At 44.0% G+C, this 576716-nt stretch overlaps 3 protein-coding genes across 9 annotated transcripts in view; all 3 read right to left on the bottom strand.

Annotated features, from left to right (window-relative positions):
- The window catches only part of RIN2 (Ras and Rab interactor 2), a 106260-nt gene extending 42571 nt beyond the window's left edge, over nt 1-63689 (bottom strand). The window contains exons 1-4 of one of the 6 annotated variants that reach the window (XM_084622543.1): nt 63622-63689; nt 49639-49716; nt 22718-22810; nt 5956-6050 (exon numbers count right to left, since the gene is read on the bottom strand). In XM_084622543.1, the coding sequence (XP_084478669.1) occupies nt 5956-5977 (22 nt within the window). In that variant the 5' untranslated portion in view covers nt 5978-6050; nt 22718-22810; nt 49639-49716; nt 63622-63689. Of the gene's footprint in view, nt 1-5526; nt 5713-5955; nt 6051-22717; nt 22811-36958; nt 37026-49638; nt 49717-62673; nt 62858-63621 lie in introns of those variants that run through there. The other 5 variants (XM_084622548.1, XM_084622544.1, XM_084622545.1 and 2 more) reach the window with 5 other exon arrangements.
- Nucleotides 63690-93437: 29748 nt separating this feature from the next.
- On the bottom strand, nt 93438-412902 carry SLC24A3 (solute carrier family 24 member 3). 2 transcript variants are annotated; one of them, XM_084625278.1, is made up of 17 exons: nt 412629-412902; nt 371313-371450; nt 212462-212538; nt 180337-180411; nt 175426-175510; nt 173048-173151; nt 138248-138322; nt 131865-131890; nt 130056-130109; nt 129218-129363; nt 124919-125079; nt 124043-124307; nt 121916-122082; nt 119723-119837; nt 118405-118517; nt 96583-96648; nt 93438-95757 (listed from the first exon to the last, which is right to left on the bottom strand). In XM_084625278.1, exons 1-17 carry the CDS (start codon nt 412843-412845, stop codon nt 95608-95610), a joined length of 2034 nt encoding a protein of 677 aa, XP_084481404.1. In that variant the 5' UTR covers nt 412846-412902; the 3' UTR covers nt 93438-95607. The 2 variants fall into 2 exon arrangements, with proteins under 2 accessions (XP_084481404.1, XP_084481405.1); XM_084625279.1 differs by having other exon boundaries at nt 129230-129363.
- A 139722-nt stretch (nt 412903-552624) lies between these two features.
- SCP2D1 (SCP2 sterol binding domain containing 1) lies at nt 552625-553098 on the bottom strand (the record flags this gene model as incomplete). Its single annotated transcript, XM_084624957.1, has 1 exon — nt 552625-553098. One exon carries the CDS (start codon nt 553096-553098, stop codon nt 552625-552627), a length of 474 nt encoding a protein of 157 aa, XP_084481083.1.
- Nucleotides 553099-576716: the final 23618 nt, after the last annotated feature.

The raw sequence follows: 576716 nt of genomic DNA, 5'->3' as shown, positions 1-576716 counted from the left end.
CCCACAATTATGCGGGAAATACTTGGAAGGTAAGAGCTGAAATGAATAATTAGCTGTATCTTAACTACAATTAACTCAAGGTAATAAGTCCACAGCGCAGGTTGAAACTTGTAATCAGTATGATCTACTGCCTGTAAACAGAGGGCTGGAATGAGTGTCCACATCCATGCGCACACTTCTGCCACCTAACACGTCTGTTTCCCCTCGGATTGTCAGCTATAGTGGCTTTTTCATCAGTTTCTCAATCCCCTCTTGATCTCTTGCTTTGACCCTGTAACCTGTACTCCTGACTCTGTTTTTTTTCATTCTTAGTCCCCTATAATCAGTTCATTTCGGGCCTCAGCTGGCCCTTCTTTACCTGAAGGAGCAGGCCTTTAGTTGCTTTTGCTATCTCTACCCATCATTGCTTAAGTTCAGATGACTTGCTCAGGCATTATCAATACAGACCACCTCCATATACAGTATTTCTCTTTGTTAGTCCAGGAAGTGATACAAAAAAAACCGAAACCGATATAACAGGATTTTGTTGTGCTTAACAGCCATGTCCATTCTGGGCTTTGGAATCAAAACTACAGTTCTTCGTCAGTGAAGCCAAGAAAGCCCCACTGAAGCCCTCACCAAAACTGCAGAAACTGAAATCAACCAGTGTTGATTTTAAAACACCTGTAGTTAGAAATCTAATATGAAATCAGTGATATCTAAGAAAAAGATACCTTTTCAGGAGAGGGCACAAAAGAATAGCTGTTCTCTTATACAAATGGGGGATTATAGAATCTTTAAAGGTTTTTGCCCATTCCTAGGCCAAGTCTCTTCTTAATTCCTGCAAGCTTTACTATGATAGTTTATCCCTTCCCGAGAGAAAATTATCTTCTCAGAGCAAAAGGGCAGGATAGACACACCCCAAAACACAGGAGATCTGGCTAGTCTGCTGTTCATATAACAATGAGTTTAACCCACAAAGGTTAGGAAATTCAAAGCTGAGTCCTTATTGTTTCCCGGGACTGTTGCAAACAGGATGGTGGGTCTGATTCCCATTTACACGAAGGCCCCTATATACCACCCAGGAAGCAGAAAAGAACCTTAAAGTGATCTTTAAATTTAATCTATGCTCACTGTAAAGTCTGTTGTAATAACTGGGCCTACAAATTTACCTTAATTGTGAGCTCAACTGTAAAAAGTAGGGCTGTCAATTAATCGCAGTTAACTCACGCGATTAACTCAAAAAAATTAATCGCGATTAATCGCTTATGCCAGATATGTGAAATATTCATATGCCCCTTCATGCTTCAGCCACCATTCCAGAGGACATGCTTCCATGCTGATAATGCTCGTTAAAAAAAATACGTCCATTAAATTTGTGACTGTACTCCTTGGGGGGAGAACTGTATGTCTCCTGCTCCGTTTTACCCGCTTTCTGCATATATTTCATGTTATAGCAGCCTTAGATGATGACCCAGCACATGTTCGTTTTAAGAACACTTTCACAGCAAATTTGACAAAATGCAAAGAAGGTACCTGTGTGAGATTCCTAAAAATAGCTACAGCACTCGACCCAAGGTTTAAGAATCTGAAGTGCCATCCAAAATCAGAGAGACGAGGTGTGGAGCATGCTTTTAGAAGTCTTAAAAGAGCAAAAACAACAAGGAGTCCAGTGGCACCTTAAAGACTAAGAGATTTATTTAATCATAAGCTTTCATGGGTAAAAACCCCACTTCTTCATGTTGCATCTGAAGAAGTGGGGTTTCTACCCACGAAAGCTTATGCTCAAATAAATCTGTTAATCTTTAAGGTGCCACCGGACTTCTTCTTGTTTTTGTCGATACAGACTAACACGGCTACCCCCTGACACTTAAAAGAGCAACACTGATGTGGAAACTATAGAACCCAAACCACCAAAAAAGAAAATCAACCTTCTGCTGGTGGCATCTGACTCAGATGATGAAAATGAACATGTGTCAGCCCACATTGCTTTGGATCATTATCAAGCAGAACCCATCATCAGCATGGAAGCATGTCCTCTGGAATGGTGGTTGAAGCAGGAAGGGACATATGAAACTTTAGCGCATCTGGCACGTAAATATCTTGCAACGCCGGCAACAACAGTGTCATGCGAATGCCTGTGCTCACTTTCAGGTGACATTGTAAACAAGAAGCAGGCAGCATCATCTCCTGCAAATTGTAACCAACCTTGTTTGTTTGACTGATTGGCTGACCAAGAAGAGGGACTGAGTGGACTTGTAGGCACTAAAGTTTTACATTGTTTTATTTTTGAATGCAGTTTTTTTGTACATAATTCTACATTTGTAAGTTCAACATTTATGATTAACAGATTGCACCACAGGAATTTTAAAGGGCCATTACTGATTGCACATATTTCAGAGACATGAATTATGCTGCTGTAGTTGTAGTAGCAATAACTGAGCTGCTGTCCCTTCCTGGAGTCTAAGGTCTTGTGTAAAGGCATATCTACACCGCTCTGTAATTCAGACTTTGGGGGTGTGAACAGCAATGTGCACTAAAGGGCTGCGCTGTAACTCCCCTGTGTGGACCCTGCAGGTGTGAACTAAAAGGTTCCTTCTTTGCATTAATGTAGTTCTGTTTGAAGAAGACTGTTAAGGAGAACTAGGAACCTTTCAGTTCATGCCTGCATCGTCCACATGGGGGAGTTCTAGCAAAGCACTTTGGTGCTCACTCTGTTCACACCCCTGTAGTCCAAACTATTAGGCAGTTTAGATGTGTCCTAAGTCTAAGGCCTTGTCTAAGGATTTGCTCCAATGACAGCTATCAGTGTAGCTACACTGGTCCACCCTGGAGTGTAAACAGATAGAGTAATTGTTTGCAGACTGTCTGACTATACTAGGCACTGTGCTGGTGCAGCTCGGATGACTGTCGTTATAGCAAAGCCGCAGCCAAGACAAGCCCTGAGAGGATGGTGGAGCTTCACTCTTCATGCACACAAAACACATCGAGTCTTTTCCCTGCTCTGTAACTTCAGGTATGTCTTCACTGCAGAGCGAACTCAGTGATCAGCACCTGGGTCTGAGCAGCAGGTTAGCCTAGCCCAGGTGTGAGCAAGCACACTGCAAATTCCTACCCAAGTTACTGTGTTCTCACAGGTGCTGTTCTCACCAGTGTGTTACTGGAACGTCTGTGGGCATATCCCATGGCTCTCCATGCTGCAATAAGCTGATCCACTCAATCATTTTTTCAGTAAACTGAGGGAGAACCTGTCTGTCCTTCTGGGCACAAGGGGGAACTTTGGGAAGGCACTGGAAGACTAGCAACCTGAGTGGTTTAGCTTGTGTCCTCAGCAATGTAGCTAGGTTACCAGCCCCAAGGTAGCGCTGTAGCCTACAGCTCCAGACAGGCCAGCTAGCCCACGTTCAAGACACCACCTCAACTGGTTTCCAGGCCACTTTTACTTTGTCTCCACTCCTCAGATACTAGGATGATGGGTATCATGGTCTCTAGACAGACAAACAGAGGCCCTGTGTCTCGAATCTGACTCTGGGGTCCTCACACCTCCCTGACAGCGCAGCTTAATGAAGACTTGCTGCCAGCTCTTCCTTTAGTCATCAGAACCTCTGAGTCCCAGCTCCTCAAGGAAACTTCACTAGAGTGGAAGGGCTGCACAGCAGTCAAGGCAGCAACTAGCTGCATAACTTTCCAGTGTAGCGTATGACAGCAAGTTCCTCATACAACAGCGGTGATGTGCATTCTCCCAGCCTGTTTCTCTCCCAACTACAGGGGTCAGGGCAAGGTTGGGGGAGGAAGGAGGGGAGAGGGAACGGAGCTGCAGACATGGTTGTTTCCTCTCCTCCACTCAGGAAGGGGTAGCTCTGTGATGAATCTTCTCCATGCTGCTATGATTGGAAGGAAATGAATGGGTCACTGATTTAAAAAAAAAAAAAGCCATCTCTGCCAGATGACATTAATATGAACAATATACCTTAGAATACCACACCATGAAAACTATTTAAATACGATATTAATGGGCCGGGAGAAATGTAAAACACAGACATAAGGGACATAAGGCTGCAAGTCTCACTTAATCAGTTAAAAAACAAAACAATACAACTACATGAGACTCCATTTGAAAGAGGCAGGGCCAAATTCTGGCCTTATCAGGACAATAGCCGGGGGGTGCGGGAGGACACGGACAGACAGAATAGCAGCATCAAACAGAAGCCCCCTGAGCTATCCTGTAGGCACAAAGCAGGATGGCTCAGAAAGCATGCAGAGCAATGGGCTTTGCGGCGCTCCTTACTGCTACCCCAAAAAGTATGCCCTTCCCCCTCACGCCAGCTGATGAAGGGAGTCAACTCACAGAAGGTGGGGCAACACTAGCTACACTCCCCAAGATGCTGATTCCGTCTCTCTAAGATTTCTTTGTGCCCCACAACTGCTGAAATGAATGGAATGGGGGAGGGAGAGCTCAGTGGTTTGAGCATTGGCCTGCTAAACCCAGGGTTGTGAGTTCAATCCTTGAGGGGGCCATTTGGGATCTGGGGCAACTATGGGGGATGGGTCCTGCTTGGAGCAGGGGGTTGGACTAGACGGCCTCCTGAGGGCCCTTCCCGCCCTGAGGTTCTATGACTCTAGGACTCACAGGAAGCTGAAACGTCACAATCTGAACGTTTCCTTAGAGCTGGTTTTAGAACACAACTACCGGTACCTGCAGCCGCTACAATTCTAAAATACTGGAGATCTGAAAAGCTGTTCAGAGGGTTTAAACCATTTTTAAAAGGAAACCACACACACAGACCTCTACTGGCTCACAATTTGTATATTAAATTTTCTCTGGATTCAAATTCCAGTATCAAGTTATAGGTGCCTGAATGAGCATCTGCAATGAAAATAGCAACTAAGCCCTAGCTACAGAGATATGAATAGGTACTGCAACAAGAAGTCATTTCACTGCCTTATAAAAGATCAGGTGAGTAAGGTTATATCTTTTATTGGTCCAATAAAAGAAACTGCCTCACCCACCTTGTCTCTCTAATAGCCTGGGGCCCACATAGCTACAACAAGGCTGCATATTATAAAAGATCAGTTACTTAGAAACCTGCGTATTCACTCAATACACTCAAAGGTCTGAATCTGTTACTTTCCTTTCACAACTAATATTTCAACTTTTAGGAGGAATAAAAATCCCCTAAAATTCAACATAATGAACTGTCAAACATTTCTCCTATCAGTACTGCTAAAAAAGACATTAAAAAAAGATAAAACCAAAGAGGTATGGCCCTAATATTTACCGTACACTATCTATTTCCCTAGCTTGACAACAGAAAGCAATAGATTTAGATTAACAGTTATAATAACCCACACCTGCACTCGGTGTTTCATTTTAAAAAAAGAGTCAGAACTTTATTTGTACTGTAACATCTTTCTTAGCCTTCCCAAAATTCATCAGTCTACTGTTCTTACATTTAAAGATGGTCTTAATTAAACTAACTTCACACATATCTCACAAATACTTTAATGAGGGTCACATTATAGCAGTCGATACTTCACTATACTAACCATTTCACCAGGTGTTACTGTATGAAAGTTCCATTGAATCTTCACGAAGTTGACTGGAGCAATGAATATTTCTAGAACACTTTACAACGTAAAAGTTAGATTCATTTCCACAACCAGTAGTAATAATGTTAGCAGTTTCTGTGTTTAAAAGTGTATCTCCTTCCTAGGTTTCTGTTGTTTGTTATGAGGAACTGGGAGTGCACAAAGTTCAACTGCTTCTAAAAGAAATTAAAACAAATACACATACAACATAATCAGCAGACACTCCCACTGCTCAGAGGCAAACACCTTCATTACAGATCTACAAAGCACCTACAACGTTTTGTGTTCGCAGGAGGAAAGCTAAAGAATGTGACAGAAATGTCAGCTTCCCGAATAAAGTGGCACAGTGAAAATAGGCAGCAACTATTATATTATATTTTTAATCACCTTTGCAAATCAGCGGATCCATCTTCCAGCATGAGATCTGTCTGTACCATCTCCTGTTTCAGTTCTCCAATTTCTGAGGCAATTGTGTCAATGAGCTAGAGAGGGACAAAAATAGTATGACGTCAAGCAAGCGGAAGAGGCGTGGAAACCAAATGGACAAGGTTAGTCACTAGACATTACAAACCTTTTATCCCATTCTATTTGGACTTCCCTTACAATAGAAAAAATAAGGGTGAGGGACAGACTGTACTTGTTCTTGGAGGCAGGACAATTGAAGTTTAACTACACTATATAACATCCCAGGAAATTAGATCAGATTATTATTTTAATTAGATATATTAATACCGTAGTTTCAATAGGCACAAACATAGTAAGGTATTAATTTTTAAAAAACCACATGCTTTGACTACTGTAACATTCAATTCTGCAATTAAAAAAAAAGTTCCATAAAAACATTTTTAAAAAAACCACAAACTTCAAAAGTTCTTTCACAGGTACACAAAACCATATTTTCAACTTTCTTTGGTACAAAAATAAATATAAATATATTTGCACAAATAAAAGAGTAATTACTTTTTGCACTAACTCTTGGACTGCAGCTGAACAGACTGGTTCTTAGTTAAATGATGCCGTGTTCCCGTATTTTAACTGAGGGATCAGAACGAGGCTTCAGTTTAGGGTTACTGAGAATTCTCAGTGACTGAGCAACTATGAGAATTATGGCATATATGAATCAAAAGTTTGCAAATATTTTGATAGGAAATAGCAGAAATTGATTCTCCCATCAAGTTTACAAGTCATAATCATTCAGCCTCCTATACTTTCCACAGGGATAGCATCAAAGTGTGCTTGGTACATGATTCAAGTGAGATGGAATAAATACAGGAGTAGTCAGATTTTTAAAAATAAAATCGCCAAAAGTAAGCAAAGCTTTAAAAATAAATAAATAAATAAATAAATAAATAACCAAACCCTTTCCAACCCAACTCAAAGCTATCGTCTTCATTACATAAGAGGCAATAACAAGATCTCAGTAATATCGGTAGCCTTACAAGAGCAGTGTTTTCAAAGTCCTGTACTATTTCCAAACAACATTTTTCCCCATTATGTCATAATCACACGGATACTTTCCTCCGACCTCAGACAGGCATGCCTTCTTTTATTGCACATGATTATTTTGATCAATCCAAAGGAAAGGTTTCAGTCTCCATTTAGATTACAGCTCTCCAGTCCTGTTATAGGCCCCAGGGTTTATATAATAAAATTACAGGAAATACAGTACATCCTTCTATCTTTTCATAGGCTTTTTTCCATTTCAGGATCACTATCCCAGTAAGTAATATGAAGTACCAGTGTACTACTGTTTTGACAATTTACAAAAGACTTCCTTGTATTGAGTAGGGAAAATGTGCATAGTGCATCCTTTGAACCACTACAGCGAATTGGGAAAAAGCACGGTCAGTCTCAAAGCATCAGATGTAGCCACATCGACAGTGAAATTGTACTGAAGTCGTTTTCTCACCCTAGACTAGAAGGCAACCCACCTCTTGTGCACTACACACCAATGGAAATGGCATCTTCACTGCCAAGAACCGAGCCGTGTATTCAGTTGGCTTTTACTACATGGGGCCAAATTCATTCCTTGTTTTACAGTAGGGATGAATCCAGCCCAGGCAGTCCTGTTTTATATGATTAAAATAAAGAGCCCTTGTTCCCATACTTGAAAATCTGAACTAAAAGACATCGCTGGCCAAACCTAATCCAATTCTAGCACGTGGTCATGTATTTCTGAGGTTAGAAACCGTGAACAACAAGCCAATCAACCAACCAGCTACTGTGAAGTACTAGGTAGGAGACGCTTCCTAGAAATAATTGGCAACCCTGTTGGTGGGAAAAAAGCAGGCTAGTCCTTGATAGACCTAGGCCACAAGGATGAATGATCCCTTTGAGGTATTATCTATTTTATGTGCCTCCCATTATCACAGTATCTGAGCACATTATAATCTTTAATGCATTTATCTTCAAAGCACCCCTACAAAGCAGGGAAGTGCTATTATCCCCCATTTTACAGGTGGGGAACTGAGCCACAAAGAGCTTAAGTGACTTGGCCAAGGTCACACACAAGTCTGTGACATAACAGGGAACTGAAACCAGATCACCAGGCTAGATTTAATCATAAGCTAAACTAGTCAAGAAATATATATGCCAAGTCCTACACAACCAGTACGACTTATTGCACTTTTCTGGCTTTTATAACCTTCTTGCTGTTCCTGACTCCACTCTAGTTTTTCCTCTCTCCTTCCTGTAATAAATCATAGTGTATCTTTTTTATGAATTGTCTTCAGGGTCTGCTTCCACTTTTCTCTCTCTTTTCTCCTTTTCCCTAAATTGTGCATGCTACCTCCTCCATTATATATTCTGTCTCTCTTTCTGTCACTTCTCTCTCCCACAATAAAATCTCACACGTATTTATACAGATATGCACAAAATACATACAGAGTGCTTCCCTCACCCTCACCCAAACTTATCCCATCATCTGTGCACTCAAACACAAGGCTGGGAAATTTTTTCAGAGAACTAACTCTTCTGGCTGCAGACAGAGACAAGAGATTCAGAATCTCACTGTTCAGCAAATCAGTTACAGTAGAACCTCAGAGCTATGAACACCAGAGTTACGAACCGACCAGTCAACACCACCCCTCATTTAGAATTGGAATTATGCGATCGGGAAGCAGCAGAGAGGAAAGGAAAGGAAAGGAAAAGAAAAGCAAATACAGTACAGTACTGTGTTAAATGAACTACTAAAAAAAATAAAGGGAATGTTTAAAAAATAAGATTTGATATGGTAAGGAAACTGCTTATGTGATTGTTTCATTTAAATTAAGATGGTTAAAAGCAGCATTTTTCCTTCTGCATAGTAAAGTTTCAAAGCTGTATTAAGTCAGTGTTCAGTTGTAAATTTTTGAAAGAACAACCATAACGTTTGTTCAGAGTTATGAACGTTTCTGAGTTAAGAACAAACTCCATTCCCAAGGTGTTCGTAACTTCGAAGTTCTACTGTACCATCCTTCCCCACCCCATCAAGATATAGGGAAAGGGTAATGTTCCAGGACTCTCCATTTTTCATATCAGCTTCCAGCTAGTAGGTGTTTGATAAATTGGAAAACTCATGCACCTTCTCTCTCCCTCTCCAACCTGCCTGACTTCTGGAAGAATGAAGGAGAATTCTCTCTCTCTCTCGAGGTTCCAGTACTTTATACCTCAGTTCTGTCTCCTGACTGCTGCAACAGAGAAGTGTGAGTCTACTACTCTACCTCTTCCCTCAGCTTTCTGGCTGAAATATGGGTGTTTCCACTACTCTACCCTTCCCACAGCCTTCATTTTTTGAGTCTCTCCTCACAGCAAATACCTCAACTGTCCATCTCTGCTGTTGCTAAGAGCTTTCCAAAGAGGCAGTAGAATGCAACTAAACTATTTTAGTCAGTTTCACGATCATTGCAGAGAACTGAAAACCTGAAAGATTGTGGCTTGTTTCCACTTTGCGCCTGTTCAAAACAGCAATGAGCAGCAGCAGAGGCACTGGAACAATCTGTCTGCACATTCAGAAAGGCAGCAGAGCAATGGATTAACCTTGGATTAGCAGGTTTTTTGCACAATAAGGGCTTGAAATGATTATTTGGGGGGGTTTGTTTTGGAAAAAAGAAGAAAGCTTCGGTTCTGCAGAAAGCGATGGCACTTGTCCTCAGAAGTTTCCTATTCACTGTGGGAAAATAGAGTTTTCAAACCCTGAGCATGCTAAGTGGCTGAAATGCTGGAAGGGATGAGTAACCACTTACTTCCAGGACATTTGCTGCTTTCTTATTTCTTCAATCCAAGTAATTTAAGAAAGAGACATCATCAGCTAATTATTAAAATGGAAGATTATGAGTTAGAAAACCTGGATTCGAACTCTTGATTGCCAATGATGCACTGTGTGACCTGTAATTCTATTTACCTTTATAAAGTATGAGATCCTCCAATGAAAATCACTACACAGAAGCAGATTTTTAAAATATATTATTAATTAATTATTTGGTTAATTCAGTATACCAACTCTAAAATTGACCTTTGCAATATGAAGTATTAAGATGACAGGGACATCTCTGAAATCAAGAGTGTGACATTTTGGATCTTTAGGAGCATCCTTAGACCTATGCTATGTACGTGGTGACACAGAGTCCCCGCTCCTCCTACTCAATCCTCCTGTTAGAGTGCCCCCAACAACACCACAGAGAATGGAGGGCCTGATCGCAAGGAGGGAGGAACTACAATAGTACCTCACGCTTCTTTGCACAAGGTCTCATAAGCCCTAAGGTCTGCCCTGCAAGCATCTTACATAATGCAAAGATTCAGAATAACTGTGTGGACTACTCTTAATTGGCTCATCAAAAGAGGGAGCCACAGTCTTTAAGAAGACATTATCAAATGAGGCAAAGGGAACAGAGGTTACTTGAGCAGTGACTAGCAACCCATGTGACTTCCACGATAGGTCTCCCTTTTAATTTCAGGTGCTTTCTTAGGATTTAGCAGGAACAGAGGAAGGATTCTCCAGCTGCCCTCTGGCCGCCACAAAGGCAATTGGTACAGAGAAGTCTATCAGGAGTGGGGGAAGGAAAAAAGTCATTTCTCTAATTACCTGTATGACTTTGGCATCCCAGAGGTCTACCAACCTTGCCCACTCTTCAATTGTAGAGGTCTGCTCTGCTCTCCTCAATAGCTACAGCGGAGGCAAAACTGGGTGTTTTAGATATCTCAGCCATGATCATGCATTACAGTTGAGAAGCTTGCCATATAAAACACAGAGAAGCTAGTCAGACCTGACTGTGCACTCTCATCATAATAGGAGCACTTGGTTGCTTTCCTCTTAGCCATGCCTAACTAAACCAAAGAGGGGGGAAAAACTAGCCAAAAGGAAATGTCTGAACAGCAGGAGAGAACATTAAAATCACGGCATTCTTCACTCCAAGGAAGCAACAGGAATCTAAAGACAACGTGGGTTGCCTCTCCAAAGTTCTGCTATTCAATTGTTTGCTCACGGCCTCTTAAGTTTGACTCACGCAAAATCTCATCTAGCTAGAGAACCATTTGTCCATCTGAGAAAAGGCCCTAGCTAGCCCACAGAAAGCTGGCCCTAAATTCTTTAGCAAAATCCCTGGAATCCATGGTGCATCAAACTGTCCCTGTTGCAGCAGCTTCACCTATTTTTGAAAAATTAAGGTTTTTAATTAATTAAATATTGAAATAAAGCAACCAAGTGATATAGTAGCCCTGTGTTATTTTTCTATTGAAAGCAATTTTTTGTCACTGGATGACTGACCCCTTTAAGAGGGAGCAGGGGCCAGTGCTCCTGTGACGGATTACCTGCTACCCAACTGGGCTTAAGGAGAAGCTCCTGGGCATTATAAAGGGGAAGACAGCAAAAGGGGAAGGCTGGCTACCTGCTGACTTCTCTCAATGCAGGGAGGTGAGGATGTTGCTAAAGAAAGTTGTGGCAGAGGCCGTAGAGAGCAAAAAGTTCCTGCAGGAGACCCTGAGTAACCAGGAGAAGGCCAGGAGAGCAGCAGAAGGGGCTATCCAGAGACCAAGAGACAAAAAAGGCTCAGCTCCAGCTAGGAAGGCCTGGGAGTGGTTGCTTGGTGAAGAGCCTACTGGAACAAAAGAGCCTCAGGACTAGCTGAATGTTCCAGAGCAGAGTATGAATGTTTATGTTGTTGTGGTGATGGACTTTGTTTTATGACTTTGAGGATTATTTTGAACGGTTTGTTATTAAATCTGCTCCAGACAAGACTGGTGTTAGCCATGAGAGAGTCTGTGTGGAGTTTATTCAGGGAGCGGTTCCCAAACGTTTTATGAAGGTGGCCCATAAACTGCATTTTCTCTTTTTTGGCAATCCACCCAAGGTCCACAATGGAGGGGTGGGCAGGCTAAAAATGAGTGGCATTGCGACCCCATGCTAGGGTTACTATATTTCAGGTTCCCAAAAAGAGGACATTGCCAGAGGGGCAGCCGAGGGGGTACCTGCAGCTGAGGTACTCACTGGAGGTGGGGAGCAACATCGCTCCCTGTCACAGTGGCAAGGAGCTGGCGCAAGCTCAGGATGCAATGATTTGTTAAGGGGAGGCTGTGCATCATGGGAGTCCTTTGACCACAATGCATCATGGGAGTTGAAGCCCAGCTGAGATGTACAAACCACAGAAGAGAATGGGGACATAAGTCAACTGAATTGCAATTCCCAGAAGGCATTGTGGCAACATATCCAAATAAAAATATCTGGTTTTGGCCAAAATTTTTTGTTTTCAGGTTTGTTTGTTTTCTGTTTTGACAAAAGAAAAATGAATTTTTCACAGAAAGCACAAGCAATTTTTTGCAAAACAAAAAAGTCAAAGCAAAAATAGTTGACCTAGTCTTGAAAGAATTCCAACTGGAAATTGTTATAAGAATGTTTACATTTTTGCGGTTTACAGGCAGATATTGTTACAAGAGGTGCTAACAGCTGATGTACCAGCAGATGGAGCTCAAGAATGTGTAGCATGGTTCCTGGGTTTTCTAGGATCAATAAATGTATTTGTTGATGGGATAGATGCGGAAATTTTGATAATATATTAATGATTAGTATGCGTGCCTGAACTTCCCTATGCACTTTGCACACTGATTGTAAAAGGGAAGGGATGAGATATTTGAATCACTTAACATTCTGGTTCGAGACCAGAATCATTAACGTGAACTGAATAGAACCTACCCATATGAATGGATAATCTGAAACAGACAAGAGACAAGGCAAAAGGCTGCACATTCAAAATGGAGTTTGTATTTTGGTATATACAGAGTTCATAATCTCACACAGAATGCAGAGACTGTACAGCAGTGGTCTTCTACCTTTTTACGCACAAGATCACTTTTTGAATTTAAGTGCCACCCAGGATCTACTCTGAGGCCCCACCCTGCTCGCTCCATTCCCCCATCCTTCTGTCATTCAATCTCCCGCACCTTCACTCACTTTCATAGGGTTGGGGCAGGAGGTTGGGGTGCAGGAAAGGAGTGCGGTCTCTGGGCTGGGGCCGAGGAGCTCAGAGTGTGGGAGGGGGCTCTGGGCTGAGCCTGGGGCAGGGTGTTGGGGTGCAGGAGAGGGTATGGGTTACAGGCTCCAGGAGGGGGCTCAGGGCTGGGGAAGGGGGTTGGGGTGTGGGAGGGGTACGGGCTCCCACCGGGCGGCACTTACCTCTGGCGGCTCCTGGTTAGTGGCCGGAGATCATGATCGACAGTCAGAGTCTGCTCCAGGATCGACTAGTCGATCGCGATCTACCAGTTGCTGACCACGGCTGTACAGACAGATTCCCCAGTCCCTCACAGTTGTACACCACAAAGGGCAGCTTGTGTGCAGATCTTTACATGGAGCTCTTAAAAAACACACTTCTACCCAAAAGTACCAGCTAGAACGCTGAACATATGATGACAACAGTTATGATGGTGAGAGGTCAATGCAGTCACTTGTTAACCTCAAAAGGCCCTATATATTTGAATTCTTGAAATTCAGTTCTGCCTTCACAAAGGGCCTGTTTGAAATCTCATTGAACTCAATGGAAAAAGACCACTGACTTTCAAGGAGTTTTGAATCAGGCCCCAAAAGACTAATATTTTAAGGACATTTTCTTAAAAGATCAGATGGAAGTACATTTCTGTCTGCAGGCTCTGTACCAAGCTCATAGCAATCATAAGCTTTAAGACCATGGAAGTGATCTGTAGAGATCTTGCAGGGATTATTCATGGCAATGAGATACTGATACCAAAGCCAATGATACAGAAATTACTGAAACTGGGACCATTGATGCACATATACAAAGAATAAAAACATTAAAAAACAAACAACACAGAGCAAACTCCTAGGTGAAAATAGGAAGTCATCATCTGGAAGCCAAAGTTTAAATTAAGTCAGTAATTTCTACATATATAACAACCAGTTTCACGTCCACAATGCTTCCTCAGAAATAATCCAAAAAAGGAAAACCCTTTTCAAGGTCAAATTCTGTAATACCATCATTTTGCCATTCATCTTCATTTGAAGAAATACACAGCCATTATAAACCCAAATGATAATTACCGTGACACAGAGTACATGATGTCACATACTTGAATAACATCATAGTATACATCAGCAACCAAAGAACTCTTCTCTGGCATGATATTGCCAGACATCCAAACATTACCTGAAATACCCAAGTACTAATTGTTTACATTCTCAAAATCCAGGAATGAAATTACAAAATACAAACATCTCAAAATCACACACATACAATGTTTTCTTTTGTACTGCAACCCATTATGCTTGATGTCAGCCAAGAATATTCATCCCCATAGACCTGGCCTTTGAAGGCTTGTGCAGATGGTATAGTGATTAGTATACATTGTCCACAAATGGAGTAGACCACTGCTATTCATGCACATCAGTTTCCTCTGCTACTGAGCTGATGAAATTGCTCTTCCACTCTGCTTTACATCTTCAGGACCTTATATCAGTGTATAAGTCAGAGCAGCCTCTAAGCCAGGGGTTCTCAAACTTTTGCTGTCAGAAGGTGGTCGCGGTGCAATGAAATTACTACATGACCCAAGGGAGGGGAGAACGAAGCCTAAGCCTGCCTGAGCCCTGCCGCCTTGAGTGGGGGAAGGCCAAAGCCAAAGCCTGAACCCCACTGCCCCAGGTGGGGGGACCAAAGCTGAAACCCAAGGGCTTCAGCCTCAGGCAGGGGTCTTGTAACCTGAGCAATGCTGCCCAGGGCTGAAGTCCCCACGCTTTGGCTTCGGCCGTAGGAGGTGCAGCTCAGGCTTCTGCCTAAGGCCCTGGCACATAAGCCAGCCCTGGTGACCCCATTAAAATGGGGTTGCGACCCACTTTGGGGTCCCAACCCATAGTTTGAGACCTGCTGCTCTAAGCTACTCTAACAGAATTCAGGGCCAAGCAGCACAGAATCAGGGACCTATAACCATCTCCCAGAAGTCCCGCTCCCACCACCATACACTACTGCCCTGTGTCTAGAGGAGTGCAGTCACAATGGATAATCTAATCCACGGTCTCACATAGCCCTCGGAAAGATATCCATACCATTGATTTTTACAGGTGGATCTTTCTATTCGTTAGACTGGAGCAAAAAGTCCCAGTGTTGCAGAAGAGCTGCCTTTTGTCTAGACGGTTGTTGCAGGACAATTGTTAGAAAGAAAAACTATTCCTATCTTTGCATGGCAGATGCATTACAGTACCTGCTTCTGTACTGCAATGTAACTAAAAGTTCATTGTGAATTTATGAAACCTCCAAGTTGCTCATAATGCACTTCAAGGACCAAGTGTAGTGGCCACCGCTGAATGTTTCCAAGGGATCAAACTCAGACCTTTAAAATAGCTAAGATGGAAAAAGGAGGATAAACATTTCTAACCTGGAAAGGGAGCACGGCCTAAAAACAAGGACCAATGCTGTACTTAATCAGGAAGCAACTCCCTGCTCTTGCGCCTTTTCCCCCCAGCTTTTCCATTTTTCATTCTTTCTGGAGCCTTGCATCCTCTTTGGCATCTGAGCTTTTTCCTTCCTGTTTTGATAAGTAGAGTGCAGCAATTCTCAAAGGGCGTTCTGTATAAGAGCCTGGCAAAAAGCCAATGATGGCCGAATGCTTGAGAGTTCCTATTTGTGGACTTTTCCCAATGTCTGTATAGAACTGAAGTATTTATATACTTCAGCAACTTGCAATTTGTGCTGTGAGCCAGGAATTTCTAATATCCCCCCTTGGCCTGGTAACATTTAATTCTGTTATGGATTAAAATCTGGTTAAGTAATAAGCAAGTCTCAGAAACTGCTTATTTTCAGGGTAGACAGACAATAGATGGGTCCCTCTAAAATGTTTTAACGGTTGGGAGAGCCAACAGAGAGGAAGGATGACCTGCTGATTAGGTACTAATCTGGGACTAGGAAGATGAAGATTCAATTCTCTGCTCTGCCAAAAAAAAAAAAAATCTTGTGTGACCTTCAGGTGAGTGAGTCACTTAGGGCAGGTCTACACAGGGGGTAGGGAGGAGGGGGTGCGAAGGGGCAATTGCCCAGGGACCCGTGAGATTTAAAAGAGCCTGGAGGCCCCTGGCCACCACCACTGCTGCAGTAGGAGTGGTGGCAGCTAGGAGCCCCGGGCCCTTTTAAATCACCCAGGAGGCTTGCAGGGCTCCTACGGGCGCGAACGAGCTCTCCGGGCCCTGCACTTTGGGGGTCCCCACAGGCCGGCGCGGTCGGTCCCAGAAGTGACGAAACATCACTTCTGCCCCATGCCCTGCCCTCACCAGGGACAACCCTGGCCCTAGGGCCCAGAATTGTTCTCGGCAGGCCTGGATGTAGCTTAGGTCGACCTTTTGTGGTGTCTACACCGCACTGGGTCACCGGGAGAAACTCTCCCATTGACTTACCTTACGCTTATTGTTCTGTGGAGTACCCGTGCTGATCCCCAGTCCACTTCTCGCTCCAGTGGAGTACAGGAGTCAACGGGAGAGCTATCTGCAGTCAATTTAGCGGGTCTTCACTAGACCTGTTAAATCAACCCCCAGCGGATCGATCACCACAGCACTGATCCCCAGTAAATGCAGACATGCTCTTAGTCTTTTTGTAAAATGGGAACAGTAATATTTCCCTACCTTTCTCTGTTGAGAATGAACACTAAAAATTGCAAGGTGCTCAGAAGCTATTACAATGGGGACCATTTCAATATTCTTGAGAAAGGACAACAAGTTCATGAAGTTTGCCATCAACACCTGCTAGGGGTTTTTTTTGTGTTGGTTAGTTTTTTTTAATAGTAAAAGGTACTGAGAATGGCAAGACAGTCCAGATAGATTTAAGTACATTCAGAAACTAGGCAGCAGATTAAATGAAACTTGAATAAATGTAAAATAAAATATATTAGCAAAATGTCCCTAAATTCTCCTTTGACGACAGGCTGTGAATTTGGGAGGACATTCTGAGAAATATATCTTCGGAGTCATAATGGATATGGAAATGTCTCTGATATGCTCTCCAAACACAAAGCAATGAAAGAGTAAGTAAAATATTTGGGTGAAGTAATACAAATTAAAAAAGATAAAATAATATAGCATTCTTTTTTAAATCTGAACTTGGAAGTGTTTTCTTGTCTAACCCATCCAGATGCAGCTAAGTTACTTAGCTGTGCTCTAATGACTTCACATATGGAGAAAGCGAAGGAAACACCCCTGTAGAGTGAAAGAAGTCACCAATACATCTGCTCTCCAACTGTACAATACAAAAGGAATGCAGTCAGCCTGAATACACAAATTGTTTGAAACTACCAAGATGTTCTAGCCTATATCCTGAGCTACAGCCAAAGTCTACTCAGCATAATTCTCCAGTGGGAATGAAAAGGTACTTTTGGGCCACATTTCCCTCCGTCCAATCCAAGGGCCAGCCACCTACTGGTCCCTGGCAAAAATTAGAGCAGCCTTGGGGCTGTTTTTTTACATTGGCTGCTAATGCCATAAGGGGACATTCTGGTAGCTAGAGATTACTAGGGCACACATGCCCTAATCATACCCTTTTTTGTCTAGTTACCCACATACCAGTGGGCAAGGCTGGCGCGAGGTGCCTGTACCACCCAAAAATTCCCTTGCATGGGGAGGGAGGGGAAAGGAGGGTGGAAATCTTCAGTGACCAGTTAAATTTATGTTACGGCTGTTTATGTTGCTATAGTGTCAAAAAGAAGCCTTAGTAAGCTGGAGAATTTGGTCTCCTAATATAATTGTCTGACAATAAGGAGGCTTGAAATAAAGGAGATAAAATGGTACGTTTGTGTTTGTTTGTTTTAGTTACCATGAGGTCTTGCTTTTTTTGTTTCTTAGCTGAAAACAGCAATAGTTTTCAATAATTATACATAAACTAAGGAGAGCATCTCCCTTACCAAAAAAAAACAAACCCTTCATCAAGACCGATTCAGCAAAGCACAATGCTTGTGCTTAAGTCCCACTGAAGTCAATGTAGACAATACACAGAATAGGACTCCCCACTCCAACCTCCTAAACTCCCGGCCTCCACCATATCTGAAGATAATCTCTGCATACTCCTGAGAAATTGAGATAGTTTGATCATATTAATGAATTGCCTGGCCATTCACTCGAAATGAAAAAGACTGTTGATTGCCACCAAATAAAGACAATGGCTAGGTCTACACAAAGCAGGACATAACCAGAATGTGTTCCAAAAACTGAGAAGCTAATTCTGTCCCCAGATGAACCTGGTTATTTTTGATTGCATGAGGCTTTGCATAAGCTACCACAGGGGAAAAAGCTCTATCATTCCAATATAACTCATGCCTCATTTGTTTTCCAATGACTTGCCTAATAAGACTGTGTTAAAATAATAGACAAACAAAATCTGTGATGCATCAACTGAGCATTTCAGTGTGTAAGTATGTCATTGTAATCGTACTATGAGGCTGTCAAAGTGAAAATTAATGACACGATGCTTTGTCAACTAACATTATTAGCCCCTATGTTCTGGGGAGTCTAGGCACATCCACTGCCAGCTAAGGACTTAAAAGGAAGAATTACACTTTGGTTTTAAAACAGTTGGATAGATAAATATATATTTTAAAATGAATATGGCTGGGATTTTACAAGGAACTTAAGGTGTCCAAATCCCTTTGAAATTCAGAGGAAGATGGGCACCTAACTCCTTTAGGTTTTTTTCTTTTTAAACCCCAGGCTATAGCATTACAATTCAAACCCGACATACTAGCTACGAAATGCCTATAGAAGCTTTAACTTCTCCGCTGTAGTAGTTCTGATCCTATGCCATCTTGCAGGACAGACAGTGAGTAGGTTGTGTCTGACCTGCCATACCCATATGTCCCACTGCACTATTCTGGACAACCTCCACTTTCCAGCATACATATAGCGCACAGTTCCCTGAAGCAGTGGCTTTTGGGAAATTTCAGAATGCCTTCTGGGAAGACTGTTTACAGTGGAGCTATTATATCAGCTATCCCCATTCATACGGACACTGGTGAGAGGCACACCATGGTTAGCTTTGCTGGAAGCAAGTCTAATCCAAACTGCTGTGTTTGTCTCTGCACCACTGGGAGCACGGAGGTTCATGGGCACGTGCAGTGTTGCTGGCATGCTAGGCATACCAAATGTCTCTTCTGTAGACAAGGCATTACGGTAGTTTCCTGGGAGGGATTCAGATTCAGACAGCAAGAGATGTTTTCAGCCTTGGTGTGGGAAGGGTCACAGCTGTGAAATGTCTGGAATGTAACCTGCTGGGTGTGACTAGAACAGATGGGGAAGGCTGGGCAACTAAGACTCAGGCATCTATTACGTTTTAGCTTTTTATGTATGGTAGCAGCAATGCCAGGAGAAGAGAGTCAATACCATTATTTCTGAAAGATCCAGCTCTTCAGTGTCAAGTAGCCAAGTTTGCAGTAGTATGCCAATATTCTGAGACAAAAACAATCCAAACATTAATTCAGCACCAACCAGCCCTCCTAGCATTTCAGTCGCTACTTACAGGCCCTGTCTACATTAGGGAAAACTGTCCTTTTTTCAGCAGTGGTGTTACCAACAGTGTAAGGTGTAGCGCAGACTGGTCTGGGAGCAGAATGAAACAGAAATGCCTGTGTCTGGTCTGAACTACTGTTTATGCTGTCGGTAGAGCTGGGGCAGAATTACAGATTGTCCTAGTGGAGAGTCACTCTGTGCATACCTCTTCACTGCAGAGTTAACTCAGGCTTCTAAGCAGGTGTTGCCGCAATTCCTCTCCCATCCACACAAAATCCTCTCTCCCAAGTTTAGTGGGACTTTCAGTCCAAGCCAGCTGGCTCATCTGAGCCATTAGCCAAAACCCAAGTGTTGCTTTCATTTGGGTGGGTAATCCACCTACTTCGCACTAAGAATGCAGGCTAAACCACTCAGTGTCCTCCAGTTCCTTCCCACAATTCCCTACCATGTGCCCAAAATGACAAACAAGTTCTCCCACAAATCACTGGGAAAGAATCTGAGCAGTTGGCGTGCACAGCATCCTAGCAACACACATGGGGAAGCATAGCGCCAGTGTAGATGCAGTAAATGGGGTATGGCTTTGCAGCGTGGCTGCTCACACCCAGGCTGAGCTACCCAGGTTCTAATCACTTGGGTTGACTCGGCAATGAAAAGGGAGAACAGAAAAGGTCAAAAACTCAGCTAGGTCAAAAACTCAGCAGGATAGTTCCTGACACATGCGCCCTGGGGTGGTAAGAATTTGTAGCTGTGCACAAAGGGTGGGATTGGCGGTGGAGGGAGAGTGGGCGCAGTAGACTTTTCGTTCATGGGGAGCCTAAGGATCTGTGGAAAGCTCTGGCCCATTGGTTTGGGGAATCCACAGGGTGTACCTTCCCCAAGCTGATGCTCATAATTAGCTTAGTGGGGGTAAAAAACACTGTATCTGAAGTTAATGCTGTTGAGGAATTCAGGCACTTCCAAGATGTATTCAGTGGGATTCTGAGGAGACTATGATGCGTACAGCCGGGGCTGCACACTGTCACCCAGCTCTGAGCAGTTAGATCTCCCCTCCAAATCCACAGAACCCACAACAGGTGTCAGCGGTTCAGACAGTGTGCCAGGCTGTTGGTTCTTTTCCACTCTTCTATAAATGTCCTCCTGGCCCATTTCATGCAATTCTTACACTTTAGCTCTATTCTGCAGTGTAGAATGGAGGGGTTCATTGGCCCTTTTTATTGGAACACAGGATATCAGGACCTGTATGCCACCATGACAGCTAAAAACAGTATCCTAAGAATCAGAGTGTCACTGTATATTGTAACACTGTTTTCACTGTAATGTACAGGAGGATAATATGCAAAAGGGCAAGTATCATCAAAACCTCAGACATACACACACACACCCCCCCCCAGGAGTCAAATACATTTTCCACATCACAAACGAATGATTTTTATGTCAGCATGCAACCACCTTCTGTGTAAAAGCTTTCATTATATCCTTATCTTCAGGGGGGGAAAAGGATTTCTTAAATAAAATGAAAATATTCATATAAAATTAAATGCACTCCAGCAATACATTGCTGGTGCAACAGTGAGTTAACTAACTTGGGGCATGCTCTGCATATTAAGTATACTTTTACCATACCAACTACAGTAGTAATAAAAACATATTCATAGATTCCACGGCCAGAAGGAACAATTGTGATAATTTAGTCTGACCTTGTGTATAATACAGAGGCCATAATTCCCTGAAATAGTTTCCGTTTGGACTACAGCATCTATTTTAGTAATAATCCAGTACTGATTTTAAAATTGCCAGTGACGGAGAATCCACCACAACCCTTGGCAAATTGTTCCAACAATTAATTATTCTCACTGTTAAAAATTTCCTCCTTATTTCTAGTCTGAGTTTGTCTAAGTTCAACTTCCAGCCACTAGATCTTCTTATATCTTTGTGCATCATGGGGGTAAATTAATGTTGCTGTGAGAATTTTAACTGTTCCAATTTTGTGACTGTTGTGTTGAAATTTGCTGTCTTAATGTCACATGAAAAATGGCTGTTGCATTTAATTTCCTTGTTTTTATTTACAAATATATAACTCAGAGGAGTGGAAGAAAGAAAAATCCTGATTGTAGGACTGTGGTATTATACAATTATTCCATAGTGTTGCAGGTGAGCATGTAGTTTAAACTTAGTACATTATTTAACAGTAAATGCATGAACCCCACTTTTTCAGGTCACTTTTAACTGGGTGTTTTAAAATATGGTCTCAGAATGAACCATGAAGTGAGCTGTAGCTCACAAAAGCTCATGCTCAAATAAATTGGTTAGTCTCTAAGGTGCCACAAGTACTCGTTTTCTTTTTGAGAATGAACACAGCTATTCCTCACTGAGGACTAGCCATGTATGAAATCCAGAATTTTAAAAGTCCAGGCATTTGAGTTTATCAGTACATTAAAAAAAGTCTTAAATATCTGCTTAAAGTAGAAAAATAATACATTTTTTCATGCTCAGATAACTCAAAAACCATTAAAGAGTTTTTCTACGAGTTTTCATAAAATAATCTATGGACTGAAACTAAGCACAGAAAGATTCAACCAAAGGGAGAATTTTTTCAGAAAAATTATGAACAAAGCAAAATCAGGAGTTAGAATGAAAAAAGTCAAGGTTGTCTTGCAACTTTAACGACAGCAATACCTGCTGTACGAACTAACTATACGAACATGTGGGGGGGGTGTTTGGGGGGGTGTGTGTGTGTGTGAGAGATGTATATTGTCAGTAGCAGCTGCAGGAAAAGCCACGAGAAACCTTTACACAGAATGTATCGTTATATACAGTATATAGCAAAAACATACAAATGAAAGGACTGGACTTTAAATCAGACCTCAAAACTTGTAAAAAGAGACACATAGTAAGATGCTTACCAATTTACAAATAAAGCTCTCTACATATCAATGGCTGTTTGGCATATTCTGCAGCATCAGTTTCACATAAAGCCATGTGCTTTGTGTTTGTATTTGTCCGTTCAATTACAAAATCCTCAACTGCTGGAAGACAGGATAAACTTCCAACTGTGCTAAGGCAAGTTCTCGCAGCATAGCTTTGTAAAAGGACCAAGGTTCTCTGCAGCTGGTAGTGAGATTATAAACAGCCATACTTTTCAAAGCAAATGTGTCTTCCTAATTATTGAAGTAAATCAGATCTTCCTTTTACCTTAAAGAAACTTCCTCTCTTTTCCAGACAACGGGCTTCCATTGTCACAGACGACATCTACCCTGGGAAGACTCCACTGAACGTCTTGAACTCCTAAAAGTAGAGACATTTTTAATGGTTAGTCCAGTCTGTAGGAAATTCCTTTCTAAGCCACAGGAACAGTCACAACAACAGTGCTGCCAAGATCTTTTTCCGTCAACAACATAGTGCCATTGATTTCCCACCAAAGCCCTTACATATCCTTTTTGTCTATTATTTCCTATAAATTGCACTGCTTCAAAAGACAGCTACTAGGAGTTCCGTTTTCCCCCCCCTTCCCCTTCACAACTGATCCTGTAATGCTCTCTGAGAGGATTTTAATGCACTCATTAAAGAAGAATGCTAAAACATAATGATTGCTTTGTTTGTTTGCTTGACCTCAGTCTGAAGTACAAATAGAACAAATGTTAGATGTCACCACAATCTGCTCCCAAAGATTACAGCTTTAATGTAGCTGATCAGAGAAAAAAAATATCACCAGCAAGGGACAGAGAACAAGTTACTGTAAATGTAAGAGGGGGGAAAATATCCTACTTTAAGACGGTGAAGTAATCATTAACCTTTCTGACCCTTGCATCAGCGAAATGTATATGGGGGGTGCAATTACAAAGATATCACTTTTTTCCATAGCTGAATAAAATGTGATTCACTATCCAGAAGAATATAATGATTGCACAAACATATCTATACTATATGCATGTATCCACAAATATATTTAGCTGATTAGCAATGTTTAAAAAACGTCTCAATTGACTCAAGTTTGTATTTCCTGCAAACATAGTAAACAAAGGCCAAAATCTGCAGTCGTGAGTCATCATTTTTCACTGTAAGTTAAAAACTCGTTCTCCTCCCCCAGCCCACCCCTTCATTAAATTACATTAGTTTATTATGTTGGAGTTTTCACCTAATTATTGCACCAAATCTTGGATGTGCAAAATGTACCACAGAAAACATGACGCTTGTTTGGATTATTTTGATGCACTCAGTGAAAAACTGAGTGCATCGAATAGCTGCAGTTTAAGTCTGAGTGAAAGTAGCAGCTGAGCCAAAAATGTCTGCTTGAAAAAAACCAAAACAACAGACACTCTTGCTTTCCTTTATTGGCATTATTAGAAGGACCCAAAAAGGGCAAAGACCAAGGTCAAGGACGAAGGAGGAGTTTAAAAAAAATAATAAACGGGTGACGGAAAAGAGTGCAGAAGCAAAAGAAAAGACCTACAAAAGAATGAGAGGTAAAACTATGAGCTAGAAGAGGAGAGAGAGATAAAACGGAAGATTTTCTTTCATTTTAGCATGTAGCAGGAAGCTTACCATTCGCCCTACTCTGAACCTGTGCCCATTACTGGAGCTACTCTGAAAGTGCAGAACATTAGAAAAGGTGACCGTTTTTCACTTACAAGGTGCGTCTAGAAAGAAAAGTAGAAGGGCTGGGAAACTCATGAACAAGCCTGTTTTCAAGAGACTTTCAATCTGATTTTGCAGACTGCAGAGGTTCAGATACGAATCTGGAATTCTGTACCTTTAACCAAACTGAACACAAACTCCACTGGTTTACCAGGGTACTTTTACACTTCGAAGTGGAGGTGTAAATTCCAGTGGAAGGAGACATACCCATGTTAGCTCTGATCTATTTTTAGCACGGTAGCTTGAAGTATAGCCACAGCAGCATGAATACTGGGAGAGGCTAGCTGCCCTACTATGCGCCTAGTGTCTTGGATGGGGCGGTTGTCCCCTCCCACCACTTGTGCCACCATGGCTACACTTCTGTTTTTAGCATGCTAGCTCAATCAGAGATGGCATGGGCACATCTCCTTGAGCTGGAATTTACACTTCCAGCTTGCACTGTAGACATACCCCCAGGAGTAGCTAGAAGCAGGTACTCTCTTAAAGAGACGTGGTCAGCTTTTCTAATTTTAAGAGATTTAAGTTTCTGACAAGAGCTCTCTTTAAATAGTAGGGCCTGATTTGTTTCAATTTATTTCTATTTCCTGGCTGATGCTAATAAGGGTCTTTTTCCGTAAGGAACTAAAGAGTGATACTTGGACTAATCACTTAATCTCTCTGTGCCTCAGTTCCCTATCTGTAAAATGGGAATAAAACCTCTTCCCTTCTGCCACACTCTTCTCCATTTAGATAGTAAGAGACTGCCCCCAAAGAGTTTCCTATGTTCATGTACAGGTTTCAGAGTGGTAGCCGTGTTAGTCTGTATCAGCAAAAACAACGAGGAGTACTTGTGGCACCTTAGAGACTAACACATTTATTTGGGCATAAGCTTTTGTGGACTAAAACCCACTTCATCATCTCACACAGGAGGGTTCTGGTCGCAGCTGGGGCTGCTAGGTGCTACTGTAATGCTAACACCACCACCACCCCACACACATACACATCCCAGAAGTGTTGAGGAGATTTGGAGGAAAGATCAGCCCCCAAGGTTTTGGTCATGCTTTGTCTCCAAGCAGGAGTCTGGGAGCTCCATGAAGCACAGAAGGGAGTTCTCAACTCTCCCATCCACCCTTCAATGCCCCAGGACTCCTCTTGCTCTCAAGCTCTGCGTAGGGATCCCAGTAAAGAGAGAGATTCTTCCAACCTCCAATTCAGGGGCTTGCCTTCACTAGTGAGTTAACACAAGATATAGTTCAAGTGTTCTCTCTAACTTGGCCCCTATGCACGCATGCAGACTCATCACTTGTGTGTACTGGCTGTAGTAAGACTAGCTGGTTGGCACGACCATGTGTGCAGACCTCGAGTCAGCTTCTCGTGAGAGCTGCTAACTTGATCTGTATGTAGTGTGGATGCAGGCTAGCACCACTACACAACCGTCAAGAGCTGTTCATCCTCCAATACCTTCCCACAACCACTAAGATCCCTTCCCTCTGTCCTTTTCTTGCAATCTACCTCTTTTCTGGTTTTCTGACAACATCCCCAAAGATGACAGCACCACAACTTGTAGCCAGCTCGCTAGCGGCAGACACCAAGGCTACCAGGGCCTATAAATTTGGGAGGAAGAACAGAAGTGGCAAGCTCTACAATGAGATTTCTAAACAGCTCACTGAGCTGAGAATCTAAGATATGGGACCACAGCACAGGAAGAATACCAAAGGGGTTTAGATGCTCTAGGAAAAGGCCACAGATCATATCCCAGGCTGGTAATTCCTGCTGATGTGCTCATATTATGAGGCGAACTGCGCCATTACCAGTGCCCCAAGTACACACCCCAATTTCACTCCAAAGGGTTTTATGGGCTTCTGTCAGAAAGGTGGATCAAGGGGAAGAGCATGATCTGGGGCACGTATGCAAGTTCCACCTCAGTCATCCCCACAGCAGCACGTTAGACAGGAAGTGCAAATGAGGACCAACTAACTGCAAAACTGACTAAGCATCAGATCCTCTGCTGGCACTGACTGCAAGGGAGCTACACCCATTTACAGCAGCTGAGGATTTGGCCCAAAGTACATAAACTGAAACAAAACAAATATTTATTTCCTCACTATCTTCCTTCAGTTACAGGCATCTTAGGCAGTTCTCTGTAACAAGTATAGGTAAAAAGAAATTAAGACAGAAATGCAATTTCCAAGTTGATGATGTCCCTTTAAAAGACAGCATCAAATTCATCCCCCATGCAACACCACAAACTTCAAGAGCCTTACACTGGAGATTTATGAGCTATGTAATTTAATTACACATCCCTCTCCACACATTCACATAAAACCGTGTCATTAATAACTTCATTTGTAAGAAATAGCCCTTTCACAGGAAATCTAATCTTCAGTTTTACTGTACATGATGTATATCTGCATACAGCACTGGTACTACCAAATAAGATGAAGCCAAGATTTTTATTTTTAAATTAATTTTACTATTGCCACTTGTAGAAATGAAAAGTATGTTATAAGATTTCAAACACACACAAAACAAATATATTATGTTACAAATACTAAGAAAAAGAGCAACATTTACAGTGTGAAGATCTATAAACCATTAAGTCTAGCAGCGCAGGTGTTAGATTCAGCATCAATAATAAATAGCATCTGGAAAACTACATCCTTTTCTTGTTGGGTATTTCAAGGCTGTATACGTTTGCATGGCTGCTATTGTTACTATTATTTGTATTAAAGTAACACAGAGGCCTCAACTGGGATCACGGTCCCATTGTGCTCAGCACTGTACAAACAGTACTCCAGAGATCTTACAGTCTAAACAGACAAGACAAAGGGTGGGAGGAAACAGAGGCAGGAAATGACTTACCTTACCCAGGGTCACACAGCAAGTGAATGACAGCACTGACAACAGAACCCAGCTCTCCCAACTGCCAGTCTAGTGCGCTATCTATTAGGCTGTTACTTCATCCCTATAATATCCAAATTTTGTTGATTTACTTTATTATATGTATTTCAGGATTCAACTACTGAATTGCTACAGAGAGAGCCTCACTGCGGTAAACCAATCAAAGAAATTGATCACCTTTGCTTTCAGAGACTTTATAATAAACAAATTCCCAGCAAGGTAGCTGATTTCTTAAAGTGTACAGGAAAACCCAAGATCAAACTCAGTTGACTCTTCAACATTTCCCCCAAAATCTGACTCAAAAACCTTCTGCTAAACCAATTACAGTACTCTTAATTCCTCTTCCACACCAGTCCCTTATCCTCTTTAGAAGATCTTTCTAAATAATAAATAATAATGTATATTTCCTTTTGTGCTTCACATTAAAACAGAACTTTTCAGCTCCAAATATGCCTCTCTATTCAAGATCCAGCACGAAGTGCAACTTTATACATCAGCCAAGCCCTAGTTTCTGTGAAAAACACAGACTACTTAAATTACATCCATTCCTCCTCTAAAATATCCTGTTTCATCTCCCCTGTTGCCAGAGAAAGAAACAGCTTAATCTGCCCAGAGTAAGCTCCATGCATACTCTAGCATTTCACAATGAACTGAGCCACACTTGATCACACACTCATTTACTCAAATAAAGGTGTAAAACAGGCTGAAGTAGGTAAAGAACAAAAGCCTTCAGTTTAGCAGTGGCAACTGCCTTTCTCCTAAAACAGCACATATGGAACCATATAACCAGGAGATTAGGAAAGAAGTCTCATGAATTCTGGAAATAAAGCATAAGTTTTCAACAGACAGTAATTAATCATTGGAACAACTGCATAACAATTTTAAAATCAAAATTAGATGATTTTCTAAAAGATCTGCTCTAGGACTTATTTTTTGGGACGTTCCATGGCCTGTGTTATACAGGAGGTCAAACTACATGATCACAGTGATCCCTTCTGGCCTTGGAATCTATGAATGAATATTTTAGTGCCACACTCTGAAAACCCACAAGCAAGGTAACAGCCCTCTGGCTTTTCTTATCAACAGGTAAATGTAACAAGAGAAAAAGGTTCCCTCATTAAATCTAAGCCTCTTATTTTACGGTATGTCCACACTGCAATCAAAGGTATGATTTTGCAGCTCGTGCAGGCATACCCCCACTAGCTTTAGTCTAGCTAGCGTGGCTAAAAATAGCAGTGAAGGTGCAGTCTTCAGCCCTGGCTTGAAATGGAAGTATGTACCCATGGTTCCAGGTGGGCTTTTTCAGCAGACCCTGAAGCCCACCACTACCTCTTCAGTGCTATTTTTAGCCACATTAGCTAGACTGTTGAGCCTATGCAAGCTGCAATCCCACCACCAATTTGCAGTGTAGACATAGCCTTAGAGACAGAGTGCAAAAAAAGATTTGGAAAGTTTCTTAACTAGTGAAAAATATTCACACCCATATCCTAAAAAACGGCTCAATGAATTTTAATGAAACTTTAAAAAAAAAAAACGTAGTGCTAAAATGAAGCAAGAGAAATTTTGGCTAAAATGCTGATGTACAGAGAGAGTTGTAAGAACAGAAGTGCTATGGTGACCTAAGGCCCCAATTCAGCTAACCACTAACAGCTTAAGTCCCATTCACTTTAACGGGACTTAAACCCAGGCTTACACATTTTGCTGCTTTGGGGGCTGAGCGATAGCATTGCTACCACAATTCTACAACAACAATTCCATCCAGGAATTAGAGGACTTGCATCTCCACCCAGGAATCAGGTAAGATGTCAGTGATAACGTCTGCCTCTGTTTTTCAGGAACCAACAGCTCTATGAGTTACAATGCAGCTAATGCACTGCATACTTTCACGAACACGAAACCAGCAAGATTACCGATGCTACCTTCCAGCTGGGTAGACAAAAGGTACGGACACAGATAGTTCCCATTAGTTACAGTTACACACAAAATGCTGTTCTGCTGTGAAAAACGTCATTGTGCAATTCTGTTTATTGTATCTCTCTACTTTCCAGATTAAATGTACTCTGTTTGAAACACTCCGTTTTCTTCTCTTAATTGCCAACCTCATAAACTCACTCTGAGATCTGAAAGTCAAACTGGGATTTTCCCTGTGCGAGCATCATCCTCGGTAATAGAGATTCTGCTGGTCAAACCATCTCCTCAGTTACACCTGTGCAATTCCCTTGTCTTCAAACATGCCCTGAGGAACATATGTGCAGACCCAGTCGTGGTTCAGCTGAATATGACACAGATGTAACAGGGGGCATAATTTGGCCTGCAGAACCCGGATTCCTTGTGACAATCCATGAGAAGGAAAGAAAACAGTTTGGCTCTCAGATCCTGGGGTGAGATTACAGGACTAACAGTTAAAAACAAAACAAACTTTGCTAAGTAAGTTGACTGGATCAGGAAGTTACTGAGAAAAACATTAAGTGTGGAAACTTATGTTTAGGTCACGAAAAGAGCCATAAAATCATATTGAAGCTATACAGTAAACAGAGATAAGGGTTTATATTTATTTTTTTAAAAGGCATTTATATGGACATTCATCTTTTTTTTTTTAAAAAAGAGACTCTGAAAAAACCTCATGAAAGGGTAAAACACAATTTACTCACATATTTGAGTATCATCTCTGCAGGCTTACTTTTGTGTTGGGTAGTAAGTAGCCAGAAGAAAAGGTCAGGCCTTTTAAAGAGAGTGGTTATAATAATCTGATTTTGTTCTGGGGTTGGTATGCTATATACAATTAAGCATTTATTACATTATATGTAATGAATGCATATTTATTATATTTTTAAAATTGATTGTCAGTTAAATATGATTCTGCTGTCATACCAGTTTTTGCCCAGAGCAACTCCACTGATTTCAGTGAAGTTACCGCCATATAAAATTGGTGGAACGCAGCACAGAATCAGGCCCAGGATGTCTTACAATTCCTCCTTTTCCTCACTCAAACAGGCACTTTACACATGCAGATCAGGTGTAAAGGCAGCCTGAGAGTAAAGAAGCCTGAAACTAGGTGCAACTATAATTCACTCCACCTTTCTGGCCCTTGTACATGGCTAAAGCAATGTCAAGAGATTCTTAGTGTAAATGAGAATTCAGGCCAAAAAATATTTTTGCTCATACTATGAAATGATTGCAAAACAGAAGTTTAAAAGCCAAGGCATGCAAATAAAAGTTAAGCACACGCTTGAATGTTTTACCGAATCAGTGCCTAAAACCAGATATTTCTAATTTCAGTGCAGAGTGAAAAGAAAAGGAGGACTTGTGGCACCTTAGAGACTAACCAACTTATTTGAGCATAAGTTTTCGTGAGCTACAGCTCACTTGAATTTTTCTACCTGAAGTGAGAGGACTGGTGCCCCTACCATCCATGCTGACTACAATCTCAAAGTGCTGTCTAGGCCTTATCTACACCAGAAAATGTGGTTGTTTTAACTATGGTGGTCAGGGGTCTGAAAAATCCACACCCCTGATCAGCATAGTTAAACCAATCTACAGCCCATGTAGTCTGTGCTAGGCCAATGGAAGAATTCTTCTGTAGACCTAGCTAGCGACTCTTGGGGAGATGGATATGTTGACTGGAGAATCCCTGCCATCAGCATAGGTTGGGTCTACGCTGAAGTACTACAGGGGCTCAGCTGTGCTACTGTAGCACTTCAAGCGTATAGGAGCCCTTAGTTATGCAGGAATGTTGGAGGAGGAGGAGGAATAGCAGATTAGAATGTTCTACTTTAAGTCTTGTTCCAGGAATTCATGCAACACATTAATTATATAAAATATATTAATAAGGAATGCAACAAAAAGGTGGTGAGTTACTTTGTTAAAAAAAACTAATCTATTTATCCGTGTAAATGTGTTGTTTAAGAAATACACATTTAATCTTAATCTGAACATATCTGCATATCTTTTGAAAGATACAAAAACTAAAAATGGCTGTTAAGAGGTTTTTAAATTAAAAATATAATATTAATAAAGGCAAAGTCCACTAAGTTCAGAGATTTTTTTTTTTTTAATTTAAAATGCTTCCAAAAACCAGTCAAATCCTTTGGTTCTCTTTTCCAACAACAATCAACAATGAAGCAGTTGTCACACTGCAGTTGTGAAATGGTGTTCAATTTAATAATCTTTTCAATGAAGAGTGTTAATGAAGACCAGTGGAAGCTCCCTTGGTGCCATGGAAACAATGACTATCAATAGGCTTGGAAGGATTAGATCTTTATTGATAAAGGTCAGTAAATATCCACTTCATTGTACATACACAAACCAGCAAAAAATATTTCCATCAATAATATTTGAAATTTACAGATAGGCAAAGAAAGAAAAATGATGCTTCTGACTTCATGGAGCTATGCCATTTTATACCAGCTGAGGTTTTGGCCCATTTTGTGGGACAGAGACACACCAGAACAACAGTATTGCATAAAGCTCTAATAATTTCAGTTAACAAATTACATACACATAAGCAGTATTATCTAATTATACTGAACATGTAGTTTATATTACCTGTGTCGACCTACCTAACCCTGGCTAGTTAGAAAATGTGTATTCTCCTGAGTAAGAGACCCACCTGTGAAAAATGTTAGCTTGCTAACGCCACACAGCTTCTGATCCAAAGCCCATTTAAAAATCACTAGAACCTACTGTGGTTAGGGTCGTGTAGATAATCCCAGTGAGGAAAGCTCCAACATTTGTAGAATCCATTAACTCTGAGCAGTCTACTGAGTACTTTTTTTCTAGTATTCACACACTTATGGGGCCATATCATGCCTCAATCAGTGCATCCAACTCCCACTGACATCACTGGAAGCTACACACAAGAATAGAGGATAAAGGAGCCCTACCTAGTTTTCTGAGTCTAGACAGACCAGCCTGGAAAGCTACACAACCTAATCGAACAATAATCAAAGTCAGAGTAATCCCAAAGCACATTATCAGGGAAGAGTAGGTCCTGTACTTTTAGTTATCACTGTTGTTATTTATTAGGTCTCATTTAGCATCCCTCATGGGGAAAATAAACTCGTCTTTAGGACCATTTTCATTTTTGCCCTGTGTTTCTCTCCCTCCACATCCTCCTTCCTGTTTCTCTCCCCTTTTCTGTCTTTGCATCTCTCCTCCTTTCTTCTCCCTTCCCTGCAGGAGCTACCAATTCCCGGAACCTGTGGGTTTACTGCAGCCCAGTTCCCAATCCCATCTGATACAATGACCAGTGATGAAACAGTTAACAATAGCAAGTACAGTGCATGCACTGGATTTGGAGTTAAGACCCCAATCAGATTAATGGAGAAGCTGATGAGTTCACACCCTCGCAGTGCCCTTGTTTCAGGCTGTCTGCAGACTCAGGAAGACAGAACTGAATTAGATACATTCATTTCATATTTACAAGCTTTCCTTTGACACTATGAGTGCTAGAAACTTTAAAAAAAGATAAGCAGATTCCACAGAATCGAATATGCTACAGGGAATGCATAAATACATCAAGCAGCCCAGATCCAGCCCATAAGCTAGGTATCTGAAAGCTCTGAACTGAAGCAATGGAGAAAAAGTCAGTGCAATGCAGCATTTGATGCTGCAATTGCTTTTTCTGTTACAAAGTAACAATTTTACTGTCAAACTCAACTACTATCCCAGCTGGCTCAAAAAGATCAGGGGTGGGATTTTCAGCAGTGCTCAGCACTGACCTAACTCTTCTACCACTGAAGACAACACTGAGTGCTTTTGAAAATCCCACTCTAGATCCCATTTTTGTTACTTAAAAGTTGTCAGGATAGAGACGGTCTTTTTTGTTGTTGTTGTTATGTTTGCATAGTGCCTAGCATAATGGAGCCTCTGATGCATGACTGGGGCTACTAGGAGCTGCTGCACTGCAATTAATAGATAATTATTGTTACTCCCTGCCATGGAAGAATAGTACCAACTAGGGTGACCAGATAGCAACTGTGAAAAAATGGGTCGGGGGGGAGAGGCGGTAATAGGCTCCTATAAAGAAAAAGTCCCAAAAAATGGGACTGTCCCTATAAAAACGGGACGTCTGGTCACCCTAGTACCAACTATAAGGCCAATCCTCAGCACGTGCAAACTGGCATAGCTCCATTGCGGTTGCTGGAGTTATAATCATTTACACATTTTAAAATCTGGCCCCTTGCCTTTCATTTATCCAGTGTCTGATTATGATATAGTAGCTGAAATATACTCTTCACCACCTCAGTACAGAAAGATATGCTAGTTGTCTGGAAGTATTATTTATGTACCTAGTAGGCCATTGTGAATCGCCACCACATATCACATCACAGCAATAATGTTACAGCAATAAAGAGTAAATATAGGGTTTTTTAACTTAAATTAACAAAATGCTAACAATAACCCCAGCAACAAAGCTGCACTCAATTTTTCAGTGAATCTTTTTTCTGGGGGTTATATTAAAAGCTCCCTAGCTTTAAGAAAATGTAGGCTACATACATTTTTCAAACTCTTTTTAATGAGAAGGAACATTTCTAAAAATCAGATTTGCTCTTCGGGGTAAATTAAAAGACAGACTCAAAACTTCAGATTGTAATCACATCATATGAGCCTCACACCTTTTATTTCCCATTTTCTTGGTGCAACTGCATTGCCCCATCAAAAGAATTGTATTTTATTTCTAATCCACAAAGCCCTAGGTTGTCTAATTCCGATGTCCTTATCTGGATGTTGGCAAACTTAAATTCTTCCTTTTGAAATTATTTCCTTTTGGAGGTCAGCTGAAGGCCTAGTTCAAGCACCACATTGATGCAACCAAACACAGTATCACTTTGAATATCTATCAATTAAGGGCCTCAGTATGAAAACTATCTTTGGTGCCAGGATTTTAACAGACCTCTTAACTCAAACGTTGCATTGTGTTAGTACAGCTGTATCCACAAGCAAAAGTAAGAGAATTATATTAAAAAGGATTCCAACTTCCGTCAGTTTTCTGACTGCAGAAAGAGATTATATTCATTCTTTCAAATTATGTAACTGTCTTATGCCCCTATGTAAGGTGCCCCTTTACTCCCCTGCATGGGGTACCTGCATCACAGATCGGACTATGGGGAGAAGGGGGAAGAGCAGCTCCCATGGGGCAACTACTCTCCTTCTTGGGCAGGTGGGCAATTGGGGCAGGCATTGGGCATTGACTATAGTGATGTCACAGATAACTTCTCTCCCACCTCCTCCCAAACCATGGAGGAAGCAGGGACCAGAGCTGTTCCTAGAGCAGTGCAATTACAACCCACTGCTTACTCTGGTCTCACGGTAATTCCACAATCTAGTTTTAAGGGATTACACATACTTATACTATATAATACTATCCTAACACCGACAGTTTAACAGTTCCTATACTCTCTCTATGCACCTGTATATAATTGCTTACCCAACATTAAATTCAGCAATACACACACACTCAACAGTAATTTCCTATATCCTATATTGTACACATATACACACATGAACTCCAAGGGACTGAGAATAGAGAACATAAATAAAATCTACTCAATATAGTAAGTAACCTATAAAGTATAAAACCTATGGATGATTATATTTTTAAACCAATCTTTAAACCAAGTTTTTAAGTAACTTTCCAGAACTGACACAGACGTCCTCAGATTACAACGAAGTGGCATTTTTTGTCTAAGCCTCCAAAGAGTCAGTTTCCTGTTGTCCCTAGACTGACCACAAAATGGCAACAACTGCAACCTAGTAAAATCAGGGACCAGAGAATAGAGGTGAAATGAAGCATACGTCCACAGAGCAGAAGCAGTGTCCTTACACAAGTGTTTGCCATCCAATGGCCACGGCATATTTGTCTGAAGAAAGGGGAGATTCAATACTGTGCTGAAGGCATGCTCTGTAAGTAATCCATTCTATTAATTTTGAGAATGGCCAGTATGTTACTCAAGCATAAAGGTCAAGATTCTAAGAAATAGCTAGTGATTTTTGGTGCCTCACTTTCTAGGTGCCCATCCTGAGACATCTCAAAACGTGGCCTGATTTTCAGAAAGTCCAGGGCACCCACCACATGAAAAAATAAGGCCATTTTAAGATGTCTGACTGAGGTTGAAACTTCAAAAATTTAAGCCCTTGCAAATTGCTACTTTCTTTTGAAAATCTTGATCTAAAATTGCCATGCACTGTCTAATTAGCCTGAAAACACTTAACTATTTTCTTATATTCATGTCTTTTTTGCCCTCATGTCAGGAACCCAGTGGTTCAACTCAATCAAAGAGATGACTAAAAGCACTCCTTATATTTGGATACTGCTCTCACTCTTAAATCCATCCTGCTACACTGTAACTGTGATACGCAGACCACACTGAGAGGAGCTGAGTGCAGCAAGCCAGGTCTTAGGTCATAAATAAGCCAGCAATTCGGTCACGGAAGTCACGGATTCTATGACTTTCTGCGACCTCCGTGACTTTCGCAGCTGCAATGGCTGATGCAGCTGATCCCAGAGCTGCCCAAGCAGCTGGCCCCTGGGGAGCACCGTAGCAGCAGTCCCAGGGGCAGCCCTAAGAAGCACCTGAGCAGTGGGCCCAGGGCCTCAGAGAAGGGGTGGCTGGGGGCAGTCAGCCCCCGGACTCCCAGAGCAGCAGCATCCGGGGCCCCCCAGAGCAGCAGCATCCGGGGCCCCAGGAGCTGCTAAGTTTTGTCATCAGGGCTATTTATATAGTAAAAGTCATGGACCGTTCACGGACCGTTAATTTTTATTTATTTCCCATGACCTGTCCGTGACGTTTACTAAAAATACCGATGACTAAATCTTAGCCTTATTCATAAGCAGAAGACCTGTCATGGTTCCCACCAATCTGGTTAGCCCAAACAATAATAATTTGCATTTCTAGAGCTCCTTCCATCCAGCCTACAAACAGTTTTACAAATACAAATGAACTAGTCCTCCAGCTCCCCTGTGAAGCAGGTATTCCTATTTTACAGTGTTTTCTCAAAGACTTGTAGGGTTTTTGCTGAAATGGAGCTCTTGCCTCATTCACGCCGCACTTAGACAGGAATTTTCAGAGGTCCTCGGTAATGGCTGTTGGCTGGTTCTCAATTAAGACAATTCCGATCCCAGTGTTAGGCCAATAGCAAATGGTTTTGAAAATTCCAAATTCTGTATATGATTGACTTTCAGGATTCTGTTTGTTTACATTAAGTAGCGTGCAGTAAAAGATACTACTCTTATGCAGGACAGAGTTAAATAAGCAACCCTAACTTTGTATCTCCTGACTTTTTAGTGCTCAGAAATGCCACCTTGATATTTTCAGCACACACACACACAAGATACCAAGGTAATTTGAAAAAGCTGCTTAGATGCTCTGTAGTATTTCAGTGAAAAGAAAACATGCATCTTTTTGCCATTTCAGTATTTTTAAGACTATTAAATATAATTGCATTCAAGTTCATAATTATCAAATGTTATTTGTCAAATTATAATACTGGAGCAGTTTATAGTTTTTACTAGTCTGCTATTCTAGATATATCAGTTCTGTTTAATAGATCATTTTATTTTAGAATTATAGTATCTATTATGTAAATGCAAAATAATTAGTATTTAATTTTTTTCCGTTCTGCAAATTTATTATGATGAAAACGTCCTGGAGGATATTTTTAGTGATTACTTTTCACTAAATTCTGGAGATTAAGAAAGTGAAAGATTTTTCCATTTAAAGTAGCTAATGCATTAGAGGCCAAATCCAATGCCTTTAAGGTCAACAGAAAGATTCGTATCGATTTCCACGGGCACTGGATTGGGACCCAAATTACAGTGCACGAAACAGCTTGCACAAAAAGCCAATGAAGTATTTAAGACAGTAAACCTGTCACTCCAAATTATATTTTAAAATAGAAGTAATTTATAGTACTCACCCGTTTTTGTTGCATGCAATTTCTTAGTGTATTTGCTACAATTAATTGTGCATCTGGACTTCAGCACAGCATTAGAAGTTGAGGTAATGATTTACTAGAAGGAAAAGTAAATTCTAATTGTGCTACTAACCTTGAACTGTCTTATGTAAGGTTTCAGAGTAGCAGCCGTGTTAGTCTGTATCCACAAAAAGAAAAGGAGTACTTGTGGCACCTTAGAGACTAACAAATTTATTTGAGGATAAGCTTTCATGAGCTACAGCATGCATCTGACGAAGTGAGCTGTAGCTCACGAAAGATTATGCTCAAATAAATTGGTTAGTCTCTAAGGTGCAACAAGTACTCCTTGTCTTATATAAGACATTCTAAGAGCCTATCTTTTAGAATTTCAAATAATTTGGCTCCCATTACTCTAACATTTTACTTATGAAGTGGGGTATCACCTGCTTGTCCTAAAAAACCCAGTACTTTCAGAATTTTTATTTTTTGAAGAACTCCCAGTATAGAGCTGGTTGCCCCTTTACAGCTGGCATGCTGCATGTCCTAGGAACACAAGTTAATGTTCTTGTTTTAACTCTCATATTGGTTAAAGTTTAATATTAGTTATCTTTGTCAGAGGATAGGGAACCATATGGTGGAAGAGGGGAAAGAAGATCCAGTGGGTAGGACAGTAACCAAGACTTGGGAGACCTGGATTTGAGTGGTCTGCCACAGATTTCCTTTGTGAACTTGGGCAAGTCCCCAGTCCCTCTGTGTTAGTTCCCTATCTGTAAAAACAGGGATAATAGCACTGCCCTGTCTCACAGGGGTGTTGTGAAAATAAATGCATCAAAGAACATAAGGCGCTCAGATACTATGGTGTTCTGGGGGCCCTGTAAGTACCAGCAGTAGATAGGCAAAATACAGGAAGGCAATAAGCAGGAGGGAAAACATAAGAACAGTGGGGTGAGGGCAGAGAGCAAAATCAGTAGAGGCCACAAGAAAGAAAGGAGAAAAGATGGTTGTGCATAACAGGGAACCCTGTTCCAGTAGAAACACTGGAGATGAGGATAAGGAGACAACATGTGACCACCATACAACACTAAAAGTCTGTGACTGCATAATAATAATAATTTAAAAATGGAAAGGTACCTTCCCCCCCTCCCAACCAAGAAAGAGAACAGACTGAACATTTTGGACCAGCTGGTGTAAATCTTTTGAAATTCTTTGACTTCAGAAATATCATGGTTGAATTTTCATCATGTCTGTTGGGAAACATTATTGACTTTGAATTCTCACAAGCAGTTACAGTTTACTAACTTTACTATTAGTAAATTATACATACAAATTACATAGTCTCCGGCAGAGACGACTCTGGCCTGCCGATAGTGGGAGGGCAGTGGCTTCAGCAGATGTTACTGAGCATGTTCAGTCCGTGTGAGCATGTTCAGTACAAGTGAAGCAGCAAATTGGGGAGGGCATGTGACCCCACACGACACCCCCCCTTTCCACACACACCCTCCAGTCTCAGGGGGCTTTTTGTTCGTGAACAATTGTGCATGAAATACTTCTAACAAAGAGACCAGTTGTTTTTATGATATCAGAACCTTCACCTCCTGCCGAGAAAGTTAATGCATGGATATCCCACATTATATGAACCATAAATAAGGCCATCTATTATTCATCCCCACCACCCACATGAGACAGGATTTACAGCCAGTTTTCACTTATTTTCTCACTGAACATTCACCTGTAAGATATTTTGCAAAAATACCATCAGCTCCTTTTAGTCCTCTCTTCTGCAGCACACTCTTCTAAGCTGCTGTCAATTCCTCTTGAAGATACACTGTATAAATACAGTGAGTCATTAAGTTTAGTACCAGGGAAAAGCACATTTATGACTCACTCATTGAAAGAAAAGGTTTTCATTGGAAAAAACCACAGCCATGAAACGATGGTGGGTAAATGTCTCTATTTATTCATTTTCTGCCTTATCACACACAAAGACTGCCGCAGACAAATACTTTATCTAACGAAAACAGACTTTTATTATCCCACAGAATAACAAAAAACCCTCCAAGTAAATTTAATAGACATTAATGAGAGCAGGCCTAAAACAGAGCTCTAAACACACACAGCTTTGATTGTCCTATGTTCAGTTAGGATGCATTGGTGATATGCTGGTATGAAACATTCTGTATCAGATAACTACTATTATTTAGCTTCACTTTGGAACAGGACCAGACTGGTGATGTGAGTAAGCCACACAGATGAATAAAATGATCATAATACCCCACTGCCCCTCCCCTTAAAGTGTACTGGTGGCAATAGGGTATTAAGATCCCTTTAGGGAAAATTACTGTCTTGCTCAGAACGTGTAATTTGTTCTTGAATCATACTCTCTCAACTAAACTATGGAAATAAACAGGGACTGAGCCATGTACAGCATTGCACTGATTCACAGACAAGTGTGCCAACATACCAAGCAGGATAATCCTCAAAGCACAACCATTTTCTTGTCTTTTCAGTGAGGCTAGCTACATATCACAGTGGATGAAACCTCTGGAAAAAAACGTTTTATTGGCCCTTACTTCTCATCTAATATGTTTGGTGCTCTAAGATTCTGAAGTTCTCCAGAATGCACTAAACACACCACTGTTCTGCTACGTTAAAGCAAACTTTACAGGTACCCGAGATTAATGCAAAATTTGGCTTTAAACAGAAACATAACTGCAACCTGGACGATAACACAGCAAGGCACTGCTCCATGTTATTGAGGTTACAGCAGTTTATATATCATAGGAAAACGGAAACAATTGTACCCTGTGGAATCTTTTTAGTAATGGTACCCTGTGGAATCTTTTTGATAGAGTGTTATTCTCACACTGTTAGGACCTCAGCTACCCTTCTTGAATAGTTCATAGCGAGTATTACAGCATCCCCTTGAGTTTTGCCATCCCTTCATGTTTCAGAGATGCCTATTCTGTCAAGGCTCTATTCCCTGTACTCAACAACTGCCCCTCCTGCAGTTTAATTTCTCTCCTAGCCTGTGCTGAAGACAGATACATTTGTATTCTTGAGATCCCTACCAGATGTCTTTGGCAAACGCCAGTGTCCCTTGGCACCTGCCAGCTTTCCTCCAGCTCCTAGTTTTAATAATCAACCCTGCAAAACATAGTCAGCCAACCATCTGTGCCAGCAATCTGGTTCCACTTTGGTTAAGGGAGATCTTTCCCTTTTCTAAACAGTTCTTCAGTGCCTTATAAATGTAACTTACTCCACTTGATATCATCTCCACACACAGACATGCTGCAGTCCCTACTGTCTTGCTGTCCTTATCCACAGAACTGGAAAAAATCTAGCATAGGGGTTCTGGATGTGAGTCATTTTCTTAGTTTAGCACCAGGGAAATGTAGCATCCAGGTCCTCTCTCCTAGGCCTCTCTTTATTAGTAGTACCAATATGAACAACCACAGTGGGCTCTTCCCAAGCACTCACTAGAGAAGTGCCATAACAGTAGAGTTGTTAGAATCGCTGAGGGTGCTGGGAAATAGGTTTTAGTGCTCTTCTGGAAAAGAATAAGTTAGCTTGTTTGAGTAATGCAACTAACATCTGGGGGAAGTGATTAAATCCCATCTCTTTCCAGAGACCATAAAAAAGAAAACTGCCTGTGAGTAAAAATTGTTCTTTCAGTTGTATGCCATAATTTCAAGACCTGTTTTTAATATGGCAATATTTAGACAACGTTTTGTTGCTACTGCCATTAGTGCCAGCCAACAGTATTTCTCTCGATAGATAACAACCCTGGCAAAATGGTCCAAAAATCTATCTCACCATCCCTGATAGAAATCTGTTCACGTATCCTTAAACACCAATACATGCACTTCTACATGCAAACACTCATGGACACCGATACATGCAAACTTCATACCAATCTCTCACCCACACACACAAATCCTCTTTGTGTCTCAAACTACACAACCACACACCCCATCATTCACTCAGTTCTGAAGGCTACCTCATTCGGGCACGTGCCTGCCATTCACCTCTCCATTTACCCTCAGCCTATCAATTCTCTACCCATACCCCAAATTCACCAGTTCTCTTCTCCGACCCACCTTTCAGTACCATCTATCCACAGCTGCACCAGCCATATAAGCCCTACCCTGGCTTCCTCATGATTGCAGCATCTTTCCCTCAGTTGAGCCTTGAGTCTTCCCCTAATGGAAGCCCTCTCACCTCTCCTGCTGGCTGCTCCCCTTCCCCAGTCCCCCCAAAAAAGGCTGGAGGTCCTGCTCTGTCCCTTCTTCCACTTAAGGAGTTGCCACCAGGGCTGCTAGAATATTTTGGCCTCTCCCTAGAGGTGGGTAAGGAGCTGGGTATTATCTGTTCCTTTTACTAAGCCTGGGGAAGCAATCGTTGGAACTGGGCAAGAGGAGGAGCCAGCTAGGACCAGCCATGGGAGAAAGCCTCAGAGTGGTTAAGTAGGAGCGCCACTGGTATGGCATCTGGTGAGGAGGACACCATCCTGGCCCAGGAGAGGTAGAGCCCGGAAGGGCTGCTGATAATCCCTCCCCTTCCTCTTGGGACCAGAGGATTCAGCTGTTACACAACTGACCCTCCACATGTTCTGCTGCTGAAGGCAGAGCAAGGGACAGGCTTAAAAGTGTAACAGCAGCGCCAGCTCCTCTCCTACTGCCTGGCAGCTGGTTACACTCAACTCATGTTTTTAAGGTTTTGTTCACAGCCTTAAGGGCGAGAACCTTTTTTAACATTTATTTTAAATAAACTCAGTTTCTGCAGAACCTGACCACATTAGTCTCCCTTGCCCAAAGATACTATTACAAATCAGAGGCAGCGTGTCCTAGCGGACCGGGACTCAGAGGAGATGACCCGCATTCTAATCCCAGCTTTGCCCCATTTGCCGTGTCCTTGGACAAGTCACTTTCCCCTCTCTGTGCCTCTGTTTCCCCTCCCACCCACTGTCCACCTTGCTGATTGAGACTAAGTTCTTTGGGCCAGGGAATGGCTCCTACTATGCATTTGTGGAGTGCCTAGTGCAAGAGGCAGCATTCTACGTGCTGCCATAGTATAAAATATGATAATAAGCATACATCTAGTGGCAACATCAGTCTGATAAAATGAATTTACTGCAGACCTTTGACTGCCTCAGCCCATTAATCTCTCTTTGCCAGGATTACTAACATTCCAATCCTGTGAGCAGCTTCAAACAGCTGCCATTTCTTTAAGCAGCCTACCACAAGCATGCTTCCTTTCTTTCTTCCCCCCAATGCGGAATTTCACATGAACATACCCATCCCACACCCACATACAAGTTACACAGGTGGCACCTTTTCATAGTCACTCCTAGAACAGTGAGTTTAAGATCTGTGATCTCATGACTACCAAGGCTAGATCTTGGGGAGTTTACCCCTGGAACATTGCTGCTTTCCATTAAGACAAAGCACATGCATCTAGTCCCGGGCTGTCTAGAGATATTAAATATTTAAAGATGATTCTTTTATGTCCAGAAAAGCTACTTTAGGTTATTTGCAGAAGTTCTACAAAACATATTAGTTATATTTCTTTCTCTCCCTCTGCTTCTAAGCACAGTTGGACACAATACATAAGGCACCTGGCTTTACAGACAGAGGTACACAAAAAATAATCAAAAAAATTTTAAGTACTCAAATACTTTTAAGTGGCTTCCTGTTATATGTAGCTTATTTTAGACTTTATTTTTATAACAGTGACATTCCAAATGTGGGTACTAGGTAATGTACAGACATGCAAGATGACTCTGTCCCTGCCCCAAAGTAAAACAATAAAAAGGTGAGGGAAAAAGATACAAGGTACAAGCAAAGTGGTCAGAGCGATCACGTGGAAGATCATATTTCTCCTGTCCTGTTGGTTTTACTTACAGAATACATGTTCATATAATAAGAGATGAAGTTTTCGGGGGAACTTGCAAGTTACTCAGTTCATCCCAAAACTTGTGGTTTCACTAGCAATCATGGGTAATACAGCCATAACAAACTCATGCCAAACAAAATTGTACAATGCCACCCACAGATTCTCGCTATATAATCCCACGCTTCAGAAATCCATTAATTTAAAAGTTAGGCTTCTCATGTGTATTTCCTCACAAAACACAGACACTAAAAAATAAGGAAGTAACAAGTCAAGACAACATTCTCACCCAATACAACAACCTCCAAGCATCAGCCTGCTACCATCATGACACCCAGCTCAGCACACTAAACACCTTCTCCAACACGTTGACATTCAATTAGATTGCCACCCTCAGTACTTGCATCAAAGAATGAGAAGTCTTGCTGTGATGCACAATATTCTCTCCAATCTTCTAACAACAAACACAATTTCAGAATTACAGTTCCCGACCAATAGGAGCTGCAGAGTTGGCGTTCGGGGCTGAGGCAGTGAACAGAGACCCCTCCCTCTCCTTCTCCCCCCTCCCCCGGGGCTGCAGGGACGTGCAGGCCACTTTCAGGAGCGGTGCGGAGTTTGCGTGCGGGCTCTGGGCTGGGGTGCAGGAGAAGGTGAGGGGCTCTGACCGGACGGCGATTACCTCGGGCCACTCCCACATCCCTCTAACCAGTGACTGGCACATCCCTCTGGCAGCATCTCCTAGGTGGGGGGGGCCCGGAGATCTCTGCGCACTGCCCCCACAGCTCCCATTCGCCATAGTTCCCGGCCAACGGGAGCTGTGAAGTTGGCGCTCGGGGCGGAGGCAGCACACGGAGACCTCTTGCCCTGCCCTAGGGGCTGCAGGGATGTGCTGGCCACTTCCAGGAGCAACGCAGAGCCAGAGCAGGTAGGAAGCCTGTTCCCCAGCATGTAGAAAGGAGGGAGAGGAGTTGAGGGGAGGGAGGGGGCCTGCGGACCCCCTGGAGTACCCTCCAAGGACCCGCAGGGGTCCGTGCACTGCAGTTTGAGAAACGGTGCTTTAATACAATGATACTACAAAAACATGCGCAGCACTAAACTCAGTCTGCTAGCAAAAAGGGAATTAGAAATGACAAGATAGATAGAGTTAAACTAACAACTTCACAACAGACTCAGCTGGAAAGCAGCTGTGTTTCACTATCCCACGTGACAAAGAATGGTTCTGCAGACTATGCTTAGAATTTGAATCTTGGACTCTGCTTTGCGGTGCAAAATTTGATGGGTATAGATTATCTGCATCAATTTTAATGCAGAAAAGTGGAGGTTTGAAAGCTTTCAAGGGGGTAAACTATCTATGAAAGGTAAACCCCTAGCAGCCTGTCTGTCTTGTGAAGGTTATAAATAGCTCTATAAAGCTATCTTGTACATAACAGATGTTGTCTGTCTTGCTTAGTATTTCCGTCTGCATTTTATTAAAGTTTCAAAATAAGATAAGTATGTTCAAAAAGGAATTATTGTGTATGGTGTGACAGAGGCCTAATATACTAAATGAGTTGGAAAAGCAGACAAGAGGTCTGATTCTCATTTATACTGTTGCTCCTTCTTCTGACACCAGTGTTACATTCCGATACAAACACTGCCCTTCTGTTAAGAGGTAGCAAATCAGCCTCAGTCACAGGAAAAAAATCACCGACACCCAGGATGAGTGTATTTGATGTGTAACTTCTTTTATTTATACATATGCACCAGTCCTGGAACAGAAGTGTCGAACAGCATGCAAGGCAATCCATCCTTTCAGGAATCTCAGCCTAACTCCAGTGCCCAGTTCTCAGGAAACATCTCTGTCTCATGAACTGGCTCTAACCAGAGAGCAAACTCCCCTGTTGCTCACAGAGCTCATGCTCTAAGGGCCACTCACTGCTTCAACACAGAACCTGACACAACAAAAACTGACTACAACAAAGCACGATTTCCTAAAACTAAACATTTGCTCACATGGTGGATCTGTCTACACAGTTGCTAGGAGCAAGTCTTGCAGCCCAGGTCAACTAAAAAAGCAATATGGACATTTCAGCTCAGGCTCTGAAACTTACTCACCCACTTCTAAGGAAAGCTCCAGCTGAGCCCATATGTCAAAGCAATGTCTACATGGCTATTTTTAGTGCTCTAGCATGAGGTTGTTGACCTGGGCTGAGAGACTCATTCCCAGCAGCTGTGTACACATACCCTACATTTAAAAGAAACACCTGGTGACACCTGCCATAACAAGTGTGCCTCCTTGTGCTGGATCACTGAGAAAACATCTGTCAGAAGAGGGAGTAGTTCAGAAGAAGAAAACATGTTTACTTTCTGTCTTGGAGAATCCTGAAGCAGCAGGTTCATCTTCAATGTTTGAGATGTTGAAGGAAGAGCTGAACTGATATTTCTCTTGTTCAAGTGCAACTGTAATCTCACAGAGAAAGATACAGACTCTGTCCTGAAAAACATACAGTCTAAGTCCCCACTCCTGTCAAGACTTAAGTACGTGCCTAACTTTACACACTGGGAATAGTTTCATTATAGTCAATGGAACTATTGCCTGTGTGTAAAGTTAAGCACGTGCTTATGTATTTGCAGAATCAGGGCCTAAAACATAACCTTAATCCAATGCCAATTTATCAAAACAAAATAAAGAAATGATCCCACAAAACAGCAGGCAGGGTGATGCAAACCAAAATAAAGTACATATAACTGGATAAATTACAAATTTGTTAATTTGTTCATATTAGGCAAAAGAAGTATCGTGCAGTATACCTTGTAGATTAACAATGTTATAAAATTAACATTTCTTATAACCCTTGTGATTCATTCAAGCAGCTTTGCCAGTCCCAAAACTACACGAGGGAGAGGTTGGGATTCCAACATAAAAGGTAGGTTTTTGAAATAACATTTTAAGAGAGACATCTGTAATGCCAGCTAATAACATTTGTCAGCATACATGTAAATTAAACATCTCCACCATACAAGTCAGATCTATTCCAGAACTGAATGCTTGCCAATAGAGCCCAGTGGCTGCTGGAACATATCCGATATTTACTTCATTGTCATGGGTGTTACATTGACCAGATTTTTCACCGAGCCTCTGAAGCTTTGTGCACGTGTTTTGGATGCCAAGCATTCAACTGTTGAAAAACAACAAGCCAAAAAAAATTCTATTGTCCATCAGGTCAGGACAACCCAAAACTAGTTCCAGAAAAGTGACAATTAACTGCTGCCTCCCAGACAAGCTGCTCCTCTGCACTTAGTAATACTGAGAGCATGGACTGATGGGTGCAGTCCATTTCAAGGCTGGAAATGAAAGCTCACCCTTACCTTAGGGTAATTTAAACGCCTCTGGATGCAAAAAGAAAGCTGATTTGCTCATTTGGCTCCCTACTTTTCCTAAACTCCTCTGTGACAGCTCAGTCAGACCCCATCCTGCACTTTGAGAAGACAAAATGACCAACTATACAGTATGTGCACTGTTCCCAAACTACAGTCTTGGGAGTAACTGCTATTTAGACGTGGGATCAAAAAAGACGAAAGAAAGAGTCCATTATCAAATATTTGTTCACCACGAAGGTACTTACAGAGTATAATAACCCCTTAACCTTCTCTTTGTTAAGCTAAATAGATTGAGATCCTTGAGTCTATTGCTGTAAGGCCTGTTTTCTAACTCTTTAATCATTCTCACGGCTCTTCTCTGAACCCTCTCCAATTTATCACCATCGTTCTTGAATTGTGGGCACCAGAACTGGACACAGAAGTCCAATACCAGTCGCAACCCTGCCAAACAGAGGTAAAATAACCCCTCTACTCCTACTTGTATCCCCCGTTTACGCATTCAAGGATCGCACTAGCCCTTTTGGCCACAGTGTCACACTGGGAGCTCATGTTCTGCTGATTATCCACCACAACTCCCAAACCTTTTTCAGAGTCACTGCTTCCCAGGATAGAGTCCTCCATCCTGTAAGTATGGCCTGCATTCTTTATTTCTAGATGTACATATTTATATTTAGCCATATTAAAGTGCTTATTGTTTACTTGTGCCCAGTTTACCAAGAGATCCAGATCACTCTGTATCAATGACATTTCCTCTTCATTACTTACCAATTTGTGTCATCAGTAAACTTTATCAGTGATGATTTTATGTTTTCTTCCAAAATATTGATAAAAATGTTAAATAGTATAAGGCAAATAATCAATCCGTGCGGGATCCCACCACAAATGCACCAACTTGGTGATGATTCCCCATTTTAATCCATTTAACGTGTGCATTGCAACTAGTGAGGCCTCTGATGGAGCACTGTGTCCAATTCTGGACAGCACACTTTAGGAAAGATGTGGACAAATCTCAGAGTGTTCAATGGAGAGCAACAAAAATTATAAAAAGGTCTACAAAAGGAATGGTTAAAAAAATTGGGCATGTTTAGTTTTGAGAAAAGATGGCTGAGATGGAGACCCAGTAACAGTCTTCAAATATGTTAAAGGCTGCTACAAAGAGGATAGTGATTAATTGTTCTCCATGTCCACTACAGGTAGGACAAGAAACAATGGGCTTAATTTGCAGCAAGGGAGATTTAGATTAGATATTAGAAAAATCTTTCTAATTGTGAGCTCTGGAATAGGCTTCCAAGGGAGAAATGCCTATCATTGGAGGTTTTTAAAAACAGGTTGGACAAACACCTGTAAGGGATGGTCTAGGTTTATTTGGTCCTGCCACAGAGCACGGAGCTGAATTTGATGACTTCTCAAGGTCCCTTATAACCTTGCATTTCTATGATTCTATGTTAATTGTATATTGTTCTAGTTTTTTAATCAAAATGTCATGTGGCACCAAGTCAAACACCTTACAGAAGTCTAAGTATACTACATCAATACTATTAACTTTATCAACCAAACTTGCAATCTCATAAAAAAATGATATCAAGTTAGTTTGATATTATCTATTTCCCATAAACCCATGTTGACTGACATTAATTATATTACCCTCCTTTACACAAAGGAGCTCTGTGGAGGAGCTGAGAATGGAACCCAGGTCTCCTAAGTCTCAGACTAGCACTCTGATCTCTGGGCCATCATTCCTCTAGATTCACTCAGCATCTTGCTCTTGAAGAAGGAACATTTTAAAAACCAAAACTACTAATTTTAAGAAAACCAGACATTTGGAATAATTATATTTTCTTCTCATACAACCAAATGTGAGAGTCAGGTTGTTCTTGAGTAAGTGACCTTCCAAATATATTTTCTATTCTGAAGACCAGAGTGAGATCCTAGTTAATGGATGCAGTGACAGGGATAAAGGGGACGTTTTGCAAATTTGAGTGCCCAAAATTAGGTGCCTAAATAGGTATTTAGGTACCTAAATAAAAGTGGCCTGATTTTCTGAGGTGCTGACTACTCTCAACTTCCACTGAAATCTATGAGAGCTTCACTGATCAGCACCTTTGGTAATCAGGACACTTTATATAGGTACCTATGGAGGGATTTAGGAGCCCTAGTTAAAGAGGCAGATATTCAAAAGGCACAAAGGGCAGTTAGGCACCCAACTTTTATCCACAGTTAAAAGGAGTTGGATGCTTAACTGCCCTGTATGCCTTTGAAAAAATCTCGCCCTCCATAAAGAAGGGTGCATAAAGTTAGGCTCCTATGTCTTTATTTAGGCTGCTAAATAAGTGACCTGACTTTCAAAAGTGTTGCTCACCCAGAAGGTTCTATTGATGTCAATGGGAGCTACTGAGCAATCAAACACTCTTGCGAACATGGATTTGGAAGCCAAATTTTAGGTACCTATTTCTGAAAATTTGGACCAAAATCTTCCAGAGGAGATAAAGTCAGTAAACCTGCTATTTGGGTTTGATTAATAGACTGTGTAGTAGCTACCTGGAACCAAAAAAGTCTGAGTTTGTTCACTGTCTGGGTTACTACAATACAGAGAAAAGTTTAGAGTGCAAGATAGTGGAAACATTTAATACGGTTGAAAGGAGTGATTTCTCACTGGCACAGAGTTTCACAGTATTAGACATTTAAATCCATCATCATGAATTAACCCCCAAAAAACATTCATTGTATTGCATTTAGTAAAATTCAATATTCTACATGTACTTGTGCTATTTAGTTATCAAGTAACAATATCTTGTATAATTTTAAAAGAACATCTGCTGAGTAATCAGGTCTGGTGCTCCCAAAAGTAAAATTAAAGTACTAACCTTAAACCTGTGATTATCTGGCCCCGAGTTTCTCAATTCATAGGGAATAAATGCCTTTATAAAATTCACTTACGTATAGCTGTCAAAGGTACCAACCATAATGAGACCTTTGCAATCATACATTTAAATGAGCAACCACATTTTGAATATTGTACAGGTTTTAAAAACAATGGGGAGTGGGTATACAACCTCTAAACCACCAAGGCCAGTACCGTACTAGGACCATTGTAGGTACTCTAACAGTTACACTTAAGCAAAATCTCTTCTTGGCCTATGCCACGATAATGCTTACTTAAGAATGTGCATAACTTTAAACACGTGCATAGTCCCACCAAGGTCAGGTACCTCACTGCATCAGGGCACTACTGAGCAGGGCTGAGTTCCTTTCAGCTGCCTTTCTTAAATTCATCACACTTGTCCTATGAAATCCAGATTTCTGTCAGGAAACTACTCCAAATCCAAATCAAGCTCTGCTAATGAAGTAAAGTTTTTTTCTTTCCATACAATTTGACAGAATTCAAAGGAGTACACCAGGCTTAGTTACACACAGAGAAGAAAATAATTACTTACTTGTAATGTATTTTGTCGGTCTGCCTCTTCTCCCATCCCGGAAAGGAAACATCCCAGCAGACAGTATTATAGCTAGACCTATACCAGGAAGCAAGGAGGCAAAAAAATAAAATAGAAGTCTGCCAGTCACAACTGACACACAGTTTCCCGGTAGGTGGAGTTATAATGATGTCAATAAAGTTGTTTATTTGGAAGGAAGAGGTGGCTGTATGACAAAGTATATTAATTGGTCCTATGAGAGCAGCCCTTTCTAGTCACTAGTAGAAAATAAATGTGTTTTATGAGCACTTAGAATAGCACTTTCTGCTTTCTGTCTTCTATTAAACATATTAATGGCATATTCAAAGGCTCCAAACTTTTCCACAATTCTATAGAGTAAACCTCTGTACTCCCACCTCATCACAGACAGCTCTGCAAAATACATGAGTAGCTAGTAATAAAGCTGCGGTTTTAGTAGCTGTAACTGTTAAAGAAGGTAACTGCTACTGTGTTATTACTGTTTCTTACACAACCTGTAACATAACTTTCAGTGATTGGCAAAATACAATATATTATGAAAATTAAGTCATACAAAATCAAGAAACTTGGCAGAATATGCTAAACCCAGGGTTGTGAGTTCAATCCTTGAGGGGGCCATTTGGGATCTGGGCAACAAATTGGGGATTGGTCCTGCTTTGAGCAGGGGGTTGGACTAGATGACCTCCTGAGGTCCCTTCCAACCCTGATATTCTATGATTCTCTGATAAATTTGATCAGAATATTTTTGTGGATTGGTTGGCCTCAAAAGAAAGCTGAAGCAGAATAAGGCTTTAGTTTGACAGAACTGTCAAGGTGGGGTGTTTGGGGGCTATTTAATCTCCACTATATGCCACATCACAGAAACTGTAGGGATTTTCAGTCAGCACAACACATGGCAACTATAAAATTACCAATAAAAGGAAGGCAGTAAACGGGAAATGCCTAGTCTAGAAGAAAGGTGTATACATATCATTAAGCTATGTTTAGCAAGGAACAAGAGATGTGAAGTAGAGCCAAGTCACTTCTTTGGTTTCTAGAACCACTGTTAACCATATGGGAAACATATATTATAAATGATAGTTTACATGTGTGCAACAGTTGCTGAAATAATAAGGGATTAAATAATCCTTTTCTTCTGAACATAAAAAAAGTGAATCTGAAATCTAGTAAATCAAATATTTATCTTGGAAGTTTGCATGTCTTGGAAAAAGCCACACCAAACATGTATATTTTCAAAGACACATATAAAAAATGGTAAGTATATGTTTAATAATAATTCCTACTCAATTTGATAGGTTATCCACTTGCCTGAGCAAGACAGAAATTTGATTATAATTGCAAAATTTGATGAAAAAATTATGTGAAAACTTGAATTAACCTGAGTAAGGCTTATTACTCTCCAGATACTATGCCAATAATTCCAAGCACAGTAATTAGCAAAAAGCATCGTGGATAAGTAAACGGGAACTGAGACATGGTCAGGCTTGGTCTATATTATATACTTATTTCAGTATAACTACATCGCTCACTGGTGTGGAAGATTCACACCTCTGTGTGACGCAGTTATATCACCCAAACTCCTGTTGAGACAGCTTCTCCCATCAACATAGCTACTGACTCTCACGGAAGTGGGGTACCAATGAGAGAAGCTCTTCCATCAGCACAGGGAGCATCTTCACTAAGCACTGCAGCAGCATCACCGCACCAGTGCCAATGCAGCACTGTATGTGTAGACCAGCCCTCAGACTTGAGACTGTGAAACCTTTAGTGATCATTGTTTATAATTTGCCAGATTTTGAAACATTTCTGTTATATTTTTTCAAAACTTTTACTTCACTTTAGTTCCTGGCTTTCAAACATTTGGGGGTTTGTTTTGTTTTTTATAATCACAACTTTACTTTTTTAAAGGGATTCTGTCAACTTTAGAAAAAACCTGTCTGAAAATGTCATACTTACCAATAAGAAAAGGAGGACTTGTGGCACCTTAGAGACTAACCAATTTATTTGAGCATAAGCTTTCGTGAGCTACAGCTCACTTCATCGGATGCACGAAAGCTTATGCTCAAATAAATTGGTTAGTCTCTAAGGTGCCACAAGTCCTCCTTTTCTTTTTGCGAATACAGACTAACACGGCTGTTACTCTGAAACCTGTCATACTTACCAATGACAGGCAAGAGTCAAGAGCCTATTCCTAAAAGCACTTACACACACACACATAGTCCCAGGAAACTCAGTGGAACTAGTCACGGCCCCAATCCAGCAAACACTTGTGCACGTACACATGTTTAACTTTAAGTACACGAGTAATCCCACTGACGTCAATGTGCTTAAGTCTTTCCGGGACTGGGTTCATGTTTGCAGGACCACAACCTAACATTATTATAATTGAAAGATCTAGGAAAATTAATTTTGTGCATCTGACTCTGTTTTGTACGTAGTCAATTCCACTATTTACTCTGCATAACCAATAAAATCTTGTTTTCTTTGCCTATGCGGGTCATGTGGGAAGAGAAAAATATTTTAAACACATGGTAAAAGGAGAGGCTGTAAAATCACAAAACTTGTCAAAAGGACTAAAGAATACATGAAATACCTGAAGCTATTTTTATCACAAATTTAAAACCGACCAGGTTTCAATGGATGGTGTTTCTTTATGTAATACATAGGTATCTACAACCTTTGTGGTCTATTAACGATAACTTTTATAGGGAGTTTCCTTACATTTTTATATTTGCATCAAGGAAAAATAGAACTGCCACTACTAAATATAACTCTCAATAACCCTGATACCATCACAGAATTAGCATATTTTGGTTTCATGCCTGGTAGCACTCCAAGTTCAGGCATGGGCATCACACACTTTTTACACTGGGAGGGAGAGGCATCATAAGATGCTGTGAGTCTCCTCAGATATTTCCTCCCACAGAGCCCCCTCCTATGGCTCTTAACACAGGATGGGGTAATGTGGCAATGGAATATATCTTCTACAGCCTGAATTTGCTCTGTGCCATGTGACTTTCACGAAACCTGTGCACTTGTCACTGCGACTGTAGGTAATTTTCTTGTAGCTCTTCCATTCTGAGCTCAGGGTTTGTTTCTCAGAAATTTGTAACTGAGTTTTCTATTCTTTTGCTGTGCTGACACTTGGAAAAAATCAAGTGTCACCAAGGAACAATTTCCACCACTCCATTCCCTGATATTAAAACAGAGAACTCTCTGGGATTTCTTGAAATTATGAAAGGCAATAAAACCAAAGCCTTCTCTGGCAGATTTCTGTGCAAGTAAGGATCCTGATCCTGCAACTGTATCCATGCAGACAGATCCTTCCTACAAGTTCCAATGGGTTCTGCCTACATTTGATTTAATACAAAGCCAATCAAAGTCAACAGGAGTCTTTCCAGGATTGGTGCCTGTGCTCCTTTTGCAGGTCCTGGGCCTGTGTTTGCATTTTTGGCATTTGACTTACAAACTCCCACATCGATATTTATAGTTCAACAAATCTAACTAAAAGAGGAAAGGTTTGCTCATTGCTAAGACATTTTCCAAGTTTCAGTTTTTATAGCCAAGTTACAAAGCATTCAGCTCCCAGTTCCTAATGTACGTAATGAAAGATACTTGATCTTAGCTACAATAAACTGCTTCATATGTACAAAAATCAAGATTGAACAGCTCATATTATAAAAATTACAGGACCAAAAATATTACATCACCAAGTTACACTTTCCAAAACTGAAACTCACGTCAAATACTGAGGTTTTGATCAAATTCCAATTCCAAAGTAATCACAACTTATAAGGTTTTCTCTGGACCCTAATAACAGCCATGTACAACAGCAGTGCTCATGACTTGGCACTTGGACAGAGAAATTTTAAATGATATATGGTACTGTGGCGTTCCCCAAGCAGATGTGGGCCTTATGAACACACTAAGAATTTTGGCTTCCTTTTTGATAGCTATTTAAACTGTCTAAATCACAGTGTTTTTTCCATCTTGCATTAACTGCTCTGAACATTGCAAAACAGGTATTTTTTAAATCCCCAACCATTGCTAGAACAACTTATTATAAAAATTTTACTCCTTGTCTATGTCCCACAGTTGCCAACATCTAAACTTTTTCCCAAGAAATTATTGGCCAAATAAACTCAGGGTCAGGAATGTAGCAAGGGCCCAATCACCAAAAGCAGTGGGTGTTTATTCTCGTGAACTTGATGTTCTTCTTTATAACAATATGTTTATCCCAAACTGAATTCATTTGCTCAAACTGATGAGCTGTTCCATACACACAGTCTAATTAATGCCAGTGGAAATATTCCTATCGCAATCTGGCCCTCGATCATTATCAGGTCAAACCTAATACATGACTCAATTATGGAGTGCCTGTGAATCCTCAGTAAAAGGCAGGACATAGCATAGTTATGTTTGCCCAGGAGCAGATATGAGGCTGAACTGGGACTCAAGAGAGGCACAATTTTGTTCTTTACTCCATGGGGGAATTTAATCCATGCCAGTCCATTACATGACACAAATTACTTCCCCCTATGCACTGGCTCCGCTATGTTAGCTGGCTGAGTCCAGGCTCCATCCACTCATTACCCAATCTGCCCTACCCTTCAGCTCCTAGAGGAACATAAAGCAGTCTCAGGTTGGCCAAGCTGGGATTTCTAAGTCTCTCCATATATTCGCCCTCCTAAGCATACAGTTGAATCTGCTATTTTAAGTCTGGCCAAGATGCAGCTTGGGTACTTTGGAACTTTTCTCTACCTGGGTATTTAAATATCTTATATGGCATATGCCCAGAGTCAATCATTAGCAGAACAAAGGAAGCAAGAGTTTAGCTGAAAGAGGATGTTAGGTTCAGGTAAAAAGAAAAGGAGTACTTGTGGCACCGTAGAGACTAACCAATTTATTTGAGCATTAGCTTTCGTGAGCTACAGCTCACTTCATCGGATGGGGAATGTCAGCAAATGTAATGTCATGCAGGTAGGGAAAGCCAATGAGACTATAGCTTATTTGCATGTTGAAATGTATTTTGGCTCTAATACAGAATGAAAAGAACCCCAGAGTTAATTATTTGAACATAGGGACCCTGTGTTGACCAAAAACAAAGGAAAAGGAAAAAGAATACTTTAGAATGCAGAAGCAGGGGAACCATTTTACAAGTAAGGAAAGACAATTCTTCTCTGCGAAGCACTTGTGAGGTCACATTTAGCGTTGTGCTTAGTCCCAGGCGTTAAGCCAAAAGAGAGACATACACATTCCGGAGATGGTGCGAAGGGGAGCAAAAAGAGGTTCTTTGAGAAAAGGCTTTGAAAATTGAACAGGCCTCAAATTAGCATGTGCAGTGCAGGCCAAGTCCACAGCTGGTGTCAACTGGCATAGCTTCATTAATGTCAATGAAACTGGACTGATTTATATCTGAGGATCTGGCTCTCAGTATTTAAATAGCTTACAAAATTACACGGGGCAGACCTTTTCTGAATTCAGGGAGATAATCATCGCCCAAGGGCAAAATTGGATATTAAACCTGAACTGGGTATTTAAACACATGTTCTCCAAAGAATCTATTCGTAAAAAGAAAAGGAGTACATAATGCATCCGATGAAGTGAGCTGTAGCTCACGAAAGCTTATGCTCAACTGAATTGGTTAGTCTCTAAGGTGCCACTAGTACTCCTTTTCTTTTTGCGAATACAGACTAACACGGCTGCTACTCTGAAAAGAATCTATTGTTGCAGGGAATTTTGCACTCACCTGTGTTCTGAGGTTTAAGGAAGGAGAGGATTAAGTTCCCTTTCATTACTGCTACCTTGTCCTCCTTCCCATCCCACCCACATTTTTGTCTCACCCACGTGTTATGTCTTGTGTTTTAGACTGCAAGTACCTTGGGGCAGGAATTGTCATTTATTATATGTTTGTACAGCACCCAGCACAATGGGGCCTCAACCTGGTTGAGGCTCTTTGGTTCCACCACAGTATGTATAAATAAATAATACATATCAGGAAAGGCTCAGTTAAAGGGTTATTTGAACTCTGGTACAATCTGTGGAAAAAAGTTGCAAAAGCATATAAATTACTGTGGGATTTTCAAAACCTCTGTTCCTATTTAATAGTAAAACTCCCATCGATTCCAAGGGGAGCAGAATTAGACCTATGCTGAATATTCTGGAAAATCCCATCCATATATCTGTTTTAGGATAGGAGACTGCTATTTCCAAGGATACCCACAGAGAATAGAGATCACCTACCAGAGGGAAAATAGGCTTGGTACTCCAAAAGTTCTTTTCCTCAAAATTTGATACATGTAAATTTTATTCTTAAAAAGGAATAGGGAAAAGGAATGTCTCTCCTCTATCAAACCTGCTTGGTTTTCACTGGAAAGTTTCTCTAGTTGATAAAATCCAGGCCCACAGGTCTTGATTTAACATTCTTCTTAGAAAGCTGCAAGATTAGAAGGACTCAGGGCGCGCGCTTTAACATTGCCAGTATGGAGCTCTCCCAGCGCTCTAAAAAAAACCCCATCTCCACGAGGGGAATAGTGCGGCTCCCAACACTGGTGCACTGTCTACACTGGCGCTTTACAGCGCTGGAACCTGCTGCGCCCAGGGGGGGTGTTTTTTCACACGCTTGAGCGAGAAGTTGCAGCACTGTAAACTGCCAGTGTAGACAAGCCCGCAGTTTCAAACAGCATGTTGACACCTGGACCATGTTTCCAAACTGCACTCTCCGCATGAAGATCAAAGCAACAGTAAAGTCCATATAAACAGCATGCAGTCAAAAATGGAGGAATATGTTCCATATGTCAACAATACTGAAGTGAATTTTGATTATGCTATTGTTTAAATGACTAGACACAGAATGCAAAATATTCCTGACCTGCTCCTTAATGGCTTTAGAAAGGGCTACATCACAAAAATCCATTCATGAAAATGCATTAAGAGGATATCACAATTGTTTGTCACTTTACTTAAAGCCACCCATTTTTGAAATAAGATTTAAATATCTTTTTCCCCATACTATTGGTTAGATTAAATGAGGGTATAGTTTCAGGGACTCTCTTTGCAAAATAAATGTTCAATTGTACTTAAAAGTACAGCATGTGCTCAATGTAAGAGCACTGAATAATATATACGCTTACATGCAAGTACAATGAGGCAAAAGCAAGTTGAGATGATCAACTACTTGGACCTGATTCAGCTCTCATTGACAATGGTGTAAATCAGAAGTAACTCCCTTTGAAGTGTAAATAAGTGTAAAAGGAGAATCCAACCCCTAACCTGGATCTAATAAAGGCTCTTTTCTGCTGTTGTTATTGTGCAAATACTGTAATAAGCTGTGAAACCTTGCAAAGTTCACACTGTTCCCTACTTTTGCTTTTATCCTGATTAATGTCTTTAAGCAGGGTGGATAAAAATCAATGATTTTTTTAATCAAAAAATCATAGGTTTTTTCCTCAAAAAGCATTTTTATAAAAAAATATCTAAAGATAGTTTTAATTATGATACATTAAGGCTCCAAGATGTCTCATCATGGAATAGGGATTATAAATTCTAATTCTACAGTATGAGACAATATATTTATGTAATGTTTAAGAAAAGTTTTGTAAATAAGTTCCAATAGTTCATGGATTAGGGACGCAATTTTATGGGGTTCCAGGGGCTTCTGTATAGATTACGTAGTTTAATCTTTCTATCTACCCAATGGGACTCAGTGCTCAGTCTAGAAGATACCATCAGAGATGCTTAGTTTTGCAATTCTCAAACTATGGATTTGTGTCCCCAGAGATAAAATGCTTGTTAACAGCAAAAGTGTTTTTAAATTAATAAATAGAGGTGAGAAACAACAGACCTCACTCTATTGTCCCTCTGCAAATTTGTGTACACAGAGTCAATCCCTTACCTCTCTCTGAAAGTGCAAAGTTTCAAAAAATTCAATGAATAGAAGATTGGTGGGGGCAGAATAGATCTGGACAAGGAGAAGATGTCTGGAGATAAATGTGAGAAGGGAGGGACAGGCAGTAGAAACAATAGTGAAACTGTTTGAGCAGCATATTCCAGAATGCACTTTTATGTAGAAATCCATGATTAAATCTAGTCTTCCTGACTTGTGATTTAAATCAAATCCACCCTGTCTTTAAGAAACAACAACATTTAATAGTTGAAAGGCTACCTACCAGCACCCTGTCTATACTAGCCTTCTTTTCATATGGCCTTCTCATTTTTGCACTAACTGGTTCGGGTCCGTGGATGAATCGAAGAGTGGGAGAATCAGCATAGGTAGACAACTTGTATTTTAACCACTGTTTTGTCTAGAACTGCTGTGTGGGGGATTAGATTACATGGTAGTTGTAACAGAAGGCACTAGTGGCTGCATTAGTGCTCCCACCATTGCTACCACTGATACAGATGACTCAGTGGTAGAAAGAATAGGAACTTTTAAGAATAAGAGGTCTAGGGTAGACACAACCTTAGAGCGAGATTCACTTTTGATGCAAACTAGGACCCTTCAACCCATTTCAGCTCTGTGGTCGGGCTACAAAGGGCGTGGGGGCGCAGAAGGGGAAGAGGCTATGCATCTTGGCGAGATCCCTCTGTGCCAGCCCATAACAGGCTGCAGTACAAGAGAAGTTTCAGGTCCAGGCTGAAAGAAGGGTCACAACATCAGAGACACTTCAATCCAGTAACAGAGATATGAAGCAATAGCAGCCACTATTCCAGCATAAAGGCTAGACTAATATTCATAGATGAACTGTGCTGCAGCCTCACAGCCTGCTTATACACTGAAGGAGAGATTTCCATTCCCCCCTCAACCCTCATTCAGACTCTGTGCAGCAGGGGCAGAACTCATTCACACTGAAACTCAGCTCTTTAGATAGGACTGTGTAATTACAGCAGGGTAAGAACTGGATGTATAAACAGTCTCTTTCAGCACTGATATTCTGTTGCATACAAAAGCACAGTTTCAATAGCAACTGTATTGCTTAAAGTGTTTTACCTTATTATCTACCATCTGTGAGCACAGAGGCATTTGTTTTCAGTGAACTAAACTCAGACAAATATTGGATAGATACTCCCCCTGCCCTCAAAACAAAAACAAAAACAAACAAACCACATATCCATCACACTGCTACTATGTCATATTAAGTTATTTTATATCAATTTGTTTCCTTAGCAAATTACCTAATCTTACCACCTCTAGGAGGTGAGGCAACAGTTCAGTTTCCATGCCAGTCAGGTCCTGATACAAAGCCCACTGGAAAAAAAAATCAATGGAAAGTGTCCCATGACTTTAATAGGCTTTAAATAGGGCCTTATCCCTCTGCAGAGACTGCCAATAAAGGTACCAATTAGTGGTAATTATGGCACTGGTTTTGTGATGTGCCCTAAGAGTTGGACTGAGACCACCAAACTCATTTCACATAGTCAAGTCAGTCCACTAATTCTCATGTTCAAAGATATGACCAATATGAAATTTTCAATGTTTTTTGCTTGGACTTGAATATTTACTCTGCCATTCCAAACTCTTGATCAATCAGTAACTTTGGTTTGTTTTATACAAGCATTTTTAGAGGCTATTTTTAAATGCTAGATTACTTTGCTCCACAACATATGTGGGTTACTGACTCACTGACCTATCAGGGATACTTGCCATTTCCAGGCAAGACATACTAGCTGGGTTCCCGTTTCCATCCTTATCATCTGGGTCAGGAGGCACAAAAAATGCTGCAGAAAGATCACAGTTAGGCCCTAGAGAAGGAACTACCTTCTCTCCCTCAACAATGATCCTCAGAACAATACATTCTATAGAATACCAATACCAGTCCAATTCTCCTCATCCTGAAAGACTACAGCTGCAACCCAGGGCCTGAAGGGATGTTAAAAATAATAGTATGTGTGTGGGGAATCCTCAGAAACCCACCACCATGGGACATGGAAGGTCCTTGGGGAAAAGGAGGTGGGTATTTAGCTGTACAAATCCACCAGTTCATTTCACAATGATCATATCAAAAGCTGGTTGCAATTTTTTCATCTAAACATTTTTAGATGAAAAATGTCTGTATCACCAAAGCAAAACTTTTCACAGAAAAAGTTTGTTTTTTCTTCAAGTTTTCCAATGAAAAGCCAGAAATTGATTTTCTTTTGGTAACAGTATATGGTGTTCAGTTCTTAAAAGAGTTGGGTTGCTTTAAATTGAACAATTTTGAGTTTTTATTTCAGTTTTTGATAAAACCAGAAAACTTCCTTGGGAAATTTGGGGGGAAAAAATTAATTGACATTTCTGACAAGCTCTCCTCACAACCTCATAAATAATCTCTTATTAGTTTATTAAATGTGAACAAGTTGCCAGATAGATTCCCAACAAAATTATGATGAGAGCACTGAAAGCTATAAACAGAATCTTCGATGAGTGGATTCAGGGAAAGTTGCAAGATTAAGGATTTTGATCTACATAACTGTTCCTCCATATTTTGAGGAAAGTCAAGATTCATTTCTCTCCCCCCCCCCCATGCTAACGTTGGTAAGCATTTTGTTTTATTTTTAAGTAATATAAAAGATAAATCAATGCATTTAGCAACACCTTTTGTTAGTGATATCAAATGCATTCTGTATTTAATATTGTACAGCTAAAGAGGACAACTCCAAATCAGAAATTCAATTCAAAAAGAAACATGACCCATTTTTCCTGCTTAGTTATGTGATTGAGAGAGAGACACAGTAGAGAGGTAATATATTTTTACTGGACCAACAAATGGTTACCTCACCTACCTTGTCTCTCTTGTATGCTGGGACCAACAGGGCTGCTATAATGACAACACTACAAACAACATGTTATTAATAGACATTTCTAGCTAGTACTGTCCTACCTGCCCATATAATCAAGTAGCAGTCAAAAAAATCTGTCCCAAATAGAGTCTACTATTTAGGAAATAATTAAATTATCTCCAACATAAACAGATCCTACATATTAAAGAAGTGGTTGCCTTTTCTCAGTCCAGGTTTACACAAGGAGCACTTTCCTGGTATAGCGATGCCAGTATATATTTGTCCCCTGTTAAGGAGCAATTGTTTTTTAGGCACTTAGACAGTACAGTGATGCGTGCAGTATACAAAACCTAGAACAGACTTGAATAGTACTGGCAAAGTGCCCCTAGCGTGGATGAAGCTTATACTAGCAAAATGTGTTTTTGCTGGCATAGCTTATTCCAGTGCCCTACCCCTAATTACCAAGTGAAATAAATTATACCAGTATAACTCTACACCAGGGGCTTTTGCCTGCACAGCTACATTGGCCAGGGATCATCCTTACTAACATAGCTATGCTGGCAAAAGTTTGTACTGTAGGCCCGGAATTCCCCACTCAATGATCAGAGCCCCATTGTGCTACACGCCATATACTAGATGATGGTCCCTGCCCAAGGAACTCATAATCTACACCTCAGACAGGATGCAACAGGTGGGCAAAACAGATAAGTGGAGGCTGGCTGTGTTGGGAGGATGAGGTAACAATAAAAAACAAAATTTTGCAGAAAATCAGAAGTCAAAGTTCTCCACCTGCTTGCCAATCCCAGATGGGAGCAATCTGTAAATATCATAGTATAGGTAGGTTTTAAGGAAAGATTTAAAAGACGGTAAATTGGTGATATTGCGTGTGTGTCACTTCCTTTTGAAGACGGGAACACCCATTCCATTTTGAAAGAGACTAACAGTCACTGGAACAGACTACTGGACCAAGTAATCTTACACTACCTTTGGTCAATCTGCTTATCATGTGTATTGCTGCAGCTTCAAAAGACCCAGTTAGGATCAGGACTCCATTGTGCTAGGCACTGTACAAACACACAGTAAGACACAGGCCCTGCCCCAAAGAGTTTATAATTTAAGTTAAGACAAAGTGACAAGTATGCATGACCAACAACAGAAGGCAAACTAAGGTGAGATCATGTGATAATCAATGTCAGTTACATGTGCGACCTGGTCATTGTGAATCATTTTAAAGTTGTGTGTTTTTTGGGGAGGATGTACCGCTTAAAACTACTAAAGAGAAAATCAACCAAGAAGTTTTCCTCATGCTGATACAGACTAACATGGCTACCACTGAAACCAGCCAATAAAGGAAAGTGATAAGATAATTTAAAGGGTGGTTAAAAATAGGACTTCATAAGAATGCTAATATTTTTGTTAAAACAACGAGGAGTACTTGTGGCACCTTAAAGTGGGTTTTAGCCCACGAACGCTTGTGCCCAAATAAATGTGTTAAGTCTCTACGGTGCCACAAGGACTCCTCCTTGTTTTTGCTGATACAGACTAACACGGCTACCACTCCGAAACATATTTTTGCTTGGCATTTCATAAGAACAACTTCCTATTCAGTTTTTCGAGCTACCCAGAGGTTAGGAGTCTTACTGATCACCATATATTGGGGTCAGGAAAGAACCCCCCCCCAGGTCAGTGCCCCCACAGCAGTGCCCTTCCTCAGCAGCGTATGGGTGCGGGCCACTTGCCAGGACCAGCGAGGTGTAGCTCAGCCATGCCCTTGCCATTTTGGGGGAGGGGGGACCTTGAATACCAGGCATCGGGGGCGGCCCTGTTGCCTGCGGCACAGGACAGCCTAGTCTCGGGCAGGCTGCAAGCCTTTGGTCTCACGCCCCACGGTGGCTGAGGTTACCTGCGACACGCAGGGGCTCAGAAGAGCGGGTGGCTCCCTGGGCCAAAGGGGGGGGATTTCAAACGCAGCGGAGCCACGTAAGCGCTCCAGAGCGGCTCCTCACTCACGGCGAGGGGTGTGAACATCCCCCCCCCCGCCCCAACACAGGCCCAGATCCTGCCCCCCCAGCCACCGAGAGGAGCCGGCCCCAGCCCAGCGCGGTGACGTGCCCCGGAAGCGAGGCGGGGGAGTCCCCTCAGGGCAAGGGGGAGCGCTGGGGACCGTCGCTCGGCTCGGCTCGGCCCGGCCCGGCCCGGGCCCCCTCCCCTCACGCGCGTCCGCACAGCCCGCGGGGCGGCGCCGCGCCAGGCCCTTACCTCGCTCGGCCTCCTGCCCACCGCGGCGGGAGCGGCCCGGCGCTGCCCGCCTCGCCGAGCGGGGAGGGGAGGGAGGAGCCGGGGCTTTGTGTGGCCGCCGCCGCCGGCCAGGCTCCCTCGCCTCACCCCCCTCCCCACTCCCGAGGGCCGGCCGGCCGGCCGGCGAACCCCCTGGGGCAGGGCGCCTGCGCCGAGCCCCCTCAACTGCCTCCCGTGGGGAGGGCGGGGCGGAAAGGTCCGGCGGGGGGCAGGGGCTGGGCTGGGCTGCGGCCATTTGCCGTCCCGCCTGCTGGGGGGAGCTGGGGGAGGGACAGTCCTGACCGCGAGGGGACCGGGGTAGAGTTGGGGGGCGGGGAGCAGCGCAGTTGGGCAGAGATTGGGGGCGGGGAGGGAGTTGGGGGGTAGGGAGGGGGCGGGGAGCTGCACGGGGTGGGGGCGAGGCCAGGGAGGGATGGGGGGGATTTGGGGGGGAGGGATGGGGCGGGGAGCAGCGCAGGTGGGCAGAGATTGGGGGCGGGGAGGGACTGGGGGGAGTTGGGGGGCGGGGAGCAGCACAGGAGGGCAGAGATTGAGGGCGGGGAGGGACTGGGGGGAGTTGGGGGTAGGGGTTGGGCAGGGAGCAGCGCAGGAGGGCAGAGATTGGGGGCAGGGAGGGACTGGAGGGTGTTGGAGGAACAGAGGCAATCAGGACTCTGCAGCAGCAGGAAGGTTGAGGGGCAGGAGTAGCTGGGTTGGGAGGTGTGCTAGGGGCTGGAGCCATGAGGAAGTTGGGGGGCTGGAAGTGGGAGGGGGGGCTGGGGTTGAGGGGGGGAGCAGGAATGGTAGGGACCCCTCTGTGTCCTTAAAGGGCCAGCCCCATTTCCCTTCAGCCCCTGGCTCTCCCCTGAGAAGTAAGGGAGATCACAGCTATGGAGGAAAATGGGACAAAGGGAAATGTGAGCGTCTCACCTGAGGCCTGGAAGGGAGTGGGGAGAGAATGGAGCTGGAGCTGGACAAAGGAACAGCAGGAGAAGGAAGAGGATGTGAAGCCTGCTAAACACTAACATAGGAAGCTAGAGAGCTGCATACTTAAAGGGCTACATTCCAAAGGCATCTGTTGAATCCCTTTACTCTGAATACTTGCCTGGTTAGCTGTTTGTGCGCTTGAAACCCCAGCTTTGTGTGGGCAGAGAGACACACATCATAGTGCTTAGTGCTATAAGCACTTTGCATCCAAGGTCTCCAAGTGGCTTTCACACAGTAACTAACTAAACCTCCTGTGTCTCAGAGGCAGGAGAGGGTTAATGGAATAAGTGCAATAAAACCCCATAAGCCCAGACTTGCTGAAGATTGTGTGTAACTCCAAGATAATTTCTGTGGTTGGGTGTCTTAACACACTTCTTTCACTGATGGGGATTAGGAACAAACTTTCCGTGGGGCAAATTATTCCATAACTGCCTGCTGCAGGGTTTTTTGGACCTTCATCCAAAACAGATACCACTGGCTTCAGGGGGAGACAGGATACTGGACTGATTACTCATCTGAAACCTGTCATCTGAGACTGTATGGCAGTTACCGTGTTCCCTCCTGCACTTTTTTGGTCTGCCAAATTTTTCCACACCCAGTCTCATTGACTTCAACTAATGCAATGGAGACATTGAAAATGACCTACAGCACCCAATGCAATTTGAATATAAGGATTGCGTAGTTCAGACAAAGTGTATTTCTTAGTTCATTCTAAGATCCACACATGCAATATTTCACAAACATACCAACTTACTGCATTTTGCTTCATTAGCAAAACTTTAAGAACAAGCCTTTCCATACAGTTTGGCTTTCTCCATAAATAGGGCACTCTGAAGAGAGCCATGTTGGGGTATTAATGCAACCAAATACCATGTTGTTGTTTACACTTCAAACACTGGTAGGGCTTGATTCAAGCAAAAGCCCTGGGCATTGGAAAATACAGAGAGGGAGGTTGTGGTGGCACAAAGTACCTTCAGTTCCCTCACATATACTGCGTGCAAAGGGTCACAAGAATCCAGGGATGCTCCAAAAGGGCATTGATACCCCGGGGGGGGGGGGGGGAGATGTGGCCAGAATAGTCTGCAGGAGGCACAAGAACAACCATACTGGGTCAGACTAAAGGTCCATATAGCTCAGTGTCCTGTCTTCCGACAGTGGCCAGTACCAAGTGCTTCAGAGGGGATGAACAGAACAGGTCATCATCAAGTACAACTGAGCAGCTTCTGCTAATGGGGCTGGGCTCCAATGTAGCCCCAGCTGTAAATTACAGCTACCTCCTGATGATATGATGTAAAGGTTTTATTGGTATGTCTGCATTATTCACATGTGGTACAGCAAAGTGGGTTCTGTAGGCCATCTTCAATAAGTGTCAATAAAGCCTTTATATTTCACTAAACCAGCGTCAGACTGGAAATAAGGCATCATTTTAAAATGGTGAGTGTAAGTACCTATTGGAACAATTTACCAAGGACAGTGATGGACTCTCCATCACTGACAATTTTAAATCAAGATTGGATGCTTTCCTTGAAGAGCTGCTCTAGGAACTATTTTGGGGAAGTTCTCTGGCCTGTGCTATACAGGAGGTCAGACTAGATGATCACAATGGTCCCTTCTGGACTTGGAATGTATGAGTCTATTCTGTGCATGCTACCCGTTACTTTATTTCAGAAATGTTTTAGGGAGTTTATAAACGGAAATATTAATATGACTTACTTTTCTATTCCTCATCTCTGAAGTCAGGTGCCTTAGTTCAGGGGTTCTCAAACTGAGGGTCAGGACCCTCAGGGGGTTGCGAGGGTATTACTTGGGGGGGGGGTCACGAGCTGTCAGCCTCCACCCCAAACTCTGCTTTGTCTCCAGCATTTATAATGGTGTTAAATGTATAAAAAAGTGTTTTTAATTTATGGAGCAGGGGTCGCACTCAGAGGCTTCCTATGTGAAAGGGGTACAAAAGCTTGAGAATTACTGCCTTAGTTGGACTGGACTGTGGCTTGAACTACATGCCCCAACAGGAAGATGTTGAGCCAGGATGAGAAATGCCTGCTTATTCCCCACTTGGGCAAGGGAGCAGGGAGAGACAGGGAGGCCATGTTACATCATTAAAAGCAAACCCTGCTCTCCGCGAGGCAGTGAAGTGGGTTATTTAGTTTTCAGAAGAGAAGAGTGAGGGCGGATTTGATAGCAGCTTTCAACTACCTGAAGAGGGGTTCCAAAGAAGATGGAGCTAGGCTGTTCTCACTGGTGGCAGATGACAGAACAAGCAGCAATGGTCTCAAGTTGCATTGGGGGAGATCTAGGTTGGATATTAGGAAACACTATTTCACGAGGAGGGTGGTGAAGCACTGGAATGGGTTACCTAGGGAGGTGGTGGAATCTCCATCCTTAGAGGTTTTTAAGGCCCGGCTTGACAAAGCTCTGGCTGGGATGATTTGGTTGGTGTTGGTCCTGCTTTGAGCAGGGGGTTGGACTAGATGAGCTCCTGAGGTCTCTTCCAACACTAATCTTCTATGATAGATGTGATCCCTTAGTTTGCACAGATTGGATGAATTATTGTAGACAGCTCAAATTTGTTTTATGTTTGTTTTTCATTCTAAATCATAAGTTACTGGTTTTTCTGACAATATATCCTGGTGCTGCCTTAGTCAATGTCAACCACATGCCAGTCCTTAGAATAGGGTTCTGTATTGAGAGTGCATTTCTGATGCTCAGCAGTCACTATGAAATGCTGCTACTGATGAAAGTTGCAGTTTCTTGCTTTTCTTTGATCACACTCAGTGCCATTGTTCAGGAAATGGGTGAGGAGCATGCAGTATGATTGCATTACCCTAAAGCTTACTAAAGTCTTTCATCTTCCTTATATTTAATTAATTCTGTTTTCCCATACCATACTTCTGATGTAAAATTCAGAGTGTGAATCTAAGAGTAGCTTGAAATATCAGCTTTTAAAACCAGAAGCGTTACTGTCAGGGCAAGACTTCCGGAGGACCCCTTGCGAAAGGACATTAATATGCACAACACACGCTTTTAGAAAGCTGCCAAGGGCCCAATTTGAACTCACATTTCAACAGGGCACTCTAATTCAGTGGCCACAGCATGTCACCCTGAGCCATCCAGTTATTCTGTGAGGGGGGCTACATGGAAACACTCTGGCATACAGTGGAACCCAATCCCGCTGCACGCGTCTAAGTGACTTTCTCTGTGTAACAGAGTGCTTTAGCTAAAGGACAACAAAAGCAAAAAATAAAGGAATTTTCAGCCCAGCCCCCTTGCAGCCAACAGCTGCAACAGTCTATCTCAACACCCACCAACAGATACCTGGGCTCTGAGTTCATTCAACAATCCATTCCAGGCCCACCCTGTGGTGAACTGGGGTCATGTCTGTACAGTTTATGAATTCTGACTGATATTGTGAAGTTGTATTATGAAGAACTGCTGTACTATGAGTGCCTGTATGTATGTGACTCCACTGTTGCTGACAAGCCCTGGAGCAGGCTACACCAGACAGATACAACAGAAGGTGTTCCGGACATAACCACCCTATTCGGGTGCAAACACCTGGGTTAGTGGGTAAACTGCTGCCTTAGAAAAGCTGTTTATCTGATTCCTCTGAAAGGAGGGGAGAATGTAAGAGCAGTAGAAACTTACTAGGAGTAGAACAAGAGACCAGGAGCGATTTAAATAAAGAAACACACATGAACAGAGGCGTAAGGCAGGAAGAGGCAAGAGAGAGCAAGGTCACAGAAGCTGAGTAAGGGATTTCAGGAGGGAGAGGTCACATGGCATGTAGCACCCTGATGGAGTGGAGGGTGGGGGGGGGGTCTTTCCTGAGCCCAGATGAGCCCAAGGACATTGGACAACATAAGGGACTCAGACACCAGTCCAAGGAATGCCTTGGAGTAGTGAAGCAGGGACATGCATTTAGTATGATCTGTAATCTCCTATGCTAGACATGATTAAGTATAACAGGGCATAAGGTGTGTGTTGACTGGTTCACAGTGACTGCGTGCCCCTAAGAGAGTTAAACTGTAACCAGAAGCTCCACATCTTTGGGGTGGAGTTCTGGGAGACGGGTGGGTTTAAGTAATGGAGGTATCTCAGGGCTCAGCACTGGACCTGGAGGCTTAGGGCAGGTGGCCTGAGAAGCCCCAGTTCCATCAAGGGGAAGCAGACAAAAATCAGCACCCAAGAAATGCATCAGAGATGCCAAGGGAGGAACTAGTGCTGCAACCTGCTGAGGCCACAGAAACTTCACCCCCACCCCCCACCAGGGGACCCAGAGCAGCAGAGGCATGGGTTCCCCTCACAGTAGTCTTACTCATAGCACACCTCATCAGGGCAGGTATGAGACAAACCCAGCCCAGCCTCACAGGAACAAAGGACACTGGCCTAGGCAGCAACAAAAGGACCTGTTTGAATGAGTCACCCCCGTTCCTTTGGTCAGTATGGAACTGTGGTAAGGTAATGCTCACCTGACTCTGAAGGGGGGGGGAGCTAAAGCCAAGAGGGAAGAAAGAACATGATAAAAGGGAGAGATGTTTGCCATGCTCTCTCTGTCTCTTCCACCCACATCTACAGACACCACACCAAGCAACTGAAGCGCTGATCAAAGGGGAGAGCCTGGCTGAAGAGCAACCAGCCAGCCTGTGGTGAGAAGTATCTACGTTTGTAAGGGCACTGAAAGTGTTACGGTCAGCTTAGAATGCGTTTTGCTTTTATTTCATTCGACCAAATCTGAGTTGTTACGTTTTGACTTATAATCACTTAAAATCTACCTTTATAATTAAAAAATCTGTTTATTTATTCTACTTGGAGCAGTGCGTTTGGTTTGAAGCATGTCAGAGACTCCCCTTGGGAGAACAAGCCTGGTACATATCAATGTTTTTATTAAATTGACGAACTCATATAACCTTGCAGCGTCCAGCGGACATAACTGGACACTGCAAGACGGAGGTTCCTAGGGTTGCATCTGGGACCAGAGATATTGGCTAGTGTCATTCGATTGCACAATCCAAGTTGCAACTTACATGCCAGAGGCTGTGTGTGAACAGTCCAGGAGTGAGGGGTTCTCATAGCAAAGCAAGATAAGGCTGGCTCCCAGAGTCAAGGATTAGAGTGACCTAGCAGATCACACCAGAGGGGAACATCACACCTCCTACAAAAGGACCCTGGCCTTCCGCAGTCCTCCTGGCCCTCAAACCAGGCTTCTTACCTTGAGGTAAGATCAGCCTGTCAACTCTCCTCCCTAGTCACCCCACAGCTGCTAGACTTTCCTCTTAAGTCCAGTATGCCAGGACAGGTGTAGCAGAGTAGGATCACTGGCCCCAAGCCTCCTGGCCCTGAACGCAGGTTGCCCTGTTACAGGGGGGCTGTATGTATCTCAGAAACCTTGATTAAACAATTTCAAACTTGGACCACTAACCCCATCTCAGACCCTCACAAAGCACAATAATTTTCAAGACAGAGTATGCCAGGATTTAGAGTGCTTAGAAAAGAGTTAAACAGAAAGCTAGTCCCAGATTCTCAGTGGTATTTAGGCACCGGACTCCCAAGGCTTAGTCTCAACCTTAATTATCATGATGGAGTAGCACCATTATATTATACATCTTCACACCAGGGATCTCATTCAGCCTCTTTGCCTCCATCCCCAAACCAGATGCTGGCCTTTCCAGGCATCAGGTGTCAGGACAGTCTTAACTTGCAGACCACTAACGAATATGAGTCTTGCTTTCATCTTTAAAACTTTAAGAAACAAAACACAAGAAAATGGCCATGTTTCAGGTTGTGAGATCGGGCCGTAAAACTATTCCATTAAAGGCAAATGAGAGTGATTTAAAACCTCCAGTTAAAAGGGGAAAAACAATACACAGTCTGTTAATTTAAACGAAAACAAATCACTAGAGAGAACAACATTTAACTAATTATCTGTCACCTTGACATATACCTCTTAACACAAATTGCTTTTTAACTGAACCTAACAAAGATGTGTTAATCAGATTCACATTTAATTAGTGCAGCTAACATTTTCTCATTGCTCTCCAGGACTTCCATTACTATGCTCTTCTGGTATTGTGGTGTGATGCTAAATGTGCTATTTTCAAGGCAACAAAAGCGTTTATATTATTCTGTTGGTGCTCTCTGAAATATGGGCTTGTTCTGTGTGCAGCTGGGGATCTAGTCTCTGGAGACCAGATCAACCCTTTTAAATACAAAAGTAATTTCTTGTGACTGGAGTGAAAGAAATAGGAAGAGAACTCTGTGTTGGTGTAAACCAGCATAGCTCTGTCAAGCAGGGAGTGGACTGGCACTTCCAGGACTGGGTCATTGGAATTTTTACTGTATGGTTACACTGGGTTAGTTCACTGTATGCATATGGTAGCTTCAGAAAGCCTTTGAGCAGGTCCTGCACCAAAGACTCTTACGCAAAGTAAGTAGCCATGGAATAGGAGGGAAGATTCTGCTATGGATCAGTAACTAGTTAAAAGACAGGAAACAAAGGATAGAAATAAATGGTCAGTTTTCATAACAGAGAGAGGGGTAAATAGCAGTGCCCCCCCCCCCAGGATCCGTATTGGGATCTGTGCTGTGCAACATATTCATAAATGAATTGGGAAAAAAAGGGGAAACAGTGAGGTGGCAAAATCTGAAGCTGATACAAAACTACATAAGATGGTAAAGTCTAAAGCTGACCATGAAGAGTTACAAAGAGCTCTCACAAAACTGTGTTACTGGGCAACAAAATGGCAGATGAAATTCAATGGTGATAAGTGCAAAGTAACGCACATTGGAAAAAAATAATCCCAACTGTACATACAAAATACTGGGGTCTGAATTAGCTGTTACCATTCAAGAAAGATCTTGGAGTCATCATGATAGTTCCCTGAAAATATCTGCTCAATGTGCAGCAGCAGTCAAAGAAAGCTAACAATGTTAGGAACCATGAGGAAAGGGAAAGACAAGACAGAAAATATAATACCACTATATAAATCCATGGTATGTTCACACCTTTAATATTGCATGCAGGTCTGTCTCCCCATCTCAAAAAAAGATATATTAGAATTGGAAAAGGTGCAGAGAAGGGGAACAAAAATTAGCTTCCATACAAGGAGATTAAAAAGACTGGAACTGTTCAGTTTACAAAAGAGACAGCTAAGGCGTGGCTATGACAGACGTCCATAAAATCATGAATGGTGAGGAGGAAGTGAACAGGAAAGAGTTATTTACCCCATCACATAACACAAGAACTAGGCGTAACCCAATGAAGTTAATAGACAGCAGATTTAAAACAAATATAAGGAAGTACTTCTTCGCACAATGCACAGTTAGCCTGTGTAACTCATTGCCAGGGGATGTTGTGAAGGCCAAAAGTATAACTGGGTTCAACAGAGAATTTGACACATTAATGGAGAATAGGTCCATCAATGACTACTAGCCAAGGTGGCTAGGGATGCAACCCCATGCTCTAGATGTCCCTAAACCTCTGATTGCCAGAATCTGGGACTGGACAACAGGGGATGGATCACTTAAAATTGCCCTGTTCTATTCATGCCCTCTGAAGCATTTGGCATTGGCCACTGTCACAGACAGGATACTGGGCTAGGTGGACGATTAGTCTGACCCAGTATGGCCATTGTAATGTTTTAGTTTAATAACAGAATTGTTAGGAAACAAGCAGGAAGGCAACACTATGGATCCAGATAAAGCACCTCCGGGTAAACTTGTCAGGAGGTTAAGCAATGATACCTAAGCTATTAACTGTGAAGATGCTACTTGCAGGCTCCAGTCAAAGCTATACAGCTGTTTTGCCAAGCCTGGGAACAAACAGATCAAAAAGGACCATAAACAGTTCACAAACTCTCTCTGTGTCCAAAGGTGGTGGCAGTTGTCAGGGACTGTTCATGAGGAACACACACACTGGCTTGGTTTCCTGAAGTCATTGGACCTTCCTAAACTTCCAGAGAAATGGTAACCTTTAGGTAAGATAGACATGAATGTAGACTCTTTTATTGTTCTAAAGTCCTATTTTATGTTTTGTGGCGCTCCTGCTGTTAAGATTAAACAGTGCTTTGCTAAAAGAAAGCTCTCTACTCCCTGTATTAACCATTACTCTTAGCTCCTGAAGGGAAGACTTGCAGGCTCTGAACCCAGTCAAACCAAATCACTGTTGGTACACAGGGGACTGTATCCTAGGGGCCGGTCTGCGAGTGGAAGAATCATGGGATTACACCCCCGAGAAGGAAAGGCTGGAGGCCTAAACAGAGAAACCTCAGAGAGATTCAGGATGAGTCAAACATACATACAAACAACATTTAAACAACGTCTAAAATCCTGTAGCCATGATACCCAACCACCAGGTTGTGTGCATATAATGCAAGCTGTAACATGATAAGAGAGCACTGAAAAAAAAAGGCTTTAACAGAGTGTGACTCACTGGCCAATGTGCCTCCTCATGGCCAGGCGTGGTGCAATGGGCTCTCCTCTGGTACCCTCTGCTGACAGCCACACCAGTGGTCTCCCACTTCTTGTGAGTCAGCTGTCAGGAGGAGTTTCACATCACCATCCTTGGGGGCCAGTTGAGGTGTCCAGGCCCACCTTCTTTTCTGAGTCCCAGACTCCTTCCGGTCTCTGGGGATATCTTCCTACCTTGGCCTGCCTCTAGGCCCTTTTCTGGGATCTGCAGAGTTCTTTGTGGCTTCTTGGACCCAGGTATGTCTCCTAGAGCAGCGGCTCTCAAACTTTAGCAACCGGAGGACCCCATTTTGATTTTAAAATTTTCAGGGACCCCCTCCCCCCAACAGCTGTTCCCAGAAGGCACTGGGAGGGAGGAAGAGGAGTTGATCAGTGGGGCCTGGAGTGTCTGGGGTCCGCAGACCCCAGTTTGAGAAACACTGTCCTAGAGCTTTCTCCCTGGAGGTCCACTTCCTGCTTTTTTATCAGGACTTACCACAGGGACTTGCTCACGCCACCCTATGGCTTCTCAGTGTCCCTCTTGGCCTTTGGCCAGAGTTCCCATCTCAGGAAAGGACCCCTGAGGTTCTGTTCTCCTCCCTTTATGAAGAAGACACAGCAGGGTCTGATAACACATTGATTTGCCACACCCTCCAGGTGACACCATGTGGGCTATCTCAGGCCTCAGGCTCTTGTTAAGCCTTTTGCTGCCAGTGTGGGGTGATCCATCAGACAGGGTCTCCAGAGTCTTTCCCTTGCACGATGCTCTATATTGGTGTAACCTCCCAGCCACGCCATGCACTGAACTCCTAGAGAAGCAGATAGGCGTGCCACACACAAACCAGGCGCAAGATCGGGTCCTAACCTTGCTGGTACAGTGATGTGCCTAGTGTTTCAGTAGCCAGGAAAGAAATGAGAGCAGCTTGTGTTAAGCACTCTTGTGCTTTTTTTATTAGCAACTGAACTGCGGACATTTCCCCAGGTGCTTTTGCGTTATAACAACAAAGGGCTGTGCCTGTTGCTGTGAGAGGGGCTCCTCCACAGCTTTGCTTCACCTTCCCTTCAAAGGTATCAGTGCCCTGCTGGGGAGGGCGCTTGGGGTTTGGGATCTGCCCAGGGGGAGGTGGCACAGAGACCACATCTCACCTCAGCTTGTGAAAACAATGAGCCTCAATGGATCTCAGGTGATCTGCTGACTTGGTGGGGGCAAACCCAGGGCCCTGGCATAAACCTGTGTAGGAAATCCCTTATGAAGGTGATGCCCTCCTAAAACCTAGCCGAATGTTGGTGTCATTCATCAGCAAGGCTGAGCCAAAAGATACCCAGTTCCTGCCCTTTTATCAAGGCTCACCACAGGGCTCTCTCTACCAGCGTCTTCTCCATGACCCTCCTGGCCGTTGGCCACAGTTCCCACCACAGAAGAGGATTCCAAGACACACTCTCCCCCAGGCCTCTCAGCTCCTCATCAGTGTGCTGAGCTCCTCCCCTTACAAAGAAGACCCAGCTGAATTTAATTATGACAAATGAGAGGATGCAACTGGAGTGAAAGTATAGGACTGTACGCCTAAGCCTTGTCTACACTGGCAGCGGCATGCAGGGTACATGTAGCTACATACCGCAGTGAAAAGTAGGCCGTGTTCACTCTTATTCACACTAAACAGCACCTTACTCTACATGTAGCCATGTTGATTTCAATGGGATTATTCAAGTAGTGTTACTCGCTATGAGTACGGGTGCCAAAATGTGGCCCATAATACATACATGTTTCAGTTGTCATCCAAGGATACAAGAAGGTAATTACCACATAGAGCTTTTCTACCTACACACTGCACTAATCATGGCCAGCAGTAGCAGTTTCCAATGACTGATGATTAGTAAGAATATCAGTAAAGTGGCTATACCACACAGATTACATTATTAAGTGGACCAGAGGTGGTGTGTGTGTATATATATACACACACCCACACACACACACACACAAGCTCAGTTAGTTTCCAACTCTTTTTCACCAAGAAAAAGCTGTCATTTACTATCTGACAAAGAACATATCCTGGAAAATGAAAAGCAGCTACCAATAATAAGTATGACATGAGCAAATTCTAATTGTATTAAAAGAAGTTTTATAGATGCTCAGGAATGTTTGACAAAATGTTTTGCTGTCAAAAAAAAAAGTCCCATTTGTCAAAAATTTTCTGGGAAAGAGACCATTTCAGTGAATTTGCCCTTTAAAAAAAAATTAGAAAAAAGTTGTTCAATTGTCAAAGTGTCCTGTTTTGACATTTTCTAAACAAAGTACCATATTTGGGTTTGAAAGGACTTTTAGTTTTGAAATTTTAAGTTAATTTATAGAAAAAATGGTAACAAAAATAAAAAGTTGAAAGCAAATCAAAACAATTTTGAAATTACTGAAATTAAACATTTAAATCGACCTGAACGAATTTTTTCCTCAGATTATTGGGATGCAAATTTTTTTGAGATTTCATCTTTTTGTCCTGATTTGGGATTGGAAAAGGGTTGAAATCTCAAATTTTTCCAGTACAGAAAAACTGTTTCCCACCCAGATCTAATATATATTATTATCCAATTTAAGGGTGAAAATTCTCACCAGTATGTGTGTATGCACCAGATGGCATTGCTCTGCAACGTTAGGAAATATAATGCTGAATACCAGCTTTCTCTGCAACTAAAGCAAATGATTCTATGAGCAGACAAAGCTTCGATTTAAGAAATATAACTGAGTTTCTTTTCAATGTTATTTGCTTGACACATTTGCACCACAGCTGATACTTTAATTATGCTGCATTATTTTCATGCATTCTCTAAAAAGGATCGCTTGTAAAATCTTCTTGTGTGAGAGGCATAGAGTGACTGCTTAGTTCTGAAGTGGTTTCTCTGCACCTGCTCTCAACGCTGTGCTATTTGCTTGTTTAAATATTCAGTTCTGCTCATCTCTAGTGATTTGGTTGGCCCTATAGAGAGGGTCACACCAATTTCAGGGCACTGCTTGGCCATGACGGACAGGCGGTTTAAGATGCACTTCTCACTGAACGCTAACTCCCTTGCAACTAGAGCAGATGTAAGGGAAATGGGGCAGATATTGAGCTGGTCTAAGGAGGGATGATTACTGAAGCGACAGCCACAAAAAACAGTACCCGTGGTTTCCCCTGAGTCTTGCTTCTGCATAATCCCACTTGGGAGATGTGGCCACTCATTTGCTAATGAACTTCTGGAACTTTCTAGACTGCCTGTTGGGACTGCATGAGAGCCCCTACCTCACAGCACCAAATGGTAGGAGCTGCGGTTACAAAGGGCTGAGCGGTCTCCAACTGCCTCAGTTTCTTCAGCTAAAAATCACATAGTCCCAGAGAGCAAAAACCTGAGGAAGTGGGCAGGGCGTGTGAATGTACAAGTTCAACACTCTCCAAGAGCCACCGTTACTGGTATGTAATAATTCTTTCTTCTGCAAGGTGGCCTTTGTCTATTCCCACTTGTGGGAGTCTAGCTGCCAGTACAACCCCCAGGAAGGTGGGCTGAGGTGTTCTAACTAAACCAGTATTGTAGATTTCCCCTCCCAAAACAAGCACCAGCTCTGGCTGCCAAGTTGAGAGAGCAGAGCTGTGTGCAGAACACCAGGTAGTAGCCCTTCATGTATCTGGAATTGAAACACTAGTGACAGGCCGTCAATGCTGCTTTAGTCCTGTTCAAATGACTCCTAAAACCCGCAGATACCGATGCTCTTGCCAGGGGAGAACAAGGATCAGTGCCAAGCCTACTCCACTTTGATAGGCAGTGGGTGGAAAGTTTAGGTGATTGCCTAAAGGCCTTAGTCCTACCCAAATAAACAAACATGTAAGTCTTGTTGAGGATTGGTCCTGCTTGAGAAGGGGGTTGGACTAGATGACCTCCTGAGGTCCCTTCCAACCCTGATATTCTATGATTCTTCTTTCTGGTGAGGGTTCAGAGCCTAGTTTCCTCCGGGTGAGAATGAGGGTTTGGAAGGAAAACCAGATTGACATTCTGGTCTGGGTGCATCCAGACACTAAATTTTGGATGTGAATATAGGGCAACTTTGTCCCTGTAGAATAAAGAGATTGGAGGACCAACCATCAAAACCTGCATCTAACACTTTTTGCAGATTTTTTTTCAGTGAAAAAAAAGGCAACAGAGGAAATAATTAACTAGCCCTTTGAGGTGCTCCAGGATGTTGAGATGGCTGAAGACCTTATCAGCTGGAGAGCTGTATGATGAGGCTGCAGACAGGTGAAATTTGATCCATGACAAGCAGAGGCAGAGATACTTCAGGTGTAATAAATAGCTCCAAATGAACATGGCAGAGCATGGAGAGAGGATGTTGTCTGCTACCCCTAGAGACAAGCCTTTTATTTTCTGGGAGTAACATTCCAAAGCAGATGGCAAAAATGCAGGTGTAACCTCCACAGAGTAGGCTAAAGGTGACCTTCAAAGAGACAAATAAAATGGGTTTTTGCCCTAGTTTTTCCTCCTTGTATGTGGGTGTGAGTGTGTAACACTAGAAATTCAGGTCCTGTCAAGGCTGAAAGACTTTGACTGGAGAATAAGTGCAACGGTAACATGACAAAAGTTAAGCGGCTGGGTGAGGAAGGTATTTTTGAGTGAGAATGCTTAAAACTTTGTTTGTAGTTTGTGTTTTATTTACACCTATGAAACTTCAGCGACTGATTAATATTTTGGCTGAAGAAAGTTCTGTTACAGATTCAACACTCCTTCAGTTAAAGTTTTAGAACATACAATAAACATCCCTGAGAGAGACACCTCCCAAAGGTTCTCCAGCAAAACCAGGAAAGACCAGTCTGGATGTTCCTGATATTTCTAAGGTTAAAAAAGCAGCAGTAATAAATACCGTGTCCCCAAATGTCCAGGCTTTTATACATCATACAGAATAAAATAACAGCCCAATCCCAGGTTTTGTTTAAAGTCCTTTGCAGAGCACCTTTAAGATAGAGTCCCTTAACGTCCCATGAGCTAAGCAGCCAGGGGGAGTGGCTCCAAATGAGGATGTGAACCTAGATTTTCCTGAGTCAAAAGGTCTAGTGATAGTGAAAAACGACATGGGGTGTCCCAACAGATCTGTGTACCAATATAGTCTGGCCTAAGACAGAGCCATCAGACTGGCCTGAGCTCTCTGCCAACCACCTTCTGAAATACCAACAGACTGACTGGAAATGCATACATCAGTTCTTTTCCCAGTCTGTGCCTGTCTTGAATTGATGAAGAACATCAAGGCAGATTATTCTCCATTTATTCATGGACATAATGACAGAAACAGACAGTTTGTCCTTGCCAGGGACTTCTCAAAGGGTGGGTTTGTGTAAGCTTGAATCAGCCAGCAAGCTGTCCATGTATGGGCATACGGGTCCTTCCTGATACAAGAGATATACAGCCACTACCGGTGGGAACAGCTGTGGTGCTTCAGAATGGCCAAAGGAAAGGCTTTGTTGTGGTAGTGGCTGTCACCAACACACACAAAAGTGTCTGAGACGAGCTAGCCCAATTGGTGAAGAGCCCTAAACCGACCTCTTAGGAAAAGGATACATGATAAGAGAAGCCAAAGTTAGCATGTGGAGCCTGACATTTCTGATGAGACCATTCAGCTCTCTGGAATACTACTACCTAGCTCTGATACAGTGCTTTTCGTCTGTAGCTCTCAAAGCACTTTACAAAGGGGGTCAGTGACATTATCCTCATTTTACATACGGGGAAACTGAGGCACATGCAGGGGAGGTGACTTGTCCAAAGTCACCCAGCAGGTCAGTAGAAGAGCTAGGCATAGAACCCAACTGTCCTGAACCCCTGGCCACTGCACGATCCAGTAGGCCACACTGCTGCCCATGAATAAGGAATGATATTGCGTAGAAGCCACAAAGAACCTGTCACCCAAGCAGGGAGAGCTGACAGAGTCCTAGGCATTGTTATTACTGTAAGGGCTGGAGGTGCCCTTGGAACAGAAACTTTTGATCTATTCTTGAGCTCCCTGGCTGCAGGTGCTGTTCCTCCTTTGTGATAATACCCAGTCCCATGCTGTGGAGACCATCCCTGAGCTCTGCTTATTCTTATCCTGGTGCTTGAGGGCAGAGGAGAGTCAGATCTCATATCCAAGGAGATCTTGGCACTGAGAAGTGTGTGCTTATAACTATGGCTCTGAATCCCTGGTGCTGCAAAGGGAGAGCTTGTGCATTCCCAATGACTAATGCTTTCCAAGAAGGTCCACAGAGATCAGCATCACCAGAGAGACAAATTCCACAAGTTGGGAGATGCAGAGATCATGTGAAAGATGAGCAGTTTTGTGGTCCTTGTATGGATGGGACAGTTCAGGTGTGGCAAATGTAGATGCCAATGTTTTGTGTGATCCAAGCAACATTTTGAATAGGGACAAGGAGAAATCTAACCTTTATCCAAGTTCTTTTTGGTGCAGGGCAGAATGTACACTGAATAAATCCCATCTGATCAAAGGGCTATCCTACATAATAACATTGTCATCACCATATTTTTTTTATATCTGAAGAAGTTACTGTCTGACTCATTCACTGAAGACAAAAATTGCTCCTCTTCAAGTTACTTCCAGGTACTTCACTATTCCAGAAGCATGTATAACCCTTCCTATCTATAATATTCCTTTTCACAGGGTACCTGAAGCTTGGCTCCCAACAAAAGTTGATTACAACAAGTCTTGCTGTACTAACAGCACCTCCTAAGTTTTGTCTTCTAAGGCTGGCTCCATGGGGCCTGAATCTGCACCAGTGAAGTCAATGAAAGCTTTGCCATCAACTTCAATGGTGCAAGACTGGTCCCAAAACAAAGATATTTGACTAGATTCAGTTCCAAGTTAAACCAGTGTAAATCTGGAGCAACTCTATTAACTTCGGTGGAGTGACTGCAGATTTAGATGGATGTAAAAGAGCAGAATCTGGCCATCTATCTATTAGGCAAATAAAATTCCTCAATGTCTCTTTTCTGTATGGGAGTCAGATACATACAATCTAGCAACCTCCTTCTGCACTATGTCCAAGAGAGCTTCTGAAGTCCCAGAGGGTGAAAATTTAATAGTGAAGGGCATGTAAAGTATAAACACTACTAAATGGATTTCTTTTCCCTGTTTTTTTTTTTATTCAAATGTTCAGATCAAAACAATGGTACTGGATGTCCTTAGAAGAATAAGTCAGAAAATTAAAAAGTAGGATATTGACCCACAGTTGATTTTCTACTTGTTTGTCACAATGTGCCCTAAAGCGTTAAGTTAGTACCAAGAGAAGATTTTTTTTATTGATAAAACGTATTGTTTTAGTGTAGATATCTGACACAGTATCAAATCAAATGACAAAACATTTAAAGTAATTCAATCTATTAAAACGTTCTGATATTCCTTAGACAACAGTGATGTGAATTTTTGTTTATAGCTATAACACTTGAAAAACACGGAAAATACAAGTTTTTAATTCATAGGTTACCAGCAAATAGAGAAATGCATGCTCTCATTTCTGTTGAATTTCTAACTGACACGGGCAAGTGGAACAACGAGGCATACAAGTAGTACTCTATAACAAATTGCAAAACAAACGTACAGAAAGACAGACAATAACACTTGTACAAGTATGACAAAATTATTGTAACTTATCTGAAAAGGTAACAAATGTTTTGTCTGTGGCATCGCCATTTTGACATTTCAAAAGCACGTTAATAAGAAGCTATTTGGAATAGAACTTTATTACTATAAACAGTTGAATTTTCTCCTTGCTGGTGAGCCCCGGCTGCTAAAAGTGAACTATACGTTGTGTGCATTTCAGATTTACACTCAGTTGCACCTACATTCTCTTCATTATGGTTAGAAGCATCATGGAGTCTTCAAACTCAATGGGAAAGAACCCAGATAACGTTATTTGAATAAAAGATGTTCAGATCAGTCACTTTTATTGCTGTGCTTCTGATGCACCATTAAGTAGAAAAATAAGCATGCCCACAGTAGTTTAAGGAGAGCTATACAGTTTGATCACTGTTTAGCTTAGCTTAGAACAAACCCCACCAGAGACTGCGTTTAGTGGTCTGGAGACTTTAGCAAGGTTCGCAAAACAAAAACGTTTTCCGTAAGGGTTCCAGGGAATACACCACATTCATCTTTCTCTCTTACAACAGTGTAATTGTAAACTCATTCTAGCCATAACATGTGCTGTCAAGCCAGTGCCACTAAAAAAAAAATAATCAAAAATCAAAGGGCTCACACTCAGCAGCACCCATTTCTTTCACTGAGAGCCACTGGGTGCTCAGCATTTTTAATTTTTTTTTTAAAATCCATCCATTTATTTAGTGCCTAAATGGGAGCTGTTGGGATGCTGAGCTCTAAGGAACATCTGGCCCCCAAAGCCCTGCTCCTTACGATGGCTGAAATTCACCTCTCTGCAGAGGGTTAGCACTAGGCTTCTGTGGCACGTAAGTCCAACTTAAATCCTATTTATGGGTTTAAATGTCTCGTCAGCCTTGTACTGCCTTTCTGCACAGGGGTGAAGTTCACCCCATAGGACTGTTTATCCTGTGCCTATTTCTGGATACATAACAATGCACTAAAAAAAGCACCAGTCCTGTTTTCCTGTGTGCACGCCCCCTTTTGAATTTTTGCTCGTGCTTTCTAATCATGAGAACACTTCCGTGGTTTCACCATTTTACTGGGGAATTTGACACTGCACAGGTCATTGTCAGAGAGGGGAATATGTCTCTTTGAGCTTATTCTCCCTCTTGTATATTCAGTGTGGGGATTAAAGTAGCTCTTAACATTTATGTAACCAGCTAACTATGGAGTTAGGTTTCATAGATTCATAGATATTAAGGTCAGAAGGGACCATTATGATCATCTAGTCTGACCTCCTGCACAACGCAGGTCACAGAATCTCACCCACCCACTGCTGCGATAAACCTCTCACCTATGTCTGAGCTATTGAAGTCCTCAAATCATGGTTTAAAGACTTCAAGGTGCAGAGAATCCTCCAGCAAGTGACCCATGCCCCATGCTACAGAGGAAGACGAAAACCCCCCAGGGCCTCTTCCAATCTGCCCTGGAGGAAAATTCCTTCATGATATTAGATACCTAATATCATTGAGGATCTAGGCCTAAGAGCCTAATTGTGACTTCCTTGTTCATGAGAGTAGATGTTGAACTCAGTGAGGCTACTCTTTTGAGGAAGTTGATCACAATTTGCCCCTGAGAATTCAGTAATTACAAGGGTGCAATTAGTCTCTAAGGTATATAGGTCTACACTGACACATGTGCACAGGAGATTTTCATGATCAGTGATACACACTTATTTACCTAAAGTAAGAATCAAGTCTGACTCATGCAATACTTTGGACTCATCTTCCCCATTTTCCCTGATAAGGAAATACAGTACTTGTTGCTGGAAAAAAACAAAACAAAACCCCTTTTCAGAACCAGTAAGTGAACTGTAAAGATCAAATATTATTTGCACAACATAAATGCAATCCTTGAAAAACTTGCCAACATTCTCATTACACAAGAATCTGTGTTTCATAATGCAGTTTTACTTTCATTTGCATTTGCTCTCCGCTTGTGCTGTATAAAACATGTATTTATCTGCTGTGCCCTTTTGATATGCCATTCATTTTTAAAATTAGAAAGCTTTAATGACCAAGATATCAAGAATTTATTTTTGCCTTTTTTCAAGATCTTAACAAATTCAATACGTTAGCTGGAGTTTTAGTTTATCTAGGAATGAATGTTCTGATTTCATATCCCAATTTAGATACAAAGAAATGTATGTTGTACGTGAAGATTTAGACTCACTGTGGAGAGCTACCAGGAAAAGATGTTTTCTGTGAGAACTTAAGAAGAAGAATTCAGTTGAGTCATGAACTCTACAATAAACGGAGGTTCAATTTTATGCAACACTTGCTTCATAATCAGCCTTTATCCTTTTGATTTGCCAGCTTTTTTTTCTAAAATGAAAAATACCTAAGTGTCTAAGAGCTTGCTCAAGCATAAAATTCTGACCTTTCCTCTCCACTGTTCCATTCTTACAAAGACGCCTGCACTGTTTCTTGCCTCCTCCATATTGAGCTCTATCATAATTCACCTTGACAGCAATGCCAAGTGATACATCCTCCGAGAATGGAGATGCACTGACCTACATTTATTGAAATGGGGGTACCCACTCGCCTGTTTGCAAGTAGTGAGAGCATTTTATTGCAAGAGTTCAAGGGGCTGATCCACTGCTCTGTCAATGTTGCCATGACAATTTACACCGGCTTGAGGATCTGCACCCAAACATTTACTTCCATGTTACACCTGTTTTCAAAAATGCAGGTCATCACATTTAACCTAGACTTTTTTTAAAAACAGTTTTCGGAAGAAATTGATTCAAACTTGGGAAAGGAAGATCTCTTATGAAATACCTGTTGGCACCTCATGAAATGTAAATTTTAATGACTGTAAATGGTGCTCAGAAAAAACAGGGATGGTTGCCCTCAAAATATGATAGATTGACAGACAGAGGAGAAGGTTTGATATTTACGCATTTCTACTCCAGCAATCAGTACTAGTAACCAGCACAGAGACATTTTTCAGGTTCTCTCAATGTTCGATAACTACCCTCGCCATATAGGTTGCAGGAAGGGGACTAGCAAGCTGATAAAAAATCACAGTAAATTAAATGTCTCACCACTTTTCACGGAAGTTCAAAAGGATGGTACTAATGTGTTTAAACAGCTCCAACTTTAGGTCCTGATTCAGGAAAGCACCTATGCCTGCACTTAAATTTAAGCATGGGCTTAAATTCCATTGACTGCCCTGGGTTTTAACTGCTCTTCCTGAACAAGGTAATGCTTTCCTGATTCAGGGGCGTAATTCTTCATGTAAGAGAAATAAATAAATAAGTGTATAAATATTTCAGTGCACAATTTCCTGACCTCTTTGATCATTTTTTAAAAACTTTCTTACATTCAGGAAAGGGAACTGGAATTTAGCATAGTGGTAGTAACAATAATTGGAAATACTACTGAATTTACAAAGATATGCTGTTTCGACTTGTCCCGTTATATTTCTTATATACATATATGATTGGCATGCAAAACTAATATTTACTTGCTGATACAAACATGGAAACAAGTTAAAAACAAGTAACCATCTTTTGCACTTACAAAAAAGGTGTGTGTGTCTGTCAGTATCTTAAATACTGACATCAGTTTCTGTCTTCTCAACAGCCATAATTGATTTATTTTCCTATTCATATGGCAGCCAGCTACCACAGGGCTTTGTTTTAATAACAGCGAACATACAGGGTTAAAGTACATAATGTACACACTTGAATATAAATCTTCGTTTAAAATTTAAAAAAAATAAGGCCCAAAATCTGTCATATTCACGATCAAATCCTTTAATGAATATAGTTAAATATGGGATGGCCTGGCTTCAGGAAGTTTAAAATACCCACGTCAAAACTATAATCATTCAGTTGGATCAGTAACACTCATAGTGAAATCATTGTCTTTTGTCTATAAAAAAAGCCAGGATCCTGTCTACTTCACTTGCTTACAGTGGACAGAACGTGTTGTCTGTTTATAAATGAACAAAACAGGGATGCCCAGGAAGAGGATCAGATATAAAATACCTGCGTAATGTGCAAATTTCACTTTGAAGAGACACTGATTTCTCTTTGGGAAAAGATTTTGGGAGAGGATTCCAATGGCCTGTGTAATGAGCTGATGTTTCAATGAACATGTGCAGCGTAAGGGTACACCGTGAGTTACACCCACGAGGTATCGAGACAGGTACTTGAAGCAACAGGTCCACTCTGCATTTTCTCCCACCTATTCTTGGGCCCAAAACTGCCTCCCATTTCTGTTAGTCCAATGCATGAATTCTGTCTTAGGTAGTGAACTTGTAAACATTTAAATCCACAGGCTGACCATATACTTAATAAAGGGATTATGGTAGCACAATCTTACATCCTTATGATACAAGGAAACCAATAATATACCCATCTACAAGCAACCAACCAAATTCAGAAGGGAAGCTGCTTTTGAAACAGAATCCACAGCATTGGGCCAACATTATTTTACATCTGCTAATTTTTCAAATTTTTTACCTCTCAAACTATGTCAGAAGTCTTCCTATATAAAGGCCTATGGACCCACCAGCCATCACTCATGTTGTTGTGTCCTAAAAATGTGGTGAGACATGCAGACAGTCATATATTTGTAGGGAAATTTGATCCCTCACCTTTCAAATCTTCAAGAGCATCCCTGCTATGAAATGTATTTCTCCCCATCCACACCCCACACACACATAGTTTTGTTCCGTTATTATGATCATTTTCTACAAATATTATGACACGGAGTTATAGTCATCCTGGGTATAACTCTATTATTCTTACAACAGGGATGAAATTGGCGTGTGCTATAGACCTCCTTTTATAGCTTTGAGACTGGTGGATGGATTCTGTACCACCCATCCCATAAGGACCTTCATAAATAAATTGCAAGATGCCTTCCCCATCCGACTAAAGGAAACTAACCTCAGTTGACAAAGACTGTCCTGAACAACATCGCGGACAATGAGACTTGTACTGACAAAGGACTCATTCTGCAAACCCTCAACCACAAGAGTAGTCCTTCCTGCAGTAATCCTATGGATTCAAATGGGTCTGTATGTGTAAGTAATGACTGGACTCAGAATTTGGGTGAACTCTCACCTTATAGCAGAATGTTATTGTAAGAGTGCTTTCAACATTTGGTGTTAAATCCTGGCTCCTTTGAAATCAATGGCAAAATTCCCATTGACTTCAGTGGGGCCAGGATTCTGCGCTTATGTCATATCTTAGCCTCCACACCTACAGATGCAGCCATGTACACAGAAGGAGAAAAGGGGTAACTATTGCTGCAGTACCTGAGCCCAAAATTTGTCAGCCATACTAGAAGTCTATTTTCTCCTTCAAACTAGGCTATAAACACTAAAAAAAAAAAAGCATTTGTTCTCGAGAAATGCAACAAAGAGCTTCAAGTCAGTCAACGAACATTTGGAATACACAGAAACTGCCAAGCTTACTCAACGTACAGTATGTGGTATCTCACACCCTTTCATGTGTTTATGAATCACTCAGAATCAAATGAACAGTGACACACAAACTTTGCTAATCAGACCAGCTGAATTGTTATCTATCTGTAGGAGAAAACAGTAATACGCATTCTTGATTTTCCTGACTGTGGGCCTGACCGAAAGCTCATCGAGTTCAATTGACTTCAGTGGGCTTAAGATCAGGCCATGTTTGCTAAAAACATTCTGACATGCTGCCTCATTTGTGTAGCAAAATCCAGGAATGTGATATGCAAACTCATGGCAAAACTTAACGGGGAAAATCTACTTTCCTAAAGAATACTATAAAGAGTAAAAAGCTTGCTCAGTAGTTCACTCGTAGTTAAAATCTATAAAGCCTTTCAAAGTCACTTCTTTCTTTTCAGTCAAAGGCACATTCAGTAAAATCTCTCCTTGCTGGAGTCTTGTATTCTGGTCATTCATCATTGAAGGACTTTTTTCTATAGCACTGCTTGGAGTGGGTATATTTTACTGCATCCGCTGTTTATAAAATCCACACGACTATGGTACAGAGACTGTATTTGTTGAAACGCTTTAAAAAAATCACCGATACCAATGGGTTAGATTCACTGAACCTGACCTTTAGACCCCAGTTCAACAACGCACATAAGCATATGCTTAGCTTTCAGTGCATGCTTAAGCTCCATTGACTTATTTGAGACTTAAGCACATGCTTAAATGCTTTGCTGAATCGGGGCTTTAAGGCCTGATGCAATTCTCATTATAGCACATAGGACTCCTGTCATGGCCTGTAACGGGAGTTGGATCAAGCCCATAGGGAGGTGTAAATGGCACCACATTGTGTCAGCCTGGCCCCCTATATCTTTGTGGGCATTTACCCCAATGAAGTGCATATGGTGGTACCACCATGGCCTCCCTCAGGGTCTTGGGCGGAGAGAGAACTTTAAGTTATAGTTGGACCTCCACAGGAGTGCTGCTGATAGAGGTTGCTGGGGGAGGGGCAGGGTATGCGTGCTACACAAAATCAGCATATTCCTAGCTATACTGGTCATGCCCCAGCCCTGTTCAATGCTAGACATATTTTGGGTTTCACTGTGTCTTTGCAGATTCCTAAACACGCTTTCCTGATGCGCTGTCTGCCTCAGAAGCCCTGTGTGTGGTGTTAAGACCGTAAGTACCATCACGACACTGGGCTGCACCTTGTCCACTGCACAACCCCTCTCCTGCAATACTTTAAGCCTATCTAATTTCAGAAACCAACAACAATGGAACATTAAGCACATTTTTCTTTTCCATAATGTCATGGCTAACTGAAAGGAAATATAGTCTCAGAAACTCTATTCTGATTGTAGTTATCTCCCTGCTAACACTCTGCTGAACAGCAAAGTAACTGCAGCCTGGCCCCCGTCAAAATGAAACTGTATTGTACACATCTGCCTGAGTTTAACTGCAACTCTTCATAGGAATCAAAACATTTGGTTCATTCTCAAAGATGGTGTTAAAATTCAGGTAATATATATTAAATGTGAAGGATGAAATCTAAAACTATGGAAGTACTAAAACTTCAGAACAGCTACTCTGTTCAAAATACTCCTGATGTTATTAACTTAATGTCATTGGCAGTTGCATTCTTTTATTGCCTCTTCTGTTAATAGTGAAGATAAAGGAGTGTTCTTTCCTAAGGCTCTCACCTAGTGTAATGGCTCAAAAATTTGGCATGAATCCTTATAATCTTGCCATGCTGTACGTAGAGACAACCAGCTATACAATGGTTTGTAAACAGATCATCTGTCCAAAGAATTCTTTTACCAAAACCATCCAGTATCAGTTACTTATGTTCAAATATAAATCTATCTGTATGTAGAATTTTATCTGGACACTTCTTGTAACATCGTAACTAAGATTAGCTTTCTTATCGCTGATGAAGTCAATTATGTTGACTGGCATTTTTTCTTTGCAAGAAGAGGTAAGAAAGAAACAGATACAATTTGTAACAACCTTACAGCTGGTTCTATTTATGAAATCTGTACACTGTTCTACAGGATCCAATAACAGAGACCTCCTAAACTACAGATGAAAATTACCTGCTTTACCTGTCACAGATATGCTGACCTGAAACCACAAGGCTAACGGGAAAATATTCAGCATTTGGGCAAACTTCTGTGCCTATCATGATTGTCCATATAGGTTCAGGTATTTAACACTGAACCTCATTTCTCCAACTTGCTACAAAAAGTCACATTTATTATTAAAAACATTCCATGTTAATTTTAGCACATTCAAGTACTACTCAATTGAAAAGAACAAAATAGACAGGGGGTCGAGATTTTTTGTATGGAAGTTTTAAAACTTGTTTTACTGATAATTTGAAAATTACAATTAAAAACTATTAAAATATTTGGAACCTTATAAGACCTGTGCTTCTTTTACTAAAAGCTTTCATTAAATTAGCTGGCTCCACCCACGCTTCAAAGACTTGGCGTAGTTAGTGGGCTGTTAGAAGTGGATAGAGTTAGATTCACAGCCATATGTTACAAATTATACCACTGGAAGTGTGATCAAAGAAACAAAACAAAAAAGTGTTTTTCTTCCATGCTTGCCTCGTTGGGCATACCTTGCTTTTCCCCCATCGCATAAATTTGGCTACAACTCCACTTTTGGAAACTTAAAATCTTTTCATTGTCTGTCCAATGAGTCAGCAGAGCTGGGGATAAAGTAAATGAATTTTCTCCAAGTGAAATACGCTCCGAGTTCCAGGCTCCTACAGTTCCTAACGCCTATAGCACTTTGATGTGCAATCTCCTTACTTGTGCCAAGCTGTATTAGTAAGAACTAGCTTGTTGATTTGGCTTAAAAAAAGAGTTCTGTGTCTGATTCACTTATTCATATCTTTAAATAACTGTTTTTAAGACCAACAGGATGTGCTGTTGTAAAGACATATAGGAAGAAATCTTGGCCCTACTGAAGCAATGAGATTTTTGCCATTGATTTCAACAGCGCCAAGGTTTCACGCATAGTCTTGGGACACTGGAAACCTTTCTTTCAGCGTAGTGCCTCACAATATACCCAATGCATTTGTATAGCATGTTCAAACTACACGCATTACCAGGCATGTGATTCCTTATGTTTGGAGCAAAGCTGCCAAGGCCATGTCTGTATTCAAACTCGCATCCCTTCAACCTAAACGTGTGATTTTAAACTGATTCAGTTAAATTTGTGCAAATCCCTGTGTGGATGCTCTTAATTGGATTTAAAGATACCTTATATTGATTTAGCTTAAGCCAACGCTTTACCAGATGAAGTTTCATTGCTATAAGGCAGGTTTAAATCCAATTAAGAATGTCTGTCCACATTGAGTTTGCACTGATTTAACTATATCATTTTAAAGTTAAACTGGTGTGTTATACGCAAAAAGAAAAGGAGTACTTGTGGCACCTTAGAGACTAACCAATTTATTTGAGCATGAGCTTTCGTGAGCTACAGCAGCTCACGAAAGCTCATGCTCAAATAAATGGGTTAGTCTCTAAGGTGCCACAAGTCCTCCTTTTCTTTTTGCGAATACAGACTAACACGGCTGTTACTCTGAAACTGGTGTGTTATAGTGTCCATCTTTGACAAGTGAGGATTTGTTCCCTGGACCAGCTTTTAAGGGGCGCAATTCTTTATAGACAGTCCCATACTCATTTCTGGCTGATGCAGGTTTTATCAACTGAGCCTTATTTGCCCCAAATGTCCTGCTTTAAAGCTGTGTTATGCAAGGCATTGAGGCATTGGTATTCTTGGTTGTTCCCATTTTAGCAAGCCACATGGCAATTTTCTTTGCTGTCCAGGGTCTGTTCCACTGTTCTCTCAAAGCTGTGCGCGTGTGCGCACGCATACAGATCCTAAACCGTGCGCACACGGCGAAACAGCGCACACACAAAAATGTGCACAGAAGCACAACAATCTCCCCAGAAGAAATTTTTTGTGCACACGGCCTGTCAAAAATTTGAACAGAAAAAATTTGTTGTGCACACGGCCTGTCAAAAATTAGAGGGAACATTGGTCTGTTCACTGATCCATTTATGTTTAGGCCCGGGGTGCCTTTTCCCCAGCACTTTGTTGATGGCATCCATAACAGAAGACTGGAAAGAGTTTCACAAATTGTTGATTTGCTCCTGTTCAAGGCTTTCATCTGCAAGGGCTAGCGCATCAAATCAGTTGCAGATTTCAGCTGGCATTCCATTTTGACAGCAGCAGTCAATCAATTTCAGTAAGTCTAAATGACTAACGGAAGGCTTGGTTTGAGTTGCCTTCAACCTCAGTTCCACCATGGCCACAAGCAACCTGTGATCGATATTGACCACTTCAGCACACCCGAACACCCAATAGTGGTGCACACAACTTCTCCACCAATTAAATATGAGAACGTGATCTTGTGCTTTGTGGGTTTGTCCCCCATCGGAATACCAAGTCCATGTGTGTATGTTCTTCCACTGGAAATTGGTATCAGAAACATGGAGTCCAGTTGCAGCACAAAGTTCAAGCAGTTGCTCACCAATGCCATTCACAACTGCATCCACAGCAAAACACTCAATGCTTTCTGGCCAAGCTTTCCTAGTATTGGCCCACAGTGGAGTGCTGGCATCGCATAGCCATGGCTACAAGAAAGTCCTTGCCACAGGATACATTTGGAGAGGGGAGGTCAGCTTATGAGGGCTTTACAAGCATTCCTTGACAAGGCCAAGGCGACACTGCTGAGGCCGACATGGCTGACAAGTTCATCACTGGGGCCTGACCATACGTAATGACTGCTGTTAATAATTGTCTTGCTGGGGCTGCTCCAACCGGTCTCAGTGAGTCCTGCAACAGAAACGTGGAATTCAGTGATGGGAGGGTAGGAGCATCAATAGTGTTCAAGGCATGCTCCAAACAGCAAATCTACATTGTGTGCAAAGGTCCAAACATTTTGGTTCCATCAGCCAGTGGGGGAGAGGGGTTCTGGTTTGAGTAATGTGTTGTGTGTACTGGCAGAATGTCTGAGTAGATGGAAAAAAACATTTTCCGGTGCTTCTTAACCACCTTATCAGAGCTGCAGCTCCACAACTCTGGGAGGATGTGACGAGCCCAATGAGAGACCCTCCATGTAATGCAGAGGATGTCACTCTCAAGGAGGTTTGAAGCAGTCTGTAAGCTCAAGAATGGCCATACTGCCGATATTTGTGGTATAGCTGCTGAGCTGATCAAAAATGGCCAGGATTCTGTCTTGGGACGGCTTACCCATATTATCAACTAAGTATGGATTCATGAGAAACTACCTGATGACTGGAGCCATGGGATTATTCTCCCATTTTAGAAAGGGAAAGGCGATAGTCTGGTTGTTCCAACCACTGCAACATGACTTTGCTTTCCACTGCAAGTAAACTGTTCATGCTGGTTCTTCTTGAGCATGCTAACCCCCCGATAAAGAATCTATGCTGTCTACAGCAAGCTGATCAATCACAGAGCAGATTTTTATCATTAGACAAATTATTGGAAAAGGTCAAGAGTTTTGGCACAGACAATAAGAGGTGTATACAGCTTTTACTGATCTAACCGCTGCCTGCAAGTTTGTTGATCATTGTTCCCTGTGGCCCTGTCTACAAGCTACTGGTGTGCCTGGTAAGCTCTTCCACCTTCTCATAGAAATACACTACCGAAGTGAGAGCTGTGTCCACTTAGGTACCAGGATGTCCAGCTGGTTTGAGTACAGTAGCAGTGTTCATCAAGGATGCTTGGCTGCCCTCATATGCGCAATACTGTTATTGACTGAATGATGGAAGCTGTCACTAGTCACATTCCAGGGGTGGTATCGCATGACTCCTGCATAGCAGAGCTGGAATATGCAGATACCACAGCTAGATTCTCATCTTCAAATGCTAATCTCATTAATACCCTGAATATATTTACAGAAGAAGCAAGTAAGAAGTAAGACTGGTCTTCAAGTCAATTGGAAGAAGACCAAACTGATGAAAGTGGCTGATGGACCTTTACCCCTATCCATCATAATCAATGGACAAGAGATTGAATTTGTCAGCGCATTTGAGTGTCTTGGTTCCATCGTCATTAGGGAGGGAGGTTGCCTTGCTGACATGAAACATCAACTCAGCAAGGTCAAGATTGTTATGCATGCTCTTCGGAAGCCTCTGTGGCATCAACACCACATATCAACTCTAAGAGGAGTATCTATCAAGCAGCAGTGGCTTCCATCCTTTTGTATGGCTCTGAAACCTGAGCCATAACAGAGACGCAAATGCGCCAACTGGATACTTTCGACATGAAACAGTAACGTCGTATTGAAGGTATATGGTAGCTTCATCATGTTCTGAATGAGGATGTCAGCTGTCAGACCAATCAGTCTCTAGTGTCTTCTCAAGTGACTCAACACCATCTCAGCTAGCTCGGCCATCTGCTTCTTATGCTGGAGTCCATACTAGTCCACCAGCTTTATGCATTTGATCCAACAAAAGCTGGACGGAGAAGATTTTGTGGATGGCTTCACACAGACTGGAAGGATATTATGGCTTCCGACTTCGCCTACCACAGCCTTAATACGGAGCAGGCCACAATCTTGGCAGGAGACTGAGCTCTCTAGAAATGGTTGATCCAAAGTGTGTATTCTACTCTCTACTCTCAGCAAGAGAATTAATGAATGAAATGAATGGCATATCTCTGAATATAGACAGAGCTTGACATTACAGCATTATCTGACATGTCCTCATATTTAATTTGAACAGATAAATTTGGTAACAGAAGCATTTGGCAGTAGTCAGAAAGTTGGAGTTTTTAAAAAAATTATCCAACAGTATTTGCTACCTACATTTTATTTTACAGATTATTAGGAAAAGTCATTGAAATCTGGGCTACTGTCATTGCTCTTTAGATGTTAACCTCAGGTTCTTACACTGACATTAAATGTTGTGTCCTCAGCACTTGTGGGTGTTTTTCCTACTTTCTTTCTTTTCTTTGTTTTTTAAAGAAATTTTTGTTAAGCATTTGAATGCTTAAAATTAGCATAAATTCCTGTTTCACAGGCGCAAAAGCCACAAATCCAAAGCATGCAAATTCACTAACTTCAATGACACAGCTCAGGATACAAAGTCAAACACAAAGGAACAGAACAACACAGAAACCTCCCAAACCACACTAGTGTAAATGCCCTCCATGCAAGATATTTTCTGTTGTAGGTACCTATAGCTAAAAAAAAATGCACTATTTCTTAAAAAAAAATACAAATAAAATGCAGGTAGAGAATTCTACTTTGGTAGGGCACAAGCAATCTTTCCTGTGTCTCTTAAAACCACCCACATCACAAGATTTTGGCATTTAATCACGGTCAAGGAAGTGTCAAATGGAGTTGAAACTATGGGATCAGATATTTGGCGTCAGCCTAGATAAAATCAGGTCAAAAGGTAGAGTGAGGTGAGGTGTTCACTACTGGGGAGAAGGCTCTTTAAGCTCTCTTTGAAATGCTCGTTAAAAATTGTCTACGATTGCTAGGAAGGAAAACTAAAGTGAAAGCTTGGAAGGAAAACAAAATGAAAGCTGTGAATACTCGAAGTATCAGTCAGCGTATGCAGCGATCTTATTATTGTATGTCTTAGGGAGACCTTTCATGAAGAGTGATCGCAGAATAAACTTTGCACAGAAAAGTGCTTACATTTTTGTCTTGGAGATTTTTCCATGGAATTTAATCAAGCTATCAGTTTGAAAGGCTCTGTCTTTTAAAAACAAATGAGAACTCACACAGTCAACCGGCCCTCTATTTCAAATCAAGCTTGAATCATCTGCTTTGGTTTCAGATCACAAGTACATCTAACTCAAACTGTCATCATAGCAAATGGTCTATCACATCTCATAAGAATATGGCACAGGTAAGAGCAGTTCAGTGTATCTAAGATACCTCTTTGCTTACACTTGGAATGAGCAACTTTCACAACATTCTTGCAAAATGCACAAAGTTCAGAACAATGTATTTCAGGATACACATACAATGCAAAGCTACGATACTAAAGTATTTGATGTACGTCAACAGGAAAAGTTCCTAAAAAACCAGTCATGCAATTTTTGTGCCATGGGATAGATAATGGCTATTTCGTAGAAATAGATCCAACTGGCTCCATTGGAGCAGCAGTATAAGTATTCAAAATAGAAATAATAATAGGCCCTGATGTGAAACTATTTTCCCAAATATTGTCTCTTCTGCAAGTAAGGAAAGATTCAGCTTAGGAGCTACTATATCTTGTTGTGAGCTTATAACTGTCCTCAGGGTTGGAATTTATTGAAATGTATCACATCATGCTACTATTTTTTAATTTAAGGAAGTCTTTTTAGACTTTTTAGTGGTTATTATTAATTAAAAACACACTAAGAAGGTACAATGGGGATTTCTAATGCAATGGGATTTCCATATGGTGTAGTTCTTAGCATGCTGGTCTTACAATGCTGCTTAGCGAAACAAGTGGGATCACAGTATGTTCCTGAAGAAAAAACAGCAACACGTATATAAAATGGAGCCCCTCTTTTCTCTCCCCTTTATTCACATCTCCACTGTCTTCACACCTGCTTTCCTCCAGAGACCCACCAGACTGCTTTTACCCAAGGTGGCCATGCACCAACTGTCCATGGAACTTGCCCAATAAATGTGTATTTTCACTTGTTCCGTGTGAAAAGGACAGAAAGTAACGTGCTGTGTCGAGTGGAGATCAGATTGGAAACATTTATTTTACACTATTTGTCCGAAGAGAATTAATCTTAAATAATCAAGTGCAAAAGTGCAAATGAGTTGATAAACGGGTCTTCACTCTGAACTGTTTTTCTTCCGCTAGTTCAGATTTTTTTTTTCTCTTAGGGCCCTGTTTTTGTTGTGTCCTGTCTACCAGTATTGGCCACCGTCTGTACCATAGACAAAAACATTCACCTTGTTGGTAGTATCTTACTATGCTTCATAGAAGAACATATACAAGGAAGAGGAAAAAACCATACCAAATGAATCAGAAGTGATCAGTGCTTAAAGTAAATACAACAGCCAGCACTGGAAAGAATCCACAATTTCAGTACATACAAGTGTGGCAATCATAGGTGTTCCTCATGTAGTGGAATTTGACTCCATATTAATACAGTATTATACAAAACCTTGCAGGTCTGTTAGAACAGAGAATGGCAAAACTTTCATCATAACTTAGATTTGTGAGCGAATTTGCATTAAAGATATTCTGCATTTTAAAAGTGCCATTTCTCTCTCTCGCTCTCTCTTTCTTCCTCCAGAAGGAGGTGGAATAAATCCACAACAATCTGATATCAGATAAGTTCAGCTGTAAAATTTTTTGGCCAGGTCCAGTGTATTCTTTAAAGAGTGGCAAATTATGACTTCAGTAACAATGTCGGTGCAAAATATGCCTCTTCCTTTTAAAGAAACCAGTGTCTACAACTCATTTAGAGAATGTGTGACTGTGCTTATGTCCTTCTCACAACGAATAAGACATAAAACTACACACTCCCCCCAAAAACTACAAGAAGTTGGACGATCCTCTGAAGCTTCTGACCTTGCATCGCAATGTGTGGATCATTAAAAACCAGGACCTCTCCTCGTTAGCCCTTGTGGGCTGGCAGTCCTAAACCATTGCTTGGAAGTCATATAAATAACCTAGCAATAAAGCTCTGACATTAATAATGAAAATGGTAGCAGTGTTTACCCTTTGAATCCATGTTTACCTTGCAGTCCTTACAACACCTTTAGGAGATGCGTTAATCATAGTATAAAGTTGTTATCCACTGCCTTGCCAGTCATTTTTTTTTAACAGTCAATCCACTCATATGCTGAGTATTTCAAATTGAGTTCCCATAATACACTGCACTTGTGACCTTTGGATCATTACATGAAATCCAGCGCTCAGAAGGAGAAGTTGCAAAGAGAGGCTGTTGATCTCTGAAAAAAATAAAAGATTCCCACAGTTCTGCTTGAAAAACACCCCATATACAATGTACCCTCTTCTTCTGCACTCTAGCAATAGTCTTAAATCATAAATTAGATTAGTCTTCCACCAAATAACTTAAAAAGGAAGGAATTGTAGCAGATCAGTTTTGCCTGGCTCAACGCCAGATAGCAGCCAGTTCATTTAGAATCCCAGTCACTGTTCAAAAACTGAACTTGGAAATCACATTAATGTTGAAAAAAAATATCTTCACATCGATGCAGGATTTTTCCAGGTTTCGGGGTCGGAAGAGGGTAAACCGAGATGGGAGGAGAATCCTATGAACAGTGAGCAGGACATATTTCACGACTGTTGGGTACACCGTGTTCTGGAGACGCCAGCCGTGTTTTGTATTGCACAGGTAAGAAGGAAGTACCTCTCGACAGTCTGCCACCTGGATCAGTGATCTCTGCACATCGGCAAGTTCACGAAAGTGAAAACATTGAATTCTGTCATGATGGAGAAACATAAGAAGATGCCGTACAGGAAAAGGCACACAATTCCCAGCTTCTTATCCAGCTTCCATTTGTTCATGTGGACACCAAATACCTACAATACACACAGTATTTGCTCAGAGTAAACAGCAACATCAAAAACATTTACAATCAGTGGCAAGCACCTTTCTCAATAGTGTGACCATGAAATTTACTTTTCCACTGCTGAGTGCCATTGACTTGCTTGAAGAATATTCTGTTCTCAATTGCAACTTATCATTTTAGGATATTACTATACAGTGGGCCAGATGTACTGCTGGAATAAATTGGCATAGCACCATCAGCTGCACTGATTAATACCAGGTAATGATCTGGCTCAATATTTTAATAGTCAGTTCATTCTGGTAAGAACAATTCCATTTAATTCTATGAGATACATACCCCTTAAACTTTTCAATGGCCAGCTCCCTTCTGTGTGTCTAAAACGGCTCTCAGCTGTGTGTGTATCTGGGCCTGCAATTTGCAGGTGTAAACACCTCTGTATGCTTTAAACAGTCTGATGCTTGAATATGAACATGTCCACTTTGCTGTGTTTTACAGCAAACTCATATCTGCCCAGCAGGAGAGTGGACTGTACACAAGAGTAAGTCTGGTTTCATTTCTCCCATGGAAAGTGACTAAGGATTACTAGTGAATTTCCTGGGGCTCCTTCAAGGAAAAAATACACAATGTATGAGCCATCTCGTGTCAGGTCAGATAATAGATTGCAAAATACCAGATTAGGCCCCTGGAAATTTTACAGTAGGAATCGGCAGTACCTCTCAATGGGACTCACAGCAATTGCTGCTGCTCTAAGAGAAAAGGAACATGTGGACAAAAAGCAAACTTCTGTAAAATTACTATCTTGGAAATAAAGAACATGAAGAGATTATATACATACTGTGACAAAAACTGATGCCAGCAGCAAGCCAACGGAATAGATAAGTCCTCTGCTGTTTAACTGGATCTGAAAAGAAGGAATTTTATTAAAACTATGTGAGAAGTTTGAACAATAGATTTCATCTCTGCTAATTATTCTGTAGCCATAAACCGCAGTCTCTAAACAACACCTCCAGCAATGTAAAAGCCAAGTAAGACCATTACATCACTGTTTTTAGCCCACTCCCCTTTCCAGAAGGTGTTCGATCAAAGGGTGACATACTCAGAGACTGAGAGCATTATAAAGCCTGCCACTCCCACCCCAACTTTCTTACTTGTCTCTCCTTTTGTTTCTTGTAAGGTTAAACCATGAGACTGTACCTTCCTTTTAATTGACTCCTGTGTGATTCCTGCATGAATAATATAGGGAAAGGCCTTTTTATCTTGACCCATAATTTGATTTTCCAACTATCATGGAAGAAATTCCGGGATAAGTATGTCTTTTCCCCCCTACTGTTATTAGGCTGCATAAAGGGAACAAAGATGGAATCTAACAGTGCAAATTGGCATGGTCAGTTTATATCGTTAGCGGGGATCTCAACTATTTAGTGCTAAGTGAAAAGGCTCTTCGTTCTGTTTATCTAACTAAGGCTCCAATCACGCCGCGTATGCAAGCATCTCACAGTCGTTAATGTATTTATTCTCACAACATCCCTGTGAGGTAGGGAAGTGCTATTATCCCCATTGGGCAGCTGGAGAACCGATGTGCAGAGATTAAGCGAGTTACTCAAAGTCACACAGGAGCAGGGAATTGAACTCACCTCTCCCGAGATAAACCCCTAACCACTGGACCATCCTTCCTCCCTTTATGCTCATATGAGTCTGTCAGAGCTGTTATTGTTTGTTCCTTTATGTACTTTAATTGTTTTTTTCTAAAGCATTAACGACTGGCATATCAGAGAATACAGTTCCCGACTCAAGCTGGTCGACTCAAGCTCTGCTTCAGCTGGCCCACTGCACAGAAGGCCAGGTGTTTGCACTAGGATTTCAATGAGAGAGAAATGTACAAGAGCCTTTTCCTTCACTGTAAGGTTAATACCTTCCCAATGGGAAGCAAAGCAGCTGGCCATTGTGCAGTGGGTAGCATAAGCTATGACATTTAACCCCACAGGCTACTGGATTTTTTATTTCCTCCATGCAGTTAAAACCTTAAAGCCTAAATAATCTAAGACTGTCTTAAATTCTGCTTATGCTTTCCTGGGTACACCTCACGGAATAAGTTTCATTACAAAAATTATTTTATATTATCACATACAAGCAAATTAATGTAGAGAATTTTTGCTGGATAGATGCTGCAGTCTATTAAAGCTGTATTTCCTGCAGTGCACTATTAGCAACAGAGCATTATAAAGTAACTGGGCCAAATTCAGTCCTCCACTCAAATCAATGGAGTTACAGAAGGGAAGAATTTGGCTCATTCTGTGCAAAGAAATCACTAGCAAAGTTCAGTTAGAATCAGCAGGCCTCCAAAAGGCAAATCATTTCACTCAGTTTAAGATTCTTTCTAGCAGGAAGTCCCTTTACACACTACAAGTATCCTTAAAAGATACTTTGAATGAGGACATTACTAATGTTTGTCTGGGTGTGTGTATTTTCATTTAGTGTGGGAATATTTCCAATAGCATAACTCTACTTGTTACTGGGATCCAAGGGGACAGCTGAAAGTGCAGTGTTCCTCCTTAAGTGGGCCGATTTCCAGCTGTTAATTACTCAGCTGGGTCTACAGATGTATACAGAGCAAAGCAAAAGCATTAGTCCATTACTGCAAATGATTTGCAAAGCAGAAAATAATTCTGAGGATAAAAGTTCATACACCTCTAACAATGTGGGCCTTGTGTTTTAACAGCTGGATTTCTTTCTGGTTTGTAAAACTGTCCTTAATCCAAAGAGCAATTCAAATGAGAATTTTCTGTGACAATATAATTTACTCAAGTGCCAACAGGGGAAATAATGGCACACAGTGTATCACCAGCCATCTTTCAGCAATCACATCCTCTCAGCTGGATTATAAAGTGGCACATTTGTAAGAGATTTAGGAATTGCAAATGCCAGGGACGCTACAAGATCAAGAACTACATGGCACAGGACTCCTAAGGCACTCACGGAGTTCTACGTATACACGCAGGAAAAACAAATTGGCCACCCGCTGGGCCAAACTCTGCGCTCGTGACACAGGTGTAGATCCAGAACAACTCCATCGATTTCAGTTCCCCATTGCAACTGAGAGTAGAATTTGACTGTCTGAGTCTGGAAAGGGGAGCTCGATTCTGGCATTTTGAGTCACAATCCTGCAATAAACTCCATGAAGGCAGATCCCTCCATGCATGCACAATTTCTTTTTCTGATAGATTCCACTTCGACTGGCATATTTAATACCAGCAGTTATGAAGTGGGCGTCTGTACTGGAGGCAGGGTGCACCTACATGGCAAGATCAGAGCCTTACACTGGCTTGAAGCGGGGATTGGCTCCTATTCCGTGCTTGTTCAGAGCCCAGCACAATGGGACCTCTGGAAACCACTGGAATGAAACTAAATTATAATAATGAGAACTGTTCATTAAATTCGTATTGCTGCTATAAACTGGAGATGTTACAGTTCTTATATATGACCCGTAGACCAATCAAATTCTGGAATTCTGCTGCTGCCTCCGATTAACAAGACCATCATGTGTTATTCTCAGTAGTCTGACTGCTCCAGGAAACTAGAACATGGATTGCTTCAAAACAGTAAGGCAAAAACTGGCATCGCCCATGTAACTGAAGGAGGGGAAAGTACTGATCTTGCTTTTAATGTAAAATGCAGGCTGCAAGTGCCACCCAGGGAGCCGTGTGCTTCTGTAGCTGTGGATGGAGAATGGAAGAAGGCTCCTGAGCCATTTCTGCTCACAGCATCAATTACCACTTCTTAAAAGCCCTCGCAGTTTTTCTGAAACAACATTTTCTCCTAGGGTTGGAAGGAGTTCTTGTCTTGTCCTTGTCTGAGTTCTGAGGACCTTCTCTGTTACTTCTCTCTAAACCTTTCTGCTCTCCTCTGAGATCCTCACATTGTGCATGGTGTAATTATGGGAAGGAGGTCTGGATAAGATTCCCTTCTGGGCCTGTTGACCATGCTGACACACACTCTTTGCTGAGGCTAGGCTGTTTGCCTTTGGACCACTCCCATCTATTCCTGACCCTAAGCTAGAACAGCAAGTAGTCTTACTGGCTCAATTAATGACGGTAGTATGAATTTACACTGATGTAACTGAGATCAAAATCCAGCCCCTAGGCTCCTGCAGAGCTGCCAGTGGCTGACCAAGAATCAATAGTTTTTTTGTACAATAATTCTTGTTTGGATTTTGATTAGAAACTGTTTCTTACAGACTTCAATATATTTAATAACCGGTGGTATTAAATATGCCAACCAAAGTGGAATCTAGCGGAAAAAGAAATAAACTGAAGCAGCTGGATGTTTTTAGCATGGAAAATACCTGCATTCAACATGAAGGACAGATGGTGCTTCTCAGTGACATGACTGGACTCGTATGAAAACAGGAAATGTACCTTTGAAAGCAGAAAAGTTCTTAAACCTACATCTAAAATGGGCCAAATGTTGACACACAAAACGACAATTGTTACAGGGATTTGTGTTTCAGCCCATCTGCAAAAAAAAAAAAAAATCCTTTTCTTAATTAAGAATTATTAAAATGTACTAAACATCTGTTAATCATTTATTAATCTTTTATACCCTATTTATAAATGGAGCCTTAATAGAAGGCATGACCATAAGGTCTGCTGGTCTTAAAACCCAGCAGGCCTTACAAGAAGGTTGAGTTTATGAAGGGTTAATAAAGAATTAACAGATGTTTTAATAAATGATTACTCAGCTGTTACAGGGCAATGGATTGTTTATGACCACCATAACACCTTCTACTGATGTGGAAACAACCCCCTAGAACACACATGAATCAAGACTGTAACATGTTTACAACGTCTATTAATTATTTATAAACAGAAACTTAGTATAAAGTGTGTCTCACCTCACAACAGCAAATCAAATAATCCAATCAACTTCCACCCATCGCAACACCTCAAGCTGGAGACTTGAGCATCAGTTTTCATGTAATGGAGTTGCATTAGCAGAGATGAACTCTCACTCCAGCTTGACAGTTCTCGTTTTCACCTTTAGTTAATTAGATATGCTTCTATCCTTGAAGCAAATAAAATGACCCATTGTAGACAGGTAATCTTGCACCACCTTTCTTTTGTGAGGTGTAGGATCCTCCTAGAAAGCGATGATTTCTTGCAAGTGATGGGAGAATATCTGTCTAATTGATCTTTAATTTTCATGTCTGAGCACTCTGTGCCCCTGTGATGGGGTGTCCACCCCCACACGAGGCCTAAAGGGGTAAATTAGGCCAATTAACCTCTTGGCTGCACCTGGAGAAAAGACAGGGCATGCTAGGGCCTAATTGCTGATTTAGTCTGGCTAGGGGAGGAGCTAGGCAGGGTCTATGAAGAGAGGAAGTTAACAGGAGAGAGGGGGCTGCAGTCAGGTGAGTCTGCAGTCACACTCCCTGAGACCAGGGGGACAGCAGGAACCTGAGAAAGGCAGGATAGGAAACAGTCAGGCCTGAGAGGGATAGGTCTGAACTGCTGGTTTGAGGGTCCCTGGATTGGAACCCGGGGTAGAGGGTGGGCCCAGATTCCCCTACCAACCACTGCAAGAGTGGCACAGGCAGCGCAGTGCAGACTGCCTGAGACTTTGAGGAAGGAGACTCTGAGAACATCCCAGAAGCAGAGGATGGTGGTGCCTTGGATGGAGGGCTAAGCCACAAAGGAGAGGCACTGCAGTTCTGGACTAGCAGGACAGCAGCTGCAGAGCGACTGACTGGAACAATGGGCTAAGTGACTCCCGGGTAGGGTGCGGACAGGGGCGAATATTTCTCCAGATGAGGCTCAAAGATGTGCTGCTGAGCGTTACGGCCTCACTGAAATGAAAATCATTACACAAGCCTTTTTTCTGATGGTAGGATTAAACCCCTTCCATGTAAACAGAGAGGGATGGTTTCCTTGGGGAAAACAAGGCTTGCCATGGAATGCACTTTGTCAGGAAGCTCAGCTGCCTGGAATAGATATTGCAGCTGTATTTTCTGGAACAAAAATTACAATTCACTGGGCAAAACCCTTGTTGGGAAACGCAAAGCGTTATACAAGCTACTGAGAAGAGGTTTCCATGGTGGTTCAGGAGTCAGAAATGTGTCTCTGGCATGACACATGGCAGTGAGAGCGGGCCCAGCGAAGTGGAAGGACTCAGACTGGAAGGGGGAAAACTGGAAAGAATCTGCTCGTAGGTGAATTGACAACAACAGAAGGGAAAACGGTAAAGAAAGTCACCGATACAAAACTGCCCACGTGTCAGATTTTTACCTGTTGTAAATAGGCATAGCTCCTGTGGTTTCCTCTGACTAGGAGCGGCATTGATTTGCACCAGCTGAGGAGTTGGCCTGCTGCATGGCTATAATCCATTTTTTGTTCCAGCTTCAGTTCCTGTTTTTGCCTCCCTCCTGCTGCTGCGGGGTGTGTAAGAGTCACTGAATACTAAGATGTGACGGGGCAGTCAGAAAAGGACCAGGCCTGTTTGAGATTAAGGACATTTGGATCTGGAGTGCGATGCTTTTCCAGTCTTTGAGGGGCTGTTGCACGGTGTTCTCCCTCTAGGAGAGAAAGGTCTCTTCCCAGCAGGCCTGAGCTCATTGCCTGAGCAGCAGGGGGCAAAAAGATTGCAGCTGCACACTTAGCTAGCCCATTCCTAGCCCTAGCACACTTCTCGTGAAGGCACCTAAACGCACACGCCTAATATCAATGAAATCACAGTAGCTTTTGTTCCAAAAGACACCATTGTGATTCTCCTATCCCTGAAAGAAAGAAGAGATGAGTGCTCAGGGGGCCAGATTCAGACCTGGTGTAAGCAGGTTGCACCTCCCTTGCAAGTGCCTGCCTGGGCCAAATTATTTGGTGATGTAAACAGTGGTGTCACAGGGCATGTGACAATAGGGCAGGAAAGCAAAGTAGGCATAAATGGGCTCCTACGGCTTTATTTTACCTGCTTAACCAGCTAGATGTTTTCCCTGCCACACCCGCTTCTGTCACGTGGGGTGTAAATTATGCTCACTTAACATACACACGCATGGCCAGAGTGATGCAGGTCTCACTGCTTTATTGTCTTCCAGCCAACTTACTTCCGACATGTAACATACACTGCCGTTCTCCTCAGCCCACAATATGGCTCAGTGTCTCCCTGACTTTACCTGCACATAGTTCTGCTATTGTAGCCTTCCCACTGGTTCCTTTCGCCAATCACTATAATGCTGCGGCCTGACCTATTCCCCGTTCAACTTCCCACTAGCCACAGGGGAAGCCTCAACGGCTCTGACAAGTGGTTCAAATGCTTAGGCAAAAGCACCGTCTGGTATTGAAATCAGAACTAAACTCTCCTTAGAGGTTTGGCTTGTAATCACACAGCTAAGCAGAACAGGAGACGACCCTGAGTTGACGGATTATAGCTGACAGGTTTGCAAATTCAAAACACATACAGCTTGAATTTAAATGGGGCGCTTCCCCTCTCCCTTTTTGTGCACTGCCCAGGGCCATGCAAGGATGCTACCATGAATTCCAGATAGCTCTTGCAGTAATGAGCACTGAAGGGCAACCTGCCTAGCAGCATTTGAAGTTGAACACTGGGGATAAAAGGGAAATAATGTAATTCCAATCTCCAGTTCTGTTCTGGAAACTGCTGAGAGGAAAAGGACTTGCTGTTGCCAAAGCCAAAACTGGTTGTGCTCCAGGATACATATATGTAAGAAATTATATCATTTGATCGCAAGGGCTCTGGTATATTTCCAGCCCTCTCTGCTGGCGAAAGCTGAGGGTTCTGAGCCTGCTCCCAAACCTAATTTTAGTATAGCTTCTCCTGCAGTGCCGGGGTTGGCATCACAAGTCAGTGAACTCCGCATTCCCTGCAATATGACGGGGTCCCCTGAGTGCAACAAACCCAGCTGTAATTTAGGACATGTGTTACTTTCCTGCCTGTCTGTGTGCATTTCCCGACTGGATAGTTTTGAGTAGGGCTGCTGTGTGAATTTCCTTTGCACAATCCAACACAATTCGCATCAGCGAGGGCTTGGTTTTGAACAACGCAGGCATGTACAAACTCAAGGTAACAAGGGATGAATGCAGGGAGTACAGGAGGACCTGATCCTGTGTTGAGAGCTCCCTTTGGGATTGGAAGTAGGGTTGCCAACTTTCTAATTGCACAAAACTGAACACCCGTTCCCACCCCCCTGCCCCGCCCCTTCTCCAAGGCCCTACCCCCACTCGCTCCATCCCCCCGTTACTCGCTCTCCCCAACCCTCACTCACTTTCACTGGGCTGGGGCAGGGGTTGGGGTGTGGGAGGGGGGTGAGGGCTCCAGCTGGGGCCAGGGATGAGGGGTTTGGGGTGCAGGAAGTGGCTCAGGGCTGGGGCAGGGCAGGGGGTTGGAGCGCGGGGTCCCGGTGGCGCTTACCATGGCTCCCAGGAAGCAGCTGCCAGGTCCCTATGGCCCCTGGGTGCATAGGTGGCCAGGGAGGCTCCGCGCGCTGCCTTCGCGCCCACAGGCGCCACCCTCACAGCTCCCATTGGTCACGGTTCCTGGCCAGTGGGAGCTGTGGAGCCGCCACTTGGGGCGGGGGCAGCGCATGGAGCCTCCCTGTGCCTAGGGGCCGCAGGGACCTGGTGGCCACTTCCGGGAGTTTTGCGGAGCCATGGCAGGTTGGAAGCCTGCCTTAGCCCCACTGTGCCACTGACTGGCCTGGCCCTGCTGCGCCGTCGAAAACCAGATGCCCGGCAACACTAATTGGAAGCTTTTATCCCTGTACATCATTCCAGCACCCAGTCATAAAAGTCTGTGATGAAGAGAATCAATCAATGCAAACTAGGTAAAGGAAGCTGCAGGGCTCAATTCAAGGCCAGCTATGCGCCTGTCAAGGAGAGTCATGAGCTATGTTACTCCCAGTCACAGGCTATGGATATCATCAGGCTCTGGGTGAGGGGGAGAGCAGCTGCCACCTGGCTGCTTTTCCCCTGCGTGTGCAGACGGGTGGAGAGTGGGTGGGAAACTGGCTTCACTCCCCCAGTCCAACACAGTTGAGCTGGGGTGGAGGGGGAATGACGTTGTCCCACCGCAAAGTCTGAGGCAATGTTGAAGCTCAGATTGGACTGCAAGGGGCAATGCTGCCCCATGTGAACAGATGCGACTTTACATGAATGAGGGCTGCAAAATTGGCCCTATGGTTGCTAGTGCTTCAGAAGAATTCAAGACTTCACATCATGGAGGCTGAGTTGGAGGGCACACTCCAGTGGTGGAACAATACTTTGTCAGGCAGGAACTAGTTACACAAAACGGTTACATGCCCAGTCAGTCATTGTTATACAGTGATATGAAATGATGCCAACATGTGGTCATCAGCGGCACTTTTGCAAAGCACGCTCATTAGGAATGTGTACGCAGGACATTAGCAGGTGAATATTAGTACTATACATCTGAATTTGAATAGGCCTAAGGACTAGGTTTTGTTTGAGAGCCCCTGGCCAAAGAAACTACACAAGTCCCGTGGCTGGAGGCAAGAACATTCTTCTGTGGTGGAGCTGGTGCCAGCCTCACCTCTCATCTCAGAGGCAGTTCTCTCTGACTGCACCAGGGGGATGCCCAAAACAGGAGCCAGACATCAGCTTTCAACAGCCTTCACAGTTAAAGCCTGTCCCAGTGGCTGATGGGTAGACTGATCAACACTCCATCGTGCAGCTCGCTGTACAGAGACGTAGGCTGAAAATAGATACAGGAGGGGAAAGTGGGGTGGGATGAATGACAGCTCCAGTTCAAGGTGGATCTGACCTTGCTCCCCTAAGGAAGTTAAAAAAAAAATCCTGGCCCAAACCTGTTCTGAGTGCTGAAGGTGCTGTAGGTTCACTAAGGCTGCCAGATGGAGACCCTGGGAAGCACCTGGAAGAAAGATAGGAAACCTTTTCCATGGATGGTTTTTGTTTCTGTTCTGGACTTGTTAGGCCTGCGTTACTTGGCTCCCAAGGATTGAGTCCAATGGCATTTCAGAAGCAACAACCAGTTCAGGACTCCAAGTGTTGAATAACTGAAAATGTGAGGGCTGCAGGGGACAGGACGGTGTGGGTCTTTGCTGGAAAGCTCTGCATGAGGGCTGGATGAGCGACGGGGCCAGTACAGAGGCAGGTAGAAGGGTGTGTGACCAAGCAAACTCTGTGAGCAATGATGAGGTGAGTTCTGAAGGAGTAAGACTGACAGGTCTTTCATACTGACAGGTCTTAACAAGTAAAGAGGCTACCTTGAATTAATATAACTGGGATATAGACAAGATACAGAAGGAACCATGGTAATCTGGTGAGGAAGCTTCTTGATATTTATTTTCTTAGACAAAGGCCAGGAGGGTTTCATTTGCATCTGATTTGCAAGCTGCTCTACTTTCTGGTGGAGAAAGGATGGAGGTGATGGTTTGAGCAACAGCTGAAGGCATTGGGAGAAACCTAAGATGACAAGATGGATAGGCAAAAAAAGGAACCACCAGAGTTGAGATTGTGGATAATCCTCCTGAAGGAGGAGACAGCGAACAACTATGGAACCTTTCCATCTGGTCACCAACAGTAGCTGTTCTGCCCAGAGGAAAACTAGATTGAGAACAAGCTGTAGGCTTTGACCAGACTCCTGTCAATCTGTGATCCAGAAGTAATCCAGGGACAGAAAGAAAAGAAAGAAAGAAAGATCCAGTAAGCTAGATTGGTGACTGCACAGGGAGAGATTTGTCTCCAGGCATCTGTGTCCAGAGGAAAAAAAAAACAGGGTGGCTTTTTGCCTCCTGGGTGCCAGAAGAAATGATCACAATGAGATTGTCTGACATTGTAAAGGAGCAGCCCACATTGTAGTCCATGTGGGAACAAATGATTCCAAGAAGGGAGATTCACTATAGCCAAGATTCACTCCACACCACTGGAAAGAACTAAAGATCACCTCAGTTGAGCCCATCTTTTCCAAGATCTTCCCAGTGCCGAGTGTGAAAGGGAGAAGGATACCAGAGACCAAATGATAGAATTGGAGAAATGGAGGGCTGGAAAGGATCTCGCAGCCATCAAGCTGAGCCCCCCGCACTGAGGCAGGACCAAATAAACCTAGACCATCCCTTGCAGGTGTTTGTCCAGCCTGTTCTTATAAACCTTGAATGACGGGGATTCCACAACCTCCCTTGGAAGCCTATTCCAGAACGTAACTGCCCTTGGAGTTAGAAAGTTTTCCCTAAAATCTAACCTAAACCTCCTTTTCTGCAGATTAAACCCATTAATTTTTGTCCTACCTTCAGCGGACATGGAGAACAATTGATCACTGTCCTGTTTATAGCAGTCCCTAACATAACTGAATACTGTTATTAGCTTTCCCCTGAGCCTTCTTTTCTCAAGACGAAACATGACCAGTTTTTTCAACTTTTCCTCATAGGTCAGGTTTTCTAAACCTTTGATCATTTTTGTTGCTCTCCTCCGGACTCTCTCCAGTTTGTCCACATCTTTCCTAAGGTGTGGCACCAAGAATTAGACACAGTGCTCCAGCTGAGACCTCACCAATGCTGAGGAAAGCAGGAGAATTACCTCACATATTAACATCCTGTTAATACACCCCAGAATATTAGCCTTTTTCACAGCTGCATCACATTGTTGACTTATATTCAATTTGTGATCTACAGTATTACCACCTAGCCAGTTATTCCCCATTTTGTAGTTGTGCATTTGAGTTTTCCTTCCTATGTGTAGTACTTTGCACTTGTCTTTATTGAATTTCATCTTGTTGGTTTCAGATCACTTCTCCAATTTGTCCAGGTTGTTTTGAACTCTAACCCTGTCCTCCAAAATGTTTGCCATCCCTCCCAGCTTGGTGTCATCTGCAAACTTTAGAAGCATACTCTCCACTCCATTATCCAAGTCATTAATTAAAATATTGAACAGTACCAGACCTAGGATTGACCCCGGGGGTACTCAACTAGACACACCCTCCCAGTTTGGTAGCAAACCATTGATAACTACTCCCTGAGAATGGTCTGTCAACTAGTTATGCACCCACCTTAGAGTGATTTCATTTAGACCATGTTAGGGGCTTATTCCTTCACGCACTTACTTCTCTGGTCCTTCTCGCATGAACAGAGAGCAACAATACCCGAAGTCCAAAGGTGCAAACAATTCGATGTTTATTGGGGTGAACTTCCAGCAAGCATGATTCCAGTTTCCTTCCTTAGTGTCCCCCTTCCCAGCTCTAACACCACAGAGCCTTACACCTGTGTTCCTGTTCCCATTCCTGCCCTTAGCCAAACATGATTCTAATTTCCCCACCCCCATTCCCTGTTCCAATTTTCCCCACACCCACCCACCCACTCACTCACTTCCTGATTGACTGCAGACTATATAGTAAAACTTGAGTTCTGCTTAGCTATACCTTAACCAATCATTTTCCTGAAATTTAACTAAGCAATCCTAACACATTGTAACATGATTATGTAACCAATTATATCCCACCACCTTAATTAGTTTACACCCAGCAAAATTAATTATACAGCAGACAGAACAATCACAGAACCAGACAGAGATTATACAGACAAACAATAGCAAAGTGGGAACTATAATGACAAAACAATACAGAAGTGAGGATTTCACATCCCAGCTATTGATAAGTGAGTTCTTGCCAGACAAGATGCTATCAAACTAAATTTCCTTTTACATTTTCTAGGCACTTCCCTTTCTCTGGAGGTGATAGGCACTATCAGGACAGGATTGTATTCCTAACAGCCCAAAAGCACCTTATTTCAATGTGACTAGTTTGGAATGTGAGGATGTGACCGTTCACTTCCCAGCTTATGGCTGCCTCTGTTGCTTAGCCAAAGGCCTTAGCCTAAGAACAGGGCCTCAGACTGTCACAGTAAGAGAAGGACCTTACACTGGCAGACAGTGATTTTGATTCTTTCTTTTATACCTCTAACTAGCCAAGTGATAAGAATACACCTAAATTCTTCGAGTACAGGCCTTTACATCTATATCCTAACAGACCACATTTCCTAAGCTTGCTTATGAGACTGTCATGTGGGAATGTTTCAAAAGCCTTACTAAAATCAAGATATATCACATCTATTTCTACTCCTCCATCCAGTAGGCCATTAGCCCTGTCAAAGCCCTGTCAATAGCCCTGCTATTGTTTGTCTGTTCTTGACAAATCCATGCTGGCTATTCCTTGTGATCCCATTATCCTCCAGGTGCTTACAAACCGATTGTTTAATAATTTGATCCAGTATCTTTCCAGGTATCAAAGTTTGGCTGACTGGTCTATAATTCTCATTCCTCTTTGTTCTCCTTTTTAAGAGATAGGTTATATGTTTGTCCTTCTCTAGTCTTCTGGGACCTCGCCTGTCTTTCGTGAGATGTTGAAGGTAATTGCTAGTGGTTCTGAGATAGCTTCAGCTAGTTCCTTAAGTACCCTAGGATGAATTTCATCAGGTCCTGCCAACTTGAATACATCTAACTAAATATTCTTTAACCTGTTCTTTATCTATTTTGGCTTGCATTCCTTCCCCTTGTCGTTAATATTAACTGTGTTGAGTATCTGGTCCCCATTAATCTTTTTAGTGAAGACTGAAGCAAAATAAGCATAAAACACCTCAGCTTTCCTAATGTCATCAGTTATTAGCTCTCCTTCCTCGCTTGGCTCTAGTCTACAGGGGCAACGCTAAAGCGCAGCCGTGGCACTGCTGTAAGGTGCCTTGTGTGGTCGCAGTGCAGTGCCGGGAGAGAGCTCTCCCAGAGCTCTAAAAAACCCACCTCCACAAGGGGCGTAGCTCCCAGCGCTGGGGCACTGTTTACACTGGCGCTTTACAGAGCTGCAAATAGCTGCGCTCGGGGCGGGTGTTTTTTCACCCTCCTGAGTGAGAACGTTGCAGCGCTGTTAATTGCCAGTGTAGACAAGCCCTAAGTAGAAGACCCACTCTTTCCTTTATCTTTCTTTTACACCCTAATGTATTTAAAGAATCTCTTCTTATTGCCTTTTATGCCCCTTGCTAACTCATTTTGTGCCTTAGCCTTTCTGATTTTGTCCCTACATGTTTGTGCTATGCTTTTGTATTCCTTAGCAATTTGTCCATGTTTCCATTTCTTGAAGGATTCCTTTTTGATTCTGATGAATGATGCACCCGTTTTGTAGATTCTCATGGCATTGGAATAATGCCTTCTGTGATGAATAATGTTTTGGATTAGGTCCCCATTTATGCTGATGGGTACCAACAGTCTGCATTCAAAATGTAGACAGGTTTTACACTACTTCGGAAAGTAGGAGGAGGGGAACTTCCATGAAGTCAAACAATATGGCGCGGGCTTCCAAACACATAACAAGAGATGGAGATTTTTTCCAAAATAAAAGCTGAGGAATAAAATAATCCAGGCACTAAAATGTATTTTCACCAAAGCAAAGAGCATGGGAAACAAGCCAACAGAACCAGGAATGTCACTTACAATAGGACGGCTTGGGCACTGCACTGAGACTTGGGAGACCTGAGTTCTATTCCCAGCTCTGGTGTGAGTTTAGGGAAATCAATTCATCTCTCTCTGACTGGTTCCCTGCCCAGTCTTTACCAGTAAGCTTTTTTTCAGGGACTCTATTTATATTATGTGTTTGTACTGAGCAAGATTTTTAAGGATATTTAGGTGCCAATGATTTCAACTGGAGTTAGATGCCTCCAGTGACTAGGATGATGGGCCTTGATTTCAGTTGGGGCCATTAGCTGTGGCTTTAATACACATAATAAATATGTGTACGACAGTAATACACATAATAAATACACAAATAAATGGGCATGGGAATCCTGTTTTACAGGGGGTTTGTGAGGCTTAATGTTTGTAAGACACTTGGAGATCCTTGGATGAAGCACAACACACTGTTAACAATACAATGGGGCCTCACATTCAGAACTTTACCACTTAAACCTACTTCCTGCTATGAGCACTTGATCGGCTGGTTCGTGGGTGAAACCACATTACCACATAAGGTTAAAAAAATGTCAGCATCTATAAAATCATAGCACAGCTCACTGCCAGTTGTGTGTACACATTGTGATACCCAACCTTGTCACACAGATGAAGAAAAAGGAATCAGATTCTGCTCTGCATTACACCAGTGTAAAAACAGCGTACGCCACTGATTTCACCTGGATTTACACCAGTGTAAATGAGAGCAGAATTTGGCCACTGGTGATTATGAATCAGATGGGACAAAACAGCAGATGTAGAGGGATTTCACCAGACATTACATAGGAGAACAGTCTAGGAGCAGATGTCAATCTGAATATCAGAGCACACAACTGATAGTGAAGTTCCCTGAAGGTGAACTTCAGATATTCTTGGTGACAAGGATATTTTGGATTGTTAAAACAAGCATACTGCAGGTCCTGAGATGCTAAGGAACCTGTAGAATGTCTGTTAAGACCACTGTTTTGTCAGTTCTACAGAGAATTTTTTCTCAGGGACAAACTGTTTTAACCATGTCTGATATAGAAGGCCAGAGAAAATGCTGTCACATTCCGTTCCTGTACTGGAATTGGACATAGTGCTCCAGTAAATAATGAGATACTCTGCATCTGTTTGCATAAAAAGAAACTGGACACTGAATGAACTGACACTGGGAAGCATCTGCTGAAATGCTATAAAACAGACCCTGCCTAAGGCTAGTTTCCAGTGATCTACAGTTATTGCCTGGTGTCTTAAAGCGTGCAAGCTTCCTCTCCTAATCGAGAAGCTGTTCTAGGTAGTCAGGATGGCCATTACCATGCTCAGATAACAAGGTGATGGATGAAGTACAAGAACTTAAATAGGTTAGAAAAGAATAGAACAGATCAAGAGATTTTTCATGAGCAGGAGAAGATTCTTCCTCTGTAGTAGGAGGGACAAGTGGAGTGAGATGTCTGATACCCCTTCTCCACACTCAACTCCTTTTGAGTTGAATGTTTGGATCAAGGAGAGGGAAAATGGCAAAGGCCTTGAGGTTTATTCAACTTGGGCCAAGCCTGCTTAGGAGCTGGGCTGAATCCCTTCCCTTTTTCCTTTCTGTACCCCCACACTTTATTTAAATAAGAACGACTTTGGCTTCACACCTCTTTGTTTGTGGATTCTTGCCCTGGCCATTCTCCTCCAACAGAAGGATCCCTTTAGGGTTCCCCACAGGCAGCCTCACTGACCTAGCCTCAGGAAGGGGGTGGGGCAGCATTAGTATGTGACTAGGGTTGTGTCTGCACTGTGTTTTAAAACCCACTGCAGCGAGTCTCAGGGTCTACTGATGGGGCTTGTGCTTTGGCACTAAAACCAGCTGGAGCACAGGGTCTGAAGCCCAGGGTGGGGGAGTGGGTCAGAGCCTAAGCTGCAGCTCGAACAGCAACATCTACATGTTGATTTTAGCACCACAGCGCAAGCCCTGAGCACCTGAGTCTGTAGACCCAGGCTCAGACTTGCTGCCATGGTTTTAAAGCCCCCCTGGCAGAGACTGATGAAGAGATGTACTGAATCAATGTTTCACTGGCTGCTCTGCCCAGGACCTTGTCCCAGCCAGCAGATCCTTCCACTTTTTGGGCTGCACTGGTCATCACAGATCCTTTCGCTGCTTTCTGTCACCATTACCTTCCTGACAAGCAGGCTAACCAGTTCAGGAACCATGTGGATGGGTTTCCTCTGATGGATGACGGTATGAGTCCAAGCTAACTCTGGCCCAAGGAGCATATGATATGGGTGAAAATCTTGCCCCCCCCCACCCCAAAATCAGGATTTCACCCTGTGTGTTTTAAGATAGTCATCCTGGACCCGATTCAGCAAAGCATGGAAGCATGTGCCTAACTTTAAGCATGGACCTAAATCCCATTGACTTAATGTGACTTAAACATGTACTCAAGTGAAGAGATGGTTGAGAATTTTCCATCAAAAGGGTTTTTCTATGGAAGATGTGGTTTCACAAAATCAAAATTTTACCATGGGAAAACTTCAATTCTGCCAACATTTTTTAAAAGAATTTCTGTCAGGAAAACAGAAACATTATTTTGTTTTGGGTCAGGCTGTCCTGAATTGAAAGGTTTTGATTTGTTAAAATGACCTGAAATGTCTTGTTCAATATTAAACTTCATTTCCCTATGGCACTGAAGCAAACGAACCTATTCACATGCTTAAAGTTACTCATGCACTTAAGCGCATTTCTGGACTGGAGGCTTGACTTTCAGCTCACTTTCTCTTTCCACCAGTGTCTTCGCTCCATTGGTCTTAAAGCTACAAGTGCCTTACCAGTTTGTTTATTAAAATGCATTTTTACCCTCTCAAATTTAATTTCAAATCCCCTCATCCGACCATGGCACAATTCAGTTATCTTGCTCATTCTGGTGGCGTAATTTGCAGTTTTGGATGGTAACTTAAAAGTAATTATGCTCAAACCGGCTTTTCTTTTTTTAATCTTTTCTTGTGTGTGTGTGTGGGTGGGTGGGGGGAATGCTTCAAAGCTGCAGTAATAGCTTTGGGGACTTCCTCTTTTGGACGAGGCAATCCAAATGGGAAGTTGGGAACATGCCAAACATTTAAAGAAATAGTAATTATTAGCTTTGAAATCTTCCAGTGTTTAACATGTAAGCAAAGTCATATTTGTCTGTCAAAAACATGGGCCCAGTTGTGCAGGGCCTTAATGATGTGAGTAAGCCTTGTTGTGTGAGGAGTCCTAACACTTATTCTCACAAATCCCTCAGCGTAAGCTTCGTGTGGTTGTCTTCTCTATGTTGAATCCAGTACCAGGCACACCGACGGGGCGGAATAAATAATGAACAATCATAGTTCACAAATGTTGTCATTGTCAGCAGACTGTATCTGAACCAAGTGGAATCTAGTCCTTACACGCCAGATACAGTTTTTAGTTTAGCTGGCTGTGGATTCTGGGCTAAATCCATGAACTTGAAGTAAATAGTGAGGAAACGCTCATTGCGGGTTATGGGTTTGTTTGTAAGACTACTCTTTAAACATGTGACCACGTTGCACAACACATAATCTGGATAAATTAAACAGTGAGGACATTGTTACACATACATGAAACAGGCTACTCATGTTCAGCCTCTTGTTTATGTCCTTTTTAGAGGAAAAACACAACAAATATAGGGATGAGCTCCGACCTAGAAAAATGAATTTGATTCCTACCACATTTAATTTAGTTTTGTTTTTAACCCCAGCCTCTTTTCCCAGTCCAAGTGAAATGTCAGAGTTCTGTCAAAAGGTCACTACTCCTCCACACCGAGACTTCAGCTTTGGATCTTTAGTCAAGATCGAAAATATCATTATTCATGGAAGATGTTTAATATGTTGATGCTTAAAACAATGAAAAGGTGAAATATATGCACAGATCTTTTTGATATGTACTGAGTTTATATTGGTCCTTTGCTCTCTCTTGGAGCCACGTGGGTGCGGCGGGGCAGGAGAGCTTGCACTGCTGCCATTTTTATTAGGAAAAACTTTCTGCCGATAAGGGTAGTTAAACTCTGGAATAGGCTCCCAGGAGAGGTGGAGGGGGCCCTGAGCTGAGCGGGGGTCTCATATTAGAAAGCCACTAAGTGTGGTTTACTGCTGTAAGTGAATGTAGTGCCGTCACCGGGGGTGTTTAAGAACTGGCTGGACGGACAGCTGTCAGGGATGGTCTAGGTATACCAGACCTCAGTGCCGGGGGCCGGACTTGATGACTTCTCAAGGTCTTTTCCAGCCTTACATTTCTAGGATTCTGTATTACTGCAGCTCCTTGAGACCCCTACTCAGATTGGGGCTCCATCAGGCTAGGTGCTGTACGGACACATAGTAAGAGCAAGTTCCTGCCCCACAGAGCTTCCTATGTAAATAAACAAGGCTGATAAAGGGTGGGAGGTAAAATACAGGCACAGAAAGGGGCAGTCACTTGCCCGAGGTCACACACAGAGCAGGTCACTGGCACAGCTGGGAATAGAAGCCAGGTCTCCTGAGCCTCAATGCTCTATCCATTGGACCACACTGCATCTAAATAACGAACATGCCCTGAAGATAGACAGGGAACTGCAGTCTTCAGGGTTGCCAGGTAATATGCACTGCATTCACTTAAAGCAATAAATAACACCTACTGGATTGGTTCAATAGGGTGCCAAAATTTAATCCACGTGCAAAGGTGTCTTTATTCCTCTTGTGAATTAATCCTGGATGCATTTGTGGGGGTGGGAAAACCTTCTTGGCAATTCCTGACCCTTGAGTGCCTGACCTTGTGCCTTTAATGTTCCCTTATCACATTGATAAGGAATTTCCCAGGCTGTTGGTGGGTTTTTTTGGGTAGATTAGGGTACGGGGCTGAGAGATAAACCCATGAAATGAAGAAGCAGCAGCTTCACTCTGCAGGACTTGAAAGCTCACCTGGCTGGCAGGAATTGGCAATGGTACGGGTGAATTCCATAATCAGGAACTGTTTGGCTCAACGCCTTCAGAAAGCACTTTCCGGTGCACCTGAGGAGGGATACGCTTTCCTGAGCCCTGCTCACTAGCACTCCCTAATCCCTTTGCACTTTACAAGATCCATGGGCTTTTCACTATGGTCTTGATTGTCCCTAGGTCTGTGGGTGCAGGGGGTAGTGGATGCCATGGGCCCATGACAGCCCTTGCTTGCAGCAGGTGGGCAAGGAGGGGGGTATGTGGTTACAGCCTTGACTCTGGCCCCACAAAACTTTGGCCAGTTGAGGTGGCACAGGGGTGCAATCCTTTGCTGCTGGTATAGGCTCAGGAACAAGAGGGAAGCACAGTACAGCCCTCCTTAGCCAGGCACGTTGGACTCGATCCTACAATGTGCTGAGCGCTCTGGGCCTGACCTGGTGAAACACTTCAGCACGTGCTTAAATTAAGCACAGGAGCAGTCCCACTGTATGAGCCAGGCAGGTCAAGACATCTTGGCTGTTCTAAAGAAAACGTGTCTGGATTTGTGCCTCTAACAATCCTTTACGGAGCAGGCACAGTGTATTTTGTCTGAATAAGTGTGTAAAGGGCTCCTTCCTGACAGATGTTGGAGCAACGCAAGCTTGATCCTGCAAAGCACTTAAGCACATGCTTAACTTTAAGCACATGACCATGAGTAGTTAGTGGGAGTATAAAAAGGACTGTACTTTCTCAGTAAATAACTGTCCAAGGCTCAGTACCCACTCAAATCAAACACAGCTATCTTCAGAACATCCAAAGGCATGTCTGCTCAGTGAGGACTATTTCCATGCCTGATTTCACATTTCAACCCCCAGCCATTTCAGCTGCAGAGATGTTCAAAAAAATGGTGCGAGAAGTATTTTCAAATAGGAAAAATATCAGAACTCTTTTTGTTCCCACTTTGCAAACGAGTCACCTTCAGGCAGACAAGGGGTCAGGAACATTTCGGCCCACAAGGCGAAATTTTAAGAAAGGTACATGTGCTTGAAAACAAAGGATTAGACTGAAAAATGTTACACAGCCTGAAGCATAGACACTGCTGCTGGTTCCACCGAAGTGCACCCTTAGCAACTGCCTTGAAATCTTACTTAGATTGTAAGGTCTTTGGGGCAGGGACTGTCTTTTTTGTTCCATGTTTCTACGGTGCCCAGCATGGTGGGGTTCTGGTCCATGACTAGAGCTCGTAGGTGGTATGGTAACATAAATAATGATGATGATAATTAAAAGGAGATAGTGTAATTGTGTCATTCAGTGACTAACGCTGGAGAAAAAGGAAAAGTCAGATTTCAAAACTGCATTTTCCCTTTTTCAAAAATCTTTAGTCTGAATATCTGAAGTACAAGATATGGGGGTTTGCAACAGAACTACAAGGTCTAGTGTCTGTCTCTAAACTAGTTTAAATTATGTTACCAACTTCCCCAAAGGAATGAAGCATAATGAAAAATAGTTTCCTCGGAATAATTTAAAAAGCTATTTTAAAGTATATCAGCACAATTGCTGTTGGGGTGACTTTGGGGCTAGACACAACAGGCTTTCTCCCTAAACTTTCTATAATTACAACAGGGTATGACACATATGAAAAATGCACCTTTCATTGATCAGGTTTGGCACCAACGTCTCAAAAATTAGCCAATGACTTTTTCTAACACTTCCCAAATTACAGAAAAAGAGTGATTCCTCTGTTGTTCCGCCCTCCATCAGTCATGTTCTTCCCCCTCACAGGAAACAGAACATAATCTCAAACGTAAATGATTACTGCAGCTTCACAAAGAAATCCCAAATGTAATCTAGGAGACAGAGTAACCAGGCACTAAAAAACCTGTTATCAAATTTTTCCTCACCATTCAACTATACAGGAAGATATAAAGTGAAGGTGAGCATGATACAATAAGGGACAAATACTCAGCGGGTGTATTGTTATAGCTCCAATGACTTCCATGAAGCTATGACAATTTACACATGATGAGGATCTGCACTTAAGCATCAAAAGATTGTTCCACAGGTAAAGCTGTACAAATGTTATATACAAAAATCTGTATTAAAAGAATGTTAAAGGTTGCGAAGTCAAGCACTCATATGTTAGGAAATGCCAGAATTAAGGTTGCCTGTGCAACGTTAATTCGCCCATCTCGTGTGTATATGTTATGATACAGTTTATATCTACATGATCACTGTAAAATCTTAGTGTCTTCCATTTAGAATTAATAGCAATACAAAGTCTCTAGTGGACTTGAGGGAGTCTCTGATACTTCTCCCTTTATGGGCACCCTAACACTCTGGTTTTTGACCACCATTACACATTTAGTAAATATTTTCATGGAACTACCCACAACAATGTCCAGGTCGTTTCCCTGAGTAGTTAGTTATCTTAGTATCTTGCAATATTAAGAAGCAGTTCAAATGATTCTTTCCTATGTGCATCACCTTGCACTTGCCAACAAAAAATTTAATCTGTTATCATGTTCCCTAGTCACCTAACTTTGTTAGACTACTCTCGATACTCACAGTCTTCTCTAGTCTTAAATCACCTAAATAATTTTTGTCCCTTGCAAATACTACCATCTCAGTATTCCCTCCCCTTTCCAGATTATTAATTGATCTATTAAACATCAATTATCTTAATATAATTCCTTAGGGCACCCCCTCTGTTCAACTTCTCCTATGTTGAAAACAGATAATTTATTTCTACACTCTGTTTTCTGCCTCTTTAGTGATATTCTGATCCACGGTATTGTTTTACCCATCATCCTGTGATATTTAATTTTCTTAACAGCCTCCTTCATTTACTAGTTTATTGACATGCTCCAAGAATTCAAATGGCTTAGTGAGGCATGATTTCCTTTCCAGAAGCTATGCTGGTTTGTTCCTATCCAAACCTTCTCATCTATGTGTTTTATCATTCTATTTTTATCCCTTCAGAGTAGAGATCTCAGTCTATTATTAAGCAATTTACCTCTGTCTCGCTCATGTATCTATTCAAAATACAGTATAATATGGTATCTTATTGCAGTTTGGGTTATTGCATTCAACAGGAAATAAAAGTACTCATGCCACAAATCTTAGACAGAATTAACTACAATTTCCCTAAATCATACATAGGTATTGCTATTTGCTCACTCAAATTTCAACTGAAAGAACTTTTACGTGACAGAAAACATGACAGAAGCCTAAAAGAAATATTTGTATTTAATTTAAAAAAATCAATCAAATATAAGACTTACATATGAACCATAATCCACTGCTAGAGTCTGCAGAGCCCATGGGAGACCCAGGCCAACCAAAATGTCAAAAACGTTACTTCCAATGGAATTCGACACAGCCATATCCCCCATGCCTGCAGAAACAGGAAACAGGGTACAATCAGTCATTTCAGTAAAGGCTTCTTGCTCTTCAACAAGAATATCTGCATCTGAACTACTCCTGACTCTGTATAGATTAACACTGGCTAGATTTGGCCTTTCTTTATGACTGATGCTCATTTCTTTAAAAAAAAAAAAAAATATGGGCATACTGGGGAAGCGTATGTTTCACCAGAAAACAGCCTCTTGGCCTCCCAAAGCAGTATTGCCAACTCAATTTTTCTTAAAGCTCCAGCTTCTGGAGTAATGGAAATCTGTTTTCATTAAAAATAATTTTCCAGATCTCCTGGTTGTGGAGAAAAGCTGGAGAAAATGACTCAAGTGTTCCCAAAGTCTCAGAAACCAGAAGACAAATAAACTTAATCCTTAATTTTCAAGTTGAACATGGTTTTTTGAATGCTTGGCATTGGCTATGCTGCTAAAGCATGGTCCAGACTCAATAGTGGCCTTTTACCTTCTCTGTGATGGCAAGTTAGTTCTAGGACAATCTCCTGTTCTCTCTGCAAATATTAAATTTCAAATCAGCGTTGATTTCACTCATCAGAACCTCTCCCTGCTGCTCCTTTGGACAAATGTTAAGTGGAACCAACACAAGACTCCAAGGGCCAGTTCCTCTGCTCTAATGGAGCTATGAGAATTTCCACCAGCTGATGATCTGCCTCTAGAGGCATAAGAATCTGAAAAGAACAGAAGGACGGAGGCTGTTCTACCTCATCTGTGTCTAACCCCTCTTCCCATACTGCCCTGCCCAGAGTATAGCTCTGAAAACCTATGGTTCTGAATAATACAGAGTGGATGTCCAAAGGCTGCAATAGTTTCAAGTAATTATGTCTATTACAGATCAGTTGGAGTCTTATTTCAAACCTTTGCATCTTTGCCACATCTTGGGAACCATATATTACAGAACTTGAGTAGCAAACATACCCATTTTTCCAGTTGAGCTAGTAAAGGAGAGCTGGGGAATGCTCATGTCTTGCCCTTCAGCCCCAGCTTGTTTTTTCAAAGCTTGGGAATAGCATCTGGACACCTCAGGGAAGATGCACTTTCATATCATCCACTTTATCGGGAAACCTTATCTGGAGGCTAGCAAGCCATACTTCCTCTGTACCTTCTTAACAGAAAGTGGACATGTAGGAGATGCTTTCACATCCATGTTTGCTAATATAGGAGGCAAACCTACCTTGTCTTGCTACTATAAGGCTAGCCATGCAGTCCGGCACGCTGGTTCCAGCTGCCAGGAATGTGATACCCATGATCACGTCTGGAATACCCAATGTGTAGCCAATGATCGTAACCTAGGGAAATAAGTAGAACTGTCAAGAGGCTTAAATTTATTTAAAACCCAGTCAAACTTGTCCCTACATTGCAATATGATCTGGGTCAGTTTCTATAACTAAGTTTGATGGTGATGCAAAAGAACTTCTTAAAAAGGGAAAATGAAGAGAGGGAGGGGTTTAATGGGCAGGGCAACTGGCATAGGGTCAGGAAACCTGAGTTCTATTCCCCACTCTGCCATGGACCGTTGACAAGCCACTTCACCTCATGAGGCCTCTCTTTTCTCTACACCCTTTATCTGCTGTGTCTATTTGAACTGTAAACTACTTGGGGCAGGGACTGTCTGAATGGTGCCTAGCACAATAGGAGCCTGATCTTCATGAGGTGTTTTGCCTTCCTCTGAAGCATGGGGCACAGGGCACTTACAGGTTTAAACTAGTGTAAATGGTGGATTCTCTGTCACTTGAAGTCTTTAAACCATGATTTGAGGACTTCAGTAACTCAGCCAGAGGTTAGGGGGCTCCTACAGGACCAGGTAGCTGAGGTTCTGTGGCCTGCAATTTGCAGGTCAGATTAGATGATCATAATGGCCCCTTCTGCCTTAAAGTCTATGAATTAGAGTCATTAGGCATTACTATAATACAAATAATAGTTAAATAATCATGAAAACCAAAGATAATTATACCATAAGCATATTGTAGTCAGGGGTACAGCCTCAAGTCAGTGCAGGCAACTTAACACACAGGAGATACTGCTAACCATCTTCATGTCTTTTGGTATGCATGTTGCAATCTATTAGTGTTCTTTGAATCATTATGCATTTTGGAACGTTGGAAGCTCTTGCTTAACACAGAACTTATCATCAGTGCAAGTTACACTAGTGGTCGTATCTACTTGCAAGGAGTGACATAAAAAAGTTCAGTTCAGGATAATACTTGATTTTCATACTCTCTAAAATGTAGTCTAACAAATTTGAACCATATGTTATGAGCAACACAGTGATCCTGTGGTTTCTGGTATTCCAGCTTTGGAAAGGTTGGGCAGGTACTCGTTCTTAAAAACAGTTCATCCTCTCAAATGAACATTTAGGGGGGCAGGGGAGACTAGTCACTCTCCATTTTCTGCTTAGGGAATTAAGGCTTTCTTAAAAAATTATTTTGCAAGATTTTGGCTTGGCTCTGAAAGAAAAACCTGACCTTAATTTTGCATTCAGTATAGGAGTTAACTGTGCATGGACTGGAAGATTTCTCTAATTTCTGATTTCCAGTGAAGAAGGCATGTTCAGTTCTTTAGAAATAGATTAGATGTATTTCTGTAGTTCTAAAATCAGAATAAGTGGTCAAACGCCAGGTTCCCCCAAACCCTTCTCTGCACCCCATAACTGTCTGTTTTTTCCTCAAGACAGCTGGAATTGGAAAGGAAGCATGATCCATGCTGCATTGCTGGCATTATTATAACGGGGGTTACAGAGATGTTATCACCTATCCAATTGTCTAATGAGGCCTGCAGCAGCTTAATGAACTAACAAGCACGCAGGACTGTAATTGCAGAGAATAAGCCAATTACATTTGGATGGCTTCTGTTCATTTTATTGATCCCCAACCACCTTTAAATAACAAGCTAGAAATAGATTAAGTAGTCCCTATTGAGTAGAGTAGCAATGCAGCAAAATGGGCCAGCCGAAAAACTGAGTTTCATGGCTTAGCATGCGCAGGGGCTGGGGTGTAGCATTTGTCAGCCCTGCCTTTCAAACTTGCTTACTCCACTGAGAAAAAGAGAGAAAGCAATTAAAGAGTCTAAATTAAATTCTCATTTACACTAAAGCCTGTCTACACTATTCTGGTGGTAACGTGGCCTTAAATTGTGTGTTAGTGGAATTTACTCCCAAATTAAAAATCTGGGGCGAAATTCTGGCCCCAGTGACATCAATGGGAGTTTTGCCCTGACTTCAATGGGGACAGCGTTGGATCCTGCCGTGTAAAGGGGCTTTAGCATACATGGGAACTGATGCTGATGGAAAGAGACATCCATTGACCTCAACAGGCTCTGGATGCAGCCCCAAGTCAGCTCCCCCCTGTCCCCCCCCCTCGATACGTACCATCCACACCATCACGTAAGATAAGGCTGCAATCCAGAGGGTAGAGGAAGCAAAGGTGACCATGAACCATTTTTCCCAGTAGGGCTTGTTGCAGTTAGGCACCGTGAAGTGCAGGAGGAAGCTCAATGGCCAGGTGAACAGCCACTTCAGGATTTCCATTTTGCCAGCTGCCAAAAACAAAAGGGGACAACCATACATCTCTGCCCCATCCTCTCTGCTTTAACCCTGAGCAGGATTTATTATGTGTATTGTGCTCACAGCAAGAGCTGCTGAACCCCCTACAAACACATAACAAAAAGGCAGTCCTTGCCCAAGAACATACAAGCTGAGGATAAGACAAGGGGCAGGGAGATGCAAGGGGAGCACAAGGGGACTGAGATGATCCCAATTACTGTGATAAGCCATGGTCATAGCACATCAGCTGCCTAGCTGCTGTCAGGTATTTTGTAGGTATCATAGAAGAAGAGAGTTTTAAGGAGGGATCTGATCTAGTGCCCTGGCTCTCAGAGCCTCCTGATAGCATTCTTAGAGCCTTCATTTTCCCCTGCTTGAGCACCACCCTCTTACTGCAGTTCAGCTTTTTGGGTGAGTAGCCCTGGAAAAGGACTTGCTGTGAAACTACTCCATATCTGGCAGGAGCAGTCCCTTGTAGGGACTGAGTATGCTGGCTAATTTGCAGCCCAGGTCTTTGTGTGCCTAGGGTTGTCACTCATCACAGATTCATGGAATTCATCCCAGTTTTCAAAGGGCCAATCCCGAGCTGGCACGCCTAGTACTAGGGGGGTAAAGGGTGGAACTGATGTAACTTCTGCACCCGCACGGTGTTACTGCATGCTAGTAAAGGTACAGTAACAGGGCAGCACTGCATCATGAGGTGACGCTAGGATGTTGCCAGCCCTGGGAAGATGTCAAAGTGGGGACCAAGAGACCAAGACTGGAAAATAAACCCCAAATGTGGCCACTTAAGGCCATCTACACTGCCGGAGTGGTGTAAATGACACTCAGGACTTAAGGATGTTGAACATAATGGGCAAAAAGCACATTGGCCCTAAGGCCCCCTTACACCTCTCTGGAAGTATAAATGGGGACATAAAATAGGAGTAAACTATATTCACACACACTTGAATGCCCCTTTGTACAGCCAATACAGGGGGCTTGGTGCAGTTGAGAACTAGGCCCTGATGTCACGTTCACCATTGTCCTGCATCTTGGTAGTTGTTTAGACCAGTGCAAAGTGATGATAAAAGGCCACAGTTCTGACTGTTTGTGCAGTCCTGCAAGACTACGCAGCTCATCATGGGCGAATCTACACTAGGAATAAAGGAATCACTACAAAAGTTTTTTTCTCCTGCTGATAATAGCTCATCTTAACTAATTAGCCTCTCACAGTTTGTTCGATAACTTCCAACTTATCTGTATGTATGTATATATATCTTACTATATGTTCGATTCTATGCATCCGATGAAGTGGGCTGCAGCCCACGAAAGCTTATGCTCTAATAAATGTGTTAGTCTCTAAGGTGCCACAAGTACTCCTGTTCTTTTTAGGAATAAAGGTTTGTTCTTCCCTCATGTTAGTGAACTAGTATAAACAGGTGTTAACAGGTCGAGGTAGACTGTAGGCTCCTCTATACTTTTAACCTGCTATCATCTGTTAAAACTACCGACTGCCTTGCCTTCACTAGGATTTAACCTAACATGAGGAAAAATCCCAGTGTGTGGTTTTTAAAGGTGTTTACTTTGACCTGTTAACACCTGTTAATAATACCACTGCCTTGTCTTCAGTAGGCTTTCACCATGTGTTGTTACCACCAGGTTTTAGATAACACAGATAAAACCACACCTTTTTCCCTAGTCCAGACAAGTCTTAGGTGTCTGTAGCAGTTACAGCAGCCTGGTTGGGTTCTGTCACATTCCACTCTATTGTTACTTCCATCAGAGGGGAGGAGGCCTTATCTAGTTAAACCAGATGGACACAATCCCATTTCATCAATGACGAAGAATTAAACTCTTATGGTCAGAACGATGGGGTTATCAGAGAAGCACCTAGAATTTCAAATGTAACTGTCATGCTGTTTGGTGTTTTCAAAGTTATACTGAAACAAGGAAAGCCCAAGAGCTTCTTACAGGGTAGGTCAAAAGGAGTGTAAGGTCCGTCATTATCATCCTCCTCTTCCTCCTCTTCCTCGTCATTCTCGTTGTTCTCATTGTCCTCGTTCTCGGTCTCATTTCCAGCCTCACCCATGTCCTCGTCTCTTTGGGTCCCATTCACGCCCCTTTCAGTGGAGTTGCTGGGGCCTGTCCCGTTCTCCAGGGCATGCTTGATAGGAATTTTGATAGCCACTTCCGATTCCCCATTGGTGTAGGCTCTGCTGTTTATCAGCCTTTGCCTCTGGAAACACAGTTACAAAGTCTTGGTGAAAAAGAGATTATAACAAAAATAAGGAGAGATCCGAAGAACTTTGTAAAAGCAGGTTTGAAAAAATAAAGAGCCAGATCCTCAACTGGTATAAATGTGACATCTACATCTACTGAGGATCTGACACAAATACTATCTTTTCGGTAAAGGAAGGACTGAGTATAACGGAATCTAAAACACCGAAAGCACAGGTCAGATACTAATCCAAATTACATTGGTGTCAATTTGAAGTCTACTGAAGTCAATGGAATTACAGTGTTTGTAGAACCACTGTCAGTGAGATGAGAATGAGACCAATGTCTAGGAGCATCTTCTCCTGGGGTGGGGGGTGGGAATGGAACCCTTCTGCCATTTAGTGCGATCTGGTACATTGTGTAGAAAAAGCATTCTCTTTAGGTATCTCATCAGGGAATAGTGTCAAGGGATGGCTTAGCAGCATTCTTGGACAGGGGTGAGGGAGATGAGAAACTCCATCAGAGCACAGAAATGCCGGTCAGTCTCCCTTCAGTCTGAAGACTGCTGTGGGAGTAGATGAGTTCAGGATGGACACAGACTCAGGCTGAGGAGCAAGGAGTAACACGTACCTCGTTGATCAACATGCGACTGGCCATGGAGAGACGGGTTTTGGGAGGAAAGTGGCTGGTTATCATTATCCGGAGCCCAGCCTCAGAGAAGGAAAGCTGGTGTGGGTAGGCAGACAGCAGCTCGTCCACCATGATCACCGAGGCTTTACGATGGAAATTCCCTGCAGAGAATTCACAGAGAAAGGAGTGAGGTACCTTGCTTGCTGATCCAGTGGCCCCTCTCAGAGTGAAAGAGTTCTACAATTCTCCCTCTTTTCAAAAGTAGCAGCCCGAACAGTCAACTTTGCATTAGATCAACAGGTTTTCCATCTTTTTTTCACACTGCAAACCACCCCATAAGAGAGCGACCCTTTCCTCTCAGCACCCTAACCCCCAGGAGCTTAGGAACTATTTGGCAAGGGTGGTCCAGGAGAGATGACCGCTCGCTCCCACACCACAGTACATGGTTCTCAAAAGGTTGAATTCAGTGAACCATAAAGATTCGTGGGCCCAGGGTGAGTCACTCAACTTCAGACACTGGCATCTAAAGTGCATGTTCTCTCAGTCACTTCTGTCCTTGAGCAACCGGATTTGAAATAAATCTATCACTTGGCCCACCATTGAGGCTTTTCATTGCAAAATCTAAACTACTCTCAAGAATTTATCACACACATACTACACACAATGATTACACTCCAAAGAGCAAATATACCACTGCAGTAGATGCCATCTGGTGCTTAGGCCTGTGGTACTGGCTGCATTGATTCCAAAAGCATAATCTTTACTTGCATGAGGATATAATCCTCACCCACCATTTCATCATGTGTTGGGGCAGGTAGCTTTTGCTGTGTATCTGCGGCACAATAGGGCAAACTAAATGCAGGTTCTTGTATCCTTGGGCAGTGCGCTCAGTGCTGGAATGGGGCACCAAATCTGAGAGCAAGTGAGGCACAGCTGTTCTGTGATGGCAACTCGCCTGCTGCTGACCCAATGTGCAGAACCTGTCCTAAGTGGCCAGAGAAAAAGGACATGAACGGAAGGCATTTCAGCTCACTCTAGATGTACCACATGGTTGAGGTCAAATCCTGATCCCTCTGAACTCAAACAACAACATCCCATAAGCAATCTGGGGGAGGGAACATCTTTTTGTTCTGTGTTTGCACAGCTCCTAGCACAATGGGGTTCTGGTCCATGACTGGGGCTCTAACATGCTACCACAATTAATAACTATTATTATTGTTATTTTATAGATATTGCCACAAAGAACAATATGTTCTCAGCTTTAACTCATTAAGGAAACATTTTGCCTGGGTATTTTCTTTGTTTTTACTGAAGTGGGAAAAGGTATTATTTTTATGCTAGTATAAACCAAAATGGCAGACCTGTTGTTTCTTGAAACTTTTGTCAAATCTATAGTTCAAGACTGCTCATGAGAAACGCAGCAGGCCCCCGGGGCTTTCAATTTTCAGGCAGAACTCAGGAATTAATAAAAATGATCCAAAAATATTTCACAGTTCAAACACAGAAACCCTTTTCTGACTCTCTTATTTCAGTGGGTCCAGAAAGGCAGAGGCTCAGAAAGTGATGAGAAACCTGAGACCCTTGCAGTAGATTTCAGAGTAGCAGCAATGTTAGTCTGTATCCACAAAAAGAAAAGGAGTACTTGTGGCACCTTAGAGACTAACAAATTTATTTGAGCATAAGCTTTCGTGAGCTACAGCTAAAAAGCTTATGCTCAAATAAATTTGTTAGTCTCTAAGGTGCCACAAGTCCTCCTTTTCTCCTTGCAATAGAGTTTCACTCCAACTTCATATGTATTATTTGTATTATTGTCCCACCTAGGAGCCCTTGTCATGAAACAGCACCCCCTAGTGCTAGGTACTTTACAAACACAGAACAAAAACCACAGTCCTTGCCCCCAAAGAGTTTACTGTCTACGCTGGTAAAAACAATGCGGTGTGTGAGCTAATACTGCAGATTAGTGTGTGAAACAACACTGGAGATTTTCAGTCAGTCATTTCTTGGCTACTAGTGGCCAGTTGCCAGATAAACATTGAAACAATTTTCAAAAAGTGAAGAAACATCTCTTCTCTCAAACGACTTGTCTGAGTAACCACAAAGTTTCAAAATAAAAAAGCCACCCAGACATGAGAAATGTCACGCAGAAAGGAATTATTTGTAGAGAAGTGTGCGTAAACGAATCCATAACTGAAACTCTCTTATTTGTGTTTCTAATCCTGATGTCAGCTGGTTACCTGAATGACTAAGGCCTGGTCTACGCTTAATTTTTTTCTGGCCTATGTCAGTAAGGGGTGTGATTTTCTGCAGACATAGCTATGATGGTTAAGGCCACAGAGTAGACACAATTATATGCTTGTATTGCTTATTTCACTTCCTCAAACCAGAATAAAATATACTGGCATAAGCATTTTTATAATAGCATGTAACAGGATCAGCTGTCTCCTTTGTGCCCCCTCATGACCTGTATGCATGCACACTGGGCCAGAGGGGACCGGCTCTGCAATACCATACCACAATTTCCCCTTTCGTTTAGGGTCCCTTAGGAATGCCACACAGTCCAAAGATGGAAGAAGTCTCTTCCTGGGGTTCTACCTTGAGTCCAAATAAACTGAGAAATAAAGTCTCTTCCATCCAGACCTCAGCTGGGCCCTGCCCCTGCTCCCTGAGGGACTGTCTCATCCTGCTCAGTACCCAGCCTGAGCCAGGAAAGCTAATGGTCCAACCAGCTGACCAAATTCAGCGATGAGTCTGCCTGAGGCACCTTGTGCATACGCTAAGGTCCTGCTCCCTGAGCAGCTGGAGAAGACACAAGGCCTGTCCTGCCTTCTCCCTCCTCTGTGCTCCAGCCTCTGGCTCTCAGGCAGAGCTGATGCTGGGCATAAGCAGACTAAGCAATTGCTTAGGGCCCTGAGCAGCTCAAGGGGGCCCCTTATTCGCTATTTTAGCATGTGTCGTGTGTTTGGGGGGGTAATAGTCATGCTTAGGGCCCCCAGTGGGGTGCGGGAGGAGGTGAGGGCTTTGGGGTGGGGCTGAGGGGTTTGGGGTACAGAAGGGGGCTCCGGACTGGGGGCGAGGGGTTTGGAGTGCAGGAGCAGGCTGGGGCAGGGGTTAGGTGTGGAAGGGGGCTCAGGGCTGGCGTGTAGGAGGGGGTGAGGGCTTCAGGAGGAGACTCAGGGCTGGGGTGGGAGGTTGGGTGTGGGAGGGGGTTCCAACCTGGGGCAGGGGGTTTGGGGTGCTGCTCTGGGAGGGAGTTAGGGTGCGGGAGGGGATTCCAACCTGGGGCCGCCAACCGGACTTTTAGCGACCCAGTCAGCAGTGCTGACTGGAGCTGTCAGGGTCCCTTTTTGACCGGGGATTCCGGTCAAAAACTGGATGCCTGGCAACCCTATATTAGAATGGTCTTTTTCCAGTTAAACTTATGTCAGTTTGGAAGATGTTTAAGTAGAGGCAAAAAAAAAAAAAAAAGCCACTCTAATTCCAGAATAAGAATGTCCACAGAAGGAGTCATTCTGGTATCACTATAGCAGTATAATTATACTGGTATAACTGGAAATATCTCCCATATAGACAAACCCTGATCTGAAATGAGAGGGTCCACACAGAGGTTTGTAAACATAATGGGCCAGACCCTCAGCTGCTGTAACTTGGTGTAGCTCCATTGAAATTAATACCAGTTTACACCAGCTCAGGAGCTGACTGAGAAGAGCAGCAGCAGTTCAATCTTGATCCAGAGCAGTAATTTTAGCTGGCAGAAACAGCTGTCTAATACAAGGAAAACCCCAGTTTGCAGAAGTGGCAAGAGCACACGCATAGCTCCCTAACTGCAAATCAATTCTAGGGCTCAGGAAAGGAAGTGTATGAATGACCATGCCCTTACCTCAACTGGGGGTAGCAGAAAAACTCGAGGTGTTTTCCTGCTGCTGCGTTTCTGTGGTGCTCACTGGATGACGACTGTAATTAGCGCTCTGTATGGAATTCTGAACTGCATCATTTGTAGAACTGCTCTCACTCTCTGCTGGGAGCATGTCTCTGTGTGCACTGCCCCAGTGAAGGGAATCCTAGACTACGAAGTTTCAGGGAAGGTGTTCTCCAAGGATGGGAAGCACACAACTGGAAATGGATCTGCATCCACTGTAACTACACTGCCATCTGGTGGTGTGGATTACAAACAGGCCAAAGTTCTTCTATATTCCCCTTCATCTCAATCCCTGACAATACAGAACCATCCTGTGTAGTTTAATTACTAGCAAACGTGAGTGAGGATTATTCAGAATGATACAAACAAGCAGCATGACTTACTGGAACAGTTACCTTTCTTTAGTAATACCACTGTGGCGTCACAATTGCTGTTATCATCCATTTCTGTGTTATTTGATAATCCGTTCACCATATTTGCAGCATTTTTTGTCTTCCTTTCAAAGCAGTGATGTAAGGAGGAATTAAACCTATGCAAAGAAAACAAACACCTGCTGTATCTCTGTTCCCTCTATGCAGCTTTCCCAACAGCCTGTCTTTTCTTGAGCCAGACCACGTATGACCAAACTATAACATACTAGGGGGCAAGGAAGGCCCTGTGGTTTTAAAGAAATCTAGCCTTAGAATAGGACAGCTCTAGCTTAGTTACTTGCAAAACAATCTCTGTGTCCTCAAACATGAAAGTCCATAAAACATCATGTGTAAAAAGTATCCTGGATGCTAAAACAAATGCAGATTGTAATTCTGTTATTCTGATATTAATTCTGTTAATTCTGTTGTCTTGGTCAAAAGATGGATGGTTCAGGGGTCAGGGTGCAAGCCTGACACTCATCAGACTTGGGTTTAATTCTCTGATCCTCCCCATATTTTCTGTGTGACCATGAGCAAGTCACTTGGTCTTTCTGTGCCTTGGTTTCCCGACCAATACCCTAAAGATAATAGCACTGGCCTACTTCACAGAGGTGTTGTGAGGATAAATACATCAAAGATTGCCAGGTGCTCAGACACTATGTAATGGGAGCTAGAGAAGTACCTGGGCTAGATGGCATTATAGAATCCCTTTGCCGCCTCTTACTGCTCTTGAATTACTTTGCAGACTCTGAAAGCACATCACAAAGCAGAGCCCTGCATTTTAAATAGGCCAAGGGCATATTTGACTTACTTCATGATCAGGATGTAAATGAAGTACATCAGCACTAGGACTAGGGACTCCCACCTGCAAACAAAGGCAGATGAGGGACAAATCACAGGAGAGCAGAGAGAGGTCACCTGTGCCTGACGGCACTCCCTGCTTTAGCCATTCAGTAAACCCACATGGAAATGTTCAATCCACTGGACATTGTAGTGCATATCCAGAAAGGGGGTTAAGAAGTAGGCTGCGCACAAAGCATGGGGATTCTGACTCCTACTCTGATCCTGCTTGGCAAAAAAATCAAAATCAACTACAAAAATAACATGTAGCTGTGCAACCACTAAGCAACTTGGACACTTCGGGAAGGGCAGCCTGGGGCATGGGTGCAGTGGAGCGGGTGGAGATATTTTATGCCCGCTTTGCACAGTGTGAATGTTGACACATGTTGCAAAGCAACGGAGAATCAGGCCCATCCAGCTTCCAGAGCTGGTTTAAGAGCGCTACTGCTGCTGAGAAAAGAGACTGAACAAGCGGTAGCAGGAGCTCTTTCCAGCTCTCTCTCCATGCTGCTGCTGTGGCTACACAGCTGAGCCAGCAGACACTGGACAAGCAGCTTTGCATGGTTTAAACTGCTAGTTAAATGTTATGAAAAGAGGGTTTTTTTTAGCAGTTTCTACTACAAAATAAAGGACATTTGTATTAAAATTAGCCAGCCCATGGCTTTTGGTACTTCTCACTATAGAGTCCCCCCACCAACCAGACCTTACATTTTGTACAGTTTACTCTGACAAACCACTAGCCCCAGCAATAAGCATCACCACAGTTCTACACAATAAGACTCATTGTTCATTTTCTTTTAAGTCGAGCTCTGGCTTTTTGATCTCTTAGATTTAGCACTGACCATATTAATTCACTTTCCTTGTTTCTGACAGTCCAGCGCTCTGCTTCCCCGTTGACGTATTTCATTAAAAGGAAGCTGTTAAGTCTAATTTGCCCTCAAATTTAATTGTAGTTTAAAAAGAAAAACAAAAACCTCTGCAGAACTGTAAAAGTAAACATCCCAGGGGGAACAAATTACGCCCCCTGCAACTCCCTGCAACATTTTTAACCCAAACATTATAGAAAACCTGAAAATGAAGTATAACTGACTAATGTCATTGTCCGATCTGAGAGATAGACAGCAAGCAAACAGAGTAAACAGCTGAAAGTAAATTAGATTTTTCTATTTTCAGCTTTACTAAGCTGCGGTGTTATTAATAACACAGGTAAATGCATTCATTTAAATAAACGATTTATAACTGGACAGTCCCCTTTAATGCTACCTCAGGTCATTTTAGTTTTAACATCACCATTACAAAGATACACCCCATTCAATTTCTTTTTAAAAGTTCAAACGTTTGGACAAAGTCAGGGAAGACATGCTGGAAGACATTTCTAATGCTCATGTTTCAAAGCATCTCCCCTCTGGCTTTCACTGCCCCCTCCCAGTCGCTCTGACCTCACCCTGGCAGCAGATCTCTGACTAAGGGCCATGCTGTATTGCCAGTCTGCCCACGTAGACACCACAGCCCTCTGGAGGAGTGTATGTGGGTGGACAGAGGGTTCAGACTGACACCGCTGCCTCCTTGCATCAGGGGACGCTCTGAATGAACCTCTCCTAGGCATTCCTCCCTAGCTTAGAAAATGAGTTATGCCAGTCCACCTGCTAACTGGGTTTCCTGCTGAGCAGGAAATTGGTGCCTGAATTGCTCTGCAGAACTTTAGCTTTCCCTGCTCTCATTAACCCTGATTTTTCAGCTCCTGTAATATAATCAGAAAGTGACAGCTGGATACACTTACCAAGAAACGATTTCATCATAAATAAACTGTGGAGAAAATTAAAAAAAGGCACGTTATCCATGAAATGCGACAGCGTACATCGTGCTGAAAATACCCCATTACGTGAACACGTGGCAAGGAGAGGCAGAATCATCTAATGATCAGAGTGAGAGACAGAGGCACAAGGCCTAAGTACCACGAGGGTGCTGTTTTCTTGGGCTCATTTAACTTCTCCGTCCCCCAGTCTGTCCCATCAATGGCATGGGGATGACAGTCTTATCCAAGTGCTCTGAGATTTTTTTATAAAAGGTGCATTCAGAGCAAGTGTCCAAAGGATGTGAGTGATTTAATGGAGGTAAAACACATGAAGTTATGTGGGAAACAGGGTGTCCCATGGAAATCATGTGACATGTACCTTTGGGGGGAAGGGGGGCAGATCCCGGTGTAAATCAGCATCGCGCCGATGAAGTTAATGAAGCTACATGCATTTTACACCAGCTAAGAATCTGGCCCAGGGCCTGATTTTCATAGGTGCTGAGCACCTACTATTCCAACTGAACTCAAAATACCGGTGAAAACCCGGCCTCACAATCATGTCACACAAAACCTTCCGGGGAAGGGAATACGTCTTTCTCCAAGTGTTGTATCTTTCTGAGTAACAATAACAGCATGTCACAAAAGTTGTTACATCTGACTTTTGTCAATTTATCCTTGGCGTCACTTTTTAAAAGGAGAAACTTCAAGGTTAGCTTTTCCTAGTCACCACTAGATGGCCCTCACGTTCCATAGCTTATTTCCAACAGGGCCTCTCGGAGATGGGAGATGAGAATGAAAGAGTGCCAGCGGATATCGGGCTGGTCATAGTCAGAGCTGCCAGTCTTTCCCTGCACTCTTACTTTAAATGGACATCTGCAATTTACTGGCTTCCCTGCTGGTTCCTCACTGTCACCCCCAACCACAGGCCTCATTTCAAAATCATTTTCAGCCTGTGGAACGGTAGCACGTTGTAATGCGCCATGACAAGATGTTGTGGCAACACAATGTCAAGAAGATAGCTGGGCTTCCTTGGGTTGCTTATCCTGAAGTCTTCTCCCAAAGTGCCTGCTTTCTCCATCCCTTGGCGCCATCCAGCCTTCCTGTTCTGCTGAACATTTACATTGTGTAACATATTTTATGCTACCTGACAGCTAACAAAGAGGCCCCATGGTTTTTTCCCTTTGGCTCAGTGTCAGACCACGGCTCTTGTTAGAGTGTGACTCTGTCAAGTCCAGAGCTGCGTAGGTGACATGCTTACAGTAACCTGGGACCAGGGGCATCCTCCCAGAATAGCTGAGTGACAACACGCCACCACGTCAGTGCCAAAGCTGTACTTCCCTGGGCCATGGGGCCTACAGCCTCAGTCCATAGTCACCCTACAATTTGACATCCCAGGAAATGACTGTGGGTTGTACTTGGTTTCAACTTTTATTAGACGGGGGAAAACTTTAGCTCAGCCGTTCTAAAGCTTCATGGCTCTTTGTTTGCCCTCCTCTCTACACTACATGAAGAGATATAGTTTCATTAGGAAAACACCACCATGAGAAAGCACTGTTATGGTACCAGAGAACAACCAAAGGAAAGGGAAACCCCAGTGAAACACCCCCTGTAGCCTGTACACTCTGTAAAGAGCAAACCTCTCTTTGTTTGTAATGTACATCAGTAATACTGGTTATCAGAAGATAATGTGGCTGTGATATATCATGCACACCACAGGTTATTGCTCATACTCACCAGTGTTTTATGTGCCAACAATAGTTTCAGGCTACGATGTTTTGGTGTGACAGGACACGTAAGCACGCACACTCATCTTTGCAAATAAAAATGAAAATAAGCCATAGGACACGTGTTTTCGCCTAACAACTTTGACAGTTGCCCAGATCCTCAAAGATATTTAGGTGCCTAACTCCCATGGGTATCAGTGGAAGTTAGGAACCTAAATACCTTTGAGGATTTGGGCTAGTGTCCCTTTAAAATTTGGAATTGTTGAATTTTTTCATTCTAATGCATGACAAAGAATAACTTTGGAACAGTTTGAGAAATTAGATGTTGTTTTGCCAAGCTCTAATTAAAAGAAGGTCTTGGTGGATTTTTTATTTGGCAAAGAGTTATAGAGCCAACATTGGTGTAAATGAAGCCAACCCAGTTTACATCTAACCTCTGGATTTTTAAGTGATTTAATGTTAAACCCATAACTTAAAAATACTCAATATCAATGGGAACATATTTATTTGCCAACAGACACATATATGGTTAGGCAAAACAATGGTGGAGCATACACATCCATGAGAGCATCACAGTCTATTTGTTAAAAGAACAAACATGGGATACCTTCCACACACAACATCATCCATTATAGAAGATCCCATATTGTGCTAGAAGTTAAGTATGTGCTTAAGTCCCATTTAAGTCAAAGGGATTTCTTATAAAGCACATACTTATGTGTTTTGCTGAGCATGGATGGACTTGTGTTCTTAAGTCCTTTGTTGAACTGGGACCTACACGTGTTTGGATGTTTCTTGTTTTTACACATTCATGTCTCAAAATTAACAATAATCATATGGGATTTATTTATTCTAACCCAAGAAAATTTACTTCCTTCTTTCAATGATCAAGAAGCCCATTTTATCTCATAGAAAAAGTGGCTAAGGGAATATTCATATGACTGGTAGAGTAAGGTGACCAGATAGCAACTGTGAAAAAACAGGATGTGGGGAGGGAGGGTAATAGGCACCTATATAAGAAAAAGTCCTAAAAAATGGGACTGTCCCTTTCAAAACGGGACATCTGGTCATCCTATGGTAGAGCAAGAAAGATCAGTTATAAGTGTAACTAGTGTGCACCTGCATTTTGTGAAATTGACCACTTTTCTCTTTTCTTCTCTATGCCATTCATCTAGTTATTTTCATGATTAATGTGAAATAAATGTTCATTTCAGCATGACAGTGTCTTTCGAAGGCAAGAGAGAAACTGGTTCACTTCAAATCACAGAGCAGCCACTAAAAGGGACCATGTCATGATTAATGTCTGTCCTTAACTCACCTTGCGTGGGCATGGGCCTGAAGACAATGCATTGTCTTCACTCATCTCACAGGAGCGTGAGGAGGCTGACTCATTACAGCGGGTACGTGCCTCGCGAAAGGAAGGTGCGACACAGGTACCATTTATGATCAGTACGATTTCAAGTAGGGAGCACAGCACTGAACTGGAACAGCATCTAAAGGGGTGTGTGTGTGTGTGTGTGTGTGTGAAATCCTGATCTTGCTGGAGTAAACGGGAGTTTTGCCTTTTACTTCTGTGGGCCAGGATTTCACCCTGGGAGCTTATGATAAGGAGTCGTCTATGTTCCTCCGCGACTGAGTGATACTATTTAAAATTCAGGCATTAAACACGACAGGACGGAGCGCTTAAGGGTGCTGCATGTGTAACCACTTTGCTTTGCTTTGATGCAAAACCTCAAAAGCAAAGCCACCTAGCAGGACATCCTTTATTCCTTCACCCATCGGCACACAACCACACCCCTACACTGTAGACTGCACACAGCCCTCACTCTGCTTCAGTGTGAGGCTAGACTTCCCCCCATTTCCTTCCCCGAACTATCTACCACCAAAGTAATCAGAGTGGGCGTCCCTTTGGTATAGTTCTGGAGCAGCATCCACTTGCTTCTGGGGCAGGGGGGGTCTGGAAGGCCAGCATCCCTTGTGGGGCAGAGTTAAGGTGACAGTGTATTGTTTATCAGGTGGTTGTCTCTAGGTGGAGGTGGGGTCTTAGAGGGGAGGAAGGCAGGCTACGTATTTTAAGAACCAAACAAATGCTACCACTGAAATCTGACTCTGTTTGACCTAACAAGATCTTTTAATACCACAGGAGAAAATGTCAAGCAGAGGGGTTAAATATTTTAATTGTTTTTCCTTTCTCCCCGTTCCCCCATTTGCCTTTATGTGCATTTAACAAATGGTAATTGACATAGCCCTGTTGATAGCAAGGAGCTGCTGAGGATTGGGCTTGACTCCGGGCAAGTGGGGTACAGAATCTAACCTGAGGCCCAGGAAGGAATGATAATATCCTAGTACTTTGGAGTAAAGATCCCAAGGAACAGAACTTTTGTAGTTCTGTAGCCATGAAGAATAGCCCCCCCATGGAAGACATTTGTGATGGAAGAGAGAAGGAACCAGAATGAAATAGTAATATATACCTTGTTTCCAGGTACCAGAGAGTTTTGATTAATGATCTGTCGAGTTTCTTGCTATATACCTAGTTTAAGGAATATTCTAGATATGACACAAAAGGTATGACTGTATCAGGCCACTGTTAGGATGCCGAGAAGCATCCAAAAATAAAGCTGTCATGCCCTGTGAGCAGAAAGATCACTGGAAGGTTTTTTTTAAAAAAAAAACAACCCCAGCCCCGCTCCCCTGACTGATTTGCAACTGTTCTGCAAATTAAATACACAATCCAAACACTATCAGGTTAGAAGCAAAGTGGCTTTCCATGGCCACTCTTCCTTTGGATTAAAAATAAACAAATAAATAAATAAAATAGCTGGGATGTTTCATGCATGCCTTTCTGCCCTTAGGAGGTAATTTTTTACAATATATGGGGTTGCTGGTTTATTGTTCAAAAGCCACTTTCTCATGCTTTATTATTCTCAAGCCATAGAAGTTACAAAGCAGCCTTTGTTGGTTTCACACATCATTACTGTCAATTACAATGCTTTTATTCTTGCCTGGATGTTGAGGTATGCATTAGATTGAAGACAAGCTATTTTTCATACATTGCAGAAGGCTGACCTTGCAGTGGTGAAATTACAAAGCACAAACAAGTTGAGGCAAACTCTTTGCTGGAAGTCTCAGGGGGAGGGGCTAGCTATGCACATGAAATATGTACCTAGTATGCAGGCACATGCATGCAACGGCAAAAGAAAATACAGCCAGGAAACTTTAATGTTGCCGAATTACAGTCACACGAATTCTGGAATTGCAAATGTTCATCTTCTCACCACAATGCTGACTTGACCTTACAAACGTATTAAAGTGAACACAAGAAGATCTCACTCTCCCCTTCTCCTCTTTAGTAGGGAATAGTTTATTTTAGGCTACATGTCCAAGACGACAGTAATGTATAGATGAAAACAACATTTATGCAAAATGCAGCTTTGCTCTGGGAAACGTAACTTTTGAATTTCCTGACTTTGTGCGAGTTTGGATGAAACTGTGCCATTTAACTGCTGTCGTTTTCACATTTCAATTCTTATGCGAGCATCGTTTCCCTTTGTGGCCTGATTTTCAGCAGCTCTGAGCACTTACACTTCCCACCGCACAGGATAGGAGCTGAACAGCGAGCACTGTTGATAATCAGGCCATTGGCTTCTAAATTCACGTTTAGGGTGCTATATAAGTGGCCTGATTTTCACAATTGCTAAATATTTTGGAGAATTATAACAACTAGTCACAAGGTGTTATCAATGAAACCATCTTGCAACCTCACTGGTAGGGTTTACCACCAGTACCCACTAAATCCCATGCATCTGTGTACAGGTATATGACTTATAGTAACATTTTGTATTCATGAATTGATTTCCTAACCACTGGGGCAAAGCATGTCCCTTCTTGAGTATGGAGGGCTTCTTGGTAGCAGAGCCAAAGGACCAAGGGGATGTGGGACGGGGGGTGGGGGAAATGACTCAAATTTGAGGTAGGAAATGCACAGATCCTTCCATCCTCTCCTCACATAAGGAACGAAATAGGACTAAGCATCCACTCCATGGCCTGACTGGAGGCCAGACCTCTGGGAGTACGTCTACACTACAGCGGGGAGCAAGCCTCCCAGCCTGGGTAGACAGACTTGAGCTAGCAGGACTTGTGCTCATGCATTTCTGAGGGTATGGGGGGTCCGAGATTGAGTGGCAAGCCCAAGCCTCCACTGGTGCCCCAACATCCACACAGCTATTTTCAGTGGGCTAATGTGAGCCCCACTAACACAAGTCTGTCTACCCGGCTGGGAGGCTCTCTCCCAGCCGCAGTACAGATGTACTCTGGGTTTCAGAGTTACCACCCCATTGAGATGAATGGTGCTGTTCACTCCTCTCAGAGCTATTGTTTCATGCTCTCTGCAGACTCAAGCGAGCACTGCTGTATCGATTACACCTGTGTTGTGTTTTTAAGCTTTCTTCCACAACCAGGAAGGCTAGAAGCAGCTTTTTTTTTTTTGTAATTGAGGTTTGGCCGTGACATGACTCCTGGAGCCAGGGCACAAGATTATAGTGCCTACGTCTTAATCTGCCCCCAGTGACAATTCTGATGCGGACCATAGGACACACTTAGCTTTCCTGAGCAGAAGCACCGTTATAATAGCCTTCAAAAACTTACCACAATGAGTGCAACAACAGACAGTGTGTAGTAGATTGAATCTCGCAGCAGACTCCATGATGACAGTGCAACCACCTGAGAAAATATGCAAAAAGTAGGAGTGAGCCAGGCTCTCGTCATCACAAGTTCTCTGTGTCAAAGGATGGACTGTCATTTCACAGTGCAAGCTTGCCCCATACATTAGTTTGTGATATGAGAAATCCAAGTTTAGGAATCCACTGCATTTCTGAGACCGCTGTCCAGAGGCACAAAAAGGCCAGAGGTGAGACTGAATCTCTGGCACCTAAAGGCGGCAAAGTCATGGTAATGGACAGCACTTGCATTGCTTATCCATGGTCACATTCTGCCCTCAGTTACTTCTAGGCAGGTCTAATCATCCCTGTGTATCAGAAGGTTTTTTAATAGCTGTAACTGAAGGCAGAACTTGGGCTCAAATTGTTTGGTTAGGAGAAAGTCACAGTTCTAGAATCCTGTAAGATGTGTGGGTGGTGGAGGGATTGAGGGCCCAATCCTTTGAGGTACTGATCTTCTGTTAAAAACCCTGCAAGCCCCCAGAGAGAGCTTTCGGCACCTTGTGTGACGGGCTCAGCACCACACAAGATCCGATTTTAAAGGCGAAACGCGGGGAATGTTTATATTTTAAAATGGAAAGGAATACAGACAGAAAACTGGGAGGATGCAGGGAGCCCTGGTTCTCTGCTGCCTTCCACCTTGCAGAGCCATTTACATGAGAGCATCTCAAACTTTTCGGGCTCAGGACCCATTTGTTAAAGTTGAGGGCCTGTCGCAACCCAGTCAACAGGCTGGAGGTGAGGTGTTGGGTCCTGGCCCTAGCGGGCGGGGAGGGGAGGCCTGGGGGTCTTTGTTGCAGATCCCACCCTGCAGTCACCCCGCAGCAGTGGCTCCTGCAGTTCCTGGTCCTGTAGGGCTGGCCAGGCTTGGCTGCTCACTCTGGGTGTTGCAACCTCTGTGGCTGCAGTGCTGCTTAGATTTGGCCTTGAACTCCCTTGTGTCGGAGGGCAGCTGGGCCAAATCTGTGAGAGCACAGCTGTGACCTGGTGCATGGACTCACAGTGCTACTCACTCAAGTTGGACCTAGCCCCACCTCCGCATCTTCCTGACTGAGGGATGGCTGGGCCAAATCTGAGTGGTGCTGTAACCCTGCAGATCGCAATGCCCAGAATAGGGAGCTCAGCCCAGCCAATCCTGAGGGACCAGAGCCATCACGTGAACCTTTTGAAATGTTCTGCTTCCCCCCACACCCACTTTTGGGATGTGATCCACGGATTGAGAAATGCAGACTAACACTGGACAGAAAGCACCTCCCACCCTAGGATCTCCAAGCATTCACCAACATTCATTAATTTAACTTCAGAAGAGAGCTGTGAGGAAGGCAAGCATTACTATATCCCTCTGACAGAGGGATGAGCTGAAGCACAGAGGACTTACTAAGCACTTGTCATTTTGTGAAGAGCCCACAAAAGTAGTTCTGCTCCAATGCATCTGAGATGCAGCACAGTGTGGAGAGGGGCTGCCTTTTGTAGACCTCTGAAAGTGCACCATGCCGGGCATGTTGGTGGTGTGTTGCCAAACACCTTCAGACACACACGATCACAACAGTCAACTAATTACACACTCTAGATGGGATTTTCAAAAGAGTGCAAGTAATTTAGGCACACAAGGCCTACTCTGCCTCTTAGTGCATAACTAGTACAATATAACATAAAGATGACTTTTCCTAAACACTTAGATACTTAAGTGTACTCTTGTAAGGCTGTGTATTATTACTTTGAGTAGGGCAGGAAAACAGAAGTCATGAAAGTCAGAGTTTAAGGCCAAATGGAACACCAGATGATTTAGTCTGACATCCTGTATATCACAGGCCACCACCACCCAACAACCAAAATTAGACCAAACTGTTACAGCCCACAGGAGACTACACTATCATGTGCCACAGGCAGAGAATAAGAGGGACTAAGTTGCACCAATGCCCGAGTTCCCCCCAATGGCAGGGAGCTGACTGAATGAGATATATCCAGATAATCCTGACCAGTGATTTACACCCCATGCTGCAAAGGAAGGTAAAACCTCTCTCCCACCTCCAAAGTCACTGCCAACCTAACATGGGGGAAAATTCCTTCCTGACTCCACACATGGTGACCACTTAGACCCTGAGCATGTGCGCGAGAACCAGCCAGCCAAGCACCCTAGAGACAGGATGCTTGGTGCCACTTCACAGCACTGGCCCCGTCCAGTGTCCCATCTCCAACATGGCCATCTCTAATGATTCAGAGGATGGAGACTCAACCCAGAGCATACTGTATTTCTGTGGGGGGGTGGCGGTGGGGATCTTATCTTGACCCCTCCAGATGTCTGGCTGAAACATGAGCTTTTAGGAACAGAAGGCATAAACTGAAAGTGAGCCTGAGGGCTGTTGAGCCCTGCCACCTACTATCACAAGCAATCAGGACATACAAGCACACTCATAAATTTGTCTAGCTTGCTCTTAAAACTAATTAAGTTGTTTGTCCCCACAACTCCTATTGGGAGGCTGTTCTAGAACCTCATGCCTCTGATGGGCAGAAACCTTCTTCTAATTTCCAGCCTCAATTTGTCCCTGGCCCATTTGTTCTTGTGCCAAAATATTTTTTTTAGCTTAAATAGCTCTTCACCCTCCCTAGTGTTTACGGTGAGCAATCCTATTCCCCTATCAGCCTTCTTTTTGCTAGGTTAAACAACCCATGTTTTTCCAGTCTCATAAGATCAACTCTCCATTCTGCTGGTCATCCTAGTAGCTCTTCTGCACCTGTTTGCTTGAATTCATTTCTCCTGAACATGGGTGACCAGAGCTGTACACAGCATTCCAGTTGAGATCTTACCAGTGCCACGTACAGTGGCGTTACTCCTTCTCTGTCTGTACTGGAAATGCCTCGCCTGATACATCCTAGGATCATATTTGCCTTTTCCACCATTGCGTCATGTTGGTGGCTCATGGTGATCCTGTGTTCGACCAACACACCCAGGTCTTTCTTGTCCTCTCTTGCCCCAGCTTGTGGGAGACATTTTTATTATTAGATCCTAAGTGCATGACCTTACTATTGAATTTCATCTCATTTCTGTGACTCCGGTCTTCAAGGTCATCCAGTCATTCCTGTATAACATTCTGATCCTCCTCTGTATTGACAATGCTTCCCAACTTTGTATCATCCACCAATGATTTGCTGATGACAAGGTCATGTATATGAAATGAATACTGTATACCATATCAATAGGTGCTCCATATTAGTATATAGGATAGAGTAACAGTGAAAATTTGCTACAGATACAGACTACGTGGAATCTCATTGATTTCAATGGAGCTCCATGAGATGCAGCAGTTTGTTTTCCATCAGAGAGCAGATTGCAGAACTGGGAGCTAAGTTTGCAGGGATATTAGCTTGTAGTTAACGGCGTTGGTCTCTGAATTAAACCTAATTAAGTCTGCAAAGTGCCTGGCTACAGAGTTAAATTAGAAGACACCTAAAACATTAAAGCTAGACAAATTCCAATTAGAAATAAGGCACACATTTTTAACAGTCAGACAAATCACTGAGCTCAGTGAAGGGGTAACCGGGTGAAATTCTCTGGCCTGTGTTATACAGGAGATCAGACTTGGTGATCTAATCAAGCATAACAACTCAGAAGTTATGAGATGATATCAACACAAGAACAACTGGATGAGTTAATCTGGAAATATCTAGCTCAAGTCCTTAGAGTAGGGATTACTTATCTTAGAAAGTGGTTGAATTTAAGATTCAATTCTCGAGGAACACACACATTTTCAAACTGTGTGAAAGATCATTGAGAATATGTTTATAATAGTTCTCAGAAAGAGAAAGGCTTTCTTTAGCTAGGTCGCACCGGACAACACACTTGGGAAAGGATCAGATATACTACTGAGTCTTATATTCAGAATCTCCTTTTTGGAAGGCTTACATTTAAAGCAGCAGAACTCGGTCACAATCAGAATTACAGTCCAAGGGCAAAAATCAGTGGAATTATCCCTCTAACACAAGGCCCTCACTTTTTTGACTACGCTATTGGTATTTTAGCTTTCATAGTCCATCCATTCTCCTGAACCTTGGGCATTTACTGGATGTTTTTTTAAACTTCTAACACAAGATACAGACTAGCAATTGCAATTGCTCTATTTTGAGTTCTCCTTAGGAAAACTCTGCAATATGCATGCACAGTGGCTGTCATGAAAAAGGCAACATTTGTCAACAGTTATCTCACACTGCAGTATTTCCCTATCTCGCGCTGTGGTCACTGCTGGCAAATGTTGACTTTAAATGGGGACCACTGCATTGAAGTGGTTGCATTCAATTTTAGAACCGTGAGAAGGGATTCTTTGAACTTCCGAAGGCCACAAGACACAGGCCTGTGACGGAAGCGGGGCATCGCTGTACAAGTGCAGGGGTAATTCTGATAGACATTGTTAGAGGAAGCCTTCACTCCACAGACATGGTCCTGCTTTCTGCCTGCCCACTTTGGGGGGAGCTAGTACCTTTCTAACGCTCTCTTCTGGCCTTAAAATCTATGAATAAAATTGGGAGAGGTGGCCATTCTGTGTACAGTACACAATGCACTCACACTATTAAAATATATATGTCAGAGACGACCATGATCCTAAAAGACAGAAGGCTAATTTAGTTCTTGACTTTCTTAACTAAGAGCACTGATGGGGTGAATGACAAATGCTCATACAGCTGTTAACTTCTTCAATCAGCTAAGGTTTAACTATGATTATTTTTTCCACAGCCCCATAACTAATCTGTCTCCTTAAATCCTTATTTTCCATTTCTAGACGGTACGTCAGACATTCCCTTCATAAAATATGGTTTCCAGCCACATCCCCGAGTCATGTTTCTTCATGAATTCAATCAAACCAAAAGAAATTTCATTTTCACTTTTCATTATCTGTAAAAACCTTTCTTTTCACAGAAGATTGAAGTGTAACTGTTTGCCCACATTGTCAAAGATTAACCCTTAGAACACTGAGCATTTTGCAGCCTGCTGGCCCAAGGAATGTTCCAGAAGACGTAGGGCATGATTCTAATTTACGCAAAGGCCTCTTTGCACCATTCAGGCAGTATAAAGGGGCCTTGTAACTGCAATCTACACCCAGTCTATGCCCTTTTGCCCACCACAGCCATGTAAAGAGACACAGTGAAAATGAGAATCAGGCCCTGAGTATTCACAGATTGCTAGCCTGCACTGAAGTCCACGCTATTGCATCTTCACTGCTCTTGTTACCGGTGCTGGCTAGATTAAAGCTAGCATGGGCAGGCCTACCTGTGCTACAATCACACCTTACACTGCGATGTAGATATACCCCCACAGTGTTTGTGTTATTAGTATGGCCATCAGAAAGTTGTGATATTTTGGTTCAAAAGTTGCTGCCACTGTTTCTTAAAGTTGCGGTTCGGGGTGCTGGTGTGTGTGTGTGTGAGGGTGCAGGACCTAAACACTTGTTTTGTAATTGACTAGAGTTTGGGTCCTCTACCTTCCAACAGGGGCTGGCTATCCTCCCATTTCTCCAGTCGCTAGGGTGGGGTGAGGGTGGGGCTGAGCCCCCACATCCTAGAGCTGGCCCCAGCTCAGACGGCTGGAGGCCCTGTGTGCGGCTGGCATAGCCCTGTGCTCTGTTGGAGGTACACGCCCCAACCCCCACCTGGCCCTCCCTGAGCCCATCCCGCAATGTGGCCAGGCAGCTATGGAAGGCAAAGTCCTCAAGGTTGTGCAGGAACCACTGCTGTTCAGCAGGCCTGGCCCATGCCACGTGACAGAGGCAGAATTGCTCCTGGGTGAAGTGCGAAGCCCACAGAGCTGGAGTGGGCTTCGCAGAGAGAGCCTGGAGAGCCTGACCCTGACCCACATGGGTCCCTGGCCCCACTCTCCTCCATCCCTGCCCCTAATGGGCAAGGATGGAGCAGTGGCTGGGGCAAATTTGCAAGTGGCATTTCGAAAGAGTTGCAGCGTAATTTGACAGTTGCGGTGAGTGTTAAAATTTGCTGTTTTTGCACCGGACTCATGGCCTGTGATTTTCAGCCTTCATTATTAGCAGCCCACTGTCCCCTCTGTATTATTAATTCCAGCATCAGCAGCATTTGAGCTTCAAACCCTCCCCTCATCCCCCACGGGCCAGCTACTTAAGTCTAAGACACCATCTCCCGTAAGCTATAGAGATTTCGCTGTGTGGACAGGAGTTGCATTAAGGGCTGCACTCAGGTTATACCTCAAGCTAGCAGTGCCATGAAGACAAGCCTTAAGAATAAAAGGACATGTAATACACGTTCAATTGAGGATAAAACAGGATTGCTGCATAGTTCCTTTCACTCAGTACCTTTCAAAGCCACAGAAATCGGAAGGAATGTGGGTCACTGTGGGCCAATTTAGACAGGAACTAGGACTGTAGAAGAGAAAGGCCACTGAGTAATTCAGTCCTTGACTTCATTAGCTAATAGTCTCAAAAGGGCAGATTAAAAGCTGTCACGGGGCTGTAACATCTACAATCTGCTAAACTCTGCTCTATTTTTTCCACAGCCCTAGGACGTCCCCACAGTTGAACTGTATCCTCAAATCTTTATTTTCCATTTCTTGAGTGCACTTCAAACTTTTTGGGCCAGATCCTCCACTGGTGTACATCAGCACTGCTCTGGTGAAGTCAATGGAGCTGGGCCAATTTACACCAGCTTTATCTTTATAAATACGTTTTCCAGCCACATCCTCATGCTTGTGCAAGAATTCAATCAAATCAACAGTAGCTTCATTTTCATTCCACGTTATCTATATAAAGGGTCCCGTTTCAGAAAGCTGAAATAAAACAGGTCCCCGGAGTTCTCTGGTATTAACCCGTACATTACTGGCATTTTCTAGACTGCTAGCAAAACAAATTGTTTGAAATGTCATACGCTAAGGCCTCTTTAAATTGTGACTTTTTAAGTAGGTGTAAGTTTAATTCATGCTCACGTTCACGTCGCTTTATACTGCCAGAGCCATGTAAAGAACGTTTATTTGAAATGAGATTCAGGCCCATGTGATTGGTGGGCCAGATTCGATTTACACCAGTTGAAGGTCTGTCTCAGCATGTCTGTAGGTTATGATTGAAATACTCAAATTTAGGTGCCTAGAGGTATGTTCCTAAATCCATATTTAGGATCCTAGATAGTCTTTTTTGTTGGTTTTTGATTTTGTGTTTTCATTTTTACAAGCATTTTATAAAATTACATTCATTCTATTTAACTTTGTTCTTATGATGCTGTATATCATCCTGTGTGCTGTGATGGGCAGAATCAGGGCTGGACATTTTACCCTATAATCATTTGCATTACTTAGAGATGTTGTAACATTTCTATCATTTTCCAGTTAAAGAAGTTTGTTGTTTGCCATGGAACCTCCATTTAATGAATGATCACTATACAGGGATAATACCCTGTATCAGCTGATTCACATAGGTTTTTCTGTGAACTCCTTATGTAAGCTTCATGGGTCCAATTCAGCCTGGGATCTGAAAGATCATGAACTGAATCATGCACCATCATATGTAATAACAATCCTGAAGGTCAAAATCGACCTTCATATACAGCCGTGCTATCCCACAGATGGTCAGATTCTGCCCTGCATCACACCTGAACAACCCCATTATCTCAAATGGGATTACAAACATGCACCCGATGGCAGACTGGAGATGCTTTAAGAGCTGGAAAGAACCTAGCTTCTGATGCGAAGTTGAGTGAGACCTATATAAGGAATTGGGCTTGTACGAGGAGTTCATATTTCACATAGGTCATGGCACATCTATGCTGCTATTGCAAAGTAAAGCCGAGATTCCCCTCCATCTGGGTTGGGGGTGGGGATGGCATAGGTTACAGCAGATTTATGCCTGATGAGAACCCCTCAACCGCAGGCGAATTCTCCGCAGGCCATATATGGCCAAATTCAGTCTCCTTTGTGCTGCTGGAGCAGTGCAATGGGATTGGGATGGGGGAGAGAATCCGGCCCTACATTTCTCTGTGAGATGAAGAATTTATTATAGGGTTCGGTCGAACTGTAACTACGACATTACAGATTGCTCAGTTAAAAATATATCCCTCTCCTTGTCTCTTTACAGTCAATCCCTAAAGAGTTACTGTGGAAAATGTAAAGGGCTGTTAGTTACATTTTTAAACCTTTCACACGCTGACACATACATCTTAATGTAGCCAAGAGACAACTTAATTCCTGGTGTTGCCATTTAGGTTATGCACTGCAACCATAGTAACCAAACCAATATAAGCATCAAATTGTCAGTCCACCCAGCATGGAAAAGTTGCCCTAAGGGGACTGATTACAAATGCTCCTGAAACCCATATCTCGCTCAGCAAGACCAAGCGTCCCACAGTGAAGAAATCTTTGGCGAGCAACAGTGAGAGTAGGGATAGAAATGACGTGGAGAGGAAAACACTCTAGAAAAAGGAAAACAGGAAATGCCATTTTTTTTCTTTTCTTTTATCTAAAACGTAGTTATTTATCTTGAACCTTTAGACCGGTGATACGCAGACCTCAGTGGTTCAGAAGCAAAATTAGTGATCAACATTACCCCAAAGATCCAAGGTAGTGTGAATTCATTGTTTCATTTACGATAGTACTACGTATTCATATTTAAACAGTATGGCAGGGGAAATTATATAAAATTGTATACATAAAATTCTCACAGCAAAATGACAGACCAAGTATTATTATGTTATCAACTACAATTGGTTAATAACACAGTTAAAGCCTCCTGATTGGTCAATAACTTAGATGGGTTAATAATTAAATCACATGGTGTTTTAATATCATGTGCTGCCAAGAATCGCAGGAGACACATTGAGGAGGCAATTGCGGGGGAGGGGAGAAAGGGTGTATTTTGCAAGAAAGGAAGACCCTACATCCAGCCAGTGTCAAGACTCTCCAAGTCTTAATTATTACTGTCAAGTCCTCAAATGCATTGGACACTGCTGACAAAATCTCTGATCAAGAGTGCACGGGCACACGCCCATCCCATAGGGACAATGTCTCGAAGAAGTCTGCGAACATTTTCTCCTTTGTCGGAGGAGAAAGAATGAAAGCAAGTTGAGAGAGAGAGAGAGAGAGAGAGAACACTTAGTTTACTGGGCTCCCCTAGCTGAGATCTAATGCACAGCACTAATGTTTAGTTAATTTTACTTTAATTGCACAAGTTATTAACTCCTGAACCGGGGGCGTCACTAGGGGTCACAAGCATTGCTGATACTAGTAAAGCAAAGCACATGAGTACTGGAGACGACACCTAAAATTCAAAATGAATTCTCATGGACATAGATTTCAACCTGTAAACCAATCACGAGGGAGGCTCGCCGAGCGGGTGAAGGAAAAAAAGTGATCTTTCCCACCGAAAGGCTCACAAGGGGCTCTGACCATCTCCTTCCAATGGCTGAAGGTTCTCTCATCCTGCAGACCTTGGTAGGTCCACAGAACAGAGGGAAATGCCCCCAGCCTGCTCCCTAGACACTGCTAAAGGCTTATTGGAAGGAGGAATCCCAAATGATCCTTAGGACTCTTCTATGCCTTAGGCTCATTGTGGGCTTTTCCAACCCATGAGCTTTGGGAAGGTCATCAGGGACTACCCCAAATCCCCAAGAACCACAGTACGCTTGGTAGCCAGGCTGGTAAGTCAGACAAGCACCTGTTAACTCAACGGAGAATGGGGAGCCTGTTTGGCTATGGTATTTAACTAAATTTCAGTTGTGAGGCCATCTGTGAAGCCTCATTTTCTTCAAATTCTGCCAGTTACACCCGTGCATCCCCACTGAGAGAAGAACGGGGACAACAGAGGGACACAGGTGTAACTGAGGGCAATGTCTTTATTATACTAATGTAGATGCATGAGCCAGAAAGAGCAAACATCTCTCAAAGCCCAGGCTCAGACTGGAGGGCCGGTGAGCAAGCTGTTCTTTTATTCCTACACTGAGCAATCAGATATGGAAATCACTGCAACAGAAGAGATGTCGAACCCACCAGTGCTGTTTTTGCAAAGCCACTCCCCAGAGCAGAGCTGCACTTGAAAGGGCTACAAAAATCCCCCTTCCTCTGGTTCACCTTGTGCTGATGATTCTGTAAACTCAGCTGTTGCTGCTATCATGCTGTTAGCTGTAGAGTGCTCAAGATCTCTGGATCGCAGAAAACTCTCCCACCAATCCTTACCTGCAAGTACTATCATTGTATATATTACAGTAACACTAAGGGCATGTCTACACTGGAAAAAAAGACCCGCGCACATAGCCACAGCTGGCCTGGATCAGATGACTCAGGCTTGCAGGGCTGAGGGTCTAAACATTGCTCTGTAGACGTGTGGACGTGGGCTAGGGCCCAGGCCCATGGTCCGAGAGCCTGGGATCCAGCCCAAGCCCAAATGCCTACACCGCAATTTTTAGCCCTGTAGATCAGGCCCAGTAAGCCTGAGTCAGCTGATCCGCGCCAGCTGCGGTTGTTTAATTGCACTAGAGATGTACCCTAAGAGGCCTAGTTGAGATGCTCCCCTAGTGTGCTAGGTACTGTACCCACACCCACAGTAGAACAGTCTCTGGCCCAAAGAGCACGCAATATGAACAGCCCAAGGAAGCGTTATTATCCCCATTTTATAGATGGGGAACTGAGGCAGAGAGAGTAAATTACTTGCCCAAGATTACACAGTCTGTGGTGAGTCAGCACCTTACTCCAAGGCTTCTGAGTCTCATTCCAGTGTCTTACCCACATGGCCCTCTGTCTCCTCTATTTAGACATGCCCCTCCATCACTCTTCCTGACTACTCCTTTCCTCCCAGCTGGGGCAGAAAACCCTCTTGCCAGCCCCCGGCATTCTCAAGAAGGAAGCTGACCAGACTTGTTATCCGATTTGCAGCTAGCTCCGTGTCTGAAACATATTTTGGTTTCCACTGGACCTGTCAGCCCTGTGTGTGGCACTGAAAGCTTACATGGCAGTGAGGTGTTCGTGGTGCAGAATGCAGTGGCTGGTAGTTAGCCCTTAGGTTAGTAACCACTAGAGCCTCACACCTGTCAGAGCTGGCTCATGAATGAGATGACACTGAATTTCAGCTGTTAGAAGGAATGGTAAGGCAAGCGGGGAAACAACAAAATATCTGGTAGACTTTGAAAGTGACAAGCAGCAGCTCTGTGTTGGAACAGCTCAGCCTAGGCATGTCTAGTAATAAGCATTTCAAAGTGACATGCAGCAAATGTAAGTAATGCAAGTAGAGCTGGGAGGAAACTGTCTTCCAATCCGACCAGTATTTTGGGGAGTTCAAAAAAAAAAAAAAGAGGTTCCCTCCCTGAATCGGGACAAAGGTAAAATCTATTTCCACAAACTGAAAAAATGGGGAAAAAAATCAGTTTGGGTCAATTGAAACATTTTATAAGATAATTTCCTAACTGTTGTTTTGATCAGGACTATTTTCTCCCTTTTAATAAAACCCTTTTTTTTTCACTCCAATCAGCTTAAATTTCAAAACCCAAAGTTGTTTTGAAGAGGAAAACCAGAATATTTTGTTTTTAAAATGTCAAAACAAAACATTTCCAAACCTCAAAAAAAGCAATTTTTCAATTTGGGAGATTAACCGAAACCAACCCTGTTTTGCTATAACAAACTTTGCGACTTCGTGTTTTTTGACGAAAAATTTTTGTTGAAAAATTCACGACTGGCTCTAAATGAAAGGCACACACATCGTAACTAGAGAGAGTCTAGGAGGATGAAAATGATAACCAGTTACTGACAGCTTTGCTACAAGCAAGAACTTCGGTTGACCATACAAAAACTACAAGGGTGCACAAAAGGAAAAGCAAGAGATTGTTCACTCTGGATTCCTTATACAAATAATAGACCAGATTTGCTCCGCTCTGTTCCTCTGCTGTATTAGGGGGTAGTAAGAATGGAGACTGTGCCTAATTTCCGTGCTGGGATTACCCTGGCATAGGGGAATTACTAGTGGGTAGCGCTCACATAATTAGCACCCTCCCCAAATCTCTAGGCCCAAAAGATGTATCAGGGTGAAGAAAGGATCGGAAGGGTGGGCAGGTGAACTGTCAATCCCTAAATGGAGCACAGTCCTTTATGGACCATAGTCAGTGGGTGCAGTTTAGAGCAGCCCACAGGCTGCTCTAACTTACACCTGTTGCTGGGCAGAGACTCTGACAGTTCCCTCCTCTGCTGCACCCAGAGAATCTGGGCCAGTAGCATAGCCTACTCCAGAAAATGGGGCAAATCACTACAGAATCTCTGATGCAAGCTGTAATACTTTATCTAAAGCTAGCATTCATATAAGGGATATTTGTGCATGCCGCTTCTGCTACCAAAAGTCTATAAAGCTGTACTGACATGTGCACGCTCTTTGGTAAATAAGAGTATTTTTGCTGTTTAATTTGCTAGACGAAACAGGTGTTGGTTCACACTGTATCAAATATTACAAGCTTATCCAAGATCTTTGTGTGAATGTACCACACACATTTTTCACTCAGAAACGTTCCAGTTGTTCATCTCCTTTTCTTGCATTGCCTTTCTTATGCAGTACGATTGGTGGTAAATACTGACTTGAAATCCTGAGCTTTGAAAGCTAGCCTTCTAATCTGATTTCTCTATTAATGCCTTGACACAAGAGCTTAGATTTTCTAGGTACCAAAACCTATGACTTAATTTCTTAATGCTGAGGGGCAGGAATTCTTGGCCAAAGGGGCTCAGAAATTAAAGGCAAAACCTTACAGTGATTAACTGCAATAGCTTACACAGATAAATCACCAACACGGACACTGGATTTTCAGAACATTGTTCGTCTCCGTTTCAGAGTCTCCATAGCTGCGACTGTGTCTTTCCCCAGTGACTCTCAGTGAATGTTGCTGCTTCTCCGGAAGAAATTTACCTTGCTGGCACTCAACGACATTGAAACCACTACTCAGCAGGATGGAGTTTGGAGAAAAGATGGAGACTTTGAGAGCTGTTTCAAGGGCCGTTCTAGAACATTCTAGATTTTATGTAATTTAAATTAGCTTTAATATAAACAATCCTCATGGATTTCCTACCGTGTTGCGCTTCAAGTGTGATATCCTGGCCCACTGAAGTCAATTGGTGTTTTTCACTGACTTCAGTGGGGCCAGAATTTCACCCCAAGATTACATAAGAAGCCACGCTGGCAGCCCAAACTCTGCTCTCAGGAGAGAGTTTGATCTAGTGGTTCAATGTAACCCATTGATTGGTTTGTGCCTCACCCACAGAGGCTTTGAATCTGTTACTGCCTCAGCTGGTGTTTTGCCCTTTCTAGCTCAAGCTGCAGCAGCTCATGCTTTTAGCTCTGGAAGTCCCCGGTTCAGTCCCCAGCGTGCTGGCCGCGATGGCAGCCATGAGCCGTCACATAAGCAAAAAGACTGGAATCCATATGCTCTGAGTTCTATTCCTGACTCTTCTACTGACCAGCTAAGTGATCCTGGGAAAGTGCCTGGTCCACAGAATCCCTATCTGTAAACCAGGGGTAACTATTCCCACCTCACATAGGGATGCTGTTAGGTTAAGTCATTAATGCGTGGAAAGTGCCTGGGGATCCTTGGACAGTAGGTGCTAGGCATAATATGATAGTTCTCTGAACCTTTTTCTTAGTATTTCATCTGCTGAGCAGCCTTTGTCACAAACAATATGGTGGCTTCCTTTGCACTGTCCATTTTTTAAGGTGACTAGAGTGACGGTTTTAATCTGCTTTGCACTTAGAGTGACTAGCAGGGCACTTTTCATTTAAAGGAAACTTTTAAACTCCACGATCTCTCAGGTGCCACAAGGACTCCTCATTCTTTTTGCTGATACAGACCGACACGGCTATCCCTCTGAAAATTGTAAAACTGAGGCGCAGTCAGCAAAATGTTTCCTTACCTGATGCTATGGATAAAAGACAACGCTAGGCTCTCCCTGGAGGTGACTTAACTTTAGTGGCTAGATCACTGCTGTGGTATCCTTACAGACAGCTAATCGTTTGGGGTGGGACCACCTAACTTTGTTTGCACTGGAGTTGATTTCAGTGGGAGCAGAGTTAGGCCGGTACTGGGTGGTTTTGAAAATCTCAGGCTTGACCTGCAATAAGACGGAACAATGGCATGTGTGCTTTGAACATGTAGGGCCAGACTGTTCGCTGTCTGCATGTCCCCATGTGCCACCAAACTGTCCCATGCATAGCCTCCCTTGCTGCTCCTCACTGGGCAGTGCAACTCCACACTGCCCCCAGCCCGGGGCTTTGTGCAACTGCATAATCAAGCCCTCAGCATAGGTGAAGTTACTTTCTAAATACAATTAATTTATAAAGTCACCTTTCACTCATTCTTTACACTGATTGCCAGTATGATGCACGCAGAAGCAGCTGTAAACATAAAAGGGAAATGACCGAGAGAAAGCTTGCCATTTGGTGAAATGAACAGCAGTTGGTTCCAGTAGATGCCATTGGATAGGAGGTGGTGCTGATTCTGGGTAAGAACGTTATCCCACCTCCCACAATCCCCACCTCAGCCCACTTGCGTGTCTTATCATTTACTATATGTTTGTACAGTGTCTAACATAAAGGGGCTGCGATCTGGTTGTCCTCTAGGCACTGCTGCACTATACATGTTTAATAAATAATAATATTTTTCCACTGTCCATGATGGCATAGCTCTTTTACACAAATTCCAGATTCAAGCCACTTCCATGCTGCTAATAGCAGGCAAAAATATAAAGGCAATTGTATCAACAAACAGGTTCTTAAGAGAAGATGAAGGAAAGTGTACCAGAGACATGCAGAAAGAGATATACTGAAAGGTTTGCTGCTGCTGTATCTCCATTGTGCCACACATCCACGCTGCAGTGGACACAGGAAAGGCGAGGGGGCAAGTTAGAATGGCACACAGCAGGAAAGAGGGCACTGCTGTGTCACATACTGCTACCTCAGCTGTTTAGTACTCTTAATAAGCCCGTAATAAGCATTACAATGGTCTAAAGGAACCTCAGAAGCATAGAGGTTTGGATCATTCTTTGCACTTTTCCCTTTCCGATCTGAATTGCATGGGAGCAGTCAGTGAAGCTGCGTTTCTGCCACACAGCTGGAGGCCGAGATCAGGTTTCTAAATGCTTTCTGTGCTGCCTGACATATTGCTTGCTATCCATGGTAATTTACAAGCATTCCAAAGCCCTGCAATTTGCAGGGAGCACACACAGTATCAGTCTCTTTAATTAGCTGTGGCAAGATATAAATTGGGAATCTCCTTGCATGCTACTTCTGATTTGTGTGAGCTATTCTAGGAGCCAGGGATGTCCCTTTAAAGCTGGAGGGAGCTCCCTGTGGAAGACGGTGGCACGTCAGTGGCATGTCTGACCATCATGTTTCATAAAATCCTTGATGGAAACTGCTAATCAGTCCTCGGATATTGTAATAGGATTTCATAGTGTTGGAAGTCAAAAGATTAATTGCTGGCCAGTGTTACCGTGAGGAATGAACTGAGATGGAGGTTCTGGGCCAGATTTTAAGGCAACTCAGGCTCACAGTTGTCCATTTAAAATGTGTGTCTGATTTAAATAAGAAGGGGCCTCTATCCAAGGTGTTGGCACCCCCGGTGCAAATGACAAGAATTCAATTAAATAGCACTTGTACCTCCTAACAGTTGGCAGAATCCAACAAGACCCAGAATTCCTCTCTCCATGCAGAGCCAAACCCCAGCCTCTGCAGCAGCCCATGTAAACAGACAGACATTGCAACATGCCCTGAAGCTCAACAGACCAGAGCTATCCCGGAGCTGGGGTGGAGGAAACACAGAGATGAGGGTCAGGAAAACTTGTTTGAGAGCTGAGGGCATCTCGCTGAGAACCAGCTACCTGCATGCTCTCTGAACAGAGGGGGAACCAGCTGATCACAATTGTGGTCCTGTGGCATGAGGAAAAAGGACTGCACATCCCAACACCACAACCGTGTATGCAAACTGAGTAACGTCATGCAAAAATGCACCTGCTTAACTATTTGCCCATGCAGTTGCGTTTAGTACATTGTTAAATTAACCACAGTGTGTGTCCATACGTCCTTTAGGAAGGGAATACTGTAGTATTATTGCTCAGCATTTACTGTGGATATCTGCTAATCCCCTTGAATTGCAGCAGTATTTAAGTTTTTACTTAAACAGCTGACTATACTCTTACTTCCTCAGACTGGCAGGGTTGGGCTTGACTGACAGACCTCTAAGAAGCCTAGGGTCCTGTGGAAAGTGGCATCAACCAACCAGCACCTAAAGCCCTAACAAATTGAATTAAGATACACTAACATTAGTCGCTCCTCAACCCATTTAAGAGTGTCTGAGTTGGGGGGCTGCACAGAGTTACCCAAATCGATTTAGACACTGATTGAGTTAAACTGGTGCAATTTCTGAGGGTAGAGAAGGCCCCACTTTGCATTAAAGTCTCAAGCCAAAGTCCAGTGGACACACTCCCATTAATTTCAGTGGGCACTGGATGAGGTCCCAAATCTGAATTACTGGCAGACCAAAACTAATCTATCCCAGGGCCAGATTCAGAGAGGTAGAGTACAACTTGAATACCAGAGCTGGGCTCTGAGCAGCTCCATGAAGAGGGAGAAAGGAACTGTGACAATTGCTTGCCTCCTTGGAGAAAAAAAATGGAATAAATAAATGGATTTTCCCATCCTCATTATTATTCGTGTTACCATAATGCCTAGTACCTCCAGTCCTACCCCAAGACACCACTGAGCTAGGGGGTGTACAAACACGGAACAAAAAGGCGGTCCCACACCCCAAAGGGCTTACAATCTATGTGGCAGCGAATCTAGATTTGCCCTTGCCTGCCTGCAGTGCTCAGAGAGATCTGAATTCTGAACCCCACAGGGGACGTGTCCCTCTGTATGGCCCTAAAGAATCCTTCATATAGACACTGCAGCATGTCAAACTCCATATTAAAATGGGATAGAGCTAAATCCCTCATGAAGAAGCAAATGCTGTTAAAAAGCTGCATCATTTCATTATGCAAAAAGCCTTAAATCCTGTCCTGAAATCCTCCCTTTTTCTAGGGAGCGTGGAATAAAATGTTAGACACAAGACTTTTCAAATCACTTTCAGGCAGGTCAGTAACTGACACAAGAGCTGTTTAGTTTGATAACCATTCAGCTGCAATTATATCGCAGCAGTTCTGACATTGAGAGAGAGCAAAGCTGCGATAACTTTGTGTTGGTTCTAGTTTTGTTTCTGCAGAGATAATAGACAGTACATTGAGAAAGCATCATCTTGCTGATAGGTTTCAGGATTGTTAATTGCACGGGCAATAATAATTACTAATATTAGTGATGTTTAATTCTACTTATGCCACACTGATATAAATGGCAGCTGTATTGGTGATAAACATCATTAACAGTCCTTAATGGCCTTACACAAATCCAACCAAGAGTCCAAAGATGAGAAATCACAGCTGCTCAGTGAATCCAAGCAGAAAATTAAAATATCTATATGAAATAATCGGTGCTTTTCCAAACAGCTATTTGTGAAAGAGGTAACGACTTGATTTGACACAGTGACACAATATCTGCAAGAAGGCCAGGTCACTGTAAACTAGACTGTAATGTTAACAAACGTGATACAGTAGACTGCAATCTGACCTGTGCCCAAACTTTTGCTGCAAAGCTCAAATTTGCAGCAGGTTTGAAAGCATTGTTTTGGGTGGAAATCATGTGAAACGCCATTTTGCAGGCATTCCATGCAAAACCAGGCCAAAGGGTGTCGTTTCTGCTGAATTTTATTCAGCTTGTTCAAATCTGGCACTCCAGTTGTAACTTGGGGATTAAAACCAATACATGAAGGGGAACAGAATTAAAAAATTTCTTATGGATCCTTCAAACCACATCAAATGTCACAGAGCTTTACTTGCAAGGTGAAGCAAAGCCAAGTTCAATATCTCAGGGCCCTTTGCTCAACTCTCTTTACACATGAAGAAAGGCACCAAGGAAACAACACTGTTGTCCAGAAAAGAGATGGAACCCCCCCGAATACACACAGACGTACAGAATTGTCTCATGCCAGGGCTTGTACATTTTCCTATGTATAGGCAGCATGTTATACCCCATGACAAATGAAAATAGAGAGAAGCCCAAACCACCCCCCTGGATTCATAGCATACTGGGATCCATCCGTTAATTACATGCTTTCGCTTGGTATTTAGGAAGAGTTGGAGCCCCTGGAGTTGAACAGTTAGTGCACTATCTCATTGTTCTGTTTGGCCCTCTAACCCCAGGGTTTAGCTCAGTGAAATGGAAGGGCAGCTACTAGTTGCAGAGACATTCTAATGCTTGGGTGCTATTTTATACCAATTAAATTATATTATGAAGCTTCTGGACGTAGAACTGGAAAGTATTAGTCATGCTGGCAAGTGTGTAAAAATGGGAAGGCGAGTGGCACGAGGGGTTGGTTATGGTTTATTCATCTGTCTTATCTACTTATAAGGGGACCCCATTACCAGAGTAGTGTTCAGATACTGCACCTCACAATCTTTAATGTATTTATCCTTAATACCACCCTATAAAGTAGGGCAATTCTATTAGCCCCATTTTGCAGATGGGGAACTGAGATGCAGGTTAAGTGACTTACCCAAAGTCAGACAGGAAGTCTATGAAAGAGCAGAGAATCAAACCTCGATCTCCCAATCCCCAGTATTGTGCCATAGCTACTCGTTCACTCTTCCACTTCTGCCTCAACAGGGACTTTTCCCTTGGACCCTCAGATTAAAGGTCTGATGTGCTACCAACTGAGTTTACAGATACTCTCAGCGCTGGATCACCAGGTTGAATGAAGCTGAGATGTTTAGTGGCTGAAGATTATCACCTGCTGGCTGTTTGATACTGGACAGTTCTCAGTGGTCCACACTATACATGTCACTAGGAACAACCTTATTGGCAGTCTCGTTAGACAGAGACAAAAGATGGAACAGACACAGAAATAAAAATTACTCTCCCTATCAGGGCAGAGGCACACTAATGGGGCAATGAAGGGAAGCTGGCATTGAGTGAAACCTGGGAGTCTTGCCATTGACTTCAATGGGGCAGGGTTTCACCCACTCCCTCTCTTTTGTGATTATGTGGAGGGCTTCAGACCCAAGAGAGCCACAAAGGTATTTTTCAGGCATTCTCAGTTAGCTTCCAAAAGGCATTACCTACAGTTCTGTGCTTGACATTTATTATTCTAAGAATTCCTCGTGACATTCAGATAATTAAGGAGATTCCACTACCTGTCTCTTAATCACATGTTGTTATTTTATGAACGACTATATCTTAATTTAAGGTAGTGACATCTTGTTATTAGTATTAAATTTTCCGCAAATCTGCCTACAGCTCACAGCAAGAAATGACTGCAGAAAGCCAGTGTATCAATTACTTTGGGGGGTGGGTTAGCAGTGCTTTTAGGTGCAAGTCAATATACAATATACAGGGCAGGAAAGACATGCCCGTAGTTAGCGTGTTAGTCCGGGACACAAGAGACCGAGGTTCACGTTCCTGCTCTACCACGGACGTCCCACGTGACTTTGGGCAAGTCGTAGAACAGTGGTGCTCAAACTTTTCCTGTCACGCCCCCCGTTACCAGTGACGGAATCTGTCCATGCCCCCGCTCTATCACTGCACAGCTGGCTCAGCAGAGGAGCTTGGTATGACTGAAACAAACCAATACATAAAAATACAAAAAAATAAAAAATAAAGTGGAAACTAGGTGATCAATATAAACGTAGGCAAAGACCAAACAAATACTGCAGATACTTATGCATGTGAGTAACTTAGCTCTGTGAGTAGTCTCATTAGAGGTGGGTCTGTGTTTCAAGGATTGTGCCCTCAGGGCTTGACCTTCTATCATTTCACTTAGGACTTGATTATGCGCCTCCTCCATTGAGCTGTGTGTCCATAACATCCACTGACTTCAATGGGAGCTGAGGGGTTAGGAACCTGGCAGGGTCAAGCCCTTTAAGTCAATGGGCCTTTACTCAATAGCAAGTATCTGCGGGACTGGGCCCGTCTGCCTTGATCCAAAGCCTACTCAGTCAATGGAAAGTCCTCCTATCAATTCGATGGGCTTTGGATCAGGCACTCAGCCTGCTGCTGGTCTTTTATTCTTTGCAGAATCCACTGGGAATTCCTGCTCCCTGGGTTGCATCGTGATGATCAGCACAGACTGCCACCTTGATGTTGATTATTTTTCCGTGTGTGTTCGGTTCTTTTAAGCAGCACTTGGTATTCTGCTAGGGAGGCAGCAATCTGTCTCTGTGACATGCTCAGAATGGAAACAGGGAGGGTGCTAATTCCAACATCACTCGGTAAACAAAATACTTTCCTCTTCGACTGACAGTTATAATCTCCAGCGAACTGCTCAGCTTAATGTAACTGTTCAACTAAAATTCCTGGAGTTCATAGGTCCCTGTGCTGTGTATCAGGGAGGCCTCCTGAACCAAAGATGCATTCTCTGAAGGATTCACAGACAAGTTCAGAGAGATGTCGATATTTGGGAGAAGAGTTGGCAAAGGGCAGTGTTTCCTAATCTTTTCAGGCAGCTAACCCCTTATTTGAAGCAATAATGTTTGTGATCCCTTTACAGTTACTGTAAGAGTAAAGTGTCTTGACGCTAACAATGATAAACCTATAGAATTGATTTGTGTGTGTGTTTCGAGAGGTTGACAGAGAGTACTTGACTTTGGAGGGTCTGGGTGTGTGGGGAGTGACATTTTCTTTGCTTCAGACCATAATAAAATTTTCAACATCTCACCACTCCACCCACCCTCCTTTGTCTTTCATGACCTCCCTGGCTGATAACACTGTTCTAGGGCAACAAATGATGAACTGAATACAGGGGCTTATGGTTGAGAAGTTGACAGAACCTTCACGGACAGTCCCTATCCAAAATCATCTGTAATCTGCTATTGAGACGTTGACTCCCGCCTCCACTCTGCCAGTGGTGCCAGCCTTCATGGTTCATGGGTTAACTTTTTCAATAAGTACCTACGCACTGTCTCTGAGGCCAGCTGCTGTGCATGAGAGGAGCTCCCTGTGAACATCTGCAAGGCCACCTCACTGTCCTCCTTCAAATCCTTCTTCTCCCATGAGCCTGCAAAACACTTGACAACTAATGGCCTGGCTGCTGGTTTGCTGAGACCATTGCCTATCATGCTGACCAGTATTGTCTCATTATTACCTTGTGCTCCCTGTTTGTTATAACCACCTGCTGTCTCTTGTCTTATACTTCCATTGTAAGCTCTTCAGGGCAGGGCCTGTATTTTTGTTCTGCGTTTGTACAGTGCCTAGCACAATGGGGCCTTGTCCATGACTAGGGTTCCTAGGTGTGATTGCAAAAATAATAGACTTGACCCTCAAGAGAAGAGGATGAAGGGCCTTCATATTGTGGTTCTAGTTTAGAACTAGAAGCAAAGCCTCTGACACAGCAAACCACGTAAGTCCATGCAGAAGTACCAGGAGGGGGGCTGTTCTCAAGCAGTGTGGGTAATTTGAGAAGACGTTTGCAGCGTTCTTGTAGCCATGTTGGTCCCAGGATGAGAGAGAGACAAAGTGGGTGAGGTAATACCTTTTATTGGACCAACTTTTATTGGTGAGAGAGACAAACTTTTGAGCTCCACAGACCTGAAGAACAACTCTGTGGAGCTCAAAAACGTGTCTCTTTCAGCAGCTGAAGTTGGTTTTATAAGAGATATTACCTCACCCATCTCATCTCTCTAATTCAATGAAAGTCAGATAAGCATGAAAATTCTTTTAGTGCTTATCCAAACTCCACATCTAACCCTTTAGAGATTCTCCTCTTTAAGGAACAAGCTTGATGTTACCTGTTAAAAGGAACAGATTTCAGGGACACCTTTGACACAGCTTTCTCAATGTGCTCGAGTGGATGGGACAAAAACAGCAGGGCGTAGTGTTGCACCTATAGAACTGGGAAAACAGTCTTCTCCACTAGTTTTTGGTACCAATAAAGACATTTTTTTGCCTGGCACAATATCTGCAGAAATCAATAATTATTCGAATCCCATGGCTGCAATGCTTGTTGCACAGGGAGTGGAAGCTGAAGAGAAATCTAACCTGCCGGATCATTCGGCTTTGGTCTGACTGTTCTTTGTGAAGTCACCAGTGCCAAACCTCATGGGGGGAAAATCTTGAGAAAAAGGAGCATTCTTGTGAAAATACAGCACCAGAAAGATTCTGTTGCATTTGCAGTCGGTGAATGTCCTTTTGGAGCGGCTGCTCAAGGGAGAAATATTGAGAAAATGCAATTCTAGAAAAGCAAAGAAAGAGGAAAAATCCAGCTCAACCATTTCAAGAGGTCAGTGTGGGTAAGAGATGGAAAGTACTACAGCACTCAGCAATACCCTTTAAAGGGCAACATGTAAAGGAAGTTGCAGCCGCAGCATCTCCTCCTTTCACCCTGCAGTATGCAATGCCAATTCACCTTTTAGCTCAACCTGCTCTGTGGTTTGGATTGTTGGGTACCCAGTGACACTATTGGAGGGTGGATAGCTAGCGGGCTCACTGCTTGGGTGCTTTCACACTGTGATGCTTTGTTTTTCAGGCTCCTGTTTCAATGTATTTATATTAGATGATGACGCATAGTTCCAAAACCCTAGTGATACCTCCTTTCCTCTCTATATGTTCTGCAGTGGCCCCCTTTTGATTTTTCCCCCTGTGCTACGGTATATAATGAACAATATTGGTTTCTCCCTAGTCTTATGTTTTGCATTTAACTAAAATCCTCAGGGCCAGATCCTCGGCTGCTGTTAAGTGGTGTAGTTGTGCTAACTTTACCAGGGCTACATCGACTGATACCAGCTGAGGATCAGGCCCACAGATCTGACACAAAACAAAACTTTGCCCTATATTACCAGAACAGCACACAGTTGGTACATTAAGTATCCTTAAACTACTGCTCCATGTCTATAAACCCTTTTCCAATACAAAAAAAATTAAAATAAAAAAGTCAGAGGGAAAGTATCTCATAAATGCAATCACAAAACAGAGGTCAATAGCTAGGCCAGTCTGAACTGCATAAAGACAGTGAAATTAAAGCTTAAAAGATTAAGATGCATGCAGACTAACTGTATGGAAGAATAAAATATACAAAATTAGATTGCAAAATCCCAATCTCTTCAATAAGCAGTATTCTCCCTGGTTATTAAATTCCTGTTCAGAGGTTCCTTTTCTTACTCTTCTTTATTTATAACATTTCCCCTATTTCATGGGGAAAGTTTTCACATTTCCAGATATATCAAAGCACAATCTAGCTTACAACCTTTCAGAAGCATTCCTCAGTTACACATGTTAATGATAGTTCAGACAATGGAAAACCCTCAGCATTCATTTTATTTATTCAGACAAAAGATTGCCACTGAAGCGGAAATGTGGCCGACCCAAGGCACTTGATTTTGGTACTTGACAGCCTCTGTCTCTTAGACACAATAATGAAAATTTACCATTAGGTTCTGAGGAGTTTCAGTGAGAGACAGACTAATAAGATTAATGCAATGAACTGGGCTACCTCTGAATGGGGCAGTTGAAAGATTCTGGGTAAGTAGGCACTGCTTATCCACCCTAACAAATTAGGTAGTTCAACACAGTTATCTAAGAGAGCCCTGAAGGAACAGGTATGACATCCAATGGCTGGAAGCTGAAGCTAGACAAATTTAGACTAGAAATACGATTCAAATTTTTAACAGTGAGGTTAATTAAACATTGGAAAAACTTACCAAAGGATGTGGTGGATTCTCAATCGGATGGAATGTTAAAATCAAAACTGGATGCTTTTCTAGGAGATACGCTCTAGTTAAAACAGGAATTAATTCAATTCCTATAGCCTGTGTTATATAGGAGGTCAGACTAGATGATCACAATGGTCCCTTCTGGCCTGAGAGTCTATGAATCTATGAAATACCCACAATTAGAAAAACAATGTCACCGCTGAACAACAGGATAACAACTGTAGAATCTCCGGCACATGACTGCAACTGCAAGCCTCTAATGCCATTCAGAACACTCTCCTGTCTCATCGTGGAGAACGGTTCAGTGGTGTAACAAGAACCCAGCTGCTAGGTGCCTAGTTACCAAATGCAAGTTGTATGAGATATGTAAGAATTCTTCTACATATGACAACACCATGAACTGTCTATAGCTCATGCTATTACAGCTGCTTTCTCTATTTTGGGTGAATATTGAGGAACATCAGTAGACAGGTCATGAAGACCACAGCAAAGCTGCAGGTCAGGGTGGGGAATCCCGTTGAGATGCTCCCATTGAAGCGAACGGGTATAACTCCTACTGGCGTTAGACCAATGCTGTGTGCTTGCAAAAATTCCACACCATTCTAGGCAAGGATGAGGAGAGGGTTGGAGGAAGGAGGTAAGAAGGAGGCACAGGTCCACAGACGAGTGTACAGTGGAGGACAGTGGGGCTGAAAATAAGGTGTGGGTGGAATTATGGTGTGGGGCATCGTCTTCACATCTCTACAGATGTGACTGACAATCAAGGAATGATCCTAATTAAATCCACCACCAGCTCAAAGGGAAGCCTCCCATTCTCACATCTCTGTCCTGCTGTATAACAAGCATCATCACGAAAGGCTGCCTGATTTGTGTCTTAAGGGTGGAACTGATATCCTGCTTTCACCACACACAGTGTTCTCAGATTTCTCCCACTCCTCCTCATTTTCCCTCGTTCCCAAGTGTACATATAAATCAGGCAGCGGCTAAATAAATAGTGTTAATGATACATGACTTTGAGATCTCTACAGCTGAAGTGGAATAGACACGAGCTCCTTGAGCTACAGAGATGACGAGGGAAACAGCTTCTCCGATACCCATCCTGCAGCGTAGCTAGCACCTTTGTGGAGCCATGCCATCGCGCCATGAATTGAACCCGTGGAGGCACCTTGGAAAATGTATCTAAACCCAGAGTGATATAGCGCTGTCCAGGCAAACTCAGTCTCCCTCTGTGTTAGTGACAAACTACTTCAGTGACATTGTAGAGGTTCTAGGGAAGAAGCAACGCAAAGTTTTCTGGGTGCATAATCCTCTTTCAGTCAATGGGATTGTGTCTGGTAACTCAAGGGTGTGAGTTTCTCTCTTGCCTCAAAATACATTTCCAAAATACATAGTGATTTTGGATGTCTCTGTTTTTCACTGCCCAAAGAGGCCTCATCTTCAATGTGGGGCACTCAGCACTTTCTGAAATTCAGGCCCTGCTTTCGGGTGTGTCAGGTTGGGTGCTCAGAAACTAGTCACTTGTGCAAAACTTGGCCCTTCGTTAACAGGCCTTGGGAAATGTCACTGCTCATCAAAGTGAGAACAATACATACCCAAACCACCCCCAAGCAAGGGGGGGGCAATCAGAATTTTCTTAAGGAACGGGCATGGGGGAAGGGCTGATTGGGGGGATCCGCCCTGGGCCTGAGCATGTGATGGGGTGGGGGAGACATGTTTGAGACTCCCTGGGTTGTCAGATCCACCTGAAATTCTCGTTTAGCAACTGATTTTGTGTCCAGTGTCTCTGAGGCAGTGGCCAGGCCCCTCTGTGCTGCGGGCATGAGGGGCTCAGTGATGCACGGGGGCACCCCATCCCCAGCGCACAGATAGACACTCCCACCACTGAATAGGAGTCCGGGGGGCTTCCTCTTCTAGGGACCATCATCTCCTCAAAACCCCCATTGCCCCCGAACTCCCCTGCTGGATCAGCAGCCTGCAGGGCTCAAGCAGCTCCGTGTTGCAGATGTGGCTGCCCTTGCAGCCATGGAGGAAGCTCAGCAGCCTGGCCTCACTCAGCAGCTGCATGCTAGGCTGGGTCAGCCACGAGCGGGGCCCAGAGCACATGATCCTACAGACAGTCCCTGTGCCATTGGACCACCCAGACTGCGGAGGGACCAGGAGCTGCTGTGGGGAGTGTGTGGGGGAACCCGGTGGGGTGAAGCTCTGGAGCAGGGGGTTCAAGCCCGAGACAGAGCTATGCAGACCTTTTCCAGCCTCTGCCCTGAACCCTAGTTGTGTTGTAGGGCAGCCTTCCCTCCCCTCCTCTGCCCCCAGCAATGGGCACTGAGCCCTGTGATCCCCCAGGAGTCAGTTCGGTCTTGGGGAGCAGGAAGCCTGGCTCCTGTTCTTGTATTATTACATCCCACAGAAACTCCCGGGGCCTCTCCCTTCATTTCATCACCGCCCCTATGTACAATATTCTCACTGTTCTTAAATTATAATGGGTCAGATCACTCACTGGAAGAGAAAACTGACTGACTCACTTTGAGGCAACCATATCTTACATTTCTGTTTTTCTAGAACACACCCTGGCTTGACTATCTCTGATGTACTCTAGATCCACTTCTGCCCCGAAGTCTAAAAGAAACCAGCCAATTTTAGGGACAGACGGGGAGAGATGACGCTTCTTTTGTACACCTATAAATATCAATACACAGGCCGCATTTTCAAATTTTAGGTTTTGTTTTAAAAAGGGGCAAGGGGAGAAGGCAGGGGCCTTATAAAGCCTAATATTAGTAGAAATGTCTTTATGATTTTTAAAGTGTTCAGCGAAAGCAGTTTTGTTCATATTTATATCTCCTCCTTTCAGGGTTTGCAACTCAAAAATTGCAGCTCTGTGCTGGAAAATGAGAGCCACAAAGTGAATCTTCTTAGTCGCTGACATTGTTCAAGGTGCTCTGATTTCTAGTCCACCCAGTCTTTTCTGGTTGGCCAGAAATGAACGAAGAGCACAAGCAATATTGAACATGGTTTTCATCTACAGTGGTGACTGAGTTTTAGTGTAAGAATCGTTTTTTAAAAGGGCCCGTGACATTAACACTTAGTTATCTGGTAGGGCCATGATGACATAATAAAACAAGGAAGAATTGGGTAGGCTAGAGATTCTATTCTTATCTGTTAAGCCCTAATTCTGTAAGCAATGGAAACCAATGGGAGAGTGCCAGACTGTGTCTTGATGGAGTCACTGGTGGGACTGGGGCCTTAGCTACCTTAGAAAATCCACGTTCAATACGTAAATAAAGAAAGCAAAAGGAAGTCTGTTGAATTATTGCACTGGCTTAGGATGTCAGTTGTTCACTCCCAAATGCTATTTTACACTAATGATTATATTTGAATATTCTACTAGCCTATTCAAATTCCAAAAGCTCCCTCCTAGGTGAAGCATTTCTTCCTACTATCTTCTTGTTGCCTTTGTACCATGAAACCCTACTCCAGCCTTCTCCCATTATGGGACGTCAGGCCTGGCTTTTAGAGGGTGCTGTGGGGAGAACACAGCCAGCCTCTTTCCCCTAAAGTGCAGCCTCCGGGCAGAAGAGGGTCTATGACTAAGCTACTTCATAATAAAGAATATAAAAGGCAGTGTTGCCTAGACCACAGCCTGAGACTCCGGAGACCTGGGTTCTAGTCCCATTTCTGCTACCGGCCTGCTGGGTAACCCTGAGTAAGTCATTTCATGGCTCTGTGCCTCAGTTTCCCTATCAGTAAAATAGGGGTAATGATACTAACCTCCTTTATAAAGTGCTTTGAGATCTACTAATGAAATAATAATCATTCCTAGGTCTTCTATTGTAATAGGTAAGGTGCTCAACTAATAGGCTAGCAATGATCCACTTTCCCCAAGGATAAAAAGCCGGTTGCATTTTTTTAATTTTCAAAATATTTTGTTGACATTAAAATAAAATAAAAAAATCCCCAAGAAAACTAACAAATTTCTAAATATTTTTACCATTTTTTTGAGCATCTTTAATCACAAGATCCTATAAACACATCTGGACAAACTCTTTCTAGATGTCTTTCATTCCTGCTCTGAAAAGACAGACAAATATGATACTTGATGACTTGCTAATTCTGGACTCCTTTGCCAAATTTATTTCAGTTATAAAAATAGAGAGACAAGGTGAGTGAGGTGATCTTTTATTGGACCAGCTTCTGTTGATGAGAGAGACAAGCTTTTGAGCTTACACAGAGCTCTTCTTCAGGGCTGGGAATGTACTTAGTGTCATAGTTATAAAAATAGTCGTCTGAAAATAAACTCATTTCTCTGGGGTGAAATCAAAATAAGACCTCATGCTGTGTGGCCAGACTCTGTCCTCAGAAGTGCCCTCCCCAGCAGCGCGAGCTGCATTCATGGAGCCAAGGCAGAAGTTTGGTGCATATTGTCCATTATTTGTTTTGCAGTGGCATTGCACAACCATGTAACGAAGTGATGGTCCCTGACCATGCTCGCCGACAGGTTGTGGGGGGGAGAGGGGAGGAGCAGGGGGCAATTGCCCAGGGACCCGGGCGATTTAAAAGGGCTAGCCCCAGAGACGATACGACAGAACAGTCCCTGAACTCAGAAGACATCAGGGGTTGCATTTGTGCCTGACCTGTATAGAGAAGAGCGCTCCTTGAATCCTTCCCCAACTTGTCCATCTCAAAGAGCCAGCCCAAATCTGGCCCATAGTATGGTATATCTCACTCTCTAAGCATATTCTGTTCATTGGTAAACCTAGACTGCAAGCTTACTTAGAGTGTATCCTGCTTGGGGTGGGGATTGTGATTCAGTTCGGGGTTTGTACAGCACCCAGCACAAGACGGGTCCTGGCCTATGACTTGGGCTCCTCGGTGCTATTGCAATAGAAATAACACATAATAATAATACATAGGTTCCTACCTATGTTTTTGTGAAGATAAAACAACACACCCATTGCTGGAAAACAGTGCAGAAAAATAACTCACAGAGCACTTCCATGCCCACTGTGCAACATGATGACCTAGGAACCACCCTTACAGGGAACAGTTATGTGATCATTTCAAAGCTGTTGCCACATCAGTGCTATAATTATGTAGGTTAGGTCATGGCAACCCAGAGCCCAGATGGGCCATTAGCTGAAGAACCATCTTCCCTGAGATGTGCGGAGAGCCTCTTGCTCTGCGGCTGGATTAGCAGCCCTGTACATTTTATGTAAGGATTCTCGTTCAATTTACAACACGGCTGCTTGTTGAATTGCTTATGTGGGTCCTAAATTATGTCCCCCATCCCTCACAACAAACAAAAAGTATCAGAGAATCCCTTAGTCAAAGAGTTATGCTTGGAAATGTCTCTCCAGTTTCTTCCCATTTAGCAACGTTACAAATTGCTCCCCCAAGGACTGCTGCATAGTTAAAAAACAGTTCTGATTTCATCTAGGGCACTGAAGCGGCTGGGTCTCATGGATTTTCCATGTGCTACTGTATAATGATTCAGAAGGGGTTCCAATACACAGTCACACAGCAACATTATGACATCAATGGCACGATGCCAATTTATGCTAGCCAAAGATTTGATCCATTCATATTGGTCATTAGTTTTTGGTTGCTTCAATTACTCCACTGTCCTCTAAGTTCCTTCAAGGCCCCCATATCACTCCCTCGAAGATGAAGCTGACCAAGTCCCCGAAGAAGGAAACGATTAACCACTTTGCTTCCTGAATTCAACTTCATCAAGAATTATTAGCTTGTTATATAGTGCACAGCACAGACAAACTGCAGCTAGGTATGTAAAGCATTTTATTGACTGAAGATCAGCATATTCCCCCCCCCCCACACACACACACACACATGCTGACTGCTCCTCGGCCACATCTGAGGATTTGGGCCATGCTTCTCTGGCCCAAGGATTGTACAGTGTAAATTAGATGCTACGTGGGATGATGTAAGGAAAAGTTATCAGGCAAGGGAGAGGGAGGTTGACACACAACAACATATTCCTAATGGAAAGCTGGCTCTTCAAAGTGATGTGCCTGGCACTGAGGTAGCACTCAAGTGGTTACAATAACAAGCTGGAATAATGGTTGTTTCTAAATGCACACAGTCTCACTAAGAAAAACAGTAAAGAGGAAAAGGTGCTAGAAACTGGGAATAGTGCAATAAACCAAAATGCTGAAACTAAAGCAGCTTTTCCTAATTCGCAGCCCCACAGGGTCTATTATCCCACTGATGCAATTGTATAATATTGAGGTAAACAGCATGATCAGAGAGGATAGTTAAACTCTATGTCCATACTGGCTATTAACTGCCACAGTTGGAAAGGAATGTTGAGTAGGGATGGGTTAGTTGGTTAATTCCTGAATTTTAAGCTCACATGAACATTGTGGGACTGAAATTGGCATAGAAAAAGCTGCCTTGTAAAGTTTCATTTCCCTCACTTAACATAAGCCCTGTGAAGAGGCATCTGAGATGTGTGTGCTACAACACCAAAACTAAAAGTCTACTCTCCTTTTCTTCCGATACATATCGTCCATTTTGGAAGATCTTTGAGAATATACAGCATTTCATTATTGGACAAATCTGGGGAAACACTTAATTTTGGCCATGTTTACCACAAAATACTGTGTTCTTCAGCAGAAACTGAATCCGTAACCTTGGTCAAATTTACAAAGCCTTACAAAAAGCTAGCGGAGGATTTTCAAAAGCATTCAGTGTTGGACTAACTCTGCTCCCATTTAGCGGATGGTCACACTCTCCCTAACTTCAATGGAAGCAGAGTTAGGCCAAAGCTGAGCACTTTTCAAAAACCCATCCATTGACATTCTACCACCAAATTCTCACGATCTGGAAATAATAGTTCGCTTTGCTACACTCCCTTTCATCTGAGGATTTCAAAGCGCTTTGGAAGGTAATGGCCAGAACTGCTTCATGAACTAAGTGTATACAAGTAGCCTCAGGGCCGTCCTGCAAGTGGCACCTCACTTCAGTTTCCTTTTTAGGTCCCCACTACCTCCATACGAACTTATCTTTCAATCCATCAGCCGAGTTTATTAACTAACACTTAGCGCAAACAGTCCGTAAGCAAATGTCCCCAAACATAGTCTATATCCCCCAGCACTTGTATTCTTTAGAACCCAGCTTCAATCTCACCATCCCGGCATCTTTCACCACCACTGGACTCTTCAATCGTCCTCTTCTGTCCCTCTGCTAGGATTGCTGCCCCAGCCCTTCCTTCTGGGGCACAACCCTGCTCTTACCAGCAGGAGCTCGCACAGCCAGCTGGAAGCCTGTCATGGTTCCTCTGGAGTCCAGCTTTCTGGCAAAGGGAAGTCAGCAGGGAACCCCCTCTGCTACTCCTCTTTCCTTCAGCCCTCTGCTCTGACTCTCCGGCTTAGAGCCAGCAGGCATCTCCCTCAGCTGCTGCTGCTACTCCTCCTGTCTTTCGCCCTCTGGCCCTGGCTCAGGGATGCCAGCCAGCAAATCCCTCTTACTTCTCCCCCGCTTTCAGACCTCTCCCAGGAACCCCTTTTCTCTCTAGGAGCTGACATTTCCTGACTGACTCAATCTGCTCTAACACTCTTTCTCACCAGGCCTCATGTAGCACCACCCCAGGCCCCACCCTCTTACTTGGCTCAGCACCTGGACAGGAAAAGGGGAACTGACCCAATTTCATTTAAGGGGCCAGCTACCCTGTTACAGTAAGTACAGTTGTACCTGCTCTCTTACAGATGAAAAAACTTAAGCAAACAAAGGTTAAAGGTCTCATTTTTAGGGATGTTTAAGGTGCTTATGTAACCCACACACCGCTTGGGTGTGGTGCTCTGTCCCATCTAGTGGCACCAAGACCACTTAGAGAGAGACTAATGAGTCTGCTACAGGCTTAGCTAAGGGCCATGTGGCTTTTAGCTTATGCGGTAAAGGCTCATGCAATAAGCTTCAGAGATCCCAGGTTCGATCCTGCCTGCCGATGACAGGGGTCTGTTGGTGTTACAAGTGGGGGCTCATCCAGGATTTCAGCTGGAAAGTCTCTGAAGTTCAGGACGTGCTTCCTCAGCTAGGGGAAGTATGTAACCCACACATGGCTTTGGTGTGGTGTTCTGTCCCATCTAGTGGCACCGAGACCACTTAGAGAGATTAATGAGTCTGCTACAGCCTTCGCTAAGGCCCTGTGGCTTTTAGCTCATGCATTTACCTCCAGAGATCCCAGGTTCAATCCTGCCCACCAATGACTGGGGTCTGTTGGTGTTACACTTAACTTCCATTGAAATTAATGGGAGCTAGGCTCCTAAACACCTTTAAAGAACAAGTAGAGATCCACACTCCTAATTCTGTAGTCACTAGACCACACACAGAATAATTTAGTGCAGCCAAGTCCCTCCTGAACTTCTGAAATGTATCCAGTGTGGGAGGGTGGAGGAGAGTTGAGACAGTTATAAGAACATTTTGGTTCTAAGTTAGGTCTTTTTAAAAAAGAATCCAAGGGGCTCCCAAAATAGTGCAATTTTTTCTGGACTTTCAAACTTCTTTCCATCTAGAATTCTGGTTTGTGGTTGCATTTTCGGAATAGGTTTCAGACTGTTGGACAACAATGCCAGGAAATACAGTGAGAAGAAATATTTGGTTGTTCCTAGGTCATCGTGTTGCACAGTTAATCTCCATCCGTTTGAATGTTGTTCATGGCAACCTGACTCAGAAAAATTCCTACTGATTAAAAGAGAACACCTCCAGGGAACATTGCTCAATGCCCTGGGAAAGCTTTGGTAATTAATAATTGGCCTGAATCATATGGGCTTTCACAGTACGAGTTACAATGGTGCCACTTAAACACTGAGTACACATAGCGAGCTTTAAACTGCATGTTCCTTCAGGGAATCCATCTACAGAACATGCCAGCTGCACAGCTTATCCACAAAATCTTTCTAATAGTGAAAATATCCAGTTTCATCTTGAAAAAAATGATAAAAGCTGGATTCCAAACTTTCTGGTGAAAACTCAAACTCCCTGCTCACTTTCTCGTACTGATCCAGGTATCCAATCCCCTTCTCCCTGTCTGGTCTTTCAGAGTTAATTGACCCATTGCCTTGTATTGCCTGCACTATTGTTCTTCACTTCCTATTTATATACAGGATCATACAGTGACATTTCAAAGACCACCTTAAAGAACATGAAAATATTTGGCATTTCTGCAAACTGCAATACTCAGATATTTAATTACACAGAGTCAATCACCTGTCTAATTCAGACAGGAACTCAAATTTCACAACATAATTACTTTAAGTTCGGATGGATAATTCAGGAAATTGTAGGTAGTCTGACATGCACAAAGCATTTAAAACATGGGGGCACTAGCGCTTCTCAGTGAAAAAGCTGTACATTTTTTTTAATGTGGGCACAATCTATTGTGCCCCTATCTCATTCTCAAAAATGGCTGTTTTTGTTTAAATTAAAAACATAAGTAAAATAAGTAAAAAATTAGCCTGAAGCAGATACCCAACATGGAAATTTTCAACCCAAATGGTTAATGTTTGGAAATGTTATAAGCAACTGAAAACAGGGACTTGTAATGGAAAATGTCAGGCAACTTAACAACAGGCATTGCCACCTGCAACTGCCAGAATGACAGAGGAGCAGGTAGGAAATTACTCTTGTCTTGAGCCAGGGAAGAATGTCAGATTTAAGAAGCATTTTTAAAATGAAACCATAGGGTTGCCTACGTATAGTATTTCCAACCCCCTTAATGATCTGAAACCTGTTTCATAAAGTCTGAATTGAATCTGTCTAGGTTTTTATAGTGCAGCCACCACCATCCTTCGTGGGACAAAACAGAAGAAAACTCTGTCAAGACCATATGGCCAGGTCCTTAGCTGGCATAAAACAGCCTAGCTCCATGGACTTCTACAGAGATATGGCGATTTACACCACTTGAGGATCTGGCCCAATGGTGTTTTCCTTTCCACCCGTTGAGTACAAGGTCTGATTGTATGAAAACAACAAGACATTCTTTTAAATTATTATTAATTTAACTGGAGTTAGGTGCTGCAAGGCCATTGTGCTCTTGTTGCTGTGGGAAGAGACGTTTCTTCCCCTCTGATCTGAAAGAGGTGATATCTGCGCTCATTTATTTCTGGTGGGATTGCATTCCATAGGCAAGGTCTTACGGCTGATAAAGCCTTGTCCTCTCTGCCATAAACATTCCCAGTGTTTGCAGCTGTCATCTAAGATGGCAATACAGCTGACATGCAGCTGCTTATAAGATGTTGTTTGTAAGATATTTTCATCTCATTTGCTGCATTCCTTCTATAACTTCAGATTTGTTTTAGCGACTAGGATCTGACACACAGGATGGGGTTATCAATATCTTTGTATGAAATGGTGAGAAACACAAAAGTTATCTGCAACCAAACCTCAAAGACCTTACTGGCTACTCATTCAGTCATGTCACAGCTGGTGACAGAGAAGCCTCAATTAGCCTGCACTAAATGAAGGGAAAGTGGGGGAAGAATGTAAATAAGAGTGAAAACAGGGAAGAAGGGAAGGATGTCATATTTCTGTGGGTCACTGAGTTCAACGAGTGCAAGCTCAAGCCCTAAAATATGTCTCACTTGCACCCTATTTCTTTTTTTCTTTTCACATGATGCTGGAGAATGGTCTTCAGACCTGCTGTTCCTTCCGCTAAAGTCGAGACTCAAAACTTCCAAGAAATGCAGCTTTTCCTCCCTTCGTCCTCACTTATTTCTGAACCAACTACTTCGGCAGCAGTATTGCTTACTCGCAGCTCCCTTCCACGCTGTTGCTGTTGTCCCCAAAGCTGTCTTCAGACCCCCAATTAAATAAAGCTCCCCTGTATTTTGCACACCCATGTCTTCCCCCCTGCCATGAATGGAAACCTCAGTCTGCATGAACTGCTGACTTGCACTGGTATTTTGCTGGGCTATATGGAGAACCAATGGAACTAAGAACCTTGTGGAACTCGTTAGTTGCTCTTACCTGTCCTGCGAAAAGGCCACACACACCGATTATACAGAGAATGTTGAATACGGCAGAGCCAACGATGGTTCCGACTCCTACGTCTCCTTTTGTGATAAAAACACCTGAAACACAAGTTCAAGGCAAACCGTGTAAGTCGGAAAGAACAGGGATCCTACTCCAAAAAACTGCACCCCGCTGCTGTATACAGTAGAACTTCAGAGTTACAAACACCTCAGGAATGGAGGTTGTTCGTAACCCTAAAATGTTCATAACTCTGAACAAACATTATGGTTGTTCTTTCAAAAGTTTATGACAACTGAATAATGACTTAATACAGCTTTGAAACTTTACTATGCAGAAGAAAAATGCTGCTTTTAACCATCTTAATTTAAATGAAACAAGCACAGACCGATGTGCTTTCCTTACCTTGTCCAATCTTTTTTTAAACTTTCCCTTTATTTTTTTAGTGATTTAGTTTAGTTTAGTTCTGTACTGTCTTTGAATTTTTTTTTATTTTAGTCTCTGCTGCTGCCTGATTGCATACTTCCAGTTCCAAATGAGGTGTGCGGTTGATCGGTAAGTATGTAACTGGTGTTCATAACTCTGCGGTTCTATTGTAGTCATTTGCCTGATTCTGCCACTTTGACTCAAATTTAATAGGACAACTTGTGGAGGAAAGTTAAAGGGTGAATAAGGAGGCACAATCTGGCTCTTTGATAGGATTAGTAAGAATGTGTTATCAAAAGTGCTACAGTAATGGGTACCATAGAAATAAATGTCAGCGAATAAAAAATAACCAGCTAACGTCACCTGCTAGCTACAAGTCTGTTGAAATTCAGCTGTTGCTAGCAGGGGTCTGAAAGAGTTTCCCTGACCATTGTGGCCTGGGATTTTTTCCCCTCAGAACCATGCTACACAAGGGGCTCTTTCTACCAAGCCGGGGACTGTGTTCTAACAAAGTAGTGACCTGACCATGTTGGAACATGGTCCCACCTGCACAGCCAAATCATGCTGAAACCATCTTACCCTTTTAGGATAGCACGGTCCCCATTTTGGTCAATTTTAGGTGAACAGATTTTAAGATCCAGAAGGGATCATGTAGTGTATAATGCAGGCCATACGACTTCCCTGAATGAATTCCAGTTTCAAGTCCAACAGCTGTGGTTGAATGAGAGCAGATCTTTTAGAGAAACATCCAATCTTGATTAAAATATTTCCAGTGATGGAGACTCTGCCACAACCTTTGGTAAGTTGCGCCAGTGGTTAATTACTCTCTTGCTGCACGGATGGGTATAAAGAAGGCTACACACTTCCCTCAGTCCAGGCTGTTTATAGCATGATTCTCAGATCAAAATCCCTGTCCCCAGTGGTCAAAGGAACCACTGCTAGGACCGTGCTAACAACAGCAGTCGTGAAACTTGGTTGAAACGAGCAGGTTCTGCCGATTCTGAACCAATTGTGTAGAAGAAAGAAGCCCCTCACTCTTGAGCATTGCTGCAATAGGATAGCCCTCTATTCTGCCCCCCCATAAGCAGAGTGCTGCTGTGAGGGAGCCCTCAGATCCTCTGTTCTACACCGTGCTCATCAAGGTAGTATCTGAGCACCTTCCAGCAGTGCCTTAAGCAATATGGCTATGCATCCTTCTCTCCTAAACTGAGCCTTCTGGTGGGATGAAGGACAATTTTTTAAAGCTCTCAACTAATCTCTCCCTATGAAGGTTTTGAATCCACAGCTTCACAAGCCAGCAGCCTCCACCAGCCCTAATGGCATGCCCTTGTATGTGTTACAGAGAGGGTCGGGAATTTCTCACCACTTTCTTGGAAGAGAAGGAGGGGCTGGTTGGACATGCGGGAGAGCTGCTTGCATAGATCTCCTGTGCACACACCTACACCCCTGTGCTCCAGCGCCTCATCCGAAACAAGACCAACCATAACCCCCCCGCCGATCTGCACTCAAATTTCTATCTACACTGTAATCAAGCTACGTAGCCTCTTGACACAGTTAAAAACATCGTTCTGTCTTGCCGTGTAGATGGGACTGGCCCATTCTCGAACTGTGCTTCGTCATCTGTAATGGACACAAACATGGCCATTGTGTGTGTGTTGGTACAATTTAGCAGCGTGTTAATCTATTCACAGTGCACAGAGACTGGATTATGCTTGGTGACGCACACTGTACATAAAAACAGAAATTCAGGAGTTTGTTCTTTCATCCACACCGGGAGATTATACATATAGCTCCTAGACTTAATAAGGATTTACCACAATTAATCTTCCATGCGTCCATGAGAGAACAGGTTAAGAGTTATTACAACTCTTAGAGTCATTTGGCAACTCCGGCTGTACTTAATGCCTTTAAAAACTGTTTAAAGAAGAAATGGCTGGTTAGTTAGTTACCTATAACAGATGTAAACAACTCAGGAGCGGAGCTTCCAGCTGCCATGAAAGTTGCCCCAGCCACGTCTTCACTAAGATGCAAGCGCTGCAAAGAAACAAATGAAATCCATGATTATAACACTGGCACGTGAGAAGGAATTCAACAGAAAAAGTTAATGTCTGTCTGAGCAGGACATTGCTGATATGCTTAAATGGAAAGAAGGGACGAACCAACAGGACAGAGAGGCATTAGTTACCTTGGGGAAATATTGCATTCTCAACCTAATAAAGCAAGATGGTTGTGCCTTCTGATCTCAATTTACAGAGGGCAAGATTGTTCCTTTGGGCACTGCCCTGTGCAGGGCAAGGTATATTAGCTGCAACACCCCAGGAGGCATGATGACGCCCCTCTGAGTCACAATTCCTCCCCATACACATGTTGTCTCACCTACTCTGGCCAGTACGTGGTGGGGGCTGGGGGATGAAGCCAAGTTCTTGCCCATGTGCTCTGTGGAGTACGTAAGGGTGTGATTACCCCAGACCCAAGGTGCTAACTTCCCTGTATGGGATTTACCCAGCAGCAGCTAAAAATCTCCACTGATAATCAGGGACTGGCATTCTCTTAAAATACGCATACTTACCAAATTTCTTTTAGCTGTAAGAAACCCCAAAGCCCACTTCTAGCCTTCATCGCTATAGACAGACGGAGGTTGTTCTTATGTGAAACATTATTTCCTGAGAGGAAAAGCACTCACGACTGTGTACATATTTCATTGGTATAACCCTTTTTCAAATATCTGCTTAGTTAACTATTTCCTATATGCTTTCTGTAGTCCCACCATTCCATTGGTGCGAGCGACAGCTCAGTAAATGGGACCAAGCTACTGAAACCAACGGGACCATCTGACACCTCCCATTGGTTTATGCGAAGAAGCTAGAAAGCGACCTCCTTCCAATATGGCTGCAAACCGCTACCTTGTTTCTACACAAAACAGACCCAAACACGTAAGCTGCCGTGCCTGGCTATGGGTCAGCAGTGGAACAAGGGGCAGTGGGATGTGAAGGAAACGCTTTTCAGACAGCATTGGTTGTTTAAAACAACAAACAGCAAGCCAGCTGACAGGCGCGCTAAACACTTTTCCTCTATCTTCCATTAATTCCCACTGAAACCTGAAAAGAATCCCATGGTGCATTGTATTTTTACCACAAGAATCTCTGAGGGTTCTTCATAAATATTAACCTCAGCAAACTATGTATATGCAAAGATAAGGTAGAGAGTTAATTTACTCTGCAAAAAAAATGCAGAACAAGCAATCGAATCCTCAGTTAACAGTTCAATCACAGCTTCATTTTCTCACAAGGGTGCCAGATACCCTTAACTCTGCCCCCATCACATGCTAATCATACAGTCTTTCATATATAATATGGGGGGGCAATGGAAGAGGAGGTGGGTGGGCAGAGTCTGGCCTCCATGGGAGGCAGGAAGCTTAAAAGTGTTATATTGTCATAATAACGTGACAAATTGATTGAACAAAAAGATTTTCTGAAAGTGATCTAACCCGGACTAAAAATATTGGGAAAGACATATCTAGGATCAAAGGCAGATCTCCCAAAGGGCTAGTTTCTGCTGCACCAGGCTCAGTGGAAACACAGATGCACGCATTGTATCACATACAGCCTGTACCCTGCTGATACCTGCGGAGGAGGGATAATCAGTCAAGGGTTATGCTTGAGTTCGTACTTCCTAAAGACAGATTATTATAATAGTGGCTTCCTTGGGACAGAAATCTGAGACAATGTATTCAAATGGTCATGACAAGCTGGGTAGTCCAAAGACACGGAAAAGGAGGTAAAAATCTATTCCACAGTAATATCAGTTGGGGCCTGTATATGCTATTATAACCCTAATATTAATACACTTCCAATTCTGATTAAACTAAACCGAAAAAGCCATTCTTATTCTGGAATAAGCATGTCCACATGAGGTGCTATTGTGGACTGTCAATTGCCAAGTGCTTACAAGCTCCTAGGCAATAGAACTTCCCTAATGTGACCAAATGACAGTGAGACCTCTTTCCAATGACAGAATTTTGCAAGTTAACAAGTGAGAGAACCTACTAAAAATATACCAAGCATACCATGTCACCCAGTAGGGTTGCACATCTGTCACCTTTAGTGACATTGAATAATCCCCGGCTCTCAAAGCCTCCCTATTGATTTCAACGGGACTTCTTGTGGAGTAGACAGTTACTTTGTGTGGGGAAGGGCAGCAGAATCCAGCACCAGATGTTATCCGAAAGTGTGATCAAACTATTTCCCCTTTAGTCTGAAAAAGGCAGACAAGGGGGCCAGGAGAAAAGGCAGTAGAGACCCTTCCCAAGTTAGCTGGGTCGCTTTCCCATGAACATCTGAATGCTAACACTGAAGGCTATGACCATGCAAGTTGGAAGTTTTTAAGACAAGTCATTTCAGATTAAGACAAAAAAATAAGTTGGAGCCACTCTGAAAAGAGGATCATGTATTTCTTTCACTGTCACAGAACTCGAGAACAGCTTGAGGTCATCGGAAAGAAAGGACTTTGTGTCTCAAAAAGGTCACCTTTGGGCTGAGAACAAATATATTGAAAAAAAACCACTTATGTTTTTGAGAAAATTGATGCATCTTTGGATAATCATGGTTAACATGTGTTGTTAACCTATATCACATTGCTATGGTCTGCAGTATGATCACATTTATCTAATACTTGTTTAACCACACTCCCTCTTCTCTGCACCACAACTGTATCTCTGGCATGGATCAGTTGCCCAGTCACCCCTTTGATCATCCATATGTTTTTCGCTGAGACAAGGCTGTGCTGTATTCCGATGAACCAGAAACACCAGTACTGTTTATGAGTCAGCTTCCATCAGAGCTGTCAGATAGAAATGATTTTGCAACTAACCTCCCACACCTCCTCCCGCAGCTCAGGAGCAGCTCTGTTTTCAGGAAGATGGATAATTGTGGTTCTGCCATCAGGGGAGATCTGCAGGTGTCTTTCCCAATTGACAAAGATCTCTAAGTGGCAAAACCAATCTGTATTTTCTACCTGCTGCACAGATTTCGTAGCATGGAATTGGCTTTGGGAAAGATTTGAAGACACTTCAAAAATACTGCCCACGCTCAACAAATAATTATCTTTCTGTGTTTATTCAGGCTGGGAAGAACTCCTTAACTTCTAAAATTTCATCCCGCTGGCCTGAGCCAAATGGGGACAGTTTCCTTTGCAATTGCTTGAAATGTGTGAGAGCAGCTTTTCTTGCTGCTGAACAATTTATAATGGAATTAGAATCTTGCAGGGAGGTCTGAAATCCAAATAGGGATCAGAGCCTTAGCTAATGTAAATCAACCATAGCTCCTAATTTATATCAGCTGAGGATCTGGCCCAGTGTTTTAAACTGAAGTCTGCATTGTGACATGCACTCAGCAGAATTTTTACCATTAATCATTATGGTTATTATACATTCATATTACAGTAGCGTGTACAGGCCGGCGAGCTCAGGGCTCCCAATGCTAGGTGCTGTAAAACATAGAAAATGAAAGGCCCTGCCCCAAAGATCTCACAGTTTAAAGACAAGACAGCAGGTGGGTGGAGCAGAGAAGCTGGTTGGGGTGGGGACCAAGGTAGCAAAAGTAAGAGGATGTGTGCAATTCTTAGCCAAGCAGGAGGAGCACAGATATCCCTCCATCTGCCCAGTGACTGCACAGATAAGGAGACTGCTGCATGTCTGTTGAATTTTAAATCCAAACCAAGACTTTGTTGAAATCAATGTCAGGGCAGTAGAATCCATATTTGTGGTGTGTGTAGGACCAAAATAGTCCTCTTTTGGCCAAACTCTGCCCCTTTGGGTGACCTGTTTGTTCCAATGTGATGTAGAGAGGGTTTAAAACATCATTTGAAACTTGGAAGTATCCAGTGGATCAACATTTTCATGTCAAAGTCAAGGTACATCTTAATTTCTCTCATTTTCCCCCCAAGAATTGGCCAGTGCAGCTGATGGAATGATTTACAGGAAGTTTCTCAGAATTTAGAGTGCAGAAGTTTAAGAAGCTGGAAGAACTGTAATTTTGCAAATTTTAAAATTTAGCTTTACTGGAAAAATTTCTATTTTAATGTAATCCAGGCTCAAACAGATATTTTTCATCAGAAGGTTAAAAATATGCAATTGTTGGCCATCTTTGTCAGAATTACAGTATGCTATATTGTATTTTTAGAAATGTATTACTATAATTTTTATTTCAGTAGCACTTAGAGGTCACAGCCAAAACTGGGAACGCATTTTGCAAGATGCTGAACAAACATGTACTAAGGAACAGTCCCTGCCTTGAAGAGCTTGTAAATTAAATAGATAAGACAACCAAATGTTGGGAGAGAAGAAACGTCAATAACCTGTGGGGCACAGAAAGGGTAAGTGACTTGCCCAAGATCTCTCACAAGAAGTTTGTTACAGAGCCAGGAACTGAACTTCTGAGTCCCAACTGAGCAACTTAACCACAAGACCGTTTTTCCTGGGTATTTCTTAAGGTATGTTTTTAACTACATAGTATTTATGCTTTATTTGCTAAAGAGAGGGGTGCTCTGCAGATATAACTGTTCTTATTGTTACTGAAGTGGCAATCACAAGCTTTATAAGGGTACCCTACAAATATTATTTGTCCACTAAGAAATGCACACGCAGGCGCCTGTAACAGAAATGCACAAAGTGGAACCAATCATTTGCGCGATATTATAAATCAATGTAAACACAACATCTGTTTTCTTACCCATTAAATTTTTTTAAAAAAAAACCCAAATGAGAAACTGTAATATAATGCTATCTACTATGGACACATCTTGAGGTTTTCAAGGGAAATTGCTACTAAAGTGACATGCAAGAAACATCTACAAATACTTACTTCACTAATCTTTTCCAATGAAGGGACAAAGAAATCATCACAGACAATTGCCAAAGCGTAGAACATATACATGGCCTGAAAGAGAAAACATAACATTGAGTTTAGAAGGTGCCAGGGAAAGACACAAATTGTAATGTCCCACTTGAACTTGGATTTTTAAATTCTATTGCTACAGCAATTTATGGGACATCTAGTAGTTTATGGAAGGATCATGAAGTATTTATCCAAAACTCTTACAAGTTATCAAGTGCCACCGTCACTTAGCATCAGACAGTGACAAATGATTCTTTTAAGTTCTCTAGATGTTGCTTAAACACGTTCAATATCTCCTTTATCCTCCTTTTCCATAAATTCGAGGTTTTTTTTAAAGTATAAGTGTGTTCCATGAAAAACTGAACTCTCCAGAAGGGGTTTTCAATTGCTAATGCTTCAGTGCAGAGCAAAGAAGTGTGTTTGTACTTAGACTCCCTGGAATGATACCTAGAATTCTAATCCTAGGACTTTATTTAATCCAAAGTAATGCTAGTCTTAGAAAGAACTCCCCTCCCCGCCCCCACAAATGAGTGGCTGGAAAAGATGTAAATTCATCATTTTAATGTTAACTAAAATCATAGGGCCCACTATGGCTCTTTGGGATCTGAACTGAGTTGGGGAGACGCAGGGCCATGCAGCACAGGAGCAGATCCCCAGCTGGTTTAAATCATTCAGTTAAGGATCTGGCTTATTATGCTTTTGCAAAGCCTTATGCACCCAGTGGAGCTGAGGTCAGAGCAGTGAGGTGCAAGACTCCCTGGGTGATGGGTTAGCCAGGGCTTCTCCCAGTGTGGAATGGGGAGGGAGACACAAGAGGGAAGGCAGAGTCCTCTCCCCAAATCTAGCTAGTGTGCTCCTCTGGGTGCCTGCAGCCAAATTATGGCTGCTCTCCCCATCTAGTGCACTCATGCAGGGTCCGTCATAATTTGGCTCTACAGGTTTTGTGGAAAATGAGGTATATGCTGTATTTATAAGCCTGGCATCCCCAACAGAGATTAGGAAATGGTCTGTCTCAATCAGCTGCCACGGAACAGCCCCAGGGTATATTGGGATGCTACATTTCTCTCCTGGATCTCATTCCTGGCAGACTACAGTACCTGTAAAAAGAAAAGGAGTACTTGTAGCACCTGAGAGACTAACAAATGTATTTGAGCATAAGCTTTCGTGAGCTACAGCTCACTTCATCAGATGCATTCAGTGGAAAATACCACTGAATGCATCCAATGAAGTGAGCTGTAGCTCACGAAAGCTTATGCTCAAATAGATTTGTTAGTCTCTAAGGTGCCACAAGTACTCCTTTTCTTTTTGATTAAGCAAATCACCCTAACCTTAGAAACTCTCTCTCTCTGCAATTTTACTTTTTTTTTTTTAAATGCATAGTCTGTCAGATGGAGTAAACTGACTGGGTATGTCTGAAAGTGAACAGTACAGATCCCCAGAAATAAGTGCTTTTTACAGCTGGGTCCATAGAGCACACCACTGTATCCCAGATTCCCTTCTTCTCACATTTCTGCTGAGGGCATTACAACCTCAGTTGCCTTTCCAGCCTCGGAGTGAGACTGAGCTGTTTCAAAGTTCAAAGCAGTCTACAAGTTTTGCGCTGCCTGTCATATCCCTTGATGGCTCGTAAAAATAATGCTACACAGGAGAAAAAAAGAGACAAGACTGGTTTGAACTCATAAAAAAAAGCTCTAGCCAGCTCTGGGCCCAGGGGTGGCACACTGTGTTGTGTTGCAGACTGATTTCTGGACAGGACTGCCGATGCTGGCTTGCAGAGAGCCAGTGATGAGTAGGCATGGTGCAGAGGTAAAGAAGCATAGGCCCCAACCGTACAAACACTTATGTATCAAGGGCCTGATCCTGCACCATGGACATTACTGGCAAAATTCCCATTGACTTCAGCGGTGCAGAATTCTGTCCCAGTGGGATTACGCATGTACTTAAAATTAAGCACACACATGTTTGCAAGATCAGGGCCGTAGGCGCCACAGCAGGGGTAGGGAATGTGCAATGGTACAACAAACTGTTCTCAGTGCAGCTTTTCTACCGGCCTGAGTACCTAAGAACAGGCTGTCATGATCATAGTTCTCCACTGGTATCAAGGAAAGAAGAGTATTTTAAAAAACCACCACCATCACACACAGGGCACGTCTACACAGCAAAGACAAACCCACAGCTGGCTTGTGCAGGGCTCTTTCATTGCTGTGTAGACTTTGTATTCGGGCTAGTGCTTGGGCTGTGGGACCCCAGCCTGAGCCTGGAAGTCTACACAGAAATGAAACAGCCCCATAGCCTGAGCCCTGTGACCCTGAGACAGCTGGCATAGGCCAGCCGCGGGTTTTTCTTTGCTGTGTAGACGTACCCCAAGCCACAAAGCGCGGATGTGCCATCACACAGCATATCAGTCCAAAGCGGTAGGAAATGAGTGTGGACAGTGTTGTCATTAATGTTAACTGGATTCAGATGCACATATCTATATACAGGAGAACCTCAGAGCTATGAACACCAGAGTTATGAACTGACCAGTCAACCACACACCCCATTTGGAACCGGAATCAGGCAGCAGCAGAGACAAAAGAAAGCAAATACAGTACAGTACTGGGTTAAACGTAAACTACTAAAAAAAAATAAAGGTAAAGCAGCATTTTTCTTCTGCAGAGTAAAGTTTCAAAGCTGTATGAAGTCAATGTTCAGTTGTACACTTTTGAACAAACCACCATGATGTTTTGTTCAGAGTTACGAACAACCTCCATTCCCGAGGTGTTTGTAACTCTGAGGTTCTACTGTATATGAGGGATTGTTAATTGAGTTACTTAATTTATCTGAATTGTGCAACTTCAGCACCACAGCTGTTTGTGGCATTTTTATTCAGCATTAGCCACAATAGATTAATTTCCCAAATGCCTCTTTACTGAATTTATACCTCCCAGGGTTTCTTTGTGGGTTTTTGAGGGTTGTTTATAAGGTGGTTTTAGAGAAGTGGAATAGAGACCTGTGGGAATCAGTCTGGAATTCTGATGGAATTATGTTTGAATAAAGTCAATTATTTGTCCTCATTTGGCTTCATTCTTCGTTGCAAGTTAAATGATCACACACAGTCATATTTATTTTCTGGTCATCTTTTTCCATTACAAAACCTACGACCCAGTAACCACACAGCTTGATAATTGTTTGGGGGCTAAACTAGGCCTTCCCAATTCCCTCGCCCTGCTGACATGATCTAACCACTTTTCCCATCTCCCTGTTCTCTCCCTGGCTTTTTTCAGCCAGCAGACTTTTCTATAAAGAGGAAATGCTGATCATAAAATAAAATGAAGTCAGGAAAGAATCCCCATATTTAACTGGAAAAAAGGGCCCGGTTTAAAATGAGAAGAGGAGAGATTTGGGCAAATGGAAATCTTTAATGACAAGGAGAAAGCAACAGAAACAAAATGAATGAAATATAGAAAAAAACCCACAACATTTTAATATATTATGTTGTTGACAGTGAGAATTTTAGGTTGATGCTCAACTGAAAAAGAAATCCACTTTGGAGCTGTCCAAAGAACTCTAGAGACCATATTTAAGCGTAACTTGGGCTTACTGCCTGTATATGAAATAACTGTATCATGGGCTGCATACGCTCTAAAGCCAGGGGCTGAAGTACTGAGAGGAAGGCCGAGGAATTTATAGCCCAGGATTGGCTATTGCCAAGTTAACAGAAGGTGCCCTGAAGCTGAAATATGCACATTTGAAACTGAATATTCAAACTGGAACGAAAGACCCCTAAAAACCAAGAGGAGCCAAAATCAGATGGTGAATCGGCTGACTGGGAATGATTTAGATCAAAAGAAAACATCCTTTTGACAGCTCCTCTCCCTGTTCATCTTCTGCCATGGTTCCCCTCCTTTCTCTCCGGCACCCAGCCTCTTCATTCACCCTGCCCCACACAAAGTAAATACAATATGGTTGACGTCCTGCTTTGAAAGTGAATTGGGAGACAGAAGCTAGGATGCTCCCACAGGTAAATGTGCATGTTACTCTGCTCCATGATTAAGGTTGCAGGTACGTTTTCTTTAGAAGTCCTACTGTAGTCCCCTGTCTAAAATTCACAGACATAAGAATATGGGCCTCAAAGCTGATAGGTTAGTTCCAGGGTCAAGGCAGGATTTTTATATCTGCTTTGAAGCTGTTTTGAATGAAGTGTTCCTGAACTGCTGCATAGGAAAGTTCAAATTTAATCTATTGTGTTCATCCAGTCTGTGCAGCCACTCCCAGCCAGCCACTCCCACATATCTACCCCCTCACATCCATCACACCTGCACCCACCCCTCACTCACACACACACACACACACACACAACTGTATGCAGCCATCTGCTCACATGCTCACTCCCGCCTCCCACTGCTCCCAAATAAAGTGGAGTGGGCCTCTTCCCCTTCTCTACAGCAAAATCAGTAGGGGCACTCGGAATGCTCGGCTGTCCCTCCCCTCCTGAGCCAGGGGGCAGGCCTCGGTACCGCTGTGCTCCTCAGCTTCCCTTTCCCATCCTGAAGAAGACAGTAGTGATGCCTTTGGGCTTCTGCTCCCACGGGTTGCACGTGTGGGCTCCCAGCCCCGTGAATGTTCCCAGAATGCTTGCTTTACACTGGCTGCTACTGAAGGGACGAGAGGTTGCCATTTAAGAGTGTGTAATACCATGTGCCATGCTCCCCTGGGAATGGGAGATGCCATTGTTCTCACGGCACCAGTGTACCGCCCCTCCACGGTAAGCAATTGGCTCCTACGGACAGGTGTTTTATTTTTCAAGGGATTTAACACAAGCACAGTGGAGGAATAAGGATGCAGCAGAGAACACGCTGCGTTGGCCCCCTGGCCGCCAACTGCACCAGCTGTGCTCAGGACGGGGAGCTCTGCCGCCAGAGATGGTTCAAGGGAACCAGGCCACACTGGCACCCATGTGTTGTCCCTGGGTAAATCCTGCCCACCATTAGGCTCCCCAGACCTCCCACAAAGGGAGGTTTCATCTGCTTTCAACCACCACAACAATCCCCCAGTGGACTTCCTGCCACTGGGGGCCCTACGCAACGTTCCACAGTAGCTGGTAAAACATGTTGCCTCTGTGGTCACTGCCACTATTCTGATGGTATCTTTATTTGCTTCTAGGACACCCAATACCTTACTCATGATTCTAATTTAGAAGAGGTCTTGTTCCATAACGTGCACGTTACCGATTGCTTTGTGTTCTCTCAGGGAATTCAACAGCAATTCCTTCCAACCTGTGGCTGGTTGATTCTGTAGGTGCAGTTCACATCCTGGAAGTCTTCTCTCACTCTGTCTATAGTTTTCTGGGTAATTTTAATGGACAACATTTTACACCTAGACATGGATTGTTGGTAGAGCCTCTGATATATAAAATATATATAAAATAAAAATCTATATTAAAATCATGTATTTCTTCAAGATAAACATATCAAAATGAGAATTACTGGTCACAGAGAAAGATATTTTTTAGGAGCCTTTACTGTATCTTACTAAAGAGATGCAAATGAAGTTACATAAATCTCCATTAGGAATTACAGCATACGAGGCTGTTTTAATTTGCTGTAAATACTGAAAATCTGGTCCCTTTATAAAACTATTTTTAAATGTAAACACTGTCTCACACTATTTATCTACTGTAAACATTTGCAGCGACTCAAACTCAAGCAGCCTAACATTTATTAGGGACCTTCTTACATTCTGCATATTCATTCATCTGTCAGACAGTCGCACTCTGGCTTTCTGATCGTTGGTGTTTTATTGATCCTATTGCAAACCCTGATTCTATTTGTCTGACTCTTCTGCAACCATCTTTATGCTTTCTTCCTGTAGCAGGGTGAGCACCCGCTCCAGCCCTGAAGGGGTTGGAAAAGCGCTGCAGAGGGCTGGGGCTGGGGAAGGGAGCAAAACCTCGGCTGATTGGGGGAAGTGGTGGCAGCTGGGGGCCACGCCCCAATCAGGGCCCAGCTGGCTCTATAAAGGCTTTGAGTCAGAAGTTCTGGGAGAGACTCTCTCTAGCTTGGAGAGAGAGGGACCTGGCTGCAAGGGCTGAGAAAGTACCCAGATTGGGAGCAGGGCAGCTCAGACCTAGGAAAGCTGCAGGCCTGGGAAGGCCTATTAGGTATGGGGGGTTGCAAGGGCAGCGGGTCCAAACCCCTTTGCCTGTGATGAGGGCTTATACTGCAGTCTGCCCCAGGGAGCAGGGGCTAGTTGGTGACTGGCAGTAGACCAAGACTGAAGCGAGGTGGGGATAGTGGGTGGGGGTTCCCCTGGGAGGGGGAGACTCAGAATTGTGGAGGTACTGCCAGGGGGCAGTACCCAAGACAAAGGCACTGGGGTCCAGGAGGGGGTGAGACACCAGCTTGAAGGAGGCGCTCTGGAGGCTGGATGCTAATTCCCTGAGACAACCAGCAGGAGGTGCTGCCAGGTGAGTCTGTGCTCCGTGACACTTCCACATTACCCCATATGCCTTGGATGCCCTCTCTGAACTGATCTACAGGGCAACTACTCTTCTTTTAAGTCCTCCCACAAGGCTCACTTCTGCTGTAAAATTCACCAACTAGGTCAAGGCCCACCTGGAAAAAATATGTATGTTTTATCCTTCTTCCTCCAGCCTTCTTAGCTTGTGAGCTCTTTATAGCAGTGCCAAAATTACTGTATGCCTGGACCTAGTCCACTGTGGGTGCTACCTTAATACAAGCAATGTTAAATAATAACAAGCATCCTGTATGGAACATGTAGTAGGAAAAAATAATCCCAACTACAGTATATAATAAGTAAGGCTACGATTATGTTATGGAAGACATGGAATCTGTAGCCTCCAGAGACCTTCATGACATTCTCTGCTTCAGCCCCAGGGGCTGCAGGACTCTATCTTCTCTTCAGGAAAAAATGGTCACCCTGCAGCTCCCTGCTGCTGTGGGCAGAGGGGGGCCCCCCTGCAGCTTCCATCTGCTGTGGGAAGAGGGGGAACCCTACAGCTCCCAGCCACCATAGTGGTGGGGGAAACCATGGAACCACAGCAGCAAAAGTCACAGATAGGTCATGGCTTCTGTAAATTTTTGTTTATTACCCGTAACATGTCTGTGACTTTTACTAAAAAGAACCATGACAAAATCTTAGCCTTAATAATGATCAGTTCTAAATGAGCTGTTACCACTCAAGAAAGATCTTGGAGTCACCATGGATCTCTGAAAACTTCAGCGCAATATGCAGCAGCGGTCAAAAAGGCTAACAGAATCTTAGGAACTATTAGGAAAGGAATAGAAAATAAGACCAAAAATATCATAATGCCACTAATAAATCCATCTTTTGCCCACCCCATGAATACTGTGTGCAGTTCTGGTGATCCCATCTCAAGAAGGTTATAGTAGACTGGAAAAGGTTCAGAGAAGGGCAGCAAATATGATCAAAAGTATGGTTTCAACATGAGAAGAGACTTGAAGGATTAAGACTGTTCTCTTAAAAAAGATGTGACTAAGGGTGGATATTTTAGAAGTCTATAATATCATGAATATCAAAAAAGTGTCATTTACCCTTTCCCCACAATACAAAAAACAGGGTTCACATGGTGAAATAGGCAGCAGGTTTAATACAAACAAGAGTAAGTACTTTTTCACCCAACTAACCTGTGGAACTCATTGCCATGGGAAGTTGTGATTGCTAAGAGTATTACTGGGTTCAAAAAAGAACCGGATAAGTTCATGGAGAATAGGTCCATCAATGGCTATTGGCCAAGATGGTCCGTGATGCAACCACATACTTGGGACGACACTAAATCTCTGACTGCCAGAAGCTGGGAGGAGAAGTCGGGGTGGATTACTCCAACTCCCCTGTTCTGTACACTCTTCCTGAAGCTGTGGTACTGGCCACCGCCAAAGACAAGACACTGGGCTAGATGGTCCATTGGTCTGACCCGATATGTCAGTTCTTATTTATGCAAGGTGGATCTTTTGGGCCCCATCGCCAGTGGGCTACAACTGCTGAAGTAAGCCCAGTTGCTTGTGTTGGGTTGTGCCAATATGTAGAAAAGTTTTGCATGGGACTATTGTCCAAGTCAACGGAGGTTCAGACACTGGAGGGCTTAGCATGCATTTTGGTGAGGTTCAGGACTGATATCGATTTTTACAAATATTAACTAAAATAGTAGTTTACATACAACCCTGCGCTGTGCCTTGGGGCGTGTAAGGTGTAAATCCGGCCCTGGGGATCAGTCTAGCAAATCCTACTACTCACACGCTACTGAGCTGCCCCTTCTTCTGGCCTGAGCTCCTGCTGGATGCTCAGAAGAGAAGCTGGCTCAGCTATAGGCAGATGGCTGGCAGGCAACTTGCAGTGGCCCGAGTGCCCTCAGTGATATCTTGGGTGACAAGTGCCACCCACTACTGTACATCTGTGGCCTTCCCAAAAATCCAGGGACGTCTGGCTATGGTTGTTCTAGAACCCAAAGCTCAGCCCTAGGTAGCTGTGCTGGGATTGTCAACAACAACAATCATAACTTGTCTGTTTCCTGAAGTTCACAAGATTTCAACCCTAGCCACTAGTGTGGGAAAATGGCTAAAAACATTTATTCTTAATGAAAGCTGAGATTCCTATTTACATTTCTGGGTCCCACAAATTAGGGGAAGCCCACAGCCATAGGCTTTGCAGGACTGCAAAAGCCATCTTTAATCTGGACTGACAAATCCCCAAAGGCACCATTCAGCCCATCTTACTCAGGCAAAGCACCCACTGACTTTCACCAGGAATAATGAAAGTCTTTTGATTATCATCAGTACACTAGGTACCATGGGGCAAGCATCTAGACATGTCAGTGTCTGTTTGTAGGACAAAGATGCCTGAATTTCTTGACTTTAACAGTATATCACAGTAGGGCTAGTTCCTTCATGGGACTTAGACAGTAATGGGAGTTTTGCTGAGTAAGGAATCCTGAAGAAAGCCCTAAGGCAAAGATTTACGCACATACTTAACTTTATGCACTAGGTCTGTTCATGGTGCATAAGGTGAAAACCATGCATAAGTCTTTGTGGCATCCAGGCCAACATTTGGATCAGTATTCAAGTATTTGATGCAGAATGTGTGACACCAAGGCACAAAGGTTTTCCGAAGAACTTTCAGTGTAGCTTTTTATATCTTTAAATATTTTATTATGTTTTCATGATAATTCCTTGTCTGATCTACATTACCGCAGAAATGCTAATGCAGGCACTCAAGCAGGAAAATGGCAAGTGGGAATACCTCTGAAACATGACCTTTACTCCAGCAAAAAACCAAGAGAGAAATGCTAGAGATAAGCAAGAAATGAATTGCCTATTTGTTATGTGAGAATCCACATATTTTCAATTATAAAATGGCGTAGGCTCAGGAAGCAATCTAATGACTCTGATAACTCACCCAATAAAAAAGTAATACAATTTCCTTTGTAGGCACATTGGTAAAAAGGAAAGACAAATAGCAGAAAGATCATTATTTTCTCCTACATTTTAAAAGTTATTTTAATTTAGATGAAAATAAAGCCAATGTAAATCTTGCCTGGAAGACTATAAAACTGTTGATTTCAACAAACCTTGGCTGTTCTCCTCAGCTCTAGTTATTTATCTGAATTGTAAACCTTGATACTAAATAGCAGCATTCTCATCCTTCCATCCTTTTTGATATTGTCATGTCAATTTGAGGATAAGAAAGTTATAACAAAGCAAATAAGTAGGCTTATAAACTGGATTCAGTCTAAACAGTCAAAAGATGGGTGGGAAACAGACACAGAGAAGTAAAGTGTACCCATTGAATTCTGGGAGTGGGTGGGTGCAAGCATTGGAAGGCCCCTCCCACAGCTTAAGGGGAGGAGCCATTAGACACAGGGTTCAAATATAGTCAAGTGTATCTCAGTTTTCACATCAGGGATATAAGGATAATACAGCTCTACTTCCCTCACAGCAGGGCTGTGTGTAAACTACTACTTAAGTAGTTACTTTTGTTACTGGTAGCAAACATTAATAGGATGTGTGCAGTCCTTAGCCAATCAGGAGCAGCACAGATATCCATCCATCTGCGTAGTGACTGCACTTATAAGGAAACTGCTGCACATCTGTTGAGTTTTAAATCCAAACCAAGACTTTGTTGTAAAGAGGGTCAGGGCAGTAGAATTCACATCTGTGGTATGTGTAAGACCAAAACAGTTCCCTTGTCACCATGCCTTTGTCACGTGGCATGGGTCAGAATCCATGGACTTCGCTACATACTGTTACAGCATGGACTGGAACTTTGGAGGAGAAGAAACTTCCAAGAGAAACCCCTCAGGGGAGTTTCCTAGGAGCTCTCCATGGTGGAGGTTGCCCTTGTTCTCCCTAGAATGGGTAAGAGGGATTCAGCCTCCAAATACCATTGATTTGGTGGGAACTGCAGTAGGCCGGAACCACCTGTGCAAGGCCTTGTCTCTCTCTGCTGGCTCTTGGACTGCCTGCTAATGAGCTGTTGCTGTCTCTGGAACTGGCAGCTACCTCTGAGCCCTACTTGGACTGATTCAGCAAGGTACTCAAGCCCAGACCTAGCTGTAAGCACACAAGAAGCCCCACTGAACTCAATCAGTTAAACTTTGGCACATGCTGCTGCTGAATTGGCACCTTCAAGGGGAATTCCCAGCCTGGGATTGTATAATCTTTGGAGTGAATTTCCTGCAAGCCTCAAATTTTATGTCTTATCTTAAAACATACTTTTAATCCTACTGTCTCTTCCCTTGCTTCACATGGTCAGGAAAGGAGGGAGGAAATGGTATTTTCTTTCCAGTAGTCTTCATCTCACCATAGTTCCCAGCCTACAAAGATGTTTGCTCTTCATTCCCATATTCTCCTGGGATGGGTTAGGAAGCAAAGGTAGGTAGGTTTCTTACATCAGCAGAAGGAGGGCATTTTCACCATTACCTTTGTGTGTTTGCACCCTTATTACCCAGGTCTCTGTGGTGGGGTTCTATCTACCCAATGGAGTTGAGATGGCACACTCACATTGCTGAATTTGTCTCTTGCCCTCAAGTCATAACTACTGTACTTATGAAGTGTAAACTGAGTGAGTTAATGGATAACTCAGCTTTGTTCACCTTTGAGGCTTTGATACTCGAAGTAGGGCTGGTCGGCAAATGGATTTTTTTTGGTAGAAATTTTTGGAAAAAAATGGTTGACATTTTCCATGAGACATTTTGAATTTTCATCAAAAACCTGGCAGAAAAGGTTTCTGGTTTTCAGCTTTCCAAGGAAACGTCAACATTTACTGTGGGGGGGAAAAAATACTTTCCATGAAAATTTTCATTTTGTCGAAAACCCAGTTTTCCATCAAAAAAACAGTTGAGACAGAAAATTTCTATGAGGGCAGACTGAAGTTTGGTATCAAAATAATAAATGGCGATTTTGAAGACTATGGGCCAGATTATCATTTTCTCTAAGGGCCCTTTATACTGGGCCTGTGAAATGAGCATAAATTAAATTTATGCCCATTTTAAGAACGCTTTACACTGCCAGTAGGTGCAAAGGGGCCTGTGCAAAAATGAGAATTTGGTCTTACAAATATACCTGGCATGATCCTTAACTGGGGTCTCGTGCTGCTACTGCAATACAAATAAATCATAATAACAGGGAAGCACAAACATTATGCTTTATAGAAAGGATGTTGAGAAACAAGAAGTGGGCTTTCCAAAGGAGCCTAAGAGTGAAAGTGCCTACATTCCATTGAAATATAACTCCTTTGTGGAAACTTTATTTTCTAAAAAGATGCCCTGCTATTTATGTCTTGCTACTATCCATTTTGCAGCATAGTCTGCAGTGGGTCCTCCCATCATGCTAGGCATCTTCCCTTTTAAAATGCATTTTAATGCCTCCAGAAGCACTAATCCACACATCACTCTTAATTGAGTGTGCTGTCTATATTTGATATAATGTATGTTCATCACAGAGCACAGGATACCATTTGCTTGCCTGGGATTCCTACAGTCTACTATTGTTTGGTAGCATGGTTCTCATCCTGAGAAAAAGCAAAGACTTAAAAGGCAAATCAGGTCATTACAAGCTCTGCAAATTGTCCATTTCAGCATCTGTCTCAACATGAGGCACAGAATTTCCACTTACTGTATGCTTTTGCTTTTTTTATTTTTTCCAGGTCACACAAGGTGGTTATACTCTGTGCTACATGCAGTAGATACTGTCGGCAATTAGTCTGGACAGATACCGTACTTATAACTGACCGTCTGATGAAGTGCATGAAAATCCTTGTGGGAGTCTTTACATGAAAACCAAATGAAGTGAGAACTCTACTTACATCATTTGCAAATGCAGACAGGTCCATGAGTAGCAGCAAGGGGAATCCATGCAATGCCTGTCAAAAAAGGTTTCACCCCTCCATCCTGAACTGAAGCAGTTGAAAGTCAGTGTCCTTTTCGAATGAAAGTGCATCCAGCCTTCAGTACAGAAAAGCAGCCCTCAAAACCAGTAAGGGCCTGATCCTGCAAACTCTGAAGCATGCTCATAACTTTACTCATGTAAGTAGCAGCAGTGTACTTAGAACATACAAAACACAGATCCCTGCAGCCCACTGATTTTTTTTTTAAAAGGAGTAGAATTGCAGCCAAAAACAGCACTGAGATTTCAATGGCATTACTCACATGAGTAAACTTACACATGTTTCAGTGTTTGCCTGGTCAGGGCCTAGAAGAACATTAAAAGTAGTGACCTAAAACTATAAAAGTGGGGAAATTAGCATGGAGTGCCATGTGTCCTCTAACCTTTTTTGTACATCAGGCTATTGTGCCTACCTGCAATGCAAGGTGTGGTGGGACACAGGACCTGACCTGAAGGGCACTGAAGACAATGGGAGTCTGTTCACTGACTTCAACCAGCATTGGATCAGGCCTGTACAGCACAACAGATTTGACCCATCACTCTGATTATTCTCTTACAACCAGCTCAGTGTTGCTGAAATGCTGTTTTGGGCTGGGATTTGGCCCCTTTTTTTAAATTAGTGGGCAGCAGCAAGCAGCGGTTGTGGTGTAATAAAGCACAGAGTGGTTGAAGAGAAAACAATTTGGTTCCCAAACTGAAACACTGTCATATGGGCAACTCAAACACCATGGCTTTGAAATCTGACAGCAGACCTGGAGGGTCTCAGGTTTTGCATTCAACCCAAACTTGGCTTGCTGCTGCATCAGCAAGCCTACAGCTCTCTCACTGGTAGCTGATCAGCTTTGCCCCATGGTGTGGACTTTCCCAGAGGCAGAACCAGACAAGGATAGATAGTTGCAGTTGGAAGACAACATAAGGCGGTACTGGGCAACTGTTTCTGTGCCCTGAGAACTCTCTTGCATGGGGTAACACAAGGTCCCTCCTGGCTAATGTGTAAAGGCAGATAGTGGGATGATTTGGGCTGCAGTGTCATCAATATATTGATCAAAGGCAGCATCCACTCTCCTTACTGGACAATGCAGTCTTCCCAGCTTTCCTAGTGCCTACACAAAACTGAAGCTTGCATGAGAGCTAGGTGGCTAATAACTGATCCAGATACGATATGAAAGCTTGACACACACAAGCCAAGACACTAGTGTCTCCACCTCTGGATTCAATCGAGAGGGATTTTCATCTCTTCGCTTCTTCCCTAACGTTTATGGTAAGTTCAGTCCTTGTGGGCATCACAGAAGTGGGTTTTGAGGTGGTATTTGAACAAGGAGATGGTGATAGCTTGGTGAACTGGGACTCAGGCCCTACCACAGATAGGAAAGGGCATGAAAACAAGGACTGGGGTGCAAATGGGAGAAAAGAAGGAAATTAAGCGTCAAGGTTGGTGTTGGAGAAGAAGGCACACAGAGGAGGCAACGATAGCAGAGGACGTCCAAAAAAATTAAGCTCAGGTCAATCTTCATTGAGCAACGTTTAGCTCAGCACATCTTAAAGCCTTTAAACAGGCAACCTATTTATCTGGCTTTTTTCCTCCCTAAAAGGGCATTTTAAAAAATGAAGATACAATGCTTTGCATAAAAGGATTACAAATGCCAGATTAAGTAAAGTAATTATTTTCTAAACCATGCTTCTAACACACAAGGACAGGAAAAGTAATCATGGCCCTCTACATTGGAGCAGATGACATATCTTATTTGAAATGTGTTTACGAATTATAATTTACCATATTTGTTCAATATATCTTCCAGTTATTCATAACAGTACTTATTCTAAGATTAACTGCTGCTTTATAGACCTAGCACAAGGAACAAACCATCAAAGTAGTATTAAAATGTGCTAGTGTTCAGTGATATTTTTCCAAGAGGATATGGGAAGAGAAGAAATACTCTGTCCCTGAGGGACGTATCAGTTTCTTTTACTTACCCACACCCCATTTCTGCTTGCCAAAGTCAGTCAGGACTAAGAACTCATTAACTCCATTCTATCCCCTTAATTCACTTTCACTTCCAACAACCTACATCTGCCTCCTAGCCAACAAAGGGGACTCCTTAATCACCTACATTGACAGGTATGGGGGGAAAGGAAGGAACTAGCCTCAGATGGGAAGATTTAAAAGGCCCACGGGAAGAGCCAGGGGTGTGTGTGTGTGTGTGTGTCACAATGTAGCCCTGAGTGCCACTCTGCCAAAGGGCCTGTCGATGACCAGCCAGCAGAATGAAACACCAGTGACTAAAAGGCTGTACATAAAGCGTCAAAGGCTACAATACTATACAAATGTAGAAAACTGATACGTCAGAGCGCCGCACAACTTGGAAAGCAATTATAAAGATACACTCAAATTACCTTGACGTTTCCTGTATTTAGTTGCATGCAACCTAAAACTCATAGGGCCAGATCCTGGCCCAGGCTAAGACCTCCTTGCATGGCTCCAGTGCTTCGGAAAGGCCACAAGGCCCTATTAAATGGGCATGATGGGATTCCTACAGCTCTGCACCACTCCTCGTGGGGCGTGTGCCAAATCTAAAATGGTGTTGGTGATACCAGTCCAGAATATCAGCCCTTCGGGGGCTGTTACAAGGTTAGCATAGTTTAGAGCAGCCATAAGGTTGCTCTAATTTACCACAAAGGCTGAACCAGCCCACTCTTGCTCCAAAGAATGGGGGGTGCGCAAAGGCAGCTTAAAGACTCCTTTTCCCTTTCTCTTATCTGCACCAAACACAGCTCTGGCACAAACGAGGATCTAGGCTCTACATTTTTTAAGGAGGCCACATTGCTGTCACCGAAAGCGCTGTAATTAGTAGAGGCACGGCTGGCCTAGCCAAGAAGAGCGTGATTGGAACTCATGAATATTCTTCCTCAGGGCAGCTGCCAGAGGAAATCCCACTTCTTTGACTGCAGAGGAACTCTGCTTAGGTTAGCGGAGGTGGGGGAGACTGCTTTTGGCTATGCCTCCCCAGTAGCTGCAGCTGAATATGCAGATCTTTGTACAGTTTTTCCAAACTCATTGTTTGCGCTTCGAATCTCAGACTCCCAGAAGTGCTGACTCTTTCATCATTGGGGATAATCTGTCAACGAGTAATTAATGTCTTTCCTCATCTTTTCCTTTTCCTTTTCAGGACCAGCTTTTGTATGGCAGGAGTGAGATAGAAAAGGTGTGGTGTAATGGCTCACTGCATGACAGTGAGCTATTATGTGTTGATCCTGCTCGACTTTGAGAAGTTAATCTCCTGTCCCTCCTGTATTCAGGTTAGAAGCGGCTCGCACTATAGAAAGGCTCTGCATCTGGACGCACTGCAGATACAATGGAGAAGTAGAAAAGGCATCCAATGACACTAAAAGGAAAAGAAGGAAGGTGAAAACTGGACCCACTGAAGTCCATGAAAAAACTGCCATTGACTTAAATGGGGAAATGATTTCACCCAGAATCTCTAGAGTTATTGAGTCATGTCACCCAGTAGCAGCTCCCACTGCAAGGGAACCCTGTCTGGGCTGGCATGTGGCAACGTGAAACTGTCAGAGGGCATGGGAGAAACAGATGTGACAAAGGTTTAGGTGATCCAAGGACAATGTACTCCATTTATAGAGCTAAGTTGTTAGATACGTTCCTACTCCCTAGCAGCGGGACTCAAAAGAACAACTCTGGAGTAGCCTCCCACCTCTGTGTGTCTGATCTACCTTGTTTGGGGCTGAACTACAGTAGATCAAAAGTTCCTTGAGGAATGGACCAAGTCATCTGTTTGTTTGAAATGGGCAGAGCCTATTGTAGGTGCACCCACCTAATAACAATGAAAGCCCATTTATCCAACCATGCCAAGCTGGGTGTCAATGTTCACATCACGAGCAGGATCCTACCATCAGCACTAGGTTCCATTGCTGACAATAGGGAGGTTTCATGTACAATTTGTTAGTTGTGTGCATAAAGAGGAAAAAAACAGACCACACATCTAAGAGTAGCCTTCCAATTAGGGGTTGTAGTAATCAACACAAGAACTCAATATGTTTTCCTTACATTGGCGCATTTTTGCAGCATCAGTTACAGCTCCCATTGCCTTTCCCTTTACCGCAATGTCTATTTGCCGGCTCTAGACACCAGCAAAGCAAGCAGGTGCGTGAGGTGGCACTGGGCCCATCCGGCCCCCAAGCTGATGCTGAAGTCCAGGTGGAAGAGCTGCAGTGGGTGACCAAAGCTGCCCCTCGGTCTGGGGTCCAGCAGCAGCAGTGTGGGGGGTGCCCTGGGGCAATGTGGTTTGTGCTGCTGGCAGCAGCCAAGCCGTCTGGTAGGCTCCAACACATAGACCGTGGGACACTCGGCCTGGGGGCCACCCCATGGGGCACATGGAGCCGCCTGCAACTGCCGCAGGGTGGCCGCCCCCAAGCGCCGCAGCCGGGGCTGGGCAAAGCGGCCCGAGCCACCCAGGGGCTGCGGCAGGGCGGCCAGGAGCAGCAGCAGCAGTCGGGCCATAGAGGGGACCAGTGCCCGGGGCACTGCCGCTCTCCGAGGCTCCGCTCCCCGCCGGCTGCTGCCTTTGGGCCTGCCCTGCCCCGGCTCCTCAGCCCCCTGCCGGGGCGGTCTCCCCGGCTCTGCCTTCACAATTCCCAGCCAGTCCTGGAGATGGGAGCCCCAGCTGGAGGGACCCTCGGCCGAAGCGCGGCCCTGGAGCCCCGCTGCTAACCCCGACCCTTCCAGCGCTGGACCAGCTGGAGGCGAGGGGGGAGCGGGAGGAGTCAGGGGCCCCCTGGGCACCGGGAAGGAGTCAGGTGGATGCAGCCTCCACCCCTGCTAGTGTCATGAGCGGGATGCTGATGACCTGCCCTAGGAGTGAGTTACCAGGGACCCAGGGCTGGGTGGCAGGGGATGCGGGTGGGGGCGGGGGGGGGGTTGAGAGCCCAGGGCTGGGGCGGCAGGGAGGAACCCAGAGCTGGGGCAGCAGGGGGTGCGGGTGGCGGGCGGGGGGAGAGACCACGGCTGGGGAAACAGGGGAGAAGGGCGGGAGTCCAGGGCTGGGGTGGGGGGCAGCCAAAATTTTTTTTGCTTGGGGCAGCAAAAAACCTAGAGCTGACCCTGATTTCAAATATCAGATTTAAGTCCCTCTCTTCCCTTCTAACTTCCCACCCCATCAGTTAAAACTCTGCCATTCCAAAATATTAGCTTTTACCTCTTAGTAGTATGTTAGCTGCTTTATACAATGTAATGCTCCATCAAATCACCAGATCCACTCAGCTCTCACTAACCAGTCTGGATCGGTAGGTAGGTTATTTTATCTCTGGCACATTTTCTTCCACCAGCTTTTCTATAGGAACTAAAGCCTGTGTATAATTCTCTGTCTCAGTTAAAGCCCATTTTCTATAGTCTAAGGGCCAGATTGAATTTGGGATGCATCTGGCCACAGATCTAGACCTTAACTAAAGGCTGGAGAATGCTAGCTCTGGCTTAAGGTGGAAATTGGCACTGGTGGGAAAGCCATCAACCATCTGCTCTTGAAGCTGATATGTTGAGTCCATCAATGAGAATCTCACCTCTTCTACTCAAAGTCAAAGCTACAAAATCTGGGCATGGTCAATAAACTAAATTGCCGAATGCTGCTGGACAAAATATGACTATATCTCAAAAGAGAAAGATTCTACTGTTTAGATCAGGTCTCTTACGCATATATAAGGCACCCACTCCTGGGTATCTAGGTTCCTCTAATATGAACTACAGTTCTGTGCCTAAATTTTCAAAAGTGACTGGTGATTTTAGGTGCCTTAATACTTGGGTGCCTAACCTGAGACACCTTAAAAGAGGCCTGATTTTCAGAAAGTGCAGAGCACCTCCCATTTCAATGGGAGTTGAATACCTTGGAGGATCTGGGACTAGGTGGTCAAACATACTACGTTGTGTCTCTTAACAATATGCCCAAACCATACACCAATAGCCTACTAATCCAGACTGGCAAGTGGCTTTATTGCCATAATAGCATACTTATTTTACTTGTTGGTTAATCAAGCTGCTTTCTTTCCTGCATTAGATTATTTACTATTTAGCACCACCCAAACCCACAATAACTGCACATTCTGAAAGAGATGGAGATCAGTAACCAATAGTCTGATCATGGGTTCGTTTGCAATAAAGTAAGTAATTTGGCAAATGTGCCTTGTTGTTGCTTCTTAGCAGAACTTCCAATGCACATGAGTGAAGCTGATGACTTTAAAGCATTCATAGCTTGAAGATAATTGAAAAGACTGGTTTCATACAATGCTTGTATCTCTCATCTTAATGAGGTCTACAAACCAAACCAAGACTAGAATTTCTGGGCCTGATTCACTCTGGAAATCAATAGTCGCTCTCCTGTGTAAATCTGGCATAATGTGGAGGTGACTCAGACTCTATTTTAGGTCAACACTCCTAATTGGAACACGCATCTTCATTCATGATGAAATAATTCACTGAGCTCATTGTGGCAATTTTTTTTTTAAACAGATACCTTTTTGGCTGGGACCAAGAAAGGAAATTTTCATCCCCAAAAGGAATTTATTTCTTTAAACGACTTACGTGGCTTTATGAAAAATATTAAAAGGGCATCCCTTCTTATAAGAAATTTAGAAAGTGAAATTTGGAATGAAAACTGAAATTGAAGCTGACTTATATTGGACCTTATATCCACTTACACTAAATTTTATACCAGTGTAAACCCATTGACTTCTAAGAAATTACTCCTGATTTATACCGGTGTTTGAAATCAGAATGAGGTCATTACTATGCTACCTGTGGCCACTATAATACTACACCGACCACAATTTTTTTCTACTGTATGAGACACAAATAGAAATAGTAGCATTCACCTTAAAAATAAAACACACTGAATACATATTAGCTCCTTTTAAAACTCTAGATCCTCATTTTTCTTTGCAGAGAATTTTCATAGATATGGCATTACTTATATAGATGCACTTTTATTCATCCACTATAATCCCCTTATGGAATCTCCTGGGACTCTTTCTTGAACCCAGCAAAGTAAAATAAAATTGTCCCTTGAAAGGGAAATGTGTATTATTCACCATTTACCTTGTGCACACCACTTTCAAAGCCTGAAACCTTTTATGACTGTCACCATATAATAAACACTTTTGTATACAGCAAAACTGCAGATCTCCTATTAAGAATGTATGTATCTGGAGCAAGATATAAAATACTCCGAGAGGATGTTTGAGAGTGTTAATTTAATAAAATGTACAGATTTCAGGCTTATTCACGTTCCATATTATTATAGAATTTCCTTTTTAAAGCTAATAGCTGGATTACCAGCTACAGACTTACGCCCCAATCCTGCAAAGATGTATGCACATAAATATTTCCACTGACTTCGTTGGAATTACTATGTGTGTAAAGTTAAGAATGTGCATAAATTTTTGTAGGATTATGACCTTAAGGTGATATCTACCTAGTTCTGTCGGCCTCTGGTGAGGGACCTTGTCAAAGGCTTTCTTAAAATCTAAATATACTATATCCACTGGATCCCCCTTGTCCACATGCTTGTTGACTCCCCTCAAAGAATTCTGAGTGAGGGAAGAGCGAGGGGGGATTTGATAGCAGCATTCAACTACCTGAAGGGGGGTTCCAAAGAGGATGGAGTAAGCTGGTCAAAGTGGTAGCAGATCACAGAACAAGAAGCAACGTTCTCAAGTTGCAGTGGTGGAGGTCTAGGTTGGATATTAGGAAACACTGTTTCACTAGGAGGGTGGTGAAGAACTGGAATGGGTTACCTAGGGAGGTGGTTGAATCTCCATCCTGAGAGGTCTTTAAGGCCCGGCTTGACAAAGCCCTGGCTAGGATGATTTAGTTGGGGTTGGTCCTGCTTTGAGCAGGGGGTTGGACTATGTATATAAATGACCTCCTAAGGTCTCTTCCAACCCTAATATTCTATGATTCTAGTAGATTGGTGAGGCATGATTTCCCTTTACAAAAACAATGTTGACTGTTCCCCAACAAATTATGTTAATCTATGTGTCTGAAACTATAGCAAAGAACAAAATTGTCAACCAGTTTGCCCGGTACTGAATTCAGGCTTACCGGCCTGTAATTGCTGGGGTCTTTTCTGGAGCCCTTTTTTAAAAAAATCGTGATTAATCGCACTGTTAAATAATAATAGAATACCATTTATTTAAATATTTTTGGATGTTTTCTACATTTTCAAATATATTTATTTCAATTACAACAGACTACAAAGTGTATAGTGCTTGGGTTAGTGGTTCTGTTCTGTGGTGTGTGGTTGCTGGTGAGTATTTGCTTCAGGTTGGGGGGCTGTCAGTAAGCGAGGACTGGCCTGTCTCCCAGGAACCTATCCTTGCAACAAAGCCCGTTGCCAACTGTGTCCACATATCTATTCAGGGGACACCATCATAGGGCCGAATCACATCAGCCACACTATCAGAGGCTCGTTCACCTGCACATCTACCAATGTGATATATGTCATCATGTGCCAGCAATGCCCCTCTGCCACGTACGTTGGTCAAACTGGACAGTCTCTACGTAAAAGAATAAATGGACACAAATCAGACGTCAAGAATTATAACATTCAAAAACCAGTTGGAGAACACTTCAATCTCTCCGGTCACTCGATTACAGACCTAAAAGTAGAAATTCTTCAACAAAAAAACTTCGAAACAGACTCCAACGAGAGACTGCTGAATTGGAATTAATTTGCAAACTGGATACAATTAACTTACGCTTGAATAGAGACTGGGAGTGGATGGGTCATTACACAAAGTAAAACTATTTCCCCAAGTTTATTTTCCCCCCCACACACACACTGTTCCTCAGACCTTCCTGTCAACTGCTGGAAATGGCCCACCTTGATTATCACTACAAAAGGTGTCCCCCCCACTCTCCTGCTGGTAATAGCTCACCTTAAGTGATCACTCTGGTTATGGTGTGTATGGTAACACCCATTGTTTCATGTTCTCTATGTATATAAATCTCCCCACTGTATTTTCCACTGAATGCATCTGATGAAGTGAGCTGTAGCTCATGAAAGCTTATGCTCAAACAAATTTGTTAGTCTCCAAGGTGCCACAAGTACTCCTTTTCTTTCTGCGAATACAGACTAACACGGCTGCTCTGAAACCTCTTTTATAGGATATTTGCCAAAGTGGAAGTTTTACCAATGTAAAAAGCAGAAGGTTTGCATCTGGCAAAATATCTTAACAGTTACAGGAAAAAGCTTTTATAGTATTAGGAATGAAGGGAGTGGCATGGCACAGTACGGTCATATCTTTTGTCTTGAGTCAGACTGTTCTATTTTCTGTTAAAAACACCCCTCATAAAGAGAGTTGGGAGAAGTTTCTGGCTGGGTACTACGCCCTGGGTACTATGCACACATAACTGGAAGACTTGGTTGATTTTCATTGTTTTCCAAGTTATAATATACGGGCTGATATGTTCCATCACAATATCATCAAGAGGCCATCCTGTCCTCTTTACAACTACTAACAGAAATCTTGTTATGGCTGATGTAAGAGCAACTTCCAGCTATGGCAAGTTTAGAACAACATTTCCTTCTGGCTCTGCCAGGGTAAGACTCCTTTTTGTCTCACTTGGTATGCCGCTGCATACAGGCTGTCTGTGGCATACTGAAAACTGTATTAAAATTGTTAACTGTCATTTTAAATCCTAAGGGTTTTCCTGGTCCTGCTTGCAGTGTGGGGGGCTCTGTAGAGAAGTGCACACTCTCTTTTGGGCGAGTTGAACATTGTTCAAATGTTCTGGATCTACATTACCAAAAATCCTTCATTCCAAGGGAAAAGAACTCAAAAGGGTGCTGTCCATGGTTCTCTCAGGAAGTCTACTATCAAATTATCATTAGATCTGCCCCCCAGATCACTGCAGTAGTTTAGCCACTTGGTGTCTCACTGGATTGCTTTCATCATCTAGTTCTAGACAACCAAAGTTTCCTTGGATTTTAGTCAGACTGGCCACAAATATATCTCTACCCAGCATTCATAGAATCATAGAATATCAGGGTTGGAAGGGACCCCAGAAGGTCATCTAGTCCAACCCCCTGCTCAAAGCAGGACCAATTCCCAGTTAAATCATCCCAGCCAGGGCTTTGTCAAGCCTGACCTTAAAAACCTCTAAGGAAGGAGATTCTACCACCTCCCTAGGTAACGCATTCCAGTGTTTCACCACCCTCTTAGTGAAAAAGTTTTTCCTAATATCCAATCTAAACCTCCCCCACTGCATTGCCTCCAGTGGTCTTCTCCCGCCCCTCCCCTATGGCGGGAAGGCACTGCGATAATAACAGAGTGTCTCAGAACCAAATTTGGAGGAGCTATATCTGTTTTCACAGGCTATACCCCACTGCGCAGAGTATTTGTTATGCACTATAATTTTCAGTCCCTTTTCGTGCCTGCAAGGTTTGATGTTAAAATTCTGTCACGTCCAGGGAAAGATCTAAAAGTAAACACAGCCAAAAATACAGTTGGGGAGGAGAGAGGGAAGGGAAAGAGAAGGGAATAATTCAAGGTAGCTTAGAGGTATTTGGTTATTTGCTTCCTAGCCGTTATTGATGCACCAACCTCAGAAAACTCAACTGTTGCGTAACCAAACTTCTTTGTTTTAGAAACAAAGCTGAGTCTTGGAAGACTATTTTTAGTTTCTGGTACTTTCTGGTTCCAACTGGGTCAGGGATTCCAGGAGAATGGCCTCTCTCAATATTTCCACTTCTGGTGCCAAAATAAACCCGGACGTGTAAAAACATGTGGGGGGAATAAAAAGGAAACAAGTTTCTTAGAGCTCATTTGTTCTGAGCCCTGAACAAAGGACAAAGGCTGATCTGATTTTATATTTTCTCTAAACCAGTTTGCCCATTCCTAACCACATGACCTCCACAGAAAAATATTTGCAAACTTATACAGTTTAAATAATGCAGGCATTGGAAACGTTCTATAATGAAACACTGAGGTTACAGTAATTGAAGATAGGACCTTCCTTTGTTTCATTCCAAATACTTACATAGCCTTTGAAGTCCACATAATAGAGCGAATTAAAAATAAGTCAACTCGATGTAGCAATGACTTTGCTGTATCAGTGCATGATAAATAGCAATTCATGAACCAACAACTAGTCATAATGGTCTCAAATCAACTAAATAAAAATGTTCAGGAAGTATATATATATATAAAAAAACCCAACAAGCTGAGACAATTACAGGTCGTACAGATGAGGTGTGGATGGTCTCTCGTTTCATACAGAAGAAAAAAAGAAGACAATCTCTATAAATAATGGCCTAGATTTTTGGAACTGCTCACACTAAAGCAGGTGTGTAATTTGTGCCCACGCTTACCATGTCAAACCTGACAAATTAGACATGTAACTGCCCTGTAAATGCACATACAATTGCTTACTTGTGCTCAAATCACTGTAAGTACACGCGCACATTATATGTGGGCACAATTATGAAAATCTGTGCCTATACAGTCCTCCTTTTTACAGTATTTGAACTCTGAAGGAAAGCATTATTGACTACTGAACGCTAGCATCTTTGTATACACGTATCCACACTATACATATTGGGGGCCAGATCCATAGATGGTGTAAATCAGTGTAGCTCTATTGACTGCAAATGAATTATTTACACCAACTGAAGATGTGGCCAAATTATAGGAGTGGCTGATTGTACCATCTATTATTAAGGTTGCCTGATACTTCCCCTTATAAGAGCCTATTTTAAGTTGCTTATAGCTTTGCCAAACCTTTTTAACCATGTGAGTTTACCTCTTCACCTCACCATGAAGAACATTTTGCCAGCAGCCTCTTATCGTTTAAACTGTGGTGTCTCCAGCTCAGACATCTCTGCTAATCACAACTGCACACATCTGCAGTTTGCCACAGCAGAAATAAGTGTGTATGTATGTGACACCCCTTCTCTGGGCATAGCAAAACCATCCAGGCAGGATTCCTGGATTTTTAAAGGTATTTGTGAAGAGTAATTTAGTTCTTGCCCTTGGAATGAATCAAATTACAACAACTTATTTTATATTATTATTTCTTTGTGTTATTGATTGTTAGTTTTGTAATGCCAAGGGGAAAATGCCTTTGGATTCCCCTAGAAAGGCTGTATATTGCTCCTTCTAAAATACTCAGTAATTTGTAGTATTTACCCTGGGCTGCTTTGCAATTTTCAGCCAAGCCCTAAAAAAAGTCCAGCTGAAGCATAATTTACAGACACACAGTCACCAATAAGGATAAAGAGAGAGGAGGAGGAAAACACATTTTGATTAAAATTATTAACAGAAGAGTTTGACAGTAAATCAACAAACATGAGGAAAAGGCTCTTTCCTCCCCTTATAAAACTCCACTTTGTGAAGTTCAAATTTCTCCACAGATTTAGAGAACCTTAATAAAAATTTGATTTTATGGTTGCAACCTTCTTTAAAAAGTGCATGGTTGTGCACACTCTCTGATTTGATCAGACATTTGGTAAGTGTATTGCTTTGCTGGAGGGGAAAAAAGAAAACAAAACAGAATTACAGATTTAGCATCCTAGCCAGATGACAACTTCTTTCGACTGAGACAAAAGAGGCATCCTTATAAAAGCCCATTACTGTCTTCCATTTTTTTTTAAGATCAGCTTTCACCATGACAATAGGTTAAAATAACAGTTACACCCATTTGAAGAACAGGTGATATATTTACCAGTGCTGATAGGAATCTTTCCACTGATTTCAGTGGGCTTCACCTCTGGCCCACTAAAAGATGAGATCAGATCCTTAGGTGGTATAAACTGTTATATCTCCAAATGGTGCTATGACAGTTTACACCAGCGAAGGATCTGCCCTCATGTGTAAAAATGCTGTCTTTAGGAATTCTGTAAGTAAGTCTGGTTTCACAGCAAGCCCTGTGTAGGACGTAAGCACACACCCCTCATGAGCCCACCTGGTCCCTTCACTTATACAATTCAGATCCACAGCACAGACCCCCAACTCAGATGTACACTGTGGTCAGTATCATGCAACCTGCCACTGACACTTTAAGTGATAACTAAACTTCAGAGCTTAAGCCAATCTCTAACTATTGGAGGTCAGGATGAAGCTGGGGTGGGAGGTAGATTAGCCCACATCTGCCTGCTGAGGGGTTCTTACACCTTCTTTGGAGGCATGTGGGGGTGGCCACTGACAGAGACAGGACATCTGATGAGTTGGAGCATGGTTCTGATGCAGTCTGGCAGTTCCTATGTTCCTAACTAGACAGAGCTGCAGAAGTTTCAGTGATAGAGTCAGTTCAGATGCACAACTTTAATGTTGCTCAGAATCTTGTTTGGGTAAATAAATGTCAGTCGTGCAAGGATTACGAATCCTTAAATGAGTAAAGAAAGCTGGGAAAACCTCATTGAAACGGGTTGCCAGCTCATAACACAAGGAAGAGGAGAGCCCATCCCAAATTCTTGTCCAAGGTCTGCTATTGGGGTAGCAAATGAAGAAATTCTACACAGGGAGTTCCCTGGTTTCCTCCAGATTTCAACAATCCTGCTTGCAGGCTTGCATGGGTTTGGAGTCTACACGTGACAGGTTGGGCTGTCGACATGCATGACGTACAGAAAATGACAAGGGAGCTGGTTGCTGAGAGTGGAACACAACTTCTTAAAGATGTTTTCAAGGACATTGGAAAGGGAGCTATATTGAAGCCCCGGACAATAATGGCTAATATTAAACTCTTCCTTTGCCATCATAAGCTGAAAGTAAACACAGTCTCCTCTTTGTATCTAGCAGTGCACAAGAAATCCACTGTCAGTTAACACTTCTTAGCAGAGTTGCCAAACACCAGTCAGCACATTGATGCAGGGCAAAAGTTAACTGCCACTGACCACCTTCTAGTCACTGCCTTTAGAGATAGTACCGTGGAAGGGTGACTACAAGTCTCGAATGTTAAAATCTTATGGTCTGGGCTGAACATTTACACTAAAAGACAAAACAGAATACTCTGTTTTGACTGTTTATTATATGTTCCTTGTTATGTATAAACACATTCATTATGCAGAATAAAAGCAAAATATGACCTAAGGCCTGCACGTATTGGCAACTAAGTATTAATCAACATATTATTAAAAATGTTAAAATATTAAACTGTTAAAACCATGCCTCGCTGATGAAAAGAGTGGTGTTTCGACATGGTGTGACGTGCATTCTTTTTGGGGGTCAATTTCTTCCATAATTTAACAATATCATTCCCCTCCACAAAATACTGATTTTTTAAAATAAATAAAAATATTACATGGAATGACAGTACCCCAATAGAGTAAGACATCTGCTTCACCACTTTGCATGTGCCACTATAGAGAAAAAACAAATAATCCCTTATTGGGATAGCAGATTCTTAAATATTGTTATATCAGAGTCAAGTATACCTGTTTTGAATATTTGCTATATTTGAATCTGATATAGTTGCTATACCTTGAATTTTAGGCCTGCAAGAAACAATGAACATAATTTGTTTTGATTTATGTTCAGTTGCATTTTATTTATTCAAAAATAATATAAAAGGTTATAAAATATTAAGCTGTCCTAGGAGCAGAAAATAGGAAGCCCAAATCATGGGTAGATTGGAAAAGAACCTGTCTCATGATTTATCCAGTCTCTTGTACCCAGAAAACTTTATGTGAGTTCAATGTAATTAATAAATCAAAAATATAGTTCTCCCTTCTTTTCTTTAAGCAGCCTGAGCAAATGTGTTCTGTTGCACAGAGATGGAAAATAATGATTTTACTATCTCACTGTTACAATGGGTTCAGTATGAAGCAATTTCTGGGGCTAGCTTGCTTTTTAAAATATCTTTTTTCTTTGATTAAGACCTTAGAAATGTGAACAGTATAGGAATTTATTGTGGAACATCACACATACACAGGTTCATATTTTGTCCTAGGGCGAAGTGAATGGCTTCCACTAAAGTCATTTCTACAGTTCAGGGGTTAATTTACAGTCAGCGATTAAAGAAGGTAATAAAAAAAGAGGGGTTGACAAAATACTCAGACAAAGCAAAGTTGCATATCACTCAAGACACAGTAACTAAGGGCCAGTTTTACAAAGGTATTTAAGCACCTAAAGGTGCCTGGGTGCTTATGAAAATCCCACTAGGTGCCTACAGTGCTTAATTTGTGCCGGGGCTTGTTGGGGTGAAACCTGGCACCTCCAGTTGGCAGTTCACAGCCCCAGCACCTCTGGGCTCCTGGCCAGCAGCTGCTGCTCTCCGGTCGCCCAGTTCTGAAGCCAGCACCGCTGCCAGCAGCAGTACAGAAGTAAGGGTGGCATGGTATGGTATTGTAGCAAGGGAGATTTAGGTTAGATACTAGGAAAAGCTTTCTAACTGTCAGGGTATTTTAGCACTGGAACAAATTACCTAGGGAGGTTGTGGAATCTCGGTCACTGGAGGTCTTTAAGAGCAAGTTAGACAAACACCTGTCAGGGATGGTCTAGATCATATTTAGCCCTGCCTCAGCGCAGGGGACTGGCCCTAGATGACCCATTTCCCTCAATTCTTAGTAGATCGTGTACTGCGCACAGTGACAGAGTACAGGGATACTCGACAGCCTCACCTCATTCCACCTCACAAGATGTGCACACACACTATGGGTGAAAGTTCCCAAAGTGCTCAGTTTCAGCCAAGTATGATCCCATTGAAGTCAGTGATAAAACCACAATGGACTTCAATGGAGAAGAATTAGGACTGGGGGAGTTTGGAAAGCCCATCCTACATAGCTAGGGCACCAGCATGCATAGCACAGTCCACTGTGCCACCAAATAATGGTAAGCAGAATTAAAAACATCACTGCGACTTAAGAGTCAGGCCTAAGATTCAAACCCAGAGTTTGGGTTCCACAGCCAATCCCTACCATGCAAGGCTGCACTGACTCCCAGCAAAGACATTGCGCCGGTCTAGCCCTCGGTTACACCTGCTTACAGAGGTGTCGGCAGATCTCAAAGCATGTTACAAAAGCAAGCAAGATCAGCCTGATTTTACATTTGTCCTAGTACAAAGAGTTGGTGCCATCTGTTGGAGAGCTATTGTTGCGTGAGAGTTAAGATGTAGGCCTCCTCAGACATCACGATTTTGTTTCCTGCTCTGGCACATGCAAAACTTCCCGAGAAATGGGATTTTTTTGATAATCTATTTCTTTTCCTAGAATATTTGCACATGACCAAAATACCCTAAAAAAAACAGGCTTCTCAAAGAGTAGATACAGTCAAACCAAATGCCTCAAATTAGACTCCTAAATCCACATGTAGGCACCTTAAAATAAATGGCTTGATGATCAGAAGGACTTAGCACTCAAAAATCATTATGGAATCAACGGGAACAACTGGGTACTCAGCACCTTTGAAAATCTGATCACTTATTTAAGCACCTTTCTTTGGGCACCCAGGTGTAAAAATTGTGATCTAAGCCACTAAATGAGCTCTTTCTCTAACCCTGGTTTAGGATACACACTCCAGAACATCCCATAATCAAACATTTTGCCACCGATCCTTGGAAATATTCAGCTTTCCAACACTGACACTATACAACAAATTTGTAATTGGAGTCACTTAGCTCCTAAAAAAATCATAACGCAGTGTTTGTGATAGGATGTGATACATTGTAATTTGAAAGGGAAAGGAAATCATGAATCACACATTTCTAACAGTGACTGTTCATTTAAGCCGACTAAAATTATAAAATGTTTTTAAATATTCATCAGAAGCAGGTATTTTCTTGGCTGTTTGAAAATGCCTCTCACCCATGAGAAGTAGGGACGATTTGGCACTTCTATATCAATTATAAAGACATTAAAAGGAAAAGAATTGTCTTTCATCTACAGTACAGAAGTTAATAAGAGGCTCTGGAGGGAGAAGTGCACTTCCATTTCTTTGAGATTACAGAAGCTGTTGAGCATAAGGTCCTGTAAGCATAGAATAATGGATTGGCAGACCAGAATTTACGTCACACAATTCCAGTTTCAAAACACTCATTATTTTTACCCAGTTCCTGGAGTACAATAATTACTACTTTAGTATTTCAAAGCACCAATAAAAAAAGGCATTTAAGCACGTCTAATTTTAAGTACATGAGCAATTCCACTGACTACAATGGGACTATTCACTTGTTAAAACTAGGCACGTGCTTAAGTACTTTGTGAAATCTGGGCTTTCAATTGTGATTACAGGGGATCTCCCATGATAGCTGTGCTTCTGTGACAATTTTCAGATATCCCAGTCTTGCAAATTATGGCACATGCTCTTTCTTACTAAAAGTATTTGAGAGACAGTGTTGCCAACTTTCAAGATTGTATCCTGAGTCTGATAATATTAGGCATTTTTCTTAAAGCCCCAGCTCTTGGAGTCATGTGATTATACAAGACACTCAGCTTTCATTTAAAAACAATTTCTAGCCCTCATGGTTGTGGGCAAGAGCTTGAAAACTAGAACCCAAAGGCTCCAAAACCAGAAGGCAAATTAAAAAACCCCAAAATGTGTTGGTAAGGAATGGACTCACTTCTGGGGAGCACCTTCTTGTGGCCAGGTGTGGCACAGTAGCTTTCACTCCATCTAGTGCCTACTGCTGACAGCCACACTGGTCCTCCAGTGGCTGTCTCTTCCTGTGACTCAGCCCTCCGGCCAGGAGATTTAGTCCACTCTTTTAGCCCAAGATCCTGTATCACTCCTTTGGCCTTGACTCTGGGCATCGTGGGCCTCACTCCTTTTTCTCAGGGCTCTTTGTTGTCCCTGTCCCTTCTGCAGCCTCATGTCACCATACCAGTGGCTGGTTGGGGAAGTTGGACCCTCCTGCTACACTGTGTTCCAGCCTAGGGACCCTAAACCCAGCAGCCAAGATCTGCTTAGTCCAAGCCCTTGTGGCTGCTTCCTTGGGGCTCTTCCTGTGCAGCCTTTCTGAGGCCTACTCCCCACAACCACTCTGAGTCCTCCCTTCTCTCAGGCCCTTCTTCTGGATACCCCTAGCAAACACCCAGCCTGATCTTACATCCCTCTCAATTAAATGCCAATCAGGGCTCCTTCCCTGGGACTCCAGTTCCTGCCCTTTTGCCAGGGCTCCCCACTGAAGACGCTGTTCTATGTAACTCCTGGCCACTTGCCAGCCTCATCTACTCACGGGAGGATCCAGAGGTCGCTCTCCCTCTGGACTTCCTCCTCTCTAATCCCAGAGTGACTCCAGACTCTCTCCCTACAGCCCTCTTCCGCGCTAAACTTCCTGCCTCTTTAATCATGCCCCAGCTCCTCCTGAGCTGGGCTTCAGCTCTAATTAAGCCTGGTCCATTCTCTGGGTGCAACAAAATAACATAATTGGCCCCTGAGGCCCTCATTTCCCTTTCAGGGCCTGTGTGGGGTGGACATCCCATCCCAATAGACATGGCAGAATTTGGTTGTTTTTTTTAATAATAATTTCGATGGATAATATCTATGTTTATTTTAAGCATTTTAAGCATCTCATGCTTTTTCAGGCTTGACTCTGACTTTGCAATGCTTTCAGCAGTACTGGAAAGAAAATATTGTATTTATGATGCCTCAGAATGTGGAGCACTACATTTATTTGTTGTTATTTATAGATACTTCTATGGTGCTCATCTCTGAAGTACCCGAGTCCCTCAAAATACTACAAAAAATACATCAAATTCTTTCTAAAAGATAAAGTTATAGAGGCCTGGCAGTGACATTGCAATTAGTGAGGCATCGCCTGATGTAATGGCCGTGAACATCTTGGGTGATACACCCTGGATTGAACCAGGGAACTTCAGAGCTGAAAGCATAAGCTGCTACTATTGCTTAAGTGCAGGCTTTCCAGATGGGCCGGTAACAGATTTATATCCTCTGGGGATCTGGCACCGAGGGGGACCTGTACCACACACTTAACACTTGCTTACAGACTTCCTCTGCTCAAAGGATGCTCATTCTGAGCACCTCAGGCCCATAGCAGTTTGAATCCTGGGCCAGGCCCTGCTCACATGATGTACCACACACAGGCCCAGATTCAGCGGCATATTGTGCTATCTGCATGGTCCCTGCCATGAAAAGCTAAGAGATTTAACATGTGTGATCAGATTTCCTCCAGCTTGCCTGGCATTTCAGCCTTACAGTTGTACCTTCCCTTGAAACCACTTCTACTTGTTTGTTTCTCATGGAAGACTGTAACCCGTTAACTGATTTTTCATTTTAAAAAAGTCAAAAAGATGGCAAGTGGGCAGAGAACATTAAAGGCAGATCCTATGCCAAAAAGCAGCCTGTAAAAGTGGGATCCTGAAGCTGTATAGTTCTTGTCTCCCAAGGATTTCCACATAAAATGTTTAACTTTAAGCACGTGAATTGTCCCATTGATTTTAAATGAGATTATTCTTGTGCAAATTTAAGCATGTGCTTTCATGCTGGATCGGGGCCTTTAAAAGCATAACAACATATATAAACGAAAAGATGCAATATTAAAGAATCACAATTATTTGTAACTCGCCATTCTCAAACGAGGTTGTGAATGGCTCTTGGGAATTCTGTGCATATGCATGTATCCACAGGAAGAAACCGCAACAACAGAAAACCAGATGAATAAGAAATTACATCAGCTTGTCTGATAATATTTTACTTCCAGTTTAAAAAAAAAGTGCAAATGAAGTCAAAACACTTACACAGAGGACATGCAGGACTACAGCTCCATGTCTTCTGTCCTCATTAGTAAAGATGTCGCTGGGGAATTCATGGAGAGCTGGGAAAGGAGAAAAAAGAAACACTTAATCAAGGTATTGGAAAGATGCAATATATGGTAAAGTAAGGTAATAAAAACAGCTGAGTCCTTCTGTAGGTTGATAATCTTGCAATAAATATGAATATGGGATCCCATGCCATGGGTTTTTGCTACTGCTTTATGATATGTGTGTTTGCTTAATCTGTCCTCTGGCCATTTATAGATATGTGTATATTTACTGTGTAATTCAGAGGCATAGCAACCATAACATTATATCTCACGAAGATGCCTCAGAGATACTGAACAAATTCTAAGCACAGCATCATACTCCATAAAATGTTAAAGAGGAAAATGTTCTATTCTGGATTAAGCAGATGTGCAGTAATACCGATCACAAAGCATTTTTTACACAACATTTTGTATTTGAAAAGGGAAAACCCTCAGAATGGGAGGAGGAGAAGAATGGCAGGTGCTAGAAATGTTTAAAGTCAAAATGATTTATTGCCATGGGCTTCTCAGCATAATACACTCCTGGAATAAACGCATCATGATTAGGAATAGCTGGGTCTTGTCTCAGAGTCAGACATCTCCTGCCACCATTTTGGTCTGGATAGGGGAATAAACAGAATACAAAGATGTATGCAGACAAGGCATTAACGATGTGATTGGGGTGTGGATACTTGATCCCCAGTGAAATAAATGTAGACGGTAATCTGCGCCCTCAGAAAACACCATCCATCCGATCTGAACACAGGATCGGCGACAACAATTCAAACCAAGCATGAAGCAATCATTTTCAAAGTGGACACTCACAGCTATCATAGAGGCAGTTTCCACTCCACGAGTGACAGAAACCGTCACCTGTGCATTCTGCTGGGTGGGGGAGATGTCACAGCTCCAACGGTAGGAGAGCACTTACAGCACTATAAACTATAGCATCATCCCATGGGGCGTCCTGATGAACAGAAGGCTGCTTGGCCCCATCTTCCTCTGGAGCAATAAAAGATCTGCACATGTACCTGCCTATATACTTTCGAACTAGTTCTTCTGGCAGAAAGGACATTTTCCTGAGGTCATGTTTGTTTTTCATATCTAGCAATTGTACTTAGTTCACTTAGTGTACTTAGCCCCTTGGAGCTGGGGGCCTAGATACCTTTGTGGATCTGGGCCAAAGTGCCTCGCCCAAGCTCGCATAGGTCTCTCCTCTGGTTGAACCAAAGTGATGCATGATGGGACTCACATAACCATGGTGTATCATGGGAAAAGCGGTATGGCCCAGTGAGAAGAATGTGACATGAGGTACTTGAACTACAATTCCCACTAACAGACCTGGCAGAATTTGGTTGTTTTTTTACTAATAATTTCAACGGATAATACTGATGTTTATTTTAAGCATTTTTTTAGATTTTTATCAATGTAAATGTTCACAGTTGAGCAAAACTAGAGGTTTTAAGCGTTTTTTTAGAATTATAGTGATTTGAATTTTCACAGTTGTGCGAAATTGGGGACAGTGGGTCAGAATTAGTTAATGACAGTTGACGAGATTCAAAAAGTTAAAGCTTTATAAACCATTAAAACACAAATTGTCAACAACATGTCACAATAATAAAAGTAAATACCTTTAAATCAACAAATCATACCTGTTTTCACTAGTCCGTCTGTAATAAGCCTAAATCACTGGATTTTGACTCTAGTAAGTTCTCAAGCAGAACTTTTCTTACTTTGTCTATCGTTAAATTTCAGTCATCATTGATGGAAATATTTTGTGGGATTGTGTATAAATGATGAAATTGACATTTGCCAACATTTACCAATAAAAATCAGATCCTTTCAACTCCACCATGAGACATCATGGCAGTTCTGGGGGGATAAAGATTATTGTGGAACCAAGTTGAAACAAAATGCTTCAACATTTCCAGGCCAAATATTTTTCAGAAGTTTCTGTTCCATGAAAAATTTTGACTTTTCATCCTGATTCAGAGTGAAAATAAATGTCAGAATATTGATTTTTTCCATGGGAGAAAAATTCTGATTTTTGACTAGCTCTAGATAAATGGAGGATGATCTAAAATGTGTCGGATGGTGTAATTTACATGTTGAGAAGGCACGAAAAAGGTGTCAATTATGTCGCTGTAGACACCCTTCATCTCACCTCTGAACTTTGCCCTGAATTTATTATTCGTGGATCAGAACCAAATTCCTTTTTACCTAAAACATTTCTCCATGTCCCCAAGGTGAGCAAGACTCTTGCTGTATGACACTAGCTCTACAAGGAACTTTGTTAGTTCTCAGAGCAAACTATGCTGAAAAATAGCAAAGTACGCTGAATGAAGGATCACAACGCACCAGGATCCCTCTAGAGCAGTGGTTCCCAAACTTTAACAACCTGTGAACCCCTTTCACTAAAATGTCAAGTCTCGTGAACCCCGTCCTAAAAATGAATGTTTCCAGGGATTTTCTCCTTTACCTGAGTATAAATTATAAAAACAATGATCTTGGAAATATAAAATTTGTTTTTATGACATGCTTATTACACACTATTTATTATTAATTATTATTTATCATTAGTGTTTTTATTACATTATGAAAACGGCAACACTCTTCCAAGATCTCACTTTCGTAGCTTGTATCACTTTGAATAAGCCTGTTATAAGACAAGGCTCCTGTGTTTCATCAAGGAGCATCAGATGTGAGACAGCATGAAGGTATTTAAGAAGCCAACTCAAAGAGTTCCTCCTAACCAAGCATTCAGGTCTTGAGCAGTCCAGGCAAACAACCCACGTTACAACAAAGCTTAAACTTATTTTTCATAATAATTTTAAAAACAATACTAGCTGCCTATTTAATTTTAAAAACAGCAAAAAATATCCACCTCCCTTTCCATTTCATAAAAGGAGTCTTGAAGTTTAAATCTCCTCAGTGTGATAGATATGCTTGTTTGATCTGCTTAGCTCTTGGAAGTCCAGGGCTCTGGGCTGCTGGCCCCGTGCTGCCCGGGGTCCCTAGGGACAGCTCCATCCGCCATTAGGGAATTTTTCCCCCGAGAACCCCCTGTAGCATTTCACAACCCCCCGGGGGTTCACAAACCCCAGTTTGGGAACCACTGCTTTAGAACTTGAGGTAAAGAGCAGAGGCTCTCTAGCTGGAGGGCAGTAACAGACTCATACCCTCTGTCAATCAGGCACAGAGGGAGGCCTGTAACACACACACACTTATTGTCACTACAACCTCACCCCCATGGCCATAATATGAAACACAGAGCTGGAGAATAGCAGCCTGGAGGTCGCATGGTGCCAACACTACATTATTCATCAAGTAAGTGTGTCACATGTGCTGGTGACTGCTATGCTACTCCTCAGGAAAAGGGCAAATGCACTTAACACTAACTGACACTTGGAAGTATTATGAGGAGTAAATATTATTATTTCTTTCATTTTTGTAATCACCAGTAATACCTAGCTCTTATACAGCACTTTTTATCCATAGAGCTCAAAGTGCTTTACAAAGGAGAGCAGTATCATTATCCCCATTTTACAGATGGGGAAACCGAGGCACAAAGAGGTAAATGCCTAGACCAAGGTCAGCCAGCAGGTCAGTAGCAGAGCTGTGAATAGAACCCAGGTCTCCCGAGCCCCAGTCCAGTGCTCTGTTCACTTTGACACACTTCCTAAAGAGCTAACCTTTGAAAGCAAATCACATTTGAACACGTGTGCCCTCTTTTTAATGGCTAAGATGCCACCAGCTGCTCATATCTTCACTTCAGTAGCATTCCAGTGCATAAATAAATTGCTGGAAATAAGTCCTGTTTCAGGTTGCTACATCCAGGGCCAATATTACTGGTAAGAGTTCCAGCTCCTATTCTTACTGTTCCTAATCAAAGCTTGCAAACTAGTTTGTGTGGGGTTGGTGTGTCTTTCAAAACCAAAAAACCAAGCCCCATTTGCAGAGTCCCTTAAACACACTCTGCAGAGATAACAGCTGCTCTATATTTAGATGTATTTGCCTGTATGAGAGAAGATTCCACTGGAAGTTCTGCATTCATTTCAAATAATTGCCTTTGAGTCTGCTGCCGGGGAAAAGCTAAGTTATTATTGCTCTGAATGAAGAATATAAATGTTTACTCTGCAGTAATGCTGTAGGACTCAGGCAAACTCCATGGCTTAATTAGCTTAGAAGAGAGCATCTGTTGGTAGAAGTGAACCATGAAGAAACTTCATACAGAGACATAATTATTTCAGATAGTATGACGGAAAGAAAAACCAAATCAGATGCATTTTAACTCAGTGCAACAGTCCATCACGAGAAAACACAGGTCCAGTTTCTGATTTCAGTTACTGTTGATGTAAACCTAGAGTAACTTCATTGAAAACAGAGGGTTTACAGCAACGTAACTGAGATCAGAATTTGGCCCCTCATCTCTTTGCTCAGTCAGACTGCTTTGGGTTGTGGATTCTTTAGGAATCTGTATCCTTAATATTGAAACTGAAAATAAATAGATCAAAATCTGTTCAATATTAACGCGTTTTGGCCAATCAGATGCTTGTGTTGCGGGCACTAACGACACTAATTGCAACACAATTGAAAGAGGGTTAGATTGCCTTGTAGCTACCTTGGTCACAAGCATGCAGCCAATGGAATGGAGCCACTGCTTCCTCACCTACATCCATGTTGCACCCGCTTTCGCTTCCCTCCTTCTTTACAGCAGGAGGGGAGGATCAGGCCCAGCGTATTGAATGCACATATATCAATGGTTTGCAGTTTGCCTCTACCATCCCCGGATGCAAGTCCAGACTTTATTACAGTATAATACAGACTTACTGATTCTCTCCAATAACATAACAAGTGTCAGGGAAAACTATCGACTAAGTAGAGTGCAAACAAGACAAAACCAAACCCACACCTCTCACTTGCTTTGATCATTCGATTTGCTGTTGGCAAATAAGGTATTTTGCAAGATTAGCCAATGTATTTCCAAGGTGAGCAGACAATTACTACCACCATCTAGAGATGGATAATGTGATGATTAGTATTGCAAATGTGGTTTTGTTAGTCAAATAAAGGCAAATTACTTTCATTTAATGAAATGCTGTGTTAACGCTACATGTGTTAATTGGATTAAAAAGCATTTAAAGATTGTCAGCCAGTTAGGTTGCTGGAATAGCTTTCAGTTATATGCTGAAAAGCAGTTGTAGAAATGGCCTTCCAAATGTGTCTGTAGTGGGGCAGTCACCCCGCTCCGGCTCAGAAGGGGTTAAAAGCCAGCCCGTGGAGGGGGCCGGGGCCGAGAGAAAGGCATAGGCTGAGTGGGGAAACAGCCAGAGCTGGGACCACGCCCCAATCAGGCCACAGCTGGCCCTATAAAAGGGCTGTGAGCCAGGAGCTCAGGCAGAGTCTCTCTCTAGCTTCTGAGAGAGAAGGACCTGGCTGCCTGGGAGCTGAGCAGGGTACCTAGAGTGGAGTAGGGCTGGGGGAAGGCCAGAGGAGCTGGGGAGCTCCAGCCTGGAAAACCCCCAGCCTGCAGGCCTTGCAAAAAGCCAGAACAGGTACTGGGGTTACAGAGGTGCAGCTTGGGGTTAGGCAGAGGCAGCTGGTCCAACCTCCTTGCCAATGATGAGTGGCCATTACACTGCAGTCTGCCCCAGTGAGCAGGGGTTAGATGATGACTAGCAGTAGCCACTGAGGCAAGGTGGGTTTAGAGGGTTGGGGGTTCCCCTGGGAGGGGAGACCCAGAGCGAGGGGGTACTGCTGGGGCAGAATCCCAAGGTAAAGGGCACCGGGGTCCAGGAGGGACACGGGACCAGTGACAGGTAAGACACTGGCCTGCAGAAGGTGCTCCATATGCTGGAGAGCTAATTCCCTGGATGACCAGCAGGAGGTGCCGCACCAGTGAGTCATTGCTTTGCTACAGTATCGTATTGCTCAATAACTCCAGTTTGAGTTTGCTCAGCTAACAAATAAAAAGCTGTCATTTTTGCTAACCAGCAGCCCTACACATTCAACCAGGAGTCCAAAAATCAAGCTATGTTCTTCTTGGCTTTCACATCTTTATCCTTAATAAAGTTCTACAGCTGGAATTTAATTAACAATTATGTAGATGATTACATAAAAAAAAATCCAGCTCACTCTCCCATAGCTGGATTACCTCTGCCGTGTAAGAGGAGTAAAAAGCTACATCTTAATGTGACTAGTGTAAGCAGCGAGGACTAAATACACACAGGGAGCAGAGCTGTCAGGTGAAAAACTGCCATTTTCACATAGTCACTTTTCTGACCAAAACAGCAGGTTAGCATTGCTAAGAACACATTTCAGAGAGTGTAAAAATGAAATGTTATAATGTGTCATAAGCCAGAAGCTGGGAATGGGCGAAAGGGGATGGATCATTTGAGGACGACCTGTTCTGTTCATTCCCTCTGAAGCACCTGGCACTGGCCACTGTCGGAAGACAGGACACTGGACACAGACCATTGGTCTGACCCAGTATGGCCGTTCTTATAAGTCCTGCCAAAGTTATCCTCAAACTAGGTGTGAGCCAGTATGAAAGTACAGAGGAGATCTTAATATTAGTCTTTCCGTGAAAGGGGTAATGCCAGCAGTAGCAGAGAGGCTGCGTCTTCTCTGCAATCAGAGGTGTGACTGCAGCATGCATAGACATCCCTGAGCTAGTTTGGATGACGCTAGCTTGCATAACAGCAGCCGTGACACCACAGCTGCGGAGGTGGCAGTACAGGATGGCCGCTCAGGTATATTACACACCCCAGGACCATGCTGCCCTGCCCCGAGTCCTCTATGGGCTTGTCTTCGCTGCTGGAGTTTAAAGCACCACTTACCTGGAGCTCAAGATTTGTGTGTGTGGCTGTGAGTTGGGCTGTGGCAAAACTCAAGTTGTAGCATAAACTACCTTGCAAATAAGACGAGCCTGTGGTGATGTTTTGCAGGGTGATCGCTCTGCTCTCACTGGAGCTAGGCTAGCTGGAGTGGGATACCTCGTGTGTACTAACTGTTGCAATGAAGACAAGCCCATAGTGTAGGAAAAGAGATTCTAAGACATAAATCGTAGAGGTAGTCCAACCCTGTGAAACAGGAGCGTCTTTCTGTCACACCAGACACCAGGTGAATGAAAGCAGGGAAGTAGCTAGCAAATATGGACTGTTCGTTGCCTCATGCTACAATATACCCATAATTGCCAAAGATAGGCCCATGAGCGCACACAGTCTGAAGGGTAACCTAGATCTGGTGCAATTACATAATTATGCCACAGGACCTTACTAAAAGCAATCTGCGGCAAAGGCAAACATCATGCCAGTTATCACCCACTGTCTCCGGCAATCAGAGGACAAAGAGCACTTGGTTGTACACTTCGTCTGCATCCGCTCTGTGGGCCACAAATGAAGCCATGTGAATGCCTCAAATGGCAGAATTTGGCCTTTTATGTGGACTGATGTCTGTGACCCTTAGGTATATGACGCAATGGGTATTTTATTATTATGATTTTATTTTGCAGTAGCACCCAGATGCCCCAATCAAGATCTCCCCTCCCTCCCCCATTGTGCTCAGCACTGTACAAATACATACTAAGACACACAGCCTGCCTCAAAGAATTTACTGTCTAAGAATCTATTTAAACAGATTCCAGCACTAATACTAGAGTTTAAAAAAAAACACCACGGAAGGCAAAGATAAAGGGCAATGAAGTGAAAACTATCTTATACGATTCAGTTTTCCTCCGCTACGGCACTGTTATGTGAAAGGCAAACGTTCATATCACATCTTCCTTCCAAGAGATTTTCACAATCAATCACAACTACCAGGGATTGCAAAGGAAACATGACAGGTATGGTTTTATGAATGTACATAATGATTCACTAACACACAAGTATCTACTCACCCCACTTGCACGCACACAGAGGCATAAAAGAATTTAGCATGACAGTTTTTGATACATGGAGATGATAAAACTTCAGTCTCCTATCCAGCGTCTGTACTCATTCAAGGAGACTGACAAAGGTAAAGGCAGGTAGAAAAAAAATACAGCATAAAAATAGAGCAAGCTGCAAGCAACTGGAAAGGGATGGGGAATCCCAGCCCTCACTCCTTCTGTGCACAACAAACATTTAATCCTATCCAAATTCAGACCTCCCACCTCTCTAGCACGATGTCTCTCTCCCCAAGGTTTTTCTAAGATGTCTCTCACTAGGTTATCAAGACATAATCCGAAGGCAAGCGCTTTGAACAGTTTGTACCTGAATTCATGGAGTTACAAAAGATTTCAAATTTGCATAAGCTATCTACTGCATTTTTTGTTAGAGGATGTTGGCGGGGATGAATCAGGTGCAGAGGAACACAGATACGAGCAGTACCTTACAAAAAAGGAGCTCTTTTCCCTGAAGAAATGGAGGAAGCTACCTGAAAGCTACTCGGACAACAGCTGCCATGTTTGAACTGCATGGGCGTTTAGTTTATTTATTATAGTATTTTCAGATTGTGCAGTTTCATGGAGAGAAGGTGGTCAGAGACTTTGCCAGTCTTTTATTTTGACTGTACCAGAAAAACCTGTAAATAAACCTGAAACCACAGAATAAATGATTCCTGCTGCGTTTCTGTCCAGTTGTACGGATTCTGGCCTTCAATGTCTGCAGGACGCTTGGCTTACAAACTCTGCAGGAGAATAAGATTTCCATACAGGATCAGTTTTTCCATGAAGATTTTCTATGTAGATGATATTAGGTACAGTATTAGTCAGCAGTATTACTTCTATTGTTCCTATGTTTGAAAAGTTACTATTGCCCATGTATGAATTTCAGCTTTGAAATGTTTGCAATTCACTTTTGTTTCGAAGGTGCGAATAATGAAAGGGTGATGTCCTCAGAGAGGACTGGCTGCTTGAACGGTTCAAATTTTAAAGTGCACTCTGTTGTAAGCAACATTTTATTAGCAATTAAAAAAAGTAAACATAGGAGCTATTAGATAGTAGAAGTGGTAGAATCTGAATTAGCCAGATGACATTTTATGGACTAACTTGTTAAGGACAAATAATCAAGGGCCAGATCCTCAGCTGGTCTAAATGAAATTGGAATGATGTTGTTTTACATTCGCTATTTAATTAGTAGCTGCTACAGAACAGCAGCAGAGACAATGGGTATCATTTTGATCTCAAACATGGTGGTTATCACGTTACAACATCAGCTATTGATTTTTATAAGACGCACATTGATATCCACTAACATATAAGAGATCAGGACTAATTCTGCAGCTGTTAATTTTAATCAAAATGTTCAAAAGGACACGTAGGAGCAGATTTTTATCCTTGCCTGGTAAGGAGCTCTTATATTTCAGTCAAAATAAAATGGGTAGCGGGAATGAATTTTTGCCATTTTTAAAATCAGCATGTCGTTTATTAAATCAGAATCCTGCTTATCTTCTCCTAAGCTTTAACTGCCTTACAAAATCATCTGCATTACAAGTGAAAATCCTTTGAACGGAAAATATTACAGAATCTCCTCTTTGTTCAGAGTAGCAGAGAGCGCTACCTCATAGTGGTTAGCACACTGCTATGGAGAACAGATGCACAAAGAACATGACACTTCATCAGTCACTTGAACGTTACCAAAAATATTCGTTCTCACCAACCTGGAAACCTCTCTTCTCCCTCCACCCTTCCCCCCATTTATTTGATGGTTCCCCTCCAAACTTTTTTTTTTTTTAAGTGCAGATCCCAAGACAAAATGAGCTGTAGAGGTTTCCATAGAAACCTTGGATTCAGAATAAGGAAGTTGCATTACTGAAGGGAATTAGTACCTATTCCTACATTTGTACTATAGAGGGCTCTTTGTTATCCTGGGATGAATGACATTAGGATTTCATGTAACTGAGAGGGTATTTCTGCATTAAAAAAAATAAAAAGATCTTAGTAGTGTTACTTTTAGAGCTGTCAAGTCTAATTACAAACAATGGAATCCACCAGCTCTAGGGACTGTGTGAGAAGTATATAAAAAGATGCACTTGAGATCTGAGAAACACATGAACTCAGGTCAACCCTCCCTTCGCTATCTCTGTCTAAATGAAAAATTAGGTCACTGCAAAGATTTGAATAACATTCTCTACCAGATCAATAGCTCTTGGAGCTGCAATAGCGTTTTAAACAAAATTCACTGCATTGCTCAGCAGGCTAACTACTCTGGGACCTGCTCTTGTCCCAGATTAAGTCAATGGGAGTTTTGACATTGACTCCAGTGGTGGGAGAATAAAACACTAGGGTTGATGGCCCACCAGTCTATGTTTTATACACAAAACTCTGCAGTCAGATAAGATGGAAGACTCAGGAACCAGAAAGTGACTTCAGTGTATTTCTAAACTAACCTCTTTGCTTGTGTAATTTTAAATCCATCAGGGAGCAAAAAGTTTATTATCCGTATTGCAGCAGTGCTTAAAGGCCCAAGTCAGGGATTGGGACTGCAATGGGCTAGGCGCTGTACCTTGCATATGATGAAAAGGTAGTCCCTGCCCCAAAAAGCTTAGAACAAATGAGTAATTTCAAGTTGATAAACATACTCATTTTTGTGGTTTCTCAACCACCTTTTACTTTTATCAATACAAAGGTTTTTTTCCCTCTCTCCTGTTGCTGAAGAAGGACCCCTGGGGAAAAAAAACTGGGTACATTTAACTGACAGGGGGAACTTGGAAGCTGAATATGCACCAAGTTCTTGTCAAATTAAAAAATAAACAAAGAATTTCTTCCCCTCTAATCTCATTCAGCCACAGGGAGGTTTGCCTAGGGACGTTGTGGAATCTCCATCATTGGAGATTTTTAAGAGCAGGTTAGGCAAACACCTGTCAGGGATGGTCTAGATAATACTTAGTCCTGCCATGAGTGCAGGGGAATGGACTAGAAGACCTCTCAAGATCCCTTCCAATCCTGATTCTAGTGTCACTTTATGTGCTTCATGTTACAAAAATAGGTAAAAAATGTTCAGAACTGTGAATTTTAATCTGATGGAAACCCTGTTAGGGCTTTGAGTTAAAACACATGAGGACCTGATGGTCATTTACACTAAGGCTCCTCCAAGCCATTATGGCAGAGCAGATGGACCTTAAAATGGGTATGAATTAGGGTTGAAAAATTCTGAATTCTACATTTTTACCAAACTGTTCATTAAAAATACAATTTTCAATTACCTAGACTCCAAAAAAATGTTGATGAATTTTTTTATCAGCATTTTCAGGGCTAAGGTGAATTGCACTTACGTTCGTTAAAAGGACACTTTACGTTGCTAGACAGCTGGAAAAGGTGTTTAAGGCTACGTCTACGCTGGCCAGCAATTCGGACAACAGGGTCCAAATAGCAGCATGCACCAAAGTGCTGCGGTGTAACTCCCCTGTGCGGCCGCTGCTGGTGCAAACCAAAAGGTTCCTAGTTCACATGACCGTGGTTCCACATGAGAGAGTTTCAGCACAGCACTTTGGTGCATGCTACTATTCACACCCTGTAGTACGCTGCGGGGCAGTGTAGACAAACCCTTTGTGTAAATGAGAACCAGACCACACCGAGCCAGGAAATTCGGGGGGGGGGGGGAGGGAGGGGTTCAAAAGCACTCAGCATTTGGCTAACTCATCTCCTACTGAAGTCAATGTATTTAGGTGCCTAAAGAGGCAGATGTGGAGAAGAGATTGACAATGTGACCCTGGTGAACCATAAAGGCAAATAAAAAGCACCCCAAATGTATGCTTTTTACAAAAAATCTCATGATTTTTAAGCCAATCTTGTGGCTTTTGGAGCCTGACTCACTTGGGGCTGGAAATACTGGGATTAAATTTACTATTTGTTTATACAGCACCTTCCAAAATGGGCCCGAACCTGGTTGAGGTCTCTTCAGTAAGAATAATAATTAATAGCACCTCAGGTTTATCAATTTGACATTGCTATAGGCCCTACCAAAAATCAAAGCAAAAAGAGCTAGCTCTTGGAATTCCATTTCCCAGATCACAATCCTCAGGGTGAGGTCACAGAAGGGAAGAGGCTGATACAGTTCAAACTCACAGGGACTGCATAGCACCAGCTGCTCGCAGAACTCAGTTCTCCAAATAGCCACTCAGCAGTGGGAGGTCACAGAATGGAGCTGCCCCAGGCAGGGCTCAGACACATGCTTTCAGTCGCACCAGCTGCTCTCAGACCTCAGTTGCTCTGATTGCTCCGCAGCATGGTGAGGGTACAGAAGGATGTGGGCTCAGTATGGATCATGTTCAAGGGGAAACTCTGGATGTGCAGAATAAATGTTCTTGAAAGCGCATCAATTTACTAAAAGCTCCAACCCCTAAAAGCTAATAATGGTTAGAACAAGATGTGGAATACCCAGCCATATGCTGAGGTTACATTTGACCCCTAGATTTAAAGTCCAGAAGGGACTATTACAGTCATCTAGTCTGACGTCCTGCGTAACACAGGCCAGAGAACTTAACCCAGTCTGTCATTCCTGCGGCAAGCCCATAACATCTGTTTGAGCTAGAGCTTAGCGCTGTGTGAAGCGAGCACAGAAGTGGTATAGCAGCTTCCAGACACTCTATTAATACATTAGAAGGACTGGTTCTGAACCGAACTGCAACTTCATACTTTGGCATAAGGACTCAGTCATACAAGGTGGAGACTGCCCCACGCTCAGTCCCTTTCTGGTGCGCTCAGTGCCTTGCCGGACCACGTGAGTGAATTGTTTGAATCTAGTGGTATAAAACAAGCAAGTGCCCATGGAAACCCTTGATTGTCTTTCATAGCACTGGGGGCTAATTCTGATTCAAAACAGAAATCAGTGCCAGTGCAATTCAACAATATACACAGCCAGATTCCCATTTACACATATGCCCCTTTATTTACATGGCCAGACTGGCAACAAGGGGTATCACTGGGCCAGATTCCCTCACCCTGGATTCTGCACTGCAAACAGTCCTCACACAGAACTGATGGCAAATGCAAAACCAAGTGCCTTATTTACAGTGTAAATATAACCGAAGACGTTCCCCACACCTCATGGTTCTTACATTCTTCCCAAGCACAGGGCGAGAGGGGAAAAGAGATCTCACCTCTCTGCAATCCTGGGTTTCTCTAGCCTTTCCCTCCAGCCTACCTCTCTCCTCTTCTTCTTCCTATCTCTCTCTTAGCTGTCCTCACTTAATGAGCTGAGCCACCATGTTAACTGATTAATCATTCCATCCCTAACCAATTATCTCTCTAATTTGCCCCATGTGGGGATGCTTACCAAGTGCCCAGAGTGGTAAGTCAGCCCAAGGCTACTCACACTCTGTCACAAGGGGCCTCAGAGCAAATGAACACCTGACGCATAGTTTCCAGCTAGAACTGCTTCCTTCAGGGTTAGCAAACAAGAGGCTAACAGGACGGTCATTTGCAATATTTGAATAAAGACAGTGACACTATCCCCAAAGGCTGATGAGAGTTCTCAGCTTATGGGCAGGCAGGCAAAGCATGGACAGCAGCAACATAACCTCCTCATGCTGTCCCACTAGTGTGCTATAACTTGGACCTGTAGGGATCACCTAGCAGAGTGAAGGGATAGAATAGTCCCTGTGCTCATTCAATCTTTGACTTCTCTGCTGGGGCCGACCATGAAGGTGATGGGCTCTGTGCTTGTGACATCTGACCATTAGGAATTGGGTTGAGACCCCCAACTTAACTCCCATGCTGTAAGACATCAGTCACTGGCTGGCAATTTGCTATGGCCACTACAACCAACCCAGCTTACATTAGAACTGTTGTCCTTGGAGAGTCCATCACCAGTCCCCAGCGTCTGTCAGTGCCCCCAATATATTTTAAAATGTTAAATTCTTGCATTCTGGGGGAAAATGTTCCAACATGGAAGACAGAAGGGTGGCATTTACCTTAAGGTGACATGAGTTGCAATGTGAAGAAACCAAGCTATGTTTCCATATCAATCATAAATCATTTGGCTAATGTTTTACAGGCATCTCCACTTTTAACTACTGAAAACAAACAACTGAAATAGCAAAGTGCTGTTGAGTATGTTTTTAAATCATGCAGCACCCCCACCCTCCACGAGTCATGGTTGGCACTGTCCCATACACTGTAACAATGGTACAAGGCCTAACTCTTGCCTAACAATGCTTGAGCAGATGGGATTCTCTGTACCTTTGCAGTAATGAATTCTAATGACTAAAAATGAAATATTTATTGTAGACGTTCAGACTGCAGTGAATTTATTCAAGGATTCATTTCTACGGTTTATTGCTCACTGCTCCGCTTGCTCAGGGAAATACAGGCGATACACACAATACATATGGTCATGGGTACCTGGAGAGTGAACAAAAGGGTTTCTTTTGTCTTAGGCTTCCTTTATAGCTGCTTCCATTTTCTCCATTTTGTTGCACAATGGTTAAACACGTGTGCAAAATCAGTTTCGTGTATTATGGGCTATAAAATAAGGTTAGTCCTATCACCAGCCAGCTCAGAGTTCATGCTTGCAGTTTTGAATGTTTAGCAGAAATATTATATTTGGGAATGGAACAAGCCCTTGTGATTCTTGCTGGTTGACATATCTGAAGCCAGCATGTCCCAATGCACTGCACTGCCACCGCTGTTGGAAAGTTTGCACCTGTGGCTTTTTTAGCATGCACGTCTGATGCGCACTTCCACTGAGCCCAACCACATAACATAGCTATGGAGGCTTTTACTGATCCATCATCTCGGCCTAATTCTCAGTTACACTTGGACCCTTTGCACTGCCTAGCAGTATGACATGGCCATAAAGTAATTATACGTGTAATCTGTACCCACATTACAGCACCTTTATACTACCAAAAATGATGCACAGAGGCCTGAGTATCAGAATCAGACCCAATACGTTTTATTATTAATAATTATTATTACTTATTTGAATTGCAGTAACACCTAGACTCCCCAGTCATGGACCAAAGCCCTCATTGTGCTAGGCACTGTATAAACAAAGAACCAAAGGATTAGCCCCTGCCCCAAAGAACTTACAATCTAAGTTTATGTATCTAAGTATGTAAAACACAGTTATGCCCAGTCTTGTGATTGCATAGTGAGTCTCTCCATATTTAGAGTTCTTAAAGTCCCAGCTCCTGGAATCAAGTGATTACGTGAGAATCTCAGCGGGCTTTTTGTTTTTAACTGAAACTTCCTAGCTTTTGTGACTGCAGAGAAAATGTTTCTCTGGGAACAAAGGGTAACAAAAAGCCACTCTGGGAGTGGCTGGGTCATTACACATATTGAATCTATTTCCCTATGTAAGTATCCTCACACCTTCTTGTCAACTGTCTAAATGGGCCATTTTGATTATCACTACAAAAGTTTTTTCTCCTGCTGATAATAGCTCATATTAATTAATTAGCCTCTTACAGTTTGTATGGTAACTTCCACCTTCTCTGTATGTGTGTGTGTGTGTATATATATATATATATATATATATCTTCTTACTATATGTTCCATTCTAAGCATCCGATGAAGTGGGCTGTAGCTCATGAAAGCTTATGCTCTAATAAATTGGTTAGTCTCTAAGGTGCCACAAGTACTCCTGTTCTTTTTGCGGATATAGACTAACATGGCTGCTACTCTGACAAAGGTAATTAGGGTGACTTTGAAGGAGGTCCATCACCGGTACTTAGCTATAAAATTGACAAAAGGCCATTTGCTTGTTCCTCCATCATTCACAGTACATTTCAAACAGAGATGAAGACCGAGATCCCGTGTTTACAGTTCATTTAAATGACATCGGAATACAGCATAGACAAGGACTGTTGATTCCATCATTGACCCTACTCATACATATGTAAATACACAAAAACACAAACATTATCTTCCCACATGTCTTTTGAGGTTTATTTATTTTGCAGAATGTTTAACCCGTTCTGGCGATGCGTCACATAACACAATCCTGAATAAGTAACAAGTAGTGAATGATGTATATGAACGTAATTTTGCCTTGCTAAAAAGTTTAAAACAAAAAACACCCTGAAAAAAATCATCCTCCTTCCCCTTCCCCCAATCCCAGTACCCAAGATGGGCAGAAATCAGCCCTGGTTCAATAGCAGCATTTCTATACCCAAAAATGTGACAGCTATAAACTCTGCTCTCTCTTGACACTACATCACTAGAAAGGGGAGCCCGGATTCAGGAAAGCAGTTCACTTAATTCTCACTGGCTTCAATATGAGTAACACGTGTGCCCTACCTGAATGGGAAACTTATACTTTATACCACCGGAGTGGCAAGATTTCCCAACTTCCTAGTTTTACTCAGCACCGCACTAGCAAAGGCCATAGATAACAGACTTTACATTCATTATGTTTTTATGCATACAAAAGAGACCCCTACTCATCCCTGAGTAAGGCAAGGTCTATCTGCCTATTCATGTCTGATGCATTATGAACAGCCACAAATTCCAATAACAAATAACTCCTTCTTAGAGAAAGGCTCCAATTCATCTTCTATTGCACAGCCCAAGTAATAGGAAACAGCTGAAAAACCTTTCCATACAAATCCCACTGAACAAAAGGCTTTTATTATAAGTGGTTGTAGAAGGAAAGACAAACCCTGTTTTTCTCCTCAAAACTCTTTTTTAAAATTCTCTGAGAGGGAGACTTTTCTCCAGAGGTACAAATTCAGTCTCTCTGAGAAGCTGAAAGGAGATTGGAAGAAACATTTTTAATATTGTTTAAGGTAATTAACATAATACATGATTCAACATCAATAAAAGCCCACCTTTGCCATGCCACTGGCTTTCTATTTATCAGAGAGGCTATTTGCTTGAAGGAAGGGAAGAGCTGTCAGAAGCAGAGGTAATAGCATAAACCAGAGCAGAATTAGGAGGGAACATGAGTTAATGAGCAAAGGAGACTTTGATCTGTGGACACTTCGGTTACGTTTTCCCCCTTAATTTCCTGACAATCTAGTTTTTTGGACATCCAACTGAAGCTGAGATTCTGTGCTGTGTCTCAAGGTGGCACATTACTGAAAGACACAGCCCAAATGGAGTGGGGGCAAAAAGCTGTCTTTCTGCCTAGGGTGATGCTGGCAGACCCAGTGCCAGCCCATGCCAAGGCCCCAGTCCTCACTGAACACTGATAAATGCACAGCTAGAATCCAATCTGGCTCATCTGTGTGTTAGTGTTTAGCCTTTGTGGAATGTTTATACAATGCTGCATGTATCAATCCTACTTAAAATATCTGTGTCCCATGTGATAAGGTAAAGTTTAAATCAGGGGTCGGCAACCTTTGGCACGCAGCCCATCAGGATAATCCCCTGGCGAGCCACGGTGACATTTTGTTTACGTTGACCATCTGCAGGCATGGCCCCCCGCAGCTCCCAGTGGCTGCGGTTCACCGTTCCCGGCCAATGGGAGCTGCGGGAAGCGGCAGGCCACTGGGGACAAAACTCTTTGTAGATTGCTTCCCCCACACACCTGAAGTGGGTACATCCACAAGACCTTGTCCCATCACAGCTTGAACACTGGGGGAAGGGAATAAAAATGCTTGTTAAGGAGAAATTGTGATCCCTAAGCGGCTTGAATTCTGAGGGCCAAAGATTTCTAAGCATAAGCAAGGGGTTCCCAGCTTTTAGCTTGGGTTAGCCCTAACAGACATACAGATTTTCGTTATTGTAGAAATTTCTATTACCTTTTGAACCTAAGACTGTAACTCGTTTGTGTGTATGTTTATCTGCTTTAACTTTGTAAACAACACTCATATTTCTTTTTCCTAGTCAATAAATCTTTAGATGGTTATTACAGGATTAGCTATGAGCGCTGTCTTTGGTTTGAGATCTGAGGTACAGCTGACCTGGGGTACGTGACTGGTCCTTTGGGACTGGAAGTAACCTGAATATTATTGTGATTTTTTATGTAAGGGACCATCTATCACAGAGACAAGCTTGCCTGGGTGGCAAGACAGACTGGAGTGACCAATGGGAACTGTCTGTGACTCCATGGTAAGGCTGTTATAGTGCTTTAGGAGTTCACACTTGTTCCTCAGTTGGTGAAATCGAATTATAGAACACACAACTACTTTGGGGTGTGTGCCCTGTTCCTGGACAGTCTGCCCTGAGGCTGGTACTCACACCCGTAAGCCTCTCCAGATAGCTTGACACCTGGCTAATTCTGAGCAGCGCCAGCTGAAGTGGGGCAGCCAGGAACCACTCTACCTTTTGGTTCTCCTTCCCCTTTGGATACGCGCTGCCCTGTAGTTTGCTGCAGCACAGAATACCTGTGCAATGGGAATGTCTCATCCTGCCTCTGCCCCCAGTATTTTCCTGCATGGGACCCGTTCAGTACCTTTGCTTGGGGGGATTCTCCCCTGACCTCCTCTTGGGTGACCAGATGTCTGGTTTTCGACTGAAAAGGGACCCTGGCAGCTCCGGTCAGCACCACCAACCAGACTATTAAAGGTCCAGTTGGTGGCGCTACGGAGCCAAGGCAGGCTAGTCCCTACCTGACCTGGGGCACTGTGCTCTGTGCGCTGCCCTTGCCCTGAGCACTGGCTCCGCCCTCCCATTGGCTGGGAACCGGCGAATGGGAGCTGGGGAGGGGGTGGTGTCTGCGGGCGAGAGCAGAGAGCACAGAGCCTCCTGCTCCTCCCCCCGGCGCCTTCTAGAGCCAGACCGGCTGGCTGCTTCCAGCACGTGCGCAATGCAGGGTCAGGATGGGCAGGCAGCTTGCCTTAGCCCCCCACCCCCACTGCACCACTGACCGGGAGCCATGCGAGGTAAGCCTACGCCCCAGCCCTCAGCTTCCCCCAAACCTGGAGCCCCCTGCTGCAAGCCAAACCCCTCAACCTGGGCCCCACCCCAGAGCCAGCACCCCCACCCCAGAGCCTGTACCCCTTCCTGCATCCCAAGCCCCTGCCCTAGCCCAGTGAAAGTGAGGGAGGGAGAGTGAGCCACCGAGGGAGGAGGAATACAGTGAGCAGGGGCAGAGCCTCAGGGAAGGTGCGGGGGTAGGGTAGTTGGTTTTGTGCAATTAGAAAGTTGGCAACCCTAGCCCCTCTAAGGGTATGTCTTCACTGCAGAGTGAACTCAGGTGACTGTCACCTGGCAACCCAGGTTAGCCTGGGCCTCGAGTGAGTGGCCACACTGCAAAGCCCTACCCGAGTTACTGTGTCCTCACTGGTCCCAGCAACACACCCGGGTGAGTGAGGCACTTTTAGGAACACATCCCATGATTCTTTGTGCTGCAATAAGCCGAGCCACTTTAGCATTCTTTCCCCAGGCGTTGTCGGAGAGCTAACCTGTTCTTCTCGGAACAGGGAGGGAATTGTGGGATGGTATTGGAGAGTTATCAGCACTTAGTTTAGCCTGTGTCCTCACTGCAAAGTGGGTGGATTCCAGCCAGAATGAAAGCATCACCCAGGCTGTAACCTACATCCCCACCCAGGCCAGCCAGCCTGCATGGAAAGCACCACCACATTTGAGTATGAAGGTTTTGTATATGGATGGGAGGAGAGTTAAGGCTACACCCCAGTAAGGTCCTGGGTTAACCCTGCAGTGAAGACCTACCCTAATGGGCTTTTATGGCTGCAGCAGCATCCTGGGGCCATAGTGGGACCCAGAATCTCATCTAGAGTGTTCATGCAAACAACTGGGAGGCAGTGTAGCCTAGTGGATATAGCACTGCACTGGCATTCATGAGACTTGGATTCTATTCCCAATGCATCTGATGACCTTGGGCAAGTCACTTCACTTCCTTGTGCCTCAATTTTCCCCTCTGTAAAATGGGGATAGTGAAACTGACCTACTAAAAATTGCTGCAGAAGAGCTGGTTGATATTATTATTGCTCACATAAACCTCTCTAACTCCAATTGCACTCATCGCATATATTGCTCTTCTGAAAATGTTTCTGTTTGTGCATGTTCTCACACCTTGCTGGCAGCTTGAGGTGCATAATTTAGAAAAGCAGCCCTTTAATTAACTATGGCAAGAGAAGAGGAGCTATGGCATACTGCCTGAATATAAATCATAGTGCAGTTTCAACTCCTTCATCACACAGGGCTGTATATTTTGTTTTGGGGGGTTTTTTTTTGGTTAGTCAGGCTGAATGCAGCTGTGTTGAACTATTCCTAGCTGTCTGAAGACATCCAGGGTTACGGAGGGCAGAGTACCGATTAAGACAGATCAAAGGTGGAGTCCGATTGGATGCAGTTTTTGTTAATAAAAAACTGAAATGAATTGGACAGAGCAGGAAGACAGGGCACTGGATGGGGATTTGGGAGAAGTGGGTTCTAGACCATTGATCTGGTATGTGAGCTTTGGCAAGTCACTTGGGCCCAGACTAACAAAGGGACTTTGTCACCTAGCACCAGATTTAGGCCTCACTTAGCTGCCACCTAACCCAGGAGGCATCTACACTTTCACTGTAAAGTTCCCTAAGTGCCTATGTTTCTGCCTCTGTATGCATGCCGCTGCCTCAGGCAGGTACCCAGACACCCATCTAATGCCTCAGACCCGGCGCAATCCTCAAACCAGGTGAAGATAGGCACTGTCCCGTCTATCTCACCTGCGGGGCTCCATCATTTGGCCTGCCTAACTCCACACAAAACAACTGTGGGAGACAGAAAGTGGCAGTAGCCTCCTTTATAACCCTTATGTGGGGGACCCTAGTTCATTTCTTCCCTTTGCCTAATGAGAAGGGATTTATTTGAACAGGGTTTTCCCAGCTCTCAGCTGCGTGCCCTAACCATTAGGCTATGGCACAGGCTGATGGGGAGCTTCCTCAGTCTCTCCTCTTGAAGCTGTTCTAGTGTGGATAAATAAATACACATTGGGCCAGGAGGAGAGTGAGAATGACTCTATAGATAAGTAGTTAGGGCAGACAGCCAGAAGGTCCCCATAGGGGATCTTCCATCCTGAGCACCTGCGCTATGCTGCAGAGGCAGAGGCTCCCCTGACTGTGTATATGCACCTGCACCAGCCCTAGGATGTGAGGAGGTAGGACAAGCCACCACCAGATGACTTGCTAGGAATGGCTGTCCTGATATATAGTTGACTCCAAGCATGATTTATGCGTAGGAACAGGTAAGGTTATTTTCATTGCTCTTATTTGATCTTGGCAGCTTCCAGAAGGTGCTATCCATTTTCCTAACATAAAAGCAGAGACTGCAACATAGGAAACCTGCTGTAAAGGTAGCAAATTCAAAACCAAGAGGAGGGAACTTCACACACACACACACACACACACTCTCTCTCTCTCTCTCTCTCTCTCTAATTAGTCTGTGGAACTCACTCATGCCACATGAAGTCACTGAGGACAAGAACTTAGCAAGATTCAAAGAGAGGCTGGACATTTCTTTGAACAATGTGAAGTTAACACTAAAACAGTATTTGGAAGGGAGAGAAAGCCTCATATCTTAAGGTTTAAAACAATCTCTATCAGTGATTAGGATGAGACCTTCTTTTGTGGAACAGATTACCCCTCATCTGCCTACTGTGGGAGTCATATACCTGAAGCATCTGGTGCTGGACACTGTTAGAGGCAGGATACTGGATCAGACGGACCTCAGGTCTGATCCAGTCTGAAAATTCCTATGTTCCTGGTATCTAGTGAAGTGATATTTTGAGATTTTAGGTTCTGGGGCAAATTCATTGACTATTCACACCCTCTCTAATCCCATTGGCTTCTCTGGGACCTGCATGATGTGTAAATCCTCAATGAATTTCCCTGCTTGTTTCTTACTGTAAGAGACTTCTAATTAGGCACCGTTTAAAGAGCTGTTGTCCCAAGAATTGCCGATTAGCCCTCCGTGTGAGCACAGCTCTCATCACCAAATTATGCCGATGGACAGTGTAGCGGAAAAATTACAACTGAAAATTAAAGGTGAGGTGGAAAGCACAACAGAACTTTGCTGCAGAACTGAAAATACACCCAGACAATGGGAGGAATTGTGCCTTGCTTCCTGCTCTGGCCCCTATACCCTGTAACTCCACATTTTCTCCCCTCCTGCAACAATCCCCAGCACATGGGGCATATCAGGGTGGACCCAGGGGAAGGGCTGTAGCACATGCCATTCTGGCATGTGGTGCCAGCCATAGGCAGCATTGGGCAGACTGCTGATATATACCCCTTCACATTACACACGAACCAGGGGTCACCCCATGAAATTAACAGGCAGCTGGGACTGGACAACAGGGGATGGATCACTCGATAATTGCACTGTTCTGTTCATTCCCTTTGAACCTAGATCGTCAGGCTCAACGGGTAGTGATCAATGGCTCCATGTCTAGTTGGCAGCCGGTATCAAGTGGAGTGCCCCAAGGGTCGGTCCTGGGGCCGGTTTTGTTCAATATCTTCATAAATGATCTAGAGGATGGTGTGGATTGCACTCTCAGCAAATTTGCGGATGATACTAAACTAGGAGGAGTGGTAGATACGCTGGAGGGCAGGGATAGGATAAAGAGGGACCTAGACAAATTGGAGGATTGGGCCAAAAGAAATCTGATGAGGTTCAACAACGATAAGTGCAGGGTCCTGCACTTAGGACGGAAGAACCCAATGCACTGCTACAGACTAGGGACCGAATGGCTAGGCAGCAGTTCTGCGGAAAAGGACCTAGGGGTGACAGTGGACAAGAAGCTGGATATGAGTCAACAGTGTGCCCTTGTTGCCAAGAAGGCCAATGGCATTTTGGGATGTATAAGTAGGGGCATAGCCAGCAGATCGAGGGACGTGATCATTCCCCTCTATTCGACATTAGTGAGGCCTCATCTGGAGTACTGTGTCCAGTTTTGGGTCCCACACTACAAGAAAGATGTGGATAAATTGGAGAGAGTCCAGCGGAGGGCAACAAAAATGATTAGGGGTCTGGAACACATGACTTATGAGGAGAGGCTGAGGGAACTGGGATTGTTTAGTCTACAGAAGAGAAGAATGAGGGGGGATTTGATAGCTGCTTTCAACTACCTGAGAGGTGGTTCCAAAGAAGATGGTTCTAGACTATTCTCAGTGGTAGAAGAGGACAGGACAAGGAGTAATGGTCTCAAGTTGCAGTGGGGGAGGTTTAGGTTGGATATTAGGAAAAACTTTTTCACTAGGAGGGTGGTGAAACACTGGAATGCGTTACCTAGGGAAGTGGTGGAATCTCCTTCCTTAGATGTTTTTAAGGTCAGGCTTGACAAAGCCCTGGCTGGGATGATTTAATTGGGGATTGGTCCTGCTTTGAGCAGGGGGTTGGACTAGATGACCTCCTGAGGTCCCTTCCAACCCTGATATTCTATGATTCTATGAAACATCCAACACCGGCCACTGTCAGAGACAGGACACTTGAGCAGATGGACCGTTTGTCTGATCCACTATGGCTGTTCTTAATTTAGGGTAAGGGGATATTTCAGGCTCCGGAAGAGTCCAGAATCCAGGGGGGCAGGTCATTGCCCAGACCACCCCTGTGCTGAGTCACCTGGTCACAGACCCTGAGTTTGTGTGTTTTTTAAAGGATTTCCAGCCCCAGGACTGATTGCACCCATTACAGAGAAATGATCAGGCAATCCCACTGGAAGAGACGGGCACTGTGAGAGGTTTAACTGCATTGGTCTCAACCAACAAAGAATAGCAATATGGTAGCTGCAGGCAAATGCAAACATCTCTTGCAAGACACCCAGAAATCCAAAATCTTTTGCAGCAACTTGCTCTCTGTTGCATTTCATGCCAATGTGCTGTGCTTTCCCTTTAAGTGAGTACATTCACCACACACAGAATGGGCAGAGTGTCAGTTTCAAACTGTTTTTAGCTCATTTTTTTGCTAAGCAGATGAACATTTTTCTCATTGGATTCCAACATGCCTATAGTTGCTTGCATTTAGATTGGCTGGCGAGATACTTACAATGCAACAATGCTGGACTGTACTTGCTCTGAGAGATGAGGGAGGGAACCCAGAAACAACTACACATGACTAAATGTTTCCATGCTCCTTGCCAGCCAATCAGAGCACAGGACATTAAATAGGCATGCTTGAACAGAAATGGATGCATTAAAAATGCCTCTCCTGCATCCTAACTGGCCTGGAATACCATCCAAAATGTATCATTCCCCAGTTCTTCCTTGTTTTCACAGAGGGCAGGATGTTAACAACCACAGAGCTTTTAGGTTCAAGTTCTGATCTCAGTGCTAGCTGTGTAAATTTGTAGTCAGTCACTTCATTGTCTTAAAAGGAGTTAGTTCATAATGGGAATTAGAACCTGGCCCTGAGATAGTTTGCACTACAGGTTAGGAACTACACCATTAGTTTTTTTGCCTGTTCCCTAAGGAGAAATCTTGCAATATTATCAGAATTGCCTAGCCAATTTGTCCCTGAAACAAAATCACTAGCAGTCAGTAATCAAAGACATGTTCCTCCTGCCCCCCCAACACCAGCAATCTTTTCCTCAGTAACTATGATGCTGCTGTTTCATGAATGAGCCCTCATCTCTACATAAAAAACAATCCAGTTAGTCCAAAACTGCTTCTCTTAATCCAGCTAATTAGATGTTCATTGAGGGATTTACTTATATATCCTTTTCAGCAGCATGGAATAATATTTTAATAAAATTTCACATTTCCTATAGGAGCAATAATTCAGTATCACCCTCAAACGGAAGAAAAAGGACCAGACACAAGGACAGAGGATCTGGGGCCTGACCCAAAGCCCAGTGAACTCAACGGAGAAAGAGTCCCATGGATTCAGTGCGCTTTGGTTGTATACATTAATTTAGGCTTCTTATCATCTTTAACCCTAATGATAATATATTTTTCATCCATACCTTTAGCTTCCCTTACCAATCGCCCACCTTTCCTAACTGCCAATTTGAATCCACCGTTTGATAAACATAATTCGAATTGTTTGGATTTTTCAAAGAATGAAAAGAAATGTGTACAGGGGAGGAGGAGCAGGAGGAGTGTGAGGCCACAGGATCGGAACATATACAATATCTAACATGCATAGTTGTACTGCTTGTAATTACATGCCTGCTCTCATAGGAAGTGATGGCTTGTCTCTCATTTCTGGGTGAATTAAGTGCTCATGAGAAGCAAGAGACCAACAGCCCTAGGCATAGCCCAACAGAGCTCAGGGTTTCCCTAATAAGCCAATCAGCAAATCTCCCTTGTCTGTACATGTTCTCCCCATTAACTCCACCAATAAGCCCCACTCCTGACTTCAGTAGCAATTCTTGCTGTTCCTGCTCTAGGCCTTAGGGAGTGAAGGTCTGGCCATGTGCAGGTTACACCAGGTTACGTGATATTTTACGTTGGAGTTCAGCTCTATTTAACAGGACATCTAAAGAAGGAGCAGTGCTGTTGTCATTATTTATAACAAAGGATTTTCAGAAGTGACTTGTAATTTTGAGCGCCTCCATTTTTGGGTGCTGAGTTTAAGACACTGATTTTTCATGAAGTGCACAGCACCCATCTTTTAAAACTCAGGCACATTTAAAGTGGGTGCCTCTTTGATTGCATCCAGGCTGTCTTGGTTGCAGAGAGGTCGTACACTCCTTCCCAGGCACCCAGAAAGTCTTCTGAAAATCTGAATTCTATGTGTAGCACCTTCAGGTCCAAATACTGATCAGGGCTAGAAGTGTGCTAGGTGCTGTACAAAGCCATAAAGAGAGGCAGTTCTCACCCTAGCATGTATGGACCCAAACCTGAGAGCAGTTCCCTGAGGATGCACCCCAGTACCTGCTTAGGGCCCCAATGAGGGCCAGGGGGTTCTGCACAAAATGTCTATCCTTGTGGAACAGCTTCCAGGATCAGAGTCTAATTTAAAACATGAGGCAACAAATGAGTCTGCTAAACAAAGGAGGGAGAGGGCAAGGGAGGACAAGGGTAATACAGGTGAGGGCAGGCAGTTAGAGAAGTGCACTAGGGTGACTAGGCACAGCTGGATAGTTCAGAGGGGGGGTTGGCTAAGGACTACAGGTGCTTTTTGAAAAGATGGTTTTATGCCATTTTTTAAGAGGAAGGGTTTTGTTTCTACTGCCATAAGTCAGATTTGGGGCAGTGATTTTCAGGGACCCCAGCTTTTTGGGGATTCACTTTTAACATGCTGTGATTTTCTCACTGCTACCCTTACTGTTACTCTTCCAAAAGAAAAACAAGTTGAGGCATAAATGAACTTGTCAGTAGCTGGTAGCCTGTTGGAGGTAGTCCATGCAGGCCCAGTGTCAAAAGCTTCCCTCAGCAAACATAATGCTCATGTAAGGTTGTCAGTCATCAGTCAGGCCCCCTGGTCAGTGAAAACTGGCGTTGAGAAAGATCACTACAAACACCATAACCACAACAAATCCCTGACAAAGAAGAAATATCCTCGGCCAATACACTGGTGGAAACCTGGAATAACTTAATTGGCTTACATACAACTACTCTGGCTTTACAAAAGGTACCAGAATATTAGGAACCATTGGGAAAGGGAGAGCTAATAAGACAGAAAATATCATAACACCACCATGTAAATCCATGGTACATTCACACCTTGAATACTGCAGTAGTTCTGGTTGCCCCATCTCAAAAGAGGTATATTAGAACTGGAAAAAGTACAGAGAAGGGCAACACAGATGAATGGGGGTTGGAACAACTTCCATTTGAGGTGAGATTAAAAAGACTGGGACAGTTCATCTTAGAAAATAGATGAACAAGGGAGGATAGAGGTCTATAAAATCATGAATGATGTGGAGAAAATGAATAAGGAAGTGTTATTTAGCCCTTCACATAACACAAGAACCAGGGGTCACCCAACAAAATTAATAGGCAGCAGCTTTAAAACAAACAGAAGGAAGTACTTCTTCACATAACACACAGTGAACCTGTGGAACTCATTGCCAGGGGATGTTGTGAAGGCCAAAAGTATTACTGAGTTCAAAAAAGAATTAAATACATTTGTGGAGAATAGGTCCATCAATGGCTATTAGGCAGATGGTCAGGGACACGGTCCCATGCTCTGGGTGTCTCTAAACCTCTGACTGCCAGAAGCTGGAAGTGGACGACAGGGGATGGCTCACTCAGTAATTACCCCTGTTCACCCCCCCGCACTCCCCCTGAAGCATCTGGCACCAGTCACTGTCAAAAGGCAGGATATTGGGCCAGATGGACCATTTGTTTGACACAGTGTGGCCATTCTTAGGTTTCCACAGTGCTCTCACTTTAACAAAGAGCAGAATCTGCTTCCTCTTCCATTAACCTCATTTATTTTTTTAATTTCTTGAAGGGTGTGGGATGGAGGTGACGTGAATTGGCTATAAGTGACTGTTGAAAAAAGATATCAAACCAGGAATGTAAAAAAGTATCATTGTCACATCTTGGGGGAAGCAATTTGCATTCTGAGAGGAAAGTGTGCTCATGTTTTCAGATTTGGAACACAGGGAGTATGAGGTTACAGTGGGGCTCCACCCTGTTACCCATAAAATGTCCTGGGGCCAAATGCACAGCTGGTGTAAATTGTCATAGTTTCACTGAAGTCAATGTGTGGTCAGAGACATAGGAATATTAGCTATTTGGTACAGATGCCAAAGATATTCTCAGCAGAGAGAAATGCAGCAGTGATATATCTTGGCTTGCAGAAATTGAGACAATGTTTTCACTGCTGTTGTGATAACTGGGCCTACAAACTGACCCTAAGTGGGAGCTCAACCATAAAAAAAATATGGGAAAGTTCATAAGAGGTCACAATAACCTGTAATAATAAAAGTTGATGGGAATAGGTACACAAGGGAGACAGAAAGATTGAATTAGTCCAGACAAAAAGGCCTACAGATATGACACAAGGACAGTGTTGAGATCATGCCTGATAAAAAAGAAAAAAGCTTGGAACCAGAACTCACTGAACCAAAATTAGGGTGTACGAAACTAGCCTGAATTGGTGGACAATATAACAAGGGGCATGGGCTCCATCACTCCCTTTTTGGGTCCTTAAAGAAGATTTCTTTTGGGGGAGGAGGGGAAATAAAGAACAGATGGAGGCTCTGCAGTGAGCTTTCCCATAGTGGTTATGACCCCCACTGTCTCCTAGGGTCCGCATGTATTCATCACCCTGATCCTGAGGGATGCCCTGCTCAGACCAGGTCAGAGAGAGGGATGCAGATGACATCATCACCTCTGTGGCTCCAGCCGAATCCAGCCACTCCATGGAATGAAATGGGATTGGACTTTAACAATAATAGCAACAGCTCATCTCAACTAACTTTTCTTTTCTCCAAAAGGACAGTTATTGCCATCCTGGATACCATCTAAGACAGTCAGACAAGGGGGTTTTCTTCTAAAAACTCCCTCCAGCTAAAGGTGAGTGAACAAGGGAAGCTGTTAAGATAAAAGCCTCATTTAATACTTTACCTTTCAAATATTTTAATTGTTTTTGCTTCTTTTATTTTTAATAAAAGGTTAAAAGGGTGTTTAACGGTGTGTTTGCTTTATATCAAACTCCAGACCTTGTTTAACACTGTTTAATAATGGACAGTGACTGTGTTATGTTAACACCTTTGGCCCATATATTCCATCTAAATTAAGATAACACTGCAGAAGTGGAGAACTGAATAGAGACCACTGGAGGAGACAGCTACCATCATTCGCCCTAAGCTTTTCAGATACGGTAACAATATTTTACACCAATTGGAACAGGCTCAGACAAACTTCATCCTCTCCTCCAAGGAGAAGAGCACAGCGAGGGATTGAAAAAGCTCCACAGCTGCATAAGAGAAAGTTCCATCTGAACTTCCATGCAAACTCTCACCTAGAGACACAGCCACTGGCAAATCGCAGGCAATGGGCGAGCTGCATTTTCAGAAAGGAGGTATTATAGGCTTGCAACATCTCAGACATTTGTTAGGCAGTCTAGTGTCGTTGCAGATAGAACAGCCACTTCTTATTTTCTTATTCATGATGGGCTGGATTCTGCTAAGTGCACTCTGACAGGTTCTGAGCACTCTCAAATCTATGCCCAATCTCTGTGAACAACTGCAAGTGGAAGCAGAGTAGCATTCTGAATAGGTTCTCTAGTGTGGGGTTCTTTGGTTCAAGTGAAGGCCAGGCAGCATAGCTCTTCCTGGGAGGAGAGAGAAAGCGTGTGTGTAATCCTAGACCCATTGAAATCAATGGCAAAACTATCACTGAGTTCTATAGGGTCAAGATGTCACCCTAAATCTCATTTTTGCCTAAGACTGGAAGAGGTGATTTGTGTGCTTGGAACGGGCTGAACTGATGGGCTTAGAAGCAAAACTACTCTACTAAGATAGTAATGAGCCAGACTCACAGCTTCTGAAATCAGAACACTCTATTGTATCATCAACCAGAAATTAAATCACATTGTCCCCTGAGCAGTGCAGGTCTGGCTAACACTTGTTACACACAAAACAACTCCATTAAAAAAAACACCACCACTAAGACTGCAATGTAAAGCACTCAAGAGTTAGGAAATGCCAGAGTTCAGGTTGTCGGTGCAATCTTCAATTTGGCCCCCTTGTGCATAAGCTTTATTTATTTATATCTTTAATTACATGATCATTCCGTGCACCAAACGGATGGTGCTTACTTAACGAGCAGCTACTCAATGTTTTCTTTTCTCCTGGGTGTTTGATGTGTGACCCAGGCCTTATTTACCACACACGATTCAAACCCTGCTGGGAATACAGAATTATTAATTTTCTCATGGGCTTTTCTATGGTGCTCACCACAACAGGATCTGAGCGCTTCACATACATTACTGAATTAATTTCACAATGGCCCTGTGAGGTGAGAGGGTGGATCCTCGTTTTACAGATTGGAAACTGAGGCACAAAGAGATTAAGGTCAAAATTATGCACTATATTTGGGTGCCCAATTTGAGCTGCCTAGGACCTGATTTTTCCAGACTAGTTAGCATTTAGATAGCACTTCTGCAGATCAGGTCCCAGAGCCTCAAGTCACGCACCCAGTAAATATGGAACACAATCAGCGACCACTTGTGAAAAGTTTGGTGTAAGTGACTTGCCCAGCATCACACAAGAACACTGTGGCAGATGCTCCATAGAATCCAATTCTCCAGGGCAACATTCAATTGCCTTAATCAGGAGGCCCTCCTTTTTCATCCTGCAATCCCCTGCCTCATTCACTACACACCCTCCAGCCTCTGCAACAAACGAAGCAGGTGTCCTACGGACAGCCACCAGCACTACACTACCCTGATTCATCCCTAGAGCAGGCCCATCTTGTGCAGTGAATGAGGAAGGAGTCCTGTGGGAAAAAACACTACCTACTCATCTAATTAAAGACTGCACCATAATGCACATGCACAAAGGAGCAGGGGGGGAAGGGGAGATTGGGGTGGAGAGTACTCTCAGCCCAGGACTAGTGCCAGTACTGATGGAATCTTCAGGGAATTTAGCTGCTTAAAAATCTAAGACATCTCAACTGGGCATGTGCAAACTGCAATTTTTCAAAGGCTAATAATTTGGCCAAATTTGGGCTGATTTTCCTGGGGACAGCAAAAGGCACATCCCTAACACAAAGACCACCCCCCGGGCCAATTTCAAGTCTCTACTGCAAAGCATGGGAGTGCTAGAGCTTATCAAAGAATTTGCCAGAATTTTTAACATGGGGGAAAAAATGAGTTTTCCCCAGCCTCATTTTCAAAAATGGCAGAAATTTCAAAATCAGCCTGAGACAGACACCCGGTATGGAAGATTTCAGACAAATAGTTAAAGTTTGGCAAAGCTGAAAGCAACTGAGTACAAGATTTTATAATGGTGCCAGGCAACTTTAATAAGTAGGCAGTGCTATCAGCCCCTCCAATGACACACGCAAAGCGTAAGCCCTCAGTTTGAAAGAAAAGTACTGCCAAGAAATGAAGAGCTGTTCTACCCATTGCAGAGGCTTTACAGAATATAAACAAACCAGAGCACAAGTCTTTCATTATATTGCTGTTTCATCACTCACAATCCCCTTTAAGTTAAATACATTATGTACATATGGGCTAAAAGTCCAAAGAGGTGGGCATCTGAAGAATAAACATGTCTAAGAAAGCTCTTTTGATGTTTTGCCTGGATCTCAAAACAATGGATGATCTGAATAAAGAAAGCATCTTATCCGAATTAAAACAGATTTTCAATCTTAAACCATATTTATTCAAGCTTCTATCTTGAGGTGGCAGGAGCCACTGTGAACTGGGGATGCATCAGAGGTAGCGACTTGTGGCATTCTGTGATTACACGAGAACAGATCTGGCCTCGTACCAATGACCATTAAGAAAGACAAATGCTTCTAAATTCCTTTATGGAGAGGAGACTGAGAGTCCAAAGCATCGGCTCTGATGTGTCCCAGGACACAAGAAAAATAACATTTCATTAGAAGTAGCCTAAAATGATCAGTACCTTTCACACAAAGTGTTTGCTGAAGACGCCAGGACTGGATGTCAGGGAGAAGTTGAAAGTTTTAAGAAAGCAACCATGTCATCTCTAAAAAATTTCAAGGAATTCTTTTTGAGACTATAAAGGTAAGCAACTTCACAATCTTTAGGGAGCAAATGTAGAAACCACAGTCCACTGAGCTGTAAATTTTCCAGCTAACTGTTCTCAGCATGTCCCTTCAAAGCAATCAGATAATGGTCTTCCCTCAAAGAGAATGGATTATTATATTAACCCTACAAGGTAAAGCTGTGAAAGCTACAAAAGTCTGCCTAGAAGGCAAGCTCTATTATGTTTTTCCAATGTTCTCTTTGCTCCCGTAGACTAGGGTTGGCAACTTTCTAATCGCACAAAACCGAACACCCTGCCCTACCCCCGTCCTGCCCCTTCTCTGAGGCCCCACCCCCTCACTCCAGTTCCCCCCCATCACTCGCTCTCCCCCACCCCCACTCACTTTCACCGAGCTGGAGCAGGGGGTTAGGGTGTGGAAGGGGGGTGCAGGCTCTGGGGTAGGGCTGGGAATGAGTGGTTTGGGATGTGGAAGAGGGCTCCAGGCTGCGGCAGGGGGTTGGGGCGTGTGGGAGGGTATGGGCTCTGGGCTGGGGGTGCAGGCTCCATGTTGGGCTAGAAATGAGGGGTTTGGGGTGCAGGAAGGAGCTCCGGGCTTGGGGCAAAAGGTTTGGAGCGTGGGTGGGGGAGTGAGCTTCAGCTGGGGGTGTGGGCTCTGGGGTGGGGCTGGGGTGCAGAAGGGGGTTCCAGGGTGGGGCAGGAGGTTGGGGTGCAGGATCCTGGCAGTGCTTACCGCAGCTCCCAAGAAGTGGTCGTCAGATGAGTTCATGGAGGATAGGTCCAACAGTGGCTATTAGCCAGGATGGGCAGGGATAGTGTCCCTAGCCTCTCTTTGCTAGAAGCTGGGAATAGGTGACAGGGGATGGATCACTTGATGATGACCTGTTCTATACATTCTCTCTGGGACCCCTGGCACTGGCTGCTGTCGGCAGACAGGATACTGGGCTAGATGGACCTTTGGTTTGACCCAGTATGGCTGTTTTTAATCTCATGATTTTTTGAGGCCAGACTCATGCTTTTTGAACATTTGGACATGGCGATACCGCTAGTCAATTTGGAACATCTTGGCCAAAGTTAATGTAACTGGTTTCCAGTTTCTGGCATCAGAAGGCTAGATTCTGTCCACAGCTATACATAAGCAGCTCTCACTGATGTCAACGGGTCATGTGTACATAGCTCAGGGCAGACTGTGGGCCATGATGTAGGTCTGAGGCTTTGGTCACAGGAGAGACAAAGTGGGCAAAGTAATGCCTTTTACTGGACCAACTTCTGTTGGTGAGAGAGAGAAGCTTTTGAGCCACACAAGTACCTTTCCCAGACCTGAAGAAGAGATCTGTGTGGCTTGAAAACTTGCCTCTCTCACCAATAGAAGTTTGTCCAGCAAAAGATATTACCTCATCCACCTTGTCTCTCTGGTTTCCTGGGACTGATGTGGCTACAACTACATTGCATTAGGCCTCAGGATGTATGCACCTAAGCGCTTACATGCAATGGATTATTGCATCATTATCTTTATTTCAAAAGGATCCTACGGCTTTTTTTGCTACAGTATAACCAAACAGTGGTTTGAGCTTGGGAATTAGTTGGTCCAAAAATGGTGCCAAAGCATTTGGCTGTTGGGCTATCTGCTCCAGGGATCTTTCCTGTTTTTGCACATTTTGTTGACCTAGTATTATTTCTTCCTCTGCTACACAGAATGGGTTTCCAAGTCAAGCCATTTCTAAGTCTCTAAAAAACGCTATGGACAACTTCTGACAGAATGACATTAAACAATATATTTGAAATATCTTGTCATACCATTTTACTCTGTCTGTGTAGCACTTAACACAATGGGCTCCCGATCCCAACTGGGGCCCACAGGCACTACTGTCTATCAATAATAAATTATTACGGTCTGAGTGAATTTTTTGTGTTGTCTTCTGGTGGCCTACAGAGAGGACAAGGGATGTACTGCTACTAGCCGCTAAAGGAATTCTCTGGTAGCTCAAGTGGTGGAAGCATGCCTTTTGCAGATGAAGGACCAGGGCTGGATTTAAGGGCAGGATCAGTCCAGCTAGTTTCTCTCCCTTTCTCTCTGACCAGCCAAAGATCAACTGGCAACAGAAGGACTGCAGGAGGCTGAGGGAAGGAGCGAGCTACTTGCTTGACACACACACTGGACCTAAGGACTCACATGAAGGGGTGATCGTATTCATAGGGGAGAGCACGTAGGGTTTTTCTCTTTTGCCTAAAGATCTGTAACTCTTGTATGCTTTGGGAGTAAAAGTTACTGGTTTTAGAAATCGCCATGCAAAGTCTGTGTTCCTTACGTTCCCTGCCTTGTGGTCCCTGAAGAGTTAAAGTATAACCCAGAGCGTCCCCAGTGAGGTGGACCTCTGGGGTGAGCATGCATAAGCATCTGGGGAGGCTTGGGAGGTTTAGCACCAGTTTCTGGGCCTGGAGCATTTGGACTATGAAGTCCCACTTCCCAAGGAAGGGGGGCAAACAGTCGGTCAGCACCCAGGTGTGTGCCTTAGAGGTCGAGCGGATTAGTGCTGGGATGGATGCTGCCCAGACCCAGCTGGCTTAGAAGCACTTGGGATCCCAAGGTTGGGTCCAGTTGCAACAGATTGGTGACTGTCCACTGGGGCAATCAGCCAGGTCCGTAATAGCTGGTATTTGCAGTCAGAAGAGGATGGTTGAGAGACTACTATTTGTAGGTCACTGTTATGAATCACTTGTGTTTAAACAAGCTATCAGTTCACCCTCCAATGTTATCCCTTCCTCAGTTAAGTGAAATCCAGGAAAATATAAATCCCATCACTTCTGGTTTACACTTTTTAAAGACGACTCAGGAACCTTGAGTCTACATTTCATGCTGATCTGAAGAGCAACTTCAGAGTAACGGTGGTAAAGAGAGTCAATTTCAGGAACTTTTAAACAGAAACAACTTAGAAAATTTCTTTGAAACTAGTCTCAGTTTTCAACCTAACCCCGAGCTGTCCAAGCCCTGCCCTTCCTTCCTGCGCACGAACAGTTACCAATGAACTCTGATGGGGGAGAAAGAGGGTGCATGTTACACCACCTTAGACAACTGTGCAAGTGCTGTTCCTTAGCCCATTCCCTCTGTCCCTCCAGTACTCGAAGAGGCGTGGTGCTTCCAGCTGTTATCCCTTCAGTGATGGGTCCTTCCAGCAGCCAAACCTGGATCAGGCTCTGTGGCCACAATAGATGCTTCTGTTTCTTTATGTCTAAAGCAGGGGAATAGAGAAGACTCTACAACAGGCACACCATGACTGGGACCAAAGTGCTAATGTAGTCAGGAAGCCCTTGCAACTTGAAAGGATCTTTTGGGGCTGGGCTAGAGAATGGGACTTGTGGACTAGCAGCTGATGGTACAGAACTCAGGCTGCCCAGTCAAGGGGAGGTCATGCAATTACAGAGCTACACAAAGCTATACACTCCCTCGCTTTGCCTTGCAGGCTGCAGTGCTAGCATGACCCTTTTATATAAGTTTCCAACCGAAATAAAACCTTTCCCCCTTCCTGACCTGAAATGGCATTTCTGATGGACTTCATCTGGCATATGCCCGCTTCAGGTCACCCCAGACTACTTAAGCATTCCCGTCCGAGCACAAGTGTATGCTTTCCTCTTTCAAATCCAAAACCATTTCTCCTAAAAACCCAAGCTTGTCGTTTCCTAGAGGGCTTTTTACATGAGAACATTGAATGTTACTGGCCCTGGGTGATGCTGACCTGTAGAGGAGGGTGGGCAGTGAAGGACAGAGGACAAAAGAGGAACAAAAGATCTTTCAAACCATCCAAAGACATTTTTTGCCCACAGCTACAGCTACCCCCCCCAACACACGCACACTCAGATGCAAATGAAGCAGGGCATGGCTTTAACCTCAGCATTCAGAAGGAGACAAAAGGAGGCTGAGCCAGTAGCAAGGAAACAGTTGCATAAGTTTTTGGTTTTTTAAAGTGGGAGATTGTCGGTTTCTGGCAAGAGATTCGAGAATAAACAGAAAGCTGGAGTCTTCTGCCCCTGGAGGTTACATGTAAAAGACCAGAACTTCTGCTGTGCTAATAGAACTTAGAGACAGAAAGTATGAGTGCATCAGATTATTGGGCCATTCTCCTGAAACAATGCAATAGGCACTTATATAGACTTGCTCCGGCATCAGGTGCATAATGTGCTGTTAAACTAGAATGACTGAAATTACTCAGAGGATACAGTAAATAACAAAGCAGGAACGACTGGTCAGACTGTAGCAGCCTGAGCTAGACTTTAAAAGCAAAATGTGTGATGGCAATGTCAAAACCAAGGCCTGATGGCTGTGGGAGCAGGAATTCGAGGGTCATTCCAGTCAGTGCAATCTCTAAGAGAACGGAGGGGTCTGGGCTGGTTCATACCGTGCTGACTTGCTGAAAGAATACTTCAAGGTTCCCGTGAAGCACAGTACATAAGGTCGAATGGGCAACCAGTTTTCAACCCACCTTTGTGTCACCTGGATTCTGGATCTGGCTGGAGACACTGCCATCCCTTATGGCTTCCACTGGAAGAAAAGGCATAGTGAAAGCATTATGGCTTCTCTCTCTCTTCCCCCATTATGTGGGCTGCAAAGGGGAGCAACGTAAGGCCACGTACATCAGCCCTATGCTGCTTCTGCAGCAGGGGAATCCCCCCTGTCCCTGTAGGGGCCACTGCAGCCCTACTGTTGCCCTGGGATCATATTCTGGCCCCAAGTCTCATCACAACGCTTGGAGCTTTTCAGATGTTGTGTCCTCTGATGTAGCTACAGAGGGTCCAGGACTTGGTCCTTGAAGTTCACAATGGTTCCCTGACAGTCTGAGTCATTTAACCTTCTCCTCCACAAGCACCCCAAGGAGATGGGACAGCTGAGTTGTCTCTGCTAGGTGAAGGCTAGAGACAGGTGAGTGAAGGGACAGAATGAATAAGTGACAGAATTCCAGTCACTGCCCTGGAGAGCTGGGCTGATGGGAGAAGAGGATCCTTTTTTATTAGAGGAGCACCTTGACTAGAAGAGGCTGGTGAGAGTAACTAAACCCTCTACTACAGATGGTAATCAGACAGCTACCCAATAAACTCCAACTATACACGTTTGGGAGCAGGATTAGTCTAAACTTATATGAGGTTTCTAGCCGCTCTGTCATACAACTACCTGGTCTGCTAGAGAGCCCTATCAGGTGGTTGGCCTCCATGGAGTGCAACTGGGACACCGGTTTCCTTTAGCCAAGCCATTCCCTGTATCAAAGCTATTGTTAAGGCAATGACCATTGATGACTCTTGTGTCAATCTATCCGGAAGGCGTCTGGCATTACAATAAACTGCCTTGGTCTGTCCTTGACATCTCTATGCAATCGCAGCTACACACTCAAAATGCAAGCCACGTTCTTCAAAATGATGGTTACAATGTCAAGTGAAGGTCACAATGTGATACTGACTTGTACAGACATATACCAGCCCATCACCCCAACTCTCTTGGCTCATGTCTGTTTTTCCTTTGTGGGGGGATTGGATTATGGCACAGGAAGAATCCCACTAATTAAACAGGAAGGGTCACCAATCCCAACCGTTTAAAATTCGTGTGTCAGCCCCCACCCACCCCCAAAAAATCACAAGATTTAAAAAATAATACATTTGTGGTTCTTTTTCTTGGCCTTTGGCATCGGACCATTTCAGGTGCACATTTTCAAGCTTTTCCTCACATGAGGGCTAGCAACTTGTTTTTTTAAAATGAAAGCTGAGATTCTCACACATTAATGTGACTTGGAAGAAATGAGGCTCTAAAGGAAAACACCAAATATCAAGACTCATGATAAAATTGCAAGAAACAGTAACACTAGCAATGTGAATGATCATGACAAGTTGAATATGCAGCAGGGAGACGTTTAGATCATGGGAGTGGAAGGGTGGCTACCATTGAGATCTCACTGTAAGTTTCAAAGCACATCTGATTCCCCTACCAAAAAACAGCTGGAAAACACGCATTCATAGAATCATAGGGTTGGAAGGGACCTCAGGAGGTCATCTAGTCCAACCCCCTGCTCAAAGCAGGACCAATCCCCATCTAAATCATCTCAGCCAGGGCTTTGTCAAGCCTGACTTTAAAACCCTCTAAGGAAGGAGATTCCACCACCTCCCTAGGTAACCCATTCCAATGCTTCACCACCCTCCTAGTGAAAAAGTTTTTCCTTATATCTAACCTAAACCTCTCCCACTGCAACTTGAGACTATTATTCCTTGTTCTATCATCTGGTATCACTGAGAACAGTATAGATCCATCCTCTTTTGGAACCCCCTTTCAGGTAGTTGAAAGCAGCATTCCCAAATCCTGATTAAGACGGGTCTCCACGTGTAACAGCATTTCTGCTCTTTGAGAACTGAAGGTGCAGCAATGTGACCCATACATTCTGGCATTCACATACATGTGCCCATGTCATCGTTGCAGGGATTTGTAGCTTGTAAATGAAATTTGACTTTTAAACTGTCCAGCTCATCTGCAGAGCAAACTCTAATACTCTTTAAGCTCCCCCAAAATTCTAAACGCTTTAAGTGATTACAATCTCTTGGCTATTTTACAGTAAGCATCCCCATTAACTATTTAACTCTGATAAAGTCAGCATTTGGCATTACTGAGAGATTAATTTGGAGCAGCGTATGGGGATTTAAGCTCCATGGTCTGTTCTTCCTCTAGCCAGACTGGCTCAGACAAGGCAAGTGAGCTCCAATAATTGTTTCTCTTTTCAAACAGTCATCATGATACCAACCCAGTGTCCACTATCTCTGTGCTCTCTTTACGGCTATGCCCAATATGCTTTGACCCTCTAGCTACAGTAAGCCCCAAAACAAAAAGGGAGTCCATTTTAGTTGGCAAGGCTGCCAAAGACCAGGCGTTGAGGATGACAAACACATTCCTGCAGCATCCAGCAGGGCTGCAGGGTGTGACAGACAGGGCAGCTTCTGGCAATATCTTTGGGAGACCCTATCATATGCAGGGTATCAATGGTTTGCATGTCATTGTGGGCCAGGGATCATGTGCACTCCACAGGGAAGGGTTTCCACAGCTCCTCCAGAAAGTGAAAATAGTAGGGAATGAACAAGGCAAATCACTCAGGTTATAACACCTCCCGAGAGGTACCACCTCCTGGGGACACTCACATCATCTGGTTCCAACCAGGTTCTCCAGAAACCAACAGGCAAAGAAAGGACTTTTGGATAAACAGTCTGAGGTTAAACTGACTCGGGGCCTTTGTTATTGTTCCTGATCTAAAGCCCGACATGAACTTCATGCATGCTTCAATTACCAGATTAGTTTGGTGGATCACTGTAAGTAACTTCATCCACAAAGATGATACCAGAATGCATTCAAATTTGGACATGTGCTTCTGAGTAGACTGAAGTCCAGTTCGAGCCTGTGCAGTGAGATTGAGAGATTCTTTTAAAGACTGTCTCACTGAATTCAAATGCTGCGCAACTGGCTGAATACCATCAATCCATTCAGACCATCTAGTTTTGGACATCCCATGCAGTGAAACAGGAAGATATTGCTTCAGAATTTCCCACCTTTGTGGACTGCTACTGAAGAGATTGTACATTTGCTGGACAGTTCCAAATTAAGTAATTGCTTCCTTGCATGATTCAGCACAGTCAACACCTACAAGGTTTAGTGTGTGGTTTCCACAGCTGGAGAAAATACAGTTTGAATTATGCTCAAGCAGAACTGCTTGTACACCTTTGTACTTCCCAGCCATATTAGCTCCTTTGTCGTAGGCTTGACCAATGCAGACTTGAAAATCTAACTTAAAATCTTCTAGAATTGCAAGTACTCAAGCAGCAATTTCTTTTCCAGTTTTTCTTTTGAAATTGTCAAACAAAATAAACCTTTCTTCAATTGAAAATTTTGAGCTGTCTACAATCTTAACATATAGAATAGCCATAGTAGTCTGTTCCTTATGAGAACAATCTGGAATGGCACCAATAATGATTGAAAATACTTGGCATTTTGAATCTCATCAAGAATTGTTGTTTGTACGAATGACCCACATAGCTCAATAAACTCGTTTTGTATTCATGTGGAGAGATAATGGACTTGCATGCGCTTTTGACTCTCTTGCGATTCTCGAACACGTTTAACATGCTCTGATGAAAGTGGGTCATATTTGTTGAGGAGCTCAACTATGCCTAGAAAGTTTCCATTTGCACGATCACCAATACGTTGACTGGAATCAAAGAAAGCAAACCCCCACTCAGAAAGAAAAAGGATGACATTCAGGATGCGCTCAAGAAGTTTTTTCCAGTTATTAGTTTCTGTAGAGAGGTCAGTCAAGAGTAAATTCTCAACTGAACTTTCAGCTGATGCTGCCCTACTGGCTGATTTCCATGCAACATAGTTTTCTTTGTGTGACATTGAACTCTCATGTAATGGTATTCGGTCTTTCAACTTCCTCCAATCTCTGCTGATGCTCCATCCTGATTGATCAGAGAGAACTGATGCATTTGCAGTACTTTTGTTCAAAATGAAGCAGGGTGCACAGTACAGAGACTAACACGGCTGCTACTCTGAAAACAGTACAGAGATTGTTTTTCTATACTCCAGCATAACCAGTCTCTTGTGCAGATCTCACCATTTGGAAGAGTTTTTGTCAGCAGATGCAATACTCCAGGTGTGGCCTCACCAATGCCAAATAGAGGGGAATAATCACTTCCCTCAATTTGCTGGCAGTGCTCCTACTAATACAGCCCAATATGCCATTGGCCTTCTTGGCAACAAGGGCACACTACTGACTCATATCCAGCTTCTTGTCCACTGTAATCCCCAGGTCCTTTTCTGCAGAACTGCTGCTTAGTCAGTTGGTCCCCAGCCTATAGCAGTGCATGGGATTCTTCCTTCCTAAATGCAGAACTCTGCAGTTGTCCTTGTTGAACCTCATCAGATTTCTTTTGGCCCAATCCTCCAATTTGTCTAGGTCACTCTGGACCCTATCCCTACCCTCCATTGTATCTACCTCTTCCCCCAGCTTAGTGTCATCTGTGAACTTGCGGAGGGTGCAATTAATCCCATCAACCAGATCATTAATAAAGATGTTGAACAAAAGCGGCCCCAGGACCAACCTTGTGGTCACTATTAGCAAGCGGTCGAGCTATATTCACCTCTTGGACGTGATCCTGTGCTCCACTTAGGACTAAATCAAGAATTGCCTCTCCTCTTGTGGGTTCCAGGACTAACTGCTCCAAGAAGCAGTCATTTAAGGTATCAAGAAACTTTATCTTTGCATCCCTTCCTGAGGTGATATGTACCCAGTCAATATGGGGATAGTTGAAATCCCCCATTATTATTGAGTTTTTTATTTCAACAGCCTCTCTAATCTTCTTGAGCATTTCACAGTCACTATCACCATCCTGGTCAGGTGGTCCGTAATATATCCCTGCTGCTATATTCTTATTATTCAAACATGGAATCCATAGAGATTCTACGGTACAGTTTGGTTCATTTAAGATTTTTACTTCATTTGATTCTACACTTTCTTTCACATATAATGCCACTCCCACACCAGCATGAACTGTTCTGTCCTTCTGATATATTTTGTATTGTGGTATTACTGTGTCCCATTGATCATCCTCATTCCACCAAGTTTCTGTGATGCCTATTATATCAATATCCTCATTTAATATGAAGCATTCTAGTTCACCCATCTTATTATTTAGACTTCTAGCATTGGTATATAAGCACTTTAAAAACTTGTCACTTTTTAGCTGTCTGCCATTATATGATGTAATTGAATGGGACTTTTTTTCATTTGACTGTTTCTCATCAGATCCTACCTGTATTTTATCATCTTCCATCTTCTCCTTATTAGAACATAGAAAATCTCCATTTATAGATCCTCCCCTAGGGGATGTCTCTGTCCAAACCACATCCTCCTCTGCACCTGTCGGCTTTCCCCCAGCCCTTAGTTTAAAAACTGCTCTACAACCTTTTTAATTTTAAGTGGCAGCAATCTGGTTCCATTTTGGTTTAGGTGGAGCCCATCCTTCCTGTATAGGCTCTCCCTTTCCCAAAAGGTTCCCGAGTTCCTATAAATCTAAATCCCTCCTCCCTACACCATCGTCTCATCCACGCATTGAGACCCTGCCGTTCTGCCTGTCTAACTGGCCCTGCGCATGGAACTGGATGCACTTCAGAGAATGCTACCATGGAGGTCCTGGACTTCAATCTCTTACCTAGTAGCCTAAATTTGGCCTCCAGGACCTCTCTCTTATCCTTCCTTATGAAGGATACTGGTTAGCATAAGCACTTGTCACAGCACATCAAGTGACTGACCACTGTCAAGGAGATTTTGTTTTATTGATTTATTTAAGTTAACTGCCTATTCTTGGTATAGACTTTGTGTGTACATGCAACAGAACATGTTGGTTTCTTCTAAATCTCTGGTTTATCATTAAAATTCAGTTTTAAAAAGGTTTATTTTAAAACTGCATCCCTGAAACCTTCCTAAGAAAAAGGCACATTGTCCAAGACCATTTGATCTTACAAATAAATATTAAAGATGAATAAAGTCTTTCAAAAATCAGTAATTTTTAAAATGTTCGTATTTGAATTTGTAATCAGCATAACTTATAAAATTGTTTGGGGTACTGTAGGGGGCCAGGGTGGCTCCCCTCCGAACCAGAGGGTAAAGAGCCACCCTCTGAGCCTGAGTGGGCGGGGCCAGGCCAAGCTTCCGCCAATCCCCGGAAGGGGAAGGGTGGGACAGGAAGTACAAAGGGCGGGGCCCTCTGCCCAGCGAGGAGAGCACCAGGGAGGGAGACAGACACAGGATGCTCCCTCGCGATCCTGCTGCTGACCCAGGCGAAGCCCTGGGCAAGGAGGAGCCTGACCGGGGGGAAGGCCTTTGGCAACCAGGGCTGCCAGCCGCTGAATACCCAGAGTACCTGGAGGGGCCTGACTGCAGCCCGGGCCAGCGTGAGTCTGATATCGAGGGGGAGCGGGAGTGGCCAGCAGCAGAATACCCGGAGGAGATGGAGGGACCGGAGCGACCCGCCTGAGAGAGACTGGGTAGGAAGTATCCCAGGGGCCCAACTACACCGTGGGGTGGGTGTGTTTGGTCAGCGGGCGCAGACTGCCACTGTCAGGGCCTTGGGCTGGAATGCAGTGGAGTTGGGTGGGCCTGCGTTCCCCTACCCTGGCGCTCCCCCGCCCAAGGGGCGCGCTACTGACTCCGGCCGGCACACCTTCCTGCTAATTCCCCAACGCCTGGGAGTTGGGGCCGAGGCCTGGCACGGAGACCATTGTTCTCCATCGCCCCTAGGGGCTCGGAGGACCGACCGACGCCTGTCACAGGTACAGACAGCTGATTTTATTAAGGTTTTGTTCTTTTATCAGTAATTCTTTAATGCGGCACTGTAAAAAACCACACATATGCTTGGAAAACATAAAATCCAGCCAAGAACAGACTGAAAAGGAACCACAATGACTCAGAGGTGTTTAAAAAATAAAAAAAATGAAAGATTAAGAAAACTTAAATCCACATCCCTGACCATATGCTCCGTATCCTAAGACAAGGAGAGCAAAGTCTCCATTGCAATCCAACATATCCCCTGAGATGTCTATTTTTCAATCAGGTTCTAATGGAACTTTCCTTCTGTGTTCTAGCCAGCTGCAACTGAGACTTGGGCTGGCAAACCACACGGTACTTATCCAATTTAGTTGTTAGAAAGAGATACAGGCAGACGGAGTTGCAAGTCCCCTTAGCTGCAGTTCCCTTTCAGTTCCCTTTACTGCAATTAACACAGAAGAGGTTGTGAAAGAGATAACACGGCGAGTCTGCTAGAATTAGCCAGCACAGGCACAAGGACACGATTTATCACAAACTTGGACCCATGGCCCCTGTGAAGAACTTGTGAGGGAAAGCATCTTTATGACCTAGCAAAGATCTAGGCTTACATACTGTTATGCATTCATGTCCCTTGAGTAGTCTTTCATCCATCTTGACTTTATGACACTGAGACAGTGCCTCTCAATTGTACTACTTTGCCAGACGACAACCACACCTCTACCAACCAGTGCTAATGGCCACCCAGCCTGTTCAGCTTGCACTTCACACTACAGTGAAGACTGGGATGTGAATTAGCCCAATTTTCTTGTCATGCTGCACTACAAATTAGAGAATGCACAGCTGAATGGAGGCCACAGGCCATCCTTAAAGAGTAGGAGGGGCTGGAATCCACCAAGGGAGTTAGGTGTTGCAATGCTGAGTGACATGGCACGTAACTTTCAGGTGCCCAGAAAATCCAAGAACTCCACTGCGACCCAGGAAGCCTGAGTTGCGTGCCTAGGCTCCCTATGCAATGAAGGGCAGGAGACACGCACCAAAGAATGAGATCCACAAAAGCCAGCATGCTAGGCAGGGAGCCACCTAAGCTAGCCAATGGGAGATGCTAATGACAGGGGTGTGCACTAAACCCCACCATTCTCAGAGGCAGACACCAAGTTCCAGGCTCCAGGGAGGTGCTTGGCAATCGATGAGTGGGCACCCTCCACTTGTAGTCAGAGCCTGAGGCACTTCTTGCAGGGAATGAGTTAGGTGCCTACTTTGCTCCACACAAAACAACAAGAGGCAGTGCAACTGCCCACCTTATAACTTTTATCCCTATGGTTAGAGCACTCTCATGGCATGCGCAAGACACAGGTTCAATTCCCACCTCAAGCAGAGAGGGAAAAGGGATTTGAACAGGGGTCTCCCTTCTGCGCCTATACCTGAGAGGGGACTTGAACTTGCACCTCCCAGGTGAGTACTCTAATCACTAGGCTACGGCAGGGTTCTTAACCTTTTCTGAGCCCCGCCCCTCCCAACATGCTATAACAACTCCACGGCCCACCTGTGGCAAAACGACTGTTTTTCTGCATATAAAAGCCAGGGCTGGAGTTAGTAAGTAGCAAGGAGGACAGCTGCCTGGGGCCTCACCACAGGACCGCCATGAAGCTAAGTTGCTCAGGCTTTGGCTTCAGCCCTGGGTGGTGGAGCTCTGGGCCCCATGTTGCAGTCCCACGTGGCAGGGCTTTGACTTTCTGCCCCGGGCCCTAGCGAGTCTAATGCCAGCCCTGCTTGGCAGACCCACTGAAACCTGTTCATGGCCCTCCAGAGGCCCCCGGATCCCTGGTTGAGAACCACTGGGCTATGGGATATTCTGATGTGGGGGGCTCCCTCAGTCCCTCCTGTTGAAGTTGTTCCACTGTGGATTAAATAATGAAAAAGTGGTTGGAGAAGGGGGTTGAACTCATAGTCTCCCACCTCATTCTCTCTCTCTAGCCCAACGACCCTAAGAATGTATCCACAGTGAACAGTCATTGGGTCAGAGACAGAGAGAGAATGATAATGTGGCTTAGGTGGTTGAATGGCGACCTTCCCCTGGTTCATGGATTACTCTGCAGCTTAGGCAGGAGATAGGCAGCTGAATGCCTAGAATGACACAGCAGTGCACAAGCCCAGAGGGAGAAACTGAGGCACCAAGGGAACTTTAACTATGAAAAACGTAGGTGCTGAGTAAGCTAAGGTGCTTTTAGGGTTCAGTGGGAGGTTTGTGGATCACAGTTGTCCTGGAACTGGGACTTAGGCACCCAAGTCTGGGGTTTAACTGCCTAAGCACTTTTGCGGCCTCCCTCCCTCCTCATCACAGAAGCCTGAAGTACCAATATTTGTATGCTCCAAGTAGCTGTGAAATGCTGAATTAAGTTAAGTGGAACCAGTACTATACCCAGGGTGCTGGAATAAGTTTTATAGTGGGGGTTCTAAAAGCCATTGAATGAAACTGTAGACGCTGTACATGATGGAAAGCACTTCAAGCCAGGAGGTGCTACCATACTCCCAGCACCCCTAGTTCCAGCACCCCAACTATACTGCAATGCTGGGAGTCCTGGAAACAATGGGGGGAAAGGAGAACAACTCTGACCCCTGCTTCTGACTGTTCTCAGCAATATCAGTGAATCACCGCTAACTTATCTCTGAAAAAGTTTGCATTAAATGAGCTCAAAACAGCTAAGCAACAACAGCTGGATGTCTTCACTATACAGCTGTGACTTCCACAATGTGTAAAATATTGTCTCAGGAACAAAATGACTAAGCTGGACTGAGGCTTAACATTGCTAAAACATGGCCTTAAAAAGGCTTTGAAAGCTAGTACATTGGTGCTGACAAAGTTATTAAAATGCACCCCTTGAAGAAAATAGAGCTTACCATATTAAAATCTAATTGAGACTACTCAAACCCTTAAAAGGTAGACATGTGCTTAAGTGCTTTGCTGAGCAGAGCTATCAACAAAGATATACTGGACTATTCTGACAATGAAATTAGCATAAATACACAAGAATGTCCAAGGGGTGTTGTAACAAAGAGGGTGATCAATTGTTCTCTATGTCCACTGAAGGTAGGACAATTAGTAATGGGCTTGATCTGCAGCAAAGGGGATTTACCTTAGATATTAGGAAAAACTTTCTCACTATAAGGATAGTTAAGCATGGAACAGGTTACCAAGCGACGTTGTGGAATCCCTATCACTGGAGATTTTAAAGAACAGGTTAGACAGAGATGGTCCTACCTCAGCCAGGAGGATGGACTAGATGACCTCTTGATGTCCCTTCCAGACCTATGTTTCTATGATAGTTATTACAAGATGCTGTACAAGCACATCTATGCAACTTGAATATTATACTACTGTTTAACAAATAGTATCTTACCATGTAATTAAAACACCTTAAGGCACACAGAAAGGGACAAGGTTGCATGTTCAGCCTTAACATTGGTATTTCCTGACTTGGAGCACTTAACTCTTAAACTTCCATGAATGTCATTTTTAACATGCATTTCCTTTGTGGTAATTGAGTTTTTTTATTTGGTTGGTTTTGTTTAGGAAAAACTCAAAATCAGGAGAATCGGTCTTCAGGATTATGAAGCTTTGCTGGCTTGCAAACTCTAAAAGCAAGTACAGCACACAAATGCCATGATGTGGACTAGACACTCCCCAAACTAGTTACCCTCAACCAAAGTCACTAGGTCCCAGCAACCCTCATTAAGGGCTTGTGAGTGCCTAGGAAAACATACCGTTAGAGGGCAATTTCAAAGCCATCTAGCAGATTTGGATGCCCAATTCCCATGAATTTTAGCTTTGAAAATCTAAGTTGTAATCTTTATTTAGCAATTGATATATTAAAAATACCAACTAGAATTTCAAAGCTATTTAATACTTGGTTTTGTTTCCATTGAGGCCCAGATCCTCAAAGGTATTTAGGTGCCTAACTCCCATTGATTTCAATGGAATTTAGCTGCCTAAATACCTTTGAAAATGTGGGCCTAAGCAATCTGTATTTGCTCCATTGACACTAATTCTTTCCCAGTTAATGTGGGATCATTGTGATTCATGATCACTAGGCTCAATCAGTTTCCTGGCAGACCGATAAGTAAGAGAACTGTCCTGAGATACTGCATGTCTCAGTTAAAAAAAGAGTACATGGCACTGTTTTATGTTTATACAGCATCTTCCCCCCCAAAGCATCTTACACGTTATGCACACAGGGTATCATGGAATTGAAACGGTCTCCAGTAAGAGGGCAGCAGCCAGCTGACATACAGGATAATGAACAACAGTGCGGTGATGGGAAATTTTGAACAATGACAGCTGCACAAACCCTGTAATCTTACAAAAAAGATGCACAATGAGCTCATACGTCGCCACAACAGCTTCGGTTTGTATGGTCTGGTCTTAAAAATCACCAGTTAATTGCATAAAATAGTTTATCCACCCGAATGATGAAGGACTGAGTCCACTCTACCAATGTGTGAACCAGTCACTTCACAATGAGCAAATGTTTTCAAAGCTGGTGTATGAAGACATCCCCCTGCAGCAGCCTTTGAAAGGGCCATTGCTACTTCAGCTACTTCGCACACACACAGTGATTTATAATTCATTTTCCAAATGTTGCACCTCAGGTTATTGGGATTTTTCTTTCAAATTTCAGACACTCAATGAATCAGCCTCACAAGCGAGCAGAGGAACATTGCTGTTACTTCCTTCTCCCATCCCAACAGTAATTGTCCCAAGAAAGACACTCGCAATACTTACTTTGGTCAATTTTAAGAACAGAAAATACACAGGTAGAAATGAGTTAGGTACTGCAGGCATCCATATTTTTGCTTTTCTCATATAAAACTAAGACTTTAAATGTCCTTCGCAAGGCTGCAGTGTGAAGAAGATGTGCCTAACTAATGAAGACTTATGAGAGAAATTAAGAGTAATCCTTTACTTTAATGGTATATTAATGAATGCTGATTTACAGGGAAACTCTTGTGGAAATAATCCTACAGTATTCATAGGAATACCAAATGCAATCATCATGATCAGTATTGTAATCCATGCCAAACAGGGATAATTTAGTTGAAATAAACTGCTACTGAAATTAGCAACCTAAAACCTATTCAGACAAAGTGGGGCAGATTTCTAAAAAGGCATACACTAAAGTGCACATCTAAATTACATGTAAAGCTCAAATGTGCATGCACACATATCTACAGCTGAGCAAATTAAGGGTTTGTATAAGCAGAATAGAGTTTGAGCAAATGCTTTTGAAATATCTCTATGTTTTTTCCACAGGTATTACACTTTTCTGTAGTTAACGCTCCAAATTATTATTATTTAAATGTAAGGGGGAAATTATCTAATGCACCTAAAGGAATGAGCACAAGTCCCTTTGAAAATCATTGGGACTTGTGCTCCTAAATCCTCAGGTGCTTTTGAAAGTCTTCCCCTATACTGAGATTGAACCAAGGAGGCCCAGTCAGAACTGCAAGGTATGGTACAAAAACATACTAAGATACAGTACCTGCTCCAAGCAACTAACCTTTACAAATAATTTACTGGCTAATCAATAGAGCCCAACAAATCTGCGGATATCTGCTTTATATCCGCGGATCATGGATTGCGGATTGGATGCAGATACAAATTTTGTATCTGTGCAGGGCTCTACTAATCAGTGAGGTGGCTCCTACTTAGGCCTGGCCTACACTGTGGGGAGGGAAGGGCGAGCTAAATTGGTCTAAAGTTACGCAATTTCAGCTACAAAAATAGAGTAGCTGAAGTCGACATACTTAGAGCTACTTACCGCAGTGTCTTCACTGTGGTAGGTCGATTACTGCCACTCCCCCGTCGATTCCACCTACGCTTCTCGTTCCGGTGGAGTATTGGAGTAGACGGGAAAGCGCTCGGCGGTAGATCTATCGCGTCTTCACTAGTTGCGATAAATCGACCCCCGCTGGATTGATCACTCTGGAGGTAAGTGTAAACATGCCCTTAGAGTGTTTAAATACATCCCTTAGCCCTGGTCTACACTAGGACTTTAGGTCGAATTTAGCAGCGTTAAATCGTTGTAAACCTGCACCCGTCCACACGATGAAGCCCTTTATTTCGACTTAAAGGGCTCTTAAAATCAATTTCCTTACTCCACCTCTGACAAGTGGATTAGCACTTAAATCGGCCTTGCCGGGTCGAATTTGGGGTACTGTGGACACAATTGGACGGTATTGGCCTCCGGGAGCTATCCCAGAGTGCTCCATTGTGACTGCTCTGGACAGCACTCTCAACTCAGATGCACGATTGTTTGCCGTTGCTCTGACGCAGGGAGGGACGACTGATGACACGGCTTACAGGGTTGGCTTACAGGGAGTTAAAAACAACAAAGGGGGTGGCTTTACATCAAGGAGTATTTCAGGCAGGACTTCATGGAGGGTTCCAATAAGAAATGGTGCACCTAAGTTATTGTTCTTATTGGAACAAGGAGGTTAGTCTGGCCTCTGATTGATACATGGCTAGATTTACCTCGCTGCACCTTCTCTGTGAATCACTGCAGTGTGACCTAGAGGAATGAGTCCCCTAGACGGGAGGCGGGGGGGGGTGTTTGCAAATGAGTACAAAACAAATCTGGTCTATTTCTTGTTTTGATACACTCCATCTATCTTTTACATCTTTGGCTGGCAGCAGACGGTGCAGAAGGACTGCATGCCATCCACATCTCATGGCTGCTGGGCAGAAGATGGTACAATAGGACTGCTAGCCATCCTCATCTCTTGCCTGCCCGGCAGAAGATGATGCAATACGACCGCTAGTAATCTGTATCACCTGCCTGCTCACCATAAGATGGTTCAATAGGACTGACTGCAGGACTAAAGAGAATGACCTGGTCAAGTCACTCCAAATTTAGTCCCTGCGCCCATGTCTGCCCAGGCGCTCCTGATCGACCTCACAGAGGCGACCAGGAGCACCTCGGACATGACGATGACGGCTACCAGTCCTATTGCACCGTCTGCTACCACAAGGCAATGGGTTGCTGCTGCTGCAATGCAATGCAGTACCGCGTCTGCCAGCACCCAGGAGACATACGGTGACGGTTACCTGAGCAGGCTCCATGCTTGCCGTGGTATGGCGTCTGCACAGGTAACTCAGGAAAAAAGGCGCAAAACGATTGCTGCCCTTGCTTTCACGGAGGGAGGGAGGGAACGGGGGCCTGATGATATGTACCCAGAACCACCCGCGACAATGTTTTAGCCCCATCAGGCATTGGGATCTCAACCCAGAATTCCAATGGGCAGCAGAGACTGCGGGAACTGTGGGATAGCTACCCACAGTGCAACACTCCGGAAGTCGACGCTAGCCTCGGTACTGTGGAGGCACTCCGCCGAGTTAATGCACTTAGAGCATTTTCTGTGGGGACACACACACTCGAATATATAAAACCGATTTCTAAAAAAACGACTTCTATAAATTCGATCTAATTTTGTAGTGTAGACATACCCTGAGTCTCATAACTCAGGCCACACATTTCCTTGTGCTTCTGGGAATACAAGCTGGAAGCAAACCCTGTCAGTGACATTTCTTCTCCTGGTCACCAAGGGTGCAGGACGAAGTCCTCCTTCTCTAGCAAGCCATGTGTAAGGAGCATTTCCAGTACCCCCAGCTCTTACTGTCCTAGGGAGGAGAGACTAGGACAAAAGATCAAACCTGCGGGCTGACCACATGAACATTGGTCACAGCTCACTCACTGTCACTGATCATGTTATGCCTCCAGCAATTACAGACCATGCTCTAAAGCAGCTGAAGAGAAATATTACGGCGAGTATCAAACATAGGCGGGGCAGATCCTCAGCTGTGTGCAGCTCCATAGCTCCATTTAAATCAATGGAGCGACAATGAGTGACGTCAGCTGAGGAGCTGCCCATGGAATTCAATGATACATTGCCAATGGACACCAGCTGTGAATCTGTCTCACTGACTTCAGCGGAACGACACTGATTGACATCCTCAGAGAATCTGTCACATTGACACCACTTGGGGAATCTCACCCACTGACTTCAGTGGATCTACACTGATACAGACAAGCTAAGAATCCAGCACACTAAATAAATAAAAAAAATTGAGGGCTTCAATCCATGAAACTGGAACAGCTGGCTATCCTGACCCACAGACTGGATAGGACACATGCTCCACTTGTCCCAAAATTCAAAACTTAAACTCTGCAGGGCAAAGCTCAGATGACTTTGTTCTCTTTTCAGTTGCCTGCACAGAGCTGGTTCTTCTAAATGCTTCGTGTTCTGTAGGGAAGCCAATATCTTTGTTACAGGATCTCAATGTTGTTTAGCAGAATTCACCCTGCAGGCCAAGAGAGCTTGTCAGAGGTCAGGGCCCCGGTCACACACACGTGTCTAACTTTAAACTCACAAACAGTTCCATTGAGACTTTGCAGAATCAGGGCTTAGGAACTGTACACTGGTTTGCACCAGCGTCAATGCTGGGTCACAATGGGCGCTGTGTACTCTCACTCTAGGGTTTATACAAGTTTGGTCATCTTGTTCTTCAGAGTTTGTTTTAGTTGGGTTAATATGCACAGGGGCCCCTTTGGGACTGATCATCAGTTAACTAATTATTCATTAATACAAGACGTAGCGCACTCAATGCTTATAATTCAGAATGCCCTTTGTTGTACTGAGTGTATTATCATAATACACCAAATTCCCACAGTGGCTGCAGCTGTGAAGAGGGAACATGATGATATTTCTTGCATATTCACTTATACAGGATGTACTGTGTGCTTTCTATGGCAAGTAATGAAGCACAAACCTAAACCTTAGGGCTGGATTCTTATTTATACTAAGGCCTCTTTACATTGACCTGACATACTACATTTATGCCCACTTTTACTGCGCCAGGTGTAAAGGAGCCTTGGTGTAAATGAGAATCAGACTGGTCAGAGCATACAAAAAAAAAAACCAAACAAAAACAGTCACATGAAACTAGATACTATACAGCTTTCTCTGCAGAAACATATTTTGATTTATCCTGATGGACAGCCTGATCTCCAGCATAAAAACCATATCAATCAATGTCTGCATAATATTCATACATTAGAAAGACAACACTGGCTTTAAATAGGTAGCAGCAGTTGCAAAAGACTAGGCGGTTGCGGAGCTCTGTCTCTGAAGAGTCTTTTATCTCCCTCAGAAACTGAAAGCCCCTAAATATAGGACTTCTATTAAAAATTCATGATTTCCAGCAGCTATTTATCAAAGCCATGGAAATAGGATATTTCCATCATGCTGAATGGTTTGACATTCATTACTAATAAGCAAATGTGCACTTTATTACCATTTTTGAAGAGAACAGTGCTACCGATATTCAAGGAACATAAAATGTTTTATTGCTAGGAATTAGCATGACAACACAAACACATTACTTCTGCCATCTGGACAGCTCATGCATATTTGAGTAGGAATGGTGAGGGTGATCAAAACTCTGTGGAGGACATTTGTGAAAATGTACTGTGGGGACCTGTATGGTCTTTTTTGGAGTGTGAGGCTGGGTTGGTCACTTCCTGTTTCATTTCTCTTTGGTACCCTGTGTCACAGGACATTTTTTAGGATATGCTGTCTGAAACAGTTGCTTAGTGATTTGCTCAGAGTGAAGATATGTTGGGGGAGGAGACAGAAGAGCTCAACCACCCTAGATGTACACCAGCTGAGCGTCACTGATCTCCAGCAGTAGAACATGTTGCAAATACACGATTATTTATATAGAGCGGCAATTCAGAAGGTAACAAGAGTAGAGCTAACCTGCGCTAAATTGCATTTCATGTACTGCAAAACATTCCTGTGGCTGTTGTTGGTACTGACTGGGACAGTTCTTCACTCTCAAAAGCAAATACTGAATCCTAGAAACATTATTGACCAGGACTTCTCCTTGATCAAAATGCAGTTTTACTTTCAGACAAATGAAGTGGCATACCAATACATTGCTTCTGGAATTGCTTCATCCTTGACATGTAAAAGTTTTACATACCTCATAGACAGAATGCAATGAAGAAATATTCTGTTGTTAAACATTCAGAGGGTGGCCTTGAAAACTGAAGAGTTGTTTATTATATAAACCAGATGGAGAAAGGAAAAATCCACCACTCCTCTTGATATTTTGATATCAGTGTGTTCATTTGTCATGAGAAAGCTGTACTGAGAAAGCAGGTTGTTTAGTTAGGAAGAAGTCTTGAGAGCTACTCCCCCATCCCCGGGAGTCTTCAAATAACGTAGCCCACCCTGAAGATGCTATAGGTGTGTGCGGATATGCGGCATGCTTTGGACAAAGATAAGGTCGTTTTGGCTGAGATTATGCAGGACATTAACACCTGTAGCTGGTCTGGCCATGACTCAAAACATCTTTTTCTTTTTAAAAGCTTTTAATAGTATTGTAAACTTACATTTAAAAAAAAACTACATTAGAAGAATGTTGCCACTGTACACTCAAAAGTTCAGCAATGCCAGAAGGAAGGATGCTTGCCCAACTTCAATTTGGCCCCTTTGTGCATTCAGGTTATAATACTCCTGCCCAACACCCTACAGGAAGTCTGTGGCACAGCTAGGAAATGGACCTAGATCTCCTGAGTGCTAGTCCAGTGCCTTTCCCACAAGACCATCCTCTCGCTGACGAGAAAATTATGTGAAATTCCAGAAGGATGAAAGAGGCTGCTAGGGGAAGATGATGTTAATCTGCCAGGTGCCAGCCTGGGTCCACCACTCTGAGGTATTATTACCTGGATTTAGACTTTGGGGAGGGCTAGAAGGCTACACCACTTGCAATTGTTATTATTTATTTGTATTGTAGTAGCACCAAAGAGCCCCAGGCATGGACCAAGAACCCCTCGTCCTCGGTACTGTACAATGACAGAAAAGAAAAACAATCCCTGCCCTAAAGAATGTATATTCTCCATTCCTTGCTGCTGACCTAGACTGTGACCTTCCTGAAGGACAAAGGAACATCTTCTGCCAAAGTGGGGGCTGCAATTGTGGGAGACTAGAAGAACTACCTATGTTAGGCCTCCCAAAAGGGCTCCAACAAGCCAGGGAAAGCCAAACAGGACATTCCCGATGCTGCTAAGGTTAAAGCAAAAATAATAATAATTTAAAAAAAAAACCCCACACCCAGCAGAAAATCTCCTTTTTCTTTAAAAAAGAATAAAACCTTCCAGGCCTTCTTTGTTCATCACAGAGAAGGCAAAAGAGGGCAAAAGTCTAAGTTTTTAAAAACCCTTTACAGGTCACCTTTAATACTCTTCCAAAATAACATCATGACAATGTTAGCAAGAAGCTGTAAAATTCTGGCAGCAGTGGCTTTCATTTTAGAGACATTCATAATGCTTTATCCCTTCCTAGCTTGCCCTCTCCCCCTGCTTGTCTTTGAAGTTTCCAAGGAGAAAGTTTTCATGATTAGTGACAGCAACACTGTGGTCTTTCTCCTGTAAATATTTTATTTTTAGTATTGATCCCATAGTGCTCCTATAACCTTATAAGGGACATGAAAACTGTAGGCCAGATTCTCAACTGGTGTAAATCAATCGCCACAGATTTGAAGGGAGCTAGGCTGATGTACTTGACTAAAGCTATAACTTAAAGGAAAAGACTGAGCAAGGTTGTGAACTCCAAGTTAGGAAATTTCAAAAGTTTGATTCTCCATTAACTCAGCCAACCTGCACATCCCATGCATGCCAAAGCTCTGTATACCTTAATAACAAAAAGCAATAATACAACATGATTTATAGTCAACAAGAGGAAAAGATGATACTACACATATGCAATGTAGCCAAGTTAACGGGTGCCGGAGCAAACTCAAACTTCGGAATTCTCTAAGTGTGAGAGGTTGACTTCAGATAATGAATGCTGCATGAAGTCTAGCTTTGTTTGTTTTAAAAATCTTAAGAAGTTTGGAGGTGGGGGACGGAGGAACAAAACAAACTAAAGAAAAAAAAAAATCTAGATGCAATCAACTTGCATTCTTTACAAGCTCCACTAATTTTTGTCCTTTGGGCGTGAAAGTTCTTTGATCCAAATGCAGACTTAGTCAGCTGTGCATGCACCTATGTTTAAGGCCCTGATTCAACAAAGCACTTATGCACATGCTTAACTTTAAGTGCATGAGCACCCTGGGACTACTCCCATGCTTGAAGTTAAGCGGGTGCTTAAGTCTTTTGCTGAATCAGGGCCTTAGTATGTACATTGGAAAGAAGACATTTTCTCCTGTACATGCTCAGCGTGCAGTTTTCAAATGCCAGTGTCTATCACAGAATCATAGGAATGCAGGTCTGGAAGAGACCTTGATAGGTCATCTAGTCCAGTCCCCTGCTCTGAGGCAGGACTAGGTATTATCTAGACCATCCCTGACAAGTGTTTGTCTAAATTGTCCTTAAAAACATTCAATGATGGATATTCCACAACCTCCCTAGGCAATTTATTCCAGTGCTTAACCACCCTGACAATTAGGAAGTTTTTCTGCAAATCCAACCTAAACTGCCCTTGCTGCAATTTAAGTCCATTACTTCTTATACTGTCCTCACTGGATAACGAAAACTATTTATCACTCTCATCTTTATAACAATCTTTTACGTACTTGAAGACTATGTCCCCCCTCAGCCGCCTCTTCTCCAGACTAAACAAACCCAGTTTTTTCAATCTTTCCTCATAGGTCATATTTTCTAGGCCTTAAATTATTTTTGTTGCTCTCCTCTGGACTTTCTCCCATTTGTCCATGTCTTTCCTGAAGTGTGGTGCCCAGAATTGGACACATTACTCCAGTTGAAGCCTTATCAGTGCTGAGTAGAGTGGAAGAATTACTTCTCGTGTCTTGCTTACAACACTAGTTAATATATCCCAGAAAGATGTTTGCTTTTTTGGCAACAGTATTACATTGCTGACTCATATGTCATTTGTGATCCACTATAGCACCCATATCCTTTTCTGCAGTACTCCTTCTTAGGCAGTCATTTCCCGTTTTGTATTTGTGCAATTCATTACTCATTTCTAAGTTACATCTTCCTATGTCAAACCTTAGCCAATATTTTTCAAAACAAGCAGAAGACATAACTAGACCTTAGTGGGGGCTGTGGTCATGACTTTTCAGCCATTTCTGTCAGAACAAGTGCTGGGCAGAGGAAGACATTTCCGTCTGGTGTCAGATTGTATTATTTTGAAGTCTGGTTTTGTTCTAACTCAGAATGAACCCTCTCCCCTCACACAAAAATGACATTCTCAGCAAATGGGAATGGAGCCCAGCTCCAGGGCAATCTGCCTGGTGGGCTACTGAGGAGCCCTGAGCTTGGGAGCTGGGACTCCTTGGACTTCCATGCTCCCTGTAAACCCACCAGGTTGTCTACCAAGGAGACAGGAACCTGGAAGGCAGGGCTCCCCAGCAACCTGCCAGGTGGGAAAGATAGCAGGAAACCAGACAGGTGTCCAACTGAACTTTATTGAAACACAACAGGCTCTGCAAAACATTTTGACCAAATCAGCAAACTCCAACAAAAAGTGATTCATCTGAATTGTTCTGACAAGCTCTAAATAGAACCCTGTCTGAAAAACAAAAAACAAAACAAAACAAAAAGGCAGGTATGATTTTGATAAACTGGGGAAAATGTATTCCCATTCCCATTTAACATCAAAATGGTGGAAAGAATTTTGCTCAAGCTTTCTGAGAAATGTCACCAACACAGTGAGCCAAATTGCAGGCTCCAGGCCCATAAAGAGATCCAGTCATGGGAGTCCCAATGAACTTAAGGGGACACTGGGCGGTGATCAGGTTCCATTTGCACAGACCACAAAGAAGTGAGCTAAGAACTTGTACAGACTTACAAGAAGTGAGCTAAGAACTTTTAAACCTCTAGTGTGACAGGTGCATGTAGATTGTCTCCTCCCACTTAAAAAAATGGAAAAATAATCTGCAAACTACAAGGGTGGCTATAATTTCATGTAAATCCATACATGTGCAGGACTTTATTTAGCGTATGGCAAGATAAAAGATCATCTGTTTTATCAAGATAGCAAAGCTCCTTCTTTATCCCCATTATATTCTTTTTGTTTTAAATGGAACTAGTGCTCTGGCACTATCAAGCATCTTAAAATAGGATCATATTTTATAATAAGAAAAGGAGTACTAGTGGCACCTTGGAGACTAACCAATTTAATTGAGTATAAGTTCAATAATTGGTTAGTCTCTCAGGTGCCACTAGTACTCCTTTTCTTTTTGTGAATACAGACTAACACGGCTGCTACTCTGAAACCATATTTTATAATGAGAGTCTTAAAATGGGGCAATACCTTACCACTGCTGGCAAAGCTCAGAATCAAGGTCGGAGGACACACAACTTGGTTACCCTGGAAGAAGCTACATTTACGGATCAACAAATTTGAGAACTTCGCGTGGTGGCAAATGAGTGAGAAGTAATAGAAAATAGAGACAGGAAAAGCCTGTTTCTGTAAGTCACCTTGTGCACTCTGCAAATCCCAAAGAAGTTTCGCCAGTGTTTTGCCCAGTCTAGTTTTTAATGATTCAAGTGACCCACTTGCCCTGGAGTTTTTGTTTAGTGACAGATCAGCTACCACTCTGAAATCTGTCTCCTTTCTCTGTCTTTCTACTTATTACTCTTTTTGTCTGACCCTGATTCTACTCCCCCTATTGAGGCAAAACCCAACTGCACTCACTGGGCCAGGTTTTTGAAATCAGGCGGAGGAGATGGGCCTCCTCTCTGCTTTTAACAGAGGATGAGGAGTTGTGCTCCTCCATCTCTGTCCCTTCATTTAACCCCTGGCTGGTTTGTCGTGGGGTGACACAGGGTAGGAGTCTAGTCTTGGCTCTGCCCCGACCTTCTGTGTGACCTTGGACAAGTCACTTCATTCTCTATCCTCCCACCTTATGCCTGTCTTGACTAGACTATAAGCGCTTCGGGGCAGGGACTGTCTCTTGTGTGTCTGTACAGTTCTTAGCACGATAGGACCTTGGGTGCTGGTGTGATACCAATCATTATCTAAATCCCACAGGAGCCTTTCCATTTACTTCAACGGGTGTTGGATCAAACCCATACAGCCCTGGTCCGGACAACAATTCCGATGAGCTAGATCAGTCAGTGTCAGGGCAGGAAACATGGAAACACAGCCTAATATTGAAACCTATGGACTGTGTGAAGGTAGTCAATAATTGCCCATTTCCAGAGCAGCATTTTGAACTACAGTTCAGCAAATCCTCTCTATGTGAGCCCGTCAAACAGAAAAGGGAAGAGATCATTTGTTCCTTTGCTACTATTTAGTACAAATATCTAAAAACGCAGTTGAAACAATAAAAGCTCATCAGCTCTAAGAGAATGACTCAGGCCACCATTTGAATCTGTTAGGAGTTTTTAAGTGATATTTCTTCGAACTGATCAAACCCTGCAATCTCCAAAAGAAACAGTGAGCCCTACAAAACAAACATTCTTAGCCTATCCCTATAAGGGTCATAGTAAACAAGTATATTTTGCACCATATTCTTCAGGCAGGAAACTATACACCTTTTGGGGGGAATCCTGGCCTCACTGACGTCAATGGGAATTTTGGCCTTGACTTCAGCGGGGCCTGGATTTCACACTTCTTATTTATCTTGTCACACAAAGTATGTTATTGTATGTGCTTTGGGGATGGGCTGTGTCATAAATATAAAGGGAAGGGTAAACACCTTTAAATCCCTCCTGGCCAGAGGAAAAACCCTTGCACCTGTAAAGGGTTAAGAAGCTAGGATAACCTCGCTGGCACCTAACCAAAATGACCAATGAGGAGACAAGATACTTTCAAAGCTGGAGGGGGGAGAAACAAAGGTTCTCTCCGTCTGTGCGTTGCTTTTGCCGGGACCAGAGCAGGAATGCAGGTCAGAAGTCCTGTAAAGGGTTAATAAGCAATCTAGTTAGATATGCGTTAGATTCTGTTTTGTTTAAATGGCTGATAAAATAAGTTATGCTGAATGGAATGTATATTCCTGTTTTTGTGTCTTTTTGTAACTTAAGGTTTTGCCTAGAGGGATTCTCTATGTTTTGAATCTGATAACCCTGTAAGGTATTTACCATCCTGATTTTACAGAGGTGATTCTTTTACTTTTTCTTCAATTAAAATTATTCTTTTAAGAACCTGATTGCTTTTAATTGTTCTTAAGATCCAAGGGTTTGGGTCTGTGTTCACCTATGCAAATTGGTGAGGATATTTATCAGCCTTCCCCAGGAAAGGGGGTGTAGGGTTTGGGAGAATTTTGTGGGGAAAGAAGTTTTAACCTAACCTGGTAAAAATAAGCTTAGGGGGTTTTTCATGCAGGTCACCACATCTGTACCCTAGAGTTCAAAGTGGGGAAGGAACCTTGACAAGCTGTCTTATTGTTCTGTGTTTGCTCAGCACCTTGCAAGATAATAACAAATAATAAAATAATAATAATAATAAAATAATAATAAATAATAAAATAATAACAGAAAATGTGGAAATGGCAGAGGGTGTTTAATGACTTCTTTGTTTCGGTTTTCACCAAGAAGGTTGGTGGTGATTGGACGTCTAACATAGTGAATGCCAGTGAAAATGAGGTAGGATCAGAAGAGGCTAAAATACGGAAAGAACAAGTTAAAAATTACTTGGAGAAATTAGATGTCTTCAAGTCACCAGGGCCTGATGAAATGCATCCTAGAATACTCAAGGAGCTGACTGAGGAGATATCTGAGCCATTAGCGATTATCTCTGAGAAATCATAGAAGACGAGAGAGATTCCAAAAGACTGGAAAAGGTCAAATATAGTGCCCATCTATAAAAAGGAAAATAAGGACAACCTGGTGAATTACAGACCAGTCAGCTTAACTTCTGTACCAGGAAAGATAATGGAGCAAATAATTAAGCAATCGATTTGCAAACAACTAGAAGATAATAAGTGATAAGTAACAGTCAGCATGGATCCATGTCTGATGAATCTGATAGCTTTCTTTGACAGGGTAACAAACCTTCTGGATGGGGGGAAGTGGTAGACATGGTATATCTTGACTTTAGTAAAGCTTTTGATACTGTCTCACATAACCTTCTCATAAACAAACTAGGGAAATACAACCTAGATAGAGCTACTAAAAGGTGGGTGCAAAACTGGTTGGAAAACCATTCCCAGAGAGTAGTTATGAGTGGTTCACAGTCATGCTGGAAGGGCATAACAAGTGGGGTCCCGCAGGGATCAGTTCTGGGTCTGGTTCTGTTCAATATCTTCATCAATGATTTAGATAACGGCATAGAGAGTACACTCATAAAGTTTGCAGATGAAACCAAGCTGGGAGGGGTTGCAAGTGCTTTGGAGGATAGGATTAAAATTCAAAATGATCTAAAAAAACTGGAAAAACAGTCTGAAGTAAATAGGATGAAATTCAATAAGGAAAAATGCAAAGTACTCCACTTAGGAAAGAACAATCAGTTTCATACATACAAAATGGGGAACGACTGCCTAGGAAGGAGTACTGCGGAAAGGGATCTGGAGGTCATAGTGAATCACAAGCTAAGTCTAAGTCAAGAGTGTAGGGCTGTTGCAAAAAAAGTAAACATCATTCTGGGATGTATTAACAGGAGTGTAGTAAGCAAGACACAAGAAGTAATTCTTCCACTCTACTCCGTGCTGATTAGCCCTCAACTGGAGTATTGTGTCCAGTTCTGGGCGCCACATTTCAGGAAGGATGTGGACAAATTGGAGAGAGTCCAGAGAAGAGCAGCAAAAATGATTAAACATCTAGAAAACATGACATATGAGGGAAGATTGAAAAAATTGGGTTTGTTTAGTCTGGAAAAGAGAAGACTGAGAGGGGACATGATAGTTGCAGTGGGGGAGGTTTAGGTTGGATCTTAGGAAAAACTTTTTTACTAGGAGGGTGGTGAAACACTGGAATGTGTTACCTAGGGAGGTGGTGGAATCTCCTTCCTTAGATATTTTAAAGGTCAGGCTTGACAAAGCCCTGGCTGGGATGATTTAGTTGGGGATTGGTCCTGCTTTGAGCAGGGGGTTGGACTAGATATCCTCCTGAGGTCCCTTCCAATCTTGATATTCTATGATAACAGTTTTCAAGTATGTAAAAGGTTGTTACAAGGAGGAAGAAAAATTGTTTTTCTTAACCTCTGAGGATAGGACAGGAAGCAATGGGCTTAAATTGCAGCAAGGGAGGTTTAGGTTGGACATTAGGAAAAACTTCCTAACTGCCAAGGTGTTTAAGCACTGGAATAAATTGCCTAGGGAGGTTGTGGAATCTCCATCATTTGTGATTCTTAAGAGCACGTTAGACAAACACCTGCCAGGAATGGTCTAGATAATTAGTTGCCAGGAATGGTCTAGATAATTAGTCCTGCCACGAGTGCAGGGGACTTGACCAGATGACCTCTCAAGATCCCTTCCAGTTCTATGTTTCTATGAAAACAGGGTCCCATGATGCTATCGGTAATACAAATAAGTATTAATTGTACAGCGTTTAGCACATTGGGAACCCGACACCTCCCAGGTCCTAACACAACCCAGTTAATAAGTAATAACTGTGCATACGGAATGCCTATGAACAAACTCTTTGCTAACATAAATTTATGCGGTTCCACTGACATCAGCAGCCCTGCACCAGTTTACATGGGCAGACAATTCGGCCCATAAAGTTTAACTCAGTTTCAATGCGCAGAGCATAACTGTATTTACCTGATTTACAGAATCAAATTGTGTGGTTGGTAAGTTTTGATTGAAAGTATTTTTTGCCAAGCAAGAAGTTAAACTACTGTCCTTCTCATTTCATTGATGTGGTCAAGCTCTTCCTTTTGAACAAGGGGTCAATCTCAACGGCTGCTGGTCCTAGCATAAATCCAGATGAATTCCAGAGGGAAAAGTTAACCTTTTGGTTAAGAGTCATATGATCAAAAGTGTTGGCCAGGAGCAAGTAGTTTATAAAGAGCCAAGCACGAAAGGATCATCCAAAAGCATTACTGGACAAGCCTGCAAGTCTTAGCAGTCTAGGAGAGTAGCAGAGGGCAACACATGTGGATTGTGTTGCCAAAGTTCTGGGTGCACAATCGAAACACATACTGCATTGGAACAGAAGGTCCATATGTCAAGTCCTATTTCTTTTCTTGCACCAACATTATTTTCTAATGCAAAGTCTATTAATACTGAGTGGCTTCTTTGTCAGGTCCCGGGCACCATTTCTTGAGCTGGCATGTGCACCTACGGGTTACATCTGCAGCAGCAGATAGAAAAATGCAGCATTGGATATACCTTTTCTTTATTTAATTGTCTATTTCTAGTCTATCAATGCACTCTGCCTTGTCCTATCCCCCTTCTGCCATCCTGAATAAAGTCAACTCGAGAAAGTTTCCTCGTGTGAACGGGCAGCTTCCCTCAAGAAACGAGAAATGACGTGCATTTTGTACGAAGTCTGTGTGCCACGTGCTAGTGATGAGGCTGGTGAAGCAACGAGAGCCTTTTTCTGCATGAATCTGCAAGAATCCCCTGCTATGCACTGCTTTTCATTAGCATCTGCATAAGTATGCCTTAAGAGCAGCAGCCAGTGCCGACTGCTGACATCATGCATTTGAAGGGGGGATCTACAGGCTGCAGAAATTCTCCTGAGATGACAGATCCATCCATTCCAATTATTTCTGCTCCTGTTGAGCTCAGGAGAGAGCTATGTGTGGGGATTCACCTAGCCCCTCAGCTGCCTAGCCCAACCGTTCCTGTGCAGAAAATTAATTAGTTAGTCATATACCTTCTGTTCTATAGGAAATCCATTCATTTCAATGTAATCCATTCCAGGCAATGGCACAATTAAGAAAATGGATTAATTAAGGGCAGGAAAGCTCCATGGCTGCCTGTAGAGTACAGCCATCTTAGTTGGAGAGCTCCAACATGCAGCATCTACTCTGAAAAATTACAACGCTGCCCCTTCTACAGTATAGATAGGCTTGGAAGGGTATTATCTGTAAATGTCAATTTCACCGTACACACACACACAAATCAACAACAAATATGGCCATTGACGATAATTGAAATTTACAGACAGGCAAAGAAAGAAAACCGCTGCTTGGGAACTTAGAGTTTGATTTAAGGATATTTACTTTGTATATTTTGACAGGTGATGTTGACCATTTGTGTTTTAACAGTTATAATGCTTTAACTTTTTGAATCTCAATGTCCATAGTCATTAAGTAATTATTGCCTTACCTCTCCCACCCCCATAATTTCCTGCCACTGTGAAAATGTAATTGGAAATTTGTTAAAATAAATCAGTATCTGTCAGAATTATATAAAATTTTTAAAGTCAACTTCTGCCACACCTATGGACAGATTGCACATTTGTGAGAACCTTAATTGTTGGTTGCAAAGATGCAGCTATTTGTACTATAAGCCTCAAAAGTTTTATTTTGCAATTTCATCGATTCCCAAGAGTGGGACTCCATTTCTTTTTAACATACCCATGAGCTGTAATAAGAAATGGACTAGGCTCCTGGAAACACCAATACAGAGAAAATCCACTTGCATAACATGTGGCTTTTAGCCTTAATGGATATAAGGAGATAAAATACATCTACATCACAAACCAAAGGAGGTTGGTAAACGTTTCTCTGTTTCAGCAGGCTAGAAGCAGAATGAGACTCTCGTAGCTAAAGATGTTGAGTTAGAATTTGAATTACCATTACTTTACAATTCAATAGCACCTGAAAAGTGCAGGGAGGAAGATATTGCACAGGGTGATAAAACAGATAAGGATCCAGTCGAAAAACATAGCTTTACACCCAACCTCGAGAATTTTCCAGCCAGGGTAGTTTGGATATTTTAGTTGCAAATATCTAGGTTTCAGGGAACTGTTTGCAAATCTTTCACTGCTCTTGCCAAAACAGAAAATGTAAACGTTTGTGACAAAAAGCCTGAGCTCGCAGGGATAACTGCTGTACTGCTCTAAGTGGTTCGGCATACCGCACTGCTGTGCTTATAGCAAGCTCATCCTATACAGGGTAACTCAGTGCAATTAGAAGGCGGGTCTACCAGTGGACTGAGCTATGAATAGCCTGCTGCCTCCCATTTATCCCACCTGCTCAGAGGTGTCCACCATGGTATTTCTATGGGATTAGCAGTCGTATCCTCTGAGCAAAATGCAGTTTCCTTACGCGTCCATACAGCGCCCAATGAGACAGCATGTAAAGTTAGAGGGCTAAGGAGGAAAGAGAGCCACAAGGAGTGAAAAGGAAGTCATTTGAGGCAGGGGAGAGAAATCACAAGTGGCTCAAGTGTGTGTGTGTGAGCACATGCACTTCCCAAGACTGGACCAGAAACCCAGTGGTGACGGAGCGGGTGGAGGTCTGCCCCTGAAGACAGGAGGAGGAGTGCAGCCTTCGCAGCCTACTTGCCTTTGTGCAGAAGCTCTTCTGTGCAGGGCTTGTGCAGTTCCAGAAGTGGGAGGAAGGCCAGAGTGTGGCCAGATGGAACCTTCCAGTTGCTTCCCTGGCAAACCTGAAGAGGAAGCTGATGCATGTGACCGCAGCCTGAGGCTGCATTATGTTGGGCCTCCACTCAGGAGAGCATGTGTTTAAATCTACCCTTCCTTGTTCAGGCCAATCCTTAAGCATTTGCTTAATTTTAGGCATGCACTTAAACTCCATTGTGGATCCCATTAAGCACATGGTTAAGGACTATCTTGAACGGAGAAGCTTCCATGAATCAGGGCCTCCCCTGACCCGAAATGTGAGAAAAGTGCTTCTTTTGGTGCCTGAATCAGGACTGGTAGCTAAGAGGCCTGGTGCAGCCTGGAGAGACAGTGACATTACCTGCCACAACATAATGGCTGAGAGTATTTAACAAATATTCTAATTCCTCGTGTAGCCTGCACTTGCTGTGTGACATCCAGCAAACAAGCATCTAGGGAGACCACTCTGGATTTTATAGTCCTACGGAGGCACAGGGTATAAACACGCACACTCTCCTCTAACTATTCATGGAGAGGACCCAACTCTAAAGCAAAAACAGTTTCTTCACTAAACAAAACCCGTCACGCTGTTGACACATCAGGGGTAGCTGAAGAAATGAGGCAAGACCACATTATCTAAAAATGCAACAAACTTCAATGGAATTGGTGCCTTCAGCCATCAGTGTCTATGGCTCCTACAGCGGGAGACAGCTGGCACCATCTAAACGATGCTTTGTTTCAATTTCTCACTCCCCCTGCTATTTCTCAAACCACACCCAGTTGGTGTGGGGGGGGAGGCTTAATACATTGTGTATTCTTGTTGCAAAGAAGAAAACAATGACCCATCATGGAGCATTATGTCTGTCATTTGTCACATACAATAAAAAGGAGCCATATTACATATACGCACAACCTGAATGAAAGAGCGGGGTCTTTGTTGATGAATATATGAAAAAGTAAACTACTATATTACAGATAATGGGTCCCACTGGCATCCCAGGGACCAGGATTTCCCTCTATTTTTCACAGGAAGACCATTCCATAAACAAAAACCATGCGGGAAGACAGACAAGATCAAAAGGCATTTCAGAGGCAATGAGAAGGAAATGCTGTGCTAACTGGAAAAGCGGCCCTGCTGCATATCAGAAACGTAGCAAAGAACTGATTTTTAAAGGGTTAAAGAGGCAGTGAATTAACTTTATATTCAATCTCTCATTCAACTAATAGCCGCCAAGCCAACTAGAAGCATGAGTGTGAAAGCTAGGAAAAGGCAGTGAACTGTGAACTTCAAGTCAGCTTTTTTATTGGGTGAATATACTGAAGTTGCATCGGACAAGTCAGGCCTGGATGAAATTAATGCATGCACTAATATCTTCAATTTCCTCTTCTGCAGGCACACTCGGATTCACTTCTAATTCTGCCAGGTCCCTCCTTCATTAAAAGGTAGGTGGCGTTTTTTCTCTACAGTTGAATGCACAAGAGGTGGATGCAGGGGACATTTCTTTCCCTGGTTATTGTTCCGTACAATTTTGAAAAACAAGGTAATAGGATTTAACAATGAAAAGATGAGGCGAGATCTAGCATGCTAATCTTCGTTTTGCTTGAAGAAATTGGGAGCACTGTATTATCCAGGACCTTCCTCTGTGTAGTCCACTAATTAGTAGAAGGCGAACCTCTAAAGTTTTGAAGATTCTATTACCTTTTGTGCCTACCCAAGCCCATTTAACCATCTGAGGACTTCTGCTTCTTCCTCAATCCACTGGCCTTCTCTGCATCTCAGCCTTTCCCCTCTCTAACCCAAACAGAAAACCCATCTCTGTTTCCTGACAGTATCTATCTTTCTATCCAGCTCCTTAATTTTGACCCCATTCTCCCATGCAGTGAATTTTGTATTACTTCCCTCCTCTTACAGCCTGAAAAGGTGGCTTCTTTCCATTATCTACCCTTCTCTTCCAATGCTTAGATTCCTCCCCATGCATATTCCTTCTCCCCACACACTCAGTCCCCCCTCTCCCCATTTTGGTATGAAATTCCCCTTCTTTTTGCAACTATTTCCCACTGTTGGCACTCAGCAGAAGCAGCATTTTCTCCTGGCCTCATTAAAATCTCACTCTCCTGGGTTCACTAGGATCAAAGAGCCACAGAATCAACCATGTACCTTTGACACTGAGGGAGTCCCAGAGATGGGGAGACGCACAACAAAGCCACCACCAGAGATTCTTTGGGCTATGAACAAAGGTCGGGAAACTGTAAAGATCCAGAGGTCTGGATCCGCAGGGCTCCAGGTGACTAATGATTCCACACTGCCCGCCAGCAGCCATGGCAGAGGGGTGATCCAGGCATTATGAATCCCAGGGGATCAAGTACCACAGGAAGTGCCGCCCGCAGAACACCAGATTGGCAGCATCCTCACCATCTCTGATTGGTCCAAGCACACTATTTAATCATGGAGAGCATCCCAGAAAGGGGCATCTATCCAGAACAAGAAATCCTAGGTCGTCAGATGCTGTTAGCATTCCTCAGGCTGAGTACTGCCTTACTTAGCTAATAGTCCCATTAGTTTCAATCAGAGATGGAATTAACCAAAAGATACCAATCATTTTTCACATGAACTTTTGAAAATAAAAATAACTCTTGTTTTTCCTCTACGTTTCTGGTGAAAGACATTCAGTAGTTTGACAGAAAACAAAAAACAAACAGTTGGTTATGAAAAACTAGTTTTGGATTAAAAAAGGTCAGATTTTAGTTAAATAGTTTGGTTTCAAAAATAAAAAACTCCAGAAGTTTTACAGACAAATGAAAACTCAATTTTTTTTAACAAAGCCACCAAACTTAAATTGAAAGGAAGTATTTCAATTTTCAATTTCTGCTTTTTCCATCAACAAGACAGAATTCTTACCAAATCAAAAATTTTCTGCAAAAAGATTTGCTGTGGTCAAAAAAGTCATTATTCACTGAAAAGAAGTTTTGAAGAAAACATGTTGATTAGTTCTGGTTTCAGTGAGACTTCCTGCAGAGCAAGATGCTACTTACCCGGAATAAATGTGGCAGAATCTGGCCCCAGATAAGAAAAATCAGGCAATTTCCAAGAGACTGAAATACTGGGTCACAATTTCACTTAAAAACAGTTAGTGCCATATCCTGAAAGAAATCTGTCCTGAGCCCCCTCTTCTAGCCTTCAAACAACCCTCCAACCTTGCCAAGCTCGAAGGAGCAAGATCCTGCCAGAAAAACAGCTGCAAAAACCTGCAGACATATCTCCTCTGCTACAATGATCAATACCCCCAATGACACGCCTTTCAAGATCCATGGGTCCTACACATGCCTATCACAATGTGTGGTGTACCTCATCCATTGCACTAAATGCTCCAACAACTGTGTGGGTGAAACCAGAGAGTCACTATGCTCTCAAATGAGCTCATACAGAAAAATGATAAAAGACAAAAATACCATCTCACCCGTGGGCAAACACTTTTCACAAAATAATTACTCCACATCTGACCTCTCAGTCCTCGTCCTCAAAAGAAACGTCCACAATAGCTTCAAAAGATGAGCCTGGGAGCTTAAATTCATAACTCTGCTAGACACTAAAAATCATGGACTTGATAAAGACACTGGATTTATGGCTCATTACAACAGTCTATAGCCACTAACTCTCCTTTGTCCTACAACTGCCGTGGTGTTAACTGTCCACTTCACTTGAATGGTCTTTTACCCTATGTGAACTGCTTGTGCTAAACAATCTTTTCCACCCTGCATTTAGCTGTGAAACTGAGTACCTTTCCCAGACCTGAAGAACTCTGGAGCTCGAAAGCTTCTCTTTCACTCACCTTTTCTCTCTAATACCCTGGGACTAACATCGCTACAACACCTCTGCAAATATAAATTACATCAATTTACAGTAATATGGTTGCTGGCAGCAGAAGGTTCCGAAATGCCAATTTGAATCTAACCTTTCATTGCAAATGCAATTTTTAATTTATATGTATGAGGAGTTTCTCACTATGTGAGCTTTCCAAACGCTGCCCTGTGCAAACTGGGGCAGCTTTCTTTACAGAAAGCCTAACTTTCAAATGCTAAATTTTGCCACATAAGCAAACAGGAATTTCTCCTTGACACTGATATGTATGCTGGAGTGAATTCTCTCTGAAACTTCCTAGCCCCTATTCCATGCAAGGAAAGGTGGTGTCATCCTAGCTGATTGCAGGCACTATTCTTCCCTCAAACAGTTCTCTCCACTCTTCTGTGTTGGGGGACTTTGCTATAGATGTCTATCCTTTGTTCATTTAAGTGGGAGAGAAGTCACTCTGAATATTCTCTCTGCTCAGGGATTTTTTCTCTTGTGAAATTACATCTCTGGAATTCTGCAGCGCTCCCTGTCCGCTCAAATTGTGAGCTATGATCAGAACCTTTTCATATATTACTTCCCTCAGCAAGCAGTTTCAGGTCCAGTAGGTAGACAGATCAGTCCTGTGCTCACCCTTGCCCATTGTCAGATTAACTATTTAGGGTGAGATTCTCACTTATTCTGGTGAGTGGGTGCATAGAGTAAATGGTGCCTTATGACCCCCTAGCGCCATTGCCCGGTATAGCCATACTATGGACAGCAGGGCAGTGCGGGGGGAGGGAGGGAAAGAAGCCACGGTGAGGCAGGTACTCCCTCTCCCATGAAGGTGGGCAAGGCATGGGTGGACAGGGACAGCAAATGGGCACAACCTTGTCTGAATGGGCACATCCTGGAGAGAAGTTTGGGGGAGGTACAGGAATTGGAGCAGTCTACTTCCCCCCTGGAGTAAGGGGTGAAGCAGGAAGTTAGGACTCAATTGTGATTCTGGGTTGCAGTCTGGCTCCTGGGGCAGCACAACTACGTACTCAGGTCTTGTGGCAAAGCAACAGTTGAGTCCTTAATACAATGCATTTAAATTTTATGGCTGACATTTTGCTTGCTTTAGAGTTAAGAATGCCAAAGCTTGGGTTCCCAGGAAGAGCGACTTGTCCTCCTGGTGTGTTCCATTCAGTAGGTGGCCAAGTTGTGACAGTGGCTATGGAAACTATTCCAGAATTCTCTGCGTGAAATCTCAGTGTTAATGTCTCACCAGCATGGCTTGTTTGTATATACAGGATTCCCCTGGGGGCTTGATTTTTATTTCTTATTTCATTAAAAAGAAAGGAAAAGAAAGTGCATGTCCCCAAAAGACAAAAATGTGTAACTTAATGAGTGGTCACCAGTTCTCACATTCTGCTCACAATGTTCTGGGACTGTGCCTACAGAGCATGTGAAATTCAAGATAATTTATTACTGGCCCATCTACCATGTCAGCGCTGGTCTTTCTTGCTCTCTGCCCAACCATTCACACCCCTACTCTGTTTATTTAAATACGCAGTCACCTGTTTACACCATATGAGCCAGATCCTCAGCTGCTGTAAATCGACCTGGCTGATTTACGCCACTGAGGGTCTGGCCCCATAGTCAGTCACAGTGGGTGAAATTCACCTCCATGAAGGACAAGCCTATGCACCACTTAAATCCTCAGAATAGAGTCACACCTTGTCCAGTTAAGACTGACCAATGAGATTGACACTGAACAGAATGGCCTGATAGTCTAGAAGATATACGTATGTCTGAAGCATCTCACTTCTCAGGCTTTTGTAAGGAGCACACTACTTTCTACTAGTTATTTTAATGCTCTAAAACTTTGTTGATTCAAACAAAATTTCTTCAGGTTTGGCCAACACCATTTGTCTCTGCATCAGACTAAGTCCAAGACAAGTTTGATGATGATAAAGAAGTCATTCTTGAGGTGGGGAAAAAATAGCACCTGAAAACTTTAACTGATGAAGAAACATAAGGTTTTCACCTTCAGTTTCACAGCATGCTTTAAATATCATACAAGAAATCAATTCCAGGCTGAAAGTCAAATTTCTGCACACAGGAAAACTATTCAAACCCAATTTTTTCAATCTTCCCTCATCGGTCATGTTTTCTAGACCTTTAATCATTTTTGTTGCTCTTCTCTGCACTTTCTCCAATTTAGCCACATCTTTCCTAAAATGCAGTGCCCAGAACTGGACACAATACTCCAATTGAGGCCTAATCAGCATGGAGTAGAGTGGAAGAATTACTTCTTGTGTCTTGCTCACAACCCTCCTGCTCATACATCCCTGAATGATGTTTGCTTTTTTTTGCAATAGTGTTGCACTGTTGACTCATATTTAGTTTGTGATCTGCTATGACCCCAAGATCCCTTTCCGCAGTACTCCTTCCTAGACTGTCATTTCCTATTGTGTATGTGTGCCACTGGTTGTTCCTTCCTAAGTGGAGTACTTCACATTTGTCCTTATTGAATGTCATCCGATTTACTTCATTTCTCCAGTTTGTCCAGATCATTTTGAATTTTAATCCTGTCCTCCAAAGCACTTGCTCCAGCTTGGTATCATCCACAAACTTTCTCTAGGCCATTATCTAAATCACTGATGAAGATATTGAACAGAACTGGATCCAGAACTGATACCTGCAGGACCACACTTGATATGCCCTTCCAGCTTGACTGTAAACCACTGATAGCTGCTCTCTGAGAACAGTTTTCCAAATAGTTATGAACTCATCTTATAGTAACGCTCCATCTAGGTTGTACTTCCCTTGTTTGTTTATGAGGTCATGTGAGACAGTATCAAAAGCCTTATTAAAGTCAAGATATACCACATCTACCACTTCCCCCCTATCCACAAGGCTTGTTACCCTGTCAAAGAAAGCTATCAGGCTGGTGTGACACGATTTGTTCTTGACAAGTCCATGCTGTTACTTATTATCTTCTAGTTGTTTGCAGATTGATTGCTTATTTGCTCCATTATCTTTCCTGGCACTGAAGTTAAGCTGACTGGTCTGTAATTCCCTGGGTTGTCCTTATTTCCCTTTTTATAGATGGGCACTATATTAGCCCTTTTCCAGTCCTCTGGCATCTCTCCTGTCTTCCATGACTTTTCAAAGATAATAGCTAATGGCTCAGATATCACCTCAGTCAGTATTCTGGGATGTGTTTCATCAGGCCCTGGTGACTTGAAGAGTTGTCTAAGTAATTTTTAACTTGTTCTTTCCCTATTTTAGCTTCTGATCCTACCTCATTTTCACCGGCATTCACTATGTTAGATGTCCAATCGCTACTAACCTTTTTGGTGAAAATTGGAAAGAAAAAAGGTAATTTAGCACTTCTGCCATTTCCATATTTTCGGTTATTGTTTTCCCCCCTCATTGAGTAACAGGCCTACTTGTAATAAGAATACACGTTACAGAACTATTTGTTTATTCAAGGCCATCAAATGCCTTTTTTTCCCAAATGCTGCCATAGGAAGCGCAAGCAGTATGTTCCTGTCTGTCTAAAGTTCTGTAAACCTATTCTGACAGCAGTTTCACCTGTCAGGAGCTAAAATATATGTTTAGGGCATACTTTATGATTTTGAAGCCATACTAAGTAGCACCATTTAAGAAGCTACAAAACTGTTAGCGATCTCTATTCAGCATGCGGAAGAGACATTTGCACTATGTTTCTCCAGTCAGGACATATACCACATACCATAAATTTTCTCCATACCATATCACTTGCGGTGTAGTGGGTCTCATTACAGCCTTTCAGTGTAATGTCCTTTCAATTGATTTATTCATCTACTTGATTTCAGGGCTTTGGCTGGCATTCAGAATCACATTTTGCACTGTGTGTCTTTCTAATGCATTATATTCAAAATGTTGTGATTTTCACATCAAGCCAAAGGTTTCCTTATGTATTTTAAACTTTCGTGAAAAGTATGTCCTTCAATTATACCATCTCCTGTATGTCAAAGGTTAATCATTTAGGGCCTGATCCTGAAAACATTTATGCATATGACTAATTCTATCTATTGGCAGGATTGGTTCTGTATCTTGCAGCAATATGAATGGGCAAGTGGACTTTTCAGACCCTGGTCTTCTGCAAATTAAGCTATACAAAATGAACCATTCCTGAGTCCTCGCTTTTGTGCGACCAGTGCAGCTTGCATGCATGGGGCTGCGTGCAAAGGTGGCTTTATACTAACTTTGGCCCTATCTGCCGTTGGAACTGGCTGCCCATGGTTCCAATGGGTTTGTTTGTGAAAAATTATAAATGTAGAGAGACTCCCCCAGAAGAGACAGTTTTATGAATATATGAATTTTGAGATGTGCTCTGGAAGCAAGGGGGTGGAGAACAGAGCTTTGTACAGCAGTTCATTGCGGATGCTCTCTCCTTTTTAATAGAAGTTTTATTTTTCTCATTCTCCAGATCATTGTTTAATGAACCCCAAGATTGTTACAGGGTTGTTTTGACAGATGGGGTCACCATAGCAATGACCCCTGCTCCATGCTATACCTCCTGCGTTGTGGAAGGAGGGGATGGATTTGGAGTTGCCACTGCCCTGATACGTGACCTTGGACACGTCACTTCACTTCTCTGTACCTTTACTTTCCTTCCTGCCCTACAGACGAGAGTGTAAGATCTTCAGCACAGGGCCGGTCTCTTGCCAGTTGTCGGTCTACACTGCGAGCAGAAGGTGTGACTGCAGCGTGCGTAGACATATCTGAGCTAGCTTTGATCTAGTAACTGCAACAAAGCTGCGGCAGCAAAGATGGTTGCACAGGCTAAGCCTGCCTGCCTAGGACCCTGGGTACATGCTACAACTGAATCAAAGCTAGCTTGGTTATGTTTCCACATGTGGCAATGACATCTCCTGATTACAGTGTAGACATACCTAGTGTATACACACACACTCTTATCTTGTGATCTGCTTCAGGCCTTTAGGTACTACTGCAGTATTGCTAACCTCCAAGTGTTCAAAATCATGAGCCAGGCCTCACATAATGATAAGATTGGCTTGAAAACCATGAGATTTAGAATAATAAATTTTAGGTTCTTTTTATATGCTCTCTGGTTCCTGACCCTATAGATCACACTTGCTTCATGTTTTTAAACTTTTATTCTGCAACCATGAGGGCTAGACACTTACTGTTTTCCCCCCTAACGAAAGCTGAGGTTCTCATGCCATCTCTGGATTCCAGCAATTGGAACTACAAAAAAACCCCCAGATATCATAAGATATCTCCAGAGCTGGCAACACTGCCTCAGTAACATGACTATTGCTAATACAAGCATACCAAAAAATCAGATGAAACCGACAGAACCCCGTGTAACACCCTTGACATCTGCTTTGATCTGTAGGTCCCAGTCAACAGCTGAGAACAACCAGTGCTGTATTACCTCTCTCTCTCTTCTCCATTTTAAATAATATTTTGCACAGCAATTTAACTCCTTTCTAAGCCTTGTTAACACGTTTAATGCTGAAGATGGTGCTTTAAAAAATGAGAGATTTATTACAGGCAAGCTCTCCCTGCTTTAGTGCAACATAATATCAGATATCTGTCTAATAATCAACCAAACTGAAGATGCTTTTTCTGGCCTGTGTAAAATTAAAAAGGTAGCAAGTGCACTCTCATTTTTCTATTATTGTAAATTAAAAGGTCTTTCCAACATGCCTTATCTAGATCACACAGGTCAGTGGCAAAGATTGGAATAGAACCCAGGTGCCCTGACTCCCTGGCCACTGCCCCACCCACTGGACTCAATTGTCTTATTTTGGTGCTCAACACGGGGGTTATCACCACCTAGAGGGAGCAGCCCCTGGGCTCTGGAGAGAAAGATTCCCATTGGTTCCTATGAGCTATAGATCAGTCCCGTACACACTGTATCCTCCCACCTTTTCTAAAATGAGTATCCTTTTAAATCTCAACGTATTGACTGTTTTACAGCAGGGAACATGGTTGGAGAAGCATGTCTCTGCTATAGAAGACATTCCTTTTTCTAGCCATTTGTATGGGGAAGTCTTATGTGCTTTAGAAAAAAACATGGTAGAGCTTGTTCCACAGCTGGTGTAAATCAGGGTAGCTCTGCTGATTTCACTGAAACCAGGTTGGGGATCTGGCCTATGAAGCAGAATGCTGATGAACCCTTAGCTACAGGGGAACTACTGGATGAAAATATTATATTCTGTCTTCTTGTGTTGGAATTACGGACACCTTTGAAATATTAAACCCATGTTAGTGATACATCCAGGGGGTTGTTTTCATCAGGTTTTCCCTTGCTACATATTGCATGTGTGATTTTAGCTTCTTAATTATTCAGACAGAGAGAAAAGAATGACGACATAATTGTGTGCAAGACAATTAATGGCTGGACAATCAATACAAACAACAGACAACGCAGGGGATGATTTGTGCAACGCCACGTTAGCCTTAATGACGTAACAAAGAACAAAAATCAAAGTTGCCATAACGTGTATCCTCCTCTTAGTGCAATGAGTCCTGTACGATAATTGTATAGACAGAAAGGCTCTTTGATGGGCCAGAGTTACGAATAATGTAGCGTTTTAGGTCACTGTGAGTAACATCTCATGGGCTTTGAGAAACGAAAAGCTGCAAGGCCAAGTTTTTCAAAAAGTTACTCCTGATTTTGGGGGCCTCAGTCTGAGTCTGTGGTGCCTAGCTTGAGACCCCTGAAAGGGGCCGGATTTGCAGAAAGTGCTGAGCACCCACCCAGTGAAAAATCAGACCCCTTTAAGAGTTGACCACCCAAAAACTGAGGCTCTCAAAAATCACCTTTGAAAATCCTGGCCTACAGAAACCTCTAAATAAAATTCAGGCTGTGACCATTCTACTGTAGTTCTGGCAGAAATACCAGAAACGGAGAACTATACAGTACAGGGGCCACCAGATCACAGGTTACAGCGTAGTAACTTCCAATAAAGATCCTGCCATCAGTATGCTGTGACTGCAACATATTATACCACACTCGATCATGCTGTTCTTGCTTGTTTTCTCCACCTGTTGCTCTTTGCCATATGTTTAGGTCACAAGATCTTTAAGGCAGGCTTTGTCTTTTAATTTCACATATATATATGGCACTTCGGACAGCACAACACCCTGAGTGAGGCCACTGAGTGCTATCACACTATAAAAAAAATTAAGTAATCATCGTATTACTGACTGAGATCATGTTGGTGACTCTCTCAATATGTCTTACTGATGGGGATAAAAACATACTTAAGAGCTTCATCTAGGAACCCACAAGCAAATATTGTTCCAAAATTTTCAGGGGTCAAAGCAACATCCCACAGAAGTGTGCTTTCCTGTGCCAGGAGAATGAAGAGGCATGTAAATACTTATTCTTTCATTTTAGAATAAAAGTTGTCTCCATCTCTCTTGTAATGGTACATGCCCCGGTTGAGATCGTACCTAAAAAAATCTAATAATATGAAGAGTACACAAACCATTGCATCGATCATCTGCATAGTAACTAGCAGGGGCAACTGATATGTACAGGTGTGATCCAACTCCCACTGAAGTTAATGGGAGTTGGACTGGTCCTAAGCATGGGAAAGAAAGAGTGACAATGATAGACAAATACAGAGAGGATAGTGCCGCTCCACTGACAATCTTGACATAAATCAAAAGGAGGAGATCTACTATATTGGCAAGGAAGAATGGTAAAGAATGGCATTTGGGCTATTAACAGACAAGAGTTCAGCCAATAGATTCAAGGGGTCTGCTGTTTGGTTTTTAAACGAGAGAATTTAGTGCGAGACTCACAGCTGGACTAGGCAGGGGGAGCCATGCAAAGTACTTTGTTTATCTGAACTTTGCAGTTTAGCTACAGAACAAGTACAGGTGGGGTGAAAGCTGTGCCAACCTGCTCCACTCTCAGGCGTGTAGGAGTCAGACTCTGTTTTGTTTGGGCTGAAATCCCAGCCCGCTAAACTCAGAGACTTTCAAGTCTGATCAAGTAAGAGTTTGGAAGATGCAGCTACGGCAACAGACGGGAGGAGAGAGATGGGGTGGGGTCAGGAAAACTTTGGCAGCTATGGGCATTGCCATTGAGCCATTTCTCGAGATTGTGTAGATGGGGTGGCAATTTGCTAATTCCAATAAAGTCCCAGTATATTTAGGGCCTGATCCAAAGCCCACTGAAGCCAATGGAAAGACTCCCTTCTCCAAAGCTCACTACAGTTGGCGGAGCTTCCTGCAACGTTCTTCGCTTGCAGTCCTGTGCAGGCATTTTGCCAGCCTTGTCATAGGGGTGGCTAGACCTAAAAACCACGTCAGGGATGGAATTCTGACCCAGTTGAAGTCAATGGGAGTTTTATGATTGAGTTCAAGGGGGCCAGAATTGTACCTTCAGTCTTTAGCACAACTAATTGGGGAATAGTTGAGATTAAAAGTAGAAAGAAAACATCAACTAGTTGGGATACACTGGATAAAAATCGCTGTATATGAACTCTCCAATATTCCAGCACAAACCCTTAGTAGTAGCATCTAGACTGAAAGCCTCTGGAGCCATTGGCGTTTTCATAACGAAAAGGTACAGTCCAGACTAAGGAATACTGTTTAAAATATGACAGCACACTTTACAATCAAGCCGAGTGTGATATTTTAATTACAGTTTTTAACAGAGAAGTGAGACTGGTGTTCCATAAAATAATTCTGCAAAGATAATTTGAAGGCAATTCCTGTATTGCATGTAAGGCACTTGACATTTGCAGAGATAACATGGGTATAAATTCAGAGATGGATGAGTAGTTTTGAGCACTCTGATTGCAAACAACATTTTTCACTTCTAGACCATCTTTCATCTAATGCTCTCAAAGAGTATTACACTTGTGAAGTAGGTATTATTATTATTCTCATTTTACCAAGAAGTAAAGTGGGGGGTGAGGGGTGGGGGGAGGAGAAGGAAGAAAGAGAGAGAGAGAAAGTAACTTGGCTAATCATACAGCAGGGAACCGTACTCGCAGAGTTGGGAATACAGTCCAAGAGCTATGGTTCCTAGCCCCCTGCTCTAAACACCAGACAAGAAACCTAGATTGCAATTTCCAATTAACATTTGCTAATTATTAGTCATCTGGAAGAAGACTAAACAGATATCATCCTCTTATACTGTTGAACTAATAAAAAGCCCACAACTGCTGACTCATACCAGAACGCAGGAGCAGCTGGCTCAGCAGATTCACGTTCCTTTGCTTTTCCGGCGATAACATCTCTCACTGGTTCATCATGAGTGCAATGTTTTGCCTTCAAGCTGTGTTTTCTCAGATTCTTTGCGGCATTCATTCCCATGATCTTTTCCCATTCCTTACGAAGGGTGTGTGGATTTCAAATGTTCCCTCCCACACACACAAAAAATGATTTTTGCATTATTTCACAGAGCAAACTGCACGGTTCCCAGGTGTGCTCACCTGGGGACTGGCTTCTTTTCAGCCTGATTTACTATTGGAGCTGGGCAACATTTTTTTGGACCAATTATTTTTTCCATGAGAAAAAACAAGGTATTTTGGGGGGCCTGGAACTATTTACCAAATTTAGGTTGAATTCAATGAATGGATTTGGTTGGGAAAAATTTTCAAAAAAGAGTTGAGACATTTTGTGTCAGTTGTTTCCTTTTCAAAAGATTTGGTTTAGAAAAAGATTGATGTGAAAAGGAATCTTAATTTCAAATTTGGACAATACATTCAAATTTGGCCAAACACAAAAAAAGGGTGGTGGGGTACCCTGAAACAGACTAATCCAAATGAAGAACTCAAAAAAATTTGTTGTGAGTCGCAGTCGATTAAAATGAATTTTGAGGTTTTTTTATTCAGCAAAAACATTTTTCTTAAATACTGGTTTTGGTTTAAATCAAACCATTTTTTTCCAGATCAGCCCCCCAAACGGAAAAATCCATTATTCACTCGGCTCTGTTCACTATTTCCCTGTACGTGGAGCAGCCTTTCACACCAGTGCAAAGTGGGAGGATGGGCGTTTTAAAGGCACTTACGAAAATCAGGCATCTAACTCCCCTTGGGATTTTCAAAGAAGCCAATCTAAAACTCTACCACATCAGAATGGCAGGGATTCGGCCCTGCTTTGCAGTGGTGATAACACAAGATACCGGGAAATTGTGAATCGGGCCTTTAGCACGTTACCTGCTTTGCCCAGAAGTAGGAAAGATGTGTGGGTGCTAGAAGGCAGAACTGTATCAGTTAGCTAAAGTAAGTCCCAACTCGCCTCATCTCTGCCAGGAACCAGTCTTCTCACAGTGACCTAAGTTCTACTGGCAGGTCCTGATCCCTCCCTTACTGAGGGACCAGTGGGAAGTGGCTATCACAGAGCAGCAGGAACTCATGGGGGCAAGGACCAGGATTTGGTGGCATGGATTCCAAGCAGCCACATGTGGAGGAGGCAGCTGGCAGTTTGGTGCAGGAACGCAGGGAGCGTGCAAAGGTTTAAGTTCCGTACAGGATGATTGCAATACCTACTAATGCTTCCACAAGGCTCTGCATAATACCAGCAATCCACTCCTATCCTTCCAAGGATCAATACAAACATTAAATGTAGCACGACTCCATGTAAGCTGCTTTTATGGAAGTTTAAAAATATCCTTTCCCCTCAACCTATGCATCTCTGGATAGGTTACAGTCTTCAGCCCGATTCAAAGCTCACCCAAGCCAGTGGAAGTCTTTCCATTTACTTCCAAGGGCTTTGGATCAGGCCCTTAAAGAGCTTAAGCTGCAGCTTTTTCTCTGTTGCATTCCTCATTGCTTGCTACTGGGCACAGAGAATGAACTGAGTTTGCTCGGATTTGTCCTGGCTGAGTAGTAAAGCTTCCAGGTAATTAACACCACGATGCGTGTCCCTGAAATCCAGTCCAACCACTTTGCACCGCAACATGGGGGAGGCCTGATGTTGGATCCAGCAGACAGGGGTTCCTGCTCAGATCTCAGGCCAGTGGAAGGGCTAGGGTAAAGAAGAAGGGCAGCAGACTCAGAGCCATCAAGAGCTAAGTGCTTCTACAGGGGAGCTTTATAAAAACAGCTCACTGGGAAGCAGAAGGGGGAGGAATGAAGGTTAGTTAGTTTCCCCACAAAGCTTCCAGGATACCCACCACAAAGTATAGGATCAACCTTTAGGCTGGGATTGGCAAAGCTGCCTAAGAGACATGGATACCCAATTCCCTTCGAAAAGTAATGGGATTGGGAATCTAAAAGTGCTCATTAATACTTCAGGGCCAGATTCTTCTTTCAGTGACCTTGGTGTAAATCTGGAGTTAATCCACTGGTATCAATTATATATATTTTGGGTTCCCTCTGAGGGCAAAAGAACAGCAGCCCTTTAATGATCATTGTAATATTTTCCAGTCAAACACTTGGCTGGATTTAAAAATTCCAACCCCCTGGCATATATTAATTGTAGACGCTGAGTGAAATGCAAAATGTAACAAGTAGCACAGACTGAGAAAAGGAAACCAGGTGATTAGAGGCAAAGCAGTTTTAAAAATATAAGATTCCTGATAACATGGGTGCAGATGTTATTAAAACAATTAAGTTCACAGTATCTCTAACTCAGACCTCTCAGTCAAGGATTTTTGCTATTTTCTTCTGCACCACTATATACTGGCTTAGAGTGAGCCTAACCTGCTTCTCCTAAATGGAGAAAGAATAATACGGTCAAGCATGGTACCAAATAAAGACAGTTCTGAGAAAAGGCTTTAAATATGGCTTCTTGGCAATCCCAACGAGAGGCATTTTAAAAAGAAAAGTGCACTAACTAACTTCCATCTTCCCCTGCTGTAGAGAGGGATCTCTCACGCTCATGGTGGACATTTTTGCTACAGGTCTTCTTCAGTCCTTGTATTTTCTAGAGTCACATCCTTGTGCTTCAGACTGGATCTGTCAGAATCCAGCCTCTTCACACCTGCTTACAGACAGATGCCCCATAGAATATGCCCACACTGCAGCTGGGAGTAAGCCTCCCTGCCCAGACAGAGTCAGAGTCACCCTAGTGACACTCGAGGTAGTACACGAAAAGCAGCAGTAGGAGTGTTGGGGCTGAGGCTCCTCAGGTCACCCAGACCCTGCACTTGAGAGCCCAAGCTGCAAGGTCCACAGTGCTATTTTTGGCAAGCTAGCGCAAGTCTCTCCCCCGCTTCCCCCCCCCCCGCGGTCAGACTGTCTGTCTAGGCTGGGACATAACTTGACTCCTTTACAGGCTTCTCCCTCCCAATGGCTGAGATGGAGCGATGCCAATCTGCACCAGCAGGGAATCTGGGCCAGCATGTAACAGGCATTCAAACCCATCACCAAGTCTTGCGACAGTCTATGAAAGTGTTGGTTTTGCTATAGCAATCCTTGCTTGATGGGCAGGATATTCCTACAAGACACGTGGGGAAAGTATTCCAATTCTTCCCTAATATTATTTCTTATTAGTTCCCTGAAAGGCTTTCTGTCTGGTGACCACGTCCGTTCAGCACCGCCGTTTCTTTTCCTCAAGCACTCTGGCAGTACACTGAACGCTGCCTCTCTTCCACCCAAGAGCTACAGTATCAAGTTGTTCCTCTTGAACTCTTTGGGATATACAGTTCTCTCTCTCTCTAATATGTGGCCAGGACCCTTGAGTGAGTTCGTGGTTGCTTGGGAACGTTTTCTAAGGTGTTCTTGAAATTTCTTTTAATGCAGAGATTTCCCCCCCCCCACGCACACATTATTCTCTTTGTTGCCAAGTTGGAACATTATGAGATCATTAAATTGCCGGAGGGTCAATTTTCAAGAGTTCTGTGTCTGAGATTTTATCCCTCAAAATCCTATTGCCTTGCGTGGCGATGTCGAGATAAAATTCCCCATGCAGAACTTTTTTAAAAAGGTGACGTTTCACCTATGCATCTTAAAACAGAATTTCGATGCTGTCCGGCTCGCTCTCGAGGAAATGCACAGATTCATATTCAAAATGCTTAATGACTTCACAACGGGTAGAGTCTTTGGGTTCTTTGTTTAGGTTTTGTTATACAGAGTAAATATAGGCAATGCAAAAGGATCAGCATTTCAGTCCAATAGTTTCTACCCACTCCTGCAACTACAGAACAGAGGTAATTGGTAGTATAAACTTTTCTTTCACCTCCAAACTCAGCATGGGAACATAAATACACAATTATTCACTGCCAATCATCCACTCCTTAGCACCATCAATAGTTTTTTCCCTTAGATTTTAAGCATGCACTCCCAGGACGGTGGTCTCCAAAGTTGGCAGTGATTGGACTTCGTCAGTGCTGATGGATCCCAGGGTTTGGGAGGAGCTGGGGATGATGGTACCGATGGAACACCATCTGAAACTGAAGGAGCCCAATGCTTATGGGCTTTCTTGTCATGCCTCTGAGAGTTAGGACGTACTAAATCCTCAAGGGCTAAGTTGGTAGGCTTGCTTACAGCTGAGTCAGACTTCCTTGAGGTGGACTTTGAGGAAGATTTTGTCTTGTGCTTGTGAGAGTGCTTCCCGACAAGACCCTGCCATGGGGTCCGTGGGGGTAGATTCTCCTGGACTGGAGTTGGACTTTGCAGCGGGAGGCACACTCCTTGCTGAATCAGGCTGATGTACGGGGGCAGGTCCCCAGCCTGGATCTGACTGGGGCATCATGGCCTCCTCCAGAAGGCATTTGTGGAGGCAAAGTTCCCATCCTCCTCAGGTAGAGCTGGGGAACGATGGGCAGATTCTGCACCTCGCAGTGATGTGAGCTTCCCCGTAGTAGTACAGGCAGCACTTGTGGTCGTCCCTGACCAAGAAGGACTGTGGGCAGGAAGCCCAGAGTTTGAAGCCTGGAGTATTGGGCACAGTCCAGTACCCAAACAAGGTACGGATGAGGGGGCGGTTGTCCCCCCGGGAGACTAAAAACTAACACTATTTACAAAACTTGGAGGTTTCTGTTTTGTAGAACAAAGCCAAAGCTGCAGACGCTAAAGGTTCTGACCTGGAGTACGTGGCATGAGAAGGAACTGGAGAGGTGGTCGGTCTACCCCACCCTTTATCCCATCAGTCGGAGGCATGAGGTCAGCCAGGGCGCATGCATGGACCAACGGACACTACCTTCAAATTCTCTGGTGCGTATGTGTATCCCACAGTGGAATACAATAGCGACCATCACTCGAAGTAGTAGTAAAATTACACTGTCAATATATCAGTTATATTACCGTAGCACCTAAAGGCCCCACCCAAGTCCCAGAGCATATTGTACTAGGCACTGTACAAACACATAGGAAGTCAGTCCCTTGCACAGCAAGGGAGGAGAAAGAGGCACTGAGAGGGGAAGTAACTTACCCAAGCTCAGCAAGCGGACTAGTGGCAGAGCTGGGAATAGAACAAAGGCCTCCAGAGTGCCCATACAGCGCTCTGTCCATTAGACCATGTAGCTAGAAAGGCCATTGCATCCCTATGAATTTATAAACCAAGCCCCAGGCTATTCACCTACAAGACAGCATGATACTTCAATAACTGCTGCTTGTTTGCGTTCTGCCAACGCTACCTTTGTGTGTTGGGGCAGAGGTGACAAAAGTGGAGCACAGTTCATTTTGATATTGTTCACTTTAAAAACAACTGGTCTCCTTTTTACAGAGGGCAGCCAGAACAGAGATTGTACTTCCGATACCAATCACAAAGTTTATTCTTCAGCGCCAGTCCAGGCTGCTGTTTCCAATTCTCTTCGTTGGTCTTTGTGTTTACCCCGAAAACAATGCCATGTGCTCAGCAGAGATATGTCAGGAGAAGGCAGAACACAAAACAACATCAGCAGGCGGGTCACTGGAAGTTTAGTGGCTAGAAGCCAATCAGATAATTATTTGCAAGCTGGTGCTACACACGTGGGTAAGCACATGGGACCCTGGGCTGCCAGCAAAAGGCACAGTTGCTTTCTTCTAATAAGCTGAAGATTAAGCAAAAGCAACATGTGAAATGATCGATCCACACTGTGCTGGGGGTTACCTTATGATACCTGCCGCTGTGTTTTCTATGTTATGTAAGTGAATGAAATAGAACTAAGAGAAAGCAATGTAACCCTTCCTTTGTTTCTAAACTAACAAAGAATTATTCATGAGACCTCTGAGTTGAGAAATGCCATTGTAGTTTAGATATAAAATACATGAGAATGGACTTATTGTCTCCAATTGTAAGCTCTTCAGGGCAGGGACTATCTTGTGGCTGTGGCTTCTAGATTCCCACAACACAAAAAAAGGAGGAGAATTGTGGTCCCAACCCTACAACTGGAGCGACATGAGTCCAGGCAGCTGGACGCAAGCAAACATTATGTGTGTCAATACCGCCACATGTAAAATCATACCTCTAAGAACAAAGAATGCAGGCCATATGTACAGGGGGGCTCTATCCTGGTAAGCCGTGACTCTGAAAAAGATTTGGGGGTCATGGTGGATAATCAGTTGAACATGAGCTCCCAGTGTGATGCTGTTGCCAAAGAGCTAATACCATCTTTGAAGGTATAAACAGGGGACTACTGAGCACCAGACAAAGGTATAACAAGATCCAATGGCTGGAAGTTGAAACGAGACAAATTCAGACTGGAAATAAAACATTTTTAATAGTGAGGGTAATTAACCATTAGAACAACCCACCAAGGTTTGCGGTGGAGTCGTCATCACTGGCAGTTTTAAATGACATGCTCTAGTTCAAAGAGGAATCAATTCAGGTAGGTCCTGTGGTCTGTGTTATGCAAGAGATCAGATTAATGATCACAGTGGTCCCATCTGGCCTTAGAATCAGTGACTATGAACCTCATCCCTTGCCAATGCCATTGCTCCATCCCTGATGTGGTTTGTATGCCTTCCCACCCCTGTGACAACGCTGGTGAAATGCCTGCCCAGGACTGCATGGGATGAACATTGCAGCAAGCGTATATGGTCCCGTTCCATAGCTCATTGCAGTCCTTGGGAGTCTTTCCACTGGCTTCAGACCAGCTCTGCTTTATTTAAAGCATAATTGTGGGCAATGATAAAGCACACAGGCACAGTATAATAATACAATAGTTATTTATAATAATATACTAGTATATTTATAATAGTATAATTCACCAGGTTTATAAAAAAAATCTAAAGCTTTAGGACCATATCCACTGATGAAGTAAATCAACATAGTCCCATTGAGGTCAATGGAGTGATGCTGATTTACAAATCTGGCCCAGAGGAATTTTTTGTGACATGAATGTGAAGAGTTGGAATGAAGTGGTCCTGCATCCACAGATGGCTGTGGCCATAGTACTGAGTGGGAGTAGCCTGAAGCTTGGCGGATGTACTCCCTTCACATATGACACATAGTACAAAGATGGGGGTCTAGCAGATGGAATACGGGACTGGGAACCAGAAACTGCTGAGTGCCAATCCCTGCTCTGACACTGACTTTTCACCATGGTCTTGAGTGAGTCACTTAGCTGTTTTGCCTCAGCCTCCCCATCAGTAAAACTGTGGTGATAATACTTTTCTACCAGGAAGGGTTAATCAGATAATTTTTGTAACACAGACAAATTGTCAGCATCATTTTACAAGCGCTGGTGCTGTTATCACAGCGGTTTTAGTCAGGTCTGGCAGAGGGGCGGCATTACTAAACACTGTGGTGGGTCAGGCATTCATGTGGCACTAGTGAAGAAGGGAAAGTCTTGGCTCTAGTCCTTGCTTGGGGGACGGTAAAGGTGGACAAGTCTGACATGCTGAATGGGTTGCTGACTTTAGCTACCCCAGCCATTAACCCAGTCTAAAGGCCTAAGTAGGTGTTGTCTTTTGTTTTGCTTTTAAGAATTAAACCTGAAGCCACATGCCACCCCAAAAGTTATTACCCCATAAAACTGGTTACAACCAGCAGTGGATCTGTATTTGATTAGCACAGCACCAACCCTCAGCACCGCAGCTGTATTTAGCAACCTTGCCCCTCCACCCAGCCCAACAGGAAGGGGCAGGAAGTCTATAGGAGAACCGCATTAAGGGCTGGTAGCAAGATGCAGGAAGTTGCCAGCCAATCCCCATAGGATCAGGAATTAGCCCAGCAGTGTGCTGCCAAGGGAAATAAACGGCAGCCCCTGCACTTGCTACCTAGATCACAGGTCACAACACAAGGGGAAGAGCCCAGCCTGGAGGGCCACAGCTCCCCCTCCCATGCAGGGAGTGTGGGGAGCCTTGATTCTGTCTCTGTCAGGACCCTGGTACTGAACCCAGGTCCTCAGGCAGCAGCCTTGGCTGCTGCACCTGGGGATGTATTGAACTGGCATCGCTGACCTCAGTACTAAGGCCCACAGCAGCCAGGCCCCTGACTGGATGTGTAGGCTGTGCTCTCACTGGGTACCTGGACTATATAAACGCCCCCAACAGGAAGAGGAAGCTGTCTGAGCAGAATAGTGCCTGCTGGTTGCTCCCCAGACCATCTCACCCTGCTACCTCGTCCAACCCCGCCCTGACGCCTCATCTGACCTCGCCTTCCCGGACTCTTGGATTGGATCTTCTCGCTACTGACCCCGACGAAGATGCCGACCATTGCCCCGGACTGCCTGTGATACGGCTTCACCTGCCGGCTACCCTATCACACGCACACACTTGACTACTGCTCTAGACTGCCCTCCACCCTGCCTTGGCCACCGGGAATTGGAACCTCCCATCCACCCATATGCCAACCAGGATACCTGAGCCAACACCGAGTGGGATGTGACCTCTGCCAGGATAAAGGCTGGCACTGCTTACTTTGCCCCGTGAGAGCAAAGGGGAAGCAGTGCTGACATGGTGACTCTCAGGCACCGTTCAGTCTCTGCCCTGCACCTGGGGCAGTGGAATACACACTGTCTCTTCTTTAGGCAGGGCTGCAAGAGGCTGCCAATCTGGGCAAGTGACAGTAACATATGTCCGTGGATGCGTGCTTGTCTGGGGGAGCAGCAGTAAATGCTAATAGTCTTGTCACCCAATTGCCATTTTTAGCTCAAAACCAACCCCAAACTCACAAGAGCCAACCAACGAGCTCAATGCTCAGTGCCAACTCAGAGCCCTGGCCCACCTTGGCCAGTGGCCCATTTCCAGCTGCGTCCATCCCTAATGCTTCAGAGGTAAGAGACTTAAAAAAAAAAAAAAAAACTTCCCAACTGGGGGAAAATCCCTTCCTGACCCCAAAGGTGGCTGTCTGACAGTGACCACACTTGAAAGCTAAGAGTTTAAAAGGGAAGCACCAGATTCTCATTTACTCCCACTCTGGTGGGCGGGGAGGAGGGGATGGGCGCAAAGCAGTGTAAGGGGAAACCTAGCATATATAAGAATTAGGTCCCATATTCTGGGTGCTGGGGAGGGTATTCCTGGTCAATGTAAAGTCAAGAAGGGTTGGTGTTTAAGTTCATGGCCAACCTCTTATGTATCCCATTATAGTTGGTTTGGGGTTGCTTTTTGGAGGTGAAGCCCACAGAGCAAAACCCCTGCAATGTCCCAAGTAAAGCAGCAATATTTTGTTTCAGAAAACTGCTGTGACTTGCTTCAAACCAGCAGGAAAAGAGAAAGGGACAGAAAGGAACAAAATTGAATAGATTCATATGGTCCGGTTTAGAACTGGCTTGAAAACAAACGTTATGTTTTGTGAAAGATTTGGAGGTTTTGGTATTTAGTTTCATTTGAAGATTTTTTAACAAAAAAACAGAGAGAGAGAGAGAGAGAGAGAAAGCCAACCCCACCCCATTGTAACCAATAACTAGCCTAGGGCACTTACCGGAATGTGGGAGACCAAAGGTCCAGTCCTTGATCTCAATCAGGCAGATCAGGGACTTGAACCTGGGTCTCTCTCACCAAACATTCCAATCTGGATCTGAAAAAGCTTAGCCACAACTGCTATGTTTCTGCATGAAGTTTTGGTTTCAACAAATCAGCAGTTTCTGATGACAAAAAAATGTTTACTATCGTCAAAAAACTCCTTAAACACCACCCCTCCCCTACATAGTCATGCAGGGCTTCCAACTGTGGTGATTTTATCATTAGTCTCTCAGTACTGGTGTTTTTCTTAAAGTTCCAGCCCTTGGAGTCACATTCTTACCGGAAAATCTCAGCTTCCATTGCATAACAAAAGTTTCTAGCCCTTGTGATTGCGAAGAAAAGCTGGAAAATGCAACCTTTCCAGGCTCAAAAACCAGAAGGCGAATATAAAAGAACCCCAAATTGATTACTTAAAAATATCTCATGATTTTCCAGCCAATGTCATTATTTGAGGCCCAACTCACAGTTTTTGAACACCGCGTTGGCAGTACTGGCAATGGATGACTTGCATTTAGTAGGGCCTATGGTTAATGGGGTCAGATCCTTTGTTTCCCTGGTAATTTCTCCTCTCCCAGAATGTTCACACATTTTATTTCTGAAATACAGAAATACAAGGATTTGGTTTGGCAGAGTGGGGGTTTCCAAGTGCTTATCTTTCTGTTCTGGTCATGATGTTCTCTTTGAACATGCTGCTCTCACAGCCTAGATCCGGAGGAGAAACAATCTCCAGCACACCTGAGTTTCACTGCTGAGGTTTACTGCTCTACTCTTCGCGTTGAACATCACTGTCATAAAAGGTCAGGATGCCATAACGGGACATAATCTCTCAGGCACTTTGGGCCAATCCAATAATGGATTTTGAAGATGAAGACTGAAACCTGCATTGATGAGCATACAGGCTGCTGTATTTGAATTGAGCTGGATGAAATTACTCAGTTTTCGGGGGGGAGAGGGGGGAGTTGCGTTCGTTAAATCAAGAGTGTGTTGTGAAAAAATCTACTTTTTCTTTTTTCGAAGTTGTAGTGCCTTTTTCCATTTTTATCAGAACATTATAGAAAATGTTATCAATGGGATTAATGGACATCTTTTGTTTAGCGAACAAATAACCAATAACGTATTGATAAAAAATTGGGGGGAAAAACAAAAGAACTTAACATAAAATTTTCAAGAAAAGAGAGGTTGTTTTGAACCCTATGAAATGAAAAAAAAATTGAAATTTTTGCAACTTTCTTTCATTTTTGAGCACTTCTAATTCTGAACCAAACTCTAGGCTTAATCTAGTCAGTTCCATAACTAGATACAGGGTATGCCTTATACAGCATGTCAGAGCACACAGGAAGGAGCCCCTCAGCCCGGGTGGACAGACCATGCTCTGAAGTTGGGACTTGGGCTGGAGCTCCAGCTCTGAAATCTTGGGAGGGGGCGGGCTTCAGAGCTCAAGCTCCAGCCCTAGCCGTGACTCCAAAGTGTTGTCTACACAGCTGGTTTCCAAGTGCTAACCTGAGTCTGTTGTGTTGGGCTGGCAGGCTCCCCTAGGCTTGCTCCAAAATGCTGTGTAGACACCCCCACAGAGGCTTCCAGTCATCAAGCATGAAAGTCTTGATGTGTGGGGATCAGTGTGCTTAATTCTAAATCTGACAGGAGGAGACACTCTTCTTTTCCTCTGTAGACAGAGGGGAAAAAAAGGGTATTCTTCACAGACAAGAAAATGTATGCAAATGTTATTCATTTAGGCAGTAAATTGCCATCTGGTTTGTGGATCACCCAAGGTTCAGCATTTTTCTTCCAGCTGATATGCCTTTTTAACCACAGAAAAATAAAAAGTGCTTTGCAAGAAGTGGTCTTAAAATTTGCTTTGCGTTTGACAACACTCTATAATCCCTAACCAGGTGCAATGCTTTTCTGGCACTTTATTTTTTAAGAACAAATAGTTTTTATTTTAACTGCCTTGACAATTATCATTAACAACAACTGCCTTGACACCAAGCCATTCCTGATACTCCCTTAAAAGCCCAACATTATAACAAACAATAATTAAAGTCTCAGATATACAAATCTAGGGAACAAACAGAATAGCCTCATGAAAAACCTTCGAGTGAGGACAGGGGACTGTTTCCCAGGGGCAGCTAGGCATTAAAACATAAATGATGAATTCAATTAAGGGATAGTTCAGTCAGCCCAATGGGGATAAACTGCAATTCATACTGATCCATTTGATTACCCTGGATCTATTTGAGCAGTGGGAATTTGTTTTGTTTGGGGATTGCTAGAGATTCAAAGAGCTATTTCTTCCAATAGTTAAGCTCCTTGCTCTTTAGAACTGCTCTTAAGCATGTGCGTGACGTTAGCGGTGAGACGTTCCACTGAAGGGGAAGCACTAAGGGCAACGTTTTCCAAAAAATCTTGGCACCCACATTTAGGGCCAGATTATCCATAGAGCCCCGCTCCCAGTTCACCCAAATAAGTGGGCTCATTTTTCCAAAAGCTCAGTATGACGGGTGCTACTGACAGCACCAAGCGATCAATAACCGTGAGTCTGACCCTCTGAAAAGTGATTGGTTTAAAACTCACATGATTTTAAAACCAATCGAGTTGAGTGTTTTCTAATTGCCTTCTAGTTTCTGAGCTTTACAGTTCCTGTTTTCCAGCTTTTCTCCATAACTAGGAAGGCTAGAAATGAAAGCCGAGCTTCTCACATCGTCACATGACTAGGGCCAAGTTTTCCATCAAAACTGTTTTTCTGATGGAAAATTGGCTTTTAAACAAAATGAAACTTTCCACAAAAAGTGCCTACTTCCCTCGGAAAAAATTTGTTTTTTCTATGGAAAATTTTATTGCCCAAAACATGAAATATTTTGTTTCAGATATCATACTTCAGTGCTTTGTGGGAGTTGTAGTTCAATTTCCTCATATGTCCATTCTACTCTGGGGAAGTGCTCCCCAGCCGGACTACATGTTCCATGATGAACTATTGTCAGAGATTCCCGTCATGCAGCCACCTCCCCTCACCATGATGGGAGACTATGGTGCATCATGGGAGATGTAGTCGGACCAGGGAGCCAGGAGGCACCATTTCCAAATCAAAATATTTTGGTTTTTGGCAGAAATATTTTGGGTTTCACTTTTGCAAACAGTCAAATTTTTCTGTGGAAAACAAAGCACTCTACTGATGGAGATGATATTTGTTATGACTACCGATGCAATGGTCCCTACATAACCTCTCCCCAGCTGTCTTTAAATGTCACAGGTAAACATACTCAATATAAAATCAAATGTATATCCAACTCCACTTATACAATTCATGCTACATAAAAAACATACTTTCAGTTCTTCGCCTGCACATGCACAACGCCTAATCCTGACTTTCAGTTACTAACTTCAATTTTATGATTGTCTTTGTTCCTTGCTAGCGGTATCTTACACAGCGTAACGTTGAAATCTGCCTCAAATTACACCACCACCAAATCAGTGGAGTGCCAGCACATTTGATTGGCGCATGCAATATGAGATATGATCAGTTAAGGTTATTTAGTGCTGATGTTTTTGGTTAAGCTCTAGATTGAACTAAGGCTTGGGGGATAGTTTGGAGTATTATTTCAAGACAGCCATTGCGTACCAGGTAGCAAGTACTGCTTCAGGACAGCAATGGCTTTTTCTATTGTAACATTGGAAGATGGGCTACAGAGCCACAAAACTAGAAAGAGTGTCGAATATTTCATTTATGTGTACTCAGAATTACTAAAAATCACATGAGAGTCTTTAGACATATGGATCATTTAAAACATGGGAAAGGATTTTTTCTTTGTGAGGGACAAGTCATGGTCCCGCTGAACTCAGTGGGCGTTTTTGCACTGACTTCAATGAATCCAGGATTTTACGGCCCTCCATAAGAACATATGTTTCCCCCACTATCTACATAAGTGACACCACAGGAACCAAAGAGAGGCTGCATTGTGCTGTGGGTTTGGAGCTGATAGCTAATCCTACAGCAGAAGTTTAGTGCAATTTAAAATATATAAACCAAAACCAGAATTACCACAAAGTTATCTGGCCACATCATCGACCGGAGTAAATCAGTGCAGATCCACTGACTGAAAGGGCCTGCGCTGAGTAATACCTGCTGAAGAGCAGATCCCTTGTTTGTAATCCAATTCAGTTACACGTTATTTCTCACCTGGTGCATTGTGGCACGTAATTGTGCAAGCCACCTTGTCAAGGGACTCTCAAATGTCCTCTCTAATTGATAGACACAGGCATTTGAGCTATCCCACTCAATATTCAGTATTCAGAGACAGAAGATAACCGAACTATTTCTTGCTATTAGGGTGTAAAAAAACCCAAACCACCTCACACACTTTTTACTGTTTCCAAAACTGTTCAATTCCTATTTTGCCAGATTTGCGTAAAAAAAAAAAATTAAAAATCCAAACCCACAACCACCTACTTATTTCTCATTTTCTTTTATGCCAAAAGGCAGGAAAACCAACTTCCATTTTTTCCAGTGCGACCAGCTGTTTAAACAGTAAGCGGTCAGTCCCATAAACACTACTGGGCGTAGTGCCTAATGATGCAAATGGCTCTGACAAGCATAAGTGTTCAGTGAAAGTTAAAGTTTTATTAAACAAATAAGAATACAGTTTTTTTTAAAAAATCTACTTTTAATTAACCCGAAATCTTACAATGGCCAAAAAATAAGTGTACTTTTCCAATAATTTCAGTTTTCGCAGTGGACATTTTACAAAATAATAATTGCACAATTTTATTTTCTCCACACACTAAGGGCCTGATTCCTGTTTAGATCTTGTCTTCACAAGGAAAAAGAGGTGCTCTTACCTCATGTTAGCTAACCCATAAGGTAAATTCCTAGTGAAAACAATCTAAGGAAGTGAGTTATTCTCATGAGTTACCAGACCAGAGTAAACCCTAGGTTTCACCATAGTCTTCACCCTGACCTGCTAACTCATGTGAAAATACCACACTTCCTTATGTTGCCTTCACTAGGATTTTATCTCATGCGTTAGGTAACATGAGGTAAGAACATCTCTTCTTTGCTAGTGAAGGTACACTGACGCCATAAGCCTCCTAATCTTCTTAGGCCCAATTCACTATTGCCTACCCACAGTTCAGTCACTTACAAAGCAAGTGTAAATTGGGTGTAAAATGCTGCCAGACCAGAATTGTCATCTCTGATTTCCATCCGCCAGCTCAACAGTCATGATGGGGCCAAATGAAGTCTTCCCACCACTTGCTGGTCTTGTACCAGCTTCACAGCTTTGTTCATCTCTGAACCTTTTTGTGGTATGTTATTCTTCACCGTGTTTACCCAGTGCATCTTCAGGCTTCCTCTATTTCTAGTTCCTTATGCTCTGATATATATATCACCATGTGTGGTTTCCTTTCCAGGTCCATTCTTGACACATGCCCAAACCATTGCAGTCATCTTTCTTTAATCTTCTGTAACGGTGTAATTTCTTGCCCTTTTCTTATCACCTCTTTATTTCCTGCAGCCTTGACAACCTCAGTATTCCCCTCAGCCAGTTCATTTCTGCAGTCAGGCAATCTCTTTCAGTTGTCAGCCTTCCTCACACCCCCTCATTCCAACCCATAAAGCAGTATCAGCACAATTGTCTCGTATACGCCATTTTTGTTTTTAAATTGAAATGTTTGTAGCCTTTCAGCTCTTCAGAGTTTTCCAAATGCAGTAGTGGCTAGTCCAATTCTTTTTATGTCATCTTCACAATTCCCATTCTTCAATCCTAGTCCTCCACTGTACAGAAGTTTTTCTACATATTCTAGTTCTCAGGCTTTGATCTTTGCTGCTTCCTCTTTTCTTCCAATTGCCATAATTTTGGTTTTCTCTGTACTGATCTTCAATCCAAATTTTCTGCTTTGCTGGTCAATCGTGTGAGTTATTCTCTGTAAATCCTCATTGGTCAATGCTATGAGGTCAATAACATCTGTGAATCTAAGGTTATTCGCTGTCCTCCCACATGACTCCTCCCCTTTCATCTCTCAGTGCTTCAACCATTACTGCTTCCAGAAATCTGGAGATAGCACGCATCCTTGTCGCACTCCTATGGTCACCCTGAACCATCTGTCAGCTTCTTGTCCAGTCTCATCAACCTGCTGTAGGTGTTTTCTATCAGCTTGATCAATTTCTCAGGGATGCCGTATGTTCTCAAAACTTGCCAGAACCCTTTCTGCCAAATGTAATCAAAAGCCTGTTTGAAGTCTATAAAGTTGTTGTAGCAGGTGAGATTATGTTCTGTGTACTGCGCCAATATCTCTTATCACAAATAGCATGTCTGCTGTACTCTGTCCTGGTCTAAATCTGGCCTGTTCCTCTGCAAGCACTATTTCCAAGTATCTCTTTAATTCCCCTCAACAGTATCTTGGTGAACGCTTTTCCCAGAACACTCTCTAAGCTCATTCCTCTGTGGTTCTGGAGCTCACACACAGTACCATCTCTAAAAAAGGAGATTTCATTTTCCCCAATTCTCATGACACTTGCTCATTTCTAAATCTTGTTAAATAGCTTGGGCGTGGCCATGTGCATTCCTCACATTCCTGTGGAAGCTCTGCTGTTATGTTGTCACTTCCCAGTGCCTTTTTCAAACTTTCTATCAAGAGGGTTATTTCTTCTAAGAATTCCAGCATCTACTCTCCCTCATCTCTACTGGGAAGCTTCTCCAGGACCGTTTTATCTACTGTATTCTGCATCTTGTATTATTCTTAGAAAGAATATTTTGATTGCTTATTCTCTGCTTGTTCATCCTCAATTATTTGCCTGTGCTTGTCTTTCACTGCCAACATCTTCAGTTCATATGTCCCACTCAGTTCTCTTGCAATACAATCTGTGTCACATTTCTCTTTGGGTATTCTTCTGCTTCTTTACATTGTTTACCAGATCAGAACAGTGGCACTTCACATTTCACGGGTATAAATGACCCCACAAGATGCAGTGGTGAATTGGGCCCCATTGTCCATGCATCATGACTCCCACATTAGGTAGAGAAAACCCTCGCAAGGATTTCAGATTTATTTTACAGGTTTTGTGCAGAGCCACAAACCAGCAGAGTCCATAACCACATCTCCCCTGTAGCTTAATGGTCCGTAAACACAAAATAATATAAAAAGAACAACTCATGTTCCAGAGATCTTCATTCCAGCTCTTATTCAACTCCCTCACCCAGACCTATTCAGCACCTTCTCTAAGGCTTTGAGCCTCACTTTGCTGCATCTGCTTCACTCAGGTGCAGGTTGGAAGGCTAGATACGTCCCCAGTTACTTTTGGCTCAGGCAGGCACTCATAGATGAGACTCTGGAAGCCAACTCTGGGCTTATTTGACTCCCAAATGCCACACTACTCTCTGGCTCATTGGACCTCCCACATGGGCAGCACTGGAAAGGGGCTGAATCATGTCTTTCAAGCCCCCTCCCCTGGTGCCAAAGAACCTGTACACCCATTGCAGCACAGAGAAATGTCAGCTATCAGAAAGGCTAAATAGTTAACATGCTCCTCAAGCTAAGGGCCATATATTGTCCTTAATACATGCATACACCTTCCCTTAACAGCAATAGAAGTTTCCCATGCAAATAGAGGGCAGATTATGGCTGGAGGAGCTTATGCATCCAGTTAGGAGCAACTCAGTCAGGAGAGCTCTTTCATATCCTTCTCCATCCAACCAATTCCTCATTATCTCAGAGGTTCATGCTGATGCCAAATTGCATCATACCTCTGCCACAGAGGCCTTTCAAGAAAAAGCTGAGACTTCCAAGATCTTACTAAAAACTTTCCACTGAAAAGGGAGTAAGAGGAATAGGAATGAGGCTGGGGTTTCAGAGGCACAAGACGTGCAGAGCTACACGAGCTAAACAGTCAGCTGCAGTCACTCAGCGAGGAGGGGAGCGAGTATAGTTTCATTTCTTTGTGCACAGAGCTACCCTCTGAGTTCCATCAACATCAGCAAAAGTTGCTTGGCTATAGTCCTCTGGAACCAGACCCCTAGATGTCTCTGTTCAGTCATGCACCGTTGCAAAAGAACTAACAGCAATTAACAACTGCAGTGGAGCCTCTTATTTATAGAGGCAGATTTCCATGATGGTGCAATTTGTGTGTAGTTTAAAAAAATAAATCTGTAGTCCCATATGGAATTATGTTTCCCTATATAGAGTACATATTGCAACATATGTCCACAGAGTTTGATAAGTGATTGCTGAAGTAGGTGAGTGGTAAATGTATCCTTACTATTATTGGCACTTATGCTCAAGTGACAATCATGAAATGCTCAAAATTACCACTGAGGTGAAGCAAGGTAAAGTGGTGATGAAACTGAATCCCCGACCCAGATCACGGTTTTCGTCCATCACGTGTGCTAGGAGATGACAAGTAAACAAATATATTGACACTGTAAAACAGATTAATACATGCACCTCGTCTTTTCCTGCTCAGTGACTGTCTCCTGTCCTCGGACAGCTGTCAACTGCCAACAGAGACCGTTAGAAACTGGCTCAATCCTCCATAGGCAGCACAGATCAAACTTCTTTCAAAACGATGGTGCTTTGAAAAAGATGGTCCAACACAAACACAGCATGAATTGACAAATAACGCCTAAACACCCGCTTCACACAGAATCTGATAGCCACAATCAGGACTCCTGCTTTTTCTGAGGAGAACACGTCCAGTGGCCACTTTGAATAAGGGAGAGATTTCCAAAGGCACAAAGGGGAGTTGAATGCCCAACGCCCATGGAATGTTATTGGGAGTTGGGGGCCCAACCTCTCTGTAAGACGGTACTAAGGCTTGGGGCCCATATACATGGTCCAATGCACATGTTACTGCCTGTTATAACTCAGGCCTGTAGTTGCTGATCACATGACTTTGGCGCAAGCATGTGATCTCCAGGAAGCTAAATAGAAGGCTCCTTGACTCTGAGGCAAGTGAACAGATGAGAGAATGAGTGTCAGGGAAGTCCTAGAATGGGTGTCTCCACAATAGCAAGGAAGAGGATGACCTTTCCCCTCCCAGTTGTTGGATCTGGAAAAGCTCTAGCTGGTTAGTACCCAGCCCTGACGAAAGAGTTTTGCATTAGGAGACTATTGTGAGGTTTTCCCCCTCCCTTTCCAGTCAGTGAGTTTGCCCACTGGCTTAAACTCCACCCTGGGCTATTGGTAAAGGGCTGGGTGGTAGCTTGGCTTAGATGGCTGTGCAGGGCCAGGATGGGGAGTTATTGGAGAATTGTTCTGAAATCAACATGATGAAATTCAATAAAAACCAAGTGAAAAGTACTGCCCTTAGGAAGGAAATATCAAATGCACCACTACAAATTGGGGACTAACTGGCTAGATAGTAGGACTGCTGACAAAAATCTGGGGGTTAGAATGGATTACAAATTGAATAGGAGTCAACAATGATGCAGTTGCGAAAGAAGCTAACAATTATCCCACTCTACTCAGCACAGGTGAGACCTCAGCTGGAGTACTGTGCCCGGTTCTGGGCGCCACACTTCAGGAAAGATGTGAACAAATTAGCGAGAGTCCAGAGGAGAGCAACAAAAATGTTAAAAGGTTAGCTTGATCTATAAGGAAACTAACCTACGAGGAAAGGTTAAAAACCAAGGCACGTTTAGTCTTTAGAAAAGAAGACTGGGCGGAGTGCATGTGTGTGTGTCTGATAAACAGTCTTCAGATATGTTAAGAGCTGTTATAAAGAGGATGATAATCTCTTGTTTTCCATGTCCACTGAAGGTAGGACAAGAAGTAATTGAATTAATGTGCAGCAAGGTAGATTTAGGTTAGATATTAGGAAGAACTTTCTAACCCTAAGGGTAATTACGCTCCGGAATAGGCTTCCAAGGGATGTTGTGGAATCCCTGTCATTGGAGGTTTTTAAGAATAGGTGGGACAAACACCTGGCGGAGATGGTCTGCGTTTACTTAGTTCCGCCTCAGTACAGGGGCTGACTTGATGACTTAAAGAGGTTCCTTTCAGCCCTACATTTCTATGCCTTTCCCCTACATGGCCATCCCAGACTTTGGATCTGGGTGCGGAGGGTAAGCTGGTATTGTGCACCCAGTCTTCTCTACCAGGCAAGTGAGTGGAGAGTAGATGTAGCCTTGTCTCTGCTCCCAACGCACAGGCCAGCAAAGATGAGCTGGACTAGGAAGCATGGTAGTAATTTGCTACTGGTCCAGGCTAGTAGTAAATTACTGTCTCCTTGGAGCAAAGGGGTATTATCATCTTGGAGTCATGATTGCTTTCCCGTGATGTTCCTGGGATAGCATGGCTATGTGCTACCTCTTACACATGGTTACAAATGCACAACCCAGGCCCAAGTGACATGAGATATAAAACACACCTTTTGCAGGTAAGCAGAAAAAGAAAATTCTCCAGTGTACCTGTTTCCAAGAGATGTGTGTTCTGCTGCATTACTTTCTAAGAAACATTTAGCACCACTGTGCTGAGAACAGAGCTCTGCACAGGTCCACCTGAAAACCTACTGCTGCTGCTTAGGAATGGAAATGCTGGTTTACTCTTGATTTCAATTTTTCCCTTGATTTCCATATAGTAACGCTCCACTCAGCCTGATTCCAAGATAAGTCACTCATTTCAGACCAAGACATTCTTCTGTCCCAGACAAACCTGGTATTAACTCACCAGGTATTACTGTAAATTATTAACATCAAGAATGCTGAATCATGAATCCAGAGTACAGAACATTTTATACATGGTTTAAAAATGAATCCGGCATCATTTCAAGCTTCCCCCACCATTATCTTTGTTGTGTACTTGACTTAGAATCTTTATGGCAGATGTTAAAAGCTTTGTGCAACCAATTTTGGTCTTGGAGAGTTGAGAGTTATGCTAATTGCATTTTAAGCGTCAATGGTTTTCTTACACAAACGAGACAAAGATAGCATTATAGACAACAGCAAGAAGGCGTTGAATCTCTTTCTCCAAGAGAAAAATCTGGGTTCATCCTATTGCCAGCTGTAACCCAATCTAAAAGTTACAGAACAAGATGAACTTACATCTTCACAGTTATGAGAGAGGGAAAGAAGCAGATATAGATGGGAAAAAAGGAATGATAGGAGGAACAGATCTGGTATAAGATAAATATCCCTAATGTAAAAGGAACATAGGATTTCCCATGTTGGATCAGACCACTGGAACATAAAGTGCCATGGCTTGTGTCTACCTGGTACTTGCAACGATGACATAATAATGACCCCATAATACACCTGGCCAACTATGCAATGCTCTACATAACTGGAAAAAATTCCTTCCTCCCCTTTGTGGTGATGAGTTTATGTCTTGGAACATGTGATTTGATTACCCTTGTCTTAGCAAGAATGATCAAAAGTGGGTGATTCTGATTAAGTTTCTAAATCTATGGTTTAGCCACTTAAAGAAGTAGCCTGGTTTTCCCAAGTGCTGAGCACCTGGAAGTTCCATTTGACTTCAACTGGAGTTGCTGAGCACTCAGCGCTTGTGAAAATCAGGTGACTTATTTGTGTGGCTAAATATGGATTTGGGAGCCTCATTTTAGACGCTCACTTTTGCAAGTCTTTGACAGTGCTGGAGAAGATCTTGAAATGAAAAGACATAATGGAGCCAGGGAAGTCTAAACAAGGTGGACAAAGAAATACCAGAGCTAAGAACTATGAAAAATTAAAATGGAGGGTATACGGAGCTGGAACTAAGCCAGTAAAGAGCAAACAAACACTTCAGTGAGGTATTTCATAGTGAAGAGTAGGAAAAGGCAAGGACAACCTTTAATTAAGTTGCACAGATCCTTATCCACTGTGAACTGCACTCTAAAAAAGGGTCTCAAAGTATGCAGAGATTAAATTTAAGGCAGTATAACGGTTCAGGAGCTAGTAAGTACACCAGTTTTTACCCCCCAAATTAAATTCAAACCCTGGTTTAGGCCCCATATCCAGGTATCCCTAAATCAGGAACTTACTTAAGCATGTGCTTAAGTCCAGATAAAATTGTAAGTACTCCCCTAAATTGGGCCTTACTTAGATGTAAAAATGAGTGTGGAGGTTTTATTTTGCTCTTCCTTGGTTCACAATCCAAAATCACCAAATACTTGAGCAATGTAATTCTTTCAGCCTGAATAGAATCATTTCAAGAGCAGGACTGCAGCTGATCAGGATTCAAGTGCAGTGGCAGAGCTGTGTGATGGGTTGCAGGACACCTACTAGTCCAGTTAAACACTTCCTCACGTTCTTGGCCACTGTGTGGGCTCACATACTTAAAAAACAAACGAAGGCCGTAATACCCGTATGTGAAACTTGACTCCTCAGGATATGTCGTTCTCAGGCTGACACAGAAATTATATGAATAGTTAAGAATTTTTTTCTTTAAAAAAATCAATGTAACATTTCAAATTTATGGGTGAGATTTTCCTTAAAGTAACTTTGTAAATCTCGGCCTCCATTTTTAGCCCCCCATAAAATACCACATACATTAACTTGATTGGTTTCAGAGTAGCAGCCGTGTTAGTCTGTATTCGCAAAAAGAAAAGGAGGACTTGTGGCACCTTAGAGACTAACCAATTTATTTGAGCATGAGCTTTCGTGAGCTACAGTTCAATCCGATGAAGTGAGCTGTAGCTCACGAAAGCTTATGCTCAAATAAATTGGTTAGTCTCTAAGGTGCCACAAGTCCTCCTTTTCTAATAAGTTTTCTAATAAGTAATAATAATCATTTTCTAATAAGTTACCTTTTAATTTATATGACTCGCTTTTCTAAGTTCCTTTCACTACCTCTCTCCTTTCAGCATGTTTTCTCACTATCTTTCAGGACCCTGCTATTGAACCCTGATAAGCTGGGTCCCTAGACATCATCCCTAGCCTACATGTCACAACAGCAGGTTGAACCGTTGCCCCTGGTCAACAACCTTAGGGCGCAAGGCCTGCAGCCCCCACAGCAGCCACACTCCAGGCTCCCATTTGGCTGGACAGGCAGCATTCTCACTGGATACCAAGGCTATAGAAAGACCCCAACGGAAAGAGGAAGCTGTTTGAGCAGCAGGCCCTTGCCTACTGGTTGCTGCCTCACCTGACCTACCTTGCTGCCCTCACCTCCCTAACCCACTGATCCGCTGCCTTGAATTGGATCTCCCGGCTACTGACTGCTGTCAGAACTCCGGCCATTGCCCTAGAATGCCACTGATACTGACCGACCTCCTGGCTACCCAACTAGTGCTAGGGTCGCCAGCCCTCCAGGACTGTCCTGGAATCGCCAGGAATCAAAGTTTATGTCATGTGATGAAACCTCCAGGAATACGTCCAACCAACATTGGCAACCCTACCACCCACACACATTTGACCACTGCTCAGAATTGACCTTCGCCTGCTTCAGCCATCAGTCCATGTCGAATGGCTGTTTCATACGTTTTTTAAGACCTTAAAATGCTTATAATCAAAACAATTCAGCTTTTAAGATGACAAGAATGTTGGATAATGTTCTGTTAATAAGTGTGGGAAACTAGATTCCCAACATCTACTGTAACACAAATAAAACAAGTAAGTACTTGTTTGTCCCAGGAGTAAATCTGTGCTAAGAAGATGCCATAGTAATTCAATAGTGCTGTCTTTAAAAAACAGCATCAGCTCAGTTGTCTAAGGAAGATGCCTAGGCCCTGATCCTGCAAACACGCAGGTGCTTATCTTTACTCACATGAGTAGTAGTCTTTAAATCAAGGGGACTACTTGCAGGCTAGAGTTAAGTCTCTAAGTGTTTGCAGCAGTTAGGGCTTTAGACATTCTAGTCCTATCCATCACTTGAATCCTACAACTTAACTCCACAATTGCAGTCTTATAAACCTTTTATAATTCTTAGTAGTGGTCGTGGGGGGAGTGTCTAAAAAGCATTACTCTCAATTAACAGAAATTTCTTACCCTCAGAAAGCACTTCATGACATTTGAAAAACGCTGAAATCTACCCAAGGAAAGTACCCATAAAACCATGTAAGCACTAAATATAGTTGATTATTGCCCTAAAGAACAAGAAAAATACATTCTCTCTCTATTATATAGTTACTTATCAAGGCAAATATTTTCTGTATAATCATAATTTGATTCACTCAGTCAGAAGCTCAGACTAGATAAGAACAACAATCACAGAAAGCAACTCGTAGTTTTATCATAAATGCCCATCTTTCACTTAAACTGACTCTCAAAACATCATTATGTGTAACCAGGTGGCTGGGATATTTTGAATGCTCCATTCCACTCTGCATAGCATTTTCTAGCAGGATAAAGATCAAAATCAGACTTGATTGTATTGAAACACTGTAATAAAATCATTACAGAACACAGCTAAGTTCCAGCTACCTAGGTACCCATTTATGAATGTCAGTGCAGATGCTGACTAAAGAAAAATAAACCACATCAAACTTCTTTTTTCTTATTAAAATGTTTCCTTCTGTCAGAACATTTAAATCAAAGCAGTAGGCAGGGAGCAATGCCCCTAAAGGCTGCAGGATGAATTCATAGACTTGTTTTCAGGAGGGCTGCTCAAAACTCTTATCTTACTATAATTTGTATGACTGGCTCATCTGAGACTCAGAGCATAGACCCAGACCTCCATAATTTCACCACATTCCCTCAGCCTCAATGCACCTTCCCACAGCGCAGCAGGGGTCTGCCTTTCATGGGGCTGGAACAGTGGCAGCTCCTGGGGGGATCATTTGGAGTGACGTGTGTTCAGCCCTTCAGCAGATCTGGACCCGCTGGAATGCAGGGCATCTGTATGCATGTACAGATGTGCATGCTTGCCAGCCCACATTTATTCGCCCCCACCTCAAAGTGACTCCACTCAATTGATTTCTCCATCCAAGAGGGAGCCTGTCAGGAATCATCAGGACTACACTTTTCTTTGGCTCTCACCTTCCTTGCAGTGAGCATGCGTCCTAGCCAGCCCACTGCCCCCTCCAGCCACGGACATTGCACACATCCTATTATCTCCCCCCATCACTGGTCCTTCTTGCCACCTGCAAGTTAAATCAGCAGTAGAGGCAAGCAATGCACTGATGTCACGTGGGTCACATGATGACTGGCGGCATACCATGTATTACTACATAGGCCTTAAGCATGGCTGTGCTGGGAAACATAGAGGGTGGGTACATACTATGAAATCACAGAGCTATGTCTTTTTAAAATACCTGAAACTCTTCTCAGCCCACAGAATAAATATTCTGTGCTTTAAAACAACTGAGGGAAGACAATCAATCCTGGTTTCATGGGCCAGGTGATTCTCAGCCACAGCTCCAGCATGGGGACACAGCACATCTTGGGCTTCACAGGGGCAACATACCGGTGTCTGCAGCACGACTCAAGGCGGAGACAATCGCTAAATAGGGTAAAGTCCAGTGTCTCTATTGCTGGGCTCCCCATAATCCAGCATGGTGCAGCGCATGCAGAGCTAGGTTGTAAAATGCTCCAGATCAACAGCTGATGCTGCCATGAAACTTTCATTTCATTTTAATTTGACTAAAACCTTGAAAACGGATTAGATCCATGCCCTAGCCTAACCCTTCCAAAGTTATGTAATCCTTGAAATCCAAAAGCCTTGAAGGGCTTATATCTGACAGCACTGGTGATGTCATATTTCTGAAAGGTTGCTATGGCAACAGTTCATACTGCTGCCATATGCCCGTGGCAGACAATACAAGAAACCGCGAGACCTCTACGAGGCAGAATTAGCATACAGTCTCTGTGATCACCAAAATTCAACAGAATATTAATAGAGCAGCTGGGGAAATGTAAGATTGCCCTTCAACTCCGTGTTCTTAAGTCTTTTCTTATCAGCCAGACAGCTGAGCTACTAAAACGGTTCCTTTTCTTCCTCACAGTATTCTACGTAAGACGCTCACAAGCTTCCCACACCAAGCGGAAATACTAACCAACAGCCCCGGCGGAAAAGCAGTTGACACCAATGCCTATTTTGGTCAAATAAAACACAAATTCCTTTATTTATTGCGAGACCCTAGGAAAGCACCTGAATAGATACATTCTCACTGGCCAGAATGAAACAGTGGATGTGGTTTTCAGACAGCTCAGAAACACTAGTTGTGGTACATACTAGGGATTGAACTGGAGACATCCCGAGTTAAAGGCATGTGACGATACAGCTTGTGCTACTGACCCTCAGATCCACTGTGGACCTGCCATACACTCCCCACTGGGTGACACATACACGGACGCACTCTGCTTACGTGAGTAATCTCCACACGCAGCCATGCTTGCACATCAGAGCCACAGCCGCAACCTGCGCACGTGCCACTACCGTGCCACCGACAGGCGCTCGGTTGCCTTGTTGCCTGTGGCTACCTAAAGGAGTTTTCAGGGCACACAGAGAGTCAACGCTGCCTGGAGAAACAACTTGAAAGGTAAAGATCTGTGCAACTGCCCTGGGATTCTTCAGGAGACATGCCATGCGAAGTCACCCCTTCCCCACTCCTCCACCTCATGCACTCCTTCTCACCACAAAGTGGGGTGAGCTGTACAGCGGGCCTAGTGGCAGGTACCTAGCTGCATTTCATCTCTATCCCCCTTCCTGCTCTTCGTTGACTCTTGGGCAACTTCTGCTCTTCTCTGTGCAACTAAGGGGAGTACAGGGCCCCAGCCAAGCCAGTGAAGGGCTTGATCCAGCAAACCCACACTTACTTGACTAATCCTTACTCACGCGGGTAGTTTCAGCAACTTTAACAAGCCTAATCGTGTGACTAAAAATTGGCAGAGTGAAGGTACCATAGTCTAGCAAGGTCATTCAACTTCAAAGGCAGATATTTGTCTATATTTGTCTATACAGGGGTGACAATACTGACATTTCTGGAAAATAATGTCTCTCTTTTGTAAGCGAGCCCCTAAGCCAGTAAAGCACTTAAGTGCATGCTGTCAACAGGACAACACATGTGCTTTGTTGAATTAGTAAATTTCTCACCCTCTTGGTTCCACAGAAAGGCTTGAAAATGTGATTCCCGAAGCAGAATGCAAATAGGAACAACCCATCATTTTTTACTTTAATCAAAAAGTCATGATTTTTTGCCAACCTCATAATTTTCAGGGACCTGACTCATGAGCTTTGAGCGCTTGGGTCTGGCAATACTGGGTTGTTGTTTTTTGTTTTCCTTTTTTTCTTAAAGTGCTAGCACTCTTTTCCAAAGGTGCTCCCAGTGCAGCTCATTCTCCGCTACCGGATAAGCCAAATGAGAGATCAAAACACAGGATCTTTGGGTAACTAGAAGTATAAGGTTTCAGAGTAACAGCCGTGTTAGTCTGTATTCGCACAAAGAAAAGGAGTACTTGTGGCACCTTAGAGACTAACCAATTTATTAGAGCATAAGCTTTCGTGAGCTACAGCTCACTTCCTCAGATGCATATCGTGGAAACTGCAGCAGGCTTTATATATACACAGAGAATATGAAACAATACCTACTCCTAGGTATTGTTTCATATTCTCTGTGTATATATAAAGCCTGCTGCAGTTTCCACGATATGCATCTGAGGAAGTGAGCTGTAGCTCACGAAAGCTTATGCTCTAATAAATTGGTTAGTCTCTAAGGTGCCACAAGTACTCCTTTTCTTTTTTTAGAAGTATAAGCAAAGGGAATGCCCTCGTAGATTTATACCCTCCCCATTCAGCAATCCCCAGTTTAAGGAGTTCTGAATATTTAACTATCTGCTCCTTTATCCTTTCATGACATTCTGACACATAGAATCATAGAATATCAGGGTTGGAAGGGACCTCAGGAGGTCATCTAGTCCAACCCCCTGCTCAAAGCAGGACCAATCCCCAATTTTTGCCCCAGCTCCCTAAATGGCCCCCTCAAGGATTGAACTCACAACCCTGGGTTTAGCAGGCCAATGCTCAAACCACTGAGCTATCCCTTATGTAAAGGATATAAACTGATTTGCATGTCCTTAAAACGTGCTAAGCTTTTGGTTTCCATGTATAAAAATATATCAAAAAATGGGGCCCTCATTTAGAAGGCTATCTATTGTAATTATGACTTTCTTGTTAGTAATAAAAATTATTCTTTCACTTTGAGTTCAAACAGCTGAAGCTTTCCTTTTGTTCTAAGCTGCGGGGACTAGCTTATTGGACCAAGCAAATCCTTTCTTAATCAACTTAATCTGTATTCCCTTCACTCTGCCGTACAGAGGAGAGCCAGCGACAATTTAGAATTAATTCATCGCAACAAGCATCCACGGACAATAATTTAAGCTTCTTCGCTCAGATCTTGGTTCTTTATCTCCCCTTTTGGATTCAGATTTTTCCTCCCCCTTGAAAGATCAGGTTTCAAATTGAAAAAAAAAAAAGAAGTCAGCCTAAGCAGTGTCTGAAACTTTGCAAGTCTCAGATGAAGTGCTATGGAACCACAGCCTGCGGAATTTAAAAAAATTGCTTTGCAGTTAAGCTCAAGGTGTTGGCTGACCAATAATTACATAAATTACATTCCACAACCACTTCCCCTCCCCTCTGTAGTGGGATGGACTGCCCCCACTCGTTGTAGTAGGATGAGCACTATGAAACTGAAATGAGTAAATCAGATAGAAAAACTTGCACTTTAAGACAGATTTAGGCCCTGAAAGACAAAACAAAGAGAAGGATGTTGTTTAAGGCTGGGAATTTCAAATGAGCCTAAGGGAAGTTCAAATCCTACCAAAATAGGCACTGAACTTCCTTAGTCTCCTTTGGAAATTCCAGCCCACCGCATGCAATAAGAACAAGTCACAATGACCACAAAGATTCAAAGTAAATGCTTTCTGAGTTCAGGATGGAGTCGTGTTGTCAGCTTTCAATGGCTCTACCCAGGCCTCAAGTTAGCGAGTGTACGGATAGCAGGGGGTCTCATCAAGTCACTGTCCCCACATGCCTTTTCGTGGCTTGGCATGATGTAGCATCTGCTCTGCCTCAGTTTCCCCAACAGGGTTGCCAGCCTGATCTCTTGTTTTATGGCTCAACACTCTGGCCAGGTCACTACAAAAGTTTAAACCCCTGCCCCCTCTAGGGCAGCAGGTTCCAAAATTACACAAAATAAAGGAGACTTTATCCCAGATGTGCTTAATTCTCAGCCCCCACTCTGAAGTTATTTTTCTACCTGCCCTTGCTGCCAGACCCCATCTTGCTGCCAGACCTGATCCTTCCCCTCACATGGGGCACCACCTGCAGTCTCCTGGCTTAACAACCAGGTCCCTAATAAACCCAAAGAGTCCAGTGTCAGACCTGCCTTTTCTCCAGGCAGGCTCTGACCAGCCACTATATGATGTGGCTCCTGGACCTAGCCAGGCTCCTCTCCCCAAGTGACAGCAGTTTGGCTGCTCTCCATCCCAGCCAGCTGGTCGCCAGTAGGTGAACTCTCCCCTTCAGCCCCTTCCTACAGACTGAGCCCCACTACAGCTGTAGCAGATGGGGCTGATTGTACTCACCGCAGTTCATTAACCCTTTCCAGCCTGTGTGGGGTTTGTATACCCCATCACAGGGAGGGGAGGGGCGGGGAGACTACCAAACATAAATGTTTCAGGGCGCTGTGTTGCTTGATCAAAAGCCTGCTTCCAAGGAGATAAAATATGAGCCCCTTGGAATTCTGGACATTAGATTTTTGACAATATACTTCCTGATTCATCTGATACAAGGTTAATCAGATCTTAGTCCATGCTCAAAGAATGCAATTATATTTTCCATGGTGAAAAGCCCAAGGGTTTGTTTTTTCCTTTTCCTTGAGTGCCAGTGTGTTTAACTCAAGCCTTGAGTTCTATGAAATCCAAGATCAGAAACTAAATGCCCAAAAGCAGGTGTCTAATATGAAAAATCGCTTGAAAAAGGGAATGAATTGGCCAAGCAACATCAACTCAAAGGTGGGCATCCTCAGGGATCACCACTCAGTTGTAGGGCACCACTCTCACATCAATAGGTGCTGACCCCATGAAGTGCATTTTGACAGTCCATTGTGCATCAATGCTTAATGCGCGTGTTTCTGCGGCCTTCCCCAAAAGGCTTTTGCTGATGGTGATGTACATATTATGAATGTGCGGTAGCAATACTCAGCCTGTTAAGGATCAGTTCTTATTTCCCCTGCAATCATGTTGTTGAAGGGTTGGTACCTCATCTATTTAATTCACTTCAGGCTAATCCTGGCCCACAGGTTGTCAGATTCAACGCAGACTTTATTTGGTTGCTTGCAATTTTGTTTCACTTGAATCCATTTTTTATCGTTTTCTGCCTTGTCCTGAGGCTCTGGGGCATCTGTGCAGCAAAACTGATTTTTATCAAATGTAATTTTGCAAGCCTTAGTCTGTGGCGCTAATGTTTGTTCATAATGGCGCCATCTCAGGAAAGCATGTAAGCACATACTCAATGCTAAGAAGACGTTTAAGTGCCTTTCCTCAATAGGGATGCTTTCCTGAATTGGGCCCAAAATTTATCCCCGAGTACTTTTTCCTAGCTGAACGCTGAAGAGGGCTTTCCATTTTTGCCCCTCCCCTATGTTCCCCAGAATTGGTCATGTTAACTTTGAAACAATGGTCACCGGACACTTCAGATGACATCTGACTCCACTAAAGACAACTGCAAAGCTCCCATTGATTTCAGTGCAGCCAGGATTTCGTCCTTCCACTGGAGTACTGTATGTTTCATGGCATTAACCATGCACTATGTTACAAAGGAATATACAAATTGCCAGATTGGCTCAGACCAGGGGTCCATCTAGTTCAGTGATCACTCAGTGCTTACAGTTTAGCAAGATATCTGCTTTATTCTATGTCTGGTTCCAACTGACTGTGCTCAGCCCCTAAAGGCACAGGCCCCAACACCATACCTGTCTGACACTGATCTATACCACTGCGTCAGAGGAAAATACAAGAAACCCAGCAGGAGGCAGTGATGAGATAACTGCCCCAGGGAAAGTTCCCTCAGGACCTCCGTTAGTTAGCGGCTCACTTGAGCCCTGAAGCATGAGGATTTATATCCCTTCCAACTCTCTTGACTACTATTTAGTATTGTTTATTTTTGCAGAATTCCATTCCATGTGTCCCATTCATTTATAGTATGTTCATAATCTCATCGATTATTAGTCATCTGTGATCTTTTGCAATTGGCAGGCAATAGAACCAACTTTCTCTGCCCCAGGGGGTATTGATGTTGGTCGTCTGCACAACAGTATTCTTGTCCTGTATTGCACAAATCAATGACATGTTGTTTATTGAGAACTCAAACTGAGACACATTCCCCACCAGCAGTAAGCGTTAGCACAAGGAACCACACATTAATTCCAAGGAATTAGGAATAGTTACTTAGAAGGGTACACTTTAGACAACATCATCCATCTACGGTTATTGAGAGTTTGAGGTATTGCTGATCCTGCTCCATTGCACATCAGAGACATTTCCCCCCTGCCAACATGTCCCTTATTTCTATGGACTGTATAAAACAAGGCCTTGCAGCTATGGTGTAATCACTGGACAGCCTCTAATCTTGAACATCCACATGAGTAGAATGGATGTCAGAACTTGCTGTGTCAACTTGCTGAGTGCAATAAGGAATGCGAGCACATCCAGACAGAGCCATGACTCAAACAGCACTGAGAAGCTACAAGCTCAAATTCTGTGTTGGCACAGCTCTTCAATTCTCTTTACTTCCCCTTCCAGGTGCAAAAGCTTTCATTCAGAGGGTGCGACCTTAGCATAGTCCCATAGTAATATATCATGAGCTAAGGGTGTGGATCTCTCTATAAGTCCATGCAGGGAAAGAAAAAGAAGAGTCCCCCCGAGTCCCCTGCACAGGCTACCTGGTTAGCACAATGCCAGGGGGAGGGGGTATAGGAGGGAAATAGCAGCCTCTTCAGGACAGCTAGTGCCCCTCCTGTGCATGTGAGCAGGCAAGGGTGAGGAGTGGGTGGAGCCCCCATCCCTGCCACACCCACTATCTGCCAGCCAACACAGTGGTGCTGGTACAGATGGGGAAGTCATATGCATCAGATGTAGGGCTTCCAATAAGTACGTTTTGAAGTGCCGTGCTGCATCAGGGCCTTAGGGTTGCAGTATTCAGACATTGCCTGGTAATGTTTATTTGATTGAAACACAACTGTTTTCCTGGGAGGTGAAACAATAACATGCGGGCGGGGGGCATTTCTATGGGTTTTAGATTTTATAAAAGTTTGTTTTATTCCATTTTTGGGAGGGGGGATCAAATATCAGCTGGCAGTGGCCTTTTTATACAATCCATCCCTTTGTCTAGGCCCTGCGTGTGCATGTTTTGCACAGAAATGACTAACCTGTACTACTTTGTCCTTTATTTAAAATTTTAATATTTGGCCCCGAGGTGTGGGGGAGAAGAGAGGGAAATGGAGAAGACCAGTGGGAGCTGCAGTAAATACGATAAAAAAAGAAGATACTTTAGGGAAATCTGATATTCAATCATTAATGGCAACTTGGAAAATATTTAAAGGACTAGAGGGTTTTTATTTCACCTTTGCCAGAAGAAGAAAGTGATTCACAAAGAAGAAAAAAACCCACATATTAATAGATTTTAAAGCCATTATGAACCTCTGACCTCCTGCATAACACAGTCCATAAAATTTCACTCAGCCACTGCTGCATCAAACCCCCAAATCTGTAGTTGAACTGGTGTAGTGTTCCTCAACTGGTCTGTCACATCCCACAAGGAGAGGGCATAAAAAACAACTGGGGATGCATCACGTGATGTTGGAAGTTTTATTACAATCTAAAACAAAGGCAGTCTCACTCCGCGCACACCTCTGGCACACATAAATCAATTATCAATGCTCAGCCAGTATACACTTACTATAAAAGTAAGAGTAAAAATGTAACAGGGGAGTTGTGAAATGTTTTGAGTTCAAATGAAGGGTAGCCAAAGTGGAGAGGCTGAGAAACAATGAATTAGTGTGTTTTCTAGAAGGATATCCAGTCTCTCTTTCCAGGGATGGACTGCTCTGCTGTCCCCCGCTGAGCAGCGGGGGACAGCAGAGCAGCACACAGCAGGAGTTTGCCTGGGAGTTCGCCTGGAGTGAGCCCAGTGAGGCTTACATCTTGCCAACTTCTCTGAGGAAGCTCATAGTAAGAAGGTGATATGGAAGGGAGGGGTTCAGCTGTTGTGACCTGCACTGGATGTGCCATGTTTGTCTTTCTTCCACAGGACAGAAGCGACTTTGTGTGTACAAAGTGCAAGCTGGTCTCCATACTGGAAGAGAAGATTGAAGGTCTGGAGCAACAGATAACGACCCTGCGTTGCATACGAGAAACGGAGGATTTTCTGGACAAAAGTCAGGATATGCTTCTACGGGCACAAAGCTCTAAAGATTTAGAGCAGGTTGCACAGCGGAGCCAAGAGGCCAGTGAAGAAGCTTGGCAACATGTGACCTCCAGAAGAAGGAGAAGAAGAAGAAGGGGGAATGTCCTGGTTCCAGCAATGCGGACACAGGTTACTAACCGCTTTCATGTTCTCTCCACAGGTACCATTGTGGAGAGTGGACCAGATGATATGTCTGGGGGGAGAAAGCAGAAGGAGACTCCGCTGGTTGGAAGGCATGAGATGCGCTGTCCTGAGATGGGGGGTTCCACGACCACCACTCCCAAGAGAAGGAGGCGGGTGGTGGTGGTCGGGGACTCTCTACTCCGGGGGACTGAGTCATCTATCTGCCGCCCTGACCGGGAAAACCGAGAAGTCTGCTGCTTGCCGGGGGCTAAGAAGCACGATGTGACGGAGAGACTGCCAAGACTCATCAAGCCCTCGGATCGCTACCCCTTCCTGCTTCTCCATGCGGGCACCAATGATACTGCCAAGAATGACCTTGAGCGGATCACTGCAGACTACGTGGCTCTGGGAAGAAGGATAAAGGAGTTTGAGGCGCAAGTGGTGTTCTCGTCCATCCTCCCAGTGGAAGGAAAAGGCCTGGGTAAGGACCGTCGAATAGTGGAAGTCAATGAATGGCTACGCAGGTGGTGTCGGAGAGAAGGCTTTGGATTCTTTGACCATGGGATGGTGTTCCATGAAGGAGGAGTGCTGGGCAGAGACGGGCTCCACCTTACGAAGAGAGGGAAGAGCATCTTTGCGAGCAGGCTGGCTAACCTAGTGAGGAGGGCTTTAAACTAGGTTCACCGGGGGAAGGAGACCAAAGCCCTGAGGTAAGTGGGAAAGCGGGATACCAGGAGGAAGCAAAGGCAGGAATGTCTGTGCGGGGAGGGCTCCTGCCTCATACTGAGAATGAGGGGCGATCAGCAGGTTATCTCAAGTGCTTATATATGAATGCACAAAGCCTTGGAAACAAGCAGGGAGAACTGGAGGTCCTGGTGATGTCAAGGAATTATGACGTGATTGGAATAACAGAGACTTGGTGGGATAACTCACATGGCTGGAGTACTGTCATGGATGGTTATAAACTGTTCAGGAAGGACAGGCAGGGCAGAAAAGGTGGGGGAGTAGCACTGTATGTAAGGGAGCAGTATGACTGCTCAGAGCTCCGGTACGAAACTGCAGAAAAACCTGAGTGTCTCTGGATTAAGTTTAGAAGTGTGAGCAACAGGAGTGATGTAGTGGTGGGAGTCTGCTATAGACCACCGGACCAGGGGGGATGAGGTGGATGAGGCTTTCTTCCGGCAGCTCGCAGAAGCTACTAGATCGCATGCCCTGATTCTCATGGGTGACTTTAATTTTCCTGATATCTGCTGGGAGAGCAATACAGCGGTGCATAGACAATCCATGAAGTTTTTGGAAAGCGTAGGGGACAATTTCCTGGTGCAAGTGCTAGAGGAGCCAACTAGGGGGGGAGCTTTTCTTGACCTGCTGCTCACAAACCGGGAAGAATTAGTAGGGGAAGCAAAAGTGGACGGGAATCTGGGAGGCAGTGACCATGAGTTGGTTGAGTTCAGGATCCTGACACAGGGAAGAAAGGTAAGCAGCAGGATACGGACCCTGGACTTCAGGAAAGCAGACTTCGACTCCCTCAGGGAACGGATGGGTAGGATCCCCTGGGGGACTAACATGAAGGGGAAAGGAGTCCAGGAGAGCTGGATGTATTTCAAGGAATCCCTGTTGATGTTACAGGGACAAACCATCCCGATGTGTCGAAAGAATAGTAAATATGGCAGGCGACCAGCTTGGTTTAATGGTGAAATCCTAGAGGATCTTAAGCATAAAAAAGAAGCTTACAAGAAGTGGAAGGTTGGACATATGACCAGGGAAGAATATAAAAATATTGCTCGGGCATGTAGGAATAAAATTAGGAGGGCCAAATCGCACCTGGAGCTGCAGCTAGCGAGAGATGTTAAGAGTAACAAGAAGGGTTTCTTCAGGTATGTTGGCAACAAGAAGAAAGCCAAGGAAAGTGTGGGCCCCTTAATGAATGAGGGAGGCAACCTAGTGACAGAGGATGTGGAAAAAGCTAATGTACTCAATGCTTTTTTTGCCCCTGTCTTCATGAACAAGGTCAGCTCCCAGACTGCTGCGCTGGGCATCACAACATGGGGAATAGATGGCCAGCCCTCTGTGGAGAAAGAGGTGGTTAGGGACTATTTAGAAAAGCTGGACGTGCACAAGTCCATGGGGCCGGACGAGTTGCATCCGAGAGTGCTAAAGGAACTGGCGGCTGTGATTGCAGAGCCATTGGCCATTATTTTTGAAAACTCGTGGCGAACGGGGGAAGTCCCGGATGACTGCAAAAAGGCTAATGTAGTGCCAATCTTTAAAAAAGGGAAGGAGGAGGATCCTGGGAACTACAGGCCAGTGAGCCTCACTTCAGTCCCCGGAAAAATCATGGAGCAGGTCCTCAAAGAATCAATCCTGAAGCACTTACATGAAAGGAAAGTGATCAGGAACAGTCAGCATGGATTCACCAAGGGAAGGTCATGCCTGACTAATCTAATTGCCTTCTATGATGAGATTACTGGTTCTGTGGATGAAGGGAAAGCAGTGGATGTATTGTATCTTGACTTTAGCAAAGCTTTTGACACGGTCTCCCACAGTATTCTTGTCAGCAAGTTCAAGAAGTATGGGCTGGATTAATGCACTATAAGGTGGGTAGAAAGTTGGCTAGATTGTTGGGCTCAACGGGTAGTGATCAATGGCTCCATGTCTAGTTGGCAGCCGGTGTCAAGTGGAGTGCCCCAGGGGTCGGCCCTGGGGCCAGTTTTGTTCAATATCTTCATAAATGATCTGGAGGATGGTGTGGATTGCACTCTCAGCAAATTTGCGGATGATACTAAACTGGGAGGAGTGGTAGATACACTGGAGGGCAGGGATAGGATACAGAGGGACCTAGACAAATTGGAGGATTGGGCCAAAAGAAATCTGATGAGGTTCAATAAGGATAAGTGCAGGATCCTGCACTTAGGACGGAAGAACCCAATGCACAGCTACAGACTAGGGACCGAATGGCTAGGCAGCAGTTCTGCGGAAAAGGACCTAGGGGTGACAGTGGACGAGAAGCTGGATATGAGTCAGCAGTGTGCCCTTGTTGCCAAGAAGGCCAATGGCATTTTGGGATGTATAAGTAGGGGCATAGCGAGCAGATCGAGGGACGTGATCGTCCCCCTCTATTCGACATTGGTGAGGCCTCATCTGGAGTACTGTGTCCAGTTTTGGGCCCCACACTACAAGAAGGATGTGGATAAATTGGAGAGAGTCCAGCGAAGGGCAACAAAAATGATTAGGGGTCTGGAACACATGAGTTATGAGGAGAGGCTGAGGGAACTGGGATTGTTTAGTCTGCGGAAGAGAAGAATGAGGGGGGATTTGATAGCTGCTTTCAACTTCCTGAGAGGTAGTTCCAGAGAGGATGGTTCTAGACTATTCTCAGTGATGGAAGAGGACAGGACAAGGAGTAATGGTCTCAAGTTGCAGTGGGGGAGGTTTAGGTTGGATATTAGGAAAAACTTTTTCACTAGGAGGGTGGTGAAACACTGGAATGCGTTGCCTAGGGAGGTGGTGGAATCTCCTTCCTTAGAAGTTTTTAAGGTCAGGCTTGACAAAGCCCTGGCTGGGATGATTTAATTGGGGATGGGTCCTGCTTTTGAGCAGGGGGTTGGACTAGATGACCTCCTGAGGTCCCTTCCAACCCTGATATTCTATGATTCTATGAATCCACCACATCCATTAGTGAATTTCAACCTGCTAAGCGTACCTTAGACAATTCTGAAATATACAGTGGTCACACCTGGCAAAGGAGACAAAGTATTTACTGAAAAGTCTCATTGGTCTGCTGATCTGTTTTTATTCTATGCTGTCTATTGCAGACAGTGCACCTGACTATAAGCAAGTGGCTGTTTGTAACACTGGTCCCTCTGTCCTCTAGTTTGTCATAATCAATTTGTTTGTGTTAATATTCCAAGGGTCAAAATACTTTAAATAACACAACTTCCCATTTGCACGAGGGGGTGGCTTTGTTTCTGGCCCCTTATGCCTCTTTCCAATTGGAAAGTCATTAGTGATTACTGTTCACACACCTTTGGAGCTATAACCCCAGGAGTAATACTCTGAAAGCCCTTTCTAGGAGGTTTGGCACGCATTCAGAAGGCCATGGCTCATTTCCCAACTCCATTACCCACGTTGGATACCTCGTCTGCTGTAACTGCAAAATTGCCACATTTCAGCCCACCAGATGGGATGTAGCCATTCTGCACAGCATTTGCCCACTAATAGCTGGACTGTCGTCTCCTATTAAGGGATCTAATTGAAACCACCAGATTTGCAGAAGTAATCAGCACCCAGCAGTTCCCCTGTTCTCATTTATGCTGAGTGCCCCCACTCCAGTTTAAAGGACTCTGTAAAGTGTTCAAAGGCTCTCAGGTCATCCATACAACTAAATCACTTTGGAAATAGGATTTAGGAACCTACAAGCTTACATCCCACTGACTTTCAATGAGACTTAAGAGCCTAAAGGCCAGATCCTCAAAGATATTTGGACACCTACCTTTGAGGATCTGGGGCAAAGACATTTTTGTAAATGGGAGTTAGAATCCTAAGCCACTAAGGTGGATTTGAAAATGTTACACTCAGTACCTCATAGGACTGGGCCTTTCAATCTGCATCTGTGGAAGTTAAATGGTGGGAGCTCTCATTTCTTTAAAACTTTATTCTGATGGATGGGTGGGTGTGTGTGTGTGTGTGGGAGGGGGGAGGGTGAGATTGGAGCATACCATTCACTCCGAGCATTCCTTAGATGCTCAGTTTAGAGAGCCAACCATCTGCCATTTTTGAATTATCTATGTGGGAAAACACAATTACCTGTGAGAAAAAAAATTCTTTTTTCCAGTAATTGCTAACTAAAAATGCCACCTTGGATTCTCAGAAAGAAAAATTTGTTAGTCTCTAAGGTGCCACAAGTACTCCTTTTCATTCTGAGAATCCAGACTAACATGGCTGCTACTCTGAATCTTGGATTCTGTTCCAATTCCCTCCCCACAACCCAAACTCCTCCCCAAAATAGGTCATTTTGGATCACTACCAAGATTAGAGCATTGCAGCTTAACGGGGAAATGTTGCATAGAATCATGGCTGTGTAAGAACAGGGGAAGTGATTCTGCAAACTTTACTATATTAGCAGTCAATATTTAACCATAGTTTTGCTACCAATTATCTGCTAGAACAGATACTGGGAAATTCTGCTTCTTTTATTATGAATTTCAGGATAACCCACTGAGATATTCCTCACTGTGGTTTGTACATGCCGGGTGTACTCATTCCAGCAAATGACTATTTTGCCCTCACTAGCTAATACATAACATAAAAGGCAGCCTGCATGGGGTTGCTTTCAGCAGCTGCTGCTCCCCACCATGCCTGAGCAGCTGTTACGGCATGTTCTCAGTTTCCCCTCCGTTAGCTAAATCACCATTTAGCCCTATGGCTGGAAGTTCCTCACTATCCCTCCAGCTGGGTCATTAGTAGTCTCTCCCCTCTCAGACCAGCAAAGAATCTGGTCAGGAGGCCAATAACTCTAGGAAAGGGTCAACAGACAAGAGCCTCTTGGGGTTCAGACCCCTTTGCTCCACAGGCTTTACTAACCCCTCAGCTTGGGCTGGTAGGGGAACCCAGACCTACCCACCCTCTGGGCTGCAATCCAGAGGGTCTGCGTGAAGCTCCTGCCTATAATACTTAGTCCTGCCTTGAGTGCATGGGACTGGACTAGATGACCTCTCGAGGTCCCTTCCAGATCTAGGATTCTATGAAGCAGTTGGAACCAGTTTCTCTCAATCCCTCACTGCTTCCTACCACATCTCTCCCGTAGGCTGTTTCCCAGACTCATGCACGGTGATCCTCTTCTCTTGGAGGTCCAATTACCAAGGGGGCTTCCCACCAGCCAGTTGCTGAAGGTTGCTAGTTGCTCAGTCTCTCTAGCTGTTACCCCTCCCTGCTAACGCAGCCTTTTTATCTCACCAGCTGTTGAATGGCCACCAATCAGCCCCAACTGAGGAGGCAGCATGTGTCTCTGTTAAGTCTTTAGCAGCTGGGACAGCATGGGGTGCATACACCACATGACACAGCCCTAAACATAGAGAATCCTAAAATGGTTCTTATAAAAGGATTCTGGTTTTTGGTAAATAAGAGCTGACAAAGTGTCATGCAAAAAAAAAATCCCACTTTGCTGATATATTTAATTGGTCCAGGATTTAATTCTTTTCACAGCGGCTAGGTGCAGCCTGTGCTGGAAACAAAGCACCTAAGGCCTGCAAAACCGAACAGGAGCTGTACCCAGCTCTTGCTTTAGAGAAACTCATTACCTGTCCAATAATTGAACTACTGTGTCTCAGCCCCAGATTAGTGCTCAAAGCTATTTTAATGCAATCAACTTCTGATTCCAAAGGCACTCTTTGCCCATCTGTTGTACACTGACCCTTCTACATTCATGAGTCCTTGGCTGAGAGCTCCAACAATACAGAACTTTCTCACCATGTAGGAAAAACATACAGAAGGGCAGAAGATGGCTGGTAGTTACAGAGATTCTGAAATAACATGGACCAGATTGTAATTTTCCAGCCATAACAAGTAAAGAAAAAAAACCCAAAGAAGTCATAGACAAGGAAACATTCCATTTTCATGCTGCACATTTTTAGACTGAAGAGTGCTATAACATTTATTTTTAAATAGCTCCATGCCTTGCCTAGACAGCCTGCAGTCGACACGCTTGGAGATCAAGTTAGAGCTGTATATTCTAATCCATAGAAGTGGAGAGAGGTCAAGATTTGCAAAGTGACTAGTGATTCTGGGGGTCTCTTTGAGGCATCTTAAATGGATTGGATTCTCAGAACACACCTGAACATGCTGAAAATCGGCTCCTTTATGGTGCTCCAAGCGCTCAAACCCTGTGGCACTCAGAACCGTAAGCTGCTTTCGAAAATCTTGGCCTCACAGTTCCAGTCTCAGAAACACAGGTTGGCACCTGTGGTAGACATGACCATACTTAATATGCTCCACTTCAAATGAAGAACAGAAAAGATGCAATGCTTCTAAATGCTCATGTGTAAATCCAAAGCTAAATAAATAATGTTCTGCAGACAAAGGTTCTGGCGAAACGCCTTCTTTGCCTCTCTCTGCTCAGCGTCACACTGAAGAAGGCACTTCGTTAAAACATTTGCTTCCAGAACGCCTGTGCAGCTGAACAGCTGTGTGAAGCCCCATACAGCCATTTCATGGGCTCATTTTTCAGAGAAGAACTGCACTTGGCAATGTTCAAAGTTACTTCCCTGTAAATCATCCAATGAAGTCGCAGTGTTTGTCAAACAATGCAAAAGTCGAGAGATCGTCAGTGAACCGGCAATAAACTATATGCACAGCTCACTTTACATGAATTCCCCTGGGTCACATCGGTTACAGAGGGGAGCACTTGGATTTTTTTTAAGCAGGCATTTCTACCAAAGAGGCTGCAACCCTGTCTCGTACTGAGCAATACCTCACTCCAGAAGTACATCCCATTGAATTGTCAGGGAGTAAAGCGCCACTCTGCATAAAAATGGGTAGTAGAATAATGAGAGCTTTGCCTGAATGAAGATTTCAAGACTGGACATTTAGGGCAGGTCTATGCTATGGGGTTAAGTCAACCTAAGTTACGCAACTCCAGCTACGTTAGTCACGGAGCTGGAGTCGACATACCTTACGGTGACTTATTGCAGTGCCTACACCACACTAGGTCGACGGGAGAAACTCTCCTGTCGACTTACCTTATGCTTCTCATTGCGGTGGAGTACCAGAGTCGATGGGAGAGCGATCAGTGGTCAATTTAGTGGGTCTTCACTAGACCCGCTAAATCAACCCCTGGTGGATCAATCACCATGTGTCGATCCCCCAGTAACCAGAGACAAGGCCTAAGGAAGCACAACCTGCACAGATGTCCCCATTCAGCAGAATACAGGCACCTACCTTACCAAAGCACCTCTTGAGGTTCTCTTTCACGCACTGAATTCTCAAACTACTTAACCACAGAAGCAATTCAAGCCCAGATCCTCAAAGGTATTTAGGCTCCTAACTTGCATTGAAATCAGCAGAATTTAGGAGCCTAAATACCTTGGAGAATCAGAGACTCAGTTATTTGCGTGAACAGGTCCATTGGAGGCCTATGAACAGGTGCCAGTTGTTGGGGGGTTTCCATCATGGGACATATCAAATCCTTTAATCGTCTTCACTTAAGGGATTCAACCAGCTAATGGGGAGGGCCTGGAGTGTGAGAATGATCTTGTCTGGGCTAGATGTTGATGTCATATGCATTTGAGTGCCCAGATGAAATGCTGAGGCTCACAATAATGGCATTGTAGCAAATTCCTTGGAAATTACTAAAGCGGTCCTTTTAATCCCTTAAAATAACTTCACGATAAATTGGGCGGCACTTCAATTAGCTTCTGAGCATGCAACATGCCACCCAAAGATATAATTATCACCCAGGGTTATTTTTCAGCACTGCACCTGGCAAAACAAGTGCAATTACCCTCCCTTTTCAACAACCCACTGCACACCTGTGACAGCTCCGCAAGGCAACCTCTCCCAAAGTCTCTCTGCACCTCAGAAACACTTCATCCAGAGATAATTAGGAATACGGGTCCTGTGTTTCAAAGATACCTCAGCTATTAACATTACCGGTCCCTGAAATCCTTTCCAGGGAAATTTTTATTTCAAAGGAAAAGAGTTAGGAGACTAATTCACACTGATTTTTAATGAGTTCGGTGCCTAACCATTTCAGGCCACTTTGAATAACCCACCCCAAATTCCTTTGCTCACCTGAGTAGTACACTGGCTTTGATGGCTCTATTCATGTGAGTAGAGGCCGCAGAATTGGGTCTTGAGTGGCACAGTGCAGGGCGCAAGCCCAAATGATGTAACAGAGCTGTGCAGAACTAGACTGATTTGCGGTTTCATTATAAAGCCATAACTTGCTCTGCACCCTTCGAGCAAACCTGGACTTATTTTGGGATTCCTGTGGAAACCTACAACATTGTCGAGTTTCAATCTGGTTTTGACTAGATCTTCTTTTCGAAGTAGGGATCCTGCAAACAATAAAGAATGGGATTGTGTGAAGAGACTATGTCTTAATGCACAGGAGGGCAAAGGTATGAATTTGCACAGGCAACCTTACCTTTGACATGTCCAGAATTTGGATTGCTTTGCCATGCAACCTTAATATTCTTTTAACACATATTCATGTCAGAACTAATCATGGAGTTTTCTGTAGTCAAATGAGCAGGAAACCTGATTTAACTTACAATGTAGGTAAGTAAATCAATTTTCAAGAGGTAATTCTATTTTCAGAATAGTCTTTTTCACCCTGAATCTCAAATGACCTTCTCTTCTGAGCCCGAATACATTGATACATCTCCACTTCACTGAAAAGCTTTGTCATAACATACAATATAAACCCTAATGTTTTCAGAGCCTCAGACAATTTCTGCTTTTAAAGAGAAAGACCAGCAAAAGGGTATATACTGTCACAGAATATAAGGTTATTTAAATATGCTATAAAGGATTCTGAACCTCCCAGTGGCACTTAAATTTTATACCTTTTTCTCCTTGGCTTCTATACAGAAACTTTAGAAATGTCAATAATTTACAGTGTATGCCGCATGATTTTATATTGCATTGCCTTCTATTTCTGCAATTTACAGTACTTACATAATAATGTAACACAGAGTTACAAAGTTGATGTGGAATTATTTTCATAATGCCAAGTACTGGATAATTAATTATGTTGTGGTTTTGCATACATCTAATCTATCACACATGCAAATGTCATTTTAATAGTTCAGCCATTTCTGAAAAATTTACAGCTAAAATAGAGAAAAATGTCTCTTCCCAAAACCTTATTGAAGCAGCGTATTATGCAATAAATTAAGTCTGATTTGTCTGATTTACAGATATCTCTGTAATTAGGAAACAGACTTTGTCACCCTTCTATTCAATTTATTATTATTAGGAGTAGTATTTTTGTACTGTAGCACTATATTTCTATTGAATTCATAGATTCTAAGGCCAGAATGGAGAATTCTGATCCTCTCCTGCAAAAATATAGGCCTAGATTTCACCTAGCAGTTCCTTTTCAATGACTTGTGGTGGAACTAGAGCATATCCTTTACAAGGCCATCCCATCTTGGTTTAAAAGTTCCAAGGGATGGAGAATTTGTCACATGGAACAACAAACCAGTTTAACAGTTACTACATTCCCTAAAGGTGCTGTCATTCTTATGTATCCCAAAGGTATTGAAATCCAGTGTTTCATATTATCCAGCATGGTAGTGACTAAAATACTTTACTATATGGTGGCTTAGTGCCCTTTGTGAAATGAGGAAGTAGCCTCAATCCAGTTCCTAGTGGTACAGTTATCCAGAACATAAACCCCATCACATGTTCCTATGTTCTAAGCTGTCTCACTTGGGCCTGATTCTCCTTTCACTTACCCCACTTCTGCACGGCCGTACCTGCGCTGATTTCAGTGGAGCTACTCCAAGTGTTCACAGGTGTATGTTAGAGGTGAATCAGCCACCAGACTCTGCCACTTTTCAACTACTTAATTACCTGAGTCATTCAAAATCACCCCCAAATACTTGGCATTTATGAATATGGACACAACCTCTTTTTAAACAATGTATCTAATTTTCATGACATTGCACATATGCATAATACAGATCTTGCTCAGAATCTGAAAATGCCCTTTAAGATCTACATAAGGAGCCATTTGCCTTGCAATACTGTACTTGTTCTGGGCTGGGATAAAAGGCTGTAAAAAGTAGGAGCATGTCTCATTCAGAATTTTAAAAATGCAACAAAATTCTGAACTGGGCCGACAAGCCAAAATTGCTCTGTTTAGAATATATAGGTTAGCACACAGGAAGGGGAAAGGTTCTGTTTTCTGGATCTAATTGCCACTTGCTCAGGGGAATAATCAGCTTTCAAGAAGAAAGAGACAAGGTGGGTGAGGTAATATTGTTTATTGGACCAATCTCTGTTGGTGGAAAAGACAAGTTTTTGAGCTCTGTGTAGCTCCAAAGTTTGTCTCTTCCACCAATAAAAGACCGTGTCCCTCTCCTAGCCTAGGACCAACACGGATACAAGAGCCTTGCAAACAACTTTCAAAAAGACAAGCAAAGTCAACCAGCTAGATGGCAAATGAGTGTTAAATCACTGGCCTTTATCCTGATGACCTAGACTGAAATCTAGTTAAGGTCATAAGGGAAATATGTATGGATCAGATTCTCATTTACACGAAGGACCTTTTCTACCACTCTGGTGGTCTAAAGAGGCCTTAGACTGCCAGCAATTTGGGGCAGGGGCTGTCTTTTTGTTCTGTGTTTATATAGCACCTAAGACAACGGGGTCCCAGTCCAGAATTGTCAGTGCTTCTAGGAACTACCACAATACAAATTAAATCATATCAATAAATAAATAATCAAAAATAAAGTGGGCATAAATTACATTTACACACACTCTTAGGCGCCTTTACACTCCCAGTGAGTGTAAAAAGCCCACAGTATAAATGAGACTCAGGCCCTCATGTGTCTTAATCAATTAATTCATCAATAGATATTTGCCTGGGTCACAAAACTCACAGGAACAGATCTGCTCACAGGAGGACCACGAATAGAAGAGTGGGGATGCTGCAGGCCACAGTGGCATCAGCAGAGCTGGCGGGGAGGAAGCCTGCATAGTGTCTTCTGAATAGAGTGCTGTGCGCTTGTCAAAACCTGCCCCTTATTGAGGTGCGTCAGGGGGAGCGAAGCACTTTTGAAAATGTGGCTCCAGAAGCAGGCACTGAGCTCTAGGACATCCAGCCTTATTCTTCTCATTCTTGCTCAAAGCACTCAGCCTTGCCCTAACTCCATTCCCACGAAGTCAATGGGAGCTTGGTGGTTTGTTTTGATGGCAGTGGAGTTGGGCCAAAGCGGAGGGCTTTTGAAGTTCCCACCTGCACATTTTAATAGAAGGAAGGCCCGTAGTTCAGATCTTCATCTCTGCCCACTCCTCTTCTTCCTATCATCTCTCTCTCCATGCTTCACGTCCTCTTCTTTGGGGGCCTTACCTCCTTCCTCCTCCTCCTCTTCCTGGCCCCCTTCCAACTCACTCATTATGATCTATGAGCTAAACGTTATTTCTGGGGTTTGATTGTGCCACCTTCACTACTACTGGTGAGCGCTTACTTTTTAATGTCCGGTAAATGGTTTGACACCTTTCAGGAGCTATTTCAGTAAATGCAATCCTAATTATTAATAGTAACAGATACACAAATTCAACATGTTTTTCCCCTTCCTGTGTGCTAACCTAGATATTAATTCTAAACTGAAGGAAAAGTTAAGTGTCCCTCCAAGCAAGAGTCTTTCCCAGGAGTACACAAGACCTCAATGCAATCCAAGGACGTCCCGTTTATTACGCGGCGGGGGAAGGGAGAAGGAGATGTGTTTAGCATGAAGAAGGAGATACGCTGGCTTGTAGCAAAGCTCTGAAACAGTCTGTGACAGTCTCACTTAAAATGTAAAAAGAGCAAGTGTAGGAGGAACATAAAAATAATTGAAGCATGTACACGGCATGAACACCTTATTTCCCCATCCCCCACCCCCACCCCATTAGGTGGTGAGTCCGTGGAACTTTCCATAGTCCAGCCTGAATATTTGCCTATTCATGCATCCTGATTAAATCTACAATTGTGGTTACTGCCGACAGAAAAAAAAAGGGGGAGAAACTTGCCATTAATTACCCACGTCTCATGCTCAGCAGGTGTTCAAAAGTCTCAATTTAAGTCTCAATTCACTGACATTTATTCCCACTCCCTAGATGCTTCTGCTACTGCTCTTTGGGGATTCTGGGAGGATTTTTTTTCATTCCTCTCCCTTGGCTTTCATATCAGCTGCCAGTGCATTTTAAAACTGCTAACAGCAGCAGTGGGCTGTGTGTCACTGGTGTGAGTCTGAGCTTGTTGATTTCCATATGTTGGGCAACACCAGTCAGTAGCCAGTAGTATGAATGGCAGCCCTGTCAATCTGCACTCCGTCAGTCAGAGCCAGGCTGTGAGAAGAAAGTCAGTTATCTTCCCCCCCATTTCTCCCCCAGAATAGAAGAGAAACTGATGTTCATATTAACGTCTTGCAGAATTGTAACGCTGTTAACCCAATGTAACTGCACACTGCATTTCCCTTGGCCTGGGCAGTACTGAGATGATCTCCACCGCAGCTGACCGGCATGCACAGATGTTACTGCGGAAGCAATCCTACGAGGTGTACATATGCACACATACGCTGTGGTCTCCCTACACCCACACACCAGGGTCAGCACCATGTTTTTGCTCATATCCTTCTGATTGAGCTGAATTGTTATAGTTTATTTCATCATTGGCATTCCCATTAACCAGGCATCTTCCACACTTATATTGTCCGTCGACTTGCCCCAATTGATGCAGTCAGCTGTCGTGGCCTCGGAACTAGTTCCTACAGCGGCAGGGAAACTGCGGCATTCTGGGTCTCCAGCTCTTCCTTATACAGAATATCCCCTCACATGGAGGGTCCAATCTAACTCCCTTTAAGGTGAATGGAAAGACTCCCTTTCATCTCCATGGAAGCTGGACTGGTGAAACCATATGCATTAGTTGATGTTTACGTTGTAAATTTGCATGGATTTGCTGGGATAAGATGCATTTTACACTTTCCGGTGTCAGAGACATTCTGAAACATCTCTTGTCTTGTACACTTTTATAGTCCCAAAGTGATGACTGGTCTCCAGTTTCATGGACTGTTGCATGGGTGGTCATGCCTATTAGTGAGAGCAGAGGTGGCCTGGAACAATGATAAGGGTCAGAGCCACAATCAGAGAGCATGAATCAGAGCCAAAGGTCAGAGTCAGAGTTAGGGACCAGGGGTCAGAGCTAGGAGTCAAGAACTGAACAGGGCTGGAGCAAGGCTGGGAACAAGGCAGGCACAGGAATGATCACAGCTGCAGGTGTAAGCATTGAGCTGCTGCTGGGCATAAACACAGGTCTGACACCTCTGAGCCAGTTTCATGGTTTGGTCAATCAGGATGTTCAGCTACAGGGCAGTTTCCTGGTCACAGGCTCAGTTAAAGGCCCGGATTCCTGACACCCAGACTGAACCTCGTTCCCAACATGCTACTAGAAGTGTCAGACTGCAATGCACAGGGCTCCCAGCATTGTTCTTACAGAGCAACACAACCTTGCTTCCAGACTCTATAGACCATAAAGCGATTTCCTTGGAAATGGAGATTCACAATTTGTCAGACACTCTGACTGTGAATCTGCATGCTCCCGCTCGCCAGCCCATCCACAGTTAGAGGGACACACTTCTCATCCACCTGGCCATAACTGGGACCAAAGGAAAATTTGTGACCCAGGATTCTGCTAATCTGCCTCTTAGTTGGCAATTAATGATTAATTGCAGCTTTGATTTGTAGTGGAATTCCACAGCAGTAATTATTCCTGTTTGAACACAAAACAATTATCACCTCTTTCTCTCTCCTTCTTCTCCCCTCAATTAAGTGAATCAGAAGACAGCATCTTTTACGAATGGCTAATAATAACCTCTCATTCCTTGTTGCCAGTGCAGCTGAAAGCGATCAGGATGCTGACGGAGGTAACGTCAAATCAGTGGTGGCATAGAGAACTGCAGAAGGACAGAAGTGTCACAATTTGGCAGGTCGTTTGGAAGTCATGTAGCGATTAGCAGGAGAACTAACTCTGCCATGCATTTCTTCTGTGAGTCTCTTAACAAATGCTAATCAGAAACGGTCATTTATCCCATCATCCCCACTCTGACAATCATCAAGTGCATGGGACGTATTTAATGTTGCTTCTGCATTTCTTGGGCTGACAGGTCTCCAAGACTCAGGACTGATTTAGGCTGTAGATGTGGGTATGATGCTTGGTACCTTTTTAATGCTTTTTTAATAAAAGGATTTGTTTTAAAGATGTTTTCCCCTCAAACATAAACCTATCACCAGCTGTTACTATGATTAACTAACCCCCAATGCTCAGGGCTGATCTTGTGTCTAGTCTGGTTTAGAAGGGATGGGTTGGTTTGATATCTGCTATTGATAGCAAGGATGGGAGGATGTAGTAGCTGCTGGCAAGGTTAATCATTGGCCACCAGTGCTGATGACAAGTTCAGTGGGGTGAAAGAGGACACCTAGGGTAGAAGAAAAGCTAGAAACAAGAGGAAAAAAGGGATGCATCACATAAAGCAGCCTTTTTGGATATTTAAATGCTTCTCATTGGAAATAATTACTAGCTGCGAATATACTGCATTGGAGAGGGTGGGTTTTTTTTTTCCTGTATAGTTGCACTTTCTTTCACAGTTTCATCCCAGAAGGCATGGATATATTTCCAGAACTATTCCCTTTGGGAAGATGCTTAACAACAACTCTCAAGCAAGTGTTTATACAGAGCTAGCATTTTGTGCGTGGTTCGTGGTCAGAGTTGAACTGGAGACAGACTTTTTTTAAAAAAATGTATTATTTTGAATACTGGCCTTATCCTGGAGGGAGCACGGAAAAAATAAATACTGGTGGCTGTTCTAAGCCTGGCAGCTCCCCACACATCCAAGACATACAGCTACAATTGAATAATGCACACCTTGCTAATTGATTAAAAAGCCAGGCCCTGTGGGTGCCACTTGCTTTCCTGAGTACCGCTGAAAATCTACAGCACTGTGTACAGGCAAAGAAGGAACATTCCATTTGGTTATAGAAGTACACATCCTCCATGGTCAACCAGCCCTAGTGACTCTATGGATCTGGCCTAGAGGGATTAGCTGAAGGGGGCTTGGATGCCTCATGGTTGGATAAGAGCATGGTTGATTATGCACTCCAAAGGAGAAGATATTCTTTGGGGTACAGAGACTTCCCAAGATGGATCTGATCAGATTCAGCAAAACCCTTCAGTACATTATTAAGTCCCGTGACAGCCAACAAATTGCTCAGCTGAATAGCAATGGAATTAAAGATACACTAAATTCTGTCTCATGTAACCTCCATCTCCACCGTACCTGAGCACCACAAAACAGTGTTGTTATCCCCATTGTACAGATGGGAAAATGAAGCACAGAGCAACTCATCCAAGGTCAGTGAGGAAATCTGTGGCAGAACAAGGAGTTGAACCAAGATCTGCTGAGTCGGAGGAAAGTACCCTAACCTCTGGACCACCCTGCCTCTCTGTTAGCTGGTACTGGAAGGGAAAGCAAAGCCTGCAATGAAAAAGGTAAAGAAACTAATCTGGAAATAACACATTAGCATGAGACAAACAGATGGTATGTGCAGTGCGACTTTACCATTGCAATTGCAGCCTAAGTCACAACAAAGCGGGTGACGCATGTGATGCACAAATGTTTAGCCAGTTTTAAAGGTCAGAGCAGTTTCCACTGAATAACGTTGAGCTGAGTTGTATATTTTTAAAATTTCCATCTGATGCGTTGATGACTTTTACAAATGTCAAATAGCCCCACTCAGTCTCTGGCAGGTATAATTTTTAAGCATAAGAGAGAAGCTGTGTTATTAAATTTCAGCACTCTACTCTTTTCTACTGTCTCGTCTTTCCTTACCGTGTACATCTGTCACCCCTTTGCATGTACAGGATGCCCTCTCTGTGGCTAAGTGCATGGTGAGGCGAAAGGAGAGGAAGGCAGAATACGCCTGCGCCAAAAACGTTTTGCAATGATGAAAATTGTCATGCTGCTCCCTGACTGAGAAACAGTGTAGTCTAGTGGGTAGAACACTGGCCTGCGAATCAGGAGAGTTTTGGTATGTCTACATAGCAAAAAACAGAAACCAAAAAACCCCCACTGTGGTTAAGAGTCTCAGAGCTTGGGTCTAAAAATAGCAACATAGACATTCCCGCTCAGGCTAGAGCTCAGGCTCTGAAAACCGGAGGGTCGCAGAGCTCAGGCTCCAGCCCGAGCAGGAATGTCTACATTACTATTTTAGCCCAGTAGCATAAGCCCAAGTCAGTTGATCCAGGTTCTGAGACTCGCTGTTGCAGGGTTTGTTTGGGTTTTTTTTGCAGTGTAGTGTTTCCTTAGGTTCTAGCCCTGGTTTAGCCATCGATCTATTGTGTGACATTGTCATAGTCACTTCACTTCTTTGGTATGTCTACACTGCACACTAATCCCAGGCTCTGACACAGGTTTGAGCCCAAGTCCCCCTTCTGTCCACACACAAATCAGTCTGACTCAGGTCAGAAAGCACTCAGGACCCAGATCCTTGGACCCTCCCAGTAGGGCAGGTCAGAGCCCAAGTCCCACTGTGATGCGGATCCAAGCCCTGTCATTTTGCAGTGTGGATGCAGCTCAAGCTGCAGACCCGAGTCAGAAGTGCAGTATGGATGTGTTAGCACAGCTGTGAGAGGCAGGTCCAGCAATGGTGAATCCAGGTTTACAGTGTAGTGTGGACGCTGAAGTGCCCTCAACAAGCCAGGGGCACGGGAACAATTCGTACAGTGGGGATGCTGAGAGCCACTGTACCAAACTGTAAACCCTGTATACAATGGAAACCACTTCAAGTCAGGGGGTGCGGCAGCACCCCCAGTACCCCTAGTTCTAGCACCTATGCCACAAGCCCAGGTCTAACAGACACAATGCATTGCAGACATACCCGTTTCGTCTCCTCATATCCTTTGTCTTGTCTCTTCAGACTGTAAGAACCTTGGGGTACGGGCTGTCTTCTATGTGCCCAGCAAGACAGGGGGCTGCCAAGTGCGATCATCCATGGAAATCTGTCAGGAGAAGCCCAAACAGAAAAAACATCCGCTTCCCTGGGAATCATCATTGGCGATCCCTTGATTGCAGGATGATCTCTAGCACAGATTTACATATGGGTCCTGAGATGACTCAGAAGTCCGATGCTGGAACCACAGATCTGCCCACAGTAGGTACAGACATTTCCTGGCAGGCCAGCTGCCTGCTGGGAGAAAGTTCTTTCTTTTTCCTTCCTGCTTTCTCTTTTCAGCTTTGAGGACAAGGCACTTCTCCTCGAAGCGGGCCACTGACTGATGGAGGATGTGGCGCCATTGAGGTCGGCTGATGGCTTGCTCCTCCCAACTTGTGGTGTCCATATCAGTTTTCTTGCGATACACTTTCAGTGTGTCTTTGTAGCATTTTCTCTGATCACCATGGGATCTCTGACTACGGTGAGCTGAGAATACGGCCACCTGCTCCCACTGAACCCACTCAACCAACAGCAAAACCACTCCTCTTCCTGCAGAGCTATCAGACAGAACGATTCGCCTCTCCCTTGCCGAATGGAAAAAGAGGGGAAAGCAACAAAGAATTTACACACTTCAGTGACCCTGGGCTCATCTGGACAATGCTTTATGCAATCACTGAAAAATCCTATTTTAATTAAATGTTTTTATTGTACCTACTGCTCTGCACTAAACGAGGCTGCTTTAACACTGACAATTCAAACCATAACTCTGTGTGTGTGCGTGTGTGTGTGTGTAAAAACAATTTACGTTAGCTGAGGATTGGGACCTTTGTTTAAATACCCGATATTGGCATGAACTTCCCAAGTTCCAAAAAATTAACAGCTTCTGGTGGGTCATCCACATTCTTCCTTTTTACCCATTTTAGTTTCAAACTTTAGCAACTTCGCCAATTACAAAACCCGTTAAGGCAAGAATTATAATATAATACAACCCTAAATACAGGAGGCAAGATCCACAGCTGGGGTAAGCTAACATAGCTCTATTGAAGTCAATGAAACTTTAATTTAGGGTTAAGGCCCTGAATTAGCCATTCATCTCTATTCAGAAGAGCAAGGGTGGCCAACCCCTGAGCCTGAGAAGGAGCCAGAATTTACCAATGTTCATTGCCAAAGAGCCAAAGTAATACGTCAGCAGTCTCTCATCAGCTCCCCGACCGCTCCCAGCGCCTCCTGCCCACCGGCAGCCCTGCTGATCAGCACCTCCCCTTCCCTCCCCGTGCCTCCTGCCCACCACGGTCAGCTGTTTCTCACTGTACAGGAGGCTCTGGAATGGAAGGGGGACGAGCAAGGGTGCAGCAGGCTCAGGGGAGGGGGCAGGAAGGGGTGGGAGCCTTGGGGTAAGAGGTGGAGTGGGGGCAGGGCCTGGGGTTGAGCAATGGAAAGTTGGCGCCTGTAGCTCGAGCCCCGGAGTCAGCACCTATGCAAGGAGCCGCATATTAACTTCTGAAGAGCCGCTTGTGACTCCGGAGCCCCAGGTTGGCCACCCCTGCAGAAGAGCAATTCGACACTTGCTTAACCTTAAGCAAAGTGATTAAATCCATTGGGCCTGATTCTCATTTACACTAAGGTCACTTTATCCTGTCCTGGCAGCATAAAGGAACCTTAGAAGTATGATGAAATTATATTTACACCTACATTTTAAGGCCCCTTTACATTGCAAAAGTCCTAGAAAGTGGCCTTAGTGGAAAAGAGAATCAGGCTGTTGACTTCAAGGGCACTTAAGCATGTGCTTCGAGTTAAGCATATGCCTAATTACTTTACAGAACAGAGACTGACTTAAGCAAATGCTTCAATGCTTTGCTGATTGGGGCTTGAATTAGATTTCTTTCGAGGTGTAGTTTGCCTTATTCTCTTTGGGATGATATGCAAATCTAAATTACATTGAGATCTTTCATTATGGATAAAAAAAAAGAGATATATGTGTCATTCAGACCCTGAGCCAGATTTTCAGCAGGTGCAAATTGGTGTAGTTCCATTTAATTAAATAGCACACATTTTTGGGAAGGGTCCAAAACGCATTACTGTTAGTGACTCTGTATTTCTAGTGCCTATTATGTCTTGCTTCATGGACTTACTGGAAACAAGAGAAATAGGTTTTGGTCGGATTTTTTTTCCCCTTCTAATTATTTTCTGAGCTCTAAGAAGTGTTTCATGTTGTGTTTAGTCGTGATAATCTCCTCTTCTAGCATGGCAGAAATTGTGTTAGGTACTCCACGTGCTGACATTCTAGTGACGCACAGCCCCAAAGTCAGTGTGAAGTCCACTCTTCCACTCAAGTCTAGCTTTTAAACTGTCTGCTTTGTAATTACTGTTGACACTTTGCAAACTAGTACCCCAACTGCCATGACTTCCTACACTCTGACAGCAGTCATGTTTTAAACGAAAGATCACTTAGCTCTGACATGTTCTTTATTTGATGCTGGGAATATTTTTTGAAGCATCTCCTGAAATTATTTACAATAATTAAGATGACATCAACTGCACTGGGTCCTAGGAAACAGATGCTTGGGTATTTTACATGTTGGATCATATTCCCTGGGGTGAAATACCCTAGTATCAGCACTGGAAAGACATTCCAAAAAGTATCCAGTATGCAAATGCTGAAGTATATCTTCTTCTTGCTACATCTTCTTCTTTTTATTATTTGTATTACCATAGCACCTACAAGCCTTAGTCATGGACTAGGGCTCCACTGTGCTTGGTGATGTACAAACACAGAACAAAAAAAGACAGTTCCTTCCCCAAAGAGCTCACAATGTAAATATATATGTCATTTAGACGAGAGAACAGATGGCTACAGACAGACCAGCAGGGGGACTACAAAGATGTCAGATGTCTGGCATTCAATGCATGCTCCTAAAAGCTCAGCTGTGTTGGTCTGGCTAGCTCGTTCATCTGGCCGACTCAAGAATACCAAGGCCATATCTTATAGTCAGCTAAAGAAAGGCTCCCAGTCTCATGGTGGCCAGTACAAATGATCCAAAGACACACCGAAGTCAAACTTGAAAGCACGTCACATTGGCCCCAGCACCTGGGAAGCAACATACCGGGACTGAGAAAGGTGATGGTAGATGTGACTCATCATCGTTAATCACTTGGAAGGAAAGTGCATTAACACCTTATGTGAAAAGCATGAACAGCACAAAGCAAAGATACAACAGCCTGCAATAGATATGGACAATCTTGTCCGTCCCATATGTAACCACGTTTACAGTTCTCGCTTTGGTCTGACCTCACATATATGTTCATCTACAGTGCTTGCTGAATCCCCCTATGCTGGTATCGATGAGAGACTCCATTACACGGAATCAATGAGATGATATTGGTCAGAATGCATCTGACACACATTTCCTGTAATCATTAATGTGATTGATTCCACATATTGTTGTTGTCGCCCTGCCGGTCTCAGGCTATTCGAGACAAGGTGGGTGAGGTAATAACTTTTATTGGACCAACTTCTGTTGGTGAGAGAGATGAACTTTCAAGATTACATGGAGTTCTTCTTCTGGACTTGTCTCTGTAATGTTTATATGGGTCATCTGAAAGGTTCTGAGTCAGGCCAGTGTTTAAGCATAGCTTTAGTTCTTCCTTATTCAAGACAGTGCTTAGGCCTTGTCTCCACACAATCTTGTCCTAGCTGTTAAACTGATTTAGTTAAATTTGTGCAAATCCCCCCATGTGCAGACACATCGGTTTTAAAATGTCTTCTGTTGCTATAAATTACACTGGTGAAGAATCAGCTAAGCTAAATCAAGCTAAACCATTTAAAAAGAGATTAAAGAGCATTGATACAGGGGATTATATCAGTTTAAACTCAATGGGTTTAAAAACTGAATTAGTTAAACCAGTGCATGTCTATGTGAACACGAAGCCTAAGGTAAAGCACACGCCTGAGTGTTTTCCTGAATAATGATGCTTTACAAAACTGGGGCCAACGTGTAGTGTAGGGATGTCATTTAGATGGTACCATCAAACCCAAGAATGCCCATCAATTTCTACCTCAGTGCCCATCAGGCTCTGGGTCCTTTGTGCACAAAATGAATACTAGCCTATTAATTCAGGCTCTGAGACCCACTGCCATATATATTCAAGGAGAATAGGTCCATCAGTGGCCATTAGACAAGATGGTCAGGGATGCAACCCCATGCTCTGGGTGTCCCTAAGCCTCTGACTGCCAGAAGCTGGGCTTGGACAACAGGGGATGGATCACTTGATCAATTGCCCTGTTCTGTTCACTCTCTCTGAAGCATCCGCACTGGAAGGCAAGATACTGGGCTAGATGGACCACTGGTCTGACCCCATATGGCCATTCTTATGTATCTACTGTCTTTCTTTCTTTGCATTTGGTTTTCTGAAAATGTATTGCCCCTTCTGATAAAAAAACATAACTCTCAGATATTTATTGGAGCATAATAATTGAAAGTCTTTTTACAGATTTTAAATTTTAAGTATTCAAGTATCTTCTGCAAAGTACTCATGCATGCACACACAAGCACCCCCCCCCCCCCAACGGCTGGAGTTAGTAGAGTCTTCTATAGTTAAGACTGAACTCCAATTTCTGTTCTTAACCTCTCTTTTCAATTACTTATAGCTATTCTTTGGGGTTGAGATTTTCCATGACTGCTCTCAATCTCCACTCGAAGGAGACTTCTTTTCTTTTGAATGTTTGAGCAAAACTAGCTTAGTTAGAAAAGAAACTGTTTTTCCATATGCTTTGACCAGAAGTCTTTTACTCTGATTAAAAAAAAAAAAAAAAGCTAAAATTAGAAACTTCAAACTCAGCTTCTTTTGTAGATCTCATTGAGATTTAACTATCAAACCAAACTTTAAGCTAATTGGTCCAGAATTTGAAAATGTATGAGCATTTTCAGTTTGAAATTTCTAGTACAATTATTCTAGCTCAGTATAAGCTACAAAAAAGCTAATTTTGGCATCTATAACTCAAGATAATTGAATTATCTGAGTGTAATATTTTTAGAGAGAAAAACATATAAGTCTGTTAAGGATAGGTAGTTTTGGAAGGCCTCAGCTAAGGTGACTGGGTTCAGAATGCATCAAGTCAAACAGCTTCACATTCAAACTGTATAAGACTAATAGCTCTGATACAAAGAACATACAAGATCCAGAAGCTGAATAGCTTGGATTTGTTTCTTCCCCCACCACCTCCATTGTGCAAACTATGAAAATGTAATTTAATGCAAAACACCAGCACTGGTCTTAATGAAATATTATGTTTTTGAAATCATATATTCAGCCCTCAGGAAATTTCTAAGGCTAAGACTGCAAAGCTCAACCATAATTCTGTCCCCTGACGCATAAAATATGGTCTCCCTTTAAATCACTGTATATTACTTGTCAAACAATAGACTACACATTATGATGCAGAGTGACATTCTTGAACACTAAACATATTGGGGCAAATGCTTCCCCATTCCCTAATCAATGGGCTCATAAGGATTGCAAAGTGGTTGAACTATCGTATGGCACACAAGGAAGCAGGCCATGGAGAGACCTTGCTCAAAGATCCAACTTCTCTAACACCCAAAGAGTAGTGATCGGCAATGGCTCTCTGCTCAGCATTTTGGAGTGGAATGCGGGCTGAGGCAGTCCAAGAGAGAGTTGACTGTTTTTCGACTGTTCAAACTCCTCCCCCCAGACCCCTACACAGAGGCATCATCTGGTGTCAGAGGCTGCAGACACAGATGGAGGAAAAGATATGTACCCCAGAACACCCACAGAGATTCTCCTGTTTTCCCAGGCTTTGCACAAGGGACCTGCACTTGTCCCACTGGTCACACTATGCTTTAAATACTGTGTGACCAAGGGCCAGATCCTCACCTGGTGTAAATCAGAATAGTTCCACTGAGTCCAACAGAGCCCCTCTGATTTCCACCAGCTGAGGATTTGGCCAGCAGAGTCTGCCTCTAAGTTGTCAGTATAATCACTGTATTGTCAGTTAGAAGATGGAAAATGTAGAATTTCAATTATTCATAATCCCCCCCACTCACAAATCGCTATGTTTGTGCTACACAACAGGGATGGCTTGCAGACATTTGCAGCATTATGAGAACTTACATCTGTTCAGAGCTCTAAAATAGTTCAAAAACCCAGCTGTCCTCCTCTCCGAGCACTGTCATACAATGCCACAGGAAATACGTTTACAAAACACCAGGTGTATGAAATAAGATGATGCTGTGGATTATGTCATTTTAGAAAACTGAGCAATATTTTTGGACATTTTAAAAATATTTAGCTCAGTAGTTTGCATCCATTGCAACTTGAGAATAATATTTGGATGTAGAAAATAAATCCCACTTAAATTTGCTATGTCAAGATTTTCCTTGCTAGAACATTTATATCTGGTATACATTTCCTTTGATTTGCTATTTGTATTTCATTAGGGCCTACAGAGAGCAATATTCTGGACATTTTAAATATACATAATAAGAGAAAGTCCCTGCCCCACAAAAGCTTAAAATCTTTATAGAATCATAGAATATCAGGGTTGGAAGGGACCTCAGGAGGTCATCTAGTCTAACCCCCTGCCCAAAGCAGGACCAATCCCCAATTAAATCATCCCAGCCAGGGCTTTGTCAAGCCTGACCTTAAAAACTTCTAAGGAAGGAGATTCTACCACCTCCCTAGGTAATGCATTCCAGTGTTTCACCACCCTCCTAGTGAAAAAGTTTTTCCTAATATCCAACCTAAATCTCCCCCACTGCAACTTGAGACCATTACTCCTTGTCCTGTCCTCTTCTACCACTGAGAATAGTCTAGAACCATCCTCTCTGGAACCACCTCTCAGGTAGTTGAAAGCAGCTATCAAATCCCCCCTCATTCTTCTCTTCTGCAGACTAAACAATCCCAGTTCCCTCAGCCTCTCCTCATAAGTCATGTGTTCCAGACCCCTAATAATTTTTGTTGCCCTTCGCTGGACTCTCTCCAATTTATCCACATCCTTCTTGTAGTGTGGGGCCCAAAACTGACACAGTACTCCAGATGAGGCCTCACCAATGTCGAATAGAGGGGGACGATCACGTCCCTTGATCTGCTGGCTATGCCCCTACTTATACATCCCAAAATGCCATTGGCCTTCTTGGCAACAAGGGCACACTGCTGACTCATATCCAGCTTCTCGTCCACTGTCACCCCTAGGTCCTTTTCCGCAGAACTGCTGCCTAGCCATTCGGTCCCTAGTCTGTAGCTGTGCATTGGGTTCTTCCGTCCTAAGTGCAGGACCCTGCACTTATCCTTATTGAACCTCATCAGATTTCTTTTGGCCCAATCCTCCAATTTGTCTAGGTCCCTCTGTATCCTATCCCTGCCCTCCAGCGTATCTACCACTCCTCCCAGTTTAGTATCATCCGCAAATTTGCTGAGAGTGCTATCCGCACCATCCTCCAGATCATTTATGAAGATATTGAACAAAACCGGCCCCAGGACCGACCCCTTTATAGACAAGACAGACAAAGGAAGTATGGTTAACATTATTATCCCCATTTTTCAGATAGGGAACAAATAATATTAATACCTAATTCTTATCAGCAGTAGATCTCAGAAGCACTTTATAAAGGAGTCAGTATTATTTCCCCTATTTTACAGCTGGGGAAACTGAGGCAATGAACGGGGATGTGATTTACCCAGCAGGCCTGGGGTAGAATCAGGAATAAAACTTAGGTTTCTAGTGCCCCAAGCCAGTGTGCTATACATTCAACCACACTGCCTTCGAACTAAGGCACCTAGAGAGTAAGTGAACATCTCCCAAGGAGTCTGTACAAGTGCTGGAAACTGAACCACATCTCTTGAACGCCAATCAAGTGCTTTAACTACGAGTCCTTCTTTCTTTTGTAGCCTAGCTGATAATCCTGGTTCTACCCACATGCTTTCAGAGAGTCTTCATTTGCATAAGGAAAGCAAGGGTCGTAAGGACTGCCAACATCTCTCTTGTGGCTATCCTAGCTTCCAGTCGCATTGTCTTTCCTCATAAGCCCATTTAGACTAGCAGTGTATAAGAATAAACACTCTCAACAAAAAATCAGCTATCTGTTGCCTGTTGGTCGTGGGAAGTACCCACATTGCTCTGGTGTGAAGAGATGACGAAGGCCTGGTCTACACTGCAAAGTTGTGTCAATGTAAGCGGCCTTGTGTCGACCCAGTTGTACATGTGTCTATGCTTAAAATTTGTCTGCCACCTATGTATGTGGCTCATTACGCTGACATAGTAACCCTACCTCCACAAGAAGCATTGAGCCAAGGTCAAATGGAGGTCGATGCAGCACGTGTGTACACACTGCATTACCTATGTCCAACCTAGCAGTCCTCCAGCAGCTGTCCCACAATGCCCAACAATGACCGCTCTGGCCACCATTTGTGAACTCCACTGACTGGATTCATGTAGACCAGAAGCCCCCGCTCCTCTTCAAAGTGCTGTGAATTTTTTAAATTCCTTCTCCTGATTGCCTGGCTTGCGGAGCATACCTAGCAGCTCTCCTTGTTGAGTGCAGCTGCCCAGCTGATCCTGCCAGCCACGCACTCTGCCCTGGAGTAGACAGGCGGTATTGGATCTCCTGGGCCTGTGGGGAGAAGAGGCTGTGCAGGCCCAGCTGTGAAACAGCCGTGGGAATATGAACATCTATGAGCCGATTGCTTGGGGGACGCAAGAGAAAGGAGTACAGCGAGGACCAGCAGCAGTGCCACAAGAAAGCCAAGGAGCTGCAGCAGGCATACCAGGAGACCAGGGAAGCAAGGGTGATGTTGTGGTGGGAGTCTGCTATAGACCACCGGACCAGGGGGATGAGGTGCACGAGGCTTTCTTCCAGCAACTCGCAGAAGCTACTAGATCGCACGCCCTGGTTCTCATGGGAGACTTCAATCACCCTGATATCTGCTGGGAGAGCAATACAGCGGTGCAGAGACAATCCAGGAAGCTTTTGGAAAATGTAGGGGACAATTTCCTGGTGCAAGTCCTGGAGGAACCAACTAGGGGCAGAGCTCTTCTTGACCTGCTGCTCACAAACCGGGAAGAATTAGTAGGGGAAGCAAAAGTGGATGGGAACCTGGGAGGTAGTGACCATGAGATGGTCGAGTTCAGGATCCTGACACAAGGAGGAAAGGAAAGCAGCAGAATACAGACCCTGGACTTCAGAAAAGCAGACTTTGACTCCTCAGAGAACTGATGGGCAAGATCCCCTGGGAGAATAACATGAGGGGAAAGGAGTCCAGGAGAGATGGCTCTCTTTTAAAGAATCCTTACTGAGATTACAGGGACAAACCATCCCGATGTGTAGAAAGAATAGTAAATATGGCAGGCGACCAGCTTGGCTTAACAGTGAAATCCTTGCTGATCTTAAACACAAAAAAGAAGCTTACAAGAAGTGGAAGATTGGACAAATGACCAGGGATGAGTATAAAAATATTGCTCGGGCATGCAGGAGTGAAATCAGGAAGGCCAAATCACATCTGGAGTTGCAGCTAGCAAGAGATGTTAAGAGTAACAAGAAGGGTTTCTTCAGGTATGTTGGCAACAAGAAGAAAGTCAAGGAAAGTGTGGGCCCCTTATATATGAATGAGGGAGGCAACCTAGTGACAGAGGATGTGGAAAAAGCTAATGTACTCAATGATTTTTTTGCCTCTGTCTTCACGAACAAGGTCAGCTCCCAGACTACTGCACTGGGCAGCACAGCACAGGGAGGAGGTGACCAGCCCTCTGTGGAGAAAGACGTGGTTCAGGACTATTTAGAAAAGCTGGACGTGCACAAGTCCATGCGGCCAGATGCGTTGCATCCGAGAGTGCTAAAAGAGTTGGTGGATGTGATTGCGGAGCCATTGTCCATTATCTTTGAAAACTCATGGCGATCCGGGGAAGTCCCGGACGACTGGAAAAAGGCTAATGTAATGCCCATCTTTAAAAAGGGAAAGAGGAGGATCTGGGAAACTACAAGGCAGTCAGCCTCACCTCAGTCTCTGGAAAAATCCTGGAGCCGGTTCTCAAGGAATCAATTCTGAAGCACTTCAGAAGAGGAGAGGAAAGTGATCAGGAACAGTCAGCATGGATTCACCAAGGGCAAGTCATGCCTGACTAATCTAATTGCCTTCTATGACGAGATAACTAGTTCTGTTGATGAAAGGAAAACAGTGGACGTGTTGTTCCTTGACTTTAGCAAAGCTTTTGACACTGTCTCCCACAGTATTCTTGTCAGTAAGTTAAAGAAGTATGGGCTGGATGAATGCACTATAAGGTGGGTAGAAAGTTGGCTAGATTGTCGGACTCAACGGGTAGTGATCAATGGCTCCATGTCTAGTTGGCAGCCAGTATCAAGAGAAGTGCCCCAAGGGTTGGTCCTGGGGCCAGTTTTGTTCAATATCCTCATAAATGATCTGGAGGATGGTGTGGATTGCACCCTCAGCAAGTTTGCAGACTACACTAAACTGGGAGGAGTGGTAGATACGCTGGAGGGTAGGGATAGGATACAGAGGGACCTAGACAAATTGGAGGATTGGGCCAAAAGAAATCTGATGAGGTTCAACAAGGACAAGTGCAGAGTCCTGCACTTAGGATGGAAGAATCCAATGCACCGCTATAGACTAGGGACTGAATGGCTCGGCAGCAGTTCTGCAGAAAAGGACCTAGGGGTGACAGTGGACGAGAAGCTGGATATGAGTCAACAGTGTGCCCTTGTTGCCAAGAAGGCCAATGGCATTTTGGGATGTATAAGTAGGGGCATTGCCAGCAGATCGAGGGACGTGATCATTCCCCTCTATTTGACATTGGTGAGGCCTCATCTGGAGTACTGTGTCCAGTTTTGGGCCCCACACTACAAGAAGGACGTGGAAAAATTGGAAGAATCCAGCGGAGGGCAACAAAAATGATTAGGGGACTGGAACACATGACTTATGAGGAGAGGCTGAGGAAACTGGGATTGTTTAGTCTACAGAAGAGAAGAATGAACAAGGATTTGATAGCTGCTTTCAACTACCTGAAAGGGGGTTCCAAAGAGGATGGTTCTAGACTATTCTCAGTGGTAGAAGAGGACAGGACAAGGAGTAATGGTCTCAAGTTGCAGTGGGGGAGATTTAGGTTGGATATTAGGAAAAACTTTTTCACTACGAGGGTGGTGAAACACTGGAATGCGTTACCTAGGGAAGTGGTGGACTCTCCTTCCTTAGAAGTTTTTAAGGTCAGGCTTGACAAAGCCCTGGCTGGGATGATTTAATTGGGCATCGGTCCTGTTTTGAGCAGGGGGTTGGACTAGATGACCTCCTGAGGTCCCTTCCAACCGTGATATTCTATGATTCTATGATTCAATCCCAATCCGGTGCTGAGCCGCAGAGCTGCCACTTTTACAAGCTGCAGGCCATATTCAGCAGAGAGCCCACCCCACCCTGCACAACACTGTTGAAACCTGTGAGGATCCTGGGTCATAGACGTCTGCCATGAACAGCGAGGAGGAGGTGGAGGACCAGAAAAGAAGAGGAGGAGTATCGGGGACAGGCAACCGGGGGTTCCCGCTGCACAGCGAGCCAGGGCCTGTTTTTGACTCCGCCACAGTCCAGCCAGTCTTTCCAGTTGAGCACAGGTGAACCCGAGGCAGGGGAAGGAACCTTGGGCAAGTGTGTACATACATTTTCCATTAAGGGGTCCCCCCCCGCCCCCGCCCCTAATAGCAAGTAACAGCTTTCGAGTTTTCATTAATTTCTTCGTGCTAGAAGAGGCAGTGGAACCATTAAGAGTGGTAGAGTTGCTATCTGCTTTTCAGTCCCCTCTAGAGATAGATGTGGGGCGGGGGAGGCATGTGGTGCAGTTTGGTTGTATACACAGAGATGTCCCTTGAATCCTCCTGAGAGATCTCGATGAGTTTCCATGGAGGTACTCTGCATCCTCTGCCAAAGGCTTCCCGGGAGGGCTGCCTTATTTCTTCCTCGGTGCTAAGACCCTTTTCCACACCAGTAAGCAATAACTTTGGCAGGCCCCATTGCAGTACACAGGCTAGCAGCATATGGGCCTGGGCGGCTTTGGGAATCCAGCAGCAGCTGTGCTCTCTCTGCCTTTTTTACTCTCAGGAGTGAGATCAGATGAAATCACCACTGCCTGTGGAAAGTGGTGCCAGGATTCAGTGCCAAGGCCCTATGCTACCGAGCAATTCACTCCTCATTTCCCTGACCCCACCGTGGGCCACATTCACCATGGCGGCTGCTGTGACTGGCACCATGCACAAGCAAGCCCAAACTTTAGGGGGGCAAATGGAGGGAGTTCTGCATATTAAATTTCACTTTCCGGAGTGGATCTGACTATGGTACCTCTGTGTGTTTTATCTGAAGCTGCTGCCATTGCAGCCTTGAGGGTCTCCCACTCCATGTCCGCAGAACGCCTGACTCAGATAAGGAGAAAGAAGAGGACTCGGGATGACACGTTCAGTGAGATCCTACAAGCCAGTGCTGCACTGGACCATGAGCACAGGAAGGGAGGAGGAACACTGAGGACAGCCCGGAGAAGGAAAGAATGGAGAGCAAAATGGCACAGGAAAAGGAGACGGAGATACACCAAGACATAATGGGGCTTCTCATGCAGCCCGCACAGATGCTGCAGACTCTGGTGGACCTGCAGGTTCAACAATCCCAGGCTCACCTCCCTCTGCAGCCCAATGAGAACTCAATACTGGGACTTCCCTATGATCCTCCTCAACATTCTAGGTAGAATCAGGGGCCACAATACCCCTACCACTCCACCCTGGTGGACATTAAAAGACAATCACAGGTTCACACACACTGATCTGTGAAAGCCCTGGCTGGTGTCGGTGTAGCTGAAATGGACATGAGTGTTCTTTCCCCTTCATAAGTTTGTTCTCTTAGTCTATTATGTTTTAGTAAGTTTTAAATCTACTTGTTTTAAATTTTCACTTTTTTTTGCACTGAACTCTATTACAAAATAAATGTCTATTATTTAAAACATAGCTCATCTTTATTCGTTTGAAACATCTGCTACTGAGTGCTTAGCAGGTCTGAAAGCAACCAATTACTGGTTACTGACCGTGTGACGTAACTCCTAGGATAAGCCACAAACAAAATTAATAGATGTACTGACAATATTATATTCCTACATGTACAGCAATCACCACACAATTCCTAACAGGCCATAAAAGAGCAGGGCCAGGTAGTGCACAGTGCAACAAAGTATTACTGTGGCTCACTGTTAAAATGGTCTTTCAAAGCCTCTCTGAGCTGTTTAGTTCCACGTTAAGCTCTTCTAACAGCCCTTGAGTCTGGCTGTTCAAACTCAGCACCCTCCACCTCGGCGAAAATGTTTCCCCCTTTGCTTCTCTTATATTATGCAGGATGCAGCTGGCAGCTATAACTATTGGGATATTTTTCTCATCGAGGTCTAAGCTTGAGAGTAAAAATCACCAGTGTTCCTTCAATTAACCAAAAACATATTCAACTATCATTCTGCACCTGTTGAGCCAGTAGTTGAATTATTTGAATCGTTCCTTGGTGCTGTCAAAATGGCTGTATATGGCTTCGCAAGCCAAGGGAGCAACAGGTAGGCTGGGTTGCCCAGGATCACTACTGGCATTTCAACATTGCCAGTGGTAATCCGCCAGTCAGGAAAGAAAGTCCCTGTTTACAGCTTTCTGAATAGCCCTGTGTTCTTCAAAATGTGTGCGTCATGCACATTCTCTGATCAGCCCGCACTGATGTCAGTGAAGCAGCTCTGACAATCCACCAATGATTGCATTGCCAAAGAAAAGTAGCCCTTTCTCTCAATGTACTCTGTAGCAAGGTGGTCTGGTGCCAAAATAGGGATATGCACGCCATCTATAGCCCCACCGCAGTTCATGAAACCCATTGCTGCAAATCCATCCACTATGTTCTGCACATTGCCAAGAGTCACAGACCTACATAGCAGGAGGAGATTAATGGCCCTGCACGTTTGCATGACAACGGCCCCTGAGGTGGATTTCCTGCCTCCAAATTGATTTCAGACTGACTGGAAGCAATCTGGCATTGCAAGTTTCCATAGTGTGATCACCACTTCTTTCTCCACGGTCAGTGCAGCTCATTTTGGTGTCACTGCACTGGAGGACTGTGCCGAGCTCGGCCCACTGATCCAGGAACGTTGCCTAGCACATCCAAAAGTTCTGCAGCCGCTGTTCGTCATTCGCCTGCATTTCGATGCGATCCCCCCCAGACGGTGCTTGTTTCTCGGGCCCAGAAGCGGTGCTTTGCCATCTGCAGCTGCACCATGAACACCACCAACCACTTGAATTGGTTCTCGCTATGTCCCACAGCAATCTGTCCTCCAAGGAATCATAATGATCCCCACTGATTCGGGTATGTCTTGTCGCTCTGCAAATACTGCAGGATCATGCTCCCTGTACTTGCAAAGCTCGTGACAAGAGTATAGAGCTGTGCAGGCTCTGTGCTTTTGTCGGAGAAGACGGACAGTGAGAAGGGTCATGCAGGTTTGTGGGATTTGAAAAAAGGTGCAAAAATTATGGGATATGACTGCCATTATGCAATGGAGTCAACTTCCAGTGTACAACTGACTCCATGCTCCCAGTCACCCCTCAGCAACTCATTTTGGCCAAAACTTCCCAAAAGGCAGTGCTCAGCATCTGAAAGGAGGCACAAGAATGGCCATACTGGGTCAGACCAAAGGTCCATCTAGCCCAGTATCCTGTCTTCTGACAGTGGTCAGTGCCAGATGCTTCAGAGGGAGTGAACAGAACAGGTAATCATCAAGTGATCCATCCCCTGTTGCCCATTCCCAGCTTCTGGCAAACAGAGGCGAGGGACAGCATCGCTGCCCATCCTGGCTAATAGCCATTGATGGATCTATCCTCCATGAATTTATCTAGTTCTTTCTTTGAACCCTGTTATAGGCACCTGGCACTTTGCAGGATCAGGTCCTTGCCACTAAGCAACCATTTACTAAGAAGTAACATCCTTGTAACCAACCATGCAATGCACATTCTGATGATGGTACGTAAAGTGGCACATGGAATTCCATTTTTATATTCCACTTGTATTAGTTAAAGATGGCTTGAAAAGAAGGGGAATGGGGAGGAGAGGGGAGCTTTGTGCCCTTTCCCAGCCTTCATTACGATGTGCCTAACAAAGGCCTGAAGGATTTGGGGTTTGCTTGTTCATTCCTTTTCCACTTTGAATTCTCAGGAACGTCAGGTCTTTTCTTCTCTGTTTCTGTTGCAGGAATTCTTGTGGGGTGGAGAAATGTGGGCTTTCTCCTCCCTTTTTTCCTTTGTAGGTCACCTTTAAATGAACACAGACTATATTTTAAGAAAGTTGCACAAGGGGGACAAGTTATGGATAAATTAAGCTGAACTTCTGAGATCTTCTGGCTTCAGAATGATTTCTTAGCGTTAAAGTTGGCTCGTTACAGATACACTTCATTTATAGCAGATTACCACACAATACACACACACACACACCCCTCTCTAAGAAAGCAGATTCCCAAGAGAAATTAAGTTAATATTTTTTCTACACCTAAAACATACAAATCAAAATATGAAATCCTAAAATCATACAGTAGGGAATATAAACTGATTATCAGGACTTTAACTATTGCCCAATGAACTCCCAACAGGACATGGCGGGGAGGGCATAATCTCAGACTCTGAAAAGATTCAAATTAATTGGAAACAGAATCCAGTTTGTTACGAGCTCAGTTTCCAAGAATGCTGTTCCACTATTCAGCAAGTTTACCCTAAGCACAGCAACTGCCTTTCCTCTAATGAAACCCAAAGCACTGACAGCTGCAGAGAGTTCTACTCTTGCCTCTCGGACAAGGTCAACCAAATGTGAGAGGAACCCAGTGAGCAGAAAAGTAGATTTTGGCCCAGATGACATTACCTGCCCCATCACCCTGACAGAGGTTGGCTCAACCGTACACAATACAACTCAAGAATTCCGTAGCGACATTCGAGACACCACCTGCAAAACAGATCCATGCTAGCTACAGCCAATAAACAACAACTACAGCCACTGGTAACAGAAATCACCAGAGAGGCAAACCTGCCTTCCTCCCTGAGAAATACATCATTTCCTGTGTTCTGATCCATCTGCTGGCTCCCAGTCCAGTTCCACTGCCAGTTTAAGGCACTGAACCTGAGCCTAAAAGACTCCAAAGTGTTAGGACCCAGCTACATCAGCAATTCTATCCACAACCCACTCAGACAGTTGGGTCCTCTTGGGGCAACACACCTCATAAAGCCCATTAAAGCATTTGAGAACTGGAGATAAAGTATCCTTAGTTGAGGGGATCAGGCTAATTCAGAGCCTGACTACACTCCAGGATTCTCTGCCAGTCCCTACTCTTTGAGAAAGCTTCGACACCAAAATTAGAGTGACAGGAGAAATGCAGAAGATGTGTAACTCAAACAAAGCCCACTTAACCAGGGCAGGGAAAAGAACAAGGGACCCATGGAGATCCCTAAGGAACTCACCATAGTGATCTAATGTACCTAGGAAGTGCTGATGCTCAGATTTTTAAAGGTATTTAGGGTTGCTCCACTCAGTGTTATAAGGTCTATGCAACTGAGATAGCGAAGTTCCATTTTCATAAGTGACAGGCTCCTAGAAACCTAAGTCTCAATGAAAGTCAATGGGACCTAGTCTAAGTGCCTAAGACACTTCTGAAAATGGGTCTTAGCCATCTCATCTAGCCCTTGGATCGCTGAGTGGAGCAATATCTAAATACCTTTAAAAATCTGGGCCGTAGACACTGTAGTGATGGGCACTCTAGAAACTCAAAGGGAGAGGTACAGAAGTTATCCCCTGCACATGAAATGTGATTGTGTATTGCAAAACTGACTCTCAATTCCAACACACAGAGGAGCGCCTTACAACAATAGTGATGCAGCTCGAAAACACTTATTCCTTTATCTAATCAAGCTCTGCCATTGTATTTGCAAAACTTGAAGTGGAGCTTTAACCCATGCTGACAGGATATGCCAGTGCTGACTTCAGACTGTCCATAAGAGAGGAGTGAAGAACCCTCTTCCAAAAGGACTCCACTCACCAAAGTTCATCTATCAAGCGTCCGATTTCAGAGACGCGGCTCACTCTAGAGCTTTGGCTAACATGGCAGGCAGCAGTTTGCTGACTGCACTGGTTTCAAAGGAGAGCCATAAGAAGGCAGGATCTCGAATAAAAGGTAGCTGTGGGCGTTCCCCCGGACAGTTATACGCTCTGTGGGCTGGTTTCTATGGGCCCACCCCTTTGCTCAGATATACATAATTCCCACTGTTTTCAGTAGGAGTTGACAGGATATATCAGAAGGCAGAACTGGGCTCTCTATGTTGGTGATGCAAAGTATTAGAATTTAACAAGAAAAAGTCTCAAAAGGAGCCTAGTTCAAACAGAAGTTCTGGACTTGATGCCAAAATTACTGGGTAAAGTTATAGGATCTGTGTTCTGCAGGAGAACAGGCTAAATGAACATCATGGTCCCTTCTGGACTTGTAATCTATCAATCTACAGAGTAATACATACACCTACTATAAACAAATTGGCTTGGAGTCATGTTTGGCTTCTCTAGAATGTATACCAAAAAAAAAAAAAAGAAGGTTCGCCCCCCCCAAGAAAAATGCATTGGGGTTTTTATTTTTGATTGTTTTTATAACATTATCAATTCAGGTCTGGCTACCCTGGAAGATTCTGTGGGTGACATAGGAGCCCAGTTTTTCCTCCATTGCTGATCTCCTTTCAGTATGGGTTCTTGATTCATGTTTGTCAGAATTTGTAGGCGATGTACCTAGGAAAGTATTTTCTCCCTTCTTTGTACTTAAGAATGCTGGTATTTGCTTCCTGCATTTAGACAAAAAGTAACAGAGATTTGTTTATCCAACTGCAGTTACCTTTGCAAACGTGATCATTCAATTCTGCTTAGGAAGTTTGATTTCTAATACTGCACCCTGTGCTCCTCCATTTTTTTTTTAAACTGGGGACCATTTTCACAGTCTCTTCCCTCCTCAATCCAACATATAGGGTTCCAGACCCCTCTGGATCAGGGGGAGGGACAGCTCAGTGGTTTGAGCATTGGCCTGCTAAATCCAGGGTTATGAGTTCAATCCTTGAAGGGGCCATTCAGGGATCCTGGGCAAAAATTGGGGATTGGTCCTGCTTTGAGCAGGGGGTTGGACTAGATGACCTCCTAAGGTCCCTTCCAACCCTGATATTCTATGATTCTTTGATCCCTGGTGGGACACCGCTCATTCTCTGTGAGCCTGCATTGTGCCATGGCTTCAAAAGGGAAAACAAAGGGTTACGCTGGGAAGAAAGGAACAAAACTAGCAGTGGGCTCCGAAGCGAGCAGTGCACGTGATATGGGATAAGTGCTCTGCTGGGTTGAGATGTACAGTGCAGCCCTGTCATGTTTGGTTTTCATCTTTTGGCAGCCAGCCAAGCTGAGGTCCAAAGCAAAATGAGTTTCAGGTTTTCAGCCCATTCCAGAGCTGACAGCAACCAAGACACAAACACACAGTGTATTTTATCGCATGTTTTGGCAGGCCGTGCATTCTCAGGAGCTGGAGGCTTGCATCCAGGGAAGATTGCAATTGCTCGCTCTGTCAGTGGAAGAAATTAAAGAAGTTCATCCCCCTAGGTTCAGACCAATATAGTCTCTATGTCTTTCTGAGCCCCAGTTTAATAGAGAAATCAATTTGCAAGCAAGACACCTTACACTGTTGTCCTCCGACACACCAGGCTCCAAATGCACTCAGCAAAGCATCAGTGAACCAAAAGGTCTCTCCCTCAGCTGCCCCCGGTGTCGATGGGTGTATTGAAGGCCCAATTCCTTTCTCTGTGACTGCACATCCCTCCCTCTCAGTGGAAATAGGACATCTTCAAGCACATACCGAGCCATCCTCCAGTTGTGGCCAGCATCCTGACTGAAAGGAGTTCTAATAAAAGCCACTTGGAGAGGAAACCTTCTCGCCATAATTGGCAGGTGTCAAAGTCAGAGAATGTTTAGTGCCTGCAAAAGATGCTGGATTAACAGTCCCTAGAGAACAGGGTTTATTAAATAGTGAGGGTGGGAGGAGGCTGCGGGATTTGTATTTAGCATAGTTCTGAAAAAGACAAAAGGGAAAAGTTGTCACGCCCAACCTACGCCTAATTTAAAGGGTTCATGACTTTCTGCTGAATATACACAAAGTCCCCATCTTATTATTTCAAAGACTGATTCATTCGTGCAGCCTATTGCTAGCCCAGCAGTATTAAATGCAAAAGACTGAGAGAGAGAGAGAGTGAGTGTGTGTGCATGTTCGAAATAAGGACTCCCTGAGCCCTCTCCGGCACTTGCGTGGATTGCGTAAAGGCTGCTCAGAATTGCAGGTGCTGAGCTCAGGAGAGCTAAGTAAGGTAAAGGCCCTTGGAGGATTATCTAGGTTGAGCTGGAGACGCTGTCTTTCAGACGAAGTACAGCGCTGTGACCATGATCAAGTGTCACCAATTTTTTTGAGACAAGCAGAGGTTATAATCCTGTGGTGAAATTCCAAATCAGGTAATTATATATCACCTACAAAAGGGCCCAATCTAACGCCCATTCAACAACTCCCATCAGCACCAGTGAGTCAGGCCCTAAATTCCCCCTAACTTCGCTGCTCTGTACATGCTATTGCTGTGATCCACCCTACACGCTGGTGGTGGATGCAGCTGCCCCTGTACGCAGGAGGTCCTGTTTCAGTCTATTATATTTGCAATACTCTTTGGGCACTTCAGGCTGAAAGGCACTCGTATCAATGTCAGAGTATTAAGAGTTGCTGGAGATGGGACATCGGACAGGGTAGGTCGGTGCTCTAAGGTGGTATTGAGAATTCTCTCTCTCAGATGCCTGGCTTGCGTGTCTTGCTCATGTGCTCAGAATCTAACTGATCGCCAGATACAGGGTTGGGAAGGAAGTTTCCCCAGATCAGACTGGCAGCGACCTGGGGGTATTTTCACTTTCCTCTACAGCATGGAGCATGGGTCGTTTGTCAGGATCATCTGGGTAGGTCTCACCTAATCAGTTCCCTACCACGATGGGGGCCTTGAGCATTGGTGCACCTCGGTCCCGCCAGTTCTCTGCTGGGCTGTGATCCACAGGATGTCAGCCTAGATGATCAGCTGGTCCTTTCTGACCTTAAACGCTATGGCTGTATGAGGTACCAAGTCAATTTCGGAAGACAATGGATCTTTCTAACTGGTTCTCAGTGATGTCCTACCAATGTCTATCACAAAGAGCACAAGACTTTTCCCTTATTTTATGTATGTATGTTCCTTTTTTTTTGTAGGCATTATTTATCAGGACAATTATTGTATTTCTTGGTTGGCTAAGGTCATTCATTCTTTGGCCTCCAATGCATGCTAAAAAATCATAAATACTCTATATGTCTTTTACTACATAGCTAGGGTGTAATAACGTGGTAACTTCCACTAAAAATAATTACTGTGGGGGAAACTTGCTAATAACTAGTGTTATCAATTAAGCAGCAAGTCACAATAAGGTTTCATTAGTAGATTACGGGAGCAAACCTTGGGCGTGTTGAGAAGCAGAAAGTTGGAGGCTGAATGATGGATGAGCCAAAAGCCAAGTAATCTAATGGGGTTTGTTCATATTAGAGATTGTACACCCTTTGGGGCTGGGACCAACTTTTTATGCTGTGTTTGTACAGCACCTACCACAAGGAGGTCCTACTCCACCATTGTGGCTCATAAGCACTAGTGTAACACAAATAATAAGTATTTTAAAATATGTATTGACATTTACAATAACTTATTCTACAAACCATTAACTTTGTGACAAAGTATTGTGGCACTTTCTAGTTCCCAGGGGATGAGGCATTAAGAAACTTCCCCTTTATGTAGAAAATTAGTTAGAAAAGGAGAGGGACTGTGTGGGGACATTTTTTTACATTTTGTTACATCTACTTTAATGTCACCAAATGCAAGACAGTGTATCAATGACAAATGGGGATATAGGACTGCCAATACTTGTGATTCTACCACAAACCTTGTGTTATCTGTGTTTTCCCTAAAGCCCGAACTCCTGGAGTCAGAAGAAGCTCAGCTTTCCTAGCAAATTCAAAGTTTCTTGCCCTCCTCGTTGCAGAGGACATACGAGCAGAGGGGATTCAGGAGACTCAAAAACCCAAAGGCAAACAAAAAGAACCCCAAATGTATTATTTTGTAAAATCTCATGATTTTCAAGCCATCACATGATGGGGGGGGCAACAGATGATTTTTGAAAGCTTGGAGTTGGCAATACTGAGAAAACCAAAACAGCCGTCTATGGCACATACAAGTGCTCAGTTATCAGAAGGGTGGTGTAACCATGTAGCAGTTCCCATCTTGCTTGGAACAGAATATACACGCTCTATATAATCTAATTTGCTCCCTTGGTGGGACTGGTCTTTGCTGATAATTCAGACAATCCCCACCAAAGAGAAACTGAAGCCTAAATATTTCTCCCTAAATGTGGCTACTCCTTGAGGTTTTTTTGCAGAACCTCTTTGTCCCAGACTCTAGCTCCTTTAGTCCAGAAAGATACTCTAATCTCTTTTGCATCTGGGTTGGAACTAAGCCTTCATGCAGAGTTCAAGCACCTCGCTCATCTTGACTGTGCTGCATTCCTACGCAGTTTTTGTCTGCCTCCTTGTTTATGGGCAACTTGCACCTGTCTTTTCTATTTGCAAAGGAATTGTAACTGCAAAACTGAGGACTTGAGTTTCAAACTCCCAGAGTGGGGGGCACAAAAATGTGGGCACAAAAAATGTGGGCACAAATAGGCCCTACACACAGGAGGTCCGGCTTCAGTTCCTTTGAAACTGATCCCTTTAAGAGCAACCAACTGCAGGCTCTCCTGAATAGCAGAGAAGCAAATTATTTCCCTCCGTCGTGACTCATGGAGGCAGAGGTGGTCTCTCTAAATACCAGGGGTCAAATTCTGGCCTCAATGCCATAGAGCAATTTGGCACATGACCTTAACGCTTTTAGCACTATTCTAGCTGGGAGAGTCTATTTTTTTAACAGTGTGAAAAAAAGGCTCAGCCTTTAGTTCCTAAAATTGTATTTTATAAGCAGCGACTAGCACATTAATTAAGGAAAATGGCTGTTACAAAGAACTTTATACTTCAGCTGCGTTACAAGTCAGGGCTAAGATTTTCGAAGTCCCCTGAAGAAATGACACACACAAATCCCACTGAAATTCAAAGTGAATTGGTCATCCTTTCGGTTACTTTGTAAGTCCCAGCATAAGTACCCGACTATCTCCAATTAAAAAATCAAACCCAGCCAAATAGGTCTAGCAGATCCTATAGACAAAAGGCCAGCAAAATACAGTGTACAAAACAAAACCTATTTACTAAGTGCCATACACAGCAATATCTAAAGTCAGGTCAAATATGCTGCTCGCACTGCTCTAATTTGAGAACGGCTAAACATACTTGCAAGGAATCAAAATAAAGTCACAGCATGACTCTGGAGCTAAAACTCACACACGGTCAAATTCCAGCAAGATCATTTTTATGACATTGCACTAAAAGAGCACTTCCTCCACATGAACGTGTGGATGGCACACACAGACTATGCATGTCACAGGACAGTCAGAGTATTCATGTCACTCCCATTGAGTATTTCCATAGCTAAACCCCACTGCAAACCCCAACACTGTCAGCTATAGTGCCATGAAGAGTGTCACTAGAATTTCATCCCCCCAGCCCTCCCCTTTCCAAGCACATATCCCCAAGAGCAAAGCATTGTTTCCCCACTTGGAGTATTAAGTGAAGCCAGACATGGAGTCTTTTCCCACTGACAGCTGACCCCTAGTTCTTTTTACAAGTGCTCTCATGACAGTGAAATATATGCTTAGCCGCTCAGTTTTACATACTCTGGCAACAGCTATATCACTGACCATCTTTGCTATTTTTTTTCCAGCCAAATGATAAAGAGAAGTTACTTTACCTTTAAGGAAAATGCACCATTTCCCCTCTAAATAAGCTCCTCTATGCCTTGTCATTTTCATCTCTCCAGGTCTTTATTTTTTGTCAGTTCCAGATAACAAAAGGAATCAAGACCAGCAAAGCTCACTAACAAGACTTTATATTTACTGAGTGTTGTTCATAGCACATTTCTGCAGGGATGTGGGGGCATAATTGATGATTGTCCCCCTTCCTTGACCCACACCAACTTGTGCTGAGCACACACCCCCAAACGTGCTGACGAGTTTGTTTTTGAACTACCCTCAGAAAAAATGTTTCCCTGCAGAAGAAAAAATAATCCCAATTCCAGTTCACACTGAAAAACAATCCAATTGCACTGAATGCAGAGAGCTAGAATTTAGGCAGGAAAGCTGCAATATCAGAAGTCCAAGCAGCCGTATTTCCATAGCAAGGACCAGATGGAGGGAAAATACCCTTCAAAAACAAATTTCCAAAACAAGAGCCACATGAATAACCAAAAAAAAAAAAAAAAGTGAAACACAATTAATCAAGAGGAAATGATCTCTAAAGTATCACAACAGCTTTTTATATCTTTACATTAACAGGCCAACTTCTCTGAGGTTGGTAAATTACAGTATGTAGTGTTATTGTAGCCATGCTGGTCCTAGGATATTAGAGAGACAAGGTGGGTGAGGTAACATCTTTTACTGGACCAACTTCTGTTGGTGAGAGAAAACAGCTTTTGAGCAACACAGAAACTTCCTCATTCCTTTCCCAGCCCTGAAGAAGAGCTCTGTGTAGCTTGAAAGCTTGTCTCTCTCACCAACAGAAGTTGGTAAATAGTAACATTTGTGATCAAAACCAAACACCCTCCTCTATCTCCTATCCTATTGCCAGTCCTGTTTGAAACTCAGCACGTGGGACTATTATACATAGCCAGTGTTGCCAACTCTCAAGAATTTGGTGAGAGGTTTTTTGCAGGAGTGGTGGGTGAAATTCTGTGGCCTGCGTTGTGCAGGAGGTCAGACTAGATGATCATAATGGTCCCTTCTGACCTAAATATCTATGAATTTGTCATAAGTCTCATGATGATTATTGTTTTCCTTAAAGCCCCACCTCCTGGAGTCAAGTGGATATGTGATGATTTCAGCCTTCATTCTTAAAGGAAAATGTAAGTTTCTAGCCCTTGTGGCTGCATAGAAAACTTCAAAATGTGACCCCGGTGCACCCTAAACGCGCAAAATAAGAAGGCAAATAAAAAGAACTTGAGGTTCCTACGATTAACCCTTCGTTTGTGTCAGTGTTCTATCCCTCCCTCTTATTTCTACCTCCCTTCTTACTTTTCTCATTATGCCTTCTGTCTAATTAGAGACTGCTTACCCAGCCAGGACAAATCCAGCTTTTGCAACACTGCTGTGACCAGACAGGTTATGAGCTATGTTTGAGCCTGACTCTGCTCACAGTTTGGCTAATGAGACAATGATCTAGATGATCATGATGGTCCCTTCCAACCTTGAAGTCTATGAGACCATGTGCAGTGGCTGCGATTTTTCAAGCAGCTAAACCTGTGTGTGTATTCGTTTAAGGCAAATCAGGCTCAGACTTCCAATGACAGCAACCCAAAGGGTACCACCTAAAATTGATGCTCTCTTCCCCCCGATCATGTTCATGTGTCACCATCTTTAAGACAGAGTACAAATGACAGTAAATTAAAGGTTTCAGAGTAACAGCCGTGTTAGTCTGTATTCGCAAAAAGAAAAGGAGTACTTGTGGCACCTTAGAGACTAACCAATTTATTAGAGCATAAGCTTTCGTGAGCTACAGCTCACTTCATCAGATGCATATCGTGGAAACTGCAGCAGACTTTGGAGATTTCCTTTGATGGCTGGGAAAGGGAATAGGGAAAACTGCGAACATGAATGTTTTTCTTCATTTTAAGCTTCTGTATTGATTCTGTCTTCGTCTTAAGTGTGCTTAATAAAAAGGATAAAATGTATTTCATGGCAGCTGTTACAGTAACTGAGCAAAACTCTGTTCTCTGTGCAGGTAATTCCCCATCCCACAATCCAGTGTTCTAGGTTGTGCCAAGAATTCAGGATCTCCTTAACTGTCTAGGCCCAAGACCTCCACCCTGATTAAGAGTCCAAGTTGATCAGATGCCTTTGAGCCAAGAACCTGGTCAACTCCAGGTTGCTGGTGCTACTGGCCCAGGGAAGAAGAACACAAAACAAAAGAGGATAATGGGAGAGGAGTAGATTAGCGGAGGCCACCATGAACCTCTGCAAACAGCCAGGAGATCCTGGAAAAGGAACTCGGGATGGAAAAACCATTCTTCTGTCTCCCTTCTACACTACCAACAGCACAGCAGAAATGCAGACACCCAGCTTCCTTCTGTAGCCACTTTTTGCCTCTTTGGTTCAGCACTTAGAAATGCCGACTGATAGCACTCTTGCTTGCTCGAAGGCATGGAGGGGAGCTACAGTATAACCTTCCGCACAGCTGGCAAAATGAACCCACAACACTACTTGTACCTGACAGCCCATTCCACTTTAGTATCCCATATTTCTAGCCTGGATGCTTAGCCAGGCTGTGCTGAAGGCTTTTGAGCTGTTTAGGTCTCAGGCAGGATTATCATTGCTGGGGTTTGATAGGTACTTGGATGTGCAGCAAATGCAGTGTGTTGCTAAATAAGGAAGAGGGTGTTTAAAACAAAAGCTAATCTGGAATTTAATATTATGGCTTTAATATTTTGCGATGCTCATTTCAGAAAATGAATAGATTCAATAATTTCTGAGATATTCACATCCAGCATTCTCCTCAGAAACTACTGGAAGGGAGTCTCTTTCAAAAGAAGTCCAATCGGCTGATGTAACAGCAGGCCACAGTTAAAAATCAAACTGTGACACTGGTATACATGTGAAGGTGGCTCATTCTGTCCCCTTAATTATATACTCTGTACACTGAACCCTCTGTCCCCTAGACTAATCTAGATCCTGGATCCTGCAATCCCTGGATCCTGCAATCAGCAAAAGGGACACAGCATGTGTGGACTGCAGAGGGGCATAATGCATATGGTGACCATGCATCATGCTGGACTTCAGTCATGCTCATTTTTCTTTTTAAAGGGTGCCCACTTCTCTACAGCACTCAGAGTAAATTTCCAGTGGGATACAGGAGATATAATGATTCCCCTTAACACAAGTGGCAGCTACATGGTTATTTCCTTGCAAATTTCTCCCCAGTGTGCCCAGGGCACCCATGACAGAGCCTCGGTGTTATTTAGCAGTCAGCCCAGCTGCATCCTTTGATAGCAGTGATTTTTAAAGACCTTCTGAAAAATGAAGATCTTAGGCGGCACTGAATTGTTTGAAGTACACATTATCAGGCTCTTTTACTTACATGTTTGAGAAGATGCTTTAAAACTATTCATTATTCTGGAGTATAAAATCCCTGCCTAGTTCTAGCCTCCTAGTCCCCTGGCCTCTTGTGGGCCACTGTTAATTAAGAAGCTGCTATCTGCTCTGTGCAAACTCCCTACTTAGAGAAATTATTACAGTTAGTCATTTGATTTTATTTATTTATATTGTTTATGCTGTGAGCCCAACTGTCGAAAGATTAACTTTTGTTCATTATAGTTATGCGTATGACGAGTTTGCACAGACAGTGGGAAAAAGCTGGTTTCCTCAAAATCCTTCCACATGTCCATTTGAGTTTTAAAAAAATAAATAGTAGGAGAGCTCCTTAAATTAATAGTCAATATTCACTCTAATTCATTTAAGATCCACAACTGTTAAAGTGGAACGTGGTCTTAAAAGCTGAAATGCATGGTATGGTTAATAAAAATCTTTCTTCAAAGTGATTACTCACCATGATTTCTAGCCAATGGGAGCTGTGGGAAGCGGCGCGGGCTGCAGGGACGTGCTGGCCGCCGCTTCCATTGGCTGGGAATGGTGAACCGCAGCCAGCAGGAGCTGCGGGCGGCCATGCCAATGTAAACAAACTCTCTCACAGTGCACCAGCGGATTACCCTGATGGGCCGCAGGTTGCCCACCACTGCGAGCTCTCTGGGGCAAGGGCCATCTTTTTGTTCTGGGTTTATGTAGTGCCTAGGACAATGGGGGTCCATGACTAGGGCTTCTAGGTGCTGCCACAATACAAATAATAAACAACAACATTGTCATCCAAATTCTGTCTCTTGTATACCAGGCCCAATAGCAAGCAATATGAATTTCAAATGTACTTGCAGGTGCTGGGAGCTAGTAAGAATACGTAGCTAAAATTAATGACTATATTTGCAAAAATATGGTTTCCATTATAAATCCAGAAGCACATCTCATCTTGTTTGCAATGTACCTTTTTTAAAAAAAAAACAAAAAACAGCTGTATTCTAGTTTGAATGTGCACCTTTTGTAGCTTTTATAACTGGTTCTAGCTTGCAATAGGTTCTGGAACAGGTCGCTCACAAAAGATCTCAGTGTGTGATCCAAATATATTTACATTAGCTAACAAATTCTACATATACTGATAAAATACAAAAGAGACGGGTAGTGATGGATATTATATCAGCATTGCATATTTTATGTTTGACAGGTTTTATAAATAAAGACATGCCAGTTTCCAATTTTGGCCAAAACCTAAGACTGAACCAAGAATCTTCCAGAGCAAATAGCAGGAGTTTCTACAGCTTGCGTTAAAGAGCCAGGCTCTGCATCTATGGGCTGCAACAGACTCACACGCTCTGTGGAATGGGACCAGAGGGAATTGTGTAACACACAATAAGCATTATAAAGATAATAGGTCAAATTCATCCTATTCATTCATATTTCCAACAGAGTAACTACTGATGGTTTCACAGAGTGAGAAGTTACAAGTATTTCAAAGTGTGCATACAAATACTGCAGAATAACATACATGGGCCAGATTCTGGCTGTTATACCAGGGTAACTGCATTAACTTGAGCGGGTGTTGACACCAGTATTACAAAGGTCAGAATGTGGCCCTGTATTTCAACTTCAAGATCTACTGATGAAAAATGCTACATACGAGCTAGGTATTATGTATTTATTATTATTATTAATAATAATCATTTCCAGAATGCATTTAGATATATATGTCAAAGGAAATTAAGCAAACAGTATTTCATGTGACTCTTAATTAATAAAATTTTTTAACTGGCTTACTTAGTGAGCACACTCTGAAAACTACCTAAAAAAGATAGGTACAAAATATAAGAGTATACTCTCAAGAGAAACTGAAAAAAATACACTGTGTTAAAAGAAAAGATGTATACATTTTTACACAAAAATTTGTTTCCAGTTTGCACCGCAGGCTAACAGAAAAATAAAAGCCAAATACAGCAAAAAGAGTCAAAATTACAAATTTTGATTCACCTTTTCCATCAACATTTCAACATACAAGGGATGAAATTTTCCTGAAAATTCTAACCCATTGTTGTTAGAAACCTTCAGGTTTCATAATGCAAATGCAGTTTTGTAACTAAACAAGAAACAAAAAATTATACTATCCTTTATGGGTACAACGGCAAAGAGATACATTCTGTGACTACAGCCTTCTTGCCTGTCAGATTTTATCTTCTACCCCTTATATTCAACTTTCTATCATCAGTTTGGAAGTAGATATCACAGTAGACAAGGTTACTATGTAAGGGCCAGATCCAGCATCAATTGGAGCAGGTGGAAATACTTGATTTGACTTCAAAGACTTTGGATCAGGCCCTAAGTCAGCTTTGTTTAGCAGTGGCAGAATGATCAGTATCAGTGAAGCTTAGCAGTGAATGAAATCACAACGCACCCTGTCCATGTATGTAAATGTGAAAGTTATTAGTAGGGCTTTGCTAAAAGGAGGCTCTTTCCATTCTAGGACAGAGGAAAAGAGAAAGGCTGGCTGGGAAATGGAATTTCCCTCCCAAAGAAAGTTCTGGTTTTGGCATGGGGGGGGGGGGAATGAGAGGTGAATTGCCCTGAATCAGTATGAAAAGTAAAATAAATTGAAGTTTTTCAAAGAATGAAAAATTCTGTTTCCCGAGAACTGGCTTGCACCGAGTTGCTCAACTCTCTGGGCAGCTGACTCTTGCGGCTACCTGATTCCACGGCTGGATGGTTGAGCAGTGCCAAAAGGCAGCTGCCAGGTTGGGGGCGGGGCAGTCAGGAAGCCAGGACTACCTGATCTGGCTGGCAGGAAACTGGGCTGACAGGTGACAAGCCTGGCTGGTGTTTCGTCAAAAATTTTGATGGAATCAATATGCTCCCGAGGAGTGTCTAGATTCTGTTGAATCAGAATTGACCAACAGAAAAGTGTTCCGTCAGACATTTTTTTTACCAGCTCTAACAGTTTAGGAGAAAAACAAAAAGCATGTTTTTCTCCTTTAGCGCTGGCTAGGTGTTGACTACAAAAACGGCATCAGCTTTCAATGAAAGAGAAATCATTTTTAGAACCATACTTGTCTACAAAAGCCAGCGATGTGTTAATTAGCTTCATAATTACCATAAAATAACATATTCCATCATCACCTCGTGGCAATTCATGGTAACAATTGTAATTTGCATTACCATTTCTGCTTTATCTCATGGAAACCACACAGTTAACTCCTGTGATTATTGTTCTTCACACGCCTGCAAAAAACACATTTCAAATAGACCAAGTTTATTTTGGGATGGTAATGGAAAAGGCTTATGGGGATGAGACAGCAGATGTTATGCTCAGAAAGAGATGGAGACGGATTATTACAAATGTTGGTATGCAAGTGTAAGAAGGGATCTTCTTTGCATTGGAGGATCATAATCAAGGAAAGAGCGGTATAATAATTTTTGTAATATATTTGTCTTTGAAAATGGAACAATCATCCAACTGTCTCAGAAATGTTATTAATGATTACGAAAGGGGAAATATATATGCACAGAGTTACAATACAAACTGTATTTAACAGAATTTCTTTGAGAGGTTAACCAATATTATCCTTTGAAGAATACAGAACTGCCTTAAGTTCTTTCCATAACTTTGAACCACATCAAAATTCTTCCATTAAAAAAATAAACACAGGCTTGGGTTTCCTGTAAAGCTTCCCCTACCATTAGTGATTTATTATCAGGGTTTTCAGTTAGGTAAAACAAATGCAATACATAATCAAGTGAATGCAAATTAAAGAATCCCTACTCTTTTTTTATGCTCAGGAAGAGCTGTGATAATTCTGTGCAGAGTTGCGAGTGGTTCATTTTTTAATGACAGTGAAAGGATATAACCCTGTAAATAAAGATGTGGAGGCTTTTAGAATAAGCAAACAAACAACTTGGCAAAGGCAGCTTCAAAAAGCAGAGCTTCAGCTCCGCTTAATCCCTCCTCCAAAATCAATTTTTGATATTTTTTTTTGTTACTATAAGACTACATCCCACATTTCCAGACTGTAATCCTATTGGTGAGAGTCTCGGTTACCTGACTCCTCACCATTACACCAAGGTTCAAGTTACATTTCCAGGCAGTAAATATGCAAAACATTCCTGCTACGATCTCATCCCTCCCATCTCCTTGCTTAATCTGGAAATTCGGCTACTAATGCATTCCAAATAGTTTGCATCCCAGGAGTTTGCAGCATTAATATTACACATACATCCAGGGAGTATATGATTAGAGTGTTTGAGGACACTAAAACTAATAGGTACAGCATTTGTGCAACCCTGGTGGTATCAATACAGAATTTCAGTAGCTAGGGCAGCTGGCTATAACCTCAAAAGGAGGAGGAGAAATTATTCATTCCTACCTGGTTCAGTGCAGTTCTTGACATATCGATTTTCTGTCTCCTCTGGGTTCTCAGTGGCATTGTCCTCGGTTGCCTGCAGCAGCCTCCTCCCACTCCACTTATCGTAAGTTTCCATAGGATAGCTCAGGACATCATAACCTAGAGGAAAAGGGCACAAAATGAATGGTCTTGCTCTGAGGATGATAAAAAGGCTAGCACCTATATTCTCCCAAGGGACTTTTCACACTTCCTTGGTACAGACACTATCAGCTATTCCTTCTTGGAAACGAGGCCCTGCAGTCCAGCGATCCTAACTCCCCAGGACCAGTCTCTCAGATTTCCCAGTAGTTTAAGCACCCCTTTTCCAGAGCTCTACCTTGCGGTTACTCTGGGTTACAGTTCACATCTTCAGGGACAAGTAGTAGGTGTTGCAGATGATTCATGCACAGGCTTCGGAAAGTTTTCTAACCACAGTTACTCTTTCTACAGCACAGAAGACGAACAGAGCCAGATAAAATAGTAAAACACCTATACACATTTCCCCGCCTCAGTTTCCTCACCGCTCTGGAGCATTTTTGGGGCTTAGGGGCGGAGTTCTCTGGGGTGCCCAAGAACCTTCTCCTACAGCTCATGACTTTTCCTCCAAATGGAGTCTCCCACTCTGCTCCAGCTCAACTGCCTTTGACCTTGGCTGGTCCCACAGTTAAACAAGACCCCTCTGCTATGAAAATATGTGGTTCTCTTCCTCTCTCCTGCACAAGCTTCCTTTGCACCTCTGAGTCCCTCTGAATTCATAAGTCCTACCACCACCACCTGGTTGCTTTGTTCTCCTTCTGGGGAAATGCCACTGCTCCAAAGCAGCCCTCCTTGCAGATGAACTTGAACAGTCCACAGACTTTTATGCATGAATTGGGAAGTTTACAAGTGTGAAGGGAAAAGACGACAAATTGGCCACCAAAACGAATTGTAATTTATGCATAATAAACTTGAAAATACAACACATCAGCACAGAACCCAGACTTCTATGAGTGCTTAAAGCATATTCGGCTGTTGGAAATGATCAAAAACAACCCTGTGTACCAAAACCAGCAATCATCTCCAATTGAATATTTTGGTCCATCAGTCATTCACATCTTTGCAGATTACAGGATGGTTTCATTTTCATGAATATGGTAAGTAACCTGGTGAAAGGTAACATTCAGTTATTACTTTTGTTTCCTATTTCCACCCCACTCTTTCCCATCTTCTCTCTCTCTGCTTTGGCTTAGAGGAGGTGCTGCTAAATAAAGCCCTACTTTAACAATGTCAACAAAAACTTTTGACCATTTTCCAGAACATTCTTGGCATGACACTGCTCAGGCCTGGACATTTCATGTTGGTCTAATTAGCTGAGAATGTATGCCCATATGTTAGCTACATGCATGCTACAGAGCTTCAAACTTTGAGGGAAAACACTGTTTGAGACATTGTGAGCATTTTAAGCACACACACACACAAAAAAAATTAAGCACATCTCCTACTGAATCCTTGAGCCCAATGTAATAAATAGCAAATGGAGTTTAGGCTGGATTTCCATCACATCTGTACATCTTTCTTTCATTAGAATCCAGGCTCTCTTTAACTCTGGTTTTGTTAGTTCAGCATTTTACATGTTATCCTAAAGATGCATATAATTGCAGTTGGTCTCTTGCTCCCATTGTGACAGCTGTTCAGACCGCTAGAAAGCTATGTCATTCTACTCATTAGAGAGGAGGTGAGGTTTCGTATCAACCAACTTGAGGCTCTTCCAGACAACTAAGAAACTATGGCCTTGAATCTGCAAGAGCATGTCAGAGCATGGAAGGGTCAGCTCAGAGGCAGGATCCTTGTGCAGGCCTGGGGCCTACACTATGTTAGCTTCAAAAGGGAGCCCCGCCCCATCCGTCTCAGATAGAAGGACGGAGGGTATTTGTCAAATGGCTGGCTGCCACGCACAACCCCTCATAGCTGGACACTGCAAGGCCTTCTCAGTTGCCTTCACCAAATGCCATTCAAGCCAGCTGGTGGTCCACTTCTTATGACTTGGCTCTCCAGCCAGGTCCCGTTCCCTCTCACTCCTTCCCACTACATACCCGCTGCGTACCCACAGTCCAAACTGAATGCAATGGAACGTACACTCTTCCAGCCTTGCTAGGCCCAATCCTTAACAAAGGTTTCACTGCCCTCCCAGGCTCTGCAAAGCACTTTCCTGCTTTTCTACAACGTGCTGCCTCACAAGACTTTCTTCCCTTGACACCAGCTCCTCCCAACCAAGCTGCTGACCCTCGGGGTTTTCTCCCAGGCCTGTTTCAAGAGTTTCCTCCACTCCCGCTTCCCTTCTTCCTTCATGGCCCATCCCAGTTCCCTCCTGCAGCTCCTCTCAAGCTCAGTCTCAGTCTTAATTAAACCTGACACACCCTCCAAGTGCCATCACGGGCACTAATTGTGCTCTCCAGGTCCCTTTAACCCTTTTAGTACCAGTGCAGAGTTCATACAGCCCATCACAGTATGAGAGGGAGAGACAGAGAGCAATAGAGAGTGGGGGAAATACAAAAGGAGGGATCATCAAATCTTTGGCAGGGACTCAGAGGACACGGAGGATTAAAGAAAGGGTTTTTTTTATAGGGGGAGGTGGTCACAGCCCCTATATTTAGGTTGCCTGATATTTTCCACTATAAAAGATGTTGTGACTTTTGAGATACTCTAACATCTCCATTGTTTGCAGCAGGCCTTTAAAATTCAGCAGGAAGAAATGACAGTGGTCAGAAAAGTGCCTTTTCTTTATCCCAAGAAATTCCATTGTGTGTGAGTACGTATTATGACATCGTTTAATTATAAGATGACATACTGCTTTTTCCACAGGACCCCACTTCATTCTGTCCACAGGGGGGATACACACAAAGGGGCATAATTAAGATTTCACAGGAAATGTTAAATCTGCCATTTTGTAACTTTTAAGCCCTTGACTTTGTAAATTAAACATCCGTATTTTAACTTAGTTTTTGTGTGTGTAATAACGACAGTAATTCACCACACTTTACACACTTCAAAATACACTGTTTCCTAATTGCTTGGTCTCTAAATGACCTTCAATGAGTTAACTGTATAAATATGTCATGGATGGAGACAGATTTTAATCCCAAAGCATTAATTCAGATTAATTTTGTAACTTGATTTACAATAGCACAGCTTCAGCCTTCATGTGTCATAATAAACATACTTTCATCAGCTGAGCTAAGCAGTCAGAGATCCACACAGCACTTGTTTTCAGAACAAAGGACTTTTTTCTGAGCAGTTACCGTTTCATTCTCCGGTAAAGGGAAAGAGAAAAAAAACATCCTCTTTCTAGGATTTTTATTCCCCTAAACTCCTGGCAGATCTCTTCATTCTCCTCACAATACAGAGCAGCTTTCTTGTTTCAGAATTTGGACCTATCCAAAAGGAAAACTAAACATAAGTCATTCAGAATGAGCTTGGGAAAAGCTCCATTTGGCAAACACACACAGTGAGTAAAAGCATCCCATTCTGCACTCACTTAAATGGGTGTGCGTAAGAGCAGAATTAGGTCCAGCTGAAATGGATACAGCTATGTTGATGTACAGCAGTGAAGGATCTGGCTCAGAGTCTCCAGCTTTAATTAGGTTAAACCATCTCAGAGCTGAGTTTGCAACCTATAGGCCAAATTCCGCTTTTGGATACTCAGGTGTAAGTAGAAAAGGAGTACTTGTGGCACTTTGGAGACTAACCAATTTATTTGAGGATAAGCTTTTGTGAGCTACAGCTCACTTCATCGGATGCTGTACTGTACTCCTTTTCTTTTTGCGAATACAGACTAACACGGCTGCTACTCTGAAATCAGGTGTAAATAGAATTTGTCTCTATAAATCAAGGGGAAATAAAAAGGAAAGGTGAAATGAAATCCTTTACTAAAAGTTTTGGCCCTTGAAGACCCTGGCCTATGAACAGAATGCATGCCAAGATTTTAAAATTCCAGATAAATACATTTGATGATGTAATTTAAAAAAACCACCATTGCTGCTAAGGCCCAAAATTGGGGTTTCTCATTTCCCCAGTGCATCCTGAAATCGAACAGGAAGCGGCTTGAAGCTAACCCTGCCTGAGGCGGTTGCAATGTCATCAGCTGTAGTGAGGAGAACACAGGAGCCTGGACTCAGTGTCTTGGCAGATTATGTGAAAGTGGAACTGACTCAACTCTGGTTTAACCCTTGAGATTCATCAAACATGGTCAGTCTTCTGAGGTTTAGGGAGGTCAGCAGGGCGTGTTCTAGGGAGGAGGGAAAGATCTGTGCAAGGAAGAAAGGGCAGGGTCGATCAGAGGAAGCGCTAGTGAGTCAAGACTGGGTTTGCCCAGGCGTCCCTTTGAAAGTGAATTAAACTAAACCAAATTAAGGTCACTTTAATTCTGAGTAAGGGCATCCACACAGGGGTTTAATGTATCTTAACTAATCCCCTTTAAATACATGCTTTATGTTAATCAGATTAATTTTCCTGAGTATTCCTGTGTAGACAAGCCCTAAATAATACAAATAGCAGATCTGTGTTTATTCAAAAGTCTTCTTGGAGCTGCCAAATTGGGGTGGGAGTCTTGTGAGAACAAGCTCTATTACGAGATTGCTGCTGCATACTCCTAATGGTTACAAAAGTGAAATACAGGGAAAAACAGCTGATCAGGTCTCAGTTTTGTGTGAAGGTTTTGTGCACAGGGTGTCTTATTTCATCCAATGTTGGTGTAGCCATGTTGGTCCCAGGATATTAGAGAGACAAGATGGGGAAGCAAAAAGACATTCTAGTTATCAGAACTGAGGGGACATAGGGCCTTAAGAAATAAGTGAACAGCACCCTCTGAGCGTATGTCCCCATAGTGATGATAACTAGAATGTCTTTTTGCTTCCTCATCTTGTCTCTCTAATTTCCTGGGACCAATATGACTACAAAAACACTGCAAACAAATAGGAGATATTGAATTTTACCATCTGAAATGAAACTCCACTACATGAAGAAAAAGGAGAAGTTGGTCCAAGAACAGATATTACCTCATCCACCTTGTCTCTCTTATTTATTCATTCAAACAGACTATGTATAGTATACTGCTTGAAGTATCAAAGAGACACATCAAAATACCCTGCAGGCTCTCTCTTAATGGATCAAGTACATTAGTGTGCAACATACTTGTGTCCCTCAATTACAAACTGATCTCAAGCATGTCTATTGAATTTCAAAATCAGACCTTAAGAGCTGATCACAGACTTAAAAGAGAGTCTTGATAACAGTCTTAGTAGGGTCTCAGAGATGATACCTGCTTATGTTCTGTCACGTACAAACCAAATTGGCCTTGGGTTTCTCTCTCTCTCACACACACACACACGTATGTGGCTGAGGAGCAGGGGTGATTTCATGTGGCCAGTCAATGTAACTATAATTCAAAAAAAAATCTCTGGCAAGGGGAAGGCAAGTAGATGATTTATTTGTAGGGGATTCTAGTGATTTTTCCCTGGGGATAAAAATTAACCCTACCCATCACTTCAATGGCCAACTAAGTACCCACAAATATTCCCAAATATTCCCTAAAAACCAGTTAGCTACATGTGTAGGCTACTATAATATCCCTACAGAGAAGAGGAAAAACCTGACTTCTTTATCTCTCTAGGTTTATAGAAGACCCTGCACTTTCCCCACGATTTATATTAGTAGTTACCTCTGCCATGGCAGTCCAATCCTGGGGACTGCACCTAGACATGCTGGGAAGGCTTGTATGTTCCAGTGACCCTGTGGGAGTTATGCCAGGGTGAGTTTTAATTCCCGATAGGGCTACCCAAGCTGGAGAGGCCCAGGATAGACAGGGATGGTGGAGTCTTATTTGTGCCCTAAGCAATGTTTTACCAGCTGAAAAGGACTCAGATTATGGTAATGCTTGTGGGGCAGGGAGTCACAGTCAGGGATCATGCCCCACTGCGCTAGGCACTGTACAGTCCCTGCCCCTAAGAGCTCACAATTTGTACATAGGTCTAGGCACAGCAAGTGGATAAAACAAATAAATGGGGGAGAGTGCAAGGTAATAAATGGGAAGAATGGAGACATTCACAGTCTGGGTTCTTATTCCAGATATTAACGATAATGTACTACATGGTATGAAGAATTGCTCATCCCACCCTGACAGCTAGATCAATCTCAGTCATCAGCCCAGCCCCTCCGCAAAAGCCTGGAATTTGCAGGTTTAACACACCTGGGCTCTGGCGGGGCAGGGGAGTGACCTCCGAACTCAAGGGAGCCTCAGAGAGAATGCCCTGCCAACCATGCCCATCCATTTGCAATGAGGCAGCTCCATCCAAAGCCCTCCCTAAGAGCCTCTGTAGCAGCATGGCACAGAGGAAGTGGAGGGCCCTTAGGTAACCAGGACCCAAACCATTTCCAGGCTTTTAGGTTAAGACCAACGCTTTGGATTCCACCCGATCGCCTGTTGAAAGCCCCACTGGTGTCATATGCTGCCAACATGAAACTCAACACAGTAAAGGAGCCACAGGACGTAGGGGAATATTATTCCCTCAGATTCCAGCGGGAGTGCACATGTGGCTCAGGGGTTGGATGCGGGGGATAGAGAGAGTACTCAAGAGCCAGAGAGCAAACTTGATTTTTGTATAGCTGTCCTAACGGAGTCGGGGCTGTGGACACAAGAACTCCGAACTGGAACAACATTCATAAGAAGAGACAATGGGCCAGATCCTCAGCTGGTATATATCAGGATAGCTCCCTGGACTCCACTGGAGCTGCACTGATTTACTTCAGCTGACAAAAAAGAAGACAGCGGAGAGAAGCCGACAGACCAGAGACTAGCCCAGCTGAACAAACAAAAGGGACTGATTTGTCATTGCGGCATTTCAAAAACATCATGCATTACCACTAAGGACTTTCCAATGTTGGCAGGTATCCTCGGCTCTCGCTTACAATAAACTACTTTCTATGCAAACTGAGATACTGCTGGCAGGAGCCGAAAACAACACAGCTTTTTAAAGACCTTTTGCCTCTCTCTCTCTCCTGTATTTTTTCCTCTTCTTTGTCTCTATTTTTTCCGCTTGGCTGGACAAATTATCTCCACCCCCCTAAAACGTCTCTAATAACTACAGCGATTACAACTGCACAGTATTCCTGGGGAGAACCAAACCGAAGCAACCAAGAACAATCTCATATGCTGACATCAGCCAGCAAGCTGCTGGGGGTTCACAGCAAGCTATCCCACCGCGATTCTCCTTAATAGGATTGCTTTGGCTGCATTAATTGGAGCACCACACCATATGAAGTTATCCTTTCATTTTTATTCCTTGTTAATTTCATTTCACTCCTCTGAATGTATTGCTTTTGGTCCACTCCCCCCAGCGTGTATAGGTGGGACGTGGTAAGTAATCAGCAGCCGCCTGGTCAGGTCAGACACAAGTTTTTCACAGAGTAATCTGAGCTCAGGGTTGCATAATCATTTCATACACTGATTATTTCACTGTAGTCTGATTTGGCGGGGCATATTTCAACACGGACCATAAATGCTTATGGAAAAACTGGCTGTCTATGGAAAACAGGCTGCCTATGGAAAAACAAAATTCCTGGCTCTGAATAGCAGCCAGTTCTTTAAACCCAATTTTATTTCTACAAATTTCAGTAGGAGGGGAAAGAGGGTATGCAATAGGAGTCCCTTAGGGCACCATCATCTGTATTAGTATTAGAGTAGGACAGGGGTCAGCAACCTATGGCAACCTATGGCGAGCTGATTTTCAGTGGTACTCTGCTGCCGGCCTGGGGTTCCATCCGCCAGCCCCCTGCCAGCCGGGGTCCCGGCCGCCGGCCCTGCTCAGCCCACTGCCTGCCTGAATGAATGGAACCTCTCTCTCCCCAAAGAAGATAATCTATTTACAGGCATTGGAAAACTCAGCAAGGAAAAGCAAGGGCAAGGATCACACTAAACTGATAAGATCTGCATTTTAATTTAATTTTAAATGAAGCTTCTTAAACATTTTAAAAACCTTATTTACTTTACATACAACAATAGTTTAGTTATATAATATAAACTTATAGAGAGAGACCTTCTAAAAACGTTAAAATGTATTACTGGCATGCGAAACCTTAAATTACAGTGAGTAAATGAAGACTTGGCACACCGCTTCTGAAAGGTTGCCAACCCCTGGAGTAGGACATAGAGGTCATTGTGCTACATACTGTACAGAGACACATAGCAAGAGCCATTGCCTGCCTTGAAAACCTTAGACAAGAGTAACAGAGGGTGGGATGGGAACAGATGCACAGAGAGATGAAGTGACATGTCCAAGGGCACAGAGCCAGTCAGGGGCAGAGCCAGGTATAAAGCGCTGCTCTCCGGACTCCCTGCTCAGTGCCCTACCCACTGGACGACGCTGCCTCTAAGCTCCTGTTTGCAAGGAGTTTCTGAATTTCCACAGTTCTTCAAACCCACCCTTCTGGGGTCCTAGAGAAGATTATGTTGCTGTTGATCACTGGTTCACTGTGAACTAGAATCCTGCTAAAATACTGTCCCCTTTAAGACAAGACAAGAAGCTAAAGTAAAGGAGAAGTAGCTTCAGAAGCACAGTGGACAGTATAAACGGATGATCAGGAGGTCCGAGTTTAGAGAACAAGCAGCAGATCACTTAAGAGGCATTTAAAAATTATCTAACAGTGGGTGGGATTTTCAAAAGCACCCAAGTGATTTAGGAGCCAATCTCTCTCCCCACTCCACACCCCCATGCATTGATTAGGTAGCGTAGACAGCTAACCCAGGGTTTGTGGATTCCTTTGGCTGGCTAGGCCCCTATAAGATAGGCACTACAATGATCAGCACTGTAATGCCTAAGGCCCTTTGGGACTTAGGTACTTCTGAAAAATCTTTTAACAAGAAATTTTGTGAAATTAATATTAACCTCAGAATCAGTCATCCCTCAGCACTTCAACATGGCAGATGCAAAGAGCATTACCCACTGAGCTCCTGCAGCACTGATCGCTCAGAGAGGCCCTGCAGGAACTTCAAACCTAACAAACACCCTTGAAAACAGAGGCTCTGGGAAAAACCAGCTGTCTCAGAGAAGCCAAAGGAACTAAGTCATGCTGTCATTTTGACAGGGTGGATCATGCAGCTTGCTGAGAGTCCCACACCAACTAGTGCTATTAAAATCAAGTGGCCCTACTCCATGACAGGAAACCTAATCCATTTTCCCTGGCTAGTGGAAGATGACAGGGTGCAGGGGTGTCCCCAATATTTGACTGTGCGGAGGGAGGGCGGGGCCGGGGGGCATCGTTTGGCTCACGGAGAGGCAGAGGATGTGAAGGCAGATGTGGCTGGGTAACAGAGAACACAAAATGGTTCGCTATGCTGATGACCTGCTTTTGGCTCAGGGCTGGGGGACCTCTGTTCCTTTCATCATGGTTCTCGTTAATCCTCATCGCTAACTTATGGAAAAGCTGATGACCTTGGCATCTGAAGAGATGTAGGATTTCTTCTGCCCCAGCCCTTATAATTCATGTCTACAGCCTCAATACCTTGGCCCATACATACTGAATGTACTGAGATCCCCGTCATAAATATAAAGGGAAGGGTAACCACCCTTCTGTATATAGTGCTATAAAATCCCTCCTGGCCAGAGGCAACATCCTGTTACCTGTAAAGGGTTAAGAAACTCATCTAACCTGGCTGGCACCTGACCCAAAGGACCAATAAGGAAACAAGATACTTTCAAATCTTGCGGGAGGGAAGGCTTTTGTTTGTGCTCTTTGTTTACGTGTTTGTTCTCTCTTGGGACTGAAAGAGGCCAGACAGAAATCCATCTTCTCCAATACATCCTAATCCAAGTCTCCAATATTGCAACCAGTATAGGTAAGCTAGGCATGGCGGATTAGTTTATCTTTTGTTCTATATGAATTTCCCCTGTGTTAAGAGGAAGGTTTATTCCTGTTTTCTGTAACTTTAAGGTTTTGCCCAGAGGGGGATCCTCTGGGTTTTGAATCTGAATACCCTGTAAGGTATTTTCCATCCTGATTTTACAGAGGTGATTCTTTTACCTTTTCTTTAAATTAAAATTCTTCTTTTAAGAACCTGATTGATTTTTCATTGTTCTTAAGATCCAAGGGTTTGGGTCTGTGTTCACCTGTACAAAGTGGTGAGGATTATTATCAAGCCTTCCCCAGGAAAGGGGGTGTAGGGCTTGGGGGGATATTTTGAGGAAAGACGTCTCCAAGTGGTCTCTTTCCCTGTTCTTTCTTTAAAACGCTTGGTGGTGGCAGCATACTGTTCAAGGACAAGGCAAAGTTTGTACCTCGGGGAAGTTTTTAACTTAAGCTGGTAAGAATAAGCTTAGGGGGTCTTTCATGCGGGTCCTCACATCTGTACCCTAGCGTTCAGAGTGGGGAAGGAACCCTGACAGGCCCTTAACTGGATTCCTCCTCTGTCTCACAGGCCTTTCTGGGAATTTATTCTTCCAGGCAGTTATAGTTTATCACCCTGAGCGATTATCTTTTCTGGACAAGAACTGCCTGACTGGGTATTGATTTCTAAATCTCTCTGCCCAGGCCCATTCAGATTTAGAACCCTGGCTCAGCTGTCAGGCAAGGCAAATGTAACAGCCAACCAGGAATTCCTCCAGTTACAGAAAGCTATCTGTGCATCTCCTTCTGTCTTAAATAGCACAACTGGACCAATCAGTGGGGCAGGCACTCCCCCAATTAGGACTGCTGTGGGCAGTGACTCTGGTGGGGCTAAGGTTCCTTTTACCACTCCAATCACCAGTTGCTAACAAGCGGCTGGATGGCAGCCAGGATGCAAAGGCTTCCTAGTAACCCCCAATTCTGGGTTCAAGACCTGGAGCTCCTCACTCAATGAGTGAGTATTGCTAGGACTTTTAATGAGCCCTACAGGAAAGTGTTTCATTGTTTAGAAGTTTGGGAATCACAAATTCTCGGTCACTGTTTTACCTTTATGAGTGGAGATACTGACATACCACAGATATGTAGATGCTATGGCTAACTCATCCATTTTTTAGTTAAGAAAAACTTGTCAAGTGGTTCACCTGAAACAGACCTTTTCCTTTCAGAATGAAATGTGACACTGATCAGGGTGTCTCCCACTTATGTGTGGTTTTGACACAGTTGTGCGTCTGCATTGGTGTTCAAAAATGTTGTGTACAACTAAATGTGTGTGTATGGTTGTTAGTGCATGATCATACTGAGCTGAGTTAATTGAAATGTTTACATAGCCCGCATAAGGAAGTCCAATATATCGAAGAATGACATTGCAGGAGGCAGAACATTCTGTTGCTCACGTCACTACTTTAAAAAATAAATAACTTAAAAGAGAACAAAGTCAGACTGGACCAGTGTGGGCCTGTGTATAGAGCACTAAGCAGACAGTCAGCAGTCTCTGCTTCTTACCCATTGTATGGCCTTAGGCAAGCCACTTCACGTCTCTGCCTGTTCCCACCTTCTATCTGTCTTGTCTCTGGGCAGAGACTGTATCCTACTACATGTCCATATAGTATCTAACATGATGAGACCCTGATCTGAGTTGTGGCCGCTAGGTGCTACCATAATATAAATAAACAATAATAATTAATAATGGGGAAGTCAGACCCGTTATCTAAGGGCAGATGAAAGATAACATTCCACAAAGTCATTGCATTTAACAAATACTTTTACTCTGGGATTCCCAGACACATGCTCTCTCTCTCTCTCTCACACACACACACACACACACATTATTTCCTGGGAATAGCAGTTCTCCTCCCTGTACATATGAGTGTTAGCACCGCCTGTCACTGCTGTAGGAGTCACAAGAGCCTGAATTCATTAAAGAAAAAGGAGCATCAAGGAAGCTGAATCAGTTCTGGGGGAATGACATACTCTACGGTGCCTGAATTCAGTGCCGTTCTACTGTGAGAAATGGAGGCCCCCAGCTGGGGTAATAATGCACGCTGAGTACTACTGGCACTAGAAAATTAGCAGCTCAGCTAGTGAAGAATAAGATGTTTTCACCTTAGGTGCAGTTTTCCTTTTCTGCTCCCTAAAAGTCAAGAGGTCTTCCCAAAATTCATTTTAAATACCTATTTATAGGTACTGTAAGTGCGTCCGACTGTTTGACATCTTCTGCATTTTCCACCAATATCCCCTGTAACAGTTACTGGTAAAGTCAATGGAACTTTTTCCAAAATAAAAGATATTTCATGTTGAAAAATGGCCTTTTTTTCAGTAGCAAAAAGTTGGGGGGGGAAGCTTGGCTTTTTCTAAATTTATCGTGACTTTTATCATTTTGATAGAAAATATTATCAAAACATTAACAAACATTTTTGTTTACTGAACAATGGGTTTTTTTGGCAAACTATTAAATGTTGATTTTTTTAACCCTACAATTGCCCGAGTTCAGGAAAGCAAGTTAGCCTGTGCTGAATATTAAGCAGATGCATAAGTTCAATTGAAATCAATGGGACTTAAGCACATGCTTAAATTAAGCACTTGCTTAGATGCCATCCTGAGTAGGGGTCGACTTCAAGCACACACTTAAGAGACTAACTGAACAGGAGACTACATTTGTTGCTTACTATCTTGTGGCAGAGAGTTTCAGAGGTTAAGTACATGCTGTTTCAAAAATTACCTTTCCTTTTATTAGTTATTAATGAATTACTTATTAGTTGAACTGGGCATCCCTTTATTCTTGTTTTATAAGAGAGGCTAGATAGAAGCGCCCAAATGACCTCCTCTATACCATTATTTTATATACCTCTACCCTGAGCCCTCTTCTTCTCCTCCTCTCTAAGCTAGTCTACATTTTTGAATCTCTCCTCCTATGAACATCTTTTCATGCCCCTCATCATCATTTCCACTGGACATTGCTGGACCTTTCCCTTTCTGCTATATCCCTTTTGAAATTATACTGCGTGCAACATTCAAGGTGCGAGTGCTCCCCTCATTTATACAAGGGCATTCTAGTATTTTTAGCATTATTCTCTGGTACTTCGTTACCCAGGGGAATCTTAAATTCTCCACCAGGACATTTATTTCATTAGCAAGATGCCTTTTACACATAGATGATCTGAAAGCTGTTGATGTTATCTGAAATGCTTGGCATCTGCTGATTGTCAGGCTTGATTTTGTCTGTGTCCCTGGTATAATACCTCTCTCCTGACAAAGCGATAGACCATTTCTTTCCTCTGTGCTGCTGCTCCCAAAAATGGTACAAACACCAGTAATATCCCAATCCTGCCCAGGAGAAATAATACAACCAATTAAGCTTAACATAGCCACTTGCTCTGTGTCTGCTGCAGAGCCTAATCCTGGGGGCAGGTGGAGTTATGCCCTCTGGTTTGCTTTGCATAAGTTACTGGCAATTTCTTCGACTTACTAATCATGGATGAGCTTCAGGATTCATGAAGAGGGGAGATCTTCCAAAGGCACAAAGAGAGTTGGGCACCTAAATCTCATCTGTGACTGTGCAAATCTCCCCCAACATGCACAAGTACCACAGCATCACCGAGGTCTTCCCCTTGACTCTCCCAATAAGCATTTAATTTCCCTTGAATCCACCTCTCTCCTCTGTTTCTTCCAAACTGCCTGCTGCAGGTTGTGGACCAGACCCCTCAGTGGAGTTGCTATGGGGCCTTTTATCTCTTTTTCTATGACTCCATGTTAACATTCCCCTCTTTCCCTCCTCTCTTTTTTCTAAAAGACCCACCCGCTCTTCCGACATCTCCGCTTACAACACTGTATCCTCCTGCTCCTCTCTGTTTGCCACTTTTCCCTGCTCTAGTCTGCCCAAAACATTCCTAATCTCTTCCTCTGCCACTGCTCTAAGCATGGGCCAGATCCAAAAATCCAGCAGAGTCAATGGAAAGTCTCCCTTTGACTTCAGTGGGCTTCGACTCAGGCCCCAAGGCCCACTCCTTCCTTCACTGAGCAGCTTGTAAAAGGAGAGAGGAGGAAGGGAAAAGTAGGGGCAGAGTGATTTATCACTATTACAGTCCCATTTTATACTCCCTGGGGGAATACTGATTTAGTCACGAGGCCGTAATCCTGCCTTCCCGGGCTGGCAGCAGAGGAAAGCAAAGGGAGGCTGGAGAGCACAGTGGTATAAAGTTTCATTGGCATGTGTTTGGAATGGCTACATTACAACTCATGCAGGTCATCCCAGATCATTACGTGAATGAAACCTTGATATCACCACATGGTGTGGTTTTCTTTTTTTATGAGAGGCAGAGAGGAAAAATTAGTACTAATAAATTATTAACACTTCTAAAAATAACCTAAAATTGATTTTCTATCAATCAGCATGTTATGTTATTAAGCGCCGAGATCTTGTGGCTACTTAGACCTGGAAACAAAATGCCACATGTAGCTGGAAAGGAAGAAATTTCCACCCTTCAATGTCATAAGACAAGTGTTTCTAACCAGGATGGTTTAAGTGATATCACACCTGAAAACTGTCACTAGAAGCCGTAAGCTCTGGAGCCTAGACCAGGGTAATTTTCTGGAGGGAACATGCACACGTTCTTGGTCATGTGGAAAGAATGATTTTTTACTCTGTATCTGTACAACACCTAGCACAATTGGTTCAGGGCTGAGGCTCCAAGGTGTTACTGCAATATAAACACCCCCCCCCCAATAAAGTGACATTACAAAAATAGCAGCTGTCTAAAAACTAGTCTGAAATTTTGACTATTAAAAGGTGGTACTGGCTGAGACGGATGAGTACACACTGTGCAAGTGTTATTTATCACAATGTTGTTATGCTTGCATATAACATTTACTTATTTCAGTTTTTAAAAAGCACCTGAGATACTAGGTGTTTGCACAAAATTTTAACTCACATCCAACAGACATATCCTTCATAGCAAATTGCCTTTACCACCTAGAGCCACTGCAACATACAATCTACCTTATAACAGTGAAGGACCTCCAAATTAGATAATAAACTGAGGGCTTCCCCACCCCGCTCCCACCAAGGAAAAATGGGCCATGCAGTGAATCCTGAAGGTCAACAAATCCAGGTTCTGTCTGACAAAGATGGGCAATGAATTCCAGAAATTAGGATCTCTCTGTGCCATCTCTATTAAATATAGGAGATATTGGCTCAGCTGTCGTTGATGCTCACCGGCAGAGAGCCTGTCTCTTAGGTAAACAGACACCAAACCATTCACATCAAAACCAACACCTTAAAGTTCACTTAACCAGCAACTAGAGCAGATCTCCGAACAGCTGACACGCTCTCTGCATGAAGTGCCATGAAGCAAGCCCAACCACTTTCTACACCAGGCACATTTCGCATCAACCTTAGTCCCCAGACTATCTGAGCCCATGTCGATGGCACTCAACAATCCAAGATGGAAGTAAAAAGGGCACGGGTGATGGTAGCAAAGCCTGCAGCTGAAAGAGAAGGAGGCACTTCCATGCCAAGTATAGGCAATAAAATGCAGCGTTGGCTATGTTCCATTTAGAGACACGTAGAAATAGATGACGATCTGCCAAGACCTAGGTTATGGACCCCAGTATCAACAGCAGGCACGCTCCCACAGATCATGGAGTATGGTATAATTCAAGTCAGTTCTTGCTGTTTCTCTCTACTGTTAAGTCTTCTCCAGGATGTACCCATCATCCAAGCTACAATCCAACTGAATTAGATCCGGGTAGATTACTGAATCTCAGCAGCAGCGCCAGCTGAGTAGGAGACAAAGCCACATGTCATCAGCATGCTGAAGGCATTATCTCCCATGCCCCTCTACAAACCAACAGGGTGGAACCTTGCAAGAGGCAGCCATAGTGGCAGATGGGCACCTGCCAAGAACAACCAGCAGATTCTTTCAGCTACCACAACTGTTATATGGATACGTAATATGCCAGCTGTGTGTGTGATGTACCTCTCTAGTGGCCAGTGTATTACAGATCTAAAACTCACATACACACACACACGAAAAAGAAGAAGTACAATATGCATCTGAGGAAGTGAGCTGTAGCTCACGAAAGCTCATGCTCTAATAAATTGGTTAGTCTCTAAGGTGCCACAAGTCCTCCTTTTCTTTTTGCGAATACAGACTAACACGGCTGTTACTCTGAAACCTAACATAAGTAACTGTGAGTCAGGGTTGTCTAAACACCATGGTGCTCTGTTGACAAGGTAACCATGCGAATGAAGCCAAAGAACTATTTTTCCTTCATTTTCGTTAAAAAACAGAATCTTACAAAAAAATAAACACACAGAAGAAAAGGAGGGGAGTTGTGTCTGATTTCAATAAAAACATGTTTTTCTTGTTAAAAATACTATTTTCTCCCCTCCCTCTGCATCATCATTTCTTCCCCACTCCCGCCTGCTCCCGCTTCTCTGGAATAGTGCTACATAAATCTGTGGCATGTAACTGTTGTTATTAACTGCTCATATAATACCGAAAATGTGCTAGGTGCTTTACAGGTAAATATGAGGACAAGGGCTCTGCCCAGAGCATATATCAGTTCTGGTATTTAACTCTTTCAGAGAATTCTGTACTTGGATTGGTCCCCTGAAAGCATTTGTGGGAAACAAAAATTAAGAAAACTTGGTGATAGCCAAAGAATAAAACACAAAACAGAAAAGCTGAAGATATGGGCATTTGTGTGTCTTATAACTCTCCCTTGGATTCTGACCCCATTACAACCACTCAAGCTTCGTTCTCATGGGCCTTGTCTACATGGGTGCTCCTAATGATACGGATACGGGTTGAACTTCCCCAGTGTTCGTATAAAGAGTGGGAGATATATAGTGAAAAACAAGTGTGGAGAAGATGATTGATGGCAAGAATTAGAAACCGGTGATGCATATGCATGGTCTTTGCTCACAAAGGGACATTAGTAGCCTTCCTGGGTACGTCTACACTATGAAATTAGGTCAATTTTTAGAAACCGATTTTATACAGTCGATTGCATATGTCCACACTAAGCACATTAAGTTGGTGGAGGAGAAATAGCTCAGTGCTTTGAGCATTGGCCTGCTTAAACCCAGGGTTCTGAGTTCAATCCTTGAGGGGGCCATTTAGGGAGCTGGGGCAAAAATGGGGGGATTGGTCCTGCTTTGAGCAGGGGGTTGGACTAGATGACCTCCTGAGGTCCCTTCCAACCCTGATATTCTATGATTATCACAACAAAAGGTTTTCTTCCTCACCCCCCGCTCTCCTGCTGGTAATAGCTCATCTTAAGTGATCACTCTCTTTACATTGTGTATGATAACACCCATTTTTTCATGTTCTGTGTGTATATAAATCTACTCACTGTATTTTCCACTGAATGCATCCAATGAAGTGAGCTGTAGCTCACGAAAGCTTATGCTCAAATAAATTGGTTAGTCTCTAAGGTGCCACAAGTACTCCTTTTATATCAGCCAGTTGATACTGAGCCTCCTGTCTTCATGTGATCAAACTCCCTAGAGCTGTCCCCTTCTGTCATGCATTTCCCAGCCTCCTGGGCTGGTATCTGTTAGGATTGTTCTGTCTGGTTCAGCGATCCAGCAGTAACCTTTTCAAACTTGCTCTGTTCCATCCACCAGAAAACAAGCCTGGAGAGGACTCTGCCTATGGCTGCTGGGCTGTGGGAGGGAGAAGAAAAAAGACATGGAAAGTCCTCATGTGAAATCTGGCCTTTGTAGAGTATCCCACAGTGTAGGATCATCCTCCCTACAAGGTACATTAAAGACTGTGCGGAAGGTGCAGAGGATCTTTGTTATGGATGTCTTCAGCCTCTTCTGTCTTGCCTCTCAGATCAATACTGTGATTATCATATGTGAATGTCTGTACTGCAGACATTTAACTCTTCTGTTTATCATGAAGCTGTAGTCTTCAAGGGTATGTCTACACTGCAATGAGACACTCGCGGTTGGCCCATGCCAGCCAACTCAGGCTTGTGGCTGTATAATTGCAGTGTAGACACTCTGGCTTGGGCTGCAGCCCGAGGTTTGGCACCCTCCCTAGAGCCTACGCCCAAACATCTATAGAATATCCTTACAGGTGCGTGATATTAACACACTCTCTTTCCTAATCATTCACTACTTTTAGCATGGCCTTGGGAATGGCTCTCTACCTCCTGCATTACACTCAGACAAAACAGAAGCAGATATCAATGCTAGTAGTACATCAGCCACCCCATTTTTTCCTCTCTACAAGAAATGATCCACAGCCAGCTGAATTCACTTACTTTTATTAAGAAATACAGCTCCTGCGTACCTCTTCATAAAATAATTGAAGTCCTCCTAAAATATTTGGGAAGAACAAATGACTAGACACTATAGAAAATAGTGCTTCTATTTAATCAGAGAATTTTCAGCACGGGCTTTAATAAAACTGTATCCATATCATCCCAAAACATTTGACACTATTCCTTCTTCAGGAGGCAGTATTCATTCGTTAGTTATCTCGGAGTGAGATTAGGCAGACCTGGGTTTTATTCATTGCTCTGCTACTAACCTGCTAGGTGACCTTAGGCAAGTTATTCTGGCCTGATTCTTGACTGATGTCAATCAGTGTCACTCCAGCAAAGTCAATCTCTACCAGATGAGAATCTGTTCTTTAGCCTTCTGTACTAGCTAACAGAGCTAGCCATGGGGGTGAAGGAGGTGTTCTGTAATACCTATGAGTACAGGGCTGAGATAAAGTCTCTTGCTTTGGTTGTTTTGTGTTTTGAACCTTTACGGTTCTTCACGGCCATATATGGGGAAATCAGCAGTGGGATTCCCAGCAATGTGCATCATTCTGAAATGTACCTGCATGTTATTTTAACCTAGGGCTTTTGTTTCCAGTTTAATAGCTGTACAGCATATTGAAAACATTAGGCAGGACCTGTGGAAGAAAGTAAATGAGGAAGCTACTTATAAATCATTCTCTCACAATTAGTCTTGTGTAGTCACAAAAATGGAAGCAGAGCTGGTAATTTTGGAAAAACTTTTTTGAGCTCTTCTCTGGAGAATTCCAGTGTTGTAATCACACTTTCTCCTGTACAATTAACACTCTTCTGTGAAACTCCCCTGCCCATGAGAACTAACTCAGAAGTGTTGTTACCCGGGGTTTTCTTTTGAACCGGAAACTATGGTAACTAGTCTTTATTTTCCAGGTGGTTTCAGGACATAAATCAGTGGGGACACACCTCCTCTGTTTGATAAATGTTTGGTACACCCAAGAGTGCTTTCACTCAAAAATGCTTGTTTTTATTGAGTCTAAAGCACTCATCTAAAACAACAGTCTAAAGTACCTCAGATATAGTTACCCAAAATCTGAGGTGTCAAGTGGTCAGCAGCAGGTTTCTAGTGGCCAGCCTTCCTCCTAGCTGCTGCGGAGTTGGTCAATCTCCTAACTTGTTGAAATACCTCTTCAAACTTCTCCAAATTGCAGATTGTATTCTCGTCCATCCTCCCAGTGGAGGGGAAGGACTCAGTCAGGAGATAATGCAAGGCTGCACAGATGATGTCTGTGAGAGGGCTTCAGCCTTCTTGACTATGGGAGGCTGTACTGGGAAGGACTGATGGGAATAGACAGGGTCCAGCTGGCCAAGAAAGGGAAGAGTATCTTCATGCATCAGCAACTCACTAACCTAGTGAGGAGCACTTTAAAACTAGGTTCAAAGAGGGGGAATGTCACAAAAGCCCATGGGTGAGCATAAAACAGTGTGATCTTAACATACAGCAAGATGTTGGGAGGACATGGAAAATTACAATAAGGTCTTAGGAGCAACAAGAGGAAAACCAGTGGGGGAATCTGCTCAATATCTTAGCTGTCTATACACAAATGCAAGGAGCATGGGAGAAAATGGGAAGAACTGGAAGTATTAGTACACAAGTTAAAATAGGATTTAACTGGCAACACAAAGACTTGGTGGGATACATCTCCTGGCTGGAATATTGGTACAAAAGGCTATAGCTTTTTCAGGAAGAACAGAAAGGGGAAAAACAGGGGAGGTGTTGCATTATACATTAACAACGTGTACATTTGTTCTGAGGTCCAGAAGTGGGTGAGAGGCAGACTAGTTGAAAGTCTCAGGGTAAAGATTAAAAGCAGGAAAAAAAATAGGAGCAACATCATGGAGTCTACTATACACCAGCAAATAGGGAAGAGGAGATGGATAAGGCATTTCTACAACAAACAAATATCCAAGACAGAACCTGGTAGTAATGGGGGATTTTAACTACCCAGACATCTGTTGGAAAAGTCATACAGCAAAACACATAATGTCTAATAAGTTCCTGGAATGTTTTGGGGACAACTTTTGTTGAAGTGGAAGAGAAACCAGGGGGCAGTCATTTTAGATTGATTCTGAGCAACAAGGAGGAACTGTTGCAAATCTGAAGAGGGAAGGCACTTTAGGTGAAAGTGAGCATTAAATGATAGATTTCACAATTCTAGGGAAAGGAAGGAGAGCAGCAGAATAAGGAAAATGGGCTTCAAAAAGCAGACATTAGCAAATTCAGAGGACTGGTAGATAATGTTCCATGGGAAGAAAAATCTAAGGGATAAAGGAGTTCAGGACAGCTGTTAGTTTCTCAAGGAGACCATATTAAAGTCACAACTTCAAACTATCCTGATGCAAAGGAAAGTCAGGAAGAATATGATCAGGGGATGGAACAACTTCCATATGAAATAAATTAAAAAGACTGGGACTGTTCAGCTTAGAAGAGAGACGATTCAGGGGGAATATGAGAGAGGTCTATACAACCATGCCTGGTGTGGAGAAAGTGAATAAGGAGGTGTTATTTACCTTTCATATAACACAGGAACCAGGGGTCACCCAATGAAATTAATAGGCAACAGGTTTAAAAACATACATAACAAAGTTCTTCTTCACAAAATGCACAGACAACCTGTAGACCTCATCGCCAGGAGATATTTGGAAGGCCAAAAATATAATTGGGTTAAAAAAAGAATTAGATAAGTTCTTGGAGGACAGGTCCATCAATGGCTATTAGGCAGGATGGTCAGGGGCGCAACTTCGTGGTCTGGCTGTCCCTGAGCCTCTGACTGCCAGAAGCTTGGACTGGACGACAGGTGATGGATCACGTGATAATTGCCCTGTTCTCTTCATGCCCACTGCAGCATCTGGCACCAGCCATTGTTAGGCTAGACGGACCATTGGTCTTATCCAATATGGCCATTCTTCTGTTCTTAATATTAATGGGACAATATGAGTCCATCAGGGGATCCCTGATGACCTGAAAAAAATAAAAAAAGGAATCCTACAAAAAAAAAGGTGGAAACATGGAAAAATTACTAAGGAGAATTACAAAAAAATTGCACAAGCATGTAGGGACAAAAATCAGAAAGGCTAAGGCACAAAATGAGGTACACATCTAGCAAAGGACATAAAAGGCAATAAGAATAGTTTCTTTAATTACATTAGGAGCAAAAGAAAGGCAAAGAAAAGCATAGGTCCTCTACTTAATGGGGAAGGAGAGCTGATAAATGAGTAACTGATGACATCAAGCAGGCTAAGGTGTTTAATGCCTATTTTGCTTTAGTCTTTACTAAAAAGGTTAATAGTGACCAGATGCTTAACATAATTAATGTTAACAAGGGGAAGAGGAACACAAGCCAGAATAGGAAAAGAACAGGTTAAAGAATATGTAGGTAAGTTAGACGTATTCAAGTCAGCAGGTCTGAAAAAATTCATAGTAAGATATTTAAGGAACTAACTGAAGCAATCTCAGAACCTTAGAGACTAACCAATTTATTAGAGCATAAGCTTTCGTGAGCTACAGCTCACTTCCTCAGATGCATATCGTGGAAACTGCAGCAGGCTTTATATATATACAGAGAATATGAAACAATACCTATTCCCACCCCACTGTCCTGCTGGTAATAGCTTATCTAAAGTGATCATCAGGTGGGCCATTTCCAGCACAAATCCAGGTTTTCTCACCCTCCACCCCCCCACACAAATGCGGAACGCAGTGCCATCCACAGCCTCAGAAACAACTCTGACATCATAATCAAAAAGGCTGACAAAGGAGGTGCTGTTGTCATCATGAATAGGTCGGAATATGAACAAGAGGCTGCTCGGCAGCTCTCCAACACGAGTTTCTACAAGCCATTACCCTCTGATCCCACTGAGAGTTACCAAAAGCAACTACAGCATTTGCTCAAGAAACTTCCTGAAAAAGCACAAGATCAAATCCGCACAGACACACCCCTGGAACCCCGACCTGGGATATTCTATCTACTACCCAAGATCCATAAACCTGGAAATCCTGGGCGCCCCATCATCTCAGGCATTGGCACCCTGACAGCAGGATTGTCTGGCTATGTAGACTCCCTCCTCAGGCCCTACGCTACCAGCACTCCCAGCTACCTTCGAGACACCACTGACTTCCTGAGGAAACTACAATCCATCGGTGATCTTCCTGATAACACCATCCTGGCCACTATGGATGTAGAAGCCCTCTACACCAACATTCCACACAAAGATGGACTACAAGCCGTCAAGAACACTATCCCCGATAATGTCACGGCTAACCTGGTGGCTGAACTTTGTGACTTTGTCCTTACCCATAACTACTTCACATTTGGGGACAATGTATACCTTCAGATCAGCGGCACTGCTATGGGTACCCGCATGGCCCCACAGTATGCCAACATTTTTATGGCTGATTTAGAACAACGCTTCCTCAGCTCTCGTCCCCTAAAGCCCCTACTCTACTTGCGCTATATTGATGACATCTTCATCATCTGGACCCATGGAAAAGAAGCCCTTGAGGAATTCCACCACGATTTCAACAATTTCCATCCCACCACCAACCTCAGCCTGGTCCAGTCCACACAAGAGATCCACTTCCTGGACACTACAGTGCTAATAAACAATGGTCACATAAACACCACCCTATACCGGAAACCTACTGACCGCTATTCCTACCTGCATGCCTCCAGCTTTCACCCTGACCACACCACACGATCCATCGTCTACAGCCAAGCTCTGCGATACAACCGCATTTGCTCCAACCCCTCAGACAGAGACAAACACCTACAAGATCTCTGTCAAGCTTTCTTACAACTACAATACCCACCTGCAGAAGTAAAGAAACAGATTGATAGAGCCAGAAGAGTTCCCAGAAGTTACCTACTACAGGACAGGCCTAACAAAGAAAATAACAGAACGCCACTAGCCGTCACCTTCAGCCCCCAACTAAAACCCCTCCAACGCATTATTAAGGATCTACAACCTATCCTAAAGGATGACCCAACACTCTCACAAATCTTGGGAGACAGGCCAGTCCTTGCCTACAGACAGCCCCGCAACCTGAAGCAAATACTCACCAACAACCACATACCACACAACAGAACCACTAACCCAGGAACTTATCCTTGCAACAAAGCCTGTTGCCAATTGTGCCCACATATCTATTCAGGGGACACCATCACAGGGCCTAATAACATCAGCCACACTATCAGAGGCTCGTTCACCTGCACATCCACCAATGTGATATATGCCATCATGTGCCAGCAATGCCCCTCTGCCATGTACATTGGTCAAACTGGACAGTCTCTACGTAAAAGAATAAATGGACACAAATCAGATGTCAAGAATTATAACATTCATAAACCAGTCGGAGAACACTTCAATCTCTCTGGTCACGCGATCACAGACATGAAGGTCGCTATCTTAAAACAAAAAAACTTCAAATCCAGACTCCAGCGAGAAACTGCTGAATTGGAATTCATTTGCAAATTGGATACTATTAATTTAGGCTTAAATAGAGACTTGGAGTGGCTAAGTCATTATGCAAGGTAGCCTGTTTCCTCTTGTTTTTTCCTACCCTCCCCCCCCCCCCAGATGTTCTGGTTTAACTTGGATTTTAACTTGAAGAGTGGTCAGTTTGGATGAGCTATTACCAGCAGGAGAGTGAGTTTGTGTGTGTATGGGGGTGGGGGGGATGTGAGAAAACCTGGATTTGTGCAGGAAATAGCCCAACTTGATTGTCATGCACATTGTGTAAAGAGTTGTCACTTTGGATGGGCTATCACCAGCAGGAGAGTGAATTTGTGTGGGGGGGTGGAGGGTGAGAAAACCTGGATTTGTGCTGGAAATGGCCCACCTGATGATCACTTTAGATAAGCTATTACCAGCAGGACAGTGGGGTGGGAATAGGTATTGTTTCATATTCTCTGTGTATATATAAAGCCTGCTGCAGTTTCCACGATATGCATCTGAGGAAGTGAGCTGTAGCTCACGAAAGCTTATGCTCTAATAAATTGGTTAGTCTCTAAGGTGCCACAAGTACTCCTTTTCTTTTTGCGAATACAGACTAACACGGCTGTTACTCTGAAATCTCAGAACCGTTAGTAATTATTTTCAAGAACTTAGAGGATGGGTGAGGTCCCAGAGGACTGGAGAAAGGCAAACATAATACCTATATTTTAAAAGGGGAACGAAGACCACCTGGGGAATTATTGAAGTTAGGCTGGCTGCCAAAGATCTGGAGAGATACTGGACCAGATTATTAACAACCAATTTATAAGCACCTAGAGGAAAATAGAGTGATAAGCAATAATCAAAGAGGATTTGTCAAAAACAAATACCAAATCAACCTAATTTCCTTCTTTGACAGGCTTATTGGAATAGTGGATGTGTGGGGAAGCAGTAGACATGATATCTTGATTCTAGTAAGGCTTCTGACACAGTCCCACATGACATTCTCATAAGAAAACTACAGAACTGTGGTCTAGATGGAATTACTGAAAAGTGGATGCATTACTGGTTGAAAGACTATTCTCACAGAGTAGTTAACAATGGTTCACTGTCAAACTTGGAGGGCATATCCAGTGAAGTCCAGCAGGGGTCTGTCCCAGGTCCAGGACTGTTCAATATTTTCATTAGTGACTTGGAATGGAGAGTACGCTTACAAACTTTGCAGGTAGAATGTAGATGAGAGGAGTTGCAAGTACTTTGCAGGACAGGATTAGAATTCAAAAGGATCGAGACAAATTAGAGAATTGATCTGAAGTCAACAAGATGAAAGTAGAGACAAATGTGAAGGAAGGAAAACTCAAATGAACAACTACAAAATGGGGAACAACTGGAAAGGTGGTAATATTGCTGAAAAGCATCTGGGGGTTATAACGGATTGTCTCTCAATATGTGCTGCAAACCAGGTTAATATCATTTTGGGATGTATTAACAGAAGTGTCAGATGCAAGGGGTAATTGTCCTACTCTACTCAGCGCTGGTGAGGTCTCAGCTGGAGCACTGTTTCCAATTCAGGGTGCCACACTTTAGGAAAGGTGTGGACAAATTGGAAAGAGTCCAGAGGAGAGGCAAAAAAATTATCAAAGTTTTTAAAAAATTTGACCTATGAGGAAAGGTTAAAAAAAATTGGGCATGATTTAGTCTTGAGAAAAGAAGACAGAGGAAGGACCTGATAATGGTTTTTGAATATGTTAACAGCTGTTATAAAGAAAAAGGTGATCAATTGTTCTCCATGTCCACTGAAGACAGGACATGAAATAACTTGCTTAATCTGCAACAAGGGGGATTTATGTCAGATATTAGAAAAACCTAACTATAAAGACAGGTCAGTAGTGAGACAGGTTACCTAGAGAGGTTGTGGAATCCCCATCACTGGACATTTTTAAGAACAGGTTGGACATACACCTGTCAAGGATGGTCTAGGTTTACTTCGTCCTGCCTTAGAGCAGGGGGCAAAACTTGATGACCTCTCAAAGTCCCTTGCAGCCCATTGTTTTATTATTCTGAGCTACCTTTCCACCTTCATATGACCAACAGCACTGTCACTAATTCACTCCAACTCACGGTAAGGCTTTTACTTCTATCTCCAGCAGATGTTCAAAAGCAATTTCAGCAAACCTGCGTAAAACATTAAATGACCCCATATGCTTTTATATTAACAGACCAGCATATCTGACTGCCCCACCTGCTATGCATTTGAGAAACCATTCTGCCTTGACACGTCTGAGCTCACTGTTAATTTTGCATTAGAGTGAGAGTTTGATGAAGCTGACGTATGTATTTCTTTATGGTATCATCTGTATTGGAGGAGTATTATATATATTTGATACTGCTGTACCATAATACACTGTATACAGAAAGGAGCAAAGAGACTGGAGTGCATTATGGTTTGTACGAGAGTGACTCAAACAGTTTACTATCACAATTGATATGGCTGAAAGCCCATGACTTGTAAGGTAATTAACAGTTTGCATGGCAATAAGTTTTCACTAAAACTCTCTCTACTCACCACCCCCTGCAGTTGCCTATGTGGCACTTCACTAAAAATGAGAAACAGGAGAGAATCCCTTAACACAAGTTTGTTCTGCAACTGTCAAGGCTCATTTCCATGTACTGCCTAAAATAAACCCCTGCACTGCCCTGACATGCACACACAATGTTCTTCTGAAAAGGCTCCCTATGAACTGGGGTGGGGGGGGTCAAACAAAACAACCGGGGTGAAGGGAAGGTGCACTCAGAGGAACTGAAAGGTGCATCTTCTACACACAGAAAGAAATGCCCATGTAAGGCTAGTTTTCTCTCTCTCCTTAATATTGAAGGATGTTCTGGGCCATCTTAAGGAAAAGAAACGAGTATGTCTCTGAATGAATATTATTTTAAAAAGCAGGCCTTTCAGTTATTTGAAATTCTGTTAACCTTTTTTTGGCTTGCCTATCAGAAAGGATTCTTTTCCTGGCCTTTAACGTGCTCTTGCATAACGGGAACTATTCAAATTTGTTTGAAGTTCTTATTTAAAAAATAGGTGCCGTGAGCAGAAATGAAAGGTGAAGGGACTGTTAAAAATAGACGGTCAAAGAGACAAACCATAACAGAGATTCTCAATCTACAATTCTCTTGAAACAAAAATTCTTTCCTCTTTCCAACACTGCAACATTTACACATATCACCATCAATACCGCTCGCTTACTGTTTACCTTTTGGTCGCCTTCAACACTGAAAAAGACTTACATACAGCCTGATCCTGCAAATGAATTTATGAGAAACAGTGTGGTCATATGGTTAGCACAGTAGACTAGGATGTAGGAGATTTGGGATCTAGTCCTAGCTGTGCCACCAACCTGCTAAGTGACCTTGGGCAAGTCATTTCCTGCCTGTAAAATGGAAAGAATTATATTGACCTCCTTTGTAAAGCACTTTGAAATCTACTGCTGAAACAGCTAGGTATTATTATGCACAACTTCATGCACAGAGGAATCAACTGCACTACGCTCATGCTTCAAGTGAAGCACATGCTTTCTCAAGTTGGAGCCTAAGTTCCTATCGGCAAGAGCCATCATCTCTTGTATGTCTCAAGTATTATGCAGGATACTTGAGACATGCAAGAGATGATGGCTCTTGGAGGTAAATAATGGTCAACACATGGGGAAGCTTCAATTTCAGGTTCTCCTCCACTTGGCACAGCAGCTGGGTTTACAGCCCACCAAGGGAATATTTAAAGGCAACTAAATCCATTTCTTTGAATTATTTTTATGACCGGTGCACATGTGAAGACAGTTTTATTTAAACTGGGGATTGTAACACCTCACCACCACCAACACATCCACTAATGTCATAGAATTTCCCACAATTCTCTGCTTCCTCACACAAAAGACCCACGTGGGGAGGAAGGGTGTTACCTATGTGGCATGTTTTCCTTTCCCCTCACCTCCAAGCTTATGGACACAGTCCACCAGGAATCCCCAGTTCCATGCAGGGGACAGCATGAGGGGACCATTATGTTCCCCCTCAAACTACCTGGCCATGGTATGGAACTGCTCCCCTGAAGGAGGGTCCCTGGGCTGTCCATAGGCATGGGAGCACTTGCATGCCTGATAAGGAAGCAAAGGGCATCTATGTAGATGTCGTACCTCTAGTAGACCCCAGATGGATCTCAGGAGATCTCTGGGTAGAAACCCACACCCTCCTGACAGGAGAATTCAGTGGAAGCCAGGCAACTTAAAACTCCCTGAGTTGCCATTCAGCTGCACAGGTTATTCCCACAGACAGGAGATGTCAGTCCTTAGCTTGGGGTCTAATAGTAGCTGGCAGCGCATGGCAGACAAACACATAATTAGCTTCCACCAACTACATTCCCAGTTGTCTTCAGCCCTGACTTAAGCTGATCTTACTCTAGTGAAAAGTTATTCGTTGTTATTTGCTATATTGCTTTTTTGTGTGGAGATGCATGAAAATTAGTGAAGGGCTCAAACAGTTTGGGGATTTGGTCTCGATTAAGCACCCACAAACTCCAGATGTTTTTGAACCTCTTAAATCTATAAAGTCAGCTGGGCGAACAATCTCTGGTGCATGGTCTTCAGTCCTTCCTGCTTCTGGCAGCAGTATGAGACCAGTGAGCTGGATTCTCTCTTGCCCTGCATCTTATGTAGCCATTTACAGCAGCATAAAGTGGATGTATTTTCACTCTGGGCCAGAGTCCACTTTCACTTATAATTATTTTACACCAGTGTAAGTCCATTGACTTCAATAGTGTGAGAAAAGGACTAGACTCTGCCACTCCGATGATTGGTGCATAAATTTTGCACTGGTGTAAATGACTACACAAACCGCCTCCGAGAACCTCTGCTTTTCTGCTTGCAGTCCAGGACAAAGTTCAGAGGTGTTGGAGAAGAAAAAGTAATATAAATAAATCAAAACATGAGAATTTCTTTTAACCCAAAAGGTTCTGGTTTAAAATTTTAGGCAAGAGTTCGGGGGGGGGGGGGGAGAGAAGTAAAGCAAAGGGGTGTTAATTGAAACATCCCTGATGAGAAGGCAGATGATTTTCTGAGTCCAGATGTCATCTTAATGGGATTCAAAAGTGCAGTAATTCACGTAGACGTTATCTGGCCAACAGGATTTGCTGTCTGGTTAGGGTTAGGTGTTAAGTGTGGTCTTTCAGATAAAGGCTAGTGAATTATCCAGTAAACCGCCTACATGTACTTTGCTTTTATTTGAAATCTGACTATGCAGTGGCACAGATGTATTCTTTGTGGCACAGTTATGTAAGCCAGTTTGGGGTACGTTTTGCTGGAAGCCAAAAGAAAGAAAGAAAGATGAAACTGGCCCTTGTGTGTAGTTTCAGCTAGCTAACTGCAAAATCCCCAGTCCATTTGTCCTTGACATTAAATAATGCAAGGACAAGCTGTTCTAAAGCCAGGAAAGGATCTAATATTCTACCAATGATACTCAGCGATGGAACCTTAGCCCCTTTCATATCAGCAGGGAGTCTGTGCACTAACTTTAGACTGTGTCAAAACTTTTCAGTAGTTCCCCCCCCCCACCAGTACTATAACCAGTTCAGCTCTAGCATAGACCAGCCTTGACATTTTAACCACTGTATTATCTAACCTTACTCAGAGCATGTCTAGAGGAAATGGTGGTTAAAATGCCAGCACCCATCAAGGTTCTGTCTACACTAGTACTCCACTCCTGCTAGCATTGGTGAAGCTCCAGCAGTGGGAAATTTCAGGGTAGAATTGTCAAAAACACCTACCTCTTTTCCATAGAATTAAAACTTCCTATAGAGAAGGCCAATGCTCAGTGCTTTTGAAAATCCCCTGCTTAAAGTCTCCTCTAGATAAGGCAATAGACAAGGTCAACAACGGAAAACCGAACACTCGCTGAAGAAATATACAATCAAAGCACAACTGAACAGTGGTTGCCCACATTAACATAACATGAATTCAAGTCTGGTAATTCACAGCTCTACTCCAGCAAGTTGCAAATTCTCTCACAGGCCTTGGAAGGGAAGGGAATCGTTGTAAGGCAGCCTGGTCAAGAGCTTATTACTATTTGTGTGAGAAAACCACCTCTTTGCAAAATTACCCAATGAAACCGTACCAGAGTGGAAACAACCAGATGCCTCTATCAGACACTTTAATTCATGAACTCATTATGTTCTCACTTGAAAAAGGCAACAAAAAGCCCTCAGCATTAACTAGCTACACAAAGCAGGAATAGTCTCTCAAAAAGATCAGGCCAAATGATAAGGCTCTGTATTTGTGGACATTTAAAAAAAACAAAAACACACCTAAGTAGGGATGCAACCATCATTAAAATAAAACAGTCGGCAATCCAAATTAAATGGGTCCTGATGGAAAATGCTCACACTGTGCTCATCAGGAATCAGTCTAAAGCAGTGTTGCCAACTCTTGTGATTTTATCATGAGTCTCACTCTATGCAGTGCTTTTCTTAAAGCCCCAGCTCCTGGAGGCATATGATTAGAGGACAATCTTTAAAAAAGGAAGCAAAGAGAACCAGGGAAATATAGACCAGTCAACCTAACCTCAATACCTTGAAAGATAGTGGAAGAAATTATTAAACCATCAATTTGTAAGCATGTAAAGGATAGTACAGTTATAAGGAATGGCCAACAAGGATTTGTCAAGAACAAATTATGCCAAACCAACCTAATTGCCTTCTTTGACAGGGTTCCTAGAATAGTTCCTGGAATAGGGGTGGGGGGTTGAAGCTGCAGACATGATATATCTTGATTTTAGCATGGCTTTTGACAGAGTCCCACATGACAGTCTCATAAGAAAACTAGGGAAATTTGGTTTAGATCAAGTTACAGTAAGGTGGATGCATAACTGGCTGAAAGATCATACTCACAGAGCAAACTGTCAAACTGAGAGGGCATACCTGGTGGGGTCAGTCCTGGGACCAGTACTATAACATTTTCATTAATGATTTGGATAATGGAGTGGAGCATATGCTTCTAAAATTTGCAGGTAACATCAAGCTGGACGGGGTTGCAAACACTTTGGAGGGCAGGGTTAGAATTCAAAAGAACCTTGATAAATTGTAGAATTGCTCTGAAATTAACTAGATGAAATTCAGTAATGAAAAGTGTGAAATACTACACTTAGGAAGACAAACCTCAAATGAACAGGCGAGGTGGCTAGTTCTGCAGAAAAGGATTGAAGGTTATAGTGAATCACAAACTGAGTGTCAGTCAACGTGACGCAGTTGCAAAATAGGCTAATATTCTAGGATGTTTTAATAAGAGTGTCGTATTTAAGACAAGGGAGGTAATTGTCCCACTTTACTCGGCACTAGTGAGGCCTCAGCAGGAGTACGGTGTCCAGTTTTGGACCCCCTCTTTAGAAAAGTTATTAACAAATTAGAAAGATTCCAGAAGAGAGCAACAAAAATGACAAAAGGTTTAGAAAACCTGACCTATGAGGACAAGTTAAAAAAAGGGGCATGTTTAGTCCTGAGAAAAGAAGACCGGCAGGACGGGAACCTGATAAGTCTCCAAATATGTTAAGGGTTGCTATAAAGAGGATGGTGATCAATTGTTCTCTATGACCACTGAAGGTAGGACAAGAAGTAATCGGATTAATCCACAGCAAGGGAGATTTAGGTTAGATATTTGGAAAAACTTTCTAACTATAAGGACAGTTCAGCTCTGGAACAGGCTTCCAAGGGTAGTTCTGGAATCCCCATCATTGAAGGTTTTTAATAACAGGTTAGGGCAGTGGTTCTCAACCAAGGGTACACGTACCCCTGGGGGTATGCAGAGGTCTTCCAGGGGGTACATCAACTTATCTAGATAGTTGCCTAGTTTTACAACAGGCTACAGAAAATGCACTAGCAAAGTCAGTACAAACTAAAATTTCATACAGACAATGACTTGTTTAAACCGTTCTATATTCTGTACACTGAAATGTAAGTACAATATTTATATTCAATAGATTTACTTCATAACTATACAGTAAAAATGAGAAAGGAAGCCATTTTTCAGTAACACTGTTACTTCCTGTATTTTTATGTCTGATTTTGTAAGCAAGTAATTTTTTAAGTGAGGTGAAACTTGGGGTAACACAACACAAATCAGATTCCTGAAAGGGGTACAGTAGTCTGGAAAGGTTGAGAGACACTGGGTTAGACAAACACCTGTCAGGGATGGTCCAGTCATATTTGGCCTGACTCCACACAAGGGGCTGGACTAGCTGATATCTCGTGGTCCCTTCCAGCCCAACTTTTCTATAATTCTATAATCTTGATTATCACATAAAAAAAAAGTACATTTCAAAGCCTCACAGGTACACAGAGAAGCTTGAAAGTATCCCTCAAGAGAAACCAAAAAGCTCAGAAACCAGAAGGCAAATATAAAGAACTCCAAGTTTATTGTTTTCTTAAAAATCTCATGATTTTGGGGGACCTGGCTCATGGTTTTTGACAGGTATCTACGCAACACAATCCAGTTCAAGGGACAGTTCACTGAAAGATTTTATTTTTCCTTTAAACAATTTTTCCTGCTACAAAACGTGTATCAGCTCCCAATTTAGAGAGCTGAAGACAGATGAAACGGAGCAAACAAAGTGGTCTGGGGCAGATGACTGCCTTAAAAACATGAAACCACTAAAAGAAGTCAATAATGGTGGAAAAGAGGTGTCACAGCTACGCTACCTGTCCCCATCCTGGTCTCTCTGAGAGCACGCCCTCAGGCGTCAGGCCCCTCACCTTCACCTCTTCTGGAGTGGCATTCTGTGGTTCTCTCACTCTTAGGTCAGACCATGGCTTACAGCTTCCTGTGTATCAACTGTGTTTACCCAGCAGATTCCACTGGGTGTGGCACCTGCAGTTCTTCCCTTCAGGAGTCTGTGAGAAGTGGTGAACAGAGAGACCAGGTGACCTTCTTAACATCAAAGTGCTGTTTAATTTTACCAATAGGAACAAAGTATTTAAACCTACACTCTACACAGGTCTATCTTACCTACAGCCCTACCACCACTCCGTGATGGAGGCCTAGGCAGGCCGAGCTTCCTCAAACAACTCAGCAGGTGCCAGTGTCAGGCTGGTTTCTGTGATATCAGCACCCTGATAACTTCTCCAATCTTCAAAGAGTCCCTTAAAATCCAGCCACAGTCCCTCATTTCTTCTCAGTTCCTGAGCTTTTGCCCTTCTTGACCAAACCAGGCCAGTAAGACGACTGCACCCAGGAGGTAGTTTTCACAGCTAATCATTGTCTCTTAACAACCCATAAGTGTTTACTGAGGAGTGGCATATCCTGAGCCATTGTTTCCTCCCGGCCTGCTTTTCCTTACAGCCCACTATTAAATTAACCTAATATATTCAGACAATGAACATCCCAATAACCAGATCATCCTCCAGGCTCCATACAGTACTACAGCGCAGCTCCATGTTCATCACATAAAGAAAGAAAGTAATTCAGATGGTGAGAAGTGGCTGAGTTTCACTTAGCAGGAATTTCTGGAACAATCTGATATATTTCACTATTCAGAGACAACTTAGCCATGATGGAACAAGAGAAATTTTCACCTGTACCATCTCTTCCCACCCCCACCCCCCCATTCCCCATGAAGCCATCCCACTGCTACATAAGGAGACTTTATAACCAGGATTCTCAAAAGAAACTCATGCTTTTGGTAGTTCTGTTTTTTAAAGGGAGGCCTTGATCTTCAGGAAATGCTGAGCACTTGCCTTTTGGAAATCAGACCTCTTTAAACTATTTTAATTAGTGCTTGTAACTGGGTACGTTTACCACTGTGCACCCCCTCGGGGCCAGGCATGGCACAGCAGCTCCTTGCTGGATTAGCATCCCCTGTCAAAGGTCACTCCAGCAGTTTTTATGCCTGGTAACTTGTCCAGTGACTCGGCCCTTCAGCTAGGGCAATTTTTAGTCCATTCCAACAGGGAACACAGCAGTCCACACTGGAAATCCCCAAAAATGTCTTACGCAAAAACAGAACCATCTTCCCCTCTCGGACTCTTTTTCAGCCTCTTCCCTGTTTGATCAGGGGCTCTCCCAGGCTTCCCTCCCTGGAGAACTTTTCCCCTGCTGACTCAGGGCTCTGCAGGAGCCTGCTTGCTCATCACACACTATTTCTACAGTAGCAGTTTCCTGGGCTTTCCCCCTTTCACTGACAATTCCTTCCTGAGGTTCCTACTTAAGCCTGGCTCCTTCTACACAGGAATCATCCGATTGCTGTCAGGTAGGGGCCATTTTTGTAATCAGGCAAGCTGAGCCCCAGGCTCTCCAGTCCACGAGGCAAACCCACCCTGTTACAGTGCCCAAAAATGGGGGTGCTCCAAATCGCCGGTCATTTTTCAAACTTCTCCCTTCTACAATGAGCTGTTTTTCAGAAGACAAAAGGAGCAGTGTAAAGGAAACAGATCACCTCAAGAGCTGTGTTTCAAATCCAGGCAAGGAGAGTAGTAACTGAAAATCCTTACTATCATATTAGGGAGACACGGGGGGGGGTGAGGTAATACCTTTTATTGGACCAACTAGTGGTGGTGAAAGAGTCAAGTTTTAAGCTACACCGAGCTCTTCTCCAGGTCCAGAACTTGGTCCCACAAAAGATATCACCTCACCCACCTTGTCTCTCTAATATCCCGGGACCAACATGGCTACAACAACAACAACTGCAAACTGACTGTTTGTGGGTCATGCAAAATTTGTTGGGGGGACTCAGTTCAGATCCTACTGGGGAAACATCCATTTCACAAAAACCACCCTCAAAAGCTGGACAAATTGGCACGTTTGTTGGCAAAGGCACCAGGGAGCAAAGAGGCCTGGAGATTCAGCCACTCGCTCTTTAAGGCCCTTATTCAGGATGGGACTTAAGGACATCCCTAACTTTAAAGACATGCTTCAATTCCATCAAAGTCACTTAGAGAGACTTGGGACAGACAGTGACACAACAATATGTTGTTATCCATCAAAGTCAATGGAACTTAAGCACATAATTATGTGCATTGCTAAAGGGGGCCTAAAGTCATGGTGAAGGCATGGTGGCAAAGCAGAGCAGTTGGTCAGCACTGCTTCTGCCTATGCTGTCCTATGGCTAAACAGAGGACTTCGTTCTCCAGGGCTGTGAGCCCAGGACCTTGCACAAGCACTAAATAAACGAACAAGTAATTTCTCACAAGGCTTAACAAGCTCCCTGCAGAAAAGGTCACATATCAGGCTCTGACCTGATGCCCACCCTGGTTTCTGACAATATATTCCCATACCCTGGAGTCCACTGACTACAGTAACACTTCAGGGTTAGGGTCAGAGTCACGTGCAACTGCAGTTTCATTCCAGAGGTGTGCAGGACAGATGCTTTTTGGTTTCATTGTATGTTCCTTTAAGTTTGCTTTGAGTTTCTCGGTTTGAATTAACCCAAACGTTCAGCTAACACGTTAGAGTTCTGCCTAATTTCAGGCTAAGAAATGAGGGCCTAACTCCCAGTATTGTAAAGGCCCATTTATGCTACTCCAGAACAATAAAGGGGCCTTAAAGGAAGAGGAAGACTGGAGCCTCCCCAGCCAACAGAGAGCTGGCATAAAGAAAGACACAGCCCTTGCTCCCTACTGCCCACCCAATTGTGGGGGAGGGATCAGAGACATGTCAGGGACGTGAATTTGGCTACAGCTATTCTCTGCTTCCTATGTCCCATAGTGGGCCATGGACAAAGGTGATGCATGTGGGTGACATGCGGGGTCACATGCCTCCCCCTAGATTTACTGCTTGGCTTGTACTGAGCATGCTCACACAGACTGAGCATGCTCAGTAACACTGCTGAAGCCAGCTGCCCTCACTCTGACCCCCCCACCCCCACCACCATCAGCAGGCACGGGTTGTCTCTGGCCATGGAAACAGAGTGTAATTTAGATCAGCCCTGAAGTTGTTCTAACTTACACCCTGGGCCTGGTAGACCCTTGCATGGGCCCAGAATAAAGGGATTGCAAATGGCATACAGTAATTTGGCCACCTTTCTCCTCCAACCCTACCCAAGTGCAGAAACCGAGTAACCAAGCATCAGATTGTAAGTCACGTACACAGTAAGCTCTCTGAGACAGGGACTTTGTGTTTGCACACTGCCCAGTACAATGGGGCCTCACTCTTGGCTGGCTCTTATATACAATCATAATAAACATGATTAATCATAATTAATAATAAATAATCAGGCTCAGAGCCCTCAACTGGCCCACGATGGTCAAAAAGGCAATGGAACTCAACTATCCTTTCTGTAAAAGTAGCCTGAATTTTGGATTCATAACAAGGCACGAAACCTGACAAAGCTTGCCAGCTTGGCCTTGACTCAGAGTTTGTTTTGAACTCTCAAAATGGCTCAAGTTAGAGCAAAGCTCCCAAGAGGCCCTGTCCTGCAGCCCTTAATCATGTGAGTGGCTCCGTTTGCTTCAATGAGCCTGCTCACATGAGTAAGGGCTGCAGAACTGGGCCCAGCATTTCCTCACCACTGTTCTAAAACCACAGGCAATTAAAACAATCCTGGGAGTTGAGTTTTCCCCTTTTTCTCCTGTACGTGAGGCCAGTACCCAGCAGTCAGGACTCAGAAACCTGCCCCAAAACACTGGAATCATCACAATCTGAAAGAGGGTGTCACACTCCTCACCTCTCCTGTAAAACATGCTTAAGAGTCAGGCTGATGAGCAAGGGGAAAAAATCCCAAGTCCAGGATTTTGGAACTTGTGATTTGCCTCCTTCTCCAGGGGAGTCTGAGAAATAATAAATATTGCTACAGGTAATGAGACACTTCTAAAATTATCCCTAACCTCCAGTCCACTGCACAGTGCAGAGCAGATCCTGGGTGCACTCAGTTACGCTCCAACACCACAGACGTGGGTCTGACCTCCATTAAACCGGTGTGACTCCACTGACTCCTGATTTAATACCAGGCACCCCAGCTACACATTTATTTCTGGGCACAGAAAATGCATGTTGTGACTTTGGATTCCCATCCATTTGCATGGAATGCATTTTGGAAGTTCCACACAACTGCCTAGGGGAGAATACGATGCATGGGAACACACTTTATACAATACTTGTAAGCCCTAGTAAGAAAATATAGCCACAAGTGATGGGTACACCTTTTTTAATTCATACATTGTGGTTCTTGCCATCATACATCAATAATACCTAACTTTTATATAATATTTTTCATCAGTTGATCTCAAAGTACTTTACAAAGGAGGTCAGTATCATTTCCCCATTTTACAGATGGGGAAACTGAGGCACAGAGAGGGAATGTGACTTGCCCAAGGTCACCTTGCAGATGAGTGGCAACACCAGGAATAGAATTCAGGTCCCCTGAGTCCCCATTCAGTCCTTTAGCCAATAGGCCACACACAGTAAAGATAGTTACCCTTGGTTACCGGTCTTCCCAAATCCTTTTCCAGGGACAGCTTGCAATCCTCAGCTATTCACTAGCCTATTTTCCTAAGACTCTTCTAGGTAGACAGAAATACTTCTATGCAAACACACAGAGAGAGAAACCAGACTCAGTCCAAACCTTAGAAATGAACAGTGAATATTTACATTTGTAGTGGGGAAGTGTGAGGGACATAGACCCATTTCACATTTTATTGGGCTTCGGGGATGTTGTAAAAATCTTGTACTGTCAGGCTGATCTACATAGCCCTGTGAGCTTTCTGTCAGTTCTGCCAGCTCTCCCTGGCAAAGAGTCCCACAGTGATGTCTCAGGCTACAGCGCTGCTGAAGTCTCGGGGGAAAGGTGGGTGAAAAGAACAGCTAGGAAAACTGAGAAAAGCGGAAGAGATCAAAGGAGAAAATGTAAAGCAAGGGGAAAACTGAACAAGTATTAAATAGGTCTTAGATGATTCAAACACTGTGTTGTTTTAGTATTGTCATACTTGGATCTAAAAGGCATTATGAGAACTGAAACTGCTTCCACATTTCCATTTCAACCCCAGGTCAACTGGGTACTTAAGCGGTTGCGTAACTTTAAACACATGAATAATCCCAGTGAAGTTATTGAGACTAATGTGTTTAAAGTCAGACACACCTGCTCAAAGACTTCACTGAGCTAGGGCCTCTGTCCTTATTTTAAAATCTTACATTAACTTTATATTAAAACAGACACTATAAACACCATAGGGCTAGGCTGAAATCATCTTACTCACACTGAGTAGGCCCATTGCTTGTGTCTGGTCCCATTTTCCAAATAATTGAACAACTTTTGCACAGATTAAAAAATCATTAAAATATAACATGTAAAAATTCCACCACATACAACCAAGCTAAAACATACAGACTATTATCAGTCGGTGGAATTTTCAACAGTAGCTAAGTGAATTGGGGCATAAGTCCCATTGGAAAGTCAATGGGATTTGTGTTCCTCGGTCACTTGAGAGCTTTTGAAAATCCCACCTATTTTGACCTGAATGCACAAGGTACCTGCCCCCAGCTCCATCTTCCCACCTTGCTGATGGATATACGGTGATACATGTGTGACATTCAATGATATTTCTCATCTCTCGGATCAGTTTTCAAGTAACACTGACTAAAGATGCAGCTAGACACTCACCAAAACTGAATGAAGACAAAAACAGGGTCAGCGGTGACAACATTTATTAGTACCCGGTGCAGAACATTCTGAACAATTTAAACAAAATATGGTCATACTTCTCTCTTATCTCAGTACAGATCTCTACGGCATGTTCTGCCTTTGTTCCACATATGGAGTTCCCTTTGACAACAGTGGGAAAACAGTGCGTTCAATGAGTGCAAAATATGCAACAGAAATCCACACTACAGATCAGAGAGAATTTTGCCCTACATTTGCACTTTAAAATGGACTTGGTATTCCCCTTTTCCACATGATCTAATAACTGCTGTGTAGTAATGCTGTGCAATATTAAGCAGCTGCTCTGTTCCATCTCAGAGGTGGCTGCATTTCAGTGGTGTTAAGTTATACAGTTGATATATAGAGAGCGTGAAATCCTGGTTACTTTGAAGTCAATGGCAAAGCTCTCAAAGCAAAGGAGAACTCTGGGATTTTTCTGCAAGAAAGTAATTTATAAAAGTGAAAGATATCTGCATGTATTTATATTGAAGATGTTTTCTGTCTTTTCTGATCCTATATTGAGCTCTCAAGGTAGAAAGAGCAATGAACAAGTTTAAGAAGAAACAGCACTAATTAAAAAATGATAAGAGCAAACAAACATCTAAATAGTTTAGGAGCATTAAGTCTAAAATTACAACAATCCTTCAAAACATGGCTGTACACATAATAAATAAAGTACTGCATTCAACCATTATTTAGGGTGTTTACTACCTTTCCTAAATACCACAAACTACCTAGTTCTTTACTTTATACAGTTAAACACTATGAACATTAATGTTTCCATAGGACTAAATTTAAGCCATTGTACTGCACTTAAAGAAAAATAGCCTTGCACAGTTTTTGCTTACACAGACATATTTTAAATGTAAATATTAATCACGTGTTATAGCTTGATAAAAATATTGTGCGGTATTTTCACACTTCAGTCATTTTATAGCTTGTTGAAAAAATGAACCAGGAGATGGTCAATGAACAGCTGAAATCAAATGTCACTCCTCCAGAAATCATTTCAATACAAAATGGCACACTGAGCTGCTTCAAGTTTCTAACAAATCCTCTGGCATATGATCATAATTGCCCTAGCTTTCCTGAAGGCTTCAAAAGCCACTCACTGCAGTGGCATCTATTTCACTCTCCAAAAGCCAAATATTTCATTATATCCCATCCATTATCTCCCATTTCATTATCTCCCTTGAAAAAAGTATACAGTGTTACTCTATAACTCACTGAACATGACTGCATGAACTGCAATCGTAATAGACAACGTATGAATTGACATGGAATTTCTTTTATCTAAAGGTGAGTAAACAGACTTTCACCTCATTAAGACCAACTGCACAGAGAGGATTAAATAAGTCTAACTGAATACCTTTTCAGCTAGAATTATACAGCTGTAGCTCAACTGAACACAATTATATCCGCAACTCATGCAAATACATTTAGAAAGTTTCTCTCCTGTCACATCAGTGCAAACATGTAACATTCACAACGTCCCCATGTGGCAATCAATGTTGACAAATGAACCCTGGAACTAATAAAACATATGGAGAAGATCACATTTTAAAATAAACTAATAGAGAAGTCAGCTTGACAACTGAATACTTTACATTGCACCATCACCTTGTCATTAAAGCAAAGGCTGTTCAAATCAAATGAAGCTCACCAAAAGCAAAAAGTATGAACATTCATTTTAAATGACAATCTAACAACATTTTAGATTTGTCTCTTAATAGGTATTTTTAAAGCACCTTAAACGTGATGCATGCAATTCTAACCTTATGTTGTACTAGAGAGGATGTTATTTTTAAAGAGCACTAATTTTCTTCTTAATGTAGTCAATATGTATTCACCAATTATGGAATTTAAAAGACTAAGTGGTAGAGTGGTTGAATGCACAGTTCTTCTGGAGACCTCGGTTTTAGCCTGCTTAGATCACAAGTGAAATGAGTACAGTGATCTCAGTCCAGGTAGTTTCCTCTGCACATTTGACTACCCCATTTTTCCATGATTGGTTATGTCATCTCAAGAAAAGCCCAGGACTGGGAAGCGTGAGGAGTGGGATTGTGTTGGTGCTCAGATCTGAGGCTGTGGAAATTGAACAGGCACTGAGCTTAAAGTGGACTGTCAATCTCACTGAGGACTGGAGAAATTCAAAAACAGATTTGAAAACCGCACATACAAAGCAAAATGTGAAGATTCCCACAGCACCATAAGCATAAGTGATGGGATCTCACCAATACTAATCAAAACTGGAGGAACTGAAAGCAATGTCTGAGGAGCCATGCCAAAAAGTCGCCTTCCATTAGTTATTGTTACATTCACAGCAAGTGAGGAGTGTTAATGCATATAGCACAAGGTGAAGTTATAGTCTATGTGGAGGAATGTGAAGGATATTATCCATGTTTTCACTAGGCTTTAGGAAACCCAGGTGGTTATGTGCACAGCTACAGAGGTGGAGGTAAGTGCAGGAGACAGACTGTTACATATAAACATATTTATGGAGTGAGACCAGCTACTACAACTTTTCCTCGCTTTCTTTCAGAGGTGTCATGATAGAGGTCACTTTAGCAGCACACCTGCCAGTAAATGACCTAGATTAGTGAATCTCTTTCGATATTAGGTACAACTCAAGCTGTAGGAGCTGGTCTCTAATCTCTTGGACTCCAGGAGGTGACAGTGGCTTCCTGGAGATCACCAAGAGCCCGACCAGTGCTGATTGCACAGCTATAGATCTAACACACATCCAGGCACACCAAAGCAAGCGAAAATGGGTTGGACTGAATACTTGAACAGCCACGGATTATGAACCTTCTCTTGGGATACCTGCCATTGAAATAACACACCCAGAGAGCGCCACCCCCCCCCCCAGCCCAGGGAAGCAGAAACCCTAGAATAAACTCCATTCCCTGCCCCAGTAAACCCCCCCCCCCCGCCCCGAGACACGATCGACGGCCGTGCCAGGGGCTGGGGACTCACCGGATTGCCCAGCCCAGCTGGAGAGGGAAGCCAGGAGCAGCGTGAGCGAGCCCACGAGGCAGAGCTGAGCCAGCAGCAGCTCCCTTCGTCTCCGGCGAGCCTGGCTCCTGTGCCGGCTCCCAGGCGGCAGCATCTCCGGCCGGGAGAACCGAGCCGCCGCCGCCGCCGCCGCCGCGGCTGGCTGCCGCCGCTTCTCCTTCCCCGCCACCGCCTCCATGGGCTCCCCCGGCGGCTGGCGAGGCGGCCCAGGCGCAAGGAGAGGACGGGGGGCTGCGGGCTGGGGCTGGGGGGCGCGGAGCTCCAAGGGGGGGGACCCCCGGTCCGTGCAGCGCAGGGGGCTGCCTGGCCCCTACTCCATGGCGCGCCGGGCTGGAGGGGCAGCGGCCCGGGGAGCGGCGGCGGCAGCGGGCTGTGCCATGGATGGGGAGCCGATGGCAGCGGCAGCCGGAGTCGAGCCCCCAGCCCGTGTGCAGCCGCCCGCTCAGCCAGCCCCGGCGAGGGGCGGAGGAGGGAGACACACGCGGCGCGGGCAGGGGAGGGGGAGGCGGACAGGAGCCACCCGACGCTTTCCGATCCGCCCCGAGTGCCTTCGCCGCGCCCCCCGCCCCAGCCCGGGGCTCCGCGGGGAGCAGCCTCGGGCCGCCCGGCCCTGCCCCCGGGGGCGCCCCTCCTGGCTGGTCCCCGGCCACTGGGGTGGAGGAGTGGGGAAGGGGGGTCCCCCTACACCACCCCCGCCCCGCACAGCCAGGCGTGGGCTGCTCCGCGCACCCCAGCCCAGCCAGCCTCTCCCCTGGAAGGGGCGGCCCGGGGTGACCAGAGGTCCCAATAGTATCGGGGCCATGCCGCTATTACCGGCTTTGTCTTACATACCCCCCTCCCCCGAAAAAAAAGGGTCCCGATTTTTCACACTTGCTCGCTGGTCACCTAGGGCGGCCTGTTCCCCTGCAAGCCCAGCTCTGCCCGGTGAAATGGGGCCGGTGGGCTCGTCCAAGCCAATCAGTCGGAAGCGATGAGCCCCCCTCCCACTCCAGCTGCAGTCAGTCCTGGAGTCAGGTACTCGGCCCCTCTCAGTGTCTCCACTCCCCTGTCCACCCAGGTCCCAGGACCCCGGGTTGTGTTTCCAAGCCTATGCTTAAGCGTCCACAGTGCATGGGAAACCTGGGCTTATAATTGCTGGACCTGGCTCTCACACAGGTGCTAATACATCCATACTGTGCTACAGTGACCTTGAGACTCAGGTCCCTGGCCTGAACTGTGTCCACATTGCAAAATGACAGGACTTGGACCCACATCCCAGCTGAACTCAGGCTCTGACCAACCCCCCCTCACAAGGTCCTAGGAGCTGGGTCCTTTGTGCTTGCTGAGGGGAGTGAGACTGATTTGTGTGTGGACAGAGAGGGGGCTTGGGTTCAAAGCGGAGATGGAGCCTGGCCGGATTTAGGGTGCAGCATAGACATACCCTAACAGACAGGCCGTCAACAGGTCCTGTAACTAAATCCTTGGGCTGGGAGTAGAGAGCTGGTTCTGACCCCACTTTTGTGATTCACAATGGGGCCTTGGCCATGTGTCACCTAACTGCTCTGGCCCGCAGTCTGCCCATCTCTGTAATGGGCACAGCAAGACTTTCCTACCTTGTAAAGGTAGCGTCGCTCAGCTTCAGCAGTGTGTATAAAGCACGCCAAGCTTCGCACTTGGGAGGTGCCCAGTAAATGCAAATATTCGTTATTTAGTCTTAGAACAGGTTATCGCGCTTTAACAAGTTTATACTCTGCAGCCAAATAAACTGAGCCTAGACCCCTGATACCCTATTTGAACAGCCAGTACAGAGATCTCTAACCAAACACTCCCATTTCCAAACACTCAGGCTTTGTCTGTTTGAGCATTTTGCTTCAAATCTCCCCCCAGCACAGCTCCCCCAGCGGTCACAAGAGCAGGAGCACTGGCGTAAACTGCTGGCATTTTAACCACGCGGCTCTGGTGATAAACCTGACGGCCAGACTCCACTACCACTCAAGCCAATACAACCACCGGGGGTTGCTACATCACAGGTAATGCAATGGTGGAGGATTGCCAGCGTAGACAAGCTTTACAGTTTCCCATTGACTTTAGTGGGCTGTGAATCAGGGTCTCAAAGAGCTGAAGTGGCCTGAATCTTTCCACTCCTCTCTCTTTGTTAATAATACCCAGCACCTAAAAGCAACTGAAATCCGGGCATTGTACCAATCCACTGTAAGAAGAGCTCCTGTCTCAAAGAGTTTACAGTCCAATTAGACAAAGGGAGAATTATTATCCTCATGTTACAGATGTGGGGGACTGAGGCACAGTGAGTGCACACATCCCCAAATCACACATATGGACACAGAAAACAATTTCTTCTCTCATTCTTTCCCACTTCCACAGCACTGACAGTCTGGTGATAGCCTAGTTATGTGACCTGTATCCATGGGAAAACCTTAGTTGTGGTCATTAGAAGGAAAAGAGAAAAGGAGGACTTGTGGCACCTTAGAGACTAACAAATTTATTTGAGCATAAGCTTTCATGAGCTACAGCTCACTTCATCGGATGTAGCTCATGAAAGCTTATGCTCAAATAAATTGGTTAGTCTCTAAGGTGCCACAAGTCCTCCTTTTCTTCTTGCGGATACAGACTAACACGGCTGCTACTCTGAAACCTAAAAGGAAAGGGTTTAGGATCATAAGCAATTTTCTCTTCTGCATGAACATGTCCTCTGCAATCACTATAGACTGGTGGAGTAGGTGAAAAGAAATCTCCAAATTATTTCACATGTCCCAGCATGAAACCGACTAATATGCTCTGGTACAATCCCACGTGATCACAGAAAGCAATTTTTGGCTTCCGGCTCACACACAGCTTTGAGATATGTCACACAGACAACATTAAAGAGGGTGGCACTGAGATATTTTTCATAAGTTTAAACATAATTATTCAGTGTCTGGAAACTCCGTGAACATTTTACCATAAGTTTCCTCACAAAAATCATTTTCCCACCTCCATTGTTTATGCACACCATTTTATTATTGTAGGGTGGCTCTTGAGTACTACTCTGCAGGTATTTTATATTAGGAAAAGAGGCTGGCATTTTCAAAATAGCCTAAGTAATTTAGGAGCATGAGTCCCACTGACTTTCACATGAGACTCGTGTTCCTGACAGAACCAAAACACTGGCCTCCAACCCTTCTCAATGCTATTTTAATTCACACAACCCTGGTATTTCTACACATCTTCCCCTCAGTTGGAGCTACAGGGTCAGCCAGCACGAACCAGAGCAGGAAAAAACACAGACTCTGCAAAACATCGGAACCGCCTAATGATCAGACGGAGGGAGGGACATAATGAAACGAGGAAAAAGAAGTTGTGTCATTTACATCAAGCTCATCTCAGGTCACCCCTCTTGGGCCTGCTCCACTCTGCTGCTCACAGAAAGATTCAGTTCAACCTGAAATTTTGGCAGGGAAGCAAAATGGGAAGCAGCAGAGCAGGTTTGAAGGGGAGCTTATGAAAAAGAGAGTTCCATGTAACTAACCTATATCTAGGGGGCCTTCGAGTCAGTTGCTTAATAGCATATTAGTCCTGATGTTCTATTAAATAGACGGATGCACTTCCTTATCAGAGACAGAAGAGAATTCCCTCTTCTCTCCCACTGATAATTGAGTATGTGGGTGGAGCAGGCTTTGAACTCAGCTGTCAGCATGAATGAAGCAGAAGGGAGAGAAATCTCAGTGGAGGTTACTCTTTTGAGAGAAAAGCTGCTATTTTTCTCTTCTGGAGCACGGCACATGAAAAAACAACATAGAAGGCATAGGCCAGGGTAGGGGCAAACACTATTCTTCATATATTCCTAGATGTATACCTCCTCTTCTCCTTTCTTCCTTTCACACCTGCTCCTCATTTAGTTTTTATTATAGTTACTCCCAGGGAGTAACCTCTAGGGGGCAGTAGGTACTCTTGATGATCCAAGATTTGCACTGCTCAGGGAGTTATAGAGACTTTCACCACTAGGTCACCTGTCAAATCCAAGCTAAAATTGTTGATGCATCTGATGGGCCGTTCAGTGGCTTCTGTGAAATGAGTTTAGTGGTCTCAGTCCAGTTCCCAGTGGGTCCATGTCACCAAAACGAACCTGGGTATTTGGCCTAACTGGCAGCTTTGTTGGCATTCTCAGCAGAAAGGCCAAGGAGTGAATGGTTGTGGAGACTGAACTATCTTCTCACCCCTTAAGGGTGCTCCTTCATGTCAGCAGTAAGGAACTTTAGCCGGGAAACATGGGGAAGTTAGTACTGCTACCACTTGTGCTGGACTACTGTCTGGAAAAATGCAGCTCAGATTTCAGCCTCTGAGGAAAATGTTATGTTCTTCTTGTTCTTTTGCTCAGTTTCTTCTTCTTATAATCGTTATATGTATAAGCAGGCAAAATTCTTCTACCACAAAGGTAAAGCTCATCTGTGTAGAAGACAGAGCTTTCCTGGGCGCTGGTCCAAGACTGTCAAATGAGCTCCCCCAGGACCTAAGGACTATCATAAACCTCACCATTTTCCACTCCAAGTGACGGGTGCATTCCTTCAACTTGCCTTCTCCAACATCAGCACAGCGCAGTGTGGATATTTAAAACAAAAACAAAACCCTACCGAAACAAAACATTGCACCGCACATGCAAGTCTCTTCCAGAAAAAAGGCTGAGAGAAAGAACAAACTACATGTGACAGAGGTTAGTCACGTGGCTTCACGTACGACTGGAAGGTGCTCAGATTCTACAGAGATGAGCATAGTATAAGTGCCTGTATTGAACGAAATACATTTTTTAAAGAGGCTAAAGAGAGCAAACAAAGTCACAGTGCCAGGTCTGAAGAGTAGATAAACTAGACTTAAGAAGACACAACAAGCAAAGGCCATAAACAGACAAGAAAGGGGGAAGGGAGCACACTGATGATAATATACCCAGTTACTCATTAAGACATGCATAAATTAGATAGTAGAAAAATGAAAAACTAATTTTGAAAAAAAAATGTTGTTTTCATTTCTAAAAGGGACCCATTTTTCATCATTTTGGATTTTTTTGTGAATTTTTACCTACACCATTTTTTTTATTAAAAACATTATCAAAATTGTGATGACCATGTCAATAATGTTTTCTCTCAAAATGTTCAGTAGAAAAAAATTAAAAACAAAAAATGTCAACAAGTTTTTGTGAAAAAGTTCATTTTGGAAAAAACCCCCACTCTTCAACCCAAAAATAATATGTTTGACAAATTTCAACCCATTCTAGTGGAAACCTTGATGGATCTGTTACTTTTTCCCCTTAATGGTACTTTCCTCCCCCTGAGGCGAGCAGCTGGGGCCAGGTAGTGGGGAGGGTTCATGTCAGCCCTGCACGGTGTCCTGTTTTCCCTTTGAGAAATATGGTCACCCTGGTTCTGTGGTTTGTGATATGCAGGAGGTCAGACTAGATGATCACGATGGTCCCTTCTGGCCTTAAAGTCTATGAGTCTATGAAATGTGGATGACTACACAGTGGGCAGGGCAGCAGGGAATCAGGCCCTCAAACACATGCGTGTATATAACAAGGTTAAAAACGAGCATCAAAGATGATCATGGAAGCAGCATGGTGGATGCACTGTGGGGCTGAAATTCATATAAAGACCACCAAGAGAAGGAGATTACAGGTTCTTTTTTAATTATTTGTTGGTGCTTCCTTTCTCGTCTTTTTTTTTTAAACTTTTTTTCGCCTCCTTTTCATAACACAGAGGAAAATCTACATTGTCTCCCCTTGTAATATTTGGAGTTACCTGTGTCTAAGCCTTGCTGTAACTTGTTAGTATTAAAATTAAGCCTGGAGGACTCAGCTGAGATCAGGGCCCCACATAGTGAGCCCTGTACCAAAGAGCTTACAATCGAAATGGACAAGACAGATAAAAGGTGGGAGGGGAAATGAAGGGGAAGAAACTTGCTCAAGGTCACGCAGCAGATCAGCAACAGAGCTGGAAATAGAACTCAGGGCTCCGGACTATTCCGGAATAATTTACATTTAGCTAAGACCTAAGAAAAGGAAGACAAAAGAGGGAGATGGCAAATGCCACCGCTCTTTTAGACACCCAGGGAAAGAACCTGCTGATGTACCTCCACACCAAGCCACGTCACTCCTCTAAGGGCGAGTGCCTGTGGGCAGCAGCAGCAGAGCAAACCCTGTCAGGAAAGGGGAAGGAAGAAGAAAAGGTGGAGGGCTCTTCTCCTCCCTGAGGGATTGTCTATGTTATGAAATGGCAAGGCGTGTTGGAACACACTTGGGAGCGTCCCAGTGAGCTGGCAGGCGGGCACTGTGCTCAGCACGGGCCAAAACAAGTTGCATTCAGCATCATCTCAGTTATTCAGGGTTCATGACGGCTCCACCCTGACCACACTGTGGCAATCGGCAGCCTGTCAGACAGCTCAAGTGGTCCCTGTTTTGTTCTAACTCCCACTGTAATGATGGGAAGCCTCCTATTGACAGCAATGGCTGCTAGGGTTGCCAACCCTCCAGGATTGTCACACGAAGAAACCGCCAGGAACACATCAACCAAAACTGGCAACCCTAATCGCTGCTGGATCAGGCCCTAAATACCGACTTATCACACCCAACAAGGAGGAAGGGTGGTCCAGTGGATAGGGCACTAGCCTAGGAAACCAGTGACCTTGGTTCCAGTCCTTGCTGTCACAGGTTTATCATATGGTCTCTTTGCATCTCCATTCCCCATCTGTGCAATAGGGATAATAGCACTGCCCTGCTTCACAGAGTTGTGGTAAAAAGACACATGTTAAAAATTCAGAGGTACTCTAGTGATGGGGGAGTTCTTGTCACAACCATGAGGGCTCAAAGTTCATTTTCTAAACGAAAGCTGAGATTTTGAAGTCACCACATGACTCCTAAAGCTGGGGCCCAAGCAAAATCTGGCCCGGAGTTCTACCAGCCTTGACAACGTTCCCATAAAACATATACAACAGAGAAATCTCACACAGCTTGTGTAACTCAACAACCAGGGACGTTTGCTTCCTTACCAGCATTGTGAAAGGGAGAAAAATAACCTTGCACTCACCACAAGCCATTTTCCTATAACAAATCTGAGTAGAGCGCACTGCCGTTGCACAGGGAAGGAGGCTGCTTTGCTTCAAGTTCTGTTTGTCGTATTGTTCCGTCAGGAGGCAGACCTTGGCACAGCGCTGACACTCCTCCAGGGTCCCGCTGGACCTCAAGGAAGAAGAATACTCGAACGAGCAGGCGTCCGGGGGCAGCGCTGTGTTTCTCTCTCTGATGAAATGGTGAACAGATCTGTAACAGCAAGGCGTGGGCTCAAGAGACACAAGAGGACCTCGAGAGGCCATCTAGTCCAGTCCCCTGAACTTGTGGCAGGGCTAAGTATTATCTAGACCATCCTGAGAGGTGTTTGTCTAACCTGCTCTTAAAAATCTCCAATGATGGAGATTCCACATCCTCCCAAGGCAATTTATTCCAGTGCTTATCTACCGCAAAAGAAAGTTTTTCCTAATGTCCAATCTAAACCGCCCGTGCTGCAATTTAAGCTCATTGCTTCTTGTCCCATTCTCAGAGGTTGAGGAGAACAATTTTTCTCCCTCCTCCTTGTAGAAACCTTGTATGTACTTTTCTGTCAGCAGCACCCACACCAGGGCTGCAATCGAAACCCGTCATGTCTTGCCTCTTTTGAGTCAGTTAGGACCCTTGCGCTGACTTCTGATTGCAATGGGAGTTATGCACCTTTGAGGATCTGGGCCTAGGTGCTGCATGTGGATCAAGGCATAAACATTTGACCCAGAGACCCAGATTCCTATCGTCAGCTTCGGCCACAAATCGAAAACAAAGGCTGTTATCTGAAGAGGCACAAAGGGTTTATGCATACCTGTTCCTGGCACTTCACTTCCTCCTTCCATGGCAGCAGGGTGCCATGCTGGGACTCTCTCACCACAGGGCAGGGCACCCAGCAGGCCAGAGTCAGAGCCAAGATACAAAGCAGGTCTCTTGCGTCCTGATCCAGTGCTCTACCCATGAGACAACACAGCTGTATGTCCTCTCGCTTTAGGAATCTAAATTGTATGTCAGCACATATGCTATCCTAAGGGCAGGAAAAGGTGTCATCCCCAAATACCTGCTGTTTTCTTGGTCTGCCTTTTATTCCAATGTCTTGTTTTTTCCCTCATACCCAGCCCTTTAAGGCCTTGCCTACGTGGGGAAATTGCATTAGTTTAACCTGTCATTTTTAAACTGATTTAGTTTCGTTACAGTGGTTCAAAAGCCTGTATGGACATTCTGATTTCAGATTAGGAGTAGTTTATATTGATTTAGCTTAAACCTGTTTCTAATCAACTTCAAACTAAATCTAAATCAGCCACTCAGACAGAAATAGGAGTGTCTATACAGAAGTTTGCATCAGTTTAACTACACCAGTTTAAATTCACACCTGAAGTGAACGTCTTGCGTAGAAAAAGCCCTGAGTCGCCAATCACTGATCATTTTCCCAGATTCAGAAGGATCTGGGCAAGTGTCTGCCCAATGTGCTGTGAGGGTAATATGCAACGGCAAAGGGGGCAGCAACAGCTATAAAATTTCCCTGCTGTAAGAGGGGGTTCCCTCTCCAGCAGAGAGTGCTATCATAATGGCTCCTGGCCAGCCCCCGCACATTCCCCTTCAGAGAGGGCAAGACCAGAGCTCAGTGTGCTCCAGCTACTCTGTGCCCACAGAGGGGGTCAGCGCAACTTAGAGCAGCCCGAGAGCTACTCTAAATTATGCCAGGACCTGGGAAGGCCAGAATTATGGAGTCACAAAGGTGGCTTAAAGCCATCTTTGCGCCTCCCATCCCCCCATCATTTGCTACACCCAAATGAAGAGTGAATCTGGCCAGTTCAGTTCAGCTCTCTTCCTGGGTGGGCTCAGATCGATCATAAAATAAAGAAACATTTCAGCTGAAAAAACAACAAAGTGCAAGGTGTAGGGTAAAAGCGGTGCTGGTCGGCTCTGTTCTCATGATGTTTAAATACACGCAAACAAATCTTTCTGGCTTTCTTTCTTCCCTTTCTTGGCAGGGGCAATAGGTGTCTGTCAAACTATATATAACGAAACAGATCTTTAAAGGGGGCAGAGGGAATCATGCTCAGTTTATCAGCTGTTTAAGAAAATAAAAATCCTGCAAAATAGCTGATTTGTGGCTCAGCACAGCTCCACAGGGATTTCCTGTGCCCCATAGCGGGTGTGCGTGGGGGTCAGAGCCCATCAGTCTGTAACTATCCAGATCCACTGGCCATGCCTTTTCCATAGCAAGAACGGCAGCTAAGGCAACACTTAGGCTTCAGTAACAGCTGCAAGGCTGCTCTAACCCCTCCAGGGACAGGGGGAAATGGTCCTTTCCCGCACAGTTCCAGCCACTTCAGAAGACTCCAGTGACAGCTGTGAGGGTAACATGCAACTGCAAAGGAGGCAGCAACAGCTAAAAAATTTCCCTGCAGTAAGAGAGGGTTCCCTCTCCAGCAGAGAGTGCTATCATAATGGCTCCTGGCCAGCCCCCGCACATTCTCCTGCAGAGAGGGCAAGATCAGAGCTCAGTGTGCTCTGGCTACTCTATGCCCATAGAGGGGGTCATAGACAGTGGGCTGGGGCTAGACTGTGCCTGTTAGTGACAAAGCCCCGTTTACTGACCACAGGGATGGAGGCCTTTTCCCCAAAGGATCTTGAGGAAGCTAGGCCCTACCAAATTCAGACCGTGAAAAACACATCACAGACCATGAAATCTGCTCTCCACCGTGAAATCTGGTCTTCTGTGTACTTTTACCCTATACCATACAGATTTCACAGGGAAGACCAGCGTTTCTCAAACTGGGGGTCCCAACCAAAAAAGGGGTCATGGAGGGGGGGTTTGCAAGGTTATTGTAGGGGAGTTGTGGTATTGTCACCCTTACTTCTGAGCTGCCTTCGGAGCCGGATGGCTGGACAGCAGCGGCTGCTGGCCAGGCACCCAGTTCTGAAGGCAGCACCACCTGCAGCAGTGCAGAAGTAAGGGTGGCGATGGGCGGCTGGAGAGTGGTGGCTGCTGGCCAAGGGCCCAGCTCTGCAGGCAGCAGCACAGAAGGAAGGGGGCCAGTACCATACCAGGCCATCCGTACTTCTGCATTGCTGCTGGCAGCGGCGCTGCCTTCAGAGCTGGGCTCCTGGCCAGCAGAGGCCACTCTCCAGCTGCCCAGCTCTGAAGGCAGATCCGCCAGCAGCAGCCGCGCAGAAGTAAGGGTGGCAATACCATGACCCCCCCAACAATAACCTTGCGACGCCCCCACTACTCCTTTTTGGGTCAGGACCCCTAGAGTTACAACGCCATGAAATTTCAGATTTAAATATCTGAAATCATGAATGTCATGATTTTTAAAATCCTATGACCATGAAATTGACCAAAATGGACTTTGAATTTGATAGGGCCCTACCCATGAGGTATGTGGCAATTCTCCAAAAAGGGCCACATTTTTGGCATTTGATGCATCCACCCTACACACACACCACATATAGCATTTGAAAGCTCATTTTAAGTACGTTTAGATGGTGCTGTAAACCTGGAATGATGGCACCCAAAATGAGCAAATATCTTTTTTTTATTTGCACAGCTCCAGAAACACCGCAAGTGGCTCTGACTACAGTTTTCACGGTTTTCCTTCATTTCAACCGCTGAATGTGGTGTTTGGTGGTCAAAGCTACCAAGCAATGTATTAAGCCATTTTTACTGGTTTTGCATGGGCACATTTTTTCCCCCAGAAATTATTAAACTATTTAGCGTGTGGCAAAAATAGCAAAGATCAATGTTTTGCAATAGACTCACATGAAATGTTGTCACATGGCATATTCTTAATTGTCAAAGTACCTCACAAGCGATTATAATTTTTCTATATTTTCAATTGAAATTTGCTAACCAGACCAATCTCACACTGAAGGTTGTGAAGCAGCAGTAGTAGATTGCATGCCCACAGTTTGCATTGCATAGCAGGGAGATATAAATGTATGTCAATTCCTAATGTAATGCTTCTCCATTTGTAAGCTTTTGTACATACAATGTAGCATCTAGTCTGCTTGGTAGACGGTTTTAATTTGTAATTGCCTATCCATGCAGTACTAGCCTTTGAAATATCCTAGACACGAGATTTTTAATTCTGCATCACTTATGTACAGTTTTAGAGATTAAAAACACACAGCTTCCTACAGGGCTTCAGTCAAAGTGCTCACTCAACAAAAATGGCAATTTTGATACTAACAGAGAGATCTAATTCGCACAAGTCTGTATCCTTGTATAAAATGAAAACCGGTGATAGTGGTGAGGGCAGTGCTAAGCTCTGGAAATTTTACCTCCACAGGGAATTACAGAATATGAAGACATGGAGGATACAAGCTTTTTAAAGCGTCCACCAAAGAGAAAAAAACTTTCCACAAACTTTGAAAAATGGGTTATTTGTCAAGGAAAACAAAAGGATGCAAATCTGGCAAAAGCCACCAGTGCTGGGCAGGATTCTGTGATGCTGGCAGCAGGAGCCAGGAGAGATTATATCGGTGGCTACTGGATTAATCTCCTAGTAGAGATGATGTGCCACCAGTACTCCATCACAAGGGTTCCTTTCAGAAATACACAAGCTAGGTGAGTTTGGCACCTGTCAGAGTTGTAGTGAATTCACCCAGAAAAGAAAACAGACTCTGAATCTGATCAGAGAGCATGAGATTCACCTGCTTCTATAGCCACCAGAGCAAGCATGTGCTCCAGTAATTGGTCTTGTTGCATTGTTTGCTTGAGAACACACACAAAGAAGTCAAGAAACTTCATAAAACAGAGACATCTGAGAAAGCAACCCAAATAAGGGAGGCAGCAAGTCCAAGAGGAGATGATGACACGTTGCCCAGAATATCTGTGGAAGACTTGATTGCTAAGGATGCCATTGATCACTCAACATGCCTTTCTTCCTACTTGAGTCCAACAAATCTGAAAGCAAAACCAGCTAGTTACACTGCAACAATAAGGTCACCTTATGACATTGCATTTTACCAGCTGATTGAAGAAATAGACAATGATTCTTACATACAACAAGAAGGCTCTTCTCCTGTCCAAGCTGCTACAAAGATATAAAGAGCTACTTCCCTCAGATGTACAAATGGCAAGCTATTCCAGGAGCAAATTACTGACAAGATTAGCAAAACACTATGGTTCTTCAATTTCATTCCATGCACAACATGGACTAGGCAAGTCCACCATGTTCTATGCAGCACAATAACATTAGTTGATGCTATCCAAGCTGCTAGTAATCTGACGTAGGAACAGAGTCATCCAAGGAACAATAAACTGCAATGGTCAAAAGAGCTAAGTGGTGTGACACTCTGGCCGCCCAATATTCACCACTGTCATGTCATTAGGATGTGTTTTGTACGAAGTATGCCTTGTGAGGTATCCTTCTAAAAGATTCAATCAGCTAGACATTAATGTCTCCCTGGATTGTATGTGCTACCATCGTATGTGAAGTTATTAAGTTTGTCTATGTGTGTGTCACTGAAACATGTTGTGAGGTTGAAAACACCCACAAGCAGCCTTTCAGGTACAACAGTAAAAAGGCCAAACAATGTTCATGGCTTATTGAGGAGATGCACACACGCACAAGGATTACCCCAGGAACTGGGTACAATAGAAACCTCTCAGAGATAGCACTATACAATGGGAACTGTTTGACCCAGCTCACAACAAAAGAGCTTTCCAGCAAGTGGGAAGAAGATATAAAAGGGGGACAATGACATCATGATGGTACCTCACTCTCCCTACAACAACACACCTGGAAACACCTGAGGGGGAAGGACTGAACTGTGGGAAGTGATGATCCCAGGCTTGAGGGATTTTTAGCCTGTGTATGAAAACCTGGGAAAGCCAAGGCAGTTTGTGCCTTAAGAATCTGCCAGCCTGTTTATCACCCAGGGTGAGAATTTACTAATTCATATCCTACCTATTTAGTGTGCTAAGCTCAGTTTGCAGTTTTGTTTATTTACTAAGGTAAGCTGCTTTGATCTGTTTGCTATCACTTAGAATCACTTAAAATCTATCTTTTCTATTTAATGAACTTGTTTTGTTTAAAACTAGTATGTGTGGAAATTATAATTTGGGGCAGAAAGCTGTTGCATATCTCTCACCACATTGAGGGAGGGGGCGAATTTTATGAGCTTATGCTGTACAGTTCCCTGTGCAGCGAAAGATGGTATAATTTTGGGTTTACACTCCAAAAGGGGGGTGCATGCCTTAGGAAGTGGGAGGTGCCTTAGCTGAGCCTTCCCATGCAGAGCTGATCTCAGTATCTCTTTGAAGCTGCAGCTGGGCGTGTCCCTAACTGTATGTGTGCTGGAGGGGGCTTCAGAGCCTGTCACAGCAGTAGTGTGAAAGGGAGCCCAGGCTGGTGGATCAGGCAGGCTCAGTGGTACGCCAGTTCCAAGTGGCACTTATCACAACTGGATGTTAGGAACTGTTAGGAAGGGGATAGAAAATAGGACAGAAGATATCATAATGCTGCTATGTAAATCCATGGTGAACCTACATCTGGTCATCCCATCTCAGAAAAGATATAGTTCAAGTTGAAAAGGTTTAGAAAAGGGCAACAAAGATGATCAAGGGTACGGAATGGTTTCCATACAAGGAGAGACTAAAAATATTAGGGGTGTTCACCTTCTAATAGAGGTCTATAAAATCATGAATGGTGTGGAAAAAGTAAATAGAGAAGTGTTATTTACCCCTTCACAGAATACAAAAAAGAGGGGTCACCCAATGAAATTAATAGGCAGCTGGTTCAATACAAACATGAGGAAGTACTTTTTCAAACAATGCACAATTAACCTGTGGAACTCATTGCCACGGGATGCTGTGAAGGCCAAAACTGTAACTGGGTTAAAAAAAGAACTAAGTAAGTTCATGGAGGATAGGTCCAATCACTGGCTATTGGCCAAGATGGTCAGGGATCAATGCTTGGGGTGACCCGAAACCTTTGACTGCCAGAAGCCAGGAGGGGAAAACAGGGGTGGATCTCTCTAAAATTGCCCTGTTGTATATACTCTCCATAAACCTCTGGTAATGGCCACGCTCGGGGACAGGATACTGAGTTAGATGGACCACTGTTCTGACCCACTATTGCAGTTCGTGTGTTCTTACGTGGTTTTGTATAATGTTGCTTCAATCTTTATGTCTGAAATAGCTGAAATGAAACCCTCAGAATATTATTCAAAGCCAGGTGATTGAAGTTTCCAGAGGTCAGCTACTTTTGTGCCCCAGTTAGTGCAAGAACTTGTCCTTTGTTTGATACATAAAGTGGCATGTAATTCAGCTAGCAATGAGTACCATCCTTCAGAAGGCATTCAAAAAGGTGCCTCTCCGCTGTGCAGTGCATGGTATTTAACAGTTGCCAAATTATCACACCACTGCATATAAGCCTTGCTGCACAGCTACACCGTGATTTCGGGTCTCACAATGTAACTGTCATCCTACCACCTTCATGGATTCTGTATTAGTTATGATAAGCAGAGTTGGTTCACCACTGCTTCAAAAACTAAAGTGGAAAGACTCCAGAGAGGTATGTTCATTCCAAATGGAATTATACCACTTCTTGCTGGTGGAAATTTCATTGGTGGAGGAGATGATACTATAGACACATCAAGGCAGTCTGATGGAAAGAACACTTAGTATCATAGAAGATTAGGGTTGGAAGAGACCTCAGGAGGTCATCTAGTCTAACCCCCTGCTCAAAGCAGGACCAACACCAACTAAATAATTTGCCATTCAATGGCTGGAGGGATATTTTAAGAACAGTCTTCAGATAGTCCTGCATCACAAGAAATATCACTGAAGTGTGTGAAAGAAAAGTCACTCTCACTGGACAGTCAGAGTCTCTTATGCAGTGTGCAGCATTTAAAAAACCTAGAACACGTCCAGAGCCACCTTGCCATGAAAAAGTACTTCAGAAAATAAACTCTTGTCACCTGCAGGTGAATGCTCTCCAGGGTCTCTCTTGCTGTATTAAGACTACTACCTCATGATGTTCTGTCCATACCAAATGACACTGATAGTGTTCACGTTCAGGGGATTCCCTTTTGGACTGGTTTCAATCACAAGGGAGGAGGCACTCATGGAGTTCCAGTATTTGTCTGGCAAAGGTTGGCTGACACTCAAAAGGTGTTTGAGTCTGAAGACACTGGGTGCTTACAACATGTCATTAAAGAGCTTGATGATGCTGAAGCTCAGTATAGGCTACTGCCTTTGGGCTAATTTCAGACATGGGAATATGCCCTGTCTCCTACATTCAAGTTCTGGGATCATATGCTCCAGATTATGCAGATAAACTTCACCTACACACACAGCATGATATGTTTCCATTCTTCTTTACAGCAAACGAGCCAAACTGCCAGGTGAATACCAATCTGCATTCTTGCTACATTAAATCTCCCAGAAGTAGTACACAGTGCCTTTGAATCTGGGGAAATCCTGTTTTTTTCCCAATGATCCTTGTACATATTTATTATTAGATTTTTGTTTTAGCCTTTAAATTGTTGTTGGGATGCTCTGAGGTCCTAAGGAAATCCAATTTTATGTCATTAAACAAAGGAATGCAAATATTTCAATATGGTCATTTTAATGTGTCAATGGTGTCATTGTTTACCCCCATTTCTATGGTAACGGCACCACTTGGCAGCTCCGCATCACACCTCACTTAGAGTAAACAAGATAAGATTGCAAATGTTATATGATGTGTGCGTGTGTAGAGGGAATGCATTCAGTCAAATCGGTGGTCTGTACTGCCCGCCTACATCTTTAGGGTGTGATGCTCTTGGGAATTCTGGGTAATTCAACCTGTAGTTTAGGGTCTTCTTCAGTTCCACTGGCATAAGCATCACTGTCTGGACACACTGGAGTTCATTTACAACACAGTCAGTTCCACAGAACAATTTTCTTTCTTTTGCTGGGTGCCAGAGTACAGTTGGGTGTTAGAGGCAAGACGACAGCGGGGTGAAATCCAGTCAGATCTCACAAGAAAAGCAGCGCTAGCCTAGGTCAGTGTAGGGATGGGAAACCTCCAAGGGACATTTAAGTATCTGTAATTCAGCAGAGAGCATTCCTCCTTCTCAGTTAGCATTAAACCAATGCCCTAGCACTGTATTAGCGGGCATGCTGCTGCACCTGCAGTGTCAGCATTGAGTTCAGATGAGAGCCTGAACTCTTGATTTCTCGTATTAACCGTAGTGTCCTGGCCGAACTCCAATCTGGGTAATTAGCATGCTGTCTACCTAAATTCTCCCAGCCTTTTCAAATGGATACAGTATTCTTCAGTTCCCGGACTAAACTGTTCTGTTGTCTTTTGTGTGTTGTTAAATAGCTGCTATACTCAGCGGTGTCTATTTCAGTTGCAGGAGAAGCAATGACTACACTCAGATTGCAGAATGTATAAAACAATTTGGGTTTGTCATAAATGTAAACGGAAGGGTAACCACCTTTCTGTATACAGTGATATAAAATCCCTCCTGGCCAGAGGCAACATCCTGTTACCTGTAAAGGGTTAAGAAGCTCAGCTAACCTGGCTGGCACCTGACCCAAAGGACCAATAAGGAAACAAGATACTTTCAAAACTTGCAGGAGGGAAGGCTTTTGTTTGTGCTCTTTGTTTACGTGTTTGTTCTCTCTTGGGACTGAGAGAGGCCAGACAGAAATCCATCTTCTCCAACCCATCCTAATCCAAGTCTCCAATATTGCAACCAGTATAGGTAAGCCAGGCAAGGCGGATTAGTTTATCTTTTGTTCTATATGAATTTCCCCTGTGTTAAGAGGGAGGTTTATTCCTGTTTTCTGTAACTTTAAGGTTTTGCCCAGAGGGGGATCCTCTGGGTTTTGAATCTGATACCCTGTAAGGTATTTTCCATCCTGATTTTACAGAGGTGATTCTTTTACCTTTTCTTTAAATTAAAATTCTTCTTTTAAGAACCTGATTGATTTTTCATTGTTCTTAAGATCCAAGGGTTTGGGTCTGTGTTCACCTGTACAAATTGGTGAGGATTATTATCAAGCCTTCCCCAGGAAAGGGGGTGTAGGGCTTGGGGGGATATTTTGAGGAAAGACGTCTCCAAGTGGTCTCTTTCCCTGTTCTTTCTTTAAAATGCTTGGTGGTGGCAGCATACTGTTCAAGGACAAGGCAAAGCTTGTACCTCAGGGAAGTTTTTAACCTAAGCTGGTAAGAATAAGCTTAGGGGGTCTTTCATGCGGGTCCCCACATCTGTACCCTAGAGTTCAGAGTGGGGAAGGAACCCTGACAGGGTTGCTTCAGGATGAAAGGTGCTATAAAAGTGCTGGTATGATTAAAAAAATATTAGCTACTGCACTGGATACCAGGGCTTCCTGTGGTTTGAAAGGGAGGCTGGGCCATACCTATTTTGCAGCTTACTGCTTGGGGATTTTTTTCAATTCCAGCAGCCAGTGTGTGAAATTTTAAAGTGATCGAGTTTACAAATAAAGCAGTTCTGTGTCTACCAAATCTATTCAATGGGCGTTCTCCTGTCTTCTGTTCCATTGCTCCACATTCTCACACACGCAGAATAGGCCTACGATGTGTGAGATTAATTCATGCCTCTCACGCCGATGCGTAACCAGTCCAAGCTCCTCATCTCACCCGTTTGGAACAAAAGTGAGATCCACAGCTTTTTTTTCCCCAGAAGAGATGTTTTGTCTGTGCGCCTCAGTTTGGATCCCACTCTCCCAAATATTGATATTTTTCCAGTGGCTCTGGAGACTGCCACTGCTCGCATCCCCTTCAGCTCTGGGTTCAGAGACTCATTCGGGCTGGTCACAAAGTGTTAACCAGCCAAAGTGTGGCCCCTAGAAAGCCTGTCAGCATTCTGGAAAAGTGTTTGATGGACCTGACTGCAGATCTATGGAATAAACCTTTATAAAAGTGTAATTTGATAAGGGGTTATAAACGTATAAATTGATAAGGGGTTATAAAAGTACATGAAAGAAGACTCCATAGTGCAAGAGTGAAAATAACTAAGATGTTAGACTTGACATGGGTATTTTTAGTAAAAGTCACGGACAGGTCACGGGCAGTACACAAAAATTCGCGGCCTGAGACCTGTCCATGACTTGTACTATATATCCCTGACTAACTCTTGGAGGGGGGGATGTCCAGGGGGTGCCGCAGATGCTTGTGGTGGGGGATGGCCCAGGGGGGCGCAGTGGGTGCTTGTGAGGGGGGCCGGCAGGCTCCCTAGCCAGCTCCTTGCAGCTCCCGGGATGCGGCGACATGTCCCTCCCTCTGCTCCTAGCTCCACGCACTGCCTCCACCCCAAGTGCCGGCTCCGCAGCTCTCATTGGCTGGGAATGCGGTTCAGTGTGCATGTGTCATGCGAGGGGTGCTAGGCCAGCCCGGTGGGTGGAGTTTGGGGCGTCTGGGGGGCCTGGCACCGGCAGCGGGGATCGGGCCCGCACTCACCAGTGGGAAGCACGTGTTGTATTTCTTTTTCTTGCTCGGCATCGTGGGGCTTGGGCTCAGTCTTCGGCAGTGGCAGCAGTGACACCAGCCTGCCCCGCTCCTCCCTGTCAGCTCCCGGCGTCGCCCGCTGCCACACTGGCCGCGAGTGTCCTAGCACCTCCAGAACACACCAGTGCCAGGCTGACCCCACCCATTGCCCTTCCGCATGGACCCCTCCCTTTTCTGGGACCCCCCAGCACAGGGGGACCCCACGCCCCAAGCACAGGTGCCACCCTGTGACTCTTCATCGTCCCTCGGCCCCCCAGCACCGGTGTCCCCTCCCTATACCAGATTTCATCTGTATAAAAAATGTTAAGGGGAGCCCATACAGGCTGACTTGTCCCAGGCCCCATATCCACTTAGGGATGCCCTGGCTAGGAGCCCCAGTCCTGGGCCAAGGCTTAATGGTGTTAGGTGCTGTATAAACACAGAACAAAATGAGGGTCCCTGCCCCACAGAGTTTACAATCTGAGAGTAAGATGAGAAACAAAAGGTGGATACAACAAACAGACAGGGTAGAGCACAAGGAGGCAGATGACTCCATGTCCATTCGATCCTTGAACAAGGGGCCAGTTATTGTGGTAGGAATGTGTATGTAGTGGCTTGGAGTGATTCGTTCCTATCATCTCAGAGGGAGGCCACTCCACCTAGCGGCTGACAGCCACTTGACAGGGAATTAGCCCGGCATGTGCCAATGAAGAGTCTGGGCCCTGGCCCCTTGGAGCAGGGCAGGGCAATAAGCAGTCTTCAGCCCAACTGTTGGGCTGGGACAGAGTCAGGCTCAAGCCCACTGGGTGGGGCAGAGCAGCAGCAGTCTGTGGTCCAGTTCCTTGGCTGGGCAGACAGCAAACTAATGCAAGCCATCTGGCCTAAGGTGGGTAGGCTGCCACCCCAGGAGTGGGGCTGGCAGTCGGGGGTAGGGGAACCTGGGCCCATCCTACACCACCAGGTCCCAGCCCAGGGCTCTAACAGTGGGGGGAATCCTACCCTGTGTCAGTGGGGATCCTGCCGAAACATGCTGACAGTGGTTACAGCAACACAACCGGACTAACATCGGGTTTCCCTGGGCTCCTTCCTACCCCTGCCTGTCCATATTGCTCCACTGCTCCTGGGTCCTTGGTGAGCTCAGGGTACTCAGCCGCTGGCAGCCCCAGCAGTCCCCCTCCCTCGGGTCCTCCTCCAGGGGCAGGGGTTGGTACAACTCGGTCCCTGGTGCGGAGGCCAGCTGCAAGGCACAGCCAGAGGGTAGTGGTTCCTCCATGTCAGCTACAGAGGGAGACCACTCCAACTCGCTACAGCATATATATATATATATATATAATTTTTTTTTAATGAAAAATAAAGTGCAAGGATTTGGCTATTCAACTCTCACTCAGGGACTGGGGACACAGCAGTGCTCGCTGCTTAGCTCAGCATCTCCAGTAAGCCACAGAAAAGGGCCACTTCCCGGACACTTATTACCTTGCCCTTGTAAAATCAGTTGCTTTGTTATCACTCTTTGAGGCCTTTCCCATATTTTCCTATTTGTCTTTTTATTTTGGCCAGCAGATAAATATTTCTTTCCTCCTTCAACGCCATCGTCTCAGGAGTCTTTCCGGTTTTTGTAAGGCTCACAGATAGCAGAGATCGTGTTCTTAACCTGCTGGGAATGGGCCGTTTGTTCTCTGTGCCCCGCAAGGACCTGGGCTATGTAGCGTTCCCTGGGTTAAACTCTAGCCCCAAATCAGCCCATCACATGCTGGCTGACACAAGCAGTTCTTGGTAGCGCAGCTTCCCCAGTTATAATAAACTCGGCTGTCTTTCTGCAGCCTGGCTGGGTGAGCTAAACTTACTGTACCTGCTGCAGTAATTTAATTAGAGTAGATGCAAAGATCAGAGTGGTGCTGATCTTCCCTGTTACTAGTTATATGCTCTGCTGCTCACCATCTTTTACATGTTGTCAGATAAAGTGTGTGCATGGGACAGGGAAGGCTACATAGAACATTTCATCAATTAGCAGAGAAAAATTCAGGAGCCTTAACTGAATGTGAAAAAGAGGTCAAAGTGACAGCGCCCCAAAGAGTTGGGATGTTGCTGCTATACAGATATAGCACTCTCTTCTCCGGCCTGTAAACACATTCTTCAAATTCATCACCAGTCCTCAGCAGTTTAACACTAGCATGGCTAACATTAACCACAACAGCTAGGCTGCAACAGGGCACGCATCAGCGTAGTTTCACTGCTCCAGGACCTGAGCTAGCGCGACTAATGCTAGCTCAGGTATGTCTACATGAGCTGCAGCTAGACCCCGTGATTGCAGTGTAGACATATCCTGTCTGTGACACGATAGAGCTAAGCTTAGAAGCGGAAGGAAAGATCAGGGAGAATATAGTTTGCTTGAGTTTATGGCTTTGCTAGAAAGAGGTCAGTGAGATTTTCTCAGTACATGGGAGGGTTGGGACTTTTGTATAGACTGAATCTAGATCCACCAGCTCACCCCTTCCCATTACCAGATAACATTGCTGATCCCTAGGGTAGTGCAGGGGGCTGGACTCGATGGCTTCTTGAGGTCCCTTCCAGCCTCCATTTCTATGATTCTATACGATACTAGACATTGGCCTCCACACTGGGGAAAGGCACATCAGCTGGAAGTCCATGTCTGGGTGGGGACCAGCAGAGAGCTGAGCAAGCATTGGAGAAGCAGGCTGATGACCAAACAGGTGGGTGAGCAGAAGAAAGAAGGGGTTGGTTAAAGGGAGCTATGCAGCTGAGTTATGAAGACAGGAGGGGCGGAGGGGAAGGACAAGATGCATCAGCATAACACCCTATATTAATCTCCCTTAAATCTGCAAGGGGGAATGCACTTTTAGGATCAACTGGATAAAACCTTCCTGCTGTTTCCTTTGAAAACTAATTGAGTTTTCTCTTGAACACAAGCCAGGCCACTGGTTAGCACCTGGATTGTTAAAACACCAGCCACTTCTTCAAAATTATTGAAAGGTTCCAAATTAAAAAAGAAAAAAATAAAGTCAAAATAATTTCCCTCCCCCTCCCTCATTTTTTGACGAGCTTTGGAACAAGTGTACCTTTTTCAACATTTTGAATGTTTTCAAAATTTGGAAAACAAGAAAAAAATCAGTTTTTTAAATTGTGATTCCCCCAACCCATTCTTTCAACTAGTCCTACCAATTACCCTGGGAATCAGTCTGATCACTTTTCACCTCCAAAGGGATTGCAGATCACTGGCAAAGTTACCTTCCCCTAACTATTCCACCATTCCCATTCAGATCATGAACAATGGTCTTGTAAGGACAACAATGGTCAGAGTCCCACTATCCATCTCACAATGCTGCGTACACAAAGGAGCAGCCTTTTAAAAAGCTCTGAAATTAGTTATCACTTCTGTAAGAGACACATCAGTAATTTGTAGCCAGCCAAATACAGTAATTAGTCAACTGTAATGCAGCAGAACCTCAGTCATTTGCATTAAAGACTGAAAGTCTTTATGCAAATGAGAATTTTTTCACAAACAACTAAGTAGTGTTACAAAACGCAAGGCAAACATCACAAAATGCACTTTGTTGATTCGTATTTTCAATGGTAATATAGTTTTCATTAATTCTGGTAATATTTTATAGCATGCTCTGTTAATGTCATGGCCTTTTAGTTAATGTATAACGGAATTTTGTAAAAACAATGAAATAAATTTTAAGGCCAGAAGAGACCATTAGATCCTCTAGTCTGACTTTTCTTAAATTTTGACACAAGTGCCTTCATCTTCCACTTACCTCTTTCCCAGTGCCTGGAGCAGAAGAGAGACAGATTTCTGCTGGAATGAGAACTCCTGAGTTGAATGGAAGCCCTCGCAGGATTTCCATTCTCCTACCAGGGGAGATGAACAACACCACCCATCAGGTATTTATTATTATTACTATTCATTATTTGTATTACTGTAGCGCTTAAGAGCCTTAGTCATGGGCCAGAACCCCACTGTGCTAGGCATTATACAAACACAGAACAAAAAGACAGTCTTGGCCCCAAAGTTTCCCTCCCATACAGATGGCTGATTCAGCCAGCTTTTGTTACTCTTCCCACAATAGGATGCAGATCACCCACTCTGGTGGCTAGTTAACCATCCCCTCTGATTTCTTACAGAGACCTGGTAGAAAAGGTTATCACATTGTGACCTCATGGAATACAAGCGGATGGACTGAGCTAATCTCTTCAGAGCATTCGTGATTGTCCTCTGATCCAACCGGCTGGTATTCTGTTGGGATCATCATTGACCCCATCATAATAACCCATTGGTGGGCCTCCAACCTCACAAGGTAGCATCTTCTATCCAGAGCAGACTCTGCCAGAGGTTGCCACAAAAGGCTACATATGGACATGACTGGCTGGAGCAACAGGGATATGGAGATATGCGCTGATCCTTCGTAGTGGTCCGACACAAAAGGGAAGAAGATCTGACAATCAAAGCTGTCTAGAGGATTTGGACATTCCATTGTCATTATTTGAATTGGACATCCAAATCCCATTAGGCATCTTTGAAAATCTCAACCCAATAGATCTAAAGCGTGACAAAAATAGAAAATACAACGCATGTGCCACAAGGAGCTTTTCTCCCAAACTCGACACCATGGCATTTCCTGACATTTGAGCATTTAAATTCATAACCTAAACACGAGCATGTGAAATGGGGGGTGGGGCTTGTTATAAGAAAGGTCTTGAGGAACGGTAGGATGGCCCAGCGGTTAGGGCCACCCTGGGACTCAGGAGCCTGGGGTTTCATTCCCTGCTCTTCTTGGACTCTCCCGTGTGACTTCGTCTTGGTTATTCAGTGTTTTTGGGCCTCAGATCCCCATCTGTACAACAGGGATGTTGCCTCACACGGGTGTTGTGAGGATAAGCACAGTAAAGATGGCAGGCAAGGAGGACTCTTATGAGAACAGCAGATGGGGAGTGCTACACTGGACATTTGCTATAATTTAGCACTGTGGTTCTCAACCAGGGTTACGTGTAACCCTAGGGGTATGCAGAGGTCTTCCAGGGGGTACCTCAACTCATCTAGATATTTGCCTAGTTTTACAACAGGCTACAGAAAAAGCACCAGCAAAGTCAGTTCAAACTGAACTTTCATATAGACAATGACTTGTTTATACTGTTCTATATACTGTTCTATATACTATACTCTGAAATGTAAGTACAGTATTTATATTCCAATCCATTTATTTTATAATTATATGGTAAAAATGAGAAAGTCAGAAATTTTTCAGTAACAGTATGCTACTGTTACTTCTGTATTTTTATGTCTGATTTTGTAAGCAAGTAATTTTTAAATTAGATGAAACGTGGGGTGCGCAAGACAAATCAGATCATGAAAGGGATACAGTAGTTTGGAAAGGTTGAGAACCACTGATTTAGCAAAACCATCTTACCTACCGGTCACAAACTAATATCACCTGGCTAGCTGATAGTATTATACCGATTGCACTAATACTTCACCTTTAATTTGCAGATCTCAGAGCTATACAACTGGAGCACCCTATGATGAAATGCTCTGTGCTAGCCAAGACCGATTTAGCATAACCAATATTAACTAACAAATCCACTTTATCCTTTAAAATCTCTCCAATTAGCCAAGCAGGTATTCAGTCATTCTGCTTGTAATGCATTTTGTGCTGATCTCCTGTAGTATCCTGGATAATTACAAGTTATGTCATTAATTAGGGCAGTAAATGAGCACTCCCTTTCTGCTCATAGCAAAGCTGTATAGGTAGAAAGACACCAATATTTGAAGTAAATAGCTAAGGCTTTGAAAGAAGACTCTCTGGTGTTCACGGTATTGGTTCAGTGAGTTAATCATCCACATTCCCAGCCTTTCATGACCTGGCAACTCAGCAGGTTCATCAAATCCTTAGGCAATGGACTGATTCTCTTCTCCCTTGCACCCGTTAACTCCACTGATTTCAGTTGAGTTTTCCATGTAAAGAAAAAGAGAGCGAGACCTCCTTTTTTGAGATCTCAAACCCCTTATTACTTATGTGTATTATTATTTTGACACGAGAGAACCTGTACACAGCTTAGACCAGTGCAGAGGCCTCTGTGTATGCTTCCCTGCAGATTTCCAGGGATTTAGCACAGACTGTTTAGGCTTTATAATTTTGGAGGACAATGCATCCATCATTTTGGAACCTGCAAGTGATGTGGATGGGAAAACAGTTTATACTGATAATCACAGTAATAATTAGAATCAAGCATAGGTGTAGTTTGATTTCTATATGTGGGGGGCGGGGCAGATCCAGTCAGGCCAACAGGGCCACATATGGATGGGAAAATTCCACACCTGCCAGAAGCTTGCAGTTTGGGGGAGGGGACAATGTCCCCCCCAAAAACTACACCCGTGAAATCAAGTTAGAAAAAAGCCCTACATTAGCTATCTCTATAGGAATTAACTGATTCAGCAAAGCACTTCAGCACATGCTTAACTTTAAGCCCATGTTTAAATCCAGCCTCTACCCCTCAAAGCTCTCAAACAGGAATTTAAGAGCTTTGGTGAACAGGGGTAGATTTGCTCCCACGCTTAAGGTTAAGCACATATTTAAGAGATTTGCTGAACCATGGCCTCAGACTGGGTGGTGCCATAGGAAAGACTTATACAGCACACATCAGTGGTCTTATTTCTGTAGATGAAGGTCAAACTTCTGTGGTTATCCTACTCGATCTATCTGCAGCCTTCAGCACAGTAAACCACAAGAGACTATTGACTGTCCTATCAGTCTTGGTAGGTATGACCAGCATAGTTAGGGTGACCAGATAGCAACAGTGAAAAAACAGGACAGGGGGTGGAGAGTAATAGGCGCCTATATAAGAAAAAGGCCCAAAAAACGGGACATCTGGTTACCCTAAGCTTAGTTCCAAACTGACTGATACCAGAATAAACTTAGAAGAAAAAAGAATCCGGGGACCAAGAGCAAAAAGCTGAGCCCACTTTGGCTTCTAGGCTTATGCCTTTCTTATTTTATTGTATTTCAGGGCCTAGATAATCTGGTGATTTGTGCTCCATAAATACCAAAGAGAGAAAGAAAGAGATTGCAGCTCTTCAGTGCTTCCTGCCTCTTGTATTTGATCCCCATTCTACCCTCCTCAGCTACAATTAAAATGATTTCATAAAGATAAAGCAGTACAAAGCATTTCACGTTATGAGCCATCTCCTATAATGTGCTCACTAGAACTGGTCGGAAAAAAGTTTGACAAAACTTTTCATTGGAATTTTCAGATTCATTGAAAATGAGCTGTTTGGTGGGAACAGTTCAATTTCAACAAAGTTCCAACAGACCTCAGACAGTGGCCTGCTGAGCTCCCCGGGCTCCCCAGGCTCTGAGGCTCACTGGCAGCCCACCCGGCTGGCTGCCATGGAGCAGGGAGCCTTGAAAGCCCAGCTGCTGACTGAATCTGACATAATTCCTGTCATTTCCACAGCGGCCCATTAGGATATTGGATATAGCAGCCGTGATATTGGCCAGACTCTTGTTAACTTGACAACAAGAGTCAGGTCAGTTTCACTGCTAGCCCAGTAAACACCTCAGACACCCATCCTCTATAAGGAGTCCAGGGGCAGTTTTTGTTAAAAGACGGTGACAACGTTTTCTAAAATAATTTGAACCTGCTGATTTCAAAAATGGCTGTTACCAAGGTGAATTTTGATGTTTCGACTCTCAAACTTGCCAATAAATATGGCCACCAACATTCACCGAAAATGTTTGATACACCAATAGCCTGTGCATGAACGGGTCAGCAAAATCAAGCTGTTTGACATCATTCTTTTTCAGCCTGTTAAGAACAGAAATGAGAAGAGACACGTCATGGTATTAACACCTATTATATTGAACTTTTTTTACACTAAACTTTTTATAGCATTTAGTTATCCATAGGTCATAATATTAGAAATAAGTTAATCAGACACAGAAGTTATTTTTCCTGTAATGTGAAATCATTTTCTTGCAGGCTAAGTATTTGTTTTTATAGTACATAATACTTTGTAGTTAGAACAGAATTAACACAGAAGTGATGGGTTTTTGTTTGTTACAAATAGACAGTGCACCAGTAGTTAGATGAGATGTTGATTTATGATACTCATATTGGTTACAATTGTAGGTAAACCATGCAAGTGGTAGTAAGTCTCAAGAGATCCATGCCAGTTTCCCACAGTCTCTGCATTATTTGCCAAGAGCTGCATGAAGCAGGTGAACAAGAATTGCACAGAATAAAGGAAGCAACAGCCGTTGAAATGAAACTGCAAGATGGCACATACAGAGAAGCCATTGACAGAACTGAGTTCATCTTTCAGTCAGAACAGACAGGGACAGTCATGTGGCTTAGAAATTGCTATGCCCAATACACTGACAAAGGCAAAATCCAGAGGTTGCAGAAAGAAAGAGCATCTGCAACTGATGCATCACATGTGGGGGGTTGTGGCAATCCCTAAAGACACCAGTGTCTTTAATACAAGAAAGTCCAGTTCTGTGAAACCTACGGACGGAAGATGCTGCATGTTTTGTCAAGAAGTGCACCTTAAACAGATACTCATCTCTATAACTACATTCAAGATGAGAGCACAGCTAATGAAGGCAGCTGTATTTGACCACAAAATGAGTGTTCGTTTCGCTGGAATAAATAACCTCATAGCTGCTGAAGACAAGTACCACCTGACTTGCTACATCCCATTTATGAGGTCTGTGATGAAGAAGAGTGAGGGCACCAAAATTACTGACACAGCAACGCTTTGGCTTCAAAATGAGCTTCAGCATGCAGCAAAATCAAGGCCAGGTTTTGGAGCATCCTGAGGTTTGGCATCATTACTGAAATCTTTCAAAGGAAACCAACATTGAAATTCTACACTCCTGTATCAGTTGTGGATCATCATAGAAGGAAAAATGCCAAGCTCAGATGTGGGATTTATTTCATTTCATTGCCTGATCTGTCTTCTGCTGAGAGACAAACACTCTTTGTTCCAGACAACTATAAATATGTACCCATCTCGCAAATGGCCATCCCCATTTACCATCCCCAAGAGACATATTTCTGTCACTGGTACACGTTGCATTGAAAATTCAGTGAGATACTTGGTCACGCCCTGGCCAAAGAGGTTTGAGTGTCAGTGAGGATGATGCTTGCATTCCACACAGCCTGTACACGTTCCTCCACCTGCTATTTGAAGGCTGACCTCTTCCTGAGCGGGATATTGATGGAGAATGTTGAGAAACAAGAAGCAGTGACACTCGAGGTGCTTAGCTCAAGACATTTTATATAATGTGGGTGATGGAATGAAATGGACACCAAAGCATATTGGTTTTGGCTGCCCCCTCCCTGAGGCAAAGTCAAGGCAACTTGTTCCGCTTTTCCGTAAAGCTGGCCACTGCATTAGTTACAAAGGAATCCTGAAGCTGGACATAGCCCCAGCAGAGAAAATCCTACAAGCTATGGATGCTGAGAACAGTGCTGTTATTCCTCCCCGTTCCCAGGAAGATTGTTCACTATACAGCCAACAATATTGACATTAACGATGCTTCTCTGGATGGGAAAAACACATTCCATGCAACCCAAGTGGTTGCTGGCAAACAGGGCTTGCCCTTGATCTGATGTTGAGTGGTTTAAAGCCCTCAGACAAAAGCACACTCAATGTTCCCGATGCAATCTACACACTCGTATCAGCCGAGGTGAGAAATGGTAACACTAAACCAGTATTCAAGGGCCGTGTTTGCAAAGAGCGGTACTCTGAAGCCGAAGAAAACTTCAAAGCTGCAGTGCAGGCAAAAAGCTTCTGAGACAGCCTTTATAATAAACATCAAAATGAGACCCCAAGATGTGGATGGACACATTTCAGCCAATTGCACATGACAAAAGAACCAGAAATAACTGTGATTGGATACTTGCCAATCATTCAAGCCTCTGTTCATGAGCTAGACACCCTCAATACTGTTGTAGGAAGGTTCAAGCGTGTCATCCATGCTTGGGCAGCAGCATGGGGTTCTAACTGTTGATGAAACTCTGTACTGTAAACTGATGGAACTAAAATGGGCCACACCAGAGTACAGAGAGAGTTGCTTACTCCATGATTAGGAAGCCCCCATAGCTCAATAAACTTTCAAAAATGTATAGGCCAGCTGACACAAGCATCAGATGCCTGGATTGAAAGTAGAGTTCTTGGCCTAAACTCAGCAGAACAAGCTATGAATGGCATGTCACATGCTAGGGTGATGGAGGCCCACAAACTGACATTTCAAACACAGTGGTGTCTGCTTCTTCCACAGTGCTTGGACTTGATAGCAGCATGTGCTCAAGAGCTCAGTATGAAAGCTAATCAGTCACATTCTTATGGTTAGCTCATGTCAGTTCATACTTCACAAGGATTTCGAAATCTCACCTCTGACCAACAAAGGCAAAGGTAGTGTGAACTTCAGGTTTTTGGTAGGAGTACATGGAAATGGTGGCCCTACTGCTCATGTCCAAATGTGCCTAGACAGAAGGAATTGGAAGCCACATCTCTTCACCTTCAAATGTATGCTGCCATTCTTCACGAGATATGGCCACACAAACTGTGCAAGGTGGGGTGCCATCTACCTCGCAGAAATGCATCAACTACTTGCTGAAGTGCTCAAGGAGTTCCAGCAAGGGAACTTAGTTGTTAAGAGATTATGTCAGAAGTTCAACTATAGGTAAGCATGACACCAAAGACTGTCTGTAAATGGGACACACTGGGGAGATGGTACCATACAAAATTCTATCACAGCTCCCTATGTAGGCCCCATTGTCACACAGCATCAATCACCTCAGAACATTGTGGTGTATTTTTCCAGGGAGGCAGAGCAGTGCTATCATTCCCATTTTAGGAATGGGGCACTGAGCCACACCCAGGATCACACAGGAATTCTGGAGCATAGCAGGGAATTGAATGTGGGTCTCTCAAATGCCAGTTTCGTAGCCTAATCTCGGGACCCACTGCCCTGTGGTGGTACCATGTTATGTATGCACATTGAAATTAAAGTTTCCCTTTTTTCCACCTCCAAAAAATATCAGCAAGTGAATGTTGAAGTCCAAATATAAATCAAATACAAATGCTTTCTATTGCCACATAAGAGCAATGGAGGAATCCATCTAGCAACGGCTGACCAGGTTTGTACTCACCCCAGAGTTTACAGTGATGCTTTTCCTGTTCCCAGGACACTAAGAAAAAGAGAAGGTCATGAGAAGCAAAGTTCCAAAGTTCTAGAATCCACAGTTATTGCATGTCCCATTCCAGTGCTAAAGGCTGGTGGTGACGTTTGCATCTGGATCGGAAGTTCCCCAGTGTTCAGATGTGCTGGATTGGACCCTTCTCTGCTAGGATGAGCCAGCATAGGCACCAACTCCATGGGTGCTCTGGGGCTGGAGCACCCACAGAAAAAAAAAGGTGCTCAGCACCCACCAGCAGCCCAGTGGATCAGCGCCCCCCGTCCCCTCCAGCACCTCCCGCCCACCAGTGACCCTGCCGATCAGCTCCTCCCCCTGCCTCCCAGCGCCTCCTGCCTGCCGCAATCAGCTGTTCAGCAGCGTGCAGGAGGTGCTGGGTGGGAGGGGGAGGAGCAGGGGTAGGAAGAGGTGGGGGAGGGGCAGGAAGTGGCAGGTGGGGGGTTCGGGGAAGAGGTGGAGTGGGGGCAGGTCCTGAGGTGTAACCGGTGTCAAGCACCCGCTGGGAAGAGAAGAAGTCAGTGCCTATGCGAGGAGGAGTGTGTTCCCCGCATACCAGCCTTGGAGGGGGCAGCACTGGAGCTGGACTAGGTTGTCGCGGAGCCAGCAGGGGAGCAGGAGACTGAGCAGTAGGCCCCAGCCCTGTGGGAGAGCTCTGCAGGGCTGCTCCATTTGCCAAGACAGGAAGCGCCTCACCACATGAAGCATCTCGGATTGGTTGCCTTTCCAGAAGGGGCAAAGAAGTGGGGAAGGACAGACAATCAGAGGGCTTTCTCCATAGACTGACAAGGTTTCTCCATAGTTCCTTAAAAGTGTCTGAAACCCACAGCCTGTAGGGAATCCCCAGGGCTGGCATGTCATCTCGGGTCTTGCCCTATTTGGTGTTCTCCCTGTGAAGGTTCCTGCTCCTGGAGTCCTGTGATTATATGAGGCTCTCAGCCTGCCTTAAAAATATTCAACCATTCCTCTCTCTACCTGTCCCAATCTCTAATCTATCCATTCATCTTGCTCAATCTGTAATCTAGCCATCTCTCTATCTGCTCTCATTTGTTTTGCTCCCCTTAGACGGGGCCTCTGCATCTCCCCCCACTTCTTTGCTTCCTCACTCCTCAGGAGAGTTTCCTGGCCTTATTCTCAAATGGGTTGAGCATCCTTTGTGTTCACTGGGGTATGTAGGTGTTCAGCATCTCTGACCATCAGGCCATGGGTTTGCCTTTGCCTCCCTGTCCCTTTTTCTGCTGCTGCAGCTCAGGTAATATGGTAGCAATATGCAAATGAACTGGAGGGGGAAGGTGAGGATTGGCTAATGGGGGCTCAGAGGTTGTAGTGACATCACTCAGCTATGAGCTGGCCTTTGGCCATAGTGTCATAGAGCCCTGGCACAGGATGCCTAGAGGCTACGTGGCACCCCTGCCTGCTAGAATATGATCCCAAGCTGGTTCAGGTTGCAGCTGAATCTCGATTCACAAGAGGCTCTTGCCAATACCAGGATGTTAAAGCACATGCAGAAGCTCAAGTGCTGGAGCTCCTTCTTGGGGCCCCTGATCTGCTGCTGTGGGAGAAAGAGGAGGAGGTAGATTCAAAGCTAGGCTGGGACTGGATGGGAAAGGGTCGGGGTTGGGGGGACATAGGGAGTCTCTCTCCCCAGCCTTGAATAGGGGAGAAAGCTAACATGTCATCCATCTCTTCACCCATCTATCACAATCCATAGTCCATCCACTTATCTATCAATATATCTCAATCTCGATCCCATCTATTCATCACAATCTCTAACCTAGCCATCATTTATCTGTCAGCATCTCAATTTTTAATACATCCCGCTCTCTAACCTCCCTACTGAGTCATCTTTAGATCTGTTCCAGCCATCTGTCCATCCCAATTTCTCTATTTTACCATCCATCTCGTATCGTCAGTCTAATCTATCTAATTCCATCTCTAATGCAACCTCTAGTTTCTCTGTTTCTATCTTATCTCTAAACTCACCTCTCATCCCAGCACAAACGTGTAGCTCTATCATCTAGTCTCTGTTCTAATCTGTGGTTTTAATTATTTTGGGGGGTATTAATGGTCACAGGGAAGCCCAGTTTGATCTCCCCATTATAAATGCTATGGGGCAGGTACAGAGGGTTACAGCCCTGCTGTCCGAGATATAGGTTAGGATAGGGGAATTGGCTTGAGTGTTAAACCCTTAACACAAAGGCATTATGGGGGGGTTTCTTCCTATCTTTTTGTTGTTCTCTTGATCTCGATATCTCCTTTTAGAGGCTGTTGTTAAATAAGTAATATTGCCAGTTAATATTCCCAGCCAGAGCGTGGGATAGAATCCAAAAACTCTGACTCCTAGACCCTCAGCTCTAACTACTGCCTCTCATTCCCCTCCCAGAGCCAGATACAGAACCCAGGAGTCCTGTGTACTGGAAGGGAGGCAAGGCATCTTATCCCCTATATACATAGCTCCATCTGATCCTAACTCTCAGGTCTCTCCACAGCTCTGCAGAGATCTTCAGCTTCTCTGTCAGGGACTGGGACTCCTGTGAGCTGGAGAGGGTGATGGTGGATGATTTCTCTCACCTCTTCCCAGATGACACCAGCATGGAAGGGGACTGTGGGGACATTGAGGTGGTGGCCATGGTTCACAGGACAGAGGACGAAGGGGACTTGCTGGAGGAGATGGACCAGTCTTGCGGAGAGGAGGGTGAAGGTGTGGGAGACAATAATAGAGATCCCCAGGGTGACGACCTGGGAGGAGAGGCCCCTACCACAATGCACAGGAATGAAGAGAAGCAGCATGGGACACTGGGAGGCCCAGTAGACCAGGGACATGGGGGCAGCATTGCCCAGGAACAGGAGCACCCTGGGATCCTGAAAAGACCAGTCAACCGTGGAGAACAGGAGAACTTGGCCCAGGAAGAGGGGCACCCTGAGACCCTAGTGGAACCAGTAGGTGAGGAAGAACAAGGGAGTAAGTCCATGGCAGGAGGGGACCATACCAGGCTTCAGCCACTCACAGGCCAGGTCTGGGTCAAGGAAGTCCCTCTCCAAGCCGGTAGGCACAAGGAGGCTTGCCAGCTCCTCCTTTCTAGACAACACCACAGAGAAGTGCCTGCCCCTGTCACCTTCCCTGATGGTGTCCCCATGGGGCAGAAGATTTTGCTGCGATTCCCTGAGACCTGCCTGCCCTGTTCATGCCTCTGGTTGCTTGTGGCCTCCAGCTTCCTCCTTTATTGTGTATTGACCCTAGGTCTCTTCCTGAGCTGATGGATCTCAGATACCAGGCTCTCTGGCATGTGACAGGATGAGCAACACACGGGAAACCCAGCAGAGCACCATAGAACCCAGGAGAGCTCCATGTCCCTCACTTGGAGAGCTCAGAGGAGCTCCACACATCATGGCCTGAAAATGTCGGAGAGGTCCATGCTCAGCAGAGACCCCAGCAGAGCTCCTGGCCCAGCTCTTAACCAACATTAAGAAGAATCAAAACACTGCAGTTTTTAAGATGTTCATATGTCTAACATGTCACATTATTGGTTGTGTATCTTGCACAATTACATCATTAGCATCCTACGCGTGCCCCATTCTGTCACAGGAACATTGCCCCCAAAAGGCAGTGGCCGTGAATACACTCACCTCTTTAAGAGCCCAGCATTGTCTGACCCAGCAGTTTGCGGTAACTTACTTTTACACCAGCTCTCTCATTGGCCCAGAGCAGCTGGTTGGGAGAAACCACATTTCTCTAGTGGTGCTCAAAAGCCCAAGCAAAATGAAAGTGTATTGGCTGTCTCCTTCCAGTTCAGCCAAACCACAGCACCAGAGAAGTGGTTTCTTCCATCCATCTGTACCACATGCTCTTAGATCTCTCGCTGACAGACCCCTGCTCTCAGCCTCTTCTAGGCCAGGCCTTTCTCTGCTCCTCTGCTTTGGGCCCCACTGAGCTCTGCTGCTCCAGCTCTCGGGGAAGGCCTCTGCCCCTGGGAAGAGGGAGACAACAGTGCACACTGAAAATGGGGCTCAGCATACAGCTGGGTGCACAGGGGATTTTCAGATCAGGTTGGTAGTGGTGGCCTTGTCCCTGAGTTTGGGAACGTAGGGCTGGGTTGTGGGTAAGGGGCAGGCTGCTTAGCCAGCATTTTCAATAGCATCCCCCACGTGCTAGGAGCTCAGCTGTGTCAGAGGCACCAAAAAAAAGCAGGGGCAAGTGAATCTCCTGAGTCATCAGCCACTTATTGGCTGCCCAAGAGCCCACTCCAAACGTATTAACAAACTCCAAACACACAACAGATCACAGATGGCTCTGTGAGCGTGTGTGCACATGTGTACATGAGCAAAACAGAGCACAACTGTTCTGCTCAGGGACTGATTCTCTGCTGTGGTGAGAGCCACTCAGAGAAGAAGAATGTGTGTGTATTGGGGGGGGACCAATCACAGAGCTGGTTATGGTACCCGGATTCTCTGGGTTAGTCTGCACCAGCCCTGGCATGAGTTAGAGCAGCCTAGGAGCTGTTCTAAGTTAGACCAGTTGTGCATAAGGGAACATACTCCATCTGAGGACTGGCAGAGCTCATGGGAGCTCTGCCATGCCGCAGACCCACCTCCAGTGCCAAGAGGTTTCTGGGTCAGTTGGTGCAGAAGCCAACTTTGCTGGTTTTATGCCACTTTGGAGCTCCAGTCATCAGGAAACTCTCTGCTGCCGGGTACTGCCAATTCTGGCTCCTCTGTGCCACTCAAGCCCTGCAAAGTCACTGGCTCAGAGATGGGAATGTGGTCCCTAAGGAGAAAGCAGTTAATCAGGGAATTTGAGGCTAATGCAGGGCCATGGGACACCAGCAGGGGAGTGAAGCAGCGACTGTGGTTGGGTGTCTCGGATTTGGCAACACCAGTCATTGGCCTCAACACAAAATACCAGACCCTGCTATATCTGAGGAAAGCAAGGCTTTCCCTGACTCAGAGATGGAGGAGACTCTGAAGGGGAAAGGCATATTTGCAATTGCTGTTTAGGGTGGTCATGTCATGGATTATATTAAGGTCCCCATGTGGTGAGCACATTGTCCCTGCCTGCACTGTTTGAGAGAAGAACAGCCATCATCAGCTTCATGCTGGGTAAGTAGATGGTACACATGCTATATATAGCAAAGACTGACATGAGAACAACCATGCATATTTCTGTTCTGTATTTGGAGATAAAACAGATGATGCAGTCTCATCATACGGTGATAGTTTCCATTCCATTAGTATCTCTGGAGGATGTTAATCAGAAACTACTAAAGTTAGACATTTTTAAATGTCCAGCAGGTCCAGGTAACTTGCACCCAAGAGTTCTAAAAGAGCTGACTGAGGAGATCACTGGACCATTAATGCTGATTTTCAATAAGGTTCAGAGGCCTAGGGAAGTTCCAGAAGACTGGAAGAAAGTTAGTGTTGTGCCAATCTTTGAAAAGGGCAAACAAGATTACCAGGGTAATTATAGGCCGGTCAGCCTAACATAGATGCTGGGCAAGATAAGCAACTGACATGGGACTTGATTAATAATGAACTAAAGGAGGGTAATGACTTTAATTAATGCAAAGTAACATGGATTTATGGTAAATAGATCCTAACTGGATATGATTACAAGTTTGGCTGATAAAGGTAATAGTGTTGACATAATATACTTAGATTTCTGTAAAGCATTTGACTCAATGCCATATGAGTAAAAAAAACCCTAAATATAAAATTAACATGGCACACATCAAATGAACTAAAAACTGGCTAGCTGATAGATCTCAAAATAACTGTATATGAGGAACTGTCATCAAGTGGGTCTGTTTCCACTAGGGTCCCGCAGGAATTGGCCTAATACTATTTAACATCTTTATCAATGACCTGGATGAAAACATAAAAGCACCACTGATCAAGTTTGCACATGACACAAAAATTGGGAGAGTGGTAAATAATGAAGAGGACAGGTCAGTGATATGGGGCGATCTGGATGAATAGAAAGGAACGATAACATCCTATCACACATTAATACAGTAAATGAAACAGCATTGAGTTCAGAAACATTCACCTAGGACTGTAACAAGGCACTGTGTACATTTCAGCAGCAGCCACAGCTCTTGAGGTTGTGGTGTAGGAAGCAAAGAGGCAGGCGACTTCCTTCCTTCTGTTTCAGCATTCCATTGGATTGTATCAATCAGCAATTACATTCGGTTCTGTTTCACCATGCTGCTCTCAATGCTCTCCTGACCCATTATTGTTAGTGGCTGGCTGTTCAGTTCTGCCTGGCTAATGAATGGTCCAAATTCAGTGCAAGGCAGAGCCTGACATGTGTGTTATTGCCTTCCTTCATTAAGCAGTGTCTGGCTTTTGATATCGGCACTCGGTAGGAATCATTTCAATAAATTCCCATAATCAACCTACTGGGAATGAAAACATCTGACATTTCTTAAGCTTACAAGCCACACAATACATGTCAGCTTAATAATACACCCGTTTTTAAATTTCTTTTTTGTTCATTCCCTTATAGTAGAAATAGGAGAAGGTACTCATGAAATTGTGCACTGCACTCAAAACAACCATACTGACTGACATCAGGATGAGATAAAACCATGTTGATTCATTTTCCTGTACGTGCGCTAGGATAGTGTATTAATATATGACTAACTGGTTGAGTAAACTTTATGTGACCTTTTCCAAAGTAGTTTTGAAATAAGTTTAATGTATTTCGTTTGCTATGTTGCTGATTGTTGAATCAACTGAGACAGAAAACAATGTAGAATAAACACTTGTAGCTACGTGATGCATACCAGAATCCTCTACCCTTTCACATTTCTCTACACATTGCTATTACATCAACTTCTCACACACACTTCTAAGCACATTTGTCTACGAGTGTAATAACGAGTGGTGGATAGGGGGAAACGCGGTGGAGATAATATACCTGGACTTCAGCAAGGCTTTTGACACACTCCCACATGACATTCTGATAAGTAAGCTGGAGAAATGTGAGCTTGGTGGGACTACCATTCAGTGGATACATAATTGGCTAAACAACTGCAAACAACGAGTAACTATTAGTGGAATAAGAAAAGGAGTACTTGTGGCATCTTAGAGACTAACAAATTTATTTGAGCATAAGATTTCGTGAGCTACAGCTTATGTTGAGGTTGTGATCCACCACAACTCCCAGATCCTTCTCAGCAGTGCTGCTGCCAAGTCACTTACCCCCCATTCTGTATTCGCGCATTTGGTTTTTCTTCTGTAAGTGTAGCACCTTACATTGGTCTTTGCAGAATTTCATTTTGTCTATAGCCCAGTTCTCCAGTTTATCAAGAGTCCTCTGAATCTTAACTCTATTCTCCAAAGTGTTGGCAACCCCCCTAGCTTTGTGTCATCTGCAAAGTATCTCTCTATTCCTATATACAGGTCATTAATAGAGCTGTTACACAACCCCAGACCCAGAACAGATCCCTGCGGAACCCCACCTGAGACCTTCTTCCAATCTGACATCATTCCACTAATAACAGGTTTTAGAGTAGCAGCCATGTTAGTCTGTATTCGCAAAAAGAAAAGGAGTACTTGTGGCACCTTAGAGACTAACAAATTTATCTGACCATAAGCTTTCGTGAGCTACAGCTCACTTTGCCAACACTTTGGAGAATAGAGCTAAGATTCAGAGGAATCTTGATAAACTGGAGAACTGGGCTATAGACAAAATGAAATTCTGCAAAGACCAATGTAAGGTGCTACACTTACAGAAGAGAAACCAGATGCACAAATACAGAATGGGGGGTAAGTGACTTGGCAGCAGCACTGCTGAGAAGGATCTGGGACTTGTGGTGGATCACAACCTCAACATAAGTCAGCAATGCGATGCTGTTTTAAAAAAAAAGCAAATGCAATTTTAGGTTGCACTAACAGAGGCATAGCATGCAAATTATGGGAGGTGATAGTACCGCTCTACTTGGCACTGGTTAGGCCTCAGCTGGAGTACTGTGTCCAGTTTTGGTCACCAATGTATAGAAAGGATGTGCAGAAACTGAAAAGGATCCAGAGGTAAGTGACGAAGATGATCAAAGGGATGGACGGCAAGCCATATGAGCAAAATCTGAAGGGCCTGGTTATGCTTAGTTTGGAAAAGAGGAGATTATGGGGGGACATCATAGCGGTCTTCAAATATTTGAAAGGTTGCCATTGAAAAGATGGAGAAAAAGTTGTTCTCCTTGGCCATGGAGGGCAGGACAAGAGGCAATTGGTTCAAACTACGGCACAGCAGATTTAGATTAAAACTCAGGAAAAACTTCCTTACTGTAAGAACATTAGGACAACAGAACAGACGTCTTGGGAGGTTGTGGAAGTTCCTTCACTGGAAGTTTTCAAAAGGAGGTTGGATAGCCATCTGTCTAGGATGGTTTAGACAAAATAAATCCTGCATCTTGGCAGGAGGTTAGATTACATGACCCTTGTAGTCCCTTCTAACCCTATGATTCTGTGCCACATATTGTAAGAAACCAGGGGAAATAATTGCTTGCCAAATAGATAAAACGAACTGGACTTAAAGTTTCTAAACACAGAGGATGAAATCCTGGCTCCACTGAAGCCAGTGGCTAAAAGCTCATTGATTTTAATGGAACCAGGGCATCAACCTTACTACTGGCCACACACCCACGAATAATCTGTCAACCACCTATCTAGAGAGATATTTTAGGTACTTATACAGCCCCCATCCGCCTGGTGTCTGAGCACATTCAATCTTTCACGGATTTATCCTACCACCACCCCTGGGAAGGAGGGCAATACTATTATCCCCATTGTACAGATGAAGAACTGAGGCACAGAGAGTAACTGACTTGCCCAAGGTCACAGAGGGCATCAGTGGTAGAGCATGGACTACCCAGTGCTCCCAAGTTCTAGCCTCGTGTCCTAACCACTGGACCATCCTTGCTCTCCATTAGCTGCTGCCACCATACTTTTTGTAGCCGTTGGGTTGTTCCTCTCTTTCTCCATAACGCTGGCAACGACTGTGACTTGGGGCATTGCCCTCTTTGTCTGAAAATGGGTGGGGGTTGGGGGAGGAGAACAGGCTTTAGTTTAACACAAGCAGGTGAGCTGTGATTAATTTTCAGGGACTCCTACCAGGTTTTGCTTACAAGTTTCGCTTCCTGTCCCTAGAACTGTACTGTACACAGAGCGGAAAGGGCGCTCATTTCATTAATAGGTCTGATACCACTCTGGTTCAAAGCTGGCTGTCATTTCCTGGATCATCCTCTCAGCTCTAATGGCTTCATAAAAGGTAATGCCAACAGATTGAGAGTTGTTGTTCCAGAAGCTGCAGGCTAACTGCCTCTGCTTCACATGCTACATGCCCTTGTGGCCTCTCTCTCTCTAGACCCTGTGTCCTGTAGACCTAAATTATGCAGCTGGGATGCTGGAATTCTGTGGCAGGCTCACTGGGATCATTCAATGCTCTCCCCACTCTCTCACCTTCCCTAGTCAAGTCAGTGCAGAATTCCTTGTGTATATTTCACCCCCAATTCACTGTAATATTGCCTCTCCGCTTATGTTAATCAATGTGTAGCAAGATTTCTGTATCGGCAGTGCATTGGGGAAATTATAAAGGGTTACTGACCAAAGTATAATTTGTTCTCTGGGTGTATTGACTTTGCAGGACCACATGCATGGAAGCCATCTCAAAGCAGTCAGGTTCTGGGAGAGTTTGCAATCCCGTTCTGTCCCAGAATTCTAGAGCCAAGGGTCTAAAAACCCCTGCTTCCCCCAACAGATCCTTTAAATGTCTGCCATAGAAGGGAGGGGAAAGGGCCATGCTGGCTCTGCAGAGATGGTACATTTGGAGAACCAACGTTACATTGGTTAGTATGCTCTTTCTGACATTGCCCCATTAGCTAGCAATGAAGAGGGACAGGGAGAACAACTGTTACGGTTTCAGGGTGAACTGTACATTTGTCCCCTCACTCCATCCCTCCACGGGCACTCCTTTCAAGTGACAAGCCCATCACCTGCACTGCTCTCAGAGTGGAATCCCACGATTCATCCCACCTTTAGCGTAGGTCCCCAGGTTATCCAAGCCCTGTTTATCAACCATGTTTCCTCAGCAGGCCCAATTCAGTTTGGCTCCTGTTATATGCTCCCCTCGGCTGTGAACAGTAGGGCTTTGTCTACACTAGAACGGGTTTGCCAGTAGAGCTATACCTCTACCAGACAAGCTATACTGGCAAACCCTCCTAGTGGAAATAGAGCTTATACCAGTAAGAGAGTGATTTTGCTGGTATGGGTTATACCAATTCCATGAATGGAATAAACTTTCTAGAGACCCATGTGATCTGGGCATAGCAGCAGTCAGTTTGCAGACAGGCAGCTACAGTAAGGTTGGTTGAGTTGTGCCTCTATTTTTTTTTAAGGGAGCAGCCTGTTTTTCTAGGGTTTTGGGTTCTTGTGTTTTATTCTGGATTCTAAGAAATACAGTCATGTTACATTGCAACCTTCCAGCAAGAGTATTTTATGGTTTTTATCAACTTCTTTGTGTGTATGCTGGGTTAGTGTTTCTGTGGTGTGGTGTGTAGTTCTTGGTCAGTATTTGCTTCAGGTTGGGGGGCTGTCTGTAAGTGAGGACTGGCCTGCCTCCCAAAGTCTGTGAGAGTGAAGGATCATTTTCCAGGATAGGTTGTAGATCGCTGATGATGTGCTGGATAGGTTTTAGCTGGGGGCTCTACGTGATGGCCAGTGGTGTTCTGTTATTTTCCTTGTTGGGCCTGTCCTGTAGTAGGTGACTTCTGGGTACCTGTCTCGCTCTGTCAATCTGTTTCCTCACATCCCCAGGTGGGTATTGTAGTTTTAAGAACGCTTGATAAAGATCTTGTAGGTGTTTGTCTCTCTCTGTCTGAGGGATTGGAGCAAATGCGGTTGTATCTTAGAGCTTGGCTGTAGACAATGGATCGTGTGATGTGTCCTGGATGGAAGCTGGAGGCATGTAGGTAAGTATAGCGGTCAGTAGGTTTCCGGTATAGGGTGGTGTTTATGTGACCATCACCAGCACTGTAGTGTCCAGGAAGTAGATCTCTTGTGTGGACTGGTCCAGGCTGAGGTTGATGGTGGGGTGGAAATTGTTGAAATCCAGGTGGAATTCTTCAAGTGCCTCCTTCCCGTGGGTCCATATGATGAAGATGTCATCAATGTAGCGCAAGTGGAGGAGGGGTGCTAGGGGAAGAGAGCTGAGGAAGCGTTGTTCTAAGTCAGCCATAAAAATGTTGGCATACTGTGGGGCCATGCGGGTACCCATCGCAGTGCCGCTAACTTGAAGGTACAAGTTGTCCCCAAATCTGAAATGGTTGTGGGTGAGGACAAAGTCACAAAGCTCAGCCACCAGGTGTGCCGTGACCTCATCAGGGAAACTGTTCCTGACAGCTTGTAGTCCATCCTCGTTTGGAATATTGGTGTAAAGAGCTTCTATATCAGGGGTCTCAAAGTCCCGGCCTGTGGGCCATCTGCGGCCCAAGAACCTCCCCACTGCGGCCCGCGGAGGAGAGACGCATGCAGACACGCTGCCAGCAATGTCTGCTGCAGGCACTGCTCCCCCTCCCCCCCCCCCGCAGCTCCCGTTGGCTGGGGGAGAGGGACAGAGATACCATCACTCGTCGCCGGGCAGAGTCAGCCATGGAGGCAGCGTCACTTTTTTCCATAAAGAATATAAACAAGTCAAAATACCGAACACAACTGTCTGATGCCCACCTTGCTGCAATCCTGAAGGTTTCAACGGCTCAGTCACTGAGGCCAAACATCAACAAACTGACAGAACTGAAGCGTTGCCAGGTGCCTGGCAAACACTAAAAACTCTCTGGCAGGCGAAGAATTGTATATAGTTGTATGACAGTTTTATTATTTCTAAGAAATTTGAAATAAAAAATACAATATAAATGTTTTCTTTTCTGAACACCATCTTCAGTGACGTTATTGGACCGCTGGGAGGATTTGAGGACTGGCCCTGGCCCTCAGGTAAATTGAGTTTGAGACCCCTGTTCTACATCCATGGTGGTCAGGATGGTGTTTTCAGGAAGATCACCAATGCATTGTAGTTTCCTCAGGAAGTCAGTCGTGTCTCGAAGATAGCTAGGACTGCTGGTAGCGTAGGGTCTGAGGAGAGAGTCCAAATAGCACTGCTGTAAGCGTGCCAATGCCTGAGATGATGGGGCATGCAGGATTTCCAGGCTTATGGATCTTGGGTAGCAGATAGAATACCCCAGGTCAGGGCTCTAGGGGTGCGTCGGTATAGATTTGTTCCTGTGCTATAGCAGGGAGTTTCCTGAGCAGATGGTATTGCTCAGTGGGATTGGAGGATAGTGGCCTGTAGAATGTGGTGTTGGAGAGTTGCCTGGCAGCCTCCTGTTCGTAATCCGACCTGTTATGTACCACACCTCCTTGGTCAGCCCCTTTGATTATAATGTCAGAGTTATTTCTGAGGCTGTGGATAGCGTTGCGTTCTGTACAGCTGAAGTTATGGGGCAAGTGATGCTGTTTGTTCACAATTTCAGCCTGTGCACCGCTGTGGAAGCACTCTATGTAGAAGTCCAGTCTGTCATTTCGACCGTCAGGAGGAATCCATGCAGAATTCTTCTTCTTGTAGTGTTGGTAGGAGGGTTCCTGTGGGTCAGTGTACTGTTCAGTGGTGTGTGGAAAATATTCCTTGAGTCAGAGATGGCAAAAGTAGGCTTCCAGATCACCGCAGAACTGTATCATTGCAAATTAACTGTATTCCACGCACAACTTAACACCATTAGTTTGGGCTTGAATAGGGACTGGGAGTGGCTGGCTCACTACAAAAGCAACTTTCCCTCTCTTGGTATTGATACCTCCTCATCAATTATTGGGAGTGGACTACATCCACCCTGACTTGGCCTTGTCAACACTGGTTCTCCACTTTAAAGTAACTCCCTTCTCTTCATGTGCCAGTATATTTATGCCTGTATCTGTAATTTTCACTCCATGCATCTGAAGAAATGGGGTTTTTTTACACACGAAACCTTATGCCCAAATAAATCTGCTAGTCTTTAAGGTCCCACCGGAGGCCTTGTTGTTTTTGTGGATACAGACTAACATGGCTACCCCTATGATACCAGTCAGCAATGGTGAATATTTTTTTCCTCTCTGCTGGTAACAGCAAAGGTGTAGTGGAACAATTTGCCTGGAATGCTTGGATGGTGAGAGAGCGTGAATCATCATGTTCTTTGGCACTGAGGATTAACAGTGCAACTCTTCAGATTCCTGTTTACAAGCTTAAAACAATCTCTAGCAACGCTTTTTAGTGCACAGCACTTCTGGATATTGCTGGGCATCAGAATATCAGACATCTGGGTAGGCACATGCTGGCCCGGTAGGGATTTACTTCTGAACAATTTTTGTATTGTCCGTGCAAATCAACACCAACATGACTGAAAATACACAACAGCAGCTGGTTCCTGGATAGCTTAATGTTTTAAGCCTGGCAACTTTGTGCCTATAGCTAGATCGTATGATTGCCTTGACCAGATTTAGTGAGTAATAATAATCATTTTGCAGTTAATGGATCTGAAGCAACCACCCAGGAGAACTGCAAATTTTTGGTCCCCAGATTTGTTTTTAATTAAAAGATCAAACGAGTCTTTTTCTTCATCAGAAGATTTTCCTTCATTTTAGGTTAATAGGATTCAGAATTGTATGGCTGCTGCCTGTTACCAGCATGGTTTAATGAGCAGAGTACCTGGACTGGGAGTCAGGAGACCTTGGTTTTATTCCTGGCAGTGCCACTGGCCTGCAGGGTGACCTTGGGCAAGTTGTCCTTCTAAATAAGAAACAAAGGACTTGCAATGTGATGACGAAGGTAAGAAGTAGAGCCAGTGTTCCCATTGCTTTTGGAGTTTTGGAACAGCCTTCCAAGGGAAGCAGTGGGGACAAAAGACCTATCTGGCTTTAAGATTAAACTCGATAAGTTTATGGAGGAGATGGTATGATGGGATACCATGGTTTTGGTAGTTAAATATTCATGGAAAATAGACCCAGTGGCCTGTGATGGGATATTAGATGGGGTGGGATCTGAGTTACCCAGGAAAGAATTTTCTGTAGTATCTGGCTGATGAATCTTGCCCATATGCTCAGGGTTTAGCTGATCACCATATTTGGGGTCGGGAAGGAATTTTCCTCCAGGGCAGATTGGAAGAGGCCCTGGAGGTTTTTCGCCTTCCTCTGTAGCATGGGGCACGGGTCAGTTGCTGGAGGATTCTCTGCTCCTTGAAGTCTTTAAACCACGATTTGAGGACTTCAGTAGTACAGACATAGGGGAGAGGTTTTTTGCAGGAGTGGTGTGTGAAATTCTGTGGCCTGCGTTGTGCAGGAGGTCAGACTAGATGATCATAATGGTCCCTTCTGACCTAAATATCTATGAATCTATGAATTGCCCGACACCTTGTGTTGTCATTTACACCAGTGTGAATGAATACAGAGAAGGGTGTAGAACGGTGCCAATATAGAACAGTGCAAAGTGAGAGTAAAATGCTACTGATGTAAATGATTCCAGAAAATGCATGGGAATGGAGAATTAGGCCTGAATTAGTGTTTTGCATGGAAAGACAGGATCAGATCCACAGCTGATGCTAATTGGCACGGCAACATTGGAGCTACACCAGTTTACACCAGCTGAGGATCTGACCCATTGTCTCCAGTATGTTTCCTCTGTAGTAGTACTTTGCCCAAGCACGTCTTGCTCCTCACTCACTCAGTGCATTATACCCCCATAATTATATAAGACTGTTAGCACCCTTGATTGATAGAACACCTTTCACCGCAGGAGATCTGTGTTCCGCCCATAGGCACCTCTCACCCACTCACACTGGGGGTGGAACATGGCAGCCATTCTATGCCAGCAATGCCATTACTGAGGGGCAGCAAAGAATAACGTAGTCAACTGAGACTGCAGAGGGGAATGATGAGATGGGCAGTTCCGGAAGGCAGACTGTGATGGCACAAGTTGGCACCTGGTCCAGAATTTGGTTAACCATGCCCTGTTCTTGCAAAACAAACAAAACCACCCTGTGCTAGGTCATGCCCGTGGGGGGCACTCAGCAGCACTCAGTTTTACATCTTATCCAAAAGAACTTAGAAGGGGTTTTCAGCTGACATAGAGTTCCAAGCTGAGCTACAAGTTTTGAAGAGGTTGAGATGTTAAATTCCTCACCACCAGAACCCCGAAAGGTAAGCCTCTTTCCGATAGACCATTTCCTAGCCTCCCCACCACACTACACCCTCTCACTCGACTGTCTCCACCTCTGGCCCCCTCTCTCCACAGATCTGTCAGCTTATCATTCCACAGTCTTCTTTGGACAGCTGATTTCTCCAGAGAGTAGGTACGCCAGCTCCCTTGCCCCTTTGGGCCTGTCCTTCACTTCCAGAGAGGTGTGCTGGTAGGCCATACCATGAGTACCCTGGCCGTGCTGCTGTCAAATATCACTCCTCTATCGACATCGGACGATCAGCATCCCAGGAGTCTGGTCGCTCCACTACGAGTGGCGGCCATGGTTTTCACATCCTTTCCCTTGTGAATGTCCCCATTCTGCAGGCTACCTCAAGGAAACTGTGTGACAAGAAGGATAAGAAACAAGCAAGAGAGCTGGGGCTGAAAATCGGCATATCTCCATGGAAGTTAATGCCAGTTTCACCAGCAGAGGATCTTGACCCAGGTTTGGAAAAAAACACTCCAAGCTTGTCTCTATCCTCTGCCAGCTAGCTCTGCTATGGTTCCTGAACACCTTTGACCTAAACATCCAAGTAAGTCATGCACTGTACCCAGCTCATGCATGGAACATAACAGCACAAACAAATGGATTTCAGCCAGTTGGCCTAACCAGTTCGAATTCAACTTCTGTCAGGACCTATTTTTCTATCCCCACACCGCCGCAGAGTCCGAGAGCCCAATCCTTACCAGGCATAAGTTACCACAGCTCCATTTAGCTGGCTCAGAAGTTCTGATTTTGGGCGAGTCAATCCGCCAAGCAAGTGCCATGTTCTTTATTAGTGGTGGGAGCACTGGAACAATTTAAGAAGCTCATACAGAAAAATCCTTCCCCCCCTACCCACCCTATAACACTAACTTTCAACTTCAGTCCGGTCTATTCCTCCAAGCCTATGGGGAATTTTCAAACTCCTGGCAAGCTGGGTGCTGCTGCTGAATCTTGACATATTTACTTAGTGCTGGCACCATGTTCTTTTAGCACAGACAGAGGTGTATAGATGCTGGTGCAGTCAACAGTGGTGATCTGTAGTGAGCTTTATATGATCCCCACGTCTTTGCAATACGCAAACTGGCTGATGCTGCATCCCGTTTTGCCCCACGTCAGCGGTCAGTGAGTTTTCATATTTTATATTTGCTGCTGCTTGAGATTTCCAGCATGGCCTCTCCATCAACTTCTAACTGCAGAAGTAATCGCAAGTACAGTGAGATAATGTCCACTGCACAGGGCGGAGGGCCAATTCAGATATTTTTCTCTTTCCCCTTTACTGCAGGCCTTGCTTGATCATCTTACTGACCTCTTGTGTCTGGAGAGGTCTGACTTCACGCAGCACACGGCCAGAACTGGGGGCTGCAGGATGGAAGCTTAATGGCTGCTCATTGTAACAGTGAGTGCCGGCAGTGGAGGGCCGGTGTATTGCAGTTAAACACAAGCAGCCAACCCCCTAATGTCAGTTCTGCTTACTCAGTTCTGCCAAAGGTGAGCATCATTCATGGAGCCCACCACATGGACTTTCAGGAGTTAGCCAACAGCATAGCTGGTTTATGAACAGCACAGAGACCATCCAACCCCCTAACCAATGCTGAGCCCCACAGACATAAGGGGAGCCAGAGGGGCTGCTCTAATTTACAGTGCCTATTGGACTGTGTCACTCGTGGTATGGAATCACTACTGGGGCATCCATTATGGAGATGTCCCAATGGCGTTCTCCCTACACCAGGGCTTGCAAAAGGAGCTGTCCAGGGCTGATTCTGCTGATCCCATGCTGTTTCTGGGATAGGGGAATTCTTCCCACCCCCCTGAGGCATCTTTCTAGCCCCATACACTGCCACTGTGACATATAAGGGCTGGGATGGGCAGAGAATCTCTCCCAGAATTTGGTAACCACCACAGAACTACTAATTAAAGTGGGAAAGGAAAGGGTTACATTCAGACTGCCGTTTACTTACTGAACTTGGACTAAAGTAAGAAGTAACCTACCCTTTGTTCCTGTGATGAACCTGGCGCAATGTCCAGGCAAACTGATGCCCAGTGGGCAGATCCTACTGTAGGCAGTTTACTCCATTGAAGGGTGTGGGTCAAGTCAAGGACTGGCAGCTATGAAAACCCCCATCTTGCTATAGCACGTAGGATTGCAGCTTAAGCAGCTATCCCGGTCAGCAAAGCAATTAGCGTGACCTTACACTTGCTAATACAAACAACCCCAGCAGGATGAAACAGCTTGCATTCACAGGGCTCCAGCTACACAAAAGACATTAATGACACAGGGGCCGAGGAGCCAGGCGTGGGCAAGAAGACACGCAGAACAACAAAGGCAAGCAGACTGGGCAGTTGTATTAATAGCAACAACCTAGCACCAGCCCTGGGTACAGCCATCTTTGTTTGTAATGGTGCAGCTGCCCTTCCCATTGCTGGCCTTAGCCATTTTGGGTGAGCCTGCAAAAGAGTTTCACCACCCCATCTCCACAAACATAGCCTCCTCCTCACTGCCATGAGCAATCGCCCCACAATACATGGGGCTGAGGGCTGGGTTGAGGGAGGTGCAGTGAGATAATTCCTTGGGATATTCTTGCACTTAAATGACACATTTTATGTACGCAATGAAGGATGGGCTAGTGGTTAGAGCACTGCCCTCGGACTCAGCAGAGCAGGGTTCAAATCCTGTTCTGCCACAGATTTCCTGCATGACCTTGGATAAGTCACTTGGCCTCTTTGTGCCTCAGTCTGGGATGTGTGAAGATAAATCTATCCATGATTGTGAGGTGCTCAGAGACTACAGTGACTAGGGCCAAAGAAATATTCAAGATAGATCTATAAGCTGCTGCTGCTGCTTGGGCTAGACCCTGCGCTGTCACCAGTGTTCTGAAATGGCACACCCTGCCCCCAGTGTTCACTGTTTTCAGATACCTCTGTTTTGTGGGTGTCCATCTTCAGACACATTGCAGGCTAGTGTGCACCTGTATCAGAAAACTGGGGAGCTCAGAGGGGGATGTTCTTAAAAATCAGGGGAATTTTCAAAGCTATGGGCAAGCTGTAGAGGATTTCTGAAACTTTGCTTACTGCTCTGACTGCCGGAGTTGCCTGAAGCTAACTACACACTCAGCATCCAGATAGCGCTTGCTCCCCTGGGGCACTATTGCACACTTGCACTATTCTGGGGCACTAGCATTTCAGCAGGAGGCTGAGCAGAGTCTATGTGTAATGGCAGAAGCACATGTAGACCCAGGAGACAGACAGACAGTATCAGAAATGCAAATGCCACTTGGGTCAGTATCAACAACTCATCCCATCAGCTATATGCCTGCTCAGAAGAGAAGTGATGCAGAAAAGGGGACTGTTGCAGCAGACTTTAATCCAAAATCCTTACATGAAAAGGAAGTCCTAGACCACAGCAGGAAATATCAACTGATAGCAGCATCTTGGACCAGTGAGCAGAATATGAACCGGGGCAGTCCCCTGTACCATCGTGAGTTCTGCTCTTTATGTGAAGATGGGGAGGGGGCAGAGTTGCTCTGTATGAAACGGACTAGCTCCTGTGGTTGAAAATGCACAAACAATAACCTGGGATGGCATTGACTGAACACTACCCACCTTTCCCCATTTACAAGAAATCAACACTACATTGCGTGCTCTGCATCACCTGCCCCGCATGCCCTGCAGTCAGTTAAAAGGATGGGGCCAGAACTGAAGAGTACTCTCTCTTCCTAGTTCTACCTGATGTACTAAAAGATTCCTCGGATGCACCAGAAATGTGTCTCTCTCAGCAGCAAGATCTGGGCTAAGATCAGAAGGAAAATGGGTCAATTTAGATATCTCAGAAGGGGAATTAATGGCTAAGCACATGGCTCATGGGCAGAGAGTAGTGTGCCTATCCGACCAATGGGTGAAGGAAGGGCAGTGACTGATGGGAAAACAAGGCTCTCTCATTGGCTACAGGCAAATCAACCAAAATGGAGACCTTAGTATGCTGGATAACAACAGCCTGAGCTGTTTATGTCAGAATGTACAGTCAAATTAACCCCCAGTGACCTAAATAATTAACCAGGCATCTCCATGGCTCATGCACACCCCCTCACTCAACATACCCACTGCAGGTACATCTCACTGACAGCAAGGAGACGGGGCACCCAGACAAACTGCATACATCTGCCTTATCCAAAAGCCACCTACGGGCCTAGACACAAATGTCCCTCAGCTCGTGCAGGAGGTCACACCATTCCCCTGACGTCCTTCCTTTAAACAAGCCTATGTTTCAGATACTGGCTGTAGCTCAGATATTCGTAGTACGATCACTACAGACCCCCTATTGGGTTCTGCAAGGTGCACTCCCTCATTCCCAGCTATGTATGCACCTACCAGTCTCGCAGGCTGATGGCCCTGCACAATGTAGCAGAGCCAAAGACACACCCTGAACCGGGAACGAGAACAGCTTAAACAAGCAAGTCGACAGGAGGAAAAAGAACAAACTGTTGTGATACTCTGAGGCTGGCACATGGATCAAAGCAAACACCATCCCTTAGCAGGAACTATTTATGTTTCCACTGTCAGTTGTTGTTGGGCGGCCCCAAAATGTGTTCCTTGAGCTCTGCGCTCTCCTGCTGAAACACACACCAACCGCAAAACATGTAGGGAACAGATAGAATTCAACAGCCCCTTATCTTGACGGCACGCCAGCCAAACCACAAGGCTGCTGCCAGTGGGGAGCGGGCACCACAATGACAACGGTACTCGGGAAAGGAAGACTACAGAGAGCCAGTGCTCAGCACTACACAAATTGCACAAGAAGAAGCAAAGGGCGATGCAGCAGCCAGTTTCTATTAAATGCAACAGATTCTATCCAGCCAGGAACCAAAGCATGTATCACTCCCTCCCTCTCCACAGCCCAGCTCGGCCAGAAACTGCTACTTCATTATGGGGAGACCCATAATGTCTCAATCCTATTTGACAAAAATAGCCAGCTATTCAGAGACATGGCTTAAAAGCAATAAGAATGTAGGAATTGACAGACTGGATCAGATCCAGGGTCCATCTAGTCTAGTATCCTGTCTCTGATAGTTACCAATACCAGATGCTTCAGAGAAAGGGTGTAAGAAATCCTGCAGAGGCAGCGATGTGATAATCTGCCTCCAAGAAAAGCCCCAGTAGTTATAGCAGAGGTGGGCAAACTATGGCCCCTGCAGCCTCAGTTCACCGTGCCACCAGCACTCTGGGCAGCGGAGCTGCGAGCTCCTGCCGGGCAGCGTGGTGGCATGGCTGGCTCTGGCCGGGCGGCACGGCTGCCAGTCCTACTGCTCTGAGCAGCATGGTTAAGAGAGCAGGGTGGTTGGATAAGGGGTAGGGAGTCCCAGGGGGGAGTCAGGGGACAGGGGGAGTTGGATAGGCGTAGGAGTCCTGCAGAGGCTGTCAGGGGGTGGGGGTGTGGATAGGGGTCGGGGCAGTCAGGGAACAGGGAGCCGGGGGTGTTGGATAGGGGGTGGGGTCCCGGCGGCCCAGTTAGGGGCAGGGGTTCCTGGGAGAGGGCAGTCAGGGGACAAGGAGCAAGGGGGGTTGGATGGGTCAGGGGTTCTTAGGGGGGAAGTCAGGGGCGGGAAGTGGGAGGGGGCGGATGGGGGAAGGGCTCAGGCTGTTTGGGGAGGCACAGTCTTCCCTACCCAGCCCTCCATACAGTTTCGGAACCGCGATGTGGCCCTCAGGCCAAAAAGTTTGCCCACCCCTGCTTATAGGTTGGTTTGTGCCCTGAAGCAGTTTATATCCTTTCCAAACTCCTCATTTTGTTTGTTGGTTTTTTTTAATCCTTTCCTTGCTATTGTAACTCTTGATATTCTTATCATCTAATTCAATCCTGTTTTTGAATCCTGCTAAGCTCTTGGCCTCAGCATGTACCAGTAAAAAAAGTTTACACTCTTATAAAATTTTAAATCTGTGTGTTTCTCTTTGGCAGTTATTGTTTCTGTATTGAGAGACAGGTTGAATAGAAATGCCTCATCTAATATCCCCAGACCATTCATTATTTGGCTCTTATTTCTCTCCTCTCTAAGGAAAACAGTCCCCAGTCTTTTCACGCTCTCTTCACATGGAAGTCTTTCCATGTTTCTAATCACGTCTCAGAACACCCTTATTCCTGCTGTATCCTTTTAGAGAGAGAGGGTGCCCAAACCTGAAAACAGTATTCTACATGAGGGCTTATGATCAGTTATATATTGGCAATAATAGTTTCAGTATTATTCTCTGTTAGGCCTGGTCTAAAGTTCTCTCTCAAAATTGTTTGTTGATAGAAAAAAGGGTTGCCAGATAAACTAGATTTTCACAACAAGTATCTGCTTTCCATAGAAAATTTCAGTTTTTAGTCAATCAACTGAACACTCAGGATTTGATTTTTTTTCTCATCTGAAATGGCACTGAGGTCACTCATGGGAGTTGTAGTTTGGAGGCCTCATGCTCTCATTTTTCTTCTCTGGGCCAGGCTCCTCAGCCAGACTTCATCTCCCATGATGCACCCCCTCCCACCAGCAAAAGGGGAGACCATGGTGCATCGTGGGAGATGCAGTCCAGCCAGGGAGTTGGCTTATAAAGAATAGGAGCATGCAGCACCTGAACTATGACTTCCCTGCGGCACCATAGCTGCATTTCAGAATGAAAATATTTCAAGGTTTGGCTGAAACATTTCAAATTTCAATTTTTAGCTGAAAATCTGATAATTTTGGTTTTTTGAAGTTTTCTGCGGAAAACGTCTGAAAAAATAACATTTTTCCTATCAACTCTATTCTCTATCCTATTCTTTATGCATCCTAACTTTCATAGAATCATAGAATATCAGGGTTGGAAGGGACCTCAAGAGGTCATCTAGTCCAAACCCCTGCCCAAAGCAGGACCAATCCCCAACTAAATCATCCCAGCCAGGGCTTTGTCAAGCCGGGCCTTAAAAACCTCTAAGGAAGGAGATTCCACCACCTCCTTAGGTAACCCATTCCAGTGCTTCACCACCCTCCCAGTGAAAATTTTTTTCCTAATAACCAACCTAAACCTCCCCCACTGAAACTTGAGACCATTACTCCTTCTTCTGTCATCTGGTACCACTGAGAACAGTCTAGATCCATCCCCTTTGGAACCCCCTTTCAGGTAGTTGAAAGCAGCTATCAAATCCCCCCTCATTCTTCTCTTCTGCAGACTAAATAATCCCAGTTCCCTCCGCCTCTCCTCATTAATCATGTGCTCCAGCCCCCTAATCATTTTTGTTGCCCTCCGCTGGATTCTTTCCAATTTTTCCACATCCTTCTTGTAGTGTGGAGCCCAAAACTGGACACAGTACTCCAGATGAGGCCTCACCAACGCCGAATAGAGGGGAATGATCATGTTGTTTTGATTTGGTTTGGGGTTTTTTGGCCATCACTAAGCATTTGAGCTAAAGCCTTGGAGTTTTCCAAATCATTAGGGTCCTTTGAGAACCTACTTTGTCGTATCCACACAATGACACTGGTTTTGACAAAATTGCTTTGAAATATCCACCATCAGAAAGCCTTGCAGCTGTCGCTGTGCCAGTGAATTGGAGGAGTTGTGAAACACCAACCTAATACTGCCAAGGTAATTTCCAAACCAGAGGCCCTGCACTCTGAGATACAGTTAGGAGGACTGGTTGAATGGATGCAGGTGCAGTGCTTGTGACATCTTGTCTATATGGGAAGGACAGCATAATTCACTACATTGATCCAACCTGGCCTAGGGAAAGCTCTGCTCCCAGATGTTGTAATCAACTGTTACAACTAGGACTGGGTGAGTACTGTGAAAAATTTCAGTGTGAGTATCCATTTGAATTTTAAAACATTTAATTCCACTGTGTGTTTGCTTCCTATGAATAGTCCAGCAAACAAGTGTGCTGGAAGGAATCTTCATAGAAACAGCATATTTTAAAGTAATTATGGAAAGGGAGGGTTTGCAGAAAGCTAATTTTTCATTCATAAATCACAAGTCTTCACAATGGAAACTCAATTCTAAGAGTTACACTTAGCCAATCAGAGAAGAGAAAGCAGAGCATATAACCCACATGGTCCAATGAAGACAGCCTGAATTTCAAGTAGCGTATATTGGGAACAAACTGCTCAGGAATAAGCTGTAGACCAAGAATTCTTTGCAGAAATTATTCAGTGAATAACCCTGATTTTTCCCAGATGTGTTTGTTGTTCAGTCTGTTCATGGGCAATTCTTGAACAGGAAAAGAGGCATAGTTCATTGGCTTCATCATTTGTTGCAAATGATGCACTCAGCTCCAATCACAAGCAGTGCTTGTAAAACTCCTGTGATAGCTGTTGTGTGTGAATGGAAGCAAAGAGCTGAATGGGTATTGTAAACTCAAGATATTCCATGCTGTGGTTTCTTATGTTGGTTTATAGTTATGGATCTCACGTTTCCTGTCTACAATCACAAAGCGCTGTAGAGGAAACATGAAGATTAATTGGCTTATACAGAAAATCTATTAGTGAAAACTGACTATAAGGTCTTGGTAGTACTGGCAGAACACTGAGTTACAACAAAGACATGACTGTTCATGATAGCTGGTAGCACTCACAATCCAGCCTCTTTGAAATCTCATCTAGGTCCATCTCTCTGGAGTTAAGGGCAACTGGACGGTTGGTGGGGAGAAAAATGGTCTCTCTTATTCATTATACCTCAAGACCCGTTACCCACAATCCTCTCTCTCGGTGACTCCAGATATGTCAAGTAACCTTTTGTCAGGCTCTCCTGATTGGCTGTTTTTAAAAAACTACCTTAACCTTAGGCTCCACCTCTCAATGCCATGTGCAAAGACACCATGGTCACCTAATGCCCAATCCAAGTCCCACTGAAGTCTTTGGATCAATAAGAGTTGGAGTAGGATCAGACCATTATTTGGATTGAAGATCTTTCCATTCTTATTTGGGGTTGCAGTGACACCCTTTTGCTGGAGGACAGTAAATTTAATTACACTTCCAATTGATTCAATTCATTAAATAATGATCTCATCAGCTTACTTAAGAGAAGTGGGAAGTCTGCCCTCGCAAGGAGAGAAAACGTTGAAACCTGTACTCTTAGGCTGTGCCTCTGCACTGGCTTTCCTCCTCCTACAAATCGCCAGCTGTTGTTACCTTGGGTGCAGTTTCACCAGTCGGCACAGCCGGAGATAAAATGAATACAGGGCTCCAAGGATCTCAAGCATTTTAAGCACCAGGCCTCCTAACCTGCTCAGAGCAGCTCTAGGGACTGTGATCACTGCTACCAGTGGCCACTGGTGTCTTGTCTCCGTTAGCACTGCCATTGTTGCTACTACCAGGGGGGTGGAACTGGGGGTAGCAGTAGGGAGAGTTTGAGGGGTGTGTGCCAGAGGGACCCTCCTGCAGCAGGGTCCCAGCCTCACAAAGAATCTCCACTAGAACTAAGTCTCAATGAGAGTTACAGCAGAATGCTAGAAAACCATCTTCTCTCTCTAATCTCTGTCACCATCTGTAGTTCCACTTTAAGATCCCGTTCAAAGTAAAGGGCTGGATCCTCAGCTGCTGTAAAATCACCAGGGCCCACAATTTAGCAGAGCCTTTAAGCAGATGCTTAAATCTTTCCTTCTGAGCAAAGCCCTCAGGGTAGGATTGTCAAAATCTCCTTAAGAAGTGAGGTACCCATGGCCCATTGACCCTAGATGGGAACTGGGAGCACTCTTGAGAATCCCATCCTTATCCTGGGCCCAACTTTAAGTTAAATTCAAGCATGTGCTGCAGTTTTTTGCTGAACAATATGAGAACTATAGTGAGGATCTGCCTTCATAAAATACAAGATGTCACTATTAGTCTGCATAAGTAGAAGGCAAGAGTATTAAGAACATAAGAACGGCCGTACTGGGTCAGACTAATGGTCCATCTAGCCCAGTGTCCTGTCTTCCAACAGTGGCCAATGCCAGGTGCTTCAGAGGGAATGAATAGAACAGGTAATCATCAAGTGATCCATCCCTGTCACCCATTCAGTGATTTTGCAGACACTCTGCTATTTGGGTGAAATTTGAAGTGCAGCATTCAGATCTGTGGATATTTCCAGGCTTGTGAATGGGATAAAGGCCTTATAATCAATAAACCGGTTTTGGCTCTGATAATATACTTTGAACTACTGCTCAGAAGTCACTCGGCAATGCTATTTGGGCATCATTAGTGAATTATTGCTCATCCAGATTCATGGAAGCAAGATACTTAAGCATGTGCCTAACTTTTAGCATGCATGTAGTCCCATTGAACTGTTCCTGTGCTTAAAGTAGGCACATTCCTGAGTGCTAAGGAGACCTGGGTTCTATTCCTCGCTCTACCACTGGCCTGCTGGGTGATATTAGTCAAGTCACTTCAGTCCAGATCCTCAAAGGATATTTAGGTGCCTAATTCCCACTGATTTCAAGGGAGTGAGTGCCTAAATACCTTTGAGAATCTAGGCCTTCACAGCTCTGTGCCTCAGTTTACCCATCTGTAAAATGGGGATAATTACACTTGTCTCCTTTGGAAAGTGCTTTGAGATCTACTGATGAATAGTGCTATATAAAAGCTAGGTATTCTTATTAGTTTCTATAATGTGCTGGATTTAAGTGAGTTTATAATGACGTATTTAGTAAATATACCAATGTATTCTTTCCCCCTTTGCAGATAGACGCACATTTGAATGGTAATCTTTCATGGTAATATTTGCAATGTTTCATAGGAGAATACCAATAGAGAATTATTAATTATTATTGTTAAATTATTTGTATGATCATAGCTTCCAGGAGCCCTAGTCATGGATCAGGACCCCATTGTGCTAGGCACAAACAGAAAGATAAATAGTCCCTGCTCCAACGAGCTTGCAAAGACAAGCGATAACAGATGGATACAGACTGACAGGGGAGCACAAGGACATAATGAGAAAAAACTGAACAGGCATCACTATCAGTGCACCAGCAGGCAAGCTTCATGAACGTGGTGATTGTATAAACTCTAATCCTGTTTGATTATGTATTTTCAATGGAGAAATTTGGGCAAGATATTATAATTAACTCCTAAATTCATGTTTAGACACCTGTCTCCTATTTCAAGAGTCCTGAGCACCCAACAGCTCCTACTGACCTCAGAGAACTTCAGACAATGAACCAATTTGTGGAAAGTGTGATCTTGTTTTTGCACAAATTTGTAAAGAGGTAAAAGAAAAGATTCAATTCAGTGAGCAAACTGTTCACGGCCAATAGTTTGCTTATCTCCAGTTTGAAGTGATTGTGTATTCGAGGAGGGTCTGATCTGCAGTTTATGGTGAAGTCGGTATAGAAAAAATTAACTTAACACGTAAAACATCTCTCCAGGTTGTCATCCCTTAATTAAGCGGATTTCTTTTTTGGCAGCGTATGTGTTATTAGAAACTCAAGGTTAAAAAAACCTAAGACTTGTGTTGTAGAGATTTTGATCTAACATAGTGTGGGTAAGTGAGTCAACTGGTAATTATTAAGAGATGAAAACATTTCCTCATTTCCAGTGAATGTCACATGGTAATTATGTGCAATTTTCCCCCCCACAATATATGTCTGCTAATTAAATTGCCTGATATCTGCTTTTAGTCGAGTTTCTTTTTATCAGCTATGAAACAGAAAGAATGGAAAATATTAATAAAACTTGGTAATAATACAACCCTTAATACTTGCATCACTGAATGCTGATCATGGGCAATGAAGATAAGAGAACAGGAGAGTAAATGGAGGCTGATCCCCAGATGATGTACGTCAGCCATAGCTCCACTGAAGCCAACAGGCCAGATCCCCAGGCTGTGTAGTTCTACAATCTGTGGGCCTGATTCTCAGCTGGTGCAAATCAGCCACAGCTCCATTGAAGCTGATTGACATCAGCCAATGGGCAGTCCCATGATTGTCTTCACCAGTCAACATATCCAGCATTTCCACCCCTTCCCAAGGGGAACATCACAAGAGCACCCTATGAATGGCTAAAGCTGCCCAGCTCTGCTCAGGAGTGATTGCAAGGTGCTGTCTCCTACACTAGACAATCTGGACTAGGATGATTTTAATTCTCTCAGACAGTAGGGTCCTAGTTTATGCTTGTGTCACCCTACTGATACCATGGGGGCTGCATGAGTAACTAAGGGGCTGCTTTTAACCACTCGAAAGAAAACACTTTGTGAGGCTCAGTAGCAGCTGCGTTAGACACAGCATGTAACTAACAGGGTGAAAGTGCTGTGTGGGAAGGGATTGTGGTTAAGGGGCTAGTTGGATTCAAGAAGGTTTGGTTCAGTTCTCAGCTCTGCAACAGATTCCCTATGCAACACTGGGCAAGCTCCTTCATCTCTCTGGGCCTCAGCTCCTCTCTTCCCTGTTGTCTGCCTTGCCAATGTAAGTTGGAGTCTCCTTGGGTAGGGACTGACTTTCACAACATGAGTGTATGCTACCTAGCACTGTGGGGCCGCTAGGTGCTACTGTAATACAATGATCATGTATATTACTTACCTCTTGATAATCGGCCAGTGACTATAGGTGGCAGGTGAGACGCGGAGGGCTCTGGCCTCAGGGAACCTCAGAAAACTGTCATTAATATGAGCACCGGCTAGGGTGACCAGATGTCCTGATTTTATAGGGCCAGTCCCGATATTCTGGGCTTTGTCTTATATCAGCACCTATTACGCTCCACCGCCTGTCCCAATTTTTCACACTTGCTATCTGGTCACTCTAGCACCCCCACCTCCACAGAGCAAATCTGAATGTAGGTAGTGAGGTGAGCAGAGTGGAAGAACAGTGCATCAGGGGTGTCGGTGCTGCAACAGACTGGTTAGGGCAGCTGTTCAAAAGGGAAGAGGGAGTGTGATCTAGTGGGTAGAGCACTGGATGATGAGTCAAGGAGATCAGAGCTCTGGCCCCAGCTATGCCATGACCTGGAGCAAGTCACTTCCTTCTACTTTCCGTCCCACCCTCTCTTTATATTTCAGGACAGGGACTGCCCTTCTGTGTGTGTTTGCACACTGAGTGTTCGTGACTGCAGTTTCCAAGCACTACTGTCATACAAATAATTAATAATTGGGGCTTCCAGACATTGCTGTGATTCCAGCAATTAGGACATTTTGAAGAGGTCAGTGTTTCTGACTTCTCAATCACTTCCAAAAGAATTCTATGGGTGCTATTAAATGTACGACATACTTTTGTTGAGAGGCTTTGGTGGTCTGTACTAAGCTCACTTCATTGTAGACTCTACTGCTACAAGTGGTACCCGTTATTTACATTTACCATTAGTAGCAAAAATTGGAGGTCAGTTTGTAACGCCACAAGCAGTGGCTCAATATGTTGAGCTTATTAATGGCAACGATGCTGAAGTTGTTCTGTGTAATGATTTTGTTTCATCTCTTTTGAAAAAGCTTTCATTTTCCTTTCTCGCTGAGTTTCCTTGGGCATTGTTTACAGTCATCTGTTCCAAAGTAGATTGTTTTTGATCACTTCGATGGGATACTGCATTCAAAGGCCTTGGTAGTTAAAAGCCAAATAATAATCTGTCGAAATGCCCACTTCCACATGGCAAAACACATTCCTTCCAAAGCACCATGCTGTTTGCAGAACATTGAGGATTTGCGATTCCTTTGCTAAAACGGAGCCTCGACACCAATTCGCACAGCACAGGGCGTTAGGTTGGATTTGTACAATAAATGAAGTGTGAATTCAGCAGGCCAGAACTTAGGGGAAAATAAATCAGTAGTATAGATTTACAGAACACCTTTCACGCTGAGTGATGATTATCAGGGTTATCGGCCTAGTTGAGGGAGGGGAAGCTGTAGACATGATATATCTTGATTTGCGTATGGCTTTTGACACAGTCCCACATGACATTCCCATAAACAAGTTAGGGAAATATTGTCTACATGAAATTGCTATAAAGTGGGTGTGACAGGGTGAAATCCAAACCAATGAAGGTTCTGTCATGACTTGTCCTGCAACCCTGGGTGCCTTACAAGGCTTTGCTGCTGTAGTTCCCAGCCTGAGATGCTTGCTAGCAGCCTACAGGTATGCAGATCATGCCCTGAGTGTCTGTGTACTAGACAGCCTTGGTTCAGCAGCTCTAACCCCAGCAGTCGGTCTACAGCCCCAGCCTGGGTTGCTGCCTGCAGGGTGACCCCAACACACCCCCAAACCTGAATTTTCCCCAAAACATGTGATTTAATATTTCACCCTCCCTGGACAGTTCAGAGAAATAATAAGCTTTCTTTGTTCCTCTGAAGACAAAAAAGCACACCACAGTTTATTAACTGGGATAAATACCCCTATCATTTCAACACAGCACTGAGCTGGTTTATATTAACAGTACAACACAAAAGAAGATGGTTAAGAGATGCCAAGCAAAAGAATAAAGTCAGAAAGGGTTACAAGCAAATAAACGTGAAAACATGGAACTGAGGATGCAAAACTGATTGAAAGACCATACTCAGAGAGTAGTTATCACTGGTTTGCTGTCAAACTGGGGGGATGCATCTCATGGGGGCCCCAGAGGGATCAGTCCTGGGTCCACTACTGTTCATTATTTTAATTAATGAGTTGGATAATGGAGTGGAGAGTGTGCTTACAAAATTGGCAGGTGAGACCAAGCTGGGGAGGGGTTGCAAGGACTTTGGAGACAGGATTAGAATCCAAATGGCCTTCAGAAATTGGAGAATTGGTCTGAAGTCAACCAGATGAAATTCAATAAAGACAAGCGCACAGTACTACACTTAGGAAGCAGGGTAAATGCACAACTTCAAAACGGAGAATAAGTGGCTGGGCAGTAATATTGCTGAAAAGTATCTGGGACTACAGGGGTTCACAAATTGAATATGAGTTAACAATGTGATGCAGTTGAGAAAAAGCAAATATTCTGGGGTGTATTAACAGGAATGTTGTATGTAAGACAGGGGAGGTATTTGTTCCACTCTACTCACTGCTGATGAGGACTCAGCTGAAATAATTTTGTCCAGTTTTGAGCACCACTTTCTAAGAAAGATGTGGACAAACTGGAAAGAGTCCACAGGAGAGCAACAAAAGTGATAAAAGGTTTAAAAAACCTGACAGATGAGAGAAGGTTAAAAAATCTGGTCATGTTTAGTCTTGAGAAAAGAGACTGGGGGTGGGAAGGCTGATAAAGTCTTCAAATAAATTAAGGGATGTTATTAAGAGGATGGTGATCAATTGTTCTCCATGTTAACTTGAGGTAGGACAAGTAGTAATGGGCTTAATCCACAGCAAAGGGGATTTAGATTAGATAACAAGAAAAGCTTTCTAACTATAAGGGTACTTCAGCTCTGGAATAGACTTCCACAGGAGGCTGTGTAATCCCCATCATTGGAGGTTTGTAAGAACAGATTGGACAAACTCCTGTCAGGATGGGCTAGGATTACAAGGCCTGCCTCAGTGCCTTTATTTTCTACTATTACACCCAGCCCCTGGTGTTCTATTATTTATATAGATTTACTGACTATGGAATCTAGGCATTATTCTCACACCAATGCCAAGCTTCAGCATTTCCCTGCTAGGTCTATATTCTCAGCTCCACTCTTCATGGAGTTGTATTTCATAGAGAGCCTTTTCTGCAGAGCTGATGCAATGGGGCAGATTCTTGTTGCTCCCTGCTCTGGCTGCGCTGTGCTCTCTATCTATTTATGTGTTTGCTTTACACATACCGCATTGACTTCATTTGGAGCCCCAGTGGTATAATCCCCAGTATGAGTATCTCCAGCCACCTGACTGCAGGAGAACGTATCCCAGATTCTTTGTGCAATCAACTCACGCAATAACAAAGTGATAAAGAAAACTATTGTAATACTGGATGACTCAGGGGAGTAGCTACCACATCGCCAACCCCAAGTGTTCAAAAATCACGAATCAGACCACCAGAAAAATTAATGAGCTTTGCTTCAAAATCATGAGATGGTTAAAAAAAAGAAAAGAAAAAGAAAAGATAATAATTTGTTGCCTTCTGGTTTATGAGCCTTTAGGGCTTTTCTCCACGGCCACATGGATTAGAAACTATTTTTAAAAAGAAGCGGAGATTCTCATGCCATCATGTGACTCCGGGACGTGGGGTGTTTTTCTAAACACCAAATATTCCCTGACTTGTGCTAAAGTCATGAGAGCTGGCAACACTGGAAATATTTTCAGTGGCCACTTTTGAAAGTCAGAGTCATAGACCAGAAGGGACCATCAGGTCATCTATTCTGACCTCTGGTATATCACGGGCCACTAAACACTAACGTATATACTTTCAATACACCAGGTAAGACTGTAAGGGTCAATTTTTTAAAAGGGCCTCAACTGAGCTTTAAATTTTCTGGATTCAGACAAGCTTTTGGGTGTGAGTATGTAGGACCATGTAGGGTGTGAGTTCCATAGATGCTGTGGGCTCCTCACTTCCTTTAGGCTCAGTAGCTCTAAATATTAGTCTTTGTGCCAGCACCAAATTGCTCCTGCCATGAGGGCAGCCAGTTTAAATGCGTTTCTGAAGCCCTGTACCAAGAACAGTTCTTCAGGACACCTAGGTTTCACTGAGATACTGTCTGAGGAGACTACCCTTGCTACAGACAGAAGGTGGAGTTTCAAAGAACACCTTAAAGTGACTTCAGAGCACAGGCCTACGTTTTCGGGTGAGAGTGACTAGCGATTTTAGATGCCTCTATTTTTGAGTTCCCAGGTTGCAGGGGAAAGGGCCCTCTGATTTTCAGAGCATGCTGAGCCCCTGGCCTCAAAAAAAAATTAGGACCCTTTGAAGGCATCTCTAGTTTGGCACCCAAAAGAATCAAGGAATCCAAAAATCACCAGTCACTTTTGAAAATGTACACTTCACCTCCCATTGACTTCACCTGAGCCTGGTGCTCCCAAATCACGTAGGCGCTGTTGAAAATCCCACCCAGAGAGTAGCCGTAGAGAAACAGGGGAAGGGTGCTTTTGTATTGTGCAGACTTGGAGGGAAATTCCTCCATTAGTTTGGGATAAATTCATGCTCTGCTTTCTCTTGGTGTCTCTTCTCCAAGTCAGTTTGGGGCTTCTGAAAGAGACAGCCCTGGCCATGAATTCCCTTCTCTCTCCTCAGTCCAGCTTGAGCCCATGCTCTGCAAGGGCTGGACACCGTGCATGCCTCAGCCACCTCGAGGAGCATTCGGTTTCCAGACCCATTTAACTCTTGGCTTCTCTTACCATCACCCACCTGGGTGCTCATGTTATACAACCAGACCATGGACAATCTTAAAGCTGGAGTTTTATTAAGCGTAGCATCCCAGAAACAAAAAAACACCACCCCATCCCCGCTTTGCACCGTCCCCATTGTTGCAGAGTCTTTTTGGAACATTCCAAAATTGGTAGCTGCAACCACATCTGCACCCCATAACAGTCCCCTCCCTTTTGATCACCTCAGTAGGCCTTCAATCCTTAAGGAGACAGGGTGCAGGTAAATCTAACCCTGGCATTCCCATACGAGTGCTACATTGCCTCCTGCAAATGGTGATGGCGGGTCATGTGACATGCACAACTGCCCTCTAGAATTTGGGTGGAAACCAGCAACCCCCTTCATGCAGGACACCAGGCAGGGAGGGACACTTCCAGGCTGATGTTTTCAGAGAAGTCAAATGGAGTTAGGCACCCAATTCCCACTGAATTTCAATGGGATTTGGGTGTGTGCCCTCGAGTCCTTTGAAAGCCAAGCATCAGCCTCTGCCAACACAGACTGGATTCAAACTGCTAATGTAAAGCTGAATACAATCTGTCCCCTCAAGAATCTCCAAGTCCCCGTCCCCTACAGCCTGTAACCCTGCCTCCCCCCCCCCCCCACTCCAGTACCACTGCAATGGGGAGGAAAAATCAAGAGATGTGCATGTCCCTTTCTGCTCCTGCCAAGGAGCACAACGCCAGAAAGCGTCATTCCAGCTGGAGCGCTACTCGTGCTAACCCTGCCCCCCACCCCCGTTGGTTTATTTTCAAGCATCCACAGGCAGCTGCTCCTCTGTCTCCCACAGGACAAATGCTCTTTTGCTCCCAGTTGATCAGCACAGAGGCTGCCATTACACAAGAGACCACAGAGGCTTTGGCTTGCAGCCCTCAAGCTGTGACAATTTAAATTAGTGACATTTAATAGAAAATAAAAGAAGGAGGGTTTAAGTGTCTTATTGAAACATGGTACAAAAGCCTTCATCACAAATAGCAAAGGCTCAGGAGGTCTGGTGGCTGGGGTCCAAGATGACAAATGAGGCTAAGGGCCAGATTCTCAGCTGGAGTAAACTGGCAAAGTCCATTGAACTCTGTGAAGCTGCACCAATTTGCACCACAGAGTATTGGGCCTTAAGCTCTTCTATACAGGGTGGGAGCTGGATCCCAAGCCCACCAAAGACACTTTGGATCAGGCCCCTCAGGCAGAAGTAAAGGGGCAGATTGGAAAGTCTCTTGGCCTTTCCTTTGGCAGGAGATGGGAGAGAGAAAGGGTCATCAATCCCGGATGTTTTCAGGGTTGTCCCTCCCCTCCTGGAGGCTGGCAGCAGTGAAAACAGCTTTTCCAGCTTGTGAAGGGCCCCACAGGTTCGCCTCCTTGTGGCTTTTGCCCCAGGTCATCAGTTGCGCATTCTTTGGTCCCTCTACCTCTGGGACTCAGCCTTCCAGCCAGGTCACTACATATTTCACACACACACACTTCTGAGGTAACGAATCCTACAAGTGGCACATCTCAGACAGTCTTCTATTCCAATTTCAGGTCCTGGGCCACTTTGCCAGGGGCAGGTAGGGGAAATCCAGGCCTGCCTGCAACTCCGGGTTTGGCCCAGAGACTCTATGACTAGCAATCCAGGTCTGCTCAGTTTCAGACCCTGGAGTTGCTTCCTTGGACTCCTTCCTCCCCCACCTCTCTATCTCCTGGTCTATCTCTGGGTTTACTACCACTGCTTCCTCTGCTTCCCTTGGCAACATCACCCTTCTTGGCTTCTTAAGATTGCCAGGGTCACTTTGCATCCACCAGTGTGGCTTTCAGTTCCAGTTCTTCATTGTTACACCACAGAACTTACAGATTTCTCCCCAGCTTTCACTAGAGCTTTCCCAGCCAAACTTCCTTTACAACGTAGTCACATACCATACCATCTACCATCACAAAAAGAAAAGGAGTACTTGTGGCACCTTAGAGACTTCTGGTATCATAGCATCTAGCAGTCATATTTTCAAGCTCTTATCCTGAAAGATGACTGGTAGAAACTTAACATGAGAATCTCAGCTTTCATTAAAAAAAACTTAGCACCTGACTCCAAGAGCTGGGGCTTTAGGAACAGCACCAATGGGCTCAGATACATTAATTACTTGATAGTAATATAAATAGTTCCCTGCTGATCCACTCCTGTCCTGCCACATTGTATTTAAACATTCCACACCACGTCATGGGCTGGATTCCTGGCCCCGCAGCTGGCTGCTCTGTGATGCTGCAAAAGCAGCTCTAAAGCTGCCTCATAGGAAGGGTATCCCCTCCAGTGCAGACATCCTCTCTCTCCTCCCTCCCTATTCTCCACTTCTGCATTGTGGGGCCCTCAGCATCACCTGTTCACCCCTGCAATCAGGAGGCGCAGACAAGCAGCTTGTTGCAGCTGTGAATCTGGCTCACTGATCTGATGCTGAGGTGTTTCTGGGAGCAGAGAGGTTACAGGGCTTAAATGCAGTAATTGAAGATAATATTCTCCACCTCCCCTCCTCCCCTTCAGCAGAAACTCTTGGCCCAATCCTCCCCTGCCCTGCAGCATGTGCCATCATTTAGACCTGTGCAAATCGCAACAGTGGCACTTTACACAGGTGCTCAAGACACAGGCTGCAGAGAACCAGGTTGTGAGTTCCTCTGGCAGCTTTCACTGCCACAAGCTGGCAAATCACCAGGAATGCTACCTGAATGGAGGCATGTCCTGTGCCGTCTGTTAGCAAAGAACTCAGACTTGATGACCCTCTTTCTTTGCTCGTTACTACCAAAGCACCAGCTGCACTTGCTAAGACATGTGGGCCTGGGAAATGTCTGGGAGCTGTGCAGCAGCATCCTGGCAACTGAAACAGCAGCTGCTGAAGCCACAAACAGACCTCATAGCAGCAATACCGGTGAAAATGTTTAGGGGAGAGGAAATATGAGAGTAGGGGGGGTTGACATAGAATTGTCATGACTGCAGGTTATCACCAGCATTTGCCTCCAAACTAAAGGGGGGGAAAATAAGGTCTGAATAGTTACAGATCTTTGCTGGGCAATTGTAAGATGAAAACAAGCTGGCAAAATGCTCTTCTGAGGAGCTGAGTTCTGTTTGTACAATGCAACAAACCAAACCTGTTTACCAGCAGTATAAGTTATAGATATTTAATTTATACCCCTCCACATCCCATCACTTTTCAAGAGCACTCACTGGCACGAACAGACCCCAGGCTCAGATATAGGCAGACAGCTATGGCCTCCCAAACTTGGGGGCCAGTCCCGCAAACCTTTACAGTTGGAGTTACATTGGCTTCAGCTGGACTATTCAGGGACAGTAACAGCCGGATTCAGTTCTCACCTGAGTTACACTAGTGAAACTGAGAGGAGGAGTAGGCCCTATGGGCTTTCTTGCCAAAAGGCCAATGGGTCAGAAATCAGGAAGTAGACAACCAAAGAGTCAAAGCAACTTGCATAGCAGGTGTTAGTAAGTGTTGTTATTTTATTGTTTACAATGGGTTGGTTTGTTTCAAAAAAACAAAAAGGTTTTAAAACCAAAAAAGTGGCCTACCTTTTCACAACCAATTGCGGACATTAGCAAAAAAGTATGCCTGCCTCCTCTCCACCCCCACCAATATATTTACTGCAAGTGTTAGCAAAACGGCTACGGAAATCTTGTGTTTACTGACAACTGCAGTGTTGATTTGACTTCAGTGGGCCTTGAACAACGTTCTTAATGCTTAAAATTCAGCCTGTGTGGGAGTGTTTGTTGAACAGGGATGGACTAAAGTGCACACGTAAATACTTTGCTGAAGAGTGGAAGGATGGCCTAGTGGTCAGCTAAGTTCCCTCTAAGCTGTGTGGCTGCCCAGCAGTCTATCAAGTAACATGCACTTCAGATGCCCCTCCCCGCGCTGCTCCTGCCCTCTGCCTTGGAGCCCCTGGCCAGCTGCTCCCGAGAGCCTCCTGCTTCATGTGCAAAGCAGAGTGGTGGGCGCTGATATCAGGACTTGGAAGGCCTGGATTCAGTTCTGTGCTCTGTCACAAACTATGTATGGGATCCCAAGCAAGTCAGTCTCTCTGTGCCTCAATTTCCTCTCTGTAAAATGGGGATACTAGCCCTGCACTGACTCACACGGGTGTTGTCGGGATAAAGTACAATCAAGTATAGTAATGGTACAAGTACAGTAGAACTGGGGAAGGCGCATTCTGCTTAAGAAGAAATTCAATTTGGGGCCAGATCCCAAGCTTCTGTAAACTGGCACAATTCTCCTGAGGTCAGTGGAGATATGTTGACTTATAGTGGCTGAGCAGCTGACTCTCCAGGTTCACGCAGTAAAACAAAAATTGTTGTGACTCCAACCTCAATACCTGTGCCTCAACGGCACTTTCCTTTCCCTGTTCTGCTGCTATTTTAGCAAACACAGGGCTGGTATATTTATTTCAGCTACAGGTAGAGGGTCATTACATTGAATCATTGCAGTTGCTCCTCACCACCACTTTTGACTGGCTTGATTTCACAATCAAATGCAGGACCATTTTCAATTCCAAGTGCCCTATTGTATGGAATCTCGGTCTGTCGCCCAGGGGCAAACAATGTAACTGGTTTCCCAGCTATATTGGCTAGTCCCCACAGTGCTCCCTTGTTCCTCTGGCCAAATGATTTTTCTTCCTCATTGAAAGAAAGAAAAATAGCTGCAGCAAATAAAATCTTTTACGCTTAATTCCCTGAAGAGGGCTTGTTCTATTCCACAGAAATCCCTGTACTGCTCTCGTCCCTGTAGTAGCTAAGCACCTTCCAGACATGCATTAAGCACCACTACTACACAATCGGCCATGAGTAGTTTGTTCTCTTCTCCTCTTCCCAGGGGCAGAAGCATGTGCAGTGGAGTATCCTGCTTTGGTAGGATTTGGGTTTAATAATGGTTAGGCAGCAGGCATTCTGAGATCACTGCCCATCATGGTGGCCAATAGGTACATTTAAGGGAGCTGGTGATCACACCTCCCAGGTCAAATGTAGACGTACCCACTGCTGCCTTGTACTCCTGTCTGTATCCAGTGGTTGTCTCTTGTCTTGTCTCTTGGGGCAGGAACCCTCTTTGTTCCGTGTTTGAACAGCTGCTGTCGTGATGGGGTCCTGCTCTATGACTGGGGCTTCTAGCGCTACCATAATAATAAGAAAAGGTAGGAAACAAGTTTGCTTTCTCGGTTCCAGGGAGACAGTAAGAGACCCTGTCTGCATGGCCCACTGGATTCCTTCTGACACCAAGGGAAAGAGGTCATTCTGCTGCAGGGAGAGATGAATTCAGTCATTTACATGAGTTGCTGGAGGTTAGGATATTTCACACGGTCTTCTGTGGCCTGTCACAGCCACAAGCTCATCTTGCAACCAGGCAGGTATAGAATACTGTTTAGACGTGATGTGTCAAGGACTGCTTCTGTTTCACCTCAGGCTTCTTGTTTTGGAGAGGCTGCCATGAAAGTGTAACACAGACAGCAAATCAGCACGCCTCAGAGCACACAGGCTGTGCTACAGAAAGGCGATCAAGATGGGCTCACTTGCTGAGCAGTTTCCAACACAAATGCTTTTCTTCACCTTTTATTTTAACTTTGTCAATGAGTTAGTCTGAGAGCAGCCTTTTTGCAGGGATAAAGGGAACAACAGGGGAGGCTCCTTTCATTGTTAGAAATCCTGAGGCAAACCTGTGTGGGGCCAAGCCGGTGCAGTGGCCTGGAGGCACTTACAGTGGGTGCCATGTTTTCAGAAGAGTTTGGGACATTGGCTGTATGACACCCTGGCACCCCAATATTCACCACTGTCATGTCATCAGGATGTGTTTTTCACAAAGTATGTCTTGTGAGGTATCACTATAAAAGTCTTTATCTGCTAGACATTAATATCTCCTTGGATTGTATGTGCTACCATCATATGTGAAGTTATGAAGCTTGGCTGTGTATGTGTTACTGAAACACATTGTGAGATTGAAAACACCCACAAGCAGCCTTTCAGGTACAACAGTAAAAAGGCCAAACAATGTTCATGGCTTATTGAGGAGATGCACAAGAATTACCCCATAAACTGGGTACAATAGAAACCTCTCAGAGGTAGCATTATACAATGGGAACTGTTTGACCCAAATTACAGCAGTAGATCTTTCCAGCAAGTGGGAAGAAGATATAAAAGGGGGACAGTGACATTGTGATGGTACCTCACTCTCCCTACAACAACACACCTGGAAACACCCAAGGGGCAAGGACTGAACTGTGGGAAGTAATGGTCCCAGGCTAGAGGGATTTTTAGTCTGTGTATGAAAACCTGGGAAAGCCAAGGCAGCTTGTACCTTAAGAATCTGCCAGCCTGTTTATCACTCAGGGTGAGTCTTCCCATGCAGAGCTGATTTCAAGTTCTGTGTGTTTCTGCAGCCAGGTGTGTCCCTACCTGTGAGTGTGCTGGTAAAAGTGTAGTCTGAAGCCTGAGGGAGGGCCTGGCTGGCTTGCCTCAGCAGTACAGTGTAAAGGGAACCCAGGCTGGTGGGTCAGGCAGGCTCATTGATACTCCAGTTACCAGGGAAACCCAGGAGGAACCCAGCACAGGCTGCTGAACACTTTGGAAAAGCCGGCCCCAGTTTTGGGTGCTGAGCTCCTGAAAATTGGGCCCTGAGCTCTCTTGAAAAGCTGGCCCTTCAAGCATTAACCCTTCCCCTCAGGAAGTGAGAATCCCCCACACAGGAACAGGTGGTGGCTTATAACCAGCTGTTCTGAGACCAATAGCAGGATTAGCCTGTAGGTTACGACAGCAGTTGATATGATTGTTCCATTGGGAAAGAGGCCCAGGCCTAGGTGTTGCAGGTGAGGACTCAAGTCCAATGGTGGAGGTTTAACGAGGTGAAACTTGGGGTACTCAAAAGAAATCAGACTCCTGAAAGGGGTACAGTAGTCTAGAAAGTTTGAGAGCGACTGGTCTAGATGGCTAACACTAGTGGGTCTTTTCCATCTGCAGACTGTATGGTTCCCCCTCACCCCTTTTCTGGTATCTCAGTGCCACACTTTCATTTGGGGTCCTGAGAATACAAATGCAGGCCGGGTGTCACTTCAAAGCAGAGGCTCAGGTCTAAAAGATTACTTTAGTCTGACCAAGCATTGTTCTGCCAGGTCTTAGCAGAAGGAAAGTAGAACCAAGTGTTACTGTGGTGGGTTTACTCAGATAATTAATGTACCATAGCCTACCACAAGTATTACTTATCCTTTATAGGCCTGTTTTTGTACAGACAGTTGGCTCACAATATTTTCCTCATTCTTAATAGGCCAAATTAATCCCTGACAAACTCTGCATGGCATTATGAATAAATTTGGCCCTTAAACTCCATTGAGCTCTGTGGAGTTATACGAAGGACAAATAACCTCTCGTGTTAGTACAGTTCTGCTGGGGAGGTTTCATTTTTCAATAAAGATCAGAGTTTCATTTTTAAAAAAATGGCTGGTGTCAGGAACTATGGAACATGAAGAAATGTAACAATTAAGGTTTACATATCTATAGTCATCCTCCCAGGAATATTGGAAGCTATAGTCTGTTTTAACACTCAGTACGAAGAAAGTTGGATCGACAGAAGCATGAAGATACTCAGTAAGATAAGCAAGGTAGCCTACCTGCTGAGATAAGCTTATTACAGCTTCCCCTGCCCTGGCCAGGGACAGTTTCCCATCCCCAGTGCTGCTGCCTGTAGAACATTAGCAGCCCAGCATGAGTTTAAGTTGCGGTAACCTTTGGAATGAACACACAATGACTCCAACTACTAATGGCTCTACTAGAGACTCTATTATTGGGTTAAGTCTGCTCCAGTGTGTGGCCAAAAGCTGGCAGATGGTCCTCTAACCACTCAGCTGAAATACTGCAGTCAAGGAGCTTCTGGTTACCAGTGTTGTGAGAAAGTTTGCAAACCACAATAGCAGCTGTCTCAGACGACCACACAGGGAAAGCAGTAGATCTTAAATCAAAACCACACAATAGACCTCTGGATCACAACCAAAGCTCTGATTCTCGAAAGCTCAAGACCCGGCACGCTACATTAGTAGCACTTTGCTTCTGCTTCTTTCCAGGTGCATGATGAGCTACCGATGCTTTGCCAGTCCAACAACATTACAATAAAGTAGCACTATTACCCCACCAGTCTGAATGGACTAGAGCATCACTTGCACCCAAGATGAACAACGAGGTTTTTGTGAAGGTAGTTAGGAGGTTTCTGGGAGGTGGCAGAATGGTTGGCAGGCACAGTGTGTCCTCGCCTTTCAAACACAAAAGAGCAATTTGCCCATCTGTAGATTCAGTGAGCCCCTTTCTGCTGTTTTCTGGCATTCATGGGTGCAACCCAAACGAAGTAGGGAAACCAGAAGGAGGAAGGGCTAGTTATGTAAGCTTGAAAAATGCATATTAACTGACACTGTGTTCCCTATGGCCTTGACAATGCTTTTACATTGTCAGCTCCTTTGTGATTTATAATACCTTAAAGGAAGAGGCCATGTCTTCATTTGTGCCTTGTGCAGCACGGAGAATGCTCTCAACTCTTACCAAACCAATCACCTTCAATAACAATCATCATCTTTATGGTAAAATACAGATTTAAGCTCTTGTATCTACACAGGATCATTGGTACTTTTCAAAGCTTGTATTTTGGTTGGTGCTAAGCTCTTCTCCTCTTAAACAGGACCATAACAGAAGGAATTAGTGTTCAAACAGTGCATGCAAATAACCATGAAAGACTGGCTTACACCCACATGAGCCAGAACATACAGAATTAATACTGAAATTCCACCTGTAGCATCATCCCTTGCACAGACCTCAAAATAGCAGATGATTTTAAATGCTGTGTGTGATGCTTTTGGTACCCCAACATGACTAGTTAAGGGTGAAGTTACAGCCTGGACTCTGCACGACAACTACAGTGGAGCAAGTTGGTTATGATCAAAAGGACTAGTTAACCGGACAGACTTTACCTTTGTCTCCTGATCACAAATTGTCCAGGAATGGACTGTGTAATTCTCACATTTATTCATAATCTGCCAGCAAAAGCTCTTAGGATTGTGCTGTGACCACATCAGTCCATTTCCGCCATTTTGTATATTCCTGTAATAATGATTATTAGTATTAAATAGTGCCCAGAGGCCCTTATTGAAATCAGGAATCTCTTGTGTTAGGTGCTATACAGACCCTGTTCCAGAGCCCTTATAATCTCTCGAGACAGACAAAGGAAGTATTGTTATCCACTTTTCACAGATGGGAAACTGAGGCACGGAGCAATTAAGTGACTTGCCCAAAGTCACATAAAAAGTCTGTGGCAAAGCCAGGAACTGGACCCACATCACCTGATTCTTCGGTGCCTTAACCACAAAGCTATCCTGCTTCTCCAGACATAAAGAACAGCCCTATACTTTCAGCCCGAATTCCTTATTTCTTGAATTGTTGGGTCTCTTTAACTACCCTAAAATTAAAGTTCAATGCAGTACCCGACCAATAAGACCAGTATTTCTCAACCTCTTCAGGCCGGTGATCCCTTATTTGAAGTCAGTCATTTAGCAATCCTCTTACATTTATTCGAGAAGCCAGCGTAAAACACGTCTCAATACCGATACTAAGCTTGCATAACTGATGTGTGTGTGTGTGTATGGAGAGGTTGACAGAGAACACATGACCTTGAAGGGAAAGGTGTTCAGGAAGTGGGGGAGCAAGACTTGATTTACTTTAGACTACAACAACATTTTCAATGCCTCATGCTCTCCCGCCCCCTCTTCCCCATTGCCTTCTTGACTCCCCACCACCCCCACCCTGGTGCAAAACTGCTCTTGACAATCCGTCCAACCCATTACATAGCTACACACACCATCTACCACATATATTGCACTACAGCTTGTAAGCAATTGGAGAGGCAGGTACATGACAGGCAGAGAACAAAGAAATATTAGTGTAATGCATTCCTCTTCCATAGATACAGGAAGTGAATATCATAGCACCAGGCTTTGCAATACATTGATAAAGGGGTAGGGCTTTATTTTGCCATTGTACGCACACCATTGGGCATTTTAAAGGGAGCAGCACACGCGTGCGTGCACACACACACACAGAGTGTAAGCCAGATTCAACCCACCTATCAGCTGAAGAAGAAGGAAGGGTTTATGCTCATCATGTTTCCTTCATCGATACACAGCATGAAGGTTGTCTGGCCACCAAATGCTGCGTGTTACTTTTTTCCTGTGGATTTCAAGACAGTCTGAAGACAGAAGGGTATTTTAATTACCTCTGAAGTTAGCAGGAGGGAAATGAATGACTTAAGAACTGCAGAGATCACTCACTGCCGAGCATATAGCCTATTGAATCTCCTCTGCCCTGCTAACGTATTCACACCATTTGTCATTGGGCTAACTCCTGTTCTACTCTCAGGAATTTAAGCCACATTTTTTGTGCTAAAGTAAATGTACTGTGCGCTGCAGCCAGTTAAGCACACAATTAAACGTCTTGGCTATGTGCACAGGCCAGGGGCTTCTGTCCTTTTAAAAAAAAAAAAAAGTAGTCTTGTGTCGTCATTCAAAGTGCTTTGGGTACTAAGGAAACAATGATGCTATGGTTGAAGAATTGTGGCATCCACAAATACAGCAGAGATGGGCATGAGCAGAATCTCCGGCTCTGAACCACTCCCCGGTTTTGGGAAAGTCCAGATCTGACCTCCACAGCCCAGGACCACGGTTCTGAATGGATCTTCTCATGACTGCTCACACATTGTCAGTGCTCTGGCCAATCTACTCTCCACCTAACCCGAAGGTTGCAGCCATCAGTGCAAGATATGACCAAGCTAGAATACAAGGATAATACCATATTATCTCCTGGTTAAATAGGTCCAGTGGTGTCTCATGTGAGACTGAGCTCGTTCTGGGGAGCGAGGGCTGACACACCAACCCAGTGGAGGTGACTGGAAGCATTAAGCCTTTGAAAGGCACAGGCCAAGGTTTTCAAGTATGACTCGTGGGTTTGGGGGGCCTTACAATTCAGGTGCCAATTTGAGTCACCGCAAACAAGCCTAATTTTCGGAGCTGGGGGCTCAGCACGTTCTGAAGATCAGGCCATGTTATGGCACCTCTCCCAGGCACCCAAAATCACTAGTCACTTGTGAAAGTCTTGGCTGTGCATAGAAATAAGCAATAAGCATATATTATAGAGTAGCAAAATCTAAATAGCCACAGTCATTTGCCCAACATGCATATTCCAGCAGTAGAGAGCCAGCAAGATAGAAAGCCATTGGACTAGATTCTGTGCTGTAATCCAGGGTAGCTCCAATTAATCCAATGAAACTACATCAGTTTACATCAGCTGAGGATGTGGCCCGATAATTATATTTCCTGCGTGTGTACAAGAGAAAAGTCTTATCCTTCTAACATTCTTCTCTGTTCCCATATAAAGGCCTGCAGAAAAGGCCACGTAGCTAGACACATTCTTTCCCCAAAGCAGTTAAGATTTTAGCATTGAAGAACACACACATTTTTAAACACTGCCCCCACATACACACACCCACACCCCACCTCTCCAAGTCTTTTTAAAGCTTGATTTAGCTGCACACATCTGCACAGCAGCCTCGGAGCCCCGCTTTGGCATGTCGTTTCCCAAGAGTTAGTGCACTTGTATATGAAGGAAAAACAAATTAGCTCAAGCTAATTCATTTTTCCATTGCCAGTAGGCATTGCTGGAAAACTATATGGAGGAGATCAAAGCGATAGGGTTAGAAAGGACAGTATAAATGTTTATACCCTGCTACATTCCTAACACTCAGGAGCATGTAATGCCAGGCCAAATACATTACCAGACTGGTGTGTTAAATCTGCTCAGAAAAGCGGGGGAGGGCTGCCTCACAAGTTTCTTTTTCAGTAGAAGTTTGTTACATTGAATTTGTAACAGCCTACCTTGGCTCGTGCCTTCAGGGCTGTAGACATCTCAGAGGGTATGTCTTCACTGCTGAGTTATCTACACTCAAGTCACTCCTCTCACAGTAGCATAACATGGTGGGGGGACAGTCACAATGTGTGCAGGTCACCCAATGCAGCTGTGTCACTGTAGCACGTCCAATGGGAGAGCTCTCTCCTGCTGGCATAATGATTCCACCTCCGAGAGTGTCTCCCACCAACACAGCGCTGGTATGGACAGCGCTTAGGTCATGGTAACTTGCGTTGCTCAAGGTGGGAAGGGTCTTTTTCACACTCCTGAGCGACACAAGTTACAGTGACGAAAGCAGTCGCGTAGACCCGCCCTATGATAGAACACACAAGCGGCTGCATCCACAATGGTGTTGCACTCACTTGTGTGAGCCGCTAAGACAGATGTCGGAGCACATCCAATGGTTCTTTGCACCGTAGGAAGCTGAGCCGCCTTGTGAATTCTTTCCCAGTGACATGTGGAGAGGTTGCCTGTTCTTTCTGGGCACACGGGGGGAATTGTGGGATAGCACTGGAGGACCAGTGGCATTCAAAGGGCACGCGTGTGTGTCCATACTACCGAGTTGTTGTGTCAGCAGCTGATGAGTTGTACTAACTCCAGCATTAGCCTATACTCCCTCTTAGGCCATCCAGCTCCAGTTAAGAGCATCACAGCACTCAAGTTAAGGGTTTGCATGTGTGGACGGGACTTGAGTTAAGGGCAACACTCAGCTCAAATTAATTTTGCACTGAAGACAACCCCCGAGTGTCACTTTTTAAAGAGAAACAGGGAAATCTCATTCTGCAGTGTCTGAGAAATGTGCATCTCCTTTTCTGAGAGATCCATGAACAGCATGTTTTCATATGGCTTCAGTCTCCATCCTGCAGTCCTTCCACAGGCGGAGCTCAGCTGGATCTAAGCAAAGAAGGACAGCAGGCGCAGACCTTCAAATACAAGTTGGGTTTAAATAATACTTTTCATTCTTTGGCCAATTTCCTTGGTTTTCGTAAAGCAAATATAGGGGTGTAGGATGAATGATAGACCATCTGGTTTATTATTGATACTACCAAAGCATCTACTAGCCCCAGTTATGAACTAGAACCACATTGCGCTAGGCTCTGTGCAAACTGAACACAAAGTCTCTTCCCTCCAAAGAATTTACCGTCTAAATAAGTAACCTGTCTTTTCATAGTGGTTTCTGAGAGAGTGAAAATACCCCACCATGCACCTGGCCGGTGGCAGAATTAGGTAACTTATGCTCCCTGGCCCTGCCCTGTGCAGGCAAGAGCAAAGTGATGAATACCCTTCTGAGGGCACTTGATAGACAAAGTGGCTGTGGATCTGTGAGGTCGAAGCTGGGTTTCCCATGGATCTTTCCAGCCCCTGCAGGCCCTAGGGAGGAAAATGCTACTTAAGAGCTGCCACTAAAAAGCCATGGAGCTCTCACAGTTAATTTGTTTCCCTGTACAAGTCTGAGGCAGGACAAAAACAGAGATTTAGTCCCTAGCTAGAGGAATTTGTTCAATGCCTCTTAACGCTGAGATAAGGTGGGTGAAGTAATCTCTTTTATTGGACCAACTTCTGTTGGTGAGAAAGACAAGCTTTCAAGCGGGCTGTTACATGGCAAGTGGTCTCCCCCTCATGGACCAAACAAAATGGCCTCCCATGCAGACCAGCTTCTGCCCCTTTAAAGCCTTCAGATTCCCGTGGCAGGCATTATCCTTGCCAGCCTTCCCACGAGCATAAATTTTTCAGGGGTCTTCATTGCCAAGGTGACTTCCCTCCGGCTAAACCAGTTCTTCTGGGCAGGGACTAGTCTTTGGGCTAGAGCAGAGGTCCCCAATCTGTGGAGTGAGCCCCTCTAGGGGGGGTGCAGAGGACCATTCAGGGGGGCACAGCTAGGGCCTGGGCCAGCCCCCACAGGGGGTTGGGAGGGAGCGCCACCCACCTCTGCCCCCAGCCCCCAGGCTGCTGTTCTCCATGCCTGCCCCCAGCTGTGGCCCCAGTCTCAGCCCCTTACCCTATCCATGCCCCCCCTTCTGAAGCCACAACCTTCCGGAGCCACAGATAGGGGTAAAGGGGGGGTGTGAGGTAAAAATTTTGGGTACCACTGGGCTAGAGTGACTAGACTTCCGATGGTTGGGTATTGAAGAGTCAACTATCCTCTACCATTCCTCTTTTGCCACCAGCCTTTGAAATTTTCAACCCAAGGTGGAGGCAAACAGGCCCTAAGAAGGCAGGAGGCTGCATATGCAAAATGGAGTTTGCGGCCTGACAGACACATAGGACTTATAATTTGTACAGACCGTGACCTAGGCACCACTTAGTGACAACTGGGAAGGGGCTACAGGAATCTTCTGAGTCTAGTATGAGTCTTTCTTGGGCAAACTAGAGTGTAAATGTGACATCTCAAATAAGAGCTGGTGTCACCCTGCTCATTGATATTGTTGCAAGACGCATGTACGGCTGTTTGTAAGGAGTTATATACAGACACGGAAAATGATAAGGTGTATGTCTAGGGACTGGTCACCAGCAAAGGTGACAAACCATTTTCCTGTCAGGTTAGTGTTGATTTAGCTGGCTCCTTTCACCCATCTGAAATGAATGCTAATGAAGGGTTGTGGGGACTGCAGAAAGGAACTAAACAGGAAGAGAAAAAACAGCAGAAGGAGTATGGGGAGGGCAGGAGGGCAAACCCTATCTGAGATGCACATCTAAGGCTTGCTCTACTGTATTTGGGGGGCAAAGACAACACCCTTCACTGAGTAAGTAAGAGAACAGTGGTTTTGCTTCATGAAAAAAGGGGTTTTCACCAAGCCTGGCTGAAAACACTGGAGAGAACTTTGGTCGAGACAAGCTTAGACTGGAGGCTAGCCTGTTAGTTAAGTTTAGTCTCTAGAAAGCGTGTTATGATTCTGTTTTAAATGTAACCATTTGTTTCCAATATTCTTACTCACCCTCACTTGAAAATCTGTTTTCTCTATAGATAAATGCCAGGGTCGCAGTGTTAAACAAAGTGATGGTCCTAAGACAGAGCTGGCAAGCTAGTGTGTACTGTTTCCTTGGGGACAGCAGCCTGGTAATTCTGCGAGTGGCCAGTGGATCGGGGCTGGATGCTGAAGGAAATGCTGGCAGGACTTGGGGTTTGGTGTGTGCTTCTTGCTACCTGTACAGAGAAAATGAGGCCTGGTGGGGCAGTTCTTGTGCTGCAGAGGCTGGGAGATTCAAGGGGCTGATCCACAGCAAGCAGAGACAAGCCTGCTTCATACCAAGGGCAGGGGGTGGAGAGGTACTTTAACCCTGGGTACCCCTAGGGCATATCCTACAGACACTACCCGTTCAGCAGAGAGACCTTCAAAGACTTTAAATCATCCCAGTCACACCCCCATTTTTATAATCATAAACTGTGCATGTTTAACTTTTTCCCAAAAAGTCTTAAGGGAGATTGTCAAATTCAGATTTATATCTTTAAAAATGAATCCTTTCTTGTGTTAATAATCCTAGTTTATTAGACCAAAAAATCACTTTCAAAACCTAAATTATTTTTGCTGGCCATCATTTATGCTCTGTTTGCTTCCCCCCTCCTCCCCATTTACATTTCATTTCAGTTTGGTCAGTCTCACTTTTGTTTCTAGATGCTTTCTGGGTCTCCGCTGCTAGCACAACCGGGCATTGGTTTGGCGTTTGGGTTTGCATCATCACATGGAGAATGTTGAAATATAAAAACAAGTTTCCCCTAATTTTTTTTTTTAAAATGTGATGAAACCACGTCGGTTCATATTTGGGTTTGTAAAACACTTTAACAAAAGCAAGTGTTGGGCCTAACCTGAAGTGAGGCTGATCCTTTACAACTTCTAGCACTAAAAAGATGCCAAAGTACAGAGCTGCGAGGAATAACCGTGGAACCCATTGCATATGTTCGAAGAACTGAGGGCTAACTCTTTAGCTGATATAAATCAGCATTCGCTCCATTGAAGTGGATGTGGCCCCTAACATACAATGGGTTGAACTATAATGTTAAATATTACACATCTACAACATATCCAGCCTCACCTGTGCTGTACAGATGGGGTAGGGAATTTAATTAGTGGTGAGAAGGAAAGGAGAATTCACTGCCAATCCCCTCAGCCTTTCATCGACTAGATGAAGCAGGGAGTATAAGGAAATGTTTGCTGAAGGAATTCCAGACACACATGCCATTTATAGAAGTCCTTGCCAAAGCCATCCTTCACTCCGTGATTTTCACTCAGAGGGATAGGCAGTTTGGAAATCACAGTCTCCTCTAGGCTTTGTTTCGTGTCTGGCTTCGTTGCACAAAACAGCTTTCATCTACCGCTTCCCCAGCCCAGACATGTTTATCTGATAGGCACATCTTGTGAGGCGCAGCCAGGCGCTTGGTTTAAACAAACAGGCGCGTTCTCCTTTTAACAGCACTGCAACTAGTTTGGCGGCACACAACAGCCTCTGGTGCGGCTGGCGGTGGAGACAATGGCAGTTGTTCAGCAGTGTTTTAAAGTTACAGTATACTTCACAGTGCGTGTGTGGAGGGGCTGATGCCATGTTGCCGTTTGACGTTACAAAATTGATGATTTCTACTCTCCCACTATGACTTTTCCCCTCTTGTCCAGTTTGCCAACCCGGCTCGTGGATGACAAAGTGGTGCCATCCAGCACTGGACTACGTATGGCAGGAGACACAGCTTTACTGCTGGCCCCTAAAACAGCCCCATCTGTGTGGATTTCCCCTCCCCACCCCTGGCTGGTGTTGCCTGAAGGCAGCTCCCTGGCAGTGCTACTCCTTGAAAGGACGTGAGTCAGCACCTCCTATTCCCACCCGTGGCCAGTTGGAGGGGCACCTTCTCCTCAACCACTAGTTCAGGTCCTTGTGACAGCTGAGCCTTGTTTTTCTGCTGTCGTTGCCTCTAACCAGAGACTTGATTTGCCCCTTCCCAGGACCTGCCAGCCACACATGTTAGGGAACAGACAAGGGCCTCTTGGATGAAAGAAACCCTTGTGACCATGGTCATTCAAGGATGGCTCTAAACCAGAGCTACTTTCTCCACTTAGAAATAAACTCAATGAAAACAAACAGGACACAGATTTGCTACCTTTGAGACAGTCCCCAGGCTCCTGAGGGATCATGTAGTCATGTTGTCCTGCCTCTCCTCCTTATTCCTGCCCCGCATGCCCATAACTTGTCATCTCCGGTTTGTCTTCACTTACACGGTAAGCTCTTTGGGGCAGGGACTCCGTCTTTGTGCATGATAAAGTACCGTGCACACTTACTGCACTGTATAACTTATAACTCAGACTGGTAACGGTGCACTGCTTCATTATTATGCACAATTACATTTGGTTCTAATAAAGACCGTCAATTGCCTCATGTCTGTCCTTTGGGAACGGGCAATCCGAACAAACGCCATTATTACTTTCCATTTCTGAGGGACAATAACCCAGTTCACTCACCACAGGGTGCCCCCTCGTGGTCAGGCACGGCATCGCAGCTCTCTCGCTGGGCTAGCACCCTGAGCTGATGATTGCTATGGCGATTTCTCTGCCTGGCAAACCAGCCCTCCAGCTAGGCCACCATCTTGAGGGTCCCAGTTGTCCCAAACTAGAAGTCCCAAAGCGTCTTTACCAGAGGAGAGTCCTTCCACCTTCTCCGGGGCTCTTCCACAGCTCAGCCTACAGCCCCTTTGGGGGGCTCAATAATCCTTTCTATGGACTTGCTCCCCCTCTTCCTTTGGGCCAGTAGGGGAACCCAGCCCCACTCCTGACTCTTGGTTCTAGGCTGGGTCTGCTCCTTTATCTCTGCTTGCGGTTTTCCCTGGGCTGCTTCCAAACACTCTTCTCAGATCCCACCAGGTCTCCCAGTCACTTCCCTTGTTACTAAGGGTCTCCCCCAGGCCTTTTTCTTGCCTGCACTGAGTTTCCTATGTAGCTCTCACTCCAGTTCTTTCCCCAGCGGGGTTTTATCACCAGGAAGCCTGGCTCTTTATGGGGAATTGCCTCATTCCCCGCAGGTGGGGCTCATTCTGTAATCAGACGGTCTTAGCTCAGCCTGTCCAGCCCACAGGGCAAACGCACCCTGTTACAGGGAGTATTATAGGAACAGGCAGTGTTTAATTTGTGCCAGGGTATGCTAGGACTGAGCCCCGGCACCTCTAGGCTTGGCAGTTCATAGCCCCACAACCCCTGGGCTTGCCATATCAGTTATAAAAGTAAAAAATTGCTTGAGCCGTGGCATCTCTTTCTGCAGATTCCAAGATGCGAGTGCCATTGTGCTATGCTGTCGTGTACACAAACGTAACAAGAGACAACAGACCTTGCCCCAGACAGCTCACAGTCCAAACAGAGGAGGCAGAATTATTGTCCCCATGTTACAGAAGGGGAACTGAGGCACAGAGAGATGAAATGACCTGCTTAGGGTCACACAGGGGTGGAGGGTAGAGCTGGAAACAGAAGCCAAGCCTGAGTCCCAGTGCAGTGTCTCAACTGCAAGGCCATCCTTCCTCTCCAATGCAGCTGCACTAATTGGGTTATATGCACAGGCGCCGGCTTCCAGGTTTCCCCAGGGGTGCTGAACCCCCACTCAGCCCCAGACCCTGCCCCCACCCCCACTGCTTCCCCCAAGTCCCCGCCTCTTCCCACTCCCACTCCGCCCCCCAGCCCCCACTCCACCCCTTCTCCCAAGGCCTCACCCACCTCACTCCGCCCCCTCCCCCAAACACACCCCATCCCCACTCTTTCCCCTCCCTCCTAGAGCCTCCTGCACACTGTGGAACAGCTAATCGTGGTGCGCGGGTGGCACTGGGAGGGAGGGGGAGGACTTGATCGGTGGTGGGGCCACCGGCAGGCAGGAGGCGCTGCGGGGGGAGGAGGAGCTTGGCTGCCAGTTAGGGCTAAGCACCCGCAAACATGTTTTGTGGGCGCTCCAGCCCTAGAGCACCCACGGAGTCGGCGCCTATGGTTATACGGACAGCTTCTTCCTGAGTCAGCAAGATAGCGAGATGCTCTTTGCCACATTAATGCATAAGGAAGCATTTCTGATTGCCCCATGCAAGATATCTGTGAAACAGATGGGAAACTCACAGGAACTGGGGCATTCGACAGTCAATTGAAAGTGCTATTCTATAAACTGACTGAATGGATTTGTTTTCTCTGCATTGTTTTAGGTCACACACCCCCCACTCTCTCTGCGAATAGTCAAATGATGAAGTAGAAGAGTCCGCGGTGTAGGTTCACTTGCTCACAGCACAGAATTGTTACCTTCAACAATCTTGTAAGCCAGAGGGGCAATTCCATAAGCCATGTTAATGGTTTAAATCTAGCAAGAGTAGCCCATTAATCAGTTTGTGGGCCCTCTAGTGGCGCTCACCCAGTTTATGTTTTAGAGCCAGAGTAGCAGTGTGCAGCTATAGTTAGGACTCTGGTTCCTTCATGTTGTTTGTTGTGTCAAGAACAAACCATACAACCTCACTTAAGCCCAGATTCTGGGCTGCAGCAGAAATTTACTCACCACAGCAGGTGTGAGGGGATGGAGGGGAACAGGAAGTTTGGGATCTGCTGTAACCTGCAGCAGTTGCCAATTGTCCCCAAGGCCTCATCTGTCAACAGGGGATGGGCAGACTGCAGCATGTGCTGGCCATGCCTCCTCCATACCCCTCCACTGTCATGCCCAGTCCCTACTTACAAAGCACTCCCTGAGCTGGGTAATATGTCTCAGTGGGGAGACAGGGCCAGTGTCCGGGAGGTTTGGGCCACCATGGCACAAAGGGGACAACTCAGGGGGACAGGCAGGTGGTAGGGAAGGAGACATTTTGCACCTGTGACCCACCTCCACTCAGCATGGTGCTCTGTTTCTCTCTGCTGACGGCTGGGCTATAGAGATTGATGAGCCTTAGCTAACAGTGGTGGGTCTTTTAGCTCAGGCAGTCCCTGCTCGTCCTTTAAGATCCTGCCGTCTTAGGTTCAATCCCTGCTGGCTGTGTGTGGTGCTGAGAATGCAGCCATGCCAAGCCACTGCAATTAGGAGCAGCTGGTCTCTTGGTACGAGTGCAGCAGAACAACCACATTGACGTGTCCCCCATTAGGCCTCCAACTTGCATTTTTTACATAACTAAGAAGCAGGACTGACTGACTGAGAAACCCAGTGTTTCAAAGCACAAACATTTCACTCCTTGGCCCCCACTTTGCTCTTTTACAGAGCTGGCCACTACGGCTTTTCCTCAGAGAACCTCCCAGTTCCCGTCAGCAGTAGCGATTCAAGGTATTCGCCATTGTCACGCTGTTTGATGCTTAACTACTGCTACCAACCAGGCTCCTTCCCCTCTTACAGGGACTTTACAAACTGCCTGCTTGGGAAAAGGCAGTAATGAACCAACAAGGAGAGGAAAAGGTTTAAGCCATGAATGACAGAAACAAGATTATTGCCTCCAGATCCCCTGTTGCCATCATGAGAGTTAGTGTTACTGGGCAAAGGGACTTAGGAGCCTACCAATGGGAGTTAGGTGTCTAAACACCGTTGAGGATCTGGACTGTAGGTATTTTCTGAAGCTCACGAGACCTGCGAATCAGCATGAAAAGTCACATGGCCATGGGGCCTGAGTGGTGAAAACATGCTGCTGGAAAAGAATAGTCCAAACCAGGAGTCTCAATGACGCCAACGGGAGCCTGGCTTTTTGGCTTTAATGTGCAGGAGACAGGCATTAGCTGTGCAGACCCTTGATGCTAGGGGTAATGCTTTGTACCATGAGAGGGCTCATCCATGTTCCTTGCTCCCACCCTTTGTCTTTTTCAGTTAGTTTTGGAGCAGGGATGGGCTCTCACTGTGTGTCCATGTAGCACCTAGCACAATGGGGCTCGGATCTTGCGGGGGGGGGGGGGGGGGGTGACAAGCACTCCCACAATACAGCAGCAGTGTTGAAAGTGTTGGCAGGCCTGGGCACTTATTGTAGGACTCAGGGGAGCTCATCACATGGGAATTAAATGGCTTATGTCCCAGCACTAGTACTGAATTACATAATAAGCATGCGGCTCTGCTCCACAGTGTTCCCACAAGGTGCACTCTGTCTCCTGGTTACATTCAGTCTGCTTTCCAACCTGGATCGTGCTTGCTAGCAGGAGATCTATGTGCTACCCTGCGCTTTTGAACATCCAGCTTATGCACCAAGTACCCAGGCCATTTTCTATATTCCATTTTAGAGAGCACTGGGGTTCACCCCGATAAAGGAAGAGAAATGAAATGGAAGCAGTGGGCTGGATCATTCCAGAGGAAAAGTGACCTGTGTCAGGGGTGGTGCAGCCTCAGGGGGTGGATGAACCTGCCCCAGAGCTCTGGGAGAAGGGGCACCCATGGGAAGCGCCCATGCTCCAGGAGAAGGGGCAGACAGGCTGGGTGCATGGAGTAGGAGGCTGGGAGCGAGACAGACTGGAAAGCCCAGGGTAAGAGGTGAAAGGCACCTTCACCCTGCCCCCCACTGGAACAGACATCACACCTACCATGAACTTAGCAGCACACAAGCCCTATGAGCTCTGTGTTGTCCTAGAATGATGCATTCTGGGATTTCTCCAATAACCCACTGGATTTCACACAGCTTCCACAGAATATCTGAAAGATGACTTCAAACGTATTTCAGGGCTGAATGGCCCCTCCCCGTGGCCTGGTTAGAATGAGGGACATTTGGAACAAGGTTGAGTTTGACTCAACTTTTATTTTGGCTTTGCACTTCGCCAGCATCAATCACGGCTGTCAGCACAGCCCTGGGAATTGGGCTTGTTATTTAACTGCTGTTGACAAAGCCATCAGGCAGGAGCACAAAATATTGTGGGTTCTATGGCACCCACAATAATAGGGGATACACAATTTTCAGTTCCCTTCTCGTATACGGAGATGGAATTTTAAAGCTCACTCAAACAGCAGATTATCAAATATTCAAGATGCAAATTTTTTTTTCCTTAAAAGTCTTCTTTCCTCTTCATCCAAATAGATCCACTCTCCACCTGCACTTTGCTATTACTAGAACAGGTTTTATTTCCCACCTCCGAGCCCCAGACATATGGGGAGAGATTCTCCACTGTGCTGTAGCCCCGATACACTGCTCAGGTGGCAGCCAGGGGGGCAGAATTATTCTGGCACAGATGCTGTGTAGGGCTGCTGTAAAATACCAGACAGTGGCTCTCCATGCAAGCTCCGATACAGGGAGCAGAAGTGGCAGGGCTGTAGTGTGGCACACACTGGGGAACCCTGGGGTGCTCCAGAATGCAGAGCACTACACTGCTGGCCTTTAGGAGACCAATTAATTTACACCAAGGGGCCACACTGACTCCTGCACTAGCCCAGAATTGGGAGGGGGAATTAAAGCCACTGTTGTCCTGTTCCTGTAGTACGATGAGTGGAACAAGGGAAGGCGGGTCAGGTCCATAAGGGATCTAGTTTGGTGTGACACCAGGGGCTCAGGAATGCAAGCTACAGCCTGGCTGTTCCCAAACATGCAACGCTGACCTCTCACCATGCTTAATAAGATCTGTCTGACACATCATTGTTTGCTAATGAAACACATTGCTTTTGGCCTGCACATTGAGTGAGCTGCAGTAAAGAATCCCACCCATGCTCTGTCTCTCACATCCTTGTCTTTATTTTTAATCACCATAAAATGGAGCTCGTTTGGCCATGAACCAAGGCAGTGTGGTGGGAAGCTCTCCCCTCACCTCTACGTCCTGCGGTGCTATTGCAGGACTGTGTTGTCAAATGAAATAGACCCTAAAAAGTTTACTTCTTGAAACAGCGTGACCTGGCTGGACAGGGAACTGCAGCATGTTCTTCGCCCAAAATAAATCTGGTCTGTGTCACCTAGAGTTGCAATGCAACAAGGACGACAGAGACAAATCACTGCTTTGGGATGGCACAGCTGTTGTCCTTGTTTAAGGAGCGAGCAGGTAGGAGACACGATGGGCTGCCTACGAACGCTCTTTGCTCCTGTATGCAGAAGTTTTGTTGGACCTGAATACTTATGTTTTCTCCAAATTCAGCCTGAGAGCCTGCTGTATCCTGCCTGCCCCAAGGGCTATAGACTGTTCCCGCACTCCATGGCAGTGTAAATGTCATTAGTCTCATAGGGCTCTCCAAATCGCTAGCCCTATTTTCTAGGACCTGTGCAGCCAACAGAAAAAGAGAACATCAGCATACACTGTCAGATGTGGGTCTTTACCGGATGGAGAGAACTAGGGAATATGTGATGGAATCTTATTGCCATGATCTGTGGTGGCTGCATTACGCCTGGGCACTGCGGAGGAACAAATGAGATAGGGAGGTCCCCTCATACTGCTGATCCCTGAAAATAAAGCACCATAGCACTGGTTAGGGTCCAGGGTTCTGCACCTGGTTCTGCCACTGGCTCATGGTGAGCAAGTCCCTTAGGTTCTGTCGGCATCAGGAAAGTGAAACTTTGCTCATCATCTGCCTGCCCCTCTCTCAACTGCTGATGAAAATGATAAAACCGGCAGCCTGGCCAAGACAAAACCATTTCAACACTAGCCCCAGGATGCTGCTGAGGCTTAGGGGAACATGAGCTGTAAGCGCTTTCTGCTTCAGCAGCTCTGTCTATCAAATGGGAGCAATGGCACCTTTTTAAAAGCTCTTTCAGATGCCCGGCACTTAGCAGTGCAAGGTGTCACTAGTAAACGTTGGGGCTGCAGTCTGCATTCAGTCCCAACAACTGATTTGTCTTGCTTTGGCTTTTGTCCTTTCTTTAAACGTCTCCTTCTGCTTGTTATCATGCAATGTTCATTGGTGGGCTAACGAGTATGATAGACACACAGCCCTCTGTAGAGCTACACTTAAAGTGGAAGGGAGCTATGCTGGTTTACACCGGCCCTATAGTTTCCCCAATGCCTGGTGCTTCCCTTGCAGTAATCTAGAACATGAATGAGCATTACACGCTTGTTACATCCTATTGCAATACTTCCCTTCACTCAGACTGTCTTTGATCAGTTCCTCAATACAACTGGTGCTTTGACCACAACTAGTTCTGGGAAACATGAAAAACAAAAGCCCGGCAGTGTTCCTTAACAATGCACAAGGCGCCACAGAAACAAAATGCAAATGTGCAGGGCACCTTGGAAAGATTCTTCTTCACACTTCCTGGCCAAATATAGAAGCCAAGCAATGATTTGGGGACTTTCTAGGAGTGACTTTCCTCGACTGCATTACAGCAGAAACTCAGAGTTACGAACACCAGAGTTACAAACTGAACAGTCAACCACACACCTCATTTGGAACTGGAAGTACGCAATCAGGCAGCAGCAGAGACAAAAAAAAATTAAAATAAAAAGCAAGTACAGTACAGTACTGTGTTAAATGTAAACTACTAAAAAATATAAAGGGAAAGTTTAAAAAAAAAGATTTGACAAGGTAAGAAAACTGTTTCTTGTTTGTTTCATTTAAATTATGATAGTTAAAAGCAGCATTTTTCTTCTGCATAGTGAAGTTTCAAAGCTGTATTAAATCAATGTTCAATTGTAAACTTTTGAAAGAACCAGCGCTTTTTGTCAGCGTTACGAACATTTCAGAGTTATGAACAACTTCCATTCCTGAGGCGTTTGTAACTTTGAGGTTCTACTGGACATACTGCAGGAAAGCAGGTGAAGTAAGCAAGATCTGCAGTATAAAAATCATAATCCCCGGCATGTAGAGCTAGATTTGAAGATTATGAGTCAGATCCTCTGCTGGTGTTAATTGACTTCAATGGAGACATGCAGATTTACTCCACCTGAGGATCTGGCCTGACGCTGTTTATATATAAAGGTTATTGTAGCTGAAAGAACAATAACACAAAGGACTGTGTTAAAAGATGGTAGTCAGGACACCTTGTGGTGAAATATTTTACAGAGCTCTACTAAAAACAGTCAACATCAATTTTCTGATTTTCAGTGTGATTTCCTACACAGCAAAGAAATCTCTCAGATTGCTGAGGGTTAAGTAAAAGAGAAAACTCAGATAAAGAAAAGGGGCGTGATCTCCAGTCAATGCATATCACTCCCTTCCCCGTGAACAGATCTATATAAATCACAATTTCTGTGCTACCGTTATCATCATGAAATAAACCTCTACTCTGAGAGTTTAAAACAGACCCACCACAATGTGGTCTGGCTCCAAAGCATGATATAGCATGTGAGTGTCATGACCCCAGTTCAGCTGGCCATCCTTGTTTAGGTCGGGGCAGATTCTGTTTTTCACTAAGGCCTCTTTACACCATTCTGGCGGTGTAATGGGCCGCAAGGTGGGTGACAATTTAATCTGCATTTACAATCAGGGGCAATTTTTATAGTGGGGGTGCTGAGAGCCATTGAATCAAACTGTAAACCCTGTATGTGATGGAAACCACTTCAAGCTGGGGGTGCAGCAGCACCCCCAGGTCCAGCACCTATGTTTACAACAGCTCCGTAGTGTAAATGAGAATATGGTCCTCAGTTTCTAATTTTCCACAGCACAAGGTTTTCCCTGTGGATTCATAGCCTGACTGCCGTTTGGAAAGAGTAACATGGCCATTTGTTTTACTATTCTGTATAAAGAGCCTTACTGGTCCTCTACAGAGAACAAAACTACTCTAGATTTGTTGAGCACAAGGCAATAAAACAGCCTCCTGGCTTGATTTAAAGAAGACCCTCTGGTAGCCCAAATATAATTTAACATTTCTTTACCTCAAGTGTTACGATTAAAGGGACTTAGATGAATTTTTTTGTATCTTTTCCCCTGTCCAGAAATTCATTTTACTCCATATGAGGCCATTTCGATCGAGTCTCTCGTATGCCCGCATGAGCACATGGCAATGAGCCACATTTTTATGACACTTCTGGTTTCGGCTCAAAATGATCATGCTGGCTGCAAGCTCACCATGCCGAGGATAACGCAGTCACTTGTACATATGATCCCACACACACACAGAGGGCTTGCAAATTTCATATAGTTTAACATCTTAAGCCGCTGTACTATAAAAGTAATCAGACAGTACATAATACCTAGAAGAGGTGCTGAAATTCAACCAGTAGATTATAGATGAATGCACACCCCAAGAGTAGGTTTGCTTTGGGTATAATGTGGGTCATCTATGCCAGAAGCAGCCTGTATTATCTCTAATTTGCTCAGTTGGAACAAGATATCCTTTCTGACTTCTGTTATTCTCCAGAAGTTTCAAGGCTCGCTCATTTCAATGCTTTGGGGCTAGATGCACTGTTCTCTGGCCCAGATTGTTTATGTCCCTGTGGAGTTTAAATGTTAATAGCAGTCACTGCAATGTGCAGGCTTCAGGCAAACCGAGAGAGGAAAGTTCTGTCCTTGTTTACGCCCTCTACAGCCCACACTGACCTCATTGAGTCATGGTGGAATCTGGGTTGTCATTTGGATTTTGGCCACTTTAACAAAATTGGCTCATCCCCCTAACTGGTGTAAATTGGCATACCTCCAGTGACTTCAGAGTTCTGCTGATTTACACCAGCTGAGGATATGGGATGTACCAGAAGGTGTGCCCCTCAGCCAGCACTAAACATACTTAACAGAAAATTCTGCGACCAGCACAGGAAATAGAGTGAGAATATCCCCCAACAGGGGCCTAGCCCCAAAGCACATGTCCTACAGGTGGTGGGAACAACTACGTTTCCATGTCAAAGCTATGAGGTGGAACTGTAATGTACTAGCTGGTGGCATACCATTGTGTTCTGTAATGGTGAGCATCAGATCTGCTCATGTGTATGCAACTATACCCCCTTCCACTGGTTGTCCTATAGATAGGATATAAACCCTAGCACTCTGCACCTAGTGGCCAGCCTGTAAATAGGATAAGCACCCTAATACTAATGGTATATGCTCCTGCTCTCACTGAGCCCCTGTTGACTTAACTGGAGCATGCCCAGGCCTCAGATACAGGACTCTTCTTCAGCTCAGATGGCAGAAGTTGTTGTTTATGGAGTAATAGACCCTGAGCTCTATTACAACGACGCACATATGTCTGTTTCAGGGGACAGGCACGGAGTCTGTGAATGCAAGTGGCTTCAGACAGCTGCAGTAGAACCACAGAGGTCATCTTAGGGGTCCCCATTCCCACCTTCAGCTCAGTTCCCGTCTGGCCAGTAAGCCTTCCTGTGCACCTGCTGGAGAACACCCCTGGAGCAAAAAGAACCCACCTCCTCTTGCCTGAGGATCCTGAGCAGAGAGACATTCCACGCTCCCTTCCTTCGCTGCCTCTTCTTAGAGGATGCAGGTTGTTTTTCTCCCTTCTCTGTCCCAGTCTACGTGAAATTCCCCAGCAACAGCCTCAGACCCAAGTGGTCTAATTAGAAACAAAATTGATTAAGATGTGCGAGAGAACAACAGATCAAAGCCAAAGAAAGGGGATAAACACCACATGTAGGGCCAGAACCTCAGCTGGCGCAAATCAGGACGCCTCTGCTGACATCAATGGAGTGCTCTCGTTTACATCAGCCGAGAAGCTGGCCTAATGAAACTCTGCAAAAGCTCACCCAGCTGGGTTCGCCTTAAGTTGAGTTACAGCGAATGAAAGGAATAAATAAACCTGTACATTTCTAAGGCTGAACTTTCTCCTTTTCCCTCAGTGACCAGTTCAGCCTCCCAACCTGTCAGTCCTTGGTTTCAGATCTCTCAAATTCCCTTCACAGCCCTATTATACCTCTCAGGTTTCTTTGATGTGCCTGATGCGTTACCATACCAGACACGCCACCTCTGAAGCAATTCTCCCAGGGGGTCCGTTTCCCAGTTCATTCGGGATTACATTCAGTGCTGCAGCTCAAACAGTTTTCACTCCCCCTCTGCATCTTATCCCCCACATAGTGCTCCGAGGGTTGATCTGTACCACCGGGGACTTTCAACCCCATCTTACACCAAGTGATTGTCTGTTGGCAGAGGAGATGCTTTCGGAATGCTAATTAACTCCCTTTCTATTGCCTACTGTCCTCAGCCGAATGGGTAACTGAGCAGACAGCTCGTTTTTGCCTTTACCTTAGCACCTACATCTTAGCCTTTAAAGAGGCAGGACTCGTACAATTCTTAGCAGAAGTTGCGCCCTAGATTAGAGGTTCGCAACTATTTTGGCTCAGGACCCATTTGTAAACATGGATGGCATGTCAGGACCAGTAAACAGGAACAGTGCAAAAACCATATGGCTTACTCAATATTTCTTACCCACAATATATAATATACACATGACTGTACTAAGTACTAAATAAGTACATCATTCATACCATAGCAGCAGCTCCTGTCCCACGGGGCTGGCTGAGCGTGGCTCCTCACTCCTGGCATTGCAACCTCCGGGGCGCAGCGCTGTTTAGGTTTGGCCCAACCAGCCCCCTACTGGCGACTGTCCAAGTCAAATTTGTGTGAGTGGCATTGGAACCTGGCACGTGGCATCACGGCGCCACTCAATCAAATTTGGCCCTTCTGGCTGCCCATCATCATGGTGGAGGGGTGGCTGGGCCAGACCTGAACAGCACTGCAACTCCATGTACCAGGTCATAATGCTCGGAGCAGGGAAGCGGGCCCAGCCAGCCTCGTGCCACAAGAGCTGTTACTGCTGGGTGAGTGTGGGACGGCTTCTACAAACCCCTCAACCCCCACGGCTTCCCACAGCCCCAGGGGAAGGACCCATTCTCCCACACTCTGCCCAGGCCTATGACACATATGGGTGACTGATTTGGGGTCACCCATCACCCTGTCCCACATCACATGTGTATTATGGAGAGACTACACCTAATCTGCCGCATAGTGCTAACTAAACAGCTTCTTCCGCTGCTGCAGCAGCAGTAGCAAACAAGATGTTTATGGGGATGGTACTCCTAGGGAAGAGCAAACATGGAACTGTTCACGGGGCCAGATCCTGGCGGGTGTACGTAGCTCTCTTCAAGTTACACCCATTTACATCTGCCGGTGCAAAGACATTAGTGGTAGCCTGGGTAACTTACATCCCTTTCCTACTGTGTCTCACTAAGAATTTCCTCCAGAACAACAATGACCTGTTCCCCGAATGCTAGGGTCTTTGTTTCAGTAGCATTTCCCTGCGGAGTCATGTCACAGACACCAAGTCATCTCTCTGGGGCATGGCTTTGAAATACCTTCTAGCTTCAGTCAGAGCAGGCTGAGGGATTGATCTGAAGCCCGTTGAGATCAAGGGGAATCTGTCCCACTTCAATGGAGCTGGATCATTAGCCCCAGGTCATTAGAACAGAAGAAGTTTTAGATAGAAATTTCTGTTCCACGCCTTCTTAGGCACCTGTACTAGCTATGCATGTCACTAAAAAGCCACTTGAGGCAACTTTCCTTCTTAGGCTCTCTTTCCCCTTTTCTTAGAGAGTCCTTCCTTAAAGCTAATCCTTCAGAGACCAATCATGATACCATTTGCTGGCCACCTCCAATAAGAAACGAGATGACTAAGGGGAAATAGAGGTCTATAAAATCATGACTGGCGTGGAGAAAGTGAATAGGGAAGTTTTATTTACTCCTTCACATAACACAAGAACCAAGGCTCACCCAATAAAATCAACAGGCAACAGGTTTAAATCAAACATAAGGAAGTACATCTTCACACAATGCACAGTCAACCTATGGAACTCGTTGCCAGGGCATGTTGTAAAGGCCAAAACTATAATTGGGTTCAAAGAAGAATTAGATAAGTTCATGGAAGATAGGTCCATCAATGGTTATTAGCCAAGATGATCAGGGACACAACCCCATGGTCTTTGTGTCCCGAAACCTCTGACTGCCAGAAGCTGGGACTGGATAACAGGGGATGGATCACTTACTAATTGCCCTGTTCTGTTCATTCACTCTAAAGCATCTGGCACCGGCCACTCTCAGAAGACAGGATACCAGGCGAGATGGACCATTGGTCTGACCCAGTGTGGCCATTGTTATCCAACTTCTCTATTTGTATGTTGTGAAAATAACCATCACCACATTTTCTCTATCGCTCTTAGCACATGTAAGGCACACGTCTTTGATATACCTTTGCCACAACACTGATCAACTAACCCAGCCACACTTCCCTCAAGAGAAGAAGAAAATACCCTACACAATAAAAAATTACATTGATAACCTTACAATTAGTAACTTCCTCACACTCCTTAAGAATAATCCGAGGGAAGGGCAGAAGCGATAGTCATTACAGCTTCAGATTGCTGATTGAGGTAAGATGGACAAATGGATAAAATGCTCAAGTAGGAGTCAAGAAATCAAGGTTCCAAGTATTGGCTTTGTCAATAGACTCCTTGGGCACATCACTGAATCGATCTTGGCCTTAATCCCCAGTCTATAAAATGGGGATGATTGTGCTGCTTTTGTTTACCTCCTCCTTTTAGGGTATGTCTACACTGCAAAAAAAATATCTGTTTTTATCTTGGGCTAGCTAACCCAGGTTAAAAGAACACTGACGACATGACAACTCAGCTTTTAAGTGGGTTAGCAGCTCAACTTAAACCGAATAGGGGAAACATGGATTCAACTCAAGCTGTTAACCTGAGTTAAAAGCCAACTTGCCTTGCCTTCCCTGCTATTTTAACTTGAAATTAAACTAATCTGAATAAAGAACATCTTTTTGTTGTTGTTGTTGTTGCAGTGTAGACATACAGAGTGAGTGTAAACTCTTTTATGCATGTGTTGTCTGTTAATATGTGCATACACAGAGTCTCACACATTGGGGCCCTAATCTCAATTGTTATACAAATAATACTTGTATAATTTTCTTGGCCCTCAGACATGATGTTCACTGGGGCATCTCTGTCCCACACTGAAGGCAATGGGTGTTTGGCCATTGACTTCAATGAAAGCAAAAATAAGCCCATAGTACAGAAGGTTGTGGATTAAGGTGGGCTGAAAATTTTCCGTGAAAACTGCTTTTTGATGGGAAATTGAGTATTTGATTGAATGATTTTTGTTAAAAGTCTGCTTTCCCCTGAAAATTAGTTTTTCATCAAAAAAACAGACACGCAAAAAAAAATCCAAAAAGTGTTATAGTTCAACCTGGAAATGCTGCCACAGTGCCTCACGGGAGTTTTAGTTTGGGTTTCTCATGCCCCCATTTTCCTCTATAAGCTGGGTTCCCCAGCCAGACTACATCTCCCATGATATCAAAAAATCAGAATATTCTACAGGGGGGAAAAAGGGGCTGTCTTCCAACCAGCTCTGGTGTAAGTTGATACTACATGTACTCAGACAAGTGATCTTTATAATTTCTCATGGAAGAAACCAACGAAGAAAAGTGTGAGAAAATGGCCTGTATATTTGGGATGCCAGTATTCCAGCTGGGGAGGGACAAGCCACCTCCTTGCGTGGATGATAGAGAGGAGAGTGAATCGTCACTGAGAATAAATCCACTTGTCTAGGCAGTGACTGCCATGATCTCTCAGTCTTGGCAGAGGAGCCAGGGAAAGCATTTATTATCTCTTGTTAGCCATGTGGATCCAGTTGCAAATAGTCAATTGAACAGCTGATTGCTTGGGTTGATATCAGTATCCAAAATAATTCCTCTTCTGGCACACACAGGAAAGACAAATGCAGCGTTGTGTATTTATTAAAATATTGTGGCAGCAGTGGGTCTGCTGAGACTCGGCATGTATTATTCAAAGCTGTCCTGTGGGGAAAGGACGAGAGGTCTGTTCAGTTAATGATAAACAATCCATACCTAATAAAATTAGCAAACACAAACAAGCTACTAATATCCAAGCTGCCCTCTGAAAGTGAAATGTGCTTCGAATTGACGGTGCTAAGGGCAAGAGATACAGTCTTAGAACTGAACTGAAAGGGACATTGCCAAGAACTGCACTCATTTGAAAACTGTTTATCAGGAGGGTCGTTTGGTATTTTTAATTCTTACTCTCCATTATTTACCATCGCCTGCTGTGAGCTGGAGAATAAAGTGCCTTTCCTTTCTAAGACCCAGACTGAGCATTCAGGCCCAGCCTCAGCAAGGGGAAGTGTGTGTGATTGCTCCATCCCAGAGCAGCCTCGAGAAGGAACTGGGACTCAGTTGTGACAATTCCTCCCCTCTTACTGTGCCCCTTAGGAGGATGCAGTTTATTTCCCTACCTTGTGCTTGGCCAGCTAATCTGGACAGCTGGGGAGAGCTAAAATCTGGCATAAAGAGCTGCTATAAGAAGCTATTTGCAGAGCATGGCAAGTTTTGTTGGTCCTCCAAAACCAGGAACCATGCTATGAATTCTTGAGCGCCATCTACTGGCACTGTACCTACTCACTATTTACCTATACACAGATATGGTGCACTCCAGTGACAGGGTGAGGCAAAGCCAAGCTCCACCCACTCCCCACACATTTTTTTGCAGTGTGTGTTTGGGGAAATCTGGAAGGTAGGAGATGCACTGGAAGGTAGGGGTTGCACTCTTCAACAGACCCAACAGCTGCAGAGGCCAAGCGGCGGCCTAGAGCACCTTTCCCTCCTCTTTACTTCCTGCTCAGCTGAATAAAAAAAGGGCACAGTCCGGCCCCAGTGACTTTTGGCCAGATTGGCTCCTCCCGGGGTTGCCCCGATAGGGAACTGGGAACACACCAGTACTGCACTCACAGAGTTGCTCTGATTCCCTGAGGGCCATGTTGCCCCAATGCAAGTCCTGTGTGTCTCACGAGCAATGCTGGCTGCCCTGCACCTCTGTCTTGGTCCCCAGCCCCCTGGGGCAACAGAAGCTACTGGATGGGGAGCTGTTTCTATGCCCGAAGCGGGGAAGGGAGTCAGATGGTGTAGACTGGGTCAGTGTGATCAGATGGGCCGCTCCCAGCAGCTTTCCAGGAAGACAATGCTGCGGCGAACATCTGCTGTTCCAGCCCAGTCCCGACCATAGCTGTGCATATACACAGCACTCACCACCGCGGTATCTACGCATTCCTGCCCCTGGTCAGCACCCATGGTGGAGCCTTCTCAGGGTCAAGATAAGGGGTGGGGGAGGCTGATGAAATTGAAGTGGCATGTCCCCTCTAACCCACCCCCTCAGCTGTGCCAGATAGGAGTCCCTTCCACTCATGGCAGTGCAAGGGATAATCTGGTCCTTTCTCCTATACAGGGACATTAACATTAATGTCCCTTCCCCACCTTCCCTGTCTGTGGGTTTTTTTTTTACCTATTTGTTTATATGCCAGCAGCAAAGTGAGGGCAATTAACCACTGGAACACCTTACCTAGAGACATGCTGTGTTCTCCATCATTTGAAACCTTTACATCAAGATAAGTGTCTTTCTAAAGTAGATGCTCTATCTATGATGTGTAGCTGTAGCCGTGTTGGACCCAGGCTATTAGAGAGACAAGCTGGGTGAGGTAATACCTTGTACTGGACTCTCTCACCAACAGAAGTTGGTCCAATAACAGGTATTACCTCACCTACCTTGTCTCTCTAATGTTCTGTCTAGCCAACCATAGGATATGGGCTTGATACAGGAATCACAGGATGAAATTCTCCAGCCTGGTGTCACATGGGAAGTCAGATGCCAACAAGCAGCCAAGAGGAGACAAGATGCCCAGAAAATGACATTTTATGAGCTTACCTATGTACACAGTGTTCATTCCTGGCTTCTGTTTGGTAATGTCCCTTTAATGAAGAGAGCTCCTGTTGGCAGTTATACCTTTGTATTTTACTAGCTGAAAACTCAAGTGGCACCGAAGCTTACTGTGCAGATTTTTAATTGTCAGTATCTTCCTTGATGTTTCTTTCTGAAGAGTGAAGCTGAATGCATAATGCAGCAAGGAGTATGACAATTATAGAATTAAACTCATCTTCAGTGCCAGGATGGAGAGAATACACAGCTGGGTTATTATGGACATGCAGTGCTGTGGACAATGTCTCCTAAATCAATTAATGATAAAAGTCACATATTTTCTCAGCATTAAGTGCCAAACAACTCCTTTTGTCACGTAGCTCTTATTATGACAAGTGACACTCAGCCTGGCATGAACCTAAGAGACTAAGCAATCAGAATGAACCCTCAGCTTCAAATACAGACCAAGGCAGAAACTAGATCTGGTCAGAACTATTTAAATTCTAAAGAATACTCTATCGTTTTTTGGGAACAGACAAGTTGAACTGCATCACCGCCACTTTTTAAGAGGACTTTGGAAGAAAATTTACAGCTATTCATAGAACAAGAAAGATTAAAGAAACTAATCTAATTTACTGGATGACTAATGAAGCATTTGCATTATGATTCAGATTAAACATATGTCCATGCAGAGTTTTAATGCTAATAAAAAGCTAACAGTATCACTTCACAAAACTCACATTTATTTTTCTACCCGGTGTGTTACCTGTTCTTCTCAGAAGCCATGAATGAGGGTCTGTGAGTGTTAAAACTGCTAAATAATCTTGAAAATTTTCCCTCTAGCCCTCCTTTCTCCATCCTTGAGAGCTGTCTCTGGGCCCATTTCAAAAAGCATTTAATCATGTGATTAAATCCATCCTTATTAAGCAAGTCACTTAAGCACATTTGTGACTAAATGCACCACTGTATTCACACCATACATACTATTGTAATAATATTTGTACAAAATTTGACTTGTGATGTATAATTTTAAAAAAAACAACTCACTAGTCAATAATATCATGGTGAAGTGTGTGTAGCAACATTATGTGTAAAGTTATAAAATCTCTCCCCTGCATGATGTTAAAGGCACATGTTCAAACTCACAAAGCCCTGATTAGGTAGAACTGGTCAAGCAGGCCTGTCTTAAACAAAGAGCTGTGTGTTTACCTCAATTTGCATATTAGATGTAAACAGAGTCTTCAGACAGTAAGAGGGAGAAGAACAAAGAGAAAGAAAATCTGCATTTCAGCATAAACAGGTGAAAAGAAACAGCATGAAGCTTCCTTTCTCCACCAGACTCCATGTCTCCTTGGTCTCAGCTACAAAGAACTTTATTTAGGGGTCACTCTCAGGAAAATACATTTCAAAGGGTGATTGAACTATGAAAGGGAGGGGCAAAAAACATCCCCAGTTCTCTCTCCCTATCCATCTAAGAAGACAAAAGAAATAGACTATGGACTTTGGGAGCAGATCCTGGCCTGAGAATTTGGTCAGCAGTGTACTGAAGACATGTGGTAAGGGACTTCATCTTGAACCAGGTCTAGTTTGGTGAGTTTAGAAAGCATTTTATCTTTATTTCTCTTGTAACCATTTCTGGCGTTAATGCCTCATTACCTGTACTCACTTAAAAATCTCTCTTTGTAAAAAAGCTTGTTTTATTTTTGAATTAAAATTGATTATGTTGTGAATTGTTTGGGTAACTCCATTTAGGATGGCAAACTGTTGTATGTTGATCCCCTTAGAGGGGTGACAGACCTAATCTATCTGGACTGTCCAGGAGAGGGCTGGACAGTGCAGTATACACTTTTGGGGGGAAAACTCAGGACTGGGAGTGTGTTGGGGTCACCCTGCAAGTGGTAACCCAGGCTGGTGGAAGCCAGGGTGTGTCTGGTGTTTGCCAACAAGCTGCTGCGGTCAGAGCTGCTGGACCAGGGCAGTGGCTATACAAAGACACTCAGGGGGTGACCTGCATGCTGTTTGGCTCTTTGTGAGGAGCCCAGGTTGGAAGCTACAGCAGCAAAGCATTGAGAGGCACCCCAGGTTGCAGCGCAAATGGTGACACAGCCCCTCACTGGTCTGTATTGCACCCCGGAAAGTCATAACATCGTTAACTTCAAGCATGTGCTGAAATCTAATTGAAAATCAATGGGATTTAAGCATGTGCTTTGCTGAATGGGGATGGACTGCTGAATCGGCACCCTAAAGAAGGCAGCCTGACTCAGAACCAGATCTTGCATCGTGGAAGATTTCCCCTCGACTTCAGATGGAAGAGGATCAGGCTCTAAATATCCAATTCCACTGGGATAGAAAGTAATGCTAAATTAGTCACTGGTGAAATGAGGAACTAGATGCTAGTAGTTGAGAAAGAAAAGCAGCAACATCTCCCACCTTCATTATGTCCTTATATGATATAATACCTAGCTATTATATGGCACTTTCTAAAAATAGCACTCAAAGAGCTTTACAAAAGAGGCAGATGTCATTATCCTTATTTTACTGAGGCACAGTTAGGGCTCCACCCACTAGACCATACTGCATTTTCTCAATATTTGTTCCACACACCAAAGACATTGCAGTATCACTTTAATTTGACTGATGTGTATATAACCCACACAAACACAAGCTGGGCCCTTTGTCACCCTCTGGTGGTCATGCCTCAGAGGTAGCAGTCTGCTATTTGAGGATAACCACTTTTGCAGCTATATTGAGGCTTATTAATAAAATTATAATAATTTATTACAACTTCAGTTATTTCAAACCTGTCTTTACCTTTATTGAATTTTAGGAGATACTTATAATTATTCTCATCCACATGAGACTTGGAAATTATAAGTTACAATCTTCTGGTTTGGGTTACTTATTTTATTAAATGAAATGTTCAGTCTAATTAAAGAAACTCTTAGGAAATCTCTACTTTCTCTCGGTAAGTGACAGGCACAAAAAGCATCAAGGAGAATGCCCTCTTCTTGACCATAAATCTTTGCTTATTACCTCCAGATCTGATTGCACAGACTGCAGCGCTTTATATCATAGCTCGTTTGCTTTAATATTCTGTATTGTTTTATTTTATATTACAATAGAAAGATATCTGAATGACTGTTATTTTTGCCTGGCTTAGCCGTCTTTAATTGTGAGTTGGGGCTGAAGATGCTGCAGATCGTAATCTTGGGAACTGTTTGGTTAAAGGGCACGAGACCAACAAGAGTGTCTTCTCAAAGAGCAGGACACCTCATTTTTTGCTAAGGGATATGAAGATATTAAGCTCCTAGGATATTTCAAAGAGATGTGGTGTGTAGCACTTGGTCTATCAAGGCCACAAAAGCTAAGCCAGGAGATTCTTATCACTCTTTCTTCCCAGCCTCTCTTCATGGAGAAAAACCTCAGGTGTTGAGCTTGCATGTGCTAGCCTAGTTTTATCTCAGGTATGTAGTGGTACCCACAGCATGGTGAAATTGCATATGACAATTTCGCTTTTCAACAAGAATTCAGGCTGTTGTAGTTATACAATCACCAAAGAGTAGCTCAAACAGGAATAGAAAAGTAGCAAAAATCAATGGAGATCACAGCTCAGATTCATAAAACAGAAAGTAAAAACAGTCCAAGATTTCTCCACGTGGGACAACAAAGATTTATTATCTGGTTGGTTTCTACCAACCCCTTAGTCACGTCTCTGTCCTAGGTTGTATAAAGTATGCATTAGTAACTACAAAATCATCAGAATCTTTCCAGGACCTCTTTGGGGAGGGAGAATTCCATGAACTAGATTTGGATAAGAAAGGTCTCAGTATTGACTACAGTTTGAACAATCATCCTCAAATGCCTGGGGGCTCACAAAAAGTGACCAAAGCTTAGTCAAAAGACAGCATGGGACTTGGGCTGAGAATGAACATAGAGGTATCTAGGTCTAGCTGACCCACCCCAGGACAAAGGATAGTAGCCTCAACAAAGCCCCCCTAATGGAGAACTCCCACTGTCTTTGATTGCTTATAAAACAGTCTACACATTCACTCTTTCTAATGAAGAAAGTTCAACTGAGAATCAACTGTACCTGGAGAGCTCCCAGAAATACATGCACCCTTGTGAAAACAGCTGTCAACTGGCCTGACAAAGACAACATTCATCCAACATGTTTTCCTGGACATATCTTAACAGCAGCAATTAAAATAGTATAGAAAAGTGGGAACTGACTACATCTAGGAACTGCAAAGAATGACTAATAATCAGAACCTAATTAATCTCGCATATTCCCTGAGACACCTATTGCTAATGGTGTACTCATAATAAGTTCACCGTGGTGTGGCTGGCTCTGTGCTCATCTGAATTGTCTATGCAGGGCTGAACTGTTGGGAACTGTGTGCTACCTATCTTTGCCCCTCCACCTGCAGAATCAGGTGGTAAAATGGTGACCGTCTTCCCCTTTGGAAAGCCAAATGGCTCCAATGTCATGGAGAGGATTGACAAGTTCCACCTACCTAGGCTGCAAGCAAAGTTCAACTGGTCACAGCAAACAAGATGCTCTTCAACTAATAGGTCTTGCCATTTCCTGCATGAAGTCCATGCTTATGGATGCAAAAACATCTTTGCACTGAGACAAAATTCAGAATCTATCCATCAGATATCTATCAGACCTACATACTGCCCGTATTGCTCTACAAGTTAGAAACCTGGACCCTCTTACAGGCAGACTTGGAGCAGCTCGAGGCATTCCATATGCGCTGTCAGCACCACATCCTAAGCATAAAATGTCTTGACTTTCTGCAAAATGTCATAATCTCAGAGATCTTGCCCTTCTTCAGTCACTCATTGTAGTAAAAAGTGGCACTGCGTGCTTTTTGGCTAGGTCAACTGCATGGACAAAAACACCCCTGCACACTGTGCTCTCACTATCTCCATTGACATGCAAAGAGGAGTGTGTCCTGACTCTACCTGGCACTGCCTGGGGGCCACTCTAGCGATTAGTGGATTCACAGGATTGAGCCAGATCTGGGCACTTCACAGCACATGCCTGGTGTGATGCCATCAGGGATGGTCATTCTGGCTGGCTCAATGGTCCTTGGTAGATTATCCGTGTTTGAGGATGATGACGGTGAGGCCTTATAGGCCTATTTCTGAATCTTTGGTCTTTGTGACCAATGCCCAGAGAATGAGGTGAGTTTATTCCTCCCCTCCCCCCGCCATGTGCTATTAGGGATTATAATACATGCATGAAACAAGATTTACCACAGGGCACTTTCACGAGTTCCTGAAGAGATGTCCAACCTTCTCACTGAATGGTAGTGTTCTCCCTCTGTTTTCCCTCATGTTCCTTTGTTTTCAATTTTTTTCTTCCATTTTAAGGTAATTTTCTTGCATGCTCCCTGCCTCAACTGCATTTTCTACCCAGGACAGACGGGATGCCCCCAAAGGACCCTTTGGCAGTACCTTCTGTAGGAACATTTCCATCTCCCATGCCAGTTAGTGCAAACTGATTAGTGCCTTATGGCAGACATCTTTGATGGAAAGTTCAGAGGTGCAGGATATTAATGTGGCTGTACCAGCTTCTATATTGTACTTGCAGGTGTAGCTAAAAAAAGAGTTAGAGACTGGGCCAAATTCCATTCCGGATTCTCCATTTCTTCAGTGGAATTCCATCAGTAATGAATGAGAGAAAGGACTGTCCTGTGGTTATGGCACTAACTTAGATTCAATTCCCTGCTCTGCCACAGGCTTTCTGTGTGACCATAGGCAAGTCACTTAGTATCTCTGTGCAAATGGACATAATACTTCACCAAGGTGTTCTGCATTGAAAAAGATTGTGATATGCTCAGATATGACAGCAACGGTAGCCATGGAAGTACCTAATATGCACTCGGGTGACCAGATGTCCCATTTTATAGGGACAGTCCAGATATTCAGGGCTTTTTCTTCTATAGGTGCCTATTACTTCCCAAACCCTGACCCAATTTTTCATACTTGCTGTCTGGTCACCCTAAATATGCACAGAGTTTGCTCTTCTGGCTTCAATCTCTCTTAGTACATCAAGAGCTGCTCATCATAAATTGCTCAGTTACACTGGGAATAAATTCTTAAATCAAGACATTGCAAGTAGCCATTCTGTGACTGGTCACCTTTTCCCTTTAAACCAGCAGGGTGGAAATAAGGAGTTTATTTGTACTTGTTGGGAACATAATAGGATATCTATGTTGGCGTCTTTGCATTTTACATTGAAAGACACTATTAGTTCTGTTATTTAATGCAGTGATCAAGAGACATATCCAGAAGTGTATGTTCATAGCAATTTTTACCCTAGCCAGCAAAACTAGAACTAAACTAACCCCAGGAGTGCCCCTTAGCCCCTGTTTAGTGGGAGATGTCCAGGATGTAAGTATAAATAAGTCACATTGTCTTCTGGCCAGGTCCAAGTTCAACACTGGCTGGAGCTGAGTGAGAAATGTTTTTCCCAACCCATGAAAATTAAAAATTTTGGAATTTTTTCCCAATCCAAAGCAACACGAAAATTTGAAAATTCAAAACGTTTTACTCAACCAAAAATCCCTGAAAAGTTTGGTCAAGTCAATCGAAATGTTTCATTCTGATAATTTCAAAGCGTTGTTTTCTACCCATTTTTTAAAATAATCATACTATAATTTGCTTACATTTCAAACCAGGAAACTGAAAATTTTCATTTAGAAAAAGTCAAAACATTTTCATGATTTCCATGCTTCTCCCCTCCTCCCCCCAAGTAAATACATTTGTTGAACCCAACCTTTTCCCGTGAAAAGTTTCAACAAATCTGAATTTTTCAACTAAAAAACATTTAGTCAAAAAATTTCCTACCAGCTCTACTACTGACAGATCAAAGTTCTACAAACTGGGAGGTTATAGGTGGTAGAAAATGGCTGTAGTTTTTATTTGCCCTAAATAGGTTTGGGTGAGATTTTAGCTATCTAGGTTCTTTCATGGCCTGCCACCACTGTAGTATCTGAACATCTCAATCATCGAAGAATATATCCTCACAACAGCCCTGCAAGTTAGGAGGCAAAGGGCCAGATTTTCAAAGGTATTTAGATGTCTATAGCTGCAGGTAAGTGCCCCACGGGATTTTTCAAAGCTCCTAGGTGCCTAACTCCCGTTGGGTATGTTCCCATTGGAAGTTCAATGCCTGAACACCTTTGGAAATCCCACACGACACCTAAATACCTTTGCAACTCTGGCATTGTCCTCCTTTTACAGATGGGGAACTGAGGCACAGAAAGATTCAGCGACTTCAAGTTCACACACAAATCTGTGGCAGAGCCAGGGATTGAACCCTGAGTCCCAGTCCAGCGGCTTAACCACAAAACTAAAATGGTGCTGATTTTAATAATCTTTCATAAATAACAGGGCAGCTCAACACCAGAATCGTTTTCTGACTCTCAGACTTTAAGTCCAAAAGGGACCATCATGAACATCTAGTCTGACCTGCACATTGCAGGCTACAGAACTTCACCCGCCCACTCCCGCAATAGACCCATAGCCTCTGGCTGAGTTGCTGAAGTCCTCAAATCTTTATTTCAACATTTCAAGCTACAGAGAATAAACCGGGTGCTCTAGTTCCAACCAGCAAGTGACCTGTGCCCCATGCTGCAGAGGAAGATGAAAACCCTTTAGGGTCTCCAACATATGAGACATCAGCACCAAACACCCAACCAGCCAGGGAATTGTGTGGCACCCAGAAAGAACATTTGGAAGGCTGATTTTTAATTGTTTGCTGAATTCTCACTTTCCCTTGACATGTTCCCTTTCAGTGTTCTTTGTAAAGATGGGAGGGAGCTCCGTTGTTGTTGGCATTTTAAATGGACTTTGAGGAGTTTTATACGCCATTGTTTTTTTCAGGATGATGTAGCATAGGTTCTAACAGCAGCAGCTATTTCTATTTGGTGGGGGTTGGAAGAAGGAGATGGTTAGTGGTCAATTTTTTTCCAACGTGCAGGCACTCAGCAGTGGATGCTCAGCTGGTGATCCGTTTGCTGGTGTTCTGCCCTTTTGGGCAGAAGGCCCAGGTAAGATTCAAGGGTGGAATAGCTCCATGGTTTGAGCCTTGGCCTGCTGAACCCAGGGTTGTGAGTTCAATCCTTGAGGGGGCCATTTAGGGATCTGGGGCAAAAATTGGGGAGCGGGGCTACTTTGAGCAGGGGATTGGACTAGATGACCTCCTGAGGTCCCTTCCAATCCTGATATTCTATGATTCTGTGATTCCTCATCTCAGTCATTAATGGTCTACCGCAGGCAGTACACAGCATGGGAGTGAAATCTCCAGATGCTGCTGCATCATAGTATTCAGAGAAGGAAAAGAGACAGCAACACCAAGTCCATTCTCCATACAGCAGGCTGTAGCCCCGAGAGACTCATTCTGTGCATTGCAGGGAGGGTCAGAAAGGAGCAAGTTTGTACTAAATAATTAACGGAAGAATGCAGGTGTTGGGAGTCCACAGGGATTGGACCAGGAATCTCTTCTTAATTTCCAGCCTAGTGTTACAGGGCAGATTCAGTGTTTCTCTTTGAACCCGTGAAAGTCCTACCTCCACAGAAGACAGGACCAGTACAAAGGTCTCTGCATGAGGAGCAGAATGCTGGCCCTGCAGAGTCCCCTGGAGCAGGAGGAGACATGGTTGGGGGAGTCCTACACCTGGACAGTCCCCTGCTGCTGCAAGCCCCAGACAGGCTGTGGCTGCAGGGAGTGCAAGGAGGACTGTCCTCCCAAATATAGGAGATGCAAGCTGCTGCCTCTCAGTCTCAGCGCCAGGATGCATTTGGCCAAAAGTCCCCAGGAGCTGTGGCAATGGTTTTTGATGCTTTGACTGTTCCACAGGTGGAAACAAAAATCACAGGAGGCAGGAAACGACAAGAATATGCACATGCAGCAAACTTCATCTAAAACCAACTGGCCTAAACGTGGGCTGGTGTCAGTTGGGACAGAAGCAGCTGGATTATGCAACCAAGGATAAGGTGCTCAGAGCAAAGTTATCAAGCCAATAACCCCCTTGCTATGGTGTCAGTCAGTGGCCTGTGGACTCTGACACTCTGAGGTGCAATCCAGACCAGTGAGAGGCTGTGTCACCCCTGCTCTGCAAGCTGGGGTGCCCCACAATGCTTTGCTGCTGTAGCTCCCAACCTGGACTCCTCAAACAGCCAAACAGTATGCTAAGCATGTGTGTGTAGCCACAGCCCTGGTCCAGCAGCTCTGACCCCAACAGCCTGCTAGCAACACACCAGCCACAGTCTGGCTTCCAGCTGCCTTGGTTACTGCTCACATGGGTGACCCCAACACACTCCCAGTCCTGTATTTCCCTCAAAAAACATGTGTTCTGCACTGTTCAACCTTCTTCTGGACAGTCCAGATACATTAGGTCCATTGTCCCTCTAAGGGGATCAGCATACAGCAGTTTCCTACCCTAAATGGAGCTACCCACACAGCTCAGTTTAAAGACAACACTGGATTAGTTTTAATTAAAGATTAAAACAAGTGTATTTAACTACAAAGAGATGTTAAGTGAGCACAAGTATAAGGCATTAAAGTCAGAAATGGTTGCAAGAGAAAAAGATAAAATGCTTTCTAAACTCAACTGGACTTGGTTCAAGGTGAAATTCTTACCACAGATTCCCAGCAGCATTGCCAACCCAGTTTCAAGCCAGGATCTGTTGCCAAAGTCCAGTGGCTGTGTCTTTTGTCTTCTTAAGTAAAAAGGAGAGAGATGGATAGGGAGAGATAACAGGGGATTGCCCCTCCCTTTTGTAGTTCAGTCACCCTTTGAAATGCATTTTCTTGAGGGTTAGCCCTAGATAAAGTTCCTTTCCACTGTGAGGTTGGCGTCAAGGAGTCTTGCAGTGAACAAGGTTCCATACTGTTGTTTGCTAAGATGCAGATCTGTTTGTTCCTGCTCAAGAATGGTCACTTGATACGTGATGGCCCATCAGATTTGATGACACCTAGCTAGAGGCATCAGCTTGTCCTTCATCTTTGAGAAACAGGTTTACCCAGTCCCCAGATTTGTCTGATAAACACAATTCAGTCATGATTTCAGCTTACATTTATAACTTTACATGTAAGGTTACTACACACATCTCATCATGATGTTACATGAATTATTCATTTATTTTAAAAAAAATACCTCAGAAGGCATATTCTGTACAAAAATTACAACAATAGTATGTGGGGTGTCAATACAGGGGTGCATTCCGTCATAGACTCGTCTAAAGGGGGCGGGCTGATGGGAATCTACATGGGGTAGAACCTATCATTAAAGATCTACACACTCGTTTACCACTTGTTTGTGACTCGGCAGTTAAGTTCTGGGGAGGTAAAGCAATGAAGTGTTTAGCAGGTACAAGGAGGCACACTGTCTATTTAGATGTTGCTACAGTAGAACTAGGTTGTGGCATGACTTAAAAGCCTGATAGCCTTGAATTAAGACTTGAACTGAGAACACATCCGTGTCACTTTCAGAAGGTTAAAGGAAAAGCAGTAATCACAGGGGGCGGGGAAAGGCGTTTTGATGGATTCATTTATACAGTCTGTGGCTCCCAGCTAGAGCTGAGGACAAGATTTAATTTTCTGAAGCATTTAACAGGCTGAAGGGTGACCTAATCAGCTTGCAAAGCCAAGTATTATCGGACAGCCTCCTCTTCCCTGCAAGCAATCAGAACACAGCAAAAGTGCAGGCTCAGTTGAAATTGTTAGGAATCTCAAACAATGCCCTACTCCTCCTTTGGCCTGCAGGATTAAAGCTCAAACAAGGCTCCCCCTCCCACTTCTCTCCCTTTGCTGCTGCTGGATTGCTACAAGAGAGTGTACCGTAATGTCCCTGCGGATCGTGCAGAACAAATCTAAATTATGTTTGATCTGCTGGCAAAAACGGTTAGTGATGACAGATAACTTGGAGATTAGAGTTTTCTGAAGGCACAAGATTTCTCTTGGCTTTAGCAAGGCTAAATCCCTCAAAAATGATGGCTTTGTCAGGGTGCACTTTCAAAAGCCATTTGGAATAAAGAGGATCTCTCACTGGGTTAAGGAACTTTGACTTCAAATGTCTGGGGACAACCTGAGAAGGGGACAAGCAGAAGCAAAGTTTAACTTGCCCCCTCAAGACAGAGTATAAATACATAATTTACTACATTAAAGAACAGAACTGGAGATTTTCATTTTGTTCATAAAGTGATTCATTCAGCCCCGGAAGCCGAAGGAGAAATGCCAGCACCAATGCATTCAGATGTGAGCAGTGTACCTGAAAATTGAAATAGCTGCTTTCTGAAAACCTTCATCGCAATCATTGTTCGAATCACAACCAAATGAGCATTCATTCTCCTCTCCCTTGCCCTGATTTTATGATAGTGTAATGACGTTGAGTTCATCAGGGTTACTCTTGATTTAGTCTGGCAAATGGGCCTGATCCAAAGCCAACTGAAGTCAACTTCAGTGAGCTTCGGCCCAGGGCCTTGAGAGAAGATTCAGGTCCAGTATATTCACATTTGAGTACAATTCTGCTTTGTAAAGTGAAATGTCCCCTTCTTGCTCAATACATTTTCTCCCTGTGCTCAGAGTCATAGCTATTAAGTGAGGAGAAAGGTAAACTTTTAGTGCTTTTGATTGCTAGGAGCCCTGAAGAAGCAAAAGTGCTATGGGAGAGTGAGCTGGATTCTATTACTTTTCATTCATCAGCAGAAATGCCTGCTCCTGGGGCAAAGAGTGGCCCAGTTTCACTTGTACAACTCCACTGGAGACAAGTTACACCTATGCAGTCCCATGGACCATGCAGGTGTAACTGGGGACATTCTCATCTTGCCTATAGAATCTTTATTGTTGGTGATGATGCGAGAGAGTGAAAGAATCCAGCCTGCTTTTCAGATCCCAGGGGGAATTTGCAGGGCTAGTGTTAGAAATAGTCAAATGCGGATAGGTCCTCAGTTAGTATAAATCCTTGGATTTCAGTAGTTGTGGAGATTTACCCAAATGATTTAGAATTTTGACCTGGAAACCAGCGAGGCAATAAAAATGTGATTTCACAATGCAGAGTTTACAGAATCGCTGTCTGGAGTACAGGCCCTGCACCTCACAGATCTACCATTGACACAAAGGGAAGTGCCGCACATGGCATGAGCATGAAACATGCCGAAGAGATTTGCATTGTGGAGAAGAATGGACCCAAGGGTACACAGTTACTGCAAAAAAAAACTGGGTTCTTAACTCAGGCTAACTAACCCACGTTAGCTAACTCAGGTTAAAACCACAGTGAAGTCACAACAACTCAGCTTTTAATTTGGGTCAGCAGCTGGTGTTCCACCCCAACCTCCCCTATGGATTTTAATTTGAGCTGCTGACCCGAGTTAAAAGCTAAATTGCAAAGCCTTCATTGTTATTTTAAGCCAAGTTAGCTAAAGGAGTTAGCTCACCCGAATTAAGAACGTGCCTTTTTTGGCAGCGAAGACGTCTCCCGAGAGAATTTGGCCCTTAAAAATTAAACTACCTACATGCTTAGTTTTGCTTTTACCATTTCTGGGGGGCAGAAGTTCTGCAGGAATAAATATATTCCCCTTCACTTGAAAGGCAAGAGCTGTTGAGAAACTCTTTTTCAGAGCCCTCCGTGTAGACTAGGTGGAATTACAGGTCACTTGGAAAATGAGGCGCTAAAAATGAAGTGAATGATGGGAGATTCCCTGCAGTTCATCTGCCCTTTCCAACTTCTGAACATTACTGTGGCTAACACAAAGCAGAAAGCCTCACAATGACGGCCTAAATTTGGATACCATTTCACTGATGTTAAATGGGGTAGGGAAACAAACCCAGACGCCCTTGCCAGTGCTCGCTCTCTCCTCTCACACACAAAAGGAAGTGGCACGAACAGGCAGAAGTGACTTTTATGCTGCCAGTCATAATAGCCAGTTCACAGAAGGAGGTTAGGGCTTGAGGGCAATGAACGTTTAAGAGAATTTGTGGTTTAATAAGGAGCTCTCCAGGCTAGATGCCTACAGTTCAAGGATAGCTTCATCAAGCTAAACCCTTTTATGGATCAGAAGCAGAGGTCTGAGAAAACGTCCTCCCCCAGTGAGCTATTAATGCCAGAGATTTCTTTCTTTTCTCAAATATAGTATCTAGGAAACAAAAGTGAACTGACCTCTGTGCCCAGGGAACCAGGATTTTCGATACAAATGGGCCTAAAAAAAATCAGATCCTAAAAGGAAACGTTGGTGAGATCAAGATGGAGCTGAATACCTAGGCCTTGTATCCAGATTAGCAGACAGCCACAGGAAGCTGGCAGTAGGCATTTTCAGAGGGGGATTCCCATAGACCTGACTCCTGAACTGGGAAGGCCCAGCTTGCTGACTCGGTTCTGGTGCAACCACAGGACAGACAGCGAGGGCAATCCAGCCAACTCTGTTGTCTTAGAGGTCCACAGCGGAAAGGTATTTCAGACCTTTCTGAAAGGTCTGTTCATTTTAAAGAGTATACATCATGAAAGGTTGTTCATTTTAAAGAGTATACATCAACAAGTCAGTCTGGAACACAAATGGTCTTTGAGGGTGTGCTCCCGTCCTCCATGTGGAGAATTCCCCTCCCTGTTGAGGGGCTTGGAAGGGGTGAGACGGCAAAAGCTCCTTGGCTACATTTCTAAGTAGGCCCTTTCCAAGGAACATCACAGTATTACCTAAAGCCTGCATTGTGCTAGGTGCTGTACAAACATATATTATGAGACAGTCCCTGACAAGAAGCACCTGCAGTCTAAATAGACAAGACAGAGTAGGTGAGGAAGAAAAGGATTCAACATAAAGGCTGCAGATGGGGGATTAAGGCACAGAGAGACTAAAACCAAGAGCCACAAGGCTATTTACACTCTTAACGTCCACAAAAAACAATAGGTCACATTGGGACTCTCAGCAGTGCTGTAACGACGCGGCTAGGTTTGTGGTACAAAGGACTGTCAGCTGACCAATTTGCACAGCTTGGGCCCTTATCCCATGTCAACCACATTACACTAATGCCCGTCTTCTCCTCCATCCCTTCTGCATGAAATATCTTCCCCAAATTAATTTGAATGGACACTGCTCAACCACAATCATCCATCCATTTGCAAATTGCCGCGTGATACAGGCTAGGCTAGTGGCCTCTTAGTGACTCATTAACCTCTCCTGGTCACTCATCTTATTTTAAAAAACCCAAACTGTCAAATTGTACACTTAGCAAATACATACAGACTTGTGCGCCTGTTACAGCCATCCGTGTCCACCTTCTCCCATTGTGACCTGCTATAGTGTAATAAGTTAGAATATCTTAATATGAGTTTTTAAATTAAAATGTATCATTATTAAAGATGGACTATGGCATTTTATGTATGGAAAGGTTATGTATGTAAGATTCAGAGAGACATGAATTATTCTTCCACTATTATGCTTACCAAAAGCATATTTCCCCCACCCCCCACCCCAAGTTAGCATCCAGCATTGACCCCGGGGGCGGTGTCTTTAGGAGAGTTTCTTGATAGTTATTCATCCATTTTGGATGGTTGAGATATGGATCTTGAGGAATATCAGCAACTTTTGCTCCTATGACATTACGCTTTTGTATTATGTCCAAGGTCTGGGTCAATATTTAGCCTATAACTTTGAGCCAGCAAGAGGAGACTGCACCAACATGTGGACCATTCAATAGTAGGTGGAAAAATTTTAAATTACAAGCTTAAGTCATCTTGTAATTTTAAGTTTTTGATGTGCCTTAGAATTAGACTGGAATGTAACAGTGTGCCCAGATATTATAGAATGTCCAAATCAAGTGTGGTCCAGATCTTTCAAAATTGCACATGGCCAACTTGTGGCAGGTGCACAAACTCTTGTGCTTGCAAATATGGATGCATGAGCACAAAAGTTCCCATGCTTTTGAAGAGTTGGGTCTACTTATTTCTTCTGCTCTTTTCTCTCTTGCTTATTACCTTAAAAATAAATGTCTTTCCCGGCTGTGCAATATATATACCACTGATGTCATTGTGCCCACTCTTATTTATTTATTCCTAGATACTCCACAACTTTCAAAGCAAAGATTCTTTACGTGTTTGTTTAAAACCAAATAGGCCTGATTCTCAGTTACAGCTTGTCTACACAGAGTTATTTAGGAATAGCTATTTCAGAATAACTCCATGTGTGGAGTATCAGAGGGGTAGCCGTGTTAGTCTGGATCTGTAAAAGCGGCAGAGAGTCCTGGGTCACCTTATAGGCTAACAGACCTATTGGAGCCTAAGCTTTCGTGGGTGAATACCCACTTCGTCAGATGCATGTGCGGACACACTTAGTCCAGAATAGAAGTGCCTTGTTCCTCTTTAGCATGATCCACTTCTGTGCTAGGTTCTTTCATGGATTAAGCTAAACAGGAATAAGTGTCCACGCAAGGGGCTATTCAGGAATAGCTATTGGGCTTTAAATGTACACCCTACATTCATCCAAATTAACTTTCAAGTACAGACAAGCCCTTACACTAAGGACTCTTTCACTGTAATTTATACCCACTTTAAGGTTGTATGTGAGAATCTGGCCCAAATGTCACTGTTGTAAGCGTAATGCAGTAAGAATGAATTCTGTGACAGACCAACACACAAAACTGATATGAAGCTTGTGCAATATGTTTCTTCTGTTCCTGCGTCTGGTACTGAGCTGCTGGATGAGTTACTTCACCTTCCACACCTTATCTGTCTTGTCTGTGGAGCCTGTAAGATCTCTGCGGCGGTGACTTCTCTTCCTATCAGTTTGTAGGAGGCCTACCACGGGGAGGCCTGATCTCATTTGGGACCCAGAGGTAGTACTGAGAATAACTGACATGCTCTTGCATTTCTTCCTCTGGTGAGAAATGCCTAGCATTGTACAAGAAGATACAAAACCTCCCAACTGGCAGACACATCGATTCTTTTTGGGACCTGACTCAGTTCTGCTCAGAGTCTGGCAACTAAGCAGCAGCAAGTCGCCTTTAATTGGTCCATCTCACCCTGGCACGTGCAATTTAGGGCGTCATTTGTAATGAGCGTTCAGCAGTTAGCAGGCTCAGCAAAGCATCCCGATGTCAGGATTAGGCAGACAGCAGGCAGCTTCCGAGATCTCCAGCAGGCAAAGTTGAAGTGGGCTGCCCAATGGCTGCGAGTGGAATAGCTGACCGAAAGAGTTCTATAATAGGATTGTTTTAATATCACCCATTCCTCCCATTGCATCTCTTCCTGCATGAAGCGTTGCAGTTCTTCCCAGCAGGATACTTAGCTAGATGCTGGCCCCATTTCTTCTTCAGGCAAGCAAGGGGGGGGGTGTTGTGCTGACAGGAACTAACACAAAAGACCAGGGATTCTCAGGCCCAGGACTACATGGTAGGATAAAGTTTCAGGACTCCTCTTTGATCAAGCCATAATGCAGCCCCCGGCCCTGCTAACAGATCCCCTGAGGGGGTCACACCTAGAGCTGGGCAGAGCTTTTCCAAACAACTTTTTTGGAGAGCAGCAGGGGAAAAAATGCAGATTTGGCAAAATGCTTCCAGACTTCCTGTTGAATTCACCAAATTGTTCATGTCAAAAGAACCTAGAAAATTCCAGAAAAAAACCCAAAACCTTTTATGGGGTTTGGGCTTGAAAGGAATTTTCATGTCAAATTTTCCATTTTTTTTTTAAAGTAAATTAAATAAAACCTTTAAAATGGTCAAAAATCAGAAAAATTTCACAAAGTGTTTCACTTCACCCTCAATTATTATTTTATCTCTACTTTTTGATTCACTGGAATGTTTTGAAAATTTCTTTCTTGATTCTATCCAAAACCGGGGTTTTTGTTTTTGTTTGCTCAGAGTCACCAGAGATCCAGAAAATCTGCTCTTCACCCTGCTCTGGTAGCAGCCCCTTGGTCAGAGCCTATGCTGGGTGCCGTCATGCAGCAGTCCTGCAGATTGCGGCTCCAGGTCCTTCCCTCTGAGTGCTCTCCTGTTACTGCCTTTGCCTCTCTGCGTGTCTGGAAAGCAGGTGATTGATACGCAGTGCTAACAACAGAGTCAGAGCCCAGTCAGCCAGCTGGACAGGGAGCAGAACAATCCACAATCTCTCTTCTGTGTTATTGCTAATAAAACACGGAGTTCTGTTGTAACCACATGTGGCTCTCTATCCTCCTACCTGAACTGCAACAAGGTATTGAAGGTGACCACTGTTTGTCCTAGAACATCCCCTGCTAAAACACACAGCCAAGGAATCTAGCTGTGTCCAGTGTTGGTCCCTGGATACTAGAGAGAAAAGAAGGGTGAGCTTATTGGACCAGCTCCTGCCGGTGAGAGAGACAAGCCTTTGAACTACACAGACTCTTTTTCAGATCTGGGAAACTAACTCAGAGCGCTGTCAGGTGGAATGACCTCTTCGACAGAAATGGCATCTCGATGTGAACACTGTATTTTAAGACTAAGCAGTGGAATCCTTACAGCGACAACCTGAGAGCATTTGGTTCTGATCAACAACTGCAAAGCAACTGCTTTGCATAATTCCACTGTGATTTCCCTTCTGTGCTGCATGTTCAAAGACACCAGCTGGCATCCTCAGCTTCTGAAGGCTTGTGCCTTTCAAAACTGAATGCCATTTTGTGCAACACACAAGCTCCAGAAATTGAGAAATCCAGGGCTGGATTATTCAGCCAGATTCCACGTCCTCGAGACAGCAGCCAGAGCACGGTTGTGTGCTGCTCTAAATGTGAAATTAGGAAACAATATAAGAAAATTGCAAGGAATATTCATACGTGGAAGTCAGATGAACGGCTTGCAAATACCGCAATCACAAACAATGGCAAGAGATGAATAAAAGCAAATGAGGAGTCGTTAGACAGTGCTGACACTCCTCTTTTCCCAGTTTCTTCATCTACTGCCTCCCTCGAATGGTATTTAGAAACTGATTTTGTTTATCAAATCCCCACTGAATTCTTATATGCCTTTTAAAAATATGTATATCTAGTCAAGTGCCAGGCACTAAATCTCACTCACAAACTGGTGTAGAGTAAAAAAAACATCAATGGCTAAGGTGGACAGCTGGACATCAGAAAGACTATTTGGAAAAGAATTATTTGAGTTTAATGATTAAAGCAGCTGGTATGCTCTGGCCTCTTCTTATTACGCTGATCTTAACTGTCTTGCTGTTACCTTATGCTGCCCCAGCTGTTCATTGCATCCAGCTGTTTTCTCTCGTCTTGTTTTAGTTATACATATACATGGAACAGAGGTGGTCAAACAGCTTGAAGCACAATCTCGTCTTTCAGGAAATCTCAGCTCAAGTGCTTGGTTCCCAGGGAGCAACTCTGCCTCAAGAACTGACTTTAATCAGAGGCCAAGGCAGAGAGCAAACTCTTCTGCTGCTCACACAGCTCCCTCTCCAAGGGCCACTCACTGCCGCCACACATTAGGCTTCATAACAAGAACTACCTACAACACAGCATGTCTTTCCAAGAGTCAAAACTTGTTCACGCACTAAGAAAAATCTTGGAAGACTGTGCGAGAGCTGCCTGGTGACCAGGTGGGCTGGAACTAGAGGTGCTGGGGGTGCCACAGCACCCCGGGGCATGAAGCAGTAACAACCACCAAATATATGGTTTCCGCCTTCAGCACCCCCACTACAGAACAGGTGTCCCCTGTGTGGAGAGATGTGCAAACTCTTGATAGCATCATCACGTTCCCCAGAGCGGTGGTTGTTCCCCTTGGACACCTGCCAGAATAGTACATTCATCAAACAAAATGAGGCCCTAACCCAGTGGTCCCCAAACAGTGGGGCGCTCGCCCCTAGGGGGGCACAGAGGAACATTTGGGGGGGCTGTGGGCCCAGGCCAGCCCCCATGGGGGGCAAGGAGGGAGTGCCATGCAGCCCTGCTCTGCCCCCAGCCACAGCCACGGCCCCAGCTCCCAACCCCACGCCTGGCCCCGCTCCCAGCCATGGCTCTGTCTCCAACCCCAGCCCCAGCCATGGGGCAACACTTAAAAGTTTGGGGACCACTGCCCTAACCCCTATTGGGGCTGCTAGGGGTACCAGAATAATAAACCACAGTTGAAGCAAGGTCCAAATTAATGCAACACCATGTTGGGGAAACGATAATTGGGTGAATCCCTGGCTCCACTGAAGTCAGTGGCAAAACTCCTACTGCCTTCAGTGGAGATAGGATTTCTGATAGTAGCTGGATTTGTGTCCCTTATGTCCACATAGCACCTTACATCCAGCAGGCTCCCCAGATATCTGACACATCCAGAGAGGACTATCTTGGCCCTTCCCCCAAATGCAGATACCTAAGGGGTAAAACGTGGCAGCTCTTTTAACAGCAGAGGCAAGAAGGGATTGCAGGAGTACGAAAGGAGAATGAGTGAAGGGAGGGGTGGAAAGGAAGTAGGACAGAAAGCAGATCAGAGGGAAGCAGAGTGTGGGGCACAGCGTGTTGGGAGTGTGAGGCCGGGCAGCTGCGGGGCTGCAGTGGTAGGACAAGGAACATATCGTCAGTGACAATAAAGCGAACAGGGGAGGGGGAATCCAGAGTAGAGTATAAATGTCAGTGCTTAGTGAGTGTCAGGAGACTGTGAAGGCTCCTTCAAGCTGCTCCTGCTGTCCCCTGTGTGGAGAGATGTGCAAACTATTAATAGCATCATTACGTTCCCCAGAGCGGTGTTTGTTCCCCTTGGTGATCCCCAAGCCCAGGGTCTACAATCATCCTGCTTCAGCCAACAAGGGACAGAGGTGACCGTCAGTGTAGAAGGCTTGTTAATCTCACCCAGAGATCAAATCAGTCACGCCACTATTACAGCCGTCTCTTGGCGCTGCTAAGAGGTTTTCACACTGATCATGCCTAGACTTGGGAAAATTCCATTTTAATCAATGTCATTGACTTCACTGGCCATCCTTAAACACTAGGGGGAAAAGTGCCCCTTGTTGATCATGAGAGAGGGCTTCAAAATGCTGAAAGTTCTTCGTGAACGGGTTTGAAAATTCCAAGTGTTGATGAATGTTTTCCACCAAAAAATGTTGCACTGAAATTTTGAAATGCCCCAAATTTTCAGCCAGCTCTGTTGATAATCATTGTACACAGAAGGGGAAGGTAACGTATACACTTGTTGACAACTGGGACCCTGTTTTGACATCAGTTCTACCAGTCAATTAATAACAAAGAGAAGTTTGGGATAGGATGGTAACACATCTGGGGCCATCTTCGAATGCCAGTGTTGGAGCGATGCTGCACCATGGTAGGGGAACACTCGGAACTTCATGGTAATAGCTTTACCCTTCCTGCTCTCAAGTCATAGGCTCCGGCCACTTGAGCTAAAGGAGAATCCCCTTCAGCAACAGTGATTTGTGTCAATATGGATCATCAGCTGCGCTGAGACCACTGCCTATCCCAGTGCTGTCTCCTTGTACTCCCCATCTGACTGTCTAGCTACCTGTTGTCTCTTGTCTTTTATTCAGATTCTAAGCCCTCTTAAACAGAGAGAGTCTATTTGCCTAGCACAATAGGGTCCTGGTCAATGACGAGAGCTCCTAGGTGCTACTGCACTATAAGTCATTATAAAACAAAGTGTTCTTCCTTCTCTTAATTTTGATTTTTACATTCATTCCATTTTAAATTCATTTCTGAGTTTGATTTTTTTTAAAATATGTCACCTTTGCAGAAAAATCAAAAGTTAGTAAAAAAATATGTGGAAAGAAACACTGATATCATCTGTTGTAATTCAGAGAAAAAATCCATGGCCAGATCCTGAGCTGGTGTCACTCACTGTAGCTCCATTGACTTCAGTAGAGCAGTACTGATTACACCATCCGAGCATCTGGCCTCCAATCTTAGAATCATAGAATATCAGGGTTGGAAGAGACCTCAGGAGGTCATCAAGTCCAACCCCCTGCTCAAAGCAGAACCAACCCCAACTAAATGATCCCAGCCAGGGCTTTGTCAAGCCGGGCCTTAAAAACCTCTAAGGATGGAGATTCCACCACCTCCCTAGGTAACCCATTCCAGTGCTTCACCATCCTGCTAGTGAACTAGTGTTTCCTAATATCCAACCTAGACCTCCAGCACTGCAACTTGAGACCATTGCTTCTTGTTCCGTCATCTGCCACCACTGAGAACAGCCTAGATCCATCCTCTTTGGAACCCCCCTTCAGGTAGCTGAAGGCTGCTATCAAATCCCCCCTCACTCTTCTCTTCTGAAGACTGAATAACCCCAGTTCCCTCATCCTCTCCTTGTAAGTCATGTGCCCTAAGTCCTCCAATGGACTCTCTCCAATTTGTCCACATCCTTTCTGTAGTGGGGGGACCAAAACTGAACACAATACTCCAGGTGTGGCCTCACCAGTGCCGAATAGAGGGGAATAATCACTTCCCTTGATCTGCTGGCAATGCTCCTACTAATACAGCCCAATATGCCGTTGGCCTTCTTGGCAACAAGGGCACACTGCTGACTCACATCCAGCTTCTCGTCCACTGTAATCCCCAGGTCCTTCCCATGCCTGTATCCCTGGCATGGTAACATACACAACTCCAGGCCAGTTGATGATACCTTCTGTTCTGACCTCAGCGGAAAGGAATTTCAGCCTACCAGTGCTTGCCCTGTACCAAGAACTGTTTTGTCACCTTTCCACCCTGGCCAGCTGACACCAACTGGGGGGCTCACCTGCACCACGGAGCCAGTCAAGGATACCCTTATGCAACTTCACCATGAGAACCTCCTTGGTGGATGCGCTACCCAATATGTTACCATGCTAAGCCGAGTGAGTCACTGTGCACATCAGTTCCAGTTCTTACATCAGGACTTCTCATATTTACACACTCCAGGGACCTTCATGCTCTCTGAGCAACCAAGATGCTTAGACAGAGATCTGCTAAGCATATAGCCAGCCACTTATTTGTTTTTAAAAATCCAGTGGGCATGCTGTATCCGATTGGATAACCTAGCGGCTCACAGGGCTTCCCTATCCATTGGTTCACTGGACACTTCTGATCTATCTTCACATGCAACATAGGTAATTCAGCCTTTCCCCAGGTACAGCTCTGCAGGTTAGTCAGGTATTGAAGTGTGTTCATCCTTCTGTGATAATGTCAAACATGCCATCCTCCAATACATCAATCTACTTGGATAAGTGACTTGTTTAAATTAGACTGGAATTTCCAAAGGAACCTAAGGGAGTTAGGAGCTGATCTGCCACTGACCTCCAGGCATGTCTATTTTACTTCTCATATCTAATAGATTTTAACAGAAAGAAAAGCCTGCTTTGCATAGGAGACTTTTCCTTCAAAGAAATCTAATGACCAGGGTTTCTTTCCCCTAATTTTTTCTCCTTCAGTTTTATTCCCTTGCTTTTTCTTTGTGGCACCCAAAAAGTCAAACAGCCATCTATCAAGCAAAAGTCAGGAGAAGGCGGGGAAGCAAGTAAATACATGAATCTAACCCTCACAAAGAGCTTTTTGTTTGTGTGTGTTTGATTCCCTGGAATAAGACAGTGAAAAAGGGGGCGACGGGGGCGGGGGAGACGTCATACATGGGGAGAAGATTTCTGAGAAAGAGCTCTAATGTAGCAGATTTAGGCAGAACAAGATCTGATGGCTGCAAGCTGAAGCTAGACAATTCAGACTACAAATGAGTTGCACATTTCCAAAGATTAGGCTAACTGACAACTGGAACCACTTACCGAGGAACATGGTGGATTCACTTGAAGTCTTTAAATCAAGACTGGCTGTCTTTCTAAGAGATCTGACTGAGCTCAACCACAAGTTATTGGCTTGATGCAGGAATTATAGGAGAGATTCTCTGGCCTGTGTTATACAGAAAATCATAATGGTCCCTTCTGGCCTCAAAAAAAACAAATCAATGAATTTCTCCAGAACATCTGACAGGTGAATGGTTACCTAACTAGAACTGATTTTTAGTACCAATAAGAGCCAGCAATTCTGACATGCAATTTGCCCAACCAGTCAAAACGATGATTTACCCAAAGGAACTTCTCAAAACACAGTGATCACTGTGGCCAAAGTTTTCAAACCTGGGTACCTAAATTTAGATTCCAAGTCCATATTTAGGCACCTAAGGCCTAGCACCTCAGTAGGAAGTTAGGTGCCTAGATATCTTTGTGACTCTGGGCCCAAGTGTCTGGTTTCCAAAGATAGTGATTCCTGTTAACTGCAGCTGAGTTGGGAGTCTAACTTTAAACACCCAGGACCCAGTTGAGCAAAGAGGCATAATTATCTGCATTTCTACCTTTGTCTGGGAAACAGCTTTGGCATAGGAGAACAAAATGCCTTGTTCTCACCCCACTCTATCAAGAAGCAATCTTTAGGCCCAACATCCGTTTTCAAGCCTGGGGCCCCGATTCAGCAGCACCAACCCTCTTAAGAAAGTATTTAGTTAAGCCTCATTGAAGTTAAGCACATTGTGAAGGTTCAGCTAGAGCAGCGCCCCCTTGTGGATTTTCTGAGTGCCCAGATGTGGTCATACATCTCCTCAGGGTTGGGGGTCTCTATCTCTGGAGTCCACTGAGGCAGGCTCTGGTCCACCAGCATATTGTCTGATCTCCTTCTGAGGGGAAGTTGATGGACTCAGCCTCAAAACATTTAACAAAAAGGAAACCTAGCTCAATACTGAGCCATCCACCCAGTCTTCGGAGGGGAGGTGGGGGATATTCAGGCCCTTTCCTTTGGGCTTGATTCCCAAACAGTCTCCGATTTGTGTCACACTTGCTCCTTGGGGAGTCTAACTTACTCCCCACTGGCTGCTGTAGCTAGCAGGACCATCTCTAGGCAAGCAAAGCCTCCTTCAAGCTGAGCTCCATTCTCCTTTCTTGCCAGTTAGCCCTAAAGTGAGCCAGGCTCTCTCCTTTTATTCCCCCTCCAGGCTTGTCATTGGCTGCTGGTATAGCAGGGCGGGACCAGCTGGGCCCATAGGCTCTCCTTAACCCCTTCTCTGCCGGTGTGGGGCCTTTCTGCCTCACCACATGTGCTTAAGTGCTTTGCCAAAGAGAGTAAAGAATCAGTGCTGATTCAGGGCCCCAGGTTTGCAAAGGTTGCTGCCTTAAGATCCCTTTTTGATGAAGCAGGGTGAGAACAAGGGACTTTCTTTCCTGCCCCAAAAGCGGTTTCCCAGACAAAGGGAAATGATGCAGATAATTATGTCTCTGCCATGTTCCCACATAGTGACAACATTCATCCCTTCAGTCCAAATTCACATGCAAGCGTATACACCAACAGGCCATGTATAAAACAACTGAAGGAATGAAGAATGAAGGTAGCATATGCTCAGTGCTCCTTCTAAAGAGCCAATTTTATACATGATCATTTCATGATTAAGTGACAACACATCTGTAGCTTTCACTACTTTGTTTGGAGAGAGTTTTTAACATAGTAATTCAGTTGCCTGCTGAGCTGTGCTATTGTTATTCAATTTTACTGCTCCGGGTTTTTAAATGTTTATTTCAGCATTTGCCATAGGTTTGCATTGGTGAACTAGAGGGACTTCTTTTTAGCTGGATAGAAAGCAACTTCTTGAGAACAGCTACTGCAGTATATTTTGTATTTAAAAAAAAAAATGACAGCAGGGGAGAGACAGAGAATCAAGTAAAGACATATTAATAGCTTGTTAGTGGGAGACAGTGCGGCCCACTAGGGAGGCCATTGTACTAGACAGGGGTGGCCATGTGGCTCTTCAGAAGTTAATATGCAGCTCCTTGGATAGGCACCGACTCCGGGGCTGGAGCTGCAGGCGCCAAATTCCCAATGTGCCGGGGGGGTGCGGTGCTCATTGCTCATCTCCTGGCTCTGCCACAGGTCCTTCCCCCACTCCACCCCTTCCCACCCCCTCCCCTGAGCCTGCAGTGCCCTCGCTCCTCTACCACCCCCCCCAGCCTCCTGCACGCCACGGAACAGCTGATCCAGAGGTGTGGGGAGGGATGGGGAATGGGATGGGGGAGCTGATGATGTATTACTGTGGCTCTTTGGCAATGCACATTGGTAAATTCTGACTCCTTCTCAGGCTCAGGTTGGTCACCCCTGTACTAGATGTAAGGAGATAAGCATTCTAATCCTGGCTCCCCCTCTAGTCTCTGTCCAACCCTGGACAATTTACTTCACCTTTCTCTGCCTTGGTTTCCCTTCCCATTACTTCTCTAGGGTGATGGCAAACTCTGCAGGTCTTTTGCTGTTTCAGTGTCACCAACTCTTTGTGATTTGGTTGTGAGTCTGGCCATATTTCGTGTTTTTCTTTTTAAAAAATTACAGTTGCTGGAGTCAAGAGAGGATTTGGGAATTTCAACTTTCATTTTAAAAATATGCCCTCGTGGTTACATAGCAACCATGGAAAACGAGAAGCAAGGGTAACCTCAGGGGTCAAATACCAAAAAACAAATAAAAAACCCCAGATTTTTTTTTTAAATCATAATTATTTTTAGTCAAACTCATTATTTCTGAATCCTTGGGGATGGCAGTACTGCTACATGTTTGTACAGCCCCTGGCGCAGTGGGGCCCTGATCTCAGTTGGGGTCTCTAAATAATACCATAATACAAATTAATAATAGTGAGCTGGGATTCCAAGAAAACAGCTTTATAGTGAAGCAGAATGATAGTCCCACATGGGGTCAGTGCTTTGCATTGTACCACTCACCATTCTTGCTACAGCAAATCTCTCCATAGGACCTGTTCATTAATAGAAAGACTCACGTGGCTCATTTCTTGCAGGCATTATAGTAGAAGTGAGTCCTGTGGAGGGATTTGATGGAGGAGAGTCTGTTGGCCCTGTCAATCCATTCATGAAGGCTGTCCCACACGCAGGGGGCAGCATGGGAGAAAGCACAAAGGTGGCTGTAGCAGGTCAAGAAATCCAATATGAAACCGAGGAGAATGTGAGAAACAGAATTAAGAGGCCCACAGCCCCACCAGATCTACCATGGAACTGATTTACTGAACCCGACATCCCCTACCTCACTTATACAAACATGCCAGGCAATTTACAATATTTAGCTACAATATATTTAACTTTGTAAATGAGTAAATGGCTCCCTTGTGTTCCCTGCGTAACTGGTTTAATCACACACGTGTGGACTGGGGGAAGGCCTGCTTCCCATCAAAACAAAATCCCCAGCTCTTGGTAGGGCTCTAGCTGTCCCAATTACAATTCCTCCCACACAAACAGATCTATACATACACCAATACCACTGGCTGAGACAAATGGCTAATCAACAGGACTGGAACATACCACTGGTTTGAGAGCCACATATTTTCCCCTCCCCCCTCACAGTAAGTGCATTTCAAAAAATTATTTACCCAGCACACACAACTTCTCAATGAACGCTACTCTGCAATGTTTGTTCTCTAATGTTCCAATTCAGCAAAGTATTCAAGCATGTGCTGAAGACAATCCCTATAAAATTTCCCTATCTGTGAAATGCTCAAGGAGATTAGAGGGGCTACTAAAATAAAAAACTCACTAATAATGGGGGATTTCAGCTATCCCATATTGACTGGGTACATATCACCTCAGGAAGGGATGCAGAGATAAAGTTTCTTGACAACTTAAATGACTGCTTCTTGGAGCAGCTAGTCCTGGAACCCACAAGAGGAGAGGCAATTCTTGATTTAGTCCTAAGTGAAGCACAAGATCAGGTCCAAGAGGTGAATATAGCTGGACCGCTTGGTAATAGTGACTCTAATATAATTAAATTTAACATCCTTGTGGCAGGGAAAACACCCCAGCAGCCCAGCACTGTAGCATTTAATTTCAGAAAGGAGAACTACACAAAAATGAGGAGATTAGTTAAACAAAAATTAAAAGGTTCAGCACCAAAAGTGAAATCCCTGCAAGCCACATGGGAACTTTTTAAAGACACCATAAGAGAGGTTCAACTTAAATGTATACCCCAAATTAAAAAAACATAGTAAGAGAACCAAAAAAGAGCCACCGTGACTAAACAACAAAGTAAAAGAAGCAGTGAGAAGCAAAAAGGCATCCTTTAAAAAGTAGAAGTTAAATCCTAGTGAGGAAAATAGAAAGGAGCATAAACTCTGGCAAATGAAGTGTAAAAATATAATTAGGAAGGCCAAAAAAGAATTTGAAGAACAGCTAGCCAAAGACTCAAAAAGTAATAGCAAAAAAAATTTTAAGTACATCAGACGCAGGAAGCCTGCTAAACAACCAGTGAGGCCACTGGACAATCCAGATGCTAAAGGAGCATTCAAGGACGATAAGGCCATTGCGGAGAAACTAAATGAATTCTTTGCATCGGTTTTCATGGCTGAGGATGAGAGGCAGATTCTCAAACCCTGACAGGTTTCAGAGTAGCAGCCGTGTTAGTCTGTATTCTCAAAAAGAAAAGGAGTACTAGGGCACCTTGGAGACTAACCAATTTATTTGAGCATAAGCTTTCGTGAGCTACAGCTCACTTCTCCGATGAAGTGAGCTGTAGCTCACGAAAGCTTACGCTCAGATAAATTGGTTAGTCTCTAAGGTGTCACTAGTACTCCTTCTCAAACCTGAGCCATTCTTTTTAGGTGACAAATCTGAGGAACTGTCCATGATTGAGGTGTCATTAGAGGTGGTTTGGGAACAAACTGATAAACTAAACAGTAATAAGTCACCAGGACCAGATGGTATTCACCCAAGAGTTCTGAAGGAACTCAAATATGAAATTGCAGAGGTACTAACTGTAGACTGTAACCTATCATTTAAATCAGTTTCTGTACCAAATGACCAGAGGATAGCTAATGTGACACCAATTTTTAAAAAGGGCTCCAGAGGTGACCCCAGCAATTACAGACCGGTAAGCCTGACTTCAGTGCCGGGCAAACTGGTTGAAACTATAGTAAAGAACAAAACTGTCAGACGCATAGATTAACATAATTTGTTGGGGAATGGTGAACATGGTTTTTGTAAAGAGAAATCATGCCTCACCAATCTACTTGAATTCTTTGAGGGGGTCAACAAGCATGTGGACAAGGGGGATCCAGTGGATATAGTGTATTTAGATTTTCAGAAAGCCTTTGACTAGGTCCCTCACCAAAGGCTCTTTAGCAAAGTAAGCAGTCATAGGATAAAAGGGAAGTTTCTTTCATGGATTGGTAACTGGTTAAAAGATAGGGAACAAAGGGTAGGAATAAATGGTCAGTTTTCAGAATGGAGAGAGGTAAATAGTGGAGTCCCCCAGGGGTCTGTACTGGGCCCAGTCCTATTCAACATATTCATAAATGATCTGGGAAAAGGGGTAAACAATGAGGTGGCAAAATTTGCAGATGATACAAAACTACTCAAGATAGTTAAGTCCCAGGCAGACTGCGAAAAGTTACAAAAGGATCTCACGAAACTGAGTGACTGGGCAACAAAATGGCAGATGAAATTCAGTGCTGATAAATGCAAAGTAATGCACATTGGAAAACATAATCCCAACTATACATATAAAATGAGGTCTAAATTAGCTGTTACCACTCCAGAAAGAAATCTTGGAGTCATTGTGGATAGTTCTCTGAAAACATCCACTCAATGTGCAGCCACAGTCAAAAAAGCAAACAGAATGTTAGGAATCACTAAGAAAGGGATAGATAATAAGACAGAAAATATATTTCCTCTATATAAATTCATGGTACGCCCACATCTTGAATACTGTGTGCAGATATGGTCACCCCATCTCAAAAAAGGTATATTGGACTTGGAAAAGTTTCAGAAAAGGACAACAAAAATGATTAGGGGTATGGAACGGCTGCCATATGAGGAGAGATTAATAAGACTGGGACTTTTCAGCTTGGAAAAGAGATGACTAAGGAGGGCTATGATAGAGGTCTATAAAATCATGACTGTTGTGGAGAAAGTAAATAAGGAAGTGTTATTTACTCCTTCTCATAACACAAGAACTACGAGCCAGCAAATGAAATTAATAGGCAGCAGGTTTAAAACAAACAAAAGGAAGTATATTTTCACACAATGCACAGTCAACCTGTGGAACTCCTTACCAGAGGATGTTGTGAAGGCAAAGATTATAATGGGTTTCAAAAAAGAACTAGATAAATCCATGGAGGATAGGTCCATCAATAGCAATTATCCAGATGGGCAGGGATGGTGTCCCTAGCCTCTGTTTGCCAGAAGCTGAGAATGGGCGACAGGGAATGGATCACTTGATGATTACCTGTTCTGTTCATTCCCTCTGGGGCACCTGGCATTGGCCACTGTCGGAAGACAGGATACTGGGCTAGGTGGACCTTTGGTCTGACGCAGTATGGCTGTTCTTATGGGAGCTGGGCATCAAGTGGGTTTTTTTGGTTCCCTGGTAATTCTGAGGGGTGGGGGGAATTCATTTAGAGTCAAACAAAAACAAAAGCTTTTCGTTTTGGAAAACCAAAATGTTTTTGTTAGATTGAGAGGTTTTCTTAGGTTTTTAATTTTAAACAACATTTAAATATGAAGGAAATTTCAAACAAACAAAAAAAAACTCATTTCAAAAGTGTCATTTAGACTCTTTCAGAATCTTGGGATCCCTCCCCCATGAACAATTCATCAAAGTGTTTCACAAATGATGTTGCTTTCATGTTTCCAAATCTGCATTTTGCAGTTTTTTGCCTTGCTGTAATAATGATACTGACCTCCTTTGTAAAGCGCTTTGGGACATTATTAAGCATGTGCTTAACTTGAGCAGTATTACCAACCCCCAGTGCTTACACTTCTTTGCAATGTGTGAAGAAGCACACACACACAAAGCAGGTGTGAATGATAACATGACGTACAAGGCAATAGAGTTATCAGGCCCAGCATCTGGGGTGTTCATCAACCAGGAACTGCAATTTCCTGATGGTTGGGATTATATTATGGCAATGCCTTGGGTCTGCTCAAGTAATCCGCCCCCTGGAATTTCAGTCATTTAGCAGGGGTCTATAGTAGATCTATGGAGCCAGATCCTTGGTGGCCTGCAGCCACTTTGTACCACACCGCTAGTGATATCTGACCAAAGATTCTGTCTAATCAGCCCCAAGAGAATCATCTTACTGTAACCATGGCCCTCCACTGGCCTAGAGCCTGCAAAGCCAAACGCCTTCATTGCTTCCAGTTTGGAATGGAAAAGAGTGTGGCAAGAGCAAAGTGGGTGTGGGCAGACTGCCTCTAAGCTCCTATGTCATGCAGATCCCCCAGGATCCATGGGGGTTGGGAAATGGACCCCTATTACTCTTTCCCTAGAGGGCAAAATCCCATGGAACAATTTGGAACTTTCCTTGCCCTTCATCCCTTCCAGTGGCTTTACTGAAGGAAGGGGCAATATGCCATTGCAGACGTTGGGCCAGATCTTCAGGTCATATAAATCAATACAGCTCCATTGATTTAGCAGAGCCGAGCATCTGACCCTTAGTCTCCACTGATGTCAATACAGCATCTTATCAAGGCAGAAAATTATTTTCTATAAGCACATTGATTCATAGATTCCAAAGCCAGAAGGGGCCATTGTCACCGTCTCTTCTCACCTCCTGTAGACCACAGGCTAGAGAACTTCATGCAGTGATTCCTGCATCAAGCCCACGGCTTGCGTGGGAATTAGAGCCAGCCTTTTAGAAAGAAATCCAGTCCTCAAGTAAAGATTTCGAGTAGTGGATTCTCCACCACATCTCCAGCTACATTGTTCCACTAACTGGTTATTTACCCTTCCACAAACAGGTATACGCATGGGTGTGTATGGTGATGGAGTCTGAACTAGCAGATGAAAGCCAAGAGGCATTGCCATTTCGGTACACAGTTAATGTGATACCGACAAAGAGTCACAGCAAATCCTTCTGTTGCTCTGCCCAGTTCAAGAGGTTAAACTGGATGCAAAAGAGGAAAGGCTAAATTGGTGCCTCTGCAGGTTAATTCCACATGAGGGACTGGAGATTCTATGGCCCAGATATTGATCCCCGTGACGGCCCCTATACGTTGCTCTGGCAGCCCCAGAGGAATTTCCACAGGGGTAGAGTAAGGCTAAAGTAATGTGACCAGAGTCCTGCCCCTTCTTGTAGCCTGCAATGAAGAGGCATACAAGGGGCAGGAGGGGGTGTTGGAGGCAGAAAGGGGAGTGGCTAGAGCACTTTGCAGACCAGCCGATAGGCAGCATGGCTCTCAGAGCAGCCCTGAGACAGGGAGGTACAAACATTGCACAAAGCCACCTTTGCCATTCCCCCTGTCTGGGCTGTGCCACCTTTACTGAGGCTTGTGTGAAGCCTGGCCTCATGAGTTTGCCCTCCAAGAATTTCCTTTGGGGGCAGGGATTGGCATCCCCACATAACTGGTCAAGGGCTCAGAACACAGTTGCCATGGATACCAGGGATCTGCTGGAGGCCTGTGCCCAAGTACAGCCTAACACCTGCCAGCCCAGTGTCAGCCCGTTGTCATTAGTGGATCATGGAGCACTGTTGTAGTTTGTACACCATGATGATCCACTAATGACAACACTAGGTTGCCATGAGACCCCTGCTGTCACCCACTGGGCTGGCTGCTGCTGAGAAGCCAGGTGGAAAGGTAGCCACATTAAACAACCAACTAAACTGCACTTTCAGTTCCTTGAGCAGCATCGCTCCAGAGGGAACTGGAAATGAGACAGCAAGGAGGAGAGATGTTAGGAGATTTTTAACAGATCAGTTAAAAATAGACAAAGAGTGAACACAATTTATGTGTGTGCGTACACATGCAAGAGTGGGACACTGAAAGCATCAACCCTAAAAAAGATAGTATGTTTAAAAATGTCCCCACGTGGCCAACCATCATCCTCTCACCTGGATGGTTTGCTGCTGAGCTGGTGTCGCTGGTCAATCACAAGGCCAGTGCTTCCGACCCTCTACACTGTCAGCCCCATGCAAGTCAAAGCCTTTGCCCACTGAGCTTCTACCAGCACTTGAGCGCCGACTGCTGTAATTACCATTAAAAAAAAGCATCCAGACCCAGAGCAGAACAACATGAGGAAACATGCCATTGAGAATGAGGAGTACCAGCTCATTTGAGCGAGAAGCACGTTGCCATATTGCCAGGATCGCTTTCCACCACAAAACGATAAATGTCTCAAATATTTCCTCCTTTCAATTCCACAACTAAAAACCATTTCACCTGACAAAGAAGTAAAACTGCTTGTAACAGAGCTGCCACTTCCTGAGCAGCCCCTCCTGGCCGGATTCTCTTTGCAGCAGCCTCTCTCCATTCCCCCCTTTTGGGGCCCCTTGTAGACACTACCCCCCCAGCCTTTCTGATTAGTCCTTCCACCCTCCACTTGAGGCTGGTTTAATGACCTCAAACAGTCCCACCAATAAAGTCCATCACTGCCAGCCAAAGGTTCCTACTTATCTTTAGTTCTTCAGTCATCCACACCATGCACTTCTCCTGCTACAGCCAGATCTTCACAGGGTTACTTCTCGTTGCTCTCTCTCTTTGGAGTTTAGCCTTCTGGCCCCAAGCTTCCTTCTTTTGCTACACTCTTCCCTGAGGGAGAAGGCAGTCTATATACTGCCCTCCTCCAGACAGCTCCTCCTGGTTGGCTGGAAGAGAGGGGTGTCTGCCACACCCTACCAACAGGGCTCTTGATCCCAGGCCCTTAAAGGAACAGTGTCCTGGGGTTCCTCCTCTCCATCCAATTCCTAATTCCCTGACACTATTTCCTCTTTTCCTCTACCAGGCTATTTCCTGGGTCTTTTCTCATTGCGGCTCCCTAGTATGGAGTCTTCTGGGCCCTCTACTCTAAAAGGGCCAATATACCCATTACATTGCTATTGCATCTTTCCATCTGATTATTTTTAATCCAAAATTAAACTAATTAAATAATCCTCCCTAAATCACAGTACAAACACTTCTTACAGGGCACATCTTGTGAGCATTTTAAGCTAAAAGACATTGAGAGATCATTCAGATGGAAATCAATTAGTTTTATTCACTCCTAGGCTAGGACAGGTGGAAGAGACCAATACAGGAATGAGGACACAGCTTTTTGCTTATGGGCTCCTGCCAATATCTCATCAACGTTTAGAGACCCAAAGTCCCCTACATGGGCCATTGCCACAGAGTGGAGTGGAATCATTGTGGGTTTACACTTGCAGTTTACTCCTTCTTCCAGTGACAGGTTGGGGAGATCCAGCCCTCCACCCACAGTTTTTGAAGCACCCACCAGAGATAAAGGCCATCCTACAGAAGGCTTTCAGGCAGGTTTGCCAACCCTCCCGGTTCGGCCTGGAGTCTCCCGGAATATTCAGCATCAATCTCCCGGTGACTATTGAAAGCAATGCAGGAGATTTTAATAGGATATTTTAAGAAAATGACATTATGTCATGTTGGGGGGATCTCCCGGAATAGCTTCAGTCAGAGTTGGCAACTCTACTTTCAGGGCAGTTTCTGTCCTAGAGTCACTGTTGTACAGGGGCCTGAATTTACATGAGCTCCTCTGTGTTTTGTTAGCAATATGAAATGCAGCATGCAGACTTGCAGGAAATGGATCTTTATTAAGCATGGTGAGAAGCCAGTGTTACATACTAATCCACAGACCAGATCCTCAGCTGCTGTAAATCAGTGTAGCTCCATTGACTTTACACCCACTGAGGATCAGGCTCTACATCTCAGTGTCTATTGAAAGTCTGCAAAATTCCCCAACGCTTCCTAACAAGCAGGCTATTAATATGGGCTATAAATCTTGCAATGTGCTTTGGTGAGTTTCCAGCTGTTTTCAAGTGTTAACTAAACATTACTTTAATTATACTGCTGAGCTATATAAATATTATGCTTTGCAAAATGGTACAAAGCGGTTATTTTTAGTAGTTGACAGATGTTTGTTATGATTAGCCAAGTCAGATGCTTGGAGAGAGAGAGAGAGAGAGAGAGAGTCAGAAATTTGCCTCTCTTCCAGTGTTGGAATTCACTGGCGAAAATGGAGGGCGGGGGGTGGGAATCACAGAATCACAGAATATCAGGGTTGGAAGGGACCAGCTCATTTGCACTGAATCTGATCTCTCATCAAAGGAGGCAGTGTTGAATGAGTGGGGCTCAGCTCTGGCATCACCCAAGCATTGCTCCCACGGCTAGAATGAAACCCTTAGGTTCAGAACTCCCGCTATCAAAGGGCTGGGTAGTGTCTTTAATCCTGGCCATGAGCAACGAGGGACTCATTTACTGTTGGCCTGCACCAGCCGTAAATGCAGAAGTCTGCAGAAGAGAAGAGTGAGGGGGGGATTTGATAGCAGCCTTCAACTACCTGAAGGAGGGTTCCAAAGAGGATAGAGTTGGGCTGTTCTCAGTGGTGGCAGATAACAGAACAAGGAGCACTGGCTTCAAGTTGCAGTGAGGGAGGTCTAGGTTGGATATTAGGAAAAAGTATTTCACCAGGAGGGTGGTGAAGCACTGGAATGGGTTACCTAGGGAGGTGGTTGGAATCTCCTTCCTTAGAGGTTTTTAAGGCCCAGCTTGACAAAGCCCTGGCTGGGATGATTTAGTTGGGGTTGGTCCTGCTTTGAGCAGGGGGTTGGACTAGATGACCTCATGGGGTCTCTTCCCACCCTAATCTTCTATGATTCTATGATGACATGCCCCATTCCACCCCAGCTGCCCTGGTCAGTGATAGGGACGGAACCAAGGTTCTGCCCAGTCCCTGGCTACCTGCTCCAGATGGGGGATGGGAGGTGGGGTGAAAAGCATGCAGCACAGTATGATCCAGTGAGTAGAGCACAGGACAGGGACTCAGGAGACCTGTTCTGTGACCTTAGGCATGTCCCTTCCCATCTTCATGTCTCTGTTTCCCATCCCGCCCTGTCTGTCTTGTCTAAATAGATTGCCAGCTCTCCAAGGCAGGGACTGCATCTCACCAGATGCATGCACTGAGCCACATCATAACAGAGCCCCATTCCTGGCTGGGGACTCTGGGTGCTGCTGCAATGCACATAATAAAAACACCATCACATGCCTGGATCAAAGACACAGGCCAAGGGTGTAAATTGAGTTCTGACTCCCTTGGGCAATCATGTAGTCCTAGGGTGGCATTTTCCAAAGCGCCTAAGTTCCATTTTCAAAAGAGGGTCCTAGTTGCCTGAGACAAAATCCCATTGACTTTCAATGAGATATAGGCTCCGAAAGGCCAGATTTTCAAAGTACTTCAGTTCCTTAAGATGCAGTGAGGCGCCTAGTGGGATTCCACTTAAACAGGTTAGGCAGCTAACTCCCATTGCAGTCAATTTGAAAATGCCACTGGGTGCCTATCTGCTGCTTCAGGTACCTAAAAACCTTTGAAAATCTGGCCCTCCATGTTTAGATCATTTTTTAAAATAGGATTAAGACTCCCAAGTCGCTTTTTTAACTTCAACTCCAAGCCACAACGGATGTGTCTACACTGCAAAGTAGCAGCGAGTCTCAGAGCCCGGGTCTACAGACTCGGGCTCATTCTATGGGTTCCAGCTACCCACCTCCCTAGGCTATAGAGCCCGAGCTCCAATCTGAGCCCAAATGTTTACACAGCGCTTTTTAGCACCGTAGCACGAGTCCGAGTCTGTAGACTTGGGCCCTGAGCCTCACTGCTGTGGGCGGCTGCTTGTACCCAACGTAGCCCCAATTTTCCTTTTCAGAAGTTAACAGCAACTGAAATCTCTTCATAAATGGGATAGGAGCATTAACCCAAGAATGGGACTTTGGCTGGGCAGGTTCTCTCTCTCTGCAAGCACAGAAAAGAAGTAGAAACATAAAAGGAAGAATCTTAAGTTGTTTCTCTCAAAGTCCATGCCTCTCAACCCACATTTGAGTGATGGATCTGCTAAGCAGGCGACTAGAACTCCCATCAGCCCCCCCACACTACAAATCTTCTGAGATCACAGACATGCCCCAGGTCATTTACTTGATTACAGAAAAAAAATGCATTTTACTGATTTCACCTTTAAATTGGCTTGGCGTAGCTTCTCCAGCACTTGCTTCACTCCCGGGTTCAGTCTGTCTCAGTGACTCCCTCTTTTCCCAGCACCTTGCTGAATTGCCAGTACTTGGAACACTGCCTGTGGATACACAATCACCTTCAGGTGCCAGGTACCAAACCCCATTCCCTGGTACATGACTTGGGGGTCATAATGGCACCTCTCATTGCAACACAGCCTCTCATATTTTGCCTATGATCCAGGCCACCAGGAATTCATGTCGACCTAATGGTGGGGGTTCCATCGTGCCTTTTCAGCCCTTCTGTCAGGTTCCCTTTCACCTCTGCAGGAACAACCATCTCACTCCCCAGGGATAGAGTCACATTCGTCTCCATGGCGACCTTGTATACCTTCGTTTCACCCCCACAGGTGTCATGGCAAACTGTCTCTCCTTGATGATACAGGAAGTCACAGGCTAGATGCAGGGTGTCCCAAGCAACAGTGGTTTGTCATATTCCCATGATCTTGAGATGAGTTTGGTTTGGTCTGGAACCTGGGACTACACCACCAAAAGGTCTCAACGTTCTTCAGGCTCCCTGCGTGGCTCTTATCCACAATACTGAGCGTGCAGTGCAAACCTGTGCCCAAGAGTCTACCAGCACCGGACAGGGATCCATTGATCTCTCTCGTGGTGTAGTATTTGGCCCAGACTCATTGGCGGTTACAGTTTCTTGTTTGGAGAAAAGTAGGTCTGCGGGCAGGGGCCTGGCCATTGGATCCTGCCCTTGATAATTTCTTTGCTTCTCTGGTTATCCTCCTTGTCCCTGCATCTCATCACAGGAGACAATACAACCATGCTGTGATTCCAGCAGCTGAGGCCCAGTGGTTGCCTAGAAATCCCACCACACTCAGGCTCCAGACAGCAGCAGATCCAGGACAGGCTGGGGAAGCCAGGGTCAGAACCGGACTGGAGTCTGCAGGGACTGAGATGGGGGGAGAAGAGGGCAAGAAAAGTGGGGTGGGAGAAATGACCCTAAGGGAGCATGAGAGGAGGAGGAACCATAAGGAAGTGTGAGAAAAGGATAAGGATGAATTACAGGGAGCAGGTAAGGAGCAGGAGGATGACAATCCATGAGGGAGCACAATGAGGAGGAACCACAAGGCAATGAATGAGGAGGAACCATGAGGGAGGATGCGAGGAGGAGAAAGATGGATCACAAGCGAGCACACAATGAGCAAAATGAGGAGGGACTGTGTGGGAGCACACAAGGAGGAGAGACCATGAGGGACCAGATGGTAATAGGGTGACCAGATGTCCCGATTTTATAGGGATAGTCCCTATATATGGGGCTTTTGCTTATATAGGTGCCTATTACCCCCCACCCCTGTCCGGATTTTTCACTCTTGCTATCTGGTCAGCCTAGATGGTAACCTGGCTCTCTGGCTGGGTCACCTTCTTTAGTCCACCCCTTCCAGGGTCCCAACTGTCCCAAACTAAAAGTCCAAAAATGTCTTCAACAGAAACAAAAATCCTTCTGCCCTCTCTGGGACTCTTCCTCAGCCAGTCCTCAGTTCAACCTACTGCACCTATGCAGGGCTCAATAACCCTTGCAATGGGCTTGTACACCCCCCTTCTTGGGGCCAGTAGGGGAACCCAAGTCCCACCCTCAACTCTGGGTTCTGGCCCAGGCCCCTGTACTGAACAGCTAGATTTGCTCCTTTACCTTTGCTGCAGTTTTCCTTGGGCTACTGCCTGCCTCTCTTCTCAAGTTCCCCCAAATGTCTGCCAGATCTTTCCCCAGTTAGTCAGGGTCTCTCCTAGCCCTCGCTGTTAGGAGAGCTTTTCTTCCTCCTTCTCTTCCCTGAAGCTTCCTTGCCTGCACTGAATTTTCCCCTGCTAACTTAGGGCTCTGCGAGAACCTTCTTGCTTCCTGCAGTTTTTACAGACACAGGAGAGCTGCAGCTCCTTTTATACAGAAATCACCTGATTCCTCTCAGGTGGGGCCCATCCTCCAATCGAGACTGGTTTAGCCCCAGGCTCTCAACACAGAGCTCAAGCCCTCCCAGTACAATTTGTCTACAATTATTTTTTGCTGTGAGATGGTTACTATTTACCATCGTTAATCTAACTAATTGTTAAAGTGCCTGGAGTTTATCCAATGGGCATTTGTATTGTTCTTTAATCTAAACAAACAAACAAAAAGAGACCACTAAATTCAGGGCAGCACCACAGAAAAGGTTGAACCCATTTGTAAAGGAAACAAATCTGCTTGAATCACCCCCAGAATACCAAGATGTATCAAAACCAACACAAATACACACACACACACGTACTTTGTTTAAAATGTTTATTTTCTCAATATGTAAAATGCATCAGATAAAAACCTACTTATACTGAAATATAACACAACAGCCATATATGCTGGGGACTCAGATGAAAACATTACAAGGAGCTGTAGCAGAAACATTAAAACAGACTAACATATTTACAATAGAAACAATAGCACATTTAAATTCAGATATGGGCCCCTTAACTTCTTTAAAATGTCCCTAGATTACCTCCACATTGATAAGTAATTAGGAGTTGTATTGCATATTCTACTAGGATACCTGTAAAACATTTGTAAGTTATACATTCATCTGACCAACATCTCGTTGTACATGTGACAAGCCTGGAATAACTGCTATCTGAAGATATTCAGAAGTGAATGTTTATGTTTTTTAAATATTTGTTTTATTGTGGCACTTGTACTCATTGTATTTTGCTAGTGGATGCATTGTTAACCATGTGCCCTGAATAGAAATGGAAACTGTGCCTTTAAGAAGAGGGCAGAACCCTCAATAGTGTGTTTGTTTGCTATCCTCAATGCCTGGAGCTCCAGGCAGTTTGCAGGATTGGGAGCTTTGTCTGCAGGACACTCAGAGCAGAGCATGAGCGATCCACTTTGTATTTGCAGTGTCTGGAAAATCCCCCCTCTATAAGCTCCCAGACTTGAGTTAAACTCTCCAGAAAACAAGCCTCATGCATGTCCTGGTCTCTTTCAGCGTTGCTCTCCTACCTTCTTCTTGATATATTTAATAACTTCTTCTGAATTATTAAAAAAGCCACCATCTGTGTCTTACAAGTCAAAAATATACAGCGGCTCTTGCACATATTTCAACTTTGAACCCAACCAACACAAGTTGTCTACATCTCCACAAAGATTCCCGGTCCCTGTTTTACATTTAGTTCACAGTTCTGAAATTACATTGGACGTTGGTTTGCTTGAGTGAGATATTCTGGTACTGGGTATCCCTGGCTGGAAATGAAATGATATCATCCTGTGTTTAGTATTTATTGGTACAAATGTAACCAAATCTGCTCAAACATCAAACGTCACTGTATGCCAGCATAAGAATTCAAAAAGCATTCTTATCTGCTGGCTTCTTGTAATATCCCATATGGCTGCATTCACGGATATTAGAAATTCATTGAGATCTCATTTGAATATTTATCATTCCTCTTGCTAAAGGTTTCATCTGAGGTTGTCTCAGTGAATTTCCCAAAACTGCACTCAAATGCCTGAGTAAATAAAAACCAACAGAAGCGACTAGTTAAGATAGCAAACTTTTATCACTGCAAATGACACTACTAGTGCCTTATCAAAGACCTCCATCGGCCGACCGTGTCTCAGCGGTGCAGACACTTCTCCTGAAAGCACGATTTGGATTTTGCCGTTGAGATGCAGAGATGATCAGATCCTTGCTGTGTCTGTACTGAGGGAGTGTTCCCTGCCCAATCCAAACAAACCCCGCGACACTACATGTGCAGCACACAGATCAGAAATCATCCTGCAAAGTCACCTTCTTTTCTAAAACTTCTAAGCACAGAAGGGAGCTCCATTTAGGAACAGCACAGGGCATCAGCATTCCCCTTCTGTGGCGCTTACCACTTTTGCAGGAGGAAGGAAAGTCTTGTAAAGGCACTGGACTGGCACTCAATTCTGGGTTCAATTCCTGGCTCTGCCACACTCCCTGTATGACCTTCGGCAAGTCATTTAACCTCTCTGTGCCTCATTTTCCCAATAAATGGGGATATTAATCCTTCCTTGATCTTGTCTATTTAGACTGTAAGCGCTCTGGTGCAGAGACCGTCTCTTTCTATGTGGATGTACAGTGCTTGCCACGATGGGGCCCTAATCTCAACTGGGACCTCTATACACGATTATGCAGGAGAGGATGACTTCAGAGAATGAGCGAGTAATCTGCATGATGGAAAAGGAGAGTGGTGCTAGACTGATCACTTGAGGCCTGATCCTTGCATTAGACTCAATAGCTATTTTGTCACTGACTTCAGCAGGGAAGACTCAGACCCTCGGATTTTATTCTTGTTGTCCTGCCAAACCATGAGGTGTGGCTCAAGTGTCCTCCCTGCTTGCTTGCTGCTTGTAGTGGTTTCTCCCCTCTCTTCACAGAGGTTGGGTCTTGGGTTCTTGTTTGTGATGTCTGGTGCCTTCACTCGAGGTGACTCCTTGCTGCACCTGGGACAAAGGGGTTCTGTCCCTTGAGAAAAGGGACTAATGCTGTCACTGCTGGCAGGACACTCCCATCTGGATTCCAATTCACCCAACAGGGCTTGTTCTATTGGAAAAGCTTTGAGGCTGAAGGAGAATTCAGGGTTTTAAACACTCCAAAGGGATTTCCCAGAAATGAGATGGTCACTGGTCAATGTTCCTTATATGTGAAAAAATCCTTACTTCTTCCAAAACATCAGTGATCCGAAGCACCAATGCAACCCAGATTGCTAGCAAACTGGCCCATATCACCTCCTGGTTAAGAGCTTGAGTCCCATTCGCATTAACTAAGGAGTGTGAAAAGGAGATCATAGCTAGGTGCCCCTGGGCCTCTAGATGATCAGGGGGTCCCTTCAGGCCTTAAACTCATAAGAATGGCCATACCAGGTCACACCTATGGTCCATCTAGCCCAGTATCCTGTCTCTGACAGTGGCCAATGCCAGATGCTTCAGAGGGAAGTAACTGAACAGGCCAGTTACAAGTGATTCATCTCTTGTCATCCAGTCCCAGCTTCTGGCAGTCAGAGGTTTAGAGACACTGGGAGCATGGCGTTACATCCCTGACCATCCTGGCTAACAGCCATCAATGGACCCATCCTCCATGAACTTATCTAATTCTCTTTTGAACCCAGTTATACTTCTGGCCTTCACAACATCCCATGATACACATATTTGGTGAGTGGGTTAGGTTCAGTTTAATACTGAAAAGTCACTGGGTAAAATTTTCAAAAGGGCCTACGTGACTTAGGAAACTAAGTCCCATTTTCAAATAATATTTAAACATTTTGGGCCAGATTTTCAAAGGTATTTAGCTGCTTAAAGCTGCAGATAGGCATCTAGTGGGATTTTCAAAACCCCACAAACAGGTTAAACACCTAACTCCCGTTGAAAATCTTTTTGAAAAATCCCATTGGTCACCTATCTGCATCTTTAAACACCTAAATACCTTTGAAAATCTGGCCCTTAGGCACTATTTCAAGCCTCAAAAATACAGTTTGGCTCAGTTTGGGGTGAACGGTTCATTCTTTTAGAATCAGGCAGGTCTCCTCCTGACTTGATATCTTGCAGTGAACTAAAGATCAGTGACATTCAGGCCAGCATTAAGATGTGAACATCACACCAACCTGTGCAGGAATCATCCTCTAGCAAAGTTTCCAACAGGAATACCATGGAATGGCAGATTCTAACCTCTATACAGACACCAAGAGCTTCGTGAGCCTGAAGTGGGTATCGTAGCTAGAAGCAGACCTATCCCCCAAACTGGGACAAATGTAAGAACAAGGAGTTCTTATGACAAATGTGCATTTTGATTTAGGTTAGTCAGGACTACTAGGGAGGGTGACCAGAAACTCCAGAGAGTCCTTAGAGAATAGGGCAACTCCCTGAAAAGTGGAATTCAGTAACACACACCTGAGTAGCAAAGGCTACATCTTAGCCTCCTGGAGGTTCAGAAGATCAGGAGTTTAGGTTAAGCTCATTAAGGATTAGATTGTCACAGCCCTTTCTCTTCTTCAATGTGACTTACATCTCCCCGTGCGGATGGGGAATGGTGACTTGGAGTGGCAATTTTTCCTTGCTCTTCCCCTGGGGCAGCTACTCACCCCTTATTCAGTGCAGATTGTAAAGTTACAGCAGAGCCCTGACTACCAAGGGCACCGGCCAGTCTGGATCTGAAGTTTCCCCAAAGTTCAGGAGAGCTGGCTCATAGGGTTTGACTCAGGCCCATTGCTAATTCAGCGCAAACAACTTGCAATGTAATGCTCTGTAGAAAAAACAAGTCAAACTACTCAGCCACACTGACAATTTTTGAACTGGTTGTATCCCCTCGGGATAAAGATCTAAAGCCCAGGTCCTCAAAGATATTTAAGGTCCTAAGTTAAGAGCCTAAATACCTTTGAGTATCTCGATAAAGCATCACTATTGGAAAGCAGAGCAAAGATGTTTGCTTTGTGGTGAGTAAGATGTTAGGTTGCATTGAGAAAGGGATGTGGAATAACATAGCAACTGTCACCTAGAGCTGGGTGGAAATTTTTCATCAAAATACTTTGTTCAGTGAAAAACATTATTTTTGTTGAAATCAAAACGTTTTTTTAAAAGTGTCAATTTTTACAAAATTTTGTACAAAAAGAAATGAAGTGTTTTGAGAATGTAACGTCTCGCTTCAGCATTTTCAGGATGGAGCATTTCAATGTCCCATTTCAAAAAGACTTGTTGAAACAAAGTTCATCATTGTTTCTATGCTTTTAAAAAAGTTTAAAAAGGTCAAAATCAGAATGAAATGTTTGTTTTTTATCAAAAGCAAACATTTCAATCAACCCATTTTTTTTTCAGAATTTCATTTCAAAGGAAATTTTAAAAATATATATTTGTTTTTGCTCCCTTTCAGAATGGAAAACATTTCAAAATTATGGAAATTCCCACAGAACCAAAAGTCCAGCTCCTGCCCAGCTCTACTACTGTTATGGCACTGAAGGCAGTTAGGTGTTGTGGTGAAAGCAAAACGCTGGGAGTCAGGAGGTCTGAGTTCTAATCTCATCTCTGCCAGTGATTTGTAAATCACTATACTTGTCTATGTCTCAATATGCCATGTGTAAAATGCACACCTATCCTACAGGGGTGTTATGAGGACTCCACAATTTAACTTGGCAAGGGAAAAGTAACAGGAGATATGACTGAGATATATAAATTAGTGATTGGCAGAGATAAACCTGGGCAGGTGCTCATAGTTCTCCTTTCCATCATTCAAGAACAAGGTGATACTATGAAGGGGGAAAACATTAAAAGGATGTTTATATAAGGCCCACTTAACCTGTGGAACCCACTGCTGCAGGAAAATATTAAGGCAAGTAGTTTAGTAATTTTCAACAAAGGATTAGACTTATGATAAGAATAGCATCTACATTCGCACAAGTTAAGATAAAACAACATGGCCTATCAATCCTTATGCTTCACATATGACTGGATTCACAGACTTGGTCAGTGGTCAGGAATTGGCCAGTGTCAGAAAAAGAGCCCCTGGCCTGTTCAGCTACAGCAATTCCTCCATAAAAACATCATGCAAGGCAGCCAATTGGACTTTTGAGCTCCTCAGCCTTATGGAACACCTTCTTTTGAGGTGTTGTGTTGCATGGCTTCCAGAACTCTGGGGAAGTCGCAGCACCCATTGGCTTCTCCAACTAATGTTGAACATGCCTTAATGACATGCTCCAGAAGTGATCTCCTTATGTTTAGAGATTGCCCATGCTATGTCTTCCCCCCAGTTTTACGATTTACTGGTACCTGCCTCCCCCACCTGCCTCCACAAATCCATGTTATAGTGACCTCCCTCTGGTTAAAAGTACTGGCCATAACTCCGTCTTGAACATGTCTCAATGGGCCATATTCATCCCCAGCATTCAGTGGAGTTACCCGAGGGCTGAATCTAGCAGTGTCTCACCACTACTTTCCCATTTGGCTGTGGAGGAACACTGGAGGTTCAAAACCTTCTCTGGGCGGGTGATGACTGCAGTGCTCCCAGCCCCAGTCATCTTTGGAAGCTCAGGGTGTGAACCCTGCTCTCCTGAACCTCAGAGTGGCAGGCACATACTTTCCTGAGACTGAAATGTAAAGCACTGTACGCATTCCATATGCTTGCTGCGGCTAAGCAAATGCATGACAAAAGCTTCCATTGAGGACCAGTGAGAGACATGGTGCATTATGCTATTAACTCCCAGTTTACTGTAACAATAATAATTGATCAATCAAATTAGCTGTAGAGTGTCTCCAAACTTGAATAGTAAGAATTTGCATTAAAATAGGATGTGCTTTTTTCAGTCTCCATTGTGAGCAACTCTGCTGTATGACAAAAGGAATTCAGTCTTGGCCGTTCTTGCCACCAGTAAGGCACTGTGTAGCTCAGAGTTTAGCATGATTTTTAAGAATCATCTCCAGCTTCTGACCCAACATGATGTTGCCTCTTACCTTCAGCCTGCCAACAAAGAGTGCCCTATGGGGCTTAATCTTGCCCAGGGCCAACTGCATGAAGTCATGATCGGAAAGGGTAAAGACCGTGTCAGCAGGACAACGTGAAGCTCCTTGGTAGATCTCTCCAGAGCCAGTCTTTAAGTCAAGAGTCCACTGCACCACCATCTTTCCATCTCTAGTGATGTCCCACTGAAATATGGCATTCACTTTCTTGACCATCTGGCTTCCCATTTCCTTAATACGGCGACCAATTTCCTCAAATATAAGATCACTCTGGAGGCCGGCGGCTTTCCCTGAAGATTTAGCGGAGGTGGAGGTCAGAGCCATGTAGGAGCCTGAGCCAGTGGCTTCTTCTGTCTCTTTGATCTTAGTCTGAAGGTACGTTTTCTTTCTTTCCTTCCACATCTCTCTTTGCAGATTTGCTGCAGACTACAATTTGACCTCAAGATACCAACAATGAACCGTTGTCTGATTTGTCTGTCTGCTGATTATTGTACTGTACTTTTGTGTTTCTTTCGTAAACCTTGCCTTCTGCTTTTGTATTAAAGGTATTATTTAAATTTTTTCAATAATGTGAAATCATTGTTGGGGTGGTGGCATTGTGACATCAGAGGTAACCCAGCCAATCAGCCTAAAGTGTTAGTTCATTTGCATACTGTAATTTTATTGGTTAATACTTTACAGTGTTAAAATGTGGGGATGGTTGCATTTACTGTCACATTTCATGCTTTTTACTTAACAGCCATGATTATATCATAGTTGTGAAATAAGTTGGGGGGTTTTGTTGTTGTTGGCTAGCAATGGGATGTTTGTTATACGCTTAATTCAGGAATACTGCATTTGTAACTGTGGGCTGTAGACTACACACAACCTGTATATATCACAGGGTTACACAATATAGCAGTCACAGACACCAAGTCTGAGTATTTGTGACTGTCTTTAACTCTTCAAAATGTGTGTGCATAGCCACCTTGAGATGTGTATATGTAGCCTTTGTTACGTGTCCCAGTATCTAATCATACAATTACACATTTTTCACCGTAACTTTAACTGGATCAGAACAACAGCAGCAAGAAAATAATACAGTATCAAAAAGTGAACTGTTAGCACAGCGAGGAGGGGGTTCGTTACCTACCAGCTATAGCCACAGTCACGTCATTCTTGAGTCCAGCCTCCAATCCAGTCCAGCTGCAACAGTTGCCTTCTGACTTGTCTTTTGAGCCCTGCCAGTCCAGAATGATCCAAATTTTAAAGCCGCAGTAACCAGGCAAACTCTCTGTCTTAAAGCTCCATATGCCACAGCCTTACTCCCAGTTTTCCTGTTCTGTATTTTACACATTTGCGAGAGACAAGAAGTTTTTAAAATATTAGTAACAACAACCCACAAAGTGACTCTGTATGCTACCCAGGATCAGTATCCTGTCTATCCTGCAAGTGCCACAATGGCACAGCTGCAGCTACGCCGCTGTACCACTATGCTGTAGAAACGGGGCTCTCCCATCATGGTAGTAAATCCAGTCCCTCGAGAGGCAGGCGCTAGGTTGACAGAAGAATTTTTCCATCGACCACGCTGCATCTATAATGGGGGCTAGGTCAACCTAACTATATCACACAGGGCGCAAAATTAACATAACTAGACTGACTTACGTTTTAGGTGTAAACCAAGTCTATGGTATTAATATGGCACCCATCTGAGGTATCTGAGTGCCTCGCAATCTTTAATGATTCAGCCTCACCAAACCCCTGTGCCATCTATATCTATGTAGCCCATGACCGACTCAGTCATAGGCACATTATTTTCATGATGTTTCAATGGGCAGTTTCTTTGTTCCAGGGGCGCCTCACTCTTCTTCAGATGGGAACTGAGCCACAGAGAGGCTAAATGACTTGCCCAAAGTCACACAGGAAGTCTGTGATGGAGCAGGGAACTGAAACAGAGTCTCCTAAGTCCCAGGTCAGCCCCCTAACCACTAGGCCATCCTTCCTCACTGAGAATTCACCAATCCTGCTAGACCAGCCACAAATTTTCATCCATCTCTAGTTGTATATGAATCTGGCTGCTTTGAAATTAGATGTTTTCTCATAGACACAAATGAGTCAGAGTTTTGTAGATTTTCTGGGACTCTTAGATCATCTACTCTGACTTCCTCTATCACACAGGCCATAGAACTTCATCCACACGTGCACGTGCTATTCTGTAAGTCCATACACGGGCTTTGGTGCCTAGCTACACCTCTACTTACATTCTCTGGAGAAGCTATCTAGAGAAGCTGGAAATGAAAATGAAGACACTGTGAGAGTTTCTTTAGCAGGTGGCTCCCTGACTGTGCTGTAATGATTTGAGGGAATTTTAACTTTCACTCCAATCAGCTTTTTTCCTCTTCTCTTTTGAGTTTTAACACTGCACTGAATTCTCCTGATGTGAAGCAATGTGTGGCTGACGCTGCTATCTCACTTGGATGCTGCTTTGACTGAGGGAGCACAGTAACTTTCCATTCACAGACCAAAACTTTATTTCTTTGAACATTTCCTTCCACCAGCATCATGTTCTCTAGCTGGGTCTTCTCACTAGAAACTTGTCTCCCTTCCTAGCACACAATTGAATGCTGCTGTAGCTTAGCTAGGCTTCATAGCAGCCCATTTGCCAACATATGGAATGGGGTAGCTCATTTGACTTGGAAGCCTGCTAGAAATTGCCATCACAGCCAGGATCTTTCCCCAAAATTTACCCATTTGTAGGGATTTGTTCCTCACTTGGAGAGGTGTTGAGGGCATCAGATTTTGGTGTGGGAGTGTTCCAGTGTAATTTAATCACCTGTTGGAGGCAGCATTGGCCTGACATTCAAGCCTGGTTCCTCTTCCTGGTTCAGCCAATTACCTACAAGATGATCTTGGGCAAGTCAGTTACCCTCTCCTTGCCTTGGTTTCACCATCTGTAAAATGGGGATAATGATGTTCTAACCTCCTTGGTAAAATGCTTTGAGATCTATTGATGAACAGCACTGTACAAAACCTGGGTATTACTATTCTAAGAAGAAGCTGGCTTCAGATAGACAGCAACGCACTGCTACATGGGGGACTCAAATGGATTGTATGGCTAGGTGACATTCCAAACGACTGTCCTCTTCTTTACCTATGGCTTTCATTTTCCGTTCTCCAGGCTAGACCCTCACCCTACACATACACCCAAACGTTATGCAAACTTCTTTGTCTAATGGTGATGTTTCTTGGCATATAGTTTCTCTTCCCTCCCCTATATCATCTCACATTTGACTCGCTCTCCTAGGCAATGCCAGTAGAGCAAGAAACCCAGGCAAACCCACTGCCACCACAGCTGCAAAGCCATGAGCTATTCTGTGCCACGAACCAACAAATCAGCCTGCAACCATCAGCTAAACAAGGGAACCAAGCCCGGGCTGGTGCAAAGAACTCCCATCGTCCAGTGCATTGGAGATGTGGGTAGGACAGAGGAGCTGCTCGTGGAAAAAGCAGAGTGGGAGGGGAGAGGGTCTGGGAGGAAACAGGAGAAGTTTAGCTCGAGATAGACTGGGCAAGATCCGAGGTGCACAAGGGTTGAGGGTGAGGGGAGAGCATGGCCTACAGGTGTGTCGGGAGAGCATGGCTGAAGCACCTTGTACTCTCACGACCCTTGGCCAGCAGACTGGCCCCATCAGGCTGTTCCTGCCAGCACTAGTTACAACAGACTCAACCAAACGTCAGCGTCTACCAGGATTCTGAGACAACAAAGGTGGCATTGGGCAGCCATTTGCCCTGCCCAGCCGGCTTGGGAACTGCTCCAAGCACAGCTCAGCCAGACCCGAGGATCCGGCCCATTTAGACGGAAAAATCTAATCTTCTCTAGGATACTACTTGACCCGAGTACGGGTAGCAGAATCTGGCTTTTAATCTCTGCTTCCATCTGCCAGCTGTGCCATGGGGAGGTTCCCACTTCCCTCCCTCAGCATAGTATTGACAGGATCAACGACAATGCCAAATGCCTGGCGATTGAAAGCCGCAAGTCCTGTTGTTATCGTCAGCCGCAGTGAGATGGTTGCCAAGTCCCATGGACTTAGCCTCATGTCTTGGATGTTCATCATTCAGAAACACAAGCGCTCGAGATTGATAACAGAGATTTTCTCTCCAGATTATCTCAGCCTGCAAAACAATGTAAAATGACGTAACACAGGGGGGTGGGGGGGTGGAAATAACTGGGACCAAAGCACGGGTTGTAATGGCAGCCCAGTGGACTGCTGGTGCCTGCTCTACTGAAATATCTTCGTCAATGCTTCTGAAAACTAACTGAACAAATGAGTAGGAAAAGGAAATGGCCTTTGATGTTTTCTATTGAAATAGCCAATGACCTAGCTACAGCTCATTGCACTTCTCCCAGCTTGGAACAGCGTGTGACTTAGTGCTTGGTTATGGCAGGGTGCAGCACAATCTCTGCTGAGACCTTTTCTGCGAATAAGTGATACTCAAGCGTTTCACAGGCAAATGGCAGGATGCTGCATGGGGCTGGCTGTGTCTGCAGGAGAACCATGTGGTTCTGAGTTTCTAGGCTCCGGTTCTGATTCTTCATTTCCATGGTGGTGGGGGGCACAAATGCAGTTAGAAGCCACCTCTGGTCAGAACAGCCGGGCAACGGCCAGGACTGGAGCTGGAGCAGGCCCAGGATGGTGCCGGGGCTGTCTGCCAGAACTACCAGGCAGCTGGGAGTATCCCTGGCAAGGTAATAGAGTAGCAGCCGTGCCACAAGTACTCCTTTTCTTTTTGGCAAGGTAATGACCAGACTGGAATCACTGCTTTCATTAGGAACATATACCTACCTGAGGGCTACCTGGTTAGAGGCTGGCTTGTGGATTGGCTGGACTCTTAGGACTCACAGGCAATTACCTCAGATGACACCCAAGGCACTAAACACTCATCACACCCCTGTGCTCCCTGTTGTCTGAGACCACGCGTGGGCTGGCCACAGGGCTCACCCAACTTACTCTGTGCTTCCCCTGGACTTGGGAAGCAGGGACTAGACATGCTGTTGCAGTGTGCTCCTGACATGTCTCCGATCCATCCGCTACTCTAGCAATGGGGAACAGGGCCAGTGTCAAGCCCGTATGCCATCTCTACCCCTGCCAGGGAGGGCCCCTGTGGTTTCAAACCTCTTTAAGCTGCCAGGGCCCTGTAAAAGGGGCCTCAGTGTAGCTGAGACTCTGGCCCTATGTGTACAAAGAGGGGGGCTGACAGTCATTCCACACAGGCCAGGGTTTTCGTCACCACAGCGACAACGATGACCTTACACAGATGACCTTTCCGACTCTTTAACACTGGCTGCATCCGATGTTCTGTCCCCTACTGTTCCTGCCTTTATGACGCTGGGAGGGAGAGGGACAGAGAAAGGATCATGAACTGCCTACGGGTACATCTACACTGCAACAATAAATAAATAATCAACCCCGCAGCAGCGACTCTCAGAGCCCTGGTCAGCTGACTTGGGCTCGCGGGACTTGTGCTCTGGGGCTAAAAATATCAGTGCAGACATCTGGGCCCAGGCTGGACCCTGAGCTGTGAGCCCTGCAGCGTGAGACTCACTGCCGTACATCTTCCTTGGCAGTGTAGACATCCCCTAAGAACGTCTGTCTATTGCAGGGAAGCATTCTCATACCCCTCGGGTGGTGAACAGATGATGAAAGCTGTGACTATTGTAGCTGTTGTTATGATGAGAGACTGTAATGGCTACCATGGTGGGGGGGGAGGGTTGTCTTAGATCCAAAGACAATCACAGACCTCATAAAGGAAGGCCAACTAAATTAGGTTACGCCATGCTGCAGTGGGGGTGAGCATCGCCATGGAAAAGGGGCCATGGCAGCCTAGCAACCTCCTCCCTTTATGAATGAACACCTGTGCTGATTGTAACTGTGGCCGGATAATTAGGGCCACTTTGATTCACTGCTATATGCAATTTGATTTGATCACAGACGCTTTTAGAATTTTGGTCTTCGGGGCACTTTTTTTGTCTGTGACAACATCCCTAATTGCAGCTTCCTGGCTGTATTTGCAGTGTTTCTTAATGACCGCCTCCCACACGCCTGCCCAATCCCCTGCAGCTGCTTTCGGCAAGGTTTGCAGCTCACTTTTTCGCTGTGGCAACCACTGCTAATGCAAAAGGAGTTCATTATGACCTGGTTTTGAAGCCTTTCGCTTTTAGGCCCACATCCTCAAAGGTTTTTAGCACCTAATGCCCATTGATATCAATGGGAGCCAGGCACCTTTGAGGATCGGGGCCTTAGCTCTTGTATGAGACCTTTTACAGGGTGAGCTGGCCCTTTAAGAGGGTTGGGGGCTCAGCCTTGCCTACACCAAGCGTAGATTGCCTTCCCAGGAAAAGGGAACGCATCCAGTGGTCATGTAATAAGAGCATGTGAGTCAGATATCTCCCAGCAGGCCTAGCTAGTGGGCAGCCTGAGGCTAGCTAGAGAGAGAGAGACCTGTAGAGAATAAGGAAATAGAGCTACTGGGAGATTTTCCACTAGAACAGTTGAAGAACTATTGGAAACCGCTGATGTGATTAAACTAAATGTTTTGCAGGAGTGCATTGAGTCCCATCGAAATTTTGGATGGGGAAATTATCAAAATGTTGTGTTTTGACTTTTGTGATACTGTGCACAAATCAGAATATAACCGTCGACATGAAGTGTTCGCTGAGGTTGAAATGAAATATTTGGGGGCTTATTTTGGTTTGCACACAAAAAAATCTGAGGCTTCGACTTTTTGTCCTCGTCTGGCTTGGGATGAAATCAGACTTTGAAATTTCAGTTTCCTGCAGGGTGCAAATTCTGATTTTTAACCAGCTCTACAGGTACGCCTCTGCAGGAGCCCCTGCAGCAGGGGAAAGGAGCTGGCTTAGCTGTTTGATTTTTGTGGAACTGTTTTCACTTGGAGAAAATAAAATTCAATGCTGAAGCAAAGGAACTAAAATCTTGGTGCTGATGGCAGTGTTATTTGATACAAGGGCTGGTACCTTGACCTTATCCAATCTGGCAATTTTTAAAAGGCATTCTTGAATAAGAACATCTACTGCCAGGGTTGAGCTAAACAGTTCAATTAGTGACAATTAGGTAGGCCCTATTTCTGCAAACACTTATAGCTGTACTTCACATCAAGTATCTGAGTAACCCTCCTGACGTCAATGGGACCATGCAGAGTGCTTGAAGTGAAGCATGTGAGGAAGATGATGTTGTGGTAAAACTCCCTCATCATAGGGATTCTGGAGCACTGCACTCACCCAGCTGACTCGGAACAGTCCCGGGTTGAAAACCCACTTTAAAAAAAGACACAAAATCTTCTTGAAGAAATGGTCTTTTTTTACATTTTGAAATTTTACAAAAGTAAAATTGCCCCGTTCTGGAGCTGGCTAAAGATCAGACCAAACCCTGACGAAAACTTTTGGTCAAAAGCTGAATCTTTGAGAAATCACATTGAAAAATCAAAATGGGAAAAATTTAAACCAGCTCTAGCCTTTGGTACCGTTCCAAGCAGCTAATGGCCCAGGAAATCAAGATCACAGCTTCTCAGGCTCTACACAGGGTGGGTGCCAAGGGGCAGTCTGTAGAAGGGGCCCCGTTGCCTCCTGCTCACCCCCTTGCAGCTGAGTGTGGCTCCAGTAGCAGCTAATCAGTCCTGGGTCTCCTGGGTTTAGGAGTTTCTTCTCTAAAAGTCCCTAGCAGGGGGAACCCAGGCCCATCGCTCCACTGGGCTCCAGCTCGGGGCCCTTGTTTGGAACAGCTAGAACCAGTCTCTCCCATCCCTTGCTGTTCCCTGGGCTACTTCCTAGCTCTGTAGCCTCTCCCAGCCTCCTGCCCTGTTTCTGCCTCTTTAGGGTGTCCATTTGTCTGGCAGCTTCTCACCAGTTTGCTGGAGGGATCCTCGCCCTGCGAGCTCTCTGGCAGCCACCTTTCCTCTCAGGAGGTTTTCCTCTACCTGAGGTCCTTAACCTTTGGCATGCCCAGCATCTTCCTTGCCTGACTAACTGCCTCCCCGTCTCAGTGAGTTAACTACTCCCAGGTGAACCTGAGCTGCCTCAGTTCCCCTTGTGGATCCTGTCAGAGGTAGCTGGGCCCGTAACCCTTTCTGAGAGCCAGCTACCCTCTGAGACACTCCAACAGCTGGCAACCAGCATGCTCCTCCCTGGGCAACCCAGACACCCTGCCTCTGTGAATCACCCATCACCAACGCTCCAAGTGACAGAGAACCTTCCCTTGATGCTGACTAGAGCCCTATGGAGTAAGAGAAGAGCACCACCTATTACACAGCTCTCTTCTCAACTCTTATTGCTCAGCAGATTCATCACAGATGCATGGGAGCCTGGTTTCTTATTGTGTAATGCTTTGCTTACAATGTTCTAGCCTGTTTAAGCTTTACTCTGATACATTAGGTGGGGCAGAGCTGGTCAAAACTTTTCTGACAGAACAGTTTTCCCTCTGAAAATGCCATTTCATCAAAATCAAACCGTTCCCCCGGGAGCACGTTGCTTTTGATGAAATTTTGTTTGGAAAACCTTAGAATGAAGTGTTAAGGTCGAAACGCTTTGACCATACTGGAATGGGACGTTTTGATTTTCGTTTCAAATTGACATTGTTTGGAAATGTTATAGTCTAATATAAAAGTCAAAACATTTCAATTGTACCAAAACAAAATGTTTCAATTGACCCCAAACTTTTTGTTGTTGTTGCTGTTCCATTTTGGAACAAAGGCAGATTTCGAAATGTTGGCAATTCCAGTTCTTGATCAGCTCCAATTCTGGAATTTTGTTTTGTTTATTAGCTTTGAACTTCTTAAATTGTCTCCTTCTGCTCAGAATTTCTCAGCATCTTCCCTTTCCCCCCACCCCCATCCTTCTTTTTGTTTATAGAAGTCCTTGTACTGTGCAAACTCTTCTTGTGTTCTCTGTACATTTTTAGCCTCTCCATATTGTCCTTCAAGTTACACTGAAGATTTTCATTAGCTTCAGTGGGCTTTGGATGAGTACCCCCATGAGTTATGCAGGGCATTCAAATGACTGCAGTTGGAACCTTTCTACCACTGCATAAAATCATCTGGTTTGCTATGCTACATATCTGACAGCAAAGTTAACACATTTTTGGAGTGTCTTGGAACACTAAATCAATCCTGTCCTAGCAGTGCTCAACTTATTACCATAAATCTGACTGCCTCAGAAGGATAGTACTAATAAGTACTAATTGTGTGTTAAAACACTATGTAAAATTGCTTGTCCATGAATACTGCAGTTCTTTTTGGGGATCTTCCATACATACTCACTGCCAAGGGTGGGAATCTACAGGCATCCCCACTGAACTACATTAATGATAAGCAACCTTTCTTATTAAGGTCCTCGATCTGTTGTACTTTATAGTGAGCAGTGTTCGTGAATCTTCAGCTTGTGTTGCATAACACAAGTGGGGAAGTGTAGCAGATCTAGCACTCACTGCTGCAGCGCCTCCTGGTGGTCATCCCAGGAATTAGCTCTTTTCCAGCCCTCAGAGCACCTCCTGTTGGCCCGTGTCTCTCCTGCCTCAGGCCCCATGTCCCTCCCAGACCCCAGTGCCCTTTACCTTGGGGTTCTGCCCCACAGCAGTGCCCCCACACTCTGGGTCTCCCCTCCCAGGGGAACCCCCAACCCTCTAAGCCCACCTTGCCTCAGTGGCTACTGCCAGTCGCAATCTAGCCCGCTTTCCCTGGGGCAAACTGCAGTCTGTAATGGCCACTCATCATTGGCAAGAGGGTTGGACCAGCTGCCTCTGCCTCTGCCTATCACTGGGCTGCACCTCCACAGCCCCAGTACCTGCTTAGGTCTTTCCCAAGGCCTCAGCCTGGGGAGTTGCCAGGCAGGAGCTCAGCTCAGCCTTGTGCTCCCAGGCAGCTAGGTCCATCTCTCTCCAAAGCTAGAGAGAGACTGTTTGCCTTCTGGCCTGGCAGCTCTTTTATAGGGCCTAGCCTGGCCCTGATTGGCTGCCTCCCAGCCTCTTCTTATTGGCTCAGCCCCAGCCCTCTCCAAGGGCTGGCTTTTAACTCTTTCAGGGCCAGAGAGGGGTGTCTGCCCTGCTACAGGAAGGTAAGTACGGACTGAATTTGGGACCGCTGGATCTAAGAGCATGAGCTGCTACTGCTTGAGTTGATTGCTCTGTTACCAGGAAGTAGAACCAGATTCTTATACAGACCAACTGCTAAGAGACAGAGTCCCGTGCTGGGTTAATGGGGGTCACAGTTACTAAAAATGGGTTGCAGTGGGATTTACGGGGTTTTTTTTTAAATATGCTCATGCCGGAATGGGGTGTCCTTGCCTAACTCCTCCTGTTTTCTTTCCTCAAGTCAGACCCCAGAAGATTAATGCAGTCAAATCGACGACATGGTGCACAGAACATAAGCTGTGTGTGCGCCTTCCTCCTGGTCCTGGACCGTGCCATTATAGATCACTTAAAATTCTCAGCATGCTTCTTCTCATTCCTGTACATTTTGGATAGGAGGTGGAGGGGCTGCTCATCTTAACACTTTTTAGATGTGGACCCTCTGTTTTTTCAGATGTTTGTATTGTCACCAAAAGGAGTGGGGGGGTCATGAATGAGATGGCACCTGAACAACCATCAGGAGGACATTAGTAAACACATTCAAACTACCAGCTCTGCTGCCTATCAATGTCCTTAAATGGCTGTTTGATGGGGGTAAGAGTTCCCAGGCACAGAGGGATGAGAAGGGCAATAGAGAACATCCTGACAGATCATTTTTTTCTCCCATCTAACAAGATGCAGGAAGAAGTTTAACTGGATTTGCCAAACCTGGAAACCACTGGGCCTGACTCTTCAAACAAGCTATGGGAAAGTTCTATTTCCTAGAGGCCTCCTGGAATCGAGCGTGTCTGATTATGCTAATTAGGCTGACAGAGTTATCAACCCATGCCATAAATGAGACCTGCTCCCTGGCAGCCTGAGCTAAGAAGCAGTGTGGAGTGTTTCCTTGGCACGAAATTGCTGGGTGGGAATACTATCGGAGGGGTTAGCTGTGGAGGCTTTAGAATGGAGAGGTGTTGGAGCTACAGCTCCCTTCTGGGTAGCAGGCATGACAGATAGAGGGCCCAGCTGTATGTTTTATTCTCTAGCAGAAGATCTTTAGCTAAATGCTGATGAATTTTCCCTGGGACACATCCATTCTTTACTTAATTAGTAATACGGCAATACTTTAGGGGTATCCCCAGTGCCTGGAGACACGGCAGCAGACACCACAAAAAATTGTGAAAATTGAGTGATTGGGTGTGTTCCTGGCTAGGATGGCCCAGGGTGACAATCACATTCCTGGCACTCTGCACTGGACTAACCGGGGACTGTGCTTACTCTGTATTTCCCTGGGTCTGGCAGACTTGTCCTTCAATAGCAGGTTTCTGAAGAACACTTGGCTTTCATCAGCCAGCACTTTGCTACTAGAATAGAGTTGTCTTGTGCGTTCTTCTCTTGGCAACATCACAGCCTCTGAGAGCGACATTCCAGGGAGCGGGAAGGAGGTACATCATCTGAACCTCTCAGGCAATACAGCTAACTCTAGTCTGGCTAAGGAATGACCTAGTGTACTCTTCCATAGACACAAGATAATCAGGCCTGATGGAGTCACTCTTTGGGCCAGAATTAGGGTTCAGCTAACCAGCTAGGATTAAGAATGATGAGAAATCAAAATGAACCCTAACAGAATACTAGCTGAGGTTCTGAACATTTAAATGCTGTCTGTTTTTATACAGCTCTGCTCTTCTTGGTTCATACCAGGAACGGACAGACATGCAAGAGACTGGTTTTGCAGCATTTCTGGATAGAGAAGGTGGGAAAACTACTGACCTGTAATTCTTCTGAAGATGACATCTTACAGCAGCCTTGCTGTTACTAAGCTCCACGGTGTGAAGCAGACAGAACTCCGCTTACTCTTAAAGGTTTAAACCCTGGAGACCTAGGGTCTGAGTCAGAGCCCCTAGCACTCCAAGCAGTCCAGAGAGTCATAGCTGCTGGAACGAGGAGTGTGGGGAGTGCTGCAGCACCTCCTGGCTTGAAGTGGTCTTCATTATATCTGGGGTTTACAGTTTGGTTCAATGGCTCTCACCACCCCCACTATAAAAATTGTTCCGGTAGTTTCCAAGCCCAGAGAGGAGGTGGATGAGAATCTGTCAAGATGATGTCTTCAGAGAAGCAGAATTCTAGCCCTGTGACCCTGGGTGCCTTCAGTGCTCTGCTGCTGTGGCTCACAGCCCAGAGACCAACAGCTAGCAGATGAACGTGCAGTTCCCAGAGTGGCTGTGTGCTGTGCAGCCCTGCTTCAGTGCTCTGACTCCAGCAGCCTGCCTACAACACCCCACCCTGGTCTCCACCAGCCTGGGTTACTACTTTCAGGGTAACCCAAACATACCCTTAATCCTGAATTGTCCCAAAACCATCTGCCCTGAAGTGTCCAGCCCTCTTCTGGGGTACTCAGAGAATTAATAAGATTCATTGCTCCTTTCAAGAGGCAAAGAGCTCAGCTGACTACTTTAACTGGAGTTAACAATCACTTCAATTCCAACACAGCACTGGGTTGGTTTAGATTCAAAGTAAAACAAGTTTATTAATAGAAAGAGGTTTTAAAGTGAATTCAAGTACAAGGAATAAGGACAAAATGGTTACAAGCAAATAACTGTAAAATATGCTTTCAAGGGGCTAAGACTTAACTCAACAAGCTACAGCCTTGGTTCAAGCTAGTTTTCTTCCCAGTCCTTTTCTTTCCAGCTACGGTGGATTTTCACTCAGTCAGGACATTCCACAAAATTACAAGGTGCTGACTTCCCTTGTCTTTCTAGAGGAAAGAAGCCAAAATGGCTCTGTTTCCCCTTCCAACTCTGAGTTCATGAACTCTGTTTCAAGAGGCAGAATGACCCAGTACTATTCTTCCCTTCCCATTCCTCTGCTGATTTGTAAATGGGGCTTCCTGTGGTTTGATTCCACCATGGTTAATGTACATAGGAGACAGCTGGATAGCTGCTTTCCCTCCTGTCTGGGAGAAAACCTGTTTCTCTCCCTCTGTTTGGTCACAGACTTCAAAGCATAATATTGGTGAGCATCCATAATTCCTCCTGAAACAAGCTATTGGTGAGTTTTATTTCCTAGAGGAAAAGTGGAGCCTACTATGTTTGCTGATGCAAATTAGGACGATAGAGTTATCAAGCCATGCCATAAATGAGAGCTCTGGAAACCAGCTGCCATACATACATGTTACAATGACATTAATCACCCATGTATCCCCAGGTCGCATATGACACCTCACAGGACCCATTTTAGATACAGAGTATGACAACAGTGAATTGGGGTACCCTGGGCTGGTCAGGCCAGCTCAAGCTCACTGCTATGTCCCTTACCAGCTGGCACTGAGGTGCTCTTAGGGTCACAGTGCCTACCTCAGGCTTTGTGGATCCCAGTATGGTTCCAGTGATTTTCTAGGTGCCTAAAAATTAGGCACCACAACACTCAGCATCACAACACCTCAGTCCCTTTGTGAATCTGGGCCCAGGTCCCGAGGGGTGGAGTCCCTCTGTGTGGGCTCCTTGTCCCAGAATGGTACCTGCCATTTGCATGGGAGCTGTTTAGGGACCCACTCCTAATTAGAGACTGTCCCTGGAATACCACCAGGCCAGAAAAGCCCAGGGCTTGTCTATTACTTGGATGTGATGTTGCAGTCCCTGTGTTGCTTCCTTCTACCGGAATCTCAGGGTCTGGTGAGGTTGTCCCGGGTAGTGCCATTGGTACTGTGAATACCCTTGCAACCAGGAGGCTTAATCTTCAGAACATCGTGTGAACTGTCTCTTCCTGATTCTTACTTATCCTTGCTGCCAGACCCGATGTCCTGGATCCTGCCCTGGAGCAAAGAGACTTGGTGCTGAGCCATGTCTAGCTGGGCTCCTATGTACTACTTGTCTGTGGTAGACAAGTTGAGACTCTGAATACCGTATCCTGACCTCTAGTGACTCCACCCCAGTGGTGGCACAGATTGCTCTTTTCAGACCTTCCAGAGTGCTGTCCTTGGCCACCCAATTTTCCATGTTGCAGGGCATCCCCACATGGTGTAGCCAGGCCATGACCACCAGCAAACATTTTGTGAGAACAACACAGCACTGCTGCAAAAGGTCAAAGGCAAGATACAAAGTTGGTAATGCTGTTCCCCTATGAGAAATCTGAGATTGGGGAACCATCCCTTTATCTATGTGAGCATCCTCCTTATAGACACTATACACAGATCTCCTTTTGCACTTTAACCAGGAACTATAGTGACCAGCCTTTATATTCTGTAACTGAGGCTCGATGACTCATTGTTACAGAACTGGGATATTGCTACTGATTTGCCTATGGAAAATGGAAAATCTAGATCAGAGCTAGTGATTAAAATGCAGAAGTCCAGTAGGCCAGGATTAGAAGTGCTACTTAGACAGTAACATGTTAAACAGGCTGTTCCACCTCCTATCTCTTTCCCAAATCCTACCTGAAGACATCTGAGGAATTGCTGCATCTAAATGTACTTTGAAAATCTGATAACCTGGCCCTGTGGCAGCCTTATGCAAATAGACCATCGCCCCACAAGGGTAGGCTCTATTCAGGAAGTTCACCCAAACTCAGTTCTGTGATGAGGTCCATATTTGCCTTTCCAGGGTTCCCCAAGCTATTTCACTTCCCTTTAACGGTGTCTCCTCTAGGACACAAGATGAATTATTAGGGAAGTGAGAAGAACTGTGGCCAGGCCATACCGGGCTGAATTCTTGTTATATACTCAGTAGAACTGGGCCTTATCAGAACTTGGATGGGGAAGTGCCAAGGAAAACCCAAGAGATCTGGAAGTAGTTGGTAGTGACTCAATGGGAGGCATTTTTCCCTGTGACTCCTGACCCCAGCAGGGTACCATTGCTGTACTCTTGGAGCTGCAGTCTTACAGATCAGATGTAAATTGGAGCTCCTGACCATTTGTGACACTGAAGATGCTGTAGCACTTTTTGTGGTCCAGTGTCTTGGACAAATTCTAATCTGGATAATGACATTCCACTCCCCCATGCACTTTCACTGTGTAAGTTACTTTCCACTTTGGTTAATAATAGCTCCTACAGCTTCTAAGGGGGCTGCATTCACAAGGTGGGTTATAGAAGTGCTCCATGAGCTCTGTATGAAAAGTAACACTGGACAGACAGTATTACAGTGTTATTGTCCAGAAGGACAAGGGATCCTCTGATTGCAGAGAAATCGTTGACTGGACTCTGGCTGCCTGATGTTATAGGGGCATATCTGCCAGAGATAAGTCACCCTGCTGTAGGGAGAAGTTTGACATCATTAATCCCGGGAGCTTTGTGATTCCAAATAAATCTCTAAACTAAATTAGGAAAACACAGACATGCATCCTGTACCCATAAGTCCATATAAATCCTCCAATTCGTTTTGTAAGGATTTATAAAGTCTAGAAGGAAGGGAAGGGGTCAGTCAGGGGAGGGTGAAATAAAAAAAGTCTGGCCAGCATATTCAGTTCTGATCGCTTGAACTCATCCACATCCTGAAAGGTTTCCATGAGACCTAGTTCAGTATTCCAAGTAACAGGGGGCTGCATCTTTCCAAAGCACATGTGGGAAGTTTGCGGATGCTTAGCACTAGCCTAACTCTGCCCTCAGTGAATGGTGAAACTCCCCTAGACCTCAATGGGAGTGGAGTAAGACCAATCCCACCCTACAATAATTCAGACATGGAAGGATTTCACTGCTCTCCATCACAGTTGGAGGGCGAATCTGGAAATGACAACCTCTGTTCTCAAAGGGTAACTTTCACTTGCATCCTCTAAAACGTTCCCTTTCTAAGCGATGAGTCAGTTGAAATACACACCTCTGCCCGTGCTGGACGGGACCTGGACTTGCAGACTGATGCAAAAGCCAAAGTTTTCAAACACAGCGACGTAAAGCTAGGCTCCCAAATCCTTATTTAGGTGCCAGAATAAGTCGCTGGAGTTTTCAGAAGTGCTGAGCAGCCAGCTCCCATGGAAGTAAAATCTGGCTGTCAGACACTGACAGCACAAGAGAGAGCGTGGTAATGATCCCCTAGAGTTAATCCCATTACTTCCGACCTTTCTGTTGAGGAGGCTGACAAGGTGAAAAGAATTGGAGACAGTTGAAACTGTATTGGAGGATTCAGCACTGGAAGGAAGGAAGATGTTTCTCTCCTAGAGGTCCATGTCTCTGTAGTCAGGCCCTCCCATTTCCAGCAACAGCCCTTTAATTCTACAGCTCTGATCTGTCATGCCTTATAAAGTCAACCTAGCCCAGGTAATACGGTTGCCCCTTTTTGACCTGAGCAGCGAGTCAAATTTCAGGGCCGTGGGGATGTTCCAGCTTGAAACAGAAATTGAGGGAGTCTGGTATTTTCTTTAATGCAGTCTTGTTTATTTAAAAGGAATGTATGAAATCCTGCTTCTCCGAACACAGGCGGAACCAAGAACGAAAGGGAACAGTTTCTTAACTCACAGCCCCAAACCTCTTTAGCCAACCGTAACGCTCGCTCCAGATTTTTCCAGGGTCAGGCTGTGCTCATAGGTTGCTACTCAGCTTGCTTCCTCTTTGGGGTTTCTCTTCTGTTCCTCTCAGGTTCTCAGCATTCAACTGGACTTTTTCCATTAAGTTTTGCATTATTGCCAATTTCCCTTCTTTTAACAACCAGGTTAGAATCTTCTCTCTCCTCACACACATTCAACATGGAGCTGGGCTTACAGGGCTCATGGCAATCAACTTCCGTCTTCCTCACTAGTGGTTGTTGCCTCTTCCAGAGAACTGCTGAAAGGAAAGATTCAAGTTCCCTGGCTATTTCCCCAGCCTCTCAGAGTGCTTTTAGGCTCCTTTCTCTGATCTTGATCTGCAAGTCCACATCCAGATAAGCATCTATAAACTGGTCCATCACCAGTTTATCTTGGAAGGCCTCGTTGGTATCTGGGTACACCTGGAATGCAAGCCCCCAGAGGTGCTCTGCCTGTTCAGTTGGGGTTTCTGTTTCCCCTCTATTCTAGGTCTTTGCTGTGCCCTGGCCCACTCAGATTGAGGTCTAGCTCCAAACCACATCAGGGACTTGCACCAGGCCTAGATAACTGTGTCTGTTTTTTGGGGGTAAGTCTACAGCACCGTCAGAGCTGGGCCACTCAACCTGGCTACTAGTAACCCCCTTTCTGTCCATCTTCCCAGCCATTCATTTGAGCTATAATGTTGAATTGAGTCAAATAAGCCTCCTAGGGAGTTTTACCCTGAAAGGTTTTGCATAATTTGGACTGGGACAGCCTGATCTCTCCCTTCTGGGCCTCTGTGGGTCACAAGCAGGGTAGAAAACGGGTATCAATGCCCGGTCTTACCCAAGCCTTCTGGCTGACTCAATTCCTCATCCAGGAGGCTGCCTTCAGCTGTGTTCTGTGACCCTTTCATTTCCTTTTGGAGCTGGGTTTCCAGCTCCTTAAGTCCTTGCCGGAACTCATCTTGGTGAGCAAGTTCCAGACTGGCCAAAGCCTGTTTGGTCTCCACTGTTTCATGGAAAATCTCCACGCTGTGGCAGTCAGATTGCTGGTCCTGTCATCAATCTATTTTACCATTCCAGCCTGGGTGTGTTGCAGCTGGGTTTCTCAATCTGTCCGGTCACTGTGTCCTTGCTGCTCTAACAGGGATCTCATCTCGATCTGCAGTCCTGTCTAAGCCCTTTCTGAAAAACCTCCAGCTCCTATTTTAGATCTTGTTTTAAATCCTGCTGGCCAGTCTTGATTTCTGCAAGCACCTCCAATATTTGCTCTGTCTCGGTTTGACGGGTATACCAGCTCACAATTTCTCTCCTTGGAAACTAGGTCCCACCACTAACACCAGGATTGCTGCTTTTTGACCCGAGTGGCCTAGTCAAATTTTGGGGCCCAGCTGGAAGTAGAAATGGATGGAGTCTGGTATTTTCTTAGATGCAATCTTGTTTATTTACACAGTGGTTCTCAAACTCGTGTAGTGGTGACCCCTTTCACACAGCAAGCCCCTGAGTGTGACCCCCCCTTATAAATTATAAACATTTTTAATATATTTAACACCATTATAAATGCTGGAGGCATAGCGGGGTTTGGGGTGGAGACTGACAGTTCACAACCCTCCATTTAATAACCTCACAATCCCCTGGGGGGTCCCGACCCCCAGTTTGAGAACCCCTGATTTACGAGGAACGTACAAAGTCCTGCTTCTCTGAATGCAGGAGGACCCAAGAACCAGGAGCTGCCCTAGCCATTTTAATGGCGGAGAGAGGGGAAACCATTTTCAGTGCCCCTCTCCAGCCTCACTGCACAGCAGTCCAGCACCCACTGGAAGTTGGGACGCAGGGCAACTGCCCAACTTGCCTGTCCTGCCAAAAACCAAGGGAGCAGTTTCTTAGCTTACAGTCCCAGGCCTCTTTACCCAACACCAGACCCAAAAGCTCTCTCTCTAGCTTTTTCCAGGGGCATACCATGCGTACAGGCTGTTGCTTGGCTTTCTTCCTCCTTTGAGTCTCTCTTCTTTTCCTCTCAGTTTCTGTGTTCCCTCATACACACAGACCTGGTCACAACACCCAGCTGAACCCCCCTGCCCACAGGGTGCTAGTCTCTGAGCGGATTCTATTACGCCTTGTTTTAGGTATGGCCCCTTAAGTGTTATTTACAGCTATCTTATGTGAAGAGGTTTGTGATCCAAGCAGTCCCCAGTACCTCGCACTGTAACAGTTCCTTTCAGTAGGAATTTACATGATGGATCTTTATTCCAAGTTTAAACTGTTATACCTTCTTGGCCTGGAGCAATAGCTTGGAGATAGAGTCGGTCAGAGATCTCATAAAAGCACTCAGTGCTCAGCCAGTGCCCTGTGACAAAGTCTGTCTGGTCAGGATGATCCTATAATCAGGTGATACTTCATAATCTAATAAACCCAGTAGAGGAACCTAGCAGGGGGTTAATCGTCTTTTAGAAGAACAATTGAAATGAGGCCCCTGTAAAAAACACAGAGACTTATTAGCCACTGCCCTTGTGCCATTGTTAATCTGGAAGCACTTTGTACTCACAACACACACATGTAATTGATTGAGCAAGGTGCCAGGCAGTGGAGAAACTGGCTCGCAGTGAGAGAGTGCCTGTGTTAAGCTGTATGAAATACTGTATCAAATACTGAAGGTTACATCCTCGGGGGGGGGGGGGGTGAATCGGCAGAGCCTCAGTGAAGTCGATTGAATTATAGCAGCTGAGGAGTTGACCCAAGTATTTCCTCCAAAGTGGCGTCTAGCTGGGAATGCAACTGAGACAGTGGTAACATTTTCAAAAACACCTAAGTGACTTAGGAAACCGGCTGGTCAAAATGTTCCATCAAAACTTGTTTTAATGGAAAATTGGGGTTTTCAGGCCCGGATTAACCAATGTGCACTAGATGGACTCGCACAGGGACCCCCATCTCTGTGGGAACCCCAACCACCAGAAAAAAACAAAACCTGAGTAGCTCTGAAATATAGTGTGCCAGGTCACAAGGCGACTCACTCAAATTTGACCCAGCCCCTCTCCCACTGCTCTGTCATGATGGAGGGACAGCTGGGCCAAACCTGAGTGAGAGGCATTTCAACATGGTACTTGGTGGACACCCCCCACACAAGCTTCTACCAGAACCATTGAACCATGAGAAAGCTCACTGTACCTCCTGTCCCCCTGGCAGTCTTGCTTCCCACCCTGGTGAGCACCTCTATTCTCAGGGGTAGGATGGGGTGGCATACTGAGGCCTTGCCCAGGGTGGGGGTTGTTTTGTATATCACATGCACTGTCTAGGTTCCATCATGCACAGGGTCCCCCAATTTCCATAGTGTGCAAGGACCCCATATTCTTTAATCTGGGCTTGGGGGGGTTGAGTAAACAAAAATGTTTGGAGGAAATGTCTGGTTAAAAAACAGTTGAAAATTGGAGGAAAAACATGTTGGTTTTGGGCGGAAAACAGGGAAACGCTGGGGTTTTCAACAAAAAATCCAACTGTTCTCCTGCGATTTTCAACAGCACCGAGATTTGTCTGGCTTCTGCCAACGTTGCCAGCGAGGGTATCCTATTTCCCAACCAGCTCTACGCGGCCTCCTGAGTCTCACTGGTATTCAGCTGCCTTGTGACTTTCAATGGCCAGGGTACCTCTTCTCTGTGTTTGAGATGGCCACATTGCTGGCTATTGATGAGGCCTTGAGCTATGGATGCACATAACCCTTTACATTGCGCCACACTAACAGGTATTTTGTATGGACGTAGGTGCCTCTTCAGGACTAGAGAAGGGCTGAAAATCACCGCAGGTTTACAATCTGCAGCCATTTTGCACCTGCCTAGCACTTCAGGGGAGCACTGCTGCTCTCAAGAGAAGGAATCTCCCATTGGCAGAAGCTGGAAAAAAACTTTCCCTGGGGGCAGGTTATCTCATCGCCACGTTTCGTGGAGTTCTCACACCTTCCCCTGAAACATCTGGTGATGGCCACTGTCAGAGGCAGAATACTGGGCTAGGTGGACTGCAAGTCTGATCTGGATTGGGAATGCCTCAGGATGATTAGTAAAAAGGAGAATCCACAGATATAAAAATGAGATCAAAGATGGACAAATAAGGGGGCAGCTTTGTTGGTCCTAACACTGGTGTCCCACCTAATATTGCTGCAGCAATTATGGGCCACCAGAGCTTAGTGATGAGCTGTCAGACAGGGCAGTACATAGCTGCCTAGACTACCATGTAGTAAAGCAATGTCTGGTTGGCCTTTTTGAATTTCTCTTGTAAGCGTGAGCTATAAAAGGTGATCTGTTCTGAAGCAAATTTCCAGGGGGAATTCATACTCTCTGTAGGTATTACATTGTGCATTCAAATAGCATTTATTCCCCTTTCTTAAAATCCTAGGGGGAAACTGTGCCATAATTTTTTGCGGACATATATAAACTGTGAGTCTAACGGAGGGCAAGCTACTACTGGAAACCGGAGCTATTCTAATCACAGGTATATTTCTTCTTTCCACAGTTGCTGGGCTGGAAGTTACCTGCTTTATAGTTTCATTCCTATAATAGCTTCAGAGTGAAGAAGTATATTTCAAGGGGTTTTTCAGTGCCTCTGGTGTGATCTTCATCAGGAAAGGACAGAGGCATTAACCTCTGATTTAAGATGACTCCGAAGGTCCTTTAGTTGGGTTTGAGATTCTGGAGTGAGATCCGCACCACGCGCCAGTCCCTTTCTGTCTGGTTAAAGAGCAGGAGAGATGACAAGGGGCCCTAAAAGGCTTGGTTCTGGCTGGGTGGGAGAGGATTCCCCAGGACAAGACGACCCATACAGCTGTCCTCTCAGGACCTCTCATAAGCCCTGGGTTGGAGGGTGTCAGGCTTGCAGCATGCAGCGCAGTGGAGATTCTGGGCAGTGCTGCAGCCCATAGGGCAAATCAACGAGCTTAGACACGTCCCCAGAGCTGTCTAGGGGTATGGCGACATTGCAGCGAGCTTTGATCTAGCTAATTCAGGTACCAGAGCAGTGAAGCTGCAGCAGCAAGGGCTGTACAAACCCACCTGGAACCGTGGAATTACTCCCGGGGTAGCCCGTGCTGCCGCAGTTTCATTATGGTAGCCACGCTAGCTAGATTAAAGCTAACTTTGGTTCAGTTACACATGCTGCAAGTTGAACACTGACAGACACCGGTCGGCGGCGGGCAGGATCGAACCTGGGACCTCTGCAGCTTCATGCATGAGCCTCTGCCACATGAGGCTGTAGAGAAGACTCATTTAACCCACACTCACACTCTCTCTCTCTCTGGCCTCAATGTCACTAGATGGGACAGAACACCACACCCAGGAGGTGTGTGGGTTACACAAGCACACCTCATGCTTGCGTGTAGACATAGCCTAAGGCCTTGTCTACCCTTGTGGTGCCATGTAGGGTACGTGGCGCTGCACACCACTGTGAACAGCAGGCTGCCTCCACACTGCGGTGTGTAGCTACATGCGGGAGTGAAAGGCTCTGGCAGGGGAGCGGGACACCACACTGTTAAAAACAGCCGTCTAGACGTGGGAGGCGCTGCTTGGGTGTGCAGAGAGCCGTGCCAGGTATATAACCTAAAGTTCTGGCCTAACTTTAAAGTTCTGGCCTAACTCGGGGCAGGGCAGAACTGTTGTATGTAGAGGTGAGGACTAGGCTCTGCACGTGCTAGGAAACCAGCGAAGCAGTTGGATGGGTTTGCAACAGGGCTCAGAAAGCGCCATTCCAGCAGGGGGAGCTGCATTCTGACAGTGAGCAGCCTACCAAATACACAGGGATTAGCTATGAAAGCTCTTTGGAAAATCTGTCAAGGAATAAGAGCTGCAGGAATTAGAGAATAAACACATGGAACGTTCCTTGGCATTTGCATCCCTCCAAACAGCTGTCGGTCCCGGACGCACACACCCTCCTTTAGTTTGGCTTCTGAACTAGCACTTTCTCCCCCGATTCAGCAATTCATCCTTACTGAGCAAAGCCCTTAAGCGTGTCCTTAACTTCAGGCATATGCTTAAGATAGGATGTAAGCTTGTGCTTCAAGTTATGCATGTGCTTAAATGCTTTGCTGAATCAGGGCCTTCCACTGGTACTTAGAAGAGGCTTATGTTAGGGAAAGAGTGGAAACTACAATCAATTGCTCTTCCTCTCCAGTTATGATCAACCCTTGGGAAATCGCTCTAACTGAGCATTTCCTGTTCAGGGTCAGGTACACAAAGGGATGCTGGCAAATGAATAAGCAGTTCTTTAATGAATCAGCCAATCACTGGCTCCACCCCCATCTTCACTGAAGCTAGCGTTGACATCATGAGGAAAATTAAAGCCTCCTGTCCAATTGACACCACTTGCTTTTCTTTTGTTTGGATGTCCTGGGTAGTTCCCTGTTGTTCAGTCTCCCCTTGGGGGAGATTTTTCATTTGGGGTTGTTAATAGTCTGGTCAGCGTCTTTCCCTAATGCACTTTGTTGTTGCTTTGATTCATGCATCGGGCTTGAAGGGATGTACTTTCTCATAGACTCATAGATATTAAGGTCAGAAGGGACAATTATGATCAGCTAGTCTGATTTCCTGCACAACGCAGGCCACAGAATCTCACCCGCCCACTCCTGCAATAAACCTCTCACCTATGTCTGAGCTATTGAAGTCCTCAAATCATGGTTTAAAGACCAAGGTGCAGAAAATCCTCCAGCAAGTGACCCGTGCCCCATGCTACAGAGGAAGGCGAAAACCCCCCAGAGCCTCTTCCAATCTGCCCTGGAGGAAAATTCCTTTCCAACCCCAAATATGGCAATCAGCTGAACCTTGAGCATGTGGGCAAGATTCACCAGCCCGATACCCAGGAAAGAATTCTCTGTAGTAACTCAGATCCCACCCCATCTGACATCCCATCACAGGCCATTGGGCCTATTTACCACGATCAGTTAATTTCTTCTGCTGTTCCCCCTCCTTTGTCCCCATTACGCTCCTCAGAAATGAGAGACAGAGACAGAAGAGTGGAGATATAAATCAGAGTTTACCTATGGATTCATTCATGCTGCCACAGGGAAACAAAAGCTGTTAAATCTGTGACTCAACCATCTTCTCTCAAACCATTCAATCCCGCTCGTATTTCACTGATGCTAACTTCACTGCCATATGGAATTTACATTCCAAATTTGATCCTTTGGAGTCTAAATCAGACCCGCTTGCTTTTAAAATGTCATTCTGAGCCATGCATTCTAATGGGAGAGGCGAAAATGAAAGCTCCTGGAGAAGAGAGAGCGGCTGTCAGGTGCAAAATGATGGCACCAAACTCTGTGACTGAGCAACTTGAAAAGGGGAATGTGAATGTAAATGGCATATATCAGAAACTAATGATAACTGAAATGTCATTAAAGCAAATCCTGTGAGATTACTGTGTGTGCTTGGTGATAGAGGTGAGGAACTCTTTAACTATTTTTTAATTCTGAGGCAGAAT

Source organism: Lepidochelys olivacea (assembly GCF_965140295.1).
Source record: "Lepidochelys olivacea isolate rLepOli2 genome assembly, chromosome: 3".
Classification (NCBI taxonomy): domain Eukaryota; kingdom Metazoa; phylum Chordata; order Testudines; family Cheloniidae; genus Lepidochelys; species Lepidochelys olivacea.
Note: the sequence above shows the minus strand (reverse complement) of the source record. Positions and strands in the feature narration are given on the sequence as shown.

Coding starts and splice junctions, on each gene's coding strand:
- SLC24A3 (XM_084625278.1), bottom strand. CDS start 412,845: ATGGAGGCGGTGGCGGGGAAGGAGAAGCGGCGGCAGCCAGCCGCGGCG. Junction 138,323..173,047: donor GTGGCCTTTTCGCAGGACAG/GTAAGAGCAACT, acceptor ATATTTTCTCAG/GTGGTTGCACTGTCATCATG. Junction 125,080..129,217: donor AAAGAAAGGTAACTGTTCCA/GTAAGTCATGCT, acceptor AATTCTCTGCAG/GGAATTTCCATCGTAAAGCC.